Source organism: Lissotriton helveticus, chromosome 2_1 (assembly GCF_964261635.1).
Source record: "Lissotriton helveticus chromosome 2_1, aLisHel1.1, whole genome shotgun sequence".
Taxonomy (NCBI): Eukaryota; Metazoa; Chordata; class Amphibia; order Caudata; family Salamandridae; genus Lissotriton; species Lissotriton helveticus.
In genome coordinates this window covers 1095983949-1096493433 of record NC_136059.1, presented here as the reverse complement: position 1 = coordinate 1096493433, position 509485 = coordinate 1095983949, and the positions used below count along the sequence as shown (strand labels likewise).

Here is a 509485-nt window from a genome sequence, read left to right as displayed (position 1 = left end):
GGCTGGTGGTGTGTGGGCCTGTAGAAATTGTGCACTGATGGCTGGTGGTGTGTGTGCCTGGTGGAAGCATGCATTGTCGGCTGGAGGTGTGTGTGCCTGGTGGAAGGCTGCACTGACGGCTGGTGGTGTGTGTGTGCCTGGTAAAAGCATGCACAGACGGCTGGTGGTGTGTGTGCCTGGTGAAAGCGTGCACTGACGGCTGGTGGTGTGTGTGCCTGGTGAAAGCGTGCACTGACGGCTGGTGTTGTGTGTGCCTGGTGAAAGTGTGAACTGATGGCTGGTGGTGTGTGTGTGTTTGCTGAAAGCGTGCACTGACGTCTGGTGGTGTGTGCCTGGTGGAAGCCTGCACTGACGTCTGGTGGTGTTTGTGCCCGGTGAAAGCGTGCACTGACGGCTGGTGGTGTTTGTGCCCGGTGAAAGCGTGCACTGACAGTGTGGTTGTGTGTGTGTGTGGTTGTGTGTGTGTGGTTGTGTGTGTGGTTGCGTGTGTGGTGGTGAGTGTGTGGTGGTGAGTGTGTGGTGTTGTGTGTGTGGTGGTATGTGTGCGTGTGTGTGTGGTGTGTGTGTGTGTGTGGTGTTGTGTGTGTGGTCCTATGTGTGTAGTCTTATGTGTGTGGTCTTATGTGTGTGGTCTTATGTGTGTGGTCTTGTGTGTGTGTGTTGGACTTAGTTCGAGTTTTCATACCCTGTGTGTGGGTGTGTGTGTGGTTGCATTTGTGGTGGTGAGTGTGTGGTGGTTGCGTGTGTGGTGGTGAGTGTGTGGTGTTGTGTGTGTGGTGGTGTGTGTGTGTGTGGTGTGTGTGTGGTGTTGTGTGTGTGGTGTGTGTGTGTGATCTTATGTGTGTGGTCTTATGTGTGTGGTGTTATGTGTGTGTGTGTGGTGGACTTAGTTCGAGTTTTCGTACCCTGCACACTCACACACTGCCTCTACACACTCACACACTCTCACCCTACACACCCACACAATGTTCACCCTGCACACTCACACACTGCTCACCCTGCACAGTCACACACTGCTCCCCCTACACACTCACACACTGTTCACCCTGCACACTCACACAATGTTCACCCTGCACACTCACGCACTGCTCACCCTACACACACACACACTGCTCACCCTACACACTCTCACACTGCTCACCCTGCACACTCACACACTGCTCACCCAGACACTCACACACTGCTCACCCTACACACTCACACAATGTTCACCCTGCACACTCACACATTGCTCACCCTACACACTCACACAATGTTCACCCTGCACGCTCACACACTGTTAACCCTGCATACTCACACACTGCTCACCCTGCATGCTCACACACTGCTCACCCTGCACACTCACACACTGCTCACCCTACACAATCACACACTGCTCACCCTACGTAATGCGAAAAGACCTAGCTCTGCCCTTTGGCCTGTGTTGTAATCGTACAGTAGGTTGTGAGTAGTTGCGCTTAATTGGTTGGGGCGTCCCCTCCTTGCTGCTCCCCTCAGAGGGCTGGCTGCCTCCATGAAGCTACCAAGACACGTGTTCAGCTGTTCTTTGTTTTAGCTCCTGTGTGTGTCGGTGCACCGTGTAAGCGCACAAGCATCTCATGCTGTCACTCTCACTCTGCTGTCTCTCATGCTGTCACTCTCACTCTGCTGTCACTCATGCTGTCACTCTCACTCTGTTGTCTCTCTCACTCTGCTGTCTATCTCACTCTGCTGTCACGCTCACTCTGCTGTCACTCATGCCGACACTCTCACTCTGCTGTCTCTCATGCTGTCACTCTCATTCTGTTGTCACTCTCACTCTGTTGTCACTCTCACTTTGCTGTCACTCTCACTCTGCTGTCACTCATGTTGTCACTCTCACTCTGCTGTCTCTTATGCTGTCACTCTCACTCTGCTGTCACTCTCACTCTGCTGTCACTCTCTGCTGTCACTCTCACTCTGCTGTCTCTCATGCTGTCACTCTCACTCTGCTGTCTCATGCTGTCACTCTCACTCTGCTGTCACTCTCACTCTGCTGTCACTCTCACTCTGCTGTCTCTCACTCTGCTGTCACTCTCACTCTGTTGCCACTCTCACTCTGCTGTCACTCTCACTATGCTGTCTCTCAATCTGTTGTCACGTTCACTCTGCTGTCACTCTCACTATGATGTCTCACTCTGCTGTCACTCTCACTCTGCTGTCACTCTGCTGTCTCTCATGTTGTCACTCTCACTCTGCTGTCTCTCATGCTGTCACTCTCACTCTGCTGTCACTCTCACTTTGCTGTCACTCTCACTCTGCTGTCTCTCACTCTGCTGTCACTCTCACTCTGCTGTCTCTCACTCTGCTGTCACTCTCACTCTGCTGTCACTCTCACTCTACTGTCACTCTCACTCTGCTGTCACTCTCACTCTGTAGTAGCATTAGTACTGAGCGGTTGTTGGTGGAATATTGGCCTGAAAATAAGCTACAATTTGCAGGAGACAGGCCATGGGTACGATACCGATGAGGTGGCTTGTACTGGAAGCTCCTGTGTGCCTGACATATTCCCCAGCTATCTCACACTGTCTCTTTTCTGCTTTGGATTAAAAGTTCGCATTTTTGGAAACCAGCATCAAAGCACTCCACAAAAAAAAAAGCAGCACTGAACTGAAAGCTTTTGAAAAAAAAATAAAGCCTGCGAGTCTGGCCACGATTATTGAAGACATATGGCCTTTGGTGCGCGTAACTGACACCAATAGGCCATGGGTGGAGCTAAGCGACTGCCCATGGCCTATTGTGTGTTCTGTTTTAAAAGTACACGCAGGCAAAGGCCAATGAAAATGGACCTAGGAAATAACACGCACAAGCTGCGTGGAATTTCTAGGTCCATTTTCTAAACCCGGAGAAAAGGACTCTGGCTGTGCGACACTGCTGCGCAGTGTACGCTAGGCCAGAGACCTAAAACCACAATTGCAAAAGAACAGATATCAGGGAGTTTTCCTACAAACTCAACCAGTTTAGAGATACCGAAAGGGCCAGATTCCCTCTCCCACGACCAAGCAGGGCTTGCTTGATATGAAAACTAGACAACCATACTCTAGCCCCTGACTATCTCACAAAAACGATAGTGAGGAAAGGTGCTTTGCACTTAAGAAGTAGAGCACCCTTCACTCTTTGTCTTTGAAATAAAAAGTGGTTAGAACCCCAAAGTGAAAAAGTACTCAAATGATCAGTCCTGCAAAAAACATAGAGTTATCTAAGGGAAACACCAACTAAGCCTTCATTGTTGTAGGGGCTAGTGATTATACTAAAAATCTTGAGAGCAAAGGCCACCAAGCTTTCTTAGATCCATCGGAAATCTGTGATCTTCTGCAGGATCAAAGACACAGAACTCCTGCAGTGACAGGTCTGTTCTTGTGCGGTTGCAGGTCCAAAAAGGGTGACCCTATATCCCTCTTATATCTCCCTGCTGCCATTCCCATAACTGGAAGAATTCCACCCTCCATTTTTGAGGGACAGTGTTATCTTGAGAATTTTTGGTGGCACTGGTCCAAACATATTTTTAAACCCTCATTTGGAAGAACCATGAATTTCTTTGCTTATTTTCTGCTAATTCAAGCTTGCATGAAGGAAGCGAAACAGAAACATTGACAAAGGTGAAATCGAGTGATGAAAAAGATCACAATCCCAGATGGCCCCTTGGGATGTGGTGGCCCTGGGCAATTGCCCACTTTGCCCCAGCCTTAAAACGTCTCTAGTGAGGGGAGGGCATAGTACCATAAGTGGTGTCAATTTACTGCCGCTAGACCTTTCGGAAGTACCCGCCCATCTTACCAGGCAGAAGCAATGTGGCTCTGGACAGAGGAGTCCACTCGCTACACGCAGCTGTCTAATGTGCACTGCCCATGACTAAGGGAGCGCACTTCTCATGCCACAGACAGACTCTGTTCTCTGATGAGCAGGTACCTCAAATTGGAGGGATAGGATGTACAGAATTGCCCAGAAGAAAGCGAGGGCCGTTGAGTAAAAAACACCAGCCTTCAGCCTCTAATGACCTGGGCGGTTCTAATGAAGGTGAATAGTTTCGATTCAAATATGCAATGGATTGCACAAAGGAGCTAAACCCCCAAATTGGAAGGGTGCATAGATATCATAAGTGGAATAGGTTCAGTGGCACGAGAGCACGCCTGTGTACGAGACCCACTGCAGCCTAGTTTAGCATACCTTTTAATTATGACCCCAGTGGCCTTTTGATTTTGCTGATGTTAGTGGCAATTATGCTTGTGCCATGCTACCTCCAAACACACTTGGGGTCCTCTATATCTGCATGGCTGGGCAAAGGGCCAGCTACTGACTGGCTTGTTTGTTTGCCAGTTCAGAGGTTGAAGAAGGTCCAGTGTGGTCTTTATGTGTATACTCTGACTTGTGGAGGCAAAATTCTAATCTACCATGAGAGTCAGAACCATGTTTAGCCTCCTCCAGAAGCAAGATCTGTCCTCCTCACTGGCTGTAAAGCCGTTGACTCTGTCTTGTGATTGCAATATGTGAAAAACGCTAACTCCAAAACAAGAGACACAGGAAGTTTTCCAGATTAAACAATCAGAGACCATGGACACATAGAGCTTTCATATTAATGTGGTAGGGTCTTAGTGAATTTCCCTACAAGTTGCATTCATTATATTGTGTTTTACTACTTTCTTACTTACTGCCTGTTGGACTTGGCTTTTCTGCAGGATAATCCACAAACTTTTTTGCCTTCAGACCTCCTGTTTTGCTGATTTTGTTTTTGCTGGGTTTTGGATTCTGCACACGTTACCACTTCTAACCAGTAGTAAAGTGATTGTAATTTCCTAAAAATATGGTAAAATCGGCTTATACCCAACAGGAGTATTAAATGTACTTGTAAAGTGGGACTACCTGTGCCCAGGGACTGCACATTAAATGCTACTAGTGGGCCTGCAGCACTGGTTGTGCCACCCACTTAAGTAGAGCTTTAAACATGTCTCAGGTCTGCCATTGCAGTCTGCTTTTCTGTTTTGAAACTGCCATTTTGAACTGGCAAAAGAAATCTTTTGCCAGGCCTAACCCTTTCTTTTTTATACACATAAGTCACTCCTACGCCAGGCCCTGGATGCACAGAGGGGAGGTTGCAGTGTAATTAGAAAGTTGGGCATGTACTTTTAAGTTTTACATGTCTTGGTAGTGAAAGACCTTTAAAACATGTTTTACTACTGCAAGGCACACCTCTCCCATAGGATAACTTTGGAGTGGGAATAAGTACCCAATTCCAATTTATTTATCTATTTTGTTTTGGAACTCCTAAGGAGGTCCACAAAGACACACCAATAATTTAAAAAGACAAACATTGCATACAGTACAAAATTCCCTCCTTATACTTATACATTACTATAACATTATATCAAACATAGTGAGAAATGTACAAACAATGCTATAATACATAAAACAATCACATGACCGACCGATAAAATTTCTTATATACATACTAAGAAATGTGCAAATGATGCTATGAATACATGGAGCAATTAAATAGCCAACCAATTGGTATTAAATCGGAACTAGAGTACTACTGTTAGACAAAATTCTAATAAATAGGCAAAAATGTTCTAAAAAATTGGTATATCTTAAAACAAACCATTTCATTAGGGGGGGGGACAAAATCAGAGAACGTGCATCCTGAGCAGAGTGAATATTAAATCTGATAAAAACTGGTTTTAAAAACACTCGCCTGGCACTTTGCAGCTTTGAACATACAAATAAGACATGATTTAGATCTTGGATTTGCAACTGGCACAATTCACAAATTCTCTTCTCTCTAGGTGTTTTATCCCAGATGCCAGTGACGTCTCTTAAAAGCAGCAGATTAAGTCTCAGTAGGAGTATCAGCTTCTAATCCCATGGGGGATATTCCAAGTTAAATAAGGCTGTGGTTTGTTCCCCAATGCACTCCCACTGACCACCACTACTGGGCCTGGACTTACTTAAAGCAGCGTCTCTCGCTAAACTGATAGGGGATCTGAATTTCTTTAAGAACTGTTTCTAACCAGATTTAGGGATTGGAGAAGCAGGAGTTAAACTAAGACCGAAACTGTCAATTGCACATGAAAAAAGGACCTAAAAAACGTGGATTGTGCTTTTAGAGTGCAAAAGATTTCTGTTCTCAGAGCAGCCCTAAGAGTACTCTCTTCCCCCAAGAAGAGAGAGTTACCCCACATAAGAACTGCTGCCTGGGCTAAAATAAAGGACGAGACTAATCCAAATTCAAGGCGCAGAACATGTGGGGCAGCCAGAGAATTTAAATTGCAGATTTGGCGCATAATTAGTCCTTCTGCCTTGTCAAACAAAAGCCAGTAAGTACCCAGTTAAGGTTTGGTGTCTTTGGAATTGTAATTTGTAACTTATGTTGAAGTCGGATTTTAAATTAGAATATTTAAAATGCCACTTTTAGAAAGTTGGCATTTTCCTGCCTTCGCCATTTTGTTCATGCAGTCGGTCTCTGGGCCACATGACTTGGTGTAGTTGACAATTGGCCTTTGTCTTTCCTCCTAGACAGCCACACAGACTAGGGAGCTTTTGTGCAACTAGATGGGCCTTCACTGGCAGGGTGGTAATGAGGAGCTGGGTTCAGCTCCACTTACACTTGAAGAGGGTGTGTCCTATCACCACCCAAAGGGCTGTATACCTCCTGCAGTTAGTCCGGAGCCAGGGCCAGGAAGGCAGAGCACCTGTGCACTTCAAAGGCTTGAATCTAGATGATTCTCCACACTTAACAGAACAACCAGATATAAATGCTGTACCTCAGACATCACCTCTCCAGTCCACTTCTGGACTTGTGGAAACTCTGCCTGGAAGAATGTTATTTGTACTGCTGAAAGTACTGCCACTCTGCTGGACTGCTGCTCTGAAGGACTTCTGCCCTGCTGTGCTTACCTGCTGCCAGGCCCGGACTGGCCGTTGTGGGCACCGGGCAATCCCCCGGTCGGCCGCAAGGGTGGGGGCCGGTTTTGGGCCCTGGGGGCCGTTTTTGTTGCAGAGCCGTTTTTGCAGCATAGCTGCAAAAACGGCCCTGTAACAAAATCGGCTGAAAAGCGGCCCTGGCAAAGCGCTCGCCCCCTTCCCCCCGGGGGGTGGGGGGGCTGGCCGAGCACTTTGCCAGGGCCGGTTTTGGTTCCCAGTCCGGCCCTGCCTGCTGCCCTCTTGCCTGGATAAGAAGGACTGAACCTGCATCGCTTGAAACCAGATCTGCAGAGGGAAAACATCATTTTCCCTAGAGTCTCAACAACGACCAACCTCTACAATGTAGTCACTACCCAGACTGTGGTGTTACCACTTGCTACTTTAACATGAAAGCTGTTACAACGACTTGCTGAACGGGGTGCATTGTTAGACTGGTGTTGGATTTTTAAGTCCAACATCTTCCCTACTGTTGAGAAGATTGGAGCTGGAATAGTAATTTATATTATCCCAAGTACAGCGCCCCCTAAAGCACATTTTTATATTGTCTTGTGTGACAAAGTAACACATGGTAACGCTGCAGTCAGGGTAGTGACTCTATTGTAAAGGCATGCGGGGTAAATGAATGTGGGGCTCCGTTATTCAACCGCTGCAGAGTGAGTCCAGGGGCTTGTTGACTGGCGTCCTTATTTGAAGTCTCTGGGACACAACAAGCTTCCATCAACTTTGCACCTGAATTTTGCCACCTATAAGTCAACCCTTTAAAGTGGTGCCACCCCAGTCCTGGATCCTTGGAAGTGGTCCTATTGTGGTCTACCCATCTCTGTGGATCCAGCAGAACCAATGCATTTACTCTTCTTCATGGCGCAATCCTGAGCAGAACTAACGCATTGTCGCTGCTGCATGGATTCGATGCATCGCAAACACAGCTTATCTGAACCGCCTCTACGTGATGCATGCTCGGCACAGGCCCTCGCATCCCTCATTAGCGTCAGCCTCGATGATGCCATACTCTGCATTGCAGCCTTGCAGCTCTTCAGAACCTGCGCATCGCTCCAACTGTGCAACACATCCTCGGCGTTGGACTTTGCATTGCAAGCCCTCATCAACAGCATCCTCGGTGAAGATGCAGTATCTCACACAGCAGTCTCACAGCATCTCGGAACTGATGCATCACTTCAGCTGTGCGATGCATCTTTGACGTGAATCTTTGCACCACTCAGCAAACCAGGATTTAAGGTACTTCATTGAACGGGCCTAACGGGGTCCCTGTAATGAGCCCATGTACCATCGTGGTCGGCCTGAACTTGTGACTTTGTCCCAGTCTCGCGCAACCAAATATCTCCAGTTGGTGCGTTGTGTTTTTGGGCAATATTTTCGCCAAAATCTTTAAAACTACATATCCTCTGTTCTACTGATTGGATTTTTGTCATTTTGGGCATGTTTTATTTATTAAAACAAATTGTAGTTTTCTAACTTGGTGTGGCCCCTTTTGTGTGGTGTTTTTAGCTTTATTACTGTTTGAAATGTTGCACAAATACTTTACATCTTGTCTCTAAGTTAAGCCTGACTGCTCTGTGCCAAGCTACTAGAGGGTTGGGCACAGGTGAATTTAGGGTTGACTTGTGCCTCACCCTGACAAGGAGTGTGGTTGCTGTTTGACTAGGGCTCACACACCAGCCAAACAACAATCAAAATTCTTACACTGCTCATTATGCAAACTGGCATATAGGTCAACTTCTGTCTTCTTTGGGAAAGTTTCTGTATAGTGCCCTAGCTGTGGTACAGGGTCTTCCTTTTTGTTTCTACAGTTCACCTCCACATATTCTTCGGCCCACCTCTCTTCTGTTTACTTTTTGGGGTCCAGAGGAGAGCTGTTCTTGGTATGGACTCTTGAAGTTTTCTCTTCTAATGGTGTGTCCGATCCATCTTAATCTTTTTCTCAAAATGATGGTGTCCATATTCTCTGGCTTGCATGTGGTGTGCAGTTCCTGGTTGGAGATTGTTCACTGCCAGAAAATGAACAAGATTCTTCTCAGGTTACTGCTGTAGAAGGCTGACAGTTTGGTGGTCCAACATCATCCTCCAGCATTCTGACCCATGCAAGAGTGTGGATAGAATGCAGACATGATAAAGCCTCATCGTGGTGTTGGTGCTATACCTAGATGACCTCCAAACACTGTTCAGAATCCTCAAGAGCAGACTGAACATGGCCTTGTTCAGTCTGGTCTTGCTGTCACGGCCTGCCCCTTTTTCAGGTCTGATTGTACTGGCTAGATAGATGAACTCTTTAGTAAAGTCTAGGCCATCTCCATCATCCTTGATCGATGAAGGGTTTGGGATTTTGAGGGTAATGACTCCTGATTTCTTCGTGTTGATCTACAGGCCCATTTGCTGTGCATAGATGTTGAGGTGAGAAGTATTTTCCTGCATATACTGTTGTGTGTGAGAGGGAAAAGCTAGGTCACCAACATAGTCAAGACCTCCGGTGAAAATAATTAGGTGCATCTAATGCCTCTGGCTTGGTCTTCTGCTCTGCATCACAACATCTGTCGATGACCAGGTTGAAGAGCAACGCTGGCATCATGCATACCTGTCTCACACAGGTCTTGAGGAGAACTATCTGCTGCCGTATGTCAGGGGCTGTCATGGTGGATGATGCCAAAGGCTTTCTCAAAATCAATGAAGTTGATGTATAGCTGTATCTGTGCCTCTGTGCACTGCTCTATGATGTTGTGTTGGGTAAGGATCTGATCAAAATATCCTCTGCCCTTGCAGAACCCATCCTGTTCTTTTCTTAACTGCTTGTCCACTGCATTAGAAATGTGCTATACAATGATTTTTGCCAGGATTTTACTTGGGATTGACAGAAGGGTGATTCCACGCAAGTTGTTATATTTGGTTAATGCACCCTTCTTTGGAATCTTGACGATTATACCTTGGTTAAAGACATCTGGTACAACAGTGGTTGGATGATCTTGGTTGATGTTTCAGGGTTAGCCTTGGAATATTTCTGCATTTAGGTTGTCTTGGCCAGGAGCTTTTCTATTCTTGAGAGATCAGATGGAAGGGACCATTTCTTGTTTCTATGGTAGGTGGTGTTCACATCCAAGTCTGTCTTTGCTACTTGGATGTTGGCTTTGCTTGTTGGTACTAGTCTGTTCAAGATTTCTTTGAGATGCTCAGCCCAACTTGCTTCCTGCTCTTTTGCTGTTGTGTGTAGTTTGCCTTGCTTGTTCGCTATAGGGGTGTTGTATGTTGCACAAGAATTACCACTTACTATCCTTGTGATCTTGAAGACCTTTCCCCATTCTCCTCTACTGGCCGCCTTCTTTTCTTGGCTGTGCATGTTATCCATGTATGCCCACTTGTCTGCTCTTGTCATTCTTTTGACTGCTCTGTTTGTATGTATTGTTGCTTGTACTGCTCCTAAAGTCGCTCAGATTTGGCCTCCATGAGTTTCTTTTTTGCTTCCATCCTGTCTTCAATTGTTTGCCACGTGTCTTGCCTTATCCATTTTTTCTACTTCTTTGGCTTGGCCCCCAGGTATGTTTCACTGCTCTTCGCATATGCTGAAGGGACCTGTTCCCATTTCTTGTTGACTGCGTCTACAGCTGGATCAGACTCATCATCCGTGCCTGCCAGGATTTGGAACCTGTTTTTGATTTGTAAATTGAATGCCTTCTCTGTCTTGGGGTCCTGAAATGTTGCCACATCGAAGTGCTGTCACCCTGATGTTTTGCATTCTGTTTTTCTTCGCTTCAGCTTCACAAGAGCGACCACTAGATGGTGATCACTGTTGACATCTGCTTAGTTCTCACTCTGACATCTTGCAGTCAGCATCTTATCATCATCACAATCTTTATTTCAGCATATCAGCCATAAAAGAACAGTTTAAAAAATCAAATTTACAAGAAAAAGTTAAAATGATTAAATGCATACTAAAACACCATCATTTAAAACAATAATCAATATCAATAATGAAAATAATTTAAATATGCATAATATTAAAATATACAAAGCATTAGTACAAGTCAAAACAGTTAAGTATGCAGTACAGGGTTGAATAGGAGACTGCATGAAAAGTAGGAAGCAGCTCTCACACATTGCCTAATATTCGATAAGATTTTTGCAGTTATTAATTCAGGACATAATTTGTACCGGAACCGCCACATGCAATATACAAATCTAGAAACTGGATTTTACCTGGGCAAAATTTCTTTCGTGCAACCTTACAATCATTGCAAGTAAGTAGTCCAGAATCCCCATCTTGGCTAACACTAACCGCAATGGGGTCTTGGAGATCCGATCAAAAGCCGAACGTAGGTTGAGAAACACCACATATAAACGGCAACCTTCAAGGACCAAGTTTTTCCAATATAACACTTGGAGCTGGAATAGCTGATTGATAGTGGAAGTGCACTCATGAAAACCATCCTGTAGAGGTGTAAGTATGTCATTGCCCTCCATCCAGTTTTGTAGGTCTCCCTAAAATAAATTTGAAAAACAACTTTTGCGTATAACCAATTAGGCTAACAGGCCTACAGTTAGCAGATAAGAGGGGGAACCCTTTTTGTAAATATGCATGATCTCTGCTCCTGCCCAAGATGATGGAATAGGGGTCCCAGCCATAATTGCATTAAAATATAGCATAATATATGGGCCCCAAACATCAATCTCAGATAGGGAAAAGTCAACAATGACCTTATCAATACCTGGCGCTTTGTTGGGCACTACTTTCATAATTACTGCACATACTTCCTGGATTGTGAGGATCGGATACTCAAAATAGGTTTAGGGCTTTTCGGGGCCATGGGTTTTAGAGCCCAGCTCAACAGGTGTGGGAAGATCATCGCTCACCGCCCCTGCCCCGAGTATAAACCAGAGAAATGCTCTACCCAGTCAGCTGCTGCAATATTATTCTCTATGGGGTAATAGCCTGGCTTACTCCCAGTGGCTACTATCTTCCAGAAAGTACATTTGTCACCCTCTTTTGCAGCAGCCAATACTTCTTCCCACTCCTTTCATCCCATTTCCTTTTTGCTTCTGCTGTAGTATTCGTATACGCCGTCCTCCTTAATGAAATCAGGCTTCTGTCCTGTAGTTTTAAACAAGTGATTAGATCTGATGTTGCGGCTCAACATGATCGATTAAACCAAGTGGGTTGATTACTTCTAGCAACCACAGGATTGACTTCCTTTGTGAATAAATTCATCAGGCCCTCAAGAAAAAGCTTATTGGATTTCCCTATCAATACCAGGGGGGTACATCTGAAACCAGAGTCAAATCCAGACTGAGCAAATGCCCCAGGGTTGCCTCCACTAGCTTGTAGATTGAACCTACCAACTCTTGAGACTGCAGCAGAGTACATAATTTGACTCTAAGTCAGTTGAAAGACAATTAGAGCCTACTATCAAGAGGATTAGGATGACTGCAAGGACCCCTATGCCTGGGGAGAACTATGGTGAGAATTAGGGTATTTTGATAGATAATCAATTATGCCTAGGTGTGACTACAATGTCCGTAAGGTATTCCCACAGTCCTATATCTAGCAACAAATAATCAAATAGTCTGGTGCAATCGGTGCGATTACATGTGTGGTCCCCTTCATTATCGGAAGGGGTTCTACCATTACAAGCACAAATACAATGTTTTAAATCTAGAGCGTTTAATTGTTGGGCCAGGAGCAACCATTTTTTAATTGGGAATTTATAAGACCAGGAAAGAGCAACCTCTGTCCTCCTCTTCAGCAAGATTAATAATGCTTTTGCCAAGGGTCTCAAATTTATAATTAAAATCCCTACCCACGATCTTAAACAATTCTTCAAGTGAGGAGGCAAAATGTATGGACAATACATCAATGGTTCGGGATTCCCTTTTATTCCCTACAGACCTGAAATAAACATTATAAACATAAACAACCAATGACTGTGAGAATGTAAGTTTATACCAAAGGGGATGATGGATGGAGTGTTGAACAATTTAAGCACTCACCCCCAGTCGACTGATCTGGGTTTAATCCATCATAATTCTTTATCTCACTCCACCACCCCAGTTCAGACATGGCCATTTGCAAATCAGTGTAACCCTGTGCCTCATGGGAACAGTCCAGCCCGAACTGCCAAGCCATGTGTCCCCTGGACCGGAAACAAGCATCCTAGGACTGGTTTCTGGCTAATCCAGGGGCGTAACACAAGCCCCCGCAGCCCACGTGGTGCGGGGGGGGGCTGAAGCTCCAGGGGGCCCCCTTGGCACTGCACTCTGTCCAGAGCGCTCCTAATTACGCCAGTAGGCTAATCAGCCGTCATTAGCCAGGCTAGCTTGAATCCAGAGTGAGCAAGGGACCCACGTCTGGGCATACCCTGCCAACTTAGGGCGAACAAAGCAATACCAAAGGGGAGGATGGACAGAGTGTTGAACAATGGAAGCAATCACCCCCAGTCAACCGATCTGGGTTTAATCCATCATCATTCTTTAGCTCACTCCGCCACCAAAGTTCAGACATGGCCATATGCAAATCAGTCTGACCTTGTGCCTCATGGGAACAGTCCAGCCATGTCTTCCCTGGACTGGAAACAAGCATCCTGAGACCAGTTTCTGGCTAATCAGCCGTCATCAGCCAGGCTAGCTTGAATCCAGTGGTAAAGTGAGCAAGGGACCCACGTCTGGGCATACCCTGCCAACTTAGGACGAACAAAGCAATACCAAAGGGGCTGGACTGTTCCCATGGGGCACAGGGTCATGGCTGATTTGCATATAGCTGGGTTCAAACTGGAAAGGCATGGTGAGCAAAAAAACGATAGATTTAGGCCCAGATCTCTGTACATGGGGTGAATGTATGACATTGTTCTGCATTCTGTCCATCACCTGTTGTTTTTGCTTTTGTCACCCCGAGTGGGACGGGTATGCTGAGACGTGAGTCCCGTGCTCTCCATGCCACTGGAATCAAGCTATCCAGGCTGATGAGGGCTGAAACCCCGAAACCGGTCCTTGGATGCTTGTTTCCAGTCCAGGGAGGACCTGGCTTGGCAGTTCGGGCTGGACTGTTCCCATGCGGCACAGGGTCAAGGCTGATTTGCATATAGCTGGGTTCAAACTGGAAAGGCATGGTGAGCAAAAAAACGATGGATTTAGGCCCAGATCTCTGTACTGGGGTGAATGTATGACATTGTTATGCATTCTGTCCATCACCTGTTGTTTTTGCTTTTGACTACTGTCAGTCATGCATGTCTTATGCATAGACTCTGGAAGCCCCTGGTGCCCAGAAGATTCAGTGGTGTTTCCATAATAAATACTTTGTATGGATCATGATTGTTAGCCTCGTGCCCAACCCTCAACTGGGAGGACCAGTGGATCATGCTTCATCTGGTCTCTACTCTTTGACATGTGCGGCTTGGGTGACCCTGCCAGGAGACTATGGCCTAGATGTATCAAGCCTTTTGCGAATAGCAAAGGCAGAAATTCTCAGAATTTCGGCCTTTGCGAATCGCAAACGGTCTATTTACATGTTTTGGCATGCATCAAAAATTCGCAAATTAAGGACTAGCAAAAATTTGCGATTCCTTATTTTGCCATAGCATTTAAGGAATTGCATTTTTGCGATTCCTTAAATGCTATGTATGTAGCATTTTCGAATTGCAAATTTTGGTTAAGAAATCGCAAATTACCACCAACTTGTAGTTGATGGTAATTTGCGAAATATTTAAAAAATGCACAATTTGGCATTTTTGGAGGTGGCATGTGACGCACACACATGCCCAAAGGGCATGTATGTGCGCCATATGCACACACATGTACATTTCAGGGGTGCAGCAGGGTGTCCTTGAAACACCCCTGCACCCTTAAATTTATTCTCAATTTGCAATTAGCAAATTACGAATCGCAAATTGAGATTAATTTCAAAATCATTCCTATGGGCCTCCTGGCCCATAGGAATGAATGGGAAATTATTCCTTAATTGCGAATTCGCAAATAAGGAAGATTAAGAAATCGCTAGAAAATAGCGATTTTTTACATACATTTCATTTTGCGATTTCTAAATAGCGATTCCTTAAAAATCGCTATTTAGAAATCGCAAAATGGAATCTTGATACATCTGCCCCTAAGCTCCCAGCGGCACAGCTCTCCAGGTCACTGAGACATGCAAGCCGTTCGACCACTTCAAGGTGATGATCTTCCATAGGCAACTTTCATTCACAGAACAAGCACCCAGCATCCTGATGAGCAGGAAGCATATGTAAACCCACCTGTTGCTAAGCAGTCCCAGCTGTTCCACAAATCAGGAGATACAGCCTAAAACCACTCCACATTTCAAGCACAAAGGTGGTGCTGTGGGACTATTTTGGAAAGGAGGGATGCTGCAGAGGTACCCAAGTTTCAAATTGGACAAGTAGAAGAGGGCTAAAGGGATTAAACACTCACAAAATGTAAACAAGGGAGTATTTAAATAGCTCCTCAACATTTGGAGTAAAAGCAGGCTGCTGTGAGGATCAGCTGTCCTCATATTACAAGATGGGTGCAGCAAGGAGGGTAGTCAAACACTACAAAAAGTTTTTAGGGGTGTTGATTAGATACAAAACTCATCTATTGAAGGAGCAGCACTGCCAAAATTATTCTGAGGGAATAATACTGGAAGGACAGGAGGCGGGTTGAAGTAGTAAATGTTCCCTGCATTAGGTGGGTGAAAGGTGTGCTGTGGATTTATATTATTCACATGCTGGAGGGTAAAGCGACGCTGTTGGGTTTGAATCATTTCCATACTGAAAGAATAGGGGCAATTCTGAGAGGATACAATACCTACCCCCACCACATCTCCTCCTCAAAAAATTGAAAAAACCTGTTCAAAGCCTTGATAACAAGCTGGAAATCAACTATTAGCAGCTTGTTTTCCCTGCCGCTGTGGTGTATTGGCTCATCACCTGGTGACTGTGAGAACGGAGCCGATATGGTGTGACACACAGTGACATCATGTGAGTTGGCGGGGAACATCCTTTACAACGCAACTTTTACCACGCACTACCATTATAACGCAACCATTACAGCGCACGTCATTACAACGACTTGCGCTGGAGGGCGCTGTAGGATAGGGAATAGTTTCATTTTCTATCCAACACCTTCCCTACTATCCACGGGGACTGGAGTTGGAATAGAAAATTAAACTATTCCACTATCCAGCGGCCCACAATGCAAGTCGTTGTAACGACTTGCGTTGTAAAAATTGCGTTGTAATGGCATGCGTGGTAAAAGCAAGCGTTGTGATGTCAAACAACCGAGTTGACAGGTATGCAACTATATTATTAGCAAGCCCCGAAGATGAAAGCTTAAAATCATTCATAAAAATTGAAATTTTGGGCTGAATTCTTATCAGGATATTGAGAAATCTTGACTCATGGCAAACCACAAAACACCCCAAACTGGCTTATTAAATTCCCAATGACATTCGCTTTAGTAGGTGTTGCTTTCATCTTTAGCTGACTTCCTCTGTATGACAGCAGACATATCTCTAAAGTGTCTGTTCTAAATGTCTTTATTATCAAAGAGCACATTTCTACCCTACTTTCCTCCATGGAGGGACCGTCTTCGAGCTCGGTCTCTCTAGTTCCTTTGTTCTTAGTCACATCAAGCGTTGATCAGGACTTTGCAGGAGCTCTAGAGGGAACAGATGTGGCCAGAGACACTAAAGTGGTAAGGGGTTGGTGTGGCCATAGACTGTTCCACCAAGGCTTTGCTGTCCATCCAGCACAGGTAGGTCTAGACATAGCTACCTTGAGTGTGAAATGTGCCCAAATGTATGTTCTTGAATTACAGCTTCTCTGAATGTACAGTATCCTACTGGAATATCATATTTTAAATATTGTGGTGACAAAATATGGTGCCCACAATATCTTCAATCAAATGTAAGTATATATATGTAAGTTTAGATTAACCATTCTTAACTCAATAATATATATGTGTTTTAGTTGTGTGTGTGTGTGTATATATATCTTTTTTTTCACTGAAAAAACAAGGATTAAAGTGACATTATAGGTATTTGTTGAAATGAGACACGAGCTAACATCTAAAAAATGAAAAAACACTGAAATTCAACAGTTACAGTTTAATGAACTAACTTTAACTTGTGCCACCTTTCCTACACTGCTTATGACCTCATATATTACATCATTCATAACATGTTAAATGACATCATTCATAAAACAACTCGTGACCTTTTAAGTTACATCATTGATGACATCACTCATGACATCATGCAGTCATTGTGACAGCAGTCTACAATGTATGTGGTCTTGAAGAAATTCAATAAGCTACCCAATGTTCTATCATCAATCAAGGGATAATAGACATAACATCTGAGTCAATGCTACACAGCATATCTGTCAAGTCACCCATATTTCATGAATGGTATCGTCTTTTCCTGGTGTTCACCAACCTAACAAACAAAATGTATCAATAGAGTTTAATGTGGCCACTGCCTTTTTAAACCTTTAACGCCCTTCAAAAAGACTTCATACTTATTAATGGTATCACCCTCTTAAAGACTTTACAGGACCCGCAATTTTAAGTCAAGTGGTTTACGGGTATGCTATTGCAGCTGGCAAGATATCTTTTGCAAGTTACTATGGACAGCCCTCTTAGGGTAAGTAAAATAAACTACACACATTCCTGAGATGAGCACAATGACATACACCTTTAGAGCCATGCATACAACACCAGCATTAATTAAACCGCCATTAAGTAGGCCACTCAAATATCTTACGTTATTTAACAATCTGAAATGCCTCAATATCGTCAGTAAATTTCTAAAAAATAATCAGCCACACCAAATAAGTGTCCTTGTTACATAGGATTTGTCATGTAGCACTGTATTACAATTTTGTTATATGGGAATTTCCCAGACATCAATTGGTGGATAATCTATTATGAACATAAACTTTGACTTTTCTTACAGTTTTTTGCAACAGGCTTTGGCTTTAAGCCATAGACTGCTTTGAAACATGCCTCTGCAACCCACATCAGGTGTGCTCACCCTTTACCTTGTTTAACGTGGTGAACCACTAGCACCGCAAACTTTATTGGTTTATAACTTTCAACACGCACAACCACACAAGTCTCTAGCACTTACCATATTTCCATTCTATGCACCTACATGTGTACATATAGTAACTCTATGCGACTATAACCCCTTTACTAACAACTTTCTTTCTAAAATGATGCAAGGCTTTATAGAGGAATGTGAATAGGCAGTATTATGGATGATGTAATTTAAGATATCATCAGTGAGAGATGTAATTTGTGAAGTCATAAGCAGTGAATGATTGGGGGCACGTTGTAGTTAGTTCACTAAACAATAATTGGTGAATTTCTGGTGTTTTTTACGGTTTTTAAGTATTCTTATCTCATTTCAACACCTACGTATGATGCCACTTTAACCCTTGTTTTTTCAGTGAACATCTGATGTTTTCGTAATTTAAGTGATTATCTTATTACCACACTTAATTATAATGTCACTCTTATCTTTGTTTTTTACAGTTAATTTTTGTGTTTTGATCATATTCAAATCTGAACATACGTCCCTCCCCTACAGGCAACCTCTGCTCAACCCTCTAGCTTTGGCCGTGAGTACTAAGGGTAGGTGGCAGGGTTTGCAGTCAACCCTTCACGGGTGCACAAACCCCCACTGCATATGGCCTTCAGCCAAACGTAGCATTGGTTTGGCCTAGTGTCCATCCCACTGCAGTCAGCAAAAACCTACACTGCACTGCCTTATGGTCTGCACAATGGCAGTTGGTTGAAGGTCTGGTCTATGACTAGATGCTTCTCATTTTCTTAAAATAGTTTTTCAGTACCACGGCACCCGGACCGGTACCATGCTACAGCACTGGTGCCTTACTGGGTACTGTGGTACTGATGCTTGAATCATAGTTCTGACGTTGGCCACAGAGTTAGCCTCGTCGCCATACTGGTGCTTAGCTTCCAACGGTGCATGGCGTTTGGCCATGGGATGCAAGGGGTTGGAAGAAGGGCCTGGTTAGAGGCCAATGACTGTGACAACAGCACTGGTGCCTTAAGGGGTACTGTGGCACTGGGTGCTTGTGCCATAGTTGTGGGGTTAGCCACAAGGTCTGACTACTGGTCAGGCCCTGTGCCCCACTCTCCACAGGCACTGAACCCCGCAGGTGCCCACCCTCCTGATAGGCCCTGCGCTCATCCGCCTGCTGCCATCTTACTACCCCCTTTGCATGGACTTTGGCCAAGAGCAGGAAAGAGGTGGCTGCAGGGCCTGGTTAGAGGTGAGACCCTGCACCCAAAATGTCACTGGCACCCAGAGGAGGACAATCCCCCACTGTGCACAATTTTCATCCTTGCGCAGTAGTTGTTTAGGCCGTCACCCAACCCACTGAAGGCAGCCAACCCTCAGTACACACGGTCAGGAGAATGGTGGTTGGCCGCAGGTTCTTCCAAATGACCAGGCCTTTATGTTTTTTTTTAATTTGTTTTCAGTACTGTGGCACTATGGTACCATGGTAGGTGACACAGCGCCAGGCACTGGAAATGCGGTACCTACAATTCACATGACCAGAGGTTAGGATATCCCACCCAACCCCACCATGTGGTTTTGATTTTTTTAATAGGAGTCGGGCACCTAGCCCCTAAGTCCTGTATTAGCTGCCACAATATATTCTCCATGTTGTGGCCAGCATAGAAGGATCTGCCCATCCACTCTGAATGGGCCAATCAGAGCAAATCAATGCAGATATTTCTCACTCCAAGCCCCTTTTCGAATGCAAATGTATCAAAACGGCTGAACAGATTTACACCAAATAACTAATAGCACGCTTTCTGAGTATAGTTCTTACTTTCTGTATCTGAGGGCAAACGCTCCTATTGAAAATTACATTGGAAGCCACACTTTTGGTGTCTCCCCTTTTTCTTGGCTCCCGCTTGAATGATTGCAGTGAAACTTTCCACGAAGGAGCCAACGTGGATGAGCTTTTGTTTTGAAAAGTTTTATGCAGATTCATAAAATGACGACAAAGTTATTATGAAACAAAAATGCCTTTCAATGACCTACCTATACATTGGAAAGGCATTTATGGATTTGCAGATAACTTTTGACCCCATGGATGGATTTGCATGAAATTTGGAAAATCACTAGCTGAGTCAGCAAAGGACCCACTTGCCAGCTTTTGTGCAGATATATTTTGGGGGAAAAATGTTATGAGTGGGGTAAATTTGAAGTGATTTTATATTTTAGCTCGTCACAGCCCGACCTACAGGATGGATTTACAGAAAACTTGTCTTGATTACCCATGGTGCTTTTGTTCAGTAGATACTGAAATCTTAGCATGGAAAAAAGTTGCTTAGTGGGCTTTAATAGGTAATACTTTAGTATATCTACTCTTTCAACTCGAGAGTCACAACTTGTGATTACGGTCAATCGCATTCTTTTTTTTTAGAAATACTTCTGGCTAGATAAGTGCTAAGATTTTTTTTCGCCATCTTCAAACTCTCAAGTTGACTTTGACTTGAGAGATTAACTTTGGAAAAAAAAATGTGCAGGGGAGCAAAATGTTAGTCTTGCCAGGATGCAGGGGAGTGCTAAGGATTACTCAGAGGTATGGAAAACTAAAGTCCCACTGCTAAAAAAACCACTAAAATTGGCATGCGACTTTCACATCATAAAAGATTTGAGAGTCACATGCAGGCACCCTTGACTATGGTGCAGTCAAAATTGTTTTTGTGCAGGAAGGGCCCCTTCATGAACAAAATCAATCCAGAGAGGCGTTTTCTCTTTCTTTGTGTGCTGCAGAATGCAGCTCACATAGAAAGAGGAAAACAAGGATATATAAAGATATTTCTCCTTTTTATGCCTCACCTGGGAGGCGTATCTTTTCGGCGCATTCCCAGGTTTACAGGTTTGGAAAATCTGGAAATGCATCAAAATCTGACTTAGAGGCTTGCCTCACACAAGTACCACTTTGCGTGGTGCAAACGTGACGCTAGCCTCTAATAAATATGCCCCTCAGGTGACTTGGTGGGACTTGTTTTTTGGGTGCCTTGGTACTTACGTCTTCTCGGATGCCTTTGGCGGCCGGCGCTTGTTTTTCCGGATGCCTTGCCACTTTATGTTTTTCGAATACCTTGGTACTTACGTCTTCTCGGATGCCTTTGGCGGCGCTTGTTTTTCCGAATGCCTTGCCACTTTATGTTTTTCGAATACCTTGGCACTTAAGTCTTTTCGTATGCCTTTGGCGGCGCTTGTTTTTCCGGATGCCTTGGCACTTTTTTGTTTTTCTAATACCTTGGCATTTAAGTCTTTTCGGAAGCCTTTGGCGGCGCTTGTTATTTCGCATGCCTTGGCACTTTATGTTTTTGAATACCTTGGCACTTCAGTCTTTTCGGCTGCCTTTGGCGGCGTCTGTTTTTTCTGAGGCCTTGCACTCGATGATTGTCGGAATCTCTGTCACTCCCTGTTTCACCAGTGGCCTGTGACATACGTTTTCGGGGATCCCCTGATGCTCCCTTGGGACTGCTTTCCTATTTTATGGGTGAGAGGGTTCTCAAAGTTTTCGGATTCACTCTTTGTCGGATTTTCAATGCCAAACTCTGATCCTGTGCCACTCCCTCGTTGCGGGCATCTCAGTGCCACTGCCAGCTGCACTTTCCTTTCAAGAACCGCTCTCACGCTGAGACTGGGCCCACTGGTCCCTGCAGAGGGACGCTGGGGGCCACCGCCACACTCTCCCCGCCAGCAGGTGGCGCTCTCGCAGATGCACCTGTGAGGGAAGAGGCCAGGGCGTCGGTTTCGGGGTGAGGTGAGCAGCTCAAAAGGGGGCTGGCATCAGGGCCGACTCCAAGGCAAAGGCCTTATGGGACAGGGCACCTTTCTCTCTCCCTGCCCCAGCTACAGTAGATGCATCATGGTGCCTCGGCAGCGCCATGTCGCTGGAGGCTTCACACACGCAGTCACTGAAAACTAAGGCGAGAAAGAAAGCGGAAAATAAAAGGAGAGAGAACATAAAGTTCTGACAGGAGGAACGATAATGAGGCCTTCTGTATCGGGTGAATGCGGTCTGCGCCTTTGTTTTCATCTGTTGCGGGGCTCGGGTTGTTGTGACAGACACGTTATGTTCGCTCACAGATCACTTGCTGCCGCTCTGCATATTTGTGTGTTAAAATAAACCCCGTCTCTCTCCCCCAGAGCCCTGAAGCGCGGGCTCAGGTTTTACGGAAGGGGCAGAAAATGCTGCTGCGAGGCTGCCACAGTGGACTTGGTTGTGCTGCACGCGCATTCCAAATATTACATGGCAAAACCGTTACACCAATGGCCTGTATATGAATGCACACATTTCGCATCCATTGTAATCTCATTGAACTCATATCTGCATTTTCTTTTTCTTTTTTTCCAAGCTCTTTCGTTTTTATTATCCTCGTCTCTCTTTTGGGGTCTCTTTGTTTGAATTGTGTTTATTATTTCTTTCTCTGTTAACTTATTTTCGCACATTTCTCTAAATCTAGTTTCCTTCCCTATGCTTTTGCTATTGTTTTTTGACATATTTTAAATGTTCTTTTACACTTACTTTCTCGCTATATTGTACACGTGTATTTATTATCTCTGTGATTGTATGTAAGACGGGGTCGTTTTCTCGGTCTAATTTTTTAACATCATCTTGCTTTCTCTATGTCTGTCTTCATCTTTTTTGATGAGTTCTTTCGTTTTAGATTAATTCTCCTTGTTTCTCTCTTCCGTTTCCCCTGGTGCAATTGCCATCGTTCTTATGTCCACCTTTTTTCTTTTTCTTCCTCATTTCATTTGCGTTGTGTTGCTTGATTTCGTTCACCTATTTTTTCTTTTTCTATTGTATTTCGCCTATTTTCATTGTATCCTTCTTTCATGTCCTTCCTTCTTGTTTATTCCTCTCCCTTTTTATTCCTTCTGGCTTAGTTTCTTTACAATTCGTTGTCATTTTTTTCTTTCTCTCTGAATGTCTTCTTTCTCCAGTATTTCTTTCTCTCTTTCTTTTTTTCGCGTTCTTTCCTTCACTTGCTTCTTTTGTTCTTGTTTTGTTCTCCTCTCCCGCTGTATTTGTCTCTCGTCCTTACTTTCTCCACCCTTCACTTCCCCCTTTCGTCTTCTGCCTTGTCTTTTTTTCTTTCCCATGCCCTCTCTCGGTTACCATTCTGAAGCCTTTCTTTTAAATGTTGGATGCCACCCTGCCTGTGGGTTCGTATACAAAGACCACATTGAGCAGTAAGTGCCAGCTCGTCTGTGAAATGGAAGTGCCTCATGTGAAGTTACAATAACAGTTAGAATCTCCACCCAACCCCCACACAGACGCAGGGAGGCTGCGCCGTTTCCGACCTCTGGTCCCAAAAATCCCCCACACTTGACCATGTCTGCAGCAAGTTCTTTTTAACGCTCCCCACCCAGCCTGGGCACCGGTGCCAACTCTGCCTGAGTAGAGTGAACACTGGCCTTAGCCCTCAGAGGCATGGAGCCAGCGGTTTCTTTGTGAGGTTGGCACTGCCCTCTCACGTTGGCATGCCGTGGGCAGTGTCCTTTTACATACACCGTGTGAACGCGGGATCCTTTGGTCCTGACTGGCACCAATGCCAGTTCTCTGGGCAGAGTGGCAACTGACTGACCCCATTGCTGAGGGGCATAGCCCCAGCTGCGCCCCTGAACTCTGACCATGCCCCGTCAGCCTGACCTGTTATGGGGCAGCATGCGGGGACAGACGTGTGTGTGGGAAATTTAGGATGTAAGAGGGAGTACCTCGCCCAGGGCGCTGTTGCATATGGCTGGAACTACCCAATTCCTTACATGCCGTACAATGACCACCCCAATCCAATTCGATTTGGAACCGAAAGTGAAATATTTGCCTCTCTGATCAATTTTATATTCGACATTATATTTTTGCGAGGTAGCACCAAATTAATTTGAATACACGCCACCGCGGTCAGCCCTGTACTCCAATGCCAGTTCGCATTTTAATGCAGTAGGTATTTTGTTTATTACTGCGCGTGTTTATGTATTTATGTCTCAAAATTATAAAGAAGGGAGAGGTTAAACTTCCTCGCTGTGGACTGTGGGTTACAAGTCTCCGACCCCCGAGAAAGGCTGCGCTTTTCGGCGAGTGTTCTCTTTTTCAGAGGGTCCCTCGCGTCAAACGTGAAGGAGAGGACCCCCGGCTCGGGCTGTACCGGTGAGGGGCGCCCCAGATGAAGCAGGACTTGGAAAAAACAGAAATATGAGACTCCCTCGTCCATAAAAGGCCAAAAAAGGCAGCACGTACAAATTGAGGGAGAGATAACACCTATAAAGTCTTTTTATTTTTTAGATACAGTTGCCAATAATATATCCCTGTAACTTCACCGGGCAATTATAAATCATGTATTAATTATTAATGTAGTAATAATTGCCCAGTGGCAATACGGAGACGCTCCTACGCAGCTAATGTGATATTAATATTAAAGGGTAAGTGCCACATGACAGGACAGACAGACAGACAGGACGTGCTGTAACACAGAGCGTGGCTATGGTCAGCTGGAGAGCGGCTGGACGTGGCCAGAGCCCCGACAGAGTGACGGACACGGCGCCTCATCACAGGCCCGGCTGCACTCGCGGACAGCGCGTGCCAGGGAAGCTAATCAATAACCGATGCGGCCGCGCGCCGAGCAGAGTCCGCAGCGCGAGGCGCGTCCGCGAGACCGTGCATCCCCTGGACCTGCTGATATTTCGGACACGGACAGGTGTGCAAGGAATGCTTTTCCGTACACGCCGGCGGCGTCTCCTCAGTTCCAAAAAAACATAACATAATGTGTGGCTGTTACTGTCCAAACCATGTACTTGTGTTAATGCGAAACCTGACAATAAATGTGGTGTCAGTGGGTACAAACGTGTATTGCTATCATTTTATGCTCATTCATATATAAAGAAAGATGGGATTTTTAAAGAGATATTCCGGTATCGTCTACCGATTATATTCATATAATACTCAAGGCGGCCTGCTGAAGAACGGGGAAGTATTTACTATGTTCTAGACAAGAGCAGCATGTATAGGGCTCAAGTATAGGGAGGGCAGTATTCTCATTGTTCTAGAAAAGGGTAGTATTTATACTGCTCAGAATGGGTAGTATTTACAGTATTCTGGAGTAGGGTAAGGTTTATACTGCTCAAAAAAGGGTAGTATGTACAGTGTTAAAAAATAGGATAGTATTTATACCGCTTTTGAATAGAACAGTATTTAGTGGCCCCTTCTAAAGCTAACTCGTCCTAAAAGGAGTATTTTATTTTATAGCGTCACCAGAAGGTCTTGGATTCTTCGGGGTGCTATGCAGCAGCCTCCATGTGATGGGCAGGCTGCCAGTGGTCACCGCCTGCGGTGGGGGCACGGGGCCGGTGCTGAGGTACTTGACAGAGGAGTCGTGCTGGCGGGGGTGTAATACCGGGGGTGCACCTGGCACAAGGCAGTAAACGTGATTTCTCGTGCTCTGTTGTGAGTCACCCGCGGGCAGGCACACAAACCAAGCGAAGGGACACCCAGTAAAGCCCTCGCACCTTCACGCTTTAGTCTAGGTTCCCTTTTGCACAGTAAAGCGCCTCTCAGCTGGAATTAATTGGGCGGAGGGCAATGCTTTAAAAGGGCCGGTTCTGAGTCCCGCCACTTTTTTTAATCTTTAGAGGGAAAGCACCTGCACTCCTCAAGAGAGACGTAATTCCTTTAATGGAAGAGTACCGGCACTTTAAAAAAAGAAGCAGGTTCTCTGGTACAGAGTGCCTGCACTTCTATTTTTCCATTTCAAGCCCTGGTAGAGGGCAACAGAGTAGGCATCATTACTAGGTTTTACAATGCCCATACGCACCTTCCCTTCTTTCCTGTGCAGGGTCACAGGTGCACAGAGTGCCAAGGAGCAGTGCCATTTAGTGCATGGCAGCAGTGACAGGGACAGGGAGCTCCCTGGCCTGGTACTGGGTTGATGCCCCCGCCGGGTCACCGCAGCTGACCCAGTGGTGGTGAGTGCGAATATGCTGCACCAGTGATCCTCTGCACCAGCGCCGGGTCTTGCATCGCCCAGCCCTGTCCTTCCAAGCTTGCTGTGCGGGTTAAATGCCATTTGTGACTTCTAGGCGCCCGCAGGCAGCCCCTGTGGCGAATTCACAGGTCCTTGGAAATGAAATGGGTGTGAAGTCATGGACTCTTACAAAACAAGCTGTTAGTTTCTAACCGTCCCCCTGCTCTCGACTGCTTTGACCATGCAATGCAACGTCATTGCGTCGCACTCTAAGGTGGCCCAGGTATATACAGCCTGATTCATGTACGGGCCGTTTTGCGTGGCCCTAATAGCGAATCATAGCGACTCGCTATTGAGGACACGCAAAACGGCATTCATGTAGGAATTGCTAAATCAATAGCGATTCCTACATGTTCTCTATTTGCGAGTAGCAATTTGCTACTCGCAAAAAAAGGAATAACTCCCCATTCATTCCTATGGGCCAAAAGGCCCATAGGAATGAATGGGGAGTATCCCTTATTTGCGAGTAGCAATTTGCTACTCGCAAATCAGATAGCGATTTTAAGGGTACCAGGGGTGTCCAAAGGACACCCTGTAGCACCCCTAAAATGCACATTTGAACAGGTATTGCGCACACACATGTCCAAAGGACATGTGTGTGTGCAACATGCAACTTAGAAAAATGCTTTTAAAAGCATTTTTCTATGTTTTTGCTATTTACCGAGAGGTCTGACCTCTCGGTAAATAGCTGCCCAATTTTGCTAAATCGCAATTTTTGCAAGTGTCATGAATAGCATTTAAGGAATCTCTAATAGAGATTCCTTAAATGCTAATCCTCGCATATTTGCTAATTCCTCATTAGCGATTTTTGCATTTGGGATTGTGAATCCCAAATGCCAAAATTGCACTCGCAAAAGGCAAGATTCTGAGAATCTTGCCCTTTGCGAGTGCAATTTTGCTTCATGAATCAGGCTGATAATCCTTTGTTGTATTTCCTGGGGAACCGAACAGGAACCCTCCAGAAACGGGGGGGGGGGGGGGGGTTGTCGCAGAATGTGCCCTTTGCTTCATACTTACAGTCCCAGTTCTTTGCAATGTGAGTGATGGCTCCATGAACCAACCAGCAGCATAAAGAGAAGCGCGGAGCAGGGCACGAGACAGCGCCGTGCAGAGGTCTGAGCACCAGGGCACTGTGGGACCCCTACACGGGTACCTCCTTAGTGAACACTTGCACTAGTCCGCTCTACTTCCCCCAGGACTGGTCTATGCCCCCCCCCCCCACCCAGCCATAAGTGGACTCTTCGCGGGACAGCGCACCCCACAGGCTGCCAGGTGTACAGACTCTCTGGCGGGAGATAGTACGGTGGGGTGAGGTGCACCCCGCTCTCGCATGGTGTCCTTGGGATACCTCGTGCTTTCTTGGGGGGGGGGGGGGTCGACGCCCAATTCTGCACTGCCAGAACCGCCCAGTCAGCCATACAGCAGGTTTAAATGACGAAATATTGACACAGCAAGCCACCTATAAATACAGCACAAACATCACCACGCTGCTCATTAACACAAGTTGCAACACACACGCCCACATGGCAGCCTATACTAGCTAGGGTGGCCATCCGGACGTTCCATACGCATAAAGAAGGGAGGGTAATTTTGCATTCTCCAATGGGCATAGAATAACTGGGTTCATGAAAATAAAAGTTGCAGACAAAGTGCCAATGTGGGGAAATAAATGCAATGTTTTTCACACATTATTATCTATGTTAGCTAAATTACCTTCTGCTCCGTAATGCTCTCTAATTCTGCAGTGAACCGTGTGAAAACCTACCTCGGTCTATGTTTAGCTGACCCTCTCTAAAAACCAGAACATGTGCCACGTTTATTAAAATTTGCAGGGAAAGAAAGGGAAGCGGGACTGTCCCGGTAAACCCGGGACGCCTGGACACACTACCCTATACCAAACATCCACACTGCAAAATATATCACCCGACAACATACAACAGACGTGCAAAACCCACACTCAAACACACTAAAACTGCAGCGCACGTTTTCTGACCCAGAGAGACACCCTTCGCAGCACTGCTGGCTGGGCACTGTGTGTCTCTTCCCTCAGCTCCCTCACTCAGTGTGCTGTCAGTCTGACCCCGGCGGGCCTTGACGTCTCTTCCCTTTCACCGTCCCTCCCCTCTCTGCATGAATATGCAGGCTCCCTCCTCCCCAGCCCCCGTGGCAGCCCTCTCGCAGTCTCTGCAACCCCGCCGGCGGCCACTAGAGGGAGCCGCGTGCTGGAGACAGCGAGGTGGACGCACGAGGGGGAGTGAGCCAAGGGAGGGAGCCCCTGCCTGCGGAGGGAGGGAGCGCCGGGAGCTTCCCGGGCCAATCACAGCCCCGGTGGACCGAGGCCAAGAGCGCAGGCTGCGGCGGGGATCTGCAGAGCCGGCCCGAGAGGGGGGCAGGAGGAGAGAGGCGCAGAGAGACGAGGAGAAAAAAAAAACGCGCACCGCCAGCAACTGCACACAGGCCAGCCCAGCCCCAAAAAACGCCTCTCCTGGACCGCGTTCAAGTGAGCAGCTGCAGCCCCTGCAGGAGCCGCTCCGGATCTCAGCCCGCGAGGAGAGCCTGGGAGCAGGGAGGGGGCAGCCTGGCCTCACCCACCCCCCTCCTTCCACAGGATTTCTTTTTCCGGTTCACATATTTTTTTTTTAATTGCCAGAAAGGGAAAACGCCACAGACTCGAGCCCACTCGTGGAAGTAAATAACAACAAAAAGCAACATTTTTTAGGAAATCACAAACACTGCAACCTAAAGCTATGTGAAGCCCCCCCAGGCCTGTGCTGTGACCAGATTTCAGGATTCCTTAATGCAGTACAGTGCGATGGTATGTGCCCGGGAGCTGATCCGTGTCCATGTGCTGTGCTGGTTGTCATTGCTTTGAACTGTGCATTCACATGCAGCTTGTTTGTGTGCCTCCTCCCCAGAGGAGGCAGGATCTGTGGTCAGAGGTGCAAGATTGTCTGCCTGTGCTCTTGGCCGACCCGCCTGTCTGGGTCCCTTCGCACTCTTTTGTGCCAGGATCCTTGGATTGTAGTTGAGCTTGCGCCTGAACTTGGCACATTTCTTGCGGTAACTTTTGCTTTCCCTCCCCTCTTCCCTCCTCCCCCTCCCAGCCTCCGCCTGGCAGCTCGCCGTGGGAAGCTGCGAGTGTGCGCCTCCTGCAGGGCGGAGGCCTGCCTTGCTTCTCCGGCTCTGTTGGAATGTGCAGTGTCTGGCTTCCGCTGCTGCGGATGGGGCTGCACGCCGCCGCCCCGGCGCTGCACCCTGCACTACCGCATTGCTGTTGCTGCACGGCGGGAGGGGCGCGCATTCCTGCTGCGGGACTGCTAGTGCTGGGCCCGGGCAGAGGAGGGTTTACAGTGTGAGCAGGGAGGCCAGGCACATTTCTCCAGTGATCCCCGGGAACGTTTGTTCTGCACGCACCTCCACAAACCCACTCTCAGACACGTGTTTCTCTGCACTTTTGGATGCGTGTTGTGTTTCTCGGTTTGTCTCTCGCGCTTGTTTGTGTTTGGAGTTCCCCTAGTCCTGCGTTGGTCAGAGAGTTGCGGTTGCTCAACGCGTGTGACAGGAGGTGTGTGCCTGTCTGGCATCTGTTTCTTCTTTGCTTGGAGATTGTCCCGAGTTATGAAGTTCTGTGTGTTCGCTGTGCACACGCTCGTTTCCTGGTGCACGTATTTTACGAGGCAGTTGGTTCCTTTATTGGGGGTGTCGTGTGGGGCTGGATGTTAAGCCTGTGGAAGAAGCTGTGTTCTTCAGGCCTGCTCTTTTGTGTTGTCAGTGGTGCCTGTGCTATACCGCTTCGGTTGTACATGAGTTCCCTGTGTTTCAAGGCTGTGAGCCTGGACTGCCTTTGTTGTGCCGGCTGTGTTATCTGCTGTGACTAGTCATGTCTCTGTTGTGCAGTCCAGTTCCGCTTGTGCATTGTACGTCTGTGGTGTTAGTGCTTTTTCAGGCTGACCCTACATATGACTGTTGTAGTCGATGGTTCTTAGGCTGTCTGTGTGTGTTGTGTTTTGAATTGTGTGGACACCTGCCTTGCGTGTAGCTTTGTGCTCCTGTGTTGTGGGTGTTGTGAGTTGATAGCTCTTCATTACTTCAGCAGTTAGGTCCTGTGTGTATGTTGTGTTTTGAAGTGTATGCACCTACCTTGAGTGTAGCTCTGTACTCCTGTGTTGTAGGTCGGTGGCTAGGCCCTGTGTGTATGCTGTGTTTTGAACTGTGTGTGCACCTGCCTTGAGTGTAGCTCCAGGCTCCTGTGTTGTGAGTCGGTGGCTAGGCCCTGTGTGTATGTTGTGTTTTGAATTGTGAGGGCACCTGCCCTGAGGGTAGCTTTGTGCCCCTGTGTGTTGAGTCGATGGCTCTTCATTCCTTCAGCTGTTAGGCCCTGTGTGTATGTTGTGTTTTGAACTGTGTGTGCACCTCCCATGAGTGTAACTGTTCTCCTGTGTTGTGGGTGTTGTGAGTCAATTGCTCTTCATTCCTTCAGCAGTTAGGTCCCGTGTGTATGTTTTGTTTTGAATTGTGTGTGAACCTGCCTTGAGTGTAGCTCTGTGCTCCTGTGTTGTGAGTCGGTGGCTAGGCCCTGTGTGTGTGTTGTGTTTTAAATTGTGTGGGCACCTGCCTTAAGTGTAGCTCTGTGCTCATGTGTTTACTGTCGATGGTTCTTCATTCCTTCAGCAGTTAAGTCCTGTGTGTGTGTTGTGTTTTGAAGTGTGCGTGCCTGCCTCGAGTGCATTTCTCTGCGCCCGTGTCGCGGGTGTGTAAGTCTGTGGGAGTCTCTGTGAGTCCCTGCGAGCAGCCCCCCTCCCGTGGGGGGCAGGGCCGCTCCACAATGCGCGGGCTCCTATCCATTAGCCGGCCTGAATGCGGGTGTGCGAGCACTTGGCAGCTCTCGGGCGCAGGGGGCGGGGAGGGCCCTCTTCCCTCTGTCACAAGATGCCGATGTGGCGTGATGTGAATTATTATGAGGGCTGTGAAGACGGCCGTCCCCGCCCCCTGCAGCCACCGCAGGGCCTGCCATTGAACTTGAGACGGGACAGACAAGATCTCCCAAGTTTTTTTTAAGTACAGTAGCTGGCAAGGAAAAGGCGCCAAAACACACACGATTAACTCGTGGGCTTCTCCGGCCTGGCCGGGAGCTATTGTCCTGCCTGAAACTTTGCATCTGAACTCGCGGAGAACAGAAAGTAAACTTCTGAGCGGGGTCGGAGTAGCTGTCAAGCAGGCCAAAAAAGCAAAGCTGTTGAATGTTGACTTGGAAAGTCAAGTTTACAATATGTTAATTTTGCACGGGACCGAAAACAGAGCGCTCGTAGCCACGCCGTGTTTGCTACTTCTGTAGTAAGAAGGAAAGCCGCAGGTTTAACTGGCGCGCCGCTCTAGGGAAGCGTTTGCACCAAGGAAGCTACCTAGTATACTGATTTCACGCTATTTAGTTGCCAACTAAACAGGAAATGAAAGTTGATTTTACCTTCAAATTGATCCTATTTTAAAGGGACATAACATTGTGTTTTTCCCTTTACTTATTTACCATAGGTGCTAAAAAAAAAACTGTGCTTTGCTTTTTGGCAAAACTTGTATACAATGAGGGGCGATACAGTCTGGGCTTTTTACATGCGTTGTGTTCAGTGTCATTTATGTTGTTCCAGAGCCTGGTGTATCTTTCGGGGTTAACCTCCACTTTACACCTTGTAGCAGAACAGAGCTAGCCGTGCGTAGACTTTGAAACAAAGTGGCGCTTTTTAGTTCTCTTGAGATTTGTTTCTTTCTTAAAATTTAGCACTGGGAGTAAAACACTTGGCAGTCTGAACTGGTTGTTGAAACTTTAGGCCATCCCTGGTTTGTTATTTTAGGTTTTAGTGCAGCAGTGGAACATGCAATGTACCCATTAACACACTATCTATGTGAACAGAGGTATGGAAGGAGCAGCGACAGACTATAGTAGGTGCGCATTCAGAAATTAACATACACATTTAGGGGCTAATTGTAGTTTGGTGAACATCGGCGGAGGGTGTGGCTGTCAATCTTAAATGCCTCCCCGATAGGGCCTTTGTTTTGTGATGTGTGTGTGTCTATATATATATATATATATATATATATATATATATATAAGATATGTTACACGAGGCAAATGTCTCTCTCTCTCTCTCTCTCTCTCTCTCTCTCTCTCTATATATATATATATATATATATATATATATATTCCTGTTCGATGTTGTCTTTGCTCAAATAGCTTTGGTGTCAAAATGATTTGTTGGCTTTGAAGTTTATCACAAAGTGGCAATGTTGTGCGACCATATTGCAGTGCACTGCTATTTACAGCACTACAGAAACAACTTTTGTTGAACTTTGATGAACTTCGGGTGGGCCTACACCATGGGTATTCATTTATACACAGCTTTAGACCCAGTTGTTGGGTATATGACCCTGGCTAAAGTGTACCCGGCTGTATTTTCTCTCAGTGTACGCTGCAGCTCGTTGCTAATGCTTCTATAGCAGCCCTGTTGTTTTTTCTTTGAAACTTACGTGTGCGGTAGACCGTTCACGTGGCGTTTTGCCGTGCAGTCCCACCTGCGGTGCCTGGAGGTGGGGCACCCCACAAAGGCTGTGCGCCCCAGCAGAGGCTGCGTGGCGGTGTTTGCCGGTTCCTCCTCTCTTCTGGCCCTTTCTGCATGTGTCCTCGGTGGGACTGCCGAGGTGTCTGGGATCCCCGGCGCTGTCTGCAAGTTTCCACCCTCAGTCTCTGTGAGACAAGCTTTCTTAGAAAGCAGAGGGGGCCGGGAACTCGGCGCATTTTCAGGAGTATCGCGTTGCGCAGACAGGGGAGTGGGTGACGTGCTCAGTGTAGGTTTGTTAGGCTCGGGGTTTTCAGTTGTTTCCTGATTTTGTAGGCGGCTGAGAATTATCAATGCAGGCAGAGCGCCCCACAGACCTTCTGTGGGACTCAGATTCGGGGAACTTGGTAACGCAGATGGTGTTGAAGTGCGTGTGGTGACTGGTTGGCACGGGTGCCCAGCATGTGGGTTCCGTGATGCCGTTGGTGCTTGGACTGTGAACGCCCGGTACCGGAGGCGGCCCGGCCTGACTCGGGCCTGGCTCGCTTGTTTGGAATACACACGGCTCCCGGCGCGCGCGTAGACAAGACGCGCCTGGTGCGCGCGCGTAGACCAGGCGCTCCCGGTGCGCGCGCGTAGAAAATCAACACTGTGACGTGCAGGCCTTCAATATTTCCCCTCCTTCACTCTGTGACGTACATAGAAGTGCATTGCTTTTACCCTATGACGTAAAGAGGGGTACATTACTTTCGGTTTGTGAGTCTGAGGGGTCTTACATTATGTGGCTGGAAATATATTCAAGCTTACCTCTTCGGACTTCCAAGGAAGGTGAGGTGGAGCGGTTGTGACTGAGCCTGACCATTGCGAAATAAATAGAGATGCTTTTTTTTTTGGGGGGGGGGGATTAGGGTGTGGGGGGCATTCAGGTCTGCGGGCAGCATTTTGATTGTTTATAGATCAAAGAAGTCCAAGGAGGGTGGCATTCTAGTCAGGGCTGAGGTCTATGCTTTAGCTGTGACGTAGATGGGTACATTGCTTTCCCTCTGATAAGAGGAGACCCCCGCTTTCACTCTGTGACCCCATGGCTGCATTGCTTTCAGTCTGTGACTAGAAGAGTATGTTGTTTCTCTCTATGTGCTAGACAGGTGCATTGCTCTCATCATGTGACTGGCTACATGACGTTTGGGGTGGGCATAACCCATTCATAATTTTAAGTAGTGTAATTATGCAAAATGACATGAGATTTCGCAGAATTCCAGAAGGCCTTTAACCCTAAATGTAGCTCTATTTTCTTAGTGAAAAATGCACCCTTGCACCTAAAATGAACCTGAGTATGCAATTTTGCACCAAGAAAAGTGATCTAAATGCAACAGAACAGAATCAGCAGCTCGCGCTCCCTTCCTGTGCTCATGGGTAGGCATTTTTGTCCCAAATTACTCTAATTTATGCAAATGTGTCTAAGTCATTTTGTGCAATTTCTTGTCATACATCGCAAAATTACCAAACTGACTCTGATTGTTCTGGAGTCATTCTTATTTCAGCCAGGCCTGATGGCGTTAACTATGAAATAGCCATTCACATTTCTTCACTGTGTGAGGTAGTAATGTACATTACTTTCAATCTATAACTTAGAGGGATGCATCACTTTTACTCTGTGACGAAGAGCAGTGGTTCCTATCCTTTTGACTTCTGTGCATCCCCACTTAATCCTTACTGGAACCCAGGGACGCCCACTGAATCATTATTGGAATCTAGGGACCCCTTTTCACTCATTTCCGGAAGCCAGGGCCTCTGACGCATTTTCAATAAGTTGAACTGCAAAATAAGGAACACAAAATACAGAAACCAGCATTTGTCATACAAATACACAAACTATGAAATATTTAATTTAATTCACAAACAAATATAAAGAAATCTATAATTTTATGTTAGTAGGAAAGTTGGACGTTTTCCAGATCCAATTGAGGACTACAAGGGGCATTACTGTCAATCTGAGACTAGAGGAGTACGTCACTTCCTCTCAGCGACATAGATGGGTGTCATTCTCTCACTCCCTGACTGGAGGGGTGCATTGCTTTCAAAATGTTTTCACATTACATTCACTTGATCACGTGAGGGTGTACATTACCCTCTCTAACGCAGAAGGGTATAGCACATGGACTCGGTGACATAGGGGGTACATGATGCTGGTTAACTTTGCTGCGTCCGGTGACTTATACAGGTGTGGCCCTCGAGAAACCAGAATTAAAAGCCGGGCTTTGTCGATCCACTGTCAAGGATAGGCCCCATTCCAGTGAACTTAAAAATAAAGGCATAGATCAGCGCCACACGAACGACAGCAAAACAAGAGAGCGCAGCTGTGGGTCATGCCGGCGTCTACTCTACGAGAGGCCAGGCAAAGCGCCAACATGGTCTCTGACAGACACTTATGGGCACTGGCCCATGGAGGGGGCTATGCTCGTACGTTTGACACTCTGCCCGGGCCATATGCGTTCCTGCACTCTGGGAACAGAATCAGAATGGCCCGGGTTCAGCTGCGTCTCGAGATGCAGTTCTAGGCTTCAAGGCGCCTGGCAGCTTGTGTCGCGATACCGCGGGGCTCTGAACTCTTTCGCTATCGCCGTGTCGGGTGCTGTGCTCTGGCCCAGCTTGTGGCAGACTAGTTAGTGTTGCTGCAAAGGCGCTGGAAGGACAGGGCAGAGGGGGCAGACCTCGCCCTTCTTTGTAGGCGCTGCTTCCTGAGGTATATTGGATGTTTCATGAGGTAGGGGCAGTACTTCAGGAAGTAGAGTGTCTGCTACTTGAGACAGGAGCGCTGCTCTTTCTTTGCACGTTGCTCCTTAACGACCTCTCCTTGCCCCTGGTTGGAACTCGGGTCCCTGCACAGCTTAAGAACTATGCCCATATTTGTCATGACGTCACAGCTATACCTGCCCTTTCCATATACAACTCTTGGGGCCCAGGGCAAAAGAACAGCAGGGGTCATCACAGTGTCATGCCCTGCCTGCTGTTCCAGGGCACCCGGTGCCCATAGAGCTGCGGAGGGATACATACCATGTGACGTGCTAGCGTACTAGGGGCCTTCTTTTCATGGCAAACTAGCGGTTTTCACTTAAAGTGAGGCGGAAGTAGCGGTTCCTTATAAAAAGGCCGCGTTGCACTCAGTGCCCACAGAGCTGCCCGGCGGAGCTCCGGCGGCCACCAGAGGAGGGTGGGGGCAGGGGCGCGAGGCCCCACCACACATGGCTGCCGGCGCTGGGGACAGGCTGGCGGCTCTTCAGAAAGTTGAGGTTTCGGTGGCAGTCATCCCAGGTCATGTTTTCATTCCAATTGCACCAAAGGCCCGAAATCTGAGATTGCAGAGCGTGCCAAGGCGTGCGGTGCCAAGGCGCCTCCTCCGCGGGGTGGGGGTCTCGAGGCTCTGAGGCACTGGACGTGGTTAGTGAAAAGGTGGACCTAGAGGACTTTAAAGACGTTTGAGGCATGGGCACGTCTGAGATCACGTGACCTGTGAACTCTGCTACTGTGACACCCACACTCACCGCGCCCAACCCCGAGGGTGCTTGTGATGACGTCAGGGAGGGTACCCTTAACTTGATGCAGTGAGGTCGATAGCAGTGCAGTGAGGGCACCAGTCATGCAGCGAGAGCGATGGAGGCAAGAGGGTGACAGTAATGCAGTGAGGCTTCCAGGGGTGCAGGGGGGAGATGAAGAGAGTGGTGTTGATGCCAGTGAGGGTGAAATGTAGGCCGGGATGTGAGTTGAAGGGGTGAGGGTGACAGTAATGCAGCGAGGCTGAGGAAGGTAGCTGGGGGTGGCTGTAACAGTGGCTGCGGCAGCGACAGGTGCAGAGAGTGTAATGAAGAACAGGGTGAGAGTAGTGCAAAGATGGTGACGCGAGGGTGATTGTGACGCACTGATGGGCTGACCTCGCTGCAGAGAGGGTGGGGAAGCTGTTGGTTGGGTTGTTAATTGGGGCAGGGGTGTTTGTATTGACGGTGGTGGGTGACTAGTGAGGGTGACAGTGATGGAGAGAGGATGATGAAGGCAGCAACGAGGGTGATGGACCAATTGACGGGGCCGCAAATACCTGTAGTCAGAGTGACAGTGCTACAGAGAGTGACAGACAGTAATCAAGTGAGGGGGTGTCACTTCAGTGAGAGAGAGTAATGCAGCGAAGGTGACGCAAGACGTGAACGTGAGAGTAGGTAGTGCAGCGAACGTGGGAGTAAGGCAGGGAGGCCAATGAAGGCTGTTGAGAGTGGCGGTAATTAAGGTGGCGAGCTGGTGGGTCCCTAATGCGCTGAAGGGGACGGTTCAGTGTGAACCCGCCCGGCACAGCCGGGGGAGGAGGGGTCTCTGCGAACAATGGCACATTTGAATAATCTCCCTACCGCCCCTCCCTGCTTTTTACACTCTCACGCTGCGGGCACGGAGGAGGGGGCGCCAAGTGCCCCCGCCCCGTTGGAAGCACTTTAGAAAGAGGAGCACTGCGGCTCTTCCTGCTGGCGTGGGAGGGGGTGGGAGCACCCCACGCTGCCCTTTCCCACCGCTTGCTAGCAGCTGAGGTGGGTTATGGCACACCCATTGAGTCTGCACAGCACAGGGTCTGCATGCAGCACCTCACTCAAAAGTGACATAAAAAACACCAACACAAAATAAAAAACAAGCAGTTAGGGAAGTAAGCACGGGATGAACTTAGTAAAAAAAACGGACAGGAATGAAAATAATCATTATATAAAATGGTAAATACGAGCCGTACATAATTAAGCACCGATTAGCAAGCAGATAAACAAGAAAAATAAATAATGTACAGACAACGAAGCAAAAACACCCGCACGAATACAAAGAATAGCACAACAATGCGTTAAATATAATGAAAAGCCAACAATGGCATGTTAGAAAAAGCTATTGAATCTTACAATAAATGCAAAATTATAGATTATTTAATATGGATAAAACATTAAAATACAGCAAAACAAAAGAGTTGCGGAACTAAATGGAACATTAATTTAAATAAAAAGAAAAAAGTCGAAATCAAAAAGCGAACTAAGCAAACAGAAGTAAAAAAAAAAAAAAAAAAAGTAAGGAGAATCAAGGTAGTAAGGGTCCAGCGGTAGCCCGAGCCGGCATCGAGGGTCGGGTGCCGGCTGCATGCTGCTGTGTGCGGCCTGGGGGGCACGGCGCTCAGGCTGAACTCCTCGTGCGTGCGGCCGCCCTCACCCTCCCTCCTCCCCGGCCGCAGACTCGTGCCTCTCCCCGGCTCCGGGCTGCAGAGCAGCGCCGCCCCAGGCTGCCCTGACCCCGGATAACCGCAGCAGCGGCGCGAGGGAGGGGTGCGCCGGGCTCACACCACGAGTGCAGCAGCCGCGCAGCTCCCGCCTGCACCGCCCTCTCGCTGCAGCACCCACCCCGCAGCCATCACCCGTAAGACCGTACCGTACCCAGTCACACCCACCCAGCTTCCAGTGCCAAGCCACATTTTTGTGTGATACTGAAGAGATTTTTTTAACTACTGCTGCCATCACCGACAACTTTTAACCAATGACGTTTTGGGTCCAGATTGGGCGATTTGCGCGGCAAATTGGATATAGTATGGTTGTAATAATGGTAACTAAGACACCCACTCATCCTTTGACCGACATGGGGCAAGATACTTCGTGTCCCAGTTTTGAAGTGTGGTTTAGAGTGGGATAATTTTTCCTCCCTGGTAATGGCTGTCTGAAGGGAGGGCCGGTGCTTTGGGTCCAAAACCTACAAAACCTTTGCCGCATTTCCTTGGAATAACTTTGGTGGAAAGGGATGATGCTGGTTTTGTTGTGTGTGTGTAGAGGTGGAGTAGTGGTGAGGCTTGTGGGGAGCGGTGGTGAGTCTGGGGACTGCTGCTGGTGGAAGGGTGGTCGTGTTGAGGTAGTGGTGTGGCTGTATTGTGGGGGGGGGGGGTTTCAAAGGTGCTGTTAATAGAAGTGGACTGTTTAATGTGGTGCAGTAAGCGCGCCTCTGTGGTTGGTTGTTAATGTGGAGGTTAAACTGGTGGGTCATCCGGCACTTCTGGAGGTGCTGTGCCAGTGGGGGGTGATGGTTGTATGGGTTCTTTGGCAGTATTGGTGGAGTGGTGAATTGGAGGGAATTGATAGCTGTGGAGGTGTTGTGATTGTACCTGTGAGGGCGTGGTGGTTGTGGAGGCGCGCCAATATGTGATTGGTGTTGGGTGGAAGAGGCAGAGGGTGATGGAGGTTTTCCTGGGACAGGTTAGTCGTTGTGGAGCGGTACAGCGGTAGTGGTTGTGTAGGGAAGATGTGTGCTTGTGGAGGGAACGGCGGTGGGACGTATGGATTGTGGGGCTGAAGTGGTAGAGAGGGTGAATGTGGCAGTGGATGAGTGGTGGTGTGGTGAGTGCTGGGATTGATAAGGGGCCGAGTATGAGGAGGGAGGGGTTGGTGTGTCGTTTTTCTGTGTGCCTGGTTGTTGGGTGGTAGTCGTTATTGGTGGCTGGAGGTGGTCATATAACCCCTGCCCAACCCTCCTACAGCGGAATGTTCCAATCCCTGATTCCTTTGATGACTGGGGTTTTTGAGTGGAAGGCAGCGGCCCCGTTCCCTCATTCATGAATCAGTTCGAGAAAGAAACCAGGTCTCCCCAAAAAATGAAATGCATAAAAGGGTGTAAACCTTCTGCAAAGTTATGGCGCTCCGGTTCGCCTGGGAATGCGCGCCGGCAGGGGGGCGGGGTGGAGTGTAATGCAACGTGCGGGACGATTGTGTAATTAAATAATAATTAAAAAAAAAACTGAATCCGGAGGGCGGGGGACGCTCAGTGCCTGCTGCAATCTCACTCCAACTTGCAGAGGGGAGCCAGGCTTGCAGGGGGAGCCAGAGGCAGCGAGGAGGGGGGGGACGACGAGAGCTCGCGGGGGAGGGGAGGGGGCATTTATGGTTTTGATTTTTTTTTCCGCGGAGATCATTTTTGGTGTGACAGCGAGAGAGCAGCACTGGCGGAGAGAGGGAGGAGGGCGCTTGGCTCAGGTTGCTGCTGGCCGGCCGGGACCCGGGGAGGACGAGAGAGGGAGAAGGCGGGAGGGAGTGAAGAAGGCGCTGCCGTCCCGGACTCCCGCAGCACCCCAGCGCCCGAGGACGAGGTGCCAGCCCCTCTCAGAAGCGTGCCACCGCGGGGCGGAGGGCCACCCGCGCGTGGGGTGGGGGCGCCCAGCCGGACCCCAGCAGAGACCTCCCCGGAAGCCGCGCACCTTCCAAGCAGCCTCGGACTCCGTGGGTTGTTTTTTTTTTTAGCGGCACTGGCGGCGCAGTGATTTTTTTTTTGTTCGCAGAGGGCCAATCGTGATTGATTTCACCCCCCGTCTCAGGTGGCTGGGGGATGAATAGATGACATTGTTCTTCCCTTTTCCTTGGGTGCTGTGCTCTGGATATCTGGCAACGTGTTTCCCAACGGAGTCATGATGTATTCCCCCATCTGCCTCACTCAGGTAAAGAAGACGTGCGATACAGCCGATATTTTTATTTTTAATGCCAGTTATTAGGTCGGGGTATACGAAGTTTGCAAAACCATGGGTTTCCTGGGAGTAAATCATGCACATGCGTGCCTGTTATCGATCGATCTATCTATCTATCTATCTATCTATCTATCTATCTATCTATCTGTCTGTCTGTCTGTCTGTCTGTCTGTCTGTCTATCTATCTATCTATCTATCTATCTATCTATCTATCTGTCTGTCTGTCTGTCTGTCTGTCTGTCTGTCTGTCTGTCTATCTATCTATCTATCTATCTATCTATCTATCTGCCTGTCTGTCTGTCTGTCTGTCTGTCTGTCTGTCTATATCTATCTATCTGTCCTGTATTGCTCCAAAGCATATCGCCAAGCAGACACCTACGGAGCGCTTTTTGTGGCATAGCCCACAGCTTTCATGGGATGCACGCAGTCTAACCCCGTAGCACAGTACAAACAGTGCCGACCTACAGAGTTGCATAGGGGGGTCGGCCTGCAGGGTGGGCACTGTGTTGCATGAAAGGATAGATACTTCTTGCTTTTTTTCCCCCGCGAAGCGCCAGCCACATTTTGTTTTGCTTGCGATACACTTTCCAGCTAAAAGATTTTGTATTTGCCGCTCTGCAGACATGCACGCGATGTCATCTTTAATCACAAGCCCATGTTATATCTTTTTGCACATTTATACATAATGTGTCATTTATCACATTTGCACATAAATGCTCACCTGAAGATGTATATAATAAGTAAAACACTACAATTATACAGCAAAGTAATGGTAGGAGTAATTCCGGTAGCACTAGCTTTGAGTAACTATTCATGTAAAATTTAACTTTTAGTCTCCTTATATTTACCACATGGACATGGTGCAGTGATAGGGAGCATTATATATGTGCGTATATATATATATATATATATATATATATATATATATATATATATACACACACATTTACATGCACATCATTCAAAATATGAATATTTTATTTGGCATTTTTTTTTTAAACACCACTGCTTTCAAAGTGTATTTCTGATGAGCATCCTATGAAGATTTACAAAAAACTGCCTCAGAAAAATGCAGACCACGTTTGGCTCATGTAAAACCATATCGGGGGCATTTATTAAAGGCACAAACGTATGCATCATGTTTTAATATACATTCAATGTTTGGCTATAGTTACTGTACAAACAGCAGGGATTCGATACCCCACGGGCATTGAGTCATATCTGTGACTTGTTTTCCATACTTAGCTAAAGTTGTTAGATACAGCTTGGAAAGTACTGACGCGCAGAGATGCGTTTTTTTTTGCATTTAATTTATAAAAAGTCAATAGCTGGTGGTATGGATTATCCTATTCTTATGACGTTTAGGAAGCATCCGTACTACAGCCTCGTGGGTTAGCGCCATGTTACCGACAACCACCGCGGAATTAGCAGAGGGAGGTGGCATTGGCGAGTGAGAAAATGTGACTAATTTGAAGCTGAGTGATTTTAGACTGAGATTGGTAAACGCCGACCGTCAAGTTGGAGTTTGGGAGGTTTAACTGCCAAAAGTTCAAACGTTCCTTCGGTCTAACCCTAAGTACACAAATATAAAAAGGAAAGAAAAAAACAATACACGGTTGAGTTTACAGATACCAGCTGCCTAACAGGTCACTGTTGCTCAGAGTTAAGAGGCAATGCTAGTGTTTTTCATGGAGAAAGAACACTGTAGTTGGGTTTCCCTAAAATTCACATAAGCACAACTTCGTACAACTGTAAACTCCAACTGAAACTCACTTCTGCTGCAGTAACCATTGGGGCAACCAGCAGTGCCAGACAGAGAAAGAGAGGTAGCCAAGAAGGGAATTTCTGGCAATAGAGGTGATATCTGTGGCCAACGTTAAGTCTATGTGACATGTTTGAAGAGGCTTGCAGGGACAGTTATATTACAGGATGCTTGTCCAGCCACTGTGCCCAGTTTCTCGCTACTCTCAATATTTTGTTTAATTGTAAACATATTTAATCTGCTTTCCAAAGCAATCATGAAATTGATTTTGTGTGAAATAAATAAACAAGTACTGGGGAAAAAAATCAGAAAATAAAATAAATAAAAATGGAGGTGCGCGCACACTCACATCCACATATACATACAGATTTGAGTATGATACGCGTTCATCTCTATGTTTATATATTTAAAAAACACAGCAGGTAGCCCTATAGTATATACTTTATGATCCTATAGCACTAGAGGAGATCAATATGAAACATATATCATGCTCAAGTTGTGTGTGCGCATGTGTGTATATGTATACATAATGAATAACCATATATTATGAGCCTATACTAAAAGTGTTTGGGTCTGGCTACATATAACAGAGAGGGCACGGCAAAGCAGCTTTGTAAATATAACCAGAACACATAGTAGGCAGTATTAGCCAAAATATAACATCATCTATATTCTTCCTTGCTTTATTTTTTACATTCCATGTACAAACGTTGACATTTATGGGCCTCTGCTCCTTGTCAAAATATTCCAAGTATATGACACCATATCTATGACAAGTGTTTAAAAAAAAATCTACTGTTTGTGCTATAACAATAGACACAACAAGGATACATGTGTATTAGTCATAGTTTAGGTAGTTTAATTAAGGGCAATTCTCATAGCCCTTAATGATATGGCCTTTGTAATGGTATCTTTCATATAACACTTAATACTTAACTAGGGAGTAGCTTTTCATGCTTCCCAAATATGCACATATTCAACACTATTGAATCACAAAGGCCCCATCTTTGCCAAGAATTGAAATTAAAATTATATTAAATAATCTACGGTTCAGATTATTGTCTTTATCATGTGTGGTTCCCTTGATCGTCACCAATGACAAATATATATTTATTTTATGAGGAGCTCTACCTTAAATTAATCTGCTAAATATGTTTTTTTGCAATTTAAAGGTATGGCAGTGACACTATTAATGTTTATACCGCCCACAGCAAAAAAGCAAGAACGGCTGACTACATATAGATATAGATAAACATAGATACATCTTACTTTGAGTCCTAAAATCTGAAGGCATTAGATCAGAAGAATACACGCGTCTCTATGTATATATTATAGCAACGTAGCAACTATATTGACTTTTATGGTTACATTTTTTGTGTACGATGATTCCATTTTGTATACAAAATATATTTGAGATTACGGTGCATGGGATGTGATTATTTCTGAAAAACACTTCTTTTGCATGCACTTTCTTTTATAGAATAGAACAACATATTCTTTTAATTTAATTTGGCACTTGCCTACTACTGTGTTTCAGCATATTTTGAAACAGTTTGTAGTTCTATAAGACAGCATCACAAATTGTTTAGCCTAGACTCAATTTTCTACTGAAGGAATCTCTTTTTAATCAGAAAAAGGAAAAGGTAGAAAAACACTTAAAATTATTAGTGAAAATGTAATTAATATGTACCATTAATATACATCATTTTACACAATATTCTCACGTTACATGAATGCAGTGCCGTATTACTTTCTCTTACACGTGTTCCATTTCCTACCTTTCTTGTTGATTTTCCCCATCCAATTTGCCTTATATCTTGTAAACAGTTCATTTATCTAATTTCTTTAGTATCTGCCTCTTTCTTTGTCTGTTACCGTCTGCCTTCCTGTGTTTCTATTTTTTTTTACGTTTCTCAATTGAACTTTCATGGCCAGTCTTTCTTTGTTTCCCTCTTTTTTCCTGTTCCTTTCTCTCAAGTAGTAAGAGAGTGCTCCAACGGAATGAACGTTACGGCTCTAATTTGTGATATACATTTGAACCCTGTCGGTTAATTTATACACCTCTGGGTTTGTATTCAAATATCTATTTTGATTGCCGTTGTTTTTCATGAATAGTGTAATCATCTTCCTTGAATCAACACTAGGCCTCCTCCTGAGTTTAGCCATTGATTCACAAGGGTCCAAGACCTTTGAAAGGCTTTCCCTTCCCAGGTTGGGGGAAGTCACCAAAAGTAAAAGTAATGGGAGGTGTGTGAGCTCAGTAAATTTCAGATCAGTTCTTCTATATATCCAAAATCCCAACAAAACACGAGACAAATATATATTTTGACAATGGACAATTCCCCATAAACCAATGTCTTTTTATTCTTTGTCAATTTGTGTAAAAGTTGGAGAGCACATTCTAATCATGTTACTGCGAGCGCTGTCAAGACAGTGGTGTAAAAACATAAATATTACATTACAAAGGGAATGTGGAGGTTCGTGTGTGTAGTCTATATCTCAGGGATTTGGAAAGTCTTATGCCTCGCAGGTGTGGGGTTCAGGCACTAACTGCAAAGGTCACTTCCTGGTCTTAAGGACCTGGTGCTCAGTTCTTTTCTTCCTGTTCTTTGCTGTGAACTTACAAAAAAGCCATGGGCTGGCATTCCTGCCCACCTGACCCGTGAGACAGTTCCCTCACAAGACATTCCTAAACGCTTGACTGTGATTCTGCAACATACAGTTTCTTTTTTATTGCAGTTTACAAAATCTTACAGTCATATCTCGCAGGCCAAAATGAAAGAAGAATAAGAAAATGTCTGGGAGCTTAAAACTTGCACTCCGAAAAAGTTTTTTTGAATGACTACTTTTGAGAATGACATACCCTTTCATTATCTTGCAGTGCTGTCTCATGTTTGATAGTTTAATTTACCACCAGCAGAGAACTGCACAGAAATGAAGGTAAAATAGAGAAGATCTAAACCAAAGATGTTTTCATTGATTTCCTGGGGTATTTTTACAGTGGTGACCTATTTAATATCCCGTTTTAAAAAAGTGTACTTACCAAAAGGTGATTTTCTGGGCCGCGGGGACGTCTCCGACACAGTGCAGGCTGGACTGGCCAAGAGTGTATGTAGGTAACAAAAGGCATACACTATGCAGTAGTTTCACTATAGACCTTTGTTTGTCAAGTGACATCATATTCAAAAGAAATTTGAGACATTCGCAGAAGTGTAGAAAATATTTAGCAGTGCGATAGTTCTTGGAAAAATAGCTGCTGCCTTTACATTAAAGTGTGCGTGGAGTCTACAGTCAGGCGCAGCGCAGGCACGCTATGTGAATTGGAATAACAGTTTGAGAAATGTGTCATTGCAGGCTCTGTAAATCTTACCAATGCAGTATTGCTGCTACTGTATATATGAAAAAATTTCAATATTAGCTGTATTTACATTAAGTGATGCATAGCTTATAAACAGTCACTCAGTGACATGCAAAAGTGAGTGAAGTATTTCTAAACATTTATGAAAACTGCAGCATTTGTTTAATTTCAAAAGAGCAAATGGAAGTATGTTTTTCTCTAAAGTAAAAGGGAAAAAAGTGGAAAAAGATTGTGGAGAACAGTTTGAATCGATAGAGTGGAACCCGACCTGTTTTATTAGAAACGCTCTCCGCCAAAATGCGTCTCAGGGACAACACAGTCTATGATTATTGCAAACTGAAAATGCAGCCCAAGAGCTTGGCATGCGAAAGGTTCCAAAGATAGGGAAGTCTTATCGTGGGCTGTGGTTGCTCAAAGCAGGGCAGGCTTCCCACACAAAGAATAGATTGTGGTTTAACCCCTTGCTCGGCCTAGTTTGTCGAGCAAGCATAGTAGAGGAATTGTTCCCATCTCTGCTGAGCAGTCTCCCGGTTGACTTTTTATTCAGCTTCATGCCTAAAAGTATTCACTTATTCGCCTGTACAGTTTCTGGAAATGTTGATTTTTTTCTTTCTTTGTTTGCAAAGTGTGTTTCTACCCACATGCGCATACAATGTTATTCTGACATGCAAAGCATGAAGTTTAACTTGCATGAGACTGTTGGTCACGCAATGCATCCTTATGTAGATCCAGTGATTAAAATCTGAGAAAGAGTTAGGACAGGTTGCAGTTTAAAAAAAAAAAACGACTAACAGTTGAATAAAGAATGGTAAATGCTTCAGAGGCGCACCTCGGCCTACTCTGTTCTAAATCATTAAGGGCCAGATGTATCAAAGGGTTTTGCCCATTCTGTGTCTATGGGGAATTGTGTTGATCCATATGGCCCTAAATGTATGTTATTGGTAAAGTTTTGCAATGTGTAAGCAAGAAAGCCAGTAAATACTTGAGAAACAGGGCAGGAGTGCACCATCATATGATATTAATATGTACAGAGTGTGTTGTAAATATCTGGTTCAAAACTTACAACATCAGTCCCATGTGTCCCCTTCCCTTTCATAGGTGACCTTAAGCCTGGTGTACACACTGGGCCCTCACTCATATTCACAGTAACAGCTGCAAAACTGAAATCAACCATGGGGTGGTCTTCTTTGCAATTTGTCATTCACGCAAGTCAGTAAGAACATTGAGGATCTAGTTGATCGATAGGGTCATGATAGAGATAGGTTTTTATGGTTATCTGAAGGCATCCGCTAGAATAGAGTTCGACGAGGGCAACAATCCATGCATTGGATTACTTGTTAAGCGTGTCAGGCGGGAATGAAATACAGACACAAACCTAGAGCTCTGTGTTGGAGACTAAATGTATTTAGCAAATGCAGGTTGGGCTGCACAGCACAGAAAAGCTCAAGTTAGTAAACTGAAGGCCTTGCAAAAAAGTTGTGTTTGCCCACTGAAGCACTTCTAAAGTCACCCTCCCCCAGACTGCAGGAGCACAAAGAATGCACACTATGTGCCAAGCTGCCATTTCACATTGTCCACCAAACCTAATTGTTTTAGAAGGTTAGAACAATTGCCAAACTTATGCGGCAGGTTCCCCTTAACTGGAATTAAGGGACTTGCATCTCGAGCGTGGAGTGGAGAGAAGGAGACGATTGTAATTTTTTTTTGGGTGGTTTCCATTTCACCCAAAGGGAAAAAATGAAATCATGCAGTCGAAGTGGGGTGAGAGTCCTCTGCAAGAGGCATTTTGGGCTTTGAGGTGGATGCTGTGAAAAGCCTCTCTTGCTGTGCACCGGTTTCTGTAGTTACCAGTAAAGGAATGGGCCTGCTTCAGTGAAGGAATGCTGGACATTCGATAAGAAAGTGGATCGAGGGAAAATGGCGCATGCTCTCTACACCACCAGCTCCGACTGTTGTTGTGAGCGTGTTTCAGAAGCGGGAACTATGTGGAACTACCTCCAGCACGTAAGGGGCTTAGGGCTTCTGTGCCACCCAGAGGAGAAGCGAACTGTGCCATCCACTCTTGTATTATAAGCACATCAGCTTCGATGTTCTAAGTGTCGACATCTTCTTTTGCAGAAAACAGAATGGTACTTCCTGCCTGTGCTGACTAGTGAATTCATTTAAGAGCATGGCACATTCAATGTGCTGCTCAGGCTTCTTTGCTTGGAATTTCTCAGGCATTCACAATAAAGTCTCAATTTCTGTTTTCATGCAGTGGATTCGAGGAAAACTAGGATGACCACATTAATAACTTGATCTCTTTAATTCATCAGTTTTACGCAGTCTAATTAAGAGTAGTTAGCACATATTCAGTAAATATTTGCTTGATTTTATTTATGTAAAATGTTTTGAAACATTGCCCAAATGTGTTGACTTAATTTGAAATCAAGTTGACTTTCGTATTGTGCTCTTTTTTTCCCCCATCGCTCTCCAGGATGAATTCCATCCTTTCATCGAGGCACTCCTTCCACATGTGCGTGCCATCGCCTACACTTGGTTCAACCTCCAGGCAAGAAAACGCAAGTATTTCAAGAAGCATGAGAAGAGGATGTCCAAGGATGAGGAGAGAGCAGTTAAGGACGAACTCCTAAGTGAGAAACCCGAAATCAAGCAGAAATGGGCATCCAGGCTGCTGGCCAAACTCCGCAAAGACATCCGCCAAGAATACCGGGAGGATTTTGTACTGACGGTCACGGGAAAGAAGCACCCATGCTGCGTGCTGTCCAACCCTGACCAAAAGGGTAAGATCAGGCGGATCGACTGCCTGCGACAGGCCGACAAGGTCTGGCGGCTGGATCTGGTCATGGTCATCCTCTTCAAAGGCATACCCTTGGAAAGTACAGATGGGGAGCGGCTTGTGAAGTCCCCACACTGCACAAACCCCACACTTTGCGTCCAGCCACACCATATAACTGTATCGGTCAAAGAGCTCGATTTGTTTCTGGCATATTACGTGCAGGATCAAGGTAAGATCATTCTGTTGCCCTCATCTTCTCTTATTTTTCTCTTTCCAAATGCCTAAGTCTATGAAAATGTCTTTTGTAGGACCTATAAATCAGATGTGATCACATTTAAGACATAGTGAATTAAGTGACTCAAATGTAGTTTAAACAATCGCAAAACCTGCATCCTTTCTGTAAAAATACAAAATATTTCCATATTACGTTCTGCAGATTAATTTGAGTGTACACTTTCTGAATTTTAGGTACAAGTGTGTGCCTGTAGAATAAACCTGACAAATGAAAAATGTGAACATTTTAACTAAGAAAATATTTGTGCATGTGTGTATACTGGTTTACTTTTAGTCACTTCCATTTTTGTAGTTTACTTACATATACTTCATACAATGCCAGTGTGTCTACAGAACGGTTAATTTTTCGGCCCAATTTGTGTTGTGAGTCACACCGTGTAGTCAAGTGTATTGTACCTCGGTCAGTTTTCACTTTGGATGCTGTAAATACATGTTTTATTATAAGTGCGTGTGTGTGTTTGAGAGCGAGAGAGAGAATTTTTTTGTCCAATTTATCATATCACTGATACATGAAGTTAATTACACCATTTGGTAATCAACTACATACTTTAAACAAACAATGACTAAGTACATGAATGAGGCCTGGGATGGATGGTTTGTATTTCTATGTACTAAGCGAAACGGAAGAAGATATTTAATGGGTAAAGTTCTTGATTTTATATATTGACTGTTATAATTAACTATAGAGCACATTGTTCACTGATAATCAAACAATAAGGATTTTTCCCTATTTCTTTAAAAAAATCTTAGAAATATGTTTAATATTAAATTGTTTATATAGTTTGAAAAAAAATGCCATTATGTACGATTAATATGATTGTGATTTATGTACTTCCAGATTGTAAATACATTTCTCTCAATATAAAATATATTTCCAAGTTGAACTCTAATTTCCGTATTGCAAGACATAGTGTAACTATGCAGTGTTAGCGTACATTTGGAGCAACCATTTTGAAATTGAAGCTGAAATATACCGCAGTTTAAATACAAATTGAGAAATGTAAAATGGAGGATTTTCCAACAAAATGAAGCCATTATAAATGAATCCAGTACCATAAAAAATGGCATAGCAGACCTTTGAAATATGAGGCAATATTGGTTAAATCCAGATGCCAGAAATGACATGTATTTTCTGCTCTTTTCAATTAATTGTGAATCAGAACAGCAGCCATTTATGTTTTTTTTTCTCGAAAGCATCCATTTAGAAAACTCAGCCCCTTGCTCTGATGAACCTAATTTATGCTCTCAGAAGTGTAACTTCTTTTGGAACCTTAGAGTGGGAGTTATCTTTCTAGAGACTAGCAGACAAAAGATAGTTAAAGCCAACTTTACCTATTTTTGTTCTCTTTATTGTATTTTAGCTTATATCCGCATGATACACCCTTCAGTTTTAATAATTTCCAAATTCAACCTTATCTCTAGGTCTTCTACACCGAAGATCTTTAAATCTGTTTCTGTTAAAGAAGGCTTGATCTTTTTTTAATGTATTTCTGTTTTTTGTGACTTATCCCTCACTCATGTTTTGGATTTTAAATTCCTGTCCGAGAATGAGTCTAAATGTCATTCTTCATAGCTTCCAAAGTCCACCCGCAGGAGAAGTAGATATCTCAGAACAGATAAAATGCTTCCACCTTTCTTCATGGGAATTCATATTAAGTCAAATTTAAGATACTATTAGTGTCGGAATGGAGCAGATATGACTACTCACTTGTCCCCCCCTGATAAATGGGTCATATATATATATTACGAGTTCTATTGAAGCAGGCCCTCGTCAGTACAAATGTTCCGCTTTTGGGCAGGCGTGGGCCTCTACTCTCATTCAACGGGCTCACCACCAATGACTCTGTGCACAGTTTAGTTTCCGTGCCAAGTGAATTCTTGGACACACAGAGGAGTCTGGCATGCAGTGTCAATGAGCATACATAGTAATGGGGTTTTTAGTGGACGGAGCAGCAAATATACAGGAGACCATGAAAGTGCTAGTGACAAGTATCTAAGGGGGGCACTTTAACCTTCCCTCAATTGTACTTACTGTCAGGCAGCACAGACTTGACCTGACTTTGAGCAGGTGGCCTAGCAGTGAGTGGGTAACGTGACCCCTCATTCATTGCCAAGTCACCGACAAGGCCATTGCCGCGGGTTGTTTGTTCTCCTGGTGCTATCACGGAAGTGCCCTTATGTTGTGAGAGATTTCTGCAGACACAGGCCTCAGTCAGTTACCCACCAAATACTCTAGAAAGCAACTCTTACTATCTTAACAGTGGCTTTGCCCATGGAACGGCAGCCTGGCGTGATACCCCAAGGAACCCTATTGGATTAAGATGTGTGCTACAACGACCTTAGAGTAAACTGACGATTAACCAAGGAGTACCATTTGAATGGGCGATAGTAACTTTTGCTGCATGTCCCAAATGCAACTGTGTTTGATTTAATAACATATGCAGTGTTATTTTTACACATAGCTTTTTTTTAAAGTCTAATGCGGTCCACAGTCCTTTAATAAATGTGAATGTTGGAGTTAACGAAATATACATGTTATCCAACTTTTTACATCAGTGTGTTTGGTCTATTTCAAAGGCAGGGCTACACATTACCTTTAAATATGTGTATGTATATCGTCTCTCTTGGCTGGAGTCATTCCAAAATGTGTGTACGTTTTTTAAAATAAATGACGTGTCTCTGATTATATCTACGTAGCTCATTTTTCAATATTTTAGAACAATTTAGTGCATTTACAGTTAGCCTCTCTCCAGATATCAATCAAGCAGGGCACATTTCCCCCTGCTAATAAACACCAACATGGTAGTGACATTAAAGGAGTCGTTAAAGGCTGCCACGATTAAGGAATGGGAAACAATATTTGTTCTGCAGTGAAAAGATGTACAAGTCCTGCATGAGCTTGTTTTTTTGCAGAGCGATAAATAAATATATTGGTATGTAATATCTCATGAATGAATTAATGACTGATATACCGAAAAGCTTTAGTCAAAGAAAGCTTTTCTGCTTTTCTGATGAGGACTGATACATAGCTCACTATCTTAGAAGCGCTGTGTCCAGGCAGTTTGTGTCCACACCACAAAGCGATCATAGAGTGTATTAAAAATATAAAAAAATGGAGAACTGAACACATGTAGAATCCTACTGATCCCTGAAACGATTTAACAAGAAAAGAGAGAAAGTGAATTTCCGATGGTGCTAAAACAAAGGAAAAAACATTGTACAACTGATGGTGATTATTTTACTTAGCTCAGTGTACACTGAAGCAACCATGCCAAAACACGTTTAACAACTAACGCTCAACATTTTTGAGCAAGCGGTCAACTGTGCAAGTCATAGAGTCTAGAATTCCCTGCATTTGGCCAACAAGCCCACTATAAAAAATCTGCCACTTTTGTAGCCCAACACGAGAAAGCTTTATGTGGCTACCATTGCCGACTAGTGCCAAGAAGCCTCCGGGTGTACATGCACACTGAAACACTCAATACTACTAATACAAGGACAGATGCCAGAAAATACTTGTGAATCGGTGGAAATGTATCTGAAAGCTAAACGTGAAACAACATCTGATATATGTATTTGTGTAGCATAAATTCAGTGTACACTGCAGGTTCAGTGTGAATAAACACTGGCATATTAAAAATTTTTGACGGCTTCTAGGCACTTTCCAATCCTCCCCGGGACAGGCTATGCTTCCTCAGATTGCATTTTGACATTCTGAATGATGTAAATTTTGTGATCATTAATTGAACTACTTTTGTCCATGTCAACTACTTTTCTAGGCAGAATCATCTTTTTTTTAAAAATACCTTTTTATTTTTCAACAAACAAGACCTATCAGTTAGACAGAAGACTGCACTAAGCAAGAATAGATTCATATTGGTCTATAAACATCAAATCTGCCTAAAATGAAGACCATGCTCAAGGGCTGCCTGTATTGACTTGGGTGTAAGTCCTCACACATATCAACTGTGTCCAAGGTCCCAAGGTCACCTCCCCCCAGATCTGGATTATATATTCTAAAGCACCATGGTGGCTATGATACAGGCAGATTACTAAAATCAGCGACAGAGGCCTGCTGGTGGTTGCCTGTTTTCATAGCTATCCACTGGGAGTTAAAATGTTCCACAATCTGAAGGGCCCTGATTGTGGAAAGACCAATGAAAGCGAATTATCATGTTTTAAGAAGAGTTGCAAGACTGGGCTTTTTTTAAATTAACACACTTTTTGTTAGTCTGCATGCAGTGCCTGGGTACCCCTTGGTGCTATAAAACTGCCAGGAATGGAGCCAGACAGCTTTTTTTTTACTAGCATGGTCATCTTCAGATTTCAAATGCCTGTTAGGAGGAGCTGAGTTAGTGTAATATTTGCAAACTGCTCGAACAGGCACAAAGTCCCCCTGAAAGACTTTGCTTCAGCTGTTTTCTTGAAATAAGAGGTAACTTCCCAGTGGACCAAATCCCACATTTTTGGGAAGGCTCCACTGTATGCCAGTTAACGTAAAGGTTCAAATGGCTTGCCTATCATTAAAGAACGGCCATAAATATACTTCTAGACCACCTTAGTGGGAAATCCAATATCTCAGCAAGTCCGGGTACTCAATGGCCAGACATCTTCTGCCAAGAGACGTGTTGTTATTAAAGCCAAACTTCCCACTCGATTTCTCATGGATGTTTCCGCCTCATTCTGGAAATGGCTGTCTCGTGTTGTTTAGAAAACTTTAAAAAGATTCTGCTTTTTATTTTAATTTCTATTGATTACGTTATTCGGTTTGTTTGTATCCATTCTTCTGAAAATGTAAAATAAAATAGTAGACTGAAATAATAATATAAAAGGAATCTATTAATAAATGTATTCTAAATTAATATTCTGTTCAACAAACTCAAGCTATTTGAAATCTTTAGACCCACTGTCACTTGTGTAATTAGTGAGTTTTAATATGTACGTTTCTTATTTTTCCAACTATCATATGATTAATGAAGCACACCCGACCTCTTTATTTGTTTCACGTCCTCATTTGCCAACTCTATGGCACACAACTTCTCGGCCATAGTGAGACATATCAAGAGACTGCAAGAAACTCAAAAGGGACATTTGAATGGTAAAATAGTTCTGTATATATAAGTTCCAGTAACATTAACATATAGTTGTTATTACACAGCACCAAGTATTTATCTGTGACGAAAAATATTATTAACAATAAATAAATAAATAAAGAAGTTACTTACTTTCCCATCACTCACTCAAGAAAATGAAGATCGCTGTGAAAAATATAGTGATTTATAAATAAAGTTTAAACATTGTCAGCAGGCAGAAAACATACACACACTGTTAAAAGTAGGATACCTTTATCAATGTGATTCCCTGCAGTCATTTTAGTCTTTGTTGGTACAGCATTTTGATTTGTCAAATTGATTTGATTTGTTGATTTGTATGTGTTGTTAGGATCTTAACTGCACATCCGTTTACTGATTTGCTCTGTTTTCCTTGGTAGCTTTTCCCTCGTAGTCTTGCTTTAAATAGTTTAGTATTTCTGATCCCTATACAAATAGTTGAGACAACAACAATAGCATAGTGTGATGCATACAAGTTATTAGTGAAAGAAGGGCATAAACCGAACTCGTTTGGTCACAATTGTTGGCGAGAAGTACCAGGGTGTCTGCATTGTTCAGTAAAATATAAGACCCGCCTCTCCATCAAGCGACAAACCATTGTCTTTCTGCATGGCGCTTGATTTCTTTTGTTTGAATGCTTGATATGAATGTTCAAAATATTTTTGAGCTTTCTTGTATTTCAGTGGTGCATTTTGTGTAGACTTGAGTTATAAAAAGGAATAGGCTCTGGCCCAGGTCTCAATCTTGAGAGAAGTTTGTGAGACCTCGCTGATGAAATTCCTAAGTCGCAAGCTCGTCAACCTTGTATTCAAAATGGATTCTGTGGTATCATGCAGCGTCCTTGATTCCTCTACGATTCTCCGCTGTTCAGTCTGTTGTGCACTCCATGCTTGTGAGCACCTCTCTCGAACTGAGGAAGAAGAGCAACCAGTGTTTCTGCTTTCCTTCTTAAGCAAGAACTTTCTTATTATGCCATTCTCAACGTGGCCAATTTTTCCAACTTCTTAGCCAATCCTTGCTTAGGACCGCAACAACCAGGAAGAAGTTTCTTGTATCAAAACATTGCATCTAAATCTGAAGGAATTCAGTGACAATCACAATGGAACTGATGCAGAAAAACACCTACAGGAAATGTAGAAGACAGACATTGTGCAGGTCCATATTCATATGGGAAATCTTATAGGATTCACATCAAACTAAAATACACCAGTTATTTTAAACTTTCTGCTTCCTGAAATTAACCCACAGAAAATGTACATATCCTGTGTTTCCCATATGCTAAGGTTCCAGAATATTGTGGCCTAAATATCGTATGACATCAATATTGTGTCCTAAGTATCATTTGCAATAATATTGCCCATTTGATTTACCAGTAGAAAATACTGCACCCATCGGAGTGATATTTTTTTAAACAAAATGTAGGCCGCGATTTTTATGACAGCCAATATTTTGGTTAAGAATATTCTGGCATACCATGTAAAATGACGTACTGCCTATATCCTGTCAAAAGTCAGAAAACAGGACCGAATTCATTGAAAAAAGCTGCTTATTCCCTATTACATTACACCAGAGACCCATATTTCACATCATCACAGCTTTAAATTCTGATTATTCTGATTTGTGTCGCAAAGAGCTTTGCAAAATGAGGTGTATCCTCAGAGCTGAGAATTGGACATATCTAAATACATTATTTATCACAAATGGAGTGCTTTTGGGTGAATGTGACATGCAGAAGCTTTTCAGCGGCAAGACGAAAAGCACGAAGAACTGCTTGAGTGCCAATGATGGTTGCCAATGCCACTTGTGTTGGCATCAGACCGTCTTTGTTTTTCAAGGCCGCCTGTGATTCGTTGGTTGGTTTCCGCATTGCAGTGCGAACTGAAGAGCTATATATTGGCAATTATTTGATTAACAAATACTAATAATCACTTGTTCTACTCTAACATCAGAGGCAGCACAGACTTTTAAAGTCCAATTACCACCTTTTTCAATATCTTTTTCTTTCTGTAAATTTTCATCATTCCCCTTGCCAAAAGTGCTACCACTTTCAGTCTTGAGATCAACCACTTCCTTCCTCTCCCCCCCTTAGTTTACTAATTGACATTCAGTGGGTATCCCCTCCTGAGGCTGGAGACAGCTAGTCTCTTTTTTAGGGTGTAGTCCTATAGTCCTTTCAAACTCATGATATCTCTGATGTGATCAAATATAACAAATATAAAGACTTTTAAAATGTAGGTTTTTCAGACTCCATCAATATTTTCGTCCCACTTTACATGGTATGGCGAAATTTGCCCAAAAAACTACTATGGAGTACGTTGCGCTCTAAACAGCCTTCCTTTGTGAGGACGGTTCCCATTAACAATGCATCTGAATGTGGCTTGCTCATCACTTTAGTACCTCTCTTTTGACCTAATAATTGGTTTATAACAGCTTTTTCAGGGAAAAAAATTTGATCCACAAACCACCTACATCTTTATGCTGTTTAGTGTTGGCCGAGCCTAATCGTGAGGCAACTTTTTTTTTTATAGTATCTGATTCTCTGACTGCAGCATTTTTTGCTGTTTACCGTTGTTGCTACAAGAACCGCCATTTTGTTTGTTACGTGCCAAGAGAGAGAGAGAGAGAAAGAGAGGCAGAGCGAGGGAGAGAAGGCAGAGCCTGCTTGATGCCAATAATGGTTGCCAGTGGCACCGAGGTTGGCATCAGACCCTCTTTGTCTGGTTGCTGAATGCCTTTGATTCGTTGGTTGGCATCCGCATTGCAGTGGGAACATTAGAAAGTTTTGGGATAATCGCACACTAAATGCTCTGTGAGCGAGAGCGGGTGCGCTTATGCATGCTTTTACATCTATTCATTCCATGTACTCCTTTTTCTTTTCCAAAAACACAGTCCTATCGCTGTCATGATCTCCAAATATTGTTTTAGTGCAGGTTTTGTTATCCTCCTGTGAAACGCAATGTTCATTCAGACATATGAGTTGAAGTGCGCCCTGAAAAGACCAAGAAGTGTAGCATTCGTAAAGATTGGTAGCTCTATTATTCCCTTGCCAGCGCTTTTTTCTGCTTTTGTTTTGTTCCCTTTGTTTTGCCAGTTATTTTACAAATAGCGTCACATTTGTTTTGGAATAAGGTCTGAAATAATCAGGGTCTTTCTTTTATCGAGTGACACATTGCCCCACAAACAAGGAACTGTGTGTATCCTGCTCGGAGGTAAATCAAGATTCTTGCTCTCGGACTGCATACAAAAGGGCCACAAAAAAAGCAAAATAAAATTAGAAACTCTGTACTTTTATTTCAGGAGGGGAGTCCATCAATTCAATTTCTGCCCAGGAATTTGCATCGGAGAGCGTGCAGATGAAACCGGCTTTAAAAACCACTCAGAAATACATTTTAAAATACATTTCCAAGCAGCTGACTGGTACAAAAATCCTAGTTGCATGATTCAGAAATTAGGATACTGACCGAGAAGTCAAAATAAGCAATTGCTGCCCAAATGTTGTGCCTGCAAATTCAAAATATATATTTTTTGGGCCAATGCCATTATCCTGTTAATTAACACAGAGGATTAGCTGTTCTCTCCGAGGCCCCAGCACAGAAGGCTGGCCTGGCCTACGTGCGCTGCTGCGTTGCCAGATTGTGTTTCCGTATTCCAGAAAGCAAAATAACAATAACAGTAATATATTATTAACATTTTGACCGTAATAATATTACATAACTAGAATGGGGGGCTTTAATTGTGGCAGAGGTGGCAGTAAAATACATCTCGTAGGATGTGTAGCTGGAAAAGTTACCTTGTGCAGTGACCACGAAACAGAGCAAAAAAATCAACATTCACACAACACCACAGCACAGCTAGCGTGGTTAAATGGATCATGCAGATCCTGAAAACATAGCATTGTCTCAATGACCTCAGACACTTTATACTGGGCATTGCACGTACTCATTTATGCACATGGTTTGTGCTAATACTTGGAAAGGCCCCTGATACACACTTCAAATAAAATATATATATATATATATATATATATATATATATATATATATATATATATATATATATATATTGAACAGACGCCAGCACCACAGCACAAGTAAGGCCCGCACCCTGGAAAGGTTTACCGACATGATATATATATATATATATATATATATATATATATATATATATATACATATACAGAGAGAGAGAGAATATCACTAAACAAGCGTACAAAACCAGCTTATTATCCACACCCACACTGCAGATTATCTAAATATTCAACTAAAAAAAACAGAAATCAGACTCTGGTCTGTGACGAAATCCTCAGGACGCAGGGCGCGAAGATACCCAAACTCGGACAACACTGCATGGTAATCCTAATTGCAGAATTCAAGCTTTACAAATCTGTAGGTTATAACAGACAATAAACATTTCATTGGTGCAGTGTAACTTAGCACCAACATTTGCACCGAAAACAATTGCAAACTGACGGTCAGACTTAACCAGCGGTTGAAGTAATTGCTTTTTTCTACTGCCCAGTACGAGCAGATGCCGGTGCAAAATGGGTGTGCGCCAATGAAAAATTACATAATCAGTACGTGTATACCATCTTCCAGTTTAAAGCTAACCCCGGATTGCAGGCTGCATGTTTTTGGCACACTGCAGCTTGGAAACCAGTTTGGCTGTCCTTTGTCCTTTCTCACGTTTCTCAGTAACATGCAGAGAGTAATAACGCAAACTGTCACCATTCTTTGCCCATTAACACTTTCACCAAAACTGTTGGTATTCCACCCTCGTCAAGTCATACATTTCTAAACCATTCGAATATGTCCTGTTTTTTTTGCTGCTTATTTAATAGGAACAATTTTAGAAAGGAATGTAGTGCTTTAGGTCTGGCCTTAGCCAAGACCTTTGGATTTAGTAAAATGATCTAATTTATATATATGCATGTTTTTACACACACACACACACACATATAATATTTTTTTTACTTGAAAAAAACCAAAGGTTATAGCGACGTTATAGTTAGGCTGACATTTCACTCATACAATACAATACGAATTCAGAAGTTCTAGTTAGCTGAGCTAACTATAACTTACGCCCCTTCAATGCACTGCTTATGTCCTCACATATTACATCACTCATGACATGCTCAGTGACATCAATATAGACATCTCAAATGAATTTCTACGGTTTTGTTTTAAATTCTATTTCTTAACTATAAAGTTTCTTTAACCATTGCTTTTTCAGTGAATTTCTAAGGTTTTTAAAATGTTATTTCCTAACTATAACGTCCATGTAACCTTTGTTTTTTAAGTGAATTTCCGTGTTTTTTTAACTAGTAGTAATGTTTGCAGAGTGGTGGAGAAAGGGGGCATGGCCTCTGACCAGCGCTCAGAAATCCTGCTGTGTTAGGCTTATTGGAGGTAACAGGAGAAATAGTTGGCCAGAAGGACCCTCAGGATGCAAGGGGACTTAATCCTCCAGCCAGTAGTGCGTGAGGAGGTGTGTTCACAGAGTGGTGGTTAAAGGGGGCGGGGGCCTCCAGGGACTTGTTGGGTCCTTCCCTCCCCTTTTTTTAGAGGGGTTTGCTACTTAGGGAAAGGGGGCCTAGTGGCCCTCCCTCCCTTTGGCCGATTTCAGCTCCAGGGACCACATCCCCAAGGGCCAGGCCTACTTATAATAGAGCAGGAGGGCCACATGCCCCCTTCCTCCCTAGGCTGATTTCGGCCCAGGGGACCCCATCCCCTAGGGCCTGCCCTTTAAAAAAAAGTATAATACTACTAAAGTGCAGGCCACATGGCCCTCCTCCCTGGGACGATTTCTGTCTCGGGGTCCCTATACTCTGCATCTAGGTCATTTAAATATGGGGGAGGGGGTCTGTACAATGCCCCTTCCCAGGCAGAATTTGGCCCCAGGGACCCCTTCCCAGAGAAACTGGATTTCTTAAAGTGGGTGCCTCCAGGGTACCCACTCTTTTCTTGGACAGCGGGGGTGCCTGAAGCCCCATGCGGTCCCTCCTGCGGGAGCCGGAATGCTTTTAGACATACGGAGGTGCTGAACATGCAGCCCCCTCTATCTAAAAGCTAACCTCTGTTTCCAACAAGCGAGAGCTTGAAGTGGAGCATTTGCTGTAGCGTGGCGGGAGCAATAAAGCTCCCGCTAAGCTACAGCAAACAGCTAATTCCTGGGGGTGGGCACCCCGGGACATAGTAGGAGCCGGCCCTCGGGATAGCGATCCCCAGGGCCATGCATAGCTCCAGGAGGGGGGCACACCTGGGGAGGTGATGGTTCTGGGGGGAGGAGGGCCACAAGGCCCCTATTTCAACATTTAACAGCCTTGGAGAGAAAGTGCTACCCATTGCATAGGGGGGTCTGTAAGCCCCCCACCCCAATTTGATTAGTATTATCCCCGGAGAGGTGGTGGTCGCCAGGGTGCATGGGCGCTGCGCAGGCACCCCAGCATAATTATAAACAAGTGCCCTGGGGAGGTGGCGGTGCCCCATTGGCTCCGGGGGCTTCCTTGAAAATAAGTGCGGTAGCCTGCGCTTCTTTTTTTTTTTCCGATTTTGGTGCAAATCTACGGATCCATCTGCAAATTTGTGGCAAAATTGTTTTAAAAAAGGGGTTTTTTAACCCTCAGCGGTGTCCCCTTGGGACTCCTCCACCAGTGTTAAGAGGGTAGTCCTACCCTACCCCCCCCTGTATTTCTTTTTTATGTTTCTTGTGTGCCTCAGCTCAAGCCCAATCCCAAGATGGCTGCCAACACTTCCTCGTTGAAGTTTTGGCAGCCAATCAGATTATTATCTGGGCACTGTTGGCTCCATGGAGGATCCGCATCCCTAGATATACAAACTTGTTTTCACGTTACTATCTCCCAAACTACTCAACATATTTAAACCCGAATCACAAAAAGCATTATATGCGTACCAACATCTAGATTCCTGTCAAATTTGGTGTAATCATCTACAGTGGTTCTGGCTGTAGGCTCGTTCAAAGGTCCTATAGGATTAACATGGGATGCGGACCTTTTTTTACCTCTCCCTTTTTCTAGGCCCCAGCTACACGAAACACCCCGAAACTGTCCAAAATCCATCTGAAGTACCGGCCAATTTGATCAACCGTGCCAAAGATATAGGCAACTGAAAATCTCCTTTTTGATAGAAATTCCATCCTAACTATTACTACCTACTGGCAACTGCCAGTAGGTAATGTAATAAATATATACTCATGGGCATATTTGGCTAGCCCTCTTCACACATTGATCTGTTGTGTAATTCTCATTGCAATATGTGTATAGCGCGGGGCAGTAGGTCAGCCCACTTTAAGTACTGGCTAACTTCACAGTGAGGGGCAGCATTCTGCTCTTTCACAAAGAGCACATCCACAGAACGAAGTTCCTTCTGTGCAAGGAACTTCTATGGCAAAGTGCTTTTCAGACCAAAAAACATTTTTGCTTTTTTCAAATGATTTTGTTTTTTAAATATTGGTGAGGCCCAGGAAGTTACCATTGCAAACCAAGACAAGCATTGACAAAGCCAAAATGCTGTCATAAAAAAAACAGACTGATTGGCTTTGCCATACTTTTTTTTAACAATCTAGTGTGATAATGCTGTTGCCATCACAAAGGACTGATTCGGGTTATGTTACTGTTCAGGATAAAGTGTTTGAAAGCATTTACTAAATAAATTAATTTAAGGGATTTGTTCCACAATTTGATTAGGGGTAAATGTTAACAATTAAAATGTAGGATAAAAAGACAACTGCTTTTTGTATGATAATCACTCTTAAAATAGCATATCAAAAGTCATGTACATATTATGCAGCAGTCTTCGAACTAATTAAAAAAAAATAAAGAAATGTATGTAATTTATTATGTGGTGTGCAGGGTCAAGAATTCCACAGATCCAGCTAACAGACACATTTTAGTCCACCTCTAAATTCAATTATGTCTGGTTATTAGGGCCGCACAGTTTGGGCCCACAATACAAGAACGGGCAAGACAAAGTGAACCCGCTAAATTCCTCACTAATTAAAGAGAAAGCGGCATGTCCGAGGTAAAATCCTCTGTTTTTGGCACACCACGCGAAGTGCAAGCTCAGTGGCAACTGTCAGATGTGCGCGTCCAGCTGCCACCAGAGCTGCTTGGCATCTGTTTCTGAAAATAGGGACAGTAATCTTTCAGAATGACCTCATGTTTCCAGAGCAATGACCAAAGCGAGGAGCAGTCGCCATGGATCCTCTCTCATTCCGATACCAGTCAGCGGATCCAAGAAGCCCCAAGCGACCAAACACGCTGTCCACACTTCACCTTCAGGTGGTTGTCACGTAGTCCATGAATTTAGGGGACAGATCTCTTTGATCGGCATGCACAGCTACCAAAGCATGGTCCATAGGTTACTATTTCCTGTTATGGGTTGGACTGGATGGATTATGGTCGCAGTACGCTGTATTTCCTTTTACCGATGCTCAGAGATACATTGCTACTACCTGGATGTTCCGCATTGTATGAGTTAAGCTCTCTTCCTGGCCATGCCAAATAGGATATTTTGCAGTGCTTTTGCTTTGTTCTATTTGAGGCTCCACCATTTTTTTGTCAGAGATAGAGGAGCTGTGATCAGCCCTGGTTACACCCTCGTATTCTTTCGGGCTATGGATGCAGACCACGCGTACTGCAAATGCTGCACTAATAAATAAAAGATTAATCTTATGCCTGGCAGACTCCTGGGAAGTGCCGAAACAAGTGCTTCTGGAGAGGCCGGTTGAAAGGCATTGCAGTCTTGCCAAGAAACATTGTGTGCAATGTTTTGTGCAGGTGTTGGTACGTGCAAGTCAGGTCAATATACCAGCCCATGTCTCCTTGGATTCATTCCTTTCAGCACAGAGAGACACAGCTTCTCTTGAGCGACTGCTATGGTGGCCCCCTACCTGCAGGCCATTAAGGACACTCTTTCCAGTCCTGGCCTAATGCATTCTGGATGCTGTTGTCTTCTTTTCCTTCAATTGAACTAATTAAGCAAACGTATCTGAAATCAAAGATTTGTAGGTGAAAAGTTCAGCACAGTGTCTTTAATGACTTAGAGTGAAATGGTCACCCTAGAGACTATAATTTTATGTAACGGAACTCATACATGCTCGCTTCTCACATTGGAGCAATCTGTTATGCCTCAAATTGGTAAGAAAGAACATTACCAAAGGTCACGGACATTCCACTCTGGGCACATTTTTTTCCTATTCGGATCAACTGGTGCATGTGCTTTGCTATCTTTTTTTTCTTTTACTTCGTTCATTTTTTCTACCAAAAATATATTTATCCCTGCCATGTCCTTTGTTGCATAAAAGTATGCATTCAGTGAATTCATTTTTATTTGTAAGGTATGCTTTTGAGAAGTTAGTTTGAAGCCCTTCAAAATGTAGAGGGTGAAGGGAATACATTTGCACAATTACTTTTTGAAAAATTGGAGTTTTCCGGATCTAGGAGACTAACGAATGATGTGCACTGCCTCCAGGGGTTGATCTCATGTGGTCTAAACTCTTTGAAAAAGTGAGAAGTAAGACCTTGATATGTCCTTCACATAAGCTGATTAAGATGAGGTAAGGCGTGATATTTTACATTAAACTCATCAATGGAAGAGAGCCAGAAAAAACAGAGTTCCACGCCTTGACTCCAGATACAATTGACTTCCACGTGCTGATGCCTGGGAGCGTTGTGATGACTCCTAAAATGGACCCTCTGCTGGTTTTACTTTTCTGGCCAGAGATGAGTGTTTCTAGTGCTGCTAATAAACATACTAAATATAATATTAACAAAGTAATACCCACGGTGCTAAGAGCATGGTAATATTTTCTAGTTCCTACGCAGATATGAATAAACACGCTGTTTGTTGTTAGTAGCATTTGATGTTTTGTGTTTTCTTTTTTGTCTTTTTTCCTTTTTAATAACGATGGTCCACTGGCAGTCCTGTGCACTGGACAGACCAGAATTTGCCATGCTGGTTACTTATATTTCAAGCAAGATTTTCTTTTGTGGTTGTCACTGTCTCGCCACATCGCAGGGAGGATGGCTGTCCTCGTCCAGGCACAGCCTTGTACAAGGTAGGCTTTTAAGGAGCTGGACGCCTGCTGTCCATAGACAAGCTAGGATTTGCTGAACCTGTTACGCAATTTTCTGTTCTGCCTTGAGCAAATTTAATCAAACATTTGGCACTCCTCCTTGAAATGTTTCCAGGTACCGTTTGAATATTTTGAATGAAGATGGTTTTGGGGGAAGTGATTCCTTTACAGTGCCCCTGAGATCAGGTTGAGTTTTCAGCATTCTCTTTCTTCTCTGTCCTGTTTGCCATCGTGCATTGGTCTGGTATCAATTTTAGAAGCTCCCAGGTGGAATTCAGCCCTCCAGAAGAACCATCTGTTAATAAGAAACAAGTGGTCTAAATCTTGTCAGTCTCTGGGCTATGTAACTCAAGTAGACAGGGCTCCTGATATTTGAGAAATATGTACTGGATTAAATTTGCTATCTATGTGGACATGCATTGGATAGGTATCAGATAGGGAGAAAACTCGTACGACCTTCAATGTTTAATATCACACACAGATTGTCTATAATGAGGAAAAAGCCATTGTTGCCATTCGTCCAGCTCTACGGGCCCCTTTTACTAAAGTTACACCTCAACGGAAGATGCCAGCTGAGTGATTACACCCTTTCCTTACACGCCTGAGGACTGCGTTTTTAAACACATACTTTCTTATAATATATTGAGCTCTCCCTGTGAGTGCTGTTTTTTAGTAGTGTTAATGCATTAGAAAAAAACCTGAAAGTCCGGGTTCCTTTGGCACACATGATTGCATGTGTTTAGTACATGTTTAGCTAGTTCCTATGCTGTGACTATTTCTAACTCTGAGCAATCCTGATATCCTCTGTGCACACTATGTGGGTGCTCTCTCTCCACCACTAAACATGGGGCTAGAGCCTGACACAGTCTTTGTCACTAAAATACACACAGACATGTCCTCCTGTCCACCAGAATGCCGGTTCCCACTCAGTCGGTAGATGTCATCATGAGAACTGAATGTGAAACAGCCGTCCCAGGGGGGAGGGTGTGGGGGCGGCTGCTAATGCCACTGTAGCGGCACTAGCTTCCTACGCCCCAGTTGGCATTGTCAGATGGAGCCAGTGCTGTAAATTGAATGTGAGCCTCTTGTTGACCAATGAATCGCTACATATTATGTATATCTATGCTCTTACCCACACAAAACATCTCTTTACCTGGCATACACCTTCTTTTACGATCCTCACTCTAGAGAAGCCTCACACAATTGCTTAATGGTTTATATTAGTCAGAGATTCAATCAGACACAAATCATTTTAAAACAAGAACAAGGGTTTCCCGCTTTTATTCACATGGTTGGCTCTGTCACTCAGCGGGTTCTGTTCTTTCCTATGAGGATGTGTGCACTCTCAGTGAGATTTTAAATCTGTGATTTTTAACTTGGGGCAAGGATTCAACCTCCTTTTCTTAAGATTATGCTTGCCAGGAACTTTCCAACAATATTTTTTACTTCGTTTTTCTTTTTTGTACTGACATAAAACAAAAATCAGCTTTCATACAGATGTTACGCTAGGTATATGAAGTGGATACTGAAGTAGAACAAGGCTTGGGACATATTGATCGCATTACAGAGCATTCAATATTGTATAGTACTTATTCGAGGAGTCATCTGTCATATAAAGACATTGGGGCAGAGCTTATTAAACATCTAGCGAAAGCAAACTTATAACATTTGACTGCTTAGGAGGGTCAGAAGCCCTGTGGAAACAGAGGGCGAGCTGGGTGTCGTACACATCATGTCAGAAGTCTAGAGTTAGCTAGAACTCTTCGAAAATCTTGCTGAGGATTTTCAATCTTTTTTATCCTTTGGAGAAAATGTCCAGTTCTATTTTCTACGCGAGTACTGTATTTTTTGCAAAGGTGATGCCTTCACATCTTGGTACCACGCCCACTTTGCAATTGCACACTTCTTTTGAGCTTGCTTCTTTGGTGCATTCACGGGAATCAGGCTTTGCACGTGTCTGACTGGTACTGAGGTGGTCAAAGTCAGGGGTGTAGCAAGTGTGCCATGCAAGCACAGAAAATGAGCCCATCTTCCCTACTCCCTTTTGGATAATAAAAGACAACCATAATTATTCTGCGGTGGACTTCTCACACCCCTGGGTCATTGTGCTAATGCTCCTACTGCATTATTGGTATCAACTCCCCTGGTCATTGGAAAAAGCGAAAAAGTGGTTAACAATATTACTCGGTTACAGTAGCCCTGAGCCTCAACGACTTGCAAGCTATGTAGTTATTCTGTTGGCTGAAGCTGGAACTCTGGCCCTGCCACAGTGGGAAGGCTGCATATGTGAAACTGTCCCCTTTAGAAGGCAAGGCAGACCCTCTCTGTAGTTGCATGCTCCAGTGGGCAGTCAAAGCTACACATGGATCTATGGCCACATGGGGAGCCTGCATTCTGTTCTCACAGCCACAATAGGGCCTATTATGTTTTGCCGGTTTAAGAAAAAGAGGGGGTGCCTCCATGAGTGGGGGCGAGTGGGCTGGCATTGAATTGTGAATGAAAAGCAACAGCAGAGACCTTGTCTGACACGTGGCGGTCAAAGGTTGTGCTTTTTTATGTGGTGCTGCGTGCCCCTCCTGGTATGGTGGAGTTGGGTGGATCAATTTGTGAAAGTTAGGGTGGATAAACCCGAATCTTGTGACCCTGGCGAGTGTGGGCACCCCTTCTAGAATGCAATAACAGAAAAAGGAGATGAAATTAAAGCATCATTGGGCGACCCTCTATGCGGGTGAGCGATTGAACACAAGTGCAGATGCAGCTGTTCTTTTTTTCCTGGTTTCATGAGTGTCTGTCGCTGGAGACTGATTAGAGCAACAAAGGCGCTATTATCAGACTGGCCTGTGCAGTAAGTCCAGTCCATGCAGGTTTTATGCTTAAGCTCCAGCAGTAATTAGATCGTTGTGACCTCCATGACAGGCTCATACCACTTCTACGCCTATACAATTGTTTCATGTCAGGGTACTGGACAATGCGGAAGTCACTTCCGCTGGACGCCATTTTCTTTTGTCATGCAGAACGTAGTGTCACGTGTTGTTGGTTTTGTTCTTGAGCGACTCTGAGTGATGCACCAAAGGCGCCATCTTTTGAGAAGAAGGTATTTCTAATGTCGTGTGGAGGTAGTGTAGTTAGTAGCAGTCACAAAAGACTCTTGCATTAAATAAAGTCTGTCTGTCCTGTCAGAAAAGTTTGATCCGTATGAAACGTAAGCAGTCAGCAGGTATCGATTGTCACCTGGATATCTCACGATGACTCCGTGACCTCTCAAAAACCATTACACTCGCCTTTGCATCCCGAATTACGATGCTTAGTGAAACTTTTGGCACTCCAGAGCAGTTCTGCTCACTGCACGATCCTCTAGCCGTTTTTAAGATAGTGCTTCTGCCAAGAATTGCTCAACGAAGTGGATCGAATGAGATACCTCTTGGCCCTCAGTCACAACTCGCACACGAGCAGAGTTTTTAATTGCTTCCCTGGCACGGCACTTGTGGCTTTTTTTTGGCTGGCTTGTTTGTAGGCTGGCTGAACGGCTCAGGGTTTTCCAACCATGCTAACTTTGAACTGATGCGTTGTGACCGAGATTTCCCCCATTTCGGCTTTAACGGATGTGGTGGTGAGCGCCAGACCGTCAGTTTTAGCAATCATGGCCACCAGCATCTCTGGAAGAGGAACTGCGCTATTGCATTCTACCTTTTTTTTTTTTAACATCAATGTTTATTCTCGGATTCTTGAAGAGAAAAAAAAACACATATTTAGCTTTCACTATACCTTTAAGTTTCATTCTTAGAAATGGGTTGCAGCTTCAGACGGTCACTTATTGCAGAAGGGTAGCAAACTAAAACAAGATATATGCAATGTGCAAAAGTACTAAAGGGTTTCTCCGTCCCCACTTAGGACAAGCTGGCAAAGCCAATGGGTCTCGCCCACTGGCTTTTCAGTATGTTTTAGCCGTGTTGTACAGTGCGTGACTGCTGTACATCAAGGCTAAAAGTTAGGAAAAGCCGTGTATGGTGTCTTAGTGTACTAATGCGTCCACTGTAGGGGCCTCCGTTCGGCCTCATGGTTACAGGTTCAAATCCTGGTGGGTCCACTCAGCCTTTCATCCTTCTGAGGTTGATGAAATGAGTACCATTGAGTTGGGTAGCAATAAACATCTGTTATTCAGCTGCAACATACCGGATGAATGTGTGCTTTAGAAATACACATTAGGATGCTGGCAGTGTCCTAGTGTTTTTTTTCTGGCAGGAGGGAATGGGGTTGGGGCAAGGACGTGTGCTGCAGTGCTGTGTTAATACACACAGCTCCATCTCGGTCTTGTAAACACAAGTTTCTTGCTGAGCCCTGTTGCACATGAGGCTATAACTGTAGTGGCTTCCGTTTTGTTTCTTTGCATGGCATAGCGGCCAGTGGTCAAATCAGAGGATGACATATTGCCATGTGAGTGAGATTTTGAAACACTGATCCTGGTTGTTTACCGGTAACTAAGGATTCATGTACCCACACAAAATCACGGCTGCCTCACATGTACAGTGTGCTCTTGATTGCAATGGGGCATCTGGGAATCCATTCACTCCTCGGCACTCGCCTGTTTGAGAGAGAAAGCGGAGGGGATGTGTCCGTCTGTTTGGAATATATCTGATTAGAGAGAAAACAAAGCGTCTGTCCATCGGTCATCCTTGCAAAAACGTAAGTACATTTGTTGCTACTGACGTGCCTGGTGTCTGAATGTTAACATTCTCCAAATGTGAGCTCCTGTGATGTTTTCAGCCCTTTTCTATAGTTTTACTGAGACAAGAGAAGAGGATGCGGTGTTACCGTGAGAGCTGCTGACTTTGCGCTTGTTGCTTACATTGCGTTGCTCTGGTATTACTGTCCCTGGAAGTCGCAACAAGCCCTCAGCAATCAGGTGGGGGGTTCTAATTGAGGTGGTGGTAACGGGAGGGAGCGTGGGGGAAACGGGACTGTTTGGAAAAAAGTGTCTAGATAGTGTTTGAGAGATCAAAGTGTCAAGAATGAAACTTGGGGAGATCGAGGTAGTAGAATGAGGCTTGGGATGAGTCCGAGAGTGGAGGGAGAGGATATATTGAGAGAGGTATAGGATGAGACATAGAGTCGAGCTTTGGAGGGAGTTTAAGTTTTTTAAATCTCTTTCTTTCCTTCTTTCTATAGTAGGAGTAAAGTATTAAAAATAAAGTTGTACTTAAAGCAGTTCTATAAAAGATTTTGTATTTAGACTACAGCAGGTTCTTCTGCAAACAAAAAAGCAACAATATTCACAGGACCTGCTTCTAAAACTTGTGCAAATCCCAATCAAGAACAAGTCTTCCCATGAAGACCAAAACATGAGTTAAAATAATTATTGATTACGATGAGTCATACACATAGTATGCCATGTCGCAGCATCCGTTCCATTGGCCTGTGCTTTTCTCAAGAATGGCATTGCTCTCAGAGACCAATGTTGACATATACATGTCTGAACTGCAGAATGTTTTGTCAGGCTCTGCTTTGAAAACAGCCAAATTCACAGCAAAAAGAAGCGTAAGTGTTTTCAGATTAAGTCTAAGCAAGCCCAGTCCCACAGAATGACAGCAATTGATTCATCAAAAGATCAAGCATAAGAACAGCTTCTTAAGGAAAAGTATTTTTTTATTTACAATTTGTGAGGATTGGTGGGGGTACATGGAGACGCCCTGCTTGTATTTTAAACCTGCAGTTATGCTGTTTGTTTGCAGAATGTACCTGTGAATCTATGCAAACAGCATAAATGTGTATTTCTGTTAGTGAAAATGGGTTTCATAGTTCAGTGATAGATCCTTTGAGAATGAGATAGTCTGGAGAGCAGTCAAGGCCCATATAAAAACGTCTGCAGGCCGGGTACAGATTTAAACCCCTGTCCAGAATTCCAGGCTATGAGTGACATGCCTGGTGGAGAGTTCACATGAATCAAGGTTCGGACTACAGAGGAACGTACCTGGGGTACGCCTGGTACAATGTTGCCTTCACCTTAGTTAGCCTCATGGAGATCATTGGTTTCAACACCTATGCGGAGAAGTTGAAAAAGATAAAAAGCTAGCTGATCAGTACGTTTCCGTGCCAGATTTCATCATCTGACCTCGAGCCATACCTCAAGGAAAGAAGGAGCCGGGTGAGTCATAAGCACATCCCACTTATGGATGGGACAAAGCAAAACATTTGACTTCTGAGGCCTTTATCATGGCAGCTTAAGTGGGTAATTGTGTATTTTCATTACTTCATAGTGAAGCATCATTGGAGGGCAAATGATGTGGTTAATGCGGGCATTTAACAGCTCATTAAAAAAAGACTTTCTGTTGCAATGACATGCATCCCTGTCATACAGGAGTTGTTTATTTTATGATGAGAACGTATGTACCATACCGTTTTTCCCTGTTTAGATCTCGCTTGACCGTGTGGCTGCCTGCAAGACAAACTTTTCACAATTATTTGCAATAAACCTAGGGTAGACTTTGACTCCAACCAGAGGCGTGCTACTCTTTCACCCCATGCTAGTGTCTGCTTGGTGTATCATTCGGCCTTCAAGGAAGTTCTAACTTTCGAATATATGAGGTCCTATATTACATCTGAAAAGTAGACTCTTTCATCATGCGGTTTGTCACATTCAATTCTTTATGTCCTATATGCATTATAACATAAATCACGTAGAGAGAGGGACAAGGAGCGAGATCAAGGTCCAGAACACATGCTCCTTAGTAAGGGAAAACATAAACAGAATGGGATAAAGAGACGAAGAAAGGTTGGAATGGACAGCTATGAGGGGGTTCTTTCTTATTTGGAAGTGATGCCCTCACACACCCATGTGGGTGTCATGCTTCATCATGGGGCTTTTTGCTCCTCGTGGGGCCGGCGCTGCAATGCCCCATGGGCCCCATGAGAGGGCTCTTTGGCGGAGATCTTTTTATATATATCAGCTGTGATGATGAGTGTGGGTGTGTTGAGATAGTAAAAGGTTGTGCAGGTGGATTAAAACTACCTAAAAGGACTCCAGGCACTCGTTACTCCAGCTCCATAAACTCTTGAATCACGACTTCCAAAAATATGAGTTTGAGATCTTCCGTGATTTGCTTGGATATAATTAGAACCAGCATTCATATGCATTGCTTCAAAAGCGCATGGCAGCCTAACAGACTTTTTGTCAAGAGTTAAAATTTTACCTGCATAATAAGGAGCTTTAATTCTGTGGTCATTTTAGTGATGTTGGTTGGTGGATGCTTTGACCTGGGAAGAGTCAAAGTCCCTTACGAAGTTGTTTAAGAGATGTGATGTAAGGACATATACCTGGTGTACCTCAGGAGGCATCCAGTGATTGTGGCTCTATGTAATGACAGCCCTAGACCCAGAGTTCAGGTCGGCTATCAAATAACTGAAGCTATAATGGTTGCCTAATAATTGTCATTTATGTCATAGTAGACATCTATTTACGCCGTCAAGGTCCGTTCTAGATATATGAGGTGCAGGGAAGGAGGGGACCAGCTCACAGCGCCTGATCTCCCAAGACTAATAGTGCCATAGAATTCTGCAAACTAAGAAACTTTTTTTTAAAAAACAGTTTGCCTTTTATGGATAGTTCAGTTGGCCTCCACCTCTGAGACCACATTGTTGAGAAAAATCTTACCAAATAACTTGGCTAAGGGGCTTAACATGGATAGGAGCCAAACGGTTCTTTGATCAAAAGTCAAGCCCTTTTTGGAACAGGGGTAATTATGGCCCCACCTTCCAAACTGAAGGAATCCTTCCAGTAATTAAAATACTACTAAACAAAGAAGGCAAAAAGGGGCTCACTGTGCCACAGGGTTTTTCAGTGGGTTAGAGATCAAATCGTTCCGGCCCCAGGCACTTTACTGTCTTTAATTAGGGTAGAGATAGCATCAGGTGTAACTGAAAGTGGTCTAGTCCTACGGTAATGAAATTCCTATTTCTGCATCTGGTAAATAAATTACTTTGTTCCCTAGAATTTTTCTGTCAAATGGTTGTCTCTTTTCGAACCATTTCTCACAACCCTGGATTGCTCTGCTTACATTTCATAATGAACCACAAATTGTTGAACCTTAGCCTGAGGTTCTCGCCATACATGCACATCCTCTGGACAAGTGAAAGTAACTTTTATGCTTGCAGATTAGCATTTTACAATTGTTATTTTTTTCTATTGAGTTAAAGGTAATGTTATTTTATATGGATTTATAAAGTGCCAAACTCACCCCAATAGGGGTGTCCAGGCACACTAGACCTCTACAAATAGAAGCTGGAAACAAAAAAGGATCGGCCGTGGTGGGTGTTACAATGTTCAGATGTTCAGTTTATTTCTGAAAATTATGGTAAGATGGACAGTGCAGGTGGAATGGGGGAGGTTCCAATTGTGAGCCATCACGGTATAGAGGGAACTTCCACCAGTTTGCATGTGGTGGATGTGTGGAACAATCGCAAGATGAAGTTCTATTCCGGTTGTGTAAGGTGACCCTGACCCTGCAACAAAAACCAAAATAGTGAGGGCCAGTGCTATAAAATGCTTTGCATGCAAGACAGTAACTTAACAGTGGCACGTTGGTGAATAGGTAGCCAAAGTAGGGCCTTTAGGTGGAGATGCACGCAGGGGGTTTAACACCCAGCATAGTTCTGTCCAACCTGCAATCTCCTTAGGAGGTACTCAGGAATGCCAACATACAGAGCATTCCGAGGTTTCCGAAACAAGTTGAAGAGGTGCTCCCTCGTGGAGAGATTGTTATCCAGAATTATTCATAAGTTACTGGCTGAGTTAGTAGATACAGGCAGTTCACCTAGTTCTTCGGGCCACCATTCCTCGCACCAAACTGCAGTTGACTTGCCTAAGCGAATCACCTCTGTCTTATCTTCCTTGAGCTTAAGAGAGTTTTCCTTCATCCAGATTGCAACTTGGGACCTACAGGTAGTTAATTTGAACCTAGTTTCTAATGTGTTTTCAGTAATGAAAATAATGAGCTGAGTATTGTCATTATAAGAGACAATTGTAACCGAAAGATCAGATAATTCTAGTCTTAGGGATCAAATAGATATTAAAAAGGGTGGAAATCAGTGAGAGACCTGAGGAACACACCAGATGTTTATGGTGGTCTAAAAAAAAAATAATGGTCTGGTCGATAAGAAGGATTTGAACCAATTCAGAGCATCAGCCCAGATACTAAGATTATGTAGGTGACTTGAGTAGCAGAGCATAGGAAACTGTATCGAATTTGCACGTGAGCTCTAGAAGAATCAGCGCTGCAGATATACCTTGGTCCAGAAGGCAGCGTGATTGGTCTCTACAAAGGCTGAAAGGTATGCTCATAAAATCAGTGGAAGTAAGGGAACTCTCCTGTGTCACCCAGCATCACTTTGGTATGATCCCTTTGCTTATCATCTAGTTCAGTTTCACCAGCCTTCCTACCTCGAATAGGTAATTTCAGTGGGTAGGTTTGACCTGAATCCACCACTTAAAGGTTGAAGTTTCTTTTACGGTTAGCATTGAGATTTTACAACCCCATTAGATAGAGACTGAAAGACGCTTGATGAGATCACTTGGATCTTCTGATGGCAACAATTGCATTAGAAAATGTATCAGGCTGCTGTTCCCCCTCACCTCGCAAGTGCTCATTTTGTGGTACAGTCCAGGCAACAATTCTGGCAGCCATCTCAGAGGCACCAGCACAGACCTGTTCAGGGTATCTATATGTCAGATGGGGAACTATTTAGCAAGGTAGTTTTCATAGGACACCATCACAAATAAAAGAAGCAGACTACATCATGGTTTAACACAAACAGGTTTCATGCCATCTAGCAATTCAGCTAAAAGTTGCTTTTGCAGGTTTGCAGTGAGCAGATTGGAGTCTTGGTAACAGTTATAAGTAGGGATCACCGTAGTCATATTAAAACAATGGAATATTTTCGTTACGTAGGCCCCTAACTGGGCGCATTCTTAGCTGTAATTGGCATTAATAACCTAGAATAGTGATAGCCCAGTAAAGGATGCCCTCTGGATTTTGAGCTCTGCAGAACTTGGACAATGGCCTGCTTTGTTCAGCAAGCAATTGTTCAAGCTGCCAGAGCAAGTAAATATTCATGAGTTAGGTAAAAGCCAAGTGCCTGCATTCATATAGTGGTCTGCAGCAGACGAATGCACTCTTGCCCACCCCGCTCAAATACACACCTCCTTCTTTGCATTACGGGCACCTTGTCTCAGAGTTTCTGCTTCTTATTCTATCGACAGATTTGTGTACGCAGTGGAGCAGCACATTTGGATATCCATGCACTGAAAAAAAAACATGTATCAGTCAGTATATCACTACTAATAAGAAAAAATAGTGGTACAACATAGTTATAGTGACTGCATGTTATAAATGCAAATCTACATGGAAGTTTCCTGTGCCTACGAATTCAGATCAAGCCATTCATATCAAATTGTGAGACCCATACCAGGGCCACTGGAACTCTGCGTCAGGGAGGCCAAATTATGCAGCAGGATTGATTAAATTTTGCGGCAAAAAAGCAAATTATGCGATGTAATGCAGCACATTTGTACATGTTAACACTGTGTGGGCAAGTATTCATCTTGTTAGTAGAAATCTAACTTTCAAATACAGTAATAAGCAAGGGCGAGGCGACCAGTCAATCTTTGCGCATGGCCTTCTACTGTACGGCAACACACGTCACTGCAATTTTAGAAACTTGTGAGCTGTAGAAACTATTTTTTCAAATCTTTATACTATGCAGCAGATGATAGACTATGTGGTTAGTGTGGCAAATGCATAATTATGCAGAAAAGGCTGCAGCCACCAGGATTGCATAATTCCAGTGGCCTATAACCGAAGAAAAGTTATATCGTGAGGCACGTGAGGCCAAGAATATCAGCATTAAGTGGGATTTAATGATAGCCCATATATGAACCGTGATTAAGCTTGCCACGTACAACATGACGTGGAATAATTTAGACGTAAGTTAAAGCGCCGCCACGTTAAGCTTCGTCCCTCCTTACTCCGAAACTATCCAGATTACATATAATTCATGCTAACATTTCACAACACTCTCGTCAACACCTCTCCTGCAGAAAAAGACACTGTCAAAATAATGCACTGTTAATTATCTCCGAACTGAAATGTTTCTTTAAGATCCTGACGAGATAAATGTCTCCAATCTCCCATTGTGAAAAGCGAGCGGCAGAAAGAGAATATTTTCACAGCATTTGGCGCGTCAATGCTATGGGCTTGCAAAATAAACATTAAGCAACCATTTTTACGGCATATGTACTTTTACACCACAGATAACCGAAAAAATAGCAAGGCACACTTTTTGAAACCAATTCGTTAAAAACTGCGTTTTAGGGTTAAATATTATTAATATATGATGGCCACGTGCGGCGTAAAAACGAGCAGCACTGGCGAGCGAGGCTCTGACCCGAGTCCACAGCGCATGTCGTTTATTAGGCTGACATTTGTAGTCTGCGGTGGATTACCTTAAATTTGTTATGCCATGTTAAAGAGCCTTGTTTTACGAGGCCTGCCTCGGCTTCTGGCCCTTGGTGTCAGGAACCCCGCTAAGCGATGCAACATGTCTTGTTAGGTTTAATTGACCAGAGCTGATTTGTTAAAACAATCTATTTGTGCAAGAGCGCGCGCCCCGGCCAGGCAGCTACCTGAATCCCTTGACCCCGCGTTGTCCGGGTCACGGCGCGGCACGCCGCCGCTTGACCCCGCCATTGTCTGCCGGCGTCACCCTCCCCCTGGCTCTTTTGTGGTTAGGGCCGACAAGGAAGGCCCCGAGTTGACTTCACACCCCAGCGGCTAGCGTGCCTGCCTCTGAAAGAAGCTGCCGTTTTGCCTTTGATATGGCCTGGCGGCTGGCATTGCTTTTTTTTTTGTATTTTGTAAAGCTGACAGTGATGTGGACAAATTGTTGTTGAAGACAGCAGCAGGATTTGTAGTTTTGAAAGGGTGCACGTTGACTTGTTTTCATGACCTCAGTACGTTTTGCGTTCATAAATCTCTTGGTGCACGCTCTGGCTAAAATAAAAACATGCAGCCTGATTCATGTAGGTAAATTGCACTCGCCAAGGGCCAGATTCTGAGAATCTGGCCCTTTGCGAGTGCGATTTTTGCATTTGGTATTCATGATACCAAATGCAAAAATCGCTATTTAAGAAGTCGCAAATATGCGAGGAATAGCATTTAAGGAATCTCTAATAGAGATTCCTCAAATGCTATTCATGAAACATCAAGAAATAGCGATTTTGAACTTTTGGGGCCGCTATTTACCGACAGGTCAGACCTGTCGGTAAATAGCAAAAACTCAGAAAAATGCTTTTAAAAGCATTTTTCAAAGTTGCATGTAGCACACACACATGTCCTTTGGACATGTGTGTGCGCAACACCTGTCCAAAAGTGCATTTTAGGGGTGCTACAGGGTGTCCTTTGGACACCCCTGGCACCCTTAAAATCGCTATCTTAGTTGCGAGTAGCAAATTGCTACTCGCAAATCCCCATTCATTCCTATGGGCCTCTTGGCCCATAGGAATGAATGGGGAGTATTTGCGAGTAGCAAATTGCTACTCGCAAATAAAGAACATGTAGGAATCGCTATTTAAGTAGCAATTCCTACATGAATGCCGTTTTGCGTGTCCTCAATAGCGAATCGCTATGATTCGCTATTAGGGACACGCAAAACGGCATGTACATGAATCAGGCTGATGGTTCCCTGAACGGTGCATTACTTACGTTTTGATTTACGTTTTTTGTCACCTATTAACCTGCCAGGCAGCTTTGTGTGTCCAAAATAAAGGATATAAAGATGTCATTGGGTGTCCAGGCCATCCGGGGTCCTCCTTTGAGCACACTTGCCGAGGAGACTGGGTTCTGAACAGCAAATGGCCAATGACAGCTGTCTGTCGGACACAAAGGTCTGATTAAAATTGTCCTTCTTTAGATCAGATGTTCATCTTTCAGGTACTACACAGCGGAGATAAGCGAACTCGTAAATATCGACTTCTATCGAAAGGCACCTATTTTTAGTGAGTCACACTTTGCTCTCAAGTGCCCAATTCAATTTACCGACTAGGAAATGAGAGTTTTAAGACCACATGCACTAGCATGCGCTGGGATCACATTGAAGTGCGAACAGCCGTGATACTTCCGAACTCTTTAATCAGAGAGGGCTGGCACCCACTATAAAAGCAGCCATTCAGGGTAGGTGGAGGCCTCTTGACCAGTGCTTAATTGAGGTTTCTGGTGCTCAGCACCGGCACTTAATCATCAACACCAGCGCTTTTCATCACCACCCCCTTTTGTACCGCTTTTGGCTGCCATAAGTGTGGCAGGGTATGCTCAGACGTGAGTCCCTTGCTCACTTTGCCACTGGATTCAAGCAAGCCGGGCTGAATACGGCTGGAATGCCAGAAACCGGTCCCGGGAAGCTTGTTTCCGGTCCAGGGAAGACATGGCTTGGCAGTTCGGGCTGGACTGTTCCCATGAGGCACAGGGTCAGACTGATTTGCATATAGCCATGTCTGAACTGGGGGTGGCAGAGTGGGCTAAAGAACGGTGATGGATTAAACCCAGATCTTTTGACTGGGTGTCAGTGTTTGATTGATTCAGATGCTCTGTCCATCACCACCCCCTTTTGTACCGCTTTTGGCTGCCATAAGTGTGGCAGGGTATGCTCAGACGTGAGTCCCTTGCTCACTTTGCCACTGGATTCAAGCAAGCCGGGCTGAATACGGCTGGAATGCCAGAAACCGGTCCCGGGAAGCTTGTTTCCGGTCCAGGGAAGACATGGCTTGGCAGTTCGGGCTGGACTGTTCCCATGAGGCACAGGGTCAGACTGATTTGCATATAGCCATGTCTGAACTGGGGTGGCAGAGTGGGCTAAAGAACAGTGATGGATTAAACCCAGATCTTTTGACTGGGTGTCAGTGTTTGATTGATTCAGATGCTCTGTCCATCACCACCCCCTTTTGTACCGCTTTTGGCTGCCATAAGTGTGGCAGGGTATGCTCAGACGTGAGTCCCTTGCTCACTTTGCCACTGGATTCAAGCAAGCCGGGATGAAGACGGCTGGAATGCCAGAAACCGGTCCCGGGAAGCTTGTTTCCGGTCCAGGGAAGACATGGCTTGGCAGTTCGGGCTGGACTGTTCCCATGAGGCACAGGGTCAGACTGATTTGCATATAGCCATGTCTGAACTGGGGTGGCAGAATGGGCTAAAGAACGGTGATGGATTAAACCCAGATCTTTTGACTGGGTGTCAGTGTTTGATTGATTCAGATGCTCTGTCCATCACCACCCCCTTTTGTACCGCTACCTGTTATGGAAGCATTCATTTATGGTAGGCAGTGGGAGATAATGTGCTTTGTCCAGAATCACAGGATGTTGAGTCAATGCCGAGACTTAAATCTGGTTCCCCAGCTCTGAAGTTGGCAGTTCTGTCCCTTACGCCACACCCGCTCCCCAGTTTCAATGCCAGAGCTGCCGCCTTCAGAGCTGGGGAACTGACATTGTTTCTGTTTTAGGCGGCGCTAATAGGAGAAATGGACTGGCGCATGCTGCCTCCTGACGAGAGCCCAGGCACTTATATTTTTTACAAATTCACCACTGCTCTTGACCCTATTTCCGTTTGTGCGAGGTGCAATAAGGATCTATATCTATGTGTTAAAATGACTATAGCTTAGGGAAATAAATAAAACATGGCATTTGACAGCATTTAGTAGTACGGCCACATAAACTGCCTCATTATTAATGAAAATGGCAGGGTTCCTTACATTTTCAAATATATAAATACATTTTCCCGTAGGAGAGCAGTCCCTGGAAAGCTCAGGGCCTAGGCATACTGTCCCCTCATCCCTCCTGATAACATCCCGGACAAACAGAATACCAAAAGCAACAAATCGGCCTGTCACTCTGACTTATTTCAAAATATGGTGATTTGATAGGTGTCTTTTGATGGCTAGGATTGTCTCTGTGTGGGTGATGTAGCCCGCTCTTAGTAGTTATTGAGGGTACCATACAGTTTAAGTCACACACATTCTTACAAGAGCACCTATACAGGGATCAGATGCCTTACTCTTTGAAGAACAATATTATGTTAAGGGTCAGTTTTGTCGTTTATTTTGGCGCATGCACTATCAAAAAGTGGAAGCACAGTGGACACTGAAATCCTGGCCATTTAAGAGCATTACGTTTCTGACCCCATAGTTCTGGTCCGTTCTCCTTCAGTCTGTTTTCGCTCAACACATAAAATCCTAATGTGTGCGCCCAATCACTTATTTCACTATTTTGACTTTCAAGTCTAACTCAGATCGGCCAATGAATATAAAAACTCTTGGTGGTCGATGTGTCTGATACAGTGTGAAGACACTGGTGCCGCATGCTAGCTCTCCAGGCAAAGAACATAAAGTAAGTTCAAGGTCAGCCTTCTAGTCGAAAAATAGCTGTGGTAGACGGGAATGTGGTCTCGCTCTCAAAGAGCAGAGCAGCTATGTTAAGGAATTTAGCTCATCAAGGTGCGTGGCCTTCACACACAGGCAAAGAAAGGATGATTGTGAGCACAAGGGGGCCGTGCGCCAGCTGCAGGCATTCGAAAACATTTGAAAGCAGTTAGGGCAGCGGAGGGAAATTTTGTGTAATTACTGAAACTGACTAAAATTGCAGCTGAAGCCCTCCAAGACATTACATGGAGGCTTCTCGGCCAGCTAGCACCAAAGGCATGTGTTTCTCTCTGAGTAGAACCAGAAATACTGGATCCCAGCCTGCAAGAATGCTGTAACGCGGATAGAAATCTTAAAATAGTACACGTCTAGAGGTGCATGTGCGGGTGGTTGTTAGTGTTGTTGGTTAGATGTTTGTGTAGTACTCATTTTTTTACTTTACAGACCACCCCTCCCTATCTTCCCCGCAGCCTTTGCATTCCTCTTCACTGAGATGACAGGGTAGCATGATTTTTTTTGTAACTCGTTTTGTAGATGTTGTGCAGCGTTTTATTTTTACTGATAACAGGGCGAGAGAGTAGCTTACGGTCCCGCGGAGTTCATTACAAATCGCGACACAATCTCAGAACATGGTCCCTAACAGATAATATATAGATAAGACTGTAGTGTTGAAGGGTGCCTGCCATAGAAACCCTGTGCTGCCCTGCTCCTGATTTCAACATTACTGACTGGCCCAGTAATTTTTTCTGCCCAGTAGGCTCATGTCCCAGATCTCTTGGTAGGTACACCTATTTTTAAATACTCTCTTACCCAGCTCCAAAAAGAGTCTCTCATAGATGCCAAGAGACCCTCACATAGGTCCTAGGAGACAGGTATATTGTGCCTGTTATATATCTCTCACCAGATTCAATAACCACACACATCCTACATTGCTTATCACGTACCTTTGAAAAGTTTCCATTAAGCCACATATTAAAGATGTTGTGGAATATTAGCAATGGCTTTGTTGCACTAGCATCTGATTGTGTTCTGGAATTAGGGCCTGATTACAAGTACGGCAGCTCTCGCGGTGGATTGGCGGGAGCCACAGCACTGGCAGTCCGACAGCCGCATTTTGAGTGCGGCGGCCCCATCTCCACAGGACTGACACAGCCGCCAGGGATTTGCGATCCCTGGTGGTGGCGCGGCAGTCAGAGGCTCCAGTATGCTTGGCGGTGTCGCTGTGGCACCGCCAAGTTTACTTGGAGTTTCCTCACTGCTACAGTTTTCATGGCAGTGAGGCCGCCATGAAAACTGTGGCAGTGAGGAAACAAGGGGGGCCCTACAGGCCCTCCTGTTGTTTCAGGGTCAAGTGGTGCCTGCAGGGAGGCATATGTTGTGCCCCCCTGTGTGCATTCCCCTGTTCCAGCATGTTATGTTATGTTATGTTAATTTCGATTTATATAGCGCCAAATAACCGACAGGTCTCTTAGCGCTTGCTCTGGGAACCCGTCCTGGCTTTCCCTGCGAGATAACCCCTACTGGGCATCCCCAAGGTGAAGACCAGGCATCCCATCGCAGTGGGGCCGTAGTGGAGATTAAGCAAGCTATTGCCCAGAGTTGCAGAGTGTGAACCCAAGATTCAAGTAGGCACCGAGGCGAGAATTATCGAGTCCGTGGACATTTTGAGCTCAAGACCCTGCCGCGTCGGGAATTGAACCCTGGTCCCGGGTCTGACCTCTGCATCAGGGTCTGCCTCCTCTAACCAGTGAGCCACACTTCTCACACGAGAAGCATGACAGCATGTCATGGACTTTACTTCTTCTGGAACGGACTTTGGCGTTCCATTGCAGTGCCTTTTTAAAAGGCACCACAGTGGGAAAGCAAAAGGACCGCCTGCCAGACCAGGAGAAAACTCTTAATCTGACAGGCGGTCTCACTACAACGTTAGCAGTCCTGGAGCAGGGCACTGGAATAGCGGTCCTCTCCAGGACTGCCAAACTCGTAATTAAGCCCTTAGTCTATTTGCCTCTTTTGGTGCATAGGTGGGCTGGACTCGTCCTCAGCACTCCATGCTCAGTGTAAGGATGAGTTCAGCTCAAAATGGGCACATCCATCCTATCTTCGTACCCACCAGACTCCTGCCTATGACCTCTGCCGTCTATTCTAATGACTCAGAAAAGGGGGTGGTGATGAACAGAGTGCCTGAATTAAGCAGACCACTCTTACCCAGTCCAAAGATCAGGGCTTGATCCATCACCGTTTTTTAGCTCACTGCACCATCCCAGCTCAGAACTTGGCTATATGCAAATTAGTCTGTTCCTGTCCCAGTGCATGATGGGAACAGGGCAAACCAAACTACCAAGCCAATTCTTATACTGGGAAGGAAACAAGCTTCCGGGGACCGGTTTCTGCCATTTCAGGCGTCGTCGGCCCGGCTTGCTTGAATCCTGATGGTGCAATGAGCAAGGGACTCACATCTGAGTATACCCTTCCACGCTTATGGTGGACAAAATGATTCAGAAAAGGGGGTGGTGATGAACAGAGTGCCTGAATTAAGCAGACCACTCTTACCCAGTCCAAAGATCAGGGCTTGATCCATCACCGTTTTTTAGCTCACTGCACCATCCCAGCTCAGAACTTGGCTATATGCAAATTAGTCTGTTCCTGTCCCAGTGCATGATGGGAACAGGGCAAACCAAACTACCAAGCCAATTCTTATACTGGGAAGGAAACAAGCTTCCGGGGACCGGTTTCTGCCATTTCAGGCGTCGTCGGCCCGGCTTGCTTGAATCCTGATGGTGCAATGAGCAAGGGACTCACATCTGAGTATACCCTTCCACGCTCTAATCTAATGACATCACCATACAAAGTGTGCTCCCATCAATACATTATGCTGCTTCATGGCAATTTCTTTCTCGATTGTGACTGGAAGAAGTCTGTATGTTCCACCATCGAGACTCCCTGATGATTCAGAGATACATGATGCTCGTTGAAAGTAGGCTGGCTGGCTGCATGCTTTGCCTTATACTTGATAATTGATCATAGAGTATACAGGCAACTAAGCAATTGTTTTTTGATGGTTGTCTTGGAAGACAGAAAGGTGTGCACCAATTTAATTGTGGCATGATGTAGTATTTGTTGACATACAATTGAAATCATTTTTATTTTGTGAAACACTTCTTTACTACATTCTGATGATTCTACAGTACCAAACTAGTATTTTAAGCATAAAATCAACTGTTACGAGCAAGAGATGTTTGGGGCCCTGCGCTGGCTCAAACCCACTGCATCGGTAACCCAACCGACAGATAAATTATGAATCTTTACAAGAGTGTCCAGTAGAGAGCAAAACACTCTTCACATTAATATGTGTGACAAATATCCACTTTGTTAGAATCAATTATATTATTTATTCAAACTCAATTGAAATTATTACTTGAAAAGAGCATAAGCTGATTTATCAGATTAAATTCCATTCATATCATTACTAGAAGAAGAACATAATATCAAAGAATATTCATGAAGTTACAGTCTGAAGCCATCATTGCTTTGCGATAACTATTCATAAGATTTGAATTATTTTTATTCTTTGATGTTCTGTTCTTTTCAAGGTGCTTGTTATAATTAGATTATTGGCAAAATAGATTTGTATCGAATGTAACACAGAAATAATTAGACAATAATCTTGGCATATTTTTTCTGGTAAAGATATTAATTGAATTGGGTAAATCTGGTTATGTCTTTTTCAATCGATAATATCAATTGAGTTTGAAAAAAGAATATAATTGATTCTTACGAAGCGGCCATTTGTCACATGTATTATGTGCAGAGTGTTTTTGCTCCCCACTGGACAATATTGTAGAGTAATATTGTAACCAGTTGACCTAACACAACAGTGACCAGCTCATGATGCCTTAAAACAACTTGGTGACTCAACAGTGCTCTTTAACAAAAGATCTCATTAGTAAGAACGCAGCTTGGGAAATTAGAAATAGGGGTCAATCACCAAATAGAGGGCTTGACTCCAAGGAAGCAGTCATCTAGATAGATGCACAATGGGATCTAGAGATATATTGGAGGAAGTGGCATGGGTAGGAAAAGGGACAAGCGGGTAATAAGAGACATTCTGCGTGTAGGATATTGGCCCAGAGATCTGGCACACTGCCCGTGCCGTTCCGTATAATAAGATGCACATGCATGCATCTTGCCTCAGGTATTTCATGTCTTCATGTTTGGTCTTGGGCAGTCCAATTTTATGGTGTATTTCCATTCACACCCTCGTTAATGATCCTTTGACTGTTTACAATAATGGTATAGAGCGTGATCCAATTAACATGATTGCTAATGCAAGGTACGACAAAGAGGTGAGTCACACCACATTAATTCAAGCAGGCACCCCAAGTTAGGTCACACAGTGCCTTCTAGTCTTGTAGCCTATCCATAATATGTTGTGTGTTGCAAAATGGAGGAGCTCTGTTAACCACTCAGCTTGTGAGAACATGCTGGCTGATCTCCAGTGACTAAGAATACAGACCTTAGCAGCAGAAAGCAATGTAGCTATCCATCTGTGCCCATGGGAGAAAGTGTCCTCTAAGCCGGAGGTGTTGCGTCAGATGGCATATGTAGCCTAGGGTTGGGAGAGACAATCACTAGTTGCATGCAGGACATGCCAAACGTCCGGCAAGAATGTTGACAGTTGGGGCAGAAACTAAATGCGTGCACCCGGTCTTGTCCTGGGGGACTTGCATCTCCAGCATTGCTCATTCATAGACAGTTTCACTTCACTTAGACTTTTCATGGATTGATACCGATTGTGCAGAATTTTAAAGCATGTGTATGTGCCTCCTTCTCTCTATTGATTGTCCTGGATACTAAAAGGGCCCAGTCTCTATTTGATTATTATGTGTTTAAAAGTGCCTGCCATCGGTGCCTAGCCTTTTGCTACACCTAATTAGAATGTAGCTTTCTGATCGGGAAACATCCATAACAAGGCGGGCATTACACCGCACTGCTATTACAACGTAAGTCGTTACAACGACTTGTGCTGGAGGGCGCTGTAGGATAGGGAATAGTTTAATTTTCTATCCAACACCTTCCCTACTGTCAACGTGGGCTGGAGTTGGAATCGAAAATTAAACTATTCCACTATCCAGTGCCCCCCAACGCAAGTCGTTGTAACGACTTGCGTTGTAAAAACTGCGTTGTAATGGCATGCGGGGTAAAAGCCTGCGTTGTAATGCTGTACAACCTTCTGATCAAGGTGTTGCATAGAAACGTGTCCTACCTCATCACATGGGAGAAAATTGGGGAGCATTAGGGAATCCAGCCCATTCCTGCCTCTCAAGCAATGCATACGTTGCTGGTACTTCAAGTTTTTCTAGGATGGTAAGTATTATTCTAAATGAATGAAATAAATAAAAACAAATGGTATTCAAGGATTTCAAGGTGTCATTATGATCTAGGTAATCTATTATGTTTAGGCCGCAGGATGACTGCAACTACTATTTGGACTTATTTTCTCTGATTACTAACGCTACATTGTACTAGACGGGTGCCCAACAATAAATGCACTTGCTTGTTTTACATTTTTAATGTTATGACTTCCAAGAGTGAAGTGGTTTTGACTGCTGTGTGGCTTAGTGGTGGGTGATAATCTTGAATCCTTTTCCTATGATATAGGGAATTGAATCCAGTTAGGTTACCCATATTGGGCTTGTTAAATGATTGCCTGCGTAGGTGGGCTATCACAAATATGAACCACATTTATAAGCTGGGAATGCTAATATTTTAGGTGGTATGAGTACATGCAACTGATTCATAGGCCCCCAAACGTTGTGGCTACATGTAACACGGAGGGCTTGTGTGGCGGTTTCTCGTCAGGCCGCACAAAGGTTTTTATACTGTTAATAATAACATCCCCAATAAATAATTGTACAGAAGGGTGACCATGAATTTAATAAATTGCACTTTCATCATTTAGGTAGTTGCAGCAATGAAAATCTTATTAAATCATTGTCAGTCTTACCAATCAGCGGTTGTAGGTTGTCTAAAACATATTCTGCAGACCTCTGTTTACTTAGACTCCTAAGTGTTACACACATGATGGTTATCATTTGAACCTATATTCCTGTAAGACTGTCCCTGTGGTGCCCCTGGTTAATGCGAGGAACTTACTCTTATCTCATTTGATATTGTATCCAGAGAAGGTGGTACGGAGTCCTCTTCTGAGCAATGGATTGGGTTAAGCAGAACTTCCATCTGGTGAATCATTAAAACTTTTACCAAGATCTTGACATCAGTCTTTATCAGAGAGGCAGGTTGTTACCTAAAGCACTGCAGATAATCTCTTCTCAGCTGCTTGGGGATCAGACTTATGGCCATCTTTACCATAGATATCCATACTTAAGCACTAACAGTAAATGGCCGAGACCGAGTGAACTCCGACGGTTTAATACGTAAAAATGCGTATATGTGACTTCTGAAAACTCGATCAAACACTGAATGTTTAACCATGTGTCAAACTTCTATCCTGTAAGATATGTGACCAAGCACAAATAGTGTGCATTTTTAAGTAGGAGGAAGGCGAGATGTCTGAAAGTACACCTTTGAGCCGATTTACACCTGTAGATATTGCAAACATCGCTACATTTTGCCTGCAAATAAATGTTCATACCCCTCATTAGAAACCAAAGATTTTTCCAAGTCAAACGTGAACAGTTCATTCAGTCATGATTTTTGTATTGGCACTTTGATGTACGTGATGGAGCATGCTTTAACGGAAAAGTAAGACTGCAGATAATAGAATGTGCAAAAACATGACTTGTGAACTACGTGGACCTCTCATGAAGCAACAAGAGCACTACCGCGTTCAGTGATCATTCGTATAAGTTCCATACCTACTTGCACATTTCTGTGCATTTGCAGACATTCATTTCACATTGTTTATTGGGACCAGGAGCGTTGGTATGTATAGAATGTCTTGGTATGCAGAACTCGCAGTAAGGTTCCAGCCTATGTAATACCTTGCACTCCAGGAGGTCAGCCTACTTGGCAAGAGGTATGCATTATTATTGAATTCAAATTCTCAGTTGGCATGAAACCAAACCACAGCTGAAACCCATCGGCGAAGTTTGGCCTCCTCCTTTTACTCAGTGGCTAACAGAACTCACTGAGCATGAGTACGCATGCCTAACTTGTAGGTTAGCAAATAAAACAATTTTTAAAAATCTGTACTTCATATGGAAAATATATATCCGTATATATGTTCAGAATTGGAAACTCCTTACTCCAACTTCAAATTTGGAGGTACCTCTTCCCAATCTCATTCTGAAAATAAAAACTGCAACCTTTCCACTTGCAAGTAGGAATGTCCTTGTGGGATACTCACAAATGCACACAGAAAAAATACATGTACAATGGCATTACTTCTGCGAATTCCATAACACATTAGGAGATGCACTATCGCCTCCTTCTTTCGGGATCAAGAGCTCTGCCATTCTGTTACCTACATCGTCTCACAAGGGACTACAGTAAACTTGTCAACTCACAGGCTTTAAATTCAGAGTCTGGGGAAAGTTTGGCTTTTTCAGGAGATCCCTTGTAAGTGTGATGGTTCAGCTGTGCTACCGGTCTGCAGAACTTCATCTCTGCTCTTCAGCCTCTTTTGGGAGTTAAAAGCCATGGGCAGAGATGCGCACAACCGGAGTGCTGGTGAGGTAATGCTTAATCAGTGCACCGTACCTCCATGTTATGCTGGTGCACAATGTAGGCCTGTGTAGTGCTGGGGCCTAACTTTGAAACCAAGGCTTCCGTATTTCTGTGGAGCAGAATCACAAATTAAATTTGAGGTGCCCCTCTCCAAATTTTGCAACGGGTCGCACCATTTTGCCTTACACCACTAGTGCCTTGTAAGTGCATCGAAGCGGCTTGGCATGTACTTTGTGTACCTAATGAATGTTTATTGAATTTAGCATAGATACATAAGGAAATCCATCTATAACTGTGCATTTGCAACACCTTGTTATTTTGTGCAACGAGAAGTTGTTACGTGAAAAACGTTTTGGAGATTTCTCACCTTGGTATTAAAACAAACGTGTAACTAAACAACAGTATTTTAACAGATTAGTCAAAGGCCATATTATTTTCATTAAAATGATTAGAAATATGCAGTATTTAAAAATATTATATTGTCTTCCAGTGTCCCTCCTGAAGAAATCCGGGGTCACTGGTTTATCTTTGTTATGATGTTAGAGGTTATTTAGAATACTGTATTTTTCTCTTTTATTTAAAACCATAATTCACACAGTAATTGATGCACAGCATTTCCAGATTCTAATCTAATATTATCCTTACTATATCCACGTTTCTTAGTACCTTGACACTGACTCTGTCAGGTGCAACAGCATCTCTCAAACACTACCCCTACTGGTTTTGATTGGGTGCTAGCCACAAATGCGTCCTGTCCACTATAGCAGCCATTTTTGTCTTTTTCTGAACGTACGTTCTTTACTAATATAGCCAGAATTGCTTCGACCAAGTAGGCCAGGCACCATCTCCATATGTATTTGATGATATACTCCTTCTTCCAGGACTATGTGTATTCTCCTTTGGGGTACTTTGTGCCCTGTACGTAGGAGTGATGGGAGTTGAAGATCTGCATTTCCACCCTGCCCGACTCTAAATCCAAGTTTGCTTATTCTCCGCAATCCACATCATTTACACCATTCTAGGAGACCAATGTGATTTTTGTTTCGCCATCTTCTGCCACATTTCCGCCCAGTTTTAGCTGTCGATTCTATTTATATCTCACAATTGGCCTAGGTCATTGGGTATGATCATGAGGAAGCACGAGTCCTAAGGCTGTGCCTAGGGGTCATGACTGCTTGCCATTTTGGCTCTTTACAGCTCTTCTTTCATTCAATTTAGAACAAAACTATGAGCTTTATATTCATAGTAGATGATAAAAAAGTTGCTTCATGTAAGGACATGCCACTCAGTATTTCACAGTGCGCCACACTGGCCATTCAAGCAGTCATTTCTCTGTCTACCAAAATGGTTCAAGGTTTATAAAAGAAAAATAGAACATACAAGAAACACAGGACCATGATGGAGATATTCAAGTTATTGAAATAACTAACTGCAGGACAAGAAGTAAGCCTTTATTAATTGAAGGATAACCCTGGAAATCTGTGTAACAGTATGCAATCGGAAGGCTGAAGGTCAACATTATAAAATACTTTTTCATAAAAAAGGTAATATATATGTGAGCCTGCCTCATAGCAGAGGGGATGCACACACAATGAACAAATAACTCTAAAAGGACTAAGACATAAACTGCGGGACGAAAATAGAAACACAGGCAGAGGCCTTGTAGGGGTTGCAGTCTTTACCTGCTGATGAAATCAATGGATATAGCCAGGGCCACTGGTATTATGCGATTGTGCGGCCGCTGTAATTTTCACATAATTATAGCTTTGCCACATAATCCACCGTCTCCCACATCATCTGCAAATTTTAACAAAAAAAGTTTTGTTTCTACCTCAGATGGTTCAAAAGTTACTAAAATTGCAACGACACATGTTGCAGCGCAGTGGAAGGCTCTTTGCAAAGCAGAACTGATCACCTTTCTGTTGCTTTTTGCTATATTTGCATGTAAACTGGTACTAATGATGTGCAACCAATGCCCACAGGCTGTTATTAAGTTTAAAAATGATGAAACCATGAAGTAATACTATTACAAATTGTGGCACATTAAGCCGCATAATTTGCCTTTTCTTGCTACATAATTTACTCAACCCTGCCACATAGTTTGGCCCTCTCCTGCCACATAATTCCAGGGGTTTGGATATATCCTAACATCTGGGAGCACAGTATCTGCACTACGACCAGACTGTGTTAGACATATCTCCGAGTCCGAGTCACTGCGCTGACCTGGAGCTAGTGGGCAAATCAATGCTTTAAAAAGGACCTCTCTGAACAGTGTTGGGTTATGAAAAAATACCAAAACTTCACAGTCAGTTTTGTCACCTACATACAGTGTTACATAACCTCCAGTAGGCTGCATTTACAAGGATGTCATACTAAATATGAGCCCAATTTATAAGTGCTGAATGCGGATTATTTAAAGTGCCTGTTACCAAGAGTAATCACCATTAGCGAGGGAACCCGCCGATTTAGCAGCTTAAAGGAGGTTAGCCACGGAACTGGATGGCCTTGCAATCTGGGTCCCACTAAAGGGCTAATTACGATGTTGAGCGGACTTGAGTCAGCCCGACCCAGTCTCGGTCCTGGGATCGACTGACCTCTGATCGGCGTTCCCGACCCCCTAATTAGGATGCAACTGAACACTGTTCGGTTGCATTCCTACATTTCCATATGGGAGCATGCATTACGGCCATAAACCGGCCGTAATACATGCTCACATAGGGAAATGGGAGATGCTGATCATACCTGCACCCTTTGACAGGCAGCTCAATGTGCCTGCTATGCCATGGGATACAGGGATCAACAGAGGGGCACCACAGGTGCCCTCTCAGCCCCCAACCGGAGGCCGTGCACCCAGGGGGCCCTGCTGGGGGCCCCCAAACACGCTTTCTGACATGGTTTCCATGTCGGACCAGCGGCATGGAAACCATGCAGAAACAGTGCATCGTAATCCCAGTGGCGGAAAGGCCCTCCCTTTGGATTACGAGACGGTTCTGACTGGCCGAGTGGCTCCTTGAGCCTGTTGGAAGCCAGCCGGAATGACATGTCTGTTTAGTTTCCCACCACCAGCATTTCGATGCAGCAGTTAGAAAGTAAACCGAGGGGGCGATTACGGTGCGGCCGGTCAGGGCCTTCAGGGCCGCATCGTAATCAGCCCCTAAAAATGCTTTGTTTTCGTATTTGACCTCTTATCTCCTCAGGCCTGCAGACAAAGGCTCACAAAACGATCTGAGGAACAGCAAGGCAGGGCTGATAGGTGCAAGCCAAAGGCTGCTAAAAGAGCCAAGTTGGGAAATGAGAAAGAAAAAGAAATTATGAAAATGTAATTCTAACTTGAAAGAAATGACCAGGAAACTAAAGTGTGTGTGGGTAAGGGGGTGAGATAAGATTGGAAAAATAGTTTGAGAAAAGAAAAAATCATGGTAGCTAGAAGTTGGTAAAGAAGAAAGCGTGAAGGGTGAAAATAATGGCGAAAGAAAGGAAACAAGGAATTAAATATGAAAGAAAGGAAGGGAAGGGAAAAGGAGAAGTGAAAGGAAGGAAGGGTGAAAACAATTTAGAAGAGTGCACAGATGAATGAATGGTTGGAAGATGAAAGTTTGGATAGATGGATGAAAGGATCAATTAACGAAAGGTTGGAAGGAAGGGTGAAAGAATGAATGGGCGGACGGAAGGTTGGATGACAAGCTGTTAACATAAGTGGGTGGAAGAGTTAAGGGATGGAGGATTGATGTGTGAAGGGAATGATCACTGAATAGATGAATGATGAAAGGATGGATGGTTGGATAGATTGTTGAAATGGTGGATTGATAAGTGAAAGAATGGATGAATGAGTGGACGGACCGAAGTAGGGGAGGAATGGCAACAGATTGTTGAAATAATGAAAGGATGGGGTAAAGGATCAAAGAATGGATGGATGGAAGAGTGGGAGGATGAATGGATAGATTGGAGAATGTACAAGTGAAGTAAGCTGATCCATGAAATTTCGGGTTTACTGTTTCTCTCATTCGGGTCTTACTGTTTCTTTCTGTCGGGTCTTACTGTTTCTCTCATTAGGTGTCATTAGAGTTTTTCGTGGGGGGTATTTTAATTTTTGGTTACTCCCTTGGTATTCACCCTTCTCCATAACGCTCCATCGAACCGCCATGCTCATGAAGGGTTGAAGTAATATTCACAAAAGTGCTTTATTTATTCCAACTACAAGAACGTAGTAAGCGCCGTAAAACCTACTTTAACTGGCGATGAATGAGAGCCACTTGTTTGGAACAAGAAAAAAAAAACCACGCTTGTAAACTTCGCTGGTTAAACAAAATCCTGGAGGCTTTGTGCGAAATTATAACTCTGACAAGTTTGGAAAGCTATTATTTTGCGCGTGCCATTCTGCCAAGTTGGAAAAGAGAGAAAAAATAAGACCGAGAGAACAGAGACACAACAAATGTCACGCGTCGTATAACTTAACCGCTAGTTATGCAGCCACACAAACACAAAGACGGTGGTGAGATCTGCTAGGCCAACATCAAGGAACAATTACTGTACGACCAGGAGAGGGTGGGGCGACGCCTTTGTGCGCTGCAACTCCCGAGGGAAGTGGTGCATCCTGGGAATACTTTCACCTCACTTTCCTGCTAGGCCTGGCAACATGGCTGTAATTACAGTTGTTGGCTTGTGACTCTGTCTGCAAACCATGCCGGGATAAACTGCTATTAGAGGCCAGCCCAACTCGGGGTAATTGTATTTTGACATTATAGGTAGAAACAGCCAGCTCGAAACGCTCTCCACGACAATTAAAAGCCGCGCGCCAAAGGGCACGGCGGGTCACTGGTGACCTTGGCACAGCTGCGGGCGGCGGGGCCTCTCCCAGCACGAGGCCTGCGCGCACACGCATTCCTCGGATTCATTAGCATGGAAGGAAGCGGCGGACGTCCACGGGCTGCGCTTTTAGCGGCTTGTTCACCGTCCAAAACAACGTGGAAACAAAATCCAAGAAAGGGAAGGAAGCGAAGGGCATTTACTTCCAAAACAAAGCCGAGCAGCCGCATAACGCGTTTGACTAGCTGTGGTAGCGTGGAGGGCGCCACCCTTTGAGTCTAACTCCCTGGTTGCGAGGGGCTGTGGGGGGTAAAGGCATGATAAGCGAGTGACTGCGTCAGGATAAAAGCACTGGCGTAACGAAAAGTGAGGGGACCTCCCTGCACGGTACTTAGGGGGGGAGCCCCTCTGGGCTCAATCAGGAGCTCTCCGGCCAGAGTGCAGTGCCGATGGGGCCCTTCGGAGGTAGGGCCCCCCCCCCAGCACCGCTTGGGCTGTGGGGGCCTGTGTTACGCCCCTGGCTAAAAGTCGGTGGACACCTGAAGGCCTCGCGACGGCCAAGGCGCCAGGCATAAAATGCCATGGCAGCATATTTAGCCGCCATAGCAATTCTTAGGAATAAACATACAATCGAGCTTAAAAATGTGTAAGTAACTTCCATGGAAGTCACTTATTTGAGTTCTCACAGAGAGTTGAGCGAAGGGCTCACTAAGAAAAATAGGGAGCAAAAATGGCCAAGTTAAGAAAACATTTCAGGCACCACAGTTAAAAGTGGTAACAAGAGTAGCAGTTGGAGTTGAAAGTGCTATTTGAAACACTTTTCAGTATTTCTGTCTGTGAAGTTGTGGGTAAAGTGCCTACGTCAGACTGCGGAGAGGAGTTGGCCTAACGGCTAGGGCGGTGGACCTCGAATCTGGGGAACTGGGTTGAAGTCTCGGCAATGACGCTGAACATCCTGTGATTCTGGGCAAATTATTTAATCTCCCCGTGCCTAACAAAAAATGAATGTGTCCTCATGTATTGCAACTGGTGCTATGTAAAGCGCGCTGGTTCTTGAGATATATATATATATATATATGTATATATATATATATAAACTCTCTTTTAGATGTAGGAGGACACTAGGATTACCATGATACACTGCCCACCCCCCCGCCCTCAGAGCCCAAGTTGAGTGTGGCCAGAGACTATTGCAATCTTGAACATTTTGACTTTATTACTGTTATGGTACTGCATACATGCTTTACACATTGTTCTAAGTTAAGTCTGACTGCTCTATACCATAGCTACCAGGGTTTTGAGATCAGGTTAATTCAGTGACTTTTTTGAGAGGTCACCCTGGTAAGGGCTGTTATTATTTCTTGAGGAGGATAGTCACCTACCCCAGATAATAATCCAATTTCTTACAGTTGGCCTCCGCATGACACCATGTGTGGTGCTATTATTTTTTGACTTGTGATCAGTTTGACCTAGAAGAACATTTTGCACGTGGAGGATTATTCAGCAAATGAAATAAATTCATAATTATGCAGACAAAACTGCTCAAATGTATCATCCTAATGGTCCCAGTTAAGATTTAATTGTAGATTCACCCCAGTTTTATAGTGTAATAAATTCCTTGTGATAGATGAGTATTTCGTCTTTAGTGCCAATAAGCAATGCAGCTCAGCCTGTGCTTTTAAGTTTGGTTTTGACAATGCAGCTGTCATACAGACTTATTGCTTGCAGTATACACAGGCCACAGTTCTGTGTGCATGTTGAAGGCGTAGGTCCTATTTATTGCACATGCTTAAGTCCAACACCTTGGGATCCAGAATTTATTAGGTGTGCTAAATTACAAGTATTCCTATTTCTAGGGGGTAACATGCAGGTTTTAGTGTTTAGTGCCCCAAAATTAGCATGTTTTGGTAAATGATGTACTGTTTTCAAAATTAAATTCTCGCAGGTTTAAAGGGTGAGGTATTTATTGCACCCTGTAATTACCAGATGTGGAAAATAGCACAGATTCTGAATTCCAACTCCTGAGCAAATTGGGGTTTGAGCAGCAACTGGAAAGATAACCCACTCACAATCAGGGCCTTAGAGGGGGCCGTGGATCTCTTACAGTTATTGGCTTGAAATGTGGTCTATCATTTCTTGAGTCGCCCTGAGTAAGTATTCACCTCCCACCGAACACTGCTGACTGTTAGTTTGTATCTTTTCACTCCACTTGAGTACCTGCATTGAACTTCTGCAGGGAGTGCTTTTCAACCACAGCCCTCTTTGTGTGCCCCTGCTGGCTTACTCTCATGTGCCTTACTCTAATTCGTTAACACTGTGTATTTTAGCAACCTGGATCCAATAGCTTTGCCACTGCTATTAGTCTTTATGACAGTAGAAAACATTGCCTTACAGGAAGGAGGATATCTCAGGGACATGCACATTGGGGAACCCTGCATCCTCGCCCTGTTCTATGAAGTCCCTGTCCTCTCATAGAACTGCCCAGTGCTTTGATTTTCAGCTTTACTGTTTTCTGTAATATTTGTGGCTGAGATGTCTCTGTGGGGACAGGCACCTTTGTGCTCTGATGCTACAAGCTCTTACCTCGAATTTGGTTAGAGAAACCGGCGCACAATGTATAACTACACCTCAGAAAGTAAAATAAAAATAACATCCCCATGGAGTAGGAGAGGCAATTGTCTTCCTACACTTAACCTTATTAGAAATAGGACTTCTACTAATTCCAAGTAAAATGTCAAATATCTGAACGATCGATTGGCAGCCCTCACACTATGTGCAAACAAAGCACGTAAACACAAAGAATTGTATGGATGTTGATTATAAAATGGACCTGGTCATGTCCGTGGAGGGTGACATTAAAAGGCGATAGATATATAGTACTACCCGCTGCCCAGGCCACAGCCCCCTCCCACCTAGTTAGGAGGGATCTATTTAGCCCCGCCCCCCCAGTATTATGTGTTGCGGGAGAGGGTTGGACATGGTTTAAAAAGACCAGCAGGTGAGTGATAAGTCTAACTGTCAAGCCACAATGGTATGATAACATGTTAACAATAATGGTATTGTTTGAAAGTGGGTCGAGAAATGAAGAAAATTGCTGTATATAGTGCACACTACCACTGATGATGCGCTGTGGCACTGTAAGAAGCACAACACCCAGCCAGCTTAACTTAATTAATCACAGCGCAAATGTCTTGTGGACCGCCAGTAAGTCAACACAAATGTATAGTGATGTAACTTGTGTGAAATATTTTTCTTCTAAACCAAAGAGTGTGTTGCCTGGGTTAATGATTGCCAAGACTTGATCCCTATTTAACTCATCAGGACAAACACTCCAAGCTGTCCATACTCTGTAGTGAGACCTCTCTCTGAGTCAATGTCCAAACACCTTTTTTGATAGTCTTTATAAAGACGAGAAAAAAAATGGGTTTGCGTATTTATGGGAAAGAAAACCAACATGATCCAGGGAAGTACTGTACAGCTTTCTTGTCTGAGTTATTCTGGGTTCATTCACATTTAAAGACAAGATACCAATTACTGTACTACAGCAAAACTTTCTGTAAGTCTAGGGCAAAGAATCACCTCAAGTCACCTGGAACGGCTGCTTGTTTTTCAGTTGGCTGTTGTTCTTTATTCTTGTTCTTGGAAAGGTTTTCTGAGGTTAAAGTTTAGCTAGGGAGTTTATCCTAAGCCCACCCCCTGTCTACTAATCTGCCGCTGACTTTCATGAGTGGGCGACGGAAGGATGTGAAATGGATCTGAAGCAAGTTGCTGTCATTCCCTTTTCTTTCTTTCTTTTTTCGGTCTTCGCTGACAAAGACAGATGGAAATCTTAAATTACTAATTTAAAATGGGCCATTGTCACTACTTGCCAAACTGTGCATGCGTGCGCTTCTGCCTGCTCCTCGTTTTAAAGCCACAAACAGAAGCACACAATTTGGCAAGAAACCAGGAACAAGCCCCGGCACACTTCTGAAGGCTCTCCAAATGGCTTAAGGAGTTAGAATTTTTGGGAGTTTGAAGCCTGCCTGTGTGGAGGAACTGTGCACAAGTCCTGCCAAAAAGCGCCTGTGGTTGTTGTGAATGTAGGACTTTAAGAGGACGCCATGCCAGAATGCAGTGTTACAGCAGAATAAAAAATAAAGTCAGGGCTTTAAATGGGCAGGTGCTCTCTGGTCCTGAGTACCTGCACTTCTTTAATTTGAAAAGGGAGAGTACCTGCACTTCTCAGCACTGCTGCAATACATTTAATGTGAGAGTACCAGCACTTCTTAGTGGCAAACAGGTATTCCTGGTAGTGAATACGAGCACTTCTATATTCCACTTTAAGCAATGAAAAAAGTCACTTTCTACATGAATTTTCAGTGCTGTTTTGGAATGCCCAGAAATGGTGTCCTCATAGCAAGATAAACCCCTGCAGGTAAATAACAAAGTGCAACTGGATGTGTGTACCTTAGGTTGGCATGTTGATGGGGGTCCCTGCATCAACATCTGCACGCTCCTCATGAAATTCTGAATGGCCTTATGCTTACCCAAGCCATTGTTTTGCTCTTCAGATGCATAACAGGATCTGATTGTTCATAGACATTTGGATTTACAGTTGTTATCAGACACTGGGGTTGCCTGGTGTGTCTTGCTTATGGTTTAGACGAAGGCTAAGAGTCTCGAGGTTGGGCGCGTTTGATATATTCACAAAACGTTTCGCGTTTCATTTCCGCCAAAAAATGCAGAAAGCTAATCCCCGCTCTAGGATGATGTAATCTTTTAAGACAATGGTGTCAGCAAGTCCTTTCTTTGTGAGGAAGGTGCAGAAATCCCAGAGTCCCTTGCTCTCCAGGCATGAATTAAAAATTCAGAAGAACGTACCCTCCATGGGTTAGGTGCTCAGTGGTGGGACTTCCTTTCCATGAGAAGTGTTTGGACAAAGAAGCACCTGGGCTGAGAGCTTTAGAAGGCTCACGAAGGAAAGGGGTTTGCTCTTTTTCGGTGAATGCAAAGAGGAGCGTGCAGTCGGATCTGGTTTCTGAGCCGCAGCACAGTAATGACGGAGTGCTCATAAAGGTTGAAGAAAGGAAGACCATCCGATCTGCTCGCTTCGTTAATATAAATCGCCCAGAGAACATTCTTTGTGTCTAGTTTTTTTTTGTTCTTTGCTCGGGGCGCCTTACCTCCTCCCGCCTCACGCCTCTCAATCAAATCTCTGTTCTGGTAGGAAGTATAATATTGGATATCAGACTCAGAAGGACACCGGAGCCTGGAGTTTCAGAAAAATGGCTCCTCATAAAGAAGCCTACCAAGTCTTGGCATGGCTTGAGACTGCCTGCTCAAGCATCAAGGGGTTGGGATTTTAAGATGCAGTTTTTTATGCCTGCACCCCAAGAGGCAGCAGATTGTGTAGGATAAATGCTAAGTTCAATTTTTAATTTATAGCGTTCCGTGGTCTATCCTTGGCTCTGGGAACATGAGCGTGGAGATTGATGTGGCACCGGGGTTTAGGAATGTAAGCTTTAACATGCAGAGCCAGGCAGAGTTTGTGTCTGTGTTCTCTGGCTCAACCTTGCAAGAACTGATCTCTCGAATGCCATTTGAGTAGGCATTAAAACCTTGTCCCTGGATCTAGAGCAAGGAACCACAGATCCAGGTGGGGACAGCGCGTGAAGGAGCCATACACACAGAAGGAATGAGAGAAAGAGAGTGTGATTGAGAGCACAATAGAGCATAAGAGATGGAGCAAGCGAGAGCGAGAGATATAGGAGTGGGAAACGAGGGAGGTTGAAGAGATAGAGGAGAGCCCTGTAGGGAGAGAGAGAGAGAGAGAGAGGGAGACAGACAAGGTGGTATAAGGAAACAATGTAAGAGACATTCATGAGGAGAAAGAAGAGAGACTACCTGGGGAGGAAGGGGAGTTCAAAAACTAAAAACCACCAGACACTGTCACAGCCAATAGGTCTTGCTTTGTCTATTAATGTTTTAATTGTCATTGCAGTTTAGGCACGGTTTTATGGAGTCTGGCTTTCTGACAGATTGAAAGTACTGCACTAGTATGTCATGTGTGCATGTGAAATGTTACTTTTGGGGCTTTTTTCTGTGATGTAGCACTGTTCCTTCAAGGTCCCTTCTTTTTATCTTATCATTTAAGCCGTCTGACCTTCTAGTCAGGGATATATCACTAAGAGAAGATTTGCGGCCCTACGTTTTGTAAAGTCAGGAGGATCCTTGGATCGGTTTCGGGATATCACCCCGCATCAACCAAGCTAGCTCGAATCCAGGCATAGTGAGCACAGGACCCACGTCTGGGCATAGCCTTTCCACTTAGGTAAAAACCATAGCAACACAAAAAGTTGATTGACTGAATGCTGAACATTGTCAAACATTTGCATGCTCACTATGCCATTGGGTTCAAGCTAGCCAGGCGGATGAGGGGTGATACCCTGAAACTGGTCCCAGAATGCTTGTTTGCGATCCAGGGCAGAATTGGCCTGGCAGTTTTGTCTGGAATGTTCCCACAGGGAACAGGGTCAAGACTGATTTGCATAATCCTGGGTCCTAATTGGAATGGCATGGTGAGCAAAAAAACGATGGATTTATGTCCAAATCTCTGTACTGGGGGTGAATGTTTGACAATGTTCAGCATTCCGTCCATCATCTTCTTGTGTTGCATTAACTTCACCAGAACCATGGTCACAGCCAAGTGAAACTTTTTCTATGTGGCTAGATTTCAGGAAACTTGAGCATTTGTGATTTTTTTAAGACTACATTTTGGAAAGGAAACGAGAGTGAGGATGTACGTTTAAATTAAGTCGATACAATGGCCAGGCTTCTTGACATAGACCAGGACAGGAAAGATGTAGAAGAATCGGTCTTTCCTTCCTTCTCCTTCTACCTTGGTGTGCTCTGCTCTGCCTTACTTCCGCTTTGTTTCCCTCTACCACAAGTACCGTTATCTTTGTTGTTTACCTTTCCCCAACTCTTTTTTGTCTTAATTACTTTTCCTGTCCCTCTAGGCCTGATTCATAAACATTATGTGCCAGTAAATAACGACTTAAAATGACAACTTGCTTTATTAAATAGTGCTTCACTTCTCATGTCTGCTTTTTCTAAGTGCTATATATAATAATAAAATATATAATATTCAAATGAGAGACATTTTACCCTTTTCAAAGGAATGGAATGCTGAATTACCCTTGCCAGGATTCAAACTGTACTGATTACAAAACAATGACAGATTTCAGATCCTAATTGATATAGCTTGATTTACTGACGATTGTGGGAGTAGATATGATTTAGTTCTGTGAAAAATCTACAAATATGTCAGATTTACCAAAGCTGTATATTCACTGGTGCTCAGAGGTGCCAGAAGATAGGGATGGTTGCAGGGAAGTGCTTGATAACTCGAGAAGTTGCAACTTTGCAAGAATTCACTTACCTTTCCAGTGGGTTTTCACCAACAATTTCCCTGCAGGTAAAAGTCAGAAATCAGCTCTCGTAGGTTTACTCGTACACTTGGGAAAGATTTCCAACTCGGTTTGGATCCATAAATAATCCCAGAGTATGGTCGTGGATTTTCTGGAGCACTTTAATTCACAGAGCCGATTCATGCAAGATTTACACTGGTAAAATGTACTTTCCAGTGCTGGAACCCATTCCCCAATAATTATGGAAGAGCCTTGGGTCAGCCTTCTACATTTATTGATTGGCGCAACTGCCATTTTTATTTTGCTTCCTCCCACCACAGCATACAGCATGGGCAATGGGTCAGTCCACTATAGCCATGTGTTCTCTTGTACTGGGAGTCGCTATACTTTCTCCTGATAACGTGGCCACATACATCTGAAAAGAAGATCACTTCAGTGCCAGGACTGGTGGGCAAATGCCTTAATTTGTCAATGCTTTTACCTTTCCATTCATTATTCGTTTTGTGTCATCCTTATTATGTGTTTAAGTATGCCCCCAGGTTACAGTAAGTCAAAGTAAATATTATCTTGCCTGCACCCTAATGAGAATTATATTTTCCTGCGATGTGCATTAAAACTAAAAATGGGTTGTATGCCGATTGTCTGTACACCAGCCTGCTAGGAAGCACCTGTACTGTTTTACTAACATGTATTAACATTATATGTTATGGTCGAGGCTTTTAAATGTATTTTTTTATTTGAAACATATTGCCACCACTTTTACGCAGCAACATATTTCTTTTTTTTTTAATTTAATTTTTTGTGGCTTATGTTTTCAAAATAATCAATGACCATCACACTAGCTTGCAAAGGCCATACCTATTGTCTTTCCCAGTGTTTGGTTGTGAATCGCCAGTCAATGTCTGCAGTACAACCCCCTCTCACTGTCGTTCTTTCATGCAGTGTTTTTCTGATTCTGCTACATGGTAGTAACCACAACTCTGGTTAAAAATATCACATGGAGTTCTACAATTTGAATAATCATTATTTGCTTTCAGTTTTGCTGTTCATATAGCAAATGCATCTATGACCCTGGCTTATATTTGTAGATGTTACAAACTGCACCCTGTTGACATTGTTGCCACCCACACATAGTTGCTAAAAGTTGGCAGCCATGAGAGAGAGCCGGCAATAACCTCAAGCCATCCAGATTGACGCATCCTTTGACACTCCCTGCCAAGGTTGGCGTAGCCTTCACCACTTCCCGTATGACATCTCCAATGGAAATAGAGTTTAAAACACCTGATAAAGTAAAGTATTGCTATAGGGTTATAAACCTTAACATAAAGACTATTCCATATAATCACATCAGAGTCCAACCATGTTCCTTTTGGATTTAGAAGATGGGTGAACTTTGCACATTAGGCTTGCGTGCTGAACCTCACAATTATTTGTTTATGTCCTTTGCTTGTTTTATTAAAACTTCGCAGGAACTACTGGTGCTTCTGAGTAAGATGTTCCTGTGGTACTTGTTTTTGATTTATCTAAATGCTCAGATTCATACAGTGACATGTAGCCTTCTTAAGTTGTTTCCAGACGTATGGTGGTGGCTAATAGTTAGAGCTTCCCAATTAGTTCTTTTATCATAATATTAACATTTAATTTCCTGATAATTGATGTTCTTAACAAAATTAACTTATTCTATTAAAAAAGTAATCATTTATGCAAACATTTTGGCAATGGAATGTCGCTGTGGGACTGCAATGCAAGCTATTGGCTGAATTGTTATGTTCTTCTGATAAGCATGTTACTTAAATCTTTAACAATCTACAAATTTATAATGTGAAACCCATTGCTAGATCCTTCTGCTACAAAAGGCCATATGTTGCATGTGGGCAAGTGGTAGAAGGACCACAAGGGTTTTGTGGGTAGTAGTATCCACCCTGTCACACTTCTGCAAGTCGTGAAGACACATCATTGTGTTTGAAGCAGATAGCATACATCTTTTGATGGCCATGTTATGCTGCAGTGGCACACATAAATATTACAGTGATGTAGTTTTATTCGGTACAGCAAAATCCCTCATTCAATTTTCTAGCCCAGCTACGTTCAAGTTCCCTATCGTGCGTATTCACGTCTTACGATACCCAGTTTGGAATCAGTCACCAAATGACAGTTCTTCTGACAATTTATCCTAAAAGCAATCTTCTGTTAAACATGACTGGACCATTGAACTTCATTCAATGAACCACCTGGCAAAGGTGCCATAGAAACTGTGTTGACTCTGCAGTATCCCAAAGAAAGTGCAGAGGTATTCATAGAAAATTACCAGTGGAAAGGAGGAGCCAAGAACCAGCCTGGTAATACGAAGACTTCTGAGTCAAATGCATTAGCATTGACAATACATGTGTAATTTACTTTTGCACTTGGAATCTGTTGATGCCACTTCAAGATTGTAACATCTAACAATCTATGGTGTGAAGGATTCCAGTAACTCTAACAGTGTCAGGTTTGAAGCCCGTCAACAACACATTTAAAGGTGCATGTGATTATTCCACCACCTGGAACAGTGTTGTTAAGTTGGAGGACAAGAGGTTGTGGGTGGTACATCTTGTCACACTCATCAGGAAAGTGCAGGTGGAGAAGCCTGTCAAAGCTGTGATGCAGTTGAGACAGACCCAGAGCTGTCTCAGATTCCCCTGTACAAGATGGCAACTGCTGGATTGGAATTTCTTCTTGCTCTTGTTGCGTGAGTGCAGCTATTATCTCTAATTCACCATGCTTGAGTATAGATGCAGCACCACCAACCAGGTTTTGACCACCGAGATAAACTCATCCAGTCTTCTGTAACAATCAGACTGGTTGGAGCAGGCTCAGGAGTGAGCCACTTTGAAGTACATCTTCCGGCATCCACCTGCCAATTTTTTGGCGTGCACCTTCTTATGGTCATACCAAGATGCTGAATTGCAAGTGGGACCACATAGAACTCAGAAGATGCCCCAATCCATGGATATCCAGGGTGCACCTGCTCTTTTTAAATCTGTTGCTGAAATTGATGCAAAGTGGCATTTAACAGACACCAGCCCCAATCCTTGCCCCTTGATGTATGTAGTACCTTCTGCTCTAAAGTTCCAAATGCAGTAGAAAGGGTGAGTGAGTCCATCATTTATGCCCTTACCACGTCACAATTCTGTTCAGCTGTGTGGGAAGAAGGCAGTACATTGGTGTAAGGCACTGGTCCAGCCCTTGGCTGTTAGTATGCTGGCTGCTGTATCTTCTAATGCCATCTTGAGAAAAAGGAGAAAGAGTAGAGAGTGTGGCCATTGGTGCCATATGGGAAACACGCAGCATGGGTGGTCTGTAAAGTTTGGAACAAGGCCTGTTATGGTAGTTTTGTTTAATATTCTGGAAATCTCATTCAAAGGCTATGTTTATGCTTGGTAGCCTTTGTGTTTATTCTTTTATGATTTGTATATCACGACTATTACACTTATTGGGTGTTAGTGTGCTTTTCATGTACCAAACTCATTATAATGTTGCTCTCGAGGAACCATCTCATAGAAAAAGTAAAGAAGTTTACAATAAAAAAATCGAAGACAATTCTGTAGTAGCAGCAAAGGAGAAAACATACAATTGCATCACATAGGTTAGGAATGGTTTGTTGAAGAAAATAATAGACGTCTTGACAAGAAGTCGATGGGTGAAAGGGGAAAGATACGAATGTAGGTAAAATCTGAAGGGATTTTTTTGTATTTATTTGCACAATAGAAGGAGGTGCCTTTGCTCCCATTAGTTCAAGTGGAGGAGAGTTTTAATGGGGGCGAAACTCCAGTGAAGGAGATTGAAGCAGAGCGGTACAGGAGTTGAAATTGTAAGATTCCTGACAGAATGATGCTTTGCTTCTAACAACCATTGTGCAGGGAGAAATTTATGGAGGGGTGAGTGTGTATATATGTGGTTGAACTTGGAGTACCTCGTAATTGATGCAGGTGAGCTTGAACTTAATTCTGGACTCTCGTATTGACTAGTAGAGATCTTTTAACTAGGCGTCTAATTGCCAAAATTCTTTGGTTCGGAAACAAGTCAAGAAGATGAATGGACTACAGGAAGAGTTTGGAAACACCAATTAATAAGGCATTTCCATTATTGTAGAAAGTTACTCTTTCACTTTCTCCAAGAATTTGGTAAAGATATCCATTGTGGATCAAGTGCTTGTTACTGTGACCTCTTTTGGACAAAGGGTCCATTTTAGAAGTCTTTCTGCCTGAATGGATAGGGTTTATATGTTTATGCTCTCAACTCTTGATTCACAACTCCCTTTAATCCTGTTGGGACAGTTCATCTTGGTAGGAAACGTACGATGGGATTGAGAACACACTCTGAAAGTTTTTGTAGAATCGCCAGTGCGGAATGAACTGGCGAAGCCTCTATTCAGCTCATTGATAGAAGCCCATGTGTCGTGTGCCACAGGGATAGTTAACAAGCAGTGGTCCAGGGATGTGATACATTGATCATGGTGATACAGTGTTTTTGCACTTTTGTAACTATTTGAGCCAGGCTGACTTGGTCTGGCTTAGAACTGCATTGAGTTAGGGGCTATCTAGTTGTGATTTAAGACAGAAATATTATTTTTCACAAATATCTTCTAAAAACAAGACAGTTTTGTGTGAGTGGGTTAATGCTATGAATGAGCGGGCTTGTACGAAGCTTTTATCATGTAGTTAGCTCAGGAATAATCGAAATATGTTAAATACTTCTAGACGCAATCGAGGTTAGAAGTAACTAAGTGTAACTACAAAACTGAACAAATGAATTAAACTATGACAAGTTGCAAAAAATGTGTGAAAATACAGAACAGCTTCTCAAACCCCAGACAAACCCAGACAAAAAAAAACTAAGCCCCCCCACATGCCACAAACATTTATTCTCAGAATATGGCACTCTGCCAGTAGTCAACATCCTGTACATACTTGTGGGTGGTTTTGCTTCACTATCTGGCCCACCCTCCAATAAGATGCTAAAATGAGAACTTCCTAATGTTTTTGCATAATACCTCAATCCTTTGTTAGTCTTTTCTAATTCCAGGGCAGCCGCACACCCCTGGAGATGTGCTTGTTTCTCTATTTCTCGTCAGTGCTCATTTCTGGTTGTCTTCTAATAGTGAATGAAGCACGGGGGGGGGGGGGAGGTTCAGCAGTCATGGTGCCACCCCCCCTTGACACATAGTGTATCCTTTCCAGAAAGTGATCTTAAAATAAGAATAGTAGCTGTCAGAGACACAGATACAAGCAATGAATTTCAAACATTAACAAGCCAAGGCATGATCAAACCTCGCTTTACGGGTTACTCCAGTGCAGGCTTGCGATTAACAGAGGACTGTCATCTCCCAGAGACGCGGAATGTTAATCCAACAGCATTGATAATCAGATTGCCTTCACCATGTCGGAATATAAAGCACAGCAATGTTTGCTCCTGTAGTGGTCAAGGGAGCAGTGTGGAATGTGCTTGTTCAGCAAGGTCTCTCCTACAAAACCGCAGAACAAGGAAAGAGCTTGTCAGTTCAGCCAATATTCTTAACTTGGTTTTGATGGACCCCACTGCCACTTTTCTTGCATCGGTCTGTTTTTCTGACCCTGGTTCTTAAAGTGAGAAAGGGTTGGTGTGGAGGGTCGTCTTACCTGTGAGGTGAGGTGGAGGGGTGCACGTGCAGTATTCTGCTGTCTTGGTGTCCTGGTTTGCACTCTGGTGTATACACAAGGTAAAGAGGAATCATTCACTGTTGACCCAGATCAAGATGGACCCAGGCTTGGTAATAAACCCGCGTGGAGAATATTGGGGCCTCGACTGGGCACATGAGGTCATAGTGTTTGTTCAGTGCTCTAAAAGGAGAGAAATTAATTTTGCAGCTGATTAACATACAACGGATGCAGGCTGGTGACCAGCCACTGCCCATGCAGGTAACAGTGGTGGGCCAGTTGGAGGGGGGGGTTGGGAGGGGGGGGAATTTCGACAGACGACGAGGGAAAATTATTCATTTATTTTTTACCTCTGGTTGTTTGTCATCTCCCCCCCGCCCGTCCCAAAACCCGGCCCCATCGCCCCCCCCCACACTCTTACCTGCATGGGCTGCTGGTGACATAAGTAGACAATCAAACCATCTACTTTTGGGTAGAGTGAGCCGTATGGCCTACATATGATCCTGTGGAAATCATCTTCTTATTGGCCTGTAGCAATTACCATTGTAACCAGCAGTCATTAAATCAACTTGCATGTTTTACAAACAAGTGCCAGGAATAATGCAGCCATTGGGGGGCGGGACATTTCCCAGTAGATTTAGAATAGAGATTACTTTGTATTGGAACATTTATATAGTATGTATTACCCATATTATAGTAGATGTGAAACCACTTTGTCCTCGCATACGATCATCAACACAGAAAATGTTGTGTGACCTTATAAAAGTACAACCATTTCCCATATTATCTTTTCTGGATTATCCTAAATCACTAGTGCACCACGTACTTTTTTTGTGTTTGCTCTCATTAACTATTTTTGTGAACTGTATTTAATGTCAGTGTTAGCTGTCCCGTATAGTTCTGTGACCTGGATTTAAGATGGCTGCCCTGAGAATCAGACACGTTTCGACTGTCCACTTCCAGTTACTCTCGATAGTGAGTGGGCTGCATTTGCTTGTGGATATCTTTGTACAACCTTACCAGCTTGTTGAAACTTCAAGTAATTTTTCTCTACACTTTCCAAAGACATGAATGGATGGATGGATGGATGGATGGATGGATGGATGAAGGAAGAAATTAATTAATTAATGACGTCAAGGATTTGTGTTGCACCCCTTACACTGAACTATGGTCTTAAAGAGCTTGGCATGATTGAGAAACACATAGTTCATTAGCAAATGGTCTAAAATTTGAATTGATGACAATAAAATAAATATCAATGGAAGTAGGACTGGTGGTGCATGCCCAAACAGGAACATTGATTGAACGCTGGAGCTTTCCTTTGTGGGCAGTGTTTTGTGGAAATGTGATCTCTTTGGCCTATTGAGAGCTGAACACTAAGCAAGGCTTTCTTGAGCTCTCGGATTCCTTACTTTCTATTAAAGAACCATTGCCATGATAGCACATTAGACACACTACATGTCAATCACTTGTTAGGTTCCCACGAGGTGTGTCTGACTGAGTGGAACATTAGAATGCACAATTTGTTGGGAATATTTTTTACGGTACATTTTCTGGTGGAATTTCAGCACGTTTTGCACTTTTATGGTTGCAAATTAACGTGTTTGTACATTCATGCGTTTGTAAGTGGATATGTGTGCTTGAGCAAGTGGTTGTATTTTTTTTACTTAGTACGTTGTATGTGTTTCTGCATGCGATGTTCTTTGTTCCATGTTTTTTATTGTGCGAAGTGTGTACTGCTTTCGTGTGGTCCATGCAATCTGTGTGTCGGATGTGTGCATTTTTTTAAATTCTGGGAAATGTGGTAGTGTGCTTTGTGTGTTTGTGTGTGCTTATTAGGGTTTGTGTTCTAAATGTGTGGCGGACATTATTATGATTGATGTAAGCATTGGTATGATTTCTTGTGTGCTAATTGTTTAGGTATGTGTTTGTTTACATTGTGTGGCATGTGTTTGCCTGTGTTTATGTCGCTAGTGCACTCTAACCGTATTTGAGATGTGTGTGTGTGTGTGGATGCTGTGTAATTTGTACCACTTGTGCTGTCAGATTTGCATGTTTGTGGTTGGTTCTGTGTGTGGGGGACATGCTTTGCCTTGTTTGCACTGCAAGTTAGTGTCTGATATCCTGCATCTGTGTCAATTGTGCAGCATGTGGATATTGCGTTGTGTGCATGTGTGATTTGTACTGCATGGGGTTTTGCTAAATGCTCAATCTTTTTCAGTTGTGTGTGGGTGTGTGGATGATTGTGTTTTATTGGTGGTATGTGTCCAAGTGTGTGGGTCCTGCATGTGTGTTTAGCTTTAGATGTGTGTGTCTCGGTGGTGTCCAGCTGGGTTTTTAGTTCTCTTTTTGTTTGGTTTTAATGAATGTTTATTTCTGTGTGTGACAAGTCTACAGTCATGTTTTCATTCTCAGCCATAATGACTCAGATGTCATAATTAATTTGACGAGCAGGTGGGGGTTATTAGCCCTGTGCTTCACTCGCTAATAGCTGCACAGCTTTTTCTAAAGTACCCTTTCAACTTAGGAGGCATTTCTTCACATAGAATAAATAGTGCAGCACAAAAGGCCCAGTTAGATAACTATCCGTGGGCTTGAAAAGCTGCCAAGCAGATGTTGTTATTGGAGCTGGCCCAGGCGAGATTGGGCAAGGCAGATGCGAGATGGGGGGAGGTTTCACAAAACCAAGATGCTTTCCACGCAGCGGCTGGAGAATGGCGTGGGGTGAAAGGGCGTGCCGCGAGCCTCAGAGGGGGGAGGCCAGGGGAAGGATGAATGGGTGGATAGACGAGCACATGTCGCAGCAGACTTCGAGACACTCTCCCCGCCACTCGTGCGGATTTCACAAGGAACCCTCTTTGGATTGCAATCCATCAGGAGAAGGGCGGGACGGCTGAAGAGGGGGCTGGAATCGTGCTGTTCTTCCAGCGCTCTCCGACTTCTGGTTTGCATTAAATCGACCGTGTGCAATCTTTCGAAGGCCTGTGGAGACTGCGCGTCGTGCCTATCGCTGTATGTAATGAGCAGAGCAGCGCTGACATACTCCAGAAATCACGGATTCGGCTTTATGACCAGCCATTGGGTTCTGGAATATTCCAGCAAAACACTTTGGCCGTTTCCTGTGGCCTCCCTAGGTTTTGTTCATGCGTTTCTTTGTAAATTAAAGAAAATAGAATGTTACAGAAGACTATTTGCAGAAATAAAGCTACTTAAGTCGCTGTTAGGTGTGGAAAATTCTTCGTTTAGCAACCTTTGGAAGCCAGGGGAAGCGGTTTATGATAAAACTGTGCTTTTTGAGCAGTCAGTGGTGAGATCAGGGTGAGATAATCGGATTCTAGTTTTAGTGGAGCCAGTGGTCCAGAGATGTTACATTCTGAGTGTGTGAGTGTTCCACTGCATAACTTGTTAGAAAACTATAGTGGGCCAGCCTGCAACACAAAGTGTGTTGTGGTGCGCATGCTAAGTCAATTGCCTCTAGCCCTTCTCCCATGTGCACATTTACGACAAACATGGAATTGTTCATTCCTCAATAGACACCAAACATATAATCCATTAGTTTCACCTTTGACACTGAGCTTTCCTTCAAAGGACAAGTGCTGGAAGGCGTGGCCAGCTGCCTGAGCCCTCCACTCAGCCTATGTTCCTATAAGACTTGTACATGTATGCTCATAACTTAATGCACGAGCAATAACTTGGAGACATAAACTAACTGAACTCAAGAGGCAAAAATTGGCTGGAATATGCATTTCGAACGGGGGAAGGCCCCTCAGGGAAGCACACCTGATTGTACCTGCCACCCAACCTGGTACCTGATGCATGTTTATCAAAGAGAGTGTTTGTCGCTGCTGGCTCCACTTTGACTGAGATGGGATTCATCACCACCCTTCATCAAGCCGTTGCCTTGATAGCCAAAATAGTGAGCCCTGTCCTTTGAATTTGAATCGTACATGGCTTTACCTGGTAATACCACGCATACTGGGTTAGTTATTGCCTGCTGTTTCAGGTGGGCTATCACTGCCAACACCTATAACCATGGGAAACGGCTTTTACAACGAAGCCGTTTCCACGAAATCTTTAACCACGCATGCTGTACAACGCATGCGTGGTTACAACTAATGCATTTACCACGCATGCCTTTACTACGATGTTTGTAGTAAAGGCATATGTGGTAAAAGTAAAAAAAAAAGGGGGGTCTTGGGGGGGGTCTCCCCCCCAAATAAAACAACTCACCATAAGTCACGTCGGCATCAGAGTCGATTAAGAGAAATCGGTAAAAATATGCCGTTTTCTCTTCACGACGTATGACGTCACCACGCAAATATTCGGTGAAAGGTTTATGCGTGCTAAACGAATTCCGTTGTAACGCATGCGTGGTAAAGGCATGCGTTGCAACGGAATTCGTTGTATCATCATATATTCTAACCATGTAGCAAGTAACCAGCTGGTGGGGCGAGATCACGTCATTGCGCCCTACACCACCCACAATAAGGTTGCCGTGTAGCCCAGGTGAGGGCTTCCACCCTTCCCCTCACAAGGCCTCCTGGCTCACTGCCTCCAGCTTGGTGAGATATTGCTAAGAAAGCCTAGTTGCTTGCTACCAACTCTCTCTATTGAAAAAGTGAAATCTTACTTCCCAGAGTCCAGGTCTTAGTCGTCTCACTCCAAGGTGGATGCAACATCATGCTCCTCTCCCCTCTCCCTATCTCCCTATCTCCAAACCAGGGCATCATCCAATGACAGTCACCTTTCATTAAGAGTATAAATCGATTCAGTCATATCAGTCCAAACCTGTGACACCACATTGGAAGTCCCCTCCAAGCCGACATCATCTCCAAGATTAGCTGCATCACATACAAGAACTGGGGCGTTTCATTATCCTGCAGAGTAACAAACTATCTGAGGCGCACAGTGTCACATTGGAAGGCAGGACATTGCCAGCATAGAGACAAAACACTATTAAAAAAAGAGATGCACCATATACATCTATGCTCCCATGATCAGGAGCAACATATCCATCAACATCAGAGCTGCCCAAACCCATGTTCAATTCGCAAAGAGACTGAACACCCACCTCTTCAGAGAAAACTCAATCTCACGCCATAGAATTCATCACCCTTGAATACCCTGCTTCACCGTAAACAATCGTGAATTGTAACTCTGCTCTTGTTGAGTGCTCTTTCGCTCTCTAGCTAGGTGTGCCCTCTACAAATACGTGCACATAAATACATACTCTTTTTCTAAAATGGGGCTTCATTGAATGTATGTGCACCAAACATGTGTTACTCGTTTGTAGCACATTGCAAACTGCTAGAGGGAGAAGGTGAACCCCATGCTAATGAACTTCCTGCATAGGAGGTAGATTTGTATATAACCCCTTGGGTTTGCACACTGTTATTGGCCACTCTTCAGCCCTGCCTCTTTTACCCTCCCTTTCTGCCACCGAACAAGGGGGTGCTCATTTTGAAACATTCCAAGGGATGGACTTAACAGCTTGTGAAATTTGCCAACTCACTTCATCACATGATCATTCATCTTGCCTACACCTTGAGTTTTCTTTGCACATCGGGCCAACATGTTATCCTCTTTGCCACTGCTTTTTCAGTGCAATTCTTTCTGTTTGTCTTTACCATAATATGCTGTGTTCATCCTTTAAGAGGCAGTTCCATGTATTCACTGCCTTTTTAGGGAAACATATCTTCTATCTCTATTTCTAAGTCAAACTTTCTAGTTTTGTTAACTTGGTGTTAACAGTCGTCTTTGCTATAAAATGCTCGCCACTAATACAGTGTTTTGGAATTTACCAAATTCCTCTACCATAGCCCCTCCATTCCCTTATAAATTGTATTCAAGTGTGATGTTATCTTATACAACAAGAGGTTGAATTGGGCAGGATCTACAGCAAGCAACTTTATCTTGCTTTTTTAGTTTTTACCAAAACAGTTCCCATAGTTTTTCTTTGAAAAAACGACAGTTTCAGAGTGGTGAATGCTGCCCTTGAGTTGCAACAGACTGAAAAGTAAGGAGACGGCCACCTGTACAGTGAAGCTAGAGATGGGATACACAGCTAAAGAAAACAAGCACTCGCAAAGCCAATAGTTCTCGTGTTTGCTGCCAGCATTTTGGCTTTGCCAATGTTTATTTTGTTTTGTCGTGCCTCTATTAAATCTTTACAATAGCAGAGGGGCATCATATCTCTTCCTAACGTAGAAAAAAGATATATAAAAGTGTGTCCTAGAACAAAAGATGTTGGGGGCTTAACACAGCACACAGTGCCATAATAGCCTCTTGTACTGAAGGGAACTAGTTTGTATGTAGATGCGCTTCTTGTGAAAGAGAGAATGACGTCACTCACAGCGAAATTAGCCAGTGTCTAAAGTGGGCTGACCAGGTGCCCTATGCTGCATGCTATAGTGGCCAGTAGCCCTAAATGTCATTGGCCCCCAAAGTATTCCCAATAATGAAGCTAATTTCTCTTGTCTGTGTGATGCCATCATTATAAGCACACTCATGAAAGAGGACATTGAAGTAAAAAAATGTATTAACAGTCAAGACCCTTACACAGAGAAAGCACAAGAAGCTTGTTAACGTCACTGGGCCTGAGTCACAAAGATAACTTACTCTCTTAAATTTACAATTTTCAGTAAGTTTACTTTTTTTGTATTCGCAAACCTCTATTATAATTTGTTACTAAAATAAAAACACTAGTAAGTCCAGCACTACACTTGGCCAACCATCTGGAACTGCAATATTCTCCCAAAGATAATAATGAAGGTTGCAGGACCAGTCGTTGGCATGGGTCAGTGCTAAATTTACTACAAAAGTGTAGGTTACTATAAAAGTGCAGCTTGTGAATACGGAAAAGTAGTAAACTTACTCAAAAGTGTAAACTTACTCCACAGTGCAGTTTGTGAATCCAAACCACTTTCGCTGAAAAATGGGAAAGAGAGAGAGAGAGGAGGGGGAAAGAAAGTGAGAACAGGCGAGATAGAGTGGGATGGAGAAGAGAGTAAGAGACAGCTCAAGGAAAGGATGCCCGCACAGAAGAGAGCGGTAGAGAGCAGACAGCAGAGCTAGAGCAAAACATCCAGAGTAACTTGGGTACCTTTCACTCACAGAGACAGAGTGAAAGAGGTAAGAAGAAAAGAGGCATAAAGAAGGGGGCAGAGGTAGTTAAAGAGAGGGAGAGAGCGACTCATGCATAGTGAGAGCGAGATACAGAGAGTAGAGAGACTGAGAACGGGCAGAGCAAATGTTGGTGGGAAACAGAGAGGGCAGAGTTCGGATTATGTCTCTGTCTATGTGTTCCTTTCCAGCACACACTGTGCTGCTGAATTGGAGTTTTTGAATTGCAAAGCCAGCATGACCTTTGAAAACAGTGTGATGTCACTCCAGACTTTGTTCAGCTAGTTGCATTTTTAAGATGGGATATATGGGAAAATGGTCCTGCCAGGATATACAACACAAACACCTTGGGACTTAGTGCGTATAACAGGTGACCGGAGAACAAATAAAGTCGTTCTTTAACCATGCACATTGTAGACTGTACCTCAACACTAATAGCCACGTGATATATATCCAGAACACTGTTCCTAACAGTTGAAACCTACTGACTGCCTGAGCAGAGGTAATGCGACACCTGAGTAAACAGTGAATTTTTTCGTCCTGAGGTATGCAGTATCGAGTTAATCAGTATTCACAGTAAACAGCTCCCCATTGATCCAGCGCCATTACCCTCACGTTTGCAGAGCACGTGCGCATGGACGTCATTGTCCACGTGCAGCATACGTCTCTGGCTAATCTCCCCCATGCTCCCTCACGGTCGTTATTGCCTCTGATTGGTAAGATTTTGATTCATTCTTGTAAGGTGGTTAGGCAGTGTCCCGAGGTCCCTATTAGCCCGCTTGAAAATTAAATACATTTATGAAGAAAGAAGCAAATATAGTAACATTCAGTATCAGATATCTGGCTGATTTGTAGATTTGGAAGAGAGATGTACGTTTGAAGAAAAAAAAAACAATTCACTTTTAAAACGTGACAGTAAAGATATTTAGCCATTCTTTTAAAAATATTGCGGTGCCACCCGCGGCCTTAAAGGCACTTTGATGATATGACTCGTTTTTGTCATGTGCCCGTGAGCTTGTGAAAGTGGATTTGTAACTTAATGTTGGAAGAGTAGTGGGTAAATTAGTTTCATTCACAGCTTTTTTTGTAACTATCTTTGTAGGACTATTGTATTTCGGTCCAAGGAAGACATGGCGTGGCAGTTCGGGCTGGACTGTTCCCATGAGGCACAGGGTCAAGGCTGATTTGCATATGGCCATGTCTGAATTGGGGTGGTGTGGTGAGCAAAAAAACGATGGATTTAGGCCCAGATCTCTGTACTGGGGTGAATGTATGACATTGTTCTGCATTCTGTCCATCAACTGTTGTTTTTGAATTTGTCACCCCGAGTGGGACGGGTATGCTCAGAGTGAGTCCCGTGCTCTCCACACCACTGGAGTCAAGCTATCCTGGCTGAAGACGGCTGATAGCCAGAAACCGGTCCTAGGATGCTTGATTCCGGTCCAAGGAAGACATGGCTTGGCAGTTCCGGCTGGACTGTTCCCATGAGGCACAGGGTCAAGGCTGATTTGCATATGACCATGTCTGAATTGGGGTGGGGTGGTGAGCAAAAAAACGATGGATTTAGGCCCAGATATCTGTACTGGGGTGAATGTATGACATTGTTCTGCATTCTGTCCATCAACTGGTGTTTTTGGACTATTGTATTTAAACAAAATTAAACTCTTTGGCTTACTAGTGCTCTATTCCTCCTCGTTGCGAACGCTATAGATATGGCAACTGAAGGCACGCATCTCTGATGTTCCATTAGTGCTTCAGCATAATGTCGCTGGTAACAGCAGAATAACAGGAAACAGGCCGCAGCCTCAAACATCCCGAAGTACTGGACCTTTACTTGTAACAATAGAATTGAAAACAAAACTTAGCTTATATTCTGATGACATAGGGCATGATTCATAAACTGCATATTGTAGTAGGTAAAGAAATACAATAGTAGTGCTATGTACTTGCTAAAAATGCAAGTCACCGACCGGAGTGTAAATATCACCTCTCCTAATTTGTCTTTTTCCGGGTATCCTCACACATGTAAGTTTCCTAATTAGTAGTAAATGTTGGAGGTTCGGGGGGTGTGACTGGCAAAAGAGGCATACTTACTACTAAATGGGAGTGATTTATGGAGGAATAAGGGTTATGGAGGGACAGACACCAACCCATAAAAGAACAAGGCCATTGCTAGTCACAAACCACTTCTAAAGTTACTGCATATAAGATAACAAAAATGCTTATAAAACTTTTTTTTAATATACATTTTCAATATGCTGTACAGCAGCCACAGTGCTCAACAGCATAGCTTAAAGACGTTGACAAAGCAAATAGCTCTGGTGAAACACTAACAAGGTCTCAAAATGCGAGACCTATTGGCTATGCCAATGCTTGTTTATTATTGGCCATGCCTGATTACATGTTTAGTAAGCAATGCTGACCACAGCCGGGCCTTTTGCACAGCACCCTACGAATTTTGGAGCCTTTATCCAGGATAGCTACAAGCAAAGACTAGCTTCAGAAGAAAACCTCTCTGAACCTGTTACGCTGTAAGATGTTAACTTGAGTGGTTAATGGGTTTCCAGTTATCAGGGCCCTAGTTTTGTGTACTGAGATAAAATCTCGCGGGGGGAAAAATTCAAATCCATCAAAAGTGCATACAAGCACATTAAAATAGGTCCTGAGCAGCTTTTTCCTGAGCAGCTTTTTCAAGGCCTTACAGTTTCAGACCGGCTGTGTGTTTCTTTTGAAACAGTTTGTGTTAATGTTTGAATAATAACAGTGGATTTTGGTGGATTCTGTTACTGACGTTAAATGTGCGTTTTATATTTAAGCTTGATTAGCACACTTTACACCATGTATCACATTAGTAATTTTATAACCACTAGCAGCCAATCTCTTTGTGCTGCTTTGCATTGCTGTTCGTTCCTCTCGTTGGTGGTTGAATGTGGATTGTCATATTTCCAGCTGGCAGTGGACTCGCTGTTCTTTCCAGCGGATTGAAAAATCCCAGCAGCTGTTGCGCCATCTGGGTTTCTCGGTCTACGAAGGCCCACTTTGTCCATCCATACGGTCTGGGTACATTACCCATTACCATGTCCTTGGGGCTCTCCAGGTCATTGGTTACTTGGCGTCCGTCACAAAATAGAGTCAAGTCAACAATTTGCAATGGGAAAACGTCACGAATGGGACAGGTGTAGCTGAGGGGAGTTTCCTCGAAGTGTGATTCAGGATTCATGTTTCTGAACAAACCCTTCCCTTCGCTAGGAATTACTGTTTATTTTTACCCATTTTTCTGTAGACTGGACAAGACCCGATTTACAGTGCAATGCAATCAGGTAATCGCTTTAATAAGATTTCTGAAGCAATAAATGCTCTGTTATACCTTCCACACATTTTGCGTCATATATTTTCTTTCTATTTTTTATTTGACTTAGTTAGTGTTTTTGGTTTTTTTAACCCATTTACCGCGGCAGACATTCCGCCGCGGTGAGGGCGTTCTACTGAGTGGGCGGGGCTGCGTCGGCCAACAGTCGTGCGCAGCACCCAGAAGGTAGTGCTCGCGTCAGCCGTTGGCCGCCTGAGCACGGAACAGGTTAAAGCTGCTTGTGCACCAATAAGGTTAGTAATAACAATCTGTACAATTCAGCCCACTGGGATCAAATAAAGTTAGTTACACATATTCCATAATTATGGTGGTGGAACAGGAGAAACTTTGGGTTTGCAGAGCAGCAACCTTCTCACAAATGTGGCACAAACATGTTTAAATGGACATTATATGAAGAATCAAAGTGAGGCTCGGATGTACTCAAAACTCACTAGCTTTTGAACCACTTTGTATACCTGCAAGCATATTGGTGGACCCTGTTGGAGGGCACAGGGACGCAGGACTGGACACCGGGACCCCAACCGTGCTCTGGAGGTGATATGCCACTAGTGTTCTGTGGTCCGTTCTACTGTGGCTGTGCAAGCTGGGCCAAGTACATCCTTTCCACACTTGACTCTCAGGATAGTGAGGGAAAGCAATCTATGACATCTCACTCTCAGAGAGGTGTTGGGGGCAAGAACTCAGAATTCATCAGTCACCCAAAAGACACAATAATATTGTCCAGCTCAGTGCTAATCTTTTATTTAAAGAAAGAAGTTAAATTACCCAGCAGTCTCACTTTCTACTCACAGTTTTAGAATCCAGGGTTACGTGTGGTATGGGAGTATCCAGTAGGCCTGCTCCTGCGCTGCAGGCACTGGGCGGCGACCTCACGTAGATCTTGGCTGCTTAGTGGGATCAGCACAGGAAGCTCACATATCAACACTTCTTATTCAGCAGTTGTAGCCTCCTGGTGCTGAGTGCAGCTGGGGTATTTGGTTGGGCTGGTGTGGCCTACAGTCCGGCCGGCCATCAGTGGGTGGGTGTATTTGGCAGTTGTGGAATTCAGGCTTTCGGTTTTGTTGTTTACATAGTGGCGGGTATCTACTATATTGCTTTTCTACCTAATGTTGTACAGCCTGTTTCCAGCTAATTTGTGTAACTGTTTACAAAACACATGTGCTTCTGAAACATCATAGGTGTGTAGAGGTATTGAACACGTTATAAATCTTTGTATTGAAAAGTAACTATGTGTGTAGGTGACAGTTGATGATTTGTTTTCTTAATGACCACTCAAGCTTCTTTGACACTGCTGATAAAGTTTCCAGCAGGGCAAAAATTCTACGTACTACATACAAAGTATTGTAAGCAGCCTTTGAGTTATTAGACAGAATCATCTCAGCATGATCATTTCTACTTAACATAGAATAGTGTATCCAGCAGGTATTTAACTACGTACATGTGCTTGTTTTGTTTCAGAAGATGGGCTATCTGTAACGTTTTCCCCACAGTCTGAAGCTGCATGTAGTATAATCATTAGCACCTTCAGGCGTTGCTTATTTTAATCCAGTAGTGTCGTTTTGCCAATTGTTGCATAGAGTGTACACTGCTCTTAGTAGATACTTTTTAATAGTCTGCAGTGTATTTCTTGTGTGTTTCACTGTCTACAAACAGTCTGGTATAGGGTAAACTCTCTCCAGACAGTCAATACTGTTTACAGTACACATTTCTCTACTCATATCAACTTCATTTCTCAATGTAGGCTTGGTGCCACGCAGGGGTTTGATACAGATAAAAGCTGTCATAGTAGGGCATTCCTTTTGGAAGTCATTCAGTATTTTTAAGAACTTGGCTTTCTCTTAACAGTGGTATGCAGATTGAACACAATATGGAATAAGGGCTTCCCATGTATCTGTGGTTTATTGTTAATATTAACTATATTGTCATTGAAGTGTATGGTAAAGGATCAATGAGGCTCATCTTATCCATCTGATCCATGCTTTCTACACCTAAGGGAGTTATTTCTATGCTGGCACTGACTGATGCCTCATATTCTTATAAGCAATTTTTTACTTGCACTTTCAGCTCTGATGCTGCACCCGTTTATAGAGTACTATGTACAAAAGAAGCTTAGATGATGTCATCAGTGATGTCATTTGAGACGTCATCAGTGATGTCATAAATTATCTAATAGAATATGTCATGAGTGTTGTAATATGTGAGTTCATAAGCAGTGCATTGTGGGGGTGTATGTTATAGTTAGCTCAGATAACTATAACTGCTGAATTTCTAGGGTTTTGTACATGTGAAATCTGAGCATAACTATAACGTCGCTGTAACATTTGTTTTTTTCTGTGAATTTCAATGGTGCTTTAAATTATATTTCCTAACTATAACGTCCCTGTAACCTTTGTTTTTTTTCAGTGATTTTCAAAGGTTTTTCAAATTCTATGTCTAATGTAATATGTCCCTGTAATGTTTAGTATTCTCAGTTCATTTCTAAGGTTTCTTTTTAATACTAAGTATACTGCAATTCATTTTGACTTTTAAACTGCCTCATTCTACTGCAGACTTATCTTGTGTTACTCCTCCTTCCCTCCAAAATGGTCATAGTGCTGATCGCGGGTCATAGATTAGTGTTTTGGGCATTGCGAATCTCAAACCAAAAGCGCACATTCAACACATAATAGCACCAGGTTTTCCTCAACCAAAACCATTTATGTAAAACAACAACACATTTAATACAATAGGTATATAACTGGCTACAAAGGTATCGAAGAGAGTGTTTGATATGTGAGTGGGTATATAAGAGGCTGAATAGGGCTCTAAATAGGTGTGTGAGTGGTGTTATGAGTTGCTTAACGAGTTTGTGGGTGTGTCACTTGGTGAGTGTGTAGGAGTTTGACTGGCTATGTGGGTGTGTGAGTAGGTGTGTCACAGACTAGATAGGTGTGTGAGTGGGTGTTTGACTGGGTGTGTCAATGGCAGTGTGAGTAGTGATATGGGTATATGAATCACTGTGTGAGTGGTTGTATGGATGTGTGAGTGGATGTGTAGTGGTTGTATGGGTGTGAGTGGCTCTGTCTGTGGCTGTATGCATGTGTGAGTGAATGTGAGTAGCTGTGTGGTATGTGGGTGGGGGTTTGACTGGTTATATGGGTATGGTAGTAGATGTGTGAGTAACTGTAGGTGTGTGAGCAGTTCTGAGGGGTGTGAGTGGGTGTGTGAGTGCTTCTCTGAGTGTGTCAGTGGCTGTATGAGTAGTTGTATGGGTGAGATGTGCTAGTTCCTGTGTGGGGATGTGAGTGTCTGTGTGGATCTGTTAGTGGGTGTGTGAGTGGGTCTGTGAGTGGGTGTGTGCATCTGTGAGTGGGTGTGTGTGTGTCGGTCTGTTAGTGAGTGTGTGTCGGTGTGTGAGTGGGTGTAGGAGTGCCTGTAGGGGTCTGTGAGAGGGAGTGAAAATACCTCTGTGGGACTCCAAGTGGTTCTGTGAGTATCTACATAGCTTTCTGAATGGGTGTGCAAGTGCCTGTGTGGGTCTGTGTGTGTGTGTGTGTGGGAGTGAATGCATGGGTCTGTGAGTGCATGTGTGGGTCTGTGAGTGTGTGTAATAGTGTCTGTTTGAGTTTGTGAGTGGATGTGAAAATGCCTCTGTGTGACTCTGAGTGGTTCTGTGAGTACCTGCATAGGTCTGTGAGTGATTCTGTGAGTACCTGCATAGGTCTGTGAGTAGGTGTGTGAGTGCATAGTGGGTCTGTGAGTGGATGTGTGACTACCTGCAAGGGTTTGAGAGTGGTTGTATGAGTGCCTGCATGGATATGTCAGTAGCTTTGTGGGCCTATGAGTACCTGTGTGGGTCTGTGAGTGGGTGTGTGAGTTGCTGTGTGGGTCTGTGAGTGGGTGTGTAACTGCCTGTGTGGGTCTGTTAATGGGTGCAAGAGTGCCTGTGTGGGTGTCTGAGTGAGTCTAAAAGGTTGTTTTTGCCACACAGTGTACCATGATTCGTGAATCCATCGCGGATTTACTCAGGGGGCCGCGCTGAGCACCATGGTGAATCCATGGATTTCCGAAGTGGAAAAATAGCCTGTTAAACTCAATTTCATACCCAACATAGTCCCTCTGACACTATTCTAACACACCCACGGCGTCAGGGTACCTCTACCCTGACCCCTTTAATCATTTTGCAGATACATTTTAAGGCCCCAGGAGCGTTCCCTGACACTGGCCTCTGCAACCTCTCATGCAGGCTATGGTCACACACACACACTCATACACTCTCTCACACACACACACACTCCCTTTCTCTTTCTCATTCTCTCTTTCTCTCCATCTGCCTTGCTTCATGAAGGGTGTATTCCAGCATATGTCTCTAAACTGTTGCCACAATTTTACAATTCCTCAGCTGGATTATGTAATTCTTATTTTGATTCACATGGCTGCATTTAAATGTTTTTGCAATTACAATTGCCACACAAAAATGTATTTATTGGCTTTTGAGGTAGCAGCCATAGTTTCAGACAAGTTTTTCTGTCTGAAAGCAGGTGTGTGTCAATGTATCCATGTGTGGACCATTTCTGTGACTTTTGGATGGCCCTCTATAACTTCTTTTACATTATCATCTAGCATCTAAGGGGATAAGTACTTTACTCACTTGATGAGAATGTCCTTTGTATTCAGTAATAAAATGTATCACCTACATCATATCTTATACATTTAACATATATTGACAAAGATATATATATATATATATAATATCAATGGCATACTTTAATCATTTTGAGGTCAAACAGTTTATCTTCTATTAGATTCACATTCAACTGTGCATAGGACCAAATACCCCACATTTTAAGTGTGCTTGCTAAATAATCAATTCCCAAGGTCGGTGTTCATGGGATCTGTTAATATTCCATAATCTCCGATGGTCACTCTCGCACATATATTCACTGAAAATCTATACAGTTGGTTGAGTCACAAAATATTGAGTCAATTTCAATTTCAGGCCACACTGAATACATCTACATGGAGTTTTTGCTCACTGCGGGACTTGTCTACTGCAAATCTTGGCAATTTAGGGAAATTCTAGGTGTAAGCTTAGTGGTGTTCATTTTGTGTTTCCCAGCCAGACGTTTTATGAATCTGATCCACGGAGAACAAAAATCCAGGCAGTCTTGAATTTTATGCGTAACACTAAAGCGAGCCTTATTTACATTTTCTTAGCTTCTTTGGTGTTCAGTGGCACATTTTTCTGTCCATCAAAAATAGGTTTGTTGGCACTGTTTAGGAAAACCATTCTTTCAATGCCACCGGGCCCATTAATCTATGCTCTGCAGATGGCACATGTCGCCATTTGTCTCTGCCGGCCACCCTTCCTCTATGAGAAAATAACTAGCATTTTAGTTCACACGTTATTTTCACACACTGAACCCTACTTATTTTTTCCTAAAAGTTACCCTACATGTTAGCAACAGCTTGAGCTATGGCTTAAAATATACCAAGCATTACAGAATACAGTGTAAACATTTTCTCCCTTTTGGGGGTAAGGAACGCCAGATGTTTAAACACTTTGACAAGGTCCCTATTTATGTTTCAGCCCCAGAAGACCTTGGGAAAGAAGTCTTGTCTGGACCCCTGGTGTTTAGCAGTTTCAGACCCCTGACCTAGAAAGAGTTTTAACAGATGTTTTGTAGGAAATAGACGTTGACGTGGTACTTTTTCTTGGAAATTTCGTTCTTGAAAGCAAGATTTCTGTTGGAACACACTGAGCCGGTGGGTTTTCAAGTCCGGCTCGTGTGCTAGACTTCTGCCATGGTACTTTTCGGCTTGCATGTTGCTTTTTAATTTTTTTTTAGAGTTCTATGTAGCGCAAACTCGACCCAAAGGTATCAACGTGATTTACATGAGCACGAGTGACGTTACAGATTGACACATTTTTTTTCTTTCTGGTAGGCTAGGGGAGATTAAGTGATTTTCCCAGAATCACAGGATGTTGAGCGTCCCTGCCGAGACTCAAACCCAGTTCCCAAGCTTCGAAGTCAACCGCTCCAGCCGTTAGGCCACATCCTCTCCCTTGGGGCTGGCAGTCCTGAGGGGAGTGAAATGAAAGGGAACGTACTCCTCTGGGATTATTAACCAATCAGTTCGATATCTTGCGCAATTTCCGGAATAATCACAATCGCAATCATTTGCATAGTCAGTGCTAACCCTGAAAATCTGCGATGGAACCAGCCATAGTGCACCTAGTGTGGAAACCCCATGCTTTACGAGCATGCAGTCAACACTAGAAAACTTTAGTGATACAAAAGATAGGTTGACCACCTCACTCCAAGTCTTTGTGGTCACTGTCCCCAACCCCGAACTGCTCACTTACAAATCATATTTTTCAGGTGGGCTAGTTTAATTAGTTCACTGAAAGCAAAGCAAGACTATAGCACGCGAAACACGTTAGGCTAGCGCCATGATGCCAGTTGCAGCTGTGCGTCAGTGCACGAAAGGTTTGAGCGTTTCTCTTCGGCCTCTTAATCACACACATAAACTCAAACTATCACAGAGTTAGTGCATGTTGAGTGAACAGAAGAGTTGGAAACATAAGAGGCAATTACTACCCTGTGTTTCTGAGCTTTGCTGTCTGCAAAACATGCACTAACTTGGAGAAACTTGAGTTAATGTATGCACAAAAGATGCCAAACAGAAACGCATAGATCCTTTCTGTGCCGGCACAGTGCAGAACATGGGCTTATGCTACGGTCCCAGGACTGGAAACGAAGGGCCTGATTTAGAGTTCAGAAGATAGTTTACTTATCATAAATGCAACAAATATATCGTCTGCTTATTACAAGTTTACTATATCCTTGGGGTCTTGTAAAAAGGTGGACAGGATATCCCGTCACGTTGTGACGGAGTAACACACATCCACTAAACTCTAAGTCAGCCTGTATGTCAGTAATGACCTGGAAGAAGGTCGTTACCCTACGGCGAAAGAACGCTACTCGGCGTCTAGGCGGAATCTATAGGCAATAATTAATTTGAGCCGGGGATTGCTGGTGGGGAGGCACCAGCACTTATTTTTGGGGACCGGCACTTATTTCGCAACATCAGACATTTCCGGAGGCCAACAGAGGGAAAAACAAAGTAAACGAAAAGAGAGAGAAAAAGAAACGCAGAAAATCCGTCACCAAGGGAGAAAGCAGACACCTTTAAGAGTAAGATAATGTGGCAGGGAGTGACTGGCAGTGAATTAAAGAGGCCTGAGTTGGATTCAGGACTGTGCACCCTTGCTATTCGCACTCCCACATTTTATAGGACCAGCTGCGGGTCTCTGAGCAGCGCTTTGAGCACCAGCACCCAAAGTGGAATTGGGATTAAAAATCGGCCCGGGCATGCTAAAAAAAAGGTGGCCCACATTTGCATATTGCCTTTCCGCAAAATACTAGTTCGGCGAAATTTTATAAAGGCCTACTCATAAAAGGGAGGTAACGGATGCCCATCTACCTCCAGAAAGGCCACTCGGGCACCGTGGCGACATCCGAACAACGCAGAAACCGCCCAAATCGGCCCTCCACAGGCTGCTAAAAAAAGCAGCCCACAGCTGGAATTTGGATACCGACCCCTTGGGCATTGCCCGAGTGCCCGCGTTACCAATCTGACCCTGCCGGTACCTATTATTGTACAAATAAAGCACTGTCCATAGGGAACTTTAGTTGACAACGTCTTTGCTCCCTGCGCCTGCAGGCCCCTCTCCAAGATTCCTCGTAAGAGACAGCTTTCAACAGAGGAGCTCTCTTCTCACCCCCAGCAGCTGGATTCAGTTCGAGAGCTCCAGCCGTACGGGAATGAGTGATGAATTGCATCGCAGCTGCTTTTATAGGAGTGTTTATTTCATATCTGAAATGTTTCTGTATACATTCGCTATGCTTTGACTTGCCAAGAGAGAAAAGAAAGCAGTTTCACTGGAGGCAAAACGGCCACCTGTAAAAACGGATTGCGTAGGCGCGCTGAGCCTGCTGGGAAGGATCCAGCAGGAAGGAGGCTGATGTGCACACTCCGAAAGGACATCACCTGCACCGCATGTGTGTGTATCCTCGGTTTAGTTAGGGAATGAATGCACGTACTGAGGTTGCAAATCATCCTTGCAAAGCAAGCATTGCCACGGCTGCAAAGCCCTGCGAAAGATGTGCAGGAGAAAGTTACAACATGTTCCTGAGATTGGATCAAACCTCTCCAGATGCTGTAGGGGGGTCACGGTTGGTTCAGCACAAGAAACTGAAGACCACATTCTTTTTTTAAAAAAAGTGGAAATATGTGGCATTAAAGTTATGCTCCTCTTGGGTGTAGTCTTTTGATATTCTCGCAATTCCCCAAGCTTTTCTGGGGGCGTAGTCACAATTTTCCAAGTGTACTCCAGAAAGGCTTTTGCTTATCGCTGCTTCCAACACCCTTTTTACTATATTTTTATATTTTTGTTGGTGTCGTTGTACAGAATGTTTTTCCCAATAAGACGTGAATGTTTACAAGCAGTAGCTAGTTTTTTGGGGTGTTTTTTCCTCCACAGAGAAAATACTTTCCCCATGAAAATCCCCTTGTCTTACACAGCCGCCCATTTTTCAGTTGCACCATTTCCCTTCCCACTATGGAAAAGGATTTACTCCTGCCCTTGTAAGGTGTAAATTGCACCTGTCTGGAGTAAATCTCTGACGATTTACATGGTGGAAAAGGGGTCACAGAGGATTCTGTGAATGGCCACAAACTAATATATTTCTGGGAAGCCACAAACTTTCCAGTTAAATAACAACTTGAAATTCCCACTGCGCACCCTATCTGTGGAATTTACTCCAACAAAATATTACTCAAGAGTGGAATATTATTCTGTCAAAGTAAAAGGTCTTAGAAGTGCCATTATACCTTTCATGAATCCTTGCACTCGTAAATCTAGCCATTTGTGCTGTAACGCAGTTGATGAGACAAAATATGGCAGTTGAAGTAATGAGAAACACAGTAATGCTCTTTAGCATTCACATGCGCGGTCAAAGAGTCAGTCAGACCCATTATGCTGGTGATATTAAAACTGGGGAAATATATTTATGCAAATTAGTAATTGCTAGTTAGGTCGATGGCTAAAATAAATCACTCTTTGCTATGGTGTTACTTCCTTCATAAAACATACCCACCATTTTTTGTACCCTGTCCCATGGCACAGCAGAGTACGTTTTCTGACACAATGGTTTTATTTTCATATTCCTTAGGCTAATGAGGCAGAACATGGGTGTATGCTTAATGCCACTGTATATGACCAAACCTATTGGCTTTGTCAGTGTAGGGGTTAAAAGGTTCCTGGGCTTGGCCACTGGATTGCAAAATGTCCAAATATTGCTTAATGATGGAGCGTACCGCTAGTGGGGAGAACTGTCATTATGAAGAAAGTAAAGGGTATTTTGCCACCAATAAGTACATTTCTAGATTTGTTTTGAGCAGACATGCATTTATTCTTTTTATGCGACTAAACATTAAATATACACTTTTTTGTATTTATTTCCAAAATTTGATAATGTGTCGAAATTTGACAGTGTTGTCTTTGAAACCAAGATCAGGAGCACTACATGTAATTATCTGAAGTCGAAAATAAATAACTGTTCATCAAGGGCCTATTGATCAGACTCTTCATCCCATAAGATCTGGAAATTTTGAGTCAGGTACAGCCAGTTTTTTAGCCTCATTTGGGATTGCAAGATGGCATGTTTAAACTTCTGAGATTTCTCGCTGTACTGACTTTGCCCAGGGAAAAACTCTAGTGAGATTTGCTCGGGGAATAGATGGCATCAAGAGGAAAAATCTGCTCAGTTGGATCCACAGTTTCTGCTACATTTGGTTATGCCCCATTCTGATCACATTTATGAAAGCATGCCCATGTTTTTTTTTTTTACTTGCATTGCTCAGTACCCAGCAAAGTTATCCTGTGCAAGTTTTGCCCCCAAACATTCACTGAGGTTTACTTGTCACATTAGAGTTTTTTCGCCAGGATGGGAGATATTTTCTTCTTACTTTACTCTCACAATAGCAACAGTCCATGATTTTCAGCAGGGGAAAGGAATGTCTTTTTGGCCAACGAGCAGGTTTTCCACCATGGGCAAATCACTTTATCGTGCGGCGGTTCTTTCAACATTTACAGTTGAAACCAGGCTAAAAAGTATTATTAGTGGCTAGAAAAACAATTAACCGCCAGCTTCTTCTCTTACTCTTTGGAACTCACACAGAGTTGAAGGTCCTCACAGTAGAAGCATGCATAGCTTCTCCAAGTAGGTTGCAGAGGGGGTTGTAGTATTGTGTGACTGGGAGGGATGCTCACGCGCCTGGTGGAGCAAGTCGAGATGATGCTGCTGACGTCCATCTGTTGCCAAGTGCATCCCATTTTTTTTAGCCGATGCTGTTTGTTTGCATACCGTTGGGCTCTGTATTAATTGTAACCTGAATGACTGGTTGTTCTGGTCAGAAAGGCAGTGACATCATGTGATTCTGGCACAAAAGCGCGCTCTTGAATTGGCCTGCCCAGGCCTCCGGGTCTGGCAGCCGTCTGAGGGTCTGGCTGGGAGCCCCGCGAGTTCACCAGTAATCAGTCGTCTGCTGAGCTGGACAGGCTGCCCCAGATTCAGCAGCAGGCGGTCTCTCAAAGAATGGCAGGCCGCCAGCCATCAGTGTTCTTCAGCAAACTTTAACTATGTCAGCGCTTTCCTGGTCACTCCATGAAGTCCAGGCTGTTCCCAGGTTCTAAATTGTAGGGCCCAGGCAGCACTGCCGCAAAGTTAAATGACGTATGTCCCCACTGACACATATACTGGGTATTTGGTCTGCGTCAGAAAGGTGAGCCTCCTAAACGTACTTGGCTGTCCTGGGTAGTACAGCAGGGCAGCAAAGAGCTAGGAATGTAGGCTGGGTTCAAGTCAGATACAGTATGAAAAGTATTTCAAACTGACACACACAAATATATACACAAACTGCTTCTCTTGCTTCCCCCTTCTCTCTCTTGTTCTTTCTCTCTCTCTCAATATTTCTCTGTTTCTCTCTATCAGGTCTTCATCAGGTATAATCAGTTCTTAATTTGAGCTGGTGGTTTCCGGTGCCAGGCACCCGCACTTAATTGTCTGCACCAGCACTTACGACAGTCTGCCATATGGTGGCGCTGGTTGTCAAATTTGGAGAGAACAACAACAACAGTTGTATATTGATTCAATTTCCTTAACCCCTTCAATGCTTCTGTTGGCCAACAGCCGTCGCGAGCACTACCTCTGTAGTGCTGTGCACTTCTGTTGGCCGGCGCAGCCCCGCCCACTCCGCTAAACCGCCGCACCGCGGCGGAATTGCCGCCACGATTAAGCGGTTAAAAAATTACTAATACCTGCTGCCAAAAGCCATTCTTGCAGCTTTGTGGGCATGGACTAGTCAGAACTGCACACTTGTAGTAGCCTGATGGTTAGTAGTTATGTTGTTACTATAATTGGCAGCGCTGACATCGGCAATGGGCAGCTCAAGGGGAAGTGGCCTCCTGACGAGGGCCCTGGCAGTTATCATTTTACAAATTAGGCTCTGGCTGTAGAATGCCAAAGTATTTGACCAGTGACATGTCCTGTGGACATGCGCGTAATACATCTGTCCTGAAATCTGGAGACCTGCAAGCTGAATCCCCACAGAAGGGGACCTCTGTTTTATGTACAGTAAACGTTACAAAATTATTCACCCTGACCCCCTAAAACTGTAGTGAGGTAGGCATTGGAACAGATGGTACAGTTCAATCCACGCCTGCTGTTGGTGTGCATAAAAATGGCAACACAAAGGTGGAAACCAATGCAGCTAAGGGATGAAGTATCCATTAAACAGCAGCCCTCTGCACAACACCCTTTGATACCTGCTTATTCTCAAGACATGCGCATAAAATATGCAACTCTTTACCAGTGTACATTAGACTGTCCAGCTCCTTCAGCTTCTTCAAGCGCTCCCAGAAATATCACCTAACTGACAAATGGTTGGATACGTGACAGTCCCCCTTCTCTGCTTTGATGTAGCCTTGTCTGTCTAAAATCACCCTTTCCAAGTGAGTACCTATTAAGCTAAGGGACTGTTTTTTTAGAAGAAGAATGCAAACTCATTGGCTGTATCCCTGATCTTTGGCATTCTTGATTTAGTGTTTTAGAATCTGTCATGCAGGGACACTGTCAGCTCACTCTGGATTCAAATTGTTACTCTGTAGCAATATTGAGAACTGTTTTCATAAATATCTCATGTATATACTGTAATAAAAATTGAATGTGATGTGCCCCGGAGCCTTGTTTGATCTTACATAAAACTTCTAAAATGAATACATACCTTCACATGAAACAATTCTGTGTTTCAGAATGCTCCAGGAGCCATCTGTTAGCTGTGGTCAGAGGTAATGAAAAACATCCACTGTAGTGTTTTGTTCCTCTACATCCCAAATCAGTTAATTACAGAGGCTGCCACTAGTGCAGCAGGTGCAGTGACAGTGGGGCCTAGAGCCCTGAGGGCCCACTCATCACTGACAATTGCTGGCTTTTACCACTCCAACAGTAGTCAAAGATGCCATTTTCCTTGCTTGCATTAGGGCCCATGGCATCCCTGATACTGGTTTATTGCTTCAGCAAAATCTTATGAGTTGCTGTGTCAAATGATGCTGATAGATGTTAAGGGTGGTGATGGGGACGCCACTCACATATCTGCTCTGTCAAACGCCGTCAGTGCCGGCAACCAGATTCCGTACCTCTATAAGGTCTGATTCCTGTCCAAATGATTTAACGTGGTGGGTTGCGCTAACGAACGGTGGTAGCTGTTTTGTCGTCGTGGATTCTTAGAATGTAACCTGATTAAAGACAGATTTGATTAAGGGCAGAAGTTACACAGTTCGGTAGAGGTTGGTGTTGCTAGCCTTGTAGCTCCACTGGTCTTTGCTGAGGTTAGATAGATATTAATCATTGAGGTAACAGATTTCAAGAATCTGTTTCCTCGATTCTTACAAAATGTAGTGAAATTTTCCATATTATTCACAGCCATTAAGCTTCAGTTTGTTGGCTAGACTCACCTTATTAGTCTAAAATGGCTTCTATTATAACTACAGGTCAACAGCCTGTCTAGTCATAGCTCTAGTGTCTCCTGCTTGATAGAGGGCTTAGCTCTCCTATGGGCCCTAACAAATGTGAAACCACGAACCAGGCCTCTGGTGTGGTAGAAAAAATCTCACCTGGTGGTCCGCTAGAACCTAGGCTCCACACCACAACACCCTTCTTGAGGTTTAGTGTTGTGATTGGCTGCAATCCAGGTAGCTGTGGTTTGCTGTAGAGGTTAAAGGTATATCCTCCATTTAATTTATGATCACCTCTAATTTCAGACCAAACCAGCTGGGATTGGTTACCCTATCCGTGAAGAGAACTTTTGTGTGGTTTGGGGCATGAAAACGAGTGAATCCGAAAAAAAAGGAAAGAAAGAAATCAAGAGAACAATACAAATAGAGAACTAAACAAAATGAATGAAATAAAATATGGATGGTGGGGAAACAAAAATGCAATGATGGAAATTAAAAACAAGATTAGAGAGAAAAAAAGAATGAAGTAGAAGGAAGAGGAGCAAGTAAGAAACGTTGAGGAATTAATTGTAAAAGGGAAAGAAAGGAAGAGAAAATGAATGGGACACCTAGAGTGACTACAAGAGAATGCTGAAAGCAAAAATCAAGTAACTATGAAAGAAGTACGTAATTGAAGGGATAAAACCATTAATACGTTGCAAAATGCATAAATAAGTATAGAAAAAAAGAAAAAGAAGACAGATGAAGCTACATTGAAACATATAAAGAAATAATCACGTTTTAAAAAATTTTAAAGAGAATATTAAAGACGGACATGAAAAGAAGAAAGAAAAAGCCACAAAAGAGAAAGACAGACAAAAAGCAAAGCGATGAAGGATTTAATTAGAAAGAAAAATAAAGTAGAGTAAGAGAGTGAGAAAAAGTAAGAATGAAATATGGAAAGAAACTAATAAAGAAATAGAAGAAATGGATATGGAGTTAGAAAGGACATGTAAATGGTTTATAAGAAAGATGGAGCAAAGATACTTAAATAAAATGGAAGTGGCAGTTCTGTGATTTGAGCCTAGAATCTAAATCAAACTCAATATAATGCCACGGTCAGTTTCCAATGGCCAACCGGGATAGTCAAAACCTAATAGCCATAGGTACCACTGTGACCTATGGAAATTTCCACCTGTAAAGTGTGAAGAGGATGAACTTCTTTCTTCATTCAAAAGCTCTTTATTTTTGCAGAAAAATTTGCTGTGACGGCTATTTCCACTAAGAGGCCTTTATTTATTTTTGGTGGTTTCTGGCAGGCCGCACGCTGTCGAAAACATTACTACATTTCTTGGCTAGAAACACCTAATTTACATTCATTTAGTCAAAATATAAACCAGAAAATGTTTTGTTCTTGAAGGTAGAAGGTAGTGTTCACAACTTGGATCCTGACAAATTATTTGAGCATACAAAGTGCCGTGCAAGGCATTTCCAGATGCATGATACATGTGTGAGCACATGCTATACTCATGGCATGTCGTCACACTATGCTGGCCTTTACGGACTTTATTGAGCGAGCCCAGACTTACAAAGTTGGAAAATTGCTCTCCTATGTTTAGTTCTACCTGTTTGTTAAGTTTTGTCTTTATTGGGACACACAAAGGAGGGGAGAAGTACCTGAGAAACTCCATGACAGACGTTGATGTCCTTGAGAAATCACAAGCATAAAAGAGCCATGTTCCACCTCCTGAAAAACATGTACGCATGGAAATGTGACGCAAATGTGAAGTTGCTTGCTTTTCTGTGAGGAAAACATTTCTCTACACTCCCAATAACCAGGGCACAAGTCCTAAATAAAGAAGTGGGGGAACGCTTAAAGACTAGAAGTGACGTCACGAAAGGTAAAACATAGAAGTGGGGGGACTCTCAAAGACATGGAGGGACGTCACGACCGGAGGTGACATCATTAAAGGTAAAAAAACAGACTTCTATGGGGGATCTGTGAATTAAACGGTTGTCGCTATTTTATGGAGTAATCTGCACGTCAACTTCCAATCCAGAGAAGACAACGTCAGCTTTCATCGTTCCAGGGTCGATAAAGAGAGCACCGCTCACTGGGTAGCGATTTTATAAACAACAAAAATGGAGAGCATAGGCTCGAAATAAAATACCATACCTGTTTACTTTACACAGAAATAGTATCCTGAACAGAAAAATGATCTGCACATAGTAATCTAAATTCCTAATGAGCGCCGCGGCCTTCTCATCAGAAAGAACGTGGTTAAAATCATCACAATCGCAGCCGAAAAGTTTGACGCTGATGCCGAAATTGTGTGGCAAACGGATTTAGCTAATTTTGTTGACACTTTATTCCTCAGCAAGGGCATCTTTGCAGGGGGACGGCGTCCACCCGGTAAAATAAGTGGGGGGACGGCGTCCACCCGCGTGGTACCCCTTCTCGAGCCCTGCCAATAACTAAGGGGTGTTTCCTACCTTTCAACACCCAGGAAATAAATGTACTCTTTCTCGTGAGTATAATTACAAAGTGGCTTTGTGATGTTTTGCACAATCTGGTGGTGTTCTACAGAACACTGGCCCTTTAAATGGGTTGAATAGAACAACATAACGTTAAAATTCAATGGTTTTCATGCATGTGCTTAACCTCTGTAACCTCGGTCTAGACATGCAAAGGAAAGAGGCCTGGTGATGTTTTGCACAATCTGGTGGTGTTCCACAGAACAGTGGCCCTTTAAATAGGTTAGTGCAGTAGACCAGAAAAAAGCTGTCAATTCTGCATTTTTCCTGCATACTTGGAAATACTGTATTCTTGCACTGGAAATGCAGAGGAGAGGGGACTGGTGAAGCCTCATAGGATGCTGGTCCTTTAACTCGGCGGATTGGCAAAAGAGCGAAAGGGCATTTTCTGCAGATCTTGAACCCTAGCAAAAAGTGCCCATCCTTTTGAAAGGTGGAGAAATGTGCCCCAGCGAGAGGGAATCAAGCACTCCACTCTGAAGACACCTCGTTGCGGTGGTCACAGCTGACTGATTTAGCACGCATGCACTTCTTGTGATCTGGGCCCCTCCCGCAGAAACCTCTCCAGCTGTTCCCCAGCTCGCTGCACTGCAGGGTCCAGGGCGCTTCAGACATGTTAAAACAAAAGGAAAACGAAGCAGGGTAAAACGAGATGCCTCCACATCTGGCTCGAGTCAGCGAAATATGCTGCCTTGCAGAGCGCAGCTCTGGGTGCGGTGGGCAGATTGTGTGTCAGGGGAGGGGGGGAGAGGCTGTGGGTGTGAGCTGCTGGTGAGGTGCCTTGGGGTCATCCGTGTGGGCTGCGGTGGGAAGGGTGGCCTACACTGAAAGACACGAGCAAGGGGCGATTCAAGGGAGCAGATGGGGAGCAATGGGATCTGCGCTTATATAAACAAGCGCGCCGAACACTTTTTTGTTAGGAGAATTTTTTTTAAGGTAAATGAGTTTTCTAAAGGATTATACACATTCCGGGAATGTGAGGAACATTTGTTAAACATGTTGATCGAGACAAAAAATATCAAACATGTTTATGAATATGATATTTGCCTGTGAGTGCACCATTGAACACATTTTCAGATTGCCCATTCACTGCTGCCTCCGCCTTTTGTGTAAAAAAAAAGGTTTTACTCCAGTGCACAGATTCGCTACAGGTGCACAGTTTCTGCTGGCGAATGACCACACAGAAGCCTTCATTTAGTGAAAGGTGTAGAGTATATGGCTTCAACATATGGAGAAGCCCAAAACATTACCTCTGCAAAATGTAGTGATGGGTGCTTTCAATTCCATGCCTCTCAGATATAATAACAAGCATTTGCAATGCAATAAGTCTCATATTTGTGGGAGTTTAAGCCACTGGCATTGCAAATGACAATGCCTTTTATTTTGCAATTTATGAAGGAAGTGGTAAATCCTCTGCTGGGAGTTTTTCTGCCGCCGGAGAATTCTGAAGTGGAATTACCTTCAATTTAGGAATAGCATGGCATAGGAAGGTCTACTGGAGAATTCTCCACCATCGGGTATGCCTACTTTTTTTAATTTATTTCGAGTTTTATATAGCGCAAACTAGACCCTAAGATACCGGGTATCAGAGGGATTTACATAGCACCAGTTACATTACATGAGGACACATATTTTGTAGGCACAGGGAGATTAAGTTATTTGCCCAGAATCACAGAATGTTGAGCATGGTTGCCGAGACTCGAACCCGGTTTCTTTATTTTGAACTACTTTCACTTAATGATCAATCATATTGTTGTGCGACAATGGCATCCAGACAGACATAATACCAAATGACTTATGCAAAAATCTAGTATCTCCTCAGGCCTCTGCAAATACGTCTCACTGGACAACATATAAAGTATTTGCAGTGATGTGCCTTGATACACTACATTGGCTCAATCCTGTATTCCTTTATTTTTTGTTTGATTCAGTCATCAAACCCTCAACCAATCTGTCATCCTGCAAAAGTCAGTGTCGGGAAATCTTCAAAAAGCTGAAAAAAATATATATTATGTATATTTATATAATATATATATATATATATATTATATGTATGTGTGTGCGTGTATATATACACACACATATATATGTATTTATTATATATATATATATATATATATATATATATATATATATATATATATATATATATATATATATATATATATATATATATATATTTATGCAGCAAAAACTTTCTTAGCCGTGGTTTTTAGGTTATGAAACTTTGCAGAAAATACATTCTTGTGGTAATAGGACCACAGATCTGTTGGGTCTTTCACTGGAGCCAAGTAAGCAGTCTGCAGACTGCATACCCTTGCATGATAAGATATGCAGAAGAAAAAAAAATGGGGAAAAAAAATAAACAATACTTATCTTTAAGCCAGCATCTGTCATCTGCTTTGGCAGACAGTGTTTTCTTTCAGTGCTGTACAAAAAAGAGAGCTGAAAGATTTATGGAACAGCTTTGTTTGTGCTCTGTGATGCTTAATCAATTTTTTATTAAATTCTACATTAAAAACTTGGCTTCCATAGGGTTCCCTTTCAGAAGACGGCTATAATGCATTGGGCGGGCGGGAAAGTGAGAGGCACAGTGGCGGCCTAGAGCAGAACAGAAAAGGGGGAGGAGGAGAAGAGGGTGTAGGGAGAAGTAGAGGGGGAGAGAGAGAGAGAGAGCGGGAGACAGGAATGAGAAGTGTGGCGGACACCAATGAGAGACTAAGAGGGAGATGCAGGAGACCGAGCAATGGGAGAGGCTGGAAAGTGATTTAAGAAAGAATGGCGACAAAGAGAGTGGTCAAGGTGAAAGAGGAAGTGAGTGAATAAGAAAGTGAGGGAAAGTGGTAAGAGGCAGAAAGCCTGAGTCTATCTCGAGTGGAAGCCAGGGTGAGAGACTACACATGGCGGTGCCCAAAGTGAAGCCTAAGGATGTAGAGGAGGGCTGAATAAAGGAAAAATGAAGAAAAAGGAAAGATGAATAAAAGGTGAGAGAGAGGAGAAGAAAGATGTTAAATGGTAAACTAAAAGATGGAGAGATGACGGGGCATCCGAAGAAGAGTATAGAAATTAGGCACAGAGGAAGAAGCAGAGAGACAGGAGATAACACAGAGAGGCGTGCAGAGCAAGACAAGAGAAAGCAAGAGACTAGAGTAGATGAGAGATAAAGAAAGTCAAATATAAGCTTAAAGCGCAGGGCACAGAGAGGGAGCTTCATAATCAGGCAAGAAAATAGGAGTGAATGAAGGGTTAGAGAATAAAGGGGAGGTGATAGGCAGAAATAGAAAGCAGGGCGAGGGGTGTCTGACAGATTGTAAAGAATGGAGAGTTACATGAGGAACCAAATTTCCTCCCAGTCTTCAGTATACACCTGTTTTTTTCAGGGTTCCTAAATGAAAGTTTATATTGATTAGTGTTTTCTTTGTGGTATATGATTGCCTTCCTTTCTACTATGTATGTATATGTCTAAACGAGGAACCTTTGGTTCCGTCCCCCATCATTTTATCGCGTACCCTTTGTTTGTTTCTTTCCTATTGTGTCTTTTTAAAACACAAACATATCTGAGGAGTGACTAACCTTCGAAACGCACGATTGTAACACTGAGTTTTTGGTGTTTATATTTAGAAATGTTACACGTGATGTATTATCAATGACAGGGAGCAGTATAGAATATGTAACTTGTCCTTCGTGAATACTCTTAAAAGAAATACTCAAAAGGAGGGCCCACCGCGGCGTGGCGGTCTCCAGTCTCTCATTGATGGCCTCCCCATGGAAGGGGCAGAGGACCGATCATCCCAAAGAAGCCCAGTACTATACAGAATGATTGCTTACTTTTTTTTCTTAGGCTGTCATTTTACTTTAATAACAGGGGGATGATGCAATCTTTGAGGGTTCATTGAGTAGTCAATAGCAACAGCACATGGATGTCACGGAACTCCCTGAATCAAGATGGTTTGGCTGGAACATTTCCTATTTTCTTTTAATGCAGGTTATGGCAGATTACCTGTATTTTCCAATGTCAGAGCTCGCCAGACTGCGGTGTCTCGCTGGTTCATGGATACACAGTACACAGCACTGCGTTGTATCGGAATACCTCTCTTGCCAATAACTCAATGTCCTTTCTGAATGATCACTAACCAAGAGCCAGGCCTGACGTTGCCCCTTTTCTAGGTGAATAGAAGGTCAAAGCTAGGCAGAACCCTTCCATTCAACCAAACAAGACCACGGTGAAAGAAAAGCAATTGTACAGAAAGAAGGCACAGTGACTAAATGCTCATTGCACTATGAGCTCCATCTAAGAATGTGCATCTGATGACATGCTTTGCGAATTAAGGGGCTTATTCGTCCTATTTCTTCTTAGGGATGGTCAGGCTTTCCCTGTCAGTCCCAAACAGGTAAAAACATACCATCAAACTGTCTGCCCTAAATAGGGTATATGTTCTTGTATTCATTAACTGATGACCCAGTATGATTTGAGCTACTGGTCAACGGTTTCCCCAGCCAGAGCCAGCAGATGCGCTGATAATAATGGCGGCTCACCTGGCTAGAAGTAGGGGAACCATGACTTAAGTGACAGGGTATTCTGCCCTGTTGGCGTTTAAGTACTCCAACTATCAAACTCCAAATAGGACCCTAAGTTGTTTTCCACAGTGGCTACAAAGAGAACTTATGTTTGCATTCTTGGTTGTAGAAGTTGAAGGCCTAAAGTCTAACAAGGAATTTCTTCTTTACATTACCAAACTTTGTAATTTTCGCACACTCCATGTTTCCTTTCTTTAGTTAAGAATCGTTTGAGGCACTTGGAATAATGCCAAACGACCTTATCAATCATTATTTAAAAATTAATCGCCCCAGCACATGTTTAAAGATTATAACACTATTTATTATTTTACTATGCAATTGTGCATGATTGAATCTGATCCAGTTTTATTGTTGAGAAGCGAACCCTATCCACGTGTGTGAACTTTCAGGGCCTCAGAGGTCCCTTTTGAGGGAACACATTCTACAACATTTATGAGAAAGAGGTCCTTGGCCCATTTCCCTACAGGCAGCCTCTGGAGCGGATAAGGCCGGGCCGCCATTATGTGCAGCGCGTTGAGAGGGGAAGGAGGCTTTGGAGCCATTGCCAAATGAAGTGGTGATGATGGGAGCGAGTCGTGGAGTCGGGAGTGCTGCTGGCAGGCGCACCGTTCAGACTCCATAGTGCTTTTTTGACCTAGTGGTTTGGACAGGTTGCCAAGTGTTTGTAACAAGATAGTGCTGTTAGTTTTGCCATGTTACTGTTTTTTTTGCATACAGTACATTTCCTTTTAGCTGTTTAAATCATTCCATACGTTTGTTCCTGAGCTTGGTAAACAAAACCTAACTGCCTGTTGAGCGCCTCTCCGGATTGGTTGAGGCCTGAGTTGACCCGCTCCAGATCATGTGGGAAGGGCTGAATAAAAGAAACCTTTATGCAACGTCTAATTCGAGGCACATTTCGGGCACAATTCTATACAGGCTTTTAGGGCTACGCATGGCTGAATATGGCACGGGGCCATGCACTACTTCGCGAGCGAGTCTACTAGTGCGCCGTATTGGGCCACTCAAGGCCTAGTACGGAACTACACTGTGAAGCAGAAATGGCTTGTTTGAAATCAATGTACATTTCTCTATAGCTGTATAACGAGTGTTCCGGATCTTGGAAAAAAGAAATGCACATCCATTAAATGGGGAGAAAAAACAAGACGACCAATGTGGAGGACAGACTCAGGTTTATATTGGTGTGAGCATTTCTTACCTTCTTTACGATATTTTACCTCTATCACTTTGTTACTCGTCTTTCCTTGTGCATTTTTCGAAGTTGTTTTTTACAATATTTGTTTACTTTTTCTTTCATTTTTTCTTTCATTGGTTCTTTCTTTACTCCTTTTAATGGTGCTTTCTTTCTTACTTCGTTTCTTTCTGTCTATCTTCCCCTCTAATTATTTTCCTCCTCCTTTGCCTAATTAATTCTGTTGCTCTTTCCTTTTCTATTTCACTGTTTTTCTTCCCCTCTTTCTTTGTATCTTACTTTCTTTTTCTTCATTGCCCTCTTTTTTTAGTAACATTTATCTAAGTCATTTATTTTGTCTAATTATCTATTGATGCCTTTTTTTTTGCTTGCTCTGTACTTAATAGCAATGGGCTCTAATAAGAAGATGCCTTCAGACAAGACAGTCGGTCTCCCAATACAGTGACATTGAATGTATTAAATGACAGAAGGCTCTTACCAATGTTTGCAAGATGTCATTGACTTCGTCAAATACAACACAATTTGGACCACTATTCATGGTTCATAAACTGCTGTAGAGAATTTTTAGTGACATTTTCTCATATTTGTGTATTTGGGCCCTAATGGCAAGCCAAGATCACCTTTGTTCTTCAATACGTCATTCCGCCATTTTACTGTCAAATTTATGAGCAGAGGTGTCCCTTTATGGTCCTGGTGGTTTTACGTTTGTGCAAGAATGACTGAATGAGTGACATGGCACAGCTCTGCCAAATAAATTATTTCAGTGCAACTTAGTGGAAGAGTGTTCAGTGTTAGAATTAGGTTCAAACTTTTGACAGTTTTATACATTTTCCATGAGTCACCACCCTCTGCTAAATTGCCTATTGTGTTGAGCTTTCAATTAGATCCCCCGCCCTGTGTACACTGACCTTCTTATCATGCTGGTGATTCTTCTGGGTTCACAGTTGAAGTCACTTCTCTGTAAGATTGTGTACTGTGGCTGTAATGCCCTGAAAGGAGAGCTCTGATTAATAAACGTTGTCTGACTGATTCTTGTTGACTGTTGGTATTATACGTAACCTCCCCAGTCGTCTTTACTACTCGCTAATATTGGCAGCAGGCCTGCAGGAAGTCCTCCAAAATGGTGGCTCCCGTGCAACGGAATTTTCGTTGATACTGGCTTGTCGGTAAGGTAGATTTATGATAGGAAGGCTTCCTCTTCAAGAAATTGTATTCTGACTGAGTCTTTATGAACTTTGACCTTCGGGAGACCTCAGATAGTTTTGATGTATTGGTGAAAGCATTGCCTTCTTTTGGATGAGTGCAACTATGCCTCAGCGACAGGGCCTCAGCAGGATATACAGAAGTGTAAAAACTAATTTGAGAAATTAGCAGTCTGCTTCTAAGCACAGCCTTTTTTTAGGGAATGCCTTTCGCTTTAAGGATGTACTTCATAAGAGCATTCTGGGGCTATGGGTGGTGGCAAACTTTTTAAAGATACACCAAACGTAACATATTTTATTTACAGCTCCAGGGCTTTAAGTGGGCTGGGTCCTTACAGGTTTCAGATCTGGTGGTATTTTACAATGGATATTAAAACGGGCACCTATTAGGCCCTATGTTCCCATTCTTAACTTTACTGGGAAAAACACTTACGATTTCTGAACAATTAATGTAATAAATGTACAGGTGAGCCATGTCCCTGACTTAGTGCCTGTTTAAATTTCACGCTTTACTGAATCTTCCATTCCATTCGAGGGTTAGCTATTCCCATGATGTTGTGTTTTTGTATTAGTTTAACCCCTTTAGTGCTGCCGTCGGCCGTTGGGCGTTGCGAGCACTACCTCCATAGTGCTGCGCACGTCCAACGGCCGACGCGGCCACACCCGTTTCTTAGAACGTTCAGCACTGGCGCTGAACGTTCGACGCACGAAACGGGCTAATGAGCATATTACTCTTGTATAGCGCATACGGTGAACAGCTGAAGCTCAGGAAAGGTGGCTGAAGGCCGTAAGAGTTTCTCTCAGTAGGTAAAAAGCTGTCAGAATAAATGGTCATCCAATCCTTGGCCTCCCTGCAGAGCACACAGAGACAACCATTAAAAAAGTCAACGGTCAAGGGTGTTTTTAGGTGTATGCAGCTGTGGCCCGTGCAGGTGATGGCGGTGGGACCCAGTGGGGGGTGGGGGGAAGGGATTTCGACAGACAACGAGGGAAATGTATTTATTTAATTTTCTCTCATCATCTGTCGAAATCCCCCCCACCCGGCCCCACCGCTCTTACCTGCACGAGCCGCGGCTGGGTGAATGTCGGGTACTACGTTCCTATATCTGGATGCAATAACAGAAACTCACCGAGTGGCACACTATGGAAATCACAGAAATGTGGTTTCTATGTTTAAACCACGCCTTTAAAACATAGGCCTCTCCCTCTTAGAGACTCGGCCCCCAACGTTTTTCATCCCACTAAAAGCCCTGTGCAGCTCATTCTGCAAAGTGGTACCATGGGTAGTGTGTTACAAAGCAGGAGAAACATAATGGCCTTTCTGACATAAGGCGCCGGACTAATGCTCCTTTTAAAACCTAAGTGCAGGTAAATATTTGATGACGCAGTAGAATTTCTTTTCGACCTGCATTTTTTATTAACATATGATAGGTGTAGGGCAGTGCGTATGTGCGTCCCTAGGTTCAGCGCGCCTGAGGCCCTGCTATGCCAAACTTTACCAAACTTTACATGTATTTAGTTGTGGGAAAGTACATGCTGTGAGGAGGGCACCCGGGTCTGCGGTGTCTTCTCCTGCTGCTTCCTGTCCGAATGAGCCGCGCGAGGGACCGTAGACCCCCTGCAGGCCGCACACACTCCTCGTCATCGAGGGCTGAGGGGCCGCGGTTGCCGAGGCGCGTGCCTGTGTTTATTGGGAATGTTTTCTGGTTGCGGAAGAGCGGGCTCGAGTTCCAGAGCCCTGACTCACGGGGGCCCCGGCCGTGCTCGGGGATCCAGCCGTTTCCTACCTTTGTTTGCTGATGAATTGATCGGGCCTGGCGGATGCGAGCCCTCTGCTGCGGGGTTCGGTGGAAGGAAATGCTTTGGGCCCTTATTGAGGCCCGAATACCGGCGAGCTGGTGCTGCGTACTTGACATTGAGCCGCCATTGTGGAGTGGTGAGGCCGATATCTGCGCCACCGAGGGCGGCGCGCGGGTAACATCTGTCGTGCAAGGAACCAGAGGTGGCCAGCCGGCCATATCAGTCGGGCAATGTTTGCTTCCCGCCGAAATGAGAGAACAGTTTAGAAGCGCCTTATCTTGGCCAGTAAACGACATCATAGTTACCAGACACAGTTATCGCGTGCTTTCCTCAGAAACCTTCCATACTTTTGCTGACGGATTATTTTTGTAATTCGTGGCTCTTAGTTCGCCAGTTTAAGGGCCCGAGTGGAACACACCGGAGTCGGAAGTTGTCCTTGTCTATCTAAAATCAGAAGACAAATATTGTGCAAGCTGCACTACACTGTATGCCTTTACATCTAACCACCATCATTGTGCACACATACCTCTACCTACCGCCTAGCCCCCCATAACATACCAACTTCTCTGCTGTGTGATGTATTTTCCCCAGTTCTTTAAATGGCCGGAACTGCATACCTGCACTTCTTTAATTTGAAAGGGAGAGTACCTGCACTTCTCAGCACTGCTGCAATACATTTAATGGGGGAGTACCAGCACTTCTCAGAAGCAAACAGGTAATCTAAATTGCGAGTACCTGCCCTTTTATATTTCTATTTAAAGCACTGGGTGTCCCACATGACTTGAAATCTGGTTGCGGTTATCAGTCAAACTGCTGCCTGTGCACTGAGAAAAAAAGAGCAAAATTACCAAGGGCATGATCGTGAAATGGGTAAAGCAGAATGCTGTGGAGAGATATTACTCTGTCCAAATATAACCGGTTATTCCACTTCCAAATTTTCCGGGTGCGGAAACTCCAGACCTGATTTTTTTGGAAAATCTGATGGTTAAAATCATCGGGGTTCGCTCTGCAAATTCATCCTAGCTTCAGTCCATGTCTGTCTGGCCCCTCTGCCAGCAAGGTATACATGAAATACTCCCACCTGCCAGCCAACAGCCTTGAGCGTCCTCCCCAACCCTCGCCGCTAACCACATGCCAGCTCCCTCAATTCCATGTACCACCTGCACCTAGAAAGTGGTATATGAAGGCAGATTTGTTCCGGGTATGGAATATAGATTTAAACCTGGTAATTCCGCGTGCACATTATTTATTCCCCATTCTAAGTACAAATTCTATTTAAATGTAGAGTTAGAAAAATATAGAGGTTTGCTGACACCATGCTGTAATTCTTCAAACAGATAAATGCAGTGTAACAAACAAATTATCAGGGAATAAAAAGAACAATTTCACAACATTGAAGGACACACAGGCTGGGTATGGCCAGAGACCAAGAACAGTCTCATTTCATGATTAGGTAAAGTGGGAGGAAGTATGCACATCCGGACATTGGCTTTTCTGTGCTCACATTACGATGGTGGCAAGACAACCGCACAAGTAGTCCCACCGCTAAGGCCTGAAGCAGCAGCTAAACACCAATGACATCAATGTAGAATGCGAGCCAAGTGGACTGTGCACGGTTGTAATTATTCTCAAGATTAAATCAGGTTTCAAACCATGCCTAGGAAAATAAACTGAAACATATGTTAGGGCACAAAGTATGAACGTTCACATTTTAACGTGAAGGAAGCTCATAAGATATGTTTAAATGAATCAAGGCACCACTGGTAGGGTAAATAAGTATTTACTCCACAGCATGCTGTTAACCCCTTCCCCTGTCCCTCATGTTGACCCAATTAAAGAAGTGGTCTGCGATCATCCCAAAGAATTACATTATGAGGATGGAAGTCCTCATCCTCAGCTCCACCCCCTCGGCTTGAGACGACTCCTGGTGACCGATACCCACCGACCACGCCCGCAACCTAGGTGTCATCCTAGACTCAACACTCTCCATGACCAAGCAAGTCAACGCTGTCTCATCCTTCTGCTTCAACACCCTCTGCATGCTCCGCAAGATCTACAGGTGGATCACCACCGAAAGAAGAAGAACAGTCACCCAGGCCCTCGTCAGCAGCAGGTTAGGCTACAGAAACACCCTCTACGCAGGAGCCTCGGCCAAACTCCTGAAACGACAACAACACATACAGAACGCCTCTGCACGCCTGATTGTCAACATGCCCTGCCGCAGCCACATCACACCCCACCTGAGAGACCTGCACTGGCTGCCCATCACGCACACAAAGCACTCCACAACACCGGACCTGCATACCTCAACAGACGACTCACCTTCTACACCCCGAACCGCCAGCCCTGCTCCGCCGACCTTACCCTCGTCACCATCCCCCGCATCCGAAGAGCGACCACCAGCGGCGATCATTCTTCCACCTCACCGCCAAAATCTGGAACACCCTCCCCATCTTCCTACGGCAGACCCAGGACCTACTTACCATCAGGAGGCTACTCAAGACCTGGCTATTTGAGCAGTAGCAGCACCCATCCCCCCAGCGCCTTGAGACCCTCACGGGTGAGTAGCAGGCTTTACAAATGGTTTTATTGATTGATTGATATTCCCACCTCAAGGGATTCACGATCTTACATGACATAACACTGACAAATCATAGTTTTGGTCACATGTTCTGTATTTATTTTGTTCTCTTTCAGTGTTTAGTATTGGAAGGGAGGGTGATTGGCAGGAGATACCTTCAGATTCTGAGTTTCTACCTACCTCCTTGTTGTTACTTTGCATGAATGTTTTGCATGTGCATGCCTTCGTGTCTGGGTTCAATGAGCAGAGATAGCATAGATATTGTGAGCTACCTGTCAGGGTGACTTAGGGCCATGATCTGGAGGGACCACAGAAGGCATCTCACACCTCTTGAGACCTTGGCCTGCCTCCTTAGGCTGACAGTCTCCCCAAATAGCCCACTTGTAATGCTGAACTGAGTGGGATGGGCGCAGGCATGCCAGGAGCTGGGGTATTATTTACCCAGAAGTGAAATCATACATCTGATATCCAGAAATAAAGCAGTGCATGACCTTTAACCGTCATCAATCGGTATTGCCACAGTTCCTCACACGATCTTTATTGGAAATTCAACTAAAGGACATGCCAATAAGCTATGATTGGTAGCAGAAAGTAATAACCAGTGACTGAAACTAGAAACACAATCAAATCTACTTTAAAAGATTCATAGAGTGCTTGAATCTCACGAGTTAAAGAACTGCCCAAAAGTGATATTAGGCTTACAAAGGATACCACTATCTACCCTCACGTTGCCCCTCAGCCTCTAAAGTCATTTCACTGCACAACAAATGCACCTAAAGGTGGCTCGATTGTAATAGCGCTTGGGTGGGCCAGGATCAGGTTGGTGGCTTTGACCTAGGCACGGCTCTCTGATATAGTCCCAAGCCTGCTGAACATCCTAAACCCTTGATTTGTTCCTGCCTATGAAGGGGTGACCTCGTTTTGAGTCTCTCTGAAGATCAATTTATGCTGACAGAGGGCCCCCTGCTCGTGGCCTTTCTGCAGCTATAATGTAAATATTGACCATTTAGAGCTCAAACCACAAATTGTCAATCAAATAATAGGTGCATTTATGATCAGTCTCAATAACACTCATATTTATAAGGACATAAGGCCGACGTGGCCTGTGAACAAAAGGTTATAGACACATCTCTGCAGTGTGAACTCGGCCACTGATCCCTCTTACTTGCTGTCCTGGTAGAGTGCCTTGGAAGTGGTCAGAAGGCAGCTAGCCAAGCATATCTTCTCGCTGTGACTCCAAAAGCCAGGGCAAAACACTCTCCAGCAGCCTGCAGAAGATGGGTCTCACTGTCTGCTAATCAGCATGTGTTTACTTTCTTTTCCAAGGTTTCCCTGCCAAACAAGATATTTCCTACCCGGCACTATGAAACTGTCCAAATAAACATGGGAAGCAGTAAAACAATGACACTGAATGAAAACACGTCCTCCAACGGTACAGAGGTTCCAAGAACAGTGCGCGTGCCCTAAGTACACTGCAGAGACCGATCCCGCATGACCTTTGTGGCATAACAGGAAGAGCTGCCATATTGTTTTGGATGGGCTTGTGCCTGCCTGTTCAGGCTGTTGACTTTTTGGGCCATGCTTTTGTTCTGTAGAAATGGAAATTGTAAGCGCTCCATTCGTTAGATTGTCCTAAAACACTCATATGGTGAGAGGATTTTTCCTCTAATACCATCACCGTAAACTCCATAAATTGAAGAAATAATCAACAGTGAATTTGCTTCAGAGTCCAAGCACACACGATCTCACCTACAATGGCCACACCGGTATGCATACACTTCTCAAGTCCCTGTTGCGAGTCAACCTGCACCCTCCCTTAAGCAATTACCTCCATACAATCTATTGTATGGTTTATTTCTAGGACACCGCTAAACAAGCTCTTTACTACAGAACGTCATATTGCACCATATTTCATCACATTATTCAGCAATTATGAATACATTTACTTTTTTGCATTTTATATGAAAATGTTGATTTGTGTTTTACCGTCTGGTTATAAAAAACACACAAAAGGTGGAGAGATGAATCCTTGCAAATAGTTTAAACCACTAGTCCACTCTGTGGGTAGCATGCAAACCCAATGTTTCATGCCTACTGTGCTACTCTTGTAATAGGCCCACCATATGCAAATCACTGCTGATCCTCCTCATATGAATAGTCCATCCTGAAAAATCAGGTGAAGCCCTGCCCAGAAGAGAACGCATTCATTCCTATGGGCTAGGAGGCCCATAAGAATGAATGGGAAGACCCTCTCAATTTGCGATTACCAATTAGAGAATTGCAAATTGAGAATGCAATTTCAAGGTTGCCAGGGTACCAAAAGGACACCCTGCTGCACCCCTGAAATATGCATGTGTGCAAATCTTGTGCTCTTATATGCCCAAAGGCATGTATGTGCGACATATGACACTTTAAAAAAATCAAAAATGTGCTTTTTTAAAGAAAATCACAAATTACCACCAACTTGAAGTTGGTGGTAATTTGCAATTCCTTAATTGCATTTGCAAAACAGAGAATCGCAAATTTTGCAATTCTCTATTTTGCGATTGCCTTTGGGGATGATACATCCCAAAAGGCTTTTTCCAATTCACAAACGGGCCAATTCTGAGAATCTACCAGTTTGTAAATGGGAAAAAGGCTTGATACATGTGGCCCATAGTCCCTATCCTGATATTTTAACAAGTGGTGTCAGCGGCGTAGCGTGGTTTGCCAGCGCCTGGGGCAAAATTTTAAAAGAACGTTTTGCGCCCCTTAACCCATGGACAGTTAGTTCAGAAAGTGCTAATGGTCCACGGGTTAGGGGGTGCAATAATTTTGTTTAAAATTTTGCACCCCTAAGAAATTGGCACCTTTGGCAACCACCCCTGTGGACCACGCTACGCCACTGAGTGGCATGCAAGCTTCTATTCCAAGCAGCCTCACGGAGATGCTGATTTTTGGCCTAGCCGCATTTTGTGGACTATCATGCTTTCCCTACACGCGCGCCATGGCATTGTTTCCCCCGTAAACTGGGCACAGTCCCTCGCGCGTTCTTGCTGATATTAAAAATTAATGGACCACTTTCTCACAAGTTCATCGAAAAACCGTTTTCTATATAACTTTGTTGTTGGATGGATACTGGCTATTTTTAATCGATTTTTTTTTTTAAGGGTGTGATGGTCCTTTTTTAACGTGAAAATCCACCATTGCAGGAAACTTCACTAACTACAGTAGTAATTATAGTATTGACAAGAATGATTGGGAAATTGCACGAGAAAATCTTCACAACGTCACACACCTTTTTTTAACAAAGTCCTTAGCATTAATGTAATGGGGTAGGTAGGTGGGTTGGCTCTTAGCAACAGTGAAGTAAAGTCAATTCAAGTGGCAACAGCAACGACCATGTTTCCAAATCGTGTTAACTAGGAACGCCTTAAAGATGAATATCGTGTCATTGTGGCCTGACTTTTTAGGGTCTGAGTTCTAACCGTAATAAAACGTTATGATTTAATTGCAATTGTTGCTTTCACCCTGTTTCTTCTTTAGCCTGCAAAACTTCACTTATGCAACAGTCTTTTCTGACTTTGGGATTAGCATCGCTTCTCATTGACCCATGATTTACCGGCATAATTATTTCTGTGCATGTATTTAGTAAACAGCTTGAGATGAGTGGGGAGGGGGGCGAGCAGCCTCAAATTCTTTTAAAAATGAACAAAAGAACATTGGTGGTCATTATTTGGCAGTGGTGATTTTGATGTTATGACTTTCTGAGAGGTCAATCACCTGCTTGGTCAGAGGAAGGAAAGTCATGTTGTGCTTTCAGAACACCTGCACTGGGTGTGTCATTGTCCATGGAAGCCACTTGCACTAAGTGCTGGAAATGAGAAGCCTCGGGAGATTGCATCTATGGGGCAGATTTATGATAACTGGCGCATCCCCAGGGATGCGGCAGTTATTTTGCGCCGCTGCTCCGCCACCCATGGTGCGCCGCATTTACAATGTGGCAACCGCGACGCAGCTCCAGCAAGGCTCGGGGGTGCCCCATCTATACAATGCTGCGTCAAGACCTACGCCTGCTTCAAGCAGGCGCAGGGTTTTGACGCAGCATTGGCCTGAAAGTGACTGAGTGAAATCTTATATATTTCACTCAGCCACTTTTGCGAGGCGCACCTGCCCCGGAACGCCCACCCTGCGCCGGAACGCCCACAAGTGGCGCAGGGCTTTACAACGTGACGCATCTGCCTAGATGCGTCACGTTGTAAGTTGTAAATGGGTCGTAGGGATGCGCCACATTTACGCTGCAGTTGCGTGACAAAAACGTGGCGCATTCCCATCATAAATCTGCCCCTAAGTGTTTACCTATAGGTTTTACTAAGCGCGTCTTAAGCATTTGCATATCAAAATGCTGTACAAAGAACAGGTTCAAAGGGACAGTATGATATCTTACTTAATATTAATTATGGGGTGGGGGGTTCTCACATCATGCAGAAAACAGCATTAAGCGAAGAGGAGGGGCTACAAGATGAGGAAAGGGGGAGGACTGAGGGCGAGAGGAAGCCAAGAAGTGGAAAGAGTGAACAGACGAGGGCGGAAGTCAAAAACATAAAAGAAGGGTTTATAAACCACCGAGGCAGAATCGGAATATGGCAGGTGGAGAAAAGAGACAGTAAGTGAGAAGGGGGATGGATGCAGGGCGAGGGGCAGGCAGAGAGAAGGGACAAAGGGAGTTTGAGCAAACATAGAAAATGGCAGGTAGAGAAAAGAGATGGACAAGGGAGCAGGTAGGAACAGGGGAGAGTCAGGGAGACCTGTAGGTCTATTTAAGAGGGAGGGAGAAGGGACCAGGCAGAAGATGTGGCATCGAAGAAGAAGAAGCTACAGGGGCTGCGCGAAAACATCTGGTGGGATCGGTTTCACTTTTCAGGCTCTTTTGTTGACAGCTGTCTACGTGGAGACCGAATTGGAAGCTATCATCCATATGCTGGGCATGGCTGGAGAAGCAGTGTGCTACCAGGCACCTGCACGCTACTGCACATCTCAAACAGAAAGCAGTATCTTGCTCCCCCTTAAGGGGAAAACTCTTCTGTCTGCTCACGTTCTTCTAAACTTTAACCACAGAACTCCCTACAAAGAGCTCTGGTACCCTCTGTTGTCATGGGTGGCGGTAGCCATTTCGCTGGTTACAGGGAGGCTGTGACTGAAGCAGTTCAATCACCATATAGTGGTTAATTCAAGGTTAGCGTGCAGCTGCAGACATCTGCTATCTTGTCATTTTCATTCCCCAAGTCCCAATTCTCGCTCAGTAAAATAGATGCAGGAATTTTTTATCACATCTGGACATCATATTTTGTTGCAAAATAGTTTTATTGATCTGATTGACGTGGTGGTCAAGTTGCATTACATTAAACAAGCGCTGGCAGAGCCAATAGATCTGGCGTTGGTAAGCTTGTGCAATGGGTGAATGTTTTTTTAACTTTATTGCAAGTAGGCGGCAAAAAAACAGAAAAAGGAAATAAAACACGTTGCCATTTTAATCTAGCATCCATATGTTTGAATTTTTTTTTAAAGGAATCTTTACGTGCAATTTTATTAGACCCGTTTATGTCCTTCCACTTAGGCAGGTCAATTTGCAACAGATATAGAAACTCTTGTAGTTGTAATGCACATCACAAGAAGATATGATACTTACTGCAGCATAGAAAATACACTATTGGCATTGAATTATGACGACATGAAGACATACGTTAACACAAAAGGGTGCCTAAAAAATTGAAAAGGATATGCAAAGGAAAGAACAAAGCAGTAGCAAAGTGAAGTACTGGCCCACCAGCCCTGAAACTGAAGTGCGCACCTTTTTAGGCTGCTGTGCACATGTGACCACACAAATGCCACACACACAGTACAAGAGCGCTAATGGCTGACACAATCTGACCATTGCCCTATTCTGTGGTTGGTGGATGCAAAATGTAAATGTCCATTAAATAGACCAATGGATGAAGAGTCCTGACCCAAAGCCCCTCTACATTAGACAGCATTTTTATTTATGATTTTTTAAAATTATTAAATGAGACTAGCAAAACACCTAAAGCTGTCTCCAGACCAGACCATTAACGTGGCATACCCACACATGCAATTGTGCTGCATGTGTTAGATTGTGCTTAAATGTTATCAGTTGTGTTAACTGCTAGGTGTGCACTGAAGGTCTGGCTCTTTTCAGGAGCCTGGAGTCTGATTGGCGTGCTGCGGCAGCAGTATAGGTGTGACAAAAGAGGAAGAAACTATGCAAAACTTGTAAAATCCAGGATTAGCATCAGTGGCGAAAGAGAAGGACTAGAATGGGAGAATGAACTCCTTTTGCTGGGAACAAAAGGTTCCTGTTCCAGTGCGGCCAGCATTCTCCCTGTGAAGCCTTCTTTGAATAACATAGGATCAGTACACCATGCCTACAGAAATGTTCTCTTGCATGCTGCAATTGGGCAAACTATGCAGTGCAGTCAGAAAATGGAAGCATTTGTCGATTCCTGCTCGAACCCGCTAATATGATACTTGTGCATTAGTTTCCCCTTTTGCCATTAACAATATCCAAGTGTAGGTTTATTATATTTCCACGCAAAAGAAAGAATTTTTCTTCTCCCAGAACTTTTTGACTGAATAATATTTTAGAACATTTAAGTATGTAATATATTTTTTCCCGTTATTTATTCTTCTGCTTTAAGTTAACTTGTTCCTGCCACCAGCATGAACAAAAAGGGGTATTGTTAGACAAAGCCGAGAGATACGCCAGCAAAGGGATTAAGTTGGCTGCTCCGCTTTGCCCTCGCGTGAACTGTTGATGGACCTTGATGTACAGTATGTAATTATAGCACTTCACCATCAAACAATTTTATCTTCCAAGCCTAGCTGCTGCTTTATTTCTGGACACTCGTTACCACCAGCCCTTTGGGAGATTAGGGTGCATCAGGACGCAGAGAGAAAATGGCGGCCTGTGCAAATCTCTTTCTCTCATCGCTTGCTCAAGAGCAATCATTGCACTTAGATGTTTTGTACACAATGAGGAACCCAAGGACCTGTAAGGTTTCATCGGTGTCTGTGCAGGATACACCCCTGTGTTTGATATGGGCTAGATAAAGAATCCTTAGAAGTGCTCCTTACAACATGAATACGTGCTTCCTAAATCCCTTGCACTTTAAAACATAAATGTGCTTGATTAAATCTTGCAAAATTGCATTTGAGTGTGCTTGGCTTTTAGTGGGCTGCACCAGTGGGTTGTACGAGGACAGGCATGGCGTGTACGTACAGCAGTAACTCGCAGATGGAGATATGCTTTGCTATATCTGGGTACATCACGTCTTGCTGCCACTTCTGAAATGAGATGCTCACATAAGCCCATTGATCGTAAATCATGTGGCTTCATCACTCATTCATGAGCCCCTGCTGCACGTTAAAATCGTAGAATATATGCCCTTAAAGTGGCAGCCAGTATTAAGAACTTGAAAAACAAAAAAGCTATATTGCTGCACTTCAAGGTTAGGTTTTTGCGAATTTGCATAACGTTTTTCACCGCAAAATAACATGTCATTTCACAAAAATGAGTAAAATTACCTGAATGCCATCAGTAAAAAGTAGTGAAATATGTATCCAAGGGATTTACTCCACGTAATAAAGGTACACAGCATTCTGGTAGGAGGGTGGTCTGAGCAGAAAATGTCTCAGGCTAAATAATTCCTGCTTAAACACATTTTACCTTCCCCAAGTGACCTAATTGTATGATTCTAGGCAAATTACTTTACTTCCTTGTGTCCCTTTTTGACAGAGTATCAGATCTGAAAGCTCATTCAATATATTAATTTCAGGATGTAGGATATATAAAAATGTATGCATGGTGTACTAGATAATAATGATATCCACGTAGATCAGTATTGGCAAATGTACATTGCACCGACAAGCTTACATCTCTCGGTGCACTCAACGCAGTGATAACAAGGCATGAGAAGAGAAAGTCATGTTTAAAAATATAAATTTTAACTGATATCAATGCAGTGATATAATCTAATGTAAAATGTGAAACACAAGCCTTCAAGAAAAGGATAGTTTTATGTTTACAGCCTTTTCCAACTTTTTTGATTATGTCATTTACATGCCAAATTTATTGATGTCTTGGCTTTCGTTGTGGCTGTAAGAGGCAACCCAGTCCACAGGCTCAGCTCTGGATCAACAATTTGCTGTCTTGCCCACCTCTACTTCCTACGTATTCTACTTAGGGTGGAACTACATGAAGAAGGAGAGGCGGGATATGTACCATGTAGCGTGAAGGGGCCCATATGGTGAATGCTCCACACATCATAAATAGAGGCACTTCTCCATCGGAAAAACATCCATTACAATGCAGTCATTACATCGCACTGCTTTCACAGCGCAACTGTTACAACGCAACTGCCTTTACATTGCATGCCATTACAACGTATGCCATTACAACACATGTCACTACAACGCATGCCATTACAACGCATACCATTACAACGCATGCTATTAGAATGCATTATAAGGTAAGTAATAGAGATTTTTTAGCTTTAGGGTGGGTATGGGTTTTGGAGTAGATGGGAATAGTAATTTTTACCCCTACGCTATACAAAACTGTCCCTACTGTTGCACTCACTGGAGTGGGAATAGTAATTTGTACCCCTACACTATCCAACACTTACCCTGCTGTTGCACTCACTGGAGTGGGAATAGTAATTTTTACCCCTACACTATCCAACACTTACCCCAGCGTTGCCCTAAAAGTATTATGCGTTGTAATGGTATGCTTTGTAAAATCATGCGATGTAACGATAGTTGCGATGTAAAAACCGTGTGTTGTAAAAGCATGTGTTGTAATTGTTTGCGTTGTGACATCATATATTCCTCTCCACCAGGTTTCTAATCAAAGTGCAAGAATTGGCCTACCTACTGCCATGGCTTCAGAGCGCTATCTTGACTTCTAAGCAAGCTGTGTCTCCAATCATGGCTGGAATTAAAATTGTAAGATTTGTTCGCTCACACAAGCTTTGGGTATAAGACTTCTGATGGCAGACAGCTTTATGCGTGAGGGCACTCCTGTTCCGCCAACCAACCAGCATGCTTGCCATTCTTCTGAGCTTAGTCAGAAAAATGATGATTTCTTCCCTCAGCGGAAAGGCGCAGTTGCTATTGTGAGAGTATTTTCTGTGGTATAAAGCATATTTCATTGTTCATTCTCACATGCCTATGTCATTCTTTCACTCTTGAAGTAGTTTTTGTGCTCTGCAAAAGAATGCTGAACTCTACAGTTTGTCTGTCATTTTTGTTACTGATTTATGCACCTGGCAATTCGTTGTGTCCTGCACTGTGCTGCTGAGGCACACCAGTGAGGAAATAGGAGAAGCTCCAGACATTAAAAAGAGTCCTACGCATCACTTTGAACGCAGGATTCCTGGGTGCAGGCTGCACTTTAATTAGGTGTTTAGCTGACAAACTTAATTAACGTTGCTACCTACCTTGAGATATACAGGGTCCCATCCATCCAGGCAGCCTTCAATATCAAGGGCTGTGTGGGGACTTGGTGAATACGCAAAGATATCTTGTTGATCTATGCAAAACTTCACACACATGGTGTGTCTCTTTTCAACAACCATAGGTGTATCTGATTCACAATACTTGAGATCATTGGTTTACAACTAGTCAGGGCTGGTGCTATATTTGCAATTGCAGGCATCTGCCTTGCACCACTACCACAAAGTGCCACAAGAGGGTGCCCTATGACAACAAATAGCCTGAAAAGGACCCTGCTGCTTGGGTGGTAGGGTTGCGAGGGAGTAGCATCCAAATGGAAATGGTATTTTCACCTGGAGCTCCAAAACCACTTGTGCCAGAGCTGCAATCAGTGCACCTCAGCTGTCCAGTGAGGTACAAGTTAGGACATGATAAAACAAGAACTAAAACCATTTGCCCCCAAGGCAGGGCAGAAACAAAAATCCCTTCCAGTTATTAAAGGAGGACTACTTTAAGAAGGCACTGTGCAAAATATTATTCTGTGATTTCGAAAATACTATCACACTCAAGAACATGATAGTCGCCACCCTCTGATTGAACTCTCCAACCCTATGAGTGCTTTTGTCTGATTGGCGGATGTCTCGTTAAGAAGGCACTGTGCAAAATATTATTTTGTGATAACGAAAATACTATCACACTCAAGAACATTGTAGTCGCTACCCTCTGATTGAACTCTCCAACCCTATGAGTGCTTTTGTCTGATCAGCGGATGTCTCGTTTGTTGTTTGTTTCCGTAGCAGTATATTGAGATCACCCATGGAAGGTTGGTTTTAGGGAGATATACGAAAGGGATAGGGTGCAGAATTATGTTTTTTTGAAGTCATGAAAAAGCATGTATTTGAGAGAAAACCTTTTTGAAATGGTTCAGAGACAATCCTCTGCTGCACACGTCCTCCATCCTCGTTTCATGCTACTGTTGATCTTCTGTTGCTGAATAGAGTCTAAGGCTGTCCTTTCAGTATCTGGATTATGGGGCACTAATCATCCTAAAATAAGTAAAGAGGCTCATTAATGAGGATGTCTGGTTCCCTTATTTGAGAACAATACTGGGGTATGTTTGCTTTGTTGTGGGTATGGATTAGAGGGGCACCTTTATGCATTACCCCAGTCCAGCTTCTCTCATTTATTTCCAACAGCACCTGTAATTTAGCCTTCACATATCAGTTACACTAACCCTGATGGCATAATTGTGTAAGATGCAGTGCCAACAAGCTGCCTAGAATGCCTTCTACATTGTATGGAAGAACTCTCCCCACTGGCATACATCGGGAAATGACCTCAGAATGGTTTTCAGAATCAGCCCAATGGTAAATTGTATTCAGTAGTGCTCCCATATTGGGTATGTCAAGGCATCGCTGGCATAGCATTGATCAAGCGACAATCGTATACTGCAGGTTCCAGTTTGCATGGCATTTAAAAAATCCAACTGCATTAGGACTTTGCAAAAAACACAGGAATTTCAGCCTCCCCATGGATTATAACTGGTGCATTGATGTATTTCATATGGCAAACAAAAAATGGAGATGTCCCAGGGTGCCTGTTTCTGTTGTGCATATATTATTTTATTCAGTGCGGCACCCCAAGCTTCTGAGTGTTTTGATTTTACTGGACGTGATCAACTCAATGCCATAATACCCTTAGGACCTGATTACAAGTGCTCAAGAGGGGTTGTTGCTATATATCGTGCCCAGTAAAGTTTGACTCCAGCGGGTTTGGGCTTTATTATTCACATATCATGGCAACTACTGTAGTCATGGACTTCATAACACCCAGTAATTACTGGGCGCGGTAAATTCTACAGAACTTGAAATTGTGGCCTATGCACCTTCAGGGGTTTGTGCAGGGGTTGGAAAACTCCACCCTACTCATAATCAAGGCCAAAGCGTTGTATATGTTAGGGGTATGGCTACATTATCATATAACCAAGAAACAAAAAATTTGAGAAGGGTCAAAGGAGATATATTTAAAGACCTATCATCCCATCTCCAACATCAATCACTTATATACCAAGGAGGATGAGAGGTCTAGAATAGGTGGTAACACAAGGAAACTATAAAAGGAGTGGATAGTAGAGTGGCAGTTGGCCGAGATATTCCCATCAAACCACCCTAACTTGGCGGAGTTTCATCATATGGGATATTTGTAGGAGCACCCGACTCTACCGCCCAAACCATCAGCTGATGGTGCGGGAGTGGATGAAGATCTTACACTCGTGCCAAACTTACACTCTTAGAGTGGTGATGAAAGTGTACGTGCAGTGCTGTGGTGAGAAAATGTTAAAATTAGCGACTCAGACAGGAACAAGTTTATTACAGAGAGTCTGAGTGTTAAAGTTAAAAACACGCCAGGTAGTTGGAACTAATGACTACACTACGGCGCTGTGCAGGTGGTCAACATGTTTCAGCCCAGAGGACGTGTCGTCAGGCTTTCGTCAGGACCAAGAGATAGAGCTACTGCCACTAAAAGTGATTTGCAACACGGTGAAGTGAAAACATAAATAGAATGCAATTAGCTACCATGAACTTGGAACCCCAATGTCCATATGTAGAAAGTAATTTCCTTTCACAATCCTGAAATATAAACAAGATAATGTGCATTACAAATATATACCACAAGTTCATAGCAAAACATGTGTGTACCACACCCAAAACGGGATCAAGAGATATCCCGTCCAACAGTAGAGTCTACTTACTCATTCACAGAACACACTTCTTATGTCTGTAAATACTCACCAAGCTTTGCAAGGAAGTGGACCTCACCTCACCCGGCAACCGCTCGGGAATATGAGGCCCTGCTCTAAAGTGCATAAGAAAGCAAAGTGTCCATAAGAATTATAAGCTTTCTACCACTAGTTACAACAACTGTTATCCACCACCCATAAACTGTGAACTTGCTTAAAAGAGACCATAACACAACTTTTAAAAGAGCTGAACATAAATGATGATGAGCTCTGGCCAAAAGACTTTTGCCAGGACAGCTGAAAAAACTGAGAAAAATGGAGACTAACAAAGGTAAGCAAAGCGCTACCATATGATAGCAAAGAGCTACAAAGTAGGCATCCAATGTAAATCAATGCAGCACATTTTTGACATATTTATCTTGGAGGCTCGCCTTACCTGTCCGTCGGTACCTCTCTCAGGCGTCCGAGAGGAAGTGGAGGTACCGACCGGAACAGGAAGCCTTCTTTAAATACTACCGTCAATTGGTAGTTAAGTAGTTCATTAGCGCTGATTGTTACTAGGAGACCGCGTCTTCATTCGCAACGCGCTTGCGCGTAGAAGACCCGCTGTAGTGGTGTTGCGGGGAAGCATGCGCCGTGATACCGGTGTTGGAAGGTTCGCTACCCATGCGCGCATGCGCATTAGAGAAACTTAGCAAGTTCACAACGTGTCTCACATACATCGAGGCTTTTGGTAACGTTTCTGTTCATTTATATATTTCAATATATCTGATGATGGCGGTCACCCACTTTTCTAGATGTATCTACAATGATCGTGGGCACAGCGCGTCTGTATTTATGTGCCTCCGCTGCTGTGTTTGCATCGATTTGTCAGTAGGCGTCTGAATACACACAGCGCATGCTTGCATGATTAGTTCCTCTCCTTTTTCTCTAATGCGCATGCGCGCATGGGTAGCGAACCTTCCAACACCGGTATCACGGCGCATGCTTCCCCGCAACACCACTACAGCGGGTCTTCTACGCGCAAGCCCGTTGCGAATGAAGACGCGGTCTCCTGGTAACAATCAGCGCTAATGAACAACTTAACTACCAATTGACGGTAGTATTTAAAGAAGGCTTCCTGTTCCGGTCGGTACCTCCACTTCCTCTCGGACGCCTGAGAGAGGTACCGACGGACAGGTAAGGCGAGCCTCCAAGATAAATATGTCAAAAGTGTGCTGCATTGATTTACATTGGATGCCTACTTTGTAGCTCTTTGCTATCATATGGTAGCGCTTTGCTTACCTTTGTTAGTCTCCATTTTTCTCAGTTTTTTCAGCTGTCCTGGCAAAAGTCTTTTGGCCAGAGCTCATCATCATTTATGTTCAGCTCTTTTAAAAGTTGTGTTATGGTCTCTTTTAAGCAAGTTCACAGTTTATGGGTGGTGGATAACAGTTGTTGTAACTAGTGGTAGAAAGCTTATAATTCTTATGGACACTTTGCTTTCTTATGCACTTTAGAGCGGGGCCTCATATTCCCGAGCGGTTGCCGGGTGAGGAGAGGTCCACTTCCTTGCAAAGCTTGGTGAGTATTTACAGACATAAGAAGTGTGTTCTGTGAATGAGTAAGTAGACTCTACTGTTGGACGGGATATCTCTTGATCCCGTTTTGGGTGTGGTACACACATGTTTTGCTATGAACTTGTGGTATATATTTGTAATGCACATTATCTTGTTTATATTTCAGGATTGTGAAAGGAAATTACTTTCTACATATGGACATTGGGGTTCCAAGTTCATGGTAGCTAATTGCATTCTATTTATGTTTTCACTTCACCGTGTTGCAAATCACTTTTAGTGGCAGTAGCTCTATCTCTTGGTCCTGACGAAAGCCTGACGACACGTCCTCTGGGCTGAAACATGTTGACCACCTGCACAGCGCCGTAGTGTAGTCATTAGTTCCAACTACCTGGCGTGTTTTTAACTTTAACACTCAGTCTCTCTGTAATAAACTTGTTCCTGTCTGAGTCGCTAATTTTAACATTTTCTCACCACAGCACTGCACGTACACTTTCATCACCACTCTAAGAGTGTAAGTTTGGCACGAGTGTAAGATCTTCATCCACTCCCGCACCATCAGCTGATGGTTTGGGCGGTAGAGTCGGGTGCTCCTACAAATATCCCATATGATGAAACTCCGCCAAGTTAGGGTGGTTTGATGGGAATATCTCGGCCAACTGCCACTCTACTATCCACTCCTTTTGTAGTTTCCTTGTGTTACCACCTATTCTAGACCTCTCATCCTCCTTCGTACATTATCATATATACAATCCTGGAGTCAGTCAGTCAGTATAAACTTCCTGGAGTCAATGGGAATGATTTATAAAAAAATCTCTGGGACAATGGTACACCTACGCATTGCAGAGATTTACAACTGTTTACTTGGTTCACAAAACTACCACATATACATGCAAGATCTACCTCAGATGCCCCCTCTCCGTAGATGGAAATGTATGTATGTGATTCTGGGGCAAGCCTATTTTTCATACTCAACGTTTGTGGATTCTGCACGTTTCAGAGAACTTGATAGCATTGGTGGAGGAGCTTGCATTTAAGAAAAATATTTTTTTCAGTTTTCTTTACATGTAAAAACACATTTATATAACTATATATACGGTAATCCCTTCCTACTTTTCCCATGGTTTAGAAAGGGGGACTTCTGCCTGCTTTTACATACATCATGCAGAACTTACAGCAAGATTTATTACATATGGTTGTGAATGCTCACAATATTATGACAGCTCAAGTGTTTACCTTAGGTGCGTTGCATTTTCCTAACTATTTTACATAGGCTGATAAATTTGCTTATTTTGATTAACCTTCGTAGTTCTTACGTTCTCCACATCATTGACATCTACGAACCTAGCATTTTGAATCATTTCTGAAAATGTCATGACGATGATATGGGATGTTCTATTCCTTTAATTGATTTTCTCTCATGATTGTTGGTGCTCAGTTGTGTGAGATAAGCAAAGAATAAGTTCGGTGTTTAATTTAGAAGTAATGTGGTTTATTGTGAAGGAAAATTGTATTCAATCATCAAAGAGCTTTGTGAGCTTTACGTGTATGGGTGGGTGTATTTTTCTGCACTGGGTGATCAGTTGTCCATTGCTTGATTAAAGTAAAGTGTTTTCTGCCTATGCATTACAGGCAAACATTATCAAGCCATATCTGGGGCTGATGACCCACTGTGGCCCAAGAGCACACAAGGCCATCACCGGTAGTTGCAGGATGGAGAGCAACGTGCTAATCGTTGATAAACCCACAAGGTGCAGGTGCATCAGGTGACTCTCCGCGTGTTCAAAGGACGAGAACAAGCCGTCTTAGTGGCGGGCTCCAGTGAAAAGAAGCGTTCATTGAAAAACGCTGCGATCTGAAGGACTTTCACTCAGCACCTGCTAATCCCTGGTTGCTTTTGTTCCTTTCCATACCTTTGGTGTGACACAGAGGAAGAGAGGGAGGTATGATTTTATGACCCGCCTCCGCCAGAGTAGCCACAGCAACAAAGATCTCTTTCAGTAGGGCCTCAGCCGATGCACGATGATTCAAGATACTAGCCACAGCGACACAACTCATTTGCATTGTGGTATAAATCTTGTTTGAAATCTTGGCTCTAAAATAGGAGAATTAATGCAGACTTTCAACATTACAGTATATATGTCTATACACACACACACACACACGTGCCATTCCAGTGAAAAAAAATGTGGCACAATAATGCATGTTATTTAGGGCAACTATTTTAATAAGCAGACATGCACACCTTTATTACTACTGTGCAAAGGTGGGATTCCTGTTTATTTCCAAATTAAACCTCATTTTACATAAAAACATTGCTTACTGCCTCTCAGATTCCATGCCATAATTACTTTACAGAGCGAAATAACTCTCCTAAGAGTCTGGAGGTCTCTTCCATGTTATTTTACTTTCCTGCACAAATTTAACTCCATGCGTCCCTGTTTTAAGGAAAAAAAAATACTCCTGAAAAAACACCCTAGCATAAGCCATATATGCAGAGGTGGAGAGTGTAGTAATAGCAAATAGCATATTACAATCTGCTCATTTGCATACATAATACAGCCAATTTCTGATAGAGGTATGGAAAGGTTTGTTCTCCATAATGTTTTGTGAAGCTTTCCATTTACACCGCCTTTGCGAAGTTTGCACAGTATCCAGGGTTTCTTTTGCAAATATTTTCCTAAAATGCTTTCCACCACAGTAGAACCCTTCTCCGAAAATGTGTGCAGATTTTTTATCTGTTTGCTTATATGTTGCTGAGCTTTTCTAGGCGCAGGGCGTTGGAGAGGAAAAGAACACCCCTTTCCTACAAAGTATATCACTGTACACCCATGTTTATTAATTCACACAGTGAAACATGTGATGCAAAATGTTGCAAAATTCACATTTTTCCAACGAATGTCCTGAGGTTTTAAACATGGCAAGCTTTGTGAAGTTAGAACTGTTTCAGTATGTTTCAAAAGGCAGCAGAACAGCTTTGCAGGTCCGCACAAGGGTGGTGGTGGGTGGGGGTTCAAGTTGGAGGTCATGTTGCAGCTTTTTAAATTAAGGAAATGTCAAAAGGCCTTAAACTGGATTTTTGTCACCTGTTTCTCTGGTCACTTGAGCGCTGAATTAAGCCCCGTGTTGTCATGATAGTTACTAAAGCTATTTTCTGGCTATGGTATCGAGTTGATTCGACTGTCCCATCTGCATGGTTAACTAAAGGATTTTAGGTAAACAAACCTCAGGGTAAAAAGAGGATCCCAGTGGTTGGATACTTTCCTAATGTACCCAGCAGCGGGAAAACAAATTAAACCGATCATAGCACGTTTTATCAAGTAAAAAATGATTGGTACATAGATGCACACAAAAGGACCTCCAAATATGGTTTCTTTATTATTATTATTTTAAATAGAGGTCGCAAACGGTCAACTGCGATCGCGGTATATACTGTTGTAGCAGGTAAAGGGAAACGCGCCCCCTTCTACAAGCCCAGCAACTGACGGGCCTCTCTGCAGCTCTCAAAAGACATATTGTGTCCCATTGTTGGCCTCGCACTGAGCCTGCACACCCAGATGCAGCCTGACAGCTTGTTAGCAAAACAAACAGATCTTCATTACAGGAATTCTTCCGCGGGCTTACCTCCTCTTCTAAAGGAACGAGGGGCAGGAGCGCGCGCGCGCGAGGGGTCCGGCGGGCGCGCCGCGTGCGTCAACCGACCCCCAGACCGCTTTGATGAGCGGCGACGCGTCCGCGGCCACGTCCAGATCCAAAGTGACGTCCGCCCGCCGACTGCCCGCTGTTTCATTCATGACCACAAAAGCAGCCCGAAATGGCTCCTTTTCTTTTTTACAACTTGCAAGAAGTTAATGGACTGTGCTGGCCCCCTGCCAGAACCTTTAAGGAACGTTATTAATGTGTTATGAAGCCGGTGCCCCGTGGAGCGGCCTTTTTACTGCTTATTCAGCGTAATGAATAAAAATATGTATGCACAATTAAAGCCATATTCTCCGGCCATTGTCTTGGAGTTAATGCTCGTTCAGAGGCAGAGCGGTTAGTGGCTGAGTGGCCTGTTTCTGTCTCTCTTTGCTGATATGTGAATGCGTCTCTGGCGAGCCCTGCTGGGTGGTTAGCCGAGGCCTGCACGGCCTGGCTAGGCCGCTGCTCCACAAGGGATCCTTCCGCAGCACAGGAAAAGGGATCCTTACTTCAGCCAATAGCATAGCTGCCAACTCACACAGTGCCACCGTGTGTCACACGATGTGGGCTCCTTTCACGAGGTCACCCGGTAAGGAGACGAAATCACACCGTGTCAGGGAGGACAAGCTGAAAACCACTGTAAACTGTGGATTGCCACTAGTTTTCGGAGGCTGTAAGCAGCCGATGTCCATTAAAAGAATTTTCTTTTTTTCTGGGAGATGGGGGGCTTGGTGAGGGGCAGCCTTCTGCCAACAGCATACCTGCCAACTCACAAGGTGACACGATTTCAGCTCCGTTCACATGGTCATCTGGTGAGGAGCCTAAATCACACCGTGGCAGGGAGCACAAGCTGAAAACCACTGTAAACAGTTAATTTCCTCCCCCTCCAAGGCCAACCCCCTCCTCACAAGGTGAAGTGATTTTCTAAATTGGCAGTTATGCAATAGGCGGAGGGTTTATGTGACCAAAGGTCTAGAAATTAGGTCGAAACATTACCTTTTTAAAATAAAATCTGATTGTTATATGTCAGCCATTTTGAGAAAGGAAGCATGGCGGGAAGCACCCAATCTTTCAGCCAGCACTAGGCTGCTAAAAGGTGCGCCTTCAGAGCCCTGCTCCAGCCATTAAAGAAGACTTCATTCGAAGTCTGAGGTTGAGCAGCTGTTCCGGCCATGCCAACTCCTGCTCATTATTTTAATTTTTGCATGTGTTGTGCTTGTTAGAGTAAGGTTGGGCACAGTCCATGGTCACACTTCATTTCATTTGAAACCAGTGATGCCAAGAACATGAGAGCCTGATGTGAGAGGATATAATGAGAACATAAAATGTTCTTTCCTCGGCGGAGGGAGCAAAATGAGTTTCCAAAATAGATTTTGGCCGTTTCCCCTTGCAGATCGGATTACAAATGACCATCGGGGGGGGGGGGCATAGTGATTTGTGTTGTGTGGGTCTGCAGCCTGTTGACAGTAAACATGCATACACATTACAAATCAGCCCGAAATAAGTATGCCGTTGCATTGTTGGAGTGGTGACTAGATGTTTCAAGCAGTCGTAGTTCAGTGTGACCCAGTTCATTGTATACAGGACGTAGCTCAGAAAGCTGAACAATAACACGTCACTATACATTGCTAGGAAGGTATTGCTCCCTCACCTCTCCTGTGGCGAAAAAAAGTTGAAAGAATTTTCCATTGTGAAATTTCTATTTTGTAGCTGGGAACTGCGAAAGATTAGGGGTTTCACTAACAGAGCGAGGAGGCTTTTTTAACAGAAGGCACATTCTAAACATGGCTTACAGGCCTCACTTATGCACTTATGAACTTATTAAATAAGTTTGATTTTTAATCAGTTCCATTTGCTTGCTGTGTATGACATGAGGCATAAAGCTTGAAAATGGCACATACTCATTAACGTGATACAAGGAATATTAGGTGACTGCTCATATTGGCCATTGCCAGACCTTTCATCTTTCAGCAAGCCACCAATTATTATGAGTACACCTATGACTTGGATCACCAGGTGCCAAGAATCCAACACCTATTATCGCTTTTTTTCCATTTGCGCTGTTGTTTGTTGTCTCACTGGTATCTTGGAAAGTGGGTTTTTCTTATATGACCCTCATGGATAATCTATGTCTCTTCTTGCACAATCTCCTGGAAATATGGAGCTTCCTATGAGAACCCTTAGTGGCCTACCAATCACCAGCAAAAGCTGAAATTATGTTTTATGTAGAATTGTCCTAATTTGAGCCAGGTTACCTCACAGTGAATCCAATGCATTTGTAACTCACAGATCTCTTATCTAGTCCAGGATTCCTAGTTTTCAGCCACATAGTAATACATCTGATTTGATTGTGGCAAGAATTTATTGTTATATTAAGAAGTTCCATAAAGTTGTGTGGGTTAACTTTCGGCCAATTCAGATTGTTGTAGTTCTGTGAGCATTGTGGGGAGGGGTATATTAAGTCAAATTAGAGAAGTGTAGACCGCTATCCCGCAGACTATTGTGACGCTTGTGCCAATGAGTCCATTTGTTCTCATTGTGGAACAATTACATTTTCAGGCATTTCTTGAAGTGCATATAGTTGGATTCCGCTGGGAATATTTTGTGGTTACCAAGCTGAAGTGTCAGTTGAAGTTGGCAGGCATATGCATCCTTTAAAGACCTTCCTGACTTTTCTTAATTTAAGTTCGACACAGGCCTGGGGAAAAATTCCCGATCAGTGCTACAGATATGTGATTGTGTACGATGAACGTTGAATGGTGTTCTTTTGTTAACAACAGTTTTTCCATACCTATAATTTAGATTGCAATTACCACTTTTTCTGTCAGGCCTGAGGAGCACAACGAAGGTGATGAACAACATTTCATTATTATTATTCATAGTGGTGAGGTACAATATTGCACCCACTCATAAATTGCATTGGACTTCCGACTTCCGCTACTAAAATGGCTGATTCAGACAGGTCCCAACATAGGCACCAGTCATGCAGAGCCGTAACCCTGCCAGCATTATCGGTAGTAACGCTTTTACCGTTTCAGAGTGCTTTTGTGTGGGCTTGAATATGGGCAGTGATGTATTTGAAATTGTGTGAATATTGTATCAGTTTCTCTGTAGGTTTTCCACTATAGTGGGTTCGGAACACTTAAGTGGATATGAAATCATGCACCAGGTTATGCGAACTAGCTACATATGGCAATTATATGGCCTGGAAAGCAATCTGTGCCTGGTGGCTTACCAGCAACCAGGCAAGATAAGTAGGGATTCCTCCTGTGCAAGTTGGATAGTGTATTGAGGACTCAAGTTGCATTTCAATGATGAGGCCTGAAAAGGCCGAAACATGTCTGCATATGCATGCATTCCCTCACAGTGGTGACAAGACCCTTCAGTTGGGATTGGACTGTCCATTTTGGAGGAGGGGGTGTAGTATAAATTTGCACTGGTTGGTCCCCATTGCTAGTGGCATAGTAACAAAAAAATAATAGACTGGAATGAGACCAAAAGCAATTACCAGTGACTGAAATGAATTCAAGCCTTCCACCCATCACTTTTTTGTTTTTTCACTAATTTGATTTAGTCATGCCTCTGAATGAAGCATGTACAGGGTATGGCATTTTCAAACCTGATATGATTAGTATCAAGAGGCTGCTCTGTTTTAATGTACTACAGCATTGCATTATACTTGGCCGAAATTTCTAAAGGTCCAAAGAGAGAACCTGCTTGGACGCTTCGGACGAGGAGGGAGGGGATTTATTCACTTCTATGCACTAGGAATTGGCTTTTTTCGTACCAACAAAAAGAAGAAAAATTACAAAATGGAGAGGAAAAGGTCTGGGAGACTTCCTCTAGCAGTGAGAGAGTTGAGCAAGTGAGATTGCATCGTAGAGGAGTCACATCCTTTTCACTTTCTCTCGCCTCTCCCAGTATAAGTGTGCTTTTGTAGCAATAAACATGAGTTCACCTTTGGCTATTAATATCCTGTTGCTTGCATTGGAAGGCAGCCGCAGTCAAATATGCTCAGAAGGCCAGGATATGGCGGAGCCATGTCTAAGGCATTTTCAAACAGGAATCAACACTTCCCCTTTATGACAGCGGAGAACGTCCCAAATGAGCCCTGCTAAATGCCTGGCTTGCCCCCAGAAAAATACCTCAAATCTGTGTTTCATAAACTCCACTCTAAGAGGGGTGGCAATAAAGTTTATTACAGACCGACGCTATATGCCTAAGCCCAGTTAATTGAAAAGCGGGTGGAGGGCGCTGCCAAATGAAATGTTTACATTAGCACAGCTGTATTGTAAAAACATTCTGCACCCCCCTGCGCTTTGTAATTATAAGATATTTCTGGGCTGTGTATCTCAACAAAGTTTATCTCTACTGCCAAGCATGTTTTGGCATCGAGCGCCTGTAATTTTGGCAGTCAGAGGGCTCTCTGCACTGGCTGCATCTAAAATGGCTGCCAAGCAGTTATCCTGAAATGTCGTCAACCTGAAGTCGTCCTTTTGTGGGAAGGACCCGGGACAAATCTAGCTTGTATCCGTGTGATTGTTTTGAACCGGACAGGGATCTTGGTCTCACAGCTGCCAATAAAATTAGATTTGATATATCACTTTCATATTCCACTTTAAATGAATAAATGGTGGCTGCCTGATAGAAAGAATATGGAAACAGGTTGGGCCAGTATTACTTCGGGTACTTTGTGTGTATATTTTTTTTTTGCGTAGGTTATATATGTAGAAATACACACACACACACACACAAACATATCATATTCGTAAAAACTAAAAAAGATACAAGCACACCTCTCGGTGGTAGCCAGTTATTTCATCCACCATCGGTGTTAAACCTAAAACAGTCTCGTTGACATGTTTCAGCAGGATGTCTTGCTCATGTCTTAATTACATTTAAATAAAAACTGAACATTTTACTTGAGAGTCAGGGTTTCATTGCTGGTCTGCTACCTAGAAATCGAGCTTCAAATACTGTGTTTCCATAATATTATAGTTAGAATATGGACTACCAACGTATTGTGAAGATAGGGAGGTATCAATTTAATAGACTTAACACACGTCTGATGTTACTTTGATGTAGAGTTAAGAATAACAAATCTATTCTTACCTATATATGCTTAACCCTCAGGATAATGTGTTACTCAATATTTAGTTTATTATACTTTGGGAGCTCGCTATTTGGATGTACAACCTCCCTTGCCAGCTGAACATAGTTAACAGCAGCTTGAAAAATCTTTGCTAGAATGTGTTTATTAACAAAATATAGTTTGTTTACTCAAACCATATCTTTTTAACTATAAAATGGAATATTTGTCTCTTTGTTTTGTTTACTCTAGAAACTAAATAGTATAGTCAAGTATTTTACTTACAGTTTTTAGTAAAATTTTCACATGTCCAGGCTGCTTGCACGAATATAAACATTTATAAAAGAAATACATAATGATTATCATGTAATATAGACCTATTTTTCTATTTCTGCATTCTGGTGTCATTTACAAACCCCTAATCCTTATGCCTCATAATTTAATGTCACAGGCCATTCTTGATGGTAATATAGGAGCATGTTATATGTTAGTGTCATGGTTAAACTGTGAGATAGATAGTCCTATACTGCCATGTAGGCATTCTGGTGATATTTATGCCAGCAAGACACCTTGCTTGCATTTGCGGACCAATTACACTGTTTCCTTGCAGGATGTATGGTCAAATGCCCTAATATTTTTTTTTAAGTTGCAAACACTCCAAATCTGAACTTGCGGCTGTTAAATAGGTCTTTCAAATGTATCGATCCTATTTGAGGAATCTGTACAATTTAACTGACATCTAATATGGAATTGCGACTGAATATCAACTTGGTATTTGCAAGGACCATGTTTTGCGTGCCCCTTCCAAACACTGACGCTGGACACTATGTATAAATTGTGTGCAACCATAATTCTGGTCGGAAACCATTGAAAAGTTTACCTTTGAAAAGTTGTGGTGATAACTCATTCACAAAAAAGTGAATGGGAACCCTTTGGATGCCTTACCCATGTGAATTGTGGAAAAAGTTTCTAGGGATCCACTACCAACTCTCAGAGAAACTTTAAAAAGAAGTTTACTTAAAATCAGTCACAGACATGGTGGTCAGCTGACACTTGCAGCCCATCTTCCCAGTGATCGTATCCAATCAGAGTGTGTCTCAAGTTGAATAGCGAATTAATATTAATTTGGTATGTTGACATGGAGGACTGTTACCCACTCTAATTCAGAATTATACAAACCAACATATTGATACATAGGTTATGTCTCAAAAATCCGGGTTGCAAACAGCAGCCAGTATAGTGATACATCTATCACTATATGCCTTATAATTCCAGCTATTTGTACAAGGGAGGTCTTTGATGTTTAAGACAAAAACTGAATTTAACTCTAGATTTTCTGTTTCTTGTCGACTACTCACAACATAGGCAGGTGTATATAACATACTCAACATCCCTAGTGTGAGACGGAAAAATAAAAGCTCTCATTTTTATGAGCACTTCCTCTCCCCTGCTGCCAGTTACAAGTAATTTTGAGGGGAAAAAATATTTATATTTTTGAAAACCTGAATAGGCCCAAAGCTTTCTTGCAGGAAATAAATATCTTCCTTTCTATCTGTTTTTTTAGAAATCATTCTTATTCCATCCAGTTCTTGTAAATTATGTGAAATCGAAAGTTCACCTTACATGATTTCCAAAAATGATGGAATTTGTGATATTACTGAATTTCATGGATCCTGTGAATGTGATTTTGGTACCAACAACCATCAACTTGCCCACTTTTCAGCACTTCACAGTTGGCATCAGACATGTGGTGCTTACAAGGTAGAACTTGGTGGGGCAGGCACTGTTAAACGAAGTGCCTTTCTTTAATCCCCCGGACAAGTGCTTAATTTGTAACCAAATAAGTGCTGGGGCTCTCGTCAGGGGGCCACTGCAGTTTGTACCACACATTACTCCTGCCATGCTGCCAGTATTGGTTACACAACTACTAACAGTCACACTCCTACAAGTGTGACAATTCGGACTATTCCAGGGCCCCAAAGCTATACAAATGACTTGGGCGGCTCCTGATAGTAATTTTTATTGTATATTTAATTAATAATTTACTGTTATTGTGGTCATCTGTAAATTAGCCAGCGCCACCTTATGGCAGATTGTCACAAGGGCAGGTGTTAACAATTAAGTGATGGTCCGAGCACCGGAAACCACAGGCTCAAATTAAGCACTGCCTCAGACCAGTCAATTCACACAGTGCATCAGCAAACCTGCCAACTTCTAAAAAGAAATGTCACTGTGTGTGAGAAGTGCAGACTGGGGCACATCTACTGACAAATGCTGAAAAACTAAACAAACAAATAAAAGGTTTGAAACCTGCTGCTGAAGTCCTTAGGAGGTTTCATCTACTCAAAATGGACATCGGTCATGCAGTGTGTCTCCAAATACGAGCTGAAAACCCACGCTGTGAAGAACCTTTCAGCTCATATTTTGTTCCACTATGGTGATATCAGCTCTTCAGCGGGAGACCATGTGAAGAGAGACGCTGTTGTGTCTGTGCTCACTTTGCCACTGGATTCAACTTAGCCTGGCTGATAAGGGGTGTTACCCCGAAACTGACCCAAGGATGCTTGTTTCCGGTAAAGTGAAGTCCTGACTTGGTAGTTCGGGCTTGACTGTTCATATGAGCAACAGGGTCAAGACTGATTTGCATATAGTTTGGTCTGAACAGGGTGGCGAAGTGAGCTAAAATCGATGATGGATTCAACCCTGATCTGTGGCTAGGGGTGAGTCTCTGAAAAGTTTTAGTGCTCCGTCCATCATCTCCTTGTGTTTGCTTTGTGTGCCACACATTGGCACTATGTGAGTTGGCAACCCTCACCTTTGTGTTCTAGGACATTGGCACTTTTCACTAGAGATCCTGACGAAGAGCAGATATTGCAAGATGAACAAAATGTGAGCTAGAAAATCTATTGACGTCTAGTTCATAGTCTCGTTCATATATGGGGCTGCAAGTTTGTAGGCCCTTACAGATTTTGTAACCTCCTCACAACAAGGGAGGTAGTATTGGAAGCATTTATTTGTGTTTTGGGGTGGGTAAGAGTGGCTATTCAGGAAGTGATGGTCTAAGAGCTCTGCCCCCTGTCTAGGGCCCTGCCGCTCCAAGGCCGCTACTACCGGAGTATGTTGGCAGATATGCATCCCGCCTCTCTTAATCAAACAACTTATTAGTGCGTCAAGAGTGTTGTGCAGCAGCCTTACACAATTTCAAGAGTTAATCATTTATACACAACAATATGTTTTTATGCACATTCATTGACTGCGCAAATACCTGCAGTGAAAAAACAAATGCTTAATGGAAAGATGACAGAATTCTAATTGTGTATACATAAATGTGCATTCACACACTACCAGCTTGTGGATTTATAAATAAAACAGGGCGTTTCATGACCGCAGCATCCCTAAATGCTCCATTTTCTCCTTCAACTGGCTAATCCCAGGAGTGAGAAATATTTACAATAAGTATGCAATCTGAGGTTTTTCATAATTAATATGTCTCTGTCTCCTTTTTAAACCATAAACAAAGTCTACTAATTTAAATGAAAAATTAGATTTAAGTAATTGTGAAAGATTAGCAAAGCCGTAAAAAAAAGGACTAGTCCAAATGAACAGTAAAATTTGAAACACTCAACATACGAACACACGTACATACCAAACAACGTCTGTGAATGGGAGTTTCAAATAAGACAGCTGTGCACTGGGGTAATTAGATGTACTTAGGAAAAGAAGTGAGAAATCGGGCTTTTATGAAGTAATGCCTACTTTAGTAATACTGCGAACTATTTTGAGTCTGCCTGTTTGTAAGCACTCACAAGAGGAGATAAACGCATTCGACCAGGAGCACAAAGTCTGTTCAAGTATAGAAGCCATGATTAAATTGCATCTCTCTGGCTTCCACAGAGAAACAATATAACCACTTGGTGCATCCCATGTGCTCTTGTACCCAAGGATGCACATCAGCACGAGACCTCTCGAGGTCAAGAAGCCATGTGTATGCTGGTATATACATTCTCCCATATTCCCTTATGCTACTAGTTTCCTGTGATAGTGCAGCAGCAACTGATATCAAAGGCAAATCAACATTTACTGGTGAAAATTAGTATAATGGAGGAGACATGTGGCACAGTGGATGCTGAGCATAAAACTGTTCCAAACCCCACCGCTCACTCTGGTACCATCAAGAGGGAAAGATGCGGGGACTGCATTGTGATTTGAAAAAATGCTCTGAGGGAACTCATAACAAAGACTACAGTGCCTTGGGAAGAGGGAGGGTGGCCATCTTCTCTCGCCATGTCATGGCGACTGCCCTAGATTTGACATGTTAGCCTTCACCCCAGGCATGCTTAGCTTGTGTTACAACTGTGACCATAATCTCAGAGTTTCAACAGTACAGTCTAAAGGTCCCCTATGACGTGATGATTAGGTGGGGAAATTCCAGGGGGTTAAAAACCAAGTCTGTTTTCGAACAAGAAGACACCCCTGGCTGAAAATACTGCTTCAGTCAGTAGGAGGCCCCTGCAGCCATTCCATAATTAACGGTTTCACACCTCAGGCGAGGCTCACATCTGGCTGGATACAGTACCCATCCGATAAAATTAATTAAAGTGGGAGGTGTGGGACCCCCCACAGACTGATGGCTGCTCTAGGGAATATTTGCAGGTTAGCACCCCAGTCCCACATTAAGGCTACAGTTAATAGCGCAACCCCAAAGGCCTCAATCTCACAAGGGAAGGACTGAGCCCTAGAGAACCGGGCCTCCTCGTTGAGTGGGGGTCCCAGACAGGGTACAAGTCCTAAAAAAAGAAGTGGGGGGACGCTGTCACCTTTCGTGACGTCACGACAGGAAGTGACGGCACAAAAGTTGGCTTGCACCAGCGGGCTCATTGCCTCTCCTCGCTCCCACCTTAGATGCGATTGTTCCATGCTCGGTGGCTCATGCTGCCTCTCAGCCCCAGGGTCGAGGGTCAGATTCCACTGCCTGTTGTCTGTGGCATTAGCTTACTCTGAAATCACTTTTAAAGCGCTTGGCCTCTCTGGCATGAGATCCAATCTTGTCCCAGAGAGGCTAAAGAGTGAAGTCCAGCTGTTTGGCAGGGGGGACGACGTCCACCCAGTAAAATAAGTGGGGGGACGCCGTCCACCCGCCTGGTACCCCGACTCGAGCCCTGGTCCCAGACCTTGTCCCGCCTCAAACAACAACGGAACAGCATTCCATTGGCTGCTTTATCGCCTCGGCTGGGAGTCAAATAGCAATCCAGTGCAACGCCTCTGTATTCGACCAACTGCCTCATCAGTTCACCGGAGGCGGTTCAACGCGAGGGCCTAGGCCTCACTTTAACTAATTTAGGTATCTATTTGAACAGATACTACTTTAAATGTAGGTCTGAGCACGTGCATTCTTGCTAAAGGCAACCCCAAATGGCAGCGTGCACGGCGTTGTTGTCTGAACACCCAGATCTGGCAGGGTAACATTTTATTTTATTTTTTATTTAATGCATTTTTATAAAGCGCGGACTTTACCCGAAGGTGTCAGAGCACTGTACAATAGAACCAGTTCCGTTACATGAGAGAACTGTTGCAGGAATAAAACAAACAAAAAATAGCAGGCCATAGAATCGGAGCGACGCAGGCAAAAGGCACACAATCTCAAGCACAGCATGAACAGGCTGTACAAGCAAAAATAAGCAGCATCACGGCAGCATCACGGAATCCCATCTCTGACGTCTCCCCCTGATAGCCTCGCGCGCGCATGAATCAGCTCGGAGTTTGGCGCGCGCGCTGGGGCCGTTAGGTGCCGCCAGTTCAGAACGCGACGCCGCACGAGACTTGCCAACTAGTCTCGGGGTTTCCCGTTTTTTTGGCAGCCCCGGAGCCCGCTCCTCACCCTGCCGCGGCCATGGCTGCCAAGCAGACACGACCAGCGTTGTACACTTCCTGTCTTCCTTCTTGGCTTGTCCCGGCCTGGGGCCGAACCTGCCAAGTTCCCCCGTGCCAAGCATTTCTCTCAGAAGGTCAGCCAGGCGGGCCCCGGCATCACCTGTGCTCCTCCTGTCACGAGCACCCAGAGAGGAGCGCCGAGATAAGAGCCTCCAGCCGCGGGAGGCCGCGCGCTCCGGGACGCAGATGTTTGATGCTGATCACAGCTGGCCTTGGCACGGACGGGCCGGTCCTGGCAAAAGGGGAAGAGTGGAGAACCCCCGGGAACCTTGCCAGCGTGTGCATAAGTTGGCAGTTAAAGTTCTTCCGCCGTAATCATTTCTGTGCCGATCTGTGCTGTTTGGAAATGGTTGGCGGCCGTGCGGTGACGCTGCTCCTGATTTAGCAGAGGATACCTGCCTAGCCAAGGACTTCTGGCGCGCTCATGCCAAATGAATCTCTTTGTTCTTGAAAGCTTATTGGCGGCCAGTCGTGTGGCATCGTAAAACTGCCCGCCAACACGTTTCTTTCTTCAGCATCTTCACATGGGAAGTACATGGAATTTGGCAATTGTCTGCCTAAGAGGACATTTGGATGGTGGAACTGTTGTCTCAGAGGCTACTTATCCATTTTCTCATTTTTTCTTTACTTAAAAAAAAAAAGTATTTCCTTTTTTTTGGTAGTTTCATAGAGTGGCTATATTGCTGTTAGTCTAAGCAGTATCGCCCTGCTTATGTCACAGATGCTTGTTGGCGGAAGCGCAACTAACCACAGTGCAACTCGGGTTTCCAGGAATTCTAACTTTATGCACCCCTACGCATTGCCATTTGCAGGGGCTTACTGGTGAGATAAATTTGAGCTGATAGGAAGGGACAAGTCGGATAACATGGAAGGCGTAAAGTGAGTTCACGTGGAGGCACAGTGTCTGGAAAAAAAGAATAGCCAGTTGGAGGGACCAGCAGGGCGGCGTGCAAATGAGTAGGGAAAATAGTTGCAGCAGTGTCCCCATTAAAAGAAGCCACACAAACAGGTCAAACGCATACCAGCACCAAAGTTTACAACGTCAAACCTTCCACACTGACTAGACCTAGAAGCCAGTGAGCGTATAGCGGTCAATCACAGGTGTATAGCACATAGTCGTCAGACTTGTTACTCCATTGTCTCCTTTGGCCCCATAAATCACATTTCAGTGCATCATGCTTTCAACATTAAAAGTCCATAACCTCAGCAGACTTCAGAGCGTTAAAGGGACACATTTTCTGATCTGACCCATTCATGGCCTCGTGTTGGGTAGCAGACTATATTATTTGCTGCATTTCTGAATGAGTTCGCTGGTGTGCCACTGACTTCCGTATCCACATTCACAGCGCAAAAGTAATCCCTTTACTTCCCAAAGGGCAGCTGTGCTTTTCCTGTTGTACCAGTCACAGCCCATGGCTTGTTGGCCTTACGTTATCCTCTTTTCCATTAATGGTCTAGGGCCCACATTGCCAAAGTCTCCTCTCCTCAAAAACGCCAGAAAGTGACCAGCTGTGCACCTTTCATTCTTCCTACTAACCCCATCGCTCAGTCTGTAAGGAGGCATTGCTCCCTCCTCCGTTCGGAAATATGGCTCACAGCCAATCATCCATTCTTTTGTGATGCTTCTTGAATTATGGAAGGAACATGTCAGTCTTACCCAGAAGCCTTTCTGAAGCCTTTGTTCATAGGACAGTGCCGACAATATGAAGAGTGGAACTTTTGGGGAAAAAAACTCTGTTTTGGTCACAGATATACTAAATGGAAGTGACTGAATGATTCGTTTTCAGTTCTTTCACTAAAAAAAAACAGTTACAGGACTCCTACCAAGGACATACAGGTCTGGACAATTAGCTTTGTCATTCTCTAGTGGAGTCTGTCACTTTAATGAGGTATGCTTCGAAACTAGTGGCCTCCATGGGTGGTGTTTCATCCTACTGCCCTTCCCAAGCATGGCTCACATTCAAAAACCTCCTAACTCCTATGTCTGGACCTGACTCAAGCCTACTTCTTTGATCCCATGCTTATTTTGTAAACCTTTTCTCTAATTCAGTTTTCTTTTTAGGGTTCCATTTTATTTCATAGCGTAAAAGTGTAACATAGAGGCTGTCACCTGCTGAGCAGCACAAGTTGAACTTCAGAAGCTAGCCGGAATTCAAGACTTGTAGAGCACAATCAACTTTCTGAGCACTCGTGGAGTTCCTTTTACAGTATTGTGGTCTGTAAAAGAAGTCAACCAGGTTTTACCGCTGTAGGTGAAGAACATGTACAAATACGTTTGAAAGTGTCTTTCATATGTCGTACATCCACATACCAGAGTACATTGTGTCCTGAGCAGACTTTAGAGTCTTCCTCTGTAATAAAAAAATACCTTGCTATGTTATTATGGAGCACCCACCACAGTAAAGCGATTTAACCAGGGCCTCTGGAAGCAGGGTAGGATTTCCACTGCGCCTCCTCTGTACGAATTTCGGTGAGGAGCCGCCACTCTGAGTTTACCTGAATAGGCCCTCACTAGCAACAAAATCGGGCAAAGGGGTACCATACATCTTCAGTTTTTAGTATTATATTAGCTCACTGAGAACCTCAAACATTGAGTAGATTAAGTTTTACTCCTGGACCTGATGAAATGTCTAGACCCCTTTGGCAAATAGGGGCATGAAACATGTTGACCTTACTGAACATTAACCAAATGCCCATAATTATGCCACTTTTGTTTCAGATTTTTTTAAAGTCTTGACACAGCCACCCACCAGGAATAAAACATTATCAAGGTAGTGACGTAGCCAAAGTTAATTCCTTCATACATCCAGTCTACCACATATTCCTATCAACACCTATTTAGGGCAGTATCCTGAGCTCAGGCCAATACCTGGCCAGGGTAAGATAGAAAGATTGCTGATAAAGAGCCCCAGTCTCTGGAAGCCCACTGAGTATAGGCGCACCACCCAGCAAGGAGCAGGCCTGGTGATGAAGCATGCCACCTATGTGGTTGAGTGCAGTTGCATCCTTAAAGAATTCCCAAGATCTGTGGTTACTTTTGAGCCTAAGGATAAGTCTAATCTTGTGTCTTATAGCGTAACAACACACCTCTACTCAGCTCATTGTAACATTCTCTGATGGAAAGGATATGTGGTCTAGTTGCTAAAGTTTTGACTTTGCTCTCTTGTAACGTGGATTCTAATCCTGGCTTTGGCAATTTATGAAAAATTTATTGATTCTAGGCAAAACACGTTATTAATCCACATGTGCAGTGTGAATGCTAATAATATTCAAACCACCTGTAAAATGGAATGTTCAATTATATACGTGTTCCACCTTCATAGCAGTCTCTCCGTAATTCAGTCACAATGAAACCCCTGTGGGTAGCACTTTACGATTGCAATGCACCTGCTATAGAACAGACATTGCCTGTTGCTTCTTTTTGGCATGTGGCATAGTGGCCACATGTCAAATATGACACCATCCGCCAGTGCTGAGGTTCCTGGGCACGAAAGTCACATCGTACAAACCTTTGGGGGAAAAAATGTAGGCCTGGTAATAGGTGACACTCAATAAATGGGCCGCTTTAAACCCATTAACTAGTGCTAGGCTTGTGCTGAAAAGCTCTTAGAATGGTTACCAAGAAATGGAACAACACCTTGGGGGTCCATGAAAATGCAATTGCGAGAAGTATGAACAGCGGTTGTTACGCAAACACAGAGGCACCAGTTGCCCAATTACAATACAAGACCACGAGGGGTCGGCCTGGTTCTAGTTGGACATCCATTCACAAATTATGGTTTTCTGGTGCAATAGTCGAGTAGTTGAACTAAACCAGCAGTCCAAGTCCAGGAAGGCACTTTTTGTGGTAAATGGAAGCTGAAGAATGGAAATCAGGTGTCTTTGTGACACCAAGCCTACCTTTAGCACCAGGATGTCCTCAGGTTGCTCATTGCCTCTGTATTTGATGAGGCACATTCCAGCATGAGCGGGTCTGCTTTTATCAGGTAAAGACCTGGAGACAGGAAGGTCCCACTAAATCTCTCAGCTCAGCCCTGGTGGAGGCCAGGAAGTCGGTATTCTGTCTTATCTGCGGCTTGCTTCACACTTTATGGTTGAATGATAACGAGTTTGCTCTCCCTTGCTTATCACCGGTCATGGTTAGCCAGGTGCAGTTCAAGGTGTGAAGTTCATGTGTACAAGTCTCTTATTGCCTTAGATTGTTTGCCTCCCCAGTAAATAGAGGGAATTCTTTCTGACCAAAATTTTGAAGGCGCTTAAAGAGTATAAAGAAAAATCGTAGATTAATTTGGGATTAAAGTTTCTTTGTTTCCATTATGAGTGTTAAGCCTCATTACAACTTAGAGCTCAGTGCCAAGCATCTTTTGCAATAATTAATCGCTTCCTCTTGGCATCATGCAGTTCAGATAATGAAAAGATGTTATCTGAGGCTTCACTATGAAATAAATGAAAATTCATGATTTGTTTATAAAGTAAATGCAAAGTATTGAGGAATGAAATTTGTCACAACAGAAACTATTAATACTTTTGATCTTCATATTCTCATCTATAATAATGCAGTAGAACAATCCACGCACCCTAATATTGGTGGATAATATGACCAACCTAAAGATCACTTACAAAGAAAATCATAATTTCATCAATATTCGAAATTCATCTTATAATTCAAGCCTATAACTCTTAGGGTAAACAAATAGAATATTTGAATGATTTGAAATGGGAGAGTAGCACGGCAGAAAACACTACTAATCTGAAGTAAGACAATGTGATTTCAATATTACTAAGAATTGGAACATTAGGTAAATCTGATTTTCATTTGTAAATGTATGCCATATTTGGCTTCCTTTTAGTGTCATGATATCTGAGATTTCAAGTAAAGTAAAAAGGAAGAGAGGACATTACTGGGTACCAGAGTTGTGTGCCTTTTAAAAAATATTTATTACACGTGCTCGCAGTCATGCCTCAGGTGAGGCGTGCTTAGTTCGAGCTCACAGGTCGGAAGTCGAGGTGTGAGCAATTAGGCAGCATATGTACGTAATTAGAGCGGCAGACCGTACAACCCACATCATTTCTTTGAAGTTTTATAAGATAAAGTAATAGCTACAAACATGTGAAGTGCGGGCTTGGCTCCCCATGCCCCCCGCTCCCCAGTGCTCTCTTTAGCCAAACTGCAATCTGTGTGAAAAAAGAATCTTTCCAATTTGTCAAACTGAGCAAAGAGTGAAGTCTTCTGTCGGAAACATAATCTATAAACTGCCAATTTTGACTACAAGAACTTCCCCCGGCAGTATTCTTTCAAATTAACCTCCCATGTTAAATCTCTGTGGTTTCCTTTAGTCTCAGACACAGCAGTGGGCAAACATATTTACAACACACTAACAACACTGTAAAACCAGCTAATTACCACTTCCACCATATTAAACGGTACATCCCTTCAGGACCTTGGCCAAGGAGTTGGTACTGTCTGCAGGAAAGGAGGCTGTTCACAGTCAGAAACTACCACACATCTCCAACCCTCTGGCACGTTCAACAAAGAGTCAGGACCATTGTAAAAAGAAGGTTCAATCATATCTCCCACACCTCTAGTGAGTTTACTAGCTCTCAATCGGGGCACAGTATTATTTTAAAATTAGTTGCCTTCAATTAGATAACATTGTGTCAGCTGAATTGCGGATTCGATCAACTACCCGACAATTGAAGTTAACAAAAGTGGTATAGAATTTGACTTGGGTTTCCTCGTTAAAAGAATCTGACGGATATTCATTGTTGATCCATTATCCGCTGTTGATCCATGTTTCATTTTATTGATACCTATTTCTGTATGGTGACATGAATGTAAGCCAGCAAGATTGGAACTTCTGCCTATCTGGTTGACAAGCTCACTATCTCAGGTGGCTCATGGCACACTCACAGCCAGGAAACCATGAGACTGAAGATGAGGAATGCCAAATAAAGCCAAAAGGTCTGTTTCATCTATGGAAGTTTGATCTGGAGTGGCATTCCTATATCCTGTAGAATACACTAACCCTGCTCCAGTTTAGGAAATAGCTGAAGACCCACCTCTTTAATGAGTGCTACATCATGATGCTGAACAGTCTACTCACACACTTAGAAATCAGCTACCTCCTGTCGAAAAATCTCATGACTCTGTCTTTAGTTTGACCTGATACTGCACTCTGCTAACTTTTGGCTAGTTTGCACTATACACATATCAGGTTCATATTTACATGCTAACACTGTTCGATTCTGGTCCTAGACAAATTGTTCAAATGCTTGAGAACCCTAATTAAGTATGGCCGGATGGGGTTACAGCACCACGGGAAGGTCTCAAGACCCAATTTGGTCATCACAGCTAACATTACCTATATTTTATGTCAATCTGTAGGTTACCTCAAGAGTTGCGCAGGGATTAGTAGTCACACACTTCCTGGTGGGATGATAAAATCCAAGATGTCCACAGCCCACCCGATTCTTTTGCTTCATTTTAGGTAGAAAAACACTGAATCCCTCAACAGAAAATGTAGTACACAGGTTAAATTGTTTTAGAATATTTCAGAATAAGGTTTGCATTATAAGGCTTTACAAAGAGTACATTTGTTCAACGTCGGTTTTACAATGTATATGTTTATAGATTCCAAGAGAAATGTATTACCCATTGAAAAGTGGCCTCCTCTTTTACCCATATATTTGTACCTGAGTGTGTTCCACACAGGTCCTTTCAGATATGTTTATTTTTACTGAGCCTGTGTCTTCACACTGAGGTTGGCCCATTGTTATTGGCAGTGAAAGTTGTAAGGAAGCCCTGAGCAAAGCGGGCAGAAGCGGTACTGGCCAATGAGCTTTGGAGACCCTGCTGAAGGCCTGTAAGACCACTGGAAGTGGGCATCTCTGGCTGCTTACAAAGATACGTAACACAGTGTAACTGCAAAACACACAGAGCATAGCAGAAATTAGGATATTGTGCTAAAACGAGTGGTCTTTGTACCGAATTCAATGGCCATAGTTTTCATGCATCTGTCAAGGATCCAAAAGCATATTGTGGCACCCAAAGGTCAGTGGTTTGACCCCTATTTCTGTGTGTATTTGAGGGCACAGGGGCACACTGTCTGAAAGAAATGAATGAAGTACGACTCGGAGGACAAATTAGAGCATTCTAAATTTCGAGGTGGCCTTTGGGTTAAACGCCTTGCCACAACTGACTGGGATACATCGCCCTCTGTGCATTGACCTTGGACATATGTTAATGAACACCTGTTAAATTAATTGAAAATGGAATTGGGTCAGAATTCTGCAAAGGCTACTCCTTTGCAGGCAGCTTTTTTTTCTACCCTTGGAGCTGCTTCGTGCAAACTCTGGTCGGTTTTCTGAATCCACATCATTTATATAGTTCCTAAACTTGTAATCCAGGCGCCAGTAGTTACATGCCAAAAAAAGTCAAAGCTATTTTAATCTCTATTTAAATAAAAAGAAGTTTGATGGTTGCCTCAGAAGGATGAGCGGATTGTTTGATCTGTGAGGGCCCATTGTTACTTTGGTTCCCCCTCTTCAGAGATTTCCTCTTAGATGGTCAGACACAAGCTAAGCCCGACTGGGTGACCACATGGCATGTTCCGGGATCTACCAAGAAACAGAAGTTGTCCAGTGCCCACGCTTTTACTACACCAGGATTTATGTATACAAACCAGAACTTGAAACAGAATTCATGACTGGATTTTCAGTAGCCTACATATAGAGTTGTGTGGAACACTCAGAAACAGACTAAGGGGCTGATGTATGAAAGGGGTTTGTTTTCCCATTCTTTGTCTGTGAGAAATTGTGTTAGTACATATGGGCCTAAGTCTCTACTCAATATATGATTATGTGAATGTACGAGCCATAATTGTTTGAACCACTTCCTCCAAGAAAGCTCACAACCTTATAAGAGGTCTAGTAGAAAAGCAGCAGTTAATTCATTTTTAGGGGTCAATAAATGTATTTTTTGTTCTGTTTCTAAAATGTACACAGATTTCATTACATTTGTTAAGACTTGTTAAATTAAGTTGTTTAATCCGAAAACAAACATGTATTTAAAAAGAAATGTAACTGGACGATTGTTTTTGTTACAACAGAAATTAGAATTATGGGTACATAAGTCATCTAAGGTTATGGCAAGAGTTGGTTGAACTATCACTTATTAACAAGTGATACTGCGTCCAGAGATCACTGACTTTGTGCCTTGTGACTCCAGGCTGACCATGTGGACACAGCTGTGGGCTGTAGGGAAAGCAGACCTTTGTTACCTCAGTGCGATACAAGATTTGCAGTCTCTATTTAGAAATGCTGGAGGTTGATTTACATTTGCATTTGTGATTTCGGACTATAAGACACCCTGTATTTGCTGCTACTACCTGGCTAGGTGCAAGGCCGTGGCTCACAAAGAAAATGGCTATTCTGATGTTGAACCATATTGCTTTTATTGAGATGAGAAACCCACACCCCACTATCTGCCTTGCCCGTCCATTAGATTCTACATACAACTCGGGAGCCATTTTGGCTACATAAAATAGTGTCTAGTGTAGGTACTAACTCACAAAGCCATGTGGCATGCTTTATAGTTGATTATTACACTCTGATATTCTTAATGAAGAAGATTGAGGCACTCATGCTTGTGTATAAAGTGTATTTCTGACGCTTGCCAAAACCTTTTGATTGTACTAAAATTATATATATATCATACACATATATCATATATGTAAAGGCCCTATTCATTCATTCATTTATCTGCTGTTGTGTCATTCAAATTTTTCTTCCACACTATACAACATACAGCACGAGACAATGCCTCCACCCACTTCAGGCATTAGATAACGTTACTGAGAGTGACTGCATTCTTTCCTTTCACATGGACCACATCCGTGCACAAAGTAATTCCCTTCATTGACAGGGCCACTGTGACAATGTGTGCTTTTTGAGACCAAAAAATCTTTGCTTTTGTTCTTCTTTTTATATTTACGAGGGCTTGACACCTCATCCAGCAACAAAATTATAAAAGCAAACAAGCATTGGCGATGCTAAAAGGCTTGTAGCCAGCGCAAGACTATGGACTTTGCAAATGCGTGTTGACTGAGTGTCTGTGTCATTTCGAGTAAGGTATTCAGACTTTGGAATTTTGTTACATTGGATAACAAGTATGCCCTTAGACTCCAAGCCTTTAGGGTCTCTTTTAAAATGTACCTTTTCAGTATGCATTGTTCGTGATTCTCAAGAAAAAGCCTCAATTGAACAGAATCTACTTCTGCTAGTGATCAGGTTTGACTAGCAACCATTGATAAAAGTCTCAGATACAGATCTGTCCTAAAGCTTTTGAGGATGTAATCAGTGTCGACTCTGTTAGCAATAACACACTTCCCAGAGGAACATGCCCTAAAAACCTAAAAAACACAAACGTTATGTGTCCCATTCGAATTCTTGCACATATTACGGGTGGTATTACAATGCTCCCTACAGATTGCAATCAAGTATTTACATAAAATTCCATATACGAAATCTGCTACATATGTTGTTGCATTGTACTGTGAATGTTTTGTCATACAGGTTTCAGGTGTCCTGCAAGCAGTTTAACTAAAATATAAAAAGAGGAGTTGAGTTACAATGATTGAATCAGCCTGCAGCCAACCCTAAGCTCCCTTTGAGAATACATGTCAGTGGCACTTCTTGCAAAAGCAAGGTGTGCTTGAGATGTAAACAGCTAACTCTAACATTTGAGAGCAGGTCTGTGGTGGTGAACGTGGGCTGTCGTTGGGAAGGAATCAGAAGGGGGGCTCTCGTTTAGGGGAAAATGGACTCCTGTTGGTAGGGAATCAAAACTATTTCGAGATTGTGCAACTGAAACCAGGCCTTGAACTGCTCACTTTTCCAGACAGAGCCTCTTCTCCCACTCAAATAGCCTGGGCAGCCCGACCTCACCCTGCTCCCTGTTTCTATATTTACTCCTAAGCGCACAGATGCTGTATATATACACACACTTACTAAGCTGGCGCAGTTCCATGGAAGGGGCAGGCGTCCATTAAATGCCAGTCAGGGGTATTAAAGCTTCAGAAGTCAAAACAGACAAAAGCGAGAGCAGGCGATAGGATGGCTGCAGCTGAGGCAACACATACTAGCGACAGCCTTGTCCCGATGAGGGTTGGCACAGCGACAACAAGAACAGCTTGTTCCTTTCCTGTAAGCTTCACTTTACCTCAGAAGTACGATGGCCATCGCGTAAAGCTATGGCGGCACACGTGCTACTCTACTGAAGTTTGGCCTGGCCCATGGCGCATTTACTAGTGGTCTATAAGCTTCCATCTTGGCGGTGACATTTCTGAGCATGAGACAAGCCGCCAGCCTTGAAGTTCTGCAAACTTGTGTGAACATTTGTGAGTCTCAGTCTTCTGGGAGACAAAATGTGTATTAATAACTCATACACGATCCTATTCGGCGCTTGTGTGCTTTAAGGCATCTATTTTACTAACTCTTTAGACTGTAGCTACCAAGAGCAGCGTTGCTTTAATTAAAACCACTTCCATGCTAATGACAAGGTCAGCTCGTCATGGAGTTGCCATTCATTTCAATGGAAATTACAGTAAAATTCATGAGGTGCCTTAGCATCCAAGTGGTTTGTCTGTCACTCGGTTTCTGAAATATTTTCAGACTACCAATGTTGTTTTTCTTTATTAAAGCAGTACAAATACTGTTCGGCAGCATGAGTATGCTTTGCTAGGCCGACCTGGTGGGGCAGTCACACAGCGATGGCTTCTCCGTTAAGTCAGAGGAGCGTCGCCCCACAGGAAAAATAAAATGATAACAACACAATGTTGTTATCATTTTATTTTTCCCATACTTACCCAGTTTTGTATTAGGTGCAGGTGGGGTGGGGCGGGGCTGGGCTGTCAGCCAGCAGGGATAGGAGTGGTGGCCCCTTTCTAAATGCGCATGATGGTTTGGCCGACCGCCGTGTGCCGGCCAAACACTCATGTGCACTTTGCATGTTCTCCACCTAGCTGTATTGCAAGGCCGAGTGGAGAACATGCACAGGCTCCCACTGCCTGTCTCAGCGCTGAACCACAGCGCTCAGACCAATAACACTGCTGCTGTCATGCTGGTGACAGCAGCCGTCCTGATTGGCTTGGGGAGTCTGGGAGCCTGTGTGCTTCCTGCTTGTGTGGGACCGTACGTCATTGACAGAAGAACAGGTTAAGGACGGAGGCGGCGGCTGGCAGGTAAGTGCAATTCTTATTTTCTTTTTTTAACCCCGCCCCACTACTACTGCCCCATAGCAGCCGTAACTGAGTGCCTCCATAAGGAGAGGTAAGGCAGTGACCTCAGAGTGCCAATAAATGGTAGGACCAACAGGTGGGAAAAATACCCAAAAGGCCAATTTTCAGTGTCTGGGGAATACTGCAGGTCGTAACACATTTTGCTTTGAGTGCTGATAATCCTCACATGGCTCTAGCAACTCACAGAGACTGCAGCTATTCGGACTGTCTTTTTACCACTCTGAGGTAGAACATCACATTCATCCCCGACAACAGGGAGCATTTGAGTAAGTTTGATGGATGGTGCAGCATGGCGTAAATGCAAGAACTGTACATGGGGATGAAGGTATTCAATTTTCAAGGCGAGTTGGCTTATTTAGTATGGCATTGCACTAGAAACGCTCACAGTCTTCCTTATAAACATGTAATACGTTGTGAAATATCGAAAAATAGCACACATACACAAACTTGCTTATTAGTATAAAGTCTTCATTTGTTCTGAAGGTAAATGTTTCCATGTTGACCTGCAGTAACAGATATAATCTGTTTTCATTAAGGGAGACTTTTAGTGGTTACTGAATTCAAAATGGTCACAGGTTGTGATTGTGCTCGCAATCTGTGTGTTTCACATATTAGTGAGCAATAATCACACTGTAGCCACCATTGAGGATGTGGTAAGGGGGAGGAGTGTGATAGTATTTACATTCTTACTAGTATACATTTGCATTCGAAATTTGATTCTTGCCTAATTGTAATTAACCCTAGTGTTTTGACTCTTCCGTAATCAAAGACAGTTAAGAAACGAAACAAAGCACATACCTGTGCAACTACTCCTCATCAGTTAATTCCCCATCAGCAACTTACTGAGCGCATCCCGCAAGAGATGCATGTTGTAGTAAGGGTTATGAGCAGGTGTTCCTCCTTTCCAGTGTTATACTTGAATCAAAGGGCAATTCCTTGCTTAAAAACAACACAGTAATCCAAGTTGGATTGAGTGAAAAGTGATTCTTTTTATTCACCACATTGTTGTGTGCATTTCACTCTTTTTTTTAATGATTTTCTTTGATTTTATGAAAAAGCAAGATCAAGGATTAACCCAAGGACCCGATGAGACTCGCCCGCCAACACGACCGACAAATTTTGGATGTTGAATATACTGCTTTTTCATAAAATCTGAATATGTATAGACCACTGGTCGATACCGTGATGTTGGGCTATAACGACTAGCCTTGAGAAAGCCCTGGCTCTACCTGCCTTATAGGGCGAAACACGTGTCGGCTGTTCACTTATTCAATTTTGTCCTCTTCACTTCAAATCAAAGAAAATCATTAAAAAAGAGTGAAATGGACATAACAATATGGTGAGTTAAAACAATCACTTTTCACTCAATCAAGCTTGGATTACTGTGTTGTTTTTAAGCAAGGAATTACCCTTTGATATGTGTATAACACTGGAAAGGAGGAACACCTGCTCATAACCCTTCCTACAACTGTCCTCTTTAAGGCTATTAAGGTCCAGAGCCTTGAGCGAAGTTCCTCCATGTATGCTAGGGATTCATATCCAGTATCGGGATCTCTGGGCCGTTCACTCTCCCTTTACGCAAGATATGCTTGTTCGGTTTAAACAACATTTCTAGAGCTGTGAGCAACAGGCGTGGCTTGTGATGAGTAAGTGGGTGTCCCATACATTGAGGAGGGCTGTGGGGCCAGCCCCATCTTAATTTTCGGGTGGCATACACTAAGTTTACAAGTCCCACCAGTTCTTCCTTCAAACCTTGTTGCTAAGTTGCCACTGTGTGTTCATGATTATTTTTCATAAATGAGGGGACGGCCTCAGAAGGTGGTGGTGGTGGGCTAAAAAAAAGGGAACACCCTAGCAAGCAGGTGAAAGATCAGGCCATTTCACACCAAAACACACAAGTGTGCGCGGTGAGCACCAGTGTGCAGAGTTGGTTGTCTTTCCCCGCATGGCTTAAGCCACATTTTAGTATGAAATTGGTGACCGGTGGGGAACTCACTTCAGAAACATCACCGGATGGGAATCTGAAATGGTCTTGCTCCCACTGTGAACCCACTTAGAACCGTATCTGCCAAACCAGAGGATATAGCACTTGGATTCTTACACTTTCTTTGGACCTGGCTTGACATGTTTAGTTATTCCCATACAGTAAAAGCCCTCTTGCACATCTAAAGCTGCTCCTCATGGTCGGAATATTTTAAGCCACCAGCTTTATCTGTGACTCTCAAGTAGTCAACATGCCTGGGAGCAAGAATTCACCTTTGCCTCAAGGTGCATGAAATCTCAAAAAGTTTGATTTGATTCCTACAGTGCTCTTCTGCAGTCTGCAAACAGGACAAGTCGTAGGAAACAAAATGCCTCTAGGGAGCAGTCCAATTTTCAGGCCTGGCATTAGCCAAAGCTTTTTTATTTTTCTGAAGTTATATATCATATTTACCTGTGGGGGCTTTCAGCCAGCCCTGTTCATTCATTGACCTGTTATTGTGCAATTCATATTATTCTTCTGCCCACTACAGTATACAGCATGAGGCACCAGGTCAGCCCACTTCAGTCATTGGCTAACTTATTGGGAATTACAGTATTATGCTCTTTCACGAGGAGCATACCCACACACAAAGTAGTTCCCTTCATTGTCGTGGACTACAATTGCACGTTTTCGCATACAAAAAAAGTATTTTTGCTTTTAGCCGTTATCAGATTGATGAGGGGCAGGTCCCTTCTACAATAATAACATTTCCAAAAACCATGAGAAATCATAACAAGCACGGACAAAGCCAAAAGGCTCACTGTTCCACTGGAACCTAAGCTACACCTGATGGAAGACCCCCCAATCAATGTGAAAGCGGTCTTGGGATGCTTGTACTCCAGTTCAGAGAGGACCAGGACAGACATTTTAGGCGGGACTGTTGCCATTGGAGCAATGTCAAGGACGATTTTCACAAGGCTGGATCCAAACTGAGCTGACATGGTGGTCAAAACATGATGGGTTGGAATGCTCCTGCAAGTTATTTCCAGTAGTTAGGCAAACTACAAGCATTCCTCCCATCAACGTTTATGTTTTTAAAGCCAAAAGGCCGGCAGCCAACACCAGAAATTTTGGCTTTGTCAATGCTTGTTTAACTAGCCACCTTAAAACAGGTACTGTGTCCAATATTAACAGAATAAAGCTTTTTGCATTGGTTGAGTTATATTAGGTCATTTTGACGGGGGCCAGAGAAGCTGCCCTCACCAGAGCACAAACAAGCTAAATTGACAGAGTTGAGAGGTTAAGGTTAGAAGAGCATGATAGGGCCCTCCACTTCGAAACCTAGGTCCCTCATGACCAGATAGCGCATTCATCCACACACAGGACCCAGCTCTTTCAGACCTAGGTCTCATAACTAGATAGCGTATTCACCCACAAATAGGACCCTCCTCTTCCAAACCTAGGACTCATAACTAGATAGCGTATTCACCCACAAACAGGGCCCTCCTCTTCCAAACTTAGGTGTCTCATGACCTGATAGCGCATTCACCCACAAACAGGGCCCTTGTCTTCCAAACCTAGTTCTCTTGACTAGATAGCATATTCACCCACAAACAGGGCCCTCTTCTTCCAAACTTAGGTGTCTTATGACCTGATAGCGTATTCACCCACAAATAGGACGCTCCTCTTCCAAACCTAGGTCTCATGACTAGATAGCGTATTTACCCACAAACAGGGCCCTCTTCTTCCAAACTTAGGTTGACCTGATAGCGCATTCATCCGCAAACAGGGCCCTCCTCTTCCAAACCCAGGTCTCTCATGACCAGATAGAACATTCACCCACAAACAGGGCCCTTGTCTTCCAAACCTAGTTCTCTTGACCTGATAGCATATTCATCCACAAACAGGGCCCTCTTCTTCCAAACTTAGGTGTCTTATGACCTGATAGTGCTGTCATCCACAAACAGTAGAACTAATCTCCCGTCATTTCATGCTAGTTTGCACATGCACAGATTGTGTAGTTAGCGCAGGACCTTTGTAACTTCGGCTCCTGGCTTCTCTGGTAAAATTCCTTAGTACTTCATCTGTTTACTAAGTCTTGCAACAGAGGCAACCTTTACATAACACAATGTACAAAGCAAAGAATTAAAAAAATGAAGAAACTTTCCCACACATGCACGGTTTCGCAAGACAAGGAAATCATTTGCACCTGGAGTCCGATGCCATGTTTACAGTATTATTTTAACAAACAATTCATACACCTCATATAAAATGCTGTCAGACTTGTATAAGCAGGCTCGCTAAACACCTGTGGCAGTGAGAACAGGCTGGTAAAAAACAAAGCTGGAGTGATTTAAGGTCAGCACCGCCTGAAAGAAGGTATGGATTGGAAATGTGGTAACCGAAGACGCCTGTGTTGGGAAACCGGCCTTTGTGTTTTTATATGTGCTTTGTGCGCTGGGCGCACTGATTGACAAGAGCATTTCGGCAGATTTACGAAGGAACACGCAGTACCCTTTCCTGAATGGTGAGGGGTGAAGGTTGGTTGTAATGGTTCCATCCTGTCTGGTCAAGCAACTGGTTATTTACAGCCTAGACACATTTAAAAAAAACAGTACTCTGGGTGCTCCCACGGTATGTCTTGTCGTTAATGTCGTTGAATATCTACCATGTACATATGTTGTGATGGGTTTTCAGTGAAGAGAGGGAGGCAGTCACAATTCTTTTGTGAGTCAAATTGTAGCCGAGCTGCTTTTACCCTCATATACTGAGGTTAGGATTTTTGTAACAGCCTTTATCTTGAACTCCAGCGCCTGTTGTGTTGAAATAATGCTTGTATTTAGAAGATATTGAACATTCCTACGAGACAACATGTGTTGGCATGCATGACGCAGGTTCCCTGAGGTCCAGTAACTAACTTCGTCACATTCAATGCAATTTTATTGTCTATAGGGCCTTCTCTTGTGCTGCCTCCCATTATTTCTGCTCTTGCGGCTGGGTTTTGCCAGAAAACTCACAATCGGGAGTTGTATATTGTTTCTCAGTGCATTTATTTAAGTTTTTGGAGATAGTGCATTCATTTAAGTCTTGGGATTTCCTGCAAGCGTATCTAGGTAGGTTCCGGCTTACCTTACAATTTGGAAGAAATTTGTTTGGAAAATTGACACATCACATGTCAGTGTTATTCTGCTTCCTTCACCAGCCATATTTTGGTATTGCGAATACAGAACACACAGTAGAACACATTATCTATGTTATTCCTCTTGGGGATCACCCAACACTCTACCCTCAAGCTGTGCCATCGTTTGTTTAGTGTGCATTGTGCCTCTGGGCCATGGCGAAGGTATGGTTTTGGACTCTGTATGTCTACCTTCTCCTGGCTGGGCCTTTTTATTCCCTGCTTCACACTCTTTGTGCTTAACAGCTGTTCATTGCCACGTTCTGTGCCTGGCCAGTGAAGGCAGATGGTCCTCGTTCCTACGCGCGTTCAGCCCCCCAGCTGGCATTGGTGCCAATTCACATATCGGCAGGTGGAGATACCATCTAATCTAATGGAGGTCTCCACACAGAACTGAAGCACAATGTTCATCCCAGCATATGGGAAGGGCTTCTGTCTGATCCCAACTTCCCACGGCAGCAGATTTCACACTGTCAACACTAGTAAGCGGGATGCACATCATGTCTGTTTAGTAGTTATTTGCATGTTTAGTGGCAATGTGTGTTTCGTGCTTTGTGGCCCAAGTTCCCTCTGTAGACAGATGCACAGGAGCATTGTATGTACAAATAACTAGTACAGGCAGCGATTTGATTGCACAGATGATGCTTGATCTGTAAGGTCCAGGGTTATCACATATTGATCAGGTGTGATTCATCAATAACGATCATATCGAGAAGCGGCTTTAGAGTAGTGAAGGCAGGTAGCCCTCTAGGAAGAGGAAAATAAATTAGGAAGAGCTAGTTTGTTTATGTAGTGTGAAATACAAGTATCTGGAGTTCATTTTTTTACATCTGCCTTGATAGCACAGCAAAACCCTAGCAATTCTTTGAACTATACAGAGAGCAGACTACGGGGTGTTTCTCTCTGATTGCATGCTATTGGCTGTTTTGTGTATCATTCCGCCTCCTACTGAGTGCTTGGATTTTAATGGATGAAGGACAATTTTATATTTCAAAAATACACTCGGGTATTTCACATTCAATTCTTTATCTCGTGGCTGCATTGTATATGTTTTTCACTGCAGCTGGCATTTATTTAAAAAAATGTGGGGACTGATTTATAGTTTGGTGTACACGGAACTCTGATGTAAATGCAACAGAGTACCCTGTCCACCAAATCTTCTGTCCTCCCGCCTCACTTGAGAAGAAAGCCTCATCTGCCTTGGTTGATCAGTACACAGCATGAGACACCAGGTCAGCCCACTTCAGTCATGGGCTAACTTACTTGGAATGACAGTATTATACCCTTTCATGAGGAGCATACCCACACACAAAGTAGTTCCCTTCATTGAGGAGGACTACAATTGCACGTTTTCATATAAAAAAAATATTTGAGCTTTTAGCCTTTTCCAGATTGATGAGGGGCAGGTACCTTGTACAAAAATAAAGTTTGCAAAAACCATGACAAAGCATAAAAATCTCCGACAAAGCCAAAAGGCTCACTGTTCCACTGGAACCAAGTTACACCGGATGGAAGACCCCCCAAACAATGTGAAACCGGTCTTAGTTTGCTTGTACTCCAGTTCAGGGAGGACCTGGCCTGACATTGGCCAAATTGAGATATGGCCATTGGAGAAAGGAAATTACGCTGTCCACCCAAATTAGGGTGGAACAGTGTAATGTATTTTTTCTGTTCCGCACAGGAACAGAATACAAAAATAAGACCCTTAGTCGGGAATCAAAATGAAAAGAAGATCTACTGGCTTTACCAATGCTTGCTTTTACTTATTTTGACAAATATTGATGCTAAATGAGAGACTGGACTATTAGCGCGCCTGTGGTGATTCATTTACTTTTTTAAAAGCATAATGCAATTATGAAAAACATTTCCAAAAATAGCAGAATATGTGTATAATGTATAAAGATATCGTCAGTTCAGCCATCAGTTCTATAAATCTGTATGGAAAACTGTCCTACAAAGACCCTTGCTTCTTATACTCAAAGCGCTAACTTTTTATTTACGTAGTCCACAAAAGTATATGAATAAATGGGTTTGAAAGAGAGAAGAGGATGAGAAACGCAGAATAAAAGATGGAAGGATTATTAGAATGAAATGTGACCGCTTCTGAATATGCTGTTCGTAACTTGAAAATGTTGATCAGGTTCATTTACACTTCCCTATTTTAACTTTGAGTATGTATGACGCGTGTCCACACTCATCAATGACAATAATTTCTGGTTTGAATTTAAATTTCACTTCTGTCTGAATTGTAATGTTTTGTGATTATCAGGGCATAAATGGCCAAGCAATTTGTATCTCCCATGATCATAAGCGTTATCTTTTCTATTAAATGTGAATCTTTATGTCAATGATTTGTTTTGCACAGCATCGGAAGTCTAACACACAAAGAGCAAAGGGTTTACTCTTTGAGACGTGATTGGATTGGCAGTCTCTGGTTCAGGGGTGGAACGGAGAACATTGATCATGTCATGTGCAATGCCATATTGGATATCACATTCAATGTCCTCCACAATGCACTTGGGGAGATAAATTTGTTTGGTTCAGAATAAGAAGTAGAATGAATTGCCTACTGCAGTGATCAGTCAGGTTGAGGGTGAGGGACGTAAATTGTTTCTTCGGCGACTGCAGGTCACTAGTGGAGTATGTGTTGTGTATGTGACAGGTTGTTTTCTTGAGCCGTTTTCCCTCTCTCTTTGCACTTAAGCAGCAGCCTGTATTAGATTACAGTAATTCAAGGATTGGGTGCAAATATGCATGGCCTGCTCTTGGCCTAGTGGCTTGCTGCCTTGCTTCACTCAGACCATTGATCATGGTGCAGGGACTCACCATGCAAGCTAAGGTGTCCATTCCCTAAGCTTTGACTAATGGGTTTGGCATTCAATCCCAGTTAGAATGTAGTAGCCAGGGGCGTAGCCATCATTAGTGCAGTAAATACAGTGGTCTGGGGTGCCATGTGTTTGTAGTGCAGTGGCTGTCTTTTAGTACCAAATTAAAATAGAGCCCCTGACATTCTTGTGAGATCACTGTTTCATAGGGCCTTTTTTGTTTCCTAAAGTCAGTGTCCACAAATATCCAGCTTTGGATTGTGATGCACACGAGCAGATGGATACATCATAAACTTCCTTGTCATGTTCATCATGTCTCACCTGCTAGATTTTACATTGTTTGTAGTTTCATGAAGGCTGTTTATCATACATAGACTATGAGCCCAAAAGCACACGGCGTAATGGAGGTTCATCAATGCTAGTGTAGTGTCCAAGTCTCAGAACAGTTGTAGATGTAGCACATGACCATTGAGTATCTTACAACCTTGACCACACACTGTACCTGCCAGGTGCCAATTCACACATATCGTACGTTTACTCTCACACAGATTCACAGACGCATGCACACTCCTGTTCAAACACGCTCTCACACACACACACACACCTAAACACACGTATTAGCCATTAGACTTGGTGCAGACATGACGTGAGGGCCAAATTCTGCATTGAATGTAATGTATTTCCTAAGCCTTATAACCAAGTCAGCAATGGTGTAAACGCTAGCGTGTGGCTTATTCACATTTTGCTCATAGGTTTTGTAGTCATGGGTGTCTAAAAATGTAATTTTCATGCTAAATACTTGAAATAAAATTTCTATGTGAATACTGCATGCCACCACACCATTCATTTTGTACAAGTAGACCCCCATCATTTGTATTTTACTTGACTTGTTTACTTCTACCACAGGTCTTTGTTATCCCTCTGTGAAATGTGACACGTGTTTCACTATCGACATATGATTCTTACAGATGGCCATAGCAAAAAACATAGCAAATTTGTACCCTTACATGTTGTTTTTTTAATTAATGTTCAGAACTGCTCTGTATGAGATATTTACTAGTTCTTCTGTCTCTTCTCAGAATCTGGACAGTCAGATAGTCCAAGCCACAACGATCCTGCCAAGAATCTGCCAGGTAAGCCACTTTCTCTCACAATATGTTTGTATTTAACTAGCACTGTATCTCTTTTGCTGAGCTGTGTAAGGTATGCTACCAGAGTACAAAAGCAAATGTACATTTAACCCCCCTTTCTGCTTCCAAGGAATCCTCCCAAAATAGTTTTTATGTCAGATGGGTCCCGACCATTCGTTTACCTAAAACAAATCCTAGGTTGAAATGTAGATTAATCGACATCCTTAGTAATTTAATTTTGTCATCTTTACTTGAAGTTCAAAAAGGTACAAGAGATCACGGCCATCATCCCACATAATTAACTAATACAATTATACAATTATCAAACATTTTTTGTTGACAGTATCAGGTCTACAGTATGGAATATAGAGAACTTTTAGTTCAGACTCAGAAATATACCCAAATATTTCATTGTCTAGGGGAGACAATGAAAGGGTTGTCCAACAGGGCAGTGTTTCGCACTGACTGCAGTCAGGCGCATCTCCTCGTTCTTAAACTAATTTAATTTTTATGAAGACAGACCGGGTTTACCGGAGGTTCGACCCATTTGGTGCCTTTAAAAAAAGGGAAGGCACTTTCTGCAGTCTCTTTGCTAGAATTGTGGCCAGCGTTTTAATGTCTGTATTTATGGAAGAAATAGACCGGTAGCTGACACAGTGTTGGCAGGTTTGGGAATCAATGATCCAGTGGCTCTGTTCAACACACAGGCCCACTTTTCCAATCACATAATTGATTACCTTACATAATGATGGCACCACTGTGGTCACTGCAATCTTGTAGAATTTGATGTGTAAGGTATTTATCTCCCGGAACTTTCCCAGTAAGCTGAGATTTCTTGGCTTGGTAATTTGAAATAGCATATCATTTCGGGAAAAAATGTGATACATTATTCAGATATCGCCTTAGGATGTGTTATGGTCTGTCCCATGATGTTTTGCAGCACTGGGATTGTGAAGGTTGTGTCTAACTGTTTCAGCTGCAATATTAGTAGACGCATCGCTTTCTCTACTTATTTATAGTGTTTTATCTTAAGTCTTGTCAGAGAATAAAATAGAGTTTATAGAATATTTAGCTTAGGTCAAGGGGAAGGCTTTCAGAAATTGGTGTAGTACTGTAATATTTCATGCAAGATTGTACCTTCTCGTTCAGGATCACTTGTTGCTTTTCAGTCTCCTTTGTGGGTTGTATGACACAACCACGCATTAATTTTCCATGTGTTCTTTAACAATGCGGGCAGAATAATGAATGCGTCTGAACCACACATTCCATTTACAACGTAACGATAGGGGGGTGCGGGACTTTGGAATAGTAAAAGGTACTATTCCAACTCCAGTCATCGTACAGTAAGGAAAGCGTTGGACTTTAAAGTCCAACGGCACTTGACCTAACGTATGTCGTTGTAACGACTTGCGTTGTAAATGTAATGCGTGGTTCAGACGCATTCGTTATTCCGCCCACGTTGCAGAAAACAGGTTGTTCGGTGGTGGTTGTATTTGCTGTTCTCCTCCTTTGCCTAACTGCTAAGTCCTTCATCATGGAAAACAGGCTTTAGCAGCTGCCCATAGGACCTGGTGAGAAGACCCCAAGTGCTTGGTCCAAAACGTTGTCCAGGACCAAATTCCAATCCTTCCCCAAACACCTGTCCCAAAGAGCCAAATTCTATTAAAGATCTAAGAAGTCCCTTTATGCCTCTGGGGGCATAGACGGAGCCAGTGATTGGTGGTATTTTTATATCCAAAGCTTCATGAATACGTATCTTTGTTTCACATCTCACTGTGCCTTAACAACATGCATCACCAGTCTTTTGTGGAGAGGATGGCTGCTCCTCTCTTTTTAGGTCGAGCCTCGCTGCTCGCTCTGCGAGGCATGCTGTAATAGAGTATGCTGTGGAAGCCCTGCCCTCTCTCCTCCCATATTTTTCATTGACTAGTGTCATTGTCCTTGGTAAATGCTGGCTTCTGATTCATTAGGAGGCTCGGTAGTCCCTCCTTGTTACTGCCTTGTCGCTATTTGTTACCACCCATAAGGACTGGACCTGCTTTATCTAGTGTGTGAGCACTATTTTTGTTATTGACACTGATGGGGACAATGACGGCTACTTTATATTGTTGTATTTGCATGTTGAGCGTGGCACCCGCTTCAGGGACACGGCGCTTGGTTTATTATTTTTATTTAATACTGAGCGCTTCACCCGCTTCAGGGACACTGCGCTCTTTTTTTTTTTAACTTTACTGAGCTCGGCGCCCGCTTCATGGACCCCACACTCTGCAATGCAATAGGTGTTGTTTTTGGTATTTTAAATGATAATGCCTTTTATTTTTTTAATAAAATGGATTGCCATTTACAATGCCAATAGCTCAAAAACTCGCAGTTGCAAGACCTTTTGCATTGTAAATGCTGTTACAGCAAGCAGCTCTGACTTCAAAGCCAATAGAGTGCATTTCAGGACTGTAACAAATGGAGATGGATACCACTTCAACCTCCTGATCCCTTTTTAGTTTCTCCATGTGATAAAGAGAAGTCTATTGCAGCAGAACAAAGTCTGGAAATTTCAAGGCTAGGCACAATAGCACATTTTTCCTTTTGACAAAGTTTGAAGAGGCTATTGACATTCCCACACCAGATGTTGAAGTGTTCTGATTGAATGGACATGGCATTATGTTTGTAGGTCTAGGAGAATTACACGTATCTGCTAGGTTCTTGTTCAACCCTTGCTCTTTGATGAAGCTCGGGAGCGCTGTATGGTTACCACAATTCACAAAAGAACAAGGAGCAAAACAGAAATACAAAATCAGAATACTAAAATGTAAAACAGAAAAAATTGTCTAGACTGCTGATAAAACAATCAACGCTCAGCAGCTATCTTTATATGGACAGGTTTTACATCCTAACATCCAGTGTCTGCGTCATTCCTCATTCTAATAGTATGGTTTCTTTGTATTCATTTTATGTTTCTATTTGGACTGTTGGCGGCATCTTCCTGGATAAATACTTGAGGCTAGACCCTCCTAAGATTTGCAGTCAGCTCATTTCAGTGGAGATCTGGATTTGTATCTGTTAATCGGAGGAAGCCCCTCCGAGCATCCACACTGAAATGTACCGCTCTTCGATGTGGGATGCTGGTTGGTCTCTGTCAAACTCTGCTTTTCCCAGGCCTTGTCCGTCAGAACAGAAGTATGTGCCTTAGTATGGAGGCTTGAGGGCAAGGTTTTCATCATCACCCAAGAAATCCAGGGATTGTTCAAGAGTACTCGGTTCATAGTATTCAGGTCTGGCTGTCAGTTGTTACCTGCATTATGGCAGAGTTAACATGTTCAACCTAATGTTCCTCTGTTTCAGTACTGGTCTTTAGACCAAAAATGTTTTCCATGGTAAATTAGTGTTATTGGAAAATCGGCTGCAAATGAACAATTTTGGTTAACCTTACTGAAAGGGATCATTTTTTTGCCATTTATAAAAAAGTTGCCTTGTCTGCCTGTGTTGTAGTGAATAAGCTGTGGAGGTTATAGGTGAGTAAGATTTGGTCTGAGCATGGGACTGCACACTAATGGACACTCTGGAACTCAAGGCATGAAGCGGACATCAATATAATCCTAGTATGTCGAGATGAACCTGTTCAAGAAGGATAATACATTTGCTCCCTCTTCTTCTTCTGGGACACCAAAATTTCGAATTTTCAAGCACCTGCTGTGATCTTCCAGGTCCGCTATTTTCTTATGCTGGCTTCACATTTCCTGACTCCAGTTCAGGATGGCTAGCAGATTCCCATCATTCTCATCCAGCCGCTTAGTGTTGCTGTCAAAGGTCTTCTGGAAGCTAGTGATGTCCGAGCAAATATTCTTAACATCCTCGTTGGTTTCCAGTGTGGCTTGTTCAGCTGCTCACATTGATAGTTTAATTGCTTGCAACTCCGAGAGGATAGAGTCTAGGACAATGTTAGGGATAACCATAATTGAAGAGGCACCACTTGTGTCTTTAGCCTTATTGGACAAGGCTTCAGAAAAAACAGCTGGTGCGGTGCTTTGTGGCCATGCATTAAATATGATCATGGAGATTTGTCACTGTAGAGGTCACTAAGAATGCAATTACAATTCTTGGTACAATCGTTTGTGTGTTGTGTAATGTAAAGTGAATTGAGAGGTTGTTTCGTACAGTCCTGACGGAGGATTGCAGTTTACTGTATTGTCTGGCAGGAAAGACTACTTGTTGATTTTAACCTGGGACAGGCCATGCAGGTCACAGTCTTAACTAGTGCTGTAAAGTGGTTTTCGTTCTATTGGGGAGGCTCCCACTAGTGAAAATAAACAAAGAAAGTGGAACTTCCATGCCCTTAGCACTCAGCGACTGTCCAAATCCAAGATGGCTGGCAAAACATTTTGCGGTACCGTCACTGAGAAAGACTTATCGAGGTCGCATACAGTCTTCGGTGTTAGCGTGCAGAACCACCTCCCACTAGACCTGTTTGGTTTATAATCCCATGCGAATGCAGACTAGCTTCATGGAGCTCCCAGGGGCAGCTCACTGTGGCTGACCGAGAGGCAGAGCAGCACCAGCACCCCTCTCATCCAATCTGAGTGAAAGCATAGGCCGAAGCTCAGTCTCTCCTGTTAATGATGCTCCCCCCATGTTCCGGGGTGAATGCACCTTCCTGTCTGGCCAGAGGAAGAATGGAGTGCTGTGAAGTCTGCACATGTTCATGCGTTTGGTAAATGCTTGTATGTATGTGTGCTTCTGTAAGTACATGACATGGAGGCCTAGGAGCTCGATTTTGGGACGCTCAGGGCCTAGAAAGTATAAGAGATGTGGATTGATGAAATTCCTGAGGCTGGGAGGAGAGCTACACAGAGAGGGGAGCAGTGCATCCCCTGTGCACATCATCAGCATCTCATGATTCATGAAGGGTGCTGGGCAGGGAGGCCAGAGCACACTGAATATGGTAGATGGTCAGATTGATAAAATACACACTAAAGGAACACAGAATCATAAAAGATAGGTGGCTTAATCCTTTGAACCTTTGTGCAGCATATGTCGCCGGAGATTGGCATCCAGGTGTAACCCTTTAGCTGCATCCTTGCTCTGGTTTGTGGGTCCCTCATCTCTGTGCCAACCCTGCAGGAGCAGCCTGGCCCCAGGACAAAGAAGAGAACTGAGGAGTAGGCACTTCAAAGAGTGACACCCCCACCACAAATTTCAAAGGGTCATTGTTAGGGCCATAGCCCAATAGTATCGATTGAGAGCCATTGTCGTTGGGTGACGAGAATGCCGCCCAATTGCTTTGTCGGATCGTCGCCCAAGGAACCTAGTGAACTTGTTGGGATCACCCTCTCCCACCAACTGCCAGGAGAGGGGGGGTCTGCTCGACTCCGGGGCCGCTGACTGTGACCCCGTATGTGCACCATTAAGCCCATGGAGTCCAGGAGCTACTTACATGCAGTTGACCACTAGACCTGTATGCTGAGGAGGATTGTGCAGGATCAGGAGGTTCCTGTCTTTCTGCCAGACTGCCAATTCCTACGGAAGGGGTTCTCCACTGCTTGAGAATGTTCCCACGTCGCCAAAGGTACTCTGCCTGGCACCAGGCTGCAGCACTTTAGTCACATCGCTGAAACCACAGGAACATGCACCAGAGAGTATGAGGGGACTGTTACATTGTGGCCACTGCCTCAGTATTGGTCTGGACCTGATTTAATGGGATTGCTGGAGGGTGCGTTGAGTTGAGTGTTTTCACCTACACTGGCACTCTATATCCCCCTCGGAAGCCTTGGACTGCTCGACCCACGCTACCACTGAGTGTCAAGTGCTTATGGGCAGTACTTGGTCTAGTTGCACAGAGCTCACAGTAGGCTGGGCCCCACCACAGCAGGAGTAAAAGGCCCAATCACCACGATGAGACCCAATAACCCCTGCCTGCCCTGTGGCCCTCTGTAAGGAGTTCTGACCCCACCCTTTCTCACTAGTGCCATTTCTTCCTTCCCTTCACTTTTTCAAGGCCATCCATCATCTTTTCAATATTCTTTTATATACTTTCGAGTTTTTTATAACTACAAAAGCGATTGTGCTGAATGTTAAATGAGAAAATGTATATTGCTACTTAAAATGAAGAAAATAAGACTTTTACGAAATGTCTTAATATCTTTGCATAACCTCATTTATAGTATGATCGTCACATGAAGCAAGTTTAGAAGAGAGGCCCATTAATTATCACCTCATTTAAGCCACAGTCATACTTTGTGACAAGACAGGAATATGAAAAATGTACAGGAAAATCAATATTTCCATTGCGGGTCTCGGGGGAGGGGGATATGCATTTTGTGTTTTTTAAATCCGTGCCCTAAAGGGCGTGAGAATCTCTTCGGCAGGCCCTATCACCCCATGTGGAGGTTCTAAAAAACAAATGACCCATGGAGTCAGGAGAGGAAGCATTTAGTTTTAAGGTCCAGAGGTCAACATGCATATGGAAGTTTGAATGTTCATACACCGTTTACTTACAGTGTAAAGTACTTGATGGGGCCGAGCTTGGTGAAAAGCTTAGCGGGGAAAGGGCCTTTCCTGGCACCGGAAGGTGTTGGAAGGGTTTAAATCTCAGCCATACTTTGACCCGCAAACCTTTACTTTCTCGTTTCACTTCCTGACTGTTTAGGATGTGTGTGATAAAACTAAACGTTTCACAGGAAGCTGTTTGCTTTAACTGTGTTCTTTTTATTTTTATCATGTCCACTTGGGTCTGGTTTTGGAAGTGGAAACAGGAAGAAAACTAGCATTTATGCTCAATTCTTCCAGTTCTTATTTTAAAAAAAAAAGCCCGTTTAACCACTCACTTAAAAGAATGAATGTGTTTTTGTCGTGTAGCTGTAGATTTGTTGTCAGCCATAGTCAGTGCTTAATTTGCAAAAAATAAGTGCCAGGGCTGGCGTCACGAGGCCACTACAGCCTGCACCACACATGGCCCCTGCCATGCTGCCAATGATAGTAGTAACATAACTACTAACCATCACACACAAGTGTGGCAATTCAGACTACTCCAGGCACCCAAAGAATGGCTTGGGTTGCAGGTAAGAGCCATTTTTAATGTACATTAAATTAATAATTAACTGTTGTTGTCATCTCAAAATTGTCCAGACTGCGCCACCTTGTGGCAGACTGTCACAAGCCAAAAAGACCCTTGGTGTCATGCTTCATCATTGGGATCTTCGCACCCCTCTACGGGATGTGGCGTGCTACTAAACAGCGACTACGCGGGAGCACTTTTATAGTTTGGCTATGTGTGGTGTGTGTGAGGTTTTTAGTGTGTTAAAGTGAGTGGTGGGTTCTGAAAAGTGAGTTTAAAAAGTACCTGGCACGTGAGGTCTACAAAAAACTTTAATGGGCCCCTGTGCTGGTACAGTTAAAAGGGTAGGTGTGAGGTATTTTGTATGTTAATGTACAACACCTCATGTGTGCGTCGTCGACATGTTTCGAAGCTAGGCTTCTTCTTTAGGGCGGGGTGCACAGATCCCCACCTTACTCATGTCCCTCGGAAATTCCGGTTAAATTATAGAAAACTTATATTTCAAAAAGGCTAATATGTGCCTACTTGTCTGTTCCAAAGTTTCTACAATGGGAACTTATTGCCAAAGTGCTTGTTGGCACCATGAGCCTCCAAAACGATGGGGTTGAAGTGCTCTTTGCACCTGCTACAGGACAGTTGCTGCGCCTTACTTCCCCCGACCGCGGCTCCGCAGTCGGGGGAACACAGTGTGCTCCCCACCATCGTAGGAACCACTCTTTAATAAAATCTTGATGTGGATTCTTTATGTTGAACTAATTCTGTAGAGGGAGAACGGATCCACTTTTTCTCTCCTCTCCCCTGTTGTTATATTTAATAGACTGTCACAAGCACCAGTGTTGATAATTAAGTGCCAGTGCTGAGCACCGGAAACCACTGGCTCAAATTAAGCACTGGCCATAGTGTAGAAATACTTTTCAAAGCTATTTATGTGACCGAGTTCATATATCAGATACAAAAAGTCTCTACATTTATCACCATTAGCCATGGGATCCTACAGTGTATTCACTATCATCACAATTACAAATTTTTTTAAAGCAGCGATTGACACTCAGCAGAGCGTTTGACAACCAGGGTGTGTTTTAAAAAGCTTTGCTAATTATATATTAGCCTCCAAATTTTGCTTCCGGTGGAATTTTAATATTTTGTTACCTTTCTTTCATTAAAAGCAGCTATTATTTTTCCTATGTAATTGAAAGCCTTGTTTGATTGTGTTTCCAGCTGGTTTATTCCATCTATCTTTGGAGGCCACACTGCTCTTCTGCTAATTAAAATGGGTTTCTTTATTGACTTGGGCTAAAATTGTATTTTGTATGTTGCGAGCAATACCTAAAGGTTGTAATAAAAGTATGTACCGAATTGTCCCTGCCCATGCCAGCCCAGAAAAAGTATATCCATTTTCACCAGATTCTGACCTGTAGGGAACAGCCCGACATTTTAGGAATAAAAAAATGTCCGAAAATAAACCATTGGTAGCTGTGGCACGTCCATGAACATAAAAGAGGGACTCATGAAATACTGCAAGGATCTTAAAGAGCTATATTCTGAAGCACAATATCTCTGTCAATACCGCATACCATCTATTGTGAAAGACTGAAATTACTGTAGGGAGGATGTCAGGCTCCTAGAGTTGGGGTTACTCACAAAGTCTTATACACAGTGATCCCAAACTGAAAGGGCGTTAGTCAAGCCGGCTGTCACTTTTTATTCAGACTAAATTTAGCACTAGACCTGTGATTCTGACTTGCTTTGACAGAGTACATGAAACTGACATCGAACCTGCAATGTTCTGAGGTCTGAGTGTAGCCCAGAGTTCATACCAGATTTTTAGCATATCCCCATTTAGATAAAAGTAGTTGTCTTAAAATCTGCCATGGATACAGCCCTCCAAGATCGACTTTTGAGAACCCTGTACTAGCCCACGACTGCTTCGTCATCATCAATGTCCTTTCATTTCAGGCCACATTCAAATTTCTCCTCTGAGTTAAACGGTATTCGCATGACGCATGGAATAGAATATCAGCGTTGAAAAGGCACGCCCAACCTGTAGATGATAATCTCACACACAAAGGGTGGTTTCCACACAGACGCACAGTGTGGCATGCACTTGAGACAGGTTTCGATCTCCTGGTTAAGTCACCAGAACAACCTGCCTATCTCCCGATGTAGTATTCTCACAGAATGGTGCAATTTTTACTTCTCTTTTGTCTGCACTCTTCTTTTTTCCTACCTTTCTATAAAACCATTAATCTGTTGTTTGCAGTAGACATGATTCCCCCTGTGCAGTGGAAGGAGTGGAATGGCGTAGATGAGTTCTTCTGTGGTGTTTTATAATTGACTTCCCTCCAACATTAACACATTGTGCAATATTGAACTTTAACACACACACAAAAGCTTGATTGATACAGAGCTTTGACTTTGCTTTCTCGGAGGCCAACGTCGCTGTGTCTGAGGCATTTTCACAAAATCAAATGACAAACATGGGTTCATTGCACCAACCTCAAAATTCCTTCAGGTGCCAGCCACTCCCCCCCCCTTTCCTTCGTGACTCTACTGATGACGAATGTGTACAAATGGTTAGTTTATGTTATTGTTTTGTTAATCTGGCATGTTGCCAGCAGTGTCAGGCAGCATAAGGCAGGAAAAATAATCGTTATATACCATGCCCGACCACAAAGCATATCTATTTTCCATTGTAATTTGTAGCAGTGCAACTGATCTAGGTAAAGTTATCCACAAAACCAAGCAGTTGAAGTATATATTAAAACAGCTAGCCAGGAGCCCCAGCTGTATGATGGTGCAATCAGGATTTAGCATCTTGGATTGGTTGAGTCTCAGAAGCTTTCGTAGGACATTTAGGGGCATAATTTATAAAGAATTGGCATAGGGCAGCACTGCAAGTCTGTTTGCTGTGCTGCCCTATGCCAAATCGAAAGGGCAGGAATGCACCATATTTTCGAGATCCAGTGCATTCCTGTCCTTTCAGCCAGTGCCGCCGCACAATATGGTGCCTAGTGCCAATCGACGCACCTGTGCACCATGGTGCAAGGGTGTCTGCGTTGTTGGCTGGATGGATTGTTTTTGTGCAGGAAGGGACACCTTCCTACACAAAAACAGTCCATGCAGCAATCAGAATGCAGCACACATAGAAAGAGGATAAAACGAGAATAAATAAACATATTTCTCCTTGTTGCGCTTGCCCTGGGAGGCGTGCAGTTTTGATGCATTACCAGGTTTACAGATCCTTGTAAATCTGAGAATACATCACAACCCATGGGTGTAGCGTGGGAACACCCACCGCAATGCCCATGGAACACCTCCTTGATGCATTGTAAGGCAACGCAGCGGCTTGCGTTGCGTTGCCTTACACCACATCAACAAGGCCATCAAAAGTCGAGCAAAGTGGCTCTGCAGGGCTTTGTAGATATGGGTCTGCACTCTGTGTGGCCAGACCATCATGGAAAGTGACAGACCAGTGGCGCAAGGGGCTTGTAAATAAGGCCATTAGTGCACCTTGTGCACTTTGCAAAGAACCAACTCATTCACTGTGCTGTTTGCTTTTTGGTTTGATAATACTTTCTAAATCGTCAACTGCATGTTGGTTTATATTGGGATATAAGCCAACGAGAGTGCAGCTTTGAGTATGTAGTAGATATTCTGATAGGTAGCCAAAGCACGGTGATGTCCTAGTATTAGAAGTGGGAGAAGGGAAAATAAGGCTGCAGCACCATTCTAGTAAAGAAATAAAATGATTCCTCTAATCCTTTTTTTTCTGCTGAGGATGATGGTAAATTGACCTGTTTTCCTTACCCAGAGTTGATCTATCATTGCCACTCAATCTAAAAAAAAACAGCAGATGGAAGAAGACTTGGGTCTTTTCCTGTTGGAGTCTTCGATCCTCCACTCCCAGGCATTGTCTAGTGCGCATGTATTCGAAATCCATCACCTGTGATTGCTCTCTCATTTAACTGAGCTGATTTGGGATGTAACTTACCTTTAGTAGTGCATCCTTTACCACTATGGTCACAGGCAGAGGTGAGGCAGTAGCTTGACAAAACTGCTCCCCTGCCCCTTCCAGAATGGGTAGCATAGCACTTCCAGTGGTCTCCGCCCACTCCTATCCCTTGAAAATGTGGGTCCTACATGTTTAAGTTACATTGACTTCTCAATGGTTCTCTTCTCCACTGTGACACTACCTGATAATCACTGAAAAATGTATAAAACCAAAAGAACCGTACCACTCCCGACGTCCTCTGCACAATAATAGACAAGTACCAAGCCATGGGTTGGTTTATGCTTTTTTACCTGCAGAGAAATACTTTGGCACCCTGCAGGCTCCTTGATGTGGGTCTGTGGCTGGAGGGAGGTGTTCTGTGTTTGTTAACTGATAAAGGAGTTCTCTCTTGATACAAAGCAAAGTGTTAAGTGTACATGTATCTTTTTGTTTTTTTTTACTACTTTTCTGCTACATACCATTTTTACAGCTATCATGCACTTCCCCGGTGCAAGAAATGGGTGTCATCAAAAGGTGTTATACATCAAATTAGAACATTGAAATGTTGAGAGCTCCATTGAAGGAAATGGAGTAGGTCTGGGCTTATTATGGCTGGGATAAGCCCAGACCTCCAACAATCCAATGTTTGTCTTTCTGTTTCTCACTTTTTAATTTAAACATTCTATCCTTAGTAGGTGGAATGCTCTAATAGCCTTATAGCCCTTCTGCCTTGGGCTAGAAAGATTGTTAAAGGCCACCTCTCTCGTTATAGGCCCGAGCCACTTGAGTTCAGGGCCTTTAACAACTGGTATAAACCTCAGCAGTGGGCTATAAGGCTACTGACCCTATTCAGAAAGATGTGGCCTTCCAGATTACAAACAGAAGCATTTGGACAGTCACATTTGTTATGTTATGTTAGCAGTTTTATAAAGCACATGGTTACTCCATATGGAGTGTCCCTGCACTAGGCTACCAAAGAAGAGGCCCCGGTCTGCTGTCTGCCACACTGATTCCTTATAATCGCCTAAAGAGACAGGTTTTGAGCTTTTTCCAGAAAATGGGCTCTGCACCTTCCAGTCTCAACTCCAGTGGGAGGGCGTTACAAGCGATATGTGGCTGTAAGTTAAAATTTAATAGCAGCAACAAAGTGTGCATAATATACCCATCAGTCACCTTGTAAGCTACTACTGGACACATCAAATATAATCAAATTAACCACTGGATAACGGAAGTAATTGTGACAGACTTCAACAGAGCAACTTAAATGTAATGCTAGCTGAATGAATCCTGAAAGCCACCCTGCCTTTATCCTGAATGAGTTACACCACAGATGTGCCCTTGGATGGAATAAGGAATCTGACAATACCCAGCTAGGGAGAGGAGTTTGCCTAACGGCTAGGGCGGTGGTCCTCGAATCTGGGGATCTGGGTTTGAGTCTTGGCAATGAAGCTGAACATCCTGTGATTCTGGGCAAAATATGTAATCTCCCCTTGCCTAACAAAAAACTATTGTGTCCTCATGTAATGCAACAGATGCTATGTAAAGTACTCTGATACCCGATTCGGGTCAAGTTCGTGCTATATAAAACTCTGTAAAAAACCCAAAAAACTTAATGTGGAAGTCAGAACTGTGGTAAAGGTCTGTACTCCATCTTAAACATTACTGTATATTGCTGTGTACGGACAATATCGTGAAACATCGGGAAACCACGGTTGACTGCTTGATAAAAGGGGGGATAAAGGTAGGGCTAAATATCTTGAAAAGTATGTGTTGAAGGAGAAAATTATATTTCTTGTGGCCAATTTTTCTCCATTGAAACCTTTTTTTTTAATAAAATCTTCTGCTAAAAATACATTGTGGTGCAAAATCCATAAAAGTCACAGTTCATAATATTCTGAAACACTCTGTTTATTTATTTATTTATAAAGTTTTATATAGCGCAAACTTGATCATGAGGGATATCAGAGCGCTTTACAATTTGAGGGAAAGGAAGATAACAGTTCAGTACATGAGTCAAATGGGAATATAAAACAGACAGTGAATCAAATAGGGCTCACACAACAAAGCCAGTTGCAAATCCTAGCGGTCAGCAAAGAATGAGCTAGTAACTGATACAGGAGGTGTGGTGCCGCGGCCAGGGCGACTGATGCTGGAATCTGGGGATCACGGTTCGATCCCCGGCTCCGGCGGCAGGTTAGCCCAGCACCATGCGACTCTGGGCAATAACTTGCTTAATCTTCCCGACGGCCCCCAGCGCCTAGAGACCCTAACGGGTGATTGTGCGCTATACAAATGTGGATTATTATTTATTTATAGCGACATAGGAGGAGAGCAAATGATTCAACAAGAGAGGAAGAAGAGAAAAGAAAAAAAATACAGGATGAGCATCCAGCTCCGGGCTTAAAGGAGTATGCCCAATGCATTAGAGCAGACAATAGCCCATCCTAATAAGGTAAGAACTTATTCTTGAGGAATCATTTTGCTCCCAATTTGAAAGCAACCTTGGGGGAGTTTCTACGGCTATGGCTCCTCTGGACAGTCTACCTCAGACAACACCTTCCACCGCAGGATCAAGTGGTCAAGACCGCTAACAGAATATAGTCATTATTTGCTCCACTGAAGTTAAGAATCACAACACTGGAGGCAGTTTACCACAAAGGGCATCTATTATAGATAAGGAATACAGCAATCCATGAGGAGGCACATGATCTCTTTGGGAACTAATGAGTATAAAACACTGAGCTCCGCCAATGTTCACCGAAGCACGGACAGGTCACCTTTATGCTTGACACAGAGGAGGGATCAGGTGGTCAGTTCAGGATGGGCCTCTGCCAGGCCAGAAGGTAGCAGGAGATATATAGGCCAAACCCTTTAAGCATGCTTGAAGCCTACTTGTTCACCCAAGATGCGTCCTGTAGGTGTTGTGCAAGTTGTCACATACATTCTCCTCCTAGCAGGAATGGTGATCTACAGATAGTTGAACTCCACTTTGAACTGCCCGTAGTCTTATCTTGATCAATCCAGTCCTGGTGGTCTGAGGTGCAGGGAGTCTTACATGCGTTCAGCAAGGGATCACCCCCTTTTGGGTAGTGCCAGGGAAGGACAGTGAAATTACACAGTAAATGGGCCACCAGTCACAGAAGTGTGAGAAGGCCACATATTACTGAGCACCGCTATATTTTCGTTAGTGAAAACGCAGTAGGTTCCCTATCCCAATAAATACGAAGTCTAACACATTGAATTTGCAAATTTGTCAACTTCATACGATTCCTCCACATAGCCCTATTCCAAACAACAATTCCAATGTCCATGGTGCAGCAAGCAATACATCTTTAAAGGAATATACTCTTTTAATACCATCATTGAGCATTTTCTATTTTCTTTCTTTGAAAGGTGAGAACACCAGCACTTAGTTTGCTATTTGACATAAGATAAAGAAGCTACAGCAGACTAATCTTTCAACTGTGTCAAAAAGTGAGGGGGCTAGTATTGTTTGATAATCATGCTTTAAATTAATTGTCTTCATGCTATTTCAAGGCAAGAACATTTCTAAAAAGTATGGTGCCTACAGTGTCAGATTGGCTCTAGCTTCATCAGAATGCAATGGTTGGTTTATTGAATGAATGAGTGGGCTGCTTGATAGTTTCACTATTCATCCTTCAATGAAAGTGCCATATTAAGTGAATCTTGTGATTAGACATTTTTGGGAAAGCCACACAAACTGATACCATCCCTGTGATTAAAATGTACAATCCATTAAAAAAAATTCACCCATCTGCATATACATGCTTCCCTATGTATGGTTCCTCTACTACCTGGTGGAGGGATGCTGTGGTTATATCAGAGATTGCTGCTGCAGACCCTGCTGCCACCAGGTATTCAGTGTCAATTTTTTAACAATTGGCATTCCTAGAGTGTGGCATTACACAGAGGTGGTCTACAGGCCTCTTATAAAGCTAGGAGAATGTATCACCTGCACTCAACAATCTTTTGGAACTTTTGCTGCAGATCGTGAATCTGGATTGCTTTAGGTAACGCAAGAAATTAAGGAAAGTCACAATATTGCAGGTTTGCCGGGCCCTGTGTCTCTTTCTCGGGGATTGATTGTACTCCCAAGTAACCGCCCCCATGCTGTACATACATGCAAGACTGTGGCATGGAACCCCTATAAACTCCCTGTTTGGGAGGGGACGAGATTGAGTGGCTTTTTAGGATCAGCAATATGCATTCGTTCAGCTTTGGACTTGTCCTGTTCGTGTGCTTATCTTTTGTTCGTGTTTCTTTCTGCTGTGGGAGGGAATCTCCTTTCACTAAGATGGTGCCTTTTTAAGATAGAACAGGTCAGGCATGCACACACCAGTACAAGCGTCATATCACACCTGGAGTTGCAGGCCAAATAAAACAGAAAGTCTTGTCTTTGGGTGGGAACCGTGCGAGACTGATGTGTCTGTATGTCCGAGCTTCTAGTTGGCCCAGCGCCACCTCCCTCTTGTGGGTCTCATGGTCGACCTTGCTTTGCGCTCCCATGTAAAAGTACTCAGGCTAAAAAATGTTCAAGGGAATCAATGCAGTTTCTTTCATTTCGCAAAGATTGTAGACAGTGCCAGTTGGAATAATGAAGAGGAAGGATTCAGGGGAAAATGCTTCTTGTGGAGAAACCGTGTTGCTGGGAACAAAACATTTGCTAAAGTGTTTTCAACTGAAAAACCTTTGCACCATTATTGCGGTCGATAATGGTATGAAAGGCGATGAAACAGGGAAACGTGTGCCAAAAATGTACGCTGAAGTAAAACGAGCAGAAAGAGGACAGGTTAAATAAAAGAGGACTTTGAGAAAAAAAAATCTCACACAACACGACACGAAAAACACTGGGAATCGTGGTGAGCTCTGCACCTGCCGCCAGTGCACTGGTCGTGCCACCTGACACATTCCTTCGGAGCTCCCATTTCCGGTGCACTGGCGACACCTTTCCCGGCAGGTTGTGCTTGTTTTCTGCTGACGCCTTTTTTTACATTTTTTTTTTATGGATCACGTTTCTCCAACTCGATCATTTCCGGGTCAAACTATAAATCCTCCCGTGCCACCTGCTCGGAGCAGCTTTCACCTCCCTCTGCTACATCGGAATGCGGGGCTGCTCGGAAACAATGGGCCGCCCGAGACTGCGGCGCTAGACGGGACGGTGTGGCACGCTGGGCGAACAAGCAGCCCATTCATGGCAGCATAATTGCCCAGAAAGGGCAGGAACAGGCCTAGTTAGGGATTTGCAAAAGCAGACGTCACAGTCAAGCTCGCAAGTAATCCGAGAAGAGGGGCCGTACCAAAGGGAAGAAAGGGCTCCTGCAAACATCTTGATTTGAAAAGGCGCGCCTTTTGAGCTCTTAATCAATTAAAGAAAGCCTCGAGACTCTTGTCGGCCGGGACAGACGGGACGTAGGAGGGGGGGCTAGTGGAGGGGGGGGGGGGCATGTTTACACACGGCTGTTAAAAGAAAGTGGGGAAGGCACACAGCCCGCGGCCACTGGTTTCAAGACCAGTGTTATGGGAGGCTGCAGCGGCGGATACTCTCAGATGCTGGCAGCAAGCCAGCCACCGGCCCACACAGTGATCTAATCTGAGCCTCCAAGGCCAGTGTGTATCCCAGTTGCAGGGAAGCATGTAAGGATCATGTCTCCTCACAATGTGGGGCTGGGACTAGATACGGCCTACCACGAGCAAATTAACATTCCACGTTTTTTAAGCCATGTTTGGACATGGTTACTGATATGAAAACTCGGATGATAAGACAATTGGAGTTAAAGACTACTAGAGTGTGTTTAAAGCACCTCTTCTAGTTTTGGAGCCATGGACTTTTTTTTTAAACAATGCAGGTGGCCAGTTTTTGTTCCTATATGGGTGTGTTGTTAGCGCTCTTTTGAATCTGTTTGTCTGCTCCAACTTGTTTTGTCTTTCAGACTTGAAAAACGGAAGGCAGGGAGATCCCAAATAGCACCCCTAAAACAAAAAAATGTTACAATGTATTTGTCATTTAATACATGAAAAGGGAACACTTTCCACATTGTTAGTGATGGAACGTTGACGTGTTTTCTCCCAAATTTAAAATGACTGTCCCACTTCAATACAGGAACTGCTGATGATGCTTTTTTGGGAGCCCTCTTAAATTCCTCCACGCCTACCTTGCTTTTTTTGGAAAATTTGTTTTTTGACGTATTATAAAGCGCAAATTCGACCCGAAGGTATTGGTGCACCTTACATGAGCACCAGTTACATTAAACAATATCACATAAAGCATTTTTTGCCACATCGAGATTGCGTGATTAGCCGAGAATCACAAGCTGATGAGCCGATGGCGAGAATTGAACCTGGTCCCCCAGTTCCATGGTCATTAGCTCTTGTCATAGTGCCACATCCTCTCCCTCTGTTGGCACCAAAGTAGGCACCATGGTCTTGCCGTCCTCTACATCGGACCCAGAAGTTATCCTTGATATAAATCCAGCTCTTTTCTAAGGTTGACACACGCAGCTAAACACACACTTGCTGTAAAGGCCCCCGCTAGTTTCTTGTTAGTCCCGCTATGCTCTCTTATTGCAGGCACATTCATGATTTTCTGCAGCCTGATGAGCAAAAATGGATTTCTCAGCTCGGGGCTTTGCTGACCTTGGCCATGACAGCAGCCTGCACCGACTCACTGATTGAGAACGAAGGGGGCACGAAGAGCAAAGTCTGATGTTTGCAATCTGCTTTCACGGTCCAGTGATCAAGAGGAAAAGGCGATTGGAGTTAACCACCGGACACCAGCCAAAAGTGGAAGTTGTGTAAGCTGCTTAACCCTTGCCGCTCCGGTCCTGGCTGTAGCATTGCTTTCTGGTACTTATCCACACTGTAGAAACAGGCCTGCATAACCTGCTGAGAATGGGCATGGGGCAACATGACATCTCGTCCAACACCAAATATATGTTCCTGCTTGCTTGCAAATGTTTGCAGAGTGTCTAAAAATCGTTGAAGGGGACTGGAGAGGCTGGGCCGCGCAACATTATGTCAACGAATTAGAAATAGAGGCCAATCAAAGTGCAGTAATACATATTTTAAAGTCATCCATTCTGACTGTACCCTGCTCCTCCGAAATATTGATGTCTACAGTTGAAACAAGCATTGGCAAAGCCAGCAGTTCTCAGCAACGCCTGGGCTATTAGCCTTGTCAATGTGAATGTCTTTTAGCCATGTTGTCAAGCAGCATATCTGCTGTTCCGCATGCCAAATGTCACTGAAAGCCCAGAATCACAGGATGTTGAGCCGATGCCATGTCTCTTTGCGCCCCATGTTGCGATGATTGTCCTGTATCTCCTAACACAAAATAGCACTATGACGTGGCTTGCGCTGGCCTCATTGTAGCGCTTTTTTCAGTGACTTTCAGCCATGCTGAATGGCAGATGTGCTATTAGGCAACATGGCTAAAAGACATTGACATTGACAAGGCCAAGAGCTCGGGCATTGCGGAGATCTATTGGCTTTGCCACTGCTTGTTCAGTGTTGACAGGGTTTTGCTGAACAAATGTGGAAGTGATAGTAAGAAATAGCTGAGGAACTTTGAAGTGATGCGAGGATGTGTCATAGCCAGAGCTGCTGACAGGAGTACTGGGGAACAAGTTTCGAATCTTGGGATAAGCTGAACAATTGCGATTCTGAGCAAATCACATACTCTTCCCCCTGCATACGACAATGTGTAATGTAACTGGTGAGCACTTAAAGTGCTCCACAATGGCATGATGACGGAACCAGCGCTCCAATACCTTCAGGTCCTGCAACAAAAAAAAGCTGCAGGGAGGACAAGTAAGGCGGGGGGGGGGGGGGGGGATACAGGTCAAACAGTGAAGCGGGAAGGAATGGGCAGAGGGCAAGCAACAACGGGGAAAAAAACCTTAGTAGAAGCAGGATCAGCAACAACAATGGATGTGTTGTGCAATGTAACTGGTGAGCACCTAAAGCGCTCCAATACCATTGACTGGTGTTCCCGCTATGGCAAGACGGACGATGAAGCTAGCACTTGGATCGTGCGAAAAATACAAATAAACTAGTGCTGTTCATGTAACAACTTTTTAAGAAATGCATTTGTTTATGTACACGAGCATGCATTTTAGTGGTATTCGTGACTGTGTACAAGAGTGACGGCCTGATAAACCCAAGTACTTCTATGGAGTGCTGGAAAACAAAGAAAAAAATAGGTCCACAAACTGGAAGCAGTGTAAGGAGACATTTACTTAGTCTATGCACTATACAAGGGCCAAACACAAGAAGAAGACATGATGACGCTCGCATGCCATGACGGATGTCATCAAAGAAACCGAGAGCGAACCTGAAGTTTACCAGTAGTAGTAGATGGGAGGCCTGTAAGCCCACAGATAGAACACAACACGTCTCTTCGAGACAGTGCATGTGCTGTCTAGCTGAGACTGACAATGATTAAGAAAACCTTAGAAGTTACTAGGTTTGCGACTTGGGGGAGATGGGGGTTCTTGCTATATTTAGGAGGATTGACACCTTACATTGGATTGCACACTATAACATTTCAACACTCTTTCAAGGCATCTCCAAGCAGTGTGTTACTGCTCAAATAACCTTTTCTATACAATACATCAAAGAATTAAAAACGTACTGCCATTTAAAAGAACTTGTTAATTAATCTATATTTCTGTTGCACAACTGCAAACTTGTGTGCAGCGTTGCAGTTTCCCATAAAAAAAAGTGCGTTCACACCAGCCAGAATCAACCAAAAGTAACAACACCTGGCATTGGGCCTTATAGGGAAGCTTTTTAAAACAAAATATAAACACTAGAAAATAAACATCCATTCTAGAGCTAAAAAAATAAAAACAGTGAATGGTGCTCAGGGCGATGATGCACGTGTGTTTAAAAGCACTCGGCTTCAAAGAACACTAGTTTGTCTTTTTGTGAGCAGATCACTGGCTTTATTATTTGTCGGTGTCGATGGTAGGAGAAATCGCTCTGAGCCCTAATAATGGTTTGTGAACAGTCTTTGCTTGAACCTCAAACCAACCTAGTCCAAGGATTCTAATGTACTCTCCAAATACAGAGGATAGTAAAGTGTGGTATCTGCTGTGATGGCATCTGGCCTACCTGCACTGCAGTCCACTGGTTGCAGTAGCAGAGTACCTCCAATTCAAGGCAACGTGCATTGACCACAGAGGCACACATGATTTATCCCTGAAATACTTCAACCCCATTAATCAATCACGTTGTTGGAAACTGAGCTCAGGTAACACAATAGAACTGTCAAAGCTAACGATAGGTGGCCAAGTATTCGCCATACTGAGAGCAAGACGTGGGAGCACTCTCCTGCAGCGTTTAGTCACAAAACTGTCCACATAGGCACAAGAATAGCCTGAATACATGACTCTTCTAATCTACGCTCTTCCTTCCCAATCACTCCTGATTCCTCCTTTACAGCTCGTATGTTATTGTTTGCCATTGAACTTACCTGTGAAGCCACGGTGTGGTTTGTGGCATACAATAAAAGCGAAAGAAATGATATGTTGCACTTGTACAGTCTAATGTGACCATGAAACCTTCCTTTCCTATTAAGAACTAGATACATTTTCGTCCAGTCTATCAGAAAATGGCAGCATTGCTTGCAAAACGATATGGCAGGAGAAAGAAAGAATTATTGCCCATTTCCGAGAGGAAATTGAGAAATTCAAAGGAGGACACCAGGAAGGGCACAGGCTACTATCCTTGTAGCATACTCTTAAATGATTCTTGTAAAAGGTTCTTGTAAGAGGTTGTAAGCTGTACCAACTTCTCTCTGAATGCTAGATGACATATGAATAACCTTTGTTGGTTTTTAGCACACATGCTTCAGCAGCATTAATGTTCTGTACATGGAGCAAGTAACATGCACCATAGTAACTAACAGGTAGCAAAACATCATGCTTCAAGTGTCAGGAATAGTATAGGTCTGGCAGAAGCATAAGTGTGAGTTGCAGGTGTTCCTTACTGAAAAATGTTGCACTTCTTGATGTCGTTAATAATTTGCCAAACACAATTGCTTCTTTTCATAGCAAACATTCTTCGAAGAGAAAGAGGCAGTAATTCGGTAGTAGGGCAAGTTAAGCAGAAGTAATAAATCAAGAGGTGACCTGCCAATTAGAAGAATATCCGGTTGGAAAATAGCATGTAAAGATGAGATAAAATGTTTTTTTTCATATATGAAATCAAAAGGGTGATTTTATGTATTACACGTACGCGGGGATGAGTCCAGTACAGGTGACTCATTTATTTCTCCTCATTAGAGTCGGTAGCTTTATCAAAATAATGAGTGTGCTGTGTGGACCCTCATCCTGTCTTCATACAGCTCCCGAATTTGAACTCGGTTATCTCTTCTATCTAATTAAATTATGATACACATAGGCAAGATGGATGATTAGGTGCCCTCTTAGAAGCATTTAAGAAAACAATCCGCGTATTCCAAAACAGCAAAATGCACATCTTTTTGTTGAAAGGGCCAAAAGTGTGGGTGCCACAGTGCCACTTGCTGACCCTTCTCAGTTACTTGGAGACTGAGCTGATGTTTCACCACTGTCTGAGTCTTGCAGTACAAGGAGTATTACTGGCACTGTCCTAATGCTGGTAAAATGAATGTGCATAATTGCTTCTGTGCTGCTGCAGTTGTTGATTTTCTTTGCCATAGGCAGCGAGAGCAGGGTGGTGCCACAGCGGTTCCAGTACCCACCTATGAGCCACAGTGGCTCCAGTATCCCACCTATGAGCATGTCAAATATGGGCGACTTCAAGACAGAGGAAATGGCTCTGGGCCCGGCTTTGTCAAAAACAATCAAGAACTGTCCAGATATTTAAAGGGCAGAAGGTATTTAAGCTGTATGGGGAGAGTACACAAGGGATAGGGGTGTCGAAGATATTTGGGGATGAGAGAGGGTGGGTGAGAGACATAAGAATAATGCCTGAAGATTAGGGCGAGAAAAAATGGTCTGGGAGGGATAGCAAACCACATATAAACATAGCGGGGCATACAGAGTACTGGAAGGAAGGGAGAGCACAAAAATCTATTCACCAACAAAGGGCCATATGAATGGGTTCCTCACTGGGCTGGTAACATGAGCTACCAGAGCCATTGGGTTTACAAGAACTGCAGGAATAGGGTGAAACTATGGCCAAAAACATCGAAAAACATAGGAATTGCTGCCGGAACACCAATTCTGCATTAGGTTATCATCAGCAGTAACCCCCCCCTGATATTACAGATGCCCAGGGAATTAGTAGTTCGGGGGAAGGGGGATACAGGCCTGATTCTTATATTCTTCTAATGGCCCTAAGGGGGGGGGAGAAAACAGTGAAGGAGCCAATATATTATAATACAGAAAATATCTCCAAAGGTCAAGCCAGAGATTATAAAACACCTTGAAGGTGTGTGGCTTTGTAAAGGAACTCCGATGTCACCTCTTGTCTCTAGATAGTTACGGAATCCATGCTTGATATGGAAATCCTTATAGTTTGTCGATGGGGATGCTTTATCTCATATATGTATGCCTGCTGATCTCATTGGTGGTTGTAATTCATGGTCACTGTATAGGGTGCCTATATGGAAGATAGATATAAAGTAGTGGGGAGGTCTATTGTAAAGGGAACACGGAGATTACAGGACCAGTTTTGTTCCATACAATGTCTTCATAAAGACCCCTTTAGGTGGCCTCCCTCTGCATGTCCCGTTGTCATCACATGCAGCAAAATCCCTAACCTATGACATGGGCCGCAATAAATACTGAGAAGCGCCAGAAAATCATATTTGTTTTTGCCCTACGACAAAACACAAGGACAAATTAAGAGATACATTTAGATTTACTTCCCATTCCCAAAAATAGTCCAATGAAAAAAATCTGCCTTGATTGGTCTCTTTTGAAGTTCTGGTAGTAGCCCAAGGTAGCGTGTGATGGCATGTTAACACAAGCACATACTTTGCTGTAACCCTTAATGAGTATTCTTATAAACAGAGAAATGCATTTGACAGTTTAGGTATACACTTGCACTCATTACGTTTTGGGGAGAAACACATAAAAATGCATTGCTTGTGCACAAGCAGCCGCTTTTTTTTCCCTCTCACCTGCAAAGGGGACTGAGATATAGTCTTAATTGCTGCTTCACTTCTGCAATTCGTGTATCAAGGTGATTCTTGTGGATACTGTCTAAGAAGGGTCTCAACAGGCGGATCAGACCATTGCTTTGTCGCGCAATCCCAAAAATGCAGATGGTAACAGTTCAATTCTTTAATATATTCTGGCACCGGAGTGACAATTCTATCACTTGTCAGGGCACCATTGTTTAGAAAACAGAAATTACACTTGCAGTACAGCCTGTGTGCATCTAATAACCATCCCCATCCCAAACCAGGCTTCTTCTCATCGATGAATCCCAGATAAGGCTAATTGTCTTAGTATTGACCATATGGGACATTGACAAGTAAGTAATCTGTGACTCCCGTATCAATGTCAACCAGTCAGCATTCTCATCGAAGGTCGCGACTTACCACCCATTGCATAGAAAGGAGAGACAGGCAGTTTGCATAACCAGTGTGCCAGTCTGGCATCACCTCCCCTCTGATATATATGGCGTTGCTATGTTTTGCTACTTGACACACAACGCATAAGGTGCAGTCAGATAGTAATCTTACTCTGATAATGGAAAAATGAGGTTATTGGCATCCGTGTTGCTCCTATCGTAGCAGAGAGGCAGATGGAATCAGAGACCAAGCTGTGACATATGTACCAGCTTTGAACCGTGAGAGAAGATGGTGCAGTATTTAAGCTGGGATTAGTGGGAATCGAGATATAGCCTGCTTCGCTGAGGGAGTTTCGAGTGCTTGTGGAAAGGGGTCAATGATTGTCGTCAGTTTGGAGGAGAAGCCCGCATCCTTAGGAATCTGTTTTAGAGTAGTAGTAGGAGAGCAGAGTCACCTTCTTTAGCAGGATGCCCAGCCTTAGTCTTCAAGTGCCAGAGCAATGCCAGATTTTCAATTAATATTCAAGAGACGCAGTTTCTTGAAATTGCTACTTCATGAAATTTAAGCCTCGGTACCGCAGGATATTTACCTGCGTATATTGCTCAGGCAGTTGGGGGATCACTGGATGTCACCTGGGCCCCTAGCCGCCTGTAACCCATGTCATCCATATATTTCACTGAAAAGAGACCAAAGGCACATACATAACACTGATAAGCAACACAGAGCTTTGAAGAGCATCCGGGACAGGATGGGACCAAGGGAGACTCCATGTGCACATGGCTGTTTCCTCATGAATGCGGACTTTGTGCATACTGATATATCTGAAACAATGAAGCCACGTCAGTCTCGCCAGAACGTTTACATTTGTCAGACATTTCAGTTTCCTGCAGGGGAGAGAAGCACAGCACAGAAGATAGACACCAAAAACAGGAAGCAAGTGGGCAGCAGAAAAAATAAAAGCATTATGGGAAAGAAAAGTTTAAAAAAAGGACAAAACGTAGGAAATGCAGTCAAAATACAGCAGGGAACAGACATTAGTTAGAAGGGGAGTAAATGTAGATACACTCTGGGATTGAGTAAGGGGGTCTCTTCCACACAAAAAAGATACAAGTTGAAACAGTAAGGTAAGTAAGGTCACAGGAATCTCCCCAGGCAGAAAAACTGTAAAGTGCTTCAGTATTCCACACCAAATGTGTGTGGCAAATGTCAAACACACAGTGGCACTACCAAGGTTACCTCCATTGTTTCCCCTTATGAGAAGTCAAAGCATGGGTTCACAAAATGTGTTGATGTACGGGGAGCAACTGACTTGTCTGTAATCTCATGATGAAATTGTCTTATTATTTTCTGAAAAACAAATTCTGCATAGGAGAGCACTTTCCCATAATTCCAACGGGTTCCGTCTCTGGCCGATTACAATCCTGAGTCACTGAACCACTTAGCATTACACAAAATGGAGACACGTGAATAACTGAATGTTGCAAATGAATCGGCCTCCTAATCATTGGCCTACAGAGTGTTGACTGTACTGTCGCTTGAGGTGGCAAAGCAAATTAAGCCCACCTCTGGCTGTCAGCTTGCTGCAGACTTGAAGCAGCTCCTGTTGGCTATCCGGCCCTCTGTACACTGGGCGAAATATTGATGTCATGACCCCTGTGGTAAATGTTTGCCTTTCCCAAGCACAATTGCTTCTGTTCATACCAGTGAGTCTTAAAAGAGAAATGTCCATGATACATGTTTCTTTCCATAGTCTTACTGGTTAGTACCATGCCTTCTTAATGCTTGTAGAATATTCATAGAAAAAAAACAGCATTTCCCTTGATTGCACAGCTGCTCTGTCTCTCTTCTTCATAAGTACACATCTTTGTAAATCCTTTTTAACTGTGCCAGCACTTGAGCTGAGCATCCATGCCTCTTGTCCTGTTCTTAAAGGTACCTGTGGGGGTATCCTTGCAAAACGCTTGATCAAAACTTCATACTTTTTGCTCAGCACTCTACTGAAGGCATAAAATATTCACCACCAGTAGATCCAGCTCCATGTTTATCTAACAGCGGAAAGAGTTGCATGAAGCTGACGGACCACGCAACTGGGCCAGTATGAAGCGGAGCTCCATCTCTGGAGACCTAAACCATCATTTGCAGAGTATACGAGTGCAGGAAAACAAGACCCACTCTCTTGTGCCTTCACCAGGGCCAGGTTCCTTATTTTTTAGAGCCACTGATTTCAGTGTCAAACCACACCACGCACAGATCTGGACAACCCCATCTCATTTGTTACTGTTATGAACACACAACCAGATTTGATGCAGTGATACAGTTAATTTGAAATTAGTGATTAGTACAACAAAACCAGGTAGAAGCTCTTTGCATAGTGGCTCTCGGAATAATACATTTCGGACGAGCCCATATTTGATGGGTCATAAATGTGTTGCACAAATGCTTGATCTTCTGTTCTTGTGATGTATTGATGTTATCAGAATAAATATTTATGATCTTTTAAGGTGTCTTGGTAGAACATCACTCTACCGGCAACCAAGTCTTGAGCTTACAATTCACTATGCAGCACGTCTTGGACTTGTACATCAATGTACAGCTTAGCATGTGCTTGTTACCATTTAGTATACCAACACCGGGCACCGGTTGATGGGATGTTACTTTATAACCAATAAGCATTGACCTACCCTCGACTCTATAGATAAGTGAGTGTTAATGATGTTTCAATATTCAGCCGAAGAACACCAGGTCATACTTCAGTAAAAATCCAAAGCTGAATTAAGTCGTATAGTATAGTTCAGTCCCCTGTTTGGCAGTCGTTGCTATATATCTCCACACAAAACTAAACATCCAAACACATGTTGCATATGTTCCGCTATAAGTCCATGCCCATGTTGGTCTTCTGCTTCAGCAAACAGCTGACCACCAGCTAACGGTACACAAGAAAGCTGTTTGTCATTATTCCCTCTACACCCAGTACTCGTTGCTGTTATGTGCTAGTACCAGCAAGGTCGTATTCTTTTTCAATTCGCCACCTTATAGTTCCCAATACTATCCGCCATCTGCTGGTTATAGTAATTCACTGTACACATTACGTACAGTCACGTGATAATCTTATGCTTTCATATACACAAATAGGTAGATCAATTATGTATAAAGTCGATGCTTTGGCTGTATACTTCAGTGTACAGAAAAACACATTTTTAAGTGAATTTAAATCATTTGAAGCAGGTGAAAACCTGCTTCAAAGGTAAGGTAAGGTAAGGTACAGGGTTGAGAGGCGGGGTGACCAGGCGTCCAGGATTTGCCAGGACTGTCCTAGTTTTTCACCAGCTGTCCCGGTAGATTTGGGCAAATTTTGCACATGTCCCGGTTCTCAAAAAGACGGAAGTGCACATGTTTATGTTTTCCAAGGTAGGAGAGGCTAGCAGCTCTTAAAGAAATAAAATTAAATAAAACAGGAGACTGAGTTTAAAAGCTGCATTTAATTTAGCCCCTTAGTGCCTTGTCTGTGTTACTGTGCTGATGAGCGCTGTCAGTTAAGTCATTCTGTTTTGTTGTAAAATTGTAGTCCTTCGTCCATGTTTGGTAAATGTCTTGGTGTTTGGTTTTTAGAATCTGGTCACTGTAGGCAGAGGTGAATAGTGGCAGAGGCAGCACATGCTTGCCGTCCGAAGGGACATGAGCTCGTTTGCTATAAGGTTTAGTGCACCTGACATTTTGCATTAACAACCCATCCATAGAGCAGAGAGGCAGTTATCCCCTGCTATAACCTGCAAGGGAGAAGCCGAGCATTGCTCTTTGTAAGTATAAATGATTGCATAGGCCGGAAACAGTCATGGGCTCTCACATTTTGACCTTCTTGTACATTGATATTCAGTTGCCCAATGTCGAAGTCACCAGAGACAGAGTCGGTAGGAGAATCTGTAAGAGAGGCGTATCTCACCTTGGCAGCTACAGCATCACTTCACTTAAGAAAACAGAAAATGTTCTCTTCCATCAGTAACCAGTGAAGCACTCATGGTCTATGTGCACATCATTTATTCGGGGTACTCAAGGGCGTGTGACCCGTTTTCTTTGCAGTATAACACCGCCTCCCCCTTATTGTAGCTTGATAAACAGACTAGCAAACAGGCAGGCTGATTGATGGACAGATAAGAAGACAGATCCATTGAGATGTATACAGCTATACCTACCTTTTAAGGTGGAAGAGAAACCATCTCAAAAGAAATTGGAATACAAAATTAATCCATTCATGTAAACAAATCAGATTTCACTGATCTCTACTCCAGCACATGTGTCCGTTTTCTAAAACATTGCATTGGCTGTAATTCTTCTAGTTACGATAGCCATCTGACTAAGTGTGGAGGCCACAGATTGGCTACATGCTAGTATTCCCCCAAAGCACCCATGAGAAGTTGTGGGCCTGTTGTGCTTCTGTACATAAATATTGAATGTGAGCCCCTTTTGCATACAATGGGACTTCTTCATCAGCATGCTTTATTTAGGGCTCCTCATAAAGTATTAAGGAATGGTTCATAAACAAGGAAGGAAAGAAACCCATATACTGATCAGACTGGGTCTTATCTAATTGAGATAGTTAACGTAGGTGTCTCCAGGGCAGAATGTACCACATTGAAAAAGATCTTAGTATTGTAATTGATACACTTACGGCATAATATTGCCCATTAATACCCCATGTGACATTTAAACAGCTACAAGAAGATTAACACGTTTGCACTTGCCATTATAAGAAACAACTATTCCCACAAGTAGATCCCCAAACCTGCTAGCTCACTTTTACAAACGACCCATACTACAATAATATTAGCTTCCTTCCTAATGCTCATGGGTTTGTCTATATGTTTTGTGTGGCTTTCAGCCACACTTCAGGCACACCACAACAGACATTCTCACAATTACTCACTCCAACCACATTGCAAGCATATGCCCTTGGAAGAAGGAAAATCATTGTTCTGAAATGTTCTTTTCAGTTTACTTGATGTTTTAACATTTATCATGTCAACACCAGGAAATATTCAAGGACAGCAGCTGGATAGTTTTCTTGAATGCATCACCCCGTCACACTCTTTTCTCCAAAGAATTTCCTTGTAGTGATACAGGCAGCGAAAAAGCATATGTCATGTTCAGTGGCCTGAGTAATTTTGTCTTGTATTTTTCCATCATTAATGACAGACTGGATTGTTTTGTCAGGTTTTCGTACAAATCCAGTCTAACTTTTGTGTGTGCTGAATGAACTTACTTGCAGTTGTTCTGTTGTGGGAACGTTGTTCGAACCACTTGTGTGATTAGTGAGAGGTTTAGGATGACTCCAGTTTCTTCCCAATCACCCTAGGAGTTAGGCCAATCAAATAAAATTGTGCGTTCTGTTGAAAACGTAGCATTTTCGCATCCTATGCATGTACCTCAATGGCGTTTAAAGATTTGCCAGTATTGACTATAGAGTCTCAAGTTAAGTCTTTCCTTTCTACTGCAAACTTCTTTGAATGGCTTTTTGCACCTTAATATTTAAAATATGTTTCTATTTTAATGGGTGCAGAGTTCCATTGGAAGCATAAAGAAATATGAATTGAAAAACGCATAGACTAGAAAAATATCAACTTAGTAATATTAACAGAATATAGACTTTATGTATGTCTTAACAATAGATGAAGTTTCAGACTACGCCTTTGAAGTTGGACAAACATGGTCGTTTGTGAAGTTTCAAATCTTCTAAAGTATCCTGCATGATTTGATTCTAGTTAGTGAGACTGTATCCTTCGGTTTCCTTGGAAAATTGCCTCTGTCCCCTCATTCACACATAAAAGTGTGAGTTAGAAAAATACGTTTGTGAAATTTGCTAGGTTTCTCAACTTTGCTCAGATTCCCTCAAACTAAGTTTTTTGAAAGGCAGTGCATTTTTTCAGAGAAAAGTCATGAAGCAGAGGAAAATGTTTGCTACTTTGCCCATCTGTATAAATATCTCCCCTCATAAATCTCGAACGACAGCTAAAGCCACTATTGAGCACTTCAAAAATATACGCAGCATGAACTTAAAACAGTTATCTAAGAATAGGTAGGAAGTGATTTTGGCTAGATTTTGGAATTTAAAACTGTTTGACATTATTGTAGATTCATATTTACGTAATATCAATATTTTTCTAATTTGTATTATTAAGTCCGTTTTTGCGGTATGTGTTTCTTCGATCTTTGTCTTCTCTTGAAGCCTTTTCATTATGCCCTGATCATAAGACTACAATGTGGGGTGTAGGTGATCAATAAATTACTTCTCTGTGGATTCGAGATTTTTGTTCACGCCATGACTTTTTTAGCCACTGGTAGATTTTTTAGGAATTTCGTACAGGTTGAGCATAGGATCCTTAAATAAATGCATCCCGTCACTTTGTGGTATGATGCCAAAGAAAGGAAACCGAATTGTCAGAGAATTATAAGAAGTGTAGGTGACAAGCTTGTTTTCAGTTTCCCTGACTATGCTTGCTGATCCCAAACTTCCTTTTTTCAGGGTACCTGGAGGAAAGTTTTGTGAAGTCTGGAGTCTTCAATGTGTCCGAGCTTGTGCGGGTGTCCAGAAGTAAGTGACAAACTGCATTCAGTGGCTTTCCACCGGATCCGTCAGGTAGACAATATGTACTGTGCTATGGCTCCTTACCAATGTTAGATGCAGTCCGTTATCAAGTCCCTACAGAATACGTGGGATACTGTTTGCATGTGTGGATTGTTGTAGCGATTAGCTGTACTGTGATATGGGAAAGCCTTTTCTTTATTTTTCCTGGTGACTTACAGGATCTGTAATGACATAGAAAAGTCAATGCACACATGGTCAATTCTGCAATAGGCAATACTCTGGAGAGAATGTAGTCATGATAACAGCAAAGCATGTATTAACAAAGAAAATATGTGTGAATAAGTCCGCATCTCGTTGGGTGATGCATCAGATTTGTCTGTGCTTGTATGCACCCCGGCAATAACAGAGGTTCCCATATGGCAGTGTGAACAGGCTGAGCAGAAATTTTTTGTGATGCCAGTTTATTACACCAGGAGTGCACCACTACATTCCCCTTGGATTCCACTGCACTTCCACTTCCACTCACTCTCAGTGCTCTGTGGCTAGTGTTGCTGCCAGTTCTTTCACTTTGTGATTGCCAATCACTTTGCCAATCCCACTTCCAACGGGTAATGCTGTCTATCAGGAAATCCTTCTCTGGGAATAGCAAAATACCTCCACCATGATGCACGGTTATGATCAGCCAGAATAAAGTATTGCTCTGACTAGCCCCTTTCACAGTTGTATTGCCGTTAGAAATTAGTTTGAAAGTTAGCAAACAGCGGTCTAGTAAATGTCTGACTGAGTGAAAACAAGAACCTTCTTCAAATGATTGAGTGGCGAATGTGGTTTTAATTTACCACTAAGAAAAGATGAAAGGCTGATTACGTATTTTCTCTATGTCCTTTACTTGAAAGCAATTAGCAGTCTTTTCTTGATGTCCGTTGCTTGCTTTTCAACAAGGTAAAATACAATTAGAAAGCAGAATAGGAAATACAATTAAATGGATTAATGCGAATAGTGAATTTACTGTAAATATAGTACATGCACACAAACAGATTCATTTAAATATGTTACATCGCCTGACTGAATAAAGAATGATGTAGTACATGTAGTACAGAAGATGAATCACCAACCTGGAAATTGCACCTTCTTAATATGATCCCTTTCATAAAATAGTTTCAGCTCACCTTCCTCTGTGGTTTTCTTAAATATAGTGTTTGTGTGGGTGTTGACAGGGTGATGATATTACCAAAGCTTGGAAGGCTACGAGTTTATTATTGGTACACCATTAATGCTGCGGCAAAGTGGGTCTTAAAATGTGAAACAAAATATTTCATGAAAAATTTAAGAGGAAAACGGGAATGTATGCATTTCAATATTACAAATGCAGTGCTAATTCTAAAGCATTGCTATACTTATGGTATTCTAACTGAGAGAGAAGTGAACTATATTAGCCTGCACATGGAGGACAGAGAGCAAAGTGACTAATAGCTTTGACGTATCACATATCAGCCTTTTGAAAGAAAAGATGGAGTTGATGGAGTTATACTGTTTATTTTAGTCGAAAATTGATCAAATAAAATAACGGGGTGAAACATAAAAGCCTGCAAACCAAATAGCGCTTTCTTTTATTTGTAAGTGTATTTGTGAACCCATAAGAATCTACACTAGCGTTGTGTGACGCCCAATGTGTATACCTCTCCTCCGTGAGTAATATCTGGCCGCACGTATTCATACATTGAATATACTTTTGTGAAAGAAAAAGAATGAGCGAGAGGCAGAGAGGCAGAGAGCAGCGGCGGCTCCTCCACTAAGGCGGAGGAGCGTCGCCCCCACTGCTTCAACTGCAAGCTAAATACAAAAACTAAAATGAAAGTAACACTCCGGTATTATCGTTTTATTTTTTACATTGACCTTGCAGTTGAAGCGGCAGGGCGGGGATAGGCTTCCCCGGGTCACAGGGAGGAGTAGTGGCTGCACCTTAAGTGTGCATTTAGGTGTGGCCGTCTCGGGCCGGCCAAACTTACATGCACTCTGCTTGTTCTCTACCCAGGCTGCATTACAGCCTGAGTGGAGAACAAGCCTAGGTTCCCATTCCCCATCTGAGCGCCTAACCATGGCGCTCAGACCAATCACTATCCTGCATTGCAGCGTTGTGATTGGCTGGGAGCCTGGGTGCTTGCTTTCTTGTTTCTATATGGAGGAAAGGAGGTGGTTGGCGACCGGCGCGACAAGCTAGTACGTATTTTCCCCGGATGGAGTCCACACTAAATGTTCTTGCACCAAATGCTGTGTTTCCTAAAGGCAAGGCTCGCTTATCAGCCTCCTGGTTTAATCAGGAGCTTCTAGTTCAAAAGGAAAGCTGTAAGCGCTTGGAGTGCACATGGCTGAAATAGTATAATTTCTCTGATAAAGTAAAGTATCAGGAAGCTTTACAATTGTACCGTAATGCGTGTCATGGCTCTCACAGCTTTTTATGATGACAAAGTAGCAGCAGAAACAACTTTTTCAAAGGTACTGTTTCTTATAGTCAGTTTATTGATGGATCCGACCTGTATGGCACCATAACTGTCCTTTACTTAAGGAAGCTGTAATGAACTTGCTGACTTCTTTTTTTAAAAGGTAGCTGCCATCCATGCCTCCTTTGACACTGCAGTGAAGGAAGTGCCCTGCCTTGTTGGTAGCAAGGGGCTGGAATCCACATTGTTGTCCTTAAATTTCCTCAGTACACTGAGCTTCGAGTCTCTTTTGACATCCATTAAGTCTGGATCACAGTCTAATACTGCGCTGTTGTGGATTTTTAAAAAGGGCAGTGAAATCTTTTCCCCAGTATGGGGTGATCGCATGAATATGTCCCTCACACAGGCCACTATTCCTGCTGTATAGACACATACCATGGTTATGCATTTACTTAATAAATCGTCACTGGATACAATGAAGATTGAAGACATCTGCTCGATCGAGCTATTGCTGGCGCTAGCAAAGTTACTTGAAAAACACATTTATGTGCAAATTTCTTCCCATTTATATCCTGTAATCTTCTTCATGACTCTCATTGGGCCTTTGCCCTGCTCACAGCACTGAATTTGCCATTTTAGGGGTCACTGAGCATCTCAGAGCAACTCTTGATGCTGAAGGGATTACTGCTTTGAAGCTCTTAGTTTTGAGTGTGGCTTTTGATACCGTTTCTCATTTTGTACTTCTTCAAAGGCTTGTAGAAAGCAGAATTCAGGATTTGGCTCTACAGTGGTCCCATTCTTTTTCTCAAGGACGTCCCTTTCAGGTTACATTGAAATCTGTTCGCTAAATGCCATTAGGGGGTTCCACAGGGATCTTCCTTGAGTCCCACACTTTTTAGCATTTACGTCCCCCCTGTGGCAGACACAGTGGAGGACTTTGGCCTTACACTGTTCTCATATGCGAATAAAATGTAAATTGTGATCTCCTTGTCTACTTCAGAGGGTAACAAATGTTTTAACCTCAGTCCATGCCTAGATATGCTGTAGCTCGAAGGATGAAAGACAACCATTGACAACTAAACACCAATAAAAGGGAAGTTTTGGTTGTGAATAATCAGCCAAACCTTTGGGGTCCACAATAGTGGCCAGAAGAACTAGGGCCACCTCCTACTTCGAAACAGGTGGCCAAAGATTTGGAAATCTGGTTAGACAGCAAGCTGGCGACGGATCACCAGATCAATAAGGTACCCTCTAGCTGCTTTGGTATCCTCAAAGGCTTGAGAAAGATTTTTTGGTTCCTTCCAGTCTCAACTCAAAGAATGGGTGCTCAAACTCTTATTATCTCCCACCTTGATTATGTCAATTCGCTTTACTTGGGAGACTGGAAGTTTCTGCTGAAGAGGCTAAAGACTGTTCAGCATGCAGCTGCTTGACTTCTTTGTCATGTCCCTCTGCACGCTTTGGTATCTACCTATCTGTGGATTTGCGCTGGCTAACCATCATTAAGGCGTTAAGTTTAAAGCAACTCGCTTCATGAATAAAGCTATGACCCAGCCCGGCCCCATATCTCAAAAGACTAGTGTCTCTGTATTTTGCTAAATGCTGTCTGCACTCAGGCTCATTGAGCCTTGCTGCAACTCCTCATGTTAAGTTGTTCAGACAAGGAGGTGTGCTTTTAAGTTCTTGGGGCCCAAATGTGAAATACGCTGCCCCTCAGGGTAATACTTTGCACCTCTCTGGGAAGCTTTTGGAAGCAGTTAAAAGTGTGACTAATTTAAATGTGGCCTGTTTAACTTGGTTCTGTTCATGCTAGTGCTGGGGAGACATGCCAAATCCAGAAAATATAAATATAAATGCAATTCAGCATTCTTAAAGAAAGTTTCCAAAAACATGCTTTGAAATTCAGTGATATGGATTTATACTTGTATTAACATATAGGATGAATTGCATGTCTGTGATTTAGAAATGGCTGACCCTGTCTTTGAGATATGTCTCATTGAGTGAAGCAAATGGAGAGCAGGCGACTGGAAACAAAGTAGACAAGAAGCAGAGAAATAGAGAGGGGAGTGGATAAAAGACGTAAAGACAAATACGAATCAAAGAGAGCTATAGCTGTCGTCTGATTGAATTTCAGCAAAGCCTTTAGCGCACTAGAAAAAAGTCAAGATTAAGTGCAACCTGTGGATTTAAAATAGTGAGTAGAGTAGATAGTAGATAGTTGTAAAGTGATAGGTTGCATAAAATAGCAGTTAACACCTTAACCAGTCATGCTGCAGACCGACTCAAATGGAAGGGTGGAAAAGCAAACTTATAGGTTTGGATTGAAACTGCACAGGGAGCCAGAATAGAGAAGCAAGCCCTTAACCTTTAGGTCTGACCTTGAGACAGTGTTAGCTGTTTAACAAGCCTCATGTCATACTAACTAAAAATCATAAATAAAATATAGATGCACAAAAACATATACGCAGTTTTGGTCTGCCCTCTTTTCTCATTGCCAATGGTGCTGAGCAATTTTCAGATTGGGAGGTTTGTCATCAGTTTTATGTCAAATAAGTATTAGAGGTTGTGGAAAATCAAAGCATTACAGAAAGAAGAAATGCAGCAAACGAGACAGTACCATTTAGCAGGAAAATGGTGTGTGAGTAGTGTGTATTGAGTGGTGCATTTTGCAGCACATTGAGTCAAGTAAATATCAAAAGCTTGGTATAGAAGGCTATGGCCATTTACAGAGAGCACATTTTGCATTCAAACGACCACTTAATTTGCATCAGGAATGCCTTTTTACCGCTAAAAGTAAATGCTGCCCAAACAATAATGTGTGGGAATTGCATTTCTGTGCATAGCTATCATTTGTCCATTGCACAGGTAGGCACATTGGTTTGTTTTGATCGCATTAAAATCTTTATTTCCATCACATGCCAGATTTAGAAAAAACAATGTTCCTTGTTTGTACTTTCCTTGCTACTGATACATTTTGAAATATTTGCAAAGTTTATTTAGTAATATTGAAATCGTTTTGTGTTACAAAACATTTAAGAGTTCATGTGCCCCAGCAAGATTGCCATTCGGTTCACATTAGATACATCTGCTACTTTCAAATCATTTAAAATAACAGTAAACACCAATCTCTAGGTTAAATAGGCAGCAGTTTGCCAGAAGACATTACAGCATACAGCTTGGGGCACTGGGTCAGTTCACTTAAGTCACTGGCTTTCTTGCACTGTGAGTGAATGCATTTCCACATGTGCACATCCACCTAAAAAGAAGTGTACTTGAGTGCCAGGACTAACAGGCCAAAATTTACTTTAGCAATGCTTTTTGCTTTCCTTTTCTTTACCGTAGATTTTTAGTCATCCTTGTATTTTTTAACTATATATTCAAATTACTGTAATTCAAGGTGAATAATAGCATAAGTAACTTTATTTGAACACTGAGAGTCATAATTTCCTACGATCTGCATTAAAACTAAAAAGTGTTTTTTCTTTAAATGTAATATTTTCTTTACAAACACAATGGCCACTTGTTGGGGCAGCATATTTTTATGTGTTTTTTTTAATATGTTTCTATTAAAAAATAAAAGGAAAGCAGACCTATTGGCTTGGACAGTGCTAGTTTAAGGTTGCTGAGAGGTCACATTCTTGCAGATTTAGATGAGTTAATTGCAGTTTTTTGCAAGACTTTTCTCCTAAATGTTCTGGAAACGGGGAGTTCTTATTTTAGAGGACATGCAAGATACCCCAGATAACTTTTACTTAGCAACACACCGCTCCTCTTTTCAAAGTCCTTCCCATCCCGATGCCCCACCTCTGCGGGTCAACCTGTCTGTGTCTTCGTCCCTCTCCGACCTACTACACAGTGTCCCTTCCTTACTTAATTCCCTTTTCTGTGTTACTCCCCAGCCGACATCTCCCCACCCTCCCTGAGTTTTTCCACCTCCTGGCATTCCACACTGCTCGTCCGGAATCAACCCCAGGTCTGACTGCCCTGCCGAGTTCAGTGCAAAAACAACAGTTGATGGACAGAATGCAAAACAATGTCATACATTCAGCCAAGTACAGAGATCTGGGCCTAAATCCATAGTTGTTTTGCTCACCATGCCATTCCAGTTTGAACCCAGCCATATGCAAATCAGTCTTGAACCTGTGCCCCATGGGAACAGTCCAGCCCGAACTGCCAAGCCAGGTCCGCCCTGGACTGGAAACAAGCATCCTAGGACTGGTTTCGGGCTTTCAGCCCTCATCAGCCAGGATAGCTTGATTCCAGTGGCATGGAGAACACGGGACTCACGTCTGAGCATACCCGTCCCACTCGGGGTGACAAATGCAACAAGCATTGGCATAGCCAATAGGTCTCGCCTTTGGGAACTTATAAGTGTTTAGCTAGAGCTAGGCTGACTCTAGGCTCGAATTAAAAAGCCAGTTCATTAGTCAGACAGCGTATGGTGCAGCCAAACAAGGCTGTGCATAGGAGTCAGCAGTAAACCTGCCACAGGGTGGGCTTTAAGGGAAAAGACACCGGAGAAGTTCTCTCAAACTACGAAGGATCGAGTGAGCGTGTTTATTTGAAATTAATAATAAAAGATTTTGTTCTACTTCAGAGTTTCATCCAACAGGAAGCGGAAGAATCAGTTTTACAACATGCCTGTTTAATTGATCAAACACAGCGTTCCTGATAATTCTGGCCAGGACTTTAAGATAGCCAGGTCCTGCCGGGGCTCAGCACCGGCAGTTTTTAAAGGTAGGTGCTGAGACGGGTCCCTATCGGGCTCTCCATTTTTTTGACCCTACCCTCAGGGCAGAAAAAAAAAATTACCTGCAGTAGTCCCACCCTTTGTTGCTTTTTATGTAACTTTAAAAAGAGACACTTTTAAAAACTTTTATACAGCGTTAACTCAGCCGAAGATATTGGTGCGTTTTAAATAAGCACCAGTTACAATACACAATGATCTGTTCATTTTTTGAATCACAGGCTGTTGAGCCAACGTCAGGCTCGAACCTGCTCTCTCAGATGGAAGTCGGCAGCTTTAGCCTTACCCCACAACCCCGCCCGCAAGAAAAAAGCATTTTCAATATTATATACTATGAAGCCATAGCTGTTGCTTATTTCTGTTAGGCAACTTACAACCATTGACAAAGCCAATAGTCCCAGCAAAATGCCAGGGTGGCAAACTGTGCTAAATTCAGATTTTTAGCTTAAGTTTTAAGCCACACCCTTAATTACATCACCCACGCCCCATGAGAGACCCCCCCCAATTTGTTCATCCCTCTCAAAGCCCTGCTCCAGGGTCAATGGAAAACCGGCAACAAACGGCTGCAGCGCTATATTCCATTTTGCATAAGTCACTGCAGCCAGAAAGCCTGGGCACACCCAAGCTAAAGACCATAATGCGCACCCGAGCTTTCCCACGTGCCCACTGCACAGCAACAAACACACGAGCAGTGCCACGACCACCAGGACAGAACCAGCCCACTTAGGACCTAACACATTTCACCAACCGCTCACGCATTGGTCACACTCCTACAACCAACCATCTGTCTAATGATCACACAGGTTTGCTTGTTATCAGTCCATACAGTCATAGTGCCTCTTGCATGCTATACAAGAGTCTGATAGCATAAAGTGTGGTTGCCCGGGTTTGTTCACCCAATTAAAAAGAAAACGAAATTGAGGCCAAATGTTGCTTTTTTCAATCGCTAAAAAGTGACTTTAAAGTCAAATTTTTCTCAGACAGTTCCGAAAAGAAAGGGGAAGCCATGAAATATTAATTACTGTACCTGTTCGCTTTGAGCCTTGTAGCACTGAATCATGAAGGTGCTATTAGCCAAATTATACCAATAGCATTCTTGGTGAGGGCAGACGTAATTTCACAAACCGGTGCCAAACTGTTGAAGGGTAATGTTGCCCTGCATGTAGTCTACCTCAGCGGGTCAAACAGCATGAACAGAGGAACATCCGAGTTTAAAGAGCCCACCTTATATAAACTAACATGCCATCTGTAACATCGGCAACTGTGAATACAAGTGAGGGTTGCACAAGCCATAATGTGCAAACACTGGGGGAAGTCGAGGCCTGCACAACAGAACAGTAAGTCTCCTAAACAAGCAAACAAATCCCCCCCGGCCCTCACTTACCTACCTCCGGCCGCTGGAACACGCTGTGACGCACACCGCAAGTCGGCCTGGAGCGCGCCTCGGCAGAGACGCGGGAGGACAGGAGCGTGACGCGTGTGAACGTGCACGTTGACGTTCCCGCGCGTTCACGGACCTGAGTCGGCTCGTGCACAGGTCTGGAGCTGCTCGTTCACAGCTCTCACTCCCTTGGCAGGGAGGAAGGTGACTATAGTCGAGCTGGCTGGAGCGCTTCGCGCTCCAACGCCAGCTCGACCTAAAAACGACAGTTGATGGACAGAATGCAGGACAATGTCACACATTCACCCTAGTACAGAGATCTGGGCCTAAATCCATCGTTTTTTTGCTCACATGCCATTCCAGTTTCCAGATGCCCCTGGTCAAACGAAGAGTATTAGACTTATCTGGACCTTTCCACATGTGTGTTCTCTCCGTGTAGGCATTTTAAGGTGGCAGTTTGAGGATACAGAGGGGGCTAAAGAGTGCCCCTAGTGTCTGTGCATGAACCACGGTATTTTCTCTTCTTAATCATTGGGATTTAGGGCTGCTCACTATACCTTGCTGTCCTTAATTCAAGCAAACCTTTCCATTTAAAGGTCGCATTCCACAAAAGTAGCGGCTTACAAACTTCTCTGCCGCGTGTTAATAAGAGAGGGAGGGTAGATCAGTGGTGTCCAAAATAAATCCAAGAGGGCCAGATCCATTCCAGATTTTCAGGATAGCCATACAGGATAAATTAATACAATGGGTATAAATAAAGCTAATTTATACAGTCAAAAGGTATTGGTGCGGACCTGGCCCTATTTGGCATATGCAGGTCACCCCCGAACAGACGAACAGAAATCTGAAACCACCACATTGAAAATACAGAGCCTTTACAATCTGGCTAGGTTCATACTATATGCACTCTTGGCCACCCAGACTTGCATCTTAACCTTTCTTTTTGTGGGGTCACAGTTTGTCACCTGAGAGTGCGGTTGAGCGGGTGCGCTTACTGGTTGTCTGTAACCGTTTTTGAAAATGAAGGTCTTTGCCAGTTCCATTATCTCAGTTAGTCAACAATGCTCCTCTAATTCACTCATGTGCCCTCGTACTGTGTACAAATAACACTTGTTGACGCAGGACGACGTCAGGGCATCAGAATGTTTGTTAGGGAAAATGCTGGGAGTTGGGAAGACTTCAGATTCTGGAGTTGATGCGCTGCTCTGAAAGCAGGGCCTCAGAAGAGCACTGCGCATATATAAATATATGACATTTCCCCAGTGACTGAGAAACTTACTCGAGTTTACAGGTCTCTCCAGAGCAAAGTGATGCAATAAGTGCCTGATGAAAACAGTATTGACGGCAGTTAACACAGTAAGGTCCATGCGATCTGCCCTTTCCCAGGCTGCCATGGAGCTGTACATTCCACTTGGACCATCGCGTGACTGCTAACTTGTCGCTGTGCTTCCGGAACCTATTGATGCAGGGCTCAATGACTGACAGGCTGCTCCACCAATTGGGAGGCGTTGTGACGTAGCACATTTCTGTGGCTGGATCAGCACTTTTATATTGAGAATCGTGCTACGTCAGAACGTCCTCTATATTGCTGGAGCAGCCTAAAACAATAAACACTAAACAAAAAAAATCTGACCTTGTGTAATGTAATTTGGCGCTCATTTAAAGCGCTGAGATGCCTTTGGGCCAAGTTTGCGCCACATAAAACTGCAAGTTGGTTTTTTCGCACACACTACTGTCATGATTGCTGCAGCTAATGCTGCCATGAGACAAAGTGACGGGGTGTGCTAGACCCCAGACCAGCAGAGAACCAGGGGTGTTGCTATCAGCAGTGCAGCAGGTATTGTAGCGCCGTGACGTAAGGGTCTACCCTATTACAGCAGTGTTCGGTGCCAAAGCAAAGCATAATGCCACTGCCTTTATCACCCTTGCCAGGCAAATGCAGAACATTGACAATATGGCCACTCATAGTTTAAGTTTAAAAATGGCAGCACCCTTCACAACTTTGACACAACAAAAGAAATGTCCAAGTTCTGTAAATTCCCAGAAAGTTGGACGTCCGTGGACCCCTGTGTATTCTTTTAATGACAACACCAGAGTAACCATTACACATGAACTTCTATTAAATAAAAGTGATGTACTATTTCATAACTGAATGTGACTTTGTGGGGCCTGTGGAAGCAATGTTGAAAACAGTTAACTGTGTTATATTTGGATTGAGCTGGCTCAGTTGCAGATCCAGTTGCAAACACTTTGCAAGTAATAGCTCGGAATAGCTAAGAATTGTTACATAAATCACACGAATGTCCATACTCCATTTTGTCATGTGCAACCAGAGAAGGCTGTGTTAATAAAGTGGGCCCATTTGCCTGTTGGCAAGGATTTAGCTGCATGGATATATAGAAGATAATACCTAAAAGAAAGGAAAACGCCCCCGACTGGAAGATGCGCCATTTTGATAAATGCCACCATTCGACACGAGGAGACTTCTCACCAGAAGGGGTGTAGTGTCAAGTTACATGGATGATCCCCAATAAACTGAATATAAATGTGTCCACTGTGCTGTAGTCCTACAGATAGGCCGCTGTAGAGCCCTTTCTGACTAATTTTGTATACACAGCTGTTGTCTTATCCCTATTTAAAATTCTGGGTGGTCTATACAATTTCCCAAATCCTCTAAGAATCTGTATTGAAACTTTAAAGAGAAGCTGCTCCTCAGTGCAAACACGGTCAGTCCTTGAAACATGTACAGATTTCTGACTGCAGCACATGCTCACCTCTCATCAGTCGTGGAAAGGCTTCATTGGCTCACCTTGGTCTCCATAATAACCTTTTACACAAACTTGTTTTCATGACTGTGCTTCTGATCTCACTTCCCTACACTAACCTGGTCACAAATTGCAAATCCCCATAAACTGCAGGGGACTGAACTGCTGCACTTGCCGCAGCGTAGTGGGCTTCACATTTGACTAGAGCCTTTCCTATTTGTCCCAGAAAGTTGCAACCTCTACCAGGAATATATTTCCCTAGAGTCTTGTACCCTATACATCTCGCATTTATTTAAAAAAACAACCATTGAGTTTTCCATTAGTGTGCGTCTCTTTTGCTGTTCCGGCATAATTCCCCTTTCTTCTGCTCCTCTCTCACCACCACCACCATCACTTCTCCTCTTGCAAATCGAACCTTTCTCCCTGTCACACGGTTGTAGGGGCATTCAGCTGCGCTGGGTGATTTGTAACAGTTTAGATTGACCACCAGTCCAGCTTCTCACACCCGCCAACAAGCAATTAACCGTATCTCTTTTGTCCCAGTGATGGAAAAGCAGCCGTAATTCATATGTTAGCCACAGTGACCATCAACTGGTCACATGAATCGTTTTCGAAGGCCAATCTCCGCCAAACCCATCCAAACAGAAAGGACATTGACAGAGAAAATCCAGTCTATACCATGTTTAGATGGTGCAGAGACATTCGGCAAGGTTAAAGGATAGCCAAGTATATTCATACTACGGTGGGAAAAATGTAGTGGCTAAAATAGCTTTATAGGTATTATTGGTAAGGTATTGTAAAGAAGTATTGATCCCTGTTACACTAATAGGCTTCAGACTGGAACATCTAGTTTCCCATCATGCCCTAGACTATAAACACTCAGCCACTGAACAAATTGACAAATACTCAAAACAGAGTGATGATATGACTAACATCTATGACCCTCATAGATACCCGATCTCTAAGATATATACGCCTTCAACTTATTCAGCACTAACAATAAACCTGTATTTACGTACAATAAATGTAGATGTTTTCGTGGTCATTAATTTCTGAGCAGTTCAATGTAACAGACAGAAGACTCATGTATTGAATACTGCTTCATGATGCCTGGTTTTGCAAAGTTTTCCTTGTATTGGAACATTGTTAGTTACTCGACACAACATACGACTCTTGTACGTGCCACAGAATGCAGAAAAAAAGAGTAACACATGCCGGCAGGATTAGATGACTGAATCGGTTTGTCGGCCCATCTGCTGTCGCTTCTCAGTTCTCACCCATTTCCAAAACACCCACTCACTCTTCACTAGCTTCTTATACAAGAGGTCTGAACCATGTCCACTCTTCCACCAACAGCCTTCAGTGAGAAGAGTCTCAGATAACTCGTGGGAAGGCTGTAGTCTATGAGAGCTACTTGAGATGGCTTCTGTCAAACTGAGGGGTGTGAGAAGGCCTAATACGTGGTGAAATGTACAGTGAAAGCTTGTGGCAAGAGAACTTTGATTCTATTCTACTTGCTTTATATTTTCCTGTGGTATGTGCAACACCATTCGCATGATAGACTTCAGAGGAGCATCACTGGCTTAAAGGGATGCATGATTCTTTTGGCAAATGTTCATATGTTCATGTACCTCAGTTCCATACTGTAACAGAATTGGGGGCTTTTAGAAACATGTGAACCCCAGAGAAAAGAACTAGAATAAAACAAAAACTGGTAATGTGTAGGTAAAGCTGCGTCTAGGTTGATGGTACTTGGATATTGTGACACTGCCCATTTCAGCAGTGAAGGTCAATCTAGCATCTATTGATGCTTTTTTGTCTGAGCTCAAACTAATTGTCTTGGCTTCATTGGCAGGTTTATGAAACAATCTTGAGTTACCCCATGCCACTAAGTGCTGTGAAATGGGCTTCAGAAAACATTTTACTAAGATTCTGCACAAGCTGCAGATTTTTTCATTCTGGTCCCATATTTACCTGTTCACAGTAAACTGCACATTCACCAGCAGCTTCGCCACTGTGTTTGTTAACAGTAACTTCTTAACACAGCCTTTATCTTAACTTCACATGCGTAGTTTAAACTCTGTGGCTCATCACATTTTTCAAAAAAATTGAATCTCCTCCTCCAAAGACATGGTTACCTCCACCAATTATGTTCCTCTTCGACCTTCTCCTTAGGATGTGCTTTTCTGGCCCCTCACCCTGTCTTTTTTTAGACCTGTTTCTATTTAGAATCCTTTGCCACAAGTCCAAGTATATGTGCTGACCTTGTTCCTGTATCCCTCTCCCACCTGTGCTCTCCCTTATCCATGCATGGTACAGCACAGGTTGGTGTTTGGGGGCTCTGGTATGCCCAGCCACTGTGGGCGAGTTCATTGAAATTACTAGAGGCATTGCGCCTGCCTCACACATGAACAGCGGGGCATACCCTCAATGGTTGCACTGCTACAGAGCTTAATTTGTGGCAGTCTTTGCTAATGCTCTGCCCTGGCAATTATTTGTAAACACAGGCACATATTCATTCGAATCCACCACATGGCAGGGCTGTGTGTGAAGCTAACTAACAGGATGGCTCATGTTCAAGATCACAGCAGTCAAACTTTAATGTGTCAGATCTATGTGGTCATGCCTCAACCTTTTCTTTGGAAATATGCGCCACGAAACCAGGCAAAATACACTTTTTCAAGTCTTTGTAAAGTGGACAGTTGGAAAATGTAAACAGCAGGCAGCAACTCAATGGGACAAGTGTGAAAAATATGAGATATAGACCATCAGAGTATTTACACTGTCTAATCAAATCTGTACTCCATTTCTCTGAGAGGAGTAAAACTTTAACTTACTTAGGCTCTTGAGAATCAGCTCTGCTGTGCTTTATCCGTTGTCCAAAAAATGTATGGAAAAAATTCCTGCCAAATGAAGAGGTAGTCATAGCTTATTGTTCTGAAGACCTTTCGTTAGTTCAACTGCCATAGTGGGTGTAATATTATCAGGATAGGTAAGTAGGTCAAGTTTGGTTGAAATAGAAACTTTATGAGTTCAAGAATTCCAGCCATAGCACTATTTAGTTGGTATAGGTTAATAATGAGGCGTATACGGTATGTACCAGAATAATGCGGCCTAAATAAGATCTGACAAAAGTATAGTGTCCTAAATATAGTTTAGAAAAATATCACCTCCGTAGAATTAATAATAGAAATCTAAACCCAATGAAGAGATGTTTTTGTAAATGATATTAAAGCCACAATATTTATAAAAGACCATATTTTTGTCATGGCTATTCCCACATTTAACCAGGGATACAGATCAGACAATTTATTGAAATTCATTAATCCTCACCAATGTGGCATCTGCAAATGTATATTTGTGGCATAATTTTAAGAATGCCTGTGCCCAGTTAAAGATTTCACTGAGACACTGTATCTTAATCAACGTAACCAATAAGAACTCGATTAAAACATATTTTGTTGAAGAGTCAAAAATGAGTGCATCGTGCAGGTACTCCTTTTCATGGATCCTCATTCATTCCATCCTCTGGAGTATACATGGAAATCTCCACAAGTTGTAGATGTTCAAGTATGTGTTGACTTGTATTGACATATGGCATTTCGACAGCACCAACTCGAGTAAATCACAATTGAAATGCAAGTATAAAGGATCCTTGGTTGTTCCACTCTCATTTGTTCTTCTTGTAACCTTTTATACCAGAGTAAACATTTATTGCCTACCTCTGATAATGGGATTGCTCACTATGTGGTCAAATGTCCACCACGAAAATCATATCATTTTCTTGAGGCTCCCACACACCCGCACATTCTTCATTGTCAGTAGAAGTGGGAGTGAGTTATTTTTACGGGCCTGGTGCAAAAAATAGGAAGTCAACACAGGCATTTTTGGTACATTACCATGAATATAGCAGAAAGAGTGACTTTCTCAGTCCATCTAATTCTATCACATCAACTTGAGAGATGAGTCTTTTTTGCTACAATCAAGTTAAAGTATAATTATACACGTTTTCTTTTGCTAACAGATTGGATGTGTGGTAATGGATGCGTGGTAATGTTTTGTTGGTGGTGGACCCTCAAACATTGGATGTGTGGGGATTGGCTGTAGCTATTCTTGGATTCGTAGAGAAAAGTTGCTCTGTTCCCAGTATTATGAATTGATAGAGGATCCAGGCACCAATTACGTACCTCGTAGGGAAACAGTACTTAGTATATAAGTTATGTATTATTTTGCTGTACAGAGTTGTTTTATTAAAAAGAGCAGCCACATAATCTGTGTTTCATTGCTGCATAAATTAGCTAATCCTTCCACATAATTTGGTATGTAACTGTAAATTAATTCCAGTGGCCATCCAGATAGTTCTGCGTGTAGAATGACAATGCCTCTGGCTGATGAGCTGTATTTCCTGTCTCAGAGAGGTGGAAACAATATCTTCATGTCTCTGCTTGCTTTATCCAGTCTTGATTCCAGGCAAGTTGGGGTTTGCAAATCCACATTGCACTTTTTTCTTTTTGATGATGTAAACAGTTTGAAAAATGCTACCCTGAAAAGTTTCCACTTTTAAGTAAAAAGGATTTCCCCTCTTTTGCAATGGCTGGGGATCATTTCTCTCATGAGCAATTAGGCATATTCCAGATGGTGTATCTGTGGTCTGTCTGCTCCGAATGGCCTCTTTTAAAAAATTGGGCTTGCTTATTTGTGCAATGGGTCTTCATATTAAGAACCTTTGAAAATGCTCCACCTCTTCCATGCAATGTAACTGTACGCAACATGGCGACATGAGCGTTCGTCTGTACATTTTTGACAGCAGGTCTAGAAGAACTGATGCTCTAATCTAAGTTTGAATTTTAATCTCAGCTTCCACATGTAATGGATCTGAGCATGTGATCTGTTTCCCAATCACCTGGGTACCATAATCTAAATATATTGGGACTGCTAAAAGGATGGTAACAGATGTGCTGAAGATTAAATAAAAACTGCTGTTTACCTTCAATATTGTATGGAAATCATCACCCTTATTACGGAAGCATTCCGCCTCTTTGGATGGATGATACTTTTTGACCAGAGTAGACAGTTTTTCTACCCTACTGACCATTCCTGTTTGGTGCTTCAGAGGAGCACTGAACAGAATATATCCAGCTGCGAGAGGCATGTCATGTGGTGTCCCATCACAGGAAGTGTGCATCTGTGGCCCTCTCCCCGAGGGAAGATATAGCCTTCCTGGATCTATCTCATTTTGTGGGTCTAAGGGAGACCGGACGTGTCACCTGCTTACACCATTCACATCTAGCCCATCTAAAATCTCCTCTAAGAATTAGCAGCGCATGCCATCATCTGGAGGTGCTGCAATACAGAATTAGTACAGGGAGCCCCTACTGGAAGGGGAAGAGGCTAATTTGAGGAGGGATCTCCATTGCAAACCAGGCCCAGCATGACTGGACGAAATGGGTGTTGGCTGCATGTGTTCTGGAGGAGCTGGTCTGGCAGTTCCAATTAGAGTATGGTTGAGACTGATCTGCATATGCTGGTTCCAAACTGAGGTGGTATGGTGGAAAAAAAGGCCGATGGGTTGTAATACTACACCAAGCAATTGCCAGTGGTTAGACTTATTGCAAGCATCCTCCCATCGCCTTTTTTGTGTTTGATGACCACCATCAGTGACATCCACCGACTCCAGCTGAAAGTGATTTTCACTGCCAGGAGTATCCACGTTTCACAGCTAATGCACTAGTAGTGAATGATGCTGCTCTTCCACCTGCCAGGAGGAATTTGTTTCACAGCTAATGCACTAGTAGTGAATGGTGTAGCTGCTTCCACCTGCCGGGAGGAATTTATCGCCATATATGTAACAGGTCCACATATTTATAAGGACACAATACTGTCTTGTCCTATGCTTTCTCATTCGCCACTCCTTCCCCAAGTGATTTTTTTGTTTTTACTTCTCGCTTGCTCTCCTGTCTTCTCTTATCCAAGTTTTATCTAATGTTTTCATGCATCCCTCGCAAATAAACGGAGAAAAAAGTTTGCGTGGTTTTGCGTGGTTTCATTCAGACAACTAAAGCCAGTAGGAAAACGTTCTACCTGCAAAGTGTGGCTTTTTCCGCTGTTCGGGATTTGTATCTTCCATGAGCTTCCGTGAATGGTTGGTCAGGTTTATGTGCAGTCGATTGGGGAGAGGGGCACTGCCCCCCCCCCCCCTCCCCGGCCCCCTTCCCCTCCTTTCACGGTGCTGCAAAGGGTGCCAGTTGTCACACCTACAGTGCGACCGGGGGTCACCCGTGTGAATGTAGGCCATTGATTTGTTTCAGGGCAGCCTCACAAAGCCTCACAGGATTTGCAGTTTTGTTTTCCTAACCTGGAGAAATACAGGATTACGCGTTCTGAAATCCCCGAAGAAGGCAGATTAAACCGCTATCACTGGCCCGGGCATCACACAGGTTACTTGGGGGTCACCAGCAGATAAACAGCACATTCCCCGCGCAGGGTTAGGCCTGTAACACAAGGCAGTCAAAAGGGTAGGAACTGAAGTGCCCTCTTGACTTGTACATCTGTACTGTGGTCACTGCTGGCTCGGCATGACTAATTTCTCACTTTCAGCATTTAATTCAGAATTAGCCATTAAAGTAATCTCAGAACAACTGGGACGCCGGACCTCAAACACACCAATAGTGACAAGTCTTTGACAGCTCTTACGCTGGCGCTGTTACAGGTTTCCTCTTAAAGCAAGAGCTGCTTGCGTCACCGCTGCCAAACTGGCGGGAATCTAAGGGCGCACGTGGCTGGTGCAGTTTCCTCATCTATGTGGTTCTCTCTGCGGTACACCGTATGTTTCCTTATATTAAACACGACAGAGCTCCATTGATGAACTTAAAACCTTGCGGTAGGAGACTTTTTTGTTGCTTATTTTGACTCATTGTCGGCGTATCTCAAACCACAAGATTTAAAGGTTCATTCTCAACCACAAAAACGTACCAGACCTGTTATCAGAACCATGTGCCTAATGGATAGTTCGGTGGACGGTTTACTCCGTCACAATTGCCGGAACCTACCACCAGAAAAACCTGCACCTCATGCGACAAGGCCTGAACTAACTACACGTTTATTATGTGTTGTCTTGTTTCATTCGCAAAGTAAAAAAAAATATTTTGTCATATATCGTATCATATCACATAGTGTTATGATAAGAGTCTGGAGGGTTGCAACAGACAGGAAAACGAGAAGACAAGTTCAGCTTGATGACGCTCATGTATCACCAGTATTGATGTATGTGCCAATATTTGGATGTAATTGTAGGTTTGAAACATTCTTCCATGTTGACTTACCCTTTTGTGTACTTTAGGTGACTTTGGTTACACATAATTTGATTAGCGCCATTAGGCGTGCAAGTCCACTCTTATCCCCATAATGGTATTCTATATGTAGCCTCTAGGCCAGTATCAGTCACTAGGAAATCCCACCACATACGCCCAGTCATAAAATAGCTTTACCTATTTGCAGATGTATTTTAAGACTTTCTGGTGTTACTTTGAAGTCTGTTTATGGGTGAGTAACCTGTTCCTCCGCAGCTCTAGAGGATAGGCAAATGGGATAGTCAGACTGAGAGGTCTGTAGGCTTAGAGTTCCTGACTTTTGTGAAATCACCATTTTCACTGTTCCTTGTCATAGTCATTTATTGTTTGACTGGAATAATTTACCACCAGCTTTGAGAGTAATTCACTATTTGCTAATTGGCTCAAAAACTCGTAGAACTTTATCTTGGAATATTTTCTTCTGACGATTGAAACTGGTTTTAGATTTAAAATTGAAAGATGCAATCCCTTATTTATTTTTGAACTTTGTATTGTGCACTCAGTGCTCTAATGCATATTGGTGCATCTCTCACACTTAAAAAAAGACAACTGTGGAAATAAAGGAGTGCATTGTATCTATTCTAGATGAAATTCTTGGAGATGTTTTTCTAAAAAGGCTCCCTTGTAAGCAATGATGCATATCAGTGGCACAGCACGTGTATCCTAAAAACCTTTCTTTTGATACTTCTTACTTCAGTTAGTGTAATATACCATCTGGGTGACACCGTTTTTGTGAATATTGTGGTATGGTTAGTGCACCCTTCAGGTGATGATTTGACAGTGAAATTGATGCTTGTGCTTACAATACCTATACATCCCCAAAACACTATAATCTTTTACTCTCTGGTGCTTACTGATCGGAGATATAGATCTTCTGCTGTCCATCCAAGATGGCGTGTGCCTGTTGGTCTTTTGAGAATTTTTTTTACACTGAGCAGAATCAATTTGCAAACTGCAACTTCCTATGCCGAACTTCACTAATCACAGTCTGGCACTAGTTTGTCACTTTTTAGTGAAGAATTTTTAAGCAGAATTATTGAGGCGGGGAAAGAAAGGAAAGAGACGGAAAAAAAATCTAAAAGGTGTAAATTGCATTTCAGCAATTAGAAAAGTACATTTTTATAACCAGTTTGCGTAGTTGATGATTAAATGGGAGGAAATAGAGAGGAAAATACAGGGTGTAAAAAGGTGCTGTAAAGGAAGCTTTTAGTTTTTTTTTTTTTTTTACAAAAATGGTGGAGGGTATCTAGAAGCTTATGTGCGACTGGCTACGAATTTCAGATTGATGGAGCAACAGTAGTATAGGTTGTATCATTGTATCTTGTATAGTTTTGTTGAATTGTATTGTAGAATTAACATAGTGCTTCATACCCTTTAAGAAGCTGTAAAACTCTCAAATTTCAGTCTGCCTTTTGGGCACCCATTTTGACTACCTGCTTAGAAATGGAGTTGGTTGTAGACTGGCACGTAAGGAAAGTTTTAGAGAAGTTGCATTTCTCATGCTCACTGAGGAACACTTCTGCCACCTATATTCCCAGTGACTCATTTCAGACTTAAAATAGTAAAACGTGTTATTACAACAGAAGTCTGTAGAAATTGTCTGCCACGCCACATTGGGAGACCGACGTAGAGACCACACCAATAGTGACTGTCATAACAGTTTGCTTCACATTCTGAACGAGTACCTCATTTTAACTCCCAAGCCCTCAGGCATTGAGAAAGCTAGCCACCCATAAAGGGTGCAACACGTCTTGGCTGATTACTTCTTCTGACCACTGCAAGAATGTTACTTGGAGATTGTGAATCGAGGATTTACACCATCTGAACAAGCATCCTGTGCTATGTCCTTGAAAAAGTATAGCGGCTATACTTGACCTAATTACAAATATGGCATGTAATTCTTGGTGTCCATATTTGTTTCTTCTAAACTGAACGTACTCATGGTTAATATGGCCATGCCTGTTCTTGAAGTATATTGTGACACTCACATACTTAATGCATCTTGTGTGACGTGGCACACCTTGAGCCGCCTTCTATGTCTACGCTCCTCCCCTTTGCAAGCAATCTGTAGAAAAGCAAATATCTTTACAAATAATTTATATGCTGTTGATTTATGTGTACAATATTATGTGCATTATTTTAAATCTTTAAATTGAGTTGATTTGAGAAATGACTATCTTGTTTCAGTTCTTAGCTTTAGAGGAAGCTTCAATTTTCCGAGCCCTCTCCCACAATGAATATAAGTGAGATGCACACTGCTTTGTGTTTTTACTCAGGAATTGATTGTGCATTACTTGTGTACGTGTCTGTGGTCTCTATGTGTATTGGGTCTCTAAAAAGGTAATGCTGATTGTAGTTTTTCATTTGTTGTGTTTCAGCACCTATAACCCAAGGAACAGGGGTAACCTTCCCTATCGGAGAACCGCTGAGCCAGCCATACTATCACGACATGAACTCCAGTGTACACTTACAGCGGTCACTGTCTTCTCCGCCAAACAGGTATTGGGAGGGGTCTTAGCGCAGAGGCAAATCCTTTTTTTCTCAACAATGTTTCTGTTTGGCGTCTGTCTGGTGTCTCCAGTGTAAACTTTTTGTTTCAAGCAAAACGTTGATCCTCTTTGTCTTTCCCAGTCAATATCACCATGAAACGAAATCTTCTGTTCATGATGCTGCAGTTGGTTAAAGATTGACATTGTGTCTCAGTGAAAGACTTGAATCAAAGTTGTGTGTGTATATTGAACATCAACGGTGCCTGAAATGCCATACTTAACTGAGGAGTGTTTGTGTGTCTCTTAGCATGGGGAGCCAAGGTAATGTAATGGTGCTTTTTCAGACCTTTAACCAGAGCATTAGGAGGCTCTGTAAGCCATCTACAATTTATCACTGATGCACAACAGGCTTTGCAGTGTATTTTGCACAGCCATAGAGATAAAGATAGGTTATAGGCAACCAATAAAAGGGACTGCCTAGCTGAAGGAGGCCAAGATGTGTGAACACTAGATTGCACGGGGATACAGTGAAGGATCCGGGGAGCAGTAAGAAGAAAGAGCTATTTAGCCATCCATCTCAGTGATGTATAAACACAGTGGAGACTTTGGGCAAACTGCATCAGAAGAGAGGCCACTGGTTAAGAGTTAGAGGCCAACAAGGAGAATTCATAAGCAGCAGAGGTCAGTGAAGTGATGTCATGGGCTTGTGTAAAAATGGCCCTGCAGACAAAAGAGACCAACAGAATTATAAAAACAAATGCAGCACTGGAGGTCAAGGTGGGTCCAAAGGCGTCACAGCAGTTAACTGATTGGCCAGTTGAGAAGGCTCTGAGGGGGCTGTCTGCAACCCCTTTCTCTGTAGGCTTGTGAACAGTTCCATTTCCATTAGGATCATTTATGAATAATTGATTTCCTTAAATGAGGGCCGTCTTCTTTGCTTAATGTGCATCATAAATACTGCACATAAGCGGGCGTGGAGCAGAGCAGACCCTCTTTCAATTGAAGAGGATCTTCTATTCTTTCATTACCAATGGTCTGGGGATAGAAGCACAATCTTTGGCATGGGTGTTTTGTATGACCTAGCTGTTGTTCTGTTTAGAGCGCTTCATTACAAATTCTGTACAAGTGCCATGACTGTGGATTCCAGCGTGCAGCTTCTTTTATTGCGTTCCCGTCAAAATACTTTTTAGGGAATGCTATTTTGAATTGTTACGGCATCAGAGGTAGGGTAATTCACACCGACTGGCTTAGCACCAAGCAGTCCCTGCACCTAATAATTATGGGAAGTGGTGAGTACTCCCAGAGGGCAGAAACCATTGTGGATGACACCAACCTTTGCAACTCTACAAGGTTTCCCATCAAAGGGCGAGGAAGAGGCCAACATGCAACCGGACAGAATTTCATATGAAACTGCCAGCCTTCGTTGGTGCAATGTGCCCTTCAGGATACATGCACATGGTTAAGAAGTGTGGTCCTGTGTCCTTCGTTTGGACACCGATTCTGTAATGCTGCACTGCTGATTGAGTGCGCCAGGTGCAAGGCCATTTCCATTAGCACAAATACCTCAAGGCATGTCTTACCTAGGATAGTCTTGTTTTCTTTTGTAATCTCACATTTCAATACTTTTATCAGTCTCTAAACAAAGAAAAGGTTTGTTGGGGATGGCAGTGGGGAGTGGCAATGAATAGCTTCTTGAATGAATTATTTTTTACCCACCTCTTTGGAAGAGTGTTTGGTGTCTCTTTAAGTTTCCTTGGATGTGTGAGGCCATCTACCCATCAGTAATTTGTAGTTTTCAAGAAATAGCTTCTGGTTAGGCGCCCTTCAGCTTCATTCAGTTGCTGTCCATGCCCTTCTCTAATGTTTTAGGGAGAAAATATTATGTTTCCTGATCGGAAGCATAATAACTGATGCAGTGCAATACCTTTTCGAGTTTTCTGCCGAAATCCCACAAACTACAGGGAGTTGACCATGATTCTGCCAATTCTAGAACTGACAGTCCATCTTATACTCAGGGCCACTGGAATTATATGGCAGCGGAGGGCCGAATTATGCGGCAGAGTTAACTAAATTATGCATCAAGATAAGGCAAGATATGCTGCATGATGCGGCACATTTGGTGATAGTAATGCTTCATTATTTTGTAATTTATACACTTGTTAGCACTATGTGGGCATAGGTTGTACCTCGTTAGTACCAGTTTAACACCCAAATGTAGTGATTATAAAAAGTGACCAGTCAACCTTTGCAAAGGTCCTTTCACTTCCGCAGCAACATGTTTGTTGCTGTACTTTTAGTAACTTTTGAACTATTTGAGCTAGAAATATTTTTTCTGTTAAAATCGTCAGATAATGCAGCAGATGATGGATTATGTGGCAAATGCAGCAAATCCATAATTGAGCTAAAAACACCCCAGCCGCACAATCACATTACTCCAGTGGCCCTGCTTATACCCCACATCAACAAACAGCAACCCACCCTCAGTGTCTAATCAGGGAATACGTAAGCCTAGACGATAAACACAGAAAATGGGAGCAAGCTCTTCCAAAGACTGGGTACCCGGGAGATCCGCTTATTTCTTTTTACATATCAGCGGACCCTAAAATACCGTGTACGCCAAAGATTACAAAAATGTGATCAACTCTTTAGATTCCCACTGAAATTATTTGTGGGTGATTCAGAAATGCACAAAATGTGCGTCCCGCTTGACACTGATTTCCCCAGTATGAGTTGGTAGAACATGAGGGCCGGAAAGGGTTTGATAATCCACCCTCCAGCATATCTTGCTTCTGGGCAGCTGTGCATCATCATCATATGCAGAAAAAACTGATCTTTCTTTCTGGAATCTCAATCTATCTAATTGCATGTCTTTATACGAGGGATTCACCAGATTTCTGCAAGACTGTCTTCACTCTGATCCCACTTAACCCCTTCTGCGCTCATGACGAGCTGAGCTCGTCATGAGTTGTGCCGCTCGCACGCTCATGACGAGCTCAGCTCGTCATGTAACGTGGCTTTTTGAAAAAAGCCGCGCAGCGCCAAAATAGTGGCCGCACGCATGCGGTTAATGAATACAAGACTAGACAAGGTCACAGAGACTGAAGGGACTAAATAGAGAAAACACAAGGTCTCTTCTCTCCAGTAGAGCCTGGACCTGGCTCATGCGTCTTCCCATTAGTTAGCTTATCTAGCAAAGGCTTGACTTGTGCTGCCTTGCATCGCTTATTATAAGTGATGTGCTCTATGAGGGAATCGTTCAAGTTCTGAAAGTCCATCTCTTTATAAGTTCAATAGTTTAACATGGTATATTGTTAGGCACAATGTTTTTTTTTCTGTAAATTAAGCATGTGACTCCTGATGCCTCCTTATTTCATAGCCATCATAAAGGATAGCGTGTTTCAGCTTTTGCTTCGAAGACCTTTCAAGTTTTAGGCATCGGTGTCTCTGATATTAAGTGTCTTCGTTCTCACGTCCTATGTGTCAGGATCCTCAAAACAGGGCTTCTTTCATTTGTGAAGCAGCTCTCCAAAATACACTTTCTTGGCTTGCACTATTTCACTTCCTTGTCTGAAGGAATGGCCACTGCTTTGTAATGATTCCAGGATTTTGGAATAGGTCTCTTAGATGAATTCTGTGTAAGTCAGAAGCACCATGCCCTTGTAAGACTACACCTGCTAGAGCTATCCTGTATCTCACTTTGACTAGCCAACATTGCCAACTCATTTTATTGCCTGGCTCCTTTCTAAGCTGGCATGGTAGCTGTAGGTAGGTTTTTCGGGCATCGCAGAAGGACGATAGGTCCAAGGAGGATCTCGACCGGTATTCCCGGTCTCTTTCTCTGCATGGTGACCCAAGGAAGCTTTCTACAGCAAATAGCCTGTCAAAGCAAGAGGGTATCCCCCTCTAACATATAAATGCACCTTAGGGAGTGTGACACATAAGGAAAATAACACAATCACTATAATTTAGTAGTTTATCTTTTACTGCACCTTATTCACATACTCACTTGGTCCTGAGGAAAGCCAGTTTAAAACAAAAGGCCTGGCTGAAACATGTAGACCACACAGGACGCTGGAGGTCATAATCCGCACTCCACTACGTCCGTCTGCCTTTTTAGTAGCTAACAGGGGCCCAGTCATTAAAATTTATTTACTTACCCTCGGGTACTGGGACCCACTGTATGGCTTTTTAATTTTCACTTTCTCACCCATTACACTGCACACTCAGCAACATACCAGCTCCGCAGTAATCTGGCGTTGAAGCACACCCGGGACACATTCGGTGTCACTGTGGTGGGCCCGATGATGAAGCATGCCACCAACTAGGTTGGTGGGTGAGGGCTTCATGAACAAACCAATGGGTTTGCTGGCACGCGTACTTCATTGAGTCTCCCCCCTTTTCCTAAATAGCTAGTCCTTTTTGATATTGACTTATCAACCAACCATCACGAGGAACCCAAATATCACTTACATCAGGTTTAAAAACACTTATTTCTAACAATCTGGCTGTAAGACAGTATGGGCAGTGAATGTCAGGAATATCAGTTTTAATAGTGCAGGCACATCACATATCTCTGCACAAATTTGTACTGTATGATTTCTTTTTTACAGCAGCACCCATACATAATAATAAGAACAAGAATTGAGCAATACTACATTTTCAAACTGTCTACGGAATGTAAAATTATGTTTGTGCACTTTTGCAAAGTGTTTTATGTCAGACAATAACACAACCTTCAGTGTGTACAGTCTAAGTTCCCACTTCTTCAGTAGCCAGAAGCCAACCAGGATTCTTATAAAATATTAAAAAGCAGCAACTTGTTTTTTATCTCCTGCAGCAAACGGCCGAAGACCATCTCCATAGATGAGAACATGGAGCCAAGCCCCACAGGAGAATTTTACCCCTCGCCAAATTCTCCAGCTTCGGGTAGTCGGACATGGCATGATCGAGATCAGGGTGAGTACCAGAGTGTCACGTTCTGATATAGCAGTAGGGTATGTGTGAGCTCTCTTTTGTTATAGAGTCAGATTGGATTCCCTATTGAGAAGAAACCGCCTATATGATCAATAGAAGAATTATTCAGGGAAAACCTTCCCAAGCCGACAGCACCGCCCCTTCAGCTTTGGATCCTTGGAAAATACTTTTTGAATAGGGCTCACAGATAGCAAATGGAGGAAATAAGCCCAGCTGCAGATTGATCATTCACAAATATTGAGGTTAAGAGGGACATCTTTCGGACTAGAGGTGGAAGATTGTACGGTTTACCAGCCTTGATGGATCCTCAAGATGCAATTAAATGCCACTTTATCCATTAAACAATTGATTTTTAGAATCTGATGCCAATGATTGCCCTTGTTTCCAATACCTTTATTTGTTAGGGACATAGGTGCTTGTATTACATCCTTGTATGTTTGTTATATGTAGATATGCAGGATTATGAAAAACAATCCAGAAAATAATGTTTTTAATTTAGTGACTTCTGAACCAGGTTTGGGGACTTGCTTAGCAACCTCTAGCTATAATTCAAGATTTCAAAGCTAGTAGTCATGGTTGTTGTGGATACGATGGTAAAATGAATGCTCTGGAGAGGATCTATAACTTTGTCTGCTTGGCAATACCCAGACCTCCTTGAGGCTCATGCTCAAAGTTGTCTGAGAGTGGGCCCGTGATCTCATGGAGGCCATAATGCTCCTCTACTATAAGACTATCGAAGCACCATTTTGAAACTGCTTCACAATTTATACACCAGCATTTTTCTGCTTTTTTATTGAGCATCTGTTTCAACAACACCTTGGTGCCCTGTCACATCGACGGCTTTGTCACAAATTTCAAATTTCCTCAACACACGACTTACCACAGGTTGTTCAATGTGAGTTCTGGAGAAAATTGTGGAATCTTTTATAATGAATCCTTCAGTAGAATGCAGTGAGCCGCGTGGTATCTCCATGATCACTAGAAATGTAAAATGCTATATATTAAATTAAATATTAAGAGTTCTGTTTGTCAGCAGGCCAATTACATACTCTGCCCAGAGTTACTGTCTCATGCAATGACGGGGTAAAGGTGTGCTGAATTTTTTTGCGATCGAGCCAAGTCTCACACATCTACCGGTGGTTAATAGTCTTGCAGCCGTGTGTTTGGATGTAGTGATTTGTTGAGGATTGCACACCGTAGTTCTGAAGAGCCAGAAATACCTCAATCCAATCTCCGGTTTTGTCCCTAGTAGCTGAGCAATCACCATACCGTTTGCTTTTCAGTCACAGTTTTAGGAAAGAGCAAATGGTACTTGAGAATCCTACACTATGTGGATGCGTGAAGTGCTCACTTGTAACACTTTCCTGACTTGATACTGTTCCTGTAAGGCAAAGAGTTCCCTGCCCTTCTCCATTTTGTTAATAACCAAAAAGTCTTGTTTGCTTCTAGTGACAGCAGATTCTTTTCCTCTATTCATTACAACAAACACATTTGCTCTGTGCTATTCTAAGCCCAGGTTGTAATTAACCAAGCATCACAATGAAGCTGCTTATTTTTTCAATTCTGTCAGTTGCAAACTTCATACTCAAAGAATATTTTGCACATGTCCCATTTACAATATTAATTGCACATCCTGAATCACAGAATTTGAAAAGTAGAATTACAATCCGTAAAGTTCACTTCCGTAAAGTTCAATAATCACAGACAAAAATCCATCCACATGATGAATCTTTTGATGTTGTACATTTAGGACTAGTAGTCTGGGTGTTGTCATTGGAGAGGCAGGAAGAGGCCAGTTGGAATTCATTGAACACCCACAAAGTATAACTTTAGTGGTATTCAAAAAGCTTACAGAGGATTTCACACATCATATATCCAACTAATGTTAGTGTCTTAGAAAATATGCCAGAGAAAAGGGCAGTTTTCGTGTGTAGTCCATCCATTTCCTTATCCGTGGCACTCATTAGACAGTGTACTTAGCCTTCGGATGTATCCCGCCCCTCAACTCAAGGAGCCATAGCTCAGTGAAACTGCTTATTTGTTTCCATCTACTTTGTATATTCTCCATGTCTACATCTTGCCTTCTGTCTCTTGACTTAAAAAGATGAATTCCAAGATTTGGTTTTTCTTTCCGTGAGCCATCTTCAGATGCCTTATACAATCACAATTGTGGACACACTCGGACAGGAGGAAGCCTCCTCTAGTTTCTGTGCGGAGCTAGCGAGGTGCCCTGTGAAAGACCGGGCGAGGCTACATCCTAAGTGCTAGGTACCACTGCCTGGGTGGACTATTTAACCAATCACCTCCCTTATCTTCCCAGCATCCCCTCCTATCTATTGTAAATCCTCTGCAAGACCAAGACGTGTTATTGCAGAGTAACTGCTGTTTATGCTACAAAATTAAACCATAGAAAGACAATCATTTGTACTGATCTTCTTCCTCGGAGTGCATTCATTACTTTTCCTATTTTACATTTATTCTTGATCTGAGTCAGATACATTTTGAAAACCCAAGGAATACATCATAGGGCCCTCTAGGGCCCTACGCTTTCAGTCCGAGGTTGAGCATGGCATACCTATGTATGATCCTGCCGTTCTTTTATGTTCACAAACATTTCATTTTGGATTTTTTATCGTCATAGGCAATCATTTTTCTCGTTACCATGGTCGTTCTAAAGGAGAAGATAGACAATGTTATTCTTGAAAGTCTGTCACCCTTTATTAACACATTCGACAATGTTGCTTAAATGTCTTTCTCCGAAATGGAGATGTCTCCAAACTCCATCAGTCAGATGTCAAAGTCTTTCATGTTTTTTTTTTTATCACAATGAATTTGTATTAAAGGAGTGTTCTCCAAAGTCGGTCCTGGAGACCGGATCCATGCCATATCTTTAAGATAACTACCTTTATCTAAATGGGGATATGCTAAAAATCTGTCCCGGATCCGGCCCTCCAGGACCGACTTTTGAGAACCCAGCATTTAAGGAGAGACTTTCTGCTCCCGGCCACAACCTTCTCCGTTTCAGGTTTCAACACATAATGATATTTTAGTTTGGTCAAGAGAGAAGAAAGAATGTGTGGTTGTGAGCAGTGAGGAAAGATGTTAAGTCTGCTGCAGCAGTGAGGGGAGTAAAATGATTCCATGGTAGGAGGCATCTTTCCAGCCAAGGACATTCATTTACCAAAAGAGTGCATTTTGGGAGTTGTAGTCATGCTTTTCTTTAATTGAAGCTATAGGAATGATCTGTCTGATAGTAATAGACTATGAAACCAATTCTAGGACTTGAAATATGCAGTTCCTTTTTGATAGAGCCAACAAGATTGCTGATCAACCAGTCGGGTAGACAGCTGTGGGGTCAGCATTAGCTAATATGGCCAGGAATGAACGTCTTCCTACCTCCCTGCTCCAGCTTAACTCAATGATCTATCTTAATGATCTATCTTATTACGAATTATTCTTTTCTGAGGAAAAAAGATGGGCCCAGACTTGGAAAAAATTGTCAGTTTCATTAGGGATACTAAGCTTGAACCAGAATCTTTGGACACAGTAATTCCCAAGTTAAACTGATCCACAGAAAATGATGCAAGACAAATCTAATCCGACCCTTGAATTCGGTCAACTTTTTTTAGTCATTACTACCCCACAATCTTTTTGATGAATGGTTGCATGTTTTTGGTAAGAGCTTGCGGAAAAGAACACACACACACACACACACATATATAGATCTATATAGATATATAGACATATATCTATAGATGCATATATATTTTTCAACAATTACATTTCTGCTCACTTTTGTTCATTCCCAGAGGTTCACAATTGAGTGGGCTGGATGCTTTGGGCTAGCAACTCACTACAGTTGAAGTTACTCAACAATTTGACATTTATAAAACCTTCTCCCGCCCCCCTCTTTCTCTCGCCATCTCCTTCAAGCTATCTAAATAGGTGCCATCCAGTTTTTACTTCTGCCACCAGTCAGTGGTAATAAGAAGTGTATCAACCTAGTATAAAACTATGTGATAAGCTCTAGTAGACCGTCACTGAATAACCTTGCTTTGACCTTGACTTCCAAGTCTGGAATCCACTTCTCGAAATAGTTTAGGTAAAGCCAGTCCTGAAGGAGTTGAGTCCAGATAAGAGATAGAAAAACACAGCAGGATCTGGACAGGCATGACTTAAGCAGGAATGCGTGTCTTGAGTTAGGGTATATATACTAACACAGCATTTGACAAAGTCTCTCAACCGCCCGAAGATTATAAAAAATGTATGAAACAGAAACATGTGTCAGCGAACAAGAAGTCTAGGACACGGGGGTAATAATTGGAGTTTAGAGGTTGGGGTCTGTTGTGTGGTGTTATGGGCTGCTGAGTATATTGCTTTACATGGATGGAAGGGATAGCATACAATTGACGCCCGAGGTGGAATGGTGGGTGTAAAACAGAATAAGACATAAACTGCATCAGACAAACAGCAAAATTGGTCGCCAGAGGCAAAGACGAAGCAGGCAACCAAACCCAGTAGGCATATTTTAGAAAGCCGGTGGAAGAGCTGCCTGCTATAAATGTGACTGTCCGTCCTCATATGAAACCATTATCAAAGTTTGTAAAGATATGGGCTGCGTCTCCAGTGGACAGCTTGCAAAATAAAGGTGGTGTTTCCAGGGACCTATCAACATATTAGTGCAGCATGTGCAGTGACATCTGGGAATTGAGCTCTAAGGGGCCTATTGAACCCTGTACATTGCTCTATTTTACTACCCCAACAGCATTCAATAGGACCATTTTCCTTGCTTGCTGCAAGTCCCATGGCATTCACGCTACCGACTGTGGGCCCGATTCACATAAGTAATCTGAGACAAAATCCTAACTTTACGACTTTAGGTATTCACAAAGGGCATTTAGGAATGGTAAAGTTAGGATTCCTAACTTTAATACTTCTAAATGCCCTTTGTGAATACCGAAAGTCGTAAAGTGAGGATTTTGTCTCAGATTACTTTTGTGAATCGGGCCCTGTGTTTCTCGAATACGCCCGTAGCATTGCAAAGCATGCATTGTCTTGTTGGGAGAGGAGGGCTGTTCCTAAAAGAATGAAACCCTGGCACTTGTGTGGCAACGGAAATATAAACGTTTTTCAAAGTATTTTCTACCAGCTATTGACATTTCCTCTACAGCCGCAAGAGCTTCCAGTTTTTTCGAGGCATGCGCCTAAACAATGGGACTTCAAACACTTGGGCTCTGCTAGTTAATTCAAACATTTCCTAAATGTTTGCAGGCCTGCTATTTCAAAGAAATTCAACTGAAAATGAAGTTCCTGTGAGTTAAACCTAAACATTTATAAAACTACTGAACTAATGCGTAATATTTTTTTTACTGTCGAATAATCCCGGGAAAGAGCAACCTAGACTGCTCTGTGGAACTTGAACTCCCCTGTGCAGCATAACGACAGATAACAATATTATCCACTTAAGCAGCTCACTCGACTAACTGAATGTTCTCCAGGCACTAGTTGTACAAAGCTCATTTGTACTCCAAGCGCTTTGAGGTGGCTTTGGGATGTACATTTCAAGCTACCAACAGAATAAAATGTAAAAGTGTTGTACCCTAGAAAGATACATAGATGTTGCTCGTATTTCACCCGAGAACCTTCACATGCAAAGATCTTACACATTTTTAGCGATCTAAAGAACTTTTTAAGATTTCAAGATCTAAAAGGTCTTCAGTTTATCTCCTCTGTGGCTGCTGTTGTTAATGTTTATCTGACACGACATATGTTCAGTGTAGTTCCTGTTTCTCGGTGCTCCGTTGCCCATGTGGCTAGGTTCGTACTGTATAAATAACTAGATAAAGCTCTGTAAATATCTTAGGATAGGATGAAAATTTCTCACGGCAAACCAGATATACAAAATGTGTTGTCTTGGCTGTGTTAATAAATCGTACATGCATATTAACCCATTTGGTGCGCGGACGGCCCCCGGCCGCACGACGTCACAGTGGGCGTGTGCAGAGGACGGCCGGGGGCCGTCCGAAACACACCCACTCCATAAATCACCCGCACCGCGGCGGAATTCGCGCAGCGGTCAACGGGTTAAGACTAGGGCTGGGCTTAGTTTGCGAAGTATCGCTTCGCGAAGCTACTCGAAGTGCACTTCACACTACGCGAGGTTCGCGTAGCACTACGCGAACTGCGTAGTAGCATGTTTGCACTGTGCAAGATGCCGTTTTCAATGATCGCACAATGCGGACAAGCATCCGGCACTGTGCATCATTGAAAACGGCATCTTGCACAGTGCGAGCTGTAGTTTTCTGCCGCTCAAGGAGATTTTTCCTCGAGGTGCATCTTTCTCAACGCGGACTGGTAGTTTCTCATCGTGAGCGGTCGCGAGCATACGCGACCACTCGCAATGAGAAAACAGACCTCATTTTTAGGTCTTGTATGAGCGTGCAGCTACCTAACTGCCCCATCGTAATCAATTCTTTAGCACATACCTACTTTGGCTCCATTCAGAGGAGTATTTATCTCTCACTTTATTCTATTGGCTATTTGGTGTAGCTACCCACTTCCAAAGGCGTACTTGTATTGCAGGGCCTGAGGGTCTATTTTACATCTGAAAAGTACTCTCAATCATGACACATTAAATCATTTACCTCATACATAATTGTATTCAGAAATAAATAGCTTTGTTTGTATTTTCACTGCAGCATGATGTTTTTAAACTATGCTACTCAGGCCTTTTAATGCAAGCCAAACTTGTTGGCTTTTCCAAGATTTGTTCTCAGTTTTGATATTTTTACAATTTACACAGTCATTAGCAGACCAATGATCCCATGTTCTTAAAGGAAGATATTGGCGGCAGCCTTTGCTGAGCAATACAACAAACAGCTGCTAGACAGAAGCTGACACTCTTACCTAGAGTTAGGGGGTGATTTTATCATCTGAAAAAGAGGCGAACCCAAACTTCCTCGTATTTATCAACCTTAAACCACTTGGTTTGTTCTTGCTTGCTGGCTCCTTGTTTTACTTACCCCTCACCCGAGAGTTTACCACATCAGCACATCAAGCGGTACAGCTTTGAATGTGTTCAACATTTAGCATTTTGCATTATTGATTATCACCCTGACTTCCACACAAATCAGGGATGCCAAGCATTAATGAGACTATTTGTGGCATAATATTACCAAAAATCAATACTCTCCTCTGTAAGTTTACTAGCCTTATCAAATGCAGGAAATTGGGTAGTTCATTCTTGAGTGTTTCATACAAGTCTTAAAAATCAAATCTCAAATGTCCTAGTAATTAATAATACAGGAAGCCTGGTGGGATATAATTGCGTTTTTGTTCTCTTGGATTACAAGTGAGAATGTGGCATCCAGCTTCTGACCTTCAGGCATAAAGGGTTAGGGCCGAAAGATTTTCCTAGGAGCCTTCTGTGATGCTGCCTTCTGCTAAGGTTATTGAATCCAAAAGATGCCTAAACTTGATTTGCCTCACGTCTTGTTTCTGCCATCACACTGCGGTTTTTGTCTCTTTATTTCACTCTTTTTCTTCCATGCCTTCTTCCCTTGTCACTGCTTTAATATATTTCTCTTCATCCTTCTTTCAACCTTTTATGCTTTTCTGGGTTGAAACCTGATGATGAAAATGAAGTCCCTGTCTGCAAAAATGAGTGTTGTGCCCCGCACTTGCAAACCCCAGCACAAATTAAGCACTGCCCTCCACATAACACTCACCTCTGTTATTCGTTGTCCACTAGAACTGCTGAAGCTACAGTACCTACACTTTTGCAGACAACTTGAGTTGTGTCTAAGGTCAGGCACCACATTTCTGGGGCAAGTGACTTTGGAAATTCAAGTGTGTCAACCTTAGCACCAACCTCAGGGTCTAGAACAGAGGTCTTCAAAATGCAATCCCCCCTCCCCCCCCCCCCCCCAGGGGGGGCCTCACATGATCCTGGCGGGGGCGCCAGGCTCTGGCCAAAAGAAGCATTATGCTAACAACAGTGCTTTGTTTTAAACTTGTGACCATTTATACAGAAAAGCTAATTTAAAAATATGATTGAGGCCTGTAGTCTGGCACTGCACTTCAGAGAGAATGCTAAACATTTCCATGATTCTGTCCTTTACGACAGATAAAAAGTCACACTTGCTGTGCGCTTATTTACATTCGAAAATCCAACGATTGTGCAGTGTGTATAGCAGTTATTTTTAGCTGCATAGTGGCAGCAGTCCATCTCAAGGACATTTTCTACATGTAGCCGCATACCACTGTGATCCATCGATTATGGATTAGGTGATTGAGTAGGTTAAAAGATCTGTTGGAGAAATTGCCTGTAACCTGTAGGTTCATAGGTATGAAAACCGCTAGGGGAGACTCACCTTTAGTCTTTCTGATGCTTATAAAAAAAATAGGTAATATCGAGAATAATAATTAAAAAATCACAGGTATTGGCCATCATAAATTCTACGCTATTAATAGTGATAGTGACTAAAGTGGCCTTTCAATCATCCCATTCCATTTATTGCAAGCAGGTCACTTTCATTGTAAAGGTGTGCATTTTTGCGTCATCCTTTCTCACCCTCAATGCTTTCCTGGTGTTTTGTTCACTCTGACTGCTCTGCATGCCGGATTGACTTTCATTTCATTTCGCTTTCTTTTAATTGGATTGGTTTTTCTCCCAAGTAGCGATTTTCCTTCAAACATCTTTGTTATTGCTGATCAATTTTAATTGATCTTCTAAGCTATTAGCGTTATGAATATACCTTCCGAGAAGGAGGAACTTGGAGGGGAGCTGGAGGTGAAGGGCGAATGGAAAACAGAGAAGAAATAGGCGGCAAAAAAACGAGCTATAGAAAATGTGTAGGAGAGGAAAAGCGCTGAGCTGCTGGCTTCTGTGCAGAGTTGTGTGGCAGAAAAGTTAGACCCATGCATTTCTAAGTTATACAAACATTGCTACACGGGGCCCGACTGGGACTAAAAATCCCCCCTTGTAAACATTTTTAAATCAGCCCTTCACTGGATCATGGATGGGGTTCAGCGAAAATGGGTGCACCCTGTGCGTGTTTGGGGATGGTGGCAGCCATTTTTGTCAAGTTTTTTAAAAAAATTGGTTACTGATTGTGAACGCTACCACACTCGCAATGGTCATGTGGTCAGCTTGATAAATTCTGTACTCAGTGTTGTGGGTGCTTCTACATTAGTATGTCAGTAAGGCTTGTTACATCATGTTCGGCAGATTTTGAAGCTACGATTTAACCTTCCCAAAAAAGGGGAGAGCTCTTTTGGCCACTAAATCGTCTCTCTTTGTTGGTGGCACTAAAAAAGTGCTGGGTTGTCTTCAGAAAAGACAGAACCCTTCAGCAGTGACCTTCCAGGTTTGAATTGGACGTAACACACCAGTCCAACTCTGAAAAAGGCTTCCCTGACTCCCTGTGTTGGAACAAGGCAAATGTCTGGCTCTCACTATCATCCACGAGGATGTCCATCATTACAAGCTGAAACACTGAAAAACTAGGATGAGACTTTATAAACCTTCAAGCCCACCCAGATGGCCAGAGACCCATAGCCTGCGGTGTCCTCGGCCTGTAATAGGAATACTTTTTGCTGAAAATCAGTGGAACTGTTGGGGGTTTTCTGGTGCAATGATCTTCCCTTGGATATTAGGAAATCCACTAAATTGCACCTAAACATGTCCTTAAATTACTCTTTTTGTAAGTGATTCATATACCTATATGTGAGAATTTGGCATACGTTCCAGATTACATGAATCACACTTGTAGATACATGGTGTGGACATACAGCACATGAGAAAGTTTCGGGAAATTCACAATATTTGTATTTTCTTTCCTTTATTTTGCGACAGTTTTCAAATGTTCTAGCAAATGCAACCCCGTTTTAAACACATCTTGTAAACGCGGGATTGATTTATGCTGTTTACCACCCCTTTCTTATATGTTTCACAAGTACTATCGGATGTTTGACAGGTACTTTCAAAAGTGTGATGTTTATTATAAATATTTGTGAATGTTTCACAATTTTCCAGCACTGGGGGTGTGAACCAAGGTTTACATTGCTTGTCCGATCCCACTCATGGTATTTTCCTGTTTTTTCTGCATTAACCCCATTCACCCAACTAGTACACTGTTCTATGATTGTATATCATATCATTATAGAATATATTTTGTCTATGTGGCATACACTTATGTTTGTGAATCTAGGACGCATTTGGGTTTGTGGATCATGTAAATTGTATGTTTGCTTTGGTTCAGAATTTTCCAAGTGTTAGTGTATTTCTTCCTAGTCAAACGCTTTTTGGATCATAATGTTAGAGAATGGTGGAGAAGTTGGTGTGTGATTGACAGATATTGATAGAGCAAACACCCTCTTAGAGATGCTGCATTGCAATTGTGAAGCACAACGCCTGCCCTAAACTGCAGAATGTTTTAAAAGCCTGCCTTCATCTTGCTCTTTTGGGATTTCATACACATGTTCTCGTCCGCTTCCTTCCTAGCTCCTTTGCCTTTGCCAGTCCTCGTACTGCTTCCCATTGTAATTGCTACAGAGACTTTGCGTGGATCACAACCTATCGACTCCTCCTGGTTGAAGTACCAGATCATTTCTCAGCTTCTTTTTTCCCGTAAAGCTCCCAAAGTAACACATCAGTTTAATAGCCTTAATCCTCTGCAGGGATGAAATAAGGAAGGACGATCCCCGGAGAGGTCTCCTCCGCATAAATCTTTATAAATGTGCCGCGGCTCCCCGGTGGCCGCCTCCCAGTGCTCATCTGTAATCTTGTTAAATTAGAACTCTTCTTCTCTCTTTCTGACTTTTACAATTAAGGTTGCAATATTGATTTTTTTATCGTCCACGTCTCTCAGACTTTTAACACTAATAAGCGTCTATGGCCAAGTCCTGGTCCCTGGAGATGCACTGAATCTTACCTATGTCCATATTTAATAAGTAGCGGCAAAGTACGCTGGGCTCTGTTTAATTTTGGTTTTAATTAGGTTTCCTAATAGCACTTAAGTCATTTTCTTTTTAAATGCCAAATGCTTTATCTTTGCTAATGAAATTGCTTAAAAGATTATATGAATAAATAGCCTTAGCTGGAGGATAAATAGCATCAAAAATAGAAAAGAAGTCTTCAATTCGGGCAAAAAAAACTACCTACTCTCCACTAGGGTGATTTTAGAATGCTGAATTATTTTATCTTGGCAAGCAGAACCTTCCAAAAGAGTCGTTTTCATAAAAGATAGGCTTTTATTCTGATAATCCAGTTTTTTCCGCCCAGGGATGGCCCCATTGAGCATCCTTCTGCAAGGGGGTGCATTCTCTGTGTTTCACAGTAAAAGCATCAGGAGCTCTATGTGGTTACTGTGTCTGCATGTATTTAATGTCACTCACACCTACTTAGAGAAACATAAGACACTATGAAGCGCCAACAGAACGTATTATTGTGCTTTTGACTTTAAGATTCATAAAAGAGAATCTTTTTTAAATAAATCACCTAGCAATAAGGTTTGATGGTCTGCTCAAATCCCTTGTTCTGCACAATAACCCGCAGACTCTGCCAAACCATTCCTGTTAGAGATTTCATTTGAGCAGTTGCAAATAATTGCTATTCAATACAGTGGCAGCCGCCGCCAATCTAAAGTGGAGAGGCATTGGAGGTGGAGGGGGGTTAGGAGAATAATATATATATATATTTTTAAAGACCACTGCCGGCAGCCTCGGTACTCCACTTCAGCTCTCCTCCCAGCAATCCATGGGCCACAGCAAAGGCTCCACAGTCCACACCCAATACATATGCTGCTCTCATGCTATATCTAGCATGAGAGAAGCACCTGGATTGGCCTGAGCGGGCAGGTCTGACGCTTGCTCAGGCACAGGGAGCCTGAGCCTTTTCTCCAACCCGGCTGGGCAACACAGCTGAGTTAGAGAAATATGAGTGCGCATTTCTGTTAGGCCGGCTTAAGACAGCCGGACAAACTGACATGTGCACTTATAAGTGCCCACCACACTTCCTCCCTGCCATGGCCCAGCTCAGCCCTGCCCAAGACACCATGGCTCAGTCAGGCTGTTTTTTATTATCATTTTGTTATTCTTCTGCTGGCAGTGGGGCGAAACTCCTACACTATTATGCAAGAGCCACGCCTGATTCAATCCAATTGTGACATAGGGATTTGGGGATGCAGGCCCATAAATGCCCGGGTGAAAAAACACAAAGGAAATGTTACTGGTAAAGCATAGATACAAATTGAACCACTGATCGCAAGTAGACAACACTGGACAGTAAGAAGGTGGAGCTGGATTGTTTTGTCCCTGGACACACATTCTGGGAAATGGATCCAGTAAAATCGTGTTATTACTTTGCAATCAGAACTTCTATAATGGATCTAATTAAAATCTGCTAACATTCAACTGTGTCTACTTCTTCAGCAGTATATTTTTTTCTTACCATTTCCAGCTCCATCAATTAACTTCGTCATTGAGTGTTTTTGTCTATCTGTGTCTTTTTGGGTGTGTGTACTTGAATGGGTTGTCCACTTCACTTGCTCATACATTGCTACTTGACCGCCCTCACTCCCATTAACACTGATTGACAATCTTATCTATTTCACCATTTCACTGGTCGTGGCCAGAGCTTAGACGTGAGGAAAACACAAAGCCAAGAGATGCAATGATTGTAAATGTTTTAGCTACCGGGAAGCTCATTCCACATTCCAGTCTGTAGTTTTTCACCCGCAATGCTCTTCAAACAGATACCAGCCATTTTGCAATCATATTTGGCCAGCCCCAATAGGAGTGGTTCAGCATGAACTGTCTGACTTGGCCCTCTCTGACAGTGAACACAAGCAATCAGAATCGGGTTTCAGCCTAGTTAAGCCTTATCCCTCAACTGGCCTTTAATACAAGCTTATGTAATGGTCCTCATTTTGCACCACCTAGAACAGTTTTCGAAAAATACTTACCAATTTTTTCAATTTTTGTACCAATAAAAATATGATTATTCATATGGATACAACTAAAATTATGCTCTTCGGTAAGAAAAGAGTGCATTGTTAGTGGTTTATGGGACCTCATAAACTGGTGGTAGTGGATTCCTATAAGTAGCTAGGTATGCGAGTCCACAAAGGTTTGAATTGGACTTATCCCATTAAGGTCATAAGAGTCTTAAGATCTCTTTCGGGTTTGAAGAAGTTCAATAGAGATTTTGGGGGCACCTCTATGAGTCCATGTCTAACAGCACACTCAGCAAAGATACAACCCAAGATGCAATATGGAGCATAAATCCTATGTTTGGGTTACAAATTTGAAAGGTATCTAAAAGAGGAAGGTTGCTCTAAAAATATATGAAACCTTCCAGGTCCCTCTATGGTTCGGGCAATAAGAATGGAGGCAAAGTTGTACCTTATACTTCACTTTTGGGAAAGACTCAATATCCTAAAATAGGAATTTTTTGTCAGGAAGAAATTGTCAAGAGTAAAAGTGGCTGGTCAGAGGATGCAAGGAGGAATGTGTTTCCGTTGGGAAAATGCCTAGATGTACAGCTTTCCATGACAAAATTAGCATTGACGTTAATCAAGAAAATAATTGCAGTTCATAATAAATCTTAAATCAAGAAGAAGCAATATGAGATATTTGAGCAATAAACTGTCTGTGGAACGTTTAAGAGATTCTTGTTTGCACCATCCAAATTAACATTATTTAGATGTAATACCGAGTCGGAATATTAGATTATTGATTCTAAAATTTCTCTTAGTCTGTAACCCTTTCTTAGTGTGTCCAGACATAATTACCGATATAGTGGAAAATGGAGGGAAATCCTTTTGCGGGCTACCTTTTAAATGTAATATAGCGCATATTCTGCTTGACTGTTTTTTTGTAAAGCATGTAAGAAGCACAATTTTAAAACCTGTTTAAGTTAAATACAGATTAAGAAACCACTATTAAGCAATTTGTATTATTTTTTAGGACCCAGACTTTAGATGTAACGTGTGCAGTGGGTTTTTAGAAAGTATTTTATGATATATTGTTCCTGGCTTAGTTTCATAGACTGAGGTCTAATTAAATGAATATTTTGACTTACTTACTAGTCATGTAATTGTTAGGCTGATACAGCAATGAGCCTATGTCATGGTGCCAAGGTAATGGTGCCACTGACACAGATTGCTTTATTTTGCAGAGCCACGCGTCCTCCCAGCATACACTCCACAATTGTATTGTGTCTTTAAGACATAGGTGGCAAAAGTGGTGTTAAAGAGGACAAGAGTAGCATGCACCCTGCCATCCAGCCCTGCTGGTAGATACTATTGTAGAGTTTACAATTTTAATATTTTTTCTAAATCGAAAGTTCAAGTTTGTCCACAGCTGGAGACATTACCTGTTTGTGTGCCTTACCTAGTTTATGTGGCAACTTTTTAAACTTAGGTTACATTCCTCTGACTCGCTAACAGGTGATTTCTTACGCTTTTTCCTCAAAGAGTTCAGTCGAATAAACTGTTCATGCCTTTTGATAGGGCTTTTCGGTTTTCCAAATATGTTTGTCTAAATAGCCTCTTAACCCCTTCGGGGCTGATGACGAGCTGAGCTTGTCATGAGCGTAACCTGCCGTGTCCTCGTCATGTAACTCAGTAATTCGCAAAACGGAGCGCGGATGCGGTTAACTGTTTCAGAGGACATGTATTGCCCAAAGGTTTGGTCATTTAGTTGAAAAAGTACTTTCCTGAGAATTCAAATCTAACAATAATATTTTTGATTATTACTTATAAATACAGATATAAATGTGTGGCTTATGTTGCATGCTTATACAATAGATAGAGTTCATATCAAATTGTGCACCCATATTCATTAGCAAAGAAACACACATACTCTTAAATAGTCACCAGAGTGTTTTACAACAATAAGATGTAACAAACCAGGCCACAAGTCCTAAAAAAAGAAGTGGGGGGACACTGTCACCGGAAGTGACGTCACGACAGGAAGTGACGTCACGAAAGGTGGCTCCAATCTCGTCCCAGAGATGCCAAAAAGGTGAAGTCCAGGTGTTTGGCAGGGGACGGCGTCCACCCTGTAAAATAAGTGGGGGGACGCCGTCCACCTGCGTGGTACCTCGACTCGAGCCCTGTAACAGATTGATAAAAGCATTCTGGCATGAAAGGCTGACAAAAGAGGTAGGTTTTGCTACCAGACCGTTAAAGCACAATATCAAGTTATGGACATCTGGCCCAGTGACATTGAACTACAGATCATCTCAGCTGCATTTCAAATTTCCTAGAGTATGTCACACCTTTGGTCAGACAAGTCAAATACTTTCTGTACATCTAAAAGTTTCACTACTAAACTCATGCACCCCAGAAAAAACTGCAAAAAAGAAGCCGAATGAGCAGCAGACATAGATGGGAGAAATTGGCTGCATGGCGTCTAAATGGAACATCTTGGGCCACCAAAGGAGATAATACAATTTTGGGTTATGTGCTCAAAGTGGATCCACATTGATTACATCTAGAATGTTCTTGAGCATCAAATCGCTTCCCACGTCTACAGATGAATTTGTTTATCCCTCATCTTCTGATAGTAAAGGCATGCTCGCTTATTCTCCAACCCCACAAAGAGCAGTGTGCTGCATTGTGAGAGCATGATAAGGAACACGTTTTTGGGAGCTTGGCAGTCATAATAAAAGGTCTTGCCCGAGGCCCACGCAGTTGGCTATGCTACAGTCTTTTGAATCTAACCATCTGCCAGACATTGTGCAGGCTCTTCTAGGCCATCTACTAAGCTTAATTCTGCCATGTTTTAATCGCGTCAGATGTGTTCTTTCCCCTGAAGCCATCTGGACGCCAAAGCTCTGGACGTCTTATTGAAAATGTCCTGTAGCCATAGGAGCTCGGGAACTGTCACAAGTGAGATTTGTTAATATTTACAACCAAACAAGATTGCCTTTTTTGTTGGGAAATTGATTTCACATTGCATTCCATTTGTGTGACCTGTACCAAGACTTGGATGAATTTCCGCAACTGTTATTTTTTTTTATGAATTCTTAACTCTTACCTTTAGGTTCACTTCAATACTCAAATGGAATCCAGATTTTCTGGGTTACAGTGTAAGCACAGTAATGTTTCTTCATAGACCTGGTGCATAATTTAAAATGATACTTTTAGTGAAACTCACTCAGCGATCTCTTCCGCACTCAAGCCACCATTTTATTTTTTGGCAGAAGATATGACTACAATACCTCTTTCCTTGTAAAGGATGTCCTGATGCTTATAGTCCAGATTCACTTGGATACCCATGTGCAACTGGTAATGCTTTACACCGTGTAGTAGATGGTGTGCTGCAGGACAGTCATGTCTACTGTAAAGTCCAGCCAAATGGATGCTCTAAGAAGTGCAGTGGAATGCATCATTTGGGATTTCAGTCTAATTCTGATTGTATGCTGACTGAAGTTGGGTTCTTAAGACCAGTAGACACCCTACTCCGGTTCAAGCTTTGCTCAGGAAGCGAGGCCTCTTCTGAAATCTGAGCAGAGAATCAAGCTAAATGAAGCCAACACTCTGATTACATACATAACCAAGCACACACACCTGCATGTGTCATCACAGACACACACACAAACACTGACACACACCTGCAAACTCACACACACACACGTACACATAGAAACAAACAAGCACTGACACTCACAAACATGCACATACGCAGACACGTGCACACATATACACACAGACGCACACTCAAAGACGCACACAAACATGCACCAGCAAACACATTCACACAAACACATGCACACTTGCCCCTGCTGGGTTTATTTGCCAAATGGTCATAGTAAAGAAGTCATACAGTGTAAAGCCTGGGCAAGAAAAAAATAATATGTGTAATATGCATATGGACCATCAAAATCAATTTTCTCGGTGAAGACAGTCTCTGGTAGTTATAATTTTGTATTGCCACCTATCACAAAATGCTGTGACATCCCCACTACCTATCATGCATGTCGGTATAATACCTAGTTTGTTAAGTACAATTTCCTTGAATACGGATGACAGACATAACAAAAGGAATAAATTAGGTATTTTGTGCAGCACGATCCTAACTAATGTAAAATGCAGCAGTCAGGAACATTTACTCTCTGGCTCTTTTCCTAGGAGCGGGTGAGTTGTTCTCCGTGAAATCTCACAACTGATTCCTGGCGCTGCATTTTAATAATATGCCTCAACTGGCATAGGTGTGTTTATTTAATGTGCTTTAGTAGTGCACCAGCTACTCTCTCCCGTTTCACAGCTCCAGAAGTTCATTCTGCAGCATGTGATTGCAGGGAGAACAGGGTACAAGGTAGTACAATCTGGAAGTATAGACCTGTGTGGTGTTAAATGTACCATTTGACTGTAAAATACATATCATACACTTTACTGAGGATATGTCAGAGTGACAGCAACTATGCATCTCTCTGCAGATCTGAACTGGTTTGAATGTGTAAATTGATACTTGTATAGCGCACTACTCACCCGCAAGGGTCTCAAGGCGCTTGTACGAATACCGCTGTGGAACCCATTCTGGAGCTGTGAAACGGGAGAGAGTAGCTGGTGCACTACTAAAGCACATTAAATAAACACACCTATGGCAGTTGAGGCCCACAAAGAAGTGGCAGTACCGCAGCTGCAAAAAGAAGTGTCTGAATTTTACAATTTACTACATTGTTGGATGCATACACTAGATACAGTACTGACCCACACAAACTACTGCAGATTCAAACATTACTATTCAGCTTCGTGGAGTACTGCAGCCCCATGCAAAGTGCTGCAGAATCAAACAGTATTATCCAGATGTATGCAGCACTGCCCTCATTCAAAGTAGAACACTCACAAAGATGGGGCGGAATTGCCCTACTGAAGTTTATGTAGCGCTGCAAAAGGAGCCATTACTGCCACAAAAAACTAGAATGTGGGCTGATTTTGGCAGTGAAATAGAAAAAGAGCATCCCAGATGCGACATCGCTTGATGCGAGGAATGTGGTCCAAACAAGAGGAGGTTGCATGGAGGATGCGGACATGGCACTATAGCAAAAAGTTGGGCCTCAAGTAAAAGGGCCCAGACATCTGATCTCAACACAAATGTTGTCCCAGAATCTGAATCCCTAGATGAAAAGGGCTTGCCTTCTGCTATTTTCATTCCTTCTTTTGATTCTTTCTCTCCAGTCCTTCAGTATTCTGATTTGGTGCTGTCCACCTACGTGATTTCTTGGCAGGGTATCCAGTGGCATCTTTTCTGATGACTCTGTAAGTGAGGTGTCTGGCCTTGCAGGTGATGTAGACATGGAGCAGGAGCCAGTGAAGTTCCTTTAGTGTTGAGCAGTGCTTAAGTTGAACCTGTGGTTTCCGGTGCGTGGCACTGACACTTAATTGTCAACACCAGCGCTATGACAGTCTGTCTGCTACATGGTAGCGCTGTCTGTCTAATTTAGAGATGAGCACAAAAACGGTTGTATTTTAATTCAGTGTACCTTAAAAATTATGCATACCTGCCACCCAAGCCATTGTTAAAGCTTTTAGGGGCGTAGAATAGTTAAATTGTCTCATTTGTAGGAGTGTGATGGTTAATAGTTGTGTTGATACTGACATTGGCAGGGTTGGCAGGGTCAATACATGGTGCAAGCTTCAGTGGCCTCCTGACTAGGCCACTGGCATCTATTTTGTTACAAATTAAGCACTGCGTGTTGAGTTTATCTGATAGAACGTCCTGCAGCCATTAATGAGATCTTGCAAAACGTGCAGTGTCCCCTTTAGGGCCACATCTCTGCGTGGACCTACAGTACTCCGAATAGAGCAATACCGTCAATTCTGTGTGTGAATCTGCAGTACTCTGAGAGTGGTAGCATAGATATATCTCAGTGTGAGTCTGCAGTACCGTGAATGCGGTAGTACATGCATTTCGTTGTCTGATTCAGCATTTCTGTGACTCTCATGGTACCAGTGGCGTAACAAAGGTCCCTGTAGCCCCCGCAGTGCGGGGGGGGGGGGACCTAGCTTCAGCGGGCTCCATCAGCACAGTACCCTAACCTAAGAGCTCCTGCATCAGTACAAAGTGGGGCCATGTACTTTGCAGGGCGAGCTCTCAAGTTTTGTTATGCCAGTGCATAGTACTGGCACCTCTTTGTGTTGGTCTGCGTGCTTTGAACTGGTCTGTACTGTCGCTGCTGCACTACGAATGGAATTGTGGAGCCTTTTCTCTGTGTGGAGCTGAAATTCTGTGAATATGATAGTACTGGCACTTCTTGGTGAGCCTGGTATGCTTTGCACTGGGCAGATTAGTCATTTCTTTGCTTGTCTCAGAGACATCATGGCTTAGATACTTGGACCCCCCACCCCAGGACTTTAAGTGGGTCGGCTCCCTCCGGGTCTCCGATCTAGTGGTATTTCAAAACTAACATTGGATTGGTTCCTTTCGGGCTCTGTATTCAAGATATTAACTTTACAGGCAAAAATACTGATCTGTTTCGAAACGATAAGTGTAAAAAAAAAAGTTACGGTAAACCATGCTGTTTAGGTTTATATCTCACATGCTTTACTTAGTCCTGCGTTCCCTAACAGTGATAGCTATTTCCAGGTTATTATAGAGGCCACGATTGAGTAGTGCAAGTTTCTATCAGTGCCTGTTAGTGGGTCAAAAATGTGTTCAGAACACATGAACATCCATTCCTCGGCCTCTCTGTGGCGCGCAAAGAGCAATGATCACATATGCCAGTTGCACTTGTGATGCTCTGCAGACGTGTGGGTAGGGTTGCAGTATATGACAATGTTAGGTTATATGTTTTAGCCACGCCCTTAAATATACAGGTTTAGCCTATTTTTGGAACACACTACTTTTTTTCATCCCACTCAAAGCCCGGGACTCCTCTCCCTTTTCAGCGTGCAGGTAAACGCCTTTCCGCTCAGTAAAGTTGCAGCAATAAATGCTAGGAAGAAGCTGTCTGCAGCCACGGGTACACGTGGCCGGACCACGTCACGTGCACTGCCTGCTCCGGCCAGCAGACAGAAAAAAAACACCCCCACGCCTGTTTCCTTGCAGACTGTAGGAATGCACCACGACCTATAAATACATTTCCAGGAAAAGTACAAAAGTGCGCATATGCTGCGCCACGCCACGCGCAGGAGCGGCAGCAGGTGCGCGCGGCAGCCGGGCAGGTGCGCGGCGGGCCCTCTCTGAACCCGCGCGCAATCACTGGTTAACCGGGGTGAAGTCCTGATAACAGGTGGCCGTGGCCCGCCGGCGGGTCACGTGGCGTTCACCCAGGGAGCGCGCGCGCGCGTGACTGGCGGCGGCACTGAGAGGGAAGAGGGGGTCTTTACTTTGATGAGAAAATTGCCCAAACTCGTGTCTCATTAGTGTTTTTCTAAGGCTCTCTGGTAGCGAACAACAGTTTAATTAAGCGCTGACGTAAACACGTTGCGGCGCACTTTCCCCTGCAGCATTTTATCACATTAGAATTGATCAGAATTGTTGCCTTGGGCGGACTTGAGCAGCCATACATCTGGAGCACCATTTGTGCAAGCTGCCGAGGAGCCCTCCGCGTGCACTGTGCCGCACCCTCTCCTCCTCCGGTCTCCACCCCCCCCCCCCCCCCACACCTCTCTGTCTCGCTCGCTCTCACCGCCCTCTCTTTCTGTTTCCTTCATAAGCATCCCCCCTTTTTTTTCCTCTACCGCCTCCGAATTTCACCTCACTCTCTCCTTGGCCCGCTCCCTTCCCACTCCGTCTGCCTTTCGTTTGTACTCCGCCTCAGCCTTTCTCTCTTGTGCTCCTTTCAATCTGTCACCCCTTGCCCCGTCTCTCTCATCCCTCCAAGCCTGTCTCGCATTCCTTCCTCTCCGTCCCTCCTCTCACCTTCTCCTTGAGAGCCACACACTATTGTTCTCTCTGCCTGCCCGAGTCACATCTCTCCTTCAATCTTGTCATCTTCCTCCCTACTACAACACCACCCCCCATCAGTGACTATCTCACCTTCTGACTTTATCGGGTCCCCTGTCTCCGCTGGCTCCTTTCTGTTTACCTCTCTTTCTCTCACTTTTTTCTCATCTCTCTCTTTCTTCCTCTCTCTAATACCCCCCCCCCAGGCTCATTTCTGTTTACCTGTCTCTCTCACTTTTTTCTCATCTCTTTCTCTCTCTCTCTCTGTCTTTCTCTCTTCTCTCTAATACCCCCCCCCCCCCCCCAGGCTCATTTCTGTTTACCTGTCTTTCTCTCACTTTTTTTCTCATCTCTCTCTCTTTCTCTCTCTCTCTCTCTCTCTCTCTCTCTCTCTCTCTCTCTCTCTCTGTCTTTCTCTCTTCTGTCTAATACCCCCCGCTCATTTCTGTTTACCTGTCTCTCTCTCACTTTTTTCTCATCTTTCTCTTTCTCTCTCTCGCTCTCTCTTTCTTTCTCTCTAATATGCCCCCCTCCAGCTACCCTTTTCGCCCGCGCGCTGTTTTCCTATACCCTTAGGCCTCGGTTTCTCTCGCTTTCTTGCCACCTCCCTCTATCAATTCGCACTCCCGCTCCTCTCTCTCATCCTCTCCCCTCTCCCTGCATCTGTCTCCCCCTCCCCTCGTGTCCTCTCGCCACCCTCCGGTCTCCCCTCTAGATAGAATTACCACGCCGAGGACTCGTTTAATCTGCGTTTATGTGTTCTGTTTACACAAGCCACGGCCTCTTTGATGCGGTGCAAGAGGACGTGGGACACACGTCAGACCCAGGCATGCGCCCGTGTGTCGCTGGTAACACGAGAGGCTCGTGCAAGAACGGACTTGGAACATCACAGCGGGTGATATGTACAGGAATGCACTCGGCACATATGATATCCCTGGGGGCGAGGGCGCCGTGCCAGGGCTCGGGGCAGACCCAGGTACCGCATATACACGCTCCCAGGTGGGAAGGTGATGCGGGGCCATATTTTAGATTCGCCGTGCGTTCTCAAACGAGCTGCTATTGCATGAAAATGCTCATACAAAAAAAATAAAAACATAAGTGGACAAGGATTTATCAGTTTGGTACATTCCTCATGTATGGAAGAAATGTATCCCACAATTTACAGCGCAAGCTACCCTTTGTTTCTGACGACTATTGTCACACTAAGAGCGGTGTGAAGATAGTAAAATATTAAAATAGTATTTGCAGACAGGGAAGTGCAAAGTAGGTGAAAAGTGAGCAACACCTGTTTAAAAAACATTTTTAAAAACCGGTTGCGGAAAATTGCCCTGAACATAAACCTCCACTTTGAATGCACATTATGTAGGCGATATTTATATGTATTGTATTGATTGGGATAATGGACATGACATCGGATGTCCTCTGACATCTGATGACAGTACATGGCCCTCATTACATCTGAAATAGCAAGAAAATGAATTGTTTCAAAGGAAAAACATATTGAAACTCGTACAATAAAAGAATAGCTGAAATTTCCAACTCGATTGCATAAATGTTATTTTAAGTGCCAACCAATGTGCACCACCTTATACCAGAGATCCAGCTATCGTTTGCCTGGTACAGCCATATATAGCGTGATGCTGCAACCATTTGTCAGTGTCTCACGCATATATGTCCCTGGGTAGACTCAAATGACTATTTCAGTCTCATATTACCCAATTTAGCCTCTTATACCAAGGCACACCTTCACAAACCCAAATACAGCCCCATATGCTCAGCTACAGATGTCCTAGGCCAGATTCCAAAGAACGGGGCCAGGCTTAGACTTGATTCCTGGTCCAGCCTCAACTACCCAGATCCAGCCCCATATGTTATTACTGTTACTCGTGAACCCAAGTCTTGGCTCATAGTCATATCTAAGTTCATATGCCCAAAGTCAGCCTCATTGGCCATGGTGCAAACTCATGTGTTAAGGCTCTACCTAACCTCATGATGTGGACATAGCTGTGTAAACAAAGCTGTTTCATGAGGCAAGCTAGAATATGAAGTAAAATGAGCTAGTTGTAATTTTCTTATGCAGCGTGTAAGAGTTTTGAGTCATTCAAAGAACTAAGGCTGTGTGAGATTCACTGAAAAAAGTGTCATTGAAGTCAGAACTCTCTAACTGGCTCCTTGTGGTAAAGCTCTCGCCTGCCTTCCTGCAGTGACTGCCTACACGTATTGACTACACCCATCACATTCTCTTACATACTCTTTGCAGAGCAGCCAAGTGGCTCCGTGCAAAGCGTGACACCTTTAGCCAGTCTTGACTTTTTAACCCAAGACTCCTTCCATGCTCACATTTGTTATTGTTACAAATGCGAAAGAATATTTGTCTGAAATTGAGTGGACGACAAATCAGGAACTTAATTCATCGCAAAGGAGATTTCGAACTATGCAAAGCAGTGAGTCTCTGAAACAGGTAGGTCCGAAAAGCTCTATCAGGCACCCTTGTTTATCCTGTCCATCCCAACACGGCTCAGTGGGTTAACTGAGTAAGAGAATCTGGAAGATGCAGGACGTACTTAAATAGAATGCAAAATGTATGCAGTAAGAAACACAAATGCATACAAACACAACATTTGTAAACAAGCATATTCAATAAATACAGCTAAACAATATGGCAAAATAGAAGCAATTGGGAAAAAATATACATTAATTTAAAGTAAAAAATGGATCGGTATAAAAAATTAAGAATAATTTAAGTGGGATGAAAATACCCTAAATGTAACTAAAATTAATTTTTCAGCAGTAGAAGAGGAAGGCTCATGAAAGTAGTTCAAATGGGCCCAGACCGGCCAGGGGCCTTGAACATTTCCAGGTGAAAATAGAGTCTGGGGTCTGTGCTATGAAGTTCTCTCACTCTTTCACAAGCACAGTATAGCAGGGCCCCAGACAGGCCTGCGAGGCTGCTTCCAGGTCAGAGGTCAGTAGATTTTTAACCTATTGAGGAACATTATCTTATGAAGAAATGAAAACTTACACTTCAGATTCATTCCTGGACAATGCAACCAAATGCCAAAACACTTCTAGTATGAATGAGATTGCTATCCGTGTTCAACTCCTGCTGACTTTCAGAGAGGCTTGGTTAGCTTTAGGCTGGGCAGCGCATGCGCTCCTCTGCGAAGCATGCTGTATTGAGGTAGGGACTTAAAGCTCAGCCCACTCTATGCCCATATTTTTCATTGGCTTGTATCACTGTCCACTGTAAATTGTGACTGTTTATTGGTCAAAAGGCTTGGTAGTCCCTTCCTAGTACGTCCTTGTCTCATTTTGTAACCTCCCATGGCGACACCTCCTGTTACTTGTGTTGTTACTCAGTAGGCTTTAATTACAGCTTTCAAGCACGATTTTCTCATATTGCTTTGTCCTGCCTGCTGCAAGCAGGACACACTCTTTTCTAACGCTTTTAAAAATTTGTATAGGACACATTAGCAATGCAATAGGTCTCACATTTGTGAGAGTTTAAGCTATTGGCATTGTAAATGACAATGCCTTTTATTTATCTGTTTTAAAAACAATACATAAATAAAAGGCATTGTCATTTACAATGCCAGTAGCTCAAACTCTCATAAATGATAGACCTATTGCATTGCAAATGCTTGTTTTTCCAGAGCAATTCAAGCACTTTTCCTCAAAAGCCTTTGTGGTTGACCTGGCAGGCTCGTCCTTCCTTCGTGGCTAGAGGGGCTGTAACACCTCAGATGAGCCTCAAAAGCGGTGAGCTGTTGTCTGGCAGGGTGCCTGGACAACATACACTGTTCAGTTAGTTAAGTGGCTAAAGGTTCGCATTCAGTAATGAGACCAGTGTTTCTGTAAGGTTCAGCTTTCAAGCTCTTAATAAGACCAATAAAATGGCTCCGGAAGTGAGCAAACCTCACACTTTCTCAACAGGTTAAGGAAAGGGGAATCCAGCAGGAATGTGTTTGCCTTCTTTCAATCTCAAATTCCATTTCCCATTCCTTGTCTGAAACTCAAGGCTACTGGAAGGAATAATGGGAGAAAACCTGCCCATCATTAGGACCCGGATCCCCCAGCATAGCCCCGCCTCCCCCTTCAAGCATAAAGTACCCCACAGTTAAATCAACCAAAGAGATTTGTGTGGGTTAAAAACGGCCATGTTTAATATCAACATTTCATAAACATGACAAGGCAAATCAACTGCATACTTCAAAATTACAACACACTTTTAATATTGACTTTCATGATTTGCAAGATTATTATCCCCCCAGCACCAAGGGGCCTCCTGGCTCGCATCCCTCAAACTGAGTTTTCACCGCAGGCGCAGCGCGCCTGCGCCCATGAGCAGTGGGCCCCCACCTCTGAACCTTGTCCGCCATTACCGGGGCCCACCCCCCGACCACCAGGCTGCCCAGGGACCCAGGAGGCTCGTAATCTGTCGCCCTAGCCTCCCCAGCCGGTGGTCACTTTTTCCCGGGAGAGCTTACCGTCTCTCCCCTCAGTGCTGGCCTCGGGAGTACGCAAGGCGGACTCCCCTCCCTTCTGTAAGTCAATGTCACTGTTCGCAGGTCTCTTTACCGCAACACGCCCCCTCAAAACTCTGGACTACGGGACGGGTGGGTGGGAGTTAACAAAGTACTAAGGGTAGGAAATGGGTGGGAGCGTAGAAAGCGCGGTCAGTCGGTCCCGGTGCAGCAGAGGGAAAAGAGGTCGAGGCCACGGGCACTTGACCCTAAATAGGCCAAAGGTCTCCGCCCCCTGCTGCACCGGATGTGCGTCACTCCCCCTGACCCGGAAGCACTTGACGGCCGGACGCCAATTGGGCGAGCCGGCCCTCCCCTACCTACGTGACTGGGAGGTGGGGCCCGGGGGCCCGGGTCCTAAGTGCGCGCTCCTTTAAACTCGCGCTTGGCATAGTCGTCCCAGTAGGCTGGCCTAAGCTCCTCTAGATGCCTGAGAAGGGATTCAGACTTAGTCAAGTCCTTCCAGTGTGTGGGGGAGGGTGGGACTTCAGGCAGTGCACATCTTTGTTGTAGTACGCTCACCGCTTCAATGTGAGGTTAAGACTTTGCTCACATTTTGGAAGTGCTGTTCAGAGGAGGATGCAGGCCCTTAAATGTCAGGCTACACAATACACAACCGTTTACTGTGGGCTGCAACAAAAGTAATGAAATACAGTAATACTCATTAGGAAAAAATAAGAGTTTGTGTATCAAGTTTGATATACCTACACAATTTCCAATTTGAGCCAAGTTTAGCGTGGTAAGTGACTAGTCACACCTAAGCAGTAGTTCCACACATACTGTGGGGGCTGCTGGTGAGCCAGGAAAATTATGTATTGCTACTTTAAGAAACGAGAATTTGCAATGCAATAGGCCTCCCATTTGCGAGAGTTTAAGCTATTGGCATTGTAAATGACAATGCCTTTTATTTATGTGTTGTTTTTAAAATAGATAAACAAAAGGCATTGTCATTTACAATGCCAATAGCTCAAACTCTTGTAACTGCAACACCTATTTAATTTCAAAGCAGCAGCCACCATTGTTCCAAGCTGCTTGGAAAGTGAAAGTGTGCATGTCGCGCTGAATGTTGCAGGAAAGCAAGTCGTGCCTGCAGTAGGAGAAACTCGTTAAAGAAAATAGTGCTTCCCGACTATATAAGACATATCGTGTTGCAACAGAAGTAAAAGGGCCCGACCTCATAGGAGGTTACACATGAAGACAAGGCGGTACTAAGGAGGGACTAACAAGCCTATTAACAAATCAAAAGCCAGCATTTACAAAGGACAATGACACGTCAATCAAAAATATGGGCAGTGTGTGGGTGGGGTTTCAAGTCCATACTCGAATACAGCATGCCTCGCAGAGCAGCACATGCGCTGCCCAGGCTCGACCTAAAAATGTGTGTCAATGACCAACATATACATAGTTAATCTGTAGCTTAGAAGTGTTTGCACTTTGTATCTTCATTCATTTGCACGATGGATTGCCATATAAGCACAGAGCATGTTTTGTAATTAATGTTCATAATATAATTACGTGTTTTAAGTGAGATTAATTTCAGATTTACACAAGGCAATAGGCAAAAAGGTTTTAATAAAGAGTGGATGGTTTCTTCTACAAACATTTGGTGTTCTAAAGAAACAGCATTCAAGGTACTTTCACTGAAATTGACTCATTTTTTAGGGCAATTTAGGAGCTATGTGGAAGTAACCTCACAATGCCATCAGAGTATGCAACAGAAGAGCTGGGGAGTGCCCATCATAACTTAATGGAGGGAAGGTGGCAGAACAGCAGGGAGGTTTGCATGTCAGAATATCTAACACAAAAATATTGTCTGACAAAAAAATAGCGGTTTAAAAATAGTTTCAAAACATATTGTCCCATTGTGTGTAGATTATCAATTATTAACTCTAGTGTTGCAATTTTTCTATATATTATATTTAGTCCTCATAATGTCAGAAGATATTTAGGCCATGATATTCTGGTACCATAACACAGGAAAAATGTGTATTCAGTGCCTTATTGAGGGTTTGACGGAGTGGGAGGAACACCGTAAACTGAGCATCCGTCTGCCCCACCAATTCTGCTGTTCTCCCACTCTATTTAGAATAGAGCAAACCCTTGGTTTACCATTGGTGGAGCCTCTGTTGGCTCGGCCGATGGTAACTTTCTGCCCTGCCAGACCCTAAATTAGGTCCCAAGTCTCCAGTAAGGAAGAAATGTAGACTAGGGCGTATAGAATTGTTTAACAGACCCTTGTGAGATGTTACTAGGTGTTTAACTGTCAAGCCCTACAACACGCTGTGTCCTAGCCCTTGTGGACTCCGGATGAATGATTCCAGCCACAGATTCCATGCTTGTGCTATGCAGCACTATTCCTTTGCAGTGTAAGATGTGCCTACCCAGCTCAGGGCGTGCAAGACTAACTCTTACTGGACTGGAGCCTGGAGCAGTTAAGCTTTGAGCAGCGGGCCTGTCTTGTCAGATGACGAGAGAAGCGCAAGCCAGAAAACTTTAAGCCAGAGATGAGCAAGAGCCAAGCCACATGTTTGGCTTGGCTCCAACAGCCAAAGAATGAGCCGAACCATTGGCTATTTCTAAATCTAAAAAAAGGGACACTCTGAAAGAACGGTATCTTAACTCAATGTTGATTTATCAGTGGTTTAAATTTTAACTGCTATCTCTAAAGCATCGGGTCACGCTGCCCTGCTGTATTTCCCTAACGCACCAGTTATATATTCTTGGGGAGAAAAAAAATATATTCGTTTATCATTCTAACTGTAGCACGCAATTGATCTTTTTTAAAAATGTGACTTTCCAGCCATATATCCACGGCAACCTACTCCATGCACATGACTGCAAACCGCCTTGTCTCTGGTCAGCAAAAATGTCGGATCTGTAAAGGTGCAAATGACAGACAAATGGTGTAAGACACATCTTTGAAAATTTGTGGGGGATCACTCCTGTTGTGGGCCGATTAGGGTTATATTTTTAAACACTCTTGGCTCAGTTCTCCCTCTTTATGCACAAACAAATAGCAGAATAAGACATTCTGGCACGACCAATCTCTGTCTTTCATTGGCTTGGTCCTCACTACAGGTAGAAGAGGGGACTTGTGGTGGGCGGAGACTGCAGTCATACTTTTAGGCACTGTGATATGTATTTTTCTTGTCCAAACACCCGGCCTCCCCCAACACACTGCCACCTCCAGATCACCACTTTCACAGTTTCTCTTACTAATGCACGTATTTCCACTGGTAAAAAAAACCTTTTAAACGTATTTGGCATTGTGTGGCGAAGTAGGACAAATGCATATAGTGCTAAAACTCAAGAAGGCCTGTGAAAGCACTACACTGGACCAGGAGACACACCTAGAAAGAGGGAGAGAGAGAAAGACAACAGGGTGGAACTGGCAGTGCGTTCATATGCACCTTTTCAGCTTATTTTAAAGTTGCATCTGTTTGTCTGTTTCCACACAAAACTGGGCGGGTTCTATGGCGTCCTCAAACATTTGTGGGCTGTGTGAATGGCTACACAAGCGCTGAGCAGACATCATTCTCTTTCTCCACAACGTGCAGTAGTTTAGGTGGTAGTAGCACACAGTTTTGTATTTTCACACCAGCAGTTCAATATAATGTCAATTCAGCATGTAGTGTAACCGCCACTCATAACGGCCTGCTCCTGATTTTAACCACAGCCACACTATAACAGAAATTTGAAAGCACAGTCCCTTTAACACTTTGGGAGAACAAGGAGCGATTGTTTTTGTACGTTACCTCGTTTTTATGTCTCAGTTTGAGGAGATGTTTATGCATGGTGAGGTTTACTGGAATTGTTCGAGGTTGATAAGCCTGCTACTGAAAGGGCGAGATTTTGATCGATACCTTATATCTATTGATCCAAACCTCGATCTGGTCGACTGAACCTTTATTGCCTGTCTTGGAAGGAAACAGTACACCTATCTGCAAATTAGTTCACCCAAGAAAGGACTCTACTCTCAAAGATCACGGACAACTTCTAGGTTTCAAAAGTTTATTGTAAAGATATAATGAGCTGCAAATACAAGCATCTCAGAATGAGATTCACGAGATACACAGGTCCAATTACATACATGTGCTCTCGAAAAGCCCTCAGACGAGCAACAGAAATCACTAACACAAGTTCTAAAAATAGCAAAGCTATCAGCATAGACGCATATCTCTCCTTCATTTAGGTTGGAGGAAACAAACACAGGTTAGGCGTCCCTACCCTGTTCTAGATGGTATCCCTACTTAACCAAATCCCAACCTAACAAAGGTGTCAGCAATGAATGACCCCCAAGGGAAGTCACCCACTCTAAGTCTCTTGGTGAAAACCTAAAGTTCTCCAGTCATGACCCCTCACTGCCTACCCATCCGCTCTCTAAAGGGTCCTCAGGTCTCTGCTCTAACTCCACCCAGGGGTGCTGTCCCTAATACAAAACAGTCAACAACATTGAGACGCCCCTTGCGAAACGCCTCTCACGTGGTGCAACTTCAGGCTTTTTCCATGATGCTTTGTATTGGGCCTCAGACGTTAGAGTTGACCTTGCTTCTCAGTCTCTTCTCCGGCCCGCTGATACCCCTTAAACATTCCAGAACCCTCCTCCATGTCTGGGCCGTCTACTGAACAGACCTCTATTCATTCACTTATAATTGGATCCCCCCTTTCCTGTTGCAGACAGATATCTGCCGCCAAGAACCCAACTCTCATAGACTTCTAAAAAGGCTTGCAACATTTCTCAGCCCAGACATGTACGTGTAAATCACTGCTAAAACATTTCAGGCCTACAATATTTCACATTATGATTATAGCATTCAAATTCTTCATTTAATTAAAGCATGTTAAACTCTTATTCTATTATTTAGAAAACATTACTCTAAATCACGGCCCATTAATGCAATGACCAAAAACGTTAAACAATCTGTGTCGTGAAAAGAAACACCTTCCCTTTTAGCTCCAGCTCTGGCCCTGAGGCCTACCACGTTCTGCGTTTTACCACAGACCATCTTATATGTTAACAGCTACACGACATAGATTCAAAATAATCACGTCTAATAAAATCATATAAAGTCACACATTTCTGTATTAGTTCCACTTCTACTTAAATCTCTATATTAGCTATACATTTAGAATATAATTTCATATACTATTAGCACTCATGGCATTTCTCATCATGACTTATGCTCACTATAGGTAAGTGTGATGTACTCATATATTTATATCAGTTTGCGCTCTCTCAGTTCCCCCCTTTGATGACCTCTCGGGGTCATCACTAACATTTAAACTGCAGTTATTGCTGGCATTCTCTGCGCTTCCAGAGCTCTCAGGCTCCTGTACTGATTATCTTGTATGGCAGCCAATCTCTGCAACTGTTCTCTTTGGGCCCTTTCTGACCTTCTTGCTCTGTACCATTTGAATACCCTCACCAATCCCCACAATATTATCCCACAGATCAATATTATGATGATAGGCTTTAGGATATACCAAATAAAGCTTTTGCCTAAGGTGGAAAACCACCCTCCAACTGTACTCATTCCGTGGCCCACCTTTTCCCAGACATTTTCTCTACTCAAGTCTTCGATCTCTTTGTGTATATTAGTTATGTTCTTAATAACTTTCTCAAGGGGTTTTGAAAGGTCTGGAATGTAAGTGCAACATTCCTGAACCTTCAAAGCCTTACAGACTCCGCCCTCTTTTGCTAATAAGACATCTAATGCAAGCCGATTTTGAAGAACCATAGCCCTTATCGATTGCATCTCTCCTTCTACCAGCATTAAGGACTGAGCAGTGCTGGCAGACAACCTGTCGACAACTGTTGCCAGTCGTCTAATTTTAACATCATTAAGGATTATTCCCAAAAGAGGGAACATAGCTCCAAAGACATCTCCAACCATTTCTGCATCGCCTAAATCTCTCCTTCCCCTCGATGATGTCTGGCCCTCAATGATCAATAAGTCTTGTGCATGATATATTTTGGGGAAGACAATTGCCAAGTAACATGATCCATACCAGTTGTCAGGTAGTCTCACGTAAGCATTTCTTCCACATACAAAATACACATTTGGAATCACTTGCATTCCCTTCAGGAAATCCTTAGTGTAGTACTCTAAATTAAAAGCATGTTCACAGTCAACTTCACCCACGTATACATTTTCATAATACGTTTTGGCTCGGTGAAGACATAACTTTCCTCTCTGCGCTTTATCTAAAGCTATTGGACCACTACTACCCTTTCTCTTATGTGACTTCTCTTCCTCGGTCCAATCTAATTTCCCTTGTCCTGATTTTTTCAAAATCTTTTGTCTCCTGTAACGATCATCCACCTGCCCTATGAACTTTTTCTCGACTTCGGACACCTTACATGTCAGATTATTTCTACGGGCATGTGAAGTATCTAAGGTAATCCAAGGAATGAAGAACTTGGCCAATCTGTCTTCACTCTTCCAGTAGTCCCATTTATTCATCTGCTTATAATTCGGGACTTCTGGCAACACAGAATCATAATTGGAGAAATAGTATTCAAAACTATCTCTCTCATAAAATATACTAAGCAATAAGCTACATGTAATGCCATATGTCAGAGGGAGGTGATGATATCGAATTCCTTCATCTACAGACGCAGGCAACTGCATGCAGACGTAGCAATCCTTAACCTCCATGGCATCCACGTATTCATACAAAAGTTTAGCGTAAGCATTTGACCTAAAGTCTCCTTGGGACTCGTCTACATGTAACCTGCGGGCTTCTGCAGCCAATAACGCTTTCTCTTGAGTGTTTTCCCTTTTCTCACCTGCAACAGTGGGTGTAAGTGTTACTACAGAATTCGCATCAGTTACCTTTACCTCTTCCTCATGTCCCTTTACATAAGAAATTGTTACCACTAAAGCTATTAATATTATCACTCCTACTATTAGTGTACCTATTATACATTTAGCTCTGCGGTTCGGGGTGCCGGCCTCCATTTCGTCAGACAATCTAGCTTTTCCCTTTTTCTTTGCAAAAAGTTCTTTTCCTCTCGTTCCTTTACAGTCTCTTTCAATCCTTTTTGTCTTTAGAATCCACACAGCTGGAGGCTGACAGCCTTTTTCGCAAAAAGTCCTTTCACAGTTCAAAAAGACAACCCTAGCCCTTCTCCATCCACTCAAGGGGTTCCCTAAAATTCTCTGCTTCCTGGGCGCTAGGTAATCTTCTTTTCTTCTGCTTGCTTTATTTACAAAGTCCTTTAACAATCGACTATTAGATTTGTGGTTGCAGCTTCAATAGCATAGTTCAATATTTCCATGCGAAGAGTATGCTCTTCATGTGCTGTTATCGTGGTACCAAAGTCGGGGAATTTCAATTCTGTAAGAAACATGTGTTTTAACTTGCTGAGGCGGGGAGGTCTGGGGAGCACGAATGTTAGTGACCCTTCTTGTTCGACACCGGGTACCAACAGTTGTATTTCCACGGTGATAATGGGCTCAGAACTGGACACCACCACCGCTCGGATCCTCCCTGTCTCCGGTTTCACAGACATTTGTCGCCAGATATGTCCACTCAGGTGTGGAGTATCTTCTGTTAGGCACACGCACTCTTCTTGACCTCCTTCGGTCTGGTGCTTCAGCGCCCTGAGCACCTTCTTCTGGGTCTGAGTCTTCTGATATCGGAGGAAGGGTTGCTTCTGGAGTTGACCTCAGGCTAGAACTTCTTCTTTGCGGCCAATTTGCTTCTCCACGTGCCCTTCTACTCCTTCTCCTTCTGGTCTGTTCTCGCTCTCTTTCAGACCTGTCAGGGTCAGACTCGTACTCCCAGCTGTCTTCTCCTTCTGTAGCGTCTTCTGTTTCGCTGTTGTACTGACCGTCCTCAGCTTGGTCAGACTCGTTCCCTGCTTCCACTGGCACCTCTACAGCTTGGCTAGCCCCCTCTATGGCTTCTTGGCCCTCAGCTGGACGTCCATCCGAGAGAGGAGCTGTTTCCAGAGGTGCTGGAACCCTTTTCGTATGCGACGCGTGTATCCAGTTGGGCAGGCCTCCCACCTTTACAGCTGTACTTGTGATCAGGATGACCTGGTAGGGCCCACGCCAACGAATATCCAAGCAGCTTCTTCTCACATGTTTCTTCACCAGGACCCAGTCCCCAGGATACAGGTCATGGCAAGGGCCCTGGCACGCTGGAACCTCTGCAGCCTGCACCTGAAGGGACACAGAACGCATGGCGTCAGACAGCCCCTTACAATAGTCCAGGATCATATCATCTGTGATATTTAACAGTGCAGTAGCTGGAATAGATGGCAGTCTCATTGCTCTCCCCATTAACACCTCATGTGGTGACAACCCTGTTCTTCTGTCTGGGGTACTACGAAGGCTCATGAGTACCAATGGCAGGGCATCAGGCCAACTCAGGGTCGTTGAGGAGCAAACTTTCGCTATTCTGGACTTGATCGTGCCATTAATTTGTTCCACAATTCCTGAGGCTTCTGGTCGGTAACTGCAATGGAGCTTCTGGTCTATATTCAGTGCAACACAAATCATCTTCACAAGCTCGCTGTTAAAATGTGTTCCCCTATCTGATTCCAAAAAGGCCGGCACCCCGAACCGAGGGATAAGTTCTCTAAGCAGTAACTTAGCCACTGTGAGGGTGTCGCACCTACGTGTAGGGTATGCCTCAACCCATCTGGAGAACACACAAACAACCACCAGGACATAGCGGAGGCGGTTGCATCTTGGCATTTCAATGAAATCTATCTGCATTCTGTTGAATGGACCTCCAGACCTTCCTATGTGACTTAGTGCAACTGGTGTTCTTTTCCCTACATTCAGCTGCTGGCAGGTCACACAACGCTGGCACACTGCTTCTGCTGCTATTCTAAACTTAGGATTGTACCAAGTCTGTCTAAACACTCTCAGCATAGCATCTCTCCCTAAGTGTACTGGACCATGTATGAGTCTAGCCATTGGACTCACCATCTCATTGGGCAACACTGCTCTGCCGTCTGCTGAGACCCAAAAATGAGTCTCACCCATTACACATCCTGCCTTTTCCCATGTTTCTTTCTCAGAATCAGGAGCATTTTCTTGCATGGTTGACAGTTCATCCCAAGTATCAACAGTTTCCAGTATCATGGCTAATTCAGTTCTCACATTTATTCCACCCACCTCCACCTCTGTGAAAGAGTAACCTTGTTCTGCGCAATACCGCGCAACTTCATCAGCATATCTATTGCCTTTCGAAACAAAGTCCTCATTTTTGGTATGTGCGATGCACTTTACAACTGCGATACTTGCTGGACATTGCAATGCTTCTAACAACAAGCGCACAAACTCTCCATTGCGAATGGGAGAGCCTGAAGAAGTCATGAACCCTCTTTGAGACCATAACTGCCCGTAATCATGAACTACCCCAAACCCGTATTGGCTGTCGGTGTAGATGGTGACTCGAATTTGATTGCCTGCTAAGCAAGCACGTGTCAGGGCAATAATCTCGGCTACCTGAGCGGAGTGTACTCCTTCCAGGCACCCTGCTTCCACAACTCCTTCAATTGTACAAACAGCATAAGCTGCTCTCAACTGCCCAACTTCGTCTCTTACACATGAGCCATCGACAAAGAAAACTTCGTCTGGGTCGGTCAGTGGCTCATCTACGATGTCGGGTCTGGGTTTGGTGCATAGTTCAGTCACATCGAGACAGTCATGGTCTGTATATTCATCATCATCATCAATATCATTTGGAAGTGGCATTAAGGTAGCAGGGTTCAAAACAGAGCATCTCTTGAGGGTCACGTTCTCTGCAGCAAGAATAACTTGCTCATAGCGCGTGAGCCTGCTATTGGTCAGATGCTGTGTTTTGGTCCTGGTCATCAACAGTTCAACAGAATGTGGCACGCACACCTCTAACGGGTGCCCCATAACAATATTTTCACATCTCTCAATGCTGACACCCGTTGCAGCAACGGATTTGAGACATCCGGGCAACGCTGCGGCTACTGGGTCTAAAGTAGCCGAGAAATAAGCAACTGGTCTACGGGCATTCCCATGGATTTGGACCAACACAGACAACGCACAACCTTCTCTCTCACAACAGTAAAGAAAGAATTGTTTATTGTAATCAGGCATTCCCAATGCCGGAGCACGACACAGGTCCTCTCGCAACTGTAGGAACGCCATCAAACAGTCTTTGTCCCATGGTACCGGATCACTCACCTCCTTGTGCGTCAGTTTTTGCAAGGGCTTTGCTTTCAGTGAAAAGTTCACGATCCACTGTCGGCAATAACCCACCATCCCTAGGAACATCCTGACCTCTCTCTGTGTCTGAGGCGCGTTCATTTTCATGATCGCCTCTATCCTGTCTGGTGACACCTTTCGTTTGCCTTTCTCAATTCTGTGTCCCAAGTACTGCACTTCTGTCAGGCAGTACTGCAATTTTCCCGGGGACACCTTGTGCCCATTGGCAGCTAGGTGATTTAACAAAGCAATGGAGTCTTCCCTGCAAGCTTCTTCTGTTTCTGACGCCACAAGGAGGTCGTCTATGTACTGGACCAGAACTGACTTCTGGGGCAGCACTAGACTTTCAAGATTTTTCTTCAGAAGCTGGTTAAAGATCGATGGACTCTCTGTATACCCCTGAGGGATACGACACCATGTTAGGACGCGATTTTCCAGCTTAAATGCGAAAAGAAAATGGCTATCTTCGTCCAAAGGGATCGAAAAGAAAGCCTGACAAAGATCTATCACAGTGAACCACTCTGCTTGGAATGGAATCTGAAACAGTATCACTGATGGATTCGGTACCACTGGACAACATGAAACGACTATGTTATTAATCTTTCGAAGGTCCTGCACTATCCGAAATTTCCCATTTGGTTTTTGCAGACCCATAATCGGGGAGTTACATGGACTACCCACGATTTCTTTCAGTATTCCCTGTTTAATCATGGACTCGATCACGGGTTTTATGCCTGCAATCGTTTCTGGAGTCAATTTATACTGGGGTGTTCTTGGGAACTCAGCATGCGGTTTCACTACAATTTTCACTGGGTCCACCCCTTTGACCAATCCAATTTCTTCCCCAGTGAAATCCCATACTTCTGATGCCACTGTCTCTCTCAAATCCCAGGGAAGCTCGTCTACTGTCAAAGTAGGGTACAGCTCCACACATATTCTTGAGTTTGCAACTTTGAAATCTGCATCATCATCATTAGTCAATACCTCCACTCCCTGGGGTGTACAGTATATAGTACAATTCAATTTGCACAACAGGTCTCTTCCTAGCAGACACACAGGGCTTGAATCGCAAACCACAAATTGGTGCTCATCGCTGTACTTCCCTATTTTCACCTGTACCGGTTCTGTCAATTGGCTGGTTATTCTCCTGTTTGCGACCCCTACCACCTGTATGGTCTCTCCAGACATGGGCAGGTCTGGAACTGCAGCTGATCTGATCGTGGATCTAGTGGCTCCTGTGTCCACCAGAAATGTCGTAGGGCACCCTGCTACTTCTGCTTCCACATAGGGTCCCCTCTGATCTACCTCTAAGGCTGCCCCGAGGGTGCAGTCTTCTCTTTCCACTCTCTGTCCGGTTAATGGGTCCACATAATAGCACTCTTCACCTTCCACAAACAGGGGCATTTGTCTATAGGTCTTACCCATACTCCCTACTCGAGGAGGTTGCGGGAACTGGGCTCGGGGAGGAGCCCCCCCCCCTTTGAGCACCTTTCCTTGGTATGGCGTCGCCCCTCTCATAGGTGCGCTCTGGACCTCTTCCTCCTCTATCTCTTGCTCTCCGATCTCCACATTGTAAGGGCACTCGCGTTTCCAATGCCCCAACTCGTTGCACTGGTGGCACCTAGTCGTTTTCTTCAAGGTAGCTATGTCTACTCTGGGTCTAAAGGTAGTACTCTCCTCATTACCCTTGTTCTGACTGTACTGCTTCTTACCCCCTGTACCTGTCCCTTGCTGCTGTTGTTGCGGTCCCCCCTTTCCTGCTGCCTGCAATTGTACCACCATCAGCTTCTCTTTTAGTTTCTTAGCCTTGGAGTCTACCTCATCACAGCAGTACCTAGCATATCTCAGTATTTCATCTAGGGGTCTACTTTGCCAACAAATCGAGTGTTGCTGAATCATTAAACTAATATCCGGTCTCAGTCCCAGGACGAACTTGGACACGAATTGCCCTATGTCCTTTGGATCCATTACATCCAAGCCGCTATACTGTTTAAACGCCTTCAGCAATCTCTCGTAATATTCATGGACTGTCTCTTTGGGTTCTTGTCTCGTTCTGTCTATTCTGACCCAATCTATGTCTTGCATTGGCACCTTCTCTTTCAGCCAAGTCATCACTCTCTCGAATTTTGCCATCACGATCTCGGACGGCCCATTAGTCCTAGCATCTCTCTCTGGTTCCGTTGTGGGCCACTCAGCGCTAACCTTGCATGCTGTCCACAGATCTCCTGGTACTACAATGTCAAACAGCGTGTTCAGATCTATCCATAGGACTTTTGAGATCTTTACAAACCTCTCGACTTGCTTGTACCACTCCACTGGGCTCTCTCGTAACTTGGGGAAAGATGTGGTAAAAGCAGCTAAATCTCCCCTACTCCAAGGGACATGTACATAGCTCCCATTGGCAACTTCACGCAAAGGGTAAGCTTCTATTCCCTGCTGTCCTGGTGTTATACCAAACATGCTTCTTCTGCCGGTCCCTTTCTTGGACCACCTTTCTTCCCATTTATCTAGTGCCCTCCATGTCCTTATTCCAGTAATCAGTTCCCTTATGTGTGTTTTCAGCCCAATCGTTCTCCTCTCGTCTAGGTCTCGATCTGAGTAATGTAGCCTGTGGTTACCCTGTAGTGCTTTGGTTCTTGACAAGTCCACCATATATTTGCTTGCTAGTTCGACTAACTTCTCATGGACTGCTCTCGCCTTTCGTGTGATGTCCTTTGCCATATACAGTATTTCATCCTGTTCATACATTTCCATTCTTTCCAAAGGCAGGGTACCATCTACCATGTCATCCAGATCTGACCTTAAGCTGGAGACATCAAGTCTCTTGGCTTTTATCTCAGCTCGCAATATGTCTTTTGAAGGGGGCTCACTGGTCTCCCTCCCATCCCAACTTCGAGCTCTGCGTTTGGGCTCAGGAGAATTAATGGGTGGCCTCCCTTGCTCCCATCTCTCCAGGTCCCATGCTCGGCCATCCAATCTTGGAAGGTGATGGAACACGGGCCTTTTATCCCTACTCTCTCTCTGCCCACTCTCGTCTTCTTCTCTCCTCTCACCGCACATCTCTCTGTTATTTTCCCTCTGGTCGCTACACTCCCTTTGCCTCGTATCGCTCAGTATCCGATACGATCCTTCCTGGTTCCCCATATTCCCTGGGCTGCGCTCATTTCTGTCATCACAGGGACTATGGTGCGACCTCTCACAACTCCCATTCTGTTCTCTGGTGGCAGGCACACAGTGTGGACACTTAAAGCTGTTCCTGTACTCTTGCGCTCTCCTCTCCCCTTCACTGAGTATTGGGCATGCCACCCCTTCACTCCCGGGGCCCCCGTTTTCCAGGTCTGTTCTACCTCCATTCCGGGCCCAATGGGTGACTCCCCTACTCCCTCTACAGTCCCACTCCGGGCTACTCTCTCCAGCCCCGCAGTGAGTCCGTGCTCTGCTGTCCTGACTTTCCCTTTCTGCTTCTGCAGCATTGATGCACTTTTGAGCCTTCACTGCCTCATCCCACTGCTTCATGTACTCATTTAGCTCTTGAAAGGATTTTCGTCCAGATCCCCTCAGATCCATTGGCCATCTGGGGCCCCCAGGATCTTCTCCTGGGTCCCCTGCTGTATGCATCGGGGTACTCCACTCTCTGGGTATCGGCATCTGACTTGGGGAATTAGTGGTATCGTTCCTCCTTGCCTGCTCTGCTCTTTCTCTGTCTTTCCGTTTCCGTTCTTCCCCTCTTGCTCTCTCTTGGTCATATATCGATATTATAGGACCTATGGTAACAGGTACCTGTAGTGCATCTGGTAATGGGTAGGATGTGGCGCTTTCCGTTTCCGGCGCTCTTTGTACCACAAACCTACCGACTACCTGTTGCACCTGACTAGGCTGGAGCAACTCTTTCTTTGGCTCAGGATCCCACTCTGAACTGGGAAGCAGTCTATGCTCTCCTGCATTGCCCCCCTTTTCTCCTTCAGTATTCTCGACCTCTCCCCCTTTTCTATTATACGGGGGTGGCCTGTCTGTCAGTAATCTGTTTATCAGGCTGTCCTCTGTTTCGCTCTCGTCATCTTCTTCTATGGGGCTTTTATTTACTGGCGCCTCTAACACTGGGTACAGTTTATTTATTTCCAAATTATGCACTCTCCATCTTTTAGCATCCGCATCCCACCTGGCATCCTGCACTGCCCTTACCGAGCGTTTCACCCTTTCTTGCCGTCTGTTCATATTCCTTTCATGCGCTGCCCTAAGCCATGCTTCAAGGGCTTCAAACTGGGTTGGTCTAGGCAAGGGTCTCTTTGAGGTCATGACTGATTTCAATCGATGTAACACCTCTAATCTGAACGTCCCGTACTTCGGGAACGTCAGTTCCTCGTTTCCTTCAGTAATCTTACTCCACTCTGATATCCAAAGGATCGTATGCAACCCAACATTTACTGCCATATAACGAGCTGGCGTACCCTCCGGCGGGGCTTCTTCCCCTTCATACGATCCTCTCCTCTCTTTCTTAAACAGCGCTTTCAACCATTTAAAACACTTCATAATTATGCGCACAAAATCCAGCCTCGCTACTCTGTTTACTTCCTGATGACACTCCACCAATCCTGTCGCGGCTTTGCTAGCTTGGCCTATCACAGCGCGGTCTTTCTCCTGTTGGCCAATCACGTCGCGACCCTGTATGACGTGTTTGCTAGCTGGCCTATCACAGCGCGGTCTTTCTCCGGTCAGCCAATCACTGCGCGACACTACCTGACGTCTCTTTTCTCCGCTTCGCAGCAGCACCCCTCCTTTCTCAACTCGTCTCCCGGTTATGCATGCGTCCCATTCATACACTGAAAAATGACTACTTCCGACCAAGCGGTCACTTCTCTCGACTGTACGTCCACAGTCTATCTGTAATTGTCAACACAACTGACGAGATGTCTATCGTCTCTCTGATAGGTTACTTACACACACAGTAACTTCCGACCAGCGTCCGTTACTCACGCACTCACTCTTACGTTCCCCCTATCTCGGTCTCTCGGGTGATCAATGGTACCTCATGACCCCCTTCACACTAGTTGACAATTACTCTGGGTGTCCGATACACCCGAACCACTTAAGCTCTCTTTGAACTTAAGATTTCCACCGGTTGCGCGCGCTCACAACCTGTTCCACAGTCACTCTACAGACATTCAACTCCGCCAAACATTACAACATAGATACAATACAAAAACACCGCAATCTAACACGCATAACCCTTTATACTCACTCTCTCTGATACTGCTGCTTTTTCTGTCTCACGTCATCCGGATCTTCATCTGCGGGCTGTTCTTCCGATCATCGATTTCTAGGGGCCTTGGGGTAAGCTAACCTGGCCTAGGTCACCGTCCTCAAGAAGGCAACCATCCTCTATAGCTACCAACTGAAAGGGCGAGATTTTGATCGATACCTTATATCTATTGATCCAAACCTCGATCTGGTCGACTGAACCTTTATTGCCTGTCTTGGAAGGAAACAGTACACCTATCTGCAAATTAGTTCACCCAAGAAAGGACTCTACTCTCAAAGATCACGGACAACTTCTAGGTTTCAAAAGTTTATTGTAAAGATATAATGAGCTGCAAATACAAGCATCTCAGAATGAGATTCACGAGATACACAGGTCCAATTACATACATGTGCTCTCGAAAAGCCCTCAGACGAGCAACAGAAATCACTAACACAAGTTCTAAAAATAGCAAAGCTATCAGCATAGACGCATATCTCTCCTTCATTTAGGTTGGAGGAAACAAACACAGGTTAGGCGTCCCTACCCTGTTCTAGATGGTATCCCTACTTAACCAAATCCCAACCTAACAAAGGTGTCAGCAATGAATGACCCCCAAGGGAAGTCACCCACTCTAAGTCTCTTGGTGAAAACCTAAAGTTCTCCAGTCATGACCCCTCACTGCCTACCCATCCGCTCTCTAAAGGGTCCTCAGGTCTCTGCTCTAACTCCACCCAGGGGTGCTGTCCCTAATACAAAACAGTCAACAACATTGAGACGCCCCTTGCGAAACGCCTCTCACGTGGTGCAACTTCAGGCTTTTTCCATGATGCTTTGTATTGGGCCTCAGACGTTAGAGTTGACCTTGCTTCTCAGTCTCTTCTCCGGCCCGCTGATACCCCTTAAACATTCCAGAACCCTCCTCCATGTCTGGGCCGTCTACTGAACAGACCTCTATTCATTCACTTATAATTGGATCCCCCCTTTCCTGTTGCAGACAGATATCTGCCGCCAAGAACCCAACTCTCATAGACTTCTAAAAAGGCTTGCAACATTTCTCAGCCCAGACATGTACGTGTAAATCACTGCTAAAACATTTCAGGCCTACAATATTTCACATTATGATTATAGCATTCAAATTCTTCATTTAATTAAAGCATGTTAAACTCTTATTCTATTATTTAGAAAACATTACTCTAAATCACGGCCCATTAATGCAATGACCAAAAACGTTAAACAATCTGTGTCGTGAAAAGAAACACCTTCCCTTTTAGCTCCAGCTCTGGCCCTGAGGCCTACCACGTTCTGCGTTTTACCACAGACCATCTTATATGTTAACAGCTACACGACATAGATTCAAAATAATCACGTCTAATAAAATCATATAAAGTCACACATTTCTGTATTAGTTCCACTTCTACTTAAATCTCTATATTAGCTATACATTTAGAATATAATTTCATATACTATTAGCACTCATGGCATTTCTCATCATGACTTATGCTCACTATAGGTAAGTGTGATGTACTCATATATTTATATCAGTTTGCGCTCTCTCACTACTTTAAAGAAGCAAAGTTTTTTATGTGTTAATTATTTTACAGTAACATCCTTTTTATCAGGGTGAATGTGTGGCTCCATTTGCTCCAGTTAAGTGGGGGGATGCCGTCCACCCGCGTGGTACCCCGACTCGAGCCCTGCTTTTTATGCATCAAGGGAGTGTTGACTTGAATACTTAACCGAGTGTCTGTATTTCTTGCAATAAATCGAGGAACAGCACTCGGTTACTGACTGGCGACCCGGTAGTCCATTCTCTCTTTTGCACAGAGCACAGGCATTTACAGGCAGCAGAGTTATTTAAGTGCGAGAGACACCGATGTGCCTGCGCCCCCTGCCCCGTGCGGAAGAATGGGCCCGCCGCTGTGACCAATACAAACAGTTTTCTGTTCTGGCAAACCCCGGCCAGAGCATCTGGGATGCTTGTCTGCGTGGGACATGAAGGCACCATAAACGGTGCAGCACGTCGCGAAGTTAGTGCACGCAAGGGGGTGCGTGGAGGAAGGGACCAGCTGATTTACAGCCAAATGTTCAATATGCATTCATGTGGAGATGGCGGGGGGCTCCCCGCTCACCCTTCACCCATTCAGCGAGCCCGCTCATGCAAATGAGGTGCCGGGGCATACATTAGCGCGGGCGCAGCGTGCCAAGTTGGGCCGCCCTGACGACGCAGCCTCCTTTCAGCTGCCCGGCGAGCGTGGGAGCGGCCAGACACAACAGAAGGCCTGTTTACGCCGGCCACCAATGGCCGCCAGCGCGGAGCAGAGGGCGCGGGGGCTGCCGCATGCGGTACAGTAGCTGCAGGCCCGGGGAGACGGGCGCCTTTGTTCTCTGCTCCCAGCACTTTTGTTCTCTGTCGTGCCGGCTGCAGGCAGGCCACCGAGGCAAGCAGGTAGTGGGAACTACTGTGGGATAAACTCCCGGAAGAGTTACCTCACGTGTACTTTCTGTAGCACAGCATAAGACACGTACAATACACGTGAGCTATGTATACAAATATATACCTTGCTGCTAAAGCTGTGCAGCGATGAAACAGAGCGAAAAGGTTTGCCCCTTTGAGGCTGTACTTTATTTAAAGGCAAAACTCGGGGTTTCAGAGGATCAGTGCGCCTTCAGTATGTGAATGGCACGGATTACGTTGATTTCATTCATTTATGTTGATGCAACTGTATTGCTAAAACATTGGCACGAGTCAGCGCCTGAAAACGTTGAAAGGAGATGTTTATAATATGTAGAATTAATTGAACTATCCTGAGCAGAAAACACACAATTTGAAATGGGATGATTGTTGGTGTTTCACCTTGCTGCCCATAAGAAACTGATAGTATTTCCTTTATGTTTGTGCTGAAAGGGAGTATATAAGATGTTAACAAAATGGCGCTATTTTGGTGAGGAAGGCTGTTCAACAGCCAAAACACTTCCTGTTCGGAGTGGCCTGATAGAATAAACAAAAGTTAATTTTCCTCAGTCTCCGAGTGCCGGTTTCTTTCTTTCTCAACTGAGGAAGGGTTCATGTGGCATTTTGAAGTGCTTGCGCACGCTGCCAAAACACTGTTGTTGGAGGATATATATATATATATTTATATATATATATACATGCTGACGCGTCTGTTTCATTGAAAAATAAAGAAAACACGCACCTAATTGGAGTCCGTGTCCCTATCTTGAGCAAGATCACGGAGCAAGTTTTGGGAACGACTCCGAAATATCGTGGTAAAAATTGAGGTCTTTGTTTGTTCTTCACAGCTTATGACGCGTTTCGGATAACAAAGTATCCTTGTTCACATGCGGCAACGCAGTCCGACAACTATTCTTTTTATTATTAAGAGTTCCCCGTAGGGTATGCTCTGTACCAAGTGCTGAGGGAGAGCACTTGACTCATGAAGCGTCAAGTTGCCCGCCGTTATTTTTCTGTGTAGAGTAGTTGTGATCTCTTCTTCATTTATATCTACTCTTACATCTAGAAAATCAACACTTTTTTCACTTTTGCGTGAGGTGAATCTTAAGTTGGCAGAATTATTATTGATGTTGTTGATAAATAGAGTGTCACTTTCTTCACTACCCTGCCAGACAAAAAAAAACATCATCTATATACCGAAGCCAATGCTTCACATGCTTGGTATACATAGCAGAGTGTGTTGACCTCAGGATCTGCTCCTCCCACCAGCCCACCATGAGGCAGGCGTAGCTGGGGGAGAAGCAGGACCCCATTGCTACGCCCCTTAGTTTTTTGTACATTTGGGTTCCAAACATGAAATAATTGTTATTCAGACTCCATTGTATACATTCCATGATGGTTTTGCTATGTTCATATCATTCTGCCGGTCTTGTGGCTAGAAAGTTTTCAATTGCCTCAAGACCAATTTTATGTTCAATACATGTATACAATGACTCTATGTCTAGAGTTATAAATCTCATGTCTGCTTCCCATTGTATTTCTTTGATTGTATTTAAAAAGTCTCCTGTATCTTTGACGTAGTTTGGGAGGTCCATCACTAGATCTTGCAAAAAATAGTCTAGCTATTGTGCTTTGTGCTCTCCCATGCTGTTAATGGCGGAGATAATGGGTCGTCCTGGGATTGGACTGATGCTTTTGTGAGTTTTAGGCACAAAGTAGGTTGATGGGATCACTGGATATTCTACCCAAAGGAATTTAAATTCTTCTCCTGATATCATGTCGTCACGTTTGAATTGATGGAGTTTTTTTGGGCAATGTCTCCTTGGCCTTGTTGTAGTCTTTCATGGTGGTTTTATCGTAGCATAGTTGATCTGATAGTTGTCTATGTGCTTCCTTTGTATATTCCACTTGTGACCATAGCACAATGTTGCCTCGTTTATCTGACTGCTTTACAACCACCTCAAGATTTTTGCTTAATTTATTGATTAGTTTGATGTACTCTGTCTCTTTTTGTTGTTTTTGGTTGGTTGGTGCGATGATATAGTTTTTTAATGTCCTCCGTCACTCTCTCATGGAATATATCAATTGAGTCTTTAGGCACAGAAGGGGCAAATGTAGATTTAATGCGGTTCGTTTCCAGGCCGTTTTTTATGGTAAAAAAACGTTATTAGTTTCAGTTTGCGGATATAACTAGAGATATTGATCCTGGTTTGTGCATAATTGAAGTCATTAGGTGGGCAATAAGAAAGTCCCAGCATAAGTATTTGTTGTTTTCTGCAATGCACACACACACACACACACACTATTTCCTTTTTTTTACCATCTTCTGCATACCTCCTGTCTCTGAGAACAGCATACTCTGTTACATGGCTATGTGCCTTATTATGTATTATTGTATTTCTGCAATTTACTCACTCCTCATTACTTAGGTCCCAAGTTCTCCTTGTGTGAAATCATATTTCTCCCACGTGACAATACTTATTCTCCTCTCCCCTATCTTTTCATCCCACCACCCATGTGCATTAAATAACATACCAATGTTGCTTGAGTTTGATATCCCTTCAAAAACAGAAGAAAAGAGGTGTTTGGCAAAACAGGAACAGTTTGCTTAATTAAACATTACAGCCGGGAAATACAGTTACAGGCACAAGTCCTGAGGACTGTCTCAATTTACAATCAGTATAAGTTTGTCTTTTATGCATAACATAATGGGTCATAAAATGTTTCCGGCGTACCATGTATGGTGAAGGAATGCTGGATGCTGCCTTTGGAGTCATAAATTAATTGTCTAAGGTTACTTTAGCTGGGTCTCGACCTCGCGTGGACACAATGTGGCCAGTGTATAATGTGGCCAGATGTCCTTGGAAGCGTGTGATTACTAAGAGTGCTATGTTCTGATTGGCTATGTGTCCCTAACTCATTTGGCATCTGACTTTTTGATATTTTTAGGAGTGCGCGTGGCCCCCTCCTGCCATGGGTGCTTTATTGGTGGCAATTTCTCTCGACCCATGTAATGTCACTGTGCCAATCTGTGGGATTGTTCAAGAGGGATGTATGACATTACAACGCATGCTTTTACCACGCATGCCTTTACAACGCGGTTTTTACAACGCATGCCTTTACAACGCATAGCGCTTTGGGGTGCTGGATAGTGAATAGTTTAATTTACTATTCCAATCCAGTCCCCGTGGACACTAGGGAAGGTGTTGGATAGTAAATTAAATCTATTCCCTATCCTAGAGCGCCCCCCAGCGCAATGCGTTGTAATGGTTTGCGTTGTAAAAGTTGCGTCGTAAAGGCACTGCGTGGTAAAAGTTGCGTTGTAAAGGATGTTTCCCGTTCAAGAGTGTCCTGCCCGAGTGTTTGCCTGCCAGCTACGCTCCCACCCACCTGTGACCTATCAATCAGAAGTCACAGGCCTAGGTCTCAGGCAGGGCCTGCTTGACTGCATATTTTTGAGTCAAGGTTGATGTAGAGTTCACAACAGGCGATTTTGTTAATAAGGATGAGATTTCATTTTAATCGATACATGCTTTGATTTCCATATCAACACCAACCACTAATGATCACACCTAACTTCAACTATTAAATTAATTACCCCCCAAAACTAGAGTAAACATATGGAATAGTTTTCTTGAGATCACAAATTAGTTCTGATAAAACATCTGGAACCAATGGATTAACCACTAATCGTGCGTTGTACCTATGCACAAACTTTCATTGGTTTGCTCGCCTCTAGCAATCTTGTGTAGTACGCGAGGACCACTCAAAGCCTGTAGATGATAAGGTGCCATCACTTATTTCCCAATACCTGACCACACGCCTGTTGTCGGTCTACTATTACCGCACAAGTTTCACAGAAACACAGCCTTTCCCAACGCGAATGACCACAAGTTTTTGTCTGAGGTGTGGACTGAAATCCAATCTTTTCGAGCGCCTTCGTTTTCTGATACCCTGTGAGAGGCACAAGGGAGTGGTGGTGTCTGAGAATCGTGTGAAGGTGTTGGAGTAACCTTATCCCTGTGACAGCCTGCGACACACAAAAACATCGCATTCACAGGCGGCGTCCAGGGTTCAACAGAGCACTTATCGTTTTTTTCCCCTCTTCCTGACAGCAGGGTTAGACTGCACACTGGGCGAGGTTTAGCTGCGCTGAAAGCAAATATTTTCTTAAACTTTCACTTTTTTGTCCCAGCAGCTTTTTTTCATAATGATTTGTCTGCTTACTCTCTTGTGCAAAGGCTGACAAAGCCCTTATGGCACAACATTCCCTAGTGTTGACGAAACAGAGATCTGTAAAACATGCTGTTGCTGCCTCCCGATTAGTCCTAAAAAAACATTTCTAAACCCCTTCTGGAAGCTTCTCAACGATTGCGCTACAAAGACTGCCAGCCGCGCTGTCCCTCACCACCATATCACCACCACGGCGACTCTTTGGCACTCTCTCTATGTGACTGCTGAAGAGGCGAGGACATTCCAGTGGTTTCAACTTACATCACAGGGCTGTTTTTTTAATGAACTCTATTTATTAGTTTTATGGTACAATGTGGCAAACATATAATATTTCTGGAAATAGTTCAGATACTGACAGAATGACTGTAGTTAGGACAGTCAAAAATGGTGCACTTCACCACAATAGTGATTGCACGTGACATACAAATAACACCATAACATTCTGATGACACCGATTCCGCCGTGAGCCCTCAACTCTCCTGAGTAGGGGACATTGCGGCTAATCTGGAGGTTTTGCTTGTCTCTCGAACAAATGAGGCACCTGCATCAGGGGGTCATGCAGTTCTTTACAGTGGCCGACACTTGTTCAACCTTTACACTTATCTTGGATCCTAGCCGTTAATTTCTTCGTGGTGAAGAGACTCCATTGTTTGGCCTGCCATAGACTCAATGGTGGAATGGAAGGATCCTTGGGTGACAGAAAGTCTTGCTATCAGAAGTATATGTTGAGTTTACCCGTGCATTCAAGGACGGGTAAGAGCCTTCCTCGCCTATTATGCATAGTATTAATACTTGAGGGTCTGAGGCCAGGGGTAGACCTATTATGTCTTTGATGACAGTCAAAACAATTTCCCATTATGTATGAATATGACCACACTGCCACCACATGCGTGTCATGGTGCCTGAATCTTGGCAGCCCCTCCAACAATGATATGAATTACCAATCATTTCTGAACCAAAGCAGTTGGCATAAAAGTACCAGCACAGTAAGATTTAATACGCATTTTCTTTATGCTGAGAGCATATTGAGGACTTGACAGCTCTCCTGCATATGATCGACTGTGCCTCATCAGACCCCTACCTCCCAAAACAATTCGATCTTCCATTTGTTCATGTACTTGCTGTTGGTGTCTAAGTACGTGTCCCTGAACGACGCTGGGTATAATGTCGATATGCCTTTCCATACAACATGTTGCATGTAAAGTTATTCCATGGGCATCATCTCTCTAGAACCCCTTAACTTGCATTTCATTGTCCCGTCCCGGTGAAGGAGTTGCATCCGGCGGAAATTATCTTGAGGTGAGATCAAAGCACTCTAATCAAGTCCCCACAAATGTTAATACTCCAGCTGTATATAAATTGCACAGTCTGGGTGGATTGCTCTCCCTCCTAACCTGAAAGACAGGGTCTGTTAACCCATGGTGGAATTCATGCTAGAAGACTTTCAAACAATCAATCAATCAGGGATTTGTAAAGCGCATTACGCATCTGTGAGGGTCTCAAGGCGCTGGGGGAGTGGGCTTTCGGGCAACTCTGATCATCCGATGAGCCAGGTTTTGAGGCTGTTCCTGAATGCTTGCAGTGTGGGGCTTCGTCTGATACTTTGAGTGTTAATGGGGATGGGTATGAAGTAATCTGACCCTTTGCTACAAGCATATCAAAATATTCAAGCAATACACATATTGTCAATAATTCAGTCTGGGGTTGACGTCAGTACCAAGGTGGTAACGGTGGAAGTACTGCAGGGGGAGGGCTTTGAATACGGTAGATATGGCTAGCGCAAGGCTGGTCATAGTAAAACTACTCTACTATAATCACAGATGTGTGGTGTTTCAAGGCATCCTTCAGCTATACATTTGATGGGACTGGATATTTAGGTCGTTAGTGCTTTTTTTATTGTTGTCTAATGTCGCTTCTTGGTTTCAGTCGAAAATAATAAATACTTCATAGTAGTTCAACTGATCACATGTAATCCAATTTCAGAAACAACTATGACGCTATCAAACTCAGAAGCAAATATTTGACAATGAGTCAACTGCGATTTCGGCTGAAACTAAACAGCCTTAATTGCTATTCCATTGCTGTGGCCATTTCTGATTTTTTTTGGGCCTTTACTTTATAATCCATAATGAATGCTACAGTGCAGATACCCTAAAATAAAATCTTCGGGCATGACCCGGGGAAAGTCCAACAAGGTTGATGTGAAGACAAACACCTAGGTGGATAGAGACAGCTTTCCTCTTAGGGCATTGAAGCAGAGTGTCACCTCGTCACCCCCTCCCATCACTAAAATGTTCTGAAGGTGTGTAAAATACAGAACACATGCTTATTTCCACTCTTGGCCCACCACACATGCACAGTTTGTATAGCTTTGGAGAGCTCACAAACAAAGCTCTGGAAAAAGAGGTGGGACATGAAATTCAGCTGCACAAGTAACCATGTCTCCAGCACTGGTCATCAGCGCTCCATTACCAGTGGCAGGCCTTGTGTCAAGCTTAAAGTGTGATTGATGGGGTAGGGCCTTGAATCAGACTGTTTACTGTCACTCACATTGTAAGTGTGCTGCAGGGCTTGCTATGTGATGATGGAGGCAGATGCTAGAAGCTGAAGATGAGAGTGACAGAGCCTAAGCAGAATGTGTGATGCTGTAAGTATTGTTTTAAAAGGTTTGAGTGCTGTTGCTGTGTCTGCATTTTTGAGTGTGTCCCTGTGTGTGCATAAGTGCTTTTGTAAGCATGTCTGTGTGTAACAATATTGCTGTGTTTCGTGGCCACACGTGTCGTTGCTCAGACCCAGGCACAATGATGGTAATTCTTGTCATATGTGAGGCTTCAAGAGCTGATAGTGCCCAGTGCTCTTATAACGGTGGCCCTGGAATAATAGTGGTTATTCTTGCCATATTATGGTTCTCAGTGACAGGATGGTGCGTACACATCAGACAATTATGGCCCCGGAATAATATTAGTAAATCTTGCCATATTGTTTAAACCCAAAGTTAGCCAAGTGGTGTTAATTGTTTATATATTTTAGGTAGCTGGTCCATAATAATGATCACAGCTGGTATATTGCGGCACTTGACTAATATTGAAAACGTCTTCTGACACTGTGTTGGGATCCAGTTGATGACGGTGCCCATCTCTGATATAATGTTAGCCAAGGGTTAATAATGTAATATTGTGGGCATCCGTGGGCATGGGTGTGCTCACCGGTGGTATAATGCTGGTCATGGCATAATATTGGTATTCGTTTGGATCATGATGTATTGCATGATGGTTCTTATTCATGGTGTAAAGCTGTTCCTACATAATGGTGGAATTACCTAGCATACTGTGCCTATGTGTAGCATGACAGTGCCGGCCCCTAGCCTAATGCAAGTATTGTGAACATTGGGTCCCTTGGATTAATCTGGTCATTATTTTATATGAGTGGGCATCACTTTCAAAGATAACATACATTCACACCCAGTTAATGTAATTAAGATTAAATAATCACAGTCCACAAATGGACAGAGCAACTGCTGATACGTGTTTTGAATGGCTGTCCACATTTGTTATGATGCTGGTCTGCTCTAACCCTAGTATTTCTTGCACATTGTAGACATCTTTTGCTTGATTGTGCCCGTATCTGTTCTAGTGCTGGCCCAGGCATATTATTATTAATTAAAACAAGTGAAATGTGTCAGTAAAGGTACGTTATAGAAAATGATAGGCCTTATGAAATTGCATTTTCTGACTGCTTGTTTCATTTATGTCTTTTTAAACCTCTCACATGGAAATTTTGCTGAAAAATGCTTTAATTTGTCACCATTGTGTCAAATGTTGCTGAACCTCCAAGGTGTTGTCAGGTTTGTTTGGCACACCAGAAAATCATTTCATACGCACTTTTAAAGAACCAATAACGTTTTAGCAAATTTATATGACACATTTGAAGAAAATGCACAATTTGGCCACAGTTTCTTAAAATGTTTCTCAATAAAAGTACCCACACAAATCCCTTACTTACTGCCATTCTGTGTGGGCATTTATACCCAATACTTTCAAGAATCACCAGTTTCTGCTGCTTTTTGGTGTATTCACATGTTCTTTTCATTTCACCCTGCCAGGCAGAATTGTGAACCATCATGTTGATAATTAATGACAGTAAAAAGCTACGGATCTCATTGCCAAAGACATTGGCGGATCAAATATTTGAGTGAAGTGTACACTGCTGTGTCAAGGTCTCATTCCTTAATCGGTTAAAGATGTGCCTGTCTTATAGCCAAACAAGTGGCAGGAAGGCATTTGGTTATACTTTTCCTTATAAATGATGAAACATGCACTAATTAGAGTGTTCAGTTCCTTTACAACCAATTAGTCTGGCTGCAGCTGCAGTGCCAAGTGTTAATTCCCCCACATTCCTTGTCTGGCAGCTGGAGCTTTTTCTGGCTGCTTGTAAATTTCAAAACACGAACATAGCACGTTTATTTAAAGTTGTTCAAGTAGTTGCACCTTGGCCTTCCCTCCCAAGTCCAACTGGTATGCTGCCAAGCACCCAACAATTGATGCACGCTCACAGCTTTTTCCTCAAGTCGCCGCTCCATTGGCAAAGCTCCCAAGTGGCCCCGTGTGAGGTGTGTCCTGGCTTATTAAGAAATGGCACTCACCAGGTTTGGACTTACAATGTGTGTTTTAAAAAAAATAAAAGCTATTATTTAGGGTTACGCTATTTTTTTATGACTGACAGATGGACTGCAGATTCCCGGCAATACATTTTTGCAAAGCCCATGACAAAGCAAAACAGGCTGTGACAAAGCGAAAAGGCTGGCAGCCAATACCAGACCTATTGGCTTTGCCTGTGCTTGTTTTCTTTTATTTCATGTCCTTGAAAGTTTTCAGCCTCCTTTGTAATTGCTAGGCCACAAGCCTCAACAATCAGCCAAACAACCATAACTGAACGGACTACTCAGGTGTAATATGGGGCAACGCACAATCTCTTATAGTGACACATTGACGCTGGAGTTTACATATTACATGCACGCTTGGAATATGGAGTTTACTTACTACATGCAAGCCTCGAATTCTGTCACATAACCAGACACTAGAGTTGTCATACTGCATGCAAGCCTAGAATACTGTCACACAACCAGACACTGGAGTTTACATATTGCATGCAAGCCTGGAATATTGTCACACAACCAGACACTGGAGTTTACAAATTACGTGCAAACCTGGAATACTGTCACACAACCAGACACTGGAGTTTACATACTACATACATGCCTGAATACTGTCACACAAACAGACACTGGAGTTTACATACTACATGCAAGCCTGGAATACTGTCATATAAACAGAAACTGGAGTTTACATACTACATGCATGCCTGAAATACTGTCACATAACCAGACACAGGAGTTTACATACTACATGTAAGCCTGGAATCCTGTCACATAACCAGACACTGGAGTTTACAAATTACGTGCAAACCTGGAATACTGTCACACAACCAGACACGGGAGTTTACATACTACATGTAAGCCTGGAATCCTGTCACATAACCAGACACTGGAGTTTACAAATTACGTGCAAACCTGGAATACTGTCACACAACCAGACACTGGAGTTTACATACTACATGCATGCCTGAATACTGTCACACAAACAGACACTGGAGTTTACATACTACATGCATGCCTGGAATACTGTCACATAACCAGACACGGGAGTTTACATACTACATGTAAGCCTGGAATCCTGTCACATAACCAGACACTGGAGTTTACAAATTACGTGCAAACCTGGAATACTGTCACACAACCAGACACTGGAGTTTACATACTACATGCATGCCTGAATACTGTCACACAAACAGACACTGGAGTTTACATACTACATGCATGCCTGGAATACTGTCACATAACCAGACACGGGAGTTTACATACTACATGTAAGCCCGGAACCCTGTCACATAACCAGACACTGGAGTTTACCTACTACATGTAAGCCTGGAATCCTGTCACATAACCAGACACGGGAGTTTACATACTACATGTAAGCCTGGAATCCTGTCACATAACCAGACACTGGAGTTTACATACTACTACATGTAAGCCTGGAATCCTGTCACACAACCAGACACCGGAGTTTACATACTACATGCAAGCCTGGAATACTGTCACAAAACCAGACACTGGAGTTTACATACTACATGCAAGCCTGTACTACTGTCACACAACCAGACACTGGAATTTACATACTACATGCAAGCCTGGAATCCTGTCACAAAACCATGAACTGACTGGGAGGTGACTTGCCTAGCACACACTTGCTCCTCGTATTAGGCAACACGTTTGCCCCAAGAAAGTCTTGTGGCTAAAAAACCTTAGATTTTATATTGTGAAGGGCTCCTATCTCCTTGCTTTCGTTCCCACCGACAGGGCACTTGGGTACACACATTACAAAAGCCTTCCTTTCAGTGTTAGCCTGTGTGCCTCGGGCTGGACGGTCAGCCTCATGTGAGGGGGCTCCCTCCGACGCCTGCCAAGAAGAACAACCCGTGTTCCAAATCCAGCCCGCGCTCACAGGCATATTCCCCCGCACCCAGCCTCCCACCCCGATAATATTTTATTTAGGGGAATCCATCAACGTCGCCGGAAGGAGCATGAGGAATCTTTCACTGCCGCTCCAGCCAGACGCAGGCGCGAGGGCCGGACGCTCCGCCCGGAGCCCCGGGGCGGAACAAAGGCCTCCTTTGTGGGCGCCCACCTTCCGCCGCTCCCTCCGCGCGCGCGCCATCACTGGCCCCTTTCTTTTCGGCCAAAGCCTACTTTTACAAACAAAATGGGGCTTATTATTGCGTTATTTCACGGAAGTATTTGTTTGGCCCCTGCCACCAGAGTGTTGCTGGCTCGTTGTGGCTTCGCCCATGTTCCTGTGTGAGGAGTAGTGGCTGTGGTGCGATGGTGCGTCCACACCGGGCTGCTGGGTGCCTGTTGTGATATTTCTACCCGGGTGCATGCCTGGCATTGTTGGAATGTAGCCAGGTCGTGGGCAGTTGAAATGGTATATCCATCTCTATAAATTAATGTGAAAAGCAGCACTCCAGTAATTAAAGGCAGGTGTATGTTTCAGCTCATATAGAGTAAATATGTATGTCTGGCACAGGTGCATACAGGAGTTCGGGCGTTCATGCTGTTTCTTTATTTCTTCACCAGATATGTCTTCGCCTACGATGAAGAAGCCTGACAAGCCATTATTTAGCCCGACGTCGCCCCAAGATTCTTCGCCCAGACTGAGCACTTTCCCCCAACATCACCACCCCGGAATCCCAGGCGTAGGACACAGTGGTAAGGATAACATTGGTCCAAAAGAGAACTCCACTCTTGCATGTGTTATTAGGCATGCATTTGGCGGATTAATCTGCCCCAGAGGGATTAGCACCTGTTTCTTCGAATGGGTGTGTTGCAGGGTGATTGCCCTGATAAGACTTCAACATATAGAGTGTGTGTTGTTAAGTTGAGCATTAACGTAAGGGCAAACCCAAGCTTATATGGTGAGCCCGTCAGCAAGATAAGCGAGTCTGTTGGCCGAGATAGTTATGTAATCAACACAGCTTTTGAAGGTGGTGCAAGCCTGCAAGGGGAGTCAATGGAATTCCATTAGGATGGGGTGATGTGATCATATTTCTTTCATCCCTGGGAGAGGCGTGCTGCAGCGGGTAATACGTCTCTAAGGGGTGCCCTTGTGGAGTATGGGAGGCCATGGAGTAGGGCAACATCAACATTGAAATGCAAGAGTATGAGGTCTTGAACAACATTTCTGAAGTCGCTTTATGGAAGCTGGTTCCAGGCAATCTCTGTTTTTTTGATGGTGTGTTCCTTATGGGTGAGGTTGTATCCAAGTCACTTAGCATTTGGTGAAAGTCTTGTTTAATGCCATTGATCCCAGTTTGCACTGTGTCATGTTTGTTATTCTTGGCAAGTAACAGGAATTCTGTCTTGGTTGGGTGGAGCTTCAGTTGGGGGCTGGATAATGTGCACGCAGTGTTTGAGGCATTGGATGAATGAAGAGGTGGAGGCTTTCAAATAGAGTTGTATATCATCGGCATACTTTTAAATCTTGATGCTGTTATCTGTGAGTAGAGCAGCAAGCGGCTCCAAGTGAAGGTTGAAAATGACAAAAGACAGTATGGAGCCCTGGGGGCTCCAAAGGCGATAGGGATTTTTGTGGGTTGAAGGTGCCCATGTGAACAATCTGTTATCAGATGGAAAGGTAGGAGGAGAAGTAGGGAAAAACAGTGTACACACTGGCCTTTAACATTTAGTTACTCCACAAATAATTAAAAGAGAATCATAAATACTCCTTGCCGTTCCACTCAGTAAGTGTTACCACAGAATCAGTAGGCGCCACATTTGAACCTTCTTACACAGCTGCCTGAAGTAGGTGGCTTACGGGACACCATAGCATGGATAAACACCAATGATTGACCATTTTATTGATCATAGTTCCTACGTCGCTGTGTGAATTTTGCATCTAATGAAATTCCCTTCAGTGCCTCTACGACTGAAACCTCAATACATTTCAAACAAGCAATTGTAGCAGAACCCTTGCCACCTACATGTTGTTTTCTGAAGGCTAATCTAAGCTTGGCCAGCAGGTGTTTTGTCTTACTATGTGTTCCACAGTGCAAGCTATCGTTGTTGGTGCTGGAATCTGTGAAGGAAGAAGAGGATGCATTCTTTGTAGTTGTAGAATAATGTGTTCGCACAGATCCCTAATTTTCAGGAAATGAAAGACATACAGGGCAAGACTAAACCGGGCCCTCTTATCACTGTATCAACTTGTGAGTCCCTACGGGGTTGCTAAAATCACACTCTTAAGTGTGGCTTTCTGTCTCTCTCTCACTAAGCAAAATTGTTGAATTCCTATAAGTAAATCCTCACTACAATTCCACAAACAACTTCCAATGAAATTTAATTTACAAACTTTTTTATACATCTTTCTACTGGTATGTTACATTTGGCAACACCATTGATCCAGAATATGATGTCTAATGTTGTAGTTATCCATGGAGGACACCTGTTCATAGGGAAGAAAAACCTCTTGACATAAAGTTGACTGATGACATCCAAGGTAGAGTTTAGAAAACCTTCCTTTTCCCACAAGGATCAAGAACCTCAGTTCTTTGCATGATGACAACATGTAGAACCATAGATTCTCCCAGTAATTCTTCATTTCTCAGGAGAACCTCAGGATTTCCCTTGAAATCCTTCTGAAGTCCACATTCTGGAATTGGGGGTACCACCGGTACCACTAGCTGTGGGTGTAAAACTTTGCAGAGAGTAAATTAGGCCAATTGAAAGGAGGCGTCTAGAGTGTGGCCCTTTGGCATATTATTGTATCTTTTAAGGACATCAGGTTGTAAATTCAAAATGGGATTAAGGCCTTTTGAATGGGGCAGTAACGTGTGCATATAATGTAACAACGTATTAATGAATGCCCATAAAACCTTAATCCAATCATTTCTTCATTCAGCAGTGATACTACTTGTTTAAACAAACAGAGACAAAACCATGTACTTTCTGCATCTACCATTAAGCCTAATTAGTCAGGCTTGTGGTACAGTTTGCTCTTGCTTCCCGTTAAATACTATCTTTACAGTAGTATTCACACAGATATATATATATATATATATATATATATATATATATATATATATATATATATATATATATATATATATATATATATATATATGAGATTGATGAATCGATTAACAAAATGTGAAACATTGAAGGAAGCAAGAGGCGCCTGGCTGGCATGGTTGAAAGAGCCAGTTGTACATGAGTACGAGGGGTGTATTTGTTCAGCTTCTGTGCATGCTTTTGTGTGTGTATGCGTGTGAGACACAGAGACAGCGGAAGGCAGAATGAGAGAACTGAACAGAGATGGTGATAGTGAAACAGAGATAAAGGGAAAGACAAAGGCAGTGTAAGGCAGAAGGAGAGAATTGGTTAAGAGCTCACGAGAAAAAGAACAAGGTACCTGGCAGGTGTTGTGAGTCAGCACTTTGCTGTAATCCAGTTGGACAGAGTGCAATTTTCAGAGCAGATGGTCTAAGTAGGAGTAGAAGTAGTAGTTGCAGTAGTATTACCATACTTTGCCTTATTTATTAAATCACAGAGCAATATTAAACAACATTTTAAAGAACCCGTCACCACAGGGGTGTCTGATATCGGCTGTAGGCCTCGGGCATGATCCCGTGTAGATGCAGAATCCATTCCATACCACCATAGCACTTCTTCCAACTAGTAAATCAGCCCATCTGTCTGTATTTTAGGAATGCTTATTGCAAATTCTGACAGGTATGAGCATCTTGGCACTCATTGTATTTACTTGCAAGTTTATCGTTGCACACTCCTAACTAAAGTAACAGGCAGTGAAATATAGTGTGGATAGAATGCTCTTATATTCACACACACTTTTTTTCGTTCTAGAGGGTCTTTTGCAATGTCTTTGATTCAAAATATATTCCCATTTTAATGAGAGTTGGCCAGGCCTTGCTACTCGACTTCTGGTAGTATTCTTCCCACACTTCCCTACCCCTGCCTTGCCTTCCACCTCCAGTACTTAATTTGAGCCGGTGGTTGCCAGTGGGTGCCACTGTTACTTATTTTTCCATATTAGATATTTACAGAAAGCAAGAGAGGAAAAAATACACAAATCGGAAAGACGGAGGAAGAGAAGATGGAAAATAAGCATCAGAAAGGGAGAAAGTTGGAACCTGCAAGAGTGAGATAAAGGGGCAGGGAGTGTCTGAGGAGGTTTTAAGACTATCAACTTTGGTATTGGGCACCCCAAGGTTTAATTGCACCAGCCACGGGCTTCTAAGCATAGCTTCAGGCACCAGCACTCTTTCTTTTACAAATTAAGCACTGTCCACCTCCCTCTGTCCCCTTGCTTGCAACCAGAGCATAAGTAAAGCTTGTCAAAGAAGAAAAGTCACCCTTGGGCTCCGAGGGCCATTCCCACAGGACAACAGTGGCTGAGACTGGCCTTGGTGTCTGGCTGCAGAAAGTAACATGGTTCCCTTTAGATGCCGCAAGACTCTCGAGAGAAATACGTTGCGGATGAAAAATGTTTTCTACTGGGAAACACTGTTTCATTTCAAGAGACATTAAATCAGACCATGGTGTAATCCACTCACAGTTTCAGCCGACCTCAGCACTTGCAGATCTGGGAAAGTTGTGCTGTCAAGGCCCTCAGGAGGGTTATCATTTTGAAATGGTTTTGATTAATTATTTCTGTCTTTTACTTTTTTTTTTAAGAGCAAGTCTTGCCAGTTCGTGGCCAGTTATTGTTTTCTCCACACAACCCAAGAGTGGGCTGCAAGTAACGTAGCAAAAATAAAACAAAGACTTCACTGGAGATGCATATAAATACGATTGTATGTGTTTATCTCTGTTTTATCCCCTGCAGTCATCTCAAGCAGAAGTTCACCGTCACCGCTGCCATTTTCAGCACAAAGTATTCTTCCTCCAACACCTTCTACGTACTTCTCTCATTCGACGATCAGATATCCTCCGCACCTGAACCCTCAGGATAATCTGAAGAACTACGGCCCGTCGTACGACCCGTCCAGTCCTCAGACGAGCCAGGTAATCAATGTAGGATGCGTAGTGTGAATGAAAACGGGCCTTTCTATGAATCTCAGGTATGTCATCCTGGCCCAGGAGACTTCAGTAAGCAATGTATTAAATGGAGACATAGAAGTGTAGCTACTCACTATTTAGAGTGCCTGTTTACTCCTGAGAAGTGCTGGTACTGTCCCATTAAATGTATTGCGACAGTGCTGAGAAGAGCAGGTCCTCTCCCTTTTAAATTAAAGAAGTGTAGGTGCTCACAACATATTCACATGGCATACCACTAAAAGGTATTGAGGCACTTTCCAAGTAACCCAAAAAGGAAAAATACCATAACTAGGAATGCAACTCAGACTTTAAACGAGGAGTATTTGTATAGCGGCACCAATTACATTTGCAGCACCACATTAGGATTATAACATGACCAGACACCAGTGACAGGGAAATTGAAATGTATCTGAACAATGGGAGATTATTCCAGGAAGTGCCAGAATAGGTAGGCCATGTATATGGTTTCTGAAATAGAAAGCTTCAGCCAGACGCATCCCGCTACCAATTAGCGCATACAATAAAGTGAGCAGCCTCATTTGTACTGGACCCTGAAGAAGGTGCCCAACAATTTTGTATTCATCATCACCATGATTGTGATCTTCCCCATCAGATTGCACTTGTGTTCGTTGTGGCCCAGTTTCCTCTTTCTCAAGGTCTGAAGTGTGGTAGTCATGACTCGATACGCATACCCGTGACAGTCAACGCCAGTGCTGGCGGTTACTGTACCAAAATCTCCCACTTGCTACGCTGCACTGGTTTGAAGACAAATAGTGATATAAACCCCATGTCTTTCCCAGGTTACAAATATATTACTATTTACCATCCATATTGTCCACATTTAATAAGTGGTAAAACGCATCATCTAATGAGACCACATTTATGTTCTTGATTTAAGTTGCTGGATCTCTTCCTCTTGTCACTCAGATCTCTGGACATGTGCACAGTTTTGTCTGTGTTCATGTTTTTGTAGCTGAGAGAATCCAGCCTCAGGAACGACAGAGAGTTGCGTTCGATCAATATTCCAAAGGGCATATGTGTATAGAGCTCTGGGAGGGACAGACAGAAGCTTTGCCAGATCAACACTTCGCTGGTGAATCAGATAGCTTCTTCTTTTATAGACAGAACTGCAGAGTAACGTCAACTCAGGTGACTTGCTTTTTCTTCTGATCACATAGATTAATACTGAAACATTGGTGTCTGATGATATGTAAGGAGCACCAGGGACTGTCATAAAGGAAGTCCCAGGGGTGTAGGGCACAACCGGGGTGTGCACTGCCTTTCTGCATTGAGGGCCAATTTGTTATTATAAAAGGGACCGTTGATGTGTGTGTGGCCCCTTCAAGAATATGGTGTAAGCCGGGTGTGGCCCTAAGCAAATAGGAAAACATGTTCCATTTGTGCCCATGCCAGATTACAGATGCGGATGCAGAGCAAAATAACCCAACAGGAGGTGCACTGACTGCTGCATATAGAAGTGGTGCACAGTCAGTGTGCTGTCTCTTTGCACCACCTATATTTTAAAGAGATGGAGGCGTGGGCTCCCAGGAACTCAACAGGCATCCTCCTGCAAGCATAAGCAGTAACTCATTGCACCCACCTGCAGGGAGGATAACGTTCCCCTCTTATAAGAGTCTGGTACTCCTTCAGTGAAAGGAGAGAGATGCTGTTTCATTTCTCACCATTACCATAGCTCATTCTTTATCTAAAGCGCAGGCGTGGACTGTTAAAGGTAGGCTGCGCATTTTTTGTAATCGGGCACAGTGACTCCGTTTGTACCGAGGGGGACCCTAGCTAAGGGTGTGCTATGGCACATACCAAGACAGTGTGAGCAATACGTAATCTGGGCCCAAATTCTTCCTGTGTGCACAGATCACCCCTACTCATGAGATATAGACCCTTCCTCTCAGTGTTTAAGTCCCACCTTTTTTAAAGTAGATTTTTATAATATTTTTGTAAAAGCTCTTTGCCTCATTTTGACTTCTTTTATGCATTTGGATGAGCGCTCGTGCTACTCTCCAACAAGTGCTTCAATACCTCATCAGGGGTAGGAAGCGCCATATAAATGCAAACCCTTCCCTTTTCTATCTCAACCCAAATAATGGACTAACATATCCACGCCTCAGATTACTTTGGTTTTTCACTATACTAATTCACCACTAATCCTTTATCGGTTCCTGATTAGCGTGCTACACGTCAAAAATACACTTCAATGCCTCGTTATGGGTAGGAAGTGCAAATACAATACAATATGATTGGCCTTTAGTAAATGGTATTCCGTTTTCTGTTTTTCTCCACCGGTTGCTGGGTTTACTCACTGCCTGTTCCATGACAATATGTATGTTGATGCTACTCTTGACCATCCGTGCCCAGGTGCTTTTCATTTGTATTGGGTCTTTAGTGGGACCATTCGTAAGATAGCTGGCCCCTTTTCACTGCAGACGCTGCACACTGTGTTACTGGGCAGCAGCGCCGACTGCAGCAGCCGAGCACTGTTCTGTCAATACTTGGACTCGTTCCAGGGTCTCTAATGTAATCTTCAATTCCTGCTCTAGTTTCTGCTTTTTCAGCCGGACAGAAAGTCCCATATCACACCCTGTGTGCCTTGAATTTTAATACACTGGGAGAAGGCAGCCTTTACTGCCACTGTTTCTGAAATCACGAAATAAGCTACAATTACCACAATTAATATAGAAGTTGTTTTCTAGATTCCAAAGGACATTGTTGCATTGCTTTTGAGTCCAAAAATATTAATACAGAAATAATAAATCTAACATATGCATGGAGCAAGCTGGCTCATACACCTTCTTAGAGGCTGGTACATTTTCAGTAGTTTACGACTGGTATTGTAGTCGCAAGCCATTGATACACCACAAATAGGTGGGGGACACTCGTTCACGCCCCCTCCAAATTGCGATTCAGAATGAGTCACAAAACATCTTTTGCGATTCAGAAAGGCTTTCCCAAATCACAAAAAGGATTTAATATTTAGTACAACAAAATGTTGCCGATACAAACTCAGTGATTTTGCAAATTATGGTGTTTGTAACATTTAAGTAGTCTCGTACTCATGGCCATGTTTCTTTCACAAAAAACACTCGTCTGTGCAAGAATACCATTTTTTCTCTAAATTGGTTTTCAATATTTTCCTCTGGATTTTTTTTTTATAATGCTAATATAAAACTGATCCATTCAAGTATCACACAACAGCCCGACTCACTTATTTCCCCTGTAAAGAATAGCTTTTAGTAATGCCGGTTACATGGTTCTTAATTAACAGACTGTAGAAGGATGAAAAAGCTGAATCACCACTCCTGGACATTGACCCTCTGAGTTGGTGGATGCCTGTAGATCACGGTTGTAGGAGCTCAGTCTACCCACCCAATGACCTTTTACTATAACTAGACTTAATGCACTTTTTAAAGAAGTGTCACAATGTTGCATAAAAAGTTGACAATTTCTTTTGTGTGAGAGCTTTCCACTCACATGCTCAAGCAATTGTGTTTTCCAGGCATCAAGCATGGGTAACTGGGTGATATGACTGGGATCAGGTATGTTTCATAAGAGTAACCAAGTAACCAATGTTCTTTCCTTCTGTAAATAACTGTCTGTATGTCCCTTGCAACTCAAAGCATTAATTTCAGGAGAGTGTGGCTTATCGAGCTATTACTCCCTACAATCAGAGCTGTTACCCTGCTGCCCCTTTGTGGTGGCAAGGGATATGTTGGGAGAGGTTAGGACAGATACTCTGAACCCCTTCTCTTTATGGAGCTCCTTCCTGTGAGCACCTCCCCATAATGTGCTCATTTAGCTTCCCAGTTTAGGCCTCTGAATAGTGTTCTAGTCTACTGAGCCATTTTGAAATCTCACTACATGGCCGCTATCTACACTGGTTACTGCGAGACAGCTATCTCGTTCAATACAATATGACCGGAAAACAATTGTGAAAAGCCACTGATGTCATAGGCTTACACTGCAGAGATCATAAGACATTTTTCTTCCCTTCATGCTAACTGCAACAAATTATCTGTGGCGAGCAGCCTGGAAGGTCAATCAGTCCATTTATTAAAAATTGACGGCCGTGATATTTGAAACAAATGCTCTTGTGAAGCGGCAGTGAAGCTGTAGTCCTCCCTGAGAATCATGATTTCCAGAGCCGAGGGTCTATTTGCATCTCAGATAATCTGATGCTGTAAATGCTTTTGCTGCAGACGTCTGTGTGCCACCCGCAAGTTACAAATTCAACAAGCATTGGCAAAGCCAATAGGTATTGTCTATGTAAGGTCTATTGGCTTTGCCAATGTATTTAAGCCTTGTACACCAGTGTGTCTGCTGTTCAGCATGGCTAACAGTCAAGTGGCATTGAGGAGAATGGAGTGGTGTTCAGAGGCATAGAGTGGGGTGGTTTGGCGTGGAGTGATGTGGTGTGGAGTGGAGTAAATTGTCGTAGAATGGAAGGGTGCATAGTGGAGGGGAAGAGATTGGAGTAGAATGTCATAGAGTGGTGCGGCATAGAGTGGAATGGCATAGAGTGGCGTAAAGTGGAGTGGTGTAGAGTGGAATACAGTGTCATAGAGTGGAGTGGCCTAGAGTGGTGAGGAGTGATGTTGTAGAGTGGAGTGGAGTGTCGTAGAGTGGCTTGTTGTAGAGTGGAGTGTCATAGCGTGCCGTGTTATAGAGTGAAGTGTTCTAGAATAGAGTGTCATAGAGTGGAGGGGCGTAGAGTGGATTGGCATAGAGTGGAATAGAGTGACTCTGTGTCATAGAGTAGGGTGGCATAAAGTAGTGTAGAATGGAGTAGAGCAGAGTAGATTGTCGTATTGTGGAGTGGCATAGAGTAGAGTGTTGTAGAGTGGAGTGTTGTAGTTTGGAGTGTCGTATGGAAGAGAGAGGAGTGGCATAATGTGGAGTAAAGTGGTGTGGAGTGGCATAGACTGAATAGCATAGAGTGGAGTAGGTTGTCATAGTGTGTAGTAAAATGTCGTAGAGTAGAGTGTTGTAGAGTGGAGGGGCCTAGAGTGGAGGGGTTTAGAGTGTCATAGAGTGGGGGTTGTAAAGTGGAGTTAGAGGCTTGTAGATTGGAGGGGCGTAGAGTGGAGTAAAGTATCATAGAGGAGAGTGGGGTGGAGTGTCATGGAGGGGAGTGTTGTAAAGTGGAGTTAGAGGGATGTAGATTGGAGGGACGTAGATTGGAGTAAAGTTTCATAGAGGAGAGTAGGGTGGAGTGCCGTAGAGTAGAGAAAAGTGTTGTGGAGTGGCATAGAGTGGAGTAGAGTCATAGAATGGCGTGTCATACAGTGGATTGGCATAGAGTGCAGTGGCATAGAGTGGAGTGGAGTTAAGTGGCCCAGAGTGAAGTGGCATTGACTGAAGTAGAATGCCATAGAGTGGAGTGGTGAAGAGTGGAATAGAGTAGAGTGTTATAGAGTGGAGGGGCGTATGGTGAAGTGGCATAGAGTAAAGTGTCATAAAGTGTTGTAGAGCGGAGGTGCGTAGCGTAGCGTGGAGTGTCACTGTATGGAGTAATGTGGAGTGGCATAGAGTGTCGTAGAGTTGAATGGCATAGAGTGAAATAGCGTACAGTAAAGTGGCATACAGTGAAGTGGCGTAGAGTGTCATAGAGTGGACTGTCATGAAGTGGAGTGCTATAGAGTGACATAGAGTAGAGTGTCATGTTGTGTCATGGAGTGGAGTGTCATAGAGTGAAGTGACATAGAGTGTAGTAGCTTGGAGTGGCATAAAGTGGAGTATGCATGGTGTGGTAGTGCACCGCCATAATAGACAACACATTTTCAATTGAAATGACCATTACATTTACACATACAGTTTTACTGATAAAGCTAAACAGCACACAAACGATAAATCGCCTAGTGTATTGATTTTTTTTATCGTATTAAAATATTTGTTTCCATCACACTTCAGTTACAAAAAGGTGCTTCATTTGTGTTTTCCTAATTCTAATATATTCTGAAATATTTGCACTGTTCAATTACAGACATTTAAATTGTGTTGTGTATTAGAAAGAAATACTTTTCTTTCCCACCCTCAGTAATCCTGCAAGATTGTAACATAAATCCTCTCACTTTAAAGTCAGAAAAAAGAAAAGTAAATACCAAGCTCCCTTGGAAGACAGAGCCTGGCATTTGGCCTCTATCTTTCAATGCCCTGCAAATGTGTCAAGATAATATCAAAATTTAAAGACCTCTTACAGAAAGCAAGCACTCATGGAAGAATACAAGGAGCAAGTCATAGAGGTGGTAAACAGGCTAAGCTCCATGCGAGGGACAAAGACACGTTGGACAGCCTAAAACAAATAAAGCCAGCAAATAGAAAGGAAGCAAATGTGAGTTACAATCCACAAAGCCAATGTTAAGCAATGGACAAAATGCATTCCTAGGCATGCTTTCAGAATGCCCCCTAGAAGTCTATTTGCAACCAGACAGCTATGCTGTCAGGTAGGCTTCGACCTAAAAAGGGGTGTACAAAGTATCTTTTCACCTGCTTAGTTTTGCTTAGTTCCTGATTTTTTTCTACTTTCACAAAGTTTCTAAAATATATGCTATATCCAACAGAGTTTACCCCTGCATTGTGACATAATTTTCACTCCAATTGAACCCTGTCACGTTTGAAAATGCCACAGCAGAGGTAATACCATTACCCAGGAATTACTTCAGATGTAGAGGGGATTAACATATGTTAACACGGTTACTATTGTTAAAATCAGTATCTTTTAAATGTATTTGTATACCACCTTTTAGCCTCTGTTAAGTACTGCTGGTAACTGCTGTGATGTTCTACAGTAATTACCATGATTATTTAAAATCTGTGGAGCAATTAAGAAAGTCTTGTATACTGATTGCCACACTTTTTTGTACTACATCAACTTACTGGCAAGTCTTGAAGGTGTAAGGTATTCATGCTTGTAAAATAGAGGTTGGCAAAGGTTTTAAGATGTATGCTCTGCAAAATTGGGTGTAGTTCAGAGATTTCAGCTAGTTGATGCTGGTCAAAGTTCCTGAGCACTTCAGACTGGGTCTGAGGCATAGTTAAAGCGAACCAACCTCTTGTGCATCAGATTTCTTCAGATTGGGTGACCCCTGGATGGGACATCCTCCAAAAGGATAGCCCGTTCAAGCCCTCCCTATGCAGGTATGGCGATTGATTAGGGATACCGTTAGTAAGAGGCAGATTAGAGTTAGGGATGCCCAGTAGGTGGGGACTGCTAGAGATTTTGCTCCAACGAGGCGGAGCATGGAGGCGTGATGAGTGATGCGGGTAGAAAGCAAGGATGGGATTTCACCTATGGGCGGGGCCAGAGGAGGGGATGTAGGGCTGACACTGAGAGGACGGCAATCCATCCACTGGCCAGTTTGGCTCCTTGTAGTAGCAGAACTACTTCACACCGTAACAAAGTGCCAATTAAAAAAAAAAGCTTTGCCCTTTACGAAGCTCACAGATTTTTTAGATTCAGCGCACTTAGCAACTTTTAACACGCCTATTACAAGATCAATTGAATGAGTACCATTGCGCTGACTCAGTTTAGCAACAGATATACATAATGATATGAAGTTGTCAGACTGCTGGAAAGCTTTATATAAAATATAATCTGCAAGTTTTTATAATCTTTGTGCTCCATGGAACCAATGATGTTTGTTGACTTCCATATGCATTTTGTCCTGGAAGAAGGTGGCAGAAATAAATAATATATAAATAATATATTAAATCAGTATTTTATTCAGCACCTGGTGAGCTGGGTGCTGCTTATTCATTCCTGACCCATGGGGCCACTAGTATTACAAACTGTCCACCGATAACCTGTTAACACTTTGTAATTCTCTGTTAGCTGTAACATCATGTTTTCACCCTCTAAAAAAATGATACACAGCCATAAGATGAGAATAAATGTGGATAATTATAGACGTAAATACAACTAATTAGTACCATTGTCTGGCATCTGCACAACTGTGGAGGTGTGAAGAAGAGTTTGTTGGTTCTTTTGAGGGCCAGCCAATTAGTATGTGTTTGTTCTCTCTCCTGTTTTTGGCCACCCCATGGATCCCCTGGTACTACTTTGCAAGTGAGGAGCTAAACAGAAATGTAGTTTTACCTTTCTGGGAGTGCTGGGTTCTCCTGAGCAACACGTTTCTGCTGCCCTAACGATCTTTATGAAAATATTTGCTCAAAGGGAAAAATGCTTGGCCCAGCCAAAGGAAAACCTATTATTTATGACTAACATTTTTAAATTGAAAAATTCTAACCCAAATAATGTGAGGCCAGGACAAATGGTATGCACACCCATGTAATATATTTATACAAGCTGCAATGAAAATAGCATGAGGTCTAGACCTGTGAAGCTATCTAGCCAAGGGTAGCGGAGCTGGCTATCCATGCATGCTCGGCTGCTCTGATGTTTACAGTGGAAGAGAGAGAGTGAGTGAGTGGCTGCATGTTTAACACACACTGCGAGGACTGGTCCAGTCCTCACAGTCTGGGTAAACCCTGACAAACCCAGAAAATCACCATCTCTGGGAGGATTAGAGCTCTACGCGGACGGGTCCCAAGAGTGTATGCAGGTACTTTCAAGCGAGTGCATCAAAATCTAAAGGTACAGTGATATTTCCTTTGGTACGCCGTATGTTCCACGCCAGTTTCAAGGCACCCTTGGAGTTAGGATAGTATATCCACATTCCATTATGGTCAGTGGTCGGTCCCTGTATAATTAGGTATGACATGTGTGCGCCAGCAAGATTTATTCCAGTGTTTTCAGACACGAATCCTACAGTTCAATAGAAAAAGGGAACCGAGCTGGATTTACATTTATTTAACAGGAAAAGGTATGCCGGACAACGAAATGGGCCGGTTTGCTGGCAGAGTCTTTACGTGGGACACAGAAATGACTATTGTCAAAGTTTTTCCTTTGCTTTCCATCTCTTCATCAAAATCCCAAATCTAACATATGCACATCGTTTAATCCTCCACTAGTTAGAGGCCAATGGTATCCCAGGGGCAAACAAAGTAAGTGCAAGCAAACTGCTTCGTTGCTCCCATGTGCTGAATTTCTGGTTGTCCTTTGGTTGCAGTCCCAATTGGATACTCTTAGTTGCAGACACTTTAGTGGATTTGGGAACACGAATGGGGAGCATCGTTTAAATAAACCCCACAGATTTCTATAGTTGCCGGTTTCAGCGTCTGCTGTTATGTGCAAGGATAAGCAAAACCCCGAAAATACATTTCCCATACAATGATACTTCGGAAATTATAAAACAAAAGTTATTAACTTTTCCAGTAAGCTCTATAAGAAAGATGGCACAGCAGAGTGAAGGGATCCGAGTAGAAGAGGCAGACGCCTAGACTTTAGCCTGAGTCCCAGAGCAGTAAAAGTAAGCGGCCGTTAGCGAGAGGCATATATCAGCAGCTGTAAAGAGAGGTGTAAGGATAAGATGGGACATGTTCTTTGTGGCCTCTGAGGCTTAGAGACTGGTGGGTACTTCGTTGGTGAGATGGGTGGCTGTCAGCGTGGAAGAGAAGCTTCTTTTAGTGTCCGTTTCTAGACTTTAATGCAGTGCCTAATTTGTGCAGGTGCTTGCACGTGCTGGGCTCCAACATACTTTTTTGGAAATCTGAAATTACTTTCATCAGCAGACTTTGACTCAATGCAAGCGAGAAAAAGGCGGAAATAGAGAAAGGTGGGTATGAAAGATAGGAGAACAGCAGCAAAGCGAGAAAACGTGGATAACAAATGCACCTGCAAAACTGAGATCCAGAGACAGGAAGTGGGGGCGGGGGAGGAAAGAGGCATGAGTTAGAATCAAGACTAAGTAGCCCTAGTATTTGGCATCCCCATCCATTCAAACAGCCAGCTGTGTGCCCCTAAGAAAAACTTTGCCCTCCTAAACGTTGGATGTATTTTTTTGTAAAGGAATTAAAAACTCCTTGAAGCACTGGACCAAAGATAATGACTTTAAGGGAGGCATCAGATTCAGTGTGGTCGAATAAGTTATCTATTGGAGAGTCATGCGCTGTGTGTTGGTGAGAAGAGATGTATAAGAGTCGGAATGGGATGGAATAGAGGATCAGTGGGGCAAGACAGGAGACGAGGGTGCGTATAAGATAAGAGGTGTAGTGGTGAGACTGGTGTTAACAAGTGAACTGGAATGTAGTTTAGGATGACCGTAAAGGTGCAGAATCCGGCTTTGAGGAAACAGTGAGACTTCGGCTTTGAGCTGCAGGGGTTCCTGTCTCCTGGGCCTTCTTTACTTGTGGTCCAGGTTGCAAGGTGCACTTGAGGATATTTGGGTTATCTAGAATGGAGGCAGTGGCGCCAGAGCCATGTACACCGTCTGAGAATGAGTCCTCGGGAGGATGCCAGGGAGACTTTCTGGGATGAGGGAACGAGAAACCACAAAAACATGGGAGGCAGTGCACCGGAAGTACACTGCAATAGTTGATTAATCACATAGACACTACGCATGCTCACAATGGGGAGTCTGGGCCATAGCCAGCAGTCACTGGATCCAATGGCAAATGAAACCGATTTTGTCAAAATTAAAACCAAACCTGGTTCTTGCATTTCAGTGGGAGACGGGCGGGGACCGTGGGAGGGAAGAACCCGTTAAAGCATAGACACTCTTTCACAAACACTTGACATGGACTGGAACTGCCCAGTCACAAGCTCCAAAACATTCCCATATCTCTAGGGTTTTCTCTCTCACACCCAATTGTTTGTGAACTGCTTTCCACTGTCTTTAATCACCAGTGCATGGTGTGGTACCACGATATCTAAACCAAAATATCATCTGACGGTAGTATTTTGTCCAAAACATTGTTTATAAAAATATCATCCTATTTAAGTTAATAAGAGAAAATCTACCACTACTGGAACAATATTTCTGTAAATTATATTTAGGGCAATGTTTCTGTCAGACAATATTTTTGCGAGCTATCTTCTGCCATACAGGCCCTGGGCCCTTCCTGGCAAACAGTAGTGCTGCACTGCTGTTCACCAGCTAAAATCCGATGAGCCCAAGATATGGACACCACATTAATAGTTCAGATCTGAGTCCTTCAAATTATAAATGAAAACTTTGGCGCTACTGTAGATTTGGAGAAAGTCGTATTATTCTGATCGAAGAGTGATAGACGGGTTTATAGACTGGAGTGGAACTGGGAATCGGTGCAACTCTAGAAGAGAAAGCCTGCCCCAGCACACCTGTTGGCTGAGGTAAATATCTACTGTCAAAGTAAAATTTGAATAATAGAAAAAGTATTTAAGAACACATTTATGTGTCATCCTTTGCAATTATTTGTTTCTCCTGGCTTACGCAAAGTTGCACTTATATGTAGCTGATCACTGTTGTAACGTTAAAAATGATCTGACAATCAAAAGAAACTCAGAGCGCTAGGTTCTGATTAAGTTACTCAGTTTTGAAAGCGTTGCTAATCATTTGTTAGTTGATCATCAAAAGCAATTGTTTCCTCAGTTTCCATCGTGGCACTGACTAGGAAGCAACTGACTATATTGTTTACAAAGAGGCTCTGAAGCATTAAGGTGCCCATGCTTTGCTCATGTTTACTTCCCTGGTTTGGCTGTGTTTGTCCTCCAGGCGTATAGTGTTTCCTTGCAGGAAGCAAAATTAAAATGTCCTATCACACAATAGGCCGGTGACTAAAAGTGCTGTCCTGACAACAACAGGCTGATGTCAACCTTGTTGATTCTCTGACTCTTTCTTCCTTTCATAGCCCAACAGCAGTGGCCAAGTAGGGAAGGTGCCTGGTCATTTCACTCCAGTGTTGACGCCCTCGCCCCACCACAGCGCAGTGCGGCCGGTGACGCTCACCATGACGGACACAAAACCCATCACAACATCCACTGAAGGTGAGTCGGCTACACCACTCAATGTTAGTGAGCAAGTATCTCTTGGAGAACTAGGTGTGTGCGTAGCAAAGTGTCGGTGGCTATGCCAGGCACAGCAAGTAATACATAGTCTTCAACCTCCCTACTTTAAGGCTTTGTGGCTCCACCACTAGACCACAAGCACAGTGCTTTCAGCTTTCACTGATCTCTCACACAGCTGCTGCCCTAATGTAAAACCACCTGTGGTAGAATGCAGCCAGCCGCCTTCACAGTTTTCAGTGGAGGTTGGTGCTTACATTTTACAGTTTGCTATCAGGCTTTCATTTGCAGCAACCCCCCCCCCCCCCTCCACCCCCCCTAAATATATTTTTATGTATAGCTCATTCCTTTCTCCTAGATGATTCCAACCAAGGGTTGACTAACACCTATATCATGAGTGTCAGTACCTGAACAATGTACACCTCAGTTGTGTTTTTGGTATTTCTTACAATAAGCCGGAATTAGTTATATGGGTAACGCGTTAGTCAGTCAATCATCAATAAAAGTACTTCAACGCATACAATCTGGTAACTCATTCTTTCAAGGTTTGCACTTCTGTTAATGTAAGGATCAGGCATATATACCACATGCCCGTCTCCGCCGTGTTTGTGGTGTCCATGGTTTCAAACATAGTTAATTACAAACAGAGGTTTAGTGCAAGAGCTCTGGTGTGTTCATGCCTCAGTTCCTTATATGTTTACAATATTATGTTTAGCTTATTTGTTTTCTAAAAGTAAAATTTTGCCTTTTGACTGGTATTATTTAAAAACCTTGAGCCATTTTTCTTGAGAAAACAGCATTGTCAGGGTCACTGAAGTCCTAAAAAAAAGTTTACTTTACCATTGTGCTGGTGGAATGCCGCTCCTAGAGTTAGCAAGTCAGACATCTGCCTTTAGGGGGCCCAGACAATTAATTTTACAGAGGGCTTGGGAGTAGGAGATGGAGAGAGAGAGGAAGAGTGTTGAGTTGAAGTGTTAGCTCTAGGAGACTAAAGCAAACATTTGTTGAAGCTTTTACACATCCCGGCGTCACATCGGTGTGCAAAAAGTTGTGTTTGTGTTCATAGACTGCAAATCCTGAGTTACTCACAAAAGCCAAACAATGTAGTCGGTCAGAAAAGAAGTAAACCTCTTTGGGTGTACTTTTGCTCAGGAGTAAAACTGAATCAAGTTTGTAAGTAAGGGAGCAAAGGGGGTGGCAGAGAGGTGGACCTGGAAACGAGCTTTTTTTAAACCTCAAGGTGTTTCTAAAGCAGCACATGGACCACTACTCCTACAAAAAGTAAGAGTGCTTTTGAAACAGAAAATGGTAAAGGGGCGTCATATGTTTATTACTGATGAATAGGGAGAACTTCTTCAAAAGAAAACATATTTTCCCAAATGGAGAAAAAAAATGCATAACTACATACGTTATCTGCACAAACTACATGGGTAAACAGGAAGGAGCATTCGTCTTCTTACAAATCTTTGGCTCTAAAACATTTCCATAGGATTCTTTTAACTCTCATAAAAAATGGAAACATACCACAACTATTTTAGGACTACAATTCTGTCTTTAAAAATGCTGTCTGTACATCAGGGTCAGAGATATCAAGGGGTTAAGACCTAAAAAGTAACATTGACGTTAGAACACAGATGTGATGAATCTTGCGAAATGAGCCAAGCCTTTTAAGAGAAATGGAAATTATTTTCTCCAACAGTGAAAAATGCCATAAATATTCTTGTGTGAACAGCACCGAAGCTTTGTCAGTGCAGACCACAGCATGCAATAAACACCTTCCTCTGTTTACAACCTGACATAAATAGTAGCCCATAGATTTTGAATCAGGAGGGAGAATAATATTTTGACCCTTGTCCTTGATGGGTGTCTTGTGGTTTCAACTTCATCAGCCATCTCTGAGTCACTTCAGTAAGAGCGCATGGTAAACACCGTCTGCCACATTCCTCAAAAGCTCCAGAACCAAGGGATGTGTTTTCTGGTTTATTAAGACCTGATTTGTTTCAGGGGTCCCAAGTGTGTTCTTCAGGGTACGCTGATAGAGGGCTGGCCGTGCCAGTGGTGGGAACTAAGGTGCTGCTATTAAGGATGCCAGGGCGGGGGGCAATGTAGCAGGGCCACTCGAGGTGGGATAAGAGATGACTTGATCCTTTGCTCCCTTTTCCAGCCTATGCCTTTCTTAGACATGAGGTGATAAACACGGTCACGGAGTTGGCCATTCTTTCACTGGCAATTTGATCCAGGTTCCCCATGGATACCTAAGTGATAACAGATATGCTTTAATCACTAGAAAAATCACATGGTTATCCCATTGCCAGGAGACACAACTCCTGCCTCTATCTACTGAGCCTGTTAACAGCTCCCATTTATTTCCAATTGGTAAAGGAAGGTCAAAGTGTGAGAAAGGACATAAAGTAAGAAGGGCTGTGAGCCCTGTGTATGTTCTGCGCCAGTCGCTGCCTTCAAGACCCTAAGACCAAGGGGGGACAGAGCAGAGCCAGGGTTTTCAAAGAGAACATAAGGACAGGACCTGCTACTCCTGTCCACGCGCTGATGCCCAGTATATGCCCCTCATAATATTTCAGATTGGAACAGGTACCTCTTACCTTGTCACCATGCAAACATGCCACCTCTCCTGTACGTACACGCACAAGTATTAAAAAGATATTGCACATTTTCCTCAACACTTCGTAGGAAGCACATGGATATTCAAGGAAACCCAAGCTACACTTCCAGAAACTAGGAAAGTTAAGATTTGGTAGCCGCTCTTGTCTTTTGCTGTGTAGACGTGTATGGGTTTGTCCCTTCCTCATTGCTGTCTTTTTCTATTCCTCTCAGCTTACACAGCCTCTGGCACCACCCAAGCCAACCGGTATGTGGGACTCAGCCCGAGAGATCCAGCCTTTCTTCATCAGCAACAGGTGGGCACATTTTACTTAGATGTAGCGTTGTAGATTTCTGTGTGTGAGTTGCCATTGTAGATTTCTGTGTGTGAGTTGCCGTTCCTCTGTGCATTGCCCCCGAGAACAGAACAGACTCTTCTGGGGCACCCTAAAAAGCCCCCCTTCATAACCAAGTCCCAGTAACATGGTATGCTCTTCTAGGTCACAGATTTCAGCCAGTATTGTAGACAGTTTTTTAGAGGAAAATATGGCCGCCATTTGCTCTCCAAATGAATGCCATACTTCAGACATGTGTGAGACACCCACTATTAACGCAGGGGAAAGCATAGCTGTGGCTGCGTTCTCTGTGGTGAGTGACAGCGACACATTCGAGAGTTCATCTTGAGACCAGTGTGAATAAAATGCTCACATTGTAATCCCAGAGCTATTTCATGCTTTCCAGATGTTGCGTCTGCAGGCAGTGCAGCTCCAGCACATGAGTTACGAGGCCAAACTCTCCGTTTAGCACATCATCACCATTCCTCATTTATTAGAACTAATTTAGAGTGCTGATTCCTGACCTGGTAAAAACACTTTTTTTTTTTGGTGTCGCATCATTTATGTTTCAAGTAGCATTTTACACCTCCCATCTCATTAATGCTGTAAATTTAATGCAAATTAAGTGTTTACCCAAACTGTGAAAATATGGAGCTGGGATGAATTGTGGGCGGGAGCAAATTAGCGGGAAGCGACAAAAAGGCGGTGTTGCTCTGCATCCGTACAAAAAAATAAATAATCTTACAATGGCTTCCGAACAGCATCGGGAAATAAATTCAGACGCGTTCCAGGGCTGCACTTTATGGTGTTTATATATGCCGCTCCCTGATTTTGACAGCTGCACAGTCTTAAATTACCAGGATGTGACCCAAAATGAAAATAAAATGATGGACTATGACAGAGGGAGAAAGGACTCTGTGTGAGTCCTGCATGCCAGTAGAGTAAGTCTTTGGCATGACTCTTTATGCCCTGTTTTTTAAGTCTCACCCCATGTTCTACCACAAACAGGCCACCACTCATAATTTGCCTTGAAACTTCTTCTGTTTGTGGCAGCACTATCCCGGGCACAGCATGGAATCCCTTGGCCTGCATCCATTCCACTGCGGTTGCATAGTGTAGGTATGCGTGCACATGTGTGGGATTGAGAGTGTGTGTGTGTGCGTATGTGTGTACATGCATGTGAGTGTGGATGTGCATATGTGTGTGTCTGTTATGTTGTAACACGCAAGCCCAGAGAAAATCATACCCATGTCAGTTTGCCCGGGATACTTGGCGCTCTGCCACTTTTCATTACTAGTGAGAACTAACCAAAAACATCTGTACACGTCCTGTAAAAATACCAAATAATACTGACTTAGGCTCTCCAAAACGTTTGCTTTACAATATGATTTGTCAATGTGCTTACTTCTTCCTCGCCTCCCCTTTGGAAAGCCCACAGTGTGGAATGCTTTCTAATTTCCAAGCTGTAGCTTTGGTTGACACACATGTGCTTGATCATTTTATTATTGAACACATGTGAGCTGTGTCGCTTTAGCACAGGCTCTTTTTTTTTTTTTTACAAGATATGCGCTAACACATTTCTAGATCATCTTGCCAAGCGGTCATGCAAACAAGAAAGACCAGAGCAACATGCTGCTGTGTGTTCTGGCATTGACCTATGTTGTTCTACACTGCTTTTGTTTCTTCTTTGGTTCCAATTAGGTACATTTGATTCATAGCAGCCTTTGCCAGTCATTGACAAAGAAATTACTTTCCTCACTCATTAAATGCGTGTGTATGAGTTTGTCCAAAATAGGGCTACGCCACCCTGGTCAAACTTGCCCAGTGTTTCCCAAATTAAGCCTATAACAGTCTGCAAACTCACTTTCTATCAGGGATCACCTCTTGGAGAACCAGTCATTTATCATCACCAGTACATATAAATGCCAACCAGGACATGGCAAACTACAATTCTGGTCTATTTTAAGCACAATCTATAAAGTATGTTTTCCTCTGTGTGGCACCAAACGGTGAAGTCGTTCATTAGACCTCTCCTGTCGGCTTGTGTCACATATATTTTAAGCATCCCTCTGCTTCCCCTTACCACTCCTTCCAGTGCAGTATGTATACTTGTGTTTAAGGCTCTTCTATGATGTGCAGCTACTCTATGACCAAGTGCATACAGCTCTGTGGTACCAGAGATGGACCTACCCATATTTATGTCCTGGCAATTTCGTACAGTTCAAGAGTATGAGACTTACCTGGAATCTGTAAAAAAGATACCTAAAGTCTTACTTAGTGGCTTATTTTAAAGTTATTACCTCTTGTAGTCCCAAAATGATCTTGAAAACAAAGAGTAGCGATATAGGTAAATATATTTCCAATTGTAGATTGAAATTTACAGGAGGACAATAGTGGCAAAGTATGACTGCCAACTTGACAACATATTTAACTGCTTACAGTATGAAAGGAGGGTGTGTGCATTAGCAGAGCCAAAACCTTAATATTCTATCACATCTGTTTTTTCTAAGGTGCTTGGAGGATACAGATTTGAAACATGGAATCTGAGTGGACTTTATTCAGTTTGAGATCGACTTGAGAGCTATTGGGTGTCTTATTCGAAGCACATTTAATATGCAGCCAGAGAGTTTTACCAAGAGTAGAATGTCTGCATCCTCTGGGATAGGACATTGGCTGGGTCAGGCCTCCGGTTGCAGCTCATGTACCACAATGGGGTACCGACGGAGAGAGCAGGCCCCCTTCCCTAAGTTGTTACCATGTAGAGGTTGGTCTACTTATCCACCATTTTGGATAAGTTCCAGTAGTACCGAGCATTAACATTGGATTACTGGTTTTGAATCTATTGTTTTTTTCTATACGCTTTACAATATCTTCATCACATTTGCAGCAGCATTGTTTTTATGGTTCTGATGAAAGCCTGGACACTGTATGACCAATTAGGCTGAAACATGTCGACCAACCTTGCCAATTTAGCAGTCTAATTCACACTGCTTTGCACTGCCTTTTAATCCTACTAATTTGAACAGGCCAATAACATTTCTTTTGTATCAAATTAGGTAGTTTTAACATCACATCTATCTTTTCTATCACGCTCAGCGCTCCACCAAGTACTCACATATGGGATTTTAGCATCCTCATACATCACAGGATATATAAGAAAACATCCCAGAGCTCCTACCTCATAGTGAGGGAGTTGTAGCCCTCAGTGGGACTAGGTTTTTCCACTGGGAGGAGAAGCGATATAATGAAGCATTCGTCCTGAAAGTGATTGCTCCCCAGAGGAACTTTTTTGAGAGACACCTTTTCTATGATGGACCCGAGAAGTATTGTGTTGCGATTGTAATATATGGGGAATCACTTCTTGCAGGACTTTAAAAAAAAATGTCCCTAGGACCCTCCCCTCACATTTTCTTTGTGTTTTGCTAAATTTTATGGATATCCTGCTGACCATATGTGAAGTGTCATTGACTTCATGGCTCTCATGTTATGTCGGACTTGACCTCTATTATGTTTTAGCCGATGTCCCGCATCTGCCAAACTCTTAATTATCCCATAAGTTAGTGATGTTAATAGCATTTGCAACACATTCATATTTGAGTTACTGTTTGTGAAGGAGGCCATTCCAATAAAATGCTTGACAAACCCTTTCATAGAGGACCTGGAACAACACTATGGGGTTGGGAACCTCAGACCTTTCCCCCATGCTCAATTTAAGGCAGATGAGCTCAGGCTGTAATGACCCATGCAACTCCACACATTTGTGCTCCTGTTGCAAGGATCAGTACTTAGCAAAAGTGTTAAAGAAGGATATTGAATTTGATGCAGTTATTTCGTTAGTTGATTTTACTTCAGTAAGAAGCCAAAAAACAGTGTTAATTGATATTTTAAAGATGAATATTTGATTATTTTGGAGGAAACCAGGCCCAGACCAAAAAACAGATTCAGGGCTAAGTGTCTTTAAGAAAAGAGAACATAAGAACATTTTAAGAACACTGTTAGACATGTTTTAGTACTTTGAGGTAGGCAATGGGTAATTTTTTGGTCTTGCCTGCGTTAATGCATGAGCGCCAGCACGTGCTTTCGCTTGCAAGAGATATTGTGTTGAATATGGAGCTTGGAACCCACCCACTGCTTACTCTTCAAGGGCTTCTTCGTCACTCTTACATGCTGCCTCATAATTGGCCATCATATGCCATGCATAACTTCCTGTTTCTTCTGTGTAGCATGGACCAAGCACAGATTGCTTCATCCTAATTAGCCTCCTTCCACCTCTCACTCTGGGATTGAGGTACTATTTCTTCTTCCCCTCCCACTCCTCCTTGTACGTGGTGCTTCTTCCTCCTCCCACCTACCCCTTCTCTGTGTAGATAATGCACTAGTCTTTTCTAAAGACGGCTTACATAATACTTCTTGTTTCTAATTCAAATATGTACATTAGTAGAGAAAAAAAGGTTTATTGGATGTAATGCAGTTAATGGGAAAAACTGGCTTTTTTAGACCATTCACGCTATGAGGTTTCGGAACATAATGATCCAATACGAGACTTATAGAAACAATTTAAACAGAAGGACTAATGGGGTTTATTAGTCCTAAAATGACAAAAAAGCCACCACTTTTTATTTTCTTTATCTCTATAAAATATGGAATCAATCTGTCAATATTTCTTCTTTCCCCCACCAACTCCTATTCCTGTTTCTTCTTTGCCCTCCCACGCACCCTGTCTGTGTTTCTTCTTCCCCTCCCACCAGACACCATTCCATCTTTTTCTCACCCCCCTTAACCGAAAGAAGTAAAAAAAAAAAAAAAGCTCTATGACGTGATCACGGTTGCCCACTTCTTAGCGCCTTTTTCCCTCCTGTTCTCCACCCACTCCCTTTCTCTAGCCGCACTCTCCCATTCTCCAGCATCACCTGTCCTTCTTTTCTCCACCCTCACCTCCCTCCTCTTCTCCACCTCCACCCACCATCCTGTTCTGTACCCCCACCCAATTCTTAACCTCTTGGATGCTCATGACAAGGTCAGCTCGTCATGCAGTACACTGGAGCTGTGCTAATGACGAGCTGACCTTGTCATGAACAATGGGAATCCAAGATGATCAGCACCCAGCGGGAATTGCCTTAGCAGCCAATGTGTTTTAAAGTCAATAGCTCGCCCACAGGCCAGACTTATTGGCTTTGCCAGTGCTTGTTTTGTGGAGGAGTTAAGAGTATGCGTTTAGATGCTTGCAGTGTACATATACAAAATACTTACAGGAGAAAACATGGGGCTTAATTTAGAGTTTGGCGGACAGGTTACTCAGTCACAGAGGTGACTGATATCCTGCCCATGTTCTTACAAGTGCCACAGGATATAATGCACATGTAATAAGGCAAATAGGATATCTATTTGTGATGATGTAACCCATCCGCCAAACTGTACATCAGGCCGAGGGTTATCAAAGCTAGATGTCATTGGCATTACAACACTGGTGCCACATCTTTATCTCGATGTTTTTTTACATTTTTTAATGGTCGAGTGTTCCTGTCCTCACATTTAGACTCTTATTTTAAGCAGGGGCGTAACACAGGCCCACGCATCCCCTGCAGTGCGGGGGGGCCCTCAAGGTGGCCCCCTCAGCGCTGCACTTCGGCCTGAGAGCTCCTAATAGAGTCCGGAGGGGGCCCCTCCACGTACCTGGCAGGGGGGCCCCCTCAATTATCGTTACGCCACTGATTTTAAGGATGTACACCTCCATATTATACTTGTTTTGGGCTGTACCCGCTCATTGTCTTCCTCACTCTCTTACCTCCAGTTGCCCCCTCATTACTCAGACAATAAACCCTGAGATGGCTTCAGAGAGTCAAAGCCGCCACAGACATTAATGGAAGCCCAATGTCACGCATAATCACCACACAGATACAGCAAGGTTATACCATAGACAGACACACACAACCACGGAATTTTCCACAGTGGTTAGATCATGTTTTGTACACATAGGCCCCAAACACCCTCCTCATATACATTACACACAATCACTAAATTCTGTACTCTCTCTCACACTCACACACAAATGCTACACAGGCCCCTTCATACATACACACACCACTCTTACACCACACGAGACACACACAGGCCAAACATACATGCATGCACTGATCCACACACGGACCATATGCCTTAGCCAACAAATATTACATTTTGTCGCACACCCACACATAATTGCTACACAGGCACTACATTCATACACACACACACAAAAGGCATTCTTCATAACTCACACGCACCCCACTTGCACCCCACATGAGAAACACGCAGGCTAAACAAACACATATGCACTGATCCACACAGAGAACTTATAACTTGCCCACTTATCATACCGACCACACACAAACTACACATACACACAACACTGACACTATACACACATGCCCACAGTCACAGACAGAAATATACACAGATGAAGATACTCTATAGAGAGGATGACCTCCTGTTACTACCTTCGCTCGTTCATAGCTTAAAAGGGTCAGGAAGATGGCAATGCTTTACATGTCTGTCGCTCAGGAAAGCAGGCCGAATTTCCCAGAACTGGCTTGAGTTACTTTGCCAGTGTAAAGGTTATCCTTGGCTAAGGTAGAAACAGGAGAGCCGGATTGATTTACGGCGTCCTTTCATTACTTTGTAAAGATGTAAAAGAGACCACTCTTCTGGTGGCAGCTTCTAAATGCATTTGGTTTAAAGCAGCTTATGATGAATGAAAGAGAAAATCAAGGGCTACATGAAATAAAGGCCATCCATCATTTTATATTAGCCGGGAGAAATACGAAATTAGAAAGCCGATGGCCTTAGTTGCAGCGAGGCCCCTTAAACATTCGCCATACCCTTTAATACACATTGACCCTTGCAGAATAAATATTGTCACCGGCACATTCCCCGCTCACCGGGGGGAGGGCAGCATGGAGATTTATCCATACAGGTCACAAAAGGTATTGGCATGCCTCTTGTTGAGTGCTTTCCTGTTTCAAGGAAGGGGCGAGCTATAATGCTAGCCACATAATGATGGTAATACTCATAAATTCGAGCCATCTTGAATAGCCTGCAGCCGTGCCCTCAAGACGTGCCCTGCACTGCATGGTCTCCATAGGACAACTATATATATATATATATATATATATATATATATATATATATATATATATATATATATATATATATATATATATATATATATATATATATATATATATATATATATGTGTGTGTGTGTATATATATATATATATATATATATATATATATATACATTTAACACATATCAATCCAGTATACCATGTGTGCGTATATGTTCAAGGTATATATATATATATATATATGATGAGCCGACAAGCGAATAAAATCATCTAAGCACTGCAAATTCTGGTCCGTGCACTGTGTTCCTGGCGCATGCTGTGGCGAGCCACAAACGCGCCGGAAAACTTTGGTTTGAAATATATATATATATCTATAAAGATATATACACACACACATATATATATGTTCCTGTTTGCTGATCGGCTGTGATTGCTGTTGCTGATTATTTCAACGCGGGAACACCACGTACCTCATATATATATATACCTTGAACATATATGCACACATGGTATACTGGATTGATATGCAGCGTCTTGAATTACAAGTTCAGGAGACAGTGGTGGGAGAAATACTGTAAGATAGCCCAGTGGAATAATACCTCCATTTAGAGCACTTTGAAAGTCACAGGTTTGTATCCCCTTGGGTCATTTTAGCTTTTCATCTTTCTGAGGGTGATAACATGAACTCCACTGAGTAGGTTAAACATTTCTACTGATTACCATCGCCTTGAGGCTAGTCAAATCGTGAAGGGCTCTATATGAGTGCACTGATTATTATTGTTAATGCGGTTTCAGTTGTTGATCAAAGTATCAAGAAAGATGTTTCATTATGATCGCTGTACAAAATGATAGATCAATTGTTAAAAGATTGACATGACAACTGTGGAGGCATTTCTTTGTGGGTGATCTTGTGAAAGTGTCAATCAGTTGATAGTTCTAGAGAACATTTAGCTACTCACACTCATTCTCTATTACAAAATGGGCTTATTTTTGCAGCTTACTTGTCCAGTTAAAGACATCTTTTTATTTGAGGGATAAGTACTATCTGGAAATACCGCAAACCCTTTCTCACTGTTCATTAGGCACCAATAATATGGCATGTATGTGGGGTGGCCTAGAAATAAATGTACTTCGTTGCAGTGATTTTATGTCCTGCAGACCCCAGGTTCAGCTTCTCCATTGCTGCAACCTAGTAAACCTCTTCCTTTCATGGGGTTTGTAAACAGGAAGTGGCATTGGAGAGAAATGTTGGGCTGTGTTAGGTCTGAGCCCCTCCCATAAACAGAAGGGGCCAAAAGCAAAAGCAGGAAGTGAAAGCTCCACACGGTGTGCACTCCTGTCAAGGGGGAGGATACTCTAGACATAAGAATTAACATCCTGCAGATCAGTGCACGAGGGCAACAAGGGACTAAATACAAATAAATTACACAATCCTTTTGAAGAAAATTCCAATATAGTACCTCTAGAATGCCTGGATGAGGCTTTCTCAGATCTTGTCGTCCATCCAGGAGGGAATCCTGACACATGATATCGGCTCCCATCACAGGGTCTTCCGGTGAGGAGTCAATATCACACGGTGGCAGGGAAATAAAGCTGAAAACCACTGCCGACATCCATTAAGTGGTGTAAAAATACAAGACATTGACACCAGCCTCAGCAAGCATTTTTTTAGTTTGGGAGGAGGGGGCTTGGGGTGGGGTGGGGTTCAAAAGTACCTCATAAGTTCTTCTCGGCACAAAGCCTCGCCCTCTTCAAGGCACAGCCCCTTCCTCACTCGGTGGGGTTGTTGTTCAAGTTGGCAGGTATGTAGACGTAGTTTATCATGTTTCTCCGATTTTGTGCTAGATTACTGTTGAATGGTGGAACCTTTATGAACAGACAAAGGAGTGGGGTTTGTGAGCTTTCTTTCCATTACTGTTTTGAAGCCTCCAGTACACACAGGCATCCACAGCATGCACTACAGAAGATTGGGGAATAATGCTTGAACATAATCTGATGTCGCTCCTCAAGCTGCAAAAATAGGACCATCACCAGAGCACTATACCATCAAATAAATAACACAGAGCAATTAAGCACACCACAGTTTTTGCCTTGGCCAGTGCACCGTAAAATAATAATGTTTTACAACCATTTCAAACCTTTAGTTATAGGTACTGTTAAAAAAAGCTGTTACTGCTAGCACATTTAAGGCCTAATTACGAGTTTGGCGGATGGTTTACTCCATCACAAATGTGACTGATATCCCGTTCGCCACATTACGAGTTCCATTAAATTCCATTGGATATAATGGAACTCGTAATATGTCGGACGGGATATCCCGCCACATTTAAAATGGAGTACCCATCCGCCAAACTTGTAATCAGGCCCTTAGTGTTGGCGTGCATTCAATATACGTAAATATTATATCAGCTATTCCTCTGAGTTTTTGACTGTCATTCACTTCCTGTCACTCTCTCTCTTTCTTTCTCGCCGTCCACTTTCAATACCTTTTCCTTTCTCTTCGACTTTGTCTTTTATTCTCAAACATATTATTCTCAACCTCTCACTCCTCTCTCTCCCTTCTTTCGCTCTTCCTCTCTGTACCCACACAAACACGTACACAAGCTACTTCTCTCTCTCTCCTAGACTCATCTGCACTTATAGTGGCAGGCGTTTTGTTGTGCTCTCTTTGAAGGATGTAATCTTGGAGTGTGTATGTGGCAGGCAAATGCATTCAAACAAACCCTTGTGACACCCTGAGGGTTAGATATGAAATGCTAAAGGTTCTTTTCCCTCCCTGTTGATTTTTACTTGGCACCCAATTTATTTTGTAATTTGTTGTGAAAGGGGTCCTTTAATCATTCCACAATAAACTGGAATCAAGTACATTGGCCATTAATGTACAGATGTTCGTTGAAAGCGATTATAATAGGCAGAACGTGGTAGAACTTTCAATGATGACTCCAGAGAAGAAATATTGTTAACTCCCCAACTACCCGCAAACCTCTCTATCCAATCTAATACACATATTTCATCAAACCGTGGACTTAGTAGGTGTAGTAATAAAACATATTTAAGACCTGATTTAGAGTTTGTTGGAGAGGGTACTCTGTCAAAAACCTGACAGCGTACTCTGTCAGCTGATCTCTCAATATCTCCATCCTATTTAGAGTCAGACGGACCGTCTACTTTTTGTCAGCGGTGCCCTCGTTGGCTCTGTCCACAGAAAGCTTACTGCGAAAGTCTGATGGAGTGCTCTCTGTTGGAGTATGGGCATCACACTGCCTGCCTTACTTAGGGCTGCCGGTCTTAAGGCCTCCTTAGTCTCTAGCACATTATTTCAATTATTCTGTTTGTGACTGTCAGGTGTTGCCTGGCTGTCACATGAGAACATTTTAAATAATTACCCCCATGCCAAGGAAAAACACTCTTTCAGCATGGAGTAATTATTTATGTATTTTACAAAAGCATATTCCCACTTTGAGAGTTTGCTTCTGATAAATAAAGCGATCGGCTTGACGGCCGTCAAAACCAACATCCGACATCCACCAAACGTTTGGTACTTTTAGAAGTCCCGCTGTGATGTTAAGGTACAGAGCTCACCACTGGGCTGGCGGTGATCAGTAAATATGGTAATCCCCTGTCCCTCAAGGTGGTGATCCTGATGTTCTCCACCACCTTGATGGACCGAGTAAAGACCATCAACCTATAAAACGAGCACTTACTCTCAAATCTTTCGGTTTTATGGAAAGTGATATGGGCTGGGCAGCAAAGTTAAAACTCTGAAAACATTTTGATACCTGTACATTGCACCATTCTAAAACTCCAAATACATGCACCAGATCAGCAACAATTTGCTCGGGACCAGTTACCTGGTCTTTCAGAGCAACATCATCAGCTTTTACCTTCTCTCCCAACCGCAGGCCTCTTCAGAGGTACTGTGTATCAATGTTCTAAAGACCAAAACCACAGCCCGCAATCCCAAAATGAATATTTTGTACTTTAAACATTTTCTTTCCTCTGAAAAGGAAAAAAAAGCACCTTAGCTATTGTATTAGTCACATTTGCTTGGAAATCCCTCCAGCCATTTGTCAGGAGAAATGTAAACAAAATGAAAACAGGAGAAGCCTCTCTGGTAAAGAAGGTCTCGGAGGTGCTCTTGCCCCAGGCAAGCACAGGGAAGAAGGCTGGGAGAGGGCTCTTAAAAAGAACAGCTCTTGGTTACATCAGGAAGTGAGCTCTCAACACTCGGGCTGTTCTCATTGTGTGCCTTATCATAATTGACGTGTTGGACGTAATCGGTGATCACGTGGCTGCCTGCGGGTATGCATAAGGATTAGAGGTCACCTCTCACACAAGCGAACTAGGAAGGAAACACATTTAGAGGAAGTTTTAAGAAAAACAATGACAGCAAGTAAGGCTTTAGTTCTAAAAGCTGCAGCAAAGTAACCACTTCGCTTTGTGGCCTTGGTCATTTATTCACTCTCCTTTTTGGCCTCTGTGATTGATTCACTTTCCCTAACACGTTTAGCTCAGCTTGTGTTCTGAGGTATATCATCAGATAGAGCAGTTCTTTCTGTTTGGGCTGCATATGCGCCTATCCTATCAGTTGTGTGCATACTCAGACTAGAGGCATTGAAAAACTTAACGTAGAGTACGCAAATTCGAAATCAAAGCTAAATAGTCTGTGTCTTGCATTATTTTCTTGGGAAATCTTCAACACGGGCCTGAGTTACTACATTTTAAAGTGCACTGTATAAACTTGATCACCTTTAGGCCATAAGATATTACACAGGCCAGAGAATGGTGGTGGGATCCGACATTAAGCATCCATTCGGATTCTGAATCAGAAGCATCTCTCTATGGTACTTATATTCCGGGCCACTGGAATTATGTGTCAGGAGAGGGCCAAATTATGCAGCAAGAAAAGGCAAATTATGCAGCACAATGCAGTTCATTTTATAATCGTATCACTTCATTATCTCATCATTTTTAAACTTGGTAATACTTTCTGGGCATTGGTTGCACCTCATTAGTACCAGTTTAACACCCAAATATATCAATTAGCAACAGAAAAGTTACAAGTCCAGCTTTGGAAAGGGCCTTCTACTGCCCGGTAATACATTTTGTCGTATTTTTTGTAACTTTTGAACCGTTTGAGCTAGAAACAATTTTTTTGTTAAAATCTGCAGATTATGCGACAGGTGATGGATTATGTGGCAAATGCAGCACATCTATAATTATGCGAAAATCACTGCAGCTGCACAATCGTGTGATTCTAGTGGCCCTATTTATACCGCGTGTACAAGAACATAACTTGGTTGGATTAGGAAACGTAAGTGGATTGAAAGAAACAATGCTTCAACTGAGTTGTAACCAGTGTTGCAGATACTTTGAAAGAAAGAGAATGATGATAGGTGGAAAGTGCATGAACTGATTGCAAGTTGTCTTACCTCAGCACTGTTCAAGGCTTTTATGACACATCATCCTCAGGGAGACTTGACAGCGAGGTATATTTACCCCAAGTCGCTAAGCACAATGAGCAAGTGGCCGAAGGCTGAAAATAGGTGCTTACTTAGGGACAGAGAACAAAATGGTCTTGGACATGCTTGCGCTAATGCTGCCAACCCACTGGGAACTTTAAATTGTGTGCCTGTCATCGTCAGCAACGTCAATGGGACCTCTTCAATATTGTGTTTAGACTTGGAAGATACACCATGCTGATAAGGCCCAATGAAGCAGAGTGCCTGCATCTTATCTCATGCAGAGGGGGCGTGGTGTAGCAGCTCTGCAAGATTGCTTCTTTTGGGATGAGATACTCGCATACGGTTGGCCCCATTGGGTGATAATGTAGATGAACTAAAAGCAATGATGATGTTGTTCTGAAGTATTCCAGCACTGAACACCCCTTGCTAAAAAACTCGGAATAAGAACAAATACTGTAGCAATCCTAGCACACTTGATGCATGTATCACATAAATCCTGGCAACACGTCAATGAGAAACATTGTACCAAGTTTTACTTACGTATAGTGCCAAGGATTCACAGTCACTGCTCTGCCCACTGCATAGTGTTTAGCCTTGTAACTTTTGTGACATTGATTGGGCATTTGTAGTTGCTGCTGTGGGACACCAGAGTGGCTTGCAATGGATAAGGACCACCTCCTGTATTGATCCTTAGGAGATGCCACATAAATCACACACGCCAAGGCCCTTCTACTACTGCAGACTGGTCAGTTGTATATCCTTGCCTTGCAGGATGACTCTAAAGCTGGGACTGTGCACACTTGGTTTTCTCCTCTATCCAAAAGTGCAAAGGATATGCAAGTTACTACTAATACTAGACCAGACCCCATTGATTGTGAGTCCTTAGACATGATTATTGGGTACCACAAGCTAATACTGGGTTTGTACATGCTATGAGGCTTTTTACTCTGGTCATTGGTATATCCAGTGGTTACAGCGTTGTATCTGTGGTGGGTACCGTCATTTACCTCTGATGTCCTAGTTGTTCAGGCTCCTGATGTGCTTAGATAAGCAAACTGGCAGGATGAGCAGTCAATGCACATCACAAGGAGCTGGTGGGATGGGAATGCAAATGCAGTTTGACACAGTAATCACACTCAATAAACTTATTGTTCAGTTGTTAACTATTCCTTCCAAAATGAATAGGCCTTTTTACAAGTTGGCATAGTGGAACAGTGAGATTAATCACAAAACAAAATGTAAGAACGTCCCTGCATTACAAATGTTTGGATAATGCTTGCGATAAAATGCCAGAAGCAAAATAAAACTGAAGACTCTTAACAAGTGTTATCCTTTGTGCAGAGACTGTGAATCCTTGGCAACATCTGTAAACCACGGGACAGTGTTTCTCTTCAATATGCGTGCCAGGCCATATATAATGCACGCATCAAGTGGGCTATGAATGTTACGTTGTTTGTCCTTATTCCTAGTTTTTCAGCAATGGGTGTTTGAGAACAGGCCAAACGTCCCTTAAGCCCAAAAACAAACCACTGAAAAAGTCAAGTGAAATTCTCAAACAGCACAAACAACACGGATGATGGTTTATATGTGGCAAAATAACCTGGTCTCCAAGTGCAAGAGTCCAGTTCACGGGGACTTTGTAGACTAGATTGCTAGTTAGAGACAAAGGATATACTTCAAGAGGATCACTCAGTACTCAATCTTGTTCTACACGTCAGTGTACCAAAACGGGGCATTACTGGTTTTAACACTCGAAATAACCTCTCAATGAATATCTTGCAAACAAATAATTATGGACTTATTTATTTTATGGTTGTGGGTGTACACATGACACTGGGAGAACTCAGTGAAGCATCTGGTTTCCACCGACAACTAGGGGAATAACTCTCGTTTTAGGTTAGGCTTTTAAAAAATTGGCATCTTCTGGATATCGTTGTCATAGATAGTTGTGAAATCAGTGCAACAACCAGAAACTAAAGAATATACCCCAAGCATTTCAAACAAAAGGACCACATCCTTACTCGAATTGCTGACTATGGACTAAGAGCCCCCATGGCTCCTGCAACAAGTGCTTTAGGCGGCCCATGCCTGCAGGAAGAGTCCATGCTTTACAAAGAGAATTCTAAAGCTTTAGGGAACATTTCAGCTGACGAAAGACAAGAAACACTCATCTAATCGTGAAACAGTGGAATGAACATATGTTTTAAATACGCTCATATTGTCTGTGTGAGCGAAGCAATAGGTTTCCAGAACAACAGACATGGATATGCTTCCTGGAATACAATTATCCATACTTTTCAAAATCTATTCTTCCTGTTCACGCGAAGTGCCTAATATTTGTTTTATGGGAATTAGACACCTTGCCAGTTTTGTTGCTCTTCACAAAAGTCATGGTGTACAATGCGGCACATTTTTGGATCCCTTCGCTGCATTCTTTCTTAAGAAGAGAACTTGTTACTTGGGCCAATCCAAAGAATGCATCATTGCAGCGGTCTGATGGTTTCAAGTTATGCTTGATCTCAGCCTCCTACATCTCCTTAATGTCAGAAATGTGCTTGCAGATGACATCTGCTCAGCAGGATTTGTTTCGCTGCATTGATAAGGATAGCTGAAGTGAAGATGGGCTTGGCAGAGTAACAAGGTGAACCACCACGAGATACACCACATCTGCATCGTAGAGTCCCCTCTATCCCTAGAAAGCAAAGCAGGAATAGTGGACACCTGTTTCAGTGCTGGGGATACTGACTATGGGTGTCTGCTAACACATAAAAAATAAATGGCTGCTTATACACTGCATTAAGAAAAGTAAGGGTCCCAAGCGTAGACTACTCTACTGGCTAATGCGTATAAACACTGTATGCTTCCCAGTCACTCTATGCATGAATAGGGCCGTAATGCCAATCATCCTGTTTCGTCCATGTGTGGTCTGATAGATCACTCGCTGCCTTACTGTAGCCGCCTCAATAACGCTATTCCGTTCTCATATCCGAAGAGTCTCCTTATTAAGCTTAGTTACCTCATTTACTAGCAGAACAAATGCAGCGCTTAGTAAAGTCCTGGGTGTGGCAAAGATGGGCCTGAGAAAGTTCTACTAAATGATTTAAAAGAGATTTGCATTGTTGATGTTCTGGGCTAGGGATCACCTCTCTTTCCTTGTAATGTCATAGGTTGGTTTATTGGCCAAACATCTGGATAGTTAAATGTAAAATTAACCAACATACTGTTCTCCTTTTTGATCATCAGAACAGTTGAAATTTAATTAAACACTTACATAGGAAGGGCTAGGCACACACATCTGCGCAGGATCCCCACGTGGGTGATAGTACAGTTTACAAATACACATAACAAATGGCATATCTTCTATTTGTGTTTCCAGGAGATCATACGTTCAAAGATATATATCCACGATGTTAGTAAGAAAGATTGCAACCTAGAAATTTCAAGTCCAAATATGAGTGAAAAAGTCCCCATCTAGACATGAGCCTAATGCTCAAGTGTATATCAAACAACCTGTTGATCATTGTAATAGCAACTAAAAACAAACCTTCAGGTCTTAGTGGCAATGTGCATATACCTGCATTACCACTGATAAATAACCACAAAAAAAGCCCTGAGTGAAATCAACTAGGATTTATATATTAATGAACCTTTCTTGATTTTTTGTTACAAAATTGCAGCCTGTATTCATTGCATGGAATACTCTTATATTGCAAAGCACCCACAATTGTAGGCTGAGGTCAGAATCCTCAAGTCTGCTGCCAATTTCAATCCTCAGTCCATACATCGTAGGCCCGCCCTATTGCTAAATTAAGTAAATTGCTGTGATACAGTATCGCACTGCTGATAGGAGAAAAAAAACAATATTAGCACTGAATAGCTAGTGTACAATGACTATTTGCACCAATCAGGTGTTGACGTTAGGCACCAGTCGGGTTGTCAATATGTATATTTGCGCTAATATCAGCTCAAAGTTGCATAAGTGGAATCTATTCAATCAGGCCTAAATATCTACGGTTACTGCACCCTCTCTGCTGCAGATTACACCGTCTCCAATAGACAAGTAATGTTTGGAAATGTTTGCTTTTCTTGTTGTCTATAAAGGCATAATGTCAAGTCAAGTCAATAAATTTATATAGCGCGCTACATACCCAGAGGGTCTCAAGGCGCTTGAAGAGGGGTGAGGAATTACTTCTCGAATATCCAGGTTTTAAGTTGCTTTCTGAATGCTAGGTGGTTTTGAGTGAGGCGAAGGTGCATGGGAAGTGAGTTCCAGGTTTTGGCCGCTAGGTAGGAGAATGATCTTCCTCCCATGGTGGTTTTGTTGACGCGGGGAACAGCAGCGAGGGCTTGGTTGGAAGAGCGCAGCTGGCGGGAGGGGGTGTAGAAGGAGAGACGTGTATTGAGGCATTCGGGTCCAAGTTCGTAAAGAGCTTTGTGTGCGTGGGTGAGGAGGCGGAAAGTTATCCTCTTATTGACGGGGAGCCAGTGGAGGTTTTTCAGGTGACCGGAAATGTGTTCTTTACGCGGAATGTCTAATATGAGTCTGGCTGATGCGTTCTGGATGCGTTGGAGTCTTTTCTGAAGTTTTGCGGTGATACCGGCGTAAAGGGTGTTTCCGTAGTCCAGGCGGCTTGTAACCAGTGCGTTTCGGTGGGGATCCAGCGAAAAGTTTTTTTGAGCATGCGAAGAATGTTGAAGCAAGATGAAGAGACGGCGTTGACTTGTCTGGTCATCGAGAGTGAGGAATCCAGGATGACGCCTAGGTTCCGTGCGTGATTCGTCGGGATGGGTGCTTTTCCAAGGGCCTCTGGCCACCAAGAGTCGTCCCAGGCGGAGGGGGAGGTACCTAAGATAAGGACTTCTGTTTTGTCTGAATTCAGTTTCAGACGGCTATGCTTCATCCATTCGGCTACCTCTTTCATTCCTTCGTGTAGGTTGGTTTTGGCGATGTTTGGGTCTTTGGTGAGTGAGAGGATTAGTTGAGTGTCATCAGCGTAGGAGATGATGTTGAGGTTGTGTTGGCGTGCGATGGTCGCGAGGGGGCTCATGTATACGTTGAAGAGGGTGGGGCTGAGTGAAGATCCTTGTGGCACGCCGCAGATGACTTCAGTGGCCTCTGACTTGAATGGTGGGAGGCGTACTCTCTGGGGAAAGCAATTTGCCATTGTAATGCTCATTAGATTTAGTTTAGCGTTCTTTTGGATTTAAGACAAACATTCAAATTAGTCTATAAGCATTATTAATGCAACCACAACACCAGAGTTTTCTGTTGTCTGCAGGATAGGTCAAATGCTAGAGCTTTCCTGTAGGCACATTCACACATAGCATTGAAAAAAGTACAGCATGTCTACTTCATACCTAAGCTAATAGTATATTCCGCGATGTCCTATATACTCCACATTGCTTGTGCATGCAATACTAACTTGCATGGTTAAGAGCACATAGTTGTAGCATGTTTTTTTGCTAAAGACTTTTAAATTCAGCTCCTCGTAATATGGCCCGCAAACCTTTCCTATAAATTTGTTAGCACGGTATGGCAGCTGTTGAGCAACACCAATGTATAGGGTTACACTCATCGTCTGAGAAGGAGGGAGCTCAAGATTTAGGTTTGCTAAGGAAACTTTGCTCTCTCTTTCTCTCTCTTGCATGCCTGCCTTCTTCCATGTAGTGCTGAATTTCAAATGATCAGAATAGTTAGCGAGCGACCATTTTACAACGCTCTCTGTTTTCATATGATTCTGGCGGTCACATCAGTCGTCAGAAGCATACTTACTAGGGTATGTGTATTGTTTGCAAATGTATCCCTTCTATAAATTGCATGTCTTCTAAATTTCATAATTGCATGCTTTAAAATAATGAATATTTATTTCATCGTCCCTGAGCAAATCCTTGGTTGCTTGCATAGGGAAAAAAAAGTCATCAATGCCATTTTCATTTCCCGCCTAAATTCTGTCACCATTGAACATTAACATTTTCTTTTCTTTAGATTACTTTGTAATGCTAATAATGTCTAATTGTTGTATGCTAAAAACACACAAGATACTCTTATATGACTACTTGAAAAGTAGCTGTTTATTTGTTATACAACCTCTATAGAAATTCTGCTTTTGAGACTTAAGTTGAGTAGTGACATATTGGGAAATTAAGGTATGCGCTATTGCATGTGTTCATATAAATAGTAAAAAAAACTGTAGTGCTGCTCAATCCAAATCTGACTGCTAGGTTTCACTTGACAGCTGAGGATATGTGACTGGACCATGAATCAAAACGGCAGGCATTTATACCCCAGTGCCAGTGAGGACACATTGGGAATAACTTGGCAAAGGTAATATTTTGATTATTTCAAACCCTGCACTTCTAAACTTATACAGTACATAGAGTTTCAATATCTGTTTTAGGTGGCCCTGCTAGAAAATAAATATATTTATATAGATCGATGTATTTCACATGAACACCTCTGTGTATTATGTACTACATAAACCTTTACATGCTGCTGCAAAGTTCGGTGTATTGTTAACATAAAGTAATAACATCCTCGGTGCTGTTAACTAAATGCCCGGGGAGGCTAAATTGTTGCTGTCAAATACACCGATAATCCAATTTTAAGATTTGAGGGTTTCGGTATATGTGACACTTCAGCTATGCCTCAGAAAGTAAATACTATATTTTGGGCCCTGTAGTTAAAATGCAGATTGTTTATGTCGCTGAATAAACACATCACTTCTTCTGTAATATGTTTTTCCTTGGGCTGTGTAGCAAGTCCAATTATGTTTTGGTTGCTTTGCTTGGAAAGATTGTTACTATAATAGCCATGTATTGTAAGCCACAGTTTACTAACCCACTAATCTTGAGAGAATGGCTGGTGCAGTTGAGAGCTATAAATAAACAATTACACCGTGGTAAGAAAGGATGACTCGTTAAAGGTGATTAGCCTACATTTACATACAAGGAAAAATCAAAAAAACGTAACTATGTCGTTACGTTAATGATTACATTTATCACTGATTAATAGAACAAAGATATGTTTATTATCTAACCCGTTGAAAATGTAACAAAAGTTGGTGCACAAGGTGGTGTAACTTAAATGGTTGTAATGTAAGTTTGTCTATCATAACCTTTGAAAAAACAGGTACAGATTTCTGTAGCCACACAAAACAAAGACCTGTGCACTGATATACATCTCTGTAATGCATGCACACCTATACATTAGTTGACCTACGGCGAAAACACACTTAACTGCTGTGAATATTTTAGCTGGTGAAAATCAACCTTCGGCTTTGGCAAGCTGAGGACTAGGGATACACACTCCTCCTTACCATTCATATTAAGAGTAATGTATGTCTCTAAGGGTTCTAATGAATATGTAGTCACAAGGCCTCCAAACTTGTTTTTCCCATAAACACTCTGCATAGTAAGTGTTTGAACCCAAATGTGCAGTGTTACGTACCAAACTGCAACTACCAGAATGAAGCCTGCTGATGACAAGACAGTGTGAAGGTGTTTCCCATGATGTGGTGGCATTTGGTACAATGGCACAGAGGTTAACAATACAAAACATCAACAAGAGAAAAAATCAAACTGCTCTGAAATACAGCCATTTAGATTAATTTTCTCCTTTAAAAATACAAAGTTCTGGATAAAAATCTCAACTAAGCGCGTTGCAGCAACACTGATGGATCGGCATGAATCGCAGACGGCCTAATGTAGAGTACAACATGTTCTTGCTCCGTCCACATCAGTTCACTGTGTGGCTCCATGGTTTAGATCAGTGAGAGCAGAACTCCTACACTGATCTCCTTGTCTGCAATCTGTGAAAGAGAGTGCGCAGACATCTAATGCTACACTCGGCGCTCCGTAAGAGGCAGAAGGACATATTTACAAGATAATGATGCAGTCCGGCGCTGCAAGCCATTTTGCTGCGCCGAGCTGTGTCATTAGGAAAGTGCAGGGATGCATCATATTTACAACAGTACGACACATCCCTGTGCTTTTCTCAGTGTTGCCTCACAATAGGCTGCCTAGCACCAATGCAGGTATCCTTGAACCATGGTGCAAGGGTGCCTGCTTGCAGGGATGATTGTTTTTGTTCAGGAAGGGACGACCTTCCTGCCCAAAAACAATCATTGATTGCGATTCCCTCCTTTATATGCTTCATAATGCAGCACACATAGAAAGAGAATAAAATTAGGAGAAATAAAGGTATTTCTCCTTGTTGCACCAATTTTACGCCTCCCCTGGGCGTTATAATCTGATGCATTACCAGGTTTACAAAACCTTGTAAATCTGGGAATGCCACAGATTACATTGGTGTTGTGTGGGAACACCCACAGCAACACCCAGGGAATGCCTCTTTGAGGCAGAGAAATGTATGGAAGGGGGCCACATTTACAAGGCCATGAAAAACCACGCAGGGTGGCATTGCATGGCTCAGCACACTGCGCCACCGGAGCATCAAAAAAGTGGTGCTCTGGTGGTCAGGGGGCTTGTAAATATGCCCCAGAATTTCTTATCTTCTGTAACACAGAGAATATTTGAAAACTGTTTACCATTTGTCTCTGAACTTCTGAGAGAATGTGCGTCCAGGTGTTCTGTGCGGCTGTAGAGGACAGTACTACTCACATGTAATAACTTATTATAAGCAAGTAGTGTTAAAATATGAATATTACATGTTTGCTCTCATGTTGCAGCTTGCTTTTAATAAGAAAACTAACGCCAGACAGTTTGTTTCCATTTATATGCATATTATTTGCTCTCTCACACTAAGAAACTATGAGGACTCAATGCACAACCGACCCCACAGTAAGTAATGTGCCCTCCTACATTTGGGGCACATGACTTTTAATGGATTTTAATGGATTCACAAACAATCCCAGACGTTCTCACATAAATAAATAGATTAAAGAATTTCTAGCGCTTTGAAATTCATAAAAATTGAGACTGCAGATTGTCTAACATATTGAAATTCGACTTGTGTTAATGCTGCACTTTCACATCTATTTTTTTTCTTCTAAAACCCAAGTGGTGAAACACCATACTTTACACTTCCTTTGAATATGAGGATGCTTTCTCCCCATTCACGTCCTGAAATACCTTAGGTGGAGTCTGCCTAGTCCTTTATATCCACAACCCCACTTATTTCTTAAATTGCAAATGTAGCAATTCTGCCACATTCCTAAAAGTACCATATACACATAATATTCCATCAATCTAGCAATACAGATTTGGATTTTATGTTTGCAAAAGACCCACTTTTCCCACCTAGGTTCAACTGGGTGATTTGTGAATTGGGACATTATTGTTTACAAATAATGACTTACCCTAATAGTTAAGTATTTCTGTAAATATTTAAACTGTTCACACCACGTATTAAAAATAAATCGCGGCTGCTGTGAGCTCAGCTAATATGCCATGGCCGTGGGACTCTTTAAGACTTTGAGTGACTCTTGTTAACTTGTTCATAATATCTGGTAAAGACGTTACACACATGGTGTGCTTTAGTTAATAGTTAAACAAATCATTTAATAGCTCAAACGATTTTTAAATTAAACTAAATAGACACCTCTGCTGAGGAAGGCACACAGTCTCAGTCGAAGTGCTCTCATCCATGGAACTAGGTCTTTGGAAAAAGAAGTTGGAATGCTATTGTAAATGTACATTTTAGAGTTGTTCCATCGTGATTTCCCAGTAAGCATTTTAACCATTTAAGTAGATTGTTATTAGATACCATAGTGGCACACAATAATTTGTCCTTTTCCAATTAAAAACTCAACTGGTTTTCATAAGAGGTAAAATAAACATTACACATGTTGTTCTTGTTCCAGCCACCCATGAAACACTTTAAAACGTTAATTATGGTTGCAAAACAAGCCAGTACTCTTTACACGTGGTTTCATCTTGGGCATAAATGTATCATACAACATTCCACATAACTGCTCCAGGTAAGTTGTTATCCCACAGCAATATCAGACTAACAATACCAATGGTTTAGCCAACTATTGCCATGGAAGTGTTATCAAATGATGCATCACACACAGCTAAACAAGTGGAATGGTCTATATTTTGTTGACAAATTCAGAAGATCAGCTAAAAATTCTTCATTTTTAAACTAAATTGTTTGTCTGTTGGCCATAACTTTCAAAATGCAAAAATCGGAATGAGGTTCTGAAGATTTTAAGACGACTTCTATTTTGCCAAAAAGAGCAATGCACATGAATGCTGCTTTACTACTCCGGAGTTTGGATTTCTATCGGCTGGCACCAAATAATTTAGGCATTTTCACTTTGCTATTTCCACATTGTTATTTTGACCCAAAACACAGGGAACTCCAACAGAACTGGCCAGATTTCAACATTTCCATTGGCAAGCGGTAATTCTGTCCACGGCTCTTAAAGTGTGGAATGTTTCTCCTTGTGTAATTTAGAACATTCTGCCCTCAGTTACTGGAATGTTCTGATAGCCTGAAATCCCTTCTGTCTCGCACTATACTATTTGAGAAAGGCCCTCTCCCTCGTTATAGTCCCTCATTGTAACTTGGGGGAGGGCCTTTAACAACCATTATAGCCATCAGCGGTGGGCTATAAGACTGCATCATGGTTCATGGTCCCATATATAAGAACATATTTATGGACAGTTGGCTAGGCAGATTGGTTGCTTCAAGGGTTAGAAGATAGACTGACAGATAGACGGATGGTAGATAGACATATGGATAGATGGATGGATAGAAAGATGGATAGATAGATAGATAGCTAGATAGATAGCTAGCTAGATAGATAAATAGATAGAACCTCAGTGTCTTGTGCAAATTACTTTGATAATTTGTACCCTTTCGTGTGAGTATCTTATTTGCTAAATAGGCAAGTCTGAATAGTTTTTGCTTGCAAGTCAGGTTTGCATTTGGGGAATACAGAAAGAGTAGACAGGAGAAAAGTTGCATAATTCATAATTGAGAGTTTGTTTCTGACGTTTTCAATAGGAATCTGCCTCATGTGAACCTGTACAGTATACAATACACGTTGGACTTTGCTACCAATCATCATCATATCAGGACAATTCAGTGTGAACAATGACTCATTTTGTAGGACAGAGTTCTATATTTGAATACCCAGGAAACATTAAAATATCATTCTATGGTTTGAAAGGTTGAAACGTTACTCCTAAGGTTTGGTTAAAAGTTAGCCAATCAATAAAGATCAGTGTTTTTGATTGAACATGAAATGGCAGCTCCTGTTCCATACTTTACCACTGTGAAGGATTCTACTTATAGTTATAAGGTGTTTTAGAATAGCATGACATGGAAAGCCAGGGTTTTGCTCCTTGGCTCGTTTGACTCGTTGACCCTTAACTGGGAGCATTCAGAGCCTTGAGTCTGACCATGAGAGCATGAACGTTTATAAACGTTTAGACGCCACAGACCAGGGTAAGAACACAATTGGTCCCACAACACAGACCCCACACATCCAAGCCTTAGTGTATACTTTATGTTGGATTGAAAGAACAGATGTGTTAAATCAGCCGAAATATCATCTACCAGTCATATTAATTGGTCCAATGCACTTTGGAAGCCCTAGCACCCATTTATCTTGTCTTTCTTTGGATGTACAGTTATGGATGCACGCTGGGAAATATGGCCTAGTGAGAAAACAATCCTTAGGAATTCAATTTTGTAGGTTCGTACCGGTCACAAACCCGCTGCCCCGCATTCTGCTTGCTGCTGATGCAATCTGCAAAAAAATCCTGAATAGATCTTCCAGAGCTCAGGCCAATGGGTCATCGATCTGGAATGGAACCCTTAACAAATTTCAGATATCTTGTTTTTTCATTCACCTTGTAAAACATTCTTTGAATGTAAACGTCTTTGACAAATGTTACTAGCCCAATCGCCTGACAAATGGACGACTTGTCATTCATTACATGTGCCCAATTTCCTTCTGTGCACATCTGCAAGATACCTGGCCCACCCCACATCAAAGAGCACTAGGATTTTTTACATAGTTTGCCCCGCCCTTGTCATGCTGGACATCCCCCGGGTAAAAGGGTGAGGTTCTCCAGAAAATGAAAATATCGACTTGAGGAATGTTCCCTATCCTTCGAATTTCCTATAAAAACTAAATATCCATTTGTAATATATATTTCCTAACACCCCTGCCAACTGGCTAGGTTTAAACTATGGAATGTAAGTTAACAGATACAGATGATATTTTTACCTACCTTTGCAGTACAACGACAGGCGTGCCTGACTCCTGTCTCACATCATATCCGTAGCATGTATAAAGGATTATGTGAAGGATTTTGCAGAAACTGGAAAATAGTTCAAATGGCAGTTTAATACATTTTGCTAACTTTACCCCTTTCAGTTTTTCATCTATTGAGGAAATGTGTTGTGATGAGCAAATTCTTGCTCTGAGGATTGCTATACCTCATTCAGCAGGATCTCTTCATCTACAGCGAGTCAGAGTGGTATAGGGATGCACCACATAAATGCAATGTTGAGTAATCATTGTGCCCAAATAAAGTGATCTAAATGCAGACTTTTTTAAAGTGAAAATCGAAGTTTACCCTTCCTGAAATCTCTTTGCTTCATAAGGTGAAAATAGGGTTTTGAAGCACCACCTATGACAAGGAATATTTTTCAGGACGCAGGATTAACATTTATGATTCCTGGAGCTACACAGTCTTGTAAATGTATTGTGTTGTGGACAATACATTTTTGGTTGGTAGAAACAACTGCAAAACTAGCATTATTCTGACAACACTGAAATGTATAATAAGAAGTGCCCTCTCACAAGTGTCAGCGCAAGATACGGCCACATGCTCACATGTCCTAATGGCAGATGATGTTGCAAAGAAGGTACCAAGCATTGCTCTAGGATTTTCACTTGAAGTTCCCTAGATGGCAGTGGAGTCAGAACGTTTGTGAACATCTGGCTAGCCAATCCGTAATGCTGCTGAGATAATCTGTTGAAATTAGAACACAGAAAGAGGTGATTTTAAATGTAAGGCAAGAATGAAATGGGACTGTGTGGTTGGCCCACTGAATAGTAAAATCATCACAGGTTTTCCTTATATCCACAATCAATATGTATGAAGTGAATTTAAATTCACGTTTTGCTAATTGTTGGTCACTCTGAAATCCCAGCAGTATTTTATTATTCAGTAGGTCAGAAAGTTCAGTCTTGATTAGAAATTAAAGACAAGAAGGGTATTTTTCAGTAAAGCTGTAATGCAGTGTTTTTGATATTTTAAAATAACTGTTGTGTAAGTCCATCATATATGTTCTTGCATATTGTCATCGGCTGCACACGATAATAAACTATGCTGGATTTTACTTAGATTGTATAGGAAGAACAGGAGAAAACCCATAGACCTCGTTGGGATGGGTGTATCGTGTAAGCTAGAACAATTCCCAACAGGATTTACGTGAAGGCAGTTTCAAAGAATGTATGCAATATGCATTACACAGGAGAGAAAGACAAGGAGTCAATTGATTTTCAGAGGAAGTGGTATAATTTACCAAGAGGTAAGGGAAAAAGATCTTTCATATGTCAATACAGTTTAAAACAGCACTGTACAGAGCGGATCTTGTGACAACCCAGTGACACTTGGTGCGAGTGCTATATACAGTTTAGTGATAGTGAAAGTGCAAGTGCTAAAAACAACAGCATTGGCGACGCATTAACCAAAGTATTTACATCAAATAATGGCTCCGAAAAACAAGTTATAATCACTTGACAACCACTTATTTATACAGGAGCACAAAACGTGATATGCGTCGTATAGTTCAAGCTGTACAGTCGACGGCGTTTCGATCCCCTTTAGTCGGGATCGTCATCAGGACAGGGTTGTCGATGGACACAGTGAGTTAGACCCAGGCGGGCGAGCGAGGGTGTCGGTGGTCCGGTTGGTCACTCAATGATAGATCGCTGAAAGGTGCTTAGACTTGAACAGCCGGCGGGACAAGCTGCGCCTGAGTTAAGCAGGGCGGCAAAAAGCAATTGAGGCTCTTCTAACGGGTAGGCTACCGGCAGCGAATTTTACTTAGAAGCATCACACATTCTTGTTAACAGGTAAGTCCCTTCTGAGTTTCAACACCAGCTTGGGCAGTGGTGTTGCTACCTCTAGTCATGCAGAGATTTTGCGTTCAAAAAGCACATAATATTCCGCTCATCGTAAAACAAGACAAGGGGGCTTTCACATGATGGATAACCCATTCTCACTGATCTTTTCACGGTTGTTCTGCCCCAGCCTCTGGAGAGATCTAGTTCACGTTACTGCCCCACGCCCCCACTGACACCAGATATAATTCGGCTCAGCATTTTGATCTCTGCTGACAAACTGTTAGAAGACACCAAAGACTAGGCTTAGCATGGAGGGTGAATTACCTCCCGCCAGACAGACTGCCATAAAAAGTTGCTGCATTTCTTTGAGGCACTGTTGGAGTTGTTGGCGCACGCAGAGTGGGCATTTATTGTGCAACTGTGGTTCAACTCTGATTTTTTTTTAACCTGTTTGATAAAATAGTTTGAATGTTTTTTGTAGTTCAGTACAGTGGAGAAATGAGAACTAGGATCACCCCCTGGAAAGTTTGTCATACGAGACCCTAGTGCACTGAGACAGTGTGTCAACAACGTCTGATCATCTCCAGGAGGATTTGAGGGAGGAAATATGAACAGTACCAAAAAAAAAAGTACTAAAAACGATATTTTGGAAGAAACACTTTATATTAAACCTTTTTGAGCATCTTGGAGCAGCCTAGCTTATACTTTATGTAATGCAAGTTTAAAATAATGACTTATATATTCACAGTGCTTTCTGTCACAGGCCTGGACTTTGTAGCACTAAAAATACACTCCAATATTCTCCTTTGCACCAACCAAGATATATTTCTGTGGTTCTCTGGTTACCCAGACCTTTGCGGTGCATAGTTAAATCTAAATCCCTATTTGTAAAGCTCGAACAACTCACCCTTATAGGCAGGGCACAATTCCTAAAAAAAGAAGTGGGGGGATGCTGACGTCACGACAGGAAGTGACGTCACGAAAGGTGGCTTGACCCATCAGACTCATTGCCTCCCCTCGCTCACCCCTTAGATACGATTGCATCAGAGAAGCCAGCGTGTGAGCAGTGTTCTGAATGAGCTACGATCTCGCCCCAGAGAGGCCAAAGACTGAATGTGTGGCTCCATTTGCTCCAGTTAACGAGCTCCCGGTAAAATAAGAGGGTGGACGCCATCCACCCGCGTGGTACCCGGACTCGAGCCCTGCTTATAGGTCTCAAGGCGCTGGGGGCCGTCGTGGAAATTAAGTGAGCTATTGCCCAAAGTCACATGGTGCTGAGCTGAGCTGCCACCGGGGATCGAAAGGTGAACCCTGTGCTCCGAAGTCAGCTGCCCTGGCCGCTGCACCACAGCTCTCCGCCTCTATTAAATAATAGAGGTTTCATAATGTCCCTAGTGCATCTGCCATTGATTAATAACTTTTGAAAAGTATTTCTCATTTAAGCTGTGCGCTATTAAATATGTAGTTACCTGAAGGTGAAAGACCAAAAACACCTGAAAGAATATTTTGTTTATTTTAGCCACACCTTTGACCGCGCCCCCAAGCTCACTGATCCGACCCCATGGCATACATCATCACAGTACCTATATATATTTTTTTATGCACTTCGACCGCTGATATAGATATTTTGTTTAAATCTGACGTACCTGCATCCGTCTTTACTAAAATCTAAAAACGAACACGTTTCCATTTTTGGGAGGGGAAAGGTTGCCACCCTATCATGGGGTTTGCATTTTTCGTTCTGCACCGGGGAACAATGGCGCGCAAAGACTCGTAATCTGCCCGCCAGCACCACTGCAGCTGGGCCCGAGAGCCGAGAGGGGCGGGAAACGGAGTGCGTGCTGTGCGACGGCACGCCACAGGTTAAAGGCAGAAGTGCAACGTCAGCGCCCGCTCCGCCGTGCCCTGGCAGTGAACCCCGCGCGCGAGGAGGAGCTGCCCTCCCGGGGGCGCGGGGTCAGCTGTCCTCGCGCCGGTTTGGCCGCAGGTCTTGTCCTTCATTCCGAGAAGATCTACAGCTCTGTCCCCGCTGCCCGCCTGAAACGACAGCCTTGCTGCAGACCGCTGTCCCGGGCGCAGGAAATCAAGTCTGTGGCATAAATCGTTCAGCCGGAGAAAGACGGGGGATATGGAATGTGCATCTTTACGCAGAGCTGGATTGATATAAACCAAGACCGAAGCTTCGAAACGTACTTGTGTAGTGCACTGCTAAGTGTGCATCAGATATCTGCTATAGACAATTGTAAACAACCAAAACTAGGCCTGGTGAACTGAAGAGAGTTTCTCTCTTTCTCGAATATTTTCTCTTGCAGTGCATGGATGTATTTCATACCCTAATATGTGCCTACGTTCATGTTGCTTTATCTAAGGCTTGCACTAAAATATATCTGCCAGCAGAGCTTCATCATATAATTAGGATTTACGAAATTTGCGTATTTAGCTTTTGTGTTATGCGTCCTGGGTTCATTTTTTGATGCAAAGGTACATATTGTACTAAAAAAAGTGCACAAAAAAGCACTGCAAACAACAGCTGCCCACGGTCTGCTGTTCCCAGCCATCCACTGTAAATTTTTACGACAAATTGTGCTGATAGGCATAATTTCGTGAATTTCATGTGACAACCATAACGCAAAATTCCCGAAATTAAGTGAATTATGCTGGCGTAAATTACATTTCACCAGGCCTACTTGTAACCATCATCCCAATTTATGACCACTCTGCAACTCCAGGCACAATCCCACATACAAACCCTGGAAACTAGTAAAAAAAGAAAAAAAAGCCAGACGCGTCTTACATTTTCATTTTACAGTTGCGAGTACTTATAAATGGATATATTTCCATTCTTCTTCACCTTCCCAATGATCTCTATGTGCTTTTCCATGACACAGGACACTCCTTATGAGTTTTAAAATGATGTTTAAGTTGTTGTCAGCATTTGTTTTTAATGCGTTCCTCAGCTCTTCATTTCCTTAAATGGCTATGATAAATGTGCTTTGTTCAAGGGTTTAGAAACATAAACTAGAAAAGGAAGAAAGACATGCAGTCAAATGTATTTTATGTAAGAAGATTAAAAACATAAAACCTTCATACTAATTCTAATCCTAAACGCACTTTTTAAACATAATTTTTGGCTGTGTGCTTAAGTGGTTGTGCAATGATATCTATCCATGTATTCCTGTTTTTGTGTATATAAAATAGTAGTAAGTAATGCCAGCAGAGCTCATGCTCCTTACCACTACTTATATTTGGCAAGACAATTGGATGTTTGCTCAAGGATCGACCTTAGAGCACAAATAAAGTTTTTAATTATCTTTTCTGTTCCTCCATGCCAAAGTCCATATGACAAAGGTGTACATGAAAGAAATACGGATGTATATGAAGTCATGAATTTTGCTATATTAAATATGTTCTGTTTTTCCTCTGGTAAAAATGTGCTCCGATGAAGTGGTCCAGTGTGAAGAAAGTCAAGTGTAGGCAATAAGTGATTAAGTTTGACTTTTGGCAAAATTGAACTATGGTTCTAAAATCTTTCTGCGAGATTCTTGCCCCTTTGTACGCATGCCCCACGAATCAGATAAACATACTCCTTAAAGTCCACCAGCCCTCTTTCTTTTTTAATACATTTGTTCCATCATTTTTGTCCCACTCCTTTTAAACCTTATTTACTAGGTTTTCTTCCTGCCGCTTCTGCGTGCAGGACATATCAATGCATTCAGTCCCCTTTTTTGACAATGCACTTTTAATAATGCTGCTTTTTCCCTCCTCTTGTTCCAACTCTTGGCTTGGTTTGAAAACTCGTGCAGCTTGTAGTGTAAATATTTTTATGGGACCTGAATGGATCTCTTGTATCTTGGACTCATACTTTACTGCAGGATGTACACTTGCATCATTCAGCCTTCCCTCTTATGGGTTGTGAATAAAACTGAACTGTCTACAATCTGGTTTTAATCTTCAGGCATGTAGCATCTAGTCTACACAGTACTCCAGGATTTTGGCGCCCCTACGTGCATTAATTCAAACACAATTGTATTTGGCTGCCAATTCTCAGACCATTTTCCCTGCTATATGGGTGCTAGTCCCTAGGGTGGATATTCAGTTAATTAGCAACCATCCCTTATTTACCCTGTATGTCCATTTTTTGTACTGAGCAACAGTCTGGGGCACCTGTCAGTCAAGTTAGTGGTTGCCTATTTTACAACCACAGCTTCCTTCGTAAGGGTGCTCAGCAAATTCATGAGCCTTCGGTGATAGTATTAGTATAGTCTTTCCGTAACTCTTACTTGGGGATAGTCATCTTTCGCCTTTGATTTTTGCCTTTGAATGCAATAAACCATTTTAATTAGACAAGCATTTGCATCACATAATACAGAGTCGATGTAAAAAAAAATCATAGAAAATTAATTAATTAGGAAAAGTTGCTTTATTACCAGAACTTGGGCAAATATGTTGTCATAATGTTTTAAAATAATTGCTTCTGACGTTAGTATGAGCACAACGGCGTAAAATAAAGATTTCAATATGCATATAAAATTATTTGAGAGTTACAAGTGTATGTTGACAACTGTCAGTGACTATGAACTTACAAAAACACGCATTGATATTGTTATCCTTCAGTTTGGAAAATTAGCCGCTTGGTCCTTCCCCTTGGACAATCGATCCTTGTCTCTACTAGTCGTTCCACAGATGCCTTCAGCTTAAGCTATTGAGTTGGAATTAAAATAATCACTTTATAGAGGGACTAAATGAGCAGGTTTGATGCTGCCCGGAATCATGTGCTCACGCACACGCCATCTATGGGGATAAGGCCATGCCTGTGTTTCCAATTTTTATAAGGTGAAAAGGGACACTGAAGTACAGTCTAATCCTCAAAGGTGATTACTCCTGCTTTGGTTTTCATCAGCTATTATGAAACAGTGTTACAGCTGCTTCAGATACTTACGCACAATGCCCAGATTTAATTTCTCTTCCATATTTGCATTATAGATTTGTGCCAGTTTCTCTGCCAAGCACCGGAGGCTTTTGCCGTCATTGTAAACACGTCTCTAGTCACCACAGCCCTGAAGATGGCACAGGTGGTTTGACTCTATGTGACTTTTGTAATTTTCTCTGACTCTTCTATCTCAGAGAGAGCAGCTCAAATTATGAAAGTGCGGATCACTTTCAGTATACAGCCAGTCTCTTGTCCCTTTAAATTGATAATTTGTCTGTGGATCTGTCCAAAAAGGGTGCAAACCAGACACACGGTCTTTGTTGTCTTGGATGAAGCATCTTTGTCACAGTAGGATGGACAACATCTGTTTTGCAGAGATAGGTGCATGTCCTTGAAAAACAAACTAATCTTCTTGCAAAACAAATCAAGGTGACACATTCTAACCAAGTATCAATACGATATACCCGCACAGGTCCTGGCAACCACACCAGCAGTTAGTCAGATCATTTATTCAAATCAGAGTGAAAATATGCAATTTTCTCCACCCAAAAACATTAGAGACTGTTTAAAATGCCCAACTAAATTATGAAATTAGACCAATGGGAATGCACAGATTTTGTTTGAAAACAAGACATCTGTATCCATGGACTGGCTACTTGCCCATCTTGTACACAACACAATGACAAGTCAGAGGAAGAAGTGAGATTCTGATGTGCCATCTAGGCCAATATATTACACTGGCCTCTTGGCTTGGTTTCCTCAGGATGAAGCAAGCAATGAGTAAAACTCGCAGGGCAATCAAGCACTGCCTTGTCTTCTTATCCATGTTCATGAGCCAGGCCGAGGATTGTCAGGTTATTTCACGAGGAAGGAGGCCCATGCAGGCTAAAAGGTCTCTAAGTGCATAGAAACAATACAAATCCTTGCAGGAAGGAAGACCAGCAACATGTGTGTTTGTAAATGCACTAGAAGGGCAACAAAGGCCAACCGGACCAGTATCACTGGGGAAATCGCCATGCATGGAATATTTCAACATTGGGACTGACGGTAATGAGTGGGGCACTTGACATGTTTATTATGTCTAATGTCTGACGATTCGCATGAGTGGTATGCCCACATTAGTTAAAGAGGGTGCATTGCAAATCAGTACTCCTTTGCCACACCTAACAAGGGTTATAAAGCACTGAGACATTCGAGATTGGCTTTGTGACAGTACAGAAATGGACAAGCAACTCTATGTCAGGTAAGATTTGTCAAGAAGTCTCAACACAGTGATCTAAGGTGATGACATGAAGGCCTATATAGGACACAGTGAGACCAGAACAAAATCTAGACACTATCTGCCATGAAGGTGTATGGTGGTCTGAAAACAGGTGAGGCTTTAGGCATTTTTTGATGGTAAGGAGTTTGTGAATCTGGTTGCGGGGGTCTCAGCACATGTTTACCACATGGTTTTCTGGCAAACTGCCTCGGTGATAGCTGGAAGACATTATTTTTTAGGAATCGTATGAAAGCTCAGATGATTGCTCAGTTTTCAAAAAGAGACAGGGCAAGAGTTTCCAAAGTTGGAAACATGGAACAAAAAGAAATAGCCCGCTGTACTCGAGGAAGAGCAAGCCAAAACAGGGAAAGCTCTGCAGTAACGGTCAACAGAATTAACTCTACGATGGACCATGCAGAGGGCCTTAAACATAAATGCACTGCTCTACCAGTAGAGCCACTGGAGTTTAGAAAGATATGATATAATAGAATCTCTTCTCTTCAAACACAGACGGAGATAGACCCTCGCATTTGAAACAATTTGAAATCTGTTAACCAGAGAATTGGGGATAACTTGTATACCGTGTAATGTCATGTTGAAATGCAAGGCCTTGGCAGCATGAATGACAAGGTGTTGGCCTTCCAAATGAATGCTTTTGCACAAAACTCTGAGAATTAAAAACAGATTGCGACAACCAAGTTTAGGTTTGCAGGCAAAAGAAAAGGCAGCATTAAGTGTGATCCATAAATTACAATTAGAAACTGAAAACATTCACTGTACAACCTACACAAGACAGGAATGGAATTGGTGGGATGCACCTTCCCACTTGTCATCCAGGTAAACTAGCAGCTCGGCATCCTCGGCATATGGGTAAAAAACGAACCCACCGCCGGGACATTTGAAGGATTTTGGGGGCCCTCAACCAAACTTATTTTGGGGACCACTGTTCAGAACATGCTATCTTTGGCCAGGTCACTGACGGTGCACAGGCACAATGGTCCAAGTTCTAAATGTGTTTACATCTAATATCCAGGGATAGTGATATGTGTTTTCAGTATTATAACACAGCAGCAACTCACTAATATTACTGCGAATAATCTATGTGACACCCTCTCATGTTTCATATGTGAGGCCCTGTATTGATCTAAAAGAAACTTTTTATATGGATGTTGCATGAAACAAACACATTTGTCTGCAAAATGTCTGTAATAGACTCTCACACATTAAAAACAAATGAAAGAAAACGCTATTTACAACAATCTGTTTAAGATTTATTCAAGGTCATCGGCAAACCTCTCTGCAGAACATAGTTGGTGCTATCAGGGGGCCCCTGAAAGGCTGGGACCCTGGGCCAGAGACCAATTTGTCCATGCCTAAAAACGTCTCTGACCCATATGATAAAATACAAGCTGCTAGTGGTGCATGCTGATGTTTAGTGTGGCAGCCATGTATCTAATGTTTCTGGAGACTTAGTTAATTGTGATCTGCACAGTCCATTTGGGTCATGATGCCGGCACTACCGATTGCAGATCAGTCACTGTCAAGACTGCATGGGAAAGTTTTGCACAGAAGGTGCAAATAGTGATTAGAGGCTGATATTGTTCCACTTAAGACACCGAGGTCATGTTGGAGTCCAGGGTTACCTATATGGCCTTTACATCCTGGCTGGTTGCAGTGAGTTGATTGAAAAGGAAATCTCTTACGAACGGTCTTGGGGAACTGGCAAGGAGAGATAGTACTCTTTTAACTTAAAGGAATCTCCTAAACACCCAAGTTTCAATGTTTTTCTGGCGGAATTCTAGGATTTGATGGTCGTCTGACATGCCAGTGCTACTTAGGAGATGTTTTATGTCATTCCAGCAAACGTGTATAAATATGTTGCAACGTTGGATTCTTTCCTTAAGGTGGGTGGATATGAGCACTTACAAGTATGGGCGAATGTGGTGAGCGTTGGTCAATGCTGAGTGTCAGACGAGCAGAATGGAGTTGTAATGGCCTAATGTAGATTTTTGGGAGACATTAATTCAGTGTCCAGTTAATGGCTCGGAGACTGATGCCCAGTGAGTGACGATAGATGCTTGGGTTAGCGGTTTTGGAGTTGGTCGTTATCTTGGTTAAAATGAACAAGGAAATGGCACATTCATGTGCTGCGTCCTTATGAGGCTCTTTCCTAGACTGTGAGTAATGCTATTTTAGGACCCTGGCGTGGTAGACTCCAGATTGTAGCCGTGAATGAGGTAGGAGTCCAGGTGTGTTGTTTCGGATTGTAAGTGGTTTTGCTGGCTGTCATCAATGTTGGTATGGAAATTTGTTGAAATACCTCACTAGCTGTGTGTATGATCATAGAAGGAGGTACTTGCAGATCTGAAATTAAAAATATTAATGTGTTCATTGTGAAGCTGAAAAGTTAAAGCATAAGGCCATCTGGAAAGTTGCAACTTTAATATGTCATAATGAAGTAAGGGACCTGGATCTGGAAAGTTGCAACTTTAATATGTCATAATGAAGTAAGGGACCTGTATTCCTTAAAAATTAAATAACTGGGTTCAGCCGTGACTGAATACTCCTCATAGATGCTTAGCCACCCAAACTCTAAATAATGTTCAATTTCCTGACTTGTTACGCATTCCTTTAGGAAAACATTGACATAAACGTGTGTATTTTGTTTCTGTTTTTTAGAATAACATGCATGTAGTAGATGACTTCATGCAATTAGGGACTCGCATATTTTGGTTCCATTCATTATACGTGACCAAATCACCGGTCTGTAGATCTACCTCTTGTGAGAGGGTATAGAGCCACACATCTTTCCCTGGAAACCTGCTTGTGCCATGCCTGCTCGACGTGCTGCATTACGTCTAACCTCGCTGTAATGAGACCGCTCTGTGCAGTCGCTCTCATTGTAAGGGTTAACTTCTGCCACAGACCACTGCAATGGCAAAAGCACTAGGTCAGCGTTTCCTGCATCCGGGCTGTTATCTAGACACAAGTACAGTACAGCAGCTGGCTTGTTCCAGGGGTTTGGTGTGTGGAGGGTTTGCCTCTATCAGATTTTTGCTCGCATAAGTTTTTTCAGGTTTGCCTTGCTTCAGACTGTGCCCCCTCAACACGACGAAGCGACTGCTGCGATAAAATGTCGATAAATGCAGGGAAAAGAGACGGGACGCTCTTTTACTTCAAGCAAAGGGTTATTGCGGAAGAGATTTTCCACACTGCTGTCGTGTACATAGCACAGAAACCCTGCTGAGTTCCTCCTCAGGAAGCTGCTATGACAGGCGAAGGGAATTACCTCACCCCTCTGTAATGCGACAGCTCGAGGGTGCACAGCGTTTTGAAACGAAGCGAGTGCGCTTTCCCACACTGGGTGAGATGCAGGCCGCCCGCCCTTGCCCCAGAAGTTCAGTTTTTTGGTGAAAAAGAATGCAAACTGAGCCTTATACTTCGAAGAGGTAGACTAAAATCGTGGCGTGTCCAGATTTTTTTTTTTTTTTAAAAGAAGGCGTTTAAAAAAATCTGTTTATTAACAGCAAACACAGTCAACACATTACAGATAGCACAGTATTATACAGTTTGTGGGTGTCAATTTGGAATTCAACAAGAAGTGTTAAGGAAGGCTTTTAATTGTTGCGTGACGTCAGCACCCAGACGCCATGCCCACCCAGCACACGACTGCCCCCTGTTGCCCGGCCTTCTTCAGAACCCTCTCTGGCTAGCGCGCTGTACGCCGGCCAGGCCTGCGTGCCGCCATCCCACAGGAAATGGGTCGGCAATCCATTAAAGTACCATTAGATAATCTAATTTGGAACCTAATCTCTAAATTAGCCGCGCTCCATACTTGAAGCACACTTGAAGGGAATAAAAAGAGGCGGTGGGAGGGAGAAAAAGTTTACGTTTGGGTCGATCGGGGAGGCGAAGCGTGAAGAAGGCTGTTTGTTATTTCTGTGGCTGTGGTCACGTCTCAAGCCGTCTGGTAACCAGGAGGAACCAGACATGATGTAACAGCATCTTGAACTTGAACTTCGGGGACTCAGAATGCGGGAACAATGGGCCGTAGGAATCAATAATGTCCATTTTCCACACGATTATGCTTGGGGCTTTAATTTAACCTTTATGGCGCGGGGCCTGCAGTGTGAGACGATCCCGCAGGCAAGATGGTGAGAGTAAAACAAACACGTTTTTTGCTTTCCCCTCCCCCAAGTTATGGTTTCCAAGCGGCACTGCAGATTCCAGCCGGTCTAAAAAAAAAAAATCAAAAAAGTTCCCGCTCTGTGTAAACCGGTTGCCAGCTCTGAGAACTCTTTGTTCGCTTAGGTAGGACGGGGTGAAGCTTATATATCCTGTCAGATGGCTTTTGGCAGCGCTGCAACGTGAGGCGGAGCATGTGGTTGAAAAAGGCCCTACTTGGAGAGTCTGCCTTTAACCCTGAAGAGTCACAGCCTCGGTGTACGGTTTTACCTTCAGGACAGATGGGCTGATCTCCTTTTTCTGTACACCTCTTGTAATACTGCTTTTATCACACATTTAGCAAATACATATTTGCAGGGTAACATTTTCTCCTTGTGCCTCACGTGAGAAAGAATTTACAGAGAGGCCAGGGCTATATCGCTGCCGGGGAAACCTACAGTACCCTTTTTAATTTTTTTCAACACTGTGCAGAAAGCAGTACATGGTAAAATAAAGATAAAACAACAGGGGTTCGTCTAGCAATTATTTGAGATCGTACGCTTATTGTCTCTCTTTTAAGTACATTTGTTATGTGATTTGTATTTGTAATACAAATCACCTATCATCCGCGTGGGTATCCTGACGGTGAGGAGGTGCGTGTGCTTAGCCCTGCCTATGGTAGGTTGGTTAATTGAAAAGCCAGGTCTTCAGCTACTTGCAGAATTGATGAAGAGAGGAGGAAGCTCTGATGTGGAGTGGTCCGTCTTTCCATGCTGTAAGAGCCATGTAACGCCCATCCTACTCCTGATCTGGTTCTCTGCATGCGAGGGATGTGTGCGAGTAGTAGTCCTGTGGAGCTGAGTTGTCTGGGTGGTTAGTAGAAAGAGATGTGACTGCTCAGGTTGGCCGAGGCCTGAGTTGTGTTGCGCCTTAAATGTGTGTGTGTGTGAAGAGTTTGAATTGAGTGTGTTTGTGTATCAGTGTAGTTCCCTGAGGTGTAGTGTGAGTGTGTATGCGAGGTTGAGGATTAGTGTGGCTGCTGAGGTCTGGGTGATTTGTAGTTTTTTAGTGAGTTGCTTGGTGATTCCAGCATAGAGACTATGCAACTTCCTGGTGACTAGGGCATGAGTGTCAGTTTTTCTAGTGTTGCTTGGGATCCATTTGAAGATCATCCTCAGCATCTTAAGGGTGTGATAGCAGGATGCAGTGACGGCGTTGCCAAGTGGGCCACATCCAGGTGGCTATCGATGATTATTCTGAGGTTCCTGGCATGGGTTCTAGTGTGAGTCCGAGTTCGACCGGCCACCAGTTGGAGTCTCATGGTGAGGTGTTCTTGCCGAAGATCACTATTTTTTTCTTATCAGTTTGACTTTCATCCAGTTAGCAACTTCAGGCATGTAGGTGGTGAAATATTTTAATGTTTTGGGGCCCTTGCGTGAGAGAGAGAGTATGAGTTGCGTTTAGTCTGCGTAGGAGAGGATGTTGATGTCCTGTTCGTTGATGACATTGGCCAGAGCGATCATTTATGCTTTGGAGGGTGGAGCTGAGTGATGAACCTTGAGGCACTCCGGAGATGAGTTTGCAGTCTTTGAGGAGTAAGTTGCCAGGTTGACAGCTTGCGTTCAATCTGTTAAGAAGGATCCAGCAGAGAGCAGATTCTTGGTTGCAAATCTCTATCAAGCGCCTGATGAGGATGTGGTGGGAGACAATTTCAAATGCCGCACAGAGGCCCAGTAGATGCTATGTCTCCTCTGTCAAGGATCATGCGAATGTTGACTGTGGTTGGGCATGTACTGCGTGATGTTGAGGAGCTGGGGATGCTGAGGTGGTCAGTAAGGCATTGGTTGATTAGTTTCTCTAAGACCATTGCTGGGTATGGTAGGAGGGAGATGGGCCTGTAGTTGTAAAGTGTGACTGGGTCATTGGATTGTTTATTGAGCAGGGCCATGACAGTGGCATCTTTCTAGGTGTCCAGGAATGTGGCAAAGTCATTGGAGGTATTGACGATGGGTGTTAATGGTTTGATGATCAGGATGAGTCCATTGGAGAAGGAGTGGTGGGAGCAAGAGTCAGATGAAGTCCCCGGTGGATTGTCTTCATGATAGCATTGACTTCAGCGGTGGTGATATGAGGCACAAAGTCCGTGTTGATTCATTGGCCATGATACAAAGTTGAGTTATGCCAGTGGTAAATAGACCTTCTACCATGTATCACTCATTCAGCCTATGGCCAGAAGAGCTTGGACCTCCTCTTAAATCATCTCTTCAATTAAGGGATCTCGAAAGGTTCACAGACATGAGGTACTTCATGATTCACCTCAAGTGAATCAAGTTACAAAGGGATCTAATTAAATGCTGAGATGTCTACATTTAATCTTGCATTCTGCAGGAATCCCCAAAAATGTATACAACACTTTCAAGCTAGCAGTCTTGCATCTAGGCTACCCAAAAGGTACATACCTCAGACTATCCAACCTACTGATTCAAAATTAAGGATAACCAAGAGAGCAGCTGCCAGGCGACTTATTATAACTCTAACATCACTGCTCTTCAGTCTCTAAACTGGCTGCTAATGACTTGACATATGTTCAAAGCAGTGTGCAGCTCTAATTGTGCCATTCTTGACTCAGGTCCCCCATTCTTTCAGAAAAACCTTTGTGCTTACTGCCAATCCAGAGCTCCTCTATTTATTCTCGCTCCTCTCTTGTCTGTCCCTCCCTGCATTATATCTCATACTATAGGAAACTCCCTCTCAGAGCGAATGACTAAGATATGTAACCCACTGCCTCCAAAATTAAGAGCAATTTGCAATCATCTCGCATTCCAAGATGGTTGTGTGCTGTTCTAAGTTTTCTCAATAGTATATAAAGTCAGCACCCACAATTATCTGGCATTTGGAATCACAGATTGTGATTTTATGCAATTTATGTCAAATCAGTCCAAATACTTTTAAATGTGAGATGTGGGGAGGAAGAAGGGTGTAGAAGTAAAATCCGGATATATATATACTCTTATATGCTTTGTTTATTCATTAGACTCACTGGCATATTAGATTTCTAGCCAGGTCTGGTGGGTTATTGAACTACTGCGCCCACTGTCGGGGCTTGTGTTCAACCTTATGGTCACTGGTTCAAATCCTGGCGGGTCAACTCAACCTTTCATCCTTCTGAGGTCGATAAAATGAGTACCATTAGGTAACAATAAACATCTGTTATTCAGCACCAAGATACCCTTATGGGTGAATGCTCATTTTACATATACACATGTTATGTTATTTAATGCAAGAACATACCAACCTCAAATCTATTTCATCTGTTCAGTGGAGATGAGCAGAGACCTGTGTGGTAAGCTCCATGTCTCTTTCATGAAGATCCTAACTTGCTGACTATGTTCCAGTGGTGAAAGGGAGTCCTAGATTCAAGATTTAAGCGGGTAGTAGCAAGTCTCCATGCCACGGGCCAGGAAATCTGTGCCCTATCTAATGTGAACAAAACACCACTGTGCTAGCACATGAAATGTAAAACCCACATAGCCAGTCTCAGGTGAGCCTCCCTGAGGTACACACAGATAGATAGACACATAGCCTAATCCACACACTTCATCACATCAACGAGATGTCTAGTGTAAGCACTTACAATTCATAGCTGCCACTGCTCAGCAGTGATTTATAAAAATAGCATCGCTAACCATGCACGAAGGCAAGTCACAGACACAGCATGTAGAATTACAGTGCACCTACACTACAATACTTTCATGTTTAATCAAGATTGAGGGGTACATTACAATATATACCTCAGATGATGCCTTTTCTAAGACCAATTTTAAGACTTCCATTTTCAGTTCGTAATACCTAGTACTAGAAGCTGATGTTTGAGATTTGTTTGAAATTTGCTGAGAAATGGCAACCAGCTTCACTAATAAGCCTAAAGGAAGCACAACGGAATCACTGTTTCTAAGCACCAAAAGCACAACCAACATCCCACTTATCCTAACACCATTCATCCTAGCTCAGTCAATTACCTCCAGCGCCAAAATTAAAAGCCCATGAGTCACCCTTGACTCAGAACGCTCTGTAGATGCCCACTGGAGATCCGTAGTCAACACAGACAAGGTGGCTCAGTGGTCGTAGTGCCTTTAGATGGTCCAGAATGCATCAGGCAGCCAAGTGGCTGAATGAAACTCTCAGACTCCATCCCTCTGATCCAGAAACACCAAAGACTTTTTAAGATTCTTTGTCTCATATACATATGTATCTACAAAAAGACCGCAAACACGCCAGCAGCAAAATATAGTCCTTCCTTCTTGCACTAAAACATGATCCATTTGGTCCAGATCACCTAAATGGCCATGACTCGAAAGCGGAGAGAAGCTTTTGAATCCCAGAAACCTGCAAATGAACACACTACATATATATAAGGCCATCTTCACAGACAAAACATCTTAATTTCTGAAAAAAACTTTATAAACATTTTCTGATTCCATTGTTCACTCCTGTAAGTGAGACAGCCTCAGGGATTCAGTTTATTGAGACGCAGTTTACACATCCATCAATCCATTCATTCTATCATTCATTCAGTGTTACCTGAACTGCAGTTTGTTTTACGCAAATGACATGCACGATAAGCTGACCTATATCAAATGAAAGATTTGAAAAACACATGGCCCAATTACAGTATAATGTAAAATATCGTATAATGTCATTATTAGGTAGTTTAGATGGCTGGGTAATGACCTCTCATGATTTCCTTTAGGTCAGAGAAAGGTATGGACAATAATATTTGTAAAGTGCCCTAGGATTCTGCTTCAGGCCACTTGTACTGAGGGCCTTTGAAGTAAAATGATTTGCCTCAGATCAACAGTTTGTTCCAGTGAGGAAGACGATGTTTGAGCTCATTGCCAAGTTTCCTAGTTATGCACTCTGAAAAGATGTTTCCTACAGTCTCCCATTCAATAACAGCATTTCCAGTTTTCGCACGTGCTCAATTAGTATGCTATATTCGTTATGTTCAAGTCAGTCTGATACTGCATTAGAGAGAGAGTGGCACTGTGCCAGGGCCGCCTGTCCTGGCTTTATTTTGGCCCACGAGACAAGGAGCTTGCTTGGTTTGGCCACATATATTATTTTGGAGCTCCCACCGCCAGAAGCATTTGTATGATGTCCTTAGTTTATTTATACTCATTCCATAATCCTGGTGAAACAGTTCAGCAAAAATTCAAGTAAGCATTTAAAGTGAACTGCATTTACCGTAATGCTAAGGGGTGAACTGTGCTGGGAGGTGAAGTGGTGTGCTCCCACCGCCTTTCACAATCCTGGTTAGCTGATGCTGGTGCACCAGTGTACAAAAAGAGGGACCTCCTGTTGAGAAATCACCCTTCCAAGGGTAGGGAAAATAAAACAAAGCAGCAAAATCCCCTTGGTAACCAATAGGAAATAGTACTTACAATTGACGGATATAGGTCAAACGAACATGTAAATAGAAAAGATGCTTTATTTGTGTTCACAATTAATATGATGCATCTGATTTAATTCCACATATATATATATATATATATATATATATATATATATATATATATATATATATATGTGTGATACATAAAAAAAAACTGTAAACAGGTATAACGCACTCTCAGGAGATTCAGCAAAAAGCAGTTTATTCGGTAACGTGTTTCGACAGACAAGCTTACTTGATATATATAAAATTGTGTTGCATTGTTGTAGCTGATGCTACATTTTTTAAAGGGACGAGAGCAAAGGAAGTGATATGGCCCGGTTCGTCCAGGAATCATTGTGCCATTGGTAAGTGCACTACTGTCCGAAATTGAATGTCTTGGGGTCTTTTCTAAACTGTTGATGGTTCCCTATTCATATGTCTAGGTAGGATTATCCATAGCAGTAGTTACAGGTGAGGGACAATTGTGTTTTTCCAAGATTTTCAATGTAATGAGGACCAACACTCAAAGCCTATGTGCACTTGTAATAACATTTTAAAAAGGACAAGGCCAGAACTTGTGCATCCTTGAGCCTCTAGCGTTGCGACATATAGTACAAAACAACACTCAACAGCTAGCAGAACCTCAATTTTAAAAATCTTTTTTCAGAGGGTGGAAATTGTACTATTTAGTTAAGTTGGTGCATTTAAGACATGTATCATCCCACAGCCACTCTTAACAGAGTGTACATAGCTTTGTGCCCCAATTTTCACTCTACCAAGCTGACAGGAACCCTGATACCATTCTTTATTTTGCTTATTTCCCGTGCACTTTGCACAGGCGCATCTTATCTGCACAGCAGACTTCCTTTCATTGCAATGTACACAGTTCTGCCTTGATTCAGTTCTAGTGAGAATTGTGTCAGAAAAGTTTAAAAAACCCTGTTTATAATGCTTTGAAGGCTGGTACGGATCTGCAGCTGACAGTGTAATTGTTGGGTGTGCATTTCTAACAACAGGCACATACAACATCGGAGTTGTATTTTGGATGGTCTGACCATAGAACTATATATGGAAGAGTAAATGCTACCAAAACGATATTTGGTTTAGCCACAGAACCTTGGATATAACATTTTCTACATTCCAGGGGCCGTATTCTAGAAGTGCCCCGGGGTCACAAACGGCATTTGCACCTGCTTTGCGCACCCCCTGGTCACTTTGGTATTACAGAAGAGGCAGCAGTCGCTTTTGCACCCCCTTCTGTTATACTGAAAGCCCTTGTGCACTTACAGCGCTTCCTGAAGAGGGTGTTCCCTCATTTGCTTGGGGGTGTGGCCCCATCCAAATGAGGCAATGCCTCTGCACCTGCGACATGGGCGCAGAGGCAAAGAAGCCCTCAGGTGGCGCCCTCACAGCGCACCACCTAAAAGGTGATGCACTGTTGGTAGTGAGCCCCCTGATTGCAGCCCTCGGGCAGAAGGGGGGAAGGTGTCCCATGGACCCCCCAGACATTCCCTCGCAGATGGGTGCTGTCACCGACGGCTCCCGCCTGCAAGGGGATACCTAATCCCAAGTGCAGGTGGGTTGCCACCTGCACTGTGAAAACACGGAGCGGCTTTAAAGCAGCCTCTCCATTTTTCACATGAATGCTCTGCCCTGGGGGCAGTGCAAGTTTGCGGCTACCTTGGTGGCAGTACCTTCACCCTTATGCAGCACATTTTCCTGGATTTTGCAGGGTGCACCTTTTGAAAGCTGCACCCAGCGCAATCCAGGAAAATGCGCTGCATCCATAATATGGCCCCTGAAGTATTTCAGCAGAACCAAATTCGCATGGGAACGGGTGAAAACTTATACAGACATGAACGTTTTGAGGTGTTCGGCTTTTGAATTAGAGTGACTCTTCGAGATGTCACAGAATCCACCCACTTGCCTTGCTTTCGTTCTAAGAATTTCGGCCTTATTGTGAAATTTTTGCCACCCATAGCAGGATTCTGTGACCTTTTTGTCGTTCACTTTATCCCAGAAAACCAGATTGATGCTTGAACGTAAACCCAAATGCTAGAATTGAGCACAAGAATATCAAAATGTCGGCATAATATTTATTATTGCTGCAAAAATTCGTGGCTCAGAGAAAGACCTGAATAGTATTTGTCTATCCTGGGCATTGCAGCTTTGCACGTGGTTTGCCAAGGCTGTCCTATATAACTTGGCTAAACAAGAAGTACCAACCACCAGGAAGTAGACAGCAGTAATGCATGGAGCATGGCAATGTTTCTAAAAGGTCTGTGAGCCATTAGATATATGTTCTGCTTTAAATTCTGTACTGCAGTACTATACGAACACCAGGTGGCTTTTAATCGTTAATGATGGAGTAAAACTCTCCAGGTACGCCTAATTATGTAAGAATTGCCTCCAGCTTTGGACTCATGGATTGTGACAACACACAGCTCCCTGAGTTGTTCTACTCGGCAAGTAATGATCATATGCCATCTGTTATGTCCTCCATATGTTAGAGAAATATGCAATGGAGACCAGCATGAGCTCTGGAACATAGCAGATCTGTAGACCGTGTGCCATGAACACGTTGTTTCTTAATGACACAATATTTGGTGTTTTGGCTCGCTTTGACTTGTCTCTCACCTACCTCAAAATAGGTAGGAAGAATAGTTTTAAAGCCACCTCTGTTGCTCTCCACGCAAGTCAACTGAGCATTTATGCACTTGTTATCTCGAACTTTAACTATGCCAACTTCCTTTTACCACCTGATCGCATTTCTGACCCTTCTTTCATGCATCCACATCACAGCACCCAGTCATGGGTTGTCTGCATTATGCATCATTTCCACTCTATAGAATAATCGTGTAACAGTTAGACCACGTTTACAACACTGCTTGCAGTTTTGGGGAACACAATATGAAAAGAAAGAGCTGGTTAAGATGAAAAAAGTCTGGTAGGGTTAGTGAATGAAGAGAAAACAAAAGAGGTTATTAGGGTTATTCTTGAAAAGAAGTAAGCTAAGAGAGCGGTGGACCACACTATAGACAGACAAAATATGTATTGAAATTCAAACAAGAAGAAAACATACTGAACTTTTCATTAAAGGTGGATTGATTCACATAAGTGCATGGCTTAAAATCAAGCATAAAATCACAATAACAGAATTCTGAGTAACCAGAGTTCCAAGGGAATGTGGTAGAATGTCTACAACCCTCTGACGTGGTGCAATGTACATCAGCAAAATCATAACTTTATTCCTTTTTAATGCTTTAATCCCTCCGTTTTACCAATTATATTTACTGGCTAGCCTTGAAGGTTTTTTTCAGGCAGCACTCTGTGACTAGATCTCAGGGACAATCCGCAGGATGAACTTGCAAAAGAGTGCCTAACCGCTCATTGGATTACCGATGCAGCATGCCCCCCCTCCATGCATTACTGTGTTTCACAAGTCATCTACATTACAATATGATCAAGCCATTGCAGGTAATCCAAGTCATCTATATTTCCATACGAGGAGCACACTTGCATTTGAAGAGAATCCAAAATAGGCAATAAGCAATTCATATGACAATTAACTAAATTTATAATTTGAATAACCTGACTGAATGGAATGGTTGGTATCTAAAGGGGTGTCTGGATTCCCAAAAAGAATACCAGAATTCAAGTCTAACTAGAGACATTTTGAAATTTAAAGGCACCAATGCTTTCATTCTCCACTAATGCCACCCTTGACCTAGTCTAATTAGTGCAATACAATTTGCTAAGCATTTAACTCTGATTGTTCTCAAAATAATTGTAAATCTTGAAATTATTATCAAACTGCAGTGGCAGTCAAGCATGGTATTATGTACCTAAGATATCACGGGCGCTGATTCAGCAGTTCCCAGGAACCCATCTCTCTGAAATCTCGAAGGATGACTATCTTATGTTTTCAGGCTACATACGTGCTTACCATGACTCCTTTACTTTTAGATATTTTGGCCCTTGCACATAGACTGCCCTGTGGATCATTGCCAGGATCTTAGACTTGATTCTACCTTTCACTGGCTGTCAATACAATGGCAAATGTTGTGCGGCATACCCATATAACATTCCTGCAGTTCACAATAGATAGAATGATTTCCCTATGTAAAGTGGAGTTTTCTTTGTGTTCCAGATAAGGTAAGGAATTCTGTGCTAATTGTCAGTGATAAGTGCAGGCTTTGCCTACTTCTAAGATTTGTTGAGAACTATGAGAATGAGAACTATTTATCTTTCTGAACTCTGAGATGTTGCACACTCTGTGAAGCCTTTGGGCTGCGTCCACGTACATCCAGACAAAATAATAATCAGATATGGTGGCCTACTCTTACCAAGGTTCGGTGCATGCCACCTCTGTTGGAACAATTAGCCTGGCATCATCAGCATAAATTTGGTAATTCAAATTATATTCTTTTACGAATGATGTTGACGGGTACATATATTGGTAGAGAAATGTAAGAGCCCTGCATCGCTACCCAGCTAATAAATCTGGAGTGAAATAGGAGGACTGGCTGCTGCCTACCACTAAAAAGTAAGTGTTGCCATATTGGTGCCCAAAAATAGTTTATGATCTAGAGTATCAAATGTGGCCAAGAAGTCCAGTAAAATAATTATCACCAGATATGCATCATCCCTGTTCCACCAATTGATCTATAATTCACAATAATGCATGTTTTGCTCAGTGTTTAGACTGGAACCAAAATAGTTACCTAAAATGTGGTAGGAATTCATAAAGTGGTTGGAAAACAACTGCCTCCATAATTTATTAAACCATTAACGAGGACCAGATAGATGGCAAAGCCTTGGAAGCCCAACAGATCAATTCTCTCATGGAATCTCTGCGTCACCTATATGCTGTACCTTACCCTACAGGGAAGAGGCAATCCAGTTCAGCATTGTAAAACAGACCCCTATTCGTTCCTTGATTACATGTAGAAGAATGCAGTGGTCTTCAGCTGGCTTGTCCAACATATGGTCCACAGGTCACAATGCGGCCCTCCAGCGTCTTTTATGTGCCCCCCTATGGGTGTTGTTTTAAATTACATCAGTCACGACTTGACCCTTTCGCAAAAGAACGCTGATACCTGCATGCATAATGGAGCCTCGTGGTGCATAAAGGCAGAGCAAGCAAAAAAGAGAGAAACCCCATCTCTTCCCCCAGACCACTTGTTAATTTTAGCATGATTGGGTGTTTGCCGGCTGTTCAGGTTAGACACCCTGCACTCAGCTAGCCACCAGGAGGTACATACAGTCACACATTGTCTAAGAGATTACCCAGCTCCCTACACATGCCTCACTCTCCAGGCTTCGGCTTTCCCTTTTCAATCCTCTTCCTGTAAGATGTCAAGAAAACAATTGCACACACCTATTGCTTCGTGTGTTGGAAAAATAAACAAGTGGGCGAATGGTGCAGTATTTTCAAAAAGTGATCTTTGTTATGCAAAAATTGTGGATTTGGAAGGGAAGCCAGACAGCGCCATATATTTGAATCAGAACTCTGTGTTTTTTGCATTTAATAGTTGTACTGTTCAGCTCAAGTCCAACCATTTTATTCACACATGAAGACTGTTGCGCTTCAAGGATTCAAACTTATACTGCAAACATAGCCTGCAGTTGTTTGCAGCAGGCATGTAACCCACTGAACTATTTCTCAGGACTTGAACTTGTGATCTGTAGGTTACACAAGGATGTCCACCAAGGCATTGCAGTGTGGAGGCACACTAACATTGATAGGCCACTGCATGACTGAGGTAACCCCCTGCCTGTAAAACCAGAAGTGCATCAACATTCCTTGAAGAGTAAACCTAGGTTCCTGGAGGCTCAGTGCACTGGAGTATAGCGGGCTGAAGGCAGGCTAGCAGAGTCACAAGCACGGTGCTGGCTGGGAAATGTATATAAAACAGTGGTGCCCCAGAAATAACACATAACCGAGGTCTCATAAAATATCAATTGCAGAGTTCCCCCTCGGAAATATTAGCAAAATAAAACATTTGACTCTTTGAACATTTACTCCCAAATGGGGCTGAAAAACTCAACATTTGGCCCCATTATTTTACAAATTTTCTCAGAGGAGAATCCACAAACTCTCCCTGGTAGGGTTGGGCTTACTCGTTTCTCTTGCCTGGATCACTGGCTACAAAAGTGTTCTTAGCCCCCACTCTCGTTTAAAGAGATTGGAAAGCCCTGGTCTATGGTACCAAAGTCTGCAGATAGATTGCTCAAGCTCCGTTTCGTAGTCACCTCAAGACCACTAATAACTGTTACGGAGTAAAGTAAGCGCTTTGAGAAACATATCCAATCACATTTTGCGTACCCGTGGGAGCTAGAACGGGATATTAGAGGAATGCCATAAAGTTTAGAAATCTAAACATGACCTACCCACGGGTGGACAGAGACTCTTAAAACTTTTGTAGGCTCTTTATTCTGTGCAGATTTGTTTTCCTCGGTGGATTTAGGAAAGGCCACAAATAATTGATGAATATATTTCATTACCCTCTTGGAGCTGCTCGATATAACATGGGAGGTGTGCAAGGAATGTACCAACACCTAAGTTTAATTTGCTGGAAGCCAGACTATATGTTGCTAGTCAGTACTCCTGATTTATGCTTGCAGGAGGCTTTAAAAAGGAGCAAAAATAACATTCCTCTCATATTTCGAACTCCTCGTGCTGAATAACATCTAGGATCTCTGTATCAGCACACATTTTCTGGATTCTGCAGGGCTAGATTTGTTTATCGGCGTTGTTAACGCTAAGATAACATTTTCTCTAATAGTTTGTCATTATATTTATTGAGGCCAATGAGACAAGTCAAGGTTACCTCATAACATACAAACTTCCACCCTTGCAGCTGCAAGGGTGAATGTGGAGCTGGAAACACAGATCAGTCTGGATAAACATATGGAAACAGTGCCTGTGTTTCCTCCACTCCTTTACAGATTTCTCTATGGCTGTGGAAGGTACTGGGATCACTGACTTAACATCAATACAAAAAATATTGCGACACGCAAATATCATGTCCAAAATATCGTTGCCACAAATATCGTTTCGCTATACTTATAAAGGTAAGTGCAAAAATATCGAAAAATAAATATAGTTTCACACTAATACTGTAAAAAATAAGACAAACATATTGTTTTTCAATAAATACAGTTTGAAATAGTAAATCTTAAACATTTTAAAACATAACATTAATATAATGTATATAAATACATTTAAGTAACATTTAATATTAAAAATAAATGTATACTTATATAAATATACACACATAAAAACGTCTGTGTATGTTTATATTTATATACATATAAAACATACCACTATTAAACAAAGTATTACACAATTCTAAACATGTATATATACAGATAATATACAATTAAACAAGTAAACAAATAATATTTAAACAATAATAAAAAACTGTAACACATGTGAAAAATAGACCTACTATTTCCACTCCAGTCTGTGCAGGAGTAGGGAAAGCATTGGACTCCAAAGGTGTAAAATTGACTATTCCCACTCCCGTCTGTGCAACAGTAGGGAAAGCGTTGGATGCCAGAGGGATAAAATGTACTATTCCCACTCCAGCCTGTACAACAGCAGGGAAAGAGTTGTACTCCGGATGGGTTAAATTTACTATTCTTACTCCACTCTGTGCAACACTAGGAAATGCGTTGAATTCCGCAGGGGTAAAATGTACTATTCCCACTCCATTCTGTGCAACAGTACATAAAAAGTGGTGCTCCGGAGGGGTCAAATTTACTATTCCCACTCCACTCTGTGCAACAGTAGGGAAAAGGTTGCACTCTGGAGGGGTAAAATGTACTATTCCCACTCCAGTCTGGCAACAGTAGGGAAAGTGTTGCACTAGGGAAGCATTGGACTGCAAAGGGGAAAACATGCTATTCCCACTCTAGTTTCTGCTACAGTAGGGAAAACGTTGGACTCCGGAGCAGTAAAATTGACTTTTTCCACTCTAGTATGTGCAACAGTAGGGAAAGTGTTAGACTCCAGAGGGGTCAAATTTACTATTCCAACTTCACTGTATGCAACATTAGAGAAAGTAGTTCACTTCAAATGCAGAACATATTTTAATAACTCTATTAATCGACCAGAAATGTAAAACTCATAATATAAAAATTGTATGTATAAATTTAAAAAACACTTTTAACGATTTACATAATTATTAAATTTTTTGATAATGTCAAATAAAATAAAAAGTTAATACTTGATCATTTAATTACATTTCCTCACTATACTCCCACAAACCTGGCAACACACAATTAAAATGTAATTAAAATAAAAAGTATAACATGATTAATAAATTATGTAGTCAATAAAATAATTATTAAAAAATGAAAAATGAATTGTTAATTATTTGTTACTTAAATAACTTCTCATCATATTCCCCTACAAACACAACCCACACCTAATATATAACCTAAAAATATAATTATTAAACAATTTACATAATTATACATAAATTAAATATTTCAATAAACATGAATGAATTGCTAATTGATTATTAACTTACTTCCCACCTTATACCCCTACAAACTCAACAACCCACACCTTAAATATACAGTAAAAAATAATTACACAATTTACATAATTAATTGTCAAATAAATAGTTATTAATCAATTATTACGAAATGAACGTTCCACTCTATACCCCTACAAACCCAACAACATGCACCTAAAATATACCTATATAAATTGCACATTTTACATATTCATCAATTAAATAATCAATAATTTAATCATTAATCCATTATTACTTTATTAACTTCCCACCCTATACTCCTACAAACCCAACAACTGTGATAATTACACAATTTACATAATAATCAACTAAATAATGAATATTAATTAATAATGATTAATTATACTTCATTTACTCCCCACCCTGTACCCGTGGAAACCTCACATCCTACTATAAAACGTTAAATTACTATCAACAATTAAATTTTTTTTAAAACGTAACATTAAAACCTATAATTTAAAAACTATGTTTATTTACAACTATTATTATTGAAAACGATATTAAAAACACGGATATTAATGTAAACTCTATTGCTTACCTAAAAATCGATATTTTTGTTCACTACATTTCTGCATTACGATATCAATGTGCCAAAATATAAAAAACTCGATATTTGTGTAGCTCAATATCAACAATCCAATATTATGTTCAAATACTAGGCACTGCTGGCCATTCCTAGATTAAAGGGCCAATTAACAAAGTCATTTATGAGCAAGCAAAGTAGCCCTTCAGAAGTCCTCATCACTCATTATTGCATGCCTTTGTGAATCAGCCTCACTATATCTAACTCCCTATTAATGAAAGTGTGAACAGTACACCACCCTTTCTTATTGTAATTTCTGTAAATTAATGTTCCATGAGTATTCCCATTTTAGATGTTTACCGGTCAATTCACAAAGGCATGTAGGAGTACGTAAAAGAGTACAAGAGGAGTACTACTTTACACACTCCAACATGGCTTTTTAAATAGGGCCTATTTTTGCAGGTTCAAATCTTGATTGTGATGGTAATATCTCAGCTGGTGAAAGTAAAACATGGTTCTGCATGTCGGTAATGTATAGTGGAAACTACTACCACATTTCGAGTTGGTAAGCACCGCAAAACTACTCTTGTGCATTAGAACCGAGTTACTAGTGTAAGAACAGGCGTTAGACTACAGCAACACCGGGTACATTTGTACACGAAAGCCCAACATTAGGAAATTGTAAGTACTCCAGAATTCAGAGACAGAGACTTATCATAACACATATTTTCCATATCAAGAAACACTCGCTGACTTCCGGTACAACAACGACAAAGTTTAAATAAATAAATGACTTGGTAGTTTGGAATTTTCTTCACCCAAATACGTGGAACAGTGTTTCAATCTATTTTACTGGAAAAATAGGAATTGCATATCCTATTTTTTCTAGGAGGGGTTTCCCTCAGAAACTGATTGTTTAGGAAAACTTTGGTGGAGGAGGAACTGAACAAAAAAGCTCTCGATTTCACAACCTCACAAAGTAAGGTAAAATTGATCACAAACAAACAAACAAGACAAGATATTGCCTCCTTCAGGAAGCGCTCAGTATTCATGATGGTCTACCAGCCTGCACTGAGATTGTAAAGAGAGGTAGAGGTAGTTTTTCCTTTCACCGAGGAGCGCACCATAAAATCTCACACACCTGCCATAATGTTTACATGCAATTAGTAAACATTAGCTTTATCTAAATTGAAAAAAACATTTTTTTGGGTGGGGGAGTTTGTTTTTTTGTCTGTAATTAACTGCAAAAGTCCACGATTGGTGTGGTCAAGGTGATATCTTATATCTTACTCCCTTAAAATAGGTTGTCTCATGAGCACCTTGTGTCTATTCCAAAAGCACACGATGCACAGCTTGTGAGCCAAAGTGAAGTTGAACTGAATGGGTAGTAGATACATTCCAAAAGTGTTTCAGTTTAAGGACCAGGGGCCACATGTACTAAGCCATTTTCCAGATGCATACCCAAAATCGCAGGATTTGCAACTGTAAAATGTCTTTTTGCTATCTACTACACCCCTTTTACAATTTACAAGCTCTTTCTGAATGTCAAAAGTGGTTTTCACACCCATTGCAACTTCAAATAGGAAAGAGTGTAAAACGGTCATCCACTCTTAACTGTGAACTGCAATGAGATGTACCAATTGTTTATGACTAAAATTACGGTTGCAAGCCATTGATAAGTTACTGGATCCTCTGAGAAGAGGTAATCAATTGATAAGTTACTGGATCCTCTAAGAAGAGGTAATCAATTGGTATAGGGGAAGTCATCCCCATCGAACAGCATCCTCTTCGGAAATGTGGCGAGCACAGGGGCGTCTCCTCCATTCGGGCGACGGAGCGCCACCCCACTGCTTTCTCGCAGTGCGAGAAGCAGAAAATAAAATGGTATTTTAAATACCATTTTATTTTCTGCTTCTCGTGCTGCGAGAAAGCAGAAGGCAGTGGTATGCCTGGTTGGGGGCGGGCAGGAGGATATGCCTGGTTGGGGATGGGTGAGTGGGCGGGTCGAGGAGGAGTGGCATGCACCACTCTGAGTACCCTGACTGCTTTGGTTGGTCCTGGGGCATGTGCACTCTACATTTTCTCTGTGTAGGCTGCATACATGCCCTCCCTACAGGTGCCCGGCTGGGCGCTGTCCATTGACTTACAGGAGGGAAAGGAGCATGCCTGTTCCTATTCAGGAGCAGGAAAACCCGGACCAGGAGCAGAGGCGGTGCGGGACCGGTCAGGTATGTTTTATTTTACCCCACCCCCCCAGCGCGGTAACCTCCGCTCAATAAACCAGTGCGATAACTCACGCACGACCCACCCACGCGAGAATTGCAAACCGTGACTGGTCGAACAGGCTCAAGGGGAGCAGGCACTTCCTCATAATAATGTGTTTCTAATTGGGATTTTTTCCCTCTAAAAACATTGAATGTGTAAAAAAAGTTTGACATTTGGGTATGCTGTTCATTGTAGGCCACCATTCCTTTGTAGTCAATCATAGGAGGTTCGCAAATACAGATCCATTTAATTAATATTTATTAGGCCGGTCTTTCTGCGACCGTGTGCAACCCATAATTTGGTTACGTGACAAATTCGTACATATGCAGCATCACAAAATCAGAGACAGGTGCCAGTCGTCAGCGCACAATTTGCAATCACTATTTGTGAACTGTCTATTTGCATGTCTATCCTGGATTCTGTCTGGTGGCATCAGTAAGGCTAAATATACACTAAAGTATTTAAGGTCTTTGCATCCTCACATTAGGGTGATGGGCTAACTAGATACTTTGTGATTTTGTGAATCCTAAAATGTATAGGTTACTTATACCCTCCTTAAGTGTTGTAAAAATGTTATGGTCGAGGCAGATAATTCACATAAATCTTTCATCCAAAATAAAGTACTTTCTTTCTAAATAGCTTTTGAAATGTTAAATGTAAAAGATTTGTGTCCTTTGAGAAAAAGTACATTTGCACCGGGGAAGTAACTGAAATGTTTAATCAAACCAGAGGTTAGTCTTAAAAGGGAAGATTTACAATCGTTGTCCTTACTGGTGGGCATTGGGAGAAGATGTCATAGCCCAATTCCCACAGTGGGTATACACGCATGGTATATAGCCTTTATTCTCACTATGGAGGGGAGCCATAACTCTCTGAAAGATGATGCCGCCAGTGAGTTGTAAGTCATAACCCTCATGAGAGAGTTGTAAGAATCAGGCCATGTGATACGCCTCGATTATGTGTCATGTTTATACAACTGCGTCCAGTATTCCCACTGCTCTTTTTCTGATCTCACCATTCTTCATCTCCGCTCTCACACTCTTTGACCTGTCTTATATCTGCAAGTCAAACCATTCCTCCTATTGCTTCTGTTTAGAAATGAACAACAATATTACATTTTTTGTTGGTGGTCGCTGCTATTATTTAGACGAGCAATTAACCACGAAAATTGTGCATAGTAGCCTGACCATCTGCTATGGTCTTCTATATATCGACTGAGCACTTGAGGGTATTCTTGAGACGGAGGCAGCCAATATCATGCACAAAATCTCAAAACTGCATAATAATTCCGGCATGTATATGTACACTTGTTCAAGGTGATGCATTAAATATATTCATGTCACAAACACAGTTAAAAGAAAAAAACTTGATGCGTTTCTACCTCACACAGTCTTGGTTGATACTGTGACCAAGGCCCTGTGAGACCGTACGTAACATTTCAGATTTTTTTCCTTTTAACTTTGTTGTTGAGATGAATACATTTAATGTATCACGTTGAACGAATGCAGATGAAATTATTGGTAAAACAATAGATGTTGGATGTTACACTGTTCAACTGCACCCCAAAACGAAGTGCACCACAGGATCTAAGAACCACACCACAAGGTACTCTGATTGCCTAGTAAGTGTCATAAACAATGAGCGATAAGTTTAAAGTACAAGTGGCACACAAAAGGGCTCTCCGACATTCAAATGCCATACCAAAGACCTACCTAAAAGAAAAGGTGAGCAAATTGACTATTCCTCATAAATCTATGTTGAATGTAGCACTGTAAGTAAAAGACACTCTTTGCTCCACACTTTATTCTGTATACTTCGAAGAGGTGTAAAGTGCATGTGGATGATTGTACTGGATGCTTTACTCATAGCTGTCAGTTAGCTGTGAGTCATGAGGGTGACCTGCAGACAGTGCTTAATTTGAGCCTGTGGTTGCTAGTGTGGTCCACCGGCACTCATTTTTAGGGACCAGCACTTAGGTTTTCTCATCAGATATTGACCGTGACCAAGAAAGGTACAAAACCCACAAAATGGGAGGAAGGGGAAAGAGAAAGAAAGAAAACCATCACAAAGAGAGAATGCGGAGACCGACAAAAGTGAGATAAAGGGCCAGCAGTGTCTGGAGGCGGATTAAAGAGTCCTGTGGTGAGTTCCGTACTTCACAACCTTGGACACACCGTTTTTTTTCATAGCACCGGCGGAGCAGAGCTTTGGCCACTGCCACTCATTCTTTTGCATATTAAGCACATCCTCCAGCCATTCTATGCTTTTCAAAAAACAGACCTAAGCATAGTGGAATTAGTAAAGATATAATTGTGAAAATGAAACACCACAACTCTTAGCCTACTTATGATGGTCTCCATTTGTTGTTTTACTGGCTGATAAACTAGGATTGGCAAAAGCCTCCTTCATTGAAATGACATTGACCACAAAATAGTCATCTCTGTTTATTTTGTGGTGAATGTTTCTTTAATAATTATATTGCTTTTCTTGCATTCTTTGAAAAGGGGCCCTGGCTGCCATATCTCCATTTGTTACATTCCACAAAGCATATTTACTGTTCAGATGTTCAGTATAAGAATACCATGGGGTAGTCAACACCCTAAAAATGTGCTTCTTGTATCTCTCCGTCTTCCAGAAAAGGCTATGTAAAATATCTAGTTGCACGATTGAGGCTCATAAAGTATCTGCAGGTGACAGTGACTTGTAGTAAGTTATACAGTTGAATCTGAAAGGGTTCATCGAGAACTCGTCTGAACTTCTGGAGTGAGCAGAAAGCGCAATTCTAGCACTTGCCCCTTTGCTACTATGTAGCTCTTGCTTCTGTTAACTAGGTTAGCCTTGGTAACTAGTATTAAGAAGATACAAAGAAGCAAATCAGGGACCTAAATGAAAACACGTTCTCATTATTTCTTTGAGTATATCATTTGGAGAATAAGGCAACAGATCCCAAAGTCAATATGTGACTGCTATACGACTGGGTCTTGGAAGCTGTGGTGCTTGCTTTGTCCCATTCATCTCATGATCGCAGTGTCACCATTTGCAAAAACCCATATAAGGCTCTTGCTTTCTATAAATAGAAAAACACCCAATATGCAGGGATTCCACTAGTTTACTGTTTTAGATATTACAACTGATTAAACTGATTTGTTCTTTTCAGAATAAGGCATATACTTCGCAAACAATTAAAAAGTCGTAGTGAAGTCAGGGGTTCTCAGTAGGCTATGAGCTATATAGGGGCAACAAAGCTACAATTAGTAGATACAGTACGATGTTGCATGACCAAGCAGAGTGCTGATGTAGAAATATATTATTCAACATCCACCAGTGGTACGAGATCTGATTTTCTGACTTGGTGCCTGATTCACAAAGGTAAATTTACACTTGTAAATCTACAATTTTTTGCTATTCACAAACAAATTTTCAGAGTAGTATATTTACGATTGAGGAGTCTCTGCACTTGTGGCGGAGATTCCGTACAGAAAAAGATAGGACCGCCTTAAAGGTACTACTCGAACATTCGTTTGTGAATAGCAAAAAATTGTAAACATACACAAAAGTGTAAGTGTACCTTTGTGAATTAAGCCCCTTGGTGTACAGAACCCATTCATGAGAAATATCTGTTTATGCTTATCCAGCTAATTGATTAGTAACAAACATTCGGTCTAATTAATTAACTTGAATGTCATGTGGATCCTTGGATCCCTGTGGGGCAGGGGGCCTCGTTTTTCAGGCTCCCTCGCTCAGCTCTATGCCTATGCTTCTCTGTGATGCCAGACGTCATGGTTCCCCCACAAAGTTTGCATTGAAGCACTAGCATTTTTGCATTACCCCACAACGGAGCCCACTCATACTCAGGAGCATATGGACAGTAAGGAAAAGAGAGAGAGCCGAGATACTATTAGGGCGAGAAGGAAACATAGAGGGGATTAAAAGATATTCAAAGAAAGAAACCAAGATTGGACTGACGAATAGGTGACTAGAAAAGTAGTCCGATGTACACATTGCAGTGATACCTTGAGTTTAACCGGAACTTTCCCAGAGAAAACGATTGTTTGCTTTCTTCCAGACACTTTCGATGCCAAGAGATGGCTGCACTTGCAACATCCTGTCACATCCTGTTTACACCTTTTTTGTTCTGCCCCCCTCCCCCAGTTGGCCATTAGCATAGAACACTTTGGAATTGTTCTTGCCAACCGTCCTTTCAGGAGAGGTGCTTCAGTATTTTCCAAATTAAATTCGTACAAGGAACAAACAGCTCTATTGTTCAGAAAAATGAGTGTGGGAAGATGAAGGGGTACAGTAAAAAAAATGGCACCTTTTTGATGCGGTACATTGTGTTGGGTCGATTTTGTAACCATTCTGATTTCATAAGATAACATCAGGCATCTTCTGGGACAAACCGTCGTGGGCACGTTGTTCACATAAAAAACGTTTAAGACAGTTTGAGTGAATATCAGACGAGGTTTTCTTTAAAGAGCAGACACCTAAAGATTTTTTTAAAGTAAAATAAATTTGTAGTGACTATAGCAATATCCAGTATTAGATTTTACCAGGGCCGGATACACTGAGATTATGCTCTAGTTCTTTTCTAAGTTTTGTATTATATGTTGTGTGCATTGCATATGCTAGGAGGTTTGTACACATGGGTTTAATACAATGTACTTCATTTGTGTGTTGTTTTGACGTGTACTTTGAGTTACTAAATGTGTCTAGCGTTGAAGTATTCTTTTTCAAAGACCAATGACATTTCTGAATGCTGGTGAGAGAAGTGCCAACGAGGAATTCCAATAACAGGGCCTTAAAATGTTAGTGGGACTTCCCCACTCCGAAACATTGCAAGACTGGTGCGTGTATAATTTGTGGTTTAGGTTTGATAGGGCTCCAGTTGAGGTGAGACTTTGCAGGAAGTACTTTTTAATGCCTACACAATGTATTTGGGATAATCAACTGTTTCTCTTTTTTTTCTCTTTTGCAGTCCTGGTACCTGGGCTAGTTTGGTTCCATTTCAAGTATCGAACAGGACGCAAATCCTGCCCACCAATGTCCAGAACTATGGGCTCAACATCATCGGAGAACCCTTTCTACAAGCAGAAACGAGCAACTGAGATAAGAGTGCCCACCAATGTTTCAAAAATAAGGACGATGGGACAAAAAATATGAAAACGAACTATAAAACTGATGAAAGAGAAGAAAACAGACCAGCAATTGCAGCACTTACAATCACTAATTCCCTCAAGGCTGAAACTCTGATGACATGAACACAAGGTGTTGATATTTCACTGAGGGGTAAAACAGCTGCCCCGGCTGATCTAGCCTTTGTTGTCTGAAGTCCGCTGGGAAATAGATGTTCTTGTCTCTCTCTGACAATATATTTTAACTGACTTCTAGATGCCTTAATATTTGCATGATAAGCTAGTTTTATTGGTTTAGTATTTTTGGTGTTTACGCATGGGATCACTATTCCTAACCTTTCTCACTGAACAAAGGCTAGTGGACAGCAGCCAGGCTGCAAAATGACAAGGCCCATAAGCCTATATATATGTATATTTATATATATGTATGTTACAGTTTATAAAAGGTAACATAATTTTTTGGTTGTCGGTATATTCTGAAACATCATCCCCTTAACTCAGCTATTTGAGGGTTAGCAAGATTGATATGCAAAATTTGCTCAAACCGAAAGGCGAGACTGAAGTAAATGCCTCTATGAAGGTGTAAAAAAGTGTTACCTTCTCATGCAACAGGGAAATAAATTTAGCATGACCCCGGGAAAGAAGTACCTATAGGCAATTGTGATTCACAAATTATGCCCAAAGGGGGATAATGATTAGTCCTTCCTCCCTCAGACTCTAAATCGAGGAGACAACAATTAATTTGAAGCATTTTTTAAGAAACGTGTTATCCCCGCCCCCTTGCCTGGTTTTGAGGGTGTTCAAAAGGTGTTGGAACCTAGAGGAATGACGCACATGAGAGGAACGAATATGGAGATGTAGCACTTACCGTATATTGGGCTTAGCTTCCCAACCTTCCGAAGGGAGGAGATTATTTATTAATGAATTTACTGTTTGCATCATGGAAATCTATGCGTGTACAGAAGGTTCTAGGGATAAAAGCCCTGCATCACAGAGACATGAGCAAGAGGCAAATTATATGTCATAAAATGGGCGGAGCTTGCAGCTCACAAACTGCAAATGCCGGCAGGGATACAGTAAATTAGTAAACTCTGAGTAAATTGTCTAATTGCAGGGTGTCCACATCTTGCATGGTGCTGTCTAACAATTCAAGTCTTGTTCAACAAGTTTCCTAGCATTGACTAAACTGAAACCTGCATGGGCAGACACATTTTGCCTCACTGTCTCTTTAAAAAATATATATAAATATAGTATATATCAAAACTACTCTTTCCAGTAATCCTAATTTGCACGAAGATATAATGTCCACATTACGTGCCTTGCCTTGAAATATAAAAAAAAGGTGACATCACTACACTTGTTTTGCTGCATTCATTATCATTTTAAATCTTTACCATTTTTATGACAAAATATTTTGTATGCCAGAGGAAAAAAGAGAAATATGTGACATCATGGATTTTTTAGACAGTTATACCTTTTTCTCACATTTATAATGCATATCATGGCTGTGTATAGCTGCCGCTTAAGGAATTGTAATCAACCAGCAATATTTTCAGTATTTTTGGTGTTTTTCTATTAACCTTTCATGTTTTTCATCTTCCAATTAATATTTGGGGGAGGGAACCGGCGGGGAGTTGGGGCCGCGGGAGGAGGATGGGAGGGGTGTTCAAATTTATACAAATTATGCAATACCAAGTTTGGCCTATGTAGATTGTGCTTTTAGCTGTATTTGTTACTCTAGGTAATTTTGCGGATGAAAAAAAGAAAGATGTATGCTTTTTTTGTTTGTTTTAATTGACCAAAGTGGGTACTGCTAATATTGCAGTGTAGTGAGGTCCTACTGTGTTCTGAGAGATGGAAAGGTTTTCTTTGTTTTTGTTTTTATACGTGCATATGTATATTCTGGGGCAGGGGCTGGGTAGGGCAGATTTTTTCCCTTTTCAGTGTACCTGCGATGCAATGCAACCTTAGCCAGGCACGGGCTGCAAAACGACTGTACTGTGACAAACTATATTATAAGGTTTCCTCCTTTTAACTTTCCACTTGGGGTGCAAGCTGAACATATTTTTGGATTATTAGTAAATCCAAAACAATTTTTAAAAAAAATAATGGATTCCGCTGGAGGCAGACTTGACTTGAGGAAATTGTTTAAATGTAACAAAAAAGTTTGGGAGAGCAATCAAAAGTGCAGTGAGCTCATGTGAATGTCTGTGTTATACTGCATGTCTATTTAGGGCCTCATTATAAAGTCGGTGGGACCCCCACCGATAGGCTGTTGGTGGTGGTCTCCCGACAGACAGCCCTTCAGTCCGCCCATATTATTACAATGTTGGCGGTCAGACCCTTGTCTGTCGGGGGACAGACCGCCGCCTCCACCAAGATAAGTGCTCCTGATGGGACATCATTTGGAATCGTGATCCTGAATGGAGGCGGTGCCAAGGCAGGCACAGCCATCAGGATTACGATGCCCCTTTCCGACAGCCTTTTCATGGCCGTCTGTCCGTCATGAAAAGGGTCTCGGAAAGGGACTTTGGGGGTCCCAAACATGGCCCGTCCCTCGTGGGCTACTGCAACGTGGTCCTGTGGCGTAAGTAGTGCCCCCACACACTTCCATGCACCACATATGCACAAAGTGCTCTTTTACACAGCAAAATGTGCTGCGGCCCTTTTTCTGGGCCACAGCACAAACCGCTGCGAAAATAAGCACTTTGTGACCGCCAGCCCAGCGGTCGCATTGTAATTGGGTGGTTGAATCGCCGCCTGCTGGTCGGGCGGTCTCCTGACCACCGTGTTTGCGGGCTGGTGGTCCAACCGCCCACTATCATAATACGGCCCTTAGTGTTGACAGGTAGTGGAGTTCCATATTACACAGCTTTCCAGATATTACCCAGTAAAAAATAACATGATCATTCTATAAACTACAAAATCTAGAGTAAAAGGCCATAACAAAGTTCTTTTCTCCACTTCTAGGAGTTTATAAACCAGGGGAATGGTGGGAAAGGACCACTTTGTCACTCTTCTTGTAACAGGTTTTTAGTGAAATGTTCCTTTTTGCAATCTTGCAGTTTCCATAAAAATTGTTATTTCATTGTTGCCATTAACTGTAAGCTCAAGAACAAAGAACCTTGGTTCTTGTTGATGATGTCATTCTTTGCTGCCCACCTATGCAATTGGTGTATTCCGGTGGACAGATTTTTTGAAGCATGCACAATGTGGTTGGTGCTGCAGATTAACTTTAATACTAAAAATAAATGTACAAACACCTCTTTGTATGTGAAGTGTGACATTAAATAGGCCCCACTTATCTTTTAGAGTTAAACCTCTGAGTCTTGTTGCCGGTACATCCATTGGTTTCCACGAAAAGGGACCTATGGAAAAACATTTTTAATTGGTCAATAGTACCCATGGCTGTAAATATTACCCTGTTGCGACTGCATGTCTCTTCATGGGACACAAAGTAAAGCTGCTATCATAATAATTGAGGGAAAAGCTGCAGGCTGTGTAAGAGGCCTAATTGCTGCCTTTTTAGCATAAATGTGTAGGCACTGCAACAATTCTACATCACTGCTACTATGCACTATGATTATTTTCAAAGCTGCTCCTCCAATAAATGCTCCCTCCAACAAATGCAGATTGTGTTTCTCTGTCTGGTCATTCAGATAGTGTTAATTTTCGATCAGCATTCCATTTGTGTGTCCATTTCATTTTAATCCGTAATATTGTCAAGTTAAAACCATTCCACAGAAGGGAAAGTTTAAAATGCTTGTTTTAACATAGATTTTTCAGATATTTATGCTGAAAAGTAAACAAGTATAAGCAATCCTGTGTTATTCATTATTCAACGTCCAGACACACAGTGCTTGGAAAGGAAATATATATGTGTAAGTATTCACTATCCTAGACTACTGGTTTGCTACTTAGAAGTGCCAGTAATCCTATTAAAAAAGTATTAGATTTCTGCTGAGAAGTAAAGGTACTCTTTTAAAAAAATAAAGAAGTGCAGATACTCATAATTTGACAATTCTTGCCCATTTAAAGCACTCCTAACACAGCTAAATGTGTCATCTTCCACCAAAGCCTTTAAAATCCAAAGTCAGACTTGTTTGTGTGATATTGGATTGTAAAACATTAGCAAGGTAAGAATTTGCTTTTCAAAAGAGTGCTGATGTCAATGGGCAATAAATAGTCTTGTAGATTAATATAACCACATAGAAGAAGCCTGAATGAGTGGCAATAACCCTAAGTATTAACACTTGATTCGACATAAGTCCACCCTTAGGCGACACCTTTCACAAACTCAATAATGTTTTAAGAATCCATGATCCTATATCAAAGGATGGTAAATTAATTATAGTCATATAGATCACAATCTGGAGTTCTATGTTTAACCTGGACACCTGTGAACCACTTAACACAGCTACTTGCAAAAGAGTGATATCTACCACCAATTGTACATTTCCATGAGAACTCTTGCAATACTTTGTCCTATGGACGCTGGTTTGACGATCCAGTGTAGTGACTATTGCATGAATGTACACTAGCTGAGCGCAATTTATTTTTCATTTTTCTCCACTAAGGAAAAGTTTAGAGTACCCCTATTCTCTCCCCTAATATGGGGCTATTTGGGTTTTTTTCATTCACAAAGAGTTATTCTGGCTTATTTGCCACCAAAGTTAAATTTGCAAAACTGGTGTGAAAACAATTATGAAATCTTGTGAATAATCTCAAATTTTGATGTTCACCACATTCCTGATGACCACTAGCTGCCCCTCTTGAGGGAGCATTCATATTCCATATTCATATTCCTTAATTTAGAACAAAAACTGCCATATTGGTGAATTATTGTCAATCATAAATATTATGTAGTTTCCGAAAAAATCCTCAAACCTCTTTCTCTAAATTCAAATTGAAGAACTTGTGCATAAGTACACGCTTGACCGCAAACATTTTTGTGAAAAATGCCTCAAATTATTTTAAGGTTGAACAAGATTCTTAGAACCCAAACTAATGAACATCCGTACATTTTGCTTAGGTGGAAAGTGTGAGGGAGGGGATTGATACTCTCTTGCCAAACTGCCCATTTGAATAATATAATTATTTATATTTCTTTTCTAAAGATAAGTATTTCCAAACTCAAGTCTAGTCTTTGGCCTCCTCCTTCACCAGGAAGTGTAATTCTGACTAAACCGAGCCACCCCGTTCTATGTGCACTGTTCTGCTTTTATCGAGTCGCTTTGCAGCCCAGGCCCACACGGCAGTGCCCCCGAAAGCCTGTTTCCCCTGGAGTGACGTGAACGTTTCTAAGCTTATATTAAGGGAAAAAGCAGTGAAGGAGACTGTACATAAAGGCATGGCAAAAATAAATATTATAGCAATATAGTTGTGGGGTATTTGTATTGGTGGGCAGCTCCGTTAAAACATGTGAATGAGTCTGTGAAGCTGCACCTAGCAAGAAGAGCCCATGGTTCTTCTTGGTGAACCGCCTACCTTGTAGACAGTAATTTGTACACTGTATAGTTTTGTTAAGAACTTTTTTTGAATTAAAATACCCGTTTGTAAAGCTAACTTTTTAACAATTGTAATCGGGGATATATTTTATTTCCACTTTTTTTTAATAAACAAAACAGGAGTAGTCCTTGTTTCTGAAGCTGGACTTGGGTTAAAACTCTCCAGCTTCTTAATTTATGTTTTCAACTGAAAATCTGTCCACGTTAGGAAATGTTTCGCAAAGCCCTGTGCTTAAAAAGCATGGGTCACTAATCCTTTAAAAGCGAAAAAAATTGTAAATGGAGAAAAGTTATATTTTATGAAGGTTATTTTGTTGTATTTAGTATTGGAAAAGTTGGTTTTCAGAGCATTTCATAATGTTGGAAGCAACACTGTCTTTTTATTAGTATATATGGCCTTTAGCAAATGGTTTTTTGTGATTGTTGCATATTGGTATTTAAGACTAGGTTTAATGGAGCATTCTGGAGAAAGCAAACAATTTAAAAACATTACTTCTATATCTCTCACACCTATGTCCTCAGGGAGCAGAGTTTTGGATTTGTCTCTTAAAGCTTCACAAGGACTTATTGGAAAGAGATTGTACAGGGATGTGGCCATCTGTGACACCAGTGAATGTTTTATGGCCTAAACTCTAAATTATACAATCTGAAAGAGATTACCAAGGTTGAGGAGAGCTTTCCCATATTCAACGTTCAGTATTCACTTTTAATGGAACAACTTTCTAATGCTGCTGGCAGTTAGGCCCAAGCTTCAGATCCAATATGGTTTACATGTACTTGTCAAGGTCTTTTGTTAACGCTAACCAGCTGCATGCTTTCTGGACTCTTTTTTATTGGGTTTCCATGGAAAAACGTTTAAAGGTGCGTGCTCAGCAAGTTCAACATGAAAAGCTTGGGAATTAATCGCTGTTGTAATCCCATTCCTCTGCGAAGGAGCCGAACAAGCCACCTCCTTTATATTTGCACTTTCTGTCAGTTTCCCCATTTTTAATTTGCTTTTTAATTACCCTCTCGCCTCACACACCCCATTCCACACCATGACAGTGTGGGTGTGATCGAGCACTGCAGTTGGAGAATAACCCAGACCACTTATTTTGCCCTTTGACCCTGCACAATGACCTTTGCATCAGCCAAACCTATTGCCATGACAACTCTTTGTACTGTTTCCATGCCACCGCTCTGTTGGTCACATTGTTAATAGTAGAAAAAAGGAGGGGGGAGTTGGAGATGGTCAATTTCTACATTTTCTTTCGTTGCAATTTTTTCTTCGATGGTTGTAAGTAGTTTTTTTTGTTTTTTATAATGAAAGGGTTCACTAGTTATAACTCTTTAGAAATATCTGTGTGTGTTGCAATTCAATTGTATGTTGAATTTGTGGAAAGGACCTGAGTGCCACTAGCACACCAGTGTGCCCTATTGAGCCTTTGATACTTTCATTGCATGTTAAAGTACTATTTGAAACACAAGGTGGCCTAAACACTAGGAGCTGGTGGCACTGAAGTCACTCTTTGTATTACTGTATTTTTGACAGGATGGTTTTGAAACTGCTACAGGGACTGATGTGGCAAACGTATCTCTTTAAGCGGAAGGACGTTTTTTTTTTAGAAAAAAAGAAGTATGGCTACTTGTGCATTCTTCATTGAGGGCATTGAAGTTGCATGGACTGAAAAAAAACACAAGTTGATGCAAAATATGAAAGAAACAAAAAAACCAGCAAAATGTTTACCAAAAAACTCAAATAAGTGAGCCGTGCCTGTTCAATTTCACAGTCTCTGTTGAGTTCAGTTGTAAATATGTTTCAGATAACAGTTTCTTCAAAAAATAAAAATAAACTCTACAACAAGTAGAATGTGAGGGGTGACTGTGTCCCAGGGATAGGCTTCTCAAAAGCTGCATTAGAATATGTCTTCATCATGCTGTTAATTTGTGCTTACACCATGTAGATCTTTTAGTCAACTGGGAAGAGAAGCCCCATCTCAATGCTATTTCTCCAAGAACAACTTTTGTAGGGCTGTGTGTTTCTTTAGATACATTTAGTACAACTGTAGGTGACAAGTAGTCAGTTATTGCTTGCTAGCTACATACCAGGGTTGATCCGTTTTAAAACTTTTGGCATGTTCTGTCCAGCTGGGTTTTCTCCCTCTTTCCCCAAACTTTTTACCCACCCACTTTCCGGCTTCTCCTGGGGAACACAAGCAGAAGTTTGTATTTTAAATTAAACAAAATGAGGTGCACATAATGTCTGGGAGTGAAATCCGCTATACGTTACAGATAGCCAGGGGATGCTGCATCCTGGTCACCAGGAAGCTAGACTCAGACAAGGCCAGGATGTAATCTGCAGTATTACTGCAACTGGTTGGTAGATAAATATTTGTTTTGGGTACGTTTTGCAGGTTATAAATGAACTCAAAATTGCCACAAGTTTTAAAATGGTATAAATCAAGCTTGGCTTAATGTGATTGTTACTGTTATATCCAGCCTACTCTGCTAGCAGCTGCTCATACTGCAGTCAATTACTGGAAGCGGATATATTTCCTATGCAAAAACTGTTTAAACAATAAAATGAGCTATGCTACAGATATTGGTTTTCTGTTTTTCTTTATTTGTTTATTTTAACATAACAGTTTACAAGACATATTTTGAAAGTCTGAAAATCCCATTAGAGTTGGAATCTTTCACAGTTCCTCTGTATACTTCCTCTTGAGTTAAAATAGCACTTATTTTAAACAAAAACTAATTTGGAATAGGGGGAAGCTGTCCTCGTATTTTTGTCAACTGTGAATTCCTGTTGTGATGCATTAGGCTTTTTTTTTACTGTTCTGTCATTTACTGTTACTCACTGCACTGCCAGGGCATGGGAGACAAAAATGTATTGTGCATCAACCTAAGTTAGTGGTCACAGCTGTGTTACTCAATAATATACCTACAACTAACCAAAGCCAGCATGTCCCAATGTATCTTGAGAACTAATAACCATAACATTATATGCACTTCTCTGAATCCATTGTTTGGAAACATGACCCTGTGTCAAATTGCATGTCTGTGAGAAATATGGTTTTTGTTTGATTGGCTGTGTGAGCCTTTCACAATCAACAGTCACAGTCCTAGTCAGGGTGAACCGCAAACAGTCACTAAAGTAACCTGAGCTTTACCTTGTGGTAGCTTGCCACAAAAGCAGTCCGGCTTAATTTGGAGGCAATGTGTGTAGTATGTATGCAGCACACAAACAGCAATAAAGTGAAAACAAAAAACACAAGAGAAATCCCACACCAATTTAGGAAAATGGGGTCAAATTTAATAAATAATTTCACACTAAAAGGACAAAAATCCCATTAAAAGTTTTCTGTAAAGTATAGCCCCTAAAAGCACAAAGCGCCAACTGTGGTTATCTGGTTGCGACAACCGGGAAGGAGCACGGGCTGGATACAGGGACCCTTTGAGAATTATAACTTACGTCCTTGATGCGGACCGTTGCTTTGTGCTGCATCGGTTCTAAAGAGGAGCTGCAAGGACTGCAATGCAAGGCCCTGCGTTCGGTTACATCTCTCTGCATCGGTTCCAATGATGAGCTGCAAGAGCTGTAATAAGAGGTCCTGCATCAAGTTGCGTCATGCTGTGTTGGTTCTGATGAGCTGCAAGTGCTGCAATGTGAGGTTCTGCGTAGAGTTGCATCACATTGCATCGGTTCCGACAAGACCATTGGTCAGCGGCTGCGAGGTGCTGCGATGCGATGATCTGCTTTGCACCGCATTGATTCAAGTTTTGCTCTACTTGTTCTGATGAAACCCACAGTTGGGCCAGGAGGAGTGCACTCTAATACCATCCAAGGGTCTAGGACCTGGATGGGCACCAGTTAGGCATCAAGATTCCCTCCATCGGAGACAAGCAGCGAGCGCAGACAGGTCCAGTTGAATCTTAGCAGCTGGGCAGATGCAGAGCGGGTCTTTGGAGCGCTCTTGACGAATTGCAGTTTAGAGGCGAAGAGAAGAAAAATAAAACAGTAAGACTGTTCCGTTTATTTGGAGAGAGAGCAGTTTATGTAATTACTGAGGTTTAGTTCAACGCGCATTCTCTGAAGAGCCAGGAGAATATTACGAAGCGACGTAAAACTCGTCTGCTAGAGTATGCTAATTAGAGGTTTACATTAGTTGAAGAATAAGCTCAAATTTAGTTTGTTAAAAGGATATTGCACAATAAATAGTTTAATGTCCTCGTAAGAAACCTGACTAAGAACTATGAGAGTATTAGTTGAAAAAGGAAAAAACGAGGTATTAGTAAAAGAACACTAACCGTTCAGACAAGAAGATTCTAAGGCAGAAAATAAACAGAATAAAAAGAAAATGAAGGACAAACAAGATTAATGAAGCAAGACTTACCATAAGAAGAATCCAGTTTAAAGCAGCAGCTGGGCATACTTGAGGTGAGGAACCCATAAATAAAAGAATGAGAAGAGAAGTTAGACACATAAAAGAAGTCTAAAGGTGTATGCTTATAATTACAGGAAGAGAGAAAAATCAAGTACACAGCTGTTTTAGAAGAGAGGCATAGGCCGCACCAATACTGGGTAGGTGTAGACTGTAAAGGCAAATAATTGGAATACCAGAATAGCTAGAGCAATAGAATAGAGTAGTAGTCTTATTACTACTAATTGCTTTGCAGCTTGCCAGTATTACCAATAAGACCGAATGCTGAAAGACGTCTGAAGCTGAAAGAAGAATCAGGCATAGCGTGCAGTCTCTTCTCGGTCCCATCCCCTTTCCCCCATGGGGTTTCTTAGCATTTTTACCTTTGACATGTATGGTGCTGGAAATCACTGAGGGGCACTGGGAACTTGCGACATTCTGCTCCTGTGAACTGTGAAGCACAACCTTGACACCTATGAAGGTCCTCGAGGAAGTTGACAATATTACTCTCTACCCCCATAACCCTCATGAACTGCCACAGTTTGACCCTATTCACGCAATCAAATGCGGAAGACAAGTCCATGAAGGCTAGGTAGACAGTACCAGGATGCGCAACCGTATATTTACTTAATAACATGGTTAAGTTAAAGCATTGGGCCATGGTTGACCGACCTGGGCGTAATCCAAACTTGACATCAGATATTATCTTGTGCTCCTCCGCCGAAGTGGACAGTTGTTCTAGTAGTATGCGGCCAACGACCTTAACCACTGAATCAAGATGCGAGATCGGCCTATAGCAATAAGTGCTATTACGATTACCCTTCTTGAAAACAAGTACTATAGTTGGGGTGACCCTGGACTCAGGGCAACCATTCATGGCCGCTGCATTGAACACAGCCACAAGGACCGGTACCCAGGAGAGTGAGTCAGACTTAAAAAGATCCGGAGGAATGCCAACTGGTCCTGGAGCTTTGTTGCAGGTTAGCCCATCAATATCAACCTCAACCTCAACCTTTCCCTGTTCAAATATCGCTACGGGGCGTCCATAACACGGCCTGTCTGGCAAATTTGCTCCATCGGGCTTTCAAATATGGTTTTAAAATGGAGCACCCATTCGTCCTCAGTAATGTGCGAACCTAGTTCACCCCCTACTTCATGCTCGAAGATTGGTCTATTGATAATGCGCCAAAACCTGGAGCTATTCCTAAGGGTACTCGACTCAATCTACTCCCTCCAAGCCTCCTCCTTCAAGACACCCTTCCGTTTAGCCAATGTTATTTTGTACTCTTTGCAACAAGCTTGGATTAACATTCAAGGCTTCCCTCAGCTTTCTCGCCGCCTGGGAGCATGAGGAATCAAAGCATCTGGGGGTAGAAATAGCTACTCTGCGAGCCGGTGTACTTAAAAGTTCTCCGACTTTGGTAGAAATGATATTATAAGCACTGATAACCTCTCAAGGGGAAGTACCTGGAGAGCTGCACAGTGCTAGTTCAGTGTCACAGGATTCTCATACTTCACAATAAAAATCATCTAGAGAGATCTGGTACCATTTGAGCCGTCGTCTACCGTCTGTTGATCTTAGCGTAATCTTGATTACCACATTTCTATTTTTCAATAAAAGTGGACCATGCAATAAGACACAGAGCGGGTTATGGTCACTATAAGGACTTTCCAGAATAGTGAAACCACAAAATAAAGCTTGTAAGGAAGCTGAAACTCAAATATAATCTATAAAAGAGCTGTTACCTCTCCCTTCAAAGGAGCGGACAGGAGCTATACTATGCGGGTCAGATAAGGACATCAGTGACATAAAAGCAAATTCATTTATTAGATTGTTCAATAGTTCCCCCTGAGTAAGGTGTTCAAAATGGATCCCCTCATCCGAGGGCAACCTAAGTCAGCAGTACTTGTCATCCTTGGGTCTCCACAAGGGTGGATATTGAAATCACCCAGGACCATAAGAGTGTGTAAATTAGAAGTGCAAGACTGCCTTATAAATGAAACCAGGAATGTAATATTACAGACATCTAGGGGGCATGCCACAGAATTATAAAAATGTATGACACCCAATCTGTTAGCCCCCCTTTTAAGTACCAGAGCCTGAAGACCTTGGCTTGACGACGGCAAAACCTGTAACTGGCAGTCAACTGCCAGAGATATATAGGTAATGAGGCCACCCTTAGATCTGCCACCCACCGACTCAGAGGCTGGCACAAAAAAAGGCTTATAGCCCTCCATAAATAAGTCACAATCCACTGACCACGTTTCTTGTAAACAGAACTCAGTGAATTGAGTCACAAATTGCAACCAGATTGGATCATGGAACTTATTAGTCAGGCCTGCGATGTTCCACGATAAGATATTGTTATCAAATACACAAGGGGCCCCTTTGTATTGCACTGGAGAATCCTGTTTTTTGGGTTTAGACTCATTGGGGGACGCTGTGGGGCTCGTGAGTCAATCACACTCCTCCAACGTGGCTAAGGGAGAAAATCTATTAATTAACTCCAAAGTGGGAGGGCGATATACTGGCGACCGGGCAAATGTGCTGGGTGAATTGGGGGAGTGGGCAATTGTGCACATGCAGGCGGAAATCTTTGAGGCCAACCATCTAGGGGGGCTTCCATGTTGATGTTCCTATGGGTATACCCTGGTGTATCCGATTTATTTAAAAAATCCAGTGGTAAAGCCCTAACAAACGACCCGGAGCTAGAAAGAGCGGGTGTGTGTCCCTTAACAGGATCCTTCCAGCAAGATGTGGTCTATCAAAATTAATAATAACACAATCGTCCATGCCAATTTTACAAGAGCTGTCTATCCATCTAACTCTACGCACCATGATGATATTTTTTGCCACCCGTGAACCCAGTGTGGTATTATTTGATAACCAGTGAAGTACTTTGTTCTTTAACTGGCCAAAATCCTCTTTAGTTCCACGAGGGAGAGGTGGAACATTCCCCAAAACTACTGTGTATGGGGTAGGTTCAGGAGGTAATTCAATAACTGGTAAACTCTGTGGCTGAACCTCTCTACTCCCCAGCATCCGGCTCCCTAAAGAATGACTATCATCCGAAACCCGCGCCTGTTTAGGCATATCCCTACTATTACTTGGACCTTTACTTGTTGTTCCATGCCCCCCATGCTAGACGCTCCATCTGTGATGGTATTTGTTGCTGTTCCATGTTATTGTTAGGCAAATTTGTCATCAAAGAAGAGTCCCTTGCAGTTCTCTGGCCCAAACTAGCCCTTCGCCCTCCTGTTAAGAGAGCTAATTCAGTAGTGTTCCGGTCTGCAAAGGTTTTCTCGATCAGAGTCAGCCTCTCAAGGATCAAACCCAGTTTGAGGTCCAGCAGACTAGTCATCACTGCCTGGAAGGTTTCCAAAGCCCCCATAGGATTCATGGTAGGGGACACTGAAGCGGGTGCCGAAGGTTTAGGAACCAGGTTAGGTTTCGATTTCTTCGCTTTACCCCCAATCGCTTGAGATTTCCTTTTGGTGGCACTTTTACTCGCGAATTCCCATTAATGACCAGATGTGCGTCTTTGCTTCTAATGGCTGAAGATAGTTCCATTGGCTTACTGGTTGAGTTAATGGCGTTCCCTTGTGATTGATTGGATTCACTACCCCCCTTGTTGCTTATTGTGATAACAGGCAAAAGAGGCCTTGGCGTGTGCTTAGGAGGGTCTATTAACAAACTAAATGCCCCAGCACCGGCCTGCAAGCCATCAAGAATCCCGAGAACAACTTATCATCACCTTCTATCCAAGACACGTGAGTAGCAACAAATGGTAGATAAGTGATACTAGTTGGTGACCTGGAGAGACGTCCGTTAACCAGCTCGATCTCCTTGTCTATCACAGCTACTGCCCGCTGCAAAAAAGAATCCATGGTAGATACTGAGGCACTAGCAGTGGTGCCAGTCTTAGCCGTGGCCGATGCTACCTTACGCCTAACCATGTCTCGACAAAACGACAGGCAAATGCAGGGAATTGCAGTCCCAAAAAAAGAAGTCAAGGATACTCTGAGGGCGAAAGACGAACGAACACTCCAATCATGAGCTCAACTGCATTCAGTATTAAAAGGTGTTGAAAAGGTCACTTCAACCATAAGTCAAGGCCACTCAGCAACAAGAGCCAATCCTACCTCCTCCGCCGCTGACGATATCACAAAAGTAGGCAGGTACTGGTGGGGGGCACAGCTCCTTTAAGGCTTTGATCTCCGTAGTCACCGTGGTCAATTTCACGAGGGGGTCCTGGGTGTAGCGCCACAATGGTGGGCCCAGCCCAGCCTTGGATGGCCTTGGACAGGCGCAGATGGGCCTGCCCTTGGCCCGGGCTTTGCCCGGGCATGTCCCGGGAACTCCCACGCACATCCCACGCTGCGGGAGCCCATGGCCCCTTAAGAGCGCTGCCTGATGCAAACAAAGCATGCTGGCGCCTCCTGGCGCCTCCTGGCGCAAAGACTGCCAGGCATTGTGGTCCGGTCCTGGCGCTGGTAAAATACTCTGTGCTGTCTCCCCTGTCTAGCTGCCAAGGTTCGTTAGCCAAAGTTAGTTGTCACCCAATGCGGAAAAACAGGTCTGAGGGTCCAATATTAATACCTGTTGCTAGATTTGAACTGGGAGAAACTTCCAGACTTCCCCCCCAGATCTGGTTCTGGAACTTCCTACCTCCCTGCCCTGGCTCCACTGGGTCTGGGTCACAAAAAGCTAGTTATTTGTGTGTGGGCATAAGCAGTGTCTTTCTAGTGCAAGTGTGACAGATGACAACTTTGTCTCTCCCATTAAGTCAGAATGGCCCATCCTGTCAACACCCAGTCCCTCTGTTGTGTGGCTGTATGGGAAGAATACACAATGGCCAATTGCCAACCACACCTATCCATGTGACCAGGATCAGTCCGCTGGCACCAAGTTGTTAGGACAAGAAAAGGCTAACTTCCTAAAAGTGGCATTTTTAGATTTGTGACTTAAAAGTTGACTTTATCATTAAAGTGGGTTTTAAATTACAATCCTTTACTAGGTAAACACGACATTTCTAACTGTTCCCAATCAAAAGATTTTACTTAATGAAAATAATAAGGTAACCCAACGTTATCTTAGGGAGAGGTAGGGATAACTGGCTCAATATTGTGGTAAACAATATTGTTGGCAATAATATCGTTCACCACAGTATTGTGCTCCTATACTTATAATGGCAAGTACAAAAATATCAATGGCACTAATGTCTAAAAATAGACAAAAATATCTTTTTTATATAGAGTTAAAAGTTGTAGTTGTGAAAAATTGTAATATATTAATTTATTAATGTAAATTAGTTCTCTTCATTCGGCTGTGAACCACCATAAAAGCATGCAAGACGTGAAAAATTGCAATAGTATAGATACAAGCTATTGAAACATGCAAGTAAAATACGTAAAATCACCAGGGCTGGGATATTAATGAGTAATAATCTGGATAAAAACAGGCTGGAATAAATAAAACCGAAATTAAAGCAGAGTCAGGTACTGATTCAACAATACACTGAAATGTATCTAAAATCATTGACATCCCGGAGAGGACTGCGACTTTAACCCCCTAGCTGCGGCCGGAATTCTGCGCCTGTGCGGCACATTCCGATCACGGGCGTGGTCATGACGGCTCCCGGCCGTCATCAGCACACACCCACCGTAACTGATGACGACCGGAAGCCGTCATCAGCACCGAAGGGGTTAAGAAACAAAGTCATCTGACCACACATTTCATCAACTAGTATTGCCAATTAACAATGATATGCATGCATACAAAGCTGTAGATTCCTAAACTTCAAAAATGGTATGAGGATTTATTTGGTATACATTTTATGATATTCACAAAAGAAGAGGTAATGTACCATAGTTCGTTTGTGCAAATTAGTACCTGGGCATTCTCTAGAGTCGAGCTGGGATTGGTGTCCAGCTGGAACACAAAGTAAATATTTCACAATATCAGCCCAGAATCTGATCAATAAAAGCCTTTCCCAGCTCTTATTAGTGTTCTGCAGGTAGTTGGTAGAAATAGCCCCAGGATTAAGATAAAAATAATGCTTAACATTTGTATTTTGTCTTTCAGCCCTCATCCTCTTTTCTTTGGCTCGCTCTAGCAGCAAGACTTGCACTTGCTCTCTGACAGGGGCTGCCCACGGTGTTCTATCTAAAAACACATTAGCCAATCCAATAGCTTCCAGGGATTTTTTGACGTACGCTATCCAGGGGATCGAAATGAAATGAAAAGACCATTTATATAGCGCGATAGTTACCCTTAGGCGTCCTAGCGCTGCAGAAGTCACGCTTATTGCAAAACAGTTGAAAGCTATTCTGATTTATTAAAAAGCAGGGTTTTTAGGAGTTTACGGAAGGTGAGCAGTTTGGGCTCCGATCTGAGTAAAAGAGGGAGGGAGTGCCAGAGCTTGGCAGATTGTGGGAGAATGAGCGGCCTCCACACCTAGCTCTCTTGAACCTGGGTATTACGGCCAAGAAGGAGGACCCAGATCTAAGCTGTCTGGTTGGCTGGTAGGCGGTAATCAGGGATTGATTGATGATAGCGCCTGTTTTCCAGAAGGATCGGTGTGAAATGCACATTGCCTTAAATTCGATCCTAGCTCTCACTGGGTGCCAGTGGAGGTCCTTTAGTCTGGGTTTGACTGGGACTCGATGGGGAATTTGGAGGAGGGTTCTGGCTGCACAGTTCTGAATATTCTGCAGCTTGTTTAGAGTAGCCTGGGGTGCCCCTAGATACAGAGCATTCCCAAAGTCTAGACGAGACAAGTTCAGACCCTGGATCATTATCTGTCTAGCGTGAAAAGGTAGCAAGGGAAGGATTTTACTCAGAAGTCTTAGCAAGCCAAAGCAGGTGGTTGAAAGCTTAGTTGCTTGGTTGTTGAAGTCAAGAGACTTATCTAGCCAGATGTCCAGGCTTTTGACCGAGTCTTTAGGTGCGGGGGCTGGTCCCAGGCAGGGGGGCCAGAGTGGGTCAATGGTGCTGTTGATGGAGTTGCCGAGAAGCATGAGCTCTGTTTTATCCCCATTTAATTTAAGGCAGGAGGATGTCATCCATTCGGTGACTGCTTCCAGGCAGTTGTTCAGCCCGTGGGGTGCGGTTTGCGGGGGATTGAGAGCCACCACTAGCTGAGTATCATCCGCATAGGTGATGATTTTTACTCCGAAGGGGCGGACGATCTCAGCTAGGGGGCTCATGTATATGTTGAACAGCGTGGGGCTTAGGGAGGAGCCCTGCGGGACGCCACAGCTCAAGGGCTTGCTGGGGGAGGTGTAATCACCCTCAAATACCTGGAAGGAGCGGCAGGAGAGGAAAGACTTAAACCAGGTGATTGCTGTTCCTGCGATTCCCTTCCTGCTAAGTCGGTGCAGTAAGATGTTGTGGCTTACAGTGTCAAAGGCGGCACTTAGGTCGAGGAGGATGATGGCTGCCAAGCCTCCATTATCAAGGATACTCCTGGCTTCCTCTGTTACTGCGACCAGGGCGGTTTCAGTCTCATGGTGGGGGCGGTAACCCGTCTGGGTGGAGTCTAAGAGTTTGTTGGACTCTAGGAACTCTGTTAGCACCATATTGGCGTGTTTTTCAAGGATTTTACTCAGCCAGGGCAGCAGGGAGATGGGTCGGTAATTGGAGGGGTTGTTTTGATCTAAGTTTGTTATTTTCAGGAGGGCTTTGACCATGGCACGCTTCCATGGGAGTGGGACAACGCCAGTGGATAGGTAAGCATTGAGTAGTCTAGAATGGTTGGTAGAATGTGATTGGTGACGGAGAGTAGGGTAGGTGGAGGTGCGGGCCGTTAGGGGAGCCGGATTTTACTTGATGCATGATAGATTCTAGATTGGTGGAGTCTAGAAGAGGGAAATGATCAAGTGTGGCTGGGGGCTGAAGCCCAGGTTCAAGAAGGTTCATGGACGGGATGACGGGGTGGGGAAAAAATTGTAGATTGTTTTGATTTTGTGGAGAAAGAAATCAGCTAAGTTATCGCAGTGGGTCTGGGCATTTGAGGAGTCTTGGGGTTTCTCTGGAAGTTGAAGTAGGGTTTTTGCTATGTGATATATTTCCTTGGGCTTTGAGGCTGCTTTGGAGATTTTCTCCTCGAAAAAGGTTGCCTACGCACATTTAATGCTAGCCTTGTAGGATTTAATTGCTGCTCTGTAAGCTGTTTTCCTAGAGGGAGAGTAGTCAAGGCGCCATTTCCTCTCCATCTTTTTGCAAATGCGTTTCAATTCCTGAAGTTCTGAGGAGTACCAGGGGGCGGTCGTGTTGCTGTGTTTGGATTCGGAGGTTTTGATCGGGATCACAGAGTCAAGCGAATTGGAGATCCATTCATTATAGTTCTCATTCGCCAGAATGGGATCGGAGGTGCTAGGTGGTTTGGAGGTTTCAAGACCTGCCAGCCATTCAATTTGGGGGAGTTTCGACCAGTTACGATTTTCGCGAATTGCTGTGGGCCTGGGAAGGGGTGGATTTGGGGTGATCCACGCGAGGGTGATAAGGAAGTGGTCCGTCCAAGGAAGGGGAGAGGGAATTCCTACTTGAAGGTCTGAGCAGTTGCTAAAGATGGGGTCAAGGAGATGGCCCTTAAGATGGGTCGGAGCCGGCACTAGCTGTTTGAGCTCAAGAGCTGAGAGGCTGTTGGTCACTTCACGGGCGTTGGGGTCTGAGGAGTCATCAAAATGAATGTTGAGGTCCCCTAGGAGGGTAAAGTTGGATGAGCTGTAAGCAAGATTGGCTATAATAGGTAAGAGAGTGTAAGAAAATTGTCCTGGTGGGCCAGGTGGGCGGTATAGAAGTACTCCGGAGAAGGTGCTTGTGGGGGAGAAGGAAATAGTGAAGGGTAGACTTTCGCAGTCTGGAATAGGGGTAGGTGAGTTGCGACATCCGTAGCAGTCTTTATAAATGACTGCTAAGCCTGCACCCCTTCCACTTTGCGGTCGCTGCGTAGTATTTGATAGCCTTGGGGAAGGGCCTGGATGATGTCAGGTTCTGACTGAACGTGCAGCCACGTCTCTGTCAAAGATAGAGCATCGGGTTTTAGCTCTTCTAGTAACATAGAGGTTTCTAGAGAATGCTTGGGGAGAGACCTTCAATTTAGAAGGTACATACTATGCTGCGAAGTTTTGGGTGGGGAGATAGAGTGAAATCAAAAGCCACACTGAGGGCAGATAGTGTGTTGGGCTGCTGGGACCCAAGAAGAGTGGCATGTGAAAGAGGTTTCCCCTCTTAGCTTGTGTAAAAAGTTTGGACTTTAGCTCCTGATGTGGGGCGGTGAACGGGCAGGGGTTGTGGGCCCTGGCCCTGGCCGGCCGCGGACGGGCGCAGAAGGGCTTGCCTTTGGCGCGCCGGCGGTGCACCCGCTGCGCGTAGTGAAAGGCATCTGGTTTTATGGGGCGCTGCCAGTGAGATCCGTCCCCTCCTCCCCTCTAACCCGGAAGTGCTCAATGCTCCGCTCGTCCCTCCACAACAATCGGGAAAAATCCCGTGGTGGACCGGGGAGCCGGGTGTCGGAGGGTGCAGGAGTGTGGGTAAGTCAGAGAATTCTGTGAAAACAAATTCTAAAATGCGGCGATAGTATTCAGTTAAAATATAGGCTTTTAAAATGTGTTAGAAAGACCCTTATCCCAGGCCAAACAGTCTAAAACTGTCTCTCTAGTTAATTTTGCTTCTCCTGAGCTCCACTAATATTTAATACTATATAAGTAAATATATACTTATATAAACACACAAACATATATAAACACACTAATATCATGCAAAAATAGACAATATATTTTCTTTTAATATAAATAAAGCTTAAAGGAGTACATGTTAAATATATAAATTGTATAAAATGTAAATTAAATATATTCCACTAATATTTAATCTTATAATTGTATACACATGTATACTTATATAACCACACAGTCACATATGTGTTTTTTATTTAAATATACATATATAGTGTAACATAATTGATAGAAATATTTATTTTACACTATGCATGTTTAATATTTAAAATGAATATGTATATATATATATATATATATATATATATATATATATATATATATATATATATATATATATATATATATATATATATATATCCTCACACAACATTGCTCTCTGGACTGCAGTGGCCCCGAGGGAGGTGGCGTGTACACCAGCCGAGCACACCGGTAATCCAATAAATCCAAAAGTTCCAACGTAGTACCACACGCTCTCAGAGACCCAAAACACAACACAAAACCAGCAGAGTCCAAGGGTGTTTATTAACACCTACTTTTTTTTTTTTTCAGAGTCCAAGGGTATTTAGTAACACCTACTACATGTTTCGGCTTCCACGAAGCCTTGATCACGTAAGGGCCATATAGTGCATGCAAGTTATAAATAAATTTTCAAACAGCGACATGGACACAAACAGTGGACTGTGATCTCAGTCAAATTAACGGCGGCCATCTTGGAACAGTCAAGTAACAGAATTAAATGAAAGTTACTGCTCATGATGAGTGCAAAGCCAACATGTAAATAAATGCTTTCTAACCACAACACGGTGCAAAGGTGCGAAACATACTTAATAAATAGCAGTGTCTGTTTTCAAAACACGATATAGTTTGAGCACAAATTCCGGAGCTCGATGAAAAGTAAAGGCATAATAAGGGTAACTGCTTCGTGAAAGACAGGTCTGTTGTCATGGTTACAAACAAGACATTGAGTCGCAATAACTCGCACCACTGTGAAATGGTCGGCTCAATGCTGTGGAAGGTACTACATTTGCGCGCAAACAACAGCGTAACAATGTCTGCATGCAATGGGGGGAGGAACAATGCTCCACGGAACAGGGCAAACGAGCACCAAAGTGATGTGCGAATATTGTTGGTATTCTCCACCAACGAGTGAATACAGCGTGATCAATCTAGAAGATCAGATCTAATGCCTGCCTTGAAATGGGCGGAGCCAGGCAGAAGCAAGAATCTCTAGAAAATGCCTGCACGTGCCCCAGTGTCCAGAATTAAGGTTACCAGGTAAAATACCCTGGAGCTCCCGGATCAGAGCCTCTGGAAAAAGTATGAAAGCAAATAACATACGCTGGTGAGAGTGTTTCCCAGATGGCGAGATGGCAATCCTGGAGGCTCAGCTGAAACCCAATGCCCGCTGCAGTGTCTTGATGCCCATGGTGATGCCCAGAATGGGCGTGCTCTTAAAGTGCTATCAGGAACGTGACTGACGCAGGGCCTGGTGCAAAGTGCAGTGTGGGGCCCCTGTCCCTGTTATGCTCCTGTAAATTGAAAAAACTAAGTTTAAAATCAAGCATGACAACATCGTATGCATGCAATTAATAAACAAGCTCATAATGCATGGAAAGAAGGATAGTCTAAATACTAATACTTGCTGTTTGGCAGAATGCTATAAGTTAAGAATAATCGTCTTTTAAATGAACTGCCAGTTCTTCATCGTGGTTCAAGCCCCCTGGAGCCTTGGTTTGGAAATTAATGATGTACTTAGATTCCATTTGTCTCATCTTGAGCACTCTGTTGCCACCCCTAGGGTTCCTATTGGTCTGCTCTAGGATGAAAAATCTCATGAGTGCTGGATTGGAAAAGTGATGATCACCAAATTGCCTTGCCACGGGATATTTGGCATCCTTGTGGACAATGGCACGATAGTGCTCCAGTATGCGTTTCTTGGCATGGGCAGTTGTACTGCCGATATACCATAACCCGCATGGGCAAACTATCACATAAATCATGAACATGGTGCTGCAAGTAAGGAATTGGGTGATCTCTTTGGCTATGCCATTATATTCAACTCTCTTGACCAGGGTACTGTGTTTGCAGGCTTTGCAGTGGCCGCACGGAAAAAACCCTTTCAATCCGAGGCCTCGGTTGTCGGAGTAATCCGTGATGTCACTGCGAACGCAAAGATCTCTTATGTTCCTGCCCTTCCTGTATGTGATGCTCGGTCTATCAGGGATCAAATTCCCTATGGTGCTATCACTTTTCAGGATGTTCCAGTTTCTGGCTATAATCTTCTGGATCTGCCTAGACTCCTTGTTGTATGTCAAGATGAGTCGTGTATTGTTGTCTCCTGGTGTGGTGTCATCAGAGGTGTTCTCAACCAGAGTATTATTGCGCATGACAGCATCCGCCTTGGCTTTGGCTTTTTTCAAAACCCATGCCGGATAATCTCTTAGTTTGAAACGATCAAGCATCTCCAAAGCGGCCTGCTGATAGCTGGCCTCCGCGTTGCAGTTTCACTTTGCCCTCAGCAGTTCACCGTAAGGAATGCTCCACTTGAGCGGTTCCGGATGACTGCTGAGGGCATGGAGAATACTGTTGCCGGCAGTCTCCTTCCTGAAAAGTGAGGTGTAGATCCTGTTGTCTATGATGTCAATCCTGACATCAAGATACTCGGCCATGATTTTACTAATAGTGCTGGTGAGTGTGATGTTGCTGACATTGATGTTGAGAAGATCGATGAAGCGGGAAGCTTCCTCCTCCGATCCTCTCCACACCAGGAAGAGATCATCAATGTACCTCCACCAGGTAGCAATATGGCTCACCTGTTCAGCCAGCGATGGGTCCGTGAAGATCTTCTGCTCCCAGTACCCCATGAAGAGGTTCGCAAAGCTTGGGGCAAAACACGAACCCATCGCCGTCCCTGTCTCCTGTTTGTAAATGATGCCATCAAAAAGGAAAAAATTGTTTAGGAGGCAGAATTCCATAATTTCAAGGAGCATTTTGCTGTGCTCTCTGAAACGCAGTGGACGTCCGTCCAATAAATGTTTGCATGCTTCCAGGCCCTGTCGGTGATTGATGATGGTATAAAGGGCCTGGACATCCATGGTGATGAGAAGACAGTCCTCATCCCATGTAAGGTTCTGCAGTTTGGACAAAAAATCTTTTGTGTCCTTGACGTAACTGGCTAAACCCTGGACCCAGTCCCCTAGATAATGATCTACGTACTTGGATACATGTTCCGCCACACTGCCTCTCGAGGAAACGATGGGTCTCCTCAGGGGGTTTTTCCTTGCTCTTATGGATCTTCGGTAAGAGATATAGGACTGGGAGGGTAGGGTTGTCGTTCTTCAAAAACCTGTACTCCTCCCATTCCAGAATACCCTTCTCCCTCCAAGTCCTGAGTTTTTCCCACAACTCGACCACACTGTTGTTGTATAAGTCAGAAGTGCTGATGGTGTAATAGTTGCCATCAGAAAGTTGTCTAATGGCTTCAGCTACATATTGGTCTCTGTCAAGGATGACGATATTACCCCCTTTATCAGCGGGACGTATGACAATGGTATTATCGTCCGTGAGAGATTTGAGTGCGTTTCTCTGGGTCATGGACAGTTTATCACGCCTGGATCTGTACTTCTTTTTCTTATCTCTGTAGGTACTGAATTGTTTACTGACACATTCATGAAACGTGTCGATCGCATCGTGCGCCATGGTAGGGATGAAGGTAGATTTGGGCTTGAAACCTGAGGCTGTACTGCTGTCAGTGATAAAACCTGCCTCGCAGAGAAGCTGTGTGTTGTTGCTGTCTGCTTCTACACCCTCAACAGGAGAGGACCCTGTCATGGGCCGTTCCCTATCACTTTCTTGTTCGAGTTGGACGATATTGATAAGGGCGTCTACATCATTGATCCTGAAAGTGTCAACTTCATTGACCAGTGACGTGGTGGTGTTTTATCCCCCTCGACCTCTCAATTTATGCAATTTCTTCAGTTTCAATTTCCGAACATATTTAAAAAGATCAATTCTAGATTCACTATAGTTGAAGGACATCGAGGGACAAAATGATAACCCCAAACTAAGAGTGTTTTTTTCAATGTCAATTGGATAGATTGATGATAGTTTTATTTACCAGCGTGGGATCCATTATTGTCCTTTGTTGGAGCGAGTGTTCATATTTCCCATGTTGACCCTTGCATTGCCTCTTTTTCCACCCCTGAAGCAGCCTCTTCCCCCGGTTCCTGCGTTTCCTCGTCCTTTCGGTATTCCTCGTCCTCTCGGTACATTGGGCGGGGGTGCCGGAGTCTCCTTGTTCGTCCGTCTGCTCCGGCGCAGGTGACGATATTCGTCTAAAAAATTGGCCTTGCGGGGGGTTTTGTCCACTTTGATGGTTTCTTCTGTGGACACATTAGACAATCTGACTCCGTTTCGCTTAGCACCAGAGAGTTCTCTTCCCCTCCTTGTGCCATCGCTGGCTAGGTTGTCTTGACTTCATTGTTGTATAGATAGGCAAATTTGCGGCTAAAAGTCAGAATTCTGCCTGTGTCATAGTCCTTGTAGTCTCGATCTAATTTCCTCTCCATACGTGCTTTGATGTCCTCCTCATACTGTTTCAGGCGATCTTTCATATCAGAGACCAATTTAGTGACAACATCATCTTCTGCATGCTTTTTGATGTCTTCCATCAACTCCGCAATTTCCTTGAGTAATAGATCCCTATCTATCCAAGCATATTTTACTAGAATCTCTAGCATCTTCCTAGAACTGTTGGCCGAATTCTCCGACCACTCTGCTAACATGTCCGGATTGGGTGCCTCGTAGGTGCGAGTGGTGAAGATTCTCAGCCCTCTGGGCACCATCTCTTGTTCGATATAATTCTGAAGGGAGATGGCCTCCCACCATTTGGCGATTTCTCCTCTTTTCAATTTCTCTAATTTATTGATCTTATCTTTGATGGTTTGTGGAGGGTCACTGTTGGCCACTTTGGCGGTGACTGAATCTTTCTTTTTCCTTTTAAACAAAAGTTGTGCTACAGCTCTTCTCTCGTCTTCTTCTTCCATGCTGGGCAAGCTTTGGCGTTGTAATATCTGTTGTGGGGTGTGTTGGGTCTCCCCTCTCAGCAGTGAGAGGTTCCTCCTGCTCGCAGATACTGGATAAAAAATCAGTGACTCACAGATGAAGGACGCGGTAAATGTAGACGTGCGGTGGGGCTTACGTGGCAGTCGTGTTGGCACCCACCAATGATGAAACGCGCAAATGCCGGGTGTCGCAGGACAAAGGGAGCTGCGCCGTTAACCCTGAGAAGAGATAGTGTCAAATAGCGTGAGCCACACAACACCCCGCTCCCGCAAGGACGGACGCCGTACCCACAGCCTGCGCTCTTACCCCGTAAGTCCTCTTCTCCTTCTCCGTTAATCCAACAAAGTCCAGTTTCGAAATCACGCTGCGAGCCGGGCCAGTCGCAACCTCGTATTCAATCCTTACACAACGTTGCTCTCTGGACTGCAGTGGCCCCGAGGGAGGTGGCGTGTACACCGGCCGAGCACGCCGGTAATCCAATAAATCCAAAAGTTCCAACGTAGTACCACACGCTCTCAGAGACCCAAAACACAACGCAAAACCAGCAGAGTCCAAGGGTTTTTATTATATGTATATATAGTATAATAAACATGTATTATACATTATTAATTTTGTATTATTTAAAATTTATTTGGGGGGGTGTAGCCAAGATAGGGGCAGAGTAGCAGCGTCCTCACGGAGCTCTGCCGACCGAGGCCGGTAGCAGCAACTCTAGCCAACACCCCAGGGCCGTAACGACCCCAAAGTACAGAAGGAGCTGTGACTCGAAGGGGCTCCGCAACCTGCTAATGGCCTGCCGCCCAACCATAGCGGTGACGCAGCTGCCTTCCAGGCCTCACATCTGGAGGCCAGGAAGAGGTTCGGCCCACTACGGGGGGAACTACAGAGCACAGCAGGGACCCTGAGTCCCCCCGTCTGATCTCCATGTTTTCCCAGACCGAGTGGTAAGCCAAGCTCAATGGGAAAAATACAGTGTGCGGTGCGGCCGGGGGAGATAGCAGGAAACAGCTGCATATATGGGAGCCTGGACACAAAGTTCAGCACTGGGCCCCCTGGTGAGTACCCAAGTATTGGCCGGCCCATCAAGATGAGTGCCCGGGATCTTGGGGATGTCTTGAGAGAAGTAGGAAGCAGCGCCTCCCAGGGGGGATTCTGGGCGAAGAAACAGCAGTGCCTGTGCGGTGTGGAGGAGTTACGTTACTGCAGCATGCATTGGAGGCCCAGAGAAAAGTGACTTAAGGCCAAAAGGACATAGAGAGATCTGAATCTTCGGGCCCAACTGGTGATTGCATAAGAAGGGGCTCATCTGGGAGGCCCTTCACAGGGGATTCACAGAACTGGTGACTACTGACTGCGGCTGTTTGTGGTATGGGCGCCCCGTGATTTGACCCCTTAGACGGACAGTGCCCACAATGTTGAATTTGGAGAGGGCTGCTCAGCTCCGGTGGGGCTGCACTCGTCGAGATGTTGTCTCATTGTGCAAAGAAGGAGGCATCCATTAAGGACCTCCTACAAAAGCAAGGCAGTTGGGGGTGCTCCTGACCAGCTGCAAACTCACGAGCAGGAACGGGCCTATAACATGACCGGGAATGGCGCAGAGAAACTGGTCACGTGTCAATTTTTGGAGCACTTATTTGGCACGTTAAAGAATTATTTTGCAGATCTGCACCAGGAAGTGGCTGCTGATATCAAGAAGGTCAGATCTGAAATCAACTAATTGGGCAACTGAGTGGACTCCCTGGAGTAGTCTGGAGACTGAAGGGAGGAAGAACTTACTGACCACGCCCGGGAGCTGCTGGAACTGAGGGATCGCATTGAGGACCTACACCTGAGCATGGAGGATCTTCAAAATGGGTCCCGGCGCTCCAACAGTCGCATTAAGGGAGTGCCACTACAGGCAGACTCCAGGAAACTGGAAGTCTTTGTAACACAGCTCTTCCGGCATGTAGCTCCGGTGTTGGGGGCAGGGAGACTATTCTCAAGCGCACCCAGTGGGCTGGACACCCCGCTGTGGGCCTGAGCAGGCGGCAAGACATGCCTACCTGCCTCCACTTCTACAAGCATAAGGAAACCATCATGGTGGCGACACAGCGAACATCTCATTTGAGGGTTTGCAAGTTGGCATCTACCAGGATCTTTCCACCCTCACACTTCAAAGGCGCAGAGACATGAAACTGGCTACTGCCTTCCTTTGAGAGAAAGGTATTCGCTACAGTTGGGGACATCTTCGTGTGGAATCACAAGACGCACGCAGTGCAGTCCCTAGGAGAGGCACAATCTGTGCTGGGAGTGGACCTGGAAGCTGAAGGAAGTCATGCGGAGAAACTCTAGTGTCCCAGCCTACAAAATCAAGAGGGCATCGTCGGACCAGGAAGAATGTTTGCTCTCGGCCCTCTGAGGTGAGGCTCCCAAAGGAATGGGTGGCCCTCTGGCAGCCACAGGACCACGATGACAGAGGAGGGGGCCCGAAGGATGACCTCACCACAGGGCAGTTCGGAGCATGTTGATTTTGCTGTCTGGTCATCCGAAGGCACCGGAATGGGACACGCACCTTGGCCTCCCCAGTCGGAGAGCCACCCTATGCTACTGAATTTGAATGATGGGGATGATTGACTGCCTGACCTACAGACCCTCTCACTATGGTGATATTGATGCCCTTTTTTGGGCTGTCCTTCTATAGTTAATACCTTTACAGTTATGCTGTCCCTCTTTTTCCTTTCCTTATCTCTAGTGCACTCCTCTTCCTGATAGGGCTTGGGGACACTATGGTTTGCCGGGAGACTTTGTGGATATGTCACTCACTTGCACTCCTAGGCTTAATTTGGAGTGCCACCTGGGCAGTTATGGGCCTTCCTTCTGGCTGGCCTTACCGAGCCGCTCTGCTGGGCCAGGCTCCTGATTGGGAACCATGTGGGACAACACACACACAGGAGTTAACATTGTGGTCACCCTGGAGCTTTTTATCTTCTGGCACACGCCACACTTGGGGGATTCACATGGCTGGGGCAGGGTTGACTTCTCTCTCACCTCTCTCGACAGCTGTCATCCCCCCTTCCTTGTGCAGTGCATGTAGGGCTGGCTTTTTGGACACTTGGGGAGGAGGAACCATCATGCTGTGCACTACTGCTTGGTCCCTCTTTAATGGCTCCCCTTTGGATTTTGTTGCTGAGCCTCAATGTACAAGGCCTAAATACCCCATTGAAGACTATTCTCACATTCCTTGCAATACTTAGGGATGCCAAATGTGATACTTGTCTTTTTTACAAGAGACGCATCTAGTACGAGCAGACTAGAAGCTCTTGCAGTCGAGGTGGTTTGACTTCCAATATTTCTCCTCTGTGACAGAGAAGAGGGCAGGTGTGGCTATTCTATTTGCAACTCATTTCCAAGGAGGGTGCTAGAAACCCAGGCAGCGGTGCCCGGGAGATTGCTTGCATTGCAGGTAGAGATAAGTGAACATATCTACACATTTGCATTCATAAACAGCCCAAATGACCAACAGGAGAAGTTCCTTAGGTAAACCTTAAATACTGTACTTGAATCCCCAGATGAGGATCTACTAGTAGGGGGAGATTTTAATATAGTAGGCAATCCGCAGCTAGACAACCATGCAAAGGGTGGGACGCTCTGTGACACTCTCGGACTCCATGAGGCACTGGCTGACTGAGGCGGTCCTGGTGGACATTTGACATCTGCGCAACCCCATTGCATGGGAATACACCTTTTTCTCAGCTGCACATCAGACCTATGCACACATAGACTTTTTCCTGACCTCCTCACGCACCACACTGGCAACCCTGGAAGCCGGCATAGGAACAGCTCCACTGTCAGACCACTCCCCTATTACCCTTACACTACAGTTGACTGGGGACCACAGTCACCAAAGAACCATAAACTTCTCACATATGATACAAACATTCAAGAGGTTCAAACCTACTTAGATACCATTGATGATGGCCTTACCCGAGGGCAACTGCTGTGGGACACTCTGAAAGCAGTGATTCGGTGACAGTTCATTGCGATAACGGCTAGACTGAACAAAGACAGGCAGGAAAAACAAGAGTAATTAGAGAGCCAGATTAGGGAACTGGAGGGGGTTCATTTGAATATGGGTTCCTTTCAATCTAGACTCCAGCTCAGTGCTGCACGAAAACAAATGAAAGCACTGGACTTCGATCGCGCAGAGTACTCGCTCCTATGCACTAAACAGCGCTATTACAAGGGGGGGAACAGAGACTGGAAACTTTTGGCACACCATCTCCGAGTCCAAACAACCAAGTGATGAGTTGTAGAAATCGACAGACCCCAAGGAGAGAAACTAAGAACAAATGATCTCACAGCTGGCGAATTGAAAAAAGTACCATTCAGAACTATACCCCGCTGAATCCCTCGATGAGGGAGCGGCGCCGGCCTAAGTAGAGCAGGCTCTAGTAGCCTCCCCTCCCAAATCAGAGGCAGCCAAAATAGATGCAGACATCCAACCAGATGAGGTGTTGCGAGCTATCCAAAGACTCGCCATGGGCATCCGGTGAAGATGGCCTCTTTTCCAATTTTCATAAAATATTTGCACTTAGCCTTGTACCACTGTTAACATGCCTCTTTAACTCATTCAGCGGCGCTGGAGCTCTCACCTCCTTCATGAGTATGACTGCGGTTGTGGTCATATCCAAATCAGGTAAGGACCCGGCGTGGTGCACCTCATATGGCCCCATATCCTGCTAAATGTGGACTTCCCCTTTTTTTACCAGCATCCTGGCGGCCTGCCTGGCTCCATACAAGCAGGGCCTAGTGGACTCAGACCAGTCTGGCATTATTTCAGATCAGAGTTGCAGTGATGGAACCAAGCGAATGTGGCACATCCTCGACAAGGTCCAATGCTCCCAGACACTCTCCTTGCTCCTAACGATTGATGCTGAAAAGGCATTTGATCGAGTCCACTTGCCCTACCTGCGGTTGGCCCTGGCTAGATTTGGACTGGATGCAAGATTTTTGAACTGGATAAGCTGCACGTACAAAAAAACAGAAGCATGGATCAGGGTGAATGGCATCAGCTTCCACCCCTTTAAATCTCGAGAGGTACACAACAAGGGTGCCCTGTGTCACCCTTGCTCTTCGCCCTATCTATGGAGCCCTTTGTGGAGAGCATTCGCCAACACGGCTTGATTGCGGGAATCCGAATGGGTGACAGGGAACATAACATTTCCTTCTATGCCCATGATGTTGTGCTATTTCTTACTCAGCTGTTCTCCTCCTTGCCCCCCCTCTTACAAGAGATAGAGAACTTTGGTTTAGTTTCAGTCTTCAAAGCCAACATCCAAAAAAGGCAGGCACTAAGCTTGACTATCTCCAGGACTGAACATGCAAGCCTGGTGTCGAAGATTTCTTTTTTCTGGGCATCACTTGATGTGAAATACCTGGGCCTACAAGTCTTCCCCACGACGAAAGTATGTTTCAGGAGTACTATGCCATCCTTCTGACTAACATTCGGGGGGAACTTTTGATCTAGAAGAGACTCGCCCTGTCATGGCTGGGCAGACTGGCCGTAGTCAAGATGACTTAACTCCCTCGCATTCTATATGTGATGCATACACTCCCGCTGCAACCCCCCACTGATACTGGTCAAGCAACAACATCTTATAGGGGATTTCATCTGGGGTGGGAAGAGGGTACGAATGACACAAGCCCAGTCATATCTAAAACATGAAGAATGAGGACTGGATGTCCCGCACTTGGAGAGATATTATCAAGCAGCCCAGTTGTGTTATATGATAGAATGGTACAGACAAACAGATGACCTATTCTTTCCCCCCTGCCCACACTCTATCATTAGCCCCCGAGACCCATCCTCCACCCCCTCTTTTTTTGTTATACCTATAGGCACTCCTTGCTCTGTTTCTCTTTACCTCTCTTTATTATGATTTTCCCCACCGGCCACTGGTTATAGGTGGTGGGTAATGTTTTACTTGCAAAATCAATAAAAAGATTTACACCATACAATGTATTCAGAAGAAAATGTATATGTATATTTATTTGTTGTAATACATTAAAACAATTAATAAAATTAATATAATAAAAAGTAAATAATTTTGTTAATTATGTCACTATAAAAATATATAATTTTTGTCCTCCTGACTTTAAGTGGCCCAGATTCAGACTTGCTCTTGAACTGGAAAACGGAAACATCTGAATGCTCCATGAAACTGATAAATGCCCTCATAATGCATGCAGAGAGGAGATAATCATCTGCAATGGAAAACATAGCTGCGATTGAGAAATCCCTAGAGAAATTCTTTGAGACCCCAGAGGGAAGAACTTGTCTGAAGACCTGGAAAAGAGGTTGGAAAATATGAAAAGAAAGTGCAACCAAAGAAAATGAGGAAATTCAACAGGGATAGAATTGATTATACCACCAGAGGGTCTACATGTTTGCTCGACGGTATGAAGCAAACTACAAGAAAGAAACTATGGATCAAATTCAGGGACATGATCAAACTAAACTTTCAAGTACAGAAAGATCAGAGGTCAGCTGGGGGGATGAAGGTGCCCTGAGTAGCAGACAGAGGATGGATTTTTCTGGTGAGATGTGTCTGCTATGAATGACGGCACAGGTGAAAGGGAGGGGAGTAATCCCCGCCCTGTGGGAGAAGTACAAAAATAACAAGACGCAGCTGGAAGAGGCAAAAGGAAAGGTACCAGAGGTGGAAAAAGATCGAAGGAAACAATGTTACATCAAATTGCAATCTCTGGAAAATCTGAACGCCAAACATATAAATCTATTAAACAAAGGCCTCACTTTTAGCCCGGACACCGGGATGGACCTAGCTGCAACTAAAGTAGACCTCTACAAGTACTGCAGAAAATTAAAACTGAAAAGTTTTTTGCTGCAAGACCTGTAGCAAAAAAACAAGTCCAGAACCTCACAGCAATTATCAAACCTTACAACGAAAGACATTGATCCATTAAGAGCCCTGCACAGCGGGGAACATTTGTGAGACAGAGTTAGATGGTTCATCTAATATAGAATACTGTGAGATGAATTGAAACCAATAAGTCTGTGAGTAGCAAGTGTAAAGTGAAATTTAAATTTTGCCCTCAACTTTCATCAGGAAACAGAGTAGACATATTTCAGGAACTTATGGCAGAAGACCCGAGAGCCATCTACCTTAAGGAGAGGAAACACACAAATCATTAATACTTAAATATGAGAGTAGATGACTTGTGGGTACTCACAAATCTATGGGATGAGAATATCATAATCAAGCCATCGGACAAAGGTGGGAACGTTATTGTAATGGATTCTCGTAAGTAACATCAAGACGATAGGAGACAATTAGATGACTCCACCAATTATGAAAGGATAAAAAATAATCCAGCCAAGCAAATATGCTAATATTCCATACCAAATTACAGACATGGCATGATCAAGGTCTACTTGATTAGGATGAACTGCAATATTTAAAGGTCACTCATCCAATCTTCCCAACACTTAACCTATTACCAAAAGTACACAAAAGTCTGGAAAATCCCCAGGACGTCTTATCGTAAGTTCGTGTGGCTCCCTCTTGGAGAACACCTCCAGGTTTGTGGATATCTTCTTGTTCCCATATGTATCCAATATACCATCTTACATATGCGACTCAATGGACTTCCTCAACCGCATCAATGGGACTCCTTGGAAATCAGGATATGTCATGGCCATGGTGGACATGGTCTCACTTTATACCTCGATTGTCCATAGTGATAGTTTAATGGCATGTGAATATTTTATGAGGTCTTGTTCTTTGAATGTACTTAGCCACACACAAATGCTTTTGGAGATGTTATCCTTCTGCCTCACGAATAATATTTTTATCTTTGATGGCAAATTTTATAAACAAAAGGAGGGCACAGCCATGGGCATTTCATTTGCCCCAACGTATGCAAACATATTTGCAGTAACGTATGCAGACTTAACAATGGGTTTCTGGGAGGCAGAATGTTTTATGGTCAGAAACTAACAGTATGAGTTTGGGATAAGTGATTTCATGGGTCCGCTATATTGATGACCTCTTTTTAATGTGGGAAGGAGATGAAGATGAATTACAAGTATTTTTATGATCTTTAAACAACAACTCCTTGAATATACAATTCACCCATCTAAGCAGCAAGAGTTCAATTGATTTTCTAGATATACAGATTTACATTGAAAGTGATAAAATATGCACCACCTCATTTCGCAAACCTACTGCATGTAACAGCATTCTGGCTACAAACAGTGTACACCCCAAAGCTCTTAAGTGGAGTATACCATCCGGGGAATTCTTAAGAGCCCGTAGAAACTGCTCTGAAGATGAGAAATATGAAGAACAGATAAATGAAATGTACAACAGGTTCAGACGATGAGGATATTCAATAACTGTACAGGAAGATGCATGGATGAGAGCCACCAAACAAACGAGAGAAAATCTATTGATGCCTTAAGAATCCATGACATTGTCAGAACCAGATAAGGAAACAACCAGATTCATTACCGATTTCAATAAATGAAATAGAGCCATCAAACAAGCAATAGTGAATCACTGGAATGTACTCAGGAAAGATGAAGAACTTAAACATTTAACATCTGATCAGGGGAGACTTCTGACGTTCTTTTTCCACCTTGCTGCTACTTTGGGGGCATTGGCAGCACTTTGCAGACCCTGGTGGGACCATAGTCTCAGGACTTTCCACTGCCAGCCGCTGCCCGCATTAGCCTCACTACACTCTGTTGGGGGACTAGTAGTCCCAGGGTGCAACGCGCGTGAATCCTGGTGCAGCAACTGCGGGGGAGGTGCTTAATCCAACTTTGTGCATAAAGCGCAGCCTCACCCTATGTGGTGCGGGAGACTCCTGCCATTCTTTTTCCACCTTGCTGCTACTTTGGTGGCATTGCCAGCACTCTGTAGAACCTGGTGGGACCGTAGTCCCAGGGCTTTCCACTGCCAGCCTGCCCGCATTAGCCTCACTACACTCCACCCTATTGGGGGACTACTAGTCCCAGCATGCAACGCGCATCTATATCGGTGCCGCAACTGCAGAGGAGGCGCCTTATCCATCCAATTTAGTGGCATAAAGTACAGTCTCTCCCCACGCGGTGCGGGACATGCGCGGGCCATAGGCGGGCTCGTCCTTGCCCATCATTGCCAGGAAGAGGCAGAGCAGGGTCACCTCACTTGGCTCCGAGCCCCCAGGACAACATGACTGTATGTTTTGCTTTGCATCCTCCGGGTAGTAGTTTCCTGGCTTTTTACTTGGTTTGCTATCCTGGTACCAATAAGCTGGACTCATATTGTGATTTTTTTTTAGCGTTCTTTTGGTCCTTATATTTTGATTCTTTTATTCTATTTCTCTCCCGACCTGCTTGCTGGTCGTAAATATTGATCCTTAGTATTGTAATAGTTCTAGTAATTTGAGTATTTTTTATAGTGTCAATGTTTTTATATTTTGTCTCTTTTACTCTTTGTAATACAAACATCCAAATCAATGGGTAAATGAAAATCAGCTATGAACGAGGGACTGCTGGTAATTGCCCGAAGGTCACTAGATGCAAACTGGCACACAAATCAGTTGCAAATAATGAGGTCTTAGATTGTATTGATCATTTCCTAGTGGAATATGAGGACATTTTGACCCTTCCTACTCTCCCAAATACTTCAGGCACTTTGTACCCCTGTGTGGAGGTTTTGAATTCCAACAACGCTTCCTCCACTGTCAATCTCCTACCGAATCCCAACTCTACTCCTATTTCCTCTCCCATCCGTGAAAGACATATACGGGCTATATTTGCAAAGCGGAACACACGCAGTAATAAAAACCCTCTGCTAGGCACCCAAGCTGATCTTAACCACAGTGCCATCACAGTTGTTTCTAAAGTAATGGAGAATAGGGTACTGTCTACTGACACCAACATTCTCAACTCTACAGACAAACCTTTACATACTAAAGACACTACTGATAATATCGACTCAATAATTGATTCTAATATTGTTTTGACAAATAGGTTCTCTCTGTTACAGAATATGGCCCTTTACATACAAAATAGAGAAACTGAATTAGGCAATATTCCATTTCCAGGGATTGTTCGGAGTGAAAGTATAAGTGATCATAGGGCTATGGGCACTTTAAATGTATTGTTAGAAGGGGGTCAGGATCTGGTTTCAAATGTGCTAGGTCTAATGGCTGAAGGTACTTCACTTAAGACACATATAACAGCACTTACCGACCAAGTCAAGCTCCTCCAGGAGAGAAGCATTCCTTCAATATCCCATTCTAAGTCTGAAATAGGCTGTGCCCTAGGATCAGTTTCCAATATAAAATCTGTAGTCCCTTTGAAGTCTATACCCACACACCCTCTTGGTTCTACCCTTAATAAGAATAGTCTGCAAAACCAAGGCAAAAAACAAATTCCCAATGGCCTAAAAGTGAGTTATAGCTAACACCAAGCTCTAAACCAGGGCAGGAGCATATATATGACCAACGTACCCAAAATCACCTCATACACAAGAAATGAAGATAAAGACTCCTTGACTAATAAAGCTATACATTGGATCCGTAAAGTGAGAGGGTGCTAATCAGTTATCAGAGAGGATATCTTATGGGCTAAAAGACTAGCTAATCCCTTTTCTAATATGAATCGTATTGAGTTGTTTTTCAAAGATGAAAATATTGCCCACAATCTTGTAGCCCTAGAGGCTATTTGTTGCTCCATGTCGCCGACCGGTATTCAAATAAAATATAGCCCTCTAATTTTTTCTCAGTCACAAAACAGCAGCGCCATCAACACTCTAATGGGGTCTGATTCTACACTTGCTACTGTTGATTGACTGTCCTATGGAAAAGCCAGGCATATAATGAATCATACATTAACTGCAGAGAAAGGCTCAGGTAAAATGTATTATGACCATTCACAGATAGTTGTTGGTGTTCCCAAAGATGGCCTCTGTTTACCACAGGAGTTAGCCTTAGACTCGCACTTAAGTGGTAACTCGGAAGGGAGTTGTCTTCTGCGCTTGTCAATAGGAGGCTACACAGCAGTGCTTAGGATGGTTTCCTGGAATGTAACTGGAGTGAGGTCCAAATTGGCATTTGCGCACTGGGTACAATACATAGAACAATACGATATTTGTATTTTGCTGGAATCTTGGTTGACCACTCCAGTATTTATACCTGGGTATGTAACCTTTTGTCGTCCGGCTATTAATAAAATGCATGGCCGGCCCGCTGGGGGCCTAGTGATCTGAGTCAAAATAGATCTCCAGTTAACTCTACGTGAGTTCGATATTCATAGCCCGGATATTCTAGGCATCCATATTGGGGGCAAGAATGGTGTTGGTTTAGATCTTTTTAATGTCTACACCCGAGGTTTCAAATCGGGAAATAGGTCTCCTACCATACAATTGTTGCAAGATTGTCTAGAAGGGAGGGTTTTGAATTCCAACAACGCTTCCTCCACTGTCAATCCCCTACCGAATCCCAACTCTACACCTATTTCCTCTCCCATCCGTGCTAGACATGTACCGGCTATATTTGCAAAGCGGAACACACGCAGTAATAAAAACCCTCTTCTAGGCACCCAAGCTGATCTTAACAACAGTGCCATCACAGTTGTTTCTAAAGTAATGGAGCATAGCGTACCATCTACTGACACCAACATTCTCAACTCTACAAACCTATAGATACTACAGACACTACTGATAATATAGACGCAAATAGGTTCTCTATTTTACAGAATATGGCCCTTGACATACAACATGGAGAAACTGAATTAGGAAATATTCCATTTCCTGAGATTGTTTGGAGTGAAAGTATAAGTGATCATAGGGCAAAGGGCACTTTAAATGTATTGTTAGAAGGAGGTCAGGATCTGGTTTCAATTGTGCTAGGTCTGAGGGCTGAAGCTACTTCACTTAAGACACTTATAGCAGCACTTACGGACCAAGTCAAGCTCCTCCAAGAGAGAAGCATTCCTTCACTATCCCATTCTAAGTCTGAAATAGGCTGTGCCTTAGGATCAGTTTCCAATGTAAAATTGATAATGGCAGGTGACTTTAATGTCACCTAGAAACCGCTAGACGTAGAGGATATAGCGGACTTTGGTAAAATCGATGAGTTATGGAGTGTACCAGGGGTTGATTTACCACCTATTAAACAAGCATTGGCATAGCCAATAGGTCTCGCTTTTGGGACCTTATAAGTTATGTTATGTTATTTATTCTTATAGAGCGCACGGTTACCCTGGGGTGTCCTGGCGCTAAATGCTGATTGCCTGGGAAGCAGGATTTGTATTATTGAGAAAAGAGCAAAGTTTTCAAACCCTTACGTAAAGACAGGAAGTCCTGAGCATTTCTAAGTATTTAGTTATGCAACACAATATCCTTGGTGCAACAACATGAACTGTTGCATGGCTAAACACTTATAAGGTCCCAAAGGCGATACCTATTGGCTATGCCAATGCTAGAAAAAAATTATTTAAGATGGCTGCCAGAAAGAGTCCAAGCTGGCAAGAAAAACTTAAAAACAGTTTACCTTATATTGCATAAAGTTCTGAATTGAGATGGGCAGAGGATAATAGAACCATCTTAGCCTGTATGAAATTGGAAGGAAAAAACAGATGCAGTTTCTGTGAGCTAGATGCAATGATACAAATGGGGAAATACTGTCTTCCTAAAACAACTATGGCAAGAGCTAAATAAATCTTACCTGCTTAAAGAGTGGCAGAAAATGCACAGTGATGGGCTAGTGTTTCTAGATTGAAGCCCTTTAGATGCAAAACCGAAAGATAAACCATGTGTGAGATGCTGATGTGTATACATGCTAGGGCTCTGCTATGTATACACTAAAGACAATGCTCACCTGGTTGCGAATCACCCCCAGTGGGAAACAAAGGTGTTTTGATGAGTCCTGACCGATGATAATTGCGGTGGTTGTTGTCCAGGTCCCGACATGTAGCTGACGGCTGCCAAGGTCCCAATTAAAGTTATTGCCAGAAAAGAAATTACTGGACCTCGGGTATCGGGCTGGCCGATGTTAGCTACGCAAGGCCTGATGAATTGGGCCGTAAGAAAAATCGCTGGGCCTGCAGCGGCCAAGTGTTTCTCGATGCATAGAAAGAACGCCAGCACTCGAGTACGGACCTCATGCTGAGTCGTGCAGAAAGGCACCGAGTTTACAATTTAAAACACAGCGTTGAGCGTCCATGTGCGTGCTACAGGGATACTGAACAGGTGTGTTGAATATCAAACATAGAAAGCAGACTAAACCACACCAGGCTGAGATCTGTCAGCCATCTTAGAGAAGGTAAAAGAAGGCATCCTCATCCCTTAGTAAATAGCGGAGGATAAGAGTGGCCATTTAAGAACGTAACTGCGATATGGTCCAAAATTAAATACAACAGTGCAAGAATGCTCTGCGGCTGGCACAAAATAAACCAAACCCCTACAAGGCCATCAGAAAACTTAAATGGGATATGCCCCAATATGGAACAAGCCCGGTAGTTGTGTGTGCGCACGCTAAATGAAAATTAAAAAAATCACACGAGTGGTGCGCGCGCGGAGGCTCTTCTCGTAAAAGCAGCTGCAGCGTCACGTCTGGCGATTGGTGTGCGCGCACCATGATGAGAGAGGAAAGCCAGATGGCACCTCTGCTTGTCATTGTGCGTGTAACCGCACGCTGTATGCCAGAGAAAAAGCTGTGGTAGCACTTTGAAAACCCACACACTAAATGTCTCAGAGAGCAGCGCATGCGCTAGCTCAGGCGAGACCTAAAAATGGACATGCACAGTGTTGCAGCTTCATGCATTAACGCTTGAATACGGGCTTAGATCAGCAAACTGGCGGACAAGGTCAGATAGGAAGGGGGTGAATACTTTCAATAGGACAGCTAGTATGAGTCGTATCAACTATTTCCTATTAAATGTCAGGCTGTGGCCCCGGGTGTTGGATATGGTGGTTCGAGCGACTACTGATAGTGATCATAACCCTCTTGAGCTTACTATGTCTTCATTGTGGTCATTGGCCCAAAATGCCCCAAGTACACAACTCATAACTAGGGAAATGTATTCCTCGAATAGTAACAGGTGAATAAAATGGGAGCGAGTTGCTATTGACACAGTGAAAATTGGAAAAATAAATTTTGAACTATTAGATTGTTGCAATGAATTGGGAACCCTACTTGAGCAACAGGATGAGCTTCCCAAGATCATGAAGTGCCACTCAGCTTTCTTTAAACAACTTAAGTCTTATTTTATTATGCCACATCGGCCGTGGGCAAGGCCAAAACTAACAAAGTTGGCTTCAGTTGGTTTAACTCAGAGCTGGAATTAGCCATTGCCATTAGAGCAAATATCTTGCCGGAAATAAGAGTAGTTAGGATAAATTATAAGGCAGCATTAACCAAGGTGAAAAAGGCTTGGGAGGAAGACCATTGGTTCCAGAGCAGTAATGCATGTATGAGCAATGACTCTCTCCAGTTCTGACTTCTTGTGACAGGGGTGGGGGGTAGAACAATCAATTCCACCCTCCAATAATATCTCCATATCCACCTAGCATGACCACTTTTCTGCGGTGTATACTGGCCCAAGGGATATGGTTGATGAAGCCTTCTTCATTGACCATAGCTGCCATCAGACCTCTAGTCTATTCTCCTTAACTGATATTACACTTAGCATTAAATCCATTATAAGGGATAAGGCTCCAGGGCCTGACAGCATCCATAGAGATGTATTCTGAAGCGATATTCCTAATAGGGCCAAATACTTTTTGGCCCTGGCAAATGGCATTGCTGCAGGGGCTCCTATTCCACCTCTGTGGAAGGGAGCCGAGGTGATCTCAGTCTTTAAAAAAGGTGATTGTTCACTAGCTACCAAATACAGGCCCATCAGTCTGATCAATAGTGCACATAATGTCTTTTCTCTGGCACTTTTATCATTGCTTGGGTGGAGGAGGAAGACATTCTGTATCCTTACCAGGCAGGGTTTAGAAAGAGAATTAGTAATATCGATCAGTTCTTTCGTTTTAGCTTACTGGCCTGGAAAACTGTGTGTATTGAAAAGGCGGGCTTATATGTTGCTTTTATTGATATTAAGTCTGCTTTTGATCTAATACCCGTGTGTAAGTTGTGGTGTGTTTTACAGGAGCTCGGCCTTCCCCCAGAGCTCCTTTTGTTGGTTGTCTGACTCCATGAGGGCAACTATACCAGGGTCAGCTGGGGAGATCAGGGGCAGTTGTCGGACCCAATTAGTGTGGAAAGGGAGGTCAGACAGGGGTGTGTGCTGGCCCCCACTTTATTCTCACTATTTATTAACGGTGTTGTCCGATATTTATCAGATGTGCCAGCGCATGCTCCAGTACTGGGGGGAGTAAAGGTAACCACTCTCCTGTTTGCGGACGACACATTGATAGTGTCTAAAACGCCCAGTGGTCTACAATTGCTCTTGAATCGCTTTAAGGCCTTTTGTGATCAAAGAGACCTCGAGGTAAATACCTCAAAAACAAAACTTTTGTTATTGAACCCTCACAAAACATTCAGGGGTAAAATACTACACGGGGGATACCGCTTGAAAGAGTGGCTACCTTTGAATATCTGTGTGTTACCCTATCCGAGACAATGGTATGGAAAGATCACATCTCAAAGTGGAACTTCCAGCAGAGGCAGATCATTGGGGCGCTGATTCAGGAACATAGAACTTCCCAAACCAGGCCAATAACTGCCCATTTACAGATTCATAAGCAGATGGCAGTGAGCTCAAAGTACTTTTGAGGCCTACTTGGATTTTATCACCATCCCACTGTAGTGTGGTTCCTACATCCCTTATAGGCTCTGCGCATTTGAATAATATACACTATAGTTTTAGCATAGGACTGAGGTCAGTATGCTCCTATTGAATACATTAAACTAGGCCTGGGGGGCTAAATTCCGATATGCTCGCAGAATTTGCGGAATTTGGGTAATTTCACGCTCCATGGAGAATGCGGAATTACAAAAAAATCCATGATCCGCGGCTTCGCGGAATTGTTTGCTTATTTGCGCTTTCAAAATGCATGTTCACAAGATATTTCTCTCTGAGCAAGCAAACAGCGTTCACGAACAGGAAAAAAGCATTGCGAACGGGCGGAGCAAGCAATTCCGCGTGTTCGCAGAACTTTTGCGTGCTCGAGAATTTTTACCATTTTGCGGAGCTTTGCGTAGCATGACTACGCAAATTCTGCCCACCCCTACATTAAACTTAATTACTTGTGTGTGCCAGCTAACTCAGAGGTCACTTGAATTTAATGGGTGTGCGAAAAATCTTGATAATGATTTCAAAACGGTCCAGGATCTAGGAATGGTAAGTGAAATTATTATCAGTACGGACTCTGCCTGCATTCTGTGCTTGCATTAGAGTTAAACAGTGAAATAATTATCAAGAGCTTCCACACACCCATAACATTTTAGGTAGAAACTCTGTTCCATGATCCTTTAAATACAATGTGTTTCTCATGTAGTAAATCGTACATTTAATGCCTTGATGTCTATCTTTTTGTAGCCTCGATTAATACCATGAATTGAAGAACAGATAATAAACATCTGTCTGCAGCACAATTGAGGTACGTATCATTCATGTGCTGGCCATTAAGTTCTGGTCATTCAAGGGGTCATCAGATTTAAAGTAACATATTTTTTTAGAGCCCAAACAAAGCCAAGTCCGAGTCCTGAAGAGAATCCCGGAATTGTTGGGGATTCGAAACGCATTGGCTGTTGAGTGTGGGGGAAGGTAGAACAGGGTGTGCCACGAGGGGACTGAATAGAAATAATTTCCCCCCTTTTTCTAGGTTGTCAACACCCTTAAGTAGGATATGCATCCCCACCCTCCCACGGGCAGGACAGTAGACATGTGTCTTTGAATGAGACATTGTCCACCTTGTGTTTTCAGTGCAAATGCAGGACTGGTTTAATTTCAGACTGGCACACATAATTTATCAATGTTCGTCTTGTGATCATTGGTTTGCTGTATATATTTTTGTCACAAATAACGTTTTTGTATTATGTATGTGTTGTATATATTGTCTCACAAAAGAAATGGTTCTGATTCACGCATACAAATGTGTTACAATTGTGTGATTTACTAATGTGGTGTTTCCTTTTAAAAGCCATGTCCAATTGATTTATGAATGTCTTTTTGAAGTATCAAAACTAAGCAGAATAAATGCTCAGAAATCTCAGAATTAATGGTCTCAGGTTTATCTCGAATATTTAAAATAAACCTCCCTTGACACCTTTATGTGATTTCAACTGTAATCGTATAGCAGGCTAATATACATGTAACACCACCATTGTACTTCAGTATTCAGAGCTATTCACTGGATCTCTACATTTGCAATGTACGTCTGCACGTTACGATGCCACAAATGATCCTCCTAAGTATTGTTCTAATGCCTCCTTCTGACATTGTCGTAAGGCTTCATCTATTAGATACATTTTGTGGGCTGCAACCATAGATTGATTGTCTTCTAATTAACAGGGGGAATAACCAAAAGGGAGGAAGGAAGGTTGGGAGGAAGGTGGAAGAGAGCCACATTTACCCCTATAACCCTTCTTTTCTGGCTCATCCACATCATTCACAATAGTAGGTTATGGTACACTAGTCTATTGTATATAAGTAGTATGCATATTATTGTACATAATCATAACAAGTCATTCCATAGCCAATGTAAGTGTAAATTAATCTGTGTCAGCAACATCTGGAGGGTTATCCGAGGTCAATGCTACTTTTAATGCTGTCAAAATCATTCCCCAGGCCGCTGGAGTGGGATATTTACGCAACCCTAGTGGGTCCTCTCTTAATAATGAGACTGCCTCAGCCTTAGCACAATTCAACATAGAGTTGGTCCATGCTGTAAGTGGGGGGTCCACTGCTTTCCAGTGGCATGTAATATGCCTTTGAGCCACCACCAGGCCCAGGTCTAAGAATCTAGAGGTCGCCCTCTGCTCCTTCTTCCTAGGAAATATACCGGTTAGGTAGGCCTACCACGTATTCGGTAGTGGTCTATCCATACTAATGGTCAATAAGTCAATCACATTATGCCAATAACCCGACAACCTGGGGCACAACCACAACATATGCAGTAAATCTGCATCCACCAAGCTGCAGTGCGGACTGCATGCAGCCGTTCTTGTGAAGTATCTATTAATTTTATCTGGAGTCAAGTAAACTCTATGAATTATATAGAATTGGATAAGTCTAAACTTAGCATTTCTGAGGATCTGTCCAGGGCTGTCTAGCAACATTCCCCATTCTTTGAGCGTGTAAGGAGTTGTCAGATCTATCTCCCATTTGTTACGTAGGGCGTTAAATCAATTCCAGTATGTAAGCGGATGGATTCAGTAAACTATTTTATTAGATGATGTCCCGTGCCCAATACTTGAATGTATTGCAGTACGAGATGTATTGGGGCCTCCTGTGTGATGTCACCACAGTGACGTTTCAAAATAGTTTTCCAGGAGGTATGATATAGAAATTGCCCCAGTAGGACGCCTTCCTCCTCAGTAAAAGAGAGGAATGGCCTCAGCTCACTCCCTACAAATAGATCTCCTAGAGTATGTATTACAGCATCTCGCCAAGCTGAAAGCGACATCGCGGTAACCCTTCCTCCCCCTCTTGTCATTCCTAAAATTGGTAGCGCAGGTGCATAAGATATGATATGTCTAGTGAAATGTAGGGCCCTACGACAACATTTCTGAGCTACCTGTACCAAAAGTGGCAGGGGCACCCTTGGTTTTGGTGCATGGGTGGAAAAGAAAAAGGAGCTTGTCCAGTTTGTATGAGGGCTCTCCATCTACTGTGTCATTGAGGTAAAGTTCCTACATCCATTTTGCAATCCATTGTATTTGGGATGCCAGGTAATAATGCTTCATGTTAGGCAAGGCTAAACCACCCTGCGCCTGGGGCAAATACAATTTGGCGAGCGCCACCCTGCATCGCGTGCTATTCCATATGAGATCCCTCATCATTCTTTCCAATGGCCTAAAGAATTAACCCGACAAATACAGTGGAAGGTTCGCAAAATAATATAGCAGGTGGGGCAGCATCCCCATTTTAATAATCACCACTCTGCCAGCAACAGAAATGTGTAGTGTCTTCCAGAATTCAATTTGGGGCCTTAATGCTGCAACGGCTCTGGTCAGATTACCATCCAGCAAGTCTGTATCCGTGAGATATATTCGAAAACCTAGATATCTAAACATGTGCCATCCACTTTTAACTGCGATGCATGCGCACCAGGGGTGAAGGGGTATGCCCCATTGAGCCGCTGAATGGTGCATGGTCAGTGCCAGCGGTTCTGTGGCTAGAGAGAATATTAGTGGGGAAAAAAGCTACTGCTTTGTTTCCCTTCCAATCAGAATGGGCTTCGAGAAAAGGGTTCCCAATCGGACTTGCACAGTAGGCATGTTGTATAGCATTTGAACTAGTCTATGAAAATACTGTCCGAACCCAAAACGGCATAGCACCGCAAACATAAATGGCAATTCCTTCATATCGAAGGCCTTCTCTAAATTTAGCACCATACATCCTGATGTTGGCCAGGCCTCTACAGCAGCCCACATCACCCGAAAGTGCCTACAGATATTGAGGGATGCACTCTGGAACAATCCATTCTGATCTTAGTGGACCAGCTGCAGGGTGATCGGGCCAGACTCCTGCCAGTATTTTATAATCACATAAACAAAAGGATTCTATCAATGTGTGATGGTGATATTTTTAGTTTTTAATATGTGTGTAGTGTAAATTATTAGCCCTCTCTTAGAATAGCAAAGATGAGAGTACTGTGTGCTTTTTAAAATACCCCTCACACACTAAAAAGTCCTTTAGTGTCATGCTTCATCATGGGGGTCTTCCCGTCCCTCAGGACCTTCTAGCCTTCAGGGCATGAGCTGGCCCAAGAGAAGCGTGATTAATTTTCAAAAATGTTGACCTATTGCGGTCTTAGTTCGACAAACGTTGCATGCCCCATGAGCTTGCAGGCGAAGGGTATTCCACTCGGTAAAATTTACCGCATAAGTGCACTGCCTTATTCCTACCCTTGTCACGCTTCTCTTGGACCAGCTCATGCCCTGAAGCCCAAACTACCAGCCGATTTTTGCTGCTAGTTTGTAGGACGGTAGGCTTACTACTTTAGAAACCGAGCACTTCTTAGTAGGGACCACTAGAAGGTCCTGATGAGTAAGCAGTAGGGGACTGCTTACGAAACATGTAGACCAGGTAGCAAGCTAATTGCTCTACCCCAAAACCCCCTTCTTAATGTTCCCAGCCAGAGAAGTGAATAAAATATATTTTTTCTACTAGCCAGGGAATTTTTAATCTTTTTTATCACACTCACATAATTAGGTCCCTACACTTCACTGACATCACTTACACTGCACTATCACATAGCCTCTGTCTCAATAAACAGTGCTCCCGCGTAGCTCGTAGGTCGCAGCACGCCCGCCCGGCAGAGGGACGGGAAGACCCCCATGATGAAGCATGACACTAAAGGACTTTTTAGTGTGTGAGGGGTATTTTAAAAAGCACACAGTGCTCTCATCTTTGCTATTCTAAGAGAGGGCTAATAATTTACACTACACGCATATTAAAAACTAAAAATATCACCATCACACATTGATAGAATCCTTTTGTTTATGTAAATCTGTTTGGAGGGTGATTCTGTCAATACCTCTACGCTTCCTCTATTGTTTTGGAGTATTTTATAATCCCCATTCAGTAGTGATACAGGGCGATAGGCACCTGTGTGAGTGGGATCTCTGTCCAGTTTCGGGAGGGAAATCAGAGTGGCCTCAGTAATCGCAGCTGGAAGGGCAGCATGCTCCAGTCCCTCCTCATACACCCCCAACAACTGTGGACCTAAAATGTCTGCGTAAGTCTTATAAAACTTGTGCGGAAAGCAATCCGACCCCAGTAATTTACCAGTGGGCAGTGCCTGTATTGTACCTTTCACTTCCTCCAGTGTAATAGGTGTATCGAATTCTCCTCGCTATTCTGGCATGAATGTGGGAAAAGGAAGACCATCCAGGAAGGATTGTATATCTATGTAATATGCGCTTAAGGCAGAGATCTATAATCTAGTGTAATGCGTGGTCAGTTCACTGTGAATTGCGCCCTGTGTGTACTTAAGCAGTGCAAAAGGGGTGGTGATGGACGGAGCAACTGAACCAATCAAACACTCACACCCAGTCAACAGATCTCGGTTTGATCCATCACCGTTCTTTAGCCCACTCTGCCACCCCAGTTCAGACATGGCCATATGCAAATCAGTCTGATCCTGTGCCTCATGGGAACAGTCCAGCCCGAACTGCCAAGCCATGCCTTCCCTGGACCGGAAACAAGCTTCCGAGGACCGGTTTCTAGCATTACAGCCGTCTTCAGCCCGGCTTGCTTGAATCCAGTGGCAAAGTGAGCAAGGGACTCACGTCTGAGCATACCCTGGCAACTTATGGCGAACAAAGCGGTACAAAAGGGGTGGTGATGGACTGAGCATCTGAACCAATCAAACACTCACACCCGGTCAACAGATCTGGGTTTAATCCATCACCGTTCTTTAGCCCACTCTGCCACCTCAGTTCAGACATGGCCATATGCAAATCAGTCTGACCCTGTGCCTCATGGGAACAGTCCAGCCCGAACTGCCAAGCCATGCCTTCCCTGGACCGGAAACAAGCTTCCGAGGACCGGTTTCTGGCATTACAGCCGTCTTCAGCCCGGCTTGCTTGAATCCAGTGGCAAAGTGATCAAGGGACTCACGTCTGAGCATACCCTGCCAACTTATGGCGAACAAAGTGGTACAAAAGAGGTGGTGATGGACGGAGCATCTGAACCAATCAAACACTCACACCCAGTCAACAGATCTGGGTTTAATCCATCACCGTTCTTTAGCCCACTCTGCCACCCCAGTTCAGACATGGCCATATGCAAATCAGTCTGACCCTGTGCCTCATGGGAACAGTCCAGCCCGAACTGCCAAGCCATGCCTTCCCTGGACCGGAAACAAGCTTCCGAGGACCGGTTTCTAGCATTACAGCCGTCTTCAGCCCGGCTTGCTTGAATCCGGTGGCAAAGTGAGCAAGGGACTCACGTCTGAGCATACCCTGTCAACTTATGGCGAACAAAGCGGTACAAAAGGGTTCGTGATGGACGGGGCATCTGAACCAATCAAACACTCACACCCAGTCAACAGATATGGGTTTAATCCATCACCGTTCTTTAGCCCACTCTGCCACCCCATTTCAGACATGGCCATATGCAAATCAGTCTGACCCTGTGCCTTATGGGAACAGTCCAGCCCGAACTGCCAAGCCATGCCTTCCCTGGACCGGAAACAAGCTTCCGAGGACAGGTTTCTGGCATTACAGCTGTCTTCAGCCTGGCTTGCTTGAATCCAGTGGCAAAGTGAGCAAGGGACTCACGTCTGAGCATACCCTGCCAACTTATGGTGAACAAAGCGGTACAAAAGGGGTGGTGATGGACGGAGCATCTGAACCAATCAAACACTCACACCCAGTCAACAGATGAGGGTTTAATCCATCACCGTACTTTAGCCCACTCTGCCACCCCAGTACAGACATGGCCATATGCAAATCAGTCTGACCCTGTGCCTCATGGAAACAGTCCAGCCCGAATTGCCAAGCCGTGCCTTCCCTGGACCGGAAACAAGCATCAACTGTTGTTTTGCATTTGTCATCCCGAGTGGGATGGGTATGCTCAGACGTGAGTCCCATGCTCTCCACACCACTGGAGTCAAGCTATCCTGGCTGAAGAGGGCTGACAGCCAGAAACCGGTCCTAGGATACTTGATTCCGGTCCAGGAAAGACATGGCTTGGCAGTTCGGCTGGACTGTTCCCATGAGGCACAGGGTGAAGGCTGATTTGCATATGGCCATGTCTGAACTGGGGTGGTGTGGAGTGCAAAAAACGATGGATTTAGGCCCACATCTCTGTACTGGGGTGAATGTATGACATTGTTCTGCATTCTGTCCATCAACTGTTGTTTTGCATTTGTCACCCCGAGTGGGATGGGTATGCTCAGATGTGAGTCCCATGCTCTCCACACCACTGGAGTCAAACTATCCTGGATGAAGACGGCTGATAGCCAGAAACCGGTCCTAGGTTGCTTGATTCCGGTCCAGGAAATACATGGCTTAGCAGTTCGGGCTGGACTGTTCCCATGAGGCACAGGGTCAAGGCTGATTTGCATATGGCTATGTCTGAACTGGGGTGGTGTGGAGTGCAACAAAACGATGGATTTAGGCCCAGATCTCTGTACTGGGGTGAATGTATGACATTGTTCTGCATTCTGTCCATCAACTGTTGTTTTGCAGCTGTGTGTACTTAAGGCCACCATCTAGTGACCAAAGTGTAGAAATGAGGCCCATGGACTGATCTCTTTTGATTAACCAGGCCAGCAAAGCCCCAGAATGATCAGCCTTTGCATGTGCTGACGCACAGTGCTCTGTATAATTTAAACATCTCTGTCGCTCCAAGAGTTCAGTGTGTGCTTTATGCACCTCCGACAGCGCCGCTGAGTCTGAGGGAGCCTCCAATGTTCGAGTTTCTAAACTCAGCAAATCTTTTTCCACTGCAAACATCTCAGACTCTACCTGCCTCCTCATACCACAGCCCAACCCTAGGCATCTCCCACGTATCGTGACTTTCATAGCTGCCCATTCCACCATGTTGGATGAGGCCATCCCTGCGTTATTAGTAAAACAGACAACATTTTATCAAAAATAAGTTTTTTATATACGCAATATTGCAGAAAATATTTTTACAATATAATGTTCATTCCTACTAAATCTTCTACACGCCTCGGTAGAGAAAACATACAACCAACATCATACATACACACTACATACACATACTATTCTTTTTTGTAAAACATGTTTTTATTGTATTTGTTCAAAGGTTAGTAGGTAGGGAAGAAAGGGGACAAAGAAAAAGAAATAGGCGACAACTCCGCCACAAATCCCACACAGGGGAATATAATACGCATTGAAAATAAATGCAGTGAGCAACCCATAACAATAGAGGCTCCATCAATTAAGGTTCAGTCTTGATGCTAGTGCCTTCTCAAATGTTCGCAATAAACTGTCCGAGAGCGGTAGAAGAAGGGTGCCTGATGCCATAGAAGTCCTGAGTCCCCAGGCTAAGCAAAGTCGCAACAATGGACAAAAACAAAACCCCAACTAGTTCCCCCCCCACCCCCACCCTCCCCCAGTGGTGACAACATAGATACTCTCACACCATATCAAGGTGGGAAGTCATACAATCCTTTCATACTTGAAACAAGTGTAGTGCACGCAGTGTGGGCGGGCATACCGCAGACGGTAATCCAGATGACAAAAAGCGGACTAGTGGTCCCCATCGAAAGAGGAAATTCTTAAAGTCTCCCAAAAAGATGTCCGACATTCTCTCCATGCTCAAAAGGCCCCATAGCCTTGAGTGCCACAGTGATACAGCTGGGGCATGTGGCTTCTTCCATGCCGCCGCTAACGTGAGCTTAGCCGCCCCTAGGCATAGCCATTGAATACGCTTGTCTGCCTTAGTCTGATGTTTCAACATTGGATCTCGGAGACCCAGTAGTACATGAGCCACTGAGCCCGAGATCGGGTATCCCAATATCTCCTTGATGTGGGAGAGTATCTCCGTCCAGAAGGGGCGAATGATTGGGCAATCCCACCAAATATGGTGGAAGTCGCCCAGTAGGCCACACCCCCTCCAGCATCTATCCGAAGACGTAGGGAAGATGCGATGGAGTCTGGACGGATACAGATACCAGTCATAAATGGTTTTCAGATGGGCTTCCCTAAGACTCACGGAGTGGTTGTGCGCCGCTATATCCTTCCAGAGGTGCTTCCATTCTGTATCAGAAATATCTCGATCCAGAAGAACCTCCCATCGCTCCATATATCGAGGGCGCGGGGCGACCGCAGTGTGCAGAAGCAGTCCATACAAGAAGGAGACTGCCCCCCGCATCGCAGATGTGCGAAGCAGGAAGGACTCGAAGGGTGAAAGCGGACGAGTAGCTGCCTCGCGGACTCCCGCCGAGGTCGCCCAATGAAGGAGCTGGGCATGGTGAAAGCGCTCTGTGGTCGGGAGGCCATAATCGCGCATGCAATTGTGGAAGGTGAGGGGAATGTTCCCATGAAACAAGTGCGTAAGTGCTCGGCATCCACCCTCACGCCACTGGCGATAGGGTCCCTCCTGTACGGCCGGTGGAAAGGCTGGATTGAAGTGGATGGGAGTGAAGGGAGACGGAAAAGTGGTCCAACGATCGTCACAAGTGACCGTATCCCATACCTTCAGAACTGTGTTAGTGGGAGTGCTGATGTAAGCATTCTTCGGTCGGTCTACTTTGGGCTTCCAAATTAAATCCCAAATCGACCTCCCCGCCACTGCCCGGTCCATATGCAGCCAGTGCTTCTCCGAGAGCTGTTGGGATCATTCCACTATCACCCGCAACTGTGCAGCTTTATAGTACAGGAGCATGTCCGGAAACCCAACCCCTCCCTCTCCCCTCGGCCGACGAAGTGTCGTAAAGGGTAACATCATCGTCCTTAGGCGGCGGAAGAAATCCATGTCTACAGGTATAGGGAGGGCTTGGAAAAGATATAGAAACTTAGGGAGGAGGACCATTTTAAGAGCATGTATCCGGCCGAGCCACGAGAGGAATTTCGGCTTCCACCGGTCTAGATCGCTTCGCACCGAAGCCAGCAAGGGGGGAAAGTTAGCCGCAAAGAGGGAGCCCACAGTAGGTGTTAGGCGCACCCCCAGGTACATCAGAGAGGTGGACGCCCACGACAGGGTCGTCAATACGCGCACCTGGTCCACGTCTGCAGTGGACAAGGTCAGGTTCAGGATATGCGATTTGTCGAAGTTGACCCGGAAGCCCGCCACTGCTTCAAACCGGGAGAGCTCCTCGTGAACAGGTGGTAGGGATTGAGTGGGATCCCCTAAGGATAACAGGACGTCGTCCGCAAAGAGGGATATTTTGTGCTGTTCCCCCGTGAAGGGTAGGCCCTTGATACGTTCATTCTCCCGGATCGCCAGCGCCAGGGGTTCGATACTCAAGGCAAAAAGGAGAGGGGAAAGGGGGCACCCCTGTCTCGTACCTCTAGAGTGAGGAAACCCAGCCGACCGATGGCCGTTGATCAACACCCTCGAGGTTGGTCGGTTATAATTCGCCTGAATCATCGTGATGAACTGGCGCGAAAATCCGAAGGCGGATAGGGTGCGAAACAGGAAACCCCAGTCGACCCGATCGAACGCCTTTTCTGCATCCAAACCCACCAGTACAGCTGGAATGCGGAATCTGGAGGCTTTCTCTATCAGGTGTAATACCCTCCGCAAGTTGTCATGGGTTTGCCGCCCCTTAATGAAACCGGATTGGTCCGGGTGTATAATGGCCGGCATCAGATCCTGCAACCGGCGGGCGATGATAGAGGAGTACAACTTGGCATCTACATTCAACAGGGCTATAGGACGGTATGAGGTACAACTGGAGGGATCCTTCCCCTGTTTGGGGATCACAGTGATCAAGGCCTCGGCCATAGTGCAAGAGGTCTCCCCGTCAGCAGCCATGCCATTGAAAAGCGAGACTAGGCAATCGACAAGCTCAGAGGCAAACGACTGGTAGAAATAAGCCGTATACCCGTCTGGGCCAGGGGCTTTATTGGGTTTCAAGGCCTTGATCGCCTCAAGCACCTCTTCCCTAGTAAAGGGGGCCGTCAGTTGTTCGTTGCTACCAACAGAAACCTGCGGGAGGGGGAGGCCCGACAAAACAGCCTCTTGCGCTCCCGAATCGAGCGAGTCACCTTTATAAAGCGTCGCGTAGAATCGACCAAAGATATCAGCCTTGTCCCCGTCCTGATGATGAATCGTGCCTCCCGAGTCCCGGATCCCCCCTATATATTCCTTTTCTCTCTTCTCACGAAGCTGGCGAGCCAGATGGCGGCCCACTTTGTTCCCCTGAGCGTACGACCCTCGACGAAGTCGTAGAAGGGTTAGCTCAGAACGGTTGTTGTAATGCGCCTTCAGCTTCCCCCTAACAGCCGACAGTGGGCGAAGTGTCGCGCGAGAGGGGTTCAGCTTGTGGGCCCGCTCCAATCTCTCAAGCTCAGCCTCCAAAGTCTCCCGTTTCACCCTACGCAAGCGGTTAAGAGCCGCATTAAGTCCTATGCAAGTGCCCCTCAGAGAAGCCTTACAGGCATCCCAAGTGTTAAACACAGAGGTGTCCGAGCTCGGGTTGAGCGTCAAGAACTCCCTAATGGCTTTCCTTAGTTCCTTACATGAGGCATCATCCCGTACTAGAGCCGCCGGGAAGTACCACTTCCGATAGCCGTCCCCCCTCACTGACCACTGAAGCTGGAGTATCATCAGGCCATGATCTGAGACAGAGAGCGGAAAAATCGTAGAATCCAGGACATCTCCCCTGAGGGCCTGACTCACAAATACATAGTCTATGCGGGAGTAGGTGGGGTGTACATGGGAGAAAAATGTATAGTCCCTGGTCTGCGTATTTACTGCACGCCAGCCATCTATAAGTCCCAGCTCCTCCATCCTGTGTTTAGTCGCGGCGGAGAAGACACCAGATTCTGTCCTCTGGGCACGGGAGCTATCTAGGGCCTGATCCCATACCATATTAAAGTCCCCCATAACAACTAGAGGACCCTCCACGAAGCTTCCCATCTTATCCAACAGGTCCTGAAGAAAGTTATTTTGCTGAGCATTGGGCACATATACTACCACAAACGTACACAGGCGTCCATGAAGCACCCCCATAACCATCAACCACCTGCCATCATTATCACTACTCACTCCCAAGGGCTGGAATTGAACGGAAGATCTAAATAAAAGAGCCACCCCCCTCTGTTTAGTAGAAGCGGAAGACCTATATATGAGGGGATACTGCTTGTGTCGGAGCCGGAGCTCATCCTTACGGACTAGATGGGTCTCCTGGAACCCCACGACATCTAGATGATGATCCAGCAGGTATTTCCACAACTTCTGGCGTTTCTGCGGGGAGTTAAGGCCCTTCACATTCCAAGTACCCACGCTAAGAGGCATGCAGACAAATCAAGCCCCCCTGCTCCCCAGTAGCTAGGTCCAGAAGTCCCCCAACTCCCCAGAACACACTTCTCCAGTCCTCACGCACATCGGGCATCCCTCCCACCTCTCCCCGAGACTGGTTCCACCCGGACCTCTCCCCGCTCTCGCTCCCAAGTCGATAACTGGTCCTCAGGGCCCAGTACGGAAAGACAAACGCTACCCAAAACCAATAGCAGCGGGCCTGCGAACAATCCTGTACGAGAACAACCATCCATTCGTCGTCACCCCCCCCCCCCAAACACGTTCCCCCAACCACCCGCCCCCCTACCCCCCCTCCCGCCCTGCCCCCCGCCCCCCCCCAACTCCCCAACAACCCAAAATACAAACAAAATGAGTCCCGAAGCAAACATACCCCGAATGAAATCTCTCAGGGGGCGTAGACGGGGACCCAAGAACGGATCTCCCAAGGCCAAAGACCGGGGTGTCTTCTCGGAAAGTACATTCATAGCCCCGTTACCTGAGTGTGCGGGCCCCTCCGGCACCAAGGCAAGCGACTCGAAGATCAGGCCGCCCCAGAGCTCTGTTGTGACGGCGTAAGCGTGGCAGAGGCCACAGAAGCCACTGCATTCCCTCGCTCCTGTAGGCTAGTTGTGCGGTCAGGCCTCCTGCGGTTCATGTCCGGGCCCACCCTGTGCCAAGACGAGGAACGGCGTCTCCTCCGAGGCGAAGGACTGCGACGTTCGGGCGCCGGAGTCTCGTCCTCAATCCCCAGAAGTTCCTTCGCCTCCCGAAGAGATCGAATCTGTGCCAGCCTATTCTGCCATCGGAAGATAATACGGAAGGGGTGGCCCCAGGAGTAGGAGATGTTGTGCTCCCGGAGATAGGTAGTGACTGGACGGAACTCGCGCCTCTTCTGGAGTGTCGTTGCTGCTAAGTCCTGATAAAGCTGAGGGCGATGATCCCGGAATTGCAGGGAGGGGATGTCACGAGCCTTCCTCAGAATTCGTTCCTTGACTTGGAAATCGTGGACAAACACCAGTATGTCAGGAGGAGGACCTCCGTTCCGCCTGGGCAGCCCCACTCTATGAACCCGATCCATCCTGATTACCTGCAAGTCTTCCTCGTCCAAAATCTGGAGGAAGAGCGCCTGCACATACTCCCGGAGATCTCCTGCTTCACCATCCCATGGGACCGCCCGAATGCGGATGTTGTTCCGGCGGGAACGATTCTCCAGGTCCTCAGCATGGGCCTGCAGATCTATGTTCTGTTCCATGAGACGGATCACGTCCTGTTGCAGCAAATGGACATCATTGGCCATACTGAGGTCATGATCTTCCAGAGTGGCCACTCTTTCCCCAAGACCGTTGACATCCCTCCGCACCTCGCGGACATCCGATGTGAGCTGGGTACGGAGCTCAGATATATCGTCCTTGATGGAGGTGAAGAGTTCCTTCATGAAGGCCTTAGTAGCCGGGGCCACATCATCAGACCTCCCCGGAGATGCACTCGGGCCTGGGGAGGCCGGGGCCTGAGAATTCTTAGTAGTCCCCTCTTTGCCAGCTTTCCCCTTGCGGTAATTGGAGGCCATAGCTGTCCCAGTTCCTCGCCTGTAGGAGGGCGAAAGAGCGTCCTGCAGTGGAGCGGAGTTCGCCAGAGCCCGCGTTTAAGACCAGGCCAGGTTATCGCACAAGGCCACCAGCCGCCCTTCGGTGCTCCAACATCCAAGAAGAACTTGATGACTCAGACCTGTAGTCCCCGGGGGGTCCAACACCCCGGAGGCGGGCGCCAGGGGAGAGGCGCGCGGTGGCGTAGAGATAACAGGTCCGCCCAATGGCGTAGTTCAGCTAGGGCCACTGGCCCCGAGGTCCGATCAGCGCTCTCCCCCTACGCCCCCCCGATCCGTCTCCAAGCCCGACCGCGGCCCCGTAAGCTGCCCACCGGACCCGCTCTGCCCCTGGGGTCCCGGCCGTCAGGTAGACCATCCGCCAGGGGACGCTCTGCTTCTCGAGTCAGCCACCGCTTCACCACTCCGGTCTCCGGCCGAGCAGCGTGCCAGTATCTCTCCTATGGGGGCATCCGGCACAGGTGCTCCCCTCCCCAGTCCTCAGCAACCGGGACAGGCCGACCAGATTCCCCCGGAGCCAGGCAAGTGCCTCGCAGCGCTCCACCGCTTGTCCGCTGCAACACCGCACCACGGGGGGCGAGCCTGTCTCCTCGGAATCGCCCCTACTGCAGGTAGCGGTCCGGCCACTGAGCTAAGGCCGGGGCCCAAGAGCAGCGCTGACCGCCTCCCGGACCAGGCCTCGATTAGTCCGTCGGCCGCGTCTCCACTCCAGTAGTCCGCGGGCTGGTGCCAGGCAGACGCCCGCTCGTCACTGGGTGGATCCCTGTAGCACCTTCAGGGAAGCTCGGGCTCTCCCTTCCGCCTCTGGCCTCCGAGCAGCACCGGAGCGCCTCCCGCCGCAGTCGATTCCCCAGCTTGGAGCGCTGCGCAGGCCTCAGGCAGCGCCGCCGTCTCAGGGCTCACCTCTCCCGGCTCGAAAATCCTCAAAAGTCGCTCCAGTGCTGGACCTCACCCCGAAAGGGGTCTGGAGCAATACACCGCCCAGAGAGACTCCGGGGACCGCCGCTGGACAAAGCTATGCAGGGCCGGGCGCCGGAGGGGACTTACAACACGTCCTACTCCGCCGCCATCTTGGCCACGCCCCCCACACATACTATTCTTCAGGACCATTCACAGTATTGCATAGAAAACTCTACACCCAGGAGTATCTACAAGAAAAATGTATATGTAAGAAAACCCTTCTTTGATAAAGTGCCCATATTCTAACATTAAAATCAGTGACATCCGTTTGGACCAACGTGACTCACATGTTCTGTGCAGTGTATATCAATACACCCATATTATTTGAAACACCCGTGATGAGTCTCATCATTCACATCTATATGGTCAGTCCACAATTATTACTAAAACATTCAAAATTCTTCTTTTCTTCATATACTAATATTTTGACCCCACTTACTTGGGTCAGAATATTGTTGGTGTATCAGAGGTAACAGTTTTGGCCAACAACCTTATATTTTATTAAGTTCTCTTAGTTCATTTTGATCTTTGGGTTGCTCTTTATATTGAAAAAGAAGAATTTGGAATGTTTTAGTAATATTTGTGGACTGACCAAATAGATGTGAATGATGAGACTCATCACGGGTGTTTCAAATAATATGGGTGTATTTATATACACTGCACAGAACATGTGAGTCACGCTGGTCCAAACGGATGTCACTGATTTTAATGTTAGAATATGGGCACTTTATCAATGAAGGGTTTTCTTACATATACATTTTTCTTGTAGATACTCCTGGGTGTAGAGTTTTCTATGCAATACTCTGACGGGTCCTGAAGAAGGTGGTTTCAATCATCGCTTACCCCACCGAAACGTGTTGACCAAGTCTATTATTTTCCTACTGAATGTAGTGAAACCAACTGTGATATTAGACAACCAACTGTAACGTGTTAACTCGTGCAGATGGAGTGTGTTGTGTGAATAGTATGTGTATGTAGTGTGTATGTATGATGTTGGTTGCATGTTTTCTCTACCCAGGCGTGTAGAAAATTAAGTAGGAATGAATATTATATTGTAAAAATATTTTCTGCAATATTGTGTATAAAAAAATTATTTTTGATAACATTTTGTCTGTTTTAAAATCCATAAAAAAAGTAAATGAAAAAACAAAAAAAATTATCAAAACGATCATATAAAGACAATGAAATAAAGTGAAATAAAAAAGTAAATGAAACAAATGGTTTTTTGTATTTGTTAGTGCCTTTGGTGAATTCGAGAGATGGATCCTTAAAATAAATGGGTCGTGAGGGAGAGGTCTTATAGTATTGATTGTTGTTTTCCCCTCTTCTCCCTGACCCACAAATTAATTGTTTCAGAGGGGGTCCCTTTCTTTCCTTTAGAATATCTTTAAGCCAACCTTCCAGAAAGACTACCGCATCTTGGCCCTCCGTCCCTTCCAGAAGCCTGATCAGACAAATATTATTTCTTCTGAAGCGTCCCTCCGCATCTTCTACTCTGTCCAACAAGAATCTGATGCGAGCTTCATGTGCATTCTGCTGTTTCTCTAAAAAAATATTTGCCGGCTTCAGCTCTGTGATATCCTGTTCCACTGCATCAACACGATCTCCCAGCTATCGATAATCTGCATGCAATAACGAGAAATCTATTGAGACTTTGTCTATTTTTGCCTCCATCAATTCCCTGGTTCATTCTATGGCATGTAATATGGCATCCAGTCAGTCATCTGGGGAGTTCTGCTGTACAAAAGCTGAGTTTGATCCATATATGCCGAGCTTGTAACCTGTGAGGAAGCCCTCGACCCAGCACCTCTAGTGCGACTCATCTGTCAGGCCAAGATCTTTGATGTACACCAGGTATTTGCAGAGGCGGCGAAGGACGCAGAACAATCGCCCCGTCCACAGTGTCAGTACCAATCACAACGCCATCGAGTGATGGCCCACTTCCTCTCCACCAGCGCAATCAGGTGTCGCATATGCTATATATTCCGCAGGTACATTGACAACAGCGGTCACTCCTCAGTGTCCCCACTTGCTCTGCAACAGCGTAGTCCTCCGTAGCAGGTCCCCTGCGGTTGAAGTGACTACTTTCAGCAGAGCACCAGCCTATACAACTCCAATGTTTTCCCCTATAGGTACTTTTGCCGCAGCGCTCCTATCTTCCGCACCTGGGGGTCACAAGCACTGTCCAGGGCTACCGGATCTCAGCCTCTGCGTATGCAGCCTTTAATTCAGGAGAGCTCCGCTGTCAGCCCTCGCAGCACGCTATATTTTGCTCACTTTGTTCCACCTGACCATATGGGGCATGCGCGGTGGTGCTGATTATACTATACAGGTCTGCACAGTGGTATCACTGACACTTGTGTCCATACGTTGGGGTTGCCGTGCAATATTTCTTCCTCCCATGTCAATGAGCACTGAGAACAAGTCCATTTGCCACGTGTCAGGGATTTCTAATGTAGGCGCTAACCTTGCTGCAGCATATCTGCTCGCATCGCTTCTCTACCCCAATCCTGGACGCTCCATTAATTTCCATTCTGTTGACTAGCACTGTCAACGAGTGCTGCAGTCCTCCCTCTTTGTCCCACTGCAGCATCTGATGCATCCTACCATCAGTGCTTCCACCGGCACGGCCGGATTCCTCATGACAGCTAGTCGGGCAGGCAACTGGAAACAACGTTAGGCCCACACCACTCTCAGGGACGCTACGCTGCTTGGCCGCTGTGCCCACTGTGTCCATCCCGTTCCAAGGGCTCCTCCCATGGTTCCTACCACTACGAGCAGCTGCCTCTATCCACGCCATTCACCCTCCACAGAACATCAGGGCGAAGCGCCCATTGCTCTGCAAATGCCTAAACTCCGGTCAGCTCCTGAAGTCAGGCATAGTTGCCCTCTCCGATTCTGCACCTTGGATGTCACAACTATGACGGAGAAATGACTCGGATAAGGGAATCCGTGGTGGAACGAAATCAAAGCGCATCCACCATGTTGCCCCTGCAGGCCACACCCCCTTGACATTGTGACCTGCTATGGGGGAAGTACATTGGGCAGTCAATGTTAAGTGCATGTAAGTTGCCAGGTGTGATGCGGGTTCTCTCTATCAATCCCTGCACAGAGGTAATGACCATCCTCAATAGCTATTGTTTTGACATGGTCAAACGTTGCAGACTTTTTAATCAATATGGTCACTCCCCTTGAGTAAGTGGAATATGGCTAACAATAGTGGCATTCTCCCCAGGCTCTGGCAAAGTTTGTAACTCTGCTGAGCTCCATGCCTATTCTGGCAGTCTATCCAGGCACTATTGTTTGCTTGTGCCAGGTTGAGGGTTACTTGCAATATGATCAGCCCTTCAGGCAGTGCCTGCCCTCCCCATCAAGGGCCACGACACCTCCTAACCAGCTTCTCATCCAGCGATAGGCCACAGACGTCTGCCAGGCCTTGAGACGAGCTTTGCTTCCTCTGGTTAGCGGCTGAGCTTTTACTTCTCGGGAATAGATTGTCATGTTAGTGAATTCTTCGCGGCATGCCAAGATGCACCCCAGTAACTTTTGGCATGTGTGACTACTACTGCTGACAGATTTTCACTCCGGCCTATGGAGCTCTCTTAATAAGCTGCCATATTGTTTCAGGCTTTCTAGCATCCTCTACAGATTTACAACCAAAGTTGAAGTCTTTTTGAGTAGAATTCAGATTAGGAAAAGGGGTAAAAGGAGGGATCTGGGCAACCAGTCACAAAGACATGAGGTGGGGTGACGAGTGTGTGAGTAAACTTCACTTTTTGGGCTATTAAGACACAACCAGTGCAGTGCGTTCTGACTTAAACATCTTAACCAGTCCAAAATTGTTTGACGATCTCTAGCTTTTGAGGATAATCTAATGTGCATATGGGCGTCATTATCATACAAATGTTAGCTCATGTTCAGGATGTCCAAGATATTTGTAAGCGGACCCATATGTGCATTGAAAAGGATCAGTAGTATGCAGACCCATGTGGTAAATGCTTTTGGGGGCAGACAGGTGGCGATTATGATTTATCTGGTCAGAACTTTTGCAAAGGCAAACAGAGACTCATTTAAAAGTTGTGCCTCTGACACCAGAGATTGGTAAAAGTCCTTAAAGGAATATTTAGTGTTGGGCATTTTTTTAATCCTTTGGTCATTTTTCTTTAGTGAAATGTATTGTTTTACCGCTTTTTGTTCACAGGGACCATTCCTTCACAACTGCGCATGGCTAAAGTAGTAAAATATCTGAAAATGTAAGAGAAGATAAAAACAAACATCAAGAACAGGAAAGAATGAGATACATTAAAGTGCAGCTATGCTAATTCAAATGCAATATTGAAAATCCCTTTTTTAATAGTCAGATTTATTGTGAGAACTGCACAGCCTTACCCTGAAGAAGAGACTGGCTTCTGAGAAATGTGTAGACTTACTCCTCTTCTTCCATGCTTCTGTCATGAGAATCGAGTTCTGCCAGGAGCAAAGCCATGGCATCCCTTGTGCTTTGAGATGATTCTAGGATCTTGAGCAGTCTCCATTTCCTAACCTCTTTATTTAGAGGCCGGGGAAAAAAGTAAGAAGTACTTTAGGTCTTCAGATAGTGGTGTAGCACTGTCTTTCGTATGGCCAATCTGTCTCCAAATTAAAGGCTGTCAGCCCTACCACGGATGGTATTCTAATTTCTTTTTGATCGGCGATGGTGCTCCAATATGATTGTTGATTGAGAACTGTTTGATAAATACCCATTCATGGGACCATTTTGTCAATGTTCTCCGCTCTTTGTGATTACTTGATTTCCTATTGCTTTTCACTCAGTATGGACATTTTATCAGCTAAAGAGGCAGAAGGGCTCCAGGACAGGTCTAAGGATTAGAGCTAATTCAGGGCCTCCTATATGTTTACTATTTTTCCAGTCATCAACATACCTTCTTACCAGTCTTCATGCATGTATGCTTAGTCAATGATATTCCTTTATTGAGTACTAGCCTATAGTGATATTTAATGGTTTATCATCAAGTGATTTGAAGCTAAAATTATACACCAAAATCATCGTGAGAAAACCATTTAGGATTTAATGCGGGGTTCTTCAAAATTACTTTTCAAATACAGCCAGTTGACTAACTGCTATAATACTTAAACCCTAAATGTAAGTGCCTATCAAACTGTCTGGCCTATTTTAGTCTGAAAGATAAAATTAATGTTATGCAAAATGTTGTTGTCAAGTTCCCTCTTGAATTTTACATACACTGTTGAGGAATACTTTGTCTTTTTGATGGCATTACGTAGCGTAGCATGTGACGTACGTAGCGAGTTAAAGAGCATCAAAGTACAAGCCTGGTCATGGTCCTGTTGTATTACAGTACACAGTTCTCTCAGATGTTCAACAAGCAAGCCCTGTCCCTCTCTGCAAACTGCTGTGTTTTTCAAGATACCCAGAACGTGGTTTGATTACTAGTGTCTTGAGTACCTTTTCTAGGCATTGGAGTTAGGAAATGTGCTTTTTGTGGCCAAAAACTGAGGATCGGCATTTGGCATTTCCAGAAATAGAGATATCAGTGCATGATTGTGCCTCAGGAGGACATTCTGTTGTGTAAGTCTGGTATTAATGATGGTGGTTGCTGGACATTACTAAATGACCTTTGTGTTGCAGATTTCACTTGATGAGTCCACTAGCGTTACTGCTCCATTAATTATTGATGCCTCCTTAGCAGCAGTGAATCCACAACGTGCATTAATGAAGCAGTGGTGTTTTCTGGCTGAGCAATATTATTCGCAGCAATGTTGGCCAATTTTGGCCAAGAGTTTATGTATTGTGTCACAATAGAAGATAAGGGTTCCTTTAGCACCTTTCAAAGGCACTTTATTGATGTTTCAAAAATAAGAGCTCTTTTGTAGAACTAATTCATTTTGAAGTGTATTTACATATTTTACCTTGCGCTTAGAGCTGGGTACCACTGGATCAAAAGAGGTGGTTATGTTTACTTCCATTTGGGGTAGTATTTCCAATGGGGAGTAATGAAAAATTTCCTAGCTATCGTAACAGAATGTTTCAATTCTATTAAGGACTTGGAGTTGAGGTTAAGCCTTCTTTCTTCACTTTTATTTTTACAGCAGCCATCATTTAATAAGCAAACATAAACTACGTTTCCCATGAACACTTGGGAAAAACTGTTGTAAAAGAACATCCAATCAGGAACCGTTGTGCAACGTCCAATCAAGGGGCATAATCGCCCAACATAGTCCTTCTTTACTGGACCTTCTCCCTCTTTCATTGCACGAAGTCAGCCGTTGGATCCCTTTCATGAATCCTGTTTATTTGTGTCAGATGCTACAAAAACAAAGGGACATTGTCACCACCTGGCCATGTAACCATTAAAGCCTGCAGCCGAACAGCAGTGAAAGTAGTTATTGTGCAATAAAATCACATGCGTCAACCAAGACAATCCCAAAACCTCAAGCAATATTACTTACTCTTATACCGAGAGGGCGATCTTATGAAACCCTAGGGTGGGATAATCCTTGCCTCCGAGTCCTTAATAGACTTGAAACTCTCCTTTACGATAGCTAGGACATTTTTTCTTCTATGTCAGTACTGGAGGCAAGGATTATGCTGGTTTAAAACTTGCTAACCACGAACCATGTCCAGCACCGGCTTGAAGTAATACCTCTTAAAGGTAGAGTCCGAACGATGAGCTAGCTGTAAGCCTAGATGACCACCCACACGGGGGTCCGCTGCTTCACGATATGCTGACACATCCTCCTAGATCCTTACTCGTAGCATCGTACCCACAAGCACGCTCCCCCCTGCCGCTTCCCCCCCCCACACTCACACCCATGTTCATAGTTTCGGAATCTTGTCTCCCAGACACAGCATTGTCTTCCTCACGAGCCACAACCGGAAGGCCCACCTGGCCATATGTCCGGCCTCGGGACTGGACGCTGGTGACGTCTCCCCACCATGCAACATGGCTATACTATTTGCCCGTCAGACACGTCACACAGTTCGTTGACAGCCCGTTGGGCCACACCGCTCCCCATGGCTATCTCACATCACGACACAGACAGTCTGAACATATGCGCTGTTAACCCCTATCTCATTGACGCACCTCAATAGTCTGATGTCACAACCCATGGGTTTCGGTGTCGTAGACACCGGAGAATTGTGCGAAGGAGTAGCCGCAGATTGAGACGCACCGATGAGAGTTGTTTTGTTTCCAGAGTTAATATGTTTACTTATATGGAAATTGGTACTTAACGGATCATTTACTGCTGATATGACTGAGGGAATTGAACACCCTCCTCTATGCTCCTTTATTCCACCATGACAACACGATGATGTAGCCGGCCCACGGGGTTGTAGGCTCTGCTATATGTAATGCTCTTTTGATTACTAATAAACGTCTTTTAATAAAAAAAAAAAAATAAAAAAAAAAAAAAGGTAGAGCCCGAAGACCAATCTGCCGCGTTGAGGATATCCTCCACACGGGCACCCAAGCCAAATGCCTAAGAGGCCATTGCTCCTTGTGCCGAGTGGGCCCCGAAAATCCGAAGGTAAATTCCAGCTTCCTGCATTACCCATCTAACCCACCTAGCTATGGTGGGGAAAGAAATCTCCTTAAAAGGCTTAAGCAGTGCAATGAGGAGCTGTCGCTCCACCGGAAGATGAAACTCTTTGGTCATCTCCTCATATGCCTTCAGGCATCTGACCACACACAGCTTAGGGTAATCTGGAAATTGGGTAAGTGATGACTCTTGTGTCAGACTTTGTTCGTTCGTTCGAAAGTAGGCCACTTGGTTCTCCCAGCAGGGCCAATACTCAGCCGTGACAGATACTTGATGTTCCAGGCAATACTGCCAAAAGCTGGCAGCGAGGTCCGAGAGGGCTTTGGACCGAGTGCCCCCTAAGTGATTGATATAACGAACCACTGATATGTTGTCCATTTTTAGAAGGACACATAACTGGATTGAAAACCTCGTCCAGCAATGGACTGCGAAGTAACCTGCTGAAAGCTCCAGACAGTTGATATGTAACTTTCGTTCTTCTGGCGACTACAATCCTCCTGTAGAGAAAATGCTGCATCTGGCACCCCAGCCTGCTCTGCTGCATCAGATTCTATAACCAAATCTGGGGCTTATCCAAAGATTACCGGGCCAATCCAGGCATCCATGTAAATTGTAAATTGATACTTGTAAAGCGCACTACTCACCCGCAAGGGTCTCAAGGCGCTTGTACGAATACCGCTGTGGAACCCATCCTGGCTTTCCCTGTGAGGTGTCCACTCCTGGGCACCCCCAAGGTGGAGGCCAGGCATCTTTAGCGTTGTGGGGGCCATTGTGGAGATTAAGCAGGCTATTGCCCAGAGTTGCACAGTGGGACTCCATGATTGGAATAGGCACCGAGGCGAGAATTATCAGGTCAGTGGAATTTTTGAGCCCGAGACCCGCCAAGGCGGGGAATTGAACCCTGGTCCCGGGCTAGACCTCTGCATCTGGGTCTGCCGCTCTAACCATTGAGCCACACTTCTCCATGTGGTCTAGCCACCACTGAATTTCCTCTCGAGGTTCCTCGGAAAGTACCCCTTTGTGGGAGTAGGGACACCCTCTGCGTAGGTATGCAGCCTTAAGTCCCTGCAGTGCCTGATATTGGAGGGGTCCCGGAAAAATGGCCTGGATCTATGCAGAGAGGAGGCCCACTATTGGGGCCAAGTGCCTGAGAGAATCCTGTTGTTTGGTAAGAGTGCGCCTCAACTCGTGTTGAATCTTCGACACCTTCCAGGAGAGCAGACTGAGAGTGGATGAGGTGGAGTCTATTACGAATCCTAGAAATATCAAGCTCTGAGCAGCGTTAAGAGAGACTTGTCTGGTTCACTACAGAGCCTAAGCTCTGAAGGAGATCCACCGTAATCCGGAGGTGGAACGACAGCTAATGTGGACACTTATCTATCAGGTGGCAGATTGTCCAAATACACTATCATTTGTATACCTTGAGCTCTCAGGTATTCCACCACCAGTTTGAGAACCTTGGTGATGCACCAAGGGGCCGAGGATAGGCCAAAAGGAAGAGCGGTAAACTCATACATCTATTGCCGCCATATGAACTGAAGGAAACAGAGATGAGGCGGGAAAATTAGAATGACCAGGTAGGGGTCCTTGAGATCTAGCCGTACCATTCAATCCAAGGGCCGTAGGACATCCCTGATTAGGTGAATACTCTCCATTTTGAAGTGGCAATAAACCAACCACTCATTGAATTTGCTGAGATTTATCACTGTCCTTTGGCCCCCATCGGTCTTGTCGACAAAAAAGATAATGCTGATGAACCCCCGGGGATGAGGGGTTGAGAGGGAAATCGCGCCCTTGAAGAGGAGGGATGCGACCTCCTCCTCCACCAGGGCGGCCTCCCATTGTGAGAATGGGACTGGCCCTGGCCCCTTGGGAGGGTTCACCAAAACATTCTATATGAAACTCTTGTATTGTCTGAAGGACCCACCCGTCCCCTGTGATGGAAATCCAGTTCTGGAAAAAATTTGCTAGGCACCCCCCTACTTTTAATCAGGAAGAAGGTAGAACACTCACCGTACTCACCGGACTTGAAGAGGTTGCCGCTCCTCGGAATCCTCTGCCTTTGACACGTCCACCTCTCGTGGGGTAGAAATTTCCAAATCGGTATTGGTCTTGGTAATGGCCTTGCCTGGAGCCGTGCCCTCTTGGGGTATACTGGTTGGAAGGGCGGACAGATGAGTGGTCCCTACCTTGACCTGCCCCATGGAAAACACAAGGGAATACTTTTTAATGGATGTCTTGGTCTTGTCCAGGGATGTAAACGTGTTAACAAATTTGCCAAGTTCCTTGACAAATGGCTCTCCAGAGAGACCTCCCTGGGCAATGGCCCCTGCCTCTGAATCTGCCAGATCTCCCAGCCACCTTAATTAGGAGAGAGCGGCGCCGCTCTGTGGACAGGGTGAAATTTGCATTGCAAAAGAAGATAATGGTCCTTTGTGCCCACCCCAAGTGTGTGTCTGGGGAAATCAGGGAACCTGTTAGCTTGCTTCGCCTGCCATATCTAGGAATTTTGTAAGGGGACCCAGGGTATCCAGAAAGTTTGTCCTGGCATGCACGCCAGGACCTATAAATCCCTTTTGTGGGGCACTTCATAAACTCCTGTAAGATGGTGGCCATACGTGTGGCGATTTCGGGGTGAGAGACACTTTCTCCTCCAGGGAGGGGCGAAGGCACTCAGCCTGGAGGCAATTATGGGCCTCTTTCTCCAGTGGCCTGCGAATGCTCCCGCCACATAATTTGTGACTTTGTCAGCCATGGCCCATTTGCAGGACCGAGGGTTGATGATGTTGTCGGGTTCGAGCATGTCGAAAGTACCCTGGGTGGTCTGAGAGGGACGGGAGGGGAGCTACGACTTGTAAGGGCCAGGTTCACGGTCAGCATCCCCTGTACCAATCGTAGTGATAGAGTTATCAGCAATCTGGGAACCCTCATCTCCACTGGCAAGGAAGGTTGGCTGGACAGGAAAGCTCTGAATAGCCACACCTTCTTCCGCACTCCGGTGATGCTGGAGAGACTCGGCAAGGGAGAAATGCTATAGATCAACCTGTAGATTAAGGAGCGGACTTGGCTGTTTGCAAATCACATAATGGCTACAAAAAATCCCGCTACAGCTACACTCGGAAAAGTCAGTTTCAGGGCGTACTATTGAATTGAGGCAACTTACAAGTGCTTGGTTGTTTCAAAATGCTGTTCCACTGACTCCCGGCTAATTCCAAATAAGTACAGTTGAAAACTCGTCACATCATCTGAAATAGAAAATAATAATCGCCGTTGAGACCAAATCACTCACAGGAGGATAGACTGTGAGAGTCTGAACTGGTGATTCGGCTGGACTCCAGGATTGGATATGACATATTTATCCCTTCTTTTTATCGGGATGTTTATATAAATCATTGATTTCATTCCCTGGTCAATGAAAGTTTGGAGCTGATATCTGGATAGCTCCTGAGGAAGGTGGTCTTAACATCTTTATCCCATCGAAACGCGCGTCGACCTTGCGCGGAACCCTGTATTATTTACTGTGGTCTTCAATTGTGGCAGGAATCTTCCTGGCCACACACTATACTCATATAAACAATAAGATTCTATCAATGTGAAGTGGTGATAAATTTTTAGGTGTTTTTATTCTTTAAGGGTCTAGTGAGATACTAGGCTCTCTCTTAGGTCTAGAAAGACAAGAGCACTATGTGCTTTTAAAAAAAACCCTCACACACTAAAAAGTCCTTTAGTGTCATGCTTCATCATAGGGGTCTTCCCGTCCCTATAACGGGGCGGGGCGTGCTACGACCAAGCGAACTACGCGGGAGCACTTAAGTTGTGACAGAGGCTATGTGTAGGTGTAGGGGTGTCAGTGAAGTGTAGGGACCTAACAAGTGAGTGCAGAAATACACCTTTTAGTGTGTGAGGGGGTTTTTAAAAAGCACATAGTGCTCTTGTCTTTCTAGACCTAAGAGAGAGCCTAGTATCTCACTAGACCCAATAAAAACACCTAAAAATGTATCACCACTTCACATTGATAGAATCTTATTGTTTATATGATACTGCTAGGAGGGTGATTCATCAGCACCTCTACGCTTCCTCTTTTGTTTTGGCACACACTATACTCAACTGTGTACAGATATTGTATGTTTGGGTTTGGTATGAAAGTGGTTGAATTTGAATGACTGTAGTATGGGTGTATTTATGAAACTTGAACCAGGGTTATTTATGTTTTTTTTGTCATAAAAGTATTTGTATTGTAATGTTATTGTATGCATTTGAGAAAAGTATTTGTTTTTGATTTGAATTCTTACTAATGAATATAGATTTACAACCAAGGAAAAATAGGAATAGTTCATGTATCATGTGTCTATGGGAAAAAAAGTCTTTAAAAAAAAGAGAGAAAATATATATTTTGATAAATAAAAAGAAAAATGAGATGATCATATTTGTCACTGTTGCACTCTGATATTAATCTAAAGGATTATAAACAATGTTTGAAGGAAAGTATGTATAGGCTATGAGGGAAATATTTAATATTGTTTAGATTGTAATTCCCCTCTTTACCCTAGCCTCAAGCAGCACTAGAGGGGGTCCCCCATTTCTTGCTATGGCCAGGAAAGCTTGCCTGAGCCTATAAAAGGCATCCAAGCCTACTCCCGTTTCGCGGGTACCCTTGGCCGGAGGGGGCTCTATGTCTGTTGGGGGGGGGGGAACACTTGGGGTCTCTAAAGGGGGAGCAGAAGCTGGGGGGGCTGTAATTTATGTACAAGCTTGCGCTATCTTCCGGGACAATCTCCCCTCTAAAGGGGCCATGGTCTCTGACACTACCCTGTATATGGATGCGTCCACCGCATTGTAGAAATTATTGTCCCAAAAGAGGTCGGCCAGGGGTCTTCCATCCCTTGGGAGTCATCCTCATAGTCCATTATCAGAGGGTACTCAGGGGCCGCGTGAGGCTTTTAAAGTAATGTTAGGCTGGGTGTCAGCCCAAAAGTCCTTCGCAAGAGGCTTTAATTAATGGGAGGCTGGGTGGCAGCCAAATAGTTTAGCGCGAAGCTCTTGCCATTTTATAGGGGGTCTCAGTCCTGGGTCACCTCACCCTCTTGCACAGTTAGTAGGGAGCCAGCCTGGGTTAGTGTCCCCACAGGCCTCTAGGGCCTACCATATACTGACCCAGATAGGGTGTAAGTAGAATCAGTACAGACTGTGCTGCTGATTTAATAACTGCAGACAGCAAAGCATTCACACAGCAGAGCGCGATAAGCCATCATTTTTGAGGAAATGGCTCGCTCGGCTTACGGACCCCATCGGGGCATCTCCCTCAGGCCGGTAAAGCTCACGGGACCACAGCGCACTGAACAAACTCCTCTGTGATGAATTCAAACATGATCACCACGGTCTCACGCCACCTTCAGTGCCCTCTAGTGGCGGGAGGTCACTTACTCACCAGATCGGGCTGCTTAGGAGCGCAAAGCGTTCCCGCAGTTGAGACAACCTGCAAGCAAACGCAGGGAAACAACGAGAAAGACACAGCGGAGCCGCTTCACAAAATGATGTCCATAACTGAATATGACAGTGAAAAACCCAATGAAACACACATGCAATTATAGCCCACAATATCTGAAGTACTTATCTCGGCTGCGCTGCAGCGAAGAAAGAGGGAGAAGGGTCAGTAAAGAAGGACTATGTTGGGCGATTATACCCTTGATTGGAAGTTGTATGACGGTTCCTGATTGGATATTCTACCACAGTTTTACCCACGTGTTAATGGGCAACGTAATTTATGTTTGCTTATTAAATGATGGTTGCTGTAAAAATAAAAGTGAAGAAAGAAGGCATAATCCTCGACTCCAGTCCTGACATAGAATTGCTTGAGAGGTTAATAAGTGGAAAAGTTTGGAGAAAGATTACATTACTAAAATTGTGCAATTTACTCTATCAAGAGACAACAGGGTTGCTGACTTGAAAGTGGGTGAGTACAGGAGAAGATGAATTTGGGTTACTCCAGGATGCAAAAACCTGATAAAGGATTGATCAGCTCAAGATAGAGTAAAGGTTATCAATACAATTGTGGAAAGAGTAGGTGATTTACAAGGAACACAGATTCATCAGATCATTGGCAATTCCTTCAGCTTGTGCTTTGAATGGATTATAAATCCACATGCTGATGTAATACTTTGAGATTATCAGCATGTGTTAGGCCAAATTAAAAAGGACTGAGTGGATTGCTTCAAGCATCTTTCTTGCTGCGTGATAGATAACCGGACAACAAGGGAATCATTTGTATATAGTAATTTGAAAGTGATTTACTTGAATTATCAGCCCATGTAATGACAGAAGAAACTAAATCAAAGTAAAGCTTTCAATAATATTGAGGAAGGAAATAATCCTATGAACAGGGGCACTCCAAGTTTTAAAGTGGAAACAGAAGTTTGTATTCATTATCTACCATTCAGGGGTACAAACCATATAATTCCACACAGGCATTAAACTTGTAAATCAAATCAAAACATATGAAAATGTGATAAAACCAAACATGAATGTTTGACAAGTCTACTCTAGGATCTTATCAATGTCCTTACACAATAAGATTAAAGCAATTAATAGATGAAGATACAGAAGATCCAAATTACTATATATAAATGATTCCCTTGTTGGCCTTCAACCTTGTTTCGTAGTTTATACCAGTGCTTGCAAGGGATTACTGGGTTGCCCTTCTTTTTTGTGTGGTAGATTACAATCAATCTGGAGACTTGTAAAGTGCGGCTACTCACCCATGAGGGTCTCAAGGCGCTGCGCAAGATCGAGAGAGTGATGATCAGGTGATTACTTTTATGATGAGGTCTTTTATTCATTTCACAGAATGGAGCTGTGGTAGACTACTGAAACCCACTAACATAACGTAGTGATTGGTAGTGCATAAGGTTGTTGTAGCCGATGGCGAGGAGATCTTGGAGGATGAGGCAATGAGTCCTTTCTCCAGCGTCGGCTAGCCAGGTTTCAGTGACAGCAAGGAGGCGAGTATTTATGTCTCTAAATAAATCATGGATGTTTATTGCATGCTTGACTAGAGATTTGACACTGACAAGATAGGTAAGATATAGTGGAGATAGCCCAAAGCCTTAATGTGAGCTGTGACTGAGCACTCACAAGATGCTAACAACCTGACCCTTAAAAGGTAAACCCGTTTCTGTGAAGAGCGTTTGGTTCACACTTGCTGACTTGGCATAAATAGCTTGGTCTTCCTGAGAGAAAGTTAATGTGATACATATGCAACAGCTATCTAAAACAAGAATACAGTTAATAAATAAACATCTTAAAATACATTTCTCGACCAACTTAGTTAAAAAAAGAAACATGTAATGAGTAAAGTTCCACAAAAATTAAGAAAACTCCATGAAGGCAACAAAAGGCAGAGCCAAAATAGCTCCATTAAAAACTGTAGTCATCCAAAATTTCAGTGTTCTTATTTGGTGTGCGGTAAGCACCCTAGTTTTTTTCTTCAGCTCTAAAGGTTTATGTTTGGAATCCTTTCTTGAGGTAGACCATTGACTTGCTTGAGTAGGCATAACACCATATCCCAGTCCTCCAAGCATACGTATTCCTCACAATTCAAGCAGGTACGCACCAAAATGTCAGTTTCCAAATGCTCCTCTGGATTTCTTTGCAGCAACCTCCTATGTCAACAGAGTGTAGAGGGGTATATGTGCTTCACTTTCATGGCTTAGAGTCCTGTACATGTGTCTCACACAACTAGTCTTGCGGAAAGGCCCAGACACTTCACTCTCTACACTCCTTTGTGAGGCAGACATTTTAACGCATAATCCCTACCAGCTATTGGTGAAAAATCTCCATCTAATGGAACAGCAATTCCCATGCTTCATCCTTCCAGATTTTTCATTAGTGTGATCCATTTTCTTAATCAAGAATGTTGTTTCTGAACAGGAAGCTTTCACACAGTCCCTTGCACCACAAAAACCGAGGATAGTGGAATATGTAGTGCATTGTGCTGAGCACTCATACCAGTCAGCGCTCCTCCTAGTCTGCCCTCTTGACTTAATTTCAAAAGAAATCTGTACCTCTCAGTCTTTAACTGCTCTAGCCACCACAATGTGGCTGACTCTACTTTCCTGTCTGTGACCAAAAAGTGAAAGGAAAAGGCTGCTGCAATAGTTATTCAGAGGCAGTTTTACCAAGAAATCTTTGTGAATAAGCTTTTCTCCCAATCCTGGAATTTGCATGATTTCCATTTGTTTCCTTATACCTCTGGCTATCAGAGGTACACAGTAGGTATGAATGACAGACAATGCAGCTTAGATTGAGGCTGCCCTTTTGTTAAACACTGTAGTGTAGTATGTATATTTTTTCCAAACTAAAAAAACATCATATGTAGTAAAAATCTATCCATCCCAGAGACATTTACAGACTGGATTACATACACACTGCAAATTGGTTCTTGCTAGCACTTTTCTTCATATGTTGCAGAATTCCATTTTTGCACATTGGGAATAAGCTATGAAACCTGAGTAGACAAAATATGCTCTTTCAAAAGACTTACCTGACTCCTCCTGACCTTTTGAAGACACACAGTCTTGCTCACCCGCTTGGTGTCTTAGCCCTGAAGAGGATGCACAGTTATTTGGGCTGGTGCGTATGTCAACCAAGGGTTGGAACCAAGATAGATTCACAGTCTTACATGTGATGAATTGCACATTCTATTCAGTAGGACATGTGCACTTAACCTTTACATGTCCTAGCAGAGAAAAACTGAAGTCGTTTTTCACTACTTTAAGTGTATGCCTCCCATTGACCAACACTGGACTACCTTGTTATTCTAAATAAGTGTCAACTTCAGTTTGGGACTAGATAGAGAAATGCTATTTTCACTCAAGTTAAGGGTAATTTAAATTTCTCTTCAATGGTAAAGTTAGATTTTATGTTACTATTCTAAAAATGCCACTTTTAGAAAGTTTGCAATTTTCTGTCTAAACCAAATGTGCCCTTCTACCAGTCCACAGAGTCACATGATTGTGAATAGCTCTCCTGTTGTGGGTTGTGAATCCTTTCTAGTTGTGGGGATAATGGAGGCCTTGGTGTGAGGGTAGTGGATCTTCCTTACATGATGACTGGGGAGGAGCTATACCCTTCCCTGATAGAACTTCAAATGTCCCTGCCTGCAGCACAAACAAAGGAACCTGACACAATGTCAAAATGATGCCAAATGTCCTCCATGACACTATGTCTTGCCTTTTTCACCCTAGACAGTGTGTAGCCAGGACAAAGGGAAGTGGAAGAAATTACCAGAACCAGTTTTGGGGTCAGGCCAGTGAATTCCCTACACAAAGAGTGGCACTAGTTAGTTGTAAAAGTGGCGCCTTCAGTACCTCTTATTAGAACACTGCTGGACCAGTGGAAGATTCAGAAGAAGGACATCCCTTATGTCTGAAGAAGGAATATTGGACCAACTTGCCTTGAACCAGAAGTGGCTTCAAGGGTCAGTAGGCTGACCTCTTCTGTGCGCTATAGGGAAACATCTAGCTTCAGGAGGCCACCTCCCTGCAACTATCCAGTTGACCAATGCAAACTAGATCTGCCTAGGCCCTTATGCTGACCTCTAATGGAGTGAGTCCTGATCCCTAAAAGGGGCCCACCCAGGTCCTGGACTCTTGTCTAGCATCAGAGTATACTCCTTCTAAAGAAAGGGCGAAGACACAGATGTTTTGGGCTCCTTTTTACACCTAAAAAATAAAAAATAAAAATAACTTCAGTTCTACTAATTGGATTTTTGTTGTTTCGGTTCTATTATAATTGACTCTATTTTTTTAAGTTGACTTTAAATTTTTCTTACATTGTGTTTTTGCATTGGTATCAGAGGTTTGCCTTTAGACTGGTTGATATATCTCAGAAAAGGATGCAAGTAGTAAAAATTACTACTTTTCTGATATGAAATCAGTAAAACTCAGCATACCACATCGCTCTTCTTTGTGCTTAATGCTGTTTAATATTTAGGTTTCGTCTGTTGCTTATCCGATAGGATCATGTAGTTTCACTTTCATGATGTACACCAATGATACTCAACTGGTTACTCAGCTGGATGGCTCAGTTGAATACAAACAAGCACATTTTAAGTGTTGGCTATCTGTGTGACCAAATGCATGCTCTAATGCTTAACTCAGATAAAATTGAGATTCTCATTTTGGGACTATATAAAGGTGCTTCTTCTGATTGTTAGTGGCTGTCTGATCTTGGAACTTTAACTGTGCCAAGTACCATGGTAAATAATCTCAGATTCCATCTAAATATTGTCCTTAATTTGAAAACCCAAATGAATTAATTAACCTCTGCTTCTTACTTTTCTTAAAAGGGTTGTGAAGGTTTTTCTTCTATGGCTAGATTGTCAAAAGCAGGTATTTCATTCACTGATCATCTCCAGACTGGATTATAGTAATAGTTTGTACTTTGGATTGTTAAAAAGCTTACTGAGAAACTCCTGTCTATTGAGAATATTGCAGTTCACATGCTCACCAGACTGCACAGACCAAGAAATGGGGTCTCGGTTCCTGACAGAGAAAGGTAAAAGAGAGACTTGGTAATGCACAACATAAAGGGGACAGTCAACAAGACTGTTTCCTGTTGCCCTCACACATCGATGGGGATGTCATGCTTCATCATCGTGCAGGTGCTCCTCATTGGGCCGGCGCTGCCGTGCCGTACAGGTTTCCCCAAGAGTCCCTTTGGTGGAGATCTTTTTTTTTTCTTATGATTATTTTTAAAAAATATATTTTTATTCAAAGAACAGGCTCCATAACTTTGCACATCAGTTAGCAACGGAAATTCATTGAAAATCATTAATAAAATCAACCACAGCTGCACTAAAAATGATTAAGCCCACCTATCACGACAGACCTGCCTCCAAACATTCACAAAGCCCCAGTGGATCCCAATTTTGACCCAGCAATGCCTACACGTTTTATTCACCACCCCCAACCAGCTCCCCCTCTCCCCATCAGGACAACACAGCGCCCCTCCTCAGTACAGCTACAACCCAAGGAATCCAATACAGGGTGGGTGCCGCAGGCCCGCAATGTTAAGTGCACAGGCCTAGTGTAAGAAGTTCCACACTGATCCCCCCTCATGTCGGCTCTTCATTCGTCTGTAAATCCATCCAATTCCCTCTATACCGCCTCCAAGCCGCCATATGTGTTCCCATTTCTTAGGGCAGCCTCGACTTTTGTAAATCATCTTTTCTGCCCGCTGGCACCAATCCAGATCTCTCTCCCACTCCTCCACCGTAGGTACCAGATCACTGCCCCATAACCTTGCGATATTTCTCTTGGCTACCATACTCGCCAGGGCTAACCACAATTTGTCCCATTTCGGCCAGGTTATGTCACTGGTAACCCCCAAAACATGCCATCTGGCCTCCGGCGGAATGGCTATTTCCACCACCTCCAACATGATACCCGTCAACCTGGACCAGTATGCCCTGGTCCTAGCGCAGTCCCACAATATGTGGAAGAAGGTCCCTTCCTCCCCGCACCCCGTGGACAAACGCGAGAATCTACATAACCTATCAGGTATTGCGTCGTTCGTGGGGTGTATGATCTATGCAGGATGCGTAGATGGACAAGCCGAAACCTAGCTCGAATTGCCACTTCCCGGGGGCACTGCAGGGCCTCCCCCCAATCATCATCTTCCAACAGTCCCAGATCTGACTCCCACTTTTCCTGCACGGGCCCCAACATGTCCGAAATGTTATTAATAAGTTTTCTATATGTGAGGGAGATCGCTTTGTCAATCATGGGGTCCAATAGTAATCTATCCTCCAGCGGGGCATATTCAGGTAACTTCTCCCCTGGAGTCAGGCTTCTGTGCAGGGCGAACTTGAGCTGGTGATAGTGTAGGAACTCCCCATTTTCCATCTGATATTCAGCCTGCAAGTCCGCAAAGCGCACCATCTCTCCCCGTTTCCAAATATCCCCCAGCACCTCAATACCAATTAGGCTCCACCGACGCAGAGCCTGCAATTTCGCCACTGCCGGTAAGAGTGTCCCGGCCCACAAAGGAGTCTGTTCCGTCAGTTTTGCCTCCCATCCAAGCAGTTTTGTCACTCGTTTCCATACTCCGACAACCACTGCCGTTTGGCGAGGTAGAGGTCAGCCGTGCCTACCCCTAGTATATAGGGCTTATAAGTATGTACCGCTTCTAAAGGCTAATCTATCTACCCTGTAGGCTGGTTCCTCCAATGGGGCAAGCACCCATCCATTCACGTTAATTAATTGCGTCGCCCAGTAATATAGGCGGATATCCGGCACAGCCAATCCTCCCTCATATGGCCCCCTTTGCAGTTTCTTAAGAGCTATTCTAGGACACCCACCACTCCACAGCAGGGAGCGCTGTTCTGACTCAATCGTCCTAAAAATCTGGTCCGGGACCAGGAAGGGTGCACTCTGCAAAGCATAGAGCAGGTGGGGGAGGGTCATCATTTTAAATAAAATGGCACGCCCCATCAAGGAGAGCGGTAAAGATCTCCAATGCTCCACGTCTCCGCGAAGTCGATCTAGTTGCGCCAACAAATTCAGGCGCAAGAACTCTGAGTCTGACTGCGTGATCCAGATTCCTAAGTATTTGAAGACTTCCTTCCAGGCTAGGCCCCTACAGTCTGCCGATAACCGTGGCTGCGGCCCCACTAGGATATATCCCAGGGACTTATCCCAACTGGTTTCAGAGCGGGGCGCTGGCCCCCATGCCATCGAGTTGTTTGATGCCCTCTCGAGCCTAAACTTCACGCAATTAGTCAGGTCCGCCACTCACAGTGGCGGCCACATTCTCGACCACATCTGGGTCCATGGGGTCAAGTCCTCCCGTCCACTTATTACACCCTGTGTGTGGTCCGATCATTTTTTGATTGACACCACCTTCTCGGCCGTTGGCCAGATCAGGATCCCACTGCTGGAGGGCGGCACCGCCCGCAAGTGGAGAGCCGTCGACTCCTCTAAATTTCTACCCCACCTCTCCCTAACCCGTCCCCTGCTCCCTAACGATTTAAGCACCAACGAGCTTCAGGGGCATATTTCTGACTGGCTCACAACTGCCAGCAATATCTTTGCCCCTCTAACCAAGTTTCCCCGATCCCGACACCATCACTCCCACAAATGGTTCACTCCTTATCTCAAGACTTTGCAGTTGGAACTCCGCCGATCCGAGCGCAGGTGGAGGCGAGACTATTGCTCGTCTAGCAGAGGCGTGTATGTGGCCGCGCGCAATAATTACAAAACTGCCATCTCCGCAGCCAAAAAAGCTTACGCCTCAGGAAAAATCTTATCCGCCCCCTGCAAGTCCAAAGAGATTTTTAAAATTCTTAACGAATTCACCTCTGACCCCAGGACACTCCCTACTCAGGCCCCCACACAGGAATCTTGTAATGCGCTGAGCAAGTTCTTTGTTCAGAAAATTGCTCTGATTAAAGACACCATCCCGACTACTCCCCCTGGCGTGGGCTCTGTCTCTCCCCCTCACAATGCCTTCTCTTTTACTCAGTTTCATCCCTTAGACCCTATGGCCTTGGCCACATTGGCCACCCGTGTTAAGTCTGGCTCTCCAGACGACTGTTGTCCCCCCACCATACTACGAGACATCTGCCATTCTTTACCCGACTGCATCCTTCCCCTGCTGAATTCCTCTCTTTCGTCCGGTACGGTACCCTGCTCCTTCAAGGAGGCCGTGCTGGTGCCTCTACTGAAAAAGCCTGGGGCTGATCCCGCCGTCCCGGCGAATTACCGCCCCATCTCCCTTCTGCCTTTCTTCTCTAAAATCTTGGAAGCCCACGCCACCGCCTGTCTCTCACAGTTCATCGAGAGCTCCAACTTTCTCGAGGCCAACCAGGCCGGCTTCAGACCCGGCCATTCTACGGAAATTGTAATCTTGGCTGTGTTGGATGCCCTGAGAGACGGCGCTGACAAGGGTACCCCCCAGGCCCTGGTGTTATTAGATCTGTCTGCCGCGTTCGACACGGTGGACCACAACATCCTTCTCCACCGTGTCGAGCAAGCTGGCATCCAGGGCCTGGCGCTGGCATGGGTCAAATCCTTCCTGACCGGGAGGTCTCAGACCCTCAGCCTGGGCACTCTCAGAGCTCCTAGGGAATACTTGCCCTGTGGGGTCCCTCAGGGCTCCTCCCTATCCCCTCTTCTCTTCAACATCTATCTTCGACCCCTCCTTTTCTCTCTGAGGCAGTGGGACGTCACCGTGTTTAACTACGCGGACGACCTACAACTCATCTTTCCTCTCAATTCCCCCTCTGCTATTCCTAACTTCCAGGCAGTCATGTCCCACATTCTACAGTGGATGTGCCAAAACCAGCTCAAACTGAATCCGGGAAAGACGGAGCTCCTTCTTCCTGGTAGGAGCTCTACCTACTGGGGCCCGCATTTTTGGCCGAAAGAACTTGGCCCCCCCCACCCCTGTGGCCTCGGTAAAAAGTCTAGGGGTCACTATTGACTCCGGTCTCTCCCTCGGGCCCCAAGTGGGGACAGTAGTCTCCTCCTGCATGTTCCAGCTGCGCAGGATCAGGAAGGTGGCTTATCTCCTTATTCCTGAAGCCCTTTTGCAAGTAATCATGGCCCTTGTCCTCTCCCGCTTAGATTTTTCGAACGCTATTTACCACGGTCTGCCCAAAACATCTCTCTCCAGACTACAATCTGTTCAAAATCAAGCGGCGAGACTGGCCCTTGGGATTCCGAAATGGCAATCCGCTAAACCTCTTCTCTCTAAACTGCACTGGCTCCCTGTCATCTCGAGGGCGGCCTTCAAGATCGGCTGCCTCACCTTCAAATCTTTATCTGGCTCCTGTCCCCCCTTTTTGAAATCCCTTATCAGGTCCTACTGCCCTTCACGGAACCTGAGATCTTCCCACCTCCACCTTCTTTCCATCCCCCCCGTCAAACTTTGCAGATCCGGAGGCCGGAGATTCGCATGACCGTCCTGACGAGCTCAGAAGCGGTCGCTCCCTTCACCCTGCTGCCTGCTCCTGCTTGGTATCGTTACTCAGAGCTGCATTGCTGTGTGATTGCCTTTGATACTTATTTAACACACTACTGTGGTTAACGCTGCTGCGCGAGGGATATTACTCCTTTTGGGACATTTCTAAAGCCTCTGGGGGACTGCTGACACGGCGCTCACTGCTGCACATATAGGAAAGTTTTGGGGGCATTGTTTGTACGGCGCTCGATATTCTAACGCTAATTGACATAGCGCGACCCTACTGCTACCACAGTCAGTCAACTGAGCCCCAGCCTACCTCCAGTTGCGTTTCTCCCTACGCTGCCGCCATCTTACGCGTGTTGTTGTTGTTGTTGGTGCCTCAGAGCCCGACCCCCACAGCCCTCCCCGCCTCCCTGCTGACCCTCCCTCACCCCTCCCCCTCCTCCAACCATATATGTCAGATGTATTCTCGCGCAGCGTTCAAGCGCAGCGGTCGCGCCCCAGTTGCGCCGAAGGTGCGCCAAAGGTAAGCCCGTCTACGCCCGTCCGCGCCTGGACCGCGCCCAGAGCCAGACCCCCTGGTCCCCGCTGCACCCATCCTCCCCGCATTACATACGACGCCTCCTCCCTCCTTGCACTCAACCCCGGCCAACTCACTTTCTGCGCCCAAGCAGCACCAGGACACACCCATGGACCCTTCACCTGCCACTCCTGCAAATTCACCAGCGTCAAGCCCCAATCCAAATCCACTAACACCAAACAGAGAGCCAACACCAACCACCTCAAATGCATCCTTCTCAACACCCGCTCGGTTCACAAACACGCAATCGACCTTTGGAACCTACTCGACACCATTTCTCCGGACATCGCCTTCCTAACAGAAACCTGGATGAATGCCTCGTCAGCTCCAGACATCTCCATAGCCATCCCGGACGGCTACAAGATCATCCGTAAGGACCACCCCATCCAAACAGGAGGAGGCATCGCCATCGTCCACAAGAACACCATCCGCGTCTCAACGAGCTCAGATGACAACCTCGCTATCGCCGAACACCTTCACTTCCAGATCCACACCGACCCCAAGACAACACTTAGGGGCACCCTCCTCTACAGGCCACCAGGACCCCGAACAAAATTCAGCGAAGACATCACTGACTTTATCACCCCACACGCCCTCCCTTCGGAAGAATACATTCTACTGGGAGACCTCAATTTTCATCTGGAAAAGATCAACGACAATAACACTACCACCCTTCTGGACAATCTCGCCAATCTCGGACTCAAACAACTTGTTAACACCCCCACACACTATGCAGGAGACACACTCGACCCTATCTTCACTTCCAGCAAGCATATCTCCTTCACTCATACCACACCCCTCCACTGGACGGACCACAGCTGCATCCACTTTATTTACAATAAGACCTCGATCCACAACCACCCTCAACCAACTCTACGAAGAAATTGGAACAAAATCACCATCGACCAGATCTCAACATTGCTTCTTCAAAAACCCCCTGCCTATTCAACGAACCCTAACCAAGCCGCCATCAACCTCACACAATGGCTAACCCGAACCGCCGACAAATTAGCACCCTTGAAAAAACATCAAATCAAGCAAGGAAGCAAGAACGCCCCCTGGTTCAACGATGACCTTAAGAAATCCAAGAAGCTCTGCCGTTCCCTGGAGAAAACTTGGAAAACAGACCCAAACACTATCACCCAAGCCGCCTTCAAAAACGCCACCCGCAAACACCACCAACTAATACGGACAGCCAAGAAATCAGCACTCAAAGACCGACTAGACAACAACGCCCACAACAGTAAGGAACTTTTCAACATCATCAAAGAATTCACCAACCCCACCGCCAGCTCTAACGACATCACCCCCTCTCAAGTCCTCTGCGACTCCCTTGCCTCATTCTTTCATGACAAAATCGCCGACATCCATAACAGCTTTGACAGTCTACCTGCAAACCAGTCCACCCCACTCACCTCCGAACCGTTACCTCCTCCGAATATCCTTTTCGAATGGAACCCAATCACCACAGAAGAGACCATTCGCCTGATGAACTCCATCCACTCAGGTTCCCCTACAGACCCATGTCCCCATCATATCTTCAACAAAGCAAACTCCATCATCGCACCCCAGCTCCGAGATGTCATCAACTGCTCCCTTAACTCCGCCACATTTCCAGATAGCTGGAAACACGCCGAACTCAGCGCCCTTCTGAAGAAACCCACAGCTGACCCCACCGAACTCAAAAACTACCGCCCCATCTCGCTCCTCCCATTCCCTGCCAAAGTCATTGAGAAAGCCATTAACAATCAGCTCGCCACCTTCCTCGAAACCAACAAATCACTCGACCCCTCACAGTCTGGCTTCCGAGCCAAACACAGCACCGAGACCGCCCTCATCGCAGCAACAGACGACATTCGAACACTACTGCACAACGGAGACACAGTCGCCCTTATCCTCCTTGACCTCTCCGCAGCCTTCGACACAGTCTGCCATAGCACCCTGATACAACGCCTCAGAAACATCGGAATTCAAGGAAAAGCATTGGACTGGATCATTTCGTTCCTCGCTGGAAGAACTCAGAGAGTCCGCCTCCCCCTTTTAAGTCAGAGGCCACCGAAGTCATCTGCGGCGTCCCGCAAGGATCATCACTCAGCCCCACCCTCTTCAACGTCTACATGAGCCCCCTCGCAACCATCGCACGTCAACACAACCTCAACATCATTTCCTACGCTGATGACACTCAGCTGATCCTCTCACTCACCAAAGACCCAACCACCGCCAAAACCAACCTACACGAAGGGATGAAAGAAGTAGCCGAATGGATGAAGCAAAGCCGTCTGAAACTGAACTCGGACAAAACGGAAGTCCTCATCTTAGGCTCATCCCCTTCCACCTGGGACAACTCTTGGTGGCCAACAGACCTAGGAAAAGCCCCCATACCGACGGACCACGCACGGAACCTGGGCATCATCCTGGACTCCTCACTCTCGATGACCAGACAAGTCAACGCCGTCTCATCCTCATGCTTCAACATCCTACGCATGCTCAAAAAAAATTTCACTGGATCCCCACCGAAACAAGAAAAACGGTCACCCACGCACTGGTTACAAGCCGCCTGGACTACGGAAACACCCTTTACGCCGGTTCCACCGCGAAACTACAGAACAAACTCCAACGCATCCAAAATGCTTCAGCCAGACTCATACTAGACATCCCCCGCACAGACCACATTTCCGCTCACCTGAAAGACCTTCACTGGCTCCCCGTCAACAAGAGAATAACGTTCCGTCTCCTCACCCACGCACACAAAGCCATTTACGAACTTGGACCTGATTGCCTCAACACGCGCCTTTCATTTTACACCCCCACCCGCCAGCTGCGTTCGTCCAACCAAGCCCTCGCCGCTGTACCGCGCATCCACAAAGCCACCATGGGAGCAAGATCCTTCTCTTACTTAGCGGCCAAGACCTGGAATTCCCTTCCCATCCACCTCCGCCTTACTCAAAACCACCTAGCCTTCAGAAAACAACTTAAAACATGGATATTCGATAAATAAACCCCCCCCCCTCTTCCTCAAGCACCTTGAGACCCTATGGGTATGTAGTGCGCTATATAAATTCTGACTTGACTTGACTTGGCATTCCTGGCCCCTAAACTTTGGAACTCCTTTCCCCTTTCTCTCAAAATCTCTAACTCTCTTACCCTTTTCCGTAAATCCCTAAAAACATGGCTCTTCCCTCAATCCGGTTAAATCCCTCTGGTCCCTCAGTACTCAACCAGCGCCAAGAAACCCATGGTGTTAGCGCGCTTTACAAATTCCCCTTACAATACAATACAATACAATACAATTTATACGGTATCCGGAGTAGGTACCGAACTCGCATATAATCTTCATTAATCTCTGAATGGAGGCGGCCGGCCTCTGAACATACAGGAGGATGTCATCGGCGTATAACCAGATAGGCTCCTCCAGAAACCCGTTGGGCCCCGGCGCCTTCCCTGCCTGCATGTCTCCCATGGCGTTCTCTGCTTCCTGAACCGTTATCGGTGCCTCTAGGATGTCTCGATCTACTTGCTCTAGAGCTGGTAGATGGAGAGGGGCCAGAAAGTCTCGACATTCCTGCTCAGATCTTTTGGGTTTTATCGCAGTTTGATGAGTGCGAGGAATGTCCAAGTGAGGTGGTGTAAAGTGTGTGTGAAAGAGTGAATTAAAACTGACATTTAGATATCACCTAAGCCTTTAATAAATGGATACCCCTGTTAGATTTGATTTGATTTGATTTGATTTATCAATTTATAGAGCGCGCGAATGCCCGAAGGCGTCTTGGCGCTAAGATATACCCTTGTCTCTTGAAGATGTTGTTAGAGCTATGCGGAGAACAGCCAGGTTTTAACTTCCTTTCTAAAAGATTTCAAGGATGGACTGATTTTTATGGCAAGAGGCAGCTGATTCCAGGTTCTTGCTGTATGTACAAGGAAGCTTCTTCCGCCCCAATTGGCTCTTCTGAATCTCGGGATCCCGATGAGTCTCTTTTGACCGGATCTAAGAAGTCTATTTGGCTCATAAAGTTTTAGATGTGACTTCAGGAATTGTGATCCAGTTCCGTTAATAGCCTTGTATGCCAGGCACAATGATTTAAATGGTACCCTTTTTGCAATAGGTAGCCAGTGCAGGGGTTTTAGTTTGTGGCTAATTGGCTCAAACTTAGGTATGTTTGGCTAGGATTTTCATCCTGGCTCCAGCATAAAGGCCGTTCCCGTAGTCCAGTCTTGACAAAGCTAAAGCTGTCACCACTGTTTTACGCGAATCTTGTGGTAGATAAGGTAATATTTTTTTATCATTTTTAGGATATACCAGAGTGTTGATGCCAGTTTGCTGGCTTGGGCGTCAAATGAGAGATTGGTGTCTAGAATGATTCCCAGGTTCCTCACTTTTTCAGATGGATCTGGGCATCTTCCCATGTTTTTAGGCCACCAGGAGGGAGACCATATATTTGTGTTACCTCCTAATATCATGACCTCACTCTTGTCCCCGTTAAGTTTTAGGCAGTTTCTTTTCATCCATTGGCTGACTTGAACCATGCAATGTTGACATTTTTCTGCTGTGTCCTCCACATCCTTACTGATTGACACCACAATTTAAGTATCGCCAGCATAGGATATTGGAGTGAATCCACAGTTCCTTATAATTTCAGCAAGAGGGGCCACATATAGATTAAAAAGAGTGGGGATCATCGAGGAGCCCTGTGGGACCCCGCATGGCAGGTTGAATGCATTGGATTTAGCTCCTCCTGATTCTACCGAGAAAGTTCTATTCTCTAGGTAGGAAGCAATGAGGGTACATGCTGAGTCATGCATTTCTGCTGTTTTTAGTCGGGTTAGGAGGATCTCGTGGCTGACCGTATCGAAGGCCGCCGATAGGTCAAGTAGCACCAAGGCGGCCTTCGCTCCATTGTCCAACACTTGTCTAATTTCCTCCACTGCTGTGAGTAGCGCAGTCTCCGTTCCGTGTCCCTCGCGAAAACCGAACTGAGAATGGTCCAGCCAGTCACCATCCATCAGATATCGGGATAACTGTTTGTTTAACAGTTTCTCGATATTTTTTGCTGCAAAAGGGATCCTGGCTATTGGTCTATAATTGTTTGGGATTTCACCGTCTAGGTTTGGTTTTTTCAGCAGCCGCTTGATCGATATCATTTTCCAATCATCTGGAAAGTTGTTGGTTTCGATAATTTGGGAAAATAGTTTTTCTAACACCAGGCTCAGCTGTTCTGAGCAGGTTTGCATTATTTTAGGTGGACAAGGGTCCATTGGGCTACCTGAGTTAGTGGTGAGCACCTCTTTCTGGATCTGATCTACAGTGGGAGGGGTGAAATGGACCAATATAGGTTGAACTGATTGTTCCGCCAGATTTATTGGGTGTAGGGTATCCTGGTCTGCCATCTCCGTGTTGTGATTTTTAAAGGAGTCACAGACTGAAGATACTTTGCTAACGAAGAATTCACCTAATGTGTTACAGAAGTCTGATGACAATTCTTCTGAGTTTTTATTTTCGAATTTTTATAGTTTTTAAACAGTATCAAAGAGAACTTTACTAGAGTTTTTTGATTCATTAATTTTCTGAACGAAATATATACTTTTTTCTGTTATTATTAGTTTTTTATAACTGGCTAAAGCAGCTTTATATTCTTGTCTGAGCTGGGTGTCATAATTGGCTCTCCAATTTTTTTCTCAGCTCTTCTGCACTTCTGTTTTTGTGCCTTCAATGCTTCCGAGAACCACGGCTGTGAGGGGGTTCTTCTTTTAAAGGTAACTTTTTTTTGTGGAACTGTAAGTTTAACTGCAGTATTTAGCCATTCGTTAAATTGTTTACAGGCTATATTGCAGTTTCCATCAAATATAGGATAAGATGTTCGGAGTATATCAACAAATTCCTGATGGTTAACCTTGGACCAATCCGGGTATGTTGTTTTCTTAAGGGTTTCCACCGGTCTCCCCGTATCTTCTTTAATTTCTAGTATGAACAGGACTAACTTGTGGTCCGACCATGGGACCATGAGAATATCAATTTTATTTAAGCTCTGACATGAGGTAAATATACCGTCCAGTGTGTGGCCGGCGTTATGGGTATCTAGGTGTACCTTTTGTTCCAGATCGAAATCTGACATTGCGTCCATAAATGATGCTATCTTAGGGTCAGTGGTTTTCTCTAGATGCAAATTAAAATCTACCAAAATTGTATAATCAGGGCCTGTCACGCTTGATTCTAAAAATGGACTTAACGACTCAATTAGGGGCGTTTTTGCGCTAGGTGGTTTGTAGATTAGTAGTCTATTAAACGTGTAGTTATCTGTGATCTTGATTTGGAAGGTCAAGGTTTCACAGTCCGAGTTACTTCCTCTTTCTGAGCTCTTAATCCTGAGTTCTTCTTTTGCTATTATTGCTAATCCTCCCCCGCGTTTCATTTTTCTGTCAGCTCTAAAAATGGAATAACCCTCGGGAATGGCCAGGGTCAGGTCGGCATCTGATGCTTCGTCAGCCCACGTTTCTGTAACAAACAGTACATCGATATTTTGGCTTTCGATCAATTCAGCTGTATGTTTGTTGTTTATTTATTTATTTATTTTTACGATTTGTAAAGCGCAACTTTTACCCGTGGGTGTCTTGGCGCTGTGACTCAACTCATTGTCCCAGTGGGAGCATTATCAAGGTTCAAAAATAGTGCAAATAGTAGAAAGGTTATTGGTCAAACAACCAAGTTTTCAGCAACTTTCTAAACTGATACAGTGAAAGGGTAGATCTTATCGCCATCGGAAGAGTGTTCCAAAGTCTGGCTGCGGTGTTTGTGAAGCATCTATCACCCCAGGAGACAGTCCTAGTTCGTGGCACTGTCAGCTGGTGTAGATGTTCTGATCTAAGTGATCTGTTAGGGTGATATAAGATAAGTTTCTGTTTAAGAAACACCGGGCCAAGACCATGTAATGCCTTAAAGGTCAGGCATAAGGTTTTGAATCTGATCCGATGTCTTACAGTTAGCCAGTGGTAGCTCCTGATTACTTGCTTGATGGATTTATATTTGGGGGTGCCAGACAGTAGCCTTGCTGCTGCGTTTTGGATTAGTTGTAATTTGGCCACCACCCGAGATTGAGCATTCACAAATAATCCATTGCAGTAATCCAGAGTTTGATCCATATATGCCGAGCTTGTAACCTGTGAGGAAGCCCTCGACCCAGCACCTCTAGTGCGACTCATCTGTCAGGCCAAGATCTTTGATGTACACCAGGTATTTGCAGAGGCGGCGAAGGACGCAGAACAATCGCCCCGTCCACAGTGTCAGTACCAATCACAACGCCATCGAGTGATGGCCCACTTCCTCTCCACCAGCGCAATCAGGTGTCGCATATGCTATATATTCCGCAGGTACATTGACAACAGCGGTCACTCCTCAGAGTCCCCACTTGCTCTGCAACAGCGTAGTCCTCCGTAGCAGGTCCCCTGCGGTTGAAGTGACTACTTTCAGCAGAGCACCAGCCTATACAACTCCAATGTTTTCCCCTATAGGTACTTTTGCCGCAGCGCTCCTATCTTCCGCACCTGGGGGTCACAAGCACTGTCCAGGGCTACCGGATCTCAGCCTCTGCGTATGCAGCCTTTAATTCAGGAGAGCTCCGCTGTCAGCCCTCGCAGCACGCTATATTTTGCTCACTTTGTTCCACCTGACCATATGGGGCATGCGCGGTGGTGCTGATTATACTATACAGGTCTGCACAGTGGTATCACTGACACTTGTGTCCATACGTTGGGGTTGCCGTGCAATATTTCTTCCTCCCATGTCAATGAGCACTGAGAACAAGTCCATTTGCCACGTGTCAGGGATTTCTAATGTAGGCGCTAACCTTGCTGCAGCATATCTGCTCGCATCGCTTCTCTACCCCAATCCTGGACGCTCCATTAATTTCCATTCTGTTGACTAGCACTGTCAACGAGTGCTGCAGTCCTCCCTCTTTGTCCCACTGCAGCATCTGATGCATCCTACCATCAGTGCTTCCACCGGCACGGCCGGATTCCTCATGACAGCTAGTCGGGCAGGCAACTGGAAACAACGTTAGGCCCACACCACTCTCAGGGACGCTACGCTGCTTGGCCGCTGTGCCCACTGTGTCCATCCCGTTCCAAGGGCTCCTCCCATGGTTCCTACCACTACGAGCAGCTGCCTCTATCCACGCCATTCACCCTCCACAGAACATCAGGGCGAAGCGCCCATTGCTCTGCAAATGCCTAAACTCCGGTCAGCTCCTGAAGTCAGGCATAGTTGCCCTCTCCGATTCTGCACCTTGGATGTCACAACTATGACGGAGAAATGACTCGGATAAGGGAATCCGTGGTGGAGCGAAATCAAAGCGCATCCACCATGTTGCCCCTGCAGGCCACACCCCCTTGACATTGTGACCTGCTATGGGGGAAGTACATTGGGCAGTCAATGTTAAGTGCATGTAAGTTGCCAGGTGTGATGCGGGTTCTCTCTATCAATCCCTGCACAGAGGTAATGACCATCCTCAATAGCTATTGTTTTGACATGGTCAAACGTTGCAGACTTTTTAATCAATATGGTCACTCCCCTTGAGTAAGTGGAATATGGCTAACAATAGTGGCATTCTCCCCAGGCTCTGGCAAAGTTTGTAACTCTGCTGAGCTCCATGCCTATTCTGGCAGTCTATCCAGGCACTATTGTTTGCTTGTGCCAGGTTGAGGGTTACTTGCAATATGATCAGCCCTTCAGGCAGTGCCTGCCCTCCCCATCAAGGGCCACGACACCTCCTAACCAGCTTCTCATCCAGCGATAGGCCACAGACGTCTGCCAGGCCTTGAGACGAGCTTTGCTTCCTCTGGTTAGCGGCTGAGCTTTTACTTCTCGGGAATAGATTGTCATGTTAGTGAATTCTTCGCGGCATGCCAAGATGCACCCCAGTAACTTTTGGCATGTGTGACTACTACTGCTGACAGATTTTCACTCCGGCCTATGGAGCTCTCTTAATAAGCTGCCATATTGTTTCAGGCTTTCTAGCATCCTCTACAGATTTACAACCAAAGTTGAAGTCTTTTTGAGTAGAATTCAGATTAGGAAAAGGGGTAAAAGGAGGGATCTGGGCAACCAGTCACAAAGACATGAGGTGGGGTGACGAGTGTGTGAGTAAACTTCACTTTTTGGGCTATTAAGACACAACCAGTGCAGTGCGTTCTGACTTAAACATCTTAACCAGTCCAAAATTGTTTGACGATCTCTAGCTTTTGAGGATAATCTAATGTGCATATGGGCGTCATTATCATACAAATGTTAGCTCATGTTCAGGATGTCCAAGATATTTGTAAGCGGACCCATATGTGCATTGAAAAGGATCAGTAGTATGCAGACCCATGTGGTAAATGCTTTTGGGGGCAGACAGGTGGCGATTATGATTTATCTGGTCAGAACTTTTGCAAAGGCAAACAGAGACTCATTTAAAAGTTGTGCCTCTGACACCAGAGATTGGTAAAAGTCCTTAAAGGAATATTTAGTGTTGGGCATTTTTTTAATCCTTTGGTCATTTTTCTTTAGTGAAATGTATTGTTTTACCGCTTTTTGTTCACAGGGACCATTCCTTCACAACTGCGCATGGCTAAAGTAGTAAAATATCTGAAAATGTAAGAGAAGATAAAAACAAACATCAAGAACAGGAAAGAATGAGATACATTAAAGTGCAGCTATGCTAATTCAAATGCAATATTGAAAATCCCTTTTTTAATAGTCAGATTTATTGTGAGAACTGCACAGCCTTACCCTGAAGAAGAGACTGGCTTCTGAGAAATGTGTAGACTTACTCCTCTTCTTCCATGCTTCTGTCATGAGAATCGAGTTCTGCCAGGAGCAAAGCCATGGCATCCCTTGTGCTTTGAGATGATTCTAGGATCTTGAGCAGTCTCCATTTCCTAACCTCTTTATTTAGAGGCCGGGGAAAAAAGTAAGAAGTACTTTAGGTCTTCAGATAGTGGTGTAGCACTGTCTTTCGTATGGCCAATCTGTCTCCAAATTAAAGGCTGTCAGCCCTACCACGGATGGTATTCTAATTTCTTGTTGATCGGCGATGGTGCTCCAATATTATTGTTGATTGAGAACTGTTTGATAAATACCCATTCATGGGACCATTTTGTCAATGTTCTCCGCTCTTTGTGATTACTTGATTTCCTATTGCTTTTCACTCAGTATGGACATTTTATCAGCTAAAGAGGCAGAAGGGCTCCAGGACAGGTCTAAGGATTAGAGCTAATTCAGGGCCTCCTATATGTTTACTATTTTTCCAGTCATCAACATACCTTCTTACCAGTCTTCATGCATGTATGCTTAGTCAATGATATTCCTTTATTGAGTACTAGCCTATAGTGATATTTAATTGTTTATCATCAAGTGATTTGAAGCTAAAATTATACACCAAAATCATCGTGAGAAAACCATTTAGGATTTAATGCGGGGTTCTTCAAAATTACTTTTCAAATACAGCCAGTTGACTAACTGCTATAATACTTAAACCCTAAATGTAAGTGCCTATCAAACTGTCTGGCCTATTTTAGTCTGAAAGATAAAATTAATGTTATGCAAAATGTTGTTGTCAAGTTCCCTCTTGAATTTTACATACACTGTTGAGGAATACTTTGTCTTTTTGATGGCATTACGTAGCGTAGCATGTGACGTACGTAGCGAGTTAAAGAGCATCAAAGTACAAGCCTGGTCATGGTCCTGTTGTATTACAGTACACAGTTCTCTCAGATGTTCAACAAGCAAGCCCTGTCCCTCTCTGCAAACTGCTGTGTTTTTCAAGATACCCAGAACGTGGTTTGATTACTAGTGTCTTGAGTACCTTTTCTAGGCATTGGAGTTAGGAAATGTGCTTTTTGTGGCCAAAAACTGAGGATCGGCATTAGGCATTTCCAGAAATAGAGATATCAGTGCATGATTGTGCCTCAGGAGGACATTCTGTTGTGTAAGTCTGGTATTAATGATGGTGGTTGCTGGACATTACTAAATGACCTTTGTGTTGCAGATTTCACTTGATGAGTCCACTAGCGTTACTGCTCCATTAATTATTGATGCCTCCTTAGCAGCAGTGAATCCACAACGTGCATTAATGAAGCAGTGGTGTTTCCTGGCTGAGCAATATTATTCGCAGCAATGTTGGCCAATTTTGGCCAAGAGTTTATGTATTGTGTCACAATAGAAGATAAGGGTTCCTTTAGCACCTTTCAAAGGCACTTTATTGATGTTTCAAAAATAAGAGCTCTTTTGTAGAACTAATTCATTTTGAAGTGTATTTACATATTTTACCTTGCGCTTAGAGCTGGGTACCACTGGATCAAAAGAGGTGGTTATGTTTACTTCCATTTGGGGTAGTATTTCCAATGGGGAGTAATGAAAAATTTCCTAGCTATCGTAACAGAATGTTTCAATTCTATTAAGGACTTGGAGTTGAGGTTAAGCCTTCTTTCTTCACTTTTATTTTTACAGCAGCCATCATTTAATAAGCAAACATAAACTACGTTTCCCATGAACACTTGGGAAAAACGGTTGTAAAAGAACATCCAATCAGGAACCGTTGTGCAACGTCCAATCAAGGGGCATAATCGCCCAACATAGTCCTTCTTTACTGGACCTTCTCCCTCTTTCATTGCACGAAGTCAGCCGTTGGATCCCTTTCATGAATCCTGTTTATTTGTGTCAGATGCTACAAAAATAAAGGGACATTGTCACCACCTGGCCATGTAACCATTAAAGCCTGCAGCCGAACAGCAGTGAAAGTAGTTATTGTGCAATAAAATCACATGCGTCAACCAAGACAATCCCAAAACCTCAAGCAATATTACTTACTCTTATACCGAGAGGGCGATCTTATGAAACCCTAGGGTGGGATAATCCTTGCCTCCGAGTCCTTAATAGACTTGAAACTCTCCTTTACGATAGCTAGGACATTTTTTCTTCTATGTCAGTACTGGAGGCAAGGATTATGCTGGTTTAAAACTTGCTAACCACGAACCATGTCCAGCACCGGCTTGATGTAATACCTCTTAAAGGTAGAGTCCGAACGATGAGCTAGCTGTAAGCCTAGATGACCACCCACACGGGGGTCCGCTGCTTCACGATATGCTGACACATCCTCCTAGATCCTTACTCGTAGCATCGTACCCACAAGCACGCTCCCCCCTGCCGCTTCCCCCCCCCACACTCACACCCATGTTCATAGTTTCGGAATCTTGTCTCCCAGACACAGCATTGTCTTCCTCACGAGCCACAACCGGAAGGCCCACCTGGCCATATGTCCGGCCTCGGGACTGGACGCTGGTGACGTCTCCCCACCATGCAACATGGCTATACTATTTGCCCGTCAGACACGTCACACAGTTCGTTGACAGCCCGTTGGGCCACACCGCTCACCATGGCTATCTCACATCACGACACAGACAGTCTGAACATATGCGCTGTTAACCCCTATCTCATTGACGCACCTCTATAGTCTGATGTCACAACCCATGGGTTTCGGTGTCGTAGACACCGGAGAATTGTGCGAAGGAGTAGCCGCAGATTGAGACGCACCGATGAGAGTTGTTTTGTTTCCAGAGTTAATATGTTTACTTATATGGAAATTGGTACTTAACGGATCATTTACTGCTGATATGACTGAGGGAATTGAACACCCTCCTCTATGCTCCTTTATTCCACCATGACAACACGATGATGTAGCCGGCCCACGGGGTTGTAGGCTCTGCTATATGTAATGCTCTTTTGATTACTAATAAACGTCTTTTAATAAAAAAAAAAAAAAAAAAAGGTAGAGCCCGAAGACCAATCTGCCGCGTTGAGGATATCCTCCAAACGGGCACCCAAGCCAAATGCCTAAGAGGCCATTGCTCCTTGTGCCGAGTGGGCCCCGAAAATCCGAAGGTAAATTCCAGCTTCCTGCATTACCCATCTAACCCACCTAGCTATGGTGGGGAAAGAAATCTCCTTAAAAGGCTTAAGCAGTGCAATGAGGAGCTGTCGCTCCACCGGAAGATGAAACTCTTTGGTCATCTCCTCATATGCCTTCAGGCATCTGACCACACACAGCTTAGGGTAATCTGGAAATTGGGTAAGTGATGACTCTTGTGTCAGACTTTGTTCGTTCGTTCGAAAGTAGGCCACTTGGTTCTCCCAGCAAGGCCAATACTCAGCCGTGACAGATACTTGATGTTCCAGGCAATACTGCCAAAAGCTGGCAGCGAGGTCCGAGAGGGCTTTGGACCGAGTGCCCCCTAAGTGATTGATATAACGAACCACTGATATGTTGTCCATTTTTAGAAGGACACATAACTGGATTGAAAACCTCGTCCAGCAATGGACTGCGAAGTAACCTGCTGAAAGCTCCAGACAGTTGATATGTAACTTTCGTTCTTCTGGCGACTACAATCCTCCTGTAGAGAAAATGCTGCATCTGGCACCCCAGCCTGCTCTGCTGCATCAGATTCTATAACCAAATCTGGGGCTTATCCAAAGATTACCGGGCCAATCCAGGCATCCATGTAAATTGTAAATTGATACTTGTATAGCGCACTACTCACCCGCAAGGGTCTCAAGGCGCTTGTACGAATACCGCTGTGGAACCCATCCTGGCTTTCCCTGTGAGGTGTCCACTCCTGGGCACCCCCAAGGTGGAGGCCAGGCATCTTTTGCGTTGTGGGGGCCATTGTGGAGATTAAGCAGGCTATTGCCCAGAGTTGCACAGTGGGACTCCATGATTGGAATAGGCACCGAGGCGAGAATTATCAGGTCAGTGGAATTTTTGAGCCCGAGACCCGCCAAGGCGGGGAATTGAACCCTGGTCCCGGGCTAGACCTCTGCATCTGGGTCTGCCGCTCTAACCATTGAGCCACACTTCTCCATGTGGTCTAGCCACCACTGAATTTCCTCTCGAGGTTCCTCGGAAAGTACCACTTTGTGGGAGTAGGGACACCCTCTGCGTAGGTATGCAGCCTTAAGTCCCTGCAGTGCCTGATATTGGAGGGGTCCCGGAAAAATGGCCTGGATCTATGCAGAGAGGAGGCCCACTATTGGGGCCAAGTGCCTGAGAGAATCCTGTTGTTTGGTAAGAGTGCGCCTCAACTCGTGTTGAATCTTCGACACCTTCCAGGAGAGCAGACTGCGAGTGGATGAGGTGGAGTCTATTACGAATCCTAGAAATATCAAGCTCTGAGCAGCGTTAAGAGAGACTTGTCTGGTTCACTACAGAGCCTAAGCTCTGAAGGAGATCCACCGTAATCCGGAGGTGGAACGACAGCTAATGTGGACACTGATCTATCAGGTGGCAGATTGTCCAAATACACTATCATTTGTATACCTTGAGCTCTCAGGTATTCCACCACCAGTTTGAGAACCTTGGTGATGCACCAAGGGGCCGAGGATAGGCCAAAAGGAAGAGCGGTAAACTCATACATCTATTGCCGCCATATGAACTGAAGGAAACAGAGATGAGGCGGTAAAATTAGAATGACCAGGTAGGGGTCCTTGAGATCTAGCCGTACCATTCAATCCAAGGGCCGTAGGACATCCCTGATTAGGTGAATACTCTCCATTTTGAAGTGGCAATAAACCAACCACTCATTGAATTTGCTGAGATTTATCACTGTCCTTTGGCCCCCATCGGTCTTGTCGACAAAAAAGATAATGCTGATGAACCCCCGGGGATGAGGGGTTGAGAGGGAAATCGTGCCCTTGAAGAGGAGGGATGCGACCTCCTCCTCCACCAGGGCGGCCTCCCATTGTGAGAATGGGACTGGCCCTGGCCCCTTGGGAGGGTTCACCAAAACATTCTATATGAAACTCTTGTATTGTCTGAAGGACCCACCCGTCCCCTGTGATGGAAATCCAGTTCTGGAAAAAATGTGCTAGGCACCCCCCTACTTTTAATCAGGAAGATGGTAGAACACTCACCGTACTCACCGGACTTGAAGAGGTTGCCGCTCCTCGGAATCCTCTGCCTTTGACACGTCCACCTCTCGTGGGGTAGAAATTTCCAAATCGGTATTGGTCTTGGTAATGGCCTTGCCTGGAGCCGTGCCCTCTTGGGGTATACTGGTTGGAAGGGCGGACAGATGAGTGGTCCCTACCTTGACCTGCCCCATGGAAAACACAAGGGAATACTTTTTAATGGATGTCTTGGTCTTGTCCAGGGATGTAAACGTGTTAACAAATTTGCCAAGTTCCTTGACAAATGGCCCTCCAGAGAGACCTCCCTGGGCAATGGCCCCTGCCTCTGAATCTGCCAGATCTCCCAGCCACCTTAATTAGGAGAGAGCGGCGCCGCTCTGTGGACAGGGTGAAATTTGCATTGCAAAAGAAGATAATGGTCCTTTGTGCCCACCCCAAGTGTGTGTCTGGGGAAATCAGGGAACCTGTTAGCTTGCTTCGCCTGCCATATCTAGGAATTTTGTAAGGGGACCCAGGGTATCCAGAAAGTTTGTCCTGGCATGCACGCCAGGACCTATAAATCCCTTTTGTGGGGCACTTCATAAACTCCTGTAAGATGGTGGCCATACGTGTGGCGATTTCGGGGTGAGAGACACTTTCTCCTCCAGGGAGGGGCGAAGGCACTCAGCCTGGAGGCAATTATGGGCCTCTTTCTCCAGTGGCCTGCGAATGCTCCCGCCACATAATTTGTGACTTTGTCAGCCATGGCCCATTTGCAGGACCGAGGGTTGATGATGTTGTCGGGTTCGAGCATGTCGAAAGTACCCTGGGTGGTCTGAGAGGGACGGGAGGGGAGCTACGACTTGTAAGGGCCAGGTTCACGGTCAGCATCCCCTGTACCAATCGTAGTGATAGAGTTATCAGCAATCTGGGAACCCTCATCTCCACTGGCAAGGAAGGTTGGCTGGACAGGAAAGCTCTGAATAGCCACACCTTCTTCCGCACTCCGGTGATGCTGGAGAGACTCGGCAAGGGAGAAATGCTATAGATCAACATGTAGATTAAGGAGCGGACTTGGCTGTTTGCAAATCACATAATGGCTACAAAAAATCCCGCTACAGCTACACTCGGAAAAGTCAGTTTCAGGGCGTACTATTGAATTGAGGCAACTTACAAGTGCTTGGTTGTTTCAAAATGCTGTTCCACTGACTCCCGGCTAATTCCAAATAAGTACAGTTGAAAACTCGTCACATCATCTGAAATAGAAAATAATAATCGCCGTTGAGACCAAATCACTCACAGGAGGATAGACTGTGAGAGTCTGAACTGGTGATTCGGCTGGACTCCAGGATTGGATATGACATATTTATCCCTTCTTTTTATCGGGATGTTTATATAAATCATTGATTTCATTCCCTGGTCAATGAAAGTTTGGAGCTGATATCTGGATAGCTCCTGAGGAAGGTGGTCTTAACATCTTTATCCCATCGAAACGCGCGTCGACCTTGCGCGGAACCCTGTATTATTTACTGTGGTCTTCAATTGTGGCAGGAATCTTCCTGGCCACACACTATACTCATATAAACAATAAGATTCTATCAATGTGAAGTGGTGATACATTTTTAGGTGTTTTTATTCTTTAAGGGTCTAGTGAGATACTAGGCTCTCTCTTAGGTCTAGAAAGACAAGAGCACTATGTGCTTTTAAAAAAAACCCTCACACACTAAAAAGTCCTTTAGTGTCATGCTTCATCATAGGGGTCTTCCCGTCCCTATAACGGGGCGGGGCGTGCTACGACCAAGCGAACTACGCGGGAGCACTTAAGTTGTGACAGAGGCTATGTGTAGGTGTAGGGGTGTCAGTGAAGTGTAGGGACCTAACAAGTGAGTGCAGAAATACACCTTTTAGTGTGTGAGGGTTTTTTTAAAAAGCACATAGTGCTCTTGTCTTTCTAGACCTAAGAGAGAGCCTAGTATCTCACTAGACCCAATAAAAACACCTAAAAATGTATCACCACTTCACATTGATAGAATCTTATTGTTTATATGATACTGCTAGGAGGGTGATTCATCAGCACCTCTACGCTTCCTCTTTTGTTTTGGCACACACTATACTCAACTGTGTACAGATATTGTATGTTTGGGTTTGGTATGAAAGTGGTTGAATTTGAATGACTGTAGTATGGGTGTATTTATGAAACTTGAACCAGGGTTTTTTATGTTTTTTTTGTCATAAAAGTATTTGTATTGTAATGTTATTGTATGCATTTGAGAAAAGTATTTGTTTTTGATTTGAATTCTTACTAATGAATATAGATTTACAACCAAGGAAAAATAGGAATAGTTCATGTATCATGTGTCTATGGGAAAAAAAGTCTTTAAAAAAAAGAGAGAAAATATATATTTTGATAAATAAAAAGAAAAATGAGATGATCATATTTGTCACTGTTGCACTCTGATATTAATCTAAAGGATTATAAACAATGTTTGAAGGAAAGTATGTATAGGCTATGAGGGAAATATTTAATATTGTTTAGATTGTAATTCCCCTCTTTACCCTAGCCTCAAGCAGCACTAGAGGGGGTCCCCCATTTCTTGCTATGGCCAGGAAAGCTTGCCTGAGCCTATAAAAGGCATCCAAGCCTACTCCCGTTTCGCGGGTACCCTTGGCCGGAGGGGGCTCTATGTCTGTTGGGGGGGGGGGAACACTTGGGGTCTCTAAAGGGGGAGCAGAAGCTGGGGGGGCTGTAATTTATGTACAAGCTTGCGCTATCTTCCGGGACAATCTCCCCTCTAAAGGGGCCATGGTCTCTGACACTACCCTGTATATGGATGCGTCCACCGCATTGTCGAAATTATTGTCCCAAAAGAGGTCGGCCAGGGGTCTTCCATCCCTTGGGAGTCATCCTCATAGTCCATTATCAGAGGGTACTCAGGGGCCGCGTGAGGCTTTTAAAGTAATGTTAGGCTGGGTGTCAGCCCAAAAGTCCTTCGCAAGAGGCTTTAATTAATGGGAGGCTGGGTGGCAGCCAAATAGTTTAGCGCGAAGCTCTTGCCATTTTATAGGGGGTCTCAGTCCTGGGTCACCTCACCCTCTTGCACAGTTAGTAGGGAGCCAGCCTGGGTTAGTGTCCCCACAGGCCTCTAGGGCCTACCATATACTGACCCAGATAGGGTGTAAGTAGAATCAGTACAGACTGTGCTGCTGATTTAATAACTGCTGACAGCAAAGCATTCACACAGCAGAGCGCGATAAGCCATCATTTTTTGAGGAAATGGCTCGCTCGGCTTACGGACCCCATCGGGGCATCTCCCTCAGGCCGGTAAAGCTCACGGGACCACAGCGCACTGAACAAACTCCTCTGTGATGAATTCAAACATGATCACCACGGTCTCACGCCACCTTCAGTGCCCTCTAGTGGCGGGAGGTCACTTACTCACCAGATCGGGCTGCTTAGGAGCGCAAAGCGTTCCCGCAGTTGAGACAACCTGCAAGCAAACGCAGGGAAACAACGAGAAAGACACAGCGGAGCCGCTTCACAAAATGATGTCCATAACTGAATATGACAGTGAAAAACCCAATGAAACACACATGCAATTATAGCCCACAATATCTGAAGTACTTATCTCGGCTGCGCTGCAGCGAAGAAAGAGGGAGAAGGGTCAGTAAAGAAGGACTATGTTGGGCGATTATACCCTTGATTGGAAGTTGTATGACGGTTCCAGATTGGATATTCTACCACAGTTTTACCCACGTGTTAATGGGCAACGTAATTTATGTTTGCTTATTAAATGATGGTTGCTGTAAAAATAAAAGTGAAGAAAGAAGGCATAATCCTCGACTCCAGTCCTGACATAGAATTGCTTGAGAGGTTAATAAGTGGAAAAGTTTGGAGAAAGATTACATTACTAAAATTGTGCAATTTACTCTATCAAGAGACAACAGGGTTGCTGACTTGAAAGTGGGTGAGTACAGGAGAAGATGAATTTGGGTTACTCCAGGATGCAAAAACCTGATAAAGGATTGATCAGCTCAAGATAGAGTAAAGGTTATCAATACGATTGTGGAAAGAGTAGGTGATTTACAAGGAACACAGATGCATCAGATCATTGGCAATTCCTTCAGCTTGTGCTTTGAATGGATTATAAATCCACATGCTGATGTAATACTTTGAGATTATCAGCATGTGTTAGGCCAAATTAAAAAGGACTGAGTGGATTGCTTCAAGCATCTTTCTTGCTGCGTGATAGATAACCGGACAACAAGGGAATCATTTGTATATAGTAATTTGAAAGTGATTTACTTGAATTATCAGCCCATGTAATGACAGAAGAAACTAAATCAAAGTAAAGCTTTCAATAATATTGAGGAAGGAAATAATCCTATGAACAGGGGCACTCCAAGTTTTAAAGTGGAAACAGAAGTTTGTATTCATTATCTACCATTCAGGGGTACAAACCATATAAATCCACACAGGCATTAAACTTGTAAATCAAATCAAAACATATGAAAATGTGATAAAACCAAACATGAATGTTTGACAAGTCTACTCTAGGATCTTATCAATGTCCTTACACAATAAGATTAAAGCAATTAATAGATGAAGATACAGAAGATCCAAATTACTATATATAAATGATTCCCTTGTTGGCCTTCAACCTTGTTTCGTAGTTTATACCAGTGCTTGCAAGGGATTACTGGGTTGCCCTTCTTTTTTGTGTGGTAGATTACAATCAATCTGGAGACTTGTAAAGTGCGACTACTCACCCATGAGGGTCTCAAGGCGCTGCGCAAGATCGAGAGAGTGATGATCAGGTGATTACTTTTATGATGAGGTCTTTTATTCATTTCACAGAATGGAGCTGTGGTAGACTACTGAAACCCACTAACATAACGTAGTGATTGGTAGTGCATAAGGTTGTTGTAGCCGATGGCGAGGAGATCTTGGAGGATGAGGCAATGAGTCCTTTCTCCAGCGTCGGCTAGCCAGGTTTCAGTGACAGCAAGGAGGCGAGTATTTATGTCTCTAAATAAATCATGGATGTTTATTGCATGCTTGACTAGAGATTTGACACTGACAAGATAGGTAAGATATAGTGGAGATAGCCCAAAGCCTTAATGTGAGCTGTGACTGAGCACTCACAAGATGCTAACAACCTGACCCTTAAAAGGTAAACCCGTTTCTGTGAAGAGCGTTTGGTTCACACTTGCTGACTTGGCATAAATAGCTTGGTCTTCCTGAGAGAAAGTTAATGTGATACATATGCAACAGCTATCTAAAACAAGAATACAGTTAATAAATAAACATCTTAAAATACATTTCTCGACCAACTTAGTTAAAAAAAGAAACATGTAATGAGTAAAGTTCCACAAAAATTAAGAAAACTCCATGAAGGCAACAAAAGGCAGAGCCAAAATAGCTCCATTAAAAACTGTAGTCATCCAAAATTTCAGTGTTCTTATTTGGTGTGCGGTAAGCACCCTAGTTTTTTTCTTCAGCTCTAAAGGTTTATGTTTGGAATCCTTTCTTGAGGTAGACCATTGACTTGCTTGAGTAGGCATAACACCATATCCCAGTCCTCCAAGCATACGTATTCCTCACAATTCAAGCAGGTACGCACCAAAATGTCAGTTTCCAAATGCTCCTCTGGATTTCTTTGCAGCAACCTCCTATGTCAACAGAGTGTAGAGGGGTATATGTGCTTCACTTTCATGGCTTAGAGTCCTGTACATGTGTCTCACACAACTAGTCTTGCGGAAAGGCCCAGACACTTCACTCTCTACACTCCTTTGTGAGGCAGACATTTTAACGCATAATCCCTACCAGCTATTGGTGAAAAATCTCCATCTAATGGAACAGCAATTCCCATGCTTCATCCTTCCAGATTTTTCATTAGTGTGATCCATTTTCTTAATCAAGAATGTTGTTTCTGAACAGGAAGCTTTCACACAGTCCCTTGCACCACAAAAACCGAGGATAGTGGAATATGTAGTGCATTGTGCTGAGCACTCATACCAGTCAGCGCTCCTCCTAGTCTGCCCTCTTGACTTAATTTCAAAAGAAATCTGTACCTCTCAGTCTTTAACTGCTCTAGCCACCACAATGTGGCTGACTCTACTTTCCTGTCTGTGACCAAAAAGTGAAAGGAAAAGGCTGCTGCAATAGTTATTCAGAGGCAGTTTTACCAAGAAATCTTTGTGAATAAGCTTTTCTCCCAATCCTGGAATTTGCATGATTTCCATTTGTTTCCTTATACCTCTGGCTATCAGAGGTACACAGTAGGTATGAATGACAGACAATGCAGCTTAGATTGAGGCTGCCCTTTTGTTAAACACTGTAGTGTAGTATGTATATTTTTTCCAAACTAAAAAAACATCATATGTAGTAAAAATCTATCCATCCCAGAGACATTTACAGACTGGATTACATACACACTGCAAATTGGTTCTTGCTAGCACTTTTCTTCATATGTTGCAGAATTCCATTTTTGCACATTGGGAATAAGCTATGAAACCTGAGTAGACAAAATATGCTCTTTCAAAAGACTTACCTGACTCCTCCTGACCTTTTGAAGACACACAGTCTTGCTCACCCGCTTGGTGTCTTAGCCCTGAAGAGGATGCACAGTTATTTGGGCTGGTGCGTATGTCAACCAAGGGTTGGAACCAAGATAGATTCACAGTCTTACATGTGATGAATTGCACATTCTATTCAGTAGGACATGTGCACTTAACCTTTACATGTCCTAGCAGAGAAAAACTGAAGTCGTTTTTCACTACTTTAAGTGTATGCCTCCCATTGACCAACACTGGACTACCTTGTTATTCTAAATAAGTGTCAACTTCAGTTTGGGACTAGATAGAGAAATGCTATTTTCACTCAAGTTAATGGTAATTTAAATTTCTCTTCAATGGTAAAGTTAGATTTTATGTTACTATTCTAAAAATGCCACTTTTAGAAAGTTTGCATTTTTCTGTCTAAACCAAATGTGCCCTTCTACCAGTCCACAGAGTCACATGATTGTGAATAGCTCTCCTGTTGTGGGTTGTGAATCCTTTCCAGATGTGGGGATAATGGAGGCCTTGGTGTGAGGGTAGTGGATCTTCCTTACATGATGACTGGGGAGGAGCTATACCCTTCCCTGATAGAACTTCAAATGTCCCTGCCTGCAGCACAAACAAAGGAACCTGACACAATGTCAAAATGATGCCAACTGTCCTCCATGACACTATGTCTTGCCTTTTTCACCCTAGACAGTGTGTAGCCAGGACAAAGGGAAGTGGAAGAAATTACCAGAACCAGTTTTGGGGTCAGGCCAGTGAATTCCCTACACAAAGAGTGGCACTAGTTAGTTGTAAAAGTGGCACCTTCAGTACCTCTTATTAGAACACTGCTGGACCAGTGGAAGATTCAGAAGAAGGACATCCCTTATGTCTGAAGAAGGAATATTGGACCAACTTGCCTTGAACCAGAAGTGGCTTCAAGGGTCAGTAGGCTGACCTCCTCTGTGCGCTATAGGGAAACATCTAGCTTCAGGAGGCCACCTCCCTGCAACTATCCAGTTGACCAATGCAAACTAGATCTGCCTAGGCCCTTATGCTGACCTCTAATGGAGTGAGTCCTGATCCCTAAAAGGGGCCCACCCAGGTCCTGGACTCTTGTCTAGCATCAGAGTATACTCCTTCTAAAGAAAGGGCGAAGACACAGATGTTTTGGGCTCCTTTTTACACCTAAAAAATAAAAAATAAAAATAACTTCAGTTCTACTAATTGGATTTTTGTTGTTTCGGTTCTATTATAATTGACTCTATTTTTTTAAGTTGACTTTAAATTTTTCTTACATTGTGTTTTTGCATTGGTATCAGAGGTTTGCCTTTAGACTGGTTGATATATCTCAGAAAAGGATGCAAGTAGTAAAAATTACTACTTTTCTGATATGAAATCAGTAAAACTCAGCATACCACATCGCTCTACTTTGTGCTTAATGCTGTTTAATATTTAGGTTTCGTCTGTTGCTTATCCGATAGGATCATGTAGTTTCACTTTCATGATGTACACCAATGATACTCAACTGGTTACTCAGCTGGATGGCTCAGTTGAATACAAACAAGCACATTTTAAGTGTTGGCTATCTGTGTGACCAAATGCATGCTCTAATGCTTAACTCAGATAAAATTGAGATTCTCATTTTGGGACTATATAAAGGTGCTTCTTCTGATTGTTAGTGGCTGTCTGATCTTGGAACTTTAACTGTGCCAAGTACCATGGTAAATAATCTCAGATTCCATCTAAATATTGTCCTTAATTTGAAAACCCAAATGAATTAATTAACCTCTGCTTCTTACTTTTCTTAAAAGGGTTGTGAAGGTTTTTCTTCTATGGCTAGATTGTCAAAAGCAGGTATTTCATTCACTGATCATCTCCAGACTGGATTATAGTAATAGTTTGTACTTTGGATTGTTAAAAAGCTTACTGAGAAACTCCTGTCTATTGAGAATATTGCAGTTCACATGCTCACCAGACTGCACAGACCAAGAAATGGGGTCTCGGTTCCTGACAGAGAAAGGTAAAAGAGAGACTTGGTAATGCACAACATAAAGGGGACAGTCAACAAGACTGTTTCCTGTTGTCCTCACACATCGATGGGGATGTCATGCTTCATCATCGTGCAGGTGCTCCTCATTGGGCCGGCGCTGCCGTGCCGTACAGGTTTCCCCAAGAGTCCCTTTGGTGGAGATCTTTTTTTTTTCTTATGATTATTTAAAAAATATATATTTTTATTCAAAGAACAGGCTCCATAACTTTGCACATCAGTTAGCAACGGAAATTCATTGAAAATCATTAATAAAATCAACCACAGCTGCACTAAAAATGATTAAGCCCACCTATCACGACAGACCTGCCTCCAAACATTCACAAAGCCCCAGTGGATCCCAATTTTGACCCAGCAATGCCTACACGTTTTATTCACCACCCCTAACCAGCTCCCCCTCTCCCCATCAGGACAACACAGCGCCCCTCCTCAGTACAGCTACAACCCAAGGAATCCAATACAGGGTGGGTGCCGCAGGCCCGCAATGTTAAGTGCACAGGCCTAGTGTAAGAAGTTCCACACTGATCCCCCCTCATGTCGGCTCTTCATTCGTCTGTAAATCCATCCAATTCCCTCTATACCGCCTCCAAGCCGCCATATGTGTTCCCATTTCTTAGGGCAGCCTCGACTTTTGTAAATCATCTTTTCTGCCCGCTGGCACCAATCCAGATCTCTCTCCCACTCCTCCACCGTAGGTACCAGATCACTGCCCCATAACCTTGCGATATTTCTCTTGGCTACCATACTCGCCAGGGCTAACCACAATTTGTCCCATTTCGGCCAGGTTATGTCACTGGTAACCCCCAAAACATGCCATCTGGCCTCCGGCGGAATGGCTATTTCCACCACCTCCGACATGATACCCGTCAACCTGGACCAGTATGCCCTGGTCCTAGCGCAGTCCCACAATATGTGGAAGAAGGTCCCTTCCTCCCCGCACCCCCGTGGACAAACGCGAGAATCTACATAACCTATCAGGTATTGCGTCGTTCGTGGGGTGTATGATCTATGCAGGATGCGTAGATGGACAAGCCGAAACCTAGCTCGAATTGCCACTTCCCGGGGGCACTGCAGGGCCTCCCCCCAATCATCATCTTCCAACAGTCCCAGATCTGACTCCCACTTTTCCTGCACGGGCCCCAACATGTCCGAAATGTTATTAATAAGTTTTCTATATGTGAGGGAGATCGCTTTGTCAATCATGGGGTCCAATAGTAATCTATCCTCCAGCGGGGCATATTCAGGTAACTTCTCCCCTGGAGTCAGGCTTCTGTGCAGGGCGAACTTGAGCTGGTGATAGTGTAGGAACTCCCCATTTTCCATCTGATATTCAGCCTGCAAGTCCGCAAAGCGCACCATCTCTCCCCGTTTCCAAATATCCCCCAGCACCTCAATACCAATTAGGCTCCACCGACGCAGAGCCTGCAATTTCGCCACTGCCGGTAAGAGTGTCCCGGCCCACAAAGGAGTCTGTTCCGTCAGTTTTGCCTCCCATCCAAGCAGTTTTGTCACTCGTTTCCATACTCCGACAACCACTGCCGTTTGGGGAGGTAGAGGTCAGCCGTGCCTACCCCTAGTATATAGGGCTTATAAGTATGTACCGCTTCTAAAGGCTAATCTATCTACCCTGTAGGCTGGTTCCTCCAATGGGGCAAGCACCCATCCATTCACGTTAATTAATTGCGTCGCCCAGTAATATAGGCGGATATCCGGCACAGCCAATCCTCCCTCATATGGCCCCCTTTGCAGTTTCTTAAGAGCTATTCTAGGACACCCACCACTCCACAGCAGGGAGCGCTGTTCTGACTCAATCGTCCTAAAAATCTGGTCCGGGACCAGGAAGGGTGCACTCTGCAAAGCATAGAGCAGGTGGGGGAGGGTCATCATTTTAAATAAAATGGCACGCCCCATCAAGGAGAGCGGTAAAGATCTCCAATGCTCCACGTCTCCGCGAAGTCGATCTAGTTGCGCCAACAAATTCAGGCGCAAGAACTCTGAGTCTGACTGCGTGATCCAGATTCCTAAGTATTTGAAGACTTCCTTCCAGGCTAGGCCCCTACAGTCTGCCGATAACCGTGGCTGCGGCCCCACTAGGATATATCCCAGGGACTTATCCCAACTGGTTTCAGAGCGGGGCGCTGGCCCCCATGCCATCGAGTTGTTTGATGCCCTCTCGAGCCTAAACTTCACGCAATTAGTCAGGTCCGCCACTCACAGTGGCGGCCACATTCTCGACCACATCTGGGTCCATGGGGTCAAGTCCTCCCGTCCACTTATTACACCCTGTGTGTGGTCCGATCATTTTTTGATTGACACCACCTTCTCGGCCGTTGGCCAGATCAGGATCCCACTGCTGGAGGGCGGCACCGCCCGCAAGTGGAGAGCCGTCGACTCCTCTAAATTTCTACCCCACCTCTCCCTAACCCGTCCCCTGCTCCCTAACGATTTAAGCACCAACGAGCTTCAGGGGCATATTTCTGACTGGCTCACAACTGCCAGCAATATCTTTGCCCCTCTAACCAAGTTTCCCCGATCCCGACACCATCACTCCCACAAATGGTTCACTCCTTATCTCAAGACTTTGCAGTTGGAACTCCGCCGATCCGAGCGCAGGTGGAGGCGAGACTATTGCTCGTCTAGCAGAGGCGTGTATGTGGCCGCGCGCAATAATTACAAAACTGCCATCTCCGCAGCCAAAAAAGCTTACGCCTCAGGAAAAATCTTATCCGCCCCCTGCAAGTCCAAAGAGATTTTTAAAATTCTTAACGAATTCACCTCTGACCCCAGGACACTCCCTACTCAGGCCCCCACACAGGAATCTTGTAATGCGCTGAGCAAGTTCTTTGTTCAGAAAATTGCTCTGATTAAAGACACCATCCCGACTACTCCCCCTGGCGTGGGCTCTGTCTCTCCCCCTCACAATGCCTTCTCTTTTACTCAGTTTCCTCCCTTAGACCCTATGGCCTTGGCCACATTGGCCACCCGTGTTAAGTCTGGCTCTCCAGACGACTGTTGTCCCCCCACCATACTACGAGACATCTGCCATTCTTTACCCGACTGCATCCTTCCCCTGCTGAATTCCTCTCTTTCGTCCGGTACGGTACCCTGCTCCTTCAAGGAGGCCGTGCTGGTGCCTCTACTGAAAAAGCCTGGGGCTGATCCCGCCGTCCCGGCGAATTACCGCCCCATCTCCCTCCTGCCTTTCTTCTCTAAAATCTTGGAAGCCCACGCCACCGCCTGTCTCTCACAGTTCATCGAGAGCTCCAACTTTCTCGAGGCCAACCAGGCCGGCTTCAGACCCGGCCATTCTACGGAAATTGTAATCTTGGCTGTGTTGGATGCCCTGAGAGACGGCGCTGACAAGGGTACCCCCCAGGCCCTGGTGTTATTAGATCTGTCGGCCGCGTTCGACACGGTGGACCACAACATCCTTCTCCACCGTGTCGAGCAAGCTGGCATCCAGGGCCTGGCGCTGGCATGGGTCAAATCCTTCCTGACCGGGAGGTCTCAGACCCTCAGCCTGGGCACTCTCAGAGCTCCTAGGGAATACTTGCCCTGTGGGGTCCCTCAGGGCTCCTCCCTATCCCCTCTTCTCTTCAACATCTATCTTCGACCCCTCCTTTTCTCTCTGAGGCAGTGGGACGTCACCGTGTTTAACTACGCGGACGACCTACAACTCATCTTTCCTCTCAATTCCCCCTCTGCTATTCCTAACTTCCAGGCAGTCATGTCCCACATTTTACAGTGGATGTGCCAAAACCAGCTCAAACTGAATCCGGGAAAGACGGAGCTCCTTCTTCCTGGTAGGAGCTCTACCTACTGGGGCCCGCATTTTTGGCCGAAAGAACTTGGCCCCCCCCACCCCTGTGGCCTCGGTAAAAAGTCTAGGGGTCACTATTGACTCCGGTCTCTCCCTCGGGCCCCAAGTGGGGACAGTAGTCTCCTCCTGCATGTTCCAGCTGCGCAGGATCAGGAAGGTGGCTTATCTCCTTATTCCTGAAGCCCTTTTGCAAGTAATCATGGCCCTTGTCCTCTCCCGCTTAGATTTTTCGAACGCTATTTACCACGGTCTGCCCAAAACATCTCTCTCCAGACTACAATCTGTTCAAAATCAAGCGGCGAGACTGGCCCTTGGGATTCCGAAATGGCAATCCGCTAAACCTCTTCTCTCTAAACTGCACTGGCTCCCTGTCATCTCGAGGGCGGCCTTCAAGATCGGCTGCCTCACCTTCAAATCTTTATCTGGCTCCTGTCCCCCCTTTTTGAAATCCCTTATCAGGTCCTACTGCCCTTCACGGAACATGAGATCTTCCCACCTCCACCTTCTTTCCATCCCCCCCGTCAAACTTTGCAGATCCGGAGGCCGGAGATTCGCATGACCGTCCTGACGAGCTCAGAAGCGGTCGCTCCCTTCACCCTGCTGCCTGCTCCTGCTTGGCATCGTTACTCAGAGCTGCATTGCTGTGTGATTGCCTTTGATACTTATTTAACACACTACTGTGGTTAACGCTGCTGCGCGAGGGATATTACTCCTTTTGGGACATTTCTAAAGCCTCTGGGGGACTGCTGACACGGCGCTCACTGCTGCACATATAGGAAAGTTTTGGGGGCATTGTTTGTACGGCGCTCGATATTCTAACGCTAATTGACATAGCGCGACCCTACTGCTACCACAGTCAGTCAACTGAGCCCCAGCCTACCTCCAGTTGCGTTTCTCCCTACGCTGCCGCCATCTTACGCGTGTTGTTGTTGTTGTTGGTGCCTCAGAGCCCGACCCCCACAGCCCTCCCCGCCTCCCTGCTGACCCTCCCTCACCCCTCCCCCTCCCCCAACCATATATGTCAGATGTATTCTCGCGCAGCGTTCAAGCGCAGCGGTCGCGCCCCAGTTGCGCCGAAGGTGCGCCAAAGGTAAGCCCGTCTACGCCCGTCCGCGCCTGGACCGCGCCCAGAGCCAGACCCCCTGGTCCCCGCTGCACCCATCCTCCCCGCATTACATACGACGCCTCCTCCCTCCTTGCACTCAACCCCGGCCAACTCACTTTCTGCGCCCAAGCAGCACCAGGACACACCCATGGACCCTTCACCTGCCACTCCTGCAAATTCACCAGCGTCAAGCCCCAATCCAAATCCACTAACACCAAACAGAGAGCCAACACCAACCACCTCAAATGCATCCTTCTCAACACCCGCTCGGTTCACAAACACGCAATCGACCTTTGGAACCTACTCGACACCATTTCTCCGGACATCGCCTTCCTAACAGAAACCTGGATGAATGCCTCGTCAGCTCCAGACATCTCCATAGCCATCCCGGACGGCTACAAGATCATCCGTAAGGACCACCCCATCCAAACAGGAGGAGGCATCGCCATCGTCCACAAGAACACCATCCGCGTCTCAACGAGCTCAGATGACAACCTCGCTATCGCCGAACACCTTCACTTCCAGATCCACACCGACCCCAAGACAACACTTAGGGGCACCCTCCTCTACAGGCCACCAGGACCCCGAACAAAATTCAGCGAAGACATCACTGACTTTATCACCCCACACGCCCTCCCTTCGGAAGAATACATTCTACTGGGAGACCTCAATTTTCATCTGGAAAAGATCAACGACAATAACACTACCACCCTTCTGGACAATCTCGCCAATCTCGGACTCAAACAACTTGTTAACACCCCCACACACTATGCAGGACACACACTCGACCCTATCTTCACTTCCAGCAAGCATATCTCCTTCACTCATACCACACCCCTCCACTGGACGGACCACAGCTGCATCCACTTTATTTACAATAAGACCTCGATCCACAACCACCCTCAACCAACTCTACGAAGAAATTGGAACAAAATCACCATCGACCAGATCTCAACATTGCTTCTTCAAAAACCCCCTGCCTATTCAACGAACCCTAACCAAGCCGCCATCAACCTCACACAATGGCTAACCCGAACCGCCGACAAATTAGCACCCTTGAAAAAACATCAAATCAAGCAAGGAAGCAAGAACGCCCCCTGGTTCAACGATGACCTTAAGAAATCCAAGAAGCTCTGCCGTTCCCTGGAGAAAACTTGGAAAACAGACCCAAACACTATCACCCAAGCCGCCTTCAAAAACGCCACCCGCAAACACCACCAACTAATACGGACAGCCAAGAAATCAGCACTCAAAGACCGACTAGACAACAACGCCCACAACAGTAAGGAACTTTTCAACATCATCAAAGAATTCACCAACCCCACCGCCAGCTCTAACGACATCACCCCCTCTCAAGTCCTCTGCGACTCCCTTGCCTCATTCTTTCATGACAAAATCGCCGACATCCATAACAGCTTTGACAGTCTACCTGCAAACCAGTCCACCCCACTCACCTCCGAACCGTTACCTCCTCCGAATATCCTTTTCGAATGGAACCCAATCACCACAGAAGAGACCATTCGCCTGATGAACTCCATCCACTCAGGTTCCCCTACAGACCCATGTCCCCATCATATCTTCAACAAAGCAAACTCCATCATCGCACCCCAGCTCCGAGATGTCATCAACTGCTCCCTTAACTCCGCCACATTTCCAGATAGCTGGAAACACGCCGAACTCAGCGCCCTTCTGAAGAAACCCACAGCTGACCCCACCGAACTCAAAAACTACCGCCCCATCTCGCTCCTCCCATTCCCTGCCAAAGTCATTGAGAAAGCCATTAACAATCAGCTCGCCACCTTCCTCGAAACCAACAAATCACTCGACCCCTCACAGTCTGGCTTCCGAGCCAAACACAGCACCGAGACCGCCCTCATCGCAGCAACAGACGACATTCGAACACTACTGCACAACGGAGACACAGTCGCCCTTATCCTCCTTGACCTCTCCGCAGCCTTCGACACAGTCTGCCATAGCACCCTGATACAACGCCTCAGAAACATCGGAATTCAAGGAAAAGCATTGGACTGGATCATTTCGTTCCTCGCTGGAAGAACTCAGAGAGTCCGCCTCCCCCCTTTTAAGTCAGAGGCCACCGAAGTCATCTGCGGCGTCCCGCAAGGATCATCACTCAGCCCCACCCTCTTCAACGTCTACATGAGCCCCCTCGCAACCATCGCACGTCAACACAACCTCAACATCATTTCCTACGCTGATGACACTCAGCTGATCCTCTCACTCACCAAAGACCCAACCACCGCCAAAACCAACCTACACGAAGGGATGAAAGAAGTAGCCGAATGGATGAAGCAAAGCCGTCTGAAACTGAACTCGGACAAAACGGAAGTCCTCATCTTAGGCTCATCCCCTTCCACCTGGGACAACTCTTGGTGGCCAACAGACCTAGGAAAAGCCCCCATACCGACGGACCACGCACGGAACCTGGGCATCATCCTGGACTCCTCACTCTCGATGACCAGACAAGTCAACGCCGTCTCATCCTCATGCTTCAACATCCTACGCATGCTCAAAAAAAATTTCACTGGATCCCCACCGAAACAAGAAAAACGGTCACCCACGCACTGGTTACAAGCCGCCTGGACTACGGAAACACCCTTTACGCCGGTTCCACCGCGAAACTACAGAACAAACTCCAACGCATCCAAAATGCTTCAGCCAGACTCATACTAGACATCCCCCGCACAGACCACATTTCCGCTCACCTGAAAGACCTTCACTGGCTCCCCGTCAACAAGAGAATAACGTTCCGTCTCCTCACCCACGCACACAAAGCTATTTACGAACTTGGACCTGATTGCCTCAACACGCGCCTTTCCTTTTACACCCCCACCCGCCAGCTGCGTTCGTCCAACCAAGCCCTCGCCGCTGTACCGCGCATCCACAAAGCCACCATGGGAGCAAGATCCTTCTCTTACTTAGCGGCCAAGACCTGGAATTCCCTTCCCATCCACCTCCGCCTTACTCAAAACCACCTAGCCTTCAGAAAACAACTTAAAACATGGATATTCGATAAATAAACCCCCCCCCCTCTTCCTCAAGCACCTTGAGACCCTATGGGTATGTAGTGCGCTATATAAATTCTGACTTGACTTGACTTGACATTCCTGGCCCCTAAACTTTGGAACTCCTTTCCCCTTTCTCTCAAAATCTCTAACTCTCTTACCCTTTTCCGTAAATCCCTAAAAACATGGCTCTTCCCTCAATCCGGTTAAATCCCTCTGGTCCCTCAGTACTCAACCAGCGCCAAGAAACCCATGGTGTTAGCGCGCTTTACAAATTCCCCTTACAATACAATACAATACAATACAATTTATACGGTATCCGGAGTAGGTACCGAACTCGCATATAATCTTCATTAATCTCTGAATAGAGGCGGCCGGCCTCTGAACATACAGGAGGATGTCATCGGCGTATAACCAGATAGGCTCCTCCAGAAACCCGTTGGGCCCCGGCGCCTTCCCTGCCTGCATGTCTCCCATGGCGTTCTCTGCTTCCTGAACCGTTATCGGTGCCTCTAGGATGTCTCGATCTACTTGCTCTAGAGCTGGTAGATGGAGAGGGGCCAGAAAGTCTCGACATTCCTGCTCAGATCTTTTGGGTTTTATCGCAGTTTGATGAGTGCGAGGAATGTCCAAGTGAGGTGGTGTAAAGTGTGTGTGAAAGAGTGAATTAAAACTGACATTTAGATATCACCTAAGCCTTTAATAAATGGATACCCCTGTTAGATTTGATTTGATTTGATTTGATTTATCAATTTATAGAGCGCGCGAATGCCCGAAGGCGTCTTGGCGCTAAGATATACCCTTGTCTCTTGAAGATGTTGTTAGAGCTATGCGGAGAACAGCCAGGTTTTAACTTCCTTTCTAAAAGATTTCAAGGATGGACTGATTTTTATGGCAAGAGGCAGCTGATTCCAGGTTCTTGCTGTATGTACAAGGAAGCTTCTTCCGCCCCAATTGGCTCTTCTGAATCTCGGGATCCCGATGAGTCTCTTTTGACCGGATCTAAGAAGTCTATTTGGCTCATAAAGTTTTAGATGTGACTTCAGGAATTGTGATCCAGTTCCGTTAATAGCCTTGAATGCCAGGCACAATGATTTAAATGGTACCCTTTTTGCAATAGGTAGCCAGTGCAGGGGTTTTAGTTTGTGGCTAATTGGCTCAAACTTAGGTATGTTTGGCTAGGATTTTCATCCTGGCTCCAGCATAAAGGCCGTTCCCGTAGTCCAGTCTTGACAAAGCTAAAGCTGTCACCACTGTTTTACGCGAATCTTGTGGTAGATAAGGTAATATTTTTTTATCATTTTTAGGATATACCAGAGTGTTGATGCCAGTTTGCTGGCTTGGGCGTCAAATGAGAGATTGGTGTATAGAATGATTCCCAGGTTCCTCACTTTTTCAGATGGATCTGGGCATCTTCCCATGTTTTTAGGCCACCAGGAGGGAGACCATATATTTGTGTTACCTCCTAATATCATGACCTCACTCTTGTCCCCGTTAAGTTTTAGGCAGTTTCTTTTCATCCATTGGCTGACTTGAACCATGCAATGTTGACATTTTTCTGCTGTGTCCTCCACATCCTTACTGATTGACACCACAATTTGAGTATCGTCAGCATAGGATATTGGAGTGAATCCACAGTTCCTTATAATTTCAGCAAGAGGGGCCACATATAGATTAAAAAGAGTGGGGCTCATCGAGGAGCCCTGTGGGACCCCGCATGGCAGGTTGAATGCATTGGATTTAGCTCCTCCTGATTCTACCGAGAAAGTTCTATTCTCTAGGTAGGAAGCAATGAGGGTACATGCTGAGTCATGCATTTCTGCTGTTTTTAGTCGGGTTAGGAGGATCTCGTGGCTGACCGTATCGAAGGCCGCCGATAGGTCAAGTAGCACCAAGGCGGCCTTCGCTCCATTGTCCAACACTTGTCTAATTTCCTCCACTGCTGTGAGTAGCGCAGTCTCCGTTCCGTGTCCCTCGCGAAAACCGAACTGAGAATGGTCCAGCCAGTCACCATCCATCAGATATCGGGATAACTGTTTGTTTAACAGTTTCTCGATATTTTTTGCTGCAAAAGGGATCCTGGCTATTGGTCTATAATTGTTTGGGATTTCACCGTCTAGGTTTGGTTTTTTCAGCAGCCGCTTGATCGATATCATTTTCCAATCATCTGGAAAGTTGTTGGTTTCGATAATTTGGGAAAATAGTTTTTCTAACACCAGGCTCAGCTGTTCTGAGCAGGTTTGCATTATTTTAGGTGGACAAGGGTCCATTGGGCTACCTGAGTTAGTGGTGAGCACCTCTTTCTGGATCTGATCTACAGTGGGAGGGGTGAAATGGACCAATATAGGTTGAACTGATTGTTCCGCCAGATTTATTGGGTGTAGGGTATCCTGGTCTGCCATCTCCGTGTTGTGATTTTTAAAGGAGTCACAGACTGAAGATACTTTGCTAACGAAGAATTCACCTAATGTGTTACAGAAGTCTGATGACAATTCTTCTGAGTTTTTATTTTCGAATTTTTATAGTTTTTTAACAGTATCAAAGAGAACTTTACTAGAGTTTTTTGATTCATTAATTTTCTGAACGAAATATATACTTTTTTCTGTTATTATTAGTTTTTTATAACTGGCTAAAGCAGCTTTATATTCTTGTCTGAGCTGGGTGTCATAATTGGCTCTCCATTTTTTCTCAGCTCTTCTGCACTTCTGTTTTTGTGCCTTCAATGCTTCCGAGAACCACGGCTGTGAGGGGGTTTTTCTTTTAAAGGTAACTTTTTTTTGTGGAACTGTAAGTTTAACTGCAGTATTTAGCCATTCGTTAAATTGTTTACAGGCTATATTGCAGTTTCCATCAAATATAGGATAAGATGTTCGGAGTATATCAACAAATTCCTGATGGTTAACCTTGGACCAATCCGGGTATGTTGTTTTCTTAAGGGTTTCCACCGGTCTCCCCGTATCTTCTTTAATTTCTAGTATGAACAGGACTAACTTGTGGTCCGACCATGGGACCATGAGAATATCAATTTTATTTAAGATCTGACATGAGGTAAATATACCGTCCAGTGTGTGGCCGGCGTTATGGGTATCTAGGTGTACCTTTTGTTCCAGATCGAAATCTGACATTGCGTCCATAAATTATGCTATCTTAGGGTCAGTGGTTTTCTCTAGATGCAAATTAAAATCTCCCAAAATTGTATAATCAGGGCCTGTCACGCTTGATTCTAAAAATGGACTTAAGACTCAATTAGGGGCGTTTTTGCGCTAGGTGGTTTGTAGATTAGTAGTCTATTAAACGTGTAGTTATCTGTGATCTTGATTTGGAAGGTCAAGGTTTCACAGTCCGAGTTACTTCCTCTTTCTGAGTTCTTAATCCTGAGTTCTTCTTTTGCTATTATTGCTAATCCTCCCCCGCGTTTCATTTTTCTGTCAGCTCTAAAAATGGAATAACCCTCGGGAATGGCCAGGGTCAGGTCGGCATCTGATGCTTCGTCAGCCCACGTTTCTGTAACAAACAGTACATCGATATTTTGGCTTTCGATCAATTCAGCTGTATGTTTGTTGTTTATTTATTTATTTATTTTTACGATTTGTAAAGCGCAACTTTTACCCGTGGGTGTCTTGGCGCTGTGACTCAACTCATTGTCCCAGTGGGAGCATTATCAAGGTTCAAAAATAGTGCAAATAGTAGAAAGGTCATTGGTCAAACAACCAAGTTTTCAGCAACTTTCTAAACTGATACAGTGAAAGGGTAGATCTTATCGCCATCGGAAGAGTGTTCCAAAGTCTGGCTGCGGTGTTTGTGAAGCATCTATCACCCCAGGAGACAGTCCTAGTTCGTGGCACTGTCAGCTGGTGTAGATGTTCTGATCTAAGTGATCTGTTAGGGTGATATAAGATAAGTTTCTGTTTAAGAAACACCGGGCCAAGACCATGTAATGCCTTAAAGGTCAGGCATAAGGTTTTGAATCTGATCCGATGTCTTACAGTTAGCCAGTGGTAGCTCCTGATTACTTGCTTGATGGATTTATATTTGGGGGTGCCAGACAGTAGCCTTGCTGCTGCGTTTTGGATTAGTTGTAATTTGGCCACCACCCGAGATTGAGCATTCACAAATAATCCATTGCAGTAATCCAGAGATGAAAGCACCAAGTAGCTCACCACCGTTTTCTTCGCATTATCTGGAAGAAATGGCAGGATTTTTTTTAGGAGTTTAAGTTTGTGGAAGGCGGAGGATGCTATCTGGTTAGCATGGTTAGAAAAATTGAGCTTTTCATCAAAAATTATTCCTAAATTCCTGACCTTATGAACCGGGGTTGGCACGGCTCCAAGTAATGGTTGACTAAGGACCTGACATTAATTAAGTGCTGTTTCTGTAGTTTGGTATCTTGGATTTGTTTTGGGGCATAGATAGGATCTTAATGGGTGAAAATTCAAAAGTGCAAGGGCAGGACGGACATTTTTTACCTTCCTTGTATAACTCAATCCGGGCACATGTGACGCTGGGTCTTAGTGTTAGGAGCTCCTGACTGGAATACTTCCGTTGTCCTTTTCCGGGATCATTTTGGACAGGGGGTATGGCCCTGGGCCCGGTCTCGGCGCGGACGGGCGCGGACGGGCTTGCCTTTGGCGTGCCTTCGGCGCGCAGGCGGCGCGCCCGCTGCGCGCGTCCGCTGCGCGTTTGAGGGGGGCACATTGTTAAGTAAGAAGGGAGATGGGCGTGGCCTAAGTCCATGGGCGTGGCCTGTGCTTGGTCGAAGAATGGCGGCAAGAACTCCGACCCGTGGCAGCCCTTAGATCGGCAGCGCGGGGAGCTCTGAACAGGTGAGGTGGGGGGAGTATTCAGGGGTAAAGTGCAGCAGTGCAAATTACAAATCTGTTTTTAAAGCAGGTTAAAATCAAGTTATTAGCAGTTTTTGACAATCAATAATGTTAAAATATCGGCCAGCTCCCGGCTATCTCGCCTCAGGAGTGGTAAATCTTTAGTGCGGGCTTGTAATCAACTCGCCTTTATGTAGGTCTGCGAAGGGGGCGTGGCCTAAGTCCGTGGGCGTGGCCTGTGCTCGGTCGAAGAATGGCGGCAAGAACTCCGACCCGCGGCAGCCCTTAGATCGGCAGCGCGGGGAGCTCTGAACAGGTGAGGTGGGGGGGAGTATTCAGGGGTAAAGTGCAGCAGTGCAAATTACAAATCTGTTTTTAGATTAGAAAAACTGATAAGTTGGTTGCTACTAGAGGGGTTGCAATGTGCCCTCGTAGTATGTTTTTTTTCCTAGTAAGGAGAAAAATGGGTCAACATTTTCGCGCTTCTCTTGGTCAAAACGAAATGTGGTGCTTCTTCAGGACCTAAAACAAGGGTGAATTGCCTACCCCACACTTTGTTCATTGATGTCAGAGGGGGTTTCTGCCACCACTGTGTTGGGACAATCAAGGTCAGGTACCCATATCTTAACCCTAAACAGGACCTTGTAGGGGAGTCCGACCACCCAGGGATTTTCTAGGCAGATTGTTGAGGGCTGTCTGGACATCATATAGTTGATGGACCCAACTGCGACCTGAGCCTAATACCCTCACTGTTAAAGGCTGATTTAAATCCCGGTTCTTCCTTTCCACCTCTGTGTTTCTCTCGGGATGGTAGGGGGAGAAGTTCCACACAGTAACACCCAATTTTCCCATGGTGTTGTTGTAAGCCTTAGAGGTGAACACTGGCTCCTGGTCCGAATGGAATGGGCCACCTGCGTATGTTCTGATAAAGACTTGCAAATCTTTGATTTAGTTCGGGCTTCACCTGATCGTTGTTGCCAAACCCAAAGGAATCAAAAGCAGGAATCCGCTGTAACCAAGATGTATTTGTAAGCCCAATCTGATTGTGAGGGGCCACAGTGGTCCAGATAAATACAGGTGAGAGGCTTGTTTAATATTAATAGTGGTGTCTGTGGTGGGTGTGCTATGGTGGAATCCTTCATCTGCTAGTAGATGTCGCATTTAAGGACAAATTCTCTACTCTGTTTGTAAAGACCTGGCCACCAACCGCGTTGCAGCAATAGTGAAATTATAGCTGCTACCCATGCGTGTGCAGACTCTAAGCCCTCATGTGCTCCTAGGATTAAACCTAACCTGCGATCTGAATTTGTTATTTACTCTATCACTTACTCCAGGAATATGAGCAAATGGTATTTTTGAGCACTTACCTGGTAGGTAGGAGTACTTCGCTGGAAAGCCTTTCTGCAAGTGGGTGTTCTCATGTTCAGTGACAGTCATCGTAATGTCTCTATCCTCGTACTGGATTGAGTAATCACAGCGACTGCAGCAGCGTGCACAATTGCCTTTACAGCTTCATCAGCAATGGAATTCAATGCAACATGTATTCCTGCACATTGATGACTGAATGAGTGAGTCACATGAGTCAGTGGCAAGCATCCTTTCACCTTAGCCGCCTGTCCCCAAAGAGCTTTGTGCTTTATGGTGTACCCTTTAAAATCTCTGAATCCATTCTGGCTCCAGTAGTGTAGATACTCATTGTAAGACTGGACACAATAATATGAATCACACTCAATGAGCGTGGGGAATCTGGGATTCGTATTTTCAAGTGCCAGAATTAGAGCTCTGAGTTCTGCAAGCTGCACTGTGCAATCATCTAGTGACTGTGTGTGGGTCTTTTCAGGTTGGAATTCACCATCCTGCATTCTACCCTTAAAAGCTGCTCATGCAGCTCAGTATTGCTGTTTTGTCTCTAAAGCAGACTGTGCAGAACCATCAGTATAGATTATGTAATCATACTAATCAAGAGACATGACTTCATTAGGCAGAAGGTATTCATTCTCGTATTGCAGGCATGCTTGTGTTTGTAGTGTACAGTCAAATCTATAGTCTACATCTGTTGTGGTGAGAGAATTGACCAACTGTATCCATCTTGGATGAAATGCGTTATCATTGGAAACGCAAGCTTCCATGACAGCCTCGAGGGCCGGCACTGGAGTCATGACAAATATTTGTTTCAACTGAGCCAAAGCTCTCACTCTCTCAACGCAGCAGTCTGTACCGCCATCAGAATATTTTCTGTCGGTGCAAAATGCATCCCAGCATTGATGTATAAATGTGATTTAGGTGCAATTGGTACTGCGTCTCCTTCGTAGAATGTAACGTAGGTATAACTTGATGCACCAGCAGTGATATGGATCAACAGGTTTCTGGAGTTAACACGTGTCTGTAAATGTTTTGATGGTAGCATGTCAGCTTGTACTGAGCACAAAATCTGTGTGTGGTCAGTTGTACAATGTGTGCTTAAAAGTCTGGACGAATCAAGTCCTAGAATGGTTTAATCCGTTCTGCATAATCTGGAATGTATGTTCTGTAAAAATTTAGAAATACGAATATGGATTGAATTTTCTTCAATGTGGTTGGTGGTTGTAAATGCACATACTTTTCTAAGAAGTGTGTTGCAAGGCTTTTGCCTTCACTTGACAGCTCATATCCCAGACGCAACACATTGAGGTGGGAAATTTTTGAATTTTTAAAGTAGAATTTCTTGCCCATTTGAGTAAATCTCAGAATTATGCAATCTACTCTTAACAAGTGTGTAGAAAGGTCATAATCTGTCAACTAAATGTCATTGACATAGGACAATTCCTCATCGTCAAATTATTGTAAATGTTCTGTAGCCCGTGCTGAAAACAACCCAAAGCTATTCTTATACCCCTGGGGCAAACAACAGAACTGATTTTGAAGACCCAGAGTGCTAAAGCCTGTCAAATATCTGCTTTCAAGTGCTATATTTTGGCAGAAAAATCCATTCGAGATATCTAATTTGTTTTGTATTTTTTACACACTATGTTCTTCATTAGTGCTGTGCTGTGTGCATTTCGTACTGCAAATGTTCGTGTAGCTGTGTTTAAATGTCTGTACTCTAATACTAGATGATATGAATGATCTATTTTCATTACTGGAAACAAGGTATTATTCATAGGAGAGGTGCAACTTTCAGTTACATCTTGATATTCAAGTTATATAAGAATCTCTCTAATTTGTCTTTTAGCCTAATTTTTAATGGGGCGTTGTCTTTGAAGTTGTGATGGCGACTTCACTGGTATTGCATTATATGGGGAAACACCATCCCACTCCCCATGGCTGGGGTATAATGCAGAAGCCAGCACTAACGCCCACTTCTTGGCATATATATGAATGTTTAACTGATTCTGGGAGGAGTTTGGAAAAGCCAGGTAAAATGACTGTCTCTCCCTCTGGGCAATCCATCATGAATTTAGGTGGCCAATCCTTTTCGACCAAGAGAAAATTATAGTCAAATGATAAGTTCTTGCAAAAAAGAACATTAATGTATCTTGGTACATCCCCCTCCAATTGAAGCTGCACCTCATATAAACGATGCGGGATGCTTACCCTAGTGTTTGGTGCTTCAACTTAGATATAGTCACTCAACACTACTGTCACTAGACAATTCATCAGATTCCAGCAAACTATTGTGACTTCTGCTAGGCTGCCCAGCATGGTCAGCGCCCACTCCCCGTTCAGAAGCAGCATCTTCAATATCCGTGCCAGGCTTGACTTTAAGTCCTGCTTCCTTGTTTTTAACTGTTTAGGTCTGTCTTCCTTTTTTTATCATGTAGTCAGAAGAGTGTTGTGAGTCCTTCTGTGGTTTCACGTACTCCTCTGATCTGCACTCTGACTGCCCACCTCTCTCTGATTGTTTTTGGATCTATCCTGAAAGGAATGAGATGAACGCGTATCAGTATCCTGATACCTGTCAAATGTTTTAATATTATCACGGTTATGCAAATTATAGCACTTTTCAGTGGCCTCCTGTTGAGGAGATCCGCCCCATGACTTAGTCTTTTCTTTATGTTTCTTATTATACCACTTATTCTTAGAAGACTCAGTGCTTGCTTTGAGTTACCCTTCTCAGATTTGCTCTTAATTTGTGGTTTTGTGGCTTTATTGCTCCTTGTGTCATGGGTGCTGATAACTTCATTCTTATCTGCGATTTCAATTATCATGCTGAGCTGGCTCATGACCCGGATACCGAACAATTGATTACATCTCTCCAGACCTTGGGGCTGGAGAAAATGGTAGCAGGGCCCACTCATCAGGCTGGTCATACTCTCGATCTTCTGTTTACTAACTCCACTAGGATCACCATGGACCTACCTGTACAGCTCCTTTGGACAGATCATTATTTAATACAGTTTAGTCTTCCTGCTAATGAATCGATAATGAGACGAGATAATCACAGCGTCATGATTAGACCTTGGCACAAAGTTACATCCTCCTCCTTCTCCAATAATTTCAGCTTTGAAGCCGAATTGAACACCAAAGACATTGAGGAAGTGTTAGATATGGGGGTCTCCAGTTGGCAAAGGTAGGTACTTGTGACAAATAGGGACCCTCTCCTCTAGTCAGGACAAGGGGATTACCCTCCTAAAATAACCCCTGCTCACCCTCTAGGCTGCGTGGCGCGAGCAGTCAAGGCTTATTTCAGAGGCGTTGTAAGTTAAGCAGTTGTGACCACATACAGTAACCCAGTGACAACACTACAAATGGACACCACACAGGTTTTATATCAAAAGTAAGTAGACTTTATATAGAGTTAACACAAGACCATAAACGACAAAAATACACACTATGATTACTTTAAGATGGTAGATTTAAGCTTAGTTCGGTTCAGTTCTTAGATGCGACACTGTGCGTCAATGTACCTTAACTTGTATTGCGCTTCCACGACAAGCAATGTCGCAGTGATGGGAAATGCGGCAAAGTTCAGATACAAAGAAATAAAGACGTGAAGATCTTCCAGATGCGGCACGCTTCTCGGGGATGCGAGACGCCCTCGGTTCGATGCGTGGACTGCAGCGGCGACACCCTTACGGTGCGACAGCAACAGCTCCAGCAGCGACGCTCTTCTCCCACAATGCGCGAATCTTCCGCTTGATGCGACAACTATAGCGGCGACATCCAAGATGCGACGGCAGCAGCTACGACGGCGGCGCACTTCTCGGGGATGCGAGGTGCTCTTGGTCGATGCGGTACAATTCGACAGTTCCAGCGGCGACACCCACCTTTGGAGTGGCGACGGCATGCACAGCGACGGCGATACGCTCCGACCTCGTTGGGAGATTCTTCTCCTGATGCGGTGCAGTGCGACAACTACAGCGGCGACACCCTCCTTCTTCGGAGTTGCGACGGCAGCAGCAGCGACGGCGACACGCTTCCTCTTCGTTGCGGCACTCTTCTCTCCAATGTGGTGCAGTGCGACAGTTCCAGCGGCGACACCCTCCTTCGGAGTTGTGACGGCAGGCACAGCGACGGCGACACACTTCTTCTTGTTGAGTCGTGCTTCCAGCTCCTTGCGACACGCAGTTCCTCAGAAGGCCCAAAATAGCAGCAGGCACTTCCACAAGAACTCTGGGGAGCTGGGGGGTGAAGTCTGTTGTCCCTGAGACTTCAGCAGAAGGCAAGCTCTTTTCCAAGCCTTTGAAGAACCTTCACAAGTTGAAAGCAAAGTACACAAAGTTCCTTTCTCCTTCCTTTGGCAGTCAGGCAACCACTGCAGGCCAATCTCCGAAGCAGCACTTCAGCTTTGGAATAGCCTCTCCTCAGTTTATTCAGGTTCCTCTCATCAGTAAAGGTTTCTTCTTGTAGTCCAAAGTGATCTAATTTCATGGGATCAGGGTCCCAATACTTATACCCCAAAATCCTTTGTTCTCTGAGGGGAGAGGAACCTTTGCCCAGTCCAAACCAGTTCTGAAGCACCCTGTTTACCAAACTTCTCCTTTCCTTTCACAGTGCAGGGCAGGCACATCAAACGCCCCGCAGGAGGTGGGGCCAGCATTGTGGAAGGCAAGTACAGTCCTGGAGCACTTTGTTTACAGGACTCCTTCTCTTCTTTCAGTGTGCAGGGCAGAGACAGCAGCCGCTCCCTAGGGGGTGGAGCCAGCATTGTGGAGGGCAGGCAGAGCCCTATTCAAGGTTCAGGTGCAACTCCTCCCATCTAGATGCAGATCTCTCTATTCACCACTGGGTGACTCAGCCTGTCTCCTGGAATTCCCAGCCCTGTCACTCAAAAACCAGACATAGGAATACACAACCTAGCAGAGGCAGGTTTGAATGGTTAGACAAGCAAATACCTACTTTCTAAATGTGGTATTTGCAAACACAGAATATTAATGTAAACTTCACTAAAATATGTATTTTATTATTTTTGAGTTCAGACATACTAAACTCGAATTTCTACCATGTTCTCTGAGACAGTTAGGATTGTAAAATGTAATAACTCTAACAGCCCATTTTGGCCGACGGAGAACAGGTAGCCTTGCAATAGTGAAAAACGAAAATGGCTGTAATTCACTATTAGGACATGCCACACACACCATGGCTTGTCCTACCTTATACTTACAATGCACCCTGCCCTTGGGCCTACCCTAGGGGTGACTAATATGAAGAAAAGGGAAGGTTTAGGGACTGGCATGTGGGTGCACTTGCCCGGTCAGCATGACAGTACTAGACTGCACGCAGGCTCTGCTATGGCAGACCTTAGACACATTTTACAAGGCGGCTTCTGTGGGTGGCACAACCATGCTTCAGGCCCACCAGCAGCATTTGGATTTACACTCCCCCTAGGCACACTCAGTGCACCAGACTAGGGTCTGGCAAGTAAAGCAACTAGCCAAACATGAAGCCACTGATTAATACATCAATTTACAATAGGGAGCACTTGCACTGTGCTCCCTATTGCGGTGTGCTTCAGGTTTCAACTTTGCACACCGCATCGCGCTGGGCGCTGTGACCATCGCGCTACTATTTTAAAACCTACCTTTTGGAGATTTTCTTTTCTTAGCCCTGTTTTTAATAATAATACTTCAGGCCCCTTACCTGCACATTAATCGGTACCTGCACCGCTGTTTTTGGCGGATCCGGTTCCCGGGTGGTGGCGGGGAACTTTGGGCGCCATATTGGAGTGGTGCTGAGGCGCAGGGGATACCAGTTGAGAGCGCTCTAGCGCTCTGGACAGCCAGAGGGACGCCTACTTAAGGCGACCAATCCGGTGGGTCTTTTGATTCAACTTTGCACACCGCATCCCGCTGGGCGCTGTGACCATCGCGCTACTATTTTAAAACCTACCTTTTGGAGATTTTCTTTTCTTAGCCCTGTTTTTAATAATAATACTTCAGGCCCCTTACCTGCACATTAATCGGTACCTGCACCGCTGTTTTTGGCGGATCCGGTTCCCGGGTGGTGGCGGGGAACTTTGGGCGCCATATTGGAGTGGTGCTGAGGCGCAGGGGATACCAGTTGCGAGCGCTCTAGCGCTCTAGACAGCCAGAGGGACGCCTACTTAAAGCTCCCTTGGACGCGCAGCGGTATCGCGCAGCGGTCGTGCCTTTCCCTGTGCCTGAGTCGTGCCAGAGTCCTGCCCGTCTGCGCCCGTCAGCGTCCCGGAGGCTTCCGGGGTGACGGGCGGGACCGGGATCTGGTGGCTCTTAATTTTAAATATTTTAACCTCCATGTTGCATTATTCGGCGCCGGAGATGCGCTCCTTGCAATGGACGCGAGATTCTTGTCGTACGGTATTCCCAGCCCGTCATAAGGGTAAGAGTCGATGCCCTGAATGCGGCTGGCGGCCTCAGAAATATCTGGCCTGTGTGCCACAGAGGGAGGCAATTACTACTAAGCATCTCTGCTTATTACTAAATACTAGATCTCTCAGTCGCCATGCATTGGACATTTATGATCTGTTGGCAACAGAAAAACCTTTGTGTCTGATGCTCACCGAGACGTGGCTTGGTGAGTCTTCCAACCCCGATATTGCTACAGCTATCCCCCCCGATTACAATATCTTCAGGGAGGATAGACTGAAAGGACGGGGAGATGGAGTGGCACTGATAGTAAATAAAAGCGCCACCTGCACCACCATCCCCTCCGATGCGATTAAGGGCTGTGAATCCCTTGCGTTTTCTATTGTGTTATCGCCGCACTATTCTGTTAAAGGTCTCCTTGTGTATAGACCCCCAGGGCCCACGGGCACTTTCTTTGAAGAGCTCCAGTTGATAACCTCGTCGCTGGTACTCAAGTCGGAGCATTGTATAGTAGCTGGCGACTTTAATATCCACATGGACGATGAAACGGACGCCGACACGATAAAAATGTTGGACGTTATAGCCCCTCTTGGCTTGTCGCCCTATCATTGTGGACCGACTCATGAGAAGGGCCATATCCTGGATTTGATCTTCTCGACCTATCCCATAGAGATTCTTGCACCCATTCAGGTGCTGTGGTCGGATCACAGGTTGGTCAAATACTACTTTTCGGAGGTTAGAAAATCATCTTGTGCCCTCCGGCAGTCTGCCCTAGGATCTAGGGCACTACATCGGGTCACTCCTGAACTGCTGAAACAGGCATTTGTGGCTAATCCCTGTATTCTGACAGGGGATTTAGATAGGGATGTAGAGCGGCTGCAACTATGGCTTACGGAGAGGCTGGATGATCTTGCTCCGGTGAAGCCCCCCCGTAATATAGAAAAACGGGCGTCTGCCCCGTGGTTTACGGAAGCTTTGATGGCTTCACGACGCCAATGTAAGGTGGCTGAAAGAGCGTGGCGTGCGAAATATGACCCGGTGGCCAAACTTGCCTACAGGTCCTCTGTAAAAGCCTATCACCGCGATATCCTCTCTGAGAAGAGAGGTTATTTCGCGAGGAAAATTGAGACTGCCTCAAACTCCTGCAAGGAGTTATTTGCCATTGTGCGGGAATTTACGGCCCCGCGCTCATTGTCGAATCAGGCCCCTCCTTCAGAGTCGTGGGTCAGTGACATTGCCAACTTCTTTATTTCTAAGATTAAGCTGATCCAGGACTCTTTTCCCTTGCAGGAGCCAGAGTTGCCCTGCCAAGTGGAGGATGTTTCGGTCTCCATGGCTAATGTGGACCCGGTTTTGGCAGTTTTTCCCCCTCTTTCCGCTGCTTCATCATTGGATCTGATGACTTGTCTTAAATCTGGTTCCCCCCGGGATGCTTGCCCCGCCAAATTTCTGGCGAAAATGGCGGAAGTCATCAATCCCTGGGTGAACCCCCTGCTGAAGTGTTCTCTTAGGCAGGGTGTGGTTCCTCAGTTATGGAAGCAGGCGATGATTATTCCTCTGCTTAAAAAGCCTGGCCTGAATGCGGAGGTGTTGGCCAATTATAGGCCTATTTCGCTGCTACCTGCTTTCGCCAAAATTCTTGAAAAACATGTGCATAGGGTGCTTGCCGACTATCTGGAGTCACATGACCTACTGCACCCCACCCAATCTGGTTTCCGCGCCAATCTGAGTACAGAAACAGCACTCCTGGAAGTCTCGGAGGCGATTAAGGAGGTGCTGGATTCTGGTGGCAAGGCGATGCAGGTGATGTTAGATCTGTCGGCGGCCTTTGACACCGTTCCCCACGAGGGGCTCCTCGCTAGACTTTTGGAGATCGGTCTAAGGGGGACGGTGTTCAGTTGGTTTAGATCTTTCCTGGCGGGCCGTCGACAAACGGTCTGGGCCTCCGCCTGCTCCGCCGAGATGTCACCATTGGGTGTCGGAGTCCCACAGGGCTCAGTGTTGAGCCAGACTCTCTTTAACATCTTTATGACCCCTTTGGCGGCCCTGGCGGAGTCTTTCGGGGCCCAGATCGTTTCCTACGCCGATGACACCCAGCTCCTCTTTACCTGCGAGAAAGGCGCGGATTTCGACGGAGAGAGTATCCGGGGTTGCCTTGGGGCTGTTTTTAACTGGTTCCAACATAACAGCCTCAAGTGCAACTCGGATAAATCGGAGGTCCTCTTCTTCGGGTGCAGTTCTGATCCAGATTGGAAGGAGTGGTGGCCAGAGAACATGTTTCCCCCGGCGGATTCTGCCCAGGTGGCTAAAAACCTGGGGATCAAGATGGACAATGGCCTTACACTGCGCTCCCAGGTAATTGGTCTCACTGGCACCTGTTTTGGCCTGCTTCGGATGTTGCGAAAGTTCCTCCCTTTACTATCGGAGGAACACAGGAAGATAACAGTGCAGGCGATAGTCGGCTCGAGAATTGATTATTCTAACATCCTGTATCTCGGCCTGCCAGACTATCTGCTACAATGGCTGCAGGTGGTCCAGAACTCGGCAGCACGGGCTATCTTTGGATTACCTCGCCGTGCCAGAGCCTCTGGACTCCTGCAGTCACTGCACTGGCTTCCCGTCCGGAAGCGGATTATTTTCAAGGCCTTAACCTTGGCGCATAAAGCTCTTCATGCCTCAGGAGCAAAATACTTACAAAAAAGGCTAGCCTTTTATCATCCGGCCAGGGCTCTGAGGTCCGGATCCCTGTTTCTTGCCACGGTTCCTCGTATAAAAAGGGCCCGCATTGGAGGCCGCTCTTTTAGACTGCTGGCCCCGCAGTTGTGGAACATGCTACCAGTAACATTGCGTAGTACACCAAATCTACTGGTGTTCAGGAAGGGTCTCAAGACGTGGCTCTTTACTTCTTAGTTGTCCCCCTTGTGGTTTTTTTCTGGATCCCTCTCTGTTCTTTTTCTTGTTATGTTGTGAGATAGGTGTGCAACCAAAGCGCCGGGACACTCTTCTGAGTAGCCGTGCGCTATACAAAACCAAGATAACATAACATAACATAACATAACACTGTGGCACTGAATAGAAGTGGCACAGTGCCCAAAGCATCTAGCACCAGCAAAAATACATGAGGCAACAACAAAAAAATGGAAGGGAGACCCACGCCAATGGTGCCAGGTCTAACAGGAAGCGATTATTGATTTTGAACAGGCAATTACAACGACGTTGAATATAATAGCACCTTTTTCTAGAGTTAAGATGAAGCATAAACCGTCCCCCTGGTTTACTGCAGAACTCAAAACTCAGAAACTATCTAATAGGAGGGCTGAGCGTCTTTGGAGAAAAACGAAAACAGCTAACGATCAAGCCAACTATAGAGAAAGTCATTGTTCATATTTAAATAATATCAAAAAGGCTAAAAAGATGTATCTAGCGGGGAGGATTAACAATGCAGCCAACTCAAGTAAAGAACTCTATAAAATCATGAAAGAGTTCACCACCCCTGAAGCAATACAATCTTCCGTGACTCCCTCTCGGGATTGGGTCAATAAATTAACCTTTTTTTTCGATGAGAAAATAAAGGCCATATACAATTCTTTCCCGCATGAGTACGGGATCAACCTGCAGGCTACTAACAGAAGTGACCCACCAACCTCCTTACTGACTAAATTCAACCAGTATATAGGGATCAGGTGATGGAGGTTATTGTCAAAATTAAATCTGGATTTCCTACAGACCACTTTTCCCCATGGATGATTAAGAAATTGGCATCCTCTCTGATACCAAGGCTTACAGAGATTTTCAATCTTTCTCTGGATCAAGCTGTCGTTCCGGGCAGATGGACGAAAGCTCAAATTAGGCCCATTTTGTAGAAGCCTACATCAGACGCCAGTGAACTAGCCAAGTACCGCCCCATCTCGCTGCTGCCCTATTTTGGGAAAGCTCTCGAAGCCTTGGTAAACAAACAACTAACTAGCCATCTAGAAGGGCATAGTCTTCTCGACCCTTCTCAATCGGGGTTTCATGCAGCGCACAGCACCGAAACGGCGGTAGTTGAAATGATTGATAATATCAGGCTCACCCTAGACAAGAAGGAATCAGATGTTCTGGTGCTGATGAACCTATCAGCCGCTTTTGACACCATCTCCCATGACATTTTGTTACAACGGCTCTGGGAGATGGGGGTCCATGGGAAGGCCTTGGATTGGTTCAACAATTATCTACCACTGTGCACCTCGGTCCCATGGCAGCATGCAGCAGATCAGTATGCTTTGGAGTACCCCACGGTTTCATCTTGAGCCCTATGCTTTTTAATCTTTATGTCACTCCTTTGGCCAAGATAATTAGATCCTATGGCTTTGAAACAGTATCATACGCCGATGATACCCAACTGCTGATAACCTTCGGCCCTGACCCTTCGGATACCATCATCCAGTTCAAGAAATGTATGACCCACATCGATAACTGGATGGGTCATAATAAATTACAATTGAACAACAACAAAACGGAGATCATTCTGTTTGGCAGGGCTGAAGATCATTGGTCCAGTGACTGGTGGCCCCAATCACTGGGCCCCTGTCCATCTCCAAAACGAACTATATGCAACTTGGGGATCACTATCGACAATAAACTTTGGATGAAAGCTCATGTTAACCGTGTAGTGGGCACTTGCTATGGCATTCTACGCAAATTGCAGAAGATTTTTAAGTGGCTACCAATCGAATCTCGCAAGCCACTTGTTCAGGGCCTAATTTTGAGTTGAGTACACTATGGCAATGCCCTACTGGCTTCCATCAACAACGATCTCTATGCCAAACTACAGACCCTCCAAAACACTGCTGCCAGACTTATTCTGGATCTACCCTTGAGATCATCATCCTGCGCCAACCTGAAAACTCTTCATTGGCTCCCAATCAGGTTGAGAGGCAAATTCAAGACTCTTTGCCTCACACACACGAGTTTCTATCACACAGGCATAGGGTACCTAGGTAAAAAATTGCGAAAATACCAGCCTACTAGAACTTGGAGATCCAGTTCTAAATTTCTTTTAACCCCGCTAAGAACCCCTCTATCTCGCCCCCCATCTCTGGAATAAGCTTCCCCCACATATCTCATCCATTTCAGATCATCTGTGTTTTCGTAAGGAACTAAAACCTGTCTGTTCCCTAATTAAAGCGATTGAAAGAATCTGGTGAGTCTGATCTTGTCTGCAGCGCCTTGAGACCTAACGGTGACATGCTGCGCTATACAAGACCCTCTGACTTTGACTTTGTAGGTCTGGCTCGCAAATTATCTCTGCCTATGGATGCATAGGTTTACTCAGTAATTTCAGGTAACTCTCAATCTTATTATCTCAGAGTTGTTAGTGGGGAGTTGATATACCACCAATGCTGCTGCTTCCCCTTTAATGTTACTCAACCTAATTGCGGATACTGTGACAAAATTGCCCATCAGTTTCATCCCCAAATCTAGGGCGGGGCTGCCGGGTACTCATTTTGAATATGTTTAAGGGTCTCTGGCAAAACAGCTAATGAGGGTGTACCATGAGTACAGGTATAGACTGCAGCGAAGACTGTGCTCCAAGAGGTGCAGTCCTTCACAGGGGGAGCCATCCCCATCGGCAACCATATTGTAAGATTATGTGATTTTCCTGGAGTCCCTTATGGGAAACAGGGCCGGACTGGCTAACGGGCAGTTTGGAATGCTGCTGAGCTGGGGGGTGATTTCGTTCATGGAGACCTGCGTGTGCTAAACGAAATTCGTTTTGCATTAATTATTTCGTAGCACACGCAGGTCTCCATGAACGAAATCAGCCCCCACCGCAGTGCCAATTGTAGTTGTGCAGCTTGAGCATTCCTCGCTGGATTTACTGTCATTTTTCGCATGCCAAACTGTGTCAGACTTCTGTGTATTCAGATTAGGTTAATATGTTGCCTGCATAATTGTGGCGCTGTCATATTAACTATGTTTGGATGTGGTGTGTAATCGGCTAAGACTGGCCATGTTGCTCCCTCGTTGCTAAGGGGACCTAGAGTAACTTCTTTTATAGAGAGTGGTAGGGCGCCTGAAACCCAGTTTTTATGTTCTTGGTAAATTTCTAAAGCTTCATAGGCTGTATAGTTATTTGGAACATCAGCTGCAGTGTAAGTGTGAAACAACCTTGTGCAATCGTGCACTGCTGGGAATCTAACCCATAGATAGAATACCTCTGTCCTGAATGCGTTGTGTTCCTCAACCACGAAGGTAACGTCCCCACCTGCAAGTGCGAGATCATACTGTTGCAACTTCTGAGTAACTGAATGTCTGCAGTTCTCAGATATAATTAATGCTGCTGGTTCTGCCTTAAGAATGTGTTGTGTTGTAAATTCAGAGAGGGTACTTCTATGGGGAGATCCTGTGAACAGTTCAAACTTGAACAACCTACAGCCAATACATAGATTTAACATACTCAGCTGAGGAGGATTTTTCCCTAACACCAAGGATGTCTCATGTTCAGAGGTGAGTAGGGGTCTTTGGTTTATACGAAAGAACACTACTCAAGCGATCCATTATATAAGATCCCAACCTATAACATTGGTGCCGTCATGTTGTACACGTTGTACCTCTGTGCATTTTTTGCTCAATATAAACCTCAGGATTGCGTCAGACTAATTCTATGCACACCCTCAGGACATGTTGCCTATATCCCTGCTAGCCCACAGTGCACCATATGCACTGGTAACAAGGTAATAGATGTATGTGAAGCCTCAGAACATGACAACTCTGATCTTCAAGGAAATTGTGGTAATGGATCTAAAACCCTTTTGCTTAGCCTCTCGTACATACCCAAAGAAATACACAAGCAATACTCAGCAAGGCATTTCAATATTTATGGAAGCATTGTCCTTCTTGTATGAAATACGTGAGCTGGTATAATCAATAGAATGTAACAGATTAGAGTAATTATTGTTACGA

General features: G+C 43.9%; 1 protein-coding gene across 4 annotated transcripts; it reads left to right on the top strand.

Annotated features, from left to right (window-relative positions):
- Positions 1-28354: 28354 nt before the first annotated feature.
- On the top strand, positions 28355-381363 carry NFIB (nuclear factor I B). Of its 4 annotated transcripts, none has more exons than XM_078675901.1 (12): positions 28355-28822; positions 47662-48193; positions 190747-190800; positions 220880-220948; positions 242004-242124; positions 246952-247070; positions 301825-301956; positions 306089-306267; positions 318040-318175; positions 321029-321111; positions 339937-340025; positions 379856-380133. In XM_078675901.1, the coding sequence occupies exons 1-12, from the start codon at positions 28805-28807 to the stop codon at positions 379983-379985; spliced, it is 1662 nt and encodes a 553-aa protein (XP_078532027.1). In that variant the 5' UTR covers positions 28355-28804; the 3' UTR covers positions 379986-380133. The 4 variants fall into 4 exon arrangements, with proteins under 4 accessions (XP_078532027.1, XP_078532026.1, XP_078532028.1 ...); XM_078675900.1 differs by lacking the exon at positions 28355-28822 and adding an exon at positions 39518-40038 and having other exon boundaries at positions 379856-381363; XM_078675902.1 differs by lacking the exons at positions 28355-28822; positions 220880-220948 and adding an exon at positions 39864-40038.
- Positions 381364-509485: the final 128122 nt, after the last annotated feature.

Coding starts and splice junctions, on each gene's coding strand:
- NFIB (XM_078675900.1), top strand. CDS start 40,009: ATGATGTATTCCCCCATCTGCCTCACTCAG. Junction 247,071..301,824: donor ATGGCATGATCGAGATCAGG/GTGAGTACCAGA, acceptor TTTCTTCACCAG/ATATGTCTTCGCCTACGATG. Junction 301,957..306,088: donor CCCAGGCGTAGGACACAGTG/GTAAGGATAACA, acceptor TATCCCCTGCAG/TCATCTCAAGCAGAAGTTCA.